We start from the raw sequence: 576,716 nt of genomic DNA, 5'->3' as shown, positions 1-576,716 counted from the left end.
ATACATAATCCCCTGCAAATCATCATCTATTATGACCATTCTGAATCTCATTTTGCACATAGAGCCTGATAGATCTTCCTCTTGACATTTGTAATCCTTTAAGAACAAGGAACTAATAGAACCTCTGCCCAGGTCAGTAAAAGTAAATCACTTTGCTTTGCATAAATATTACTTTTTACAAATCAAATGAAGGGTAAAGTGCACCTACATGAATAATGGGCCCGTAACATATCTTTCCTCCTATTAAAGCCGTTTTCACATCTTATTATGTTCAGCCGTAATGTGGCGGCGGCTGCAATAAGATTTATTATGTTCTCTTAATCCTAATTACTCCCACACAAGGCTTCATAAACATCCAGACCCGCGCTACTGTGGGTTTACCAAACATAAGCATTTTATCCATTCACTTTCTTACGATAAATTGTATATGATGCTAATGATATTAAATGCATGGAAAGTGTTAGATGGCACCTGCCAAATTTTATTTTTGCATTACAAGTCTGCCTTGAGCGCTTTGTAATTGTACTCGGGAAGGAGACAAAATGAAACCTCTGCCCTGATACTGAATAATTGGAAAAGCCCATTTTCTCAAAAAATTTCACAATCATCCACAATGGGAGAATTGCAGACATATGCGAAAACCACGGACATGTGAATAACCCCATTCAACACTTCTTTCTTCATTGATGTGTTCATTTTGCAGGTCCTATAAAATCTTGTATCGACTCTAAAAACCCACCAAAAAAAGAGTTCATGAGAGTCATATTATTAGGGGTGATAAAGGAAAAAAGAGAATGAAAAGAGCTTTATGCCTTCTGATGATCATGTTATACCAACGCCAACTTTCAGATGCCCACCCAGTGTATATTATGGAGTACACGATTGAGCTTTGGGTAATAATTTGAGTATTGGTATTGTAAAATTCAGGGAGCATTTTGATGGTGTGGGGCCCAGATATGTTAATTGGGGGTTCTGAATCCTCATTTGATGTATGACCACCACTAATTTGAAAATGAGGACTTATTCTAAGGACACAATACAAAGAAGACAAATATATTTACTACAGCCAGGTAGGACCAGGACACATTTGAGATGGACGGCAACGAACTGCAAGTTGTAAAGGATTTCAACCTACTTGGATCATTGATCACTCAACAACGACACCGGAGGTCAATAGGAGAATAGCTATGGGCAAATCATCAATGAAGTCACTGAACAAGGTCTTTAATTCTAGGAACATTTCACTGGCGACTAAGACATAGTTTGGTCTTTTATGTGGTATCACATGGATACGAAACCTGGACGATAAAGATAAAGAAACAAGACAGAAGAAGAATCACCAAGCTGCTACTTGTCTACGTTGGACCCATCATACGAAGAGAGCAATGACTGGAGAAGGACATCATGGTCGGAAGAATAGAAGGAACAAGGCGAAGGGGAAGACCAGCAACCCAATGGCTTCATACTATCAAGATAATGGAGGAGAAGACCCTGGTGGACCTACCCTAGGTTTGCACAAGAGCGATCTTCCTACAGATCGTTCATCCATCAAGTCGCCTTGACTCGAGACTGAGCCGAAGGCTGCTAAAAAAAATTAGAAATCCTAAGGATAGATCATCATCAATATCAAAGTCCTGGAAACCCCTTTATGAGGTGTGATAATACATCATCTGAGACACGCTGGTGTAAAACTACAAGTCTCAGTGCCATGAGTAATTGCAAATCGACAACATACGGGTTAATCCATGTAGTCTAAGGCATGACAGGAGTTCCATTGGTGAATATCATCTGTGGCTATGACATCATTTCCACGGCTCCAAACAATGGGAGATAATAGAAAATAAATGACACAAAACATATACAATACCAAAGACAACATTAGAATTTATGTCAGAAGCCGCTGCTAATCTCCTCTAAAAGCAATCTCCGCCAAGACTAAAGGTTATTATCTTGTGATTTTCTGCTCCGTTCTGCGCTGCTCGTATTGGCGTTGCTCTGTCAGTTCAATATAATTTTCCAACAGTAATGAAAACTGAGGAAAGATTAGTGTGCAATGTCGTCTGACACAGCGGCAGCTTGAGTGCAAACGGTTAACACCGATGAATGATTTTTTATTTTTTTGGGTGGTGTATTGTGACAAGTGTTTCAGTGTGGAGCAGGGCAGATCTTCTCCTCGCTGACGATAATATGTAAAATCGCTGTCAAAGCAGATCAAGATGTTGACATGCAATCTCCCGGGTCAATCCTTCTTACAATTCTGGCTGCGTCTTGAAAATCATTCTTGAGTGGCATTTGCAGCAAATCTACGCGGAGCAGAATAAGGATGAGCAATCCATTTGGCATTAATCATAGTATTTAGCTGATAAGCCCCCAACTCGGTATTTCTCGGTTTTAGGCCATGCATAGGCTTAATAGCTGAGCAAACCTGAGAGAATATTTAACATCCATTTATAGAATTCATTTTTAATCCATTCTCTGCAGCGGAAAAATTAATATGGAACTAGGAGAGTGCTAAGAAGATGAGTAATGGAAGGATGATGAGTTAGAGGGACTCTCTGAAGAATGCCTAGTGCAGCATTAGTATCACTGCCGTACATGCTCTAAAAGAATGCTCAATGATCTTTCTTGTATATGTTCCAAGTAATGTCAATTGAAATTTATATTCTTAGGTACAAATGGCCAATGTCATCCCCACGGTCAGACCAGACCATGAATAAGGTCAACGTCAGCACCTGGGCTGATGACAGCACCAACGGTTCCCCCATCTAAAGAAGATCTCTAGTTCACTTCCATGGCAAGATACACTAGACGTGGTGGACCATCACTGGAGTTAATCAAAGCACTAGGCGGGTCTACACTTATGATTTCTCCTGTTATCCCAAGTTAAGTCCAAATTCCAAATGTAGTGTCCTGAGTCATTTTGGACGCACTATGTGGCCAGTACAAAATACTGAAGTTGACCAGAGGCCAACTAAACCTCTGTTGCAAGTTCTGCCAACCATCAAGCGTAGGCTAGTGTTTCTCAATATCTATGTTTTATTACATCAAAGTACCCCTAAGGGCATGATTATTCACAGTAGGCACCCTCAATACACACGTGCTCCCATTTATACACACCTTAAATGGTTTGAGATACTCGTTATGTCACTGTACGTATGCGATTTGCATATTTACAGTCGTGTGTGAACTAGCTACTCTTCCTAACTCTCTCATTGTCCATGGAAAAACTATAGCCCTTGCTTTTCTGAGAAAAGCAGATGAGAAGCTAGTCATAATGTCACCATAAGCATGAGATTCGCTGGAACCGACAATTAGAGTCGAATCCTAGCAGTGAGTATATGACACACTGTTAGGATTTGGCATACTACAGTGCTTAGTTTTATAATTAATGGTGCTTTCATTAATGCAGATATAGTAACCCTCACCTTGTCAGATGGCACAATATTTTATTAACATAGCTATGTACTACGTTATCTGGCAGATTATAGAGTGCTACTTTTGTACAGGATAGGAATCAATAACAGTACAGAAATAAAGCACCGGAACCCATCAATAGTACATGAAGACATAACCAGAAGCACCACCAGTACATGAATACATCCCCAGTATCACCATCGGTACAAAAAAATTACCAGAACAATAACATAGAAATACATTGCTAGAGCCACTGTCAGTAAATGAATACATCACCAGAACCACCATCAGTACATGAATATATCATCAGAGCCACCAACATTACAGAAATACATCACTAGAACCATCATCGGCACATGACTATATCACTAGAGCACCAATATTACAGAAATACAGCATTACAATCACCATCAGTACAAGACTACACAACCAGAACCACCGACATAAAAGAAATACAGCATCACAACCACCATTAGTACAGAAATACATCATCAGAACCACCATCGGTACATGAATATATCACCAGAATCACTAACAATAGTGAAATACATCACCAGAACTACCATCAGTACATGGACCCATCACCAGAACCATCATCAGTACAGGAATACATAACTAGAACCATCATCAGTACAGAAATACATCACCAAGCGTAGTACAGTGATCAATTGCAATGTCAGGTAAAGCCACATATGCAATTGTATCTCATGAACTTACAACTCCCAATTTGTCCTTAATATACCCCAATATGTCCAGCCATCGTCAAACTGTGAACCATAAAGGAACCACAGTACTGATGAGACATAGTCAATATCACAAATAAACATTTACACCCAGGTACCTTATGGCTGACGTCTTCTCTGATCGGACTCGATCTGTATTTTTTTTCTCAACAATAAATTTTTATTGAATTTTGCAGATAAGGTGAATAAAGAAAATCTTGATACAAACATTTGTTTAACCCTAGAACGCATGACGTTAAAAATATACATATTAACGTATTGGGGGCCTTTTAGGCCCCCATGCACATAATGTAGAAAAACACACTTAAATAACTTTCACAAGTTTATTTCAAAATTGCTCAATAAAATATGAATAGTGGACAAAATTTTAATTATAATTTTTCACAGAAAACACCAAAAAATCTTTTTTTTCCCAAATTTCACACAAAGACATGAAAACACACAAAAATGCATAGAAATCTATAGCAAACTAGCTGCAGCTACATTTTTATTCTAACTTTCTTTTCTATTATATTAGTCTTCCAAACAATTCTGACATGTTATTTTTTCAGAGTGTTCTTTGCAAACAGTTTCCTTACAAGTGGAACAATATTGCTCAGTTTTCCTCTCTATGTTTCTTGGACACATGAAACAACGCTTTCGTTTTCTTTCTCCTGGCTCTGGAATAATCTGAAACTGTACGCCACACCATTTCATTGCTTCTTTAGTTTGCTTTGGCAAGCATTTCAAGTCGCTTCGCTCTATCATGTGAGGCATTACAAGTTCATGACAAAGGTCCTTCGAGAATATGCGTCTCCTGTCCTTCCTCTGTGCATGAAATTCCGGATGAGTTTCTGTATAAATAATGAATGAATTTAGGGCTGCTACATCAAGCATATTTGAAAATAGTACTACAGGCCATTGTTTTGTTTGCCTCTTACACGAATATTCTCCCACCATCTCATCCATTTTATCTACACCTCCTTTTGTTGTATTGTAATGCAGGATGATTTCTGGTTTCAATTTTTTGTCATTGCTGTCAACACTGCAATCGTGATGCATGGTACTGAGTAAAATTACGGATTTCTCCTTCTTCGCCTTGTAAGATACCAAAGTCGCTTTGTTATTGAATCCAAAGACACTCTCATAAAGGGCTCGCTGACGATTGTGTTTCAGTGGTTCTGGAATTTCTCGTCTGTTTTGCTTTATAGTACCAACAAGTGTAATAGCTTTTGCAAGCAGAAAATTGCCTAGTTAAACATTGGTGAAATAATTGTCCATGGTAATGTTTCTACCTGAATTGAATATTGGAACAGCAAGAGTTTTGACTATTTCAGACCCCAGATCCCAGATCCCACTATTTCAGACCCCAGACAGCTCATTACTGTGTTCCGAAGGACCTGAGGTGATCATGGCCTTATCACTCCCTCCAAAAATCACATGACATCCTCACATGTTATTATCCACACCCTGGCCCCTCCACCAGCATTACTGAGTACAAATAAAGTAACTTGAGACACAAACACTACTGAGAACATGATAAAAATAGCGGGGGCCTAAAAGGCAGATGTAGTTTTCACCAAACAAGCATTGTTACACCATAATGCCTATGAAAAAAATTATATGAACAACAGGATATTATCAACAACGACATACTTGAGGAATACCTGGAGTTTCAAAATTCTAACTAAAGTAATTTTGCAGATAATAGCAAAAATGTAAGCATGGGGGCCTAAAAGGCCTCCAATATGCGTTCTAGGGTTTTAAAGAAATACGTATATAAGGGGATACAAACAATGAACAAACAACAGGGTAAAAGGGTGAGGGAGGGGGGAGTCGGGAAGCCCGAGGGGGGGATGTGATATGCCCAAGTCCAGTAGAGGGACTCAACCAGAGTCTGGGGAATCTGGGCAATTAGACGGAATACAGGAGTGGCAAAGGGGGTATGATTGGCATATTCTGCCCAGGGAAGCCACACTTTCTCGAATTTACGAATTTTGTCTGTGAGTTTAGCTGATAATTTTTCATTAATTATATACCAAAAGAGATGCTGTTTAACATCAGATAAATCAAGGCCTGTTTTTTTCCACACCAACGCTATGGCTTGTTTAGCTGCCAGAAATATAAATTTGATGAGGGCTTGAGTGGGACTAGGGGCATTGAGAATACGTTTATTGAGTAAAGCTTTCCAAGGGTTTTTTTTAAGGTTAAGAATTGTAATTGAGAAGATCAGGTGGTATACTCTGATCGGACATAACTACCATATATGGAACATATCGCCTGTAGAAGTACACCCTCTGAAGCAATTGGGGGAGTAGTTGGCAACTGCCTTGGCTGCTCTGGCTGGGGTCAGGTACCACCTAGTCAGCACCTTATAATTTGTTTCCAGCATTAAGGTGTTTACTATTCCTCCAATAGAGGAGGGCCAATTTTGGGACCAGTCCAAATCGGTTGACTCGATCAGTATTTTTTGTCTTCTTCATCCTGTCCAGATGCTATGATGAATTTTCACAGACACAGCTTGTCTCTACAGACTTCATCTTCTCAGGTCTTCTGCAGCACATCCCGACACGGTGCCCTTAAAACTAACAATGTCATTATAATGCTCCTTGTCAGGCATAACAGCAGGGGGAATTACGCAGATCAGGGAGAACAACTCTGCTGCCTACAATTTTCAGAACAATTATGCAATTGATTGATGAGTGATTGATGAGGAAACGGCTGTTTCCACTACTAGGTCAGTTATTAGGGAACTCACAGTGGTTGACCTCGGATTCCAGCGCATTAAATACAGTGCCTTGTGAAAGTATTCAGCTCCCTGGAACTTTTCAACCTTTTCCCACATATCATGCTTCAAACATAAAGATACCAAATGTAAATTTTTGGTGAAGAATCAACAAGTGGAACAGAATTGTGAAGTTGAGCGAAATATATTGTTTATTTTAACATTTTTGTGGAAATTCAAAAACTGAAAAGTGGGGCATGCAATATTATTCGGCCCCTTTATCTTAATACTTTGTTGCGCCTCCTTTTGCTGTGATTGCAAGTCTCTTGGGGTATGTCGATATCAGTTTTGTACATCGACAGACTGAAATTCTTGCCCATTCTTCCTTGGCAAACAGCTCGAGCTCAGTGAGGTTTGATGGAGATCGTTTGTGAACAGCAGTTTTCAGCTCTTTCCACAGATTCTCGATTGGATTGAGGTCTGGACTCTGACTTGGCCATTCTAACACCTGGATACGTTTATTTGTGAACCATTCCATTGTAGACTTTACTTTATGTTTGGGATCATTGTCTTGTTGGAAGACAAATCTCCGTCCCAGTCTCAGGTCTTTTGCAGACTCCAACAGGTTTTCTTCAAGAATGGTCCTGTATTTGGCTCCATCCATCTTTCCATCAATTTTAGCCATCTTCCCTGTCCCTGCTGAAGAAAAGCAGGCCCAAACCATGATGCTGCCACCACCATGTTTGACAGTGGGGATGGTGTGTTCAGGGTGATGAGCTGTGTTGCCTTTACGCCAAACATATCATTTGGCATTGTTGCCAAAAAGTTGGATTTTCGTTTCATCTGACCAGAGCACCTTCTTCCACATGTTTGGTGTGTCTCCCAGGTGGCTTGTTGCAAACGTTAAATGACACGTTGCAAACGTAAAATGACACGTTAAATGACATGTATATCTTTGAGAAATGGCTTTCTTCTTGGCACTCTTCAATAAAGGCCAGATTTGTGCAGTGTACGACTGATTGTTGTCCTATGGACAGACTGTCCCACCTCAGCTGTAGATCTCTGCAGGTCATCCAGAGTGATCATGGGCCTCTTGGCTGCATCTCTGATCAGTCTTCTCCTTGTTTGAGATGAAAGTTTAGAGGAACGGCCGGGTCTTGGTAGATTTGCAGTGGTATGATACTCCTTCCATTTCAATATGATCGCTTGCACAGTGCTCCTTGGGATGTTTAATGTTTTGGAAATCATTTTGTATCCAAATCCATCTTTAAACTTCTTCTCCACAACAGTATCACGGACCTGCCTGTTGTGTTCCTTGGTCTTCATGATGCTCTCTGTGCTTCAGACAGAACCCTGAGAATATCACAGAACAGGTGCATTTATACGGAGACTTAATTACACACAGGTGGATTATATTTATCATCATTAGGCATTTAGGACAACATTGGATCATTCAGAGATCCACAATGAACTTCTGGAGTGAGTTTGCTGCACTGAAAGTAAAGGGGCCGAATAATATTGCACGCCCCACTTTTCAGTTTTTGAATTTCCACAAAAATGTAAAATAACCAATAAATTACGCTCAACTTCACAATTGTGTTCCACTTGTTGTTGATTCTTCACCAAAAATTTACATTTGGTGTCTTTATGTTTGAAGCATGATATGTGGGAGAAGGTTGAAAAGTTCCAGGGAGCCGAATACTTTCGCAAGGCACTGTATATATTATATATATATATATATATATATATATATATATATATACATACACCCTGGTGCGGTCACTGCTAACTCCACAATAGCGAAAGAAACTACTAGCTGCCACCACCAATTGTTTATACAGGCTGATTGGACACCCGTTACAGGTAGCATATTGCTTCAGGGGTGCAGTTTACAGAGCAAGGAGAACGGAGCTATTAAAGTTTATATTTTTAATCCGGAAAGGTAGGCAGTGTTTGCAAAAAATATACAAACATGATACAAAAGGGGAACAAAACAATACGGTATATACAATTACATAGGTTATAAAGGGATTTCAAAAGAAAAGTACTAAACCTGTGTCATGGAAATGGCTCAGAGCTTAGAGGAGGAAGGTACTCCTTGGGAAAATGGACAGAACCGCAGCAAGCTTACCTTCCAGGACTGACGAATGACAGAAATGCAAACTCTGATATTTTATTAGATCCAGGTTACACCCACATAACTCCCCATGGTGAGCTCATATGAGGGCTGGTTGTGAGATGTGCTAGGTCTTATAGAAATTTATGAGATTCCCAAGTTTCAGGATATCTTTGCCCCTGGAAGTCGCAGGTGGAAGATATTGTTGTAATGTCTCCTATTACGATTTTATCTTTTTATAGAGATGAAACATGGCATGGATAACATCATCCATCTGACCCATATTAATTGGGAGGCTATAGAATGGGGATACAATGATGTAGGTGAATGTGCTATGTTCGTCCCTTCACTACGACGTGAAAAATATATCAATCATAAATATAGGATCTATGCCATCCCCAATATTCATCACTGAAAAGTCTGACCAACGAAAAGTCTGAGATCAATGCTTTGAACAGAGGAAGCTCTTGCCTTGGAAATTTATTTCTCCGCCTCTGAATATACGAATCCTAGACTGCGTCTGGTTCTCTCTGCTGTAATTACCTGTTCATGGCAGAAGGTCCTACTTCAATGGAGGTTGATGTGTCAGAGCTCTTTCTCACTTCCCCAGTTTTAATTACTTTTTCACTTTCCCAGTTATAATTAATCCCATATGTTCAATGTGAGGATGATATGTCCCCTCGCCGGAGATGTCTTTATGGATTTTACAATTTTTCTCTGTTTCACTCCTGAAAAAAATATCTGCCGTACACTGTGCCCCTGAAAATATAATTGCTCCTCACACTCCTCTGTGCACAAAATATAATCACCACGCTGTCCTTTTTATAGTACATACTCTCCACACTGCCTCTTGTATAAAATATTGCCTCCACACTCTCCTCTTTTGAACTATAAATGACACTGTCTGCCTTTATTAGCTTCAACTGCCACACTGTCCTTCCTTAGCTATAACCACCACACTGTCGCTATGTAAAGTGTCCCACACCACACTTCTCCCTTTCCATACTGGGTCCCCTCTTCACACTGTTCCCTCACACTGTATCCTGCCTAGACTGCTCCATCCTCACACTAACCCCCTGCATAATCTCCCTGCTTGCTGTGCCCTCATACTGTCTCCGCTTGCTGCTCCATCTCTATACTGTCTCACACACAATCTAGTCTCTGTATTGTGACCCCTCAAACTTTCTCCCATACTGTCACCTCACACTTCCCCCCATTTTGTTTCCTCACACTTTTCTCCCCATACTGTGTAGTCACACTTCTCCACCACACAGTTCCCTCACAAATTCCCATCCGCATACTGTTCCCTCTAACTTCTATCCCCCATACTGTACCCTCACACTTTTCTTTCCCCATACTGTCCCTTCAGACATTTTCCCCCTCATACTGTCCACTCACACTATTTCCTCATACTGTTCCCTTACACTTCTCTACCATACAGTTCCCTCACAAATTTCTACCCACACTGTCCCCTCAAACATTCCAGCTCCTCATTCTGTCCCCTCACACTTTTCTCTCCTGATAATGGCCCTCACACATTTCCCCCTCATATAGTCCCCTCACATTATTCCCCATAACATCCTCTCACACTTCCTCCCCCATATTGACCCTTCACACATTGCTCCCCTCACACTTTTCTTCCCCCATACTGTGCCATCATAGTTTTTGACCCATAATGTCCCCCATATATTTCTCCCTTCATAGTTTTTGACCCCATAATATCCTTTCACACTACTTCTCAACCTATACTGTCCTCTCAGTTTTCTACACCCATTCTGTTCCCTCACACTTTTCTTCATACTGTCACCTCACCCTTTTCTCCCCATGCTGTTCCCACACTCTTTTTCCTCCACCCAATAAAACTCCTCTGTATCTTCAGCTCTATTATAGCCCTAACCTTATCGCAAACTGTCCTCCATACTCAACTTTCCAACCTATGTACGACCACTATTTCTGAACACAAAAAAACCCTTATGAGACTCAATGAGCTCTAGTCTAGTCCTAGCCTATAGTGAAGAGGCTGGAGATGCAGCGCTAGATGATGGAAAGAAGAGGACCAGATGGTGAGCAGCAGGGCTCCAAGAGAGGTCAGTAATGGTTTAAAGTAAAACAACTAATACTCACCTATCTGGCCGTCCTGCTGCTCACCATCCAGTCCTCTTCTTTCTGCTGTTGTGTCCTGCATCTCAAAGACTTCCGGAAGGTCACTGCTTTGATTTCTTGACCTTATGACACACAGTAGTTTCTGAGGCCTGGACACGGTCAGATGTCCTGATTTGTGGTTCAGAAAACTAACATGCGGCTCTTGATGGTGGAAAAAAGAGAATCGGATGGCAAACTGTGAGCAACGAGGCGAACAAGGTTGTCAGTGATGAGGTGTTAACTTTTGTGTCCCATCCCTGTTCCCACTTACATACATAATCAGTGTTATGAACAAAACTACAGATTATATCTACAGTAGTTCATTACTCAGGGACTGTTTGTTTTGCCTATGTCAGGGCAAGTGTTTGTAGTAGGACTTGTAGGAAACCATAGGGGGGACATACAAATTTCATTTAGAGTGGCTCAAGTTGGATGCAGGGAAGGACCACGTTGGTTTCCACTATTTTTCACTGCAACTCACTGATCTTCCATAACATTGATGGGAGCACAAGTGGAGAATAGTCTTTGCAATTCTGCATCTTGCCAATAGAATTGTCTGTTGTTGACTCAGAATCGCATTCCCTCCTTCTCAGCAGCATTGTTGACCTGGCAGAGACATGCCAAACCGGGAAGTGAGACATCTTCCTTATCTCCGCTCTGCAGTGATCATGATTCATAGCCCATTGTTCCATTTCAAAAACGTTCTCTGCTTTAATCATCATTTTCTAAGACATGACACTTTGTGCTCCACGTGGTGCCGTTTTAATTTATGTCCTGAACAGTTTAATTATTGTTATTATTTTTGATTACAAGGCTAAGGGGAATATGTATTCTTGGAAAGGTAAGATCTCCCCTTCCCTTAAACGATGCTTCGTTTCCAACTCCGCTGACCGGCTTGATGTTTTCTGCCAAATATTTGCCCACATTTTTCTCTCGCAGCTGTTAATGTGCAGAAAGTGTTCTGCTAAAGACAATAATTTGGGCTTGTAGCTTTCTTAAATGTCAGCAGCGTGACAGTGAAGTCTCTTTGGTTTGGCTAATTACACAGAGAGGTGTGTGCCGCGATGACATCAGGACTATTTATAGTCGCCTAGCTTATTTTTAAGGAAATCAGGCTAAAAAGGGCAAAGAATGTACAATGACTTGACATAGATGCCGATCACGATCTATTGGGCTGAGGGCAGGAGGGGATCCATCACTAAAGATAATGTAAGTACTTGCTTTGTTCAGGTTTTGGCAATGCACACTTGGTGAGAGAGGTAAAGAAGAACCCCAAGATCACTGTGGCTGAGCTCCAGAGATGCAGTAGGGAGATGGGAGAAAGTTCCACAAAGTCAACTATCACTGCAGCCTCCACCAGTCAGGCCTTTATGGCAGAGTGGCCCAACGGAAGCCTCTCCGCAGTGCAAGACATATGAAAGCCGCATAGAGTTTGCTAAAAACCACATGAAGGACTCCCAGACTATGAGAAATAAGATTCTCTGGTTTGATGAGACGAAGACAGACCTTTTAGGTGATAATTCTAAGCGGTATGTGTAGAGAAAACCAGGCACTGCTCATCACCTGCCCAATACAATCCCAACAGTGAAACATGGTGGTGGCAGCATCATGCTATGCGGGTGTTTTTCAGCTGCAGGGACAGGACGACTGGTTGTCATTGAAGGAAACATGAATGCGGACAAGTACAGAGATATCCTGGATGAGCTCAAAAGGGTGCTTCTACTCAATACTGAGCAAAGGGTCTGAATACGTATGACCATGTGATATTTCGTTTTTCTTTTTTAATAAATTTGCAAAAATTACTATCTTTCTGTTTTTTTTTTTCCAGTCAAGATGAGGTGCAGAATTTACATTAATGAGAAAAAAAATGAACTTTTTTTTAATTTACCAAATGGCTGCAATGAAACAAAGAGTGAAAAATTTAAAGGGGGTCTGAATACTTTCTATACCCGCTGTATACCACCTGTGTGATGTAATTGAAGCATGGACTGTATGACTGCCCACGTGACTCTTCTTGGGTAATTAGCATATATTTTATACTTTATTCTACAAGGAACTATTAAAACGAAGTTATCTTTAGAAACCTATTACCCTACGGTATAATACAATGATGGAATTTTAGGGGCGGAAAATGCGATAACATCTCTTTGAGTTTAATATTAGCTCTAGCTCCCTCTAGTGGTGGATGCAGGCAACCAAAATGCTAATATTTCTATGTGCATTTTTTAATATTTATGGCATATTCCTATCTGATAGGTGCGATTTCTCAGAGGTTGACTCCAAATCTATCTCCAGAATGGGGGTCCCCTAACCCTTATCTAACCTGTTCAAGTGGATGCCGCAATTGATAATGTGGCCACGCATACGCAGCTGTCTTAATTAGTTTCTATGGGAGGCCCAAAAAAACCCAGGCTGCTCATTTGCCAGGGTGGATAGACCTCTGTTCTAAATATGTGGGAACCATATTTATTCAATATTTATGGTGTATCCAGTTGAGCTGTATTAGGACACAGATATGGTCACTGACTCCAGCTTAGATGCATTGTCTACCGGAGTCTGTGGTAGTATAAAAAAAATTGCCTTCCTCTCTTATCAGAGAATCAAGATTCTGCTTTGTCCTCCCTACTTTACACTGCAACGGTGCATGTTATACTGTCTGCTGTATGAGTGTGTCAGGCAGTAGATAGCTGATTTCAATGGCTGTAGGCATAAAATGATTAGAAAGCCGCAGTAAGGAGATTATCAGATGGATTCTCGTTTTAAGGGCCTGGAGAACTTAATCTGGTGGAGGAGACTGAGCATATTAGTCTGCATATCCTCCGTCATTTTGGATTCCGGATATTTTAATAAAGCTGTGATTCATGAGAGTGAGATTTTACAGAACAGCGGATGATAGGTAGATAAATGTATGTGTCTTTGTGCCCAATAATGAACGAGCCAAAGGTTTACAATAAGCTGTCACTTCACGTAATGGGCTTTTGTGGCATGAGCAAGCAACTCATAAATTACTGAACTGATCACAGAAATCACTGTTGTAATGACAGGACCCTGTGAGGCACCGTGTACGCACCTCGCATCCAATAAGGCTTTGTAATAAACATAAGCAAATATATTCGAGTGGAATTGAACTCAGCTCCAATTTTACAAAAATTTGCATTCGCCATAATGGAGATTTTTTTTGAAGGAGGGAATTGGCTGCCATTTTTCTGAACCGTAAAGGGCCATAAAAAGGTGACATTTTTTTTTTTAAATCCTTATAGTCGCCTATTTTGTGTCTCCTGACATTTTTATGTCACAGTCAGCAATATTTACAGTATTTCAGCAATGCAATTTGTGCTGCAGTCGCTCTTCCGAAGAATCGGATCCTACAGACTGGTCTTCACAGAATGAGTCTTGGGCAAACATGGTTAACCAGATGTCCTTCCTTGGTCCATTGGTGGTAAGTAGTATCCACTTCACATGACCTGCCTTTTTGGAGATGCTTTCACCCATTCATCCAGCTGTACTTTAGCTTTTTTCAGATCCTTATTGTCAGAATTCCTCCGAGCAGTGTGAATGACAGGGGCGAGATGAGCTGTCAGTATAGTGATTTGCCTTTGACCATCCCTTTGCCTAGCCCTTTTGTCGTGATCTGCTACCTGCTTGGAATTCTAACCTCAGACTGTTTCCTGACTACACCTTTGTCTCACCCCTTTGTCTATGACGTACCCTCCTGGCTTTTGACCTCGTACCTCTTGACTACCTAGCCTCGCGGCTTGTCCGTGAATAGTGACTAGCGTTACACTTACGCTTGGCCGTCAACTTGAAGAACGGAGTGCCTGATTCATTATTTGCATTTTTTATCTCACATTTTTTTCTTGCGGTATTGATTTTTTGCATCAAATTTTTGAAAATATTGCACTTGATTCATGAATTTTGCACAAATTAAATAATGCTACTTATTACTGCCTTTGACCTTATTTGAGACCTTTCTTTGTGCAAAAACTACATGTTCCACTAAAATGTCACAACATTTTTGCCAAAATTGGGAGCCGATGGGTTTCACTACAGTAAAAATATTATTACTTTTTAACATACTTGATGGATTTGCCACTGGAAAAGAAGAATCCCGGCCACAATGGTGAAGATAAAAAATAAACAGGAGGGCACATATAAAATGGATTTTTTAAAAGGGCTCAAATTAAAAGAAGACTAAGATGCAAATGAAAAAAAAAAAGGTAAAAAAAAAACACACAAAACTAGACAAAAGAAATCGCAAATGCAATAATGAATGGGGCCATCAGTGCTAACTTGATGTGCAACTGCTCCGAGATGATGTTCTTCCCATCAGCTGATATTTCGGCTGATCGATAACACATCTGAGATGTAACTTTCCGTTTTAGAAGAGGCTTTGTGGTTTAGAAGAAAGGCAAACTCTGATAGAAAAAAAATATCGCAAGGTATTTACTGTACATGACCGTCTAATAGAGAGCTGGGTCTCACGACACGAGAGAATCTGCTGGCGCTCTATACATAGAGATAAGTACATGAAGAATAACCCATGTAAGCGCCTCCTGGCTCAGCCGCAATGATCACTTGACTTGGATATTAAACTAATTTGTTCTGAAGTGAATTACGCAAATTTTTTTTCTTGCTTCGCCGCTCTGAAATATTTTTGTATATTTATTTTTCGCATTACTTTTTTTTTTCATAGGGAATAGAATATGAATTCTATAAATCAGATTCCCCGGCCTTCGCTTCTCGACTCTTGTATTTACTGCCTCATTTTTTCTGCCCGTTCTGTGATCAGATAAAAGAACCTAAAGAGAAAAAAAGAAAAAGGATGATGAAGCCCCTCTGGAGGCCAATATGTGGGTTGGGGGGGATATACTTTCTCTTATATTATCTGTGATATTAGGGAGACATGAATCTCGGTTCTCCGTCTTCTCCAAACATGAAACTACATTCCTCCTAATGACTGGTAATACATTGTGCTCTGACATTTCGGCAGGATTATTGACAGTCTAGGGCTCACTAGTCTCTCATCTTCAATCGCTGCAGAGAGCTTTTTCAAAAAAGACTTGAAAGAACCTGAAAGAGCGGCTAAAGATATCGCTTTCTTTATGACCACATGTGGTATGGAGAGCGCTGTCTGTGCCAGCTATTGTATGTCCCCTCTGTTCTTATTCTTCTATGGCTCTTACTAGTCCTCCCTTGGTCCATTGATGGATAGGACAGAATATGGGCAAAATTACGACATCGCTGAAGCATCTTCATGTGCCGAGCGTCATTCTTACTATTACTATCATTATTGTGTTAATAATGCTTCTTGAAAGGAACCTGTCACCTTGTAAAACACTATTTACCTACAGATATAGAGTTCATCTACAGTTAAAAAGTGTTCCAATGCTGCCTGGCCGGCTTAATGAAAGTGCGGCTATCAGGAGAATATGAAGATATTTCCTCCGGGAAGCTGCCAGCTTTCAGTCATGGGGGCATGTATGGAGCAGCTACAGTCACTACTCACAATTCTGTGAGCGGAGGCGGGAAGCGCACCTTTGAACTTTGACTGACAGCTTGCTGTGCACAGATGCGCTGCAGTACAGTACTGTGAGCAGTGACTGTAGCCGCTCCGTGCACTTCTCCATGACTGAAAGCCAGCGACTACCGGGAAGAAATATCATCATTTTCTACCGGTAGCAGCACCTATAGTAAGACAGTTGGACAGCATTTTTAACACTATTTGCCAGTAGACTAAATCCATATCTGCCGCCTCTCCACCACCCGAGCTGCCGCCTCACCACCACTGGAGCTGCCGCCTCACCACCACCAGAGCCTCCGCGTCACCACCACCAGAGCCGCCGCCTCACCACCACCCGAGCCGCTGCCTCACCACCACCAGAGTCGCCACCTCACCACCACCAGAGCCCCCGCGTCACAACCACCCCAGCTGCCGCCTCACCACCTCCCCAGCTGCCGCCTCACCATCACCAGAGCCGCTGTGTCACCACCACCAGAGCTGCCACCTCACCACCACCAGAGCCTCCGCGTCACCACGACCAGAGCCGCCGCCTCACCACCACCCGAGCTGCCGCCTCACCACCACCAGAGTCGCCACCTCACCACCACCAGAGCCGCCGCGTCACCACCACCCCAGCTGCCGCCTCACCACCACCCGAGCCGCCGCCTCACCACCACCAGAGCTGCTGCACCCCCGACCTTCTGTCTCTTCCCCATTATCCCGTAGAATGTAAGTCCGCAAGGACAGGGTCCTCTCCCCTCATCACCAGTCTGTCATTGTAAATTTGTTTACTGTAAACGATATCTATAACTCTGTATGTAACCCCTTTCTCATGTACAGCACCATGGAATTAATGGTGCTATATAAATAATAATAATATTTGCAGAAAAATAGTGTTTTCCAATGTGCAAGGTTTTTTTTTTTCACAAAAATATGGCCATTTGTGGAGATTGTGGTGGTCAGCTGGGTACTTTAGTCTGCTAGCCAAAACCGCATGGACCAGAGATCATCCCACCGAAACGCCCAGTCTCCTTTGACCGTGAGCGTAATACTACACAGACAACACAGGATGAGGGTAAAACAGTGTGGCAATAATGCAGCAGTGATGCATGCTGTGTGCTGCAGCAGAGGAGACTGAGAGATTGTGAGAGTGGGTAATTTTTTTTTGTTTACTCTATGGCGGTAGTTTTTTTATATATATATATATATATATATATATATATATATATACAGTATACTAAAACATATATAGGTTGTGCCTTAACATCTCAACAGATGTAGATCCGGCCATGTCAGTAATACCCGGTTCTGTACAGTAACTTAGCATCTTGGCTGATTAACCACCGAGAAGGCTGACGAGATGACTGATGAATATCATGCATCATAACTAGGGTTGAGCGACTTTCATTTTTTTAAGATCGAGTAGGGTTTTGGGAAACCCGATTTTGTCCAGAGTCGAGTCGAGTGCAGTCGGCCGATTATCGCTAAAAGTCGGGGATCGACCGAAACACGAAACCCAATGCAAGTCAATGGGGAAGCATAGTCGGCAGTGAGTGGAGGCCAGGAAAACACCTACAGTGCCCATTTTAATGCCAAAAACATCCATTCTTGTTTCTGAAGCTTGCCAATCTTAATTAACTGTATAATAATAGTTGGGCATAGGGAATTGGGGGAAAGTTGTGGGGGGAGTAGGGCTGGCTCAAGTTTTTCGTGGGCCCAGGAAATGCGGACTACGTCACGGCGGTGTTGCAGGGAAAGGTAAGTATTTAAACGTTGCAAGTGCTGTGATCCTGAGCAAGCAGGGGGGGGCCCACTCGTTCGCATTGGCACTGGCACAGGGCCCCTCAAAATACGGCGGTGTGTTTGCATGGCGGGGGCGCCTCCCACCAGCAGCGACACTTTTGCGTACTCTGAGGGGCCCTGTGCCAGTGACGTCGCCAACGAGTATGCCCCCCCACCTGATGAAGGAACCTGCACTTTCATCTGCACCTTCCTCTTTGTCCCTGTGTAAGGTGGTATAACATGCGGGAAGGGGAACCTTACTTTCAGCACGGTCAGATTCTGGCTGTGTAGAGTATAAGGGGAATGTAGTGGTCTAGGTCAATGTACCAGCAGACTCATTTAGCAGTGGCTGGGCAATGGGCAGGATGAGGAGGAAACAGATATAGGGCCAAAGAATAAAGTAGGCTAAATGCAGTTCAAAATTGGTAACAGGACTAAACAGGCGGCATTGCTTTGTTCAGTGGAGTAGCAAACCCAAGAGCAGCAGACACTGTTTCAAGGGCCTAACCACACTAGTAGGCCAAATGCAGTTTAATATCTGATAGTATAGGGCGAAAGCCAGAATGTGGAAGCTCAGCTTTGTTCAGTTGAGGACAACACCAGGGAGGGGCAGACACCTTTAGTAGGCCGGAAAAGCCTATTGCATTTTTTAAAATGGTAATTTGGAGCAGAAGGTTGAAGCTCAGCTTTATTTAGTTGAGGACAACACCAGGCAGGGGCACACAGACAGACACCTTTAGTAGGCCGGAAAAGCCTATTGCATTTTTTAAAATGGTAATTTGGAGCAGAAGGTTGCAGCTCAGCTTTATTTAGTTGAGGGCAACACCAGGGAGGGGCAGAAGCCGTTAGTAGGCCCTAACCACCATTTTGTTTTTTAAAAACCACTTAATGAGAGCCGGAAGGTTGAAGCTCAGCTTTATTCAGTTGAGGACAACACCAGGCAGGGGCACACAGACAGACACCTTTAGTAGGCCGGAAAAGCCTATTGCATTTTTTAAAATGGTAATTTGGAGCAGAAGGTTGAAGCTCAGCTTTATTTAGTTGAGGGCAACACCAGGGAGGGGCAGAAGCCGTTAGTAGGCCCTAACCACCATTTTGTTTTTTAAAAACCACTTAATGAGAGCCGGAAGGTTGAAGCTCAGCTTTATTCAGTTGAGGACAACACCAGGCAGGGGCACACAGACAGACACCTTTAGTAGGCCGGAAAAGCCTATTGCATTTTTTAAAATGGTAATTTGTAGCAGAAGGTTGAAGCTCAGCTTTATTTAGTTGAGGACAACACCAGGCAGGGGCACACAGACAGACACCTTTAGTAGGCCGGAAAAGCCTATTGCATTTTTTAAAATGGTACTTTGGAGCAGAAGGTTGAAGCTCAGCTTTATTCAGTTGAGGACAACACCAGGCAGGGGCACACAGACAGACACCTTTAGTAGGCCGGAAAAGCCTATTGCATTTTTTAAAATGGTAATTTGGAGCAGAAGGTTGAAGCTCAGCTTTATTTAGTTGAGGGCAACACCAGGGAGGGGCAGAAGCCGTTAGTAGGCCCTAACCACCATTTTGTTTTTTAAAAACCACTTAATGAGAGCCGGAAGGTTGAAGCTCAGCTTTATTCAGTTGAGGACAACACCAGGCAGGGGCACACAGACAGACACCTTTAGTAGGCCGGAAAAGCCTATTGCATTTTTTAAAATGGTAATTTGGAGCAGAAGGTTGCAGCTCAGCTTTATTTAGTTGAGGGCAACACCAGGGAGGGGCAGAAGCCGTTAGTAGGCCCTAACCACCATTTTGTTTTTTAAAAACCACTTAATGAGAGCCGGAAGGTTGAAGCTCAGCTTTATTCAGTTGAGGACAACACCAGGCAGGGGCACACAGACAGACACCTTTAGTAAGCCGGAAAAGCCTATTGCATTTTTTAAAATGGTAATTTGGAGCAGAAGGTTGAAGCTCAGCTTTATTTAGTTGAGGACAACACCAGGCAGGGGCACACAGACAGACACCTTTAGTAGGCCGGAAAAGCCTATTGCATTTTTTAAAATGGTAATTTGGAGCAGAAGGTTGAAGCTCAGCTTTATTTAGTTGAGGACAACACCAGGCAGGGGCACACAGACAGACACCTTTAGTAGGCCGGAAAAGCCTATTGCATTTTTTAAAATGGTACTTTGGAGCAGAAGGTTGAAGCTCAGCTTTATTCAGTTGAGGACAACACCAGGCAGGGGCACACAGACAGACACCTTTAGTAGGCCGGAAAAGCCTATTGCATTTTTTAAAATGGTAATTTGGAGCAGAAGGTTGAAGCTCAGCTTTATTTAGTTGAGGGCAACACCAGGGAGGGGCAGAAGCCGTTAGTAGGCCCTAACCACCATTTTGTTTTTTAAAAACCACTTAATGAGAGCCGGAAGGTTGAAGCTCAGCTTTATTCAGTTGAGGACAACACCAGGCAGGGGCACACAGACAGACACCTTTAGTAGGCCGGAAAAGCCTATTGCATTTTTTAAAATGGTAATTTGGAGCAGAAGGTTGAAGCTCAGCTTTATTTAGTTGAGGGCAACACCAGGGAGGGGCAGAAGCCGTTAGTAGGCCCTAACCACCATTTTGTTTTTTAAAAACCACTTAATGAGAGCCGGAAGGTTGAAGCTCAGCTTTATTCAGTTGAGGACAACACCAGGCAGGGGCACACAGACAGACACCTTTAGTAGGCCGTAAAAGCCTATTGCATTTTTTAAAATGGTAATTTGGAGCAGAAGGTTGCAGCTCAGCTTTATTTAGTTGAGGGCAACACCAGGGAGGGGCAGAAGCCGTTAGTAGGCCCTAACCACCATTTTGTTTTTTAAAAACCACTTAATGAGAGCCGGAAGGTTGAAGCTCAGCTTTATTCAGTTGAGGACAACACCAGGCAGGGGCACACAGACAGACACCTTTAGTAGGCCGGAAAAGCCTATTGCATTTTTTAAAATGGTAATTTGGAGCAGAAGGTTGAAGCTCAGCTTTATTTAGTTGAGGACAACACCAGGCAGGGGCACACAGACAGACACCTTTAGTAGGCCGGAAAAGCCTATTGCATTTTTTAAAATGGTAATTTGGAGCAGAAGGTTGAAGCTCAGCTTTATTTAGTTGAGGACAACACCAGGCAGGGGCACACAGACAGACACCTTTAGTAGGCCGGAAAAGCCTATTGCATTTTTTAAAATGGTACTTTGGAGCAGAAGGTTGAAGCTCAGCTTTATTCAGTTGAGGACAACACCAGGCAGGGGCACACAGACAGACACCTTTAGTAGGCCGGAAAAGCCTATTGCATTTTTTAAAATGGTAATTTGGAGCAGAAGGTTGAAGCTCAGCTTTATTTAGTTGAGGGCAACACCAGGGAGGGGCAGAAGCCGTTAGTAGGCCCTAACCACCATTTTGTTTTTTAAAAACCACTTAATGAGAGCCGGAAGGTTGAAGCTCAGCTTTATTCAGTTGAGGACAACACCAGGCAGGGGCACACAGACAGACACCTTTAGTAGGCCGGAAAAGCCTATTGCATTTTTTAAAATGGTAATTTGGAGCAGAAGGTTGAAGCTCAGCTTTATTTAGTTGAGGGCAACACCAGGGAGGGGCAGAAGCCGTTAGTAGGCCCTAACCACCATTTTGTTTTTTAAAAACCACTTAATGAGAGCCGGAAGGTTGAAGCTCAGCTTTATTCAGTTGAGGACAACACCAGGCAGGGGCACACAGACAGACACCTTTAGTAGGCCGGAAAAGCCTATTGCATTTTTTAAAATGGTAATTTGGAGCAGAAGGTTGCAGCTCAGCTTTATTTAGTTGAGGGCAACACCAGGGAGGGGCAGAAGCCGTTAGTAGGCCCTAACCACCATTTTGTTTTTTAAAAACCACTTAATGAGAGCCGGAAGGTTGAAGCTCAGCTTTATTCAGTTGAGGACAACACCAGGCAGGGGCACACAGACAGACACCTTTAGTAGGCCGGAAAAGCCTATTGCATTTTTTAAAATGGTAATTTGGAGCAGAAGGTTGAAGCTCAGCTTTATTTAGTTGAGGACAACACCAGGCAGGGGCACACAGACAGACACCTTTAGTAGGCCGGAAAAGCCTATTGCATTTTTTAAAATGGTAATTTGGAGCAGAAGGTTGAAGCTCAGCTTTATTTAGTTGAGGACAACACCAGGCAGGGGCACACAGACAGACACCTTTAGTAGGCCGGAAAAGCCTATTGCATTTTTTAAAATGGTACTTTGGAGCAGAAGGTTGAAGCTCAGCTTTATTCAGTTGAGGACAACACCAGGCAGGGGCACACAGACAGACACCTTTAGTAGGCCGGAAAAGCCTATTGCATTTTTTAAAATGGTAATTTGGAGCAGAAGGTTGAAGCTCAGCTTTATTTAGTTGAGGGCAACACCAGGGAGGGGCAGAAGCCGTTAGTAGGCCCTAACCACCATTTTGTTTTTTAAAAACCACTTAATGAGAGCCGGAAGGTTGAAGCTCAGCTTTATTCAGTTGAGGACAACACCAGGCAGGGGCACACAGACAGACACCTTTAGTAGGCCGGAAAAGCCTATTGCATTTTTTAAAATGGTAATTTGGAGCAGAAGGTTGAAGCTCAGCTTTATTTAGTTGAGGACAACACCAGGCAGGGGCACACAGACAGACACCTTTAGTAGGCCGGAAAAGCCTATTGCATTTTTTAACCCCTTCACCCCCAAGGGTGGTTTCCACGTTAATGACCGGGCCAATTTTTACAATTCTGACCACTGTCCCTTTATGAGGTTATAACTCTGGAACGCTTCAACGGATCTTGGCGATTCTGACATTGTTTTCTCGTGACATATTGTACTTCATGTTAGTCGTAAAATTTCTTCGATATAACTTGCGTTTATTTGTGAAAAAAACGAATATTTGGCGAAAATTTTGAAAATTTCGCAATTTTCCAACTTTGAATTTTTATGCCCTTAAATCACAGACATATGTCACACAAAATACTTAATAAATAACATTTCCCACATGTCTACTTTACATCAGCACAATTTTGGAACCAAAATTTTTTTTTGTGACGGAGTTATAAGGGTTAAAAGTTGACCAGCAATTTCTCATTTTTACAACACCATTTTTTTTTAGGGACCACATCTCATTTGAAGTCATTTTGACGGGTCTATATGATAGAAAATACCCAAGTGTGACACCATTCTAAAAACTGCACCCCTCAAGGTACTCAAAACCACTTTCAAGAAGTTTATTAACCCTTCAGGTGTTTCACAGGAATTTTTGGAATGTTTAAATAAAAATGAACATTTAACTTTTTTTCACACAAAATTTATTTCAGCTCCAATTTGTTTTATTTTACCAAGGGTAACAGGAGAAAATAGACCCCAAAAGTTGTTGTACAATTTGTCCTGAGTACGCTGATACCCCATATGTGGGGGTAAACCACAGTTTGGGCGCATGGCAGAGCTTGGAAGCAAAGGAGCGCCATTTGACTTTTCAATGCAAAATTGACTGGAATTGAGATGGGACGCCATGTTGCATTTGGAGAGCCCCTGATGTGCCTAAACATTGAAACCCCTAACAAGTGACACCATTTTGGAAAGTAGACCCCCTAAGGAACTTATCTAGATGTGTGGTGAGCACTTTGACCCAACAAGTGCTTTACAGAAGTTTATAATGCAGAGCCGTAAAAATAAAAAATCATATTTTTTCACAAAAATGATCTTTTCACCCCCAATTTTTTATTTTCCCAAGGGTGAGAGAAGAATTTGGACCCCAAAAATTGTTGTGCAATTTGTCCTGAGTACGCTGATACCCCATATGTGGGTGTAAACCATTGTTTGGGCGCAGGGCAGAGCTCGGAAGGGAAGGAGCGCCATTTGACTTTTCAATGCAAAATTGACTGGAATTGAGATGGGACGCCATGTTGCATTTCGAGAGCCCTTGATGTGCCTAAACATTGAAACCCCTAACAAGTGACACCATTTTGGAAAGTAGACCCCCTAAGGAACTTATCTAGATGTGTGGTGAGCACTTTGACCCAACAAGTGCTTTACAGAAGTTTATAATGCAGAGCCGTAAAAATAAAAAATCATATTTTTTCACAAAAAATGATCTTTTCACCCCCAATTTTTTATTTTCCCAAGGGTAAGAGAAGAAATTGGACCCCAAAAATTGTTGTGCAATTTGTCCTGAGTACACTGATACCCCATATGTGGGTGTAAACCATTGTTTGGGCGCAGGGCAGAGCTCAGAAGGGAAGGAGCGCCATTTGACTTTTCAATGCAAAATTGACTGGAATTGAGATGGGACGCCATGTTGCGTTTGGAGAGCCCCTAATGTGCCTAAACATTGAAACCCCCCACGAATGACACCATTTTGGAAAGTAGACCCCCTAAGGAACTTATCTAGATGTGTGGTGAGCACTTTGACCCAACAAGTGCTTCACAGAAGTTTATAATGCAGAGCCGTAAAAATAAAAAATCATATTTTTTCACAAAAATGATCTTTTCACCCCCATTTTTTTATTTCCCCAAGGGTAAGAGAAGAAATTAGACCACAAAAGTTGTTGTGCAATTTGTCCTGAGTACGACGATACCCCATATGTGGGTGTAAACCATTGTTTGGGCGCATAGCAGAGCTCAGAAGGGAAGAAGCGCTATTTTACTTTTCAATGCAAAATTGACTGGAATTAAGATGGGATGCCATGTTGCGTTTGGAGAGCCCCTGATGTGCCTAAACATTAAACCCCCCCACAAGTGACACCATTTTGGAAAGTAGACCCCCTAAGGAACTTATCTAGATGTGTTTTGAGAGCTTTGAACCCCCAAGTGTTTCACTACAGTTTATAACGCAGAGCCGTGAAAATAAATTTTTTTTTTTTTTTCACAAAAATGATTTTTTAGCCCCCAGTTTTGTATTTTCACAAGGGTATCAGGATAAATTGGACCCCAAAAGTTGTTGTCCAATTTGTCTGGAGTACGCTGATACCCCATTTGTGGGGGGGGACCACTGTTTGGGCGCATGACAGAGCTCGGAAGGGAAGGAGCGCCATTTGGAATGCAGACTTAAATGGATTGGTCTGCAGGCGTCACGTTGCATTTGCAGAGCCCCTGATGTACCCAAACAGTACAAACCCCCCACAAGTGACCCCATATTGGAAACTAGACCCCCCAAGGAACTTATCTAGATGTGTTGTGAGAACTTTGAACCCCCAAGTGTTTCACTACAGTTTATAACGCAGAGCCGTGAAAATAATTTTTTTTTTTTTTTTTCACAAAAATGAAATTTAGCCCCTAGTTTTGTATTTTCACAAGGGTATCAGGATAAATTGGACCCTAAAAGTTGTTGTCCAATTTGTCCTGAGTACGCTGATACCCCTATGTGGGGGGGAACCACTGTTTGGGCGCATGACAGAGCTCGGAAGGGAAGGAGCGCCATTTGGAATGCAGACTTAAATGGATTGGTCTGCAGGCGTCACGTTGCATTTGCAGAGCCCCTGATGTACCCAAACAGTACAAACCCCCCACAAGTGACCCCATATTGGAAACTAGACCCCCCAAGGAACTTATCTAGATGTGTTGTGAGAACTTTGAACCCCCAAGTGTTTTACTACAGTTTATAACGCAGAGCCGTGAAAATAAAAATTATGTTTTTTTCACAAAAATGATTTTTTAGCCCCCAGTTTTGTATTTTCACAAGGGTATCAGGATAAATTGGACCCTAAAAGTTGTTGTCCAATTTGTCCTGAGTACGCTGATACCCCCTATGTGGGGGGGAACCACTGTTTGGGCGCATGACAGAGCTCGGAAGGGAAGGAGCGCCATTTGGAATGCAGACTTAAATGGACTGGTCTGCAGGCGTCACGTTGCATTTGCAGAGCCCCTGATGTACCCAAATAGTACAAACCCCCCACAAGTGACCCCATATTGGAAACTAGACCTCCCAAGGAACTTATCTAGATGTGTTGTGAGAACTTTGAACCCCCAAGTGTTTCACTACAGTTTACAACGCAGAGCCGTGAAAATAAAACATATTTTTTTTCCCACAAAAATGATTTTTAGCCCCCCAAATTTTTATTTTCCCAAGGATAACAAGAGAACTTGGACCCCAGAAGTTGTTGTTCAATTTGTCCCTAGTACGCTGATACCCCATATGTTGGGGTAAACCCCTTTTTGGACGCACGGGAGAGCTCGGAAGGGAAGGAGCACCGTTTTACTTTTTCAACGCAGAATTGGCTGGAATTGAGATTGGACGCCATGTCGCGTTTGGAGAGCCCCTGATGTGCCTGAACAGTGGAAACTCCCCAATTCTACCTGAAACCCTACCCCTAACCTCACCCCTAACCGTTTACTGAACATTTTCTGACAGTCATAAGTGCCACGTATATAAGTGCCACGTATTTAAGTGCCACGTATTTCAGTGCCACGTATTTCAGTGCCACGTATTTAAGTGCCACGTATTTAAGTGCCACGTATTTAAGTGCCACGTATTTAAGTGCCACGTATTTAAGTGCCACGTATTTCAGTGCCACGTATTTAAGTGCCACGTATTTAAGTGCCACGTATTTAAGTGCCACGTATTTAAGTGCCACGTATTTAAGTGCCACGTATTTCAGTGCCACGTATTTCAGTGCCACGTATTTAAGTGCCACGTATTTCAGTGCCACGATATTTCAGTGCCACGTATTTAAGTGCCACGTATTTAAGTGCCACGATATTTCAGTGCCACGTATTTCAGTGCCACGTATTTCAGGCACTGAAAAATACGTGGCACGTAAATACGTGGCACGTAAATACGTGGCACGTAAATACGTGGCACGTAAATACGTGGCACTGAAATACGTGGCACTGAAATACGTGGCACTGAAATACGTGGCACTGAAATACGTGGCACTTAAATACGTGGCACTTAAATACGTGGCACTTAAATACGTGGCCTCTGAAATATCGTGGCACTTATATACGTATATAAACGTATATTTCAGTGCCACGTATTTCAGTGCCACGTATTTCAGGTTAGGGGTAGGGTTAGGGGTAGGGTTAGGGTTTTTTGTTTTTTTCTTGTTTTCTTGTGTTTTTCTATAAAAACGCATGCGTTTTACCGCGTTTACATGCATTTTTTCACACGTGGTTTTTTAAAAAAACGCATGCAGATAAAAACGCAAGTGTGAAACCAGACTAAAAGACGCTTTTTATAGCAAAAAAGTTTTTGCGTCTCCACATTTTGAGACCTAGAATTTTTCCACATTTTGGTCCACAGAGTCATGTGAGGTCTTGTTTTTTGCGGGACGAGTTGACGTTTTTATTGGTAACATTTTCGGACACGTGACCATTTTTTATCACTTTTTATTCCGATTTTTGTGAGGCAGAATAACCAAAAACCAGCTATTCATGAATTTCTTTTGGGAGAGGCGTTTATACCGTTCTGCGCTTGGTAAAATTGATAAAGCAGTTTTATTCGTCGGGTCAGTACGATTACAGCGATACCTCATTTATATCATTTTTTTATGTTTTGACGCTTTTATACGATAAAAACTATTTTATAGAAAAAATAATTATTTTGGCATCGCTTTATTCTGAGGACTATAACTTTTTTATTTTTTTGCTGATGATGCTGTATGGCGGCTCGTTTTTTGCGGGACAAGATGACATTTTCAGCGGTACCATGGATATTTATATCCGTCTTTTTGATCGCGTGTTATTCCACTTTTTGTTCGGCGGTATGGTAATAAAGCGTTGTTTTTTGCCTCGTTTTTTTTTTTTTTTTCTTACGGCGTTTACTGAAGGGGTTAACTAGTGGGGCAGTTTTATAGGTTGGGTCGGTACGGACGCGGCGATACTAAATATGTGTACTTTAATTGTTTTTGTTTGTTTTTTTTAGATAAAGAAATGTATTTATGGGAATAATATTTTTTTTTTTATTATTATTTATTTAGGAATTTTTTTTTATTTTTTTTACACATGTGGGAATTTTTTTTTTTACTTTTTTACTTTGTCCCAGGGGGGGACATTACAGATCGCTGATCTCACAGTGTGCACAGCACTCTGTGAGATCTCCGATCTCACTTACAGCCGTGCAGGCTGCAGCTTTCATCTGCAGCCTGCTCCGACCCGGAAGTGCTCCCTGCAGGACCCGGATACAGCCCCTCGGCCATTTTGGATCCGGGGCCTGCAGGGAGAAGACGTTCGGTACGAGGTGAGTACATCACCTTGTACCGATCGTCTCAGGGAAGCCCGCAGGGAGCCCCCTCCCTGCGCGATGCTTCCCTGCACCGCCGGCACATCGCGATCATGTTTGATCGCGGTGTGCCGGGGGTTAATGTGCCGGGGGCGGTCCGTGACCGCTCCTGGCACATAGTGCCGGATGTCAGCTGCGATATGCAGCCGACACCCGGCCGCGATCGGCCGCGCTCCCCCCGTGAGCGCGGCCGATCGCGTATGACGTACTATCCCGTCGGCGGTCATGGGGGCCCACCCCACCTCGACGGGATAGTACGTCAGATGTCGGGAAGGGGTTAAAATGGTACTTTGGAGCAGAAGGTTGAAGCTCAGCTTTATTCAGTTGAGGACAACACCAGGCAGGGGCACACAGACAGACACCTTTAGTAGGCCGGAAAAGCCTATTGCATTTTTTAAAATGGTAATTTGGAGCAGAAGGTTGAAGCTCAGCTTTATTTAGTTGAGGGCAACACCAGGGAGGGGCAGAAGCCGTTAGTAGGCCCTAACCACCATTTTGTTTTTTAAAAACCACTTAATGAGAGCCGGAAGGTTGAAGCTCAGCTTTATTCAGTTGAGGACAACACCAGGCAGGGGCACACGGACAGACACCTTTAGTAGGCCGGAAAAGCCTATTGCATTTTTTAAAATGGTAATTTGGAGCAGAAGGTTGAAGCTCAGCTTTATTTAGTTGAGGGCAACACCAGGGAGGGGCAGAAGCCGTTAGTAGGCCCTAACCACCATTTTGTTTTTTAAAAACCACTTAATGAGAGCCGGAAGGTTGAAGCTCAGCTTTATTCAGTTGAGGACAACACCAGGCAGGGGCACACAGACAGACACCTTTAGTAGGCCGGAAAAGCCTATTGCATTTTTTAAAATGGTAATTTGGAGCAGAAGGTTGCAGCTCAGCTTTATTTAGTTGAGGGCAACACCAGGGAGGGGCAGAAGCCGTTAGTAGGCCCTAACCACCATTTTGTTTTTTAAAAACCACTTAATGAGAGCCGGAAGGTTGAAGCTCAGCTTTATTCAGTTGAGGACAACACCAGGCAGGGGCACACAGACAGACACCTTTAGTAGGCCGGAAAAGCCTATTGCATTTTTTAAAATGGTAATTTGGAGCAGAAGGTTGAAGCTCAGCTTTATTTAGTTGAGGACAACACCAGGCAGGGGCACACAGACAGACACCTTTAGTAGGCCGGAAAAGCCTATTGCATTTTTTAAAATGGTAATTTGGAGCAGAAGGTTGAAGCTCAGCTTTATTTAGTTGAGGACAACACCAGGCAGGGGCACACAGACAGACACCTTTAGTAGGTCGGAAAAGCCTATTGCATTTTTTAAAATGGTACTTTGGAGCAGAAGGTTGAAGCTCAGCTTTATTCAGTTGAGGACAACACCAGGCAGGGGCACACAGACAGACACCTTTAGTAGGCCGGAAAAGTCTATTGCATTTTTTAAAATGGTAATTTGGAGCAGAAGGTTGCAGCTCAGCTTTATTTAGTTGAGGACAACACCAGGCAGGGGCACACAGACAGACACCTTTAGTAGGCCGGAAAAGCCTATTGCATTTTTTAAAATGGTACTTTGGAGCAGAAGGTTGAAGCTCAGCTTTATTCAGTTGAGGACAACACCAGGCAGGGGCACACAGACAGACACCTTTAGTAGGCCGGAAAAGCCTATTGCATTTTTTAAAATGGTAATTTGGAGCAGAAGGTTGAAGCTCAGCTTTATTTAGTTGAGGGCAACACCAGGGAGGGGCAGAAGCCGTTAGTAGGCCCTAACCACCATTTTGTTTTTTAAAAACCACTTAATGAGAGCCGGAAGGTTGAAGCTCAGCTTTATTCAGTTGAGGACAACACCAGGCAGGGGCACACAGACAGACACCTTTAGTAGGCCGGAAAAGCCTATTGCATTTTTTAAAATGGTAATTTGGAGCAGAAGGTTGAAGCTCAGCTTTATTTAGTTGAGGGCAACACCAGGGAGGGGCAGAAGCCGTTAGTAGGCCCTAACCACCATTTTGTTTTTTAAAAACCACTTAATGAGAGCCGGAAGGTTGAAGCTCAGCTTTATTCAGTTGAGGACAACACCAGGCAGGGGCACACAGACAGACACCTTTAGTAGGCCGGAAAAGCCTATTGCATTTTTTAAAATGGTAATTTGGAGCAGAAGGTTGCAGCTCAGCTTTATTTAGTTGAGGGCAACACCAGGGAGGGGCAGAAGCCGTTAGTAGGCCCTAACCACCATTTTGTTTTTTAAAAACCACTTAATGAGAGCCGGAAGGTTGAAGCTCAGCTTTATTCAGTTGAGGACAACACCAGGCAGGGGCACACAGACAGACACCTTTAGTAGGCCGGAAAAGCATATTGCATTTTTTAAAATGGTAATTTGGAGCAGAAGGTTGAAGCTCAGCTTTATTTAGTTGAGGACAACACCAGGCAGGGGCACACAGACAGACACCTTTAGTAGGCCGGAAAAGCCTATTGCATTTTTTAAAATGGTAATTTGGAGCAGAAGGTTGAAGCTCAGCTTTATTTAGTTGAGGACAACACCAGGCAGGGGCACACAGACAGACACCTTTAGTAGGCCGGAAAAGCCTATTGCATTTTTTAAAATGGTACTTTGGAGCAGAAGGTTGAAGCTCAGCTTTATTCAGTTGAGGACAACACCAGGCAGGGGCACACAGACAGACACCTTTAGTAGGCCGGAAAAGCCTATTGCATTTTTTAAAATGGTAATTTGGAGCAGAAGGTTGAAGCTCAGCTTTATTTAGTTGAGGGCAACACCAGGGAGGGGCAGAAGCCGTTAGTAGGCCCTAACCACCATTTTGTTTTTTAAAAACCACTTAATGAGAGCCGGAAGGTTGAAGCTCAGCTTTATTCAGTTGAGGACAACACCAGGCAGGGGCACACAGACAGACACCTTTAGTAGACCGGAAAAGCCTATTGCATTTTTTAAAATGGTAATTTGGAGCAGAAGGTTGAAGCTCAGCTTTATTTAGTTGAGGGCAACACCAGGGAGGGGCAGAAGCCGTTAGTAGGCCCTAACCACCATTTTGTTTTTTAAAAACCACTTAATGAGAGCCGGAAGGTTGAAGCTCAGCTTTATTCAGTTGAGGACAACACCAGGCAGGGGCACACAGACAGACACCTTTAGTAGGCTGGAAAAGCCTATTGCATTTTTTAAAATGGTAATTTGGAGCAGAAGGTTGCAGCTCAGCTTTATTTAGTTGAGGGCAACACCAGGGAGGGGCAGAAGCCGTTAGTAGGCCCTAACCACCATTTTGTTTTTTAAAAACCACTTAATGAGAGCCGGAAGGTTGAAGCTCAGCTTTATTCAGTTGAGGACAACACCAGGCAGGGGCACACAGACAGACACCTTTAGTAGGCCGGAAAAGCCTATTGCATTTTTTAAAATGGTAATTTGGAGCAGAAGGTTGAAGCTCAGCTTTATTTAGTTGAGGACAACACCAGGCAGGGGCACACAGACAGACACCTTTAGTAGGCCGGAAAAGCCTATTGCATTTTTTAAAATGGTAATTTGGAGCAGAAGGTTGAAGCTCAGCTTTATTTAGTTGAGGGCAACACCAGGGAGGGGCAGAAGCCGTTAGTAGGCCCTAACCAAAGTTGAAGGCCAAATGCAGTTTAATTTCTGATACTATAGGCCGAAAGCCAGAAGGTGGAAGCTCCGATTTAGACAGTGGAGGACAATTTGAATTAGGGACTGCAGACAGACTTAGTAGGCTGTCCCCTGTGGACCATGCATCCAACACATTAACCCATTGCGCCGTAATGGACACGTAATCTTCCGTGGCCATGCCTACAGGTCCATGCGTCTGTTGTCAGGTGCACCTTTGTACTCACAGATTGCCAGAGTGCATGGACAATGCGGTCTTCTACATGCTGGTGGAGGGTTGGGATGGCTTTTCTCGCAAAAGAAGTGTCGACTGGTTAGCTTGTAGCGTGGTACAGCGTAGTCCATCATGGCCTTATTAATAGTAAATAAAATATATAACTAGGCTCTATGAACTTTTAAATAGGTTCCAGGGGTACACGGGCAGCATTGGTGTGGTCAGTGGAGGAGTATTGCAAGTAGGGGCTGCAGACAGGCTATCAAAGGCCTAAAATACCAAACAGTAGGCACTCATGGCAGTTTTACATCGGTTACATGGATACACAGGTAGGCACTCCAGGCAGCATTGTGGTCAGTGGAGGAGTATTGCAAGTAGGGGCCGCAGACAGGCTATCAAAGGCCTAAAATAACAAACAGTAGGCAGTCATGGCAGTTTTACATCGGTTACATGGATACACAGGCAGGCAATCCAGGCAGCATTGTGGTCAGTGGAGGAGTATTGCAAGTAGGGGCCGCAGACAGGCTATCAAAGGCCTAAAATAACAAACAGTAGGCAGTCATGGCAGTTTTACATCGGTTACATGGATACACAGGCAGGCACTCCAGGCAGCATTGTGGTCAGTGGAGGAGTATTGCAAGTAGGGGCCGCAGACAGGCTATCAAAGGCCTAAAATAACAAACAGTAGGCAGTCATGGCAGTTTTACATCGGTTACATGGATACACAGGCAGGCACTCCAGGCAGCATTGTGGTCAGTGGAGGAGTATTGCAAGTAGGGGCCGCAGACAGGCTATCAAAGGCCTAAAATAACAAACAATAGGCTCATTGCAGTTTTACAGCGGTTACATGGATAGACGGGCAGGCAGCTTGGTGGTGAGTGGAGGAGTATTTAAAGTAGGGACCGCAGACAGGCTTCAAAGGCCTAACATAAGAAAATGGGCTGGCTGTAGGCACTTTATAATTGGTTCCAGGGGTACACGGGCAGCAGTGGTCTGGCCAGTGGAGGACTAGTGGAAGGAGGGACCGCAGACAGGCTTCAAAGGCCTAACATAAAAAAATGGGCTGGCTGTAGGCACTTTATAATTGGTTCCAGGGGTACACGGGCAGCAGTGGTCTGGTCAGTGGAGGACTAGTGGAAGGAGGGACCGCAGACAGGCTTCAAAGGCCTAACATAAAAAAATGGGCTGGCTGTAGGCACTTTATAATTGGTTCCAGGGGTACACGGGCAGCAGTGGTCTGGCCAGTGGAGGACTAGTGGAAGGAGGGACCGCAGACAGGCTTCAAAGGCCTAACATAAAAAAATGGGCTGGCTGTAGGCACTTTATAATTGGTTCCAGGGGTACACGGGCAGCAGTGGTCTGGTCAGTGGAGGACTAGTGGAAGTAGGGACCGCAGACAGGCTTCAAAGGCCTAACATAAAAAAATGGGCTGGCTGTAGGCACTTTATAATTGGTTCCAGGGGTACACGGGCAGCAGTGGTCTGGTCAGTGGAGGACTAGTGGAAGGAGGGACCGCAGACAGGCTTCAAAGGCCTAACATAAAAAAATGGGCTGGCTGTAGGCACTTTATAATTGGTTCTAGGGGTACACGGGCAGCAGTGGTCTGGTCAGTGGAGGACTAGTGGAAGGAGGGACCGCAGACAGGCTTCAAAGGCCTAACATAAAAAAATGGGCTGGCTGTAGGCACTTTATAATTGGTTCCAGGGGTACACGGGCAGCAGTGGTCTGGTCAGTGGAGGACTAGTGGAAGGAGGGACCGCAGACAGGCTTCAAAGGCCTAACATAAAAAAATGGGCTGGCTGTAGGCACTTTATAATTGGTTCCAGGGGTACACGGGCAGCAGTGGTCTGGTCAGTGGAGGACTAGTGGAAGGAGGGACCGCAGACAGGCTTCAAAGGCCTAACATAAAAAAATGGGCTGGCTGTAGGCACTTTATAATTGGTTCCAGGGGTACACGGGCAGCAGTGGTCTGGTCAGTGGAGGACTAGTGGAAGGAGGGACCGCAGACAGGCTTCAAAGGCCTAACATAAAAAAATGGGCTGGCTGTAGGCACTTTATAATTGGTTCCAGGGGTACACGGGCAGCAGTGGTCTGGTCAGTGGAGGACTAGTGGAAGGAGGGACCGCAGACAGGCTTCAAAGGCCTAACATAAAAAAATGGGCTGGCTGTAGGCACTTTATAATTGGTTCCAGGGGTACACGGGCAGCAGTGGTCTGGTCAGTGGAGGACTAGTGGAAGGAGGGACCGCAGACAGGCTTCAAAGGCCTAACATAAAAAAATGGGCTGGCTGTAGGCACTTTATAATTGGTTCCAGGGGTACACGGGCAGCAGTGGTCTGGCCAGTGGAGGACTAGTGGAAGGAGGGACCGCAGACAGGCTTCAAAGGCCTAACATAAAAAAATGGGCTGGCTGTAGGCACTTTATAATTGGTTCCAGGGGTACACGGGCAGCAGTGGTCTGGTCAGTGGAGGACTAGTGGAAGGAGGGACCGCAGACAGGCTTCAAAGGCCTAAAATAACAAACAATAGGCTCATGGCAGTTTTACAGCGGTTACATGGATACACGGGCAGCTTGGTGGTGAGTGGAGGAGTAGTGCAAGGAGTGTCTGTCCCAGTACTCCCAAAATATAAATAGATGTTAATGTCTCGCAAAACAACCAAAACAAAAAAAAAGGTGGCATACTTAGGTACAGGGGTGGGCTCATCTGCTGAGTTTCTGACATAGTAATTTGGCAGTAACTATTTAATGGTGCCAATATAGGACACAGACACAGACTACTTTAAGTTGCATCATAGATGTCTACAAATTTGTATTGTCAGTGCCAGACATTGAATGATGTCAGCAAATAGACTAAAGATTGGTGGAGCTGTGCGACATAATTTTGCATGTGGTAGAGCACATTTTGAGCTGGGGTAGGGGGGAACTCTCTAGAGGCCGGCGGGACCGCCCCAGGGCCCCTCATGTTACAACGGTGTGTCTGACGTTGGGTGCGCACCACCACCGCCAGAGACACTACATTGTACTATGAGGGACCCAGTAGCAATGCCGTCAACCAAAAGCGAGCACACCCACCTCTTCAGACAAACAGCAGTCTCACGGGTGCTTGCGCCAAGTCGCGATACCACGGCCCCGTGTGGGGAGTTTGGCCATTTAGGGAGGTGTAAACATGTCGTATGCTGTACAATCAGCTGCAGCAAATTAGACATTAGAAAAGTAATTCACAGGCAAGAGCCTTTCATAGGAAAGCTAGGTGTCGGCCGGGCAAGGTGGGGCAAAAGATTTCGAAATCCAGTTGTGGTTCATTTTAATGAATGTTAGATCGTCAACATTTTGGGTAGCCAGACGAGTCCTTTTTTCGGTTAATATTGAACCTGCAGCACTGAATACTCTTTCTGATAGGACACTTGCTGCCGGGCAAGCAAGCTCCTGCAATGCATATTCTGCCAATTCTGGCCAGGTGTCTAATTTGGAGGCCCAGTAATCAAATGGGAATGACGGTTGAGGGAGAACATCGATAAGGGATGAAAAATAGTTAGTAACCATACTGGACAAATGTTGTCTCCTGTCACTTTCAATTGATGCAGCAGTACCTGTCCTGTCTGCGGTCATAGCAAAATCACTCCACAACCTGGTCAGAAAACCCCTCTGTCCAACGCCACTTCTGATGTGTGCACCCCTAACACTCCTAGTCTGCTGCCCCCTGGAGCTCGTGTGAGAACGATCACGTGCGCTGTGTGCTGGGAATGCCTGAAGCAAACGGTCAACAAGAGTTGATTGTTTGGTTGCTAATATTATTTCCAAGTTCTCATGTGGCATAATATTTTGCAATTTGCCTTTATAGCGTGGATCAAGGAGGCAGGCCAACCAGTAATCGTCATCGTTCATCATTTTCGTAATGCGTGTGTCCCTTTTTAGGATACGTAAGGCATAATCCGCCATGTGGGCCAAAGTTCCAGTTGTCAAATCTCCGGTTGTGATTGGTTGAGGGGCAGTTGCAGGCAAATCTACGTCACTTGTGTCCCTCAAAAAACCAGAACCCGGCCGTGACACGCAACCAATTTCCTGTGCCCCCGGGAAAGGTTCGGCATTAAAAATATACTCATCCCCATCATCCTCCTCGTCCTCCACCTCCTCTTCGCCCGCTACCTCGTCCTGTACACTGCCCTGACCAGACAATGGCTGACTGTCATCAAGGCTTTCCTCTTCCTCTGGTGCAGACGCCTGCTCCTTTATGTGCGTCAAACTTTGCATCAGCAGACCATTAGGGGGATGCTCATGCTTATTACGGCGTTGTCTGCACTAACCAGCCGTGTGCATTCCTCAAAACACTGAAGGACTTGACACATGTCTTGTATCTTAGACCACTGCACACCTGACAACTCCATGTCTGCCATCCTACTGCCTGCCCGTGTATCCTCCCACAAATAAATAACAGCACGCCTCTGTTCGCACAGTCTCTGAAGCATGTGCAGTGTTGAGTTCCACCTTGTTGCAACGTCTATGATTAGGCGATGCTGGGGAAGGTTCAAAGACCGCTGATAGGTCTGCATACGGCTGGCGTGTACAGGCGAACGTCGGATATGTGAGCAAAGTGCACGCACTTTGAGGAGCAGGTCGGAGAACCCAGGATAAGTTTTCAATAAGCACTGCACCACCAGGTTTAAGGTGTGAGCCAGGCAAGGAATGTGTTTCAGTTGGGAAAGGGAGATGGCAGCCATGAAATTCCTTCCGTTATCACTCACTACCTTGCCTGCCTCAAGATCTACTGTGCCCAGCCACGACTGCGTTTCTTGTTGCAAGAACTCGGACAGAACTTCCGCGGTGTGTCTGTTGTCGCCCAAGCACTTCATAGCCAATACAGCCTGCTGACGCTTGGCAGTAGCTGGCCCATAATGGGACAACTGGTGTGCAACAGTGTCATCTGCCGATGGAGTGGTTGGCAGACTGCGTTCTGTGGAAGAGCTGTAGCTTCTGCAGGAGGACGAGGAGGAGGAGGAGGAGGGGGTGCGAACGCCTACAGCCAACTGTTTCCTAGACCGTGGGCTAGGCACAACTGTCCCTAAATTGATGTCGCCTGTGGACCCTGCATCCACCACATTCACCCAGTGTGCCGTGATGGACACATAACGTCCCTGGCCATGCCTACTGGTCCATGCATCTGTAGTCAGGTGCACCTTTGTACTCACAGATTGCCTGAGTGCATGGACGATGCGCTGTTTAACATGCTGGTGTGTTGTGAATTTGGATTCTGGGCTCCCCCGGTGGCTACTGGTGGAATTGAACTGGTGTCTTCATCTTCTCTGTTCACCTGTTCCCATCAAGATGTGGGAGTCGCTATATAACCTTGCTGCTCTGTTAGTTGCTTGCCGGTCAACAATGTTATCAGAAGCCTCTCTGTGCTTGTTCCTGCTCCTAGACAACTACTAGATAAGTTGGACTCTTGTCCATGTTTGTTTTTGCATTTTGTTCCAGTTCACAGCTGTAGTTTCGTTACTGTGTCTGGAAAGCTCTTGTGAACGGGAATTGCCACTCTGGTGTTATGAGTTAATGCCAGAGTTTTAAAGTAATTTCTGGATGGTGTTTTTTGATAGGGTTTTCAGCTGACCATGAAAGTGTCCTTTCTGTCTTCTGCTATGTAGTAAGTGGACCTCAAATTTGCTAAACCTATTTTCATACTACGTTTGTTATTTCATCTCAACTCACCGCCAATACATGTGGGGGGCCTCTGTCTCCTTTCGGGGTATTTCTCTAGAGGTGAGCTAGGACTAATATTTTCCTCTGCTAGCTTTATTTAGTCCTCCGGCTGGGCTGGGCATCTAGAACCAACGTAGGCATGCTACCCGGCCACTGCTAGTTGTGCGTTAGGTTTAGTTCATGGTCAGCTCAGTTCCCATCTTCCAAGAGCTAGTTCCTATATATGCTTATGCTATGATCTCTTGCCATTGAGATCATGACAGTTTGACCGGCCCGCAAAGTGTTAATTGTTTGGGCTGAAGCAGGAGAAAAAGAAGTGTTGAAGGGAAATTTTTTTTTTTTTTCCCCTCAGAGTTTTGCTGCCTAGCCCTTAATTGCGGTCTAGCTGCTTCTTACCTCCTCTTAACCCTTGAATGGCTCTGTGTCCACCTGTTTGTAATGGATCTTCAGAGTGTAACTGCAGGTTTGAATAATCTCGCCACGAAGGTACAAAATTTGCAAGATTTTGTTTGTCATGCACCTGTATCTGAGCCGAGAATTCCTTTGCCGGAATTTTTCTCGGGGAATAGATCCGGGTTTCAGAATTTTCGAAATAATTGCAAATTATTTTTGTCTCTGAAATTTCGCTCTGCCGGAGACCCTGCACAGCAGGTCAGGATTGTGATTTCCTTGCTCCGGGGCGACCCTCAAGACTGGGCTTTTTCATTGACACCTGGGGATCCTGCGTTGCTCAATGTGGATGCGTTTTATCTGGCCTTGGGGTTGCTTTATGACGAACCTCATTTGGAGCTTCAGGCAGAAAAAACTTTGATGTCCCTATCTCAGGGGCAAGATGAAGCGGAAATTTACTGCCAAAGATTCCGTAAATGGTCTGTGCTTACTCAGTGGAATGAGTGCGCCCTGGCGGCGACTTTCAGAGAGGGTCTCTCTGATGCCATTAAGGATGTTATGGTGGGGTTCCCTGTGCCTGCGGGTCTGAATGAGTCCATGACAATGGCTATTCAGATCGATAGGCGTTTGCGGGAGCGCAAACCAGTGCACCATCTGGCGGTGTCCACTGAGAAGTCGCCAGAGAGTATGCAGTGTGATAGAATTCTGTCCCGAAGCGAGCGGCAGAATTTTAGACGGAAAAATGGGTTGTGTTTCTATTGTGGTGATTCTACTCATGTTATATCAGCATGCTCTAAGCGCACTAAAAAGCTTGGTAAATCTGTTTCCATTTGCACCTTACCGTCTAAATTTATTCTATCTGTGACCCTGATTTGCTCTTTGTCATCTATTACCACGGACGCCTATGTCGACTCTGGCGCCGCTTTGAGTCTTATGGATTGGTCCTTTGCCAAACGCTGTGGGTATGATTTAGAGCCTTTGGAGACTCCTATTCCTCTGAAGGGGATTGACTCCACCCCATTGGCTAATAATAAACCACAATACTGGACACAAGTAACTATGCGTATTAATCCGGATCACCAGGAGATTATTCGCTTTCTGGTGCTGTATAATCTACATGATGATTTGGTGCTAGGATTGCCTTGGCTGCAATCTCACAACCCAGTCCTCGACTGGAGAGCTATGTCTGTGTTGAGCTGGGGATGTAAGGGGGCTCATGGGGATGTACCTGTGGTTTCCATTTCATCATCCATTCCCTCTGAAATTCCTGAGTTCCTGTCTGACTATCGTGACGTCTTTGAAGAATCCAAGCTTGGTTCGTTACCTCCGCACCGAGAGTGCGATTGTGCCATAGATTTAATCCCGGGTAGTAAATACCCAAAGGGTCGTTTATTTAATCTGTCGGTGCCTGAACATGCTGCTATGCGAGAATATATAAAGGAGTCCTTGGAAAAGGGACATATTCGTCCATCGTCATCTCCCTTAGGAGCCGGTTTTTTCTTTGTGTCAAAAAAAGACGGCTCTTTGAGACCATGTATTGATTATCGGCTTTTGAATAAAATCACTGTTAAATATCAATACCCATTGCCGTTGCTGACTGATTTGTTTGCTCGCATAAAGGGGGCCAAGTGGTTCTCTAAGATTGACCTTCGTGGGGCGTATAATTTGGTGCGAATCAGGCAGGGGGATGAGTGGAAAACCGCATTTAATACGCCCGAGGGCCACTTTGAGTATTTAGTGATGCCTTTTGGTCTTTCTAATGCTCCGTCACTTTTCCAGTCCTTTATGCATGATATTTTTCGCGATTATTTGGATAAATTTATGATTGTGTATCTGGATGATATTCTGATTTTTTCGGATGACTGGGACTCTCATGTCCAGCAAGTCAGGAGGGTTTTTCAGGTTTTGCGGTCTAATTCTTTGTGTGTGAAGGGTTCTAAGTGTGTTTTTGGGGTACAGAGGATTTCCTTTTTGGGATATATTTTTTCCCCCTCTTCCATTGAAATGGATCCTGTCAAGGTTCAAGCTATTTGTGATTGGACGCAGCCCTCTTCTCTTAAGAGTCTTCAGAAATTTTTGGGCTTTGCTAACTTTTATCGTCGATTTATTGCTGGTTTTTCGGATATTGCTAAGCCATTGACCGATTTGACCAAGAAGGGTGCTGATGTTGCTGATTGGTCCCCTGATGCTGTGGAGGCCTTTCGGGAGCTTAAGCGCCGTTTTTCCTCTGCCCCTGTGTTGCGTCAGCCTGATGTTGCTCTACCTTTTCAGGTTGAGGTCGACGCTTCTGAGATCGGAGCTGGGGCAGTGTTGTCGCAGAAAAGTTCTGACTGCTCCGTGATGAGGCCTTGTGCCTTCTTTTCCCGTAAATTTTCGCCCGCTGAGCGGAATTATGATGTTGGGAATCGGGAGCTTTTGGCCATGAAGTGGGCTTTTGAGGAGTGGCGCCATTGGCTTGAGGGGGCCAGACATCAGGTGGTGGTATTGACTGACCACAAAAATTTGATTTATCTTGAGACCGCCAGGCGCCTGAATCCTAGACAGGCGCGCTGGTCATTATTTTTCTCTCGGTTTAATTTTGTGGTGTCATACCTACCGGGTTCTAAGAATGTTAAGGCGGATGCCCTTTCTAGGAGTTTTGAGCCTGACTCGCCTGGTAACTCTGAGCCCACAGGTATCCTTAAGGATGGAGTGGTATTGTCAGCCGTTTCTCCAGACCTGCGGCGGGCCTTGCAGGAGTTTCAGGCGGAGAGACCTGATCGTTGCCCACCTGATAAACTGTTTGTTCCTGATGATTGGACCAGTAGAGTCATCTCTGAGGTTCATTCTTCTGCGTTGGCAGGTCATCCTGGCATTTTTGGTACCAGGGATTTGGTGGCAAGGTCCTTCTGGTGGCCTTCCCTGTCACGAGATGTGCGAGGCTTTGTGCAGTCTTGTGACGTTTGTGCTCGGGCCAAGCCTTGCTGTTCTCGGGCTAGTGGATTGTTGTTGCCCTTGCCTATTCCTAAGAGGCCTTGGACGCACATCTCGATGGATTTTATTTCAGATCTGCCTGTTTCTCAGAAGATGTCTGTCATCTGGGTGGTGTGTGACCGTTTTTCTAAGATGGTCCATTTGGTTCCTCTGCCCAAGTTACCTTCTTCTTCCGAGTTGGTTCCTCTGTTTTTTCAAAATGTTGTTCGTTTGCATGGTATTCCTGAGAATATCGTTTCTGACAGAGGGACCCAATTCGTGTCTAGATTTTGGCGGGCATTCTGTGCTAGGATGGGCATAGATTTATCTTTTTCGTCCGCTTTCCATCCTCAGACGAATGGCCAGACCGAGCGGATTAATCAGACCCTGGAGACATATCTGAGGTGTTTTGTGTCTGCTGACCAGGATGATTGGGTTGCTTTTTTGCCATTGGCGGAGTTCGCTCTCAATAATCGGGCCAGCTCTGCCACTTTGGTGTCCCCGTTTTTCTGTAATTCGGGGTTTCATCCTCGATTTTCCTCTGGTCAGGTGGAATCTTCGGATTGTCCTGGAGTGGATGCTGTGGTGGAGAGATTGCATCAGATCTGGGGGCAGGTGGTGGACAATTTGAGGTTGTCCCAGGAGAAGACTCAGCTTTTTGCCAACCGCCACCGTCGTGTTGGTCCTCGGCTTTCTGTTGGGGATTTGGTGTGGTTGTCTTCTCGTTTTGTCCCTATGAGGGTCTCTTCTCCTAAGTTTAAGCCTCGGTTTATCGGCCCGTATAAGATATTGGAGATTCTTAACCCTGTTTCCTTCCGTTTGGACCTCCCTGCATCCTTTTCTATTCATAACGTTTTTCATCGGTCATTATTGCGCAGGTATGAGGTACCGGTTGTGCCTTCCGTTGAGCCTCCTGCTCCGGTGTTGGTTGAGGGTGAGTTGGAGTACGTTGTGGAGAAAATTTTGGACTCTCGTGTTTCCAGACGGAGACTCCAGTATCTGGTCAAGTGGAAGGGATACGGCCAGGAGGATAATTCTTGGGTGAATGCATCTGATGTTCATGCCTCCGATCTGGTTCGTGCCTTTCATAGGGCCCATCCTGATCGCCCTGGTGGTTCTGGTGAGGGTTCGGTGCCCCCTCCTTGAGGGGGGGGTACTGTTGTGAATTTGGATTCTGGGCTCCCCCGGTGGCTACTGGTGGAATTGAACTGGTGTCTTCATCTTCTCTGTTCACCTGTTCCCATCAAGATGTGGGAGTCGCTATATAACCTTGCTGCTCTGTTAGTTGCTTGCCGGTCAACAATGTTATCAGAAGCCTCTCTGTGCTTGTTCCTGCTCCTAGACAACTACTAGATAAGTTGGACTCTTGTCCATGTTTGTTTTTGCATTTTGTTCCAGTTCACAGCTGTAGTTTCGTTACTGTGTCTGGAAAGCTCTTGTGAACGGGAATTGCCACTCTGGTGTTATGAGTTAATGCCAGAGTTTTAAAGTAATTTCTGGATGGTGTTTTTTGATAGGGTTTTCAGCTGACCATGAAAGTGTCCTTTCTGTCTTCTGCTATGTAGTAAGTGGACCTCAAATTTGCTAAACCTATTTTCATACTACGTTTGTTATTTCATCTCAACTCACCGCCAATACATGTGGGGGGCCTCTGTCTCCTTTCGGGGTATTTCTCTAGAGGTGAGCTAGGACTAATATTTTCCTCTGCTAGCTTTATTTAGTCCTCCGGCTGGGCTGGGCATCTAGAACCAACGTAGGCATGCTACCCGGCCACTGCTAGTTGTGCGTTAGGTTTAGTTCATGGTCAGCTCAGTTCCCATCTTCCAAGAGCTAGTTCCTATATATGCTTATGCTATGATCTCTTGCCATTGAGATCATGACAGTTTGACCGGCCCGCAAAGTGTTAATTGTTTGGGCTGAAGCAGGAGAAAAAGAAGTGTTGAAGGGAAATTTTTTTTTTTTTTTCCCCTCAGAGTTTTGCTGCCTAGCCCTTAATTGCGGTCTAGCTGCTTCTTACCTCCTCTTAACCCTTGAATGGCTCTGTGTCCACCTGTTTGTAATGGATCTTCAGAGTGTAACTGCAGGTTTGAATAATCTCGCCACGAAGGTACAAAATTTGCAAGATTTTGTTTGTCATGCACCTGTATCTGAGCCGAGAATTCCTTTGCCGGAATTTTTCTCGGGGAATAGATCCGGGTTTCAGAATTTTCGAAATAATTGCAAATTATTTTTGTCTCTGAAATTTCGCTCTGCCGGAGACCCTGCACAGCAGGTCAGGATTGTGATTTCCTTGCTCCGGGGCGACCCTCAAGACTGGGCTTTTTCATTGACACCTGGGGATCCTGCGTTGCTCAATGTGGATGCGTTTTATCTGGCCTTGGGGTTGCTTTATGACGAACCTCATTTGGAGCTTCAGGCAGAAAAAACTTTGATGTCCCTATCTCAGGGGCAAGATGAAGCGGAAATTTACTGCCAAAGATTCCGTAAATGGTCTGTGCTTACTCAGTGGAATGAGTGCGCCCTGGCGGCGACTTTCAGAGAGGGTCTCTCTGATGCCATTAAGGATGTTATGGTGGGGTTCCCTGTGCCTGCGGGTCTGAATGAGTCCATGACAATGGCTATTCAGATCGATAGGCGTTTGCGGGAGCGCAAACCAGTGCACCATCTGGCGGTGTCCACTGAGAAGTCGCCAGAGAGTATGCAGTGTGATAGAATTCTGTCCCGAAGCGAGCGGCAGAATTTTAGACGGAAAAATGGGTTGTGTTTCTATTGTGGTGATTCTACTCATGTTATATCAGCATGCTCTAAGCGCACTAAAAAGCTTGGTAAATCTGTTTCCATTTGCACCTTACCGTCTAAATTTATTCTATCTGTGACCCTGATTTGCTCTTTGTCATCTATTACCACGGACGCCTATGTCGACTCTGGCGCCGCTTTGAGTCTTATGGATTGGTCCTTTGCCAAACGCTGTGGGTATGATTTAGAGCCTTTGGAGACTCCTATTCCTCTGAAGGGGATTGACTCCACCCCATTGGCTAATAATAAACCACAATACTGGACACAAGTAACTATGCGTATTAATCCGGATCACCAGGAGATTATTCGCTTTCTGGTGCTGTATAATCTACATGATGATTTGGTGCTAGGATTGCCTTGGCTGCAATCTCACAACCCAGTCCTCGACTGGAGAGCTATGTCTGTGTTGAGCTGGGGATGTAAGGGGGCTCATGGGGATGTACCTGTGGTTTCCATTTCATCATCCATTCCCTCTGAAATTCCTGAGTTCCTGTCTGACTATCGTGACGTCTTTGAAGAATCCAAGCTTGGTTCGTTACCTCCGCACCGAGAGTGCGATTGTGCCATAGATTTAATCCCGGGTAGTAAATACCCAAAGGGTCGTTTATTTAATCTGTCGGTGCCTGAACATGCTGCTATGCGAGAATATATAAAGGAGTCCTTGGAAAAGGGACATATTCGTCCATCGTCATCTCCCTTAGGAGCCGGTTTTTTCTTTGTGTCAAAAAAAGACGGCTCTTTGAGACCATGTATTGATTATCGGCTTTTGAATAAAATCACTGTTAAATATCAATACCCATTGCCGTTGCTGACTGATTTGTTTGCTCGCATAAAGGGGGCCAAGTGGTTCTCTAAGATTGACCTTCGTGGGGCGTATAATTTGGTGCGAATCAGGCAGGGGGATGAGTGGAAAACCGCATTTAATACGCCCGAGGGCCACTTTGAGTATTTAGTGATGCCTTTTGGTCTTTCTAATGCTCCGTCACTTTTCCAGTCCTTTATGCATGATATTTTTCGCGATTATTTGGATAAATTTATGATTGTGTATCTGGATGATATTCTGATTTTTTCGGATGACTGGGACTCTCATGTCCAGCAAGTCAGGAGGGTTTTTCAGGTTTTGCGGTCTAATTCTTTGTGTGTGAAGGGTTCTAAGTGTGTTTTTGGGGTACAGAGGATTTCCTTTTTGGGATATATTTTTTCCCCCTCTTCCATTGAAATGGATCCTGTCAAGGTTCAAGCTATTTGTGATTGGACGCAGCCCTCTTCTCTTAAGAGTCTTCAGAAATTTTTGGGCTTTGCTAACTTTTATCGTCGATTTATTGCTGGTTTTTCGGATATTGCTAAGCCATTGACCGATTTGACCAAGAAGGGTGCTGATGTTGCTGATTGGTCCCCTGATGCTGTGGAGGCCTTTCGGGAGCTTAAGCGCCGTTTTTCCTCTGCCCCTGTGTTGCGTCAGCCTGATGTTGCTCTACCTTTTCAGGTTGAGGTCGACGCTTCTGAGATCGGAGCTGGGGCAGTGTTGTCGCAGAAAAGTTCTGACTGCTCCGTGATGAGGCCTTGTGCCTTCTTTTCCCGTAAATTTTCGCCCGCTGAGCGGAATTATGATGTTGGGAATCGGGAGCTTTTGGCCATGAAGTGGGCTTTTGAGGAGTGGCGCCATTGGCTTGAGGGGGCCAGACATCAGGTGGTGGTATTGACTGACCACAAAAATTTGATTTATCTTGAGACCGCCAGGCGCCTGAATCCTAGACAGGCGCGCTGGTCATTATTTTTCTCTCGGTTTAATTTTGTGGTGTCATACCTACCGGGTTCTAAGAATGTTAAGGCGGATGCCCTTTCTAGGAGTTTTGAGCCTGACTCGCCTGGTAACTCTGAGCCCACAGGTATCCTTAAGGATGGAGTGGTATTGTCAGCCGTTTCTCCAGACCTGCGGCGGGCCTTGCAGGAGTTTCAGGCGGAGAGACCTGATCGTTGCCCACCTGATAAACTGTTTGTTCCTGATGATTGGACCAGTAGAGTCATCTCTGAGGTTCATTCTTCTGCGTTGGCAGGTCATCCTGGCATTTTTGGTACCAGGGATTTGGTGGCAAGGTCCTTCTGGTGGCCTTCCCTGTCACGAGATGTGCGAGGCTTTGTGCAGTCTTGTGACGTTTGTGCTCGGGCCAAGCCTTGCTGTTCTCGGGCTAGTGGATTGTTGTTGCCCTTGCCTATTCCTAAGAGGCCTTGGACGCACATCTCGATGGATTTTATTTCAGATCTGCCTGTTTCTCAGAAGATGTCTGTCATCTGGGTGGTGTGTGACCGTTTTTCTAAGATGGTCCATTTGGTTCCTCTGCCCAAGTTACCTTCTTCTTCCGAGTTGGTTCCTCTGTTTTTTCAAAATGTTGTTCGTTTGCATGGTATTCCTGAGAATATCGTTTCTGACAGAGGGACCCAATTCGTGTCTAGATTTTGGCGGGCATTCTGTGCTAGGATGGGCATAGATTTATCTTTTTCGTCCGCTTTCCATCCTCAGACGAATGGCCAGACCGAGCGGATTAATCAGACCCTGGAGACATATCTGAGGTGTTTTGTGTCTGCTGACCAGGATGATTGGGTTGCTTTTTTGCCATTGGCGGAGTTCGCTCTCAATAATCGGGCCAGCTCTGCCACTTTGGTGTCCCCGTTTTTCTGTAATTCGGGGTTTCATCCTCGATTTTCCTCTGGTCAGGTGGAATCTTCGGATTGTCCTGGAGTGGATGCTGTGGTGGAGAGATTGCATCAGATCTGGGGGCAGGTGGTGGACAATTTGAGGTTGTCCCAGGAGAAGACTCAGCTTTTTGCCAACCGCCACCGTCGTGTTGGTCCTCGGCTTTCTGTTGGGGATTTGGTGTGGTTGTCTTCTCGTTTTGTCCCTATGAGGGTCTCTTCTCCTAAGTTTAAGCCTCGGTTTATCGGCCCGTATAAGATATTGGAGATTCTTAACCCTGTTTCCTTCCGTTTGGACCTCCCTGCATCCTTTTCTATTCATAACGTTTTTCATCGGTCATTATTGCGCAGGTATGAGGTACCGGTTGTGCCTTCCGTTGAGCCTCCTGCTCCGGTGTTGGTTGAGGGTGAGTTGGAGTACGTTGTGGAGAAAATTTTGGACTCTCGTGTTTCCAGACGGAGACTCCAGTATCTGGTCAAGTGGAAGGGATACGGCCAGGAGGATAATTCTTGGGTGAATGCATCTGATGTTCATGCCTCCGATCTGGTTCGTGCCTTTCATAGGGCCCATCCTGATCGCCCTGGTGGTTCTGGTGAGGGTTCGGTGCCCCCTCCTTGAGGGGGGGGTACTGTTGTGAATTTGGATTCTGGGCTCCCCCGGTGGCTACTGGTGGAATTGAACTGGTGTCTTCATCTTCTCTGTTCACCTGTTCCCATCAAGATGTGGGAGTCGCTATATAACCTTGCTGCTCTGTTAGTTGCTTGCCGGTCAACAATGTTATCAGAAGCCTCTCTGTGCTTGTTCCTGCTCCTAGACAACTACTAGATAAGTTGGACTCTTGTCCATGTTTGTTTTTGCATTTTGTTCCAGTTCACAGCTGTAGTTTCGTTACTGTGTCTGGAAAGCTCTTGTGAACGGGAATTGCCACTCTGGTGTTATGAGTTAATGCCAGAGTTTTAAAGTAATTTCTGGATGGTGTTTTTTGATAGGGTTTTCAGCTGACCATGAAAGTGTCCTTTCTGTCTTCTGCTATGTAGTAAGTGGACCTCAAATTTGCTAAACCTATTTTCATACTACGTTTGTTATTTCATCTCAACTCACCGCCAATACATGTGGGGGGCCTCTGTCTCCTTGCGGGGTATTTCTCTAGAGGTGAGCTAGGACTAATATTTTCCTCTGCTAGCTTTATTTAGTCCTCCGGCTGGGCTGGGCATCTAGAACCAACGTAGGCATGCTACCCGGCCACTGCTAGTTGTGCGTTAGGTTTAGTTCATGGTCAGCTCAGTTCCCATCTTCCAAGAGCTAGTTCCTATATATGCTTATGCTATGATCTCTTGCCATTGAGATCATGACACTGGTGCAGGGCTGGGATGGCTTTTCTGGAAAAAAAGTGTCGACTGGGTAGCTCGTATCGTGGTTCAGCGTACTCCATCAGGGCTTTGAAAGCTTCGCTTTCAACTAACCGGTAGGGCATCATCTCTAACGAGATTAGTCTAGCTATGTGGGCGTTAAAACCCTGTGTACGCGGATGCGAGGATAAGTACTTCCTTTTTCTAACCAGAGTCTCATGTAGGGTGAGCTGGACTGGAGAGCTGGAGATCGTGGAACTTTCGGGTGTGCCGGTGTACATGGCAGACTGAGAGACGGTTGGAGACGGTATTGTTTCCGCCGGTGCCCTAGATGCAATATTTCCTCCTACAAAACTGGTGGTTCCCTGACCCTGACTGCTTTTGGCTGGCAAAGAAACCTGCACAGATACTGCCGGTGGTGCAGAAAATGGTGGCCTTACAGTGACGGAAGGGATGTTGCGTTGCTGACTAGCTTCATTGGCCGAGGGTGCTACAACCTTGAGGGACGTTTGGTAGTTAGTCCAGGCTTGAAAATGCATGGTGGTTAAGTGTCTATGCATGCAACTAGTATTTAGACTTTTCAGATTCTGACCTCTGCTTAAGCTAGTTGAACATTTTTGACAGATGACTTTGCGCTGATCAGTTGGATGTTGTTTAAAAAAATGCCAGACTGCACTCTTCCTAGACTCGGATCCCTTTTCAGGGATTGCAGACTGAGCTTTAACCGGATGGCAACGCTGTGCTCCAACAGGTTTTGGCTTTGACACGCGTTTTGGGCCAGATACGGGCCCGGCAGATGGAACCTGTTGCGATGTTGATGCCTGCTGCGGCCCCTCCTCCACCTCCGCTTCTGAACTACTGCCGCCTGCACCCTGTTCCCCCAATGGCTGCCAATCGGGGTCAATAACTGGGTCATCTATTACCTCCTCTTCGAGCTCGTGTGCAACTTCGTCTGTGTCACTGTGTCGGTCGGTGGTATAGCGTTCGTGGCGGGGCAACATAGTCTCATCAGGGTCTGATTGTGGATCTGTACCCTGAGAGGGCAATGTGGTGGTCTGAGTCAAAGGAGCAGCATAGTACTCTGGCTATGGCTGTGCATCAGTGCACTCCATGTCAGAATATACTTGTAATGGGCATGGCCTGTTAAATGTTTCACTTTCTAAGCCAGGGACGGTATGTGTAAAGAGCTCCATGGAGTGACCCGTTGTGTCGCCTGCTGCATCCTTCTCTCTTGTTGTAGTTTTTGCTGAGGAGGACAAGGAAGCGACTTGTCCCTGACCGTGAACATCCACAAGCGACGCGCTGCTTTTACATTTACCAGTTTCGGAAGAGGAGGCAAAAGAGCTAGAGGCTGAGTCTGCAATGTAAGCCAAAACTTGCTGTTGCTGCTCCGCCTTTAAAAGCGGTTTTCCTACTCCCAGAAAAGAGAGCGTTCGAGGCCTTGTGTAGCCTGACGACGAAACTGGCTCCACAGCTCCAGACTTAGGTGGAATATTTTTATCCCCACGACCACCTGATGCTCCACTACCACTACTATCATTACCAGCTGACAATGAACGCCCACGACGACCTCTTGCACCAGACTTCCTCATTGTTTTAAAATCTTAACCAAAGTAACTTTATTTGTTGCTGTCAAACAACTTACACGGTGAGCTATAACTTCAGTATGATTTCAATATCCCTTAACAGGTTGGTGAGACCACAAGGAAAATCAGGCACAATGTTACACACTCTGTTTTCTGTGGCACAAAATCACAGAGATGACACACACGCAGGACTGTCACTCAAGCACTAATGTCAATATTAATCTCCCACCTAATTTATTTTTTTTTTTTTCTCAGGGAGACTTTAGAAACCAAATAATATTAAAAAAAAAAAAAAAAAAAAGGCTTTCTATGGCCCACAATTAGAGAGAGAGAGGTGGCACACCCAGGAGTCAAGACTGGCGCACAAGCTGAAAGGGCAATATTACTCTCCCACTGTTTTTTTATGTTTTTTTTGTTTTTTTCAGGGAGACTTTAGAAACCAAATAATATTAAAAAAACCAAAAAAAAAAATAGCCTTTCTATGGCCCACTGAATGAGAGAGAGAGGTGGCACACCCAGGAGTCAAGACTGGCACACAAGCTGAAAGGGCAATATTACTCTCCCACTGTTTTTTTATGTTTTTTTTTTTTTTTTCAGGGAGACTTTAGAAACCAAATAATATTAAAAAAAACAAAAAAAAAAATAGCCTTTCTATGGCCCACTGAATGAGAGAGAGAGGTGGCACACCCAGGAGTCAAGACTGGCACACAAGCTGAAAGGGCAATATTACTCTCCCACTGTTTTTTTATGTATTTTTTGTTTTTTAAGGGAGACTTTAGAAACCCAATAATATTTAAAAAAAAAAATAAATAGGCTTTCTATGGCCCACTGAATGAGAGGGAGAGAGGTGGCACACCCAGGAGTCAAGACTGGCACACAAGCTGAAAGGGCAATATTACTCTCCCACTGTTTTTTTATGTATTTTTTGTTTTTTAAGGGAGACTTTAGAAACCCAATAATATTTAAAAAAATATAAAAAAAAAGGCTTTCTATGGCCCACTGAATGAGAGGGAGAGAGGTGGCACACCCAGGAGTCAAGACTGGCACACAAGCTGAAAGGGCAATATTACTCTCCCACTGTTTTTTTATGTATTTTTTGTTTTTTAAGGGAGACTTTAGAAACCCAATAATATTTAAAAAAAAAAAAAAAAAAGGCTTTCTATGGCCCACTGAATGAGAGGGAGAGAGGTGGCACACCCAGGAGTCAAGACTGGCACACAAGCTGAAAGGGCAATATTACTCTCCCACTGTTTTTTTATGTATTTTTTTTTTTTTTCAGGGAGACTTTAGAAACCAAATAATAAGAAAAAAAATAAATAAATAAATAGGCTTTCTATAGCCCACTGAATGAGAGATAGCACACACAGCAGTGGCACACAAGCCCTGACTGAGGCCAATATTTTTCTCCCACTGATTGATGTAGTGTTTTTGTGTTGAGGTAGATTTTAGAACACAAATCAAGGAAAAAAAAAAAAAATGCTTTCTATGGCCCACTGAATGAGAGAGAGGTGGCACACCCAGGAGTCAAGACTGGCACACAAGCTGAAAGGGCAATATTACTCTCCCACTGTTTTTTTATGTATTTTTTGTTTTTTAAGGGAGACTTTAGAAACCCAATAATATTTTTTAAAAAAAATAAATAGGCTTTCTATGGCCCACTGAATGAGAGGGAGAGAGGTGGCACACCCAGGAGTCAAGACTGGCACACAAGCTGAAAGGGCAATATTACTCTCCCACTGTTTTTTTATGTTTTTTTTTTTTTTTTCAGGGAGACTTTAGAAACCAAATAATATTAAAAAAACCAAAAAAAAAAATAGCCTTTCTATGGCCCACTGAATGAGAGAGAGAGGTGGCACACCCAGGAGTCAAGACTGGCACACAAGCTGAAAGGGCAATATTACTCTCCCACTGTTTTTTTATGTATTTTTTGTTTTTTAAGGGAGACTTTAGAAACCCAATAATATTTAAAAAAAAAAATAAATAGGCTTTCTATGGCCCACTGAATGAGAGGGAGAGAGGTGGCACACCCAGGAGTCAAGACTGGCACACAAGCTGAAAGGGCAATATTACTCTCCCACTGTTTTTTTATGTTTTTTTTTTTTTTTTCAGGGAGACTTTAGAAACCAAATAATATTAAAAAAACCAAAAAAAAAAATAGCCTTTCTATGGCCCACTGAATGAGAGAGAGAGGTGGCACACCCAGGAGTCAAGACTGGCACACAAGCTGAAAGGGCAATATTACTCTCCCACTGTTTTTTTAGGTTTTTTTTTTTTTTCAGGGAGACTTTAGAAACCAAATAATATTAAAAAAAAAAAAATAAATAAATAGGCTTGCTATAGCCCACTGAATGAGAGATAGCACACACAGCAGTGACACACAAGCCCTGACTGAGGCCAATATTTTTCTCCCACTGATTGATGTAGTGTTTTTGTGTTGAGGTAGAATTTAGAACACAAATCACGGAAAAAATAAATAGGCTTTCTATGGCCCACTCAGTGAGAGATGGCACACACAGGGATGGCACTGTAGCAGAAATGCCAATCTTAATCTCCCACAAAAAAAACAAAAAAAAAACAGGGACTGTCCTACAATTACTATCTCCCTGCAGTAATCTAAGCCAGGTATGGCAGGCAGCAATAGGAGTGGACTGATGCACAAATTAAATAAAAAGTGTGGACAAACAAAAAAGATAGCTGTGCAGAAAGGAACAAGAGGATATGTGCTTTGAAAAAAGCAGTTGGTTTGCACAGTGGCGTACACACAGCAATACAGCTATCACGGAGCCTTCTAGGGCAGCCCAATGAGCTACAGCGCTGAGGGGAAAAAAAAAAAAAAATAGCTTCCAGTGTCCCTGCACACCGAAGGTGGTGTTGGACAGTGGAAATCGCTGCAGCACAAGCGGTTTGGTGGTTAGTGGACCCTGCCTAACGCTCTCCCTGCTTCTGACGAAGCGGCAGCAACCTCTCCCTAAGCTCAGATCAGCAGCAGTAAGATGGCGGTCGGCGGGAACGCCCCTTTATAGCCCCTGTGACGCCGCAGACAGCAAGCCAATCACTGCAATGCCCTTCTCTAAGATGGTGGGGACCAGGATCTATGTCATCACGCTGCCCACACTCTGCGTTCACCTTCATTGGCTGAGAAATGGCGCTTTTCGCGTCATTGAAACGCGACTTTGGCGCGAAAGTCGCGTACCGCATGGCCGACAAGCACAGGGGTCGGATCGGGTTTCATGAGACGCCGACTTAGCCAAAAGTCGGCGACTTTTGAAAATGATCGACCCGTTTCGCTCAACCCTAATCATAACGTCTGATTATGCCAATATTACAAGACCTGGCAATGAATGTAAGTGTAAACATGTGCGGATTGGCAGATATTCCGTCATGTTCTCTGCTGACCTGAGACAGAAACGCGAAGTACAGAGGCTGCTGACGATGTACAGTACAAGGGATTAAATATCAGCTCAGGATTTACTGTGGAGGGTGGTGGGATCGGCACAAGTAAGGCATGGAATTAACCAACATTCAGCAGAATAATGAGGCTTTCAAGGGACCACTCGGAATTTGAAAAAGTGCATAAATAAGCTGAGAACTTTATACAGTGTCCAAAAATACCTCAGTGTGGGCACTATACTGTAGTATTGTTTAGACACTAAATGGCACTTTTATTTTCAGCATTGAGCGGCGGTATTGTGTGGGCAAATCCCATTGTAGCTCAGTTGCAGAAACTTCTGTAACAAATCTCCTGAAAATATACAACAATACACCCGTATATTACCTGTTATGATCTGGTGGCCTAAGAGCAGCATGAGATGTACTCTGGAGAAGGTGGTACCTGTACTGACCGCAGACCCTGAACTTAACACCGCAACTAGAAGTAGCCGTGGAATGTACCTAGCGCTCCCTAGACATCTCGACACAGCCGGAGGACTAATTACCCCTAGAGATAGAAAATGGAAAACTATCTTGCCTCAGAGAAAATCCCCAAAGGATAGACAGCCCCCCACAAATATTGACTGTGAGAGGAGAGGGAAAAACATACACAGACTGAAATGAGAATTTAGCAAAGGAGGCCACTTCTAGTTAAATAGAAAGGATAGGACAGAGTACTATGCGGTCAGTATTAAAACACTAGAAAATATCCACCACAGAAAATACAAAATCTCCACATCTAACTAAAGATATGGAGGGTATATCTGCATCTCCAGAGATACCAGCTTGGCTAAACCAATCCTTATACAGACCAAGCTGGACAAGACAAAAACATGGAAAAGAACTGAACAATAAGGCCACAGCATGTGGACAGCAAAAATCAAGGCCAGAACTTATCTTTGTTGAAATGAACTGCAAAGCAGAAGAGACCAGGCAGGGATGTGAATCCTCCAGGAACAATGGACAACTGGCACTGACTAAAGGGTGAAGCAAGACTAAATAGCCCAATCAAAATTGCAAAAAGTGAACACACCTGATAAATGCTGCGATTCAGAGACAGCAGCGCTACCACTTACAACCACTGGAGGGAGCCCAAGAGCAGAATTCACAACAATTACCCACGTAATATTTCCATTCAATGTGCAAACAAAGCTGTAATACTGTGGCGAAATATTACCACCATGCAATTCTTAAGTAATATTCTGTGCATGGTCTAGTCCACATGATATTACTTGTACAGCCCATGTAATACTGCAAAATAACGACAAATGCTACTGCTATGTAACTGCAAGTTTGCCCCCAAGTAATATCATCACAGAGAGTTAAATAATAGTGATGAGCTAATGTGCTCGGATAAGGTGTTATCCGCCCATGCTTGGGCGCTATCCGAGCGTCTTCAGCAAAATATGTTCAAGTAATATTTGGTTAGCACACGAGCGTGCTCAGATAACACCTTATCAGAGCATCTTTGTTCAGCACTATTAAGTAATACTAATTTATTTCAGGGTTAATGGTGGTAAAGGGATTTAAGGTGACTGTGGAGACACCGGGGCTCAGCGAGTGCTCTAGTCTGCTAGACCGAAACTGCATGGATCAGGGATCGTCCCACCAAACGCCCACTCTCCTTTTATCGTGGGCATAATTCTACTCAGACAGCACAGGGTGAGGGTAAACAGTGTGGTAATACTTTATTGAACCTCAAAACAGGCAAATTACATATAGAATAGTCCCAGCAAAATACCTAAGATGGTGAAAATTTACAGAGTCTTGCCCTTCCGCTGACTTGACGGGATAAGAGCAACTGCGACTCTGGGGTTTCCATGGTCGACTACCCCACAAGTGGCATGCAGAGAGGAGTTAACAACAAGCTTAGGAATATGACAGTCCATTGAGGAATAATGCCAGGTGACCAGAGGGTCACAACTTGGCTTCTTCGAACATCTCCATGGAGCCAGGTGACCAGTGAGTCCCAATGTTGGCTTTCCAATACGTATCCATGGGATTAGTGATTGTCAATGGAGTAGATCTGTATTCTTTCAGCTGGGGCCGTGGTCCACTAACTAGCATCATGTAAAATGTCAAATCTGTGTCTCTCGTGATGGAGCCATGATGCCCTGAGTTCTGTCCTGAGAGTATTCCTGGCTGTGGTTTTGTAAAGAGTCTCTGTTTCTTTAGATCTCTTGATCTCTTGTTACAGAAGCATATCCCCTTTATATAGTTCACAACTGCTGTCCTTTTATCCATTATCCAGAGGTCAAGAGGAAGGTGTGATGAGATTAAGTTGCTTTGATTGAGTATTTAATCAATTTGTATAGTTTTTCCTCCTATGTTTTGCTAGTCAACAAGCCACAGGGTCCCACACAATGGTCAATCAACATATCATCAAACACTGATTGTTCATTGACCCTGCATCCCTGTTTTGCAAAGATAGCAGTAGGAGCTGATATGAGACAAACATCAGCCATTCAGAAATATCAAAAATCAACGTTTAAGACTCATATGACAACAGCCTATGGTTCTTGACCAACTGAAAAACAAACGCATAAATTCAAAACTCAACAGAAAGAGAACAGTCCATGGCTCCTAGATTACTGAATTTATGTCTGGATAATTAAGATTAAATACTGTGTCGTCACAGTGATAATACCTGGTAGTCTAGGGTAGTAAATGAAAGGATGTCTAGGGACTACAAGAGATTAACAGAGACTTATATTTTGATCTAGGGTGGTAAAGTGGGTTATCACTGGCGTAGGACAGTAGAAGGTTTAATTTTCATATCCCTGTTGGTCTAAGATAGTATATGTCTGAAAATAATATCCCTGGTGGTTTGAGGAAGTGATGGGTAAATGATTAATTTAGGCAAGAAAGAGGTTGATATGTAAATCATTAATGCTCTACATTGTTGATGGTTAAGTCCCTGATGGCCTAGTGCAATGAATCAGCTTATAGTAAAATCCCTGGTAGTCTACTGTAGTTAAGAGGTTAATAGTAAAATCCCCAGTGACCTAAGTGATCTAGTGCTGTAAAGGGGTTACTAGTAAAGTATCTCATAATCTAGTTCATTAAAAGGGTTAATGGCAAAGTGCCTTGTGGTCTAGTGAAGTGAAGGAGTTTATGATAAAGCCACTGGGGAGCTACTGCACTAAACGGGTTAATGGTAACATTTCTGGTGGTTGAAATAAGTGAAGTGGCTAAAGGTAATGGCTATATATTTGGAATATGCCTAATATATTATATAGAGCTTGGGAGGGTTCAAAGTCTGGCAAGAAACAAATGAAATAGTCTGACTATAGTGACTACAAAAACTTCCAAAATGCTGGTTGTATAGTTCAGAAAATAGCTGACCCTGAAAGTGCGGCAGGCATTGTGTCATTGTGCAGGGAGGAGGAGAAGGTGAGCTGTGATGGATCCCATGTCAAGTATATACAGAAGTAATCCTGCCTGTGAAGTAATATGATTAGGTTCAGCGGCCAGATTGAAAAGTGCAGGATTTCGCGACTATTTTTGATATAGATAGTGACAGTCACAATAACCAAAATGTGTGAAAAAAATAACCAAGAAAATGTGTTCTAAATTTCATTTAAACAAGCGGTCATTTTCTAAAAACACATTCACTTTAAGAGAATTATTGAAAATAAGACTCTGGAAATAACTTTACAAGATTTGGTAAATGAATGTAAACCCCGGAACAGCTGTGCAGCCAGATGAAAGCGCGGTAATGACAGTGTACATATGTGAAAGCGTCATTATCATCTGGGTCGATAATGTCTAATGCTGCTACTTATTACATGTCTTCAGACTGTAGTGAGACATTATAGCGGAGACACAAGCCTTCACCTAAACATCGTATAATGCAGGATGAGATAACGGGTTGGAGCTCTGCCTCATTATTTGGGGTGGGAAGCTACATGCTTGAAGGGTAATTGCACCGTCCAGCATTTTTTTATTTTTTGGCAAGATAATCCTATGAGGACTTGTTTTTCTTTGGCATGACTTTCTAATTGTCATTGTCATCATATAACGTAATAACAAACTGTTATTAGCTCTTTATTGTGCAGGAATATAAACCAAACAGCAATTTTGCCACTTTATTTTAACATTTTCTTTGTTCGCTATGCTTCTCAAATACAGAGTTAATTTGATTCTGTTATGTTTTACTACTTTTGCACAAGAATATCACTTTTTTTTTAATAAAATATATTTGGTTTTATTTGTTTGTCATATTTTGAGAGTCATAGGGTAAGTTCACACTGGGCGTTTCAGTGTTTTTGTTTTTTTCTGCAGCAAAACCTGATCTCTGGGCAGGAAAGAAGCTGCAGGAAAAAAGCATGTTTTCCTTGGTTATTCTTACGTTTTTCATGCTTTTTTTTGTGCAGTGGTTTTGGCATGCTAGATTTGTCCATGTTGATAAAATTTAGTATTAAAAAAAAAAGTCCTATTCCAAAGAATGAGGTTTTGCCACAAAGAAAAATGCTGCAATAAATGATACCTGCGTTTTTGGTGCGTTTTTTTTCAAGTTAATGGATGAAAAATGCTGAAAAAACGATGAAAAAAGTGACATGCTCTATGTCCAAAAAAGCAAGCAAAGCACAAAATACTGATCGCAAAAATCAATGTTTATGCCTGAGATTTCTGAAATCCCATAGGCTTTGCTGGTACTGTAAAAATCAGCTGAAAATTAGCATAAAAAACACAACAAAAACGCCCAGCGTGAACTTAGCCTTATGTTTTATTTTTCAGCTTACAGAGCTGTATGATTACTTGTTTTTTGCGTAACGAGCTGTTGTTTTTATTGGTATCGCAATGGCAGATATACAACGTTTTGATCACTTTTTATTGCATTTTTTTGCGAGGAGAGGAGAGATACAGAAGCGCACACAATATAGGACAATACCGTCTGATAAAGGATAGGTATAATTGATGGTAGCGCTCACCTAAAGGAGTTGCCTACTTATCTTATAGGGGTCTTTGCGCCCCTTTTGATGACCAGAAATAGTCGCTACATTTGCACAATACACTCCTGCTCTGGATTTCCAATCCAAACACTAATGTTAGAGTTGTATTTTGCAGACACAATAGTTGATGATTTTATATTCCTGTTTGGCAGCTTGCGTCTTCAGAATACCCTCCTGGGCATCGGCACCATCACCTTTTCCCCTAATCCAGCATTTTGTCCTATCAGATTGCCGCAGATTCGTTTCATGAGTTATTCATGAATTGATCCTGACGGTTGTATTTATACAGTGCATATGATATATAGGACAAGGTCACACATTGTTTTTCATGAACTTGAAATACATTGACGTTATACATACTGGAGCAGAATGAAAAGCAGTGAAATGCATGGGGAGAATCCGAAGTGACTGATTTATTTATTATCCTTGCTTACATGGCGCCATCATATTTTGCAGAGCTTTACAGACACTATCATCACCAGAGCCGGATTGGCACTAATAAGCAGACCTGGCACAAAAACCCCTGTAGTCCACATACAATATTCCCCACTATTATGGAAAAAAGAAGCGGACAATGCAAACTTTGTGTATTTTGCTTTATTTGTTACATTCCATCACCGTTCCCTTAAAGAGGTATCCCCCCCCCCCCAAAAAAAAAAAAAAAAAGAAAAGTTATCTCCTACTCACTGGATAAGGGATAACTTGCTAATCCCAAGATCAAGGCTTTGGACCCTAAAAAGTGGAGTTCTGCAGTGGAGTGGATGTGCGTATGCTTGGCTATGCTCTAGTCATTGTCTATGGAACTGCAGGAAATAGCCAAGTGCTGTCCTCGGCAGTCCCATAGACATTGAATGGTGCATGCGCACCTGCGCTCCATTCAGGTCCATTCAGGACAGGGCTGCAAAGCAGTTCCATTCTCAAGTTCCAAAGCTCCGACCTCGGGATTAGTGGGAGTCTCAGCAGTCGGACCACTAAGTGATCAGCAAGCTTTTTTGGGGGAATAACGCTTTAAACTTGTAACCACATTATGAACACAAGAAAATAAATGAAAGTGGACCTAGAAATACCTAATCACATGGTCAAGAACAATGTACATTCGGTCCACAAAAATTCACTGAGGCATGTCAGCCTTTGACCCGAGTTGCAGATCAAAATTACCCACACAAGTCTGAGTCCGTGAAAATCACAGATAGCATATGAATGGCATCAGTGTTTCACATGGTGCTGATTTAAAGCAGACATGAGGGAAATGTAATTTATTAATGTTTTCTTATGGGATGACTATCTGGATTAAAGGGACAATCATTCAAAGTTTGAAAATTGCAAATAAATAAAATTAAATTGCATTACTGCACTAGAAAGATGAAAAATTGAGAAAGCTTAGAGCATAAATTGGCCAATTCATGTTTACCTGGAAGCCAAGTTAAGGCGTTTCTTGTTACCAGGACCTAACAATGCCAATCCTCTCTTAGAATAAAGTCTTCATCTGTATGGGAACCTGTGAATCCTCTCTTAGACTAAAATCTATATCTCTGTGCAGGGGTGTTATTATTATACATTTTTATAGCACCATTTATTCCATGGCGCTTTACATGTGCAAATATAAACAAATACAATAAACATGAGCAAAAAGCAAGGCACTAACAGGTACAGAAGGAGGGAGGACCCTGCCCGTGGGGGCTCATAGTCTGCAGGGGATGGGTGAGGATACACTAGGAGAGGGTAGAGCTGGCTGTGCAGCGGTTCAGTAGGTTGAGGGTCACTGCAGGCTCTAGGCTTGTCAGAAGAGTCTTCAGGTTCTTTTTGAAGGTTTCTATGGTAGGCCAGAGTCTGATGTGTTGGGGTAGAGTGTTCCAGAGTATAAGGGAAGCACGGATGCGGTTGTGGGAAGAAGAGAAAAGAGGGGAGTAGAGAAGGAGATCTTGTGAGTATCAAAGGTTGCATTTAGGTAAGTATCAGGAGACCATATCACAGATGTATGGAGGGCACAGGTTATGGATGGCTTTGTAAGTCATAGTAAGGGTTTTGAACTGGAGCCTCTGGACAATAGGAAGCCAGTGAAGGGCTTGGCAGAGAGGGGAGGCTGGGGAATAACGGGGGGGGGGGGGAGGCTGGGGAATAACGGGGAGACAGGTGGATTAGCAGAGTGTAGGATGGATTGGAGTGGTGCCACAGTGCTAGAGGGGAGGCCAGAGAGTAGGATGTTGCAGTAGTCAAGGCGGGAGATGATAAGGGCGTGCACTAGTGTTTTTGTGGTTTCGCTGTCGAGGAATGCGGGGGATCCGGGAAATATTTTTGAGTTTGAGACGGCAGGAGGAGGCAAGGACTTGGATATGTGGCTTGAAAGAGATGGCAGAGCCGAGAATCACCCCGAGGCACCGAGCATGCGGGACTGAGGAAAGTGAGCAGCCATCGACCTTGATGGATAGGTGTAGAGTGAGATGGGGGAAAGATGATGGATTCTGTTTTGTCCATGTTCAGTTTTAGAAAGCGAGCAGAAAAGAAGACCGAGATAGCAGACAGGCAATGTGGGATTTTGGTGAGTAAGTAGGTGAGGTCAGGTCCGGATAGGTAGATCTGCATGTCATCGGCGTAGAGATGATAATGAAAACCGTGGGATTCTATGAGCTATCCCAGGCCAAAGGTGCAGATGGAGAAGAGTAGGGGTCCCAGAACTGAGCCTTGAGGGACACCGACAGACAAGGGGTGAGGTGAGGAGGTGGTGTGAGAGGGAGACACTGAAAGTTCGGTCTGTTAGATATGATGAGATCCAGGATAGGGCCAAGTCTGTGATGCCAAGAGATGATAGAATCTGTAGCAGAAGGGAATGGTCCACAGTGTCAAAGACAGAAGACAGGTCCAGGAGAAGGAGGACAGAGTAGTGTCCCTTGCTCTTGGTGGTTTGTATAGGGTCCTTGCTGTGATTAAAAATGCCTGGAGCCAAGAGGTGGAGTGTTCAGTCAGAAGGCTAATGAATACAAATTTCAAAAAACTGACCGTCACATCCAAACATAAACTAGGTGTCTATGTTCCATAAATGCTAGAATATCTACTCTGTAGCGACTCGTATCTGACCAGCAAAAGTGCAGCCACAGAGGCACTTTGCGCAAGCCACTACTGCTAGGTAAGTATTTTGGGCCGGGATAGTCTTCACCCACTCCCTGAGGTGAGGGGGGATTTGCAGAGCCCTTCACAGACTGCTGTCGCAGAGTAACTGGCATCTGGTGAAGGGAAGGTGTGGAGTCAGATACAAGAGTAAATCCAAAGCTAGTAACATAAAACCCAAATAAAAACCAAAGAGAAACCTCAGGACAATAGCTAATAAAGAAGAACCAATAGCAACCATTAGCAACTACTGAGAAGCATCCAAAACTCAACCAGAGAGCACTCACTATACCACTATGCAAAGGAACTTAATAAGAAGCTCTGAACTGGATTAGAAGCAGGCTTTATTGAGTCCAAATCCAAGGATAGCAATCAGGTGATACATTCCTCCCAGTCATGTCCAGAGAGCCACTCCCTGCTCATCTGAACAGCAGGGTGTACGAATTTCCACCATTGGCTAACACCAGGCAAGGCAGCATCCTGCGCTGCCTAGCAATTGGGAGAGACAGCGTTCCATGTTTCCCGGGCTGCCTAACACGTGGGAAGCACGGCATCGCGTGTTCCCACATCGCTCACCACTTCCACTCGAGGCATCACCATGTGTAGTCACATTAGCTCCGCCCCCAGAGCGGACAAACCGGTGAGCAGCCTGGAACCCGGAGGACAATAGCATCCATAGCAGTTATTCCTAACAGTACCCCACTGTCTGAGAGAGATCTTCAAACTCTCACCACCCAGCTCATTCGGAAACCTATTATGGAACTCAGTGATAAGGTGATCGGCATGACCCAGGATGTGTCCTCTGGACCGTATCCCTTCCGGTGGACTAAAAATTGGACAGAGTTCTGAATCTTCTGAATGTCATCAATACAATCTATTTCATACTGTTTGACTTTGTCTACCACAAGAGGAGGCGGAGGGTTCTGGGTCACCAACAGAATTACTAGCTTCTTAAGCAAGCCTTTATGAAACACATTGGGAATTGCAGGGAGGAAGCTAAACCCTAAAGACTACGTCATTGATTATCTCTATAATGGGGAACAGTCCAATAAACCTGGGTGCCAGCTTGTGGGAAGGCACCCTAATTGGTCGACACCCAGCCCATATCCCCAACCCTGAGCTTGAATTCTTGTTGTCGACATTTATAGGCTTGCCTCTTCATGCTCTCCCCTGCTTTCCTAAAATGCCACCGAGCCTCCTCCAGACATTCCTGAGATGTGGAGGGCATCAGAGACTGCTGGAAGTGTCCCATTTCCCCCCTCAGCTAAGATGGAAACCTAGATTACAGAAGAAAGGTGACGTACCAAGAGTCTCATGGTGCCTCATTGTTTAAAACAAATTCAGCCAAGGCTAAGTAAGCCCCCCATTTTTGCTGGTTATGAGAGCAAAAACACCTTAAATATGACTCAAAAGACTGGTTGGTTCGCTCATTATGCCAGTTAGTCTGACGATGGTGCACAGATGAAAATGACGCCTCCGTTCCGAGAGCGCTTACAAAATACTCTCCAAAAAATGGAAATTAATTAGGAGCTTCGATTTAAGACAATATTCATAGGAACACCATGCAGTTGCATCACCTGAGTGAGAAGCGGACCTACGATTTCCCGAGCATTGGGCAGCTTGGTGAATGGAACCAAATGAAGTTATTTAGGAATGCGGTCAACAGCTATCCAAATAGTGATCATACCCTTGGACCTTGGGAATTCAGTTATGAAATCCATAGATAGGTGAGACCAAGGACTTACAGAGATAGGCAAGGGTAAGAGCTTCCCTGCCAGGGTGGTTTGAGGGACTTTGTTTCTGGAGCAAAGTTCACATGCCTTAATATAGGCCTCTACATCCTTACCCAAGGACGGCAACCAATACCCCCTGTCAAAAATGTCTAATGACATATGCCCTTAATGTCCGGGTGACCTGCAGTGACAGTGATCATGGCACTCCCTGAGTAACCCCATCCTCAGATGCACAGGAACAAACAACTTGTCATGTGGCGCACAAGATGGAGCCAATCCCTGTGCATTAACCACCTCTCAGGCCACATTGACTGAGGACACCACCACTATCTTGGGAAAAATGATCTTAGGCTAAATAACCTCAAACTGGGTGGGACAAAGACTCCGAGAGCATCAGCCCTTACATTCTCGGTCCCAGGGAGGTAAGAAATAAAAAAATTAAATCTGCTAAAGAACAAGGCCTGTTTAGAATTTAATCTCTTGGTGTTTTCTAAATAAATCAGGTTCTTATGACCCGTAAGTAAAGTAAAAGGATGTTTATCCCCTCAAGGAAATGTCTCCAGTCTGCCAGAGCATGGGGAATGAGTAGAAGGGGGTACTGATTACTTACAGTAATACAATTAAGCTCTCGATAATCAATACAAGGGTGGAAACCCTAATCCTTTTTGCAAAAATACCCCACTCCCACAGATTTGGAGGGGCATGTAAACCCATTAGCCAAATTCTCCTTAATATAATCTCTCATGGTGAGTCCCTGAGGTTCTCCTGGCAAATTAAAAATTCTACCCTTAGACAATTTTTCCCCCTTATTAAGTTGGAAGGAGCAATCATAAGTTCTACGTGGTGGCAGCTTCCACGTGGCCTCCCCAGTAAACACATGTGGAAACTCCACCAAGTACCAAGAGACCCGCGATGCGGAACCCACCACCCGGGACAGCATGGGCATACAGTGAGACCTACACCTGGAAGACCACCTGACAATATCCCCTCACTCAAAGTCAATAATAGGATTGTGAGCGAGAAGCCATGGAAGACCCAAAACCACTGCAGCAGGGAGGTCCTGTAGGATGAAAAAGGATACTTCTTCCCTGTGAAAACAACCAGGGAACCTAAGTATTCTAAGGAGGTAAATAACGTGAAAAAAAAAATAATATGGTATTTTAACTTTAGTTGTTTGCTCCCATTGGTAAAATTCTAGATGTCCTAAAAATATAATCTGATTTTGACCATAATAACCTACAATATGGCAGCATTTAGCATGGCATTCACCTCCTTACCAAGCAGCTTTTATTTCTTACATTCTGTAGACCTAAAATAAGAAATGCATATTTAACTGGAACTGCTTTCTATTCTCGTCCTTCCATAAGTCATTCATTACCATAACTCTGTTATTCCTTCCATCGTCCTTACTACTGTATCATAATTATGCTGAAAAGATAAAATAGCAACAGCGAAGACTGCACAGAGCCAGACATAAATAGCCAAAATGTGACATGAATTCTTAGTTATATTTACTTCTTCAGAGGAGGCCATGAGATACAATGTGAGGACTGAAAGATTCAGAATTCTGGAGCCTGTAGTGACAAGTTACCTATTCTGCAAAATCTTAAAGGAACACTCTCCAAAACTGATTCACTGTGTGCATGACATAGGGTATACGTGAGTTCCGTGACCTGGAAAAAAATTCCCCAATCCCCTTAAACAGTCCCCATGACCATCTAAAGAATAAACTTCTATCATACACAAAACAGACTGAGACATATGTTCGATTTAATTGGCCACAGCAGCCATTTTATTAAATAAAAGATAACATAACTTTTATAACAACCCAGAATAGGAGGGGCGGTCCTCGAAGCCCCAAAATTATAGAACTCAGCCTCCCAAAATTCCACAATGTTCAGCCCAGGATGAGTCTTACCCCCAGCCGTAAAGCACCAGCTCAGGGATAGCTAACACCCAATCCTGGTCCACCGAACCCACCCCCATGCCAGGGGCCCATAAATCCACTTCACGCGGGATAATCGTACCGCGCCTTGTTAAATTCTCTTATGGGGGGTCCAGGACCTCTCAAGATCCCCCCCCCATTGAACCACCATTTACCATTTCCACCGACTTCGAGGACCTCCACCCCCGCCAAACTGCCGTGACAATAACCTAACAGCATTCACAGAACAAAATAAATACACTTAAACGTCTCTTAAAACAGAACCCGAAGCCTCATGGGCGACTTTCCCCCCCCCATTACTCTAATCAAAAAAGGGAGGGTGGGCGGGAGATTCCACACTTGTCACGCAGGCACCTAAAATGGATGCCTGCTTGAGGAGCGTGCCCCTTTTTATGTGCCCCCTCCCTGCAGTCCCCTGGTTCCACCCCCTTCATTCAAAAAATGCCCCTTAAGCCACCTCTTCAAATTCCAGTTAACCCTTACCACTGTACCCCCTCTAAACTGCTCCAGCTCCCCAGGTCCCACGTAACCCCGTCATGGCGGCCTCCCCTTAAGTGCCGTGGGCCCCCCAGTACGGCCTTTCTTGACATAGGGTATACGTGAGTTCCGTGACCTGGAAAAAAATTCCCCAATCCCCTTAAACAGTCCCCATGACCATCCCCACCATTTCCACCGACTTCGAGGACCTCCACCCCCGCCAAGAACACGAATGGCCTGACACCTTAGCCATTCATGTCCCTCCACACCTTCAAGCTTAATTCAATGCCACTGCGGATGGCCAAACACCACATATCATTTCCCACCGCGTTCAGGTGTACTCCATCAGCTCTCCAGTAAGCTCCTTGACCCGATTCCAAGTCCACATGTCTCACGGCCAACGCGCCATTCCTCACCATAAACCGAGATATGGCCCTGTTTATTTTGATCCGAGCCCTATTCACCCCCTCAAGGGACCTAGCACCTCGCCAACTTTTACGTGGAATGATGTCAGACCACACCAAAAGCACCTTTGGAAACATGACCCAGAACCTCAGGATATCAAATTTAATATCCTTAATCAGCTCCCTACAAGACCGTTTAGCCAAATCATTTCCCCCTAGGTGAATCACCACAATCTCCGGCACTCTATCCAGTCTAACAAAACGATGGAATTCCGGTAACCATTCCTTCCACACCATCCCCCTTTTACCGATCCATCGCAATGTCACTGTGTCTCGAGAAAGACCCAATTGACGACCGTCTGGACGAACAGCAGCACGCAACGCAGCCCACACCACATACGAGTGCCCCATGATCCAGACGAGCACCGGATCAGCCCCTGCAACAAAGAAAGAAAATCAACAAACAATTAACTTACCACAACCCCTAATTCACAATAGGTTTGGGCGAACATACGACTGGAATCTTGAAGATTCCCACCTCCCAATTCTCCGAACCACCTCCTCACCAAGGCCCAACCTAGCAGCTTCGGTCGCTGCCCCGATCCTGAACGACTGACCGCTATATTGTGCTGCAGATAAGCCCGCTGCGGCCAAACATTTCCTAAATACCGAAATAAACTGAAAACGGGACAAGAAAGACCCATTTTCGTGCACCAAGAATGGCTCATCTAACACACCGCCCTTTGCCATGTACTCCTTCACGGATGCCACCGGGCACATTGGGGATCCTTCAACATTGAACAGCACCACTTTGCACCCTTTCCCGTACACGTCTGTTTTAGAGGCTTTAACAAACACCACAACCTTGTTCCCTTCAACATCAACGTTTTCTCTCAACAAAGTACCTTTTTTACTAACGGACGGGCTAACCAACTCACCTAACCGAAATGCCCCGAAGAAAGCCAAAGAAAAGGCTACCCGGAACAAAACCACTTCCCATTCAGAAAAACACACCTCCTGCAACTTCCGACCAATGGCTGAAAGCACCTCATAAGACACGGGTCGCCGCCCGTCCGAAGCCTTCCAACCTTTCTTCCAACCCCGAACAACTTGCCGAACCAAAAAGGATTTCGTTATGTCCTTACATCCCCTGCATTTAAGGTTGAAGGCTAGCCCCGCTAAAAACTTATTCAAACGTGTAACCGACCAACCTGCCTCCCAATGATGACCGAGGAATAACAACAAACCATACTCCTCCTCTATATCCTGATCCAGACTTGACAACCAGGATTCCCACAGGCTCCACGCCTGATTATAATGAGACCAAGATGAATCCGCGAGCGATTTGGTAAATAACTCCGTTACAGCCCTCGCGGCAGGTTCCATAATTCCACCGGACACTCCAGACCCACGCTCTCCGCCTGTGGTGCCAAATCCCGGAAAAGCTGCCACTGAAATTGAGAAAGAGCAACAACTATTGGATCAGGCGCTGACAAGTCTACTTCAGATACAAACCAAGAATTAAACTTAAGACCCAGAAAAACCAAGTGTTGCAAGACCTTCACTACTGCAGGGGTAACTGCTGACAACGAGTTTACCGCCGTCACTGTTCCTACATGCTCGCAATGAAAAGAAATTTTCAAATTCCTCAACTTGTCGCCCCACAGGGCCAACGCAACTACCCTGGGGAACAAATGCAGCAGTAACCGATTGTTTGTCAACCCTTCCACTTTCCATTCTTCTGGCCAGGCCGCTGCCGACCAGCTACCCTGAAAGAACAGACAAAAGCCGCTCAGTTCAATGACATGAATCAAAATGCCCAAGGAGGCGGCATCTGCCACAGGCTGAATCCACAGAGATCTGCCATTGTACTCGTCAAGAAAAGCCGCCCACACCTTCAAATCATCCCGGAACTCTTTCTTTATCCTGATGAAATGCAAAGGGGACTTCACCCCTACCGTTGCCAAGGATAGGCGGCGGCAAAACGCTCGACCCATCGGCATGATCCTACACGCAAAGTTTAGTTTCCCTAACAATGATTGCAAACTGCGCAAATTTATATTCTTCAAACCAGTCGCATTAACCACATCCTGACGCAACGCGGTAAGCTTATCTGCAGGTAGCCTACACTCCATCGCTACCGTGTCAATTTCAATGCCTAGGAAACTCAACACTGTCACCGGACCAACTGTTTTGTCCTCCGCCAAAGGCACACCGAAGTTTTCTGCCACACTCTCCATTGTGTGCAACAAAATCGAACAATCTGCCGATTCCGCTGGCCCTATAAACAAAAAGTCGTCTAGGTAGTGTGAACATGAGCGAATCCCAGACACATCTTTCACCACCCATTCTAGAAACGTGCTGAAGGCCTCAAAGTAAGCGCATGAAATTGAGCAACCCATTGGAAGGCAATGATCAACAAAGAAGCCGCCATCCCAAAAACAACCTAATAAGTGCAAACTGTCGGGATGAACTGGCAACAAGCGAAAGGCCGCTTCAATGTCGGTCTTCGCCAACTTAGCCCCCTTACCACATGCTCGAACCCACTCCATCGCTGAATCGAATGATAAATACGACACCGAACTCAACTTGGGATCAATACCATCATTGACCGAAGATCCCTTCGGAAACGATAGGTGATGGATTAACCTAAATTTATTAGGTTCCTTCTTAGGGACCACACCGAGAGGTGACACCCTCAGGTTTGCAATCGGGGGGGCGACAAACGGACCTGCCATTCTTCCCAGAGCAACTTCCTTATTCAACTTATCTGACACAACTTCCGGGAATTGTAACGTCGATTTCAAATTTTTCTTTTTAAACTAACGTCCTGCTCAACACAAGGAATTTTGAAACCTTCCTTAAAACCGTCGCGCAATAAAACCGCAGCTGACCTATCGGGGTATCTACTTAGAAAGGCCTCCATCACGACCCACTGCACTGGAGTCACCCCTTTTTTCAGCTGACTCTCCAGCTTTTTGTCTGTTACCTCTGAAACATTTTGAGGCACTATGCACCCCCCCGCACGATGAACACTCGTGCCTAAATTTGCACTTACTCCCGAATCTGCATACCCCATCATTGAAGGCGAAACACAGTCCCTTCTGCAAAGCCGCCGAGTGTCCTGACTGTCCCGAACTCCCGGCGCCCCCTTGAAAAGGCTGGCTGGTCTGACCTAAACGGGCTGGGACCATAACTCTCATCCACAACGCTATGTCCTTGTGATCCCACCTGATATTTGGCCTAAAGGCTTTCCGCTGACGAAACTGTTCGTCATAGCGTAGCCATCCCTGTCCCCCATAGGTCCTGTAAGCCTCCCCTATGGCATCTAAGTAACAGAATAACGCCGAGCAATTTTCCGGGGCCTTTTCCCCAATTACGCTAGCCATAATAGCGAAAGCTTGCAGCCAATTTGAAAATGATCTGGGAATCAGCCTAAATCTCCGTTTTTCCTCATCTTCTTTTTTGGAGTCCTCCCTTCTAAGTCTATCCAAGTTAAATCTCTCTAGGGGTAAAAGTGAAAATATTTCTATGTACTCCCCTTTCCAGATTTTTTCTCTAACTTCTTGCTTTAAGTGTGCCCCTAACGGGCCCTCAAAGCAAACATAGACCTCCCCCTTTGCTGCATCATCCAGTCGCGGAACGTCCTCCTTTTCCTTATCCTGCAAAGCTCCTTCACCTGACCCATCAATCAATGACCCGGGCCCTACGGATAACGCCGGTGCTGCTCCGCTATTCTCCCTTGATGAGCCCCCAGTGTTTGACGCAGGACCCGCGCTGCTGGACGTACCCGTAATCTCGGTCATCTCTCTAGACCCCTCAAGCGATCCCGTATTACCTAACCAAGCCGCTGACGGCAAAGACCCTCTGCTAAGCCCGGACCCCCACAAACCCGCTAGCTCCCCTAAACCTCTGAGGATTAAACCCATACCCCCACTAGCAACTCCCGGGGTAATATCAGTATTCCTAGCTTCAGGGAAAACTAAGCCTGGCATATTAACCATAGGGAAAATGTTCTCACCTAGCTGCCTGGGTGCTGTGAGCCCAGCAGCCGAAGATCCAGCTCCCAGCCGAAGGTGTCCTGGATCCAGTCCGGCTTGATCTGCGATGTTGACCGCCGAGCTCCTGGCGGCCATATCCGTGTACTGGCGACCCGATGATGCCGACGACTGCCCTGGCGCTGCGGATGGGGAATAGGCCGAGCCAGCATCCTGCCGCCCGCTGGAAGATGTGTGGCTCCTTGCCACGGATACGTCTCTTGTACTGCCTCCCGAAGCGACGGAATGTCGCCTGCCTGAAACTGGAAAATCCCGGCCATCACCAGCAGAGGGCGTTGATCCAGGAAAATCCCGTCCACCACCAGCAGAGGGCGCTGATGTAGGAAAATCCCGGCCACCACCAGCAGAGGGCGCTGATACAGGAAAATCCCGGCCATCAGCAGCAGAGGGCGCAGATCCCATCATATCCTGGCCACCACCAGCAGAGGGCGCAGCTGTGCTGTAAGCTCCGGAACTGTGCGCTGCAGAGGGCCGCACGCTGATGCCAGGGCCAGCAGACTGCCGCCCGCATTGTCCCCGTCGTTGAGGGGCCACCGCACCCGGCCCCCGCCTCCTCGGCTGTCTCTGCCTCCCACGCTGAGCAGCGCCAGCGGGCATGCTGGCGGCCGCCGCTCCGGCTCCTGTCGTACCTTGCCGCCCGGACACAGAAGGAGGGGAGGAAGGATCCGCCCCCCGTTGTAGGCCCCGCCGCACTGGAGGATTCCTCCCGGCGCTGCGCTGTGAGGTGGAGGGGACAGCGCTGCTTACCGGAGGGTCCCTGGAGGGGCTCCTATTTCGGCACCGGGCCCTGGGGATCACGTCAGGGCTTAGGCGCGCCGGAGGCCTGGACCTCCGCGGCCGGTGCCCAACCTGCTGTGCCTGCGATGGAGCATCCGATGTCCCCTGGAGAAGGCTGTTGACAGAAGCATTCAGCCAATCTGTCCCCTGGGAGCTGGCTGCCGCCCGGAGACGCTGGAGGATTGCTTCAATTTCCATGCTGGTAAGTGTGACAGAGATTCCACACTTGTCACGCAGGCACCTAAAATGGATGCCTGCTTGAGGAGCGTGCCCCTTTTTATGTGCCCCCTCCCTGCAGTCCCCTGGTTCCACCCCCTTCATTCAAAAAATGCCCCTTAAGCCACCTCTTCAAATTCCAGTTAACCCTTACCACTGTACCCCCTCTAAACTGCTCCAGCTCCCCAGGTCCCACGTAACCCCGTCATGGCGGCCTCCCCTTAAGTGCCGTGGGCCCCCCAGTACGGCCTTTCTGGACCTGAATACACATACATTGAGAAAGCACAATGTGTCACGATCTGCCGTCTCAGGCTGCGTGCTAGTAAACTTGCCTACAGTCCCAATTTTGGCAGGGCAATCCTTGGTACCGGACTACAGAATGGACGTGGTAAAGAAAACCACAATAGAAACAGGTTAATGAATAAATCGAGATGTTTAGAAGATTTTGTTTCCATTCTTTTCATCATTTGGAGAACATTACCATGTATATCAATCCAGTGATTTCTATAATGCCATGACTTTTCTACTTGGTGTTGCCATTTAAAGGGAACCGGTCATGTGAAAAAACTTTATCAACTTGCAGATATGGGGTTAATACGCAGGTTAATAGCGTTCTGACACCGTGCAGCCACTGCACTGAAAGTCCGGCTGCGGGAGGAAATTCATTTTATTTCTTGTGGCAGCCTCAGTCGTTGGGCTCGTACCCTTCACCGTGAAAAAAAGGTCCAATTTCAGTCCAGAAAAGTCTGACGAGTGTCATGCAAGTGTCATGCGATTTTCATGCCAGTACAATCCAGTTTTAACACCTACCATCTGATTTACATGCGAAAGTGATCCAATTGCAATGCGATTTTAACATGAGCTTTTACATAGAGCATTTCTCTTTGTAATTTACACACAGTTTTCCAAGGAAGTATTCTTCAAGATATATACTATATATATATTTATTGTGGTGCGGTAACCCATGTTACAGCTAGGGGGCGCTTGATTGTGTGTGCTTCAGGATGCGCTTGGAGGCATAATTATGGTGATGAGACAAAGTCCGGCAGGATTGTAAATGGCCGGTATGTGTCACAGAGGGGTGCTCTACGCTGTAAGCCCAAAATGATATGGTTATGCTGGGACTTATAGTTCCACAAGAGATTGTTGTATTTACTTATAAGGGCGGGCTTATAGGGTTAGTGGTGAGCTGGGCCGGACTGGTTCCCCATCTAGGGGAGTGGTTACAACCATATAATGTGACTGAGGACTGGTCACATGGTCAGAGTGTTTGGACCTGTTTGGTCCATGTGCAAGGTCCTGGTGGTCGGTGTTGGAAGTTCCTGGGAGTGGAGTCTTCCTCGAAGCACCTGAGAGACTGTGGACCTGGACAGTCGGTGTTGGAGTCTCTTGTGAGTGGAGATGTCCTGGAAGCACCTAGAGGGACTGTGGACCTGAATGCTCAGGGTGTTGGATTTTCCTGTGATGGACTGGAGTCCTGCAAGCACCTGGTAAGAGTGTGAGTCCTGGAATGGTCAGGGTGTTGGATTGTCCTGGGATGGACTGGAGTCCTGCAAGCACCTGGTGAGACCATGGACTGATGACCTGTGTGTTGGAAGTGTCTGCGATTGGAATTCCTGGAAGTGCATGGAGAGGCTGCATCTACAGAGCCTGAGACGGTTTCTGTGCTGGGGAAGCTACAGTTCCTACTGTGGGTCTGGACTATCCGAGGTGCCCTGGTCACAAGGACGGTGATCCCAGTGAGGCAGCTTTCCCCTGTGAACTAGTACTGGCAGGAGTCAGTGTGTGGAGCCGGAGCTCCTGTAAGGTAACTCCAGGTAACAAGGGGTTACTGGCAGACACGGATCTGCCATTGGCACAGACTCTCGATGGTAAATGTGTTCCGTTGATGTGCATAATGAATCATTTGTATTTTGGTTTATGATGTCTAATAAACCGAATAAGACAAGATCCAGGTTGCTGAGGCAAATATCATGAACCTAGCACAAGGGGGCCGTGCCGCTGAGGACTGCTGCACTGAGTTCCGGCAGTGGTCCACTGAAGTTAGATGGAATGATTCAGCACTCAGGAGACTCTTAAGGATGCCCTGGTTCTTCATTATGCCGTTTATTCTCTGCCGGAGGCCATGACCCAGGCCATATGAACAGACCACAGAATCCCTAAGGGACAGGGTGAACAGCAGGGAACTCGTTATACTTCCCAAAACAGGCAGAGATGCTTACCTGTCTAAATGGGCCTCAATACAATTGCACTACCCGAGGCCCTTTTAGACAGGTAAGCATCTCTGCCTGTTTGTTTTTTTTCTTGAATATTGGAGGATTTTTTCCTCTTTTTGTGGTTTTCATGCTAGAGTAGGACTGGCAATTGTAAGGACCCTTGACGCGGGTTGCCAGCTTACATATTATGACCAGACTATCAACCAATACCTTACATATAATGATATGTTTATTTGCACGTTATATTTTTTTCAGGGTGCAGTTGGGCCCAAATGGTTCTGTAAACTGTGGCCTCTGTTCACACAGGATGCACCATAGTTAGCACTGGGCAGCCCGCCATAGCGCGTCATTAATAGGCTGAGAACTAGATGCTCTGCATTCCTTGTGTGAACATTGCCACATACAGAGTATATTTTTTTGCATTGGTGTACCACACGGCCAATCCTTGATTGAAGGCTGGCTGTTTCATTTGGTATTGCACCTGTGCAGTTGCCATTTTACTTGGGTCTGCTGCACCCTGGTAGTGCAATTGTATTGAGGCCCATTTAGAAAGGTAAGCATCTCTGCCTGTTTTTGTTTTTTTTCTTAAATATTGGAGGATTTTTTCCTCTTTTTGTGGTTTTCACACTCGTTATACTACCCAGGAGCAGGTCCATTTATCTGAGGTTTAGCCATAAGAGGTTAGAGTTGCTAGTTTTCGTGTGGTGAGAGAAAACATAAACAAGATCTTGGACTCTGTCTATGCTGTGGTCTCACTGGACATTTTATCAAGAATTGCCCAACTCGTCCTCAGGCAAGCAGTGGCGTTCATTGACTGTTGGTCTGCTGCTAGCTATATTGATTTGGGACTGGTCCTAACCTTAGGATTAGGGACAGTTAGTTTGGAAAACTCATTCAAATTTTCACCATTGACAAATCACCATTAGCCCAGAATTTGGGCAAGAGGGTAACGGCGGATTTCATGCTCCAAGTGGGAGCACTTCACTCTGAATTCATCTCCTGTTTTGTGTAACACCTATGCTGGTGCCTATTAGACGCACTGCTCTGTTCTTAAAAGGACAGCGCGTGTATCATCAAACATGCCCCCAGCGAATGGTTGGGAGGCATTCTGTATGAAAGGCATCCTCCTTAATATGGAGGTGCCAAACCAACATTGAGTCATTAGTGAGCGATGTGTGCTACTAGTGAGTTGTTTGGTCCCCTGGCCCGTGTGTGGCTAGGTCCTGAACCTGAATCCCTGGTTTGTGTGTGGCCAGTGCCACAAACTTGTCTCCTGGTCCTTGTGTGGTCAGTGCCTGAACCTCGTCCCCTGCTCCATGTGTGGCCAGTGCCTGAACCCAAACCTCAGGTCCTTGTGCGGCCGGGTCTGAATCTGCTCCCCGCATGTCTGGTGCCTAAATCTACTCTCATGGTCCTTGTGCGGTTGGTGCCTGAACCCGAACCCATGGCCCTTGTGCGGCCAGTCCCTGAACTCCAAAACCGCATCAGCGGTACCTGAACCAGTTTCCGATCCACTGCCTGAACGTGTACCTATTCCAGTACTCTGTATCAGTATCCGTCCTGCCCGAGGAGTAGTCTGAACGGATCCCGACCCCAGTCCTTTTTGGATGCTGAACATCCTGACCCTTGGGGTCATCAGCTGCAGTATTGGGGACTGCCTAGGAGTGCTACCTGGCGGCTACCTGCTGCTCAAGCCTGACTCCACAATCAGGAGCTCCAGTGAAAACCAGGTAGTTGCTTAGCTACGCCTTTTCCTAGGCAAGCCCGGCCCTGTGACCCAGTGGGTTATTTTTAAAATTAAGTAAAAAAAATAAAAAAATGATTAAAACCTGGCATCGCCATACTTGTGGTGACCCCCAGAAAAAAGTAAGGTCAAGCTGTGAAAACTAAACATAGGCAAAAAAGGCAGGATGTGAAGTTTTCTTAATTCACCCCCACCAAAATGTTGTTTATCAATTTTTTGGTACAATCCACCATTTAAATGAACTGATGGTCACACATGGACACCATTAGTCCAAGTATTGTCTACAGGGCTTATTCTCGGCTATCTTGGCATTACTGAAACATTGCTGTTCTCTGTGCTCCACATGTGCCCTTGCGATAGTCGCTCAGATGACAGATTTTTAGATTTCATGTCCCCGGTCAATGTATTATCCTTATTATAATTGGGAAGAAAAAGTCATTACGGAGGCGAGGGTGCAGCTGTGAGGGCCGACAGCCACTTTCCTCTGATTTATTCACAGGAGGAGGAGGAGAAGAGAGGCTGGTGATGCTGAAGGAATATAAGGCTCGAAACGCGTTAATGATAGCCATGTGAAGGATGGTAATCTGCAACATGACGGACCAGAGAAAAACTATTTTTGGCAGCACAAGTCACTTTATCTACATTAAAACAACCTCCTCTGCAAAAGTTACAGCCATGTTCCCACCCGCACGGAAATCAAAGCTGTCATCATGCACAGAGCATATCTGGAAATCCATCATAAATCAATATTAAATGTAAGGACTGCACTTGGATCTTTGCAAATATCATTACAAGGCATGTGTATACAGTTTCATTCAAAGAAATATCAAGAAATATGGTATCCCTAGACAGAACTTGATCTGGAATGGCAGCATTTAGGTGAATTGGCTTGATTTGCAATTCCAGAAACAACCTGTAGACAAGAGAGGCGCTGTCTCTTAAACCAAACCCTTAGTTATAATGTCAGAAAACATCATTAAAAAGTAGCTATAAGGCCATGTTCTCACATAGTGTAAAAACTGCAGCTTTTCCACTGAGGATTTTTTGGGGTTGTGCAGAAAACTCACTATGTTTAAGGCTCTGTGAATAATGAGTATTTTAAGGTGCTGAAAAAACACAAATTTTCAAAGCAGAAATCTCTTTTAAAAAAAGGAAAACTCATTTTTGTAGAGTTTTTGGAGGAGTTTCTCTTTTCCTGAAGCAGATTTGAAGCGTTCTGGAAAAGTATTTTTCTTGATTTTCTTGAAGCTTTCTCTGCAGACTTGTGATTGGACAGTTTGGAGAGGTTTCCTTTAAAATCTGCTTAAAGACATGACATACACTTTCTATTTTCCACCAGGTGTTTTTCAACTTCTCTTCAGGGAAAAAAAGCTAAAAAAAACCCTCTCCTTTTTTGGATTTCCCATAGAAATTAAATGGAAGAGTTTTCAAAGTGTTTTGAAGCAGTTTTTCGAGAGAATCTGCTCCAAAAAACTCTTGAACATAGCTAGTCGTTCAAGCAAGGTGGTGGTGGGGGGTTTAAGAACTCCTACCAAATATGAGCCTTTTGTGTTTTTTTCCCCATAATCATGTTCCCACGTATGGAAACACTGTACTTTCTCCACTATGCAAATCAATTTGTAAATGATCAAATTAATATCAAATTTTCATTTGATATTTTGCAAGGCCTGATCTTCCTGTGTTTACTTGCATATTTTGGCACTAACTAGGCCTCACGAGATAAAGTGAGGCATTGTGCATGTCATGGACATGTGTCGTCCCTCAAGTGACAATGTGAGGCCTAGTCAGTGATGAGAGGCTTCATCGGTGACTAGGCCTCACACGGTCATCTGGGGTGGAAAGATTAGAGTCCGAAAAAGCCAAGGCAAAGGCTGGAGGCAGGGGTGTAACTACAATAGGTTCAGGGTTTGCGATCACACCTGAGCTCTGGAGCCTAGGGGGCCCAAAAAGTCCCTTTGGCCTCTGTGAAAAGACCATTACTATAGACTTTACAATAATTGGGAGCCCGATTGGAGCATTTGCATCTGAGTCCATGAGCTTCAAGTTACGCCACTGACTGGAGGACTGGACAGGAAGCTGTGGCTGCAGGACAGCTAAGGGGCGGACATAGTATTTTACAGTCCCCTCCAAATATAATGTTTTGGGGTTTGGAGAAACCTCAGAATAAATGTAGTTTTGAGGCACTTTCGTTTCATGACTAATATTTTTGGAGGTCAATTTGGACCAATCGAACACAAAACAATTTTTTATTTTTAAAATGTGCTTGTCTCTCTTTATTATATATGGCACATCACAGGACTTTTCTGTTTATCAATATACATCGTACATCACAGATTTTATGCCAATGTGTAAATCTCGGAGTCGGAGCTGGAGGATTTCCTCTTTGTAATGTGGTGACCCTCCCGTGTTGTTAATCTTGCTTGCCTTTATTATCTATGCACAGAGAAGTCAGAAAGGCCACACTCATTACACTACCCTCCACCCCTCTGTAATTAGATAGATGTTTAAGACCGCCGTCCGTCCAGTGCCCGAGACGTAGCATCGCTCTGAATTCAGAAAGGACCGGCTCTGCAGATGTGACGTGCTTTGCTTCTTAAACACACATTTTCTCAAGTCTTTTTAATTTTTTTCTTACCTCCATGAAATGCATAATATTGATGTAGGGATATAAGGAACATGTGCCGCCCTCTACGTGGTGTGTGCTGCTGCTATGTGCCGGGGTTAATTGGTAGCTTCGGCGTAGGTCATGTCTTTGTATCAAGGGACTTAGGAAGGTTAAGACACTCAGTGGGGTAAAATGGAAGCAGCATACTCTGCAGGCAACTATGGCAGAACATGCTGCTTATGTGGAAACCAGTATTTTAGAAATATGTATGTCTCACCTGCCGACACAGGGGCCTCTAATCAAGAACAGTAACAGTATATGGGCCCTTTGCAGTCTATAATTCATCATAATGCTCAATTCCATCTGCCTCATCCTCCGGTTCTCCGGTGGGCCAGTACGACCCTGTGATTAATGCATGGTAGGTGAGGCTCTATTCCAGATCTTACATCAGGGGCCTAGTAATCATATAATACCTCTGAATGATTCCAAAAACTCTTATTGGGGTTGTCCCTTTTGGGCAATCCTTTTTTCTCAGCAAGGTCTCCTGAAAGGTAAGCAGAATACACAGAATCCAGTTATGGCCACCAACAATTAGCTATATTCACTGGACTCACCTGGAAGTGTTTAATTTTCCTGCAGCTCCCCCTAAGGAGAAATGGAGCATTACATGATGATCAGTAGAAATGAAATATTATTTTTGTAGCTTCTGCCCATTATAGCTGACGGTCCCATAGCATACGTTTTTATAGCTGTCGGGAAACCACCAATATAGTCACCATTACACCTTCCGCAGAAGCTTTTATAGAAGGATAAAAGGACACAGTTGGAAGGGACCTCTGGGGTCATCGTATCCAACCTCCCTGCTCAATGCAGGATTCACTAAATCATCTCAGACAGATGTCTCTGTTTGAAGACTTCCATTGAAGGAGAACTCACCACCTCTCGTGGCAGTTCACTGTTCACTGAACAGTCCTTCAATTTTTCTTAGTGGTACCATATTATGAGAAAATGAATGTATCATCTAGACTGATATGCCATTTATGAGGTCAAGGAAAGTTAGGGCACGTACCCCTTGATAAGTGCAGTGATGATCAGCACTAGAGGGAATTCTATTTACCAGTAATTTATTGTCTGCTTTCCGCCCTGTAGTCTGCTAGTAATGTCTTGTTTATTATAATTCTATTTTTCTGAGTTAATAAAGACTAAATCTTTCTCCGTTTGTTCTGGCAGGAAATTAATTATAATATCTCACGTATAAATTCTGGAGTTCTTCTTCTTTGTTTGGACAGTAATTCAGGAGGAGCTGTCACTGTAAGTTAAATGCCTGTGTACTTTCCTATACTCAGCTAACAGGCAGAACAATGTTTAATTTATTTTTTGTTTTCCCGTCTCAGAATTTACTGCTTCGGTGTCCTCACGGTGCAATAATAGAAGTCATTAAACTGGTGCATCTCAGGGTCATATCATAGATCATAAGATCAGGCAGTTTTGGTCCCAAGCCATCGGCAGAGATGTAAAAACTCTATTGAAATGCATGGGACATCAAATCCGGTGTATTCTTGGGAACTTGGAACCTCCACGAATCCACGTTTTATGTCATGTGTTATTAATGTATTCCAAATAGTGATGAGACAACTTCCTGGAATTCTTTTTGGATTGATTCCCTCGAATCGGCAGGCAAATTCGATTCAGAAAGAAAAAAATAGTCCTAATGGAAAATGCCATGAAAAGACATTTATTATGCTCCAGTCCCTAAAGAATAATAAATGAAGAGCCAGAAAGGGGTAACTAAATAATAAAAACTGATTCTCTCTTTTGATAGACCATCAACTGTCCTGCCGATGCAACCCAAGTGAGGTCCTCCAGTTCTTCCTTCCGGTCACTCTTGTCTCTTAAGATCTACCATTACTAAGGTCATGGAAGGTGCAACTCTTATTACTCCACACAGTCACATGGGGCAAGACACCATCATTATTATGTACCACACCTCTTATGACCACTTGACAGAAGATGCGAAGAGTGACCGGAGGGAGCAAATGGATGACCTGGCATGGAGTTGTAGTGATAAGACTTGTGAGGGGCCTTGGAAAGCCGAATATTCGATTTTATTCTTTTGTAACTACTCTTCAGAACTATAAAGAGTCCAACAAGTGGCGGCCAACTTTTTGCTTGATTTGTTCAAATTGAATCTTGAAACATTCGGATTCTTGAAATTTCAAATTTTTAAAGGGAATTTGGTCAAGAGTTTGATTCATTACAAACCCTCTGCACTCCCACTACTAGATTTTATTATTTTTATCAGAAATTTCTATTTCTCATTTATCTGAAATGGCTTTACAGAGATCCAAAAATTTGCTACAGAAACAACTCTAGAAATCTGTGAAACATAAATGTCTCATGTGGACATATCCTTACAGAAAAGAACCTTACAGTGTTATTAAATATTGTGGATTTTCAAGTGATTGTCGACTTGAACATAAAAAAGCTGTAGGCTGCACTACTCCTGAACTTCAGGAAGAAAAAGCCCGAAATAAAAAGTTCAAACAATTGACTGAAAGGATGAGTAATGCTGCTCGGCTTTGTAAAGAATTCCAGGACTTTTGATGTTCAAAAAATATGCAATTTATTCTCAATCTGACTTGCTCAGGAAAACCACAGAAAAGTTAGAAAAAAAACAGGTAATTTAAAAAAAAAAAAAAAAAAATCTGAAAAACTTTTTGATTGTTTGTTGGAATTTTTGAAATTGCATATTGAAGTCTGTCTGGAAAACAAGTGCTGAATTATGGGTAATGCTTTATTAAATGGGTTGTCCGTTACTGGTCATCCCTTTCTTAAATGCGAAAAAGCCCCAATTAAAATAAAAACAACACATTCTCATCTAATGGACTGATGCCGTTCCAGTGATGTCGGCGCCGTGTCTCTGGACGGTCATGTCACATTGTTTTGTTACATGAACACTGGCCTTTTCTCAACATGACAACTCCAGGCCTCGTTTCTCGTGCTGCTGTGAGCAGCCTACATGGCATAAATGTGCTACCATGGCCTGCAGCGTCTCCAGATTTGTCTCCTATCGAGTACATCAGGAATTTCATTGGATTCAAATTGTAAAAGGAGCTGCCAGCAGCGGATCTTGATGATTTCCCTGAGTGCATTTAGCTCAGCAGAACTTTCCTCAGATGACCACTATTAACCTTATTGATAGCAGCCAAGACTGTAAGTGCCGGGATTTCTGCACTTGGCGCTTATAATGGATACAGAATAAATTGAGACGTTTTGAAAATTATGTGTCCATTTTCTTGTCATTTGCATATCATGAAAATGTCTACGCGTGTTTTGATTTCCATAATTCTATGACTTTTCCTTCCGGGCATTGCAATTTCAATGTTGAGGCGTTCATATACCGCATATATACATTATACAACTGCCCTGCATTATTTGCATGACTCCACATTGCATACACACAGTCCATTAGTGAGGAAATGAGAAACGTTTTATTTCCACATTCTCGCTATGGCAATTATCATATAAAATCTGACATGAGCGTGTCCTTGGACATGACGGATGTGATGTTAGGTCCAGAGCCTTACGGACGTGATCAGTCATTGTCATATTTATTTTTTATCCGTTATAAGGTTTTTCCTTTTTTACGGGGGGGCTGAAGATGTGAAGGAAAGACTGGGTCATTGTTCCATCTCTCTGTACTCTCTATTGCAGTGATTTTTTTTTGCAGAACATTAGACTATGTGATCCAGGCAGAGAAAGCGGTGATGAGATATATGGAGTGAGGACTTTACTTGGAATTGCCGTGGAGCGACACATATCGCCACAGCCTAAGTCATAGTTACATAGGTTGAAAAAAAGACCTCGGTCCATCCAATTCAACCTTTCTCCAGTAATTGTACATTTTGTCACTAATTTAACTATAACCCACAATATTATTTGCCCGGAGGAAATCGTCCGGCCCTTTTTTAAAAGCTGTCATAGTGTCGGCCATTACTACCTCTTGTGGTCAGTATTCCACAGACTGACTGCTCTAACTGTAAAGAACCCTTTCCTGTTTCAATGTGGGTTAACTAATTTCATAGCTACACTGGTTGGAAAATTACCTAACACTGGTTCACAGCAACATCCATTTGACTTTAGGCATTTGTGGTTCCTTGGGTATGACAGCCTCACACTTACAGTACATCCCTCCGGCACTTCCTTACAGCTTCATACTTCAGGAGCCGCTTCTCGTGGTTCAGCCCCAACGGCCATCACATCAATCTTAGGTCTTCATGTCAACTTCTGCTGTAGTCACTACTTCCGATCATCTGGCAAACTCACTGGTTGGTGATGGCCCGGCTTGGCAATACAAGAACCAGCTTTTCAGCATGTGCCATCTCGGTTCTGCGCCCGACTAACTCAAATTTGGTAACACAAGCAATTTTATCAGGCCTTTCGAGGGTCCATGCCTTAGCATGATCGCGTCATTGCACAGCAAACCAATCTGGTGCCGTCCTCTTTACAGTATAGAACCTGGGACCAGTCTTTCCCGGCAACCATGTGCTCTGAACCATGACCTAAACCCAAAGAACACCTGCACCAACATGGCAGCCAATATGAAAAGCACAGTAGTTAACAATATAAAGGATAAAATAAAAAATAACTTGAATTCCTGACTACTAATAATGTGTTTCAGAAAACAATTGTCCCATGGAGCAGTTTGTTGTTTTTTTTTAAGCAAAGATAAGCTGCAATTTACTCAGACTGCTTGGGTCCAGCCCTGAGTCTCCACCACTGCTACTAGTGTCTGTTATCGTCTGCAGTTCTCATGTCACTGCTGCAGCCAATCAGTGAGCTCAGCAGCTCGTGCTGTCTAGTCAGCAAAGCGGTTGAGCGCAGTTAGTGGCTGCAGAGCTGATGACATGAAGTCAGTGCTGCAGACAATAAGGCTGGAGTCACACTCAGCGTAAGACAATACGGTTTGTTTTTTACGGCCGTAATACGGTGAAATGTTCCCAAAATAGTGGTCCGTATGTCATCCGTAGGCAGGGTGTGTCAGCGTATTTTGCGCATGGCATCCTCCGTATGTAATCCGTATGGCATCCGTACTGCGATATTTTCTCGCAGGCTTGCAAAACCGACATCTAATGGATTTATGGGCTCAAATGTCCGTTAAAACATATATACAGTATATATATATATATATGTCATTGAGACACATATATATATATTCTGTATTTATATTTAATTCAGCGCGATCTCTGTGAAAAGCCGGTAATTCAATTGCCGGCTTTTCATTTCTCCTTCCCAAACCCGACATGATATGAGACATGATTACATACAGTAAACCATCTCATATCCCCCTTTTTTTTGGCATATTCCACACTACTAATGTTAGTAGTGTGTATGTGCAAAATTTCAGCGCTGTAGCTGCTAAAATAAAGGGTTAAATGGCGGAAAAAATTGGCGTGGGCTCCCGCGCAATTTTCTCCGCCAGAGCGGTAAAGCCAGTGACTGAGGGCAGATATTAATAGCCAGGAGAGGGTCCATGGTTATTGCCCCCCCCCTGGCTACAAACATCTGCCCCCAGCCACCCCAGAAAAGGCACATGTGGAAGATGCGCCCATTCTGGCACTTGGCCACTCTCTTCCCACTCCCGTGTAGCGGTGGGATATGGGGTAATGAAGGGTTAATGCCACCTTGCTATTGTAAGGTGACATTAAGCCAGATTGATAATGGAGAGGCATCAATTATGACACCTATCCATTATTAATCCATTTGTCTGAAAGGGTTAAAAAACACACACACACACATGATTAAAAAGTATTTTAATGAAAGAAACACAGCGGTTGTTTTAATAATTTATTGCTCTCTCAATCCATTTCCAGGCCCTCGCTTGGCAAAATAATAAACGCACAAGATACATACCCTCCGATGTACTGTCACCTCCCACGAGGTAATCCATCTGAAGGGGTTAAAATATTTTACAGGCACGAGCCCTGCTAATGCAGCGGTGTGCTCGTGCCTGTAATCCCCGGCGAATGAAGGAAATGTAGGTCAATGACCTATAGTTACCTTCATTCGCGGTGATGCACCCTCTACTGGATGTCCTCATATGACCTGGAGCGTGGGAAAAAGTTCCCAGGCTGCAGTTCATGAGGACATCCACCAGAGGGCGCCTCACCGCGACTCAATGTAAGTACAGATCCTGCTTTCCTTTCAGCACCCGGGGATTACAGGCACGAGTGAGTGGTTTAGCGCAGCTCCTGCCTGTAATATTAGTTAACCCCTTCAGATGGATTACCTCGTGGGATGTGACAGGACATCCGAAGGTATGTATATTGTGTGTTTATTATTTTGCCAAGCGAGGGTGTTCCTGATAGATTGAGAGAGCAATAAAATACTAAAACAACCTGTTTGTTTCTTTCATTAAAATACTTTTAAATCATGTGTGTGTGTGTTTTTTAACCCTTTCCTACAATTGGATTAATAATGGATAGGTGTCATAATTGACGCCTCTCCATTATTAATCTGGCTTAATGTCACCTTCCAATAGCAAGGTGGCATTAACCCTTCATTACCCCATATCCCACCGCTACAGGGGAGTGGGAAGAGAGTGGCCAAGTGCCAGAATAGGCGCATCTTCCAGATGTGCCTTTTCTGGGGTGGCTGGGGGCAGATGTTTTTAGCCACGGGGGGGCCAATAACCATGGACCCTCTCCTGGCTATTAATATCTGCCCTCAGTCACTGGCTTTACCATTCTGGCGGAGAAAATTGCGCGGGAGCCCACGCCAATTTTTTCCGCCATTTAACCCTTTATTTTAGCAGCTACAGCGCTGAAATTTTGCACATACACACTACTAACATTAGTAGTGTGGAATATGCAAAAAAAAAGGGGATATGAGATGGTTTACTGTATGTAAACCATGTCTCATATCATGTCGGGTTTAGGCAGGAGAAATGAAAAGCCGGCAATTGAATTACCGGTTTTTCACTAACACCGCTGCGTATTTCTCGCAAGTCACACTGATGGTCCGTGTGGAATCCGTATTTTTCTCGCCCCCATAGACTTTCATTGGCGATTTTTTTGCACAATACGCTGACAAACGCAGCATGCTGCGATTTTGTACGGCCGTAGAAAGCCGTATAATACTGAACCGTAATATACGGCTGATAGGAGCAGCCCCATTGAGAATAATTGTGCCGTTTATTTGGCGAGTTTTACGGACGTATTTTCTGCGCTCTTACGTCCGTAAAACTCGCCAGTGTGACGCCGGCCTAACAGACACCAGGAGCAGCGATGGAGACTCAGCACTGGATCCAGGGCATAGCGCCCCGGTCAGGCAGGAATGGAAAAGGGTCTTACCAAATCGATGTAAAGTGTCTTTGTATCCAGCACTATTTAAGGAGCATTCCAGTTGCGGAAAACCCATGTTTCCCGGCTACTCCATATTTGAAAAAAAAAAAAACCTCAAAACTGTTGTTTTCACCCCTCCCCGAGTCCAGTGTTGAATCTCTGCCGCTGCTCTTGGGGTCCATTATTGTGGCTGAGACTCTGCGTGGCACCGGGGGAGGGTGGGTAAAGCACAGTTTGTTTTTAGCTATCTGCAGACAGGGAACAGGGTTTTCTAAAACTGGAAAAAGCCCCTTAATGCTACAGGACACAAAGACATTTACACAGTTTTGAGAAGACCCTTTCCTGTTCCGGCACGACTGTGACCCTATTCACACAACAAGCCAAAAATAAAGAAATGGGGTGGTGATCTCAACCCCATTCCTAAAACCTGTAGTTAAAAGCAGTCTTCAATTTTTACAAACAACTTCTCTTGGAGATTGAGGATCGGGTATAGCTACACAACTCCATATTAATGCCCGCAGCTTTGGAATGAGATCTTCAGCATGGTTATTTATATAGGTGACATTTTCACGGTCAGGCATGTAAACCTCTGTCCACCAGGTACGTCTTGAGTAACTTTGCAATTTATTGTATCATTTAACTTGTACTAATCCAGAGCAGCATTCACAATTCTTCAAGCTTCAAAGCTGAAGTTTCCTCGCATTGCTGCCTCCATGAGCGTGCCGATCCTTCTTATACTTACATAACCTTGCCATCAATGATTGCTGTCTTTTTGACTTATGTAAGAAAATTAAGATGTAATAGAGCCGGAACAGAATGTCCATCGGAAAATCCTTTGCGAGATCTACTGATTATACCCTGCCAAGATTTGTTGGTGCTACCTTAGGGTCAAAGTCATAACAATTACTCCATATTTCTTCCCAACCGCAAGTTAGATGAAATGTTGTCCCCTGAGGACCGTTATAGATTGGGAAGTTTGTGATCCCTCTTTGACAGCGTAACGCAGGATTTCAATATTTATTCGGTTCGCTCTGACTTCAGTAATTCTAATAAGTGCACTCGCCTCCAGTACGAGCAATGTAATGTTACACTGGGAACAGAGCGTGCTTGCTGGGAGCAGTGGGAACGCATCATTCTCACTGCTTCATCTGTTGGCCGGTAGGCTCTTCATTATTTCCTCTAATGTCCTCATTGTCACAGAGGAAATAATATAAGCTCCGCGGTAATTTACCATGAATTATTTAATATATTTGTAGACATTAGTCCTGATAATAAAAACTCCTTACTGGCAACATCAAGTGGTGAATGAGTGAATAGAAGATTACTAGCAGAGTACCGGTAACGGTTCTGTGTACTCCGGGGGCAAAGGCAGTGAAGGACGGTTTGGCCAATCATTCAGCGGTCAGTTATCTCCCGACTACCGCATACACAGGGCCACTGTCTCTGCCATGTGCTTTTATCTGGGAGACAGGAGAACGCCATTGCCAGGGACATTCTGTCCCCTTAATACAAAAGGATGGGGTGTAGAAATTTCAACTCCTCCATCCTTCTTTTTGCTTGCTCCACTGGTCGTGAGAAAACCCCGACACACATCCAAAGGTTGGCCAATGCCGACAAAATCAACTGGTTCAACCTACATTCATCAAAGGTGTATTTGGCCCTTTCTTTAAGGGGAACCTGTCACCAGGTTTTTCCCTACCAACGGCCACCATCTTTTAACCTAAGGCCACCACCTTTGAGCCCTGTGTTTCAGAGCTTTAATTATATTCGTCTACAGGGCAGTCCGGTCCAATGGGCATCGCTGGTCTAGGTCCGGCACCTCCTCTCTTCTTATGATCGCCGTCCTCCTTCTCTGCTTCGTGTGTCTGGCGCATCCTACATCATCCACTATCGTAATATAGCATTGCGCATGCGCAGGAAAGTCAAAGAGAGCGCCGGCACATGAGCCTGCGCAGAAGCACGACGGGAATACTGTGTGAATGAGGTAGGACACGTCATCCACACAAAGCAGAGAAGGAGGACGGCTATCACAAGAAGAGAGGAGGCAACGGACATAGACTAGCGTCGGTGAACATATTAAAAGCTCTTTATTTCGTTTTGCAGGGCGGCTTGGAGACTTATGTACAGTATTATAGAATGCTGCCACATGGGGTCGAAATGTGATGGCCGTATGTAATATGGGAAAAAGCTGGCGACAGGTTCCCTTTAAGAACTTCAGAAAAATCAGAAGTAAATTAGGTGGATCCAAGTTCATGCTGTCTTTGAATGTATCCCAATGACCTTAGACTTTTTAGGCCTCCTTCAGACATCCAATTTTCATGTACGATTGCTATCCATGTTTTTCATGGATAGCACTCGTACCTATGATAGTCTATGGGGCCATTCATACGTCCGATATTTTTCCTCGGAACGAGTGTTCTGCAAAAAATATTAGAGACGTGTCTGATTTTGATCCAAATGCTGCGGAGACACCATCACGTGTTCCTCAACGCAAGCAATGAGTAGCCAGGTCTTTCAACGGGAAGGAACAACCACGGGAAGGGCAGCATCCAATAAAGGAAAATCACCTATGCCAAAACATGGTATCCATCCACAGACAGCTGTTTCGGGCCCCTCATCAGTGTGGAGTAGGAAACTGGCTATTAGGAGCAGTGCCTAGTGAAAGGACTATAAACATAAGGGTGAATGACCTCGGGGAGATCAAAACATCCAACACCGCGGAGACACCATCACGTGTTTCTCAACGCAGTGATCCAGAACACTGCCCCCATCCCTTATGGGAAATATGCAAATGGATGGATATCATGTTTTGGCATAGGTGGTTTTCCTTTATTGGATGCTGCCCTTCCCGTGGTTGTTCCTTCCCGGTGAAAGACCTGGCTATTCATTGCTTGCGTTGAGAAACACGTGATGGTGTCTCCGCGGTGTTGGATGTTTTGATCTCCTCGAGGTCATTCACCCTTATGTTTATATTGATTTTGATCCAAGTGTCGGATAAAATTCTGCAATGCAAGTCAATGTGTCCGTGAAAAATTTGGACCGCACTTGGATGCCTTATGGTGGATTTACCCTATTATTCTTCTTACCTAAAACCATTTTTTCTGGATATTTGAATCTTAATTGCTTCTACAATATGATTTCAAAATTCCAAACGATATAAGTTATTTGAAGATGTGGTCGCCATCCTCCATCAACCTCACTAGAAGCAGCATTAGAAAAATCCTTGGCAGCTCTATTGAGGCAAGTTCTTCTTGTGCTACGGGATACGAGGATGGAGATGCAATTTCCAATCCCTTATTGGGAAGATGAAGACAGCACTGGAGTAAGATGCACCAAATACATTATGAGAAATGCGCCTTTTTATGAATTTGACATATCTTTAAGGTGCCGGGTGCCACTGCAAGAAACCTACTCCAATCTGAGACTGGCATACATTTCTGTTGTAATTTATGCCACTTTTGTGGAGTAAATTATGATGAATTTGTCGGAGGCGCTTGGACACACGATGCTTGGCATTGACTCCTTTGGCCATTCTCTGTCCACTTTTTAAAGTTGTCAGAGTTGGCCAAGACTGGCGTATAAAAATGGAAAAATGCTAACTTTTTTGCTCAACAAGATTTACACAAAAATGTTGTGACATGTCAGAAAATTGGCGAAAACTGCTTGATGAATCAGCCCTCTTGGCATCCAAAGAATTAGCTCAATGGTCTAAACCTAGTGGTCTCCACACATGTACTGTAGCCATTTTGGTGAGCAATGTGTAACAAAGGACGGTCTATGATCAAGTGGCAAATGATTTTCTGTCTAAATGCAGCCTTCATTTCTTTCTATGCTCGCAGTTTACAGAACTAAATCTCTGCCAAATCTCATCATAAGGGTCATAATTTATTCTTTCTTGTTTGGAAGTACTGTACTCACATTTATGGATGAGAGCATTAAAAAAAAATGATTTCCCCATATTTAGTCGATGAGTCATATTGTGCTTTCCTCCCTATATACAGCCTGAAAGGGCTGCCCTCTCAAATGACTTAGATGCTTCTTCCCCTCTCTTCTATAATTCTTAATGTCCAATGACCTTTCCCTCCTGCTATCTCTAACACTGTAATAAAGGAGAGGGAGAGGAGAGAAAGCAGTCAGAGCAAGCTATGTGAAAGACTCTTTACTATCACAATGGTACGACAACTAAGAATTTACAATGAAAAAAACTACGTAGTCAAAAAAAATGAAATCATAACTAAAAGGTACTTCATGGATCTAGATGTTATGGGTTGACCTGGTTTGGAGTAGTGATATTGCAATCACTAGGGGCAGCACAGTAGCGTAGTCAGGGATGGCCAGAGGTCGATATCAGGAGCAGAAATGTTGTTTGAAGAAGCAGCAGGTGGAAGAAAGCTTGACTAGAGTCTGGTAGCTCAAAAATCATGCAAGGAAGGAGAGCCAAGCCGGCTTTAAACAGGGTGTGCAATCAGGATGTGCCAATCAGGAACTCAGGGTGGAGACCAACAGGAACTCAGGGAGGAGACATCAGCAGCAACATAGGTTCAAGTATTTGGATTAGCACGAAACTGTCCAGCAAGCTGAATAGCTCAGAAGAGCTGCCATCTGGTGCACAGGAGCTGCTGGGTTTGAATCCTGACACTAAAAGTACTACACAACCACTCGTTCTACGGAAATCATGACATACACAGCGCTGATATCAATATTTCAGTTTTATTGTTCTTTCTTTAGCACATACATTTGTTTCACAGAAGCATGAGGGTGGGTAAACCACACAGAGTATTACACAGTCTGTTTCCATAGTGTAACACACGACGTGCCCTACACAACTCACCACAACACTATTATGTCATGCTTTCAGCAATGCCATGTGCTCAACAATGACATGAGAAGCTGGAGGATGCAACGAAACCACAAGTGGAAACAAATGATGCTAGACATTGAGGAATCTCAGAGGAAATACTCGCGACTTTATTTCCTCTAGGACCACCAACATGATCCATATACCAATATAACTTGATATCGTGTTAGAGCTAGCTATAAATGAGAGCAAGCCACATAGAAGAATAAGAATTGGCGCCCCCAACAGTTCACAACACCGATCTGCTTGTCTCTAGCAGTAGGGATTGGGACATTTTTTTCCACATCCCCCCATGTATCCTTATTGTTGACTTACAACCCTTATGAGTGCAGATTTATAGCCTAGTCTAGGAAGGGCAGAACCTATTTTCTTTTGAAAGAAAAGGCTCCCATAATATTACGCGAATTGTGTAGATAGAAAACATCTATGGAGAATGGGGTAAGGGCCAAACTAAGTTGAGCCACTATCTTCATAGCGTCCATAGCAGCTGCAGGGTTTACCCTCTATAATTTATATGCCCTTGTAGAATAGCAGCATGACCGTAGTGCCAATTCCCTCAAGCCTGATATATCAAATCTGTAGCTCCTCAGGGGAGGAGTCTGGTTGATACCGCCCATGAGGAACAGATAAGCAACATTCTTCCTATTTCTATGGATGCTATAAAAACCTCATGGCCCCCTGTATGTTTGCATGCCCTTTCCAATTAAAAAAAGTTAATACTCTATTGTCATTACAATAGATTGCAATCGATTACTGCCAAGAGCAGCAATTTTTTTTTATCCTGTCATAATAGAACATTTGACATCTGATCTGCTTGTTTACATGGCTACACATATAGCCCAATGTGATGTAAGAATACAGCTGATGGATAGGTGGATATGAATTTTCTTTGTATAGGGTGAAGCAATGGATATTCTACTACTCAGGATATACTTAAGCACATTGATAAAATTACCATATAAATTACACACATTTATTTGTTTTTGTTTTTATGCTGGATTTTTGACACCTTTTCCTTGAGACATTTTCATAGGGTCCTCTGGGTAAAGAGCCCCCTCTACAGGGCTGTAAAAAGGCATATTGATCATGCTTGCATTTATAGACTCCCTGTGCCTGCCACCCATAATACCTGTCTATTGCTATTTGATAAGGCAACGTTCTGTAAATATCAATAATTTCTTCTTTTCTCTATGGCTCTGTGAAGCATAGACAAGTATACCGAAAAATATATAGTTCTGGGAAGGAGAAATAATTTACCACTTATCTTTGAAGGGGTGGTCCTGAAAATCACATTTATGACTGGTCTACCCCCATTTATGATCCAACTATTGGCATTCCCACTATTTCCAAAAAAGGGACTCATGTTAGTCTTGACTTTATTGGGCGACACCTGAATCTCCAACTCCTGTCATTTTTTAAAACCCGTTTTAAGAATATTTCACATGAATGGCATATTAAAGTATCCCTAACCATTACCCCATAGAAGGTCCATCTAGTGGCCATATCTCCAACATGACCCATACTTCTGTAAATGTTTGCATTCTCCTAAATTCCTGGGTTGGTCTTCAAATTTACGGCTCCAATATAAAACCCTGTGGTTGTATAGTATAGGCTGAGATCTAGTACCAATCAGGTACCGGCAAAGTCTGAAAATGACATTGACATTCGTGGAATTCCTTAGATACTTGGGGTTTTGGACAAACTCTACTTGCTTGATAGATTGTTTTTTTTTTTATAATTGAATGCTCCCAGGAGATCTTGGTTCCATGCAGCGCCACCACAGGTAAAATGAAGCATTGCACAGTTCATAGTGAAATCCGTGGGTTGTCCATGTAATGCCCAAAGTGGTGTAATTTGGCCACGATTTGTCCATAGACCCAATATCAGAGCATTAGTGAGTTGAGAGGAGTAATTCTACAAAGTATCTGGAATGAAAAAAATTATTCTTCAATTGGAAAACGTCCCATTTTTGCAAAAATCGTTCACATGCAATGGCTAATTAACCATTATGAGTCCTCAACATAGTCTGACCTATTAATCTAATATACATTGCTCAGTCTCTTCAATAGGAGCTGAGCTGCGGTACCCCATGGCGGCCATTAAACAGGATATGGAGATGTGTGGTTCTGCTCCATGCACGGTTTACGTTCAGCCACCATCGGGGGTGATAATCGCTAATCGGTGGGGGGTGCTGGATGTCTGACACTCACCAATTTTGTATTCATAATCTATCCTTGGATAATAAAAGCAGTGGACAACCCCCTTTAAAGAGGATATTTACCACCAAAATTTACACCTAACCACAGGATAGGAGGTAAATGTATGATCAATAGAGGTCAGACCGGTGGCAACCCACCGATACTGAGTGTAGGGGTCCCATGTCCATCAGTGATTCATGGGTAACCATTGCTCCATTCACTTCTATGCTTCTACCAGAGGGGTATTTCTCATGCGAGACCACCAATCCTTTAAACAGTGGTCAAGCATGTTCTCTACCACTCCATTCACTCATGGAACAGTGGTCTTCCATTCTTGTGGCTATTGTGTAAATTTTGGTAGAATACCCTCACAAAAAATTCCTTATGACAGTGGGAACATTTAAGTCCCATATTTGTATTAAGACCTAAAAACGCTTCGAAATCTTTGCGCAAGAATTGTAGATACTGAAAATGACACCAAAAATCCCAATTATTCTGTGTTCAGAAGGAATTTGCAGAGTCGTCTTCCCAGCACAGAATTACTCGTGGTTGGAAGGAGTACGTGATGATACAAAAACACAAGACAAGTGTGTGCTAGATAATCCGGCACTGACCATAAACTTGTTCTTATCGGTAGCTCCCATATTAGTCCAAACCACACTAATAGTCAAGACGAGGGTAGTAATGAGAAGACCACACGCATTTTAGAGATGATGAAAACTAAAAACTAATCTTTGTTTAAATTATTTGCAGGCATAATGATACCAGAGACGTAAAATATGCTTGTTCCTTAAAGTTCTCTTTGAAAACTTCAGCCCATCATTTGCACCTGTTAAAAATTGCACAAAAGACGTAAATCCCTCTGGATCTTTGTATATCCATCGCTTCTTGGTTTGCTGATGCTTATCAGTCCACATACCATACAACCAGAATGCCATAGCAGCAGGTCGTACTTCATTTCGAGCAACGGTTAAGTTGGAGGAGGACTCATGTTGAGTCTAAGTAAGTTCCAAGAAACCCCATTTAATGATGAGAATCTTGGGCAGCCAGTGTGATCTCTGCACTCCAGTGAAATCACATTTTCTTTTGACCTTTCAACAATGATATATTGGAAGTGTTAAAAAGGAATTTGAAGCTAAAAGGTCAAATGAGACTTCTATTGAGGAGCTGTCCGGACATCTTTATTCCATCGTCTTTGGGCAATATCAGCTTTCGATGTGAACTTTTCAAATGACTCATACAGGTCCCATAGACATATTGAGGAATCACGTGTACCTATAAAGGTCTTTCCTTAGGGAACCAAAATAAAGTTCTATTAAACGGAAATGGTTCTATGTTGTAAATACCTTACTGTATACTTGTAATTTCCAAAGGAGCTGGGAGGTATAGTCTGAAGCTACAAAATCTCCCAATAATCTGCCATTGGAATCCATCCACGTTAATAGTGGCAGGAACGGGTAAAGTTCTTGAGGTCAATCCATGCTCGTTTCTCGGTCTCTTTAAGAAAAAAACAAAGCCCTTTCTTGTGCTGTGTACTAGATAAGAGAAAGTTTAAGTAGTGCCTGTGGTTGCTCAGCACAGAATGTGAGTTTCTTCTGTGACCATAATGGAGAAGAAGGTATTCTCTGGAGAACATTCCCCTGTGTCTTCTGTGACTTGCGGAGGACTAAGAGAGCTTCTCCCGCTGTCATTGTCCTTTCCTGCCAAGTAAAAGGAAAGATATTTAGTAAAATGTTAGTGTTCATCCTGCTCATACTCAAAGATATTATACACTACAATCAAAAAAGGTCGTTGTTACCCAACAGTAATTGGGGCCCTTTGGATACAATCAGGATATTCGGTGCAGACATTCAACCTAATGTGAAAATGCATTCAGAACATTGTCTTACTTAGGCTCCATACTTGTCAACTCTTCCAGAGTGAAAAGGGGAGACCTCCTAGACTTATCTCAGAAGCTGCAGAACCTCCTGGGACCACCCAGTAAGTGGCACTCCCTGAAAACTTCCCTGTGCATGACGCTACAATACCAAGTACCAGCATCCAGAGGTATGGTACATTCAGGGCAAGAAACAGGGTATGTAAAGGGGGCTTGGTCTGCAAAAAGGGTGAGTGCTCAATGCTCTCTACTATATATTATATTGCCTCTCGCACAAAAATAAAAAAACAAGGCTACTTAATTTTAGAAGACGAGACACTCTTGTCCATGAAATTGTCTGTTATTATAGCCTATTCCCATTAAATTGAATGTGACTATGTTGCAATGCCAGACAGAGCCTAAAGATAGGTGCCATTTTTGGAGATAAGAAATGGTGCCTGATCTCCCCAACTACGCGCTCGCGTTAGCTCATCTTGCCATGTTTTATACTAAATTCTATGTAGTCTTTAATGTCCTGCAATCATAAAGTGAAAAACTAGAAGTATCCATTGAAGTGTTAGTTTTACAACCAAACCATAGTGTCCTATTGAGGTTTCCTCCACTGGGCACATCTCCAGGGTCCTAACGACAGGGCAACCGCGGTAGCGCTTGTTCTTATGTCTTCTTCATTTAGGGTCCAAATTCATGATGCCAGATGTTTAACATGTGATGGGACTCCCACCTACCATGTTCCATTTAGATTACTGTCGCCTTCTTACATAGCTTAGGGGTCTTTGGGCACCCTAAGGGTTCGTTCAGATGAGTGTATTACACGCCTGTGCACATGGCCGATTTTACACACGGACCAATAGTGTGCATGGAATAAAATCATATCATGAACTGCTTTGGTTTCTTTATGGACCAGACTAGTGCATGTAAATGACAGGCATCCCTTACATTCATCCAATAAGCAGGCAGTCAAAAGGAGTGGTGCATGGAGCCGGTAACGTCTGCAATTTGCAGATGTGAGTGACCCAAATTTTCGTACAGCCGTATGAACCCGGCTTTAGGAACCAGGGTTTGAGTGTGATCCCTATCTCTGCACTGTCAATAAGTACAACCTCTGACGACCACATAGGAGGACAACAGTATGAAAAATGGCACATGGTAAGTGGTGGCACTCTTACAAACTTTGCATTACAGCCCAGAAACTTAAAGTATCTCTCCCATCAAAGATTTTATCCTTTTAATATATTGCAATCATCATGCTATATGGCACTGTGAACTTACAGTTGCTCATTTTGCCTTTCTACCCAGCTAATTCTTATCTTTTCTCTGTTCTATGTAGAAACAGGAAGTCTCTTGTCCCTGCATTTATCATTCCTCTCTTCACCTCCTAACCCAGCTGCTCTTTCCTCTCCCTACCAGGTACTTTTTCCATGACTGATGACTCACACAGGGAAAATTGACCTCCTGTTTCTACATAGAGCTTAGAAGGATTCAGCTAGTCTGCTTTTAATCACTTGATGTCGTAGATCTAACGGAAAAGAGAATAATTAGCTGGGTAGAAAGGGAAAATGAGTGGAGCGCCCCCACACCGCCGCAGGGCCGAGGGGTACCCGGAGCCGGGCCTCTGGGTCTCAGTCCTGGGGTTGTCACGGTGGCTAGACCCGGTCCGTGGCCCTGTCTGTCAGTGGGGGACGTCCGGTGCAGTAAGTGGTGTTGTAACGGTGCAGTTGTGGGGTGCAGGTCGCGGTAAATAACGAGGACACCAGGTTGCAGTCTCTTTACCTCTTTACTGGAGATCTCTGAGTCCTCAGTCCAGAATACGGTTCTCCAGGCTGCGCAAGTCCGGCCGGTCCAATGGCACCTCCAGAGTTCACTTCACAGGTGGAAATCGGTGCCTACCTTCTTAGCGCTATGTGTTGTAGTCCTCCCCTGCTGTGCTTACGGAAAGTACCCCACAACCGTTGTGTCTGTTTCTTAAGTTCCCTCACAACTCGATTAAATGATGTTCTTCTAATCTTCCGTCCCTTCCTGATGTTACAGTTAGAACGGCACCCGTTTGTCGGATAGGCCTGGAGTTCTTCCGGGACCCTAGAGACGCCCCTCTCCCGCAATTGCCTCCCAAGACTTCATAGGTGATATGTGTTAGACAGCCCGCCTTAAACTGACTGTCCTGCCGCTGTTTAGAGTATTGCTTGAAGCTGAATGCTATAATACTCCCTCGGCGTTCCGGCCACCGGTAGTGCGCCTCAGTAGGGTGTTGCTCCGGTCTTACAGCACGACCCCTACTGGAATTCTCCTATTGCTTGATCTCGTTTCTCACTCAGCACAATCTATCTCGCTTCTAGTCCTTTCTTGGGTCCCGCCGCTTCCCGGAGCTGGCGCGGACCCGTTACGTTCTTTTCAATGCCAAGCCTCTGTCAGGATCCCACCCCTGACAGAGACCCTACTGTCTCTTCCTCCACAACACCCTCTGCCACTAGGTGTTGCTTCGTCCAATCCAGTCAGCTTTCTGATCTAACTTCCTGCCTGACCCCCAGTTTACCCACTATGGTGGGGAGTGGCCTAATGAATAGAACCTTTAGCTCCCCCCGGAGGCCCGGCTGTGAAATGTATTGGTGTCTGTGATACCTGGTCAGATGAACTCCTTCAGTGCCATCGGACGCACCATAGCTCCCCATAGTGGCGGAGCCACAGTACTGCAACGACCAGGACTCTGGGGCGCTGCACTCCCCCCTGGTTAAACACAGTACTCCGGGACTGGGAAGAAAACAACAATACAAGATTAGCAAAAAGACATACAGTTTTGTTTGAGTGCAATAACAGTAAGTATACTTGAACAGGCTTCCCTTTATGGGAGGTGAGGACACTTGAACGTTACAAAACATGGTTAAATATTAAAACATTATAAATTACAGGCTATAAATAACTCCTGTTACCCAACCGGGTATTCTACTAAGTGCAAAAACTGCTGAATAACATTTTAACATTGCCCTTAAGGACATACACTCTGTATCCACCAAAGGCCTTCCTATAATCACATTATAAGGTAAGTTAACTTTTTCATTCTCCTTCTTTGAGTCTGCAGGACCGCCTGTCCTATCGGCACCAGTCCTACTGCCTCTCCTTTCTGTTACAGGACCGCCCCGTTCAGCCAGGGCCTACTGCCTTTTCAACTACTATACATAGTATAGGACATAACATACTTTCAGTTTTAGAAGCTTTGAGCCATCTACGTATGGCTCCTAGGAGGACTCACTACCTAACCCCTACGGGTTCACTTTCTGTCCTCTGTAACACATTACTAACTCTTTCTTAACTTTCTATGGAGGACTCAGGGTTTACCTTCTATCCCCATTTTCTTATCAACATTATCAACTATCTTCTTAGATCATCAACCTTCATTAGTACTTTCTTACTTCCGACTATGCAGGACATTCTGTCTACCCCTAGGGGCCTACTGCACCTTCCTTCTGTCTCTCAATCTTTCTTCTAAGGAACATTATCAACATTTCTTTACAGTTAACCAGTTGGATACATATAACTTTTACATGTAAGTATCATCATTTTCTCTTATCAAACATCATTGCTATCTATCAGTCTTAAAGCAATACCATTTCTTTAAGTGCAACACGTGAACATCCCCTTTAAGAGGGGACCAAGTCTTTAGGAGGTAGCATTTGTTCTCTAGCTACCAGTCCTTTCTCAGCAAAAGCTCCGGTATGGTATCTTCACAAAGAGTCTTTAAATAAAACCAGTAGGAAACACCCTTAAGAAGGTGTAAACTATTTACAAAGAAGAGTTTGTATCATGCACGGTCCATGATTACTGCAGTTCTTTCAACTTGTGCAAACTTGAGGAAAAATAAACAAACAAGAAGGATCCCGGGTCAGCAGAGGGATCCCTAGGAATTAACCCTGGACGGGTTTAGCAGCAAACAATCAGGAAACAAACAGTTAAACCAAGAACTATATACATTTTTAAAGCAGTCATGCTTACTCATTCTTCGGGGAGGAAGGTGGTTTCCTCCCGGGCCTCACCAGACCAACGGGTCGTCCGACTGGTTCCAGGATCGGGTCCCGCCCCAACAGCGACAGGATCCCTCGCCGGGATGTTCTTTTCGCTGAAGCTCCGGCACGCCCCCAAGGTGCATGGTAAGTCCGGGTGCTCCGTTGTTCTTCGGGGCCAGGTTCAGCGGCCTTTTCAGCGGGAGATTTATCCTCCGGTGTTCCGGCAGTGGCTTGTAGTGCGACGCACCGCTGGACGCCCCGCGCCATCCAGCCAGCCTCTCCCATGGCTCTCCTCCATCTGGTATAAGTTACCGCATCACCAGGCTCCAGATCGCGAGGGAATCGTCCTTCACAAGGCTCCACCTCCTCCCGGTCCACATGAACTTGTAGCGGCTCTCCAATCTCCTGTATAACCCCGCGTCCATGTTGAGGGTTGAAAGAGACCACCACACCCCAATGAGACAAGGGGGGCTCCGCAACGGAGGTTAAATCAATCTGGGCTGCCGGTTGTGGTCGGTTCCGCCATGCAGCCATCAAGCGCCGCAGGTGCTCAGCCTCCGGCAGGATCTTCATGCCCTGTGCCTGCAGCGTACCTTCAGCCGCGGCCGGGTGGGAAGGAGCAGGGGACACCAGAGATAGGTGGACTTCTGTGGGCCGACCTAGCCGAGCAAGTACGCGAGCATCGGCCTCCACGCGTTGCGCTATCTGGCGAGCTTCGGCTGCAGCTACACACTCCTCTGATGGTGGCAAGGGGGGTCGGCCCATCGGTAGCTCCGTGAGGGTCAGTCCCCGCAACGCTGGTGCATCTGGGGCTGTGTCAAGCGGTGCAGCCTCAGGCTGGATCGGGTCAGTCCCCCGCGGAATTCTCGGTGTCGCCATCTTTGCTCCTTCTTCGGTGTCTTCTTCCCGCGGTCTCTTTCGTGGGCGGCCCCGTCTCCATGGTCTCCACCCTCCAAACAGGATTAGGAGGCGGACCTCGGCTGTTGACGGACACGTCCTCAGGACCAAGAAATGTTTAGACTGGGCGGCCATTGTTCTTCGCGCTCTCTAGCTTGTCTACGCCTACTCCACGCCCCTCTTCTCTTCCGGCGCTCTCCTCAGCATTGCAATGGCGGCGGATTTTGGCGGCAAGTGGCGCAGCACACAGTCTTTGTAATAAAGTACAGTCCAAGCACAACAAATCACAGTTCCAAGGCACACATGACCTGATTCTTCAGGCTTAAGTAAATCCTGTTCGTGACGCCAAGTTTGGAGCGCCCCCACACCGCCGCAGGGCCGAGGGGTACCCGGAGCCGGGCCTCTGGGTCTCAGTCCTGGGGTTGTCACGGTGGCTAGACCCGGTCCGTGGCCCTGTCTGTCAGTGGGGGACGTCCGGTGCAGTAAGTGGTGTTGTAACGGTGCAGTTGTGGGGTGCAGGTCGCGGTAAATAACGAGGACACCAGGTTGCAGTCTCTTTACCTCTTTACTGGAGATCTCTGAGTCCTCAGTCCAGAATACGGTTCTCCAGGCTGCGCAAGTCCGGCCGGTCCAATGGCACCTCCAGAGTTCACTTCACAGGTGGAAATCGGTGCCTACCTTCTTAGCGCTATGTGTTGTAGTCCTCCCCTGCTGTGCTTACGGAAAGTACCCCACAACCGTTGTGTCTGTTTCTTAAGTTCCCTCACAACTCGATTAAATGATGTTCTTCTAATCTTCCGTCCCTTCCTGATGTTACAGTTAGAACGGCACCCGTTTGTCGGATAGGCCTGGAGTTCTTCCGGGACCCTAGAGACGCCCCTCTCCCGCAATTGCCTCCCAAGACTTCATAGGTGATATGTGTTAGACAGCCCGCCTTAAACTGACTGTCCTGCCGCTGTTTAGAGTATTGCTTGAAGCTGAATGCTTATAATACTCCCTCGGCGTTCCGGCCACCGGTAGTGCGCCTCAGTAGGGTGTTGCTCCGGTCTTACAGCACGACCCCTACTGGAATTCTCCTATTGCTTGATCTCGTTTCTCACTCAGCACAATCTATCTCGCTTCTAGTCCTTTCTTGGGTCCCGCCGCTTCCCGGAGCTGGCGCGGACCCGTTACGTTCTTTTCAATGCCAAGCCTCTGTCAGGATCCCACCCCTGACAGAGACCCTACTGTCTCTTCCTCCACAACACCCTCTGCCACTAGGTGTTGCTTCGTCCAATCCAGTCAGCTTTCTGATCTAACTTCCTGCCTGACCCCCAGTTTACCCACTATGGTGGGGAGTGGCCTAATGAATAGAACCCTTAGCTCCCCCCGGAGGCCCGGCTGTGAAATGTATTGGTGTCTGTGATACCTGGTCAGATGAACTCCTTCAGTGCCATCGGACGCACCATAGCTCCCCATAGTGGCGGAGCCACAGTACTGCAACGACCAGGACTCTGGGGCGCTGCATGAGCAATTGTAAGTACACAGTGCTGTATAATATGATGATTGCAATATATTAAGAGGATAACAATTTTGATGGGAGGAGGAGGACTGCTTTTTTAAAAGGGGTTGTCCATGGTTAGAAAAACAAGTCTGTTTTCTTCCAAAAACAGCTCAATGCTTATCTACATGTGGTATCCAGCCCTGACTGCAATCAATGTCAGACACAACCTGTAGACGAGGATGGCACTGATTTAAGAAGAAGGCAACCATGTTTTTTTTTTATACCTGACAAGCCTTACATAGGGTTATCATCTTCCTTTTTCCGAAGAATCCTGGCCGGTAACTTTAGACATTGAGCAGTAAACTATAGAAGTAAAGGGGTTGTCCGGTCCAAATCGATAAGTCTGCAGTCACCCTGTGTGACTGCAGACCGATGAACCCCCCCCCAGAGCACGCGCTGTACTGGAGGGTATGCATGTGTTATACATGCTCCCAGCCAGGGGTGGATTCATAAGTCTGCAGTCAAACAGAGTGACTGCAGACTTATCGATTTGGACTGGACAAGCTCTTCAAACATCGCATCGTTCTTGAGAGCAAAGAGGATTTTTAATAAGAGCTAAATTGCAAAGTTGCTTGTTTTTAAAAGCACTTTGCAATTTTACCCATTTAGGACTTAAATTTAATATCTGCATTATTTTTTTTAGCAATATCTGGAGATCTGCTGAAATCAATTTCATCACCATTTACAAATTAAATGAAATTCTTAAGAACCGATCAGAGTTCTGGGCGTTGCTGAATCTTCCTTTTTTACTTTGTGAATTGTTGTGCACAGCATAATATCTACTGAATTTACACATTTCCATGTTCTGCATTTCGCTGGAGCACCATATTGATGATCGTATCTAAATATTAATTGTTGGAATGGGAGATAGAAATGTACATTTACAGTAGTAGTGCGGAGGCAGCACCTTGTGACGGGCTGGCAGCCATTCCTCCGCTGCTGGCTCATCACTGCTCAGTGGTTTCTTGCGTTACTTGCTGGTGGTAAGTTTAATTACTACGTCGCTATACTAGATCAGCACAAAGGTTTTAGATTACTGTGAGCGTTCGCCTATTTCAGTGCCAGCCTTGCCACCTGTCCTTTAGGAATGAGATTTGCTGCCAACCAAACACTCAAAACAGCTTTATACTCACAAGGCAAACAGTTTCCAGATAAGTGTTGGATGCGTGCCTGGGAGGAAAGGAGATCCCGATTTTTTTATTTTTTTTGCAGTAGTGTTTCCACTATGATAAAAGTCATTCCAAAATAGAAAAAAAAATTCCCCAAAAAGCGACACTCTTGCTGATAATCCCAAAACAACGCCACTCTTGTTGATGGGCTGCGTTACCAATGCCAAACATGGCTCAAGGGCTCATGCACACAACCAATTTTCTCAGATGAGTACTATCTATGGTTTTAACGGAGAGCACTTGTACCTATGGTATTTTATTGCGCTGATCACATTTTTTATTGTTTTCCTCGGGCCAAGGAGACATGTCCGATTTCGGTCCGAGAGTCGGATCAAAATCGGCAATGCAAGCCTATGGCCCGTGAAAATCATCGGACCTTAGTTGGATGTCATCCGAGTGTAGTACAATTTTCACGGACTGGGAGAAGTTGGAGAAAGTTGTTTTTTTTTCTCTCCACTTCCAAGAAAAACTTATCCCACTCTGATCAAACTTTGATCAAACTCCGACCAGAGTCTGATCAGAATAATCGGTCCGTTTTCTCGGATGGAGAGAAAAAGGTCATGTGACCCTACCCTTTAGGCATGTGTACCACTGTTTATACTGACCCTCTTTATACCATTTATTGGAAGGAGCTTATTGATTTGTAACAAATCGGATTTGTTATGAATTTCTCAAAAAAATCTGAATTTTTGGTGCTCTGATTTGTGCAAATCCCAGCAAAATGGTGTCTTATCAGGTGCCATTTTTCTGGATTCTGGACCTTCCACCACAGCAGGGACTCAGCCCTCAGTCTTCTATCTTCTTCTCTCTCTGGGCCTCTGGTGCTGTTACTCGTGTTACTCGTCACTAGGCTCAGTACTATTAAAATGGGCACAACACATGTTAATTACATATGTCGCACCAAATGAGGACACCTAGGAAGTAGTGTAGAGCTGCGGCGCCGGAGGTCTGCAAATATCTGATTAGGGGATCCGCAGGGGAGGGAATGATATGGGGCAGACTTAGGAAAGGTGAGTATGAGTTTTTCTTAATCCCCTTCCAGTCCATTTGATTCACGTCAAATTTATGGGATTCAAGGCGAATTTCCCAGCCGAAATCAAGGCAATTTTCCAAATTTGAATTTTGGCAGATTTCGTCACCTCCACTAGTAAACATATGAATGAATATAAGTGCATGGATGAAGTTACGCGGAGAGCAGAGGTAGCAGCTATAATCATGGCCCAAAGGCCCCACTGCCACAAAATGGGCACATAGTAGATAGGTAAGTTTTTTTGCATTGGGGTCCAGTGTGTCTTTTTCCATAGATTGATAATCAATACAGCCGCCATCGTAGGGCATAATGAAAACCAATATGGCCACAATTACAGTGCACAAAAGGATCGTCACCGAGTTTTCTCTGCAGTCGTAATGATAAGTAAGCCATCTTATATTGTAATACATCCCCAGAAGCAGTTCTATTAGGGGTGCAGAGATAGCAGTTACATCCAAGACACGGTGTCTAATAAAGTCCAAAGACCCTTCTGACATAAAAAGAGACCAGTGTTATACGTGGTATTGGGAACTAGGAGTGTCTGTCAACCAATATGAACGCTGTTAGGCGGGGGTTACAAATTTGCACTGGGGCCCAGTAGCTTCGACTATGTACTTCTCCCATATCACAATATTTTCCTCCTTGTACTACTTTGATTTATCCCCCCAATTAACCGACATTTGGCAGGGTGTTTCATATGTGTTCTGAGCAATGTTCTCGTGATTGCAGTTCCTGAAAAGGAAAATTAGTTGCTTGATTTACCGCTTTTCTCATGTTGACCAACAAGCCAGTCATGTTCGGTTCTGGAAGAAAATTTGATATTTTGGTTCTTAATTTATACTCAGCCCTACAGTAAATAAGGCTGGAAACTAATCAAGTCTAATCCCGGATTAGTTTCCAAATAGGATGAAATCATGAAGCAAAGTCAGGTCATCAAACTAAACTGCAGTGATGTCTTGGGGATTAACAGAGGAGGCGGCGCGGTGCAGAATGCGTTATCTTTTATGTCTATAGTAGTCATTTCTCTTCCACACGTCGTAGGTTGTTTAATGTCACGAGGTAGTTTTAAGTAGAAATGTATAAAGTATCACCTACAAGATTTCCCATCAGATATTCCAATGGTTTCCAAAGTGTCTTCAAGCTAGGGAACCCTGAACCAGCTAGGGACACCATGAGGAACCCCTAAGCAGGCACTCTTCAGGGATTAATCCAATCTAATGCTGAAGACACCAATCATCTGAATGGTACTGTAATTCTTTCATAATTTGGGGTACAGAATCCACGTCACAAAATCTGAGTAGTATCGGCCTAATCCTGGGGTCGATGTTCTCTCTGATGCCAAGCGTTCCACCAGGATGGCATCTATATGCTACTAACTCCCGCCTGGATGATACAAAAAAAATATAAAAAATGGCTGATAGTCATTTTGTAGAATCTAGTTACGCCATGTGTCTTAAGCAGAGTGCAGTCATCCAACCTTAGGGTAGGGTTACAAACTGATGACTCCAAAGCCGAGTACAATGGTCTGATTAAGCTGCTCCCAGTTTGATCAGTGTCATCGGTTTTTCTTGGATGTGGAGAGAAAAAAAATGTCTCCATCTTCTCTATTCTGTCTATACCTGAAAATTGGCCACACTTGGATGTCATGTGGGATTCATTTAAAAAATATTTGGTAACAAAAAAAATGACAATGATTCAAGAAGTAACAACCATGCCACGTAATCTGCCAGTAAGAATGTGGGTGTTATGCTGCTGCAGTGCAGGTAGATGCAGGCTTCACTAGATGACAGTAGGGAGGTAGCAGGTCTGCACCTAACCTAGCTTACCTGCAGTGCAGCAGTGAGACTACCACAGGTGGCAGCAGAATAGTCAAAATGAGCCGGTCAAGTCCTAGACTGTAGCGCAGTTCCAAAGGAATAAGCAAACTCAAGGTCAGAGACAAGCCAGGGGGTCAGTAACAGTCAGGAGCGGATAAGCCAAATGACAAGGGACAAAAACAGGTCAGGATACACGCCAAGTCAAACCAGGGAGTCTGCACACTAAAGGGAAACACTGAGTCAAGACGGGAACAGGGGAAAACAGAGACACGGGTTCAGACAGCAAACGCAGCAGGACCAATCAGAGCAATGGGAGTCAGCTACAGCAGCACTAGGCAGAAACTATAACTTGCATGATCTGCAGGACACAGCGGGGCTAAATAGCAAACCTGACATGATCAGACCGGGAAAAGTATATAACATGAAAGTATCTCACCGGTCCTTTTTCAATACGACAACTCTATGTTGCATGTTACGCATCCTACGTTGAGCAGCCGGCCTGCCATAAACGTGCTACCATGGCCTGCAGCATCTCTGGACGTATCATTGAGCATGTCTGGGACGTCATTGGTCGGCGATTATACAGGAGCTGCCAGCAGCGGATCTTGATGATTTGCCCAAGTGCATTCAGTCCAGCAGAACCATCCTCAGACGACCATTAGTAACCTCATTGATAGCATCCAAGGTTGTAAATGTGAGGTTTCCTGCGCTCATACTCCATACTGAATAAATCGAGGTGTCTTGAAAAATGTGTTTCATCATTTGCAGATCATTAGCATGTCGATCCATCCTGTGATTTTCATAACTCCATGACTTTTCCATCTTAGTGATGCAATTTCAATATTGTGGAGTGTATTTTACTTTTAGAAATAAATATTAATTTTACAATTTTATATTTGAAGTTTTAAAAAGCAATTGGCAGCTTTGGAGCACTTTTATTTTGGTTCAAATTGAATATTTCAGCTGAATTTTGGGAAATGTACTCACCTCCATTAGTAATTTGACAAACATAGTATTTTTTTAATATTTTTTTTTTGCTCACATTTTCCTGTAATTAGGCTTTCATGATGGGTTTATACCGACATGGCATTTCCATAGCTGTGTGCTAGATTCATAAGACGTGAAGAGGAGGAAGATTTATGACTATTACATTACTCTGATGTTCCAGTAATGATAGACTGATAGATATTCATCTCGCCGTATCCCTTTGTTCACAGTCATTTGAACACATCCACAGTTATTTACCTGCGCCTTGACAGCCCCTAGTAATAAAATACAGGTGCGGTACATTCGCTCTCCTGCTCAGTGTAATGAAAATAATGCTTTCAAGTAACCAGATCGTAACAGAGATAATTCAGCCAAGAAGCCAGGCAAGATGTTTCATCCAGACCTCATATGCACTGATGGGCGGACATTGGGAGCTGTCTCCCTTTCTAAATGTACTTTGGTGTCACAGTCAATATTGACCGCGTCATCTATCGAGTTACTGCCAGGATCAAGGTTATCTCTAATCCCAGCTGTTGCAGTGGATGACAACTGTATATTACCACCTTCCACCTGTACCATACTTGTGCAGCAAAGGAAAGAGTTAAAAGGAAGCTGTCGTGTCTGTATTCGGACCTGGTCTGCTCTATTTGTCAAGTTCAGCATAAGAAAGATCGTTGTATTGTTAATAATTGTACATGCCCCATTGCAAACGTTTCCCATGCCATAAATGAAAAGGAAGTGTTGGGAGTAGGGATGGGTGGACTCGTGGAAGCTCGGGTTCTGGTACATGACCCAAACTTTTTAGAAAGTTCGGTTTGGGTACCAGAACAGTACCCGAACTTCCATCAGAACCAGAAGCCCATTGACGATAATGGATATCCGAACTGCTAAGAAAAGAAAAAAAATTCTCTCTCTCTCTCTGTCTCTACTTCTTCCGAGGACTTACCCCGAACATTGCACCGGACTTCAGCAGAAAGTCTGTGCTCAGCGTTCAGGTCTGATCAGCGACTGTCCAGTACGAATGTCAAACATTTACTTTCGGGTTCGCCCATCTCTTGGGAGTAGAGTTGGGTAGACCTGTGGAAGTTTGGGCTCTGGTACCCGACCGAACTTTAGTCCAACTTGAACCCGAACTTCAACCAGAACCCGAATCCCATTGAAAACAATGAGGACCCGAACTTTGAACTGGAAAAAAAATCTCCTTCCCTCCCTCCGTCTGTCCCTCCCTTTCTCTCTCCTTGCTCCCGGACTTCCCACGAAACCCCAAACATCGTACTGGACTTCTGGGAGAAGTCTGTGTTCGGCATTTACCACCGGACACTTACTTTCCAGTACAAAACCCAAACTTTTAAGTTTGGGTTCGCTCACCTCTACTTAGGAGTCCTCTGGGCGTTCCAATTTTTGGAAACATTTTGCAACTGCCACTTTCCTGGACTTGATTGACACCACAATGTGCCTATTGAAATCCTGCACAAGGGCAGTAGTTTTGGTGGAGCCAAGCAAAAAGTAGTGCAAAAGTTTTTTTTGTACTGTGTAAGAGTAAAATTTGCGAAGAAAATTTGCAAAGCCCAAAATTTGCAAATCCCAAAATTTGCAAAGCTCAAAATTTGCAATGCAAAGGATGAAATGTGCAGCAATTCCAACGCATTAAGAAATTCTGCAGCACATATTGCAGTGAGAACATAATCTGTCATGGAGATAATCATTCAGCCGCTGCAATGTAGAACCCATACTGTAATGTGAATACATCCCAGTAGCAGAACACGTGGTTAAGACCTTTCTGTTCTTTGCCATTGATAAATAAAGGACAGGAAGCACTGTGTGACATGAGATTTATTACATGGCATCCCACCTACTCCCTGTAGTTGAGAAGTGATTGGCCCGGATGCCTGCATAAGCTCCATCTCATATAAGAAATATTGGAGACTTTCCGCAGATGACAGTGAATGATTAGGAAAAAGATTCCAGTGTGAACCAGAATCGGATTTTCTAATCCACCCATTAGAATCGTTTTCAGCCTGAGCTAAATTGCAAATGACAATTTTTTTTGCAATCTACTCAGCTGTGTTCTGTAATAAGCATGAAGCTCAATCGGAAATAAATGGTGGAACATGACTAAACCTTTAGATGGGCAGAGGTGTCGGGGAATCCAAAGCACGCGGAGGATTTGGAGATTTGGAGGATTTTCTCTGCGGATTTCACACCCTGCAATGCAAAGGATGAAATCGTGGAAAATTCCACATGTAATAAATTGCAGCACATTCACTGCAGATTGGTGCAAAAATGGGGCAAACCATTCGCCGCTTACTCTTCAAATTTGTCAGTTACTTCTATCCAAACCTGGCAAACAGAAATCGAAGAAAAGTGGTCGTATGTAAATTTATCAGAAATTGCTCAGCACTTGAGTTCTTCTTCATCTCGGCTGCAGGGGTCAGCTCCTTCTGCTACGCATTGCTTTCACACATGTCCGCGGTAATGATGTGGCATGCACCAGTCCACACCAGACATTTGGTGGACCACCGGCCAACACAGTCAAAAAGGGGCCCATGTGCAAAAATAATATATGGCCCTTTGCAGTTCATCATAATGCACAATCCCACCGATTTTAAAGGGGAAAACGGGCCCTTTACCTCTTGGGCCCCTGTGTGGATGCACAGGTTGCACCAATGATATGTCCGCCCCTATATCTGCATGGGGCGGAGGCCATACTAGAGTGCAATGGCAAATAAGAAAGTCACCCTATGATCTACAGTAAAATAAGTCAGATTTTTCTCAGATCTTTCCATACAATTACCTTTCCTAATTGATTATTGTAAACATGTGATTTTAATTTAATGCTATGTCATTATTTTGAATACAATGTTTTTTTGTTAAGAGCATCTTGCGTGGGTGCGAGGGTCCATTCCATATCCAAAATTGAAGGGACGAGTCCAGAATATCACCCTGTAGAACCGTGTTGTACTGCAGATCCTAGATAGGCGAGCTGTACACAGTAGATGTGCTTACCCTCCTTAGCAAGTATTTTCTGCATGTTGTTCCTTGCGTGGAAGGTGATCCTTGGCTGCTTTTGTCTCTCGGCAGAATTCTGTAGATCACTTTGCCCATTTAATTTGGTTCCATCTGAAACGTTATTTGCACTGAAAAAGAGTGAAAAACATAAAATATTATTTTTATAAGAAAGATCCAGTGTAACCTTTGATTGAATTAACTAGACCAAGTAATAATACTGATACATGATCCCGTCCTGTACCTACGTATTGAATAGAGAGTAGGCCAAGCATGTGTGGCCCTACAATGATCGACACAGACAGCGGAGGGCTCCTTACTCTCAGATACCCCTCACGACAGAGCACCCATGTATTACACATTATCGGAGTCCCTTACATCTTACTTACTAACTTTTATAAAATCTCCCCTTAGAGAATTTGCAAACTTGCCCCTTTTGCAGTCCACACCATTTCCCACCCATGAATGTGGTCTTCGCATGTCACGACCCTTTCCAAACCCCATTTCTGCCCCTTCATATTTTTTCTGGACTAAGCCTAATGATATAGAACCCCGGGACCATGCACAGAGAAGAATTCCTGAAGGTCTGCTTTCCAGGAGACTTCTGTGATAACAAGGTGATTTGCCAACTCTTCTAGGAGTCAGGACTCCTTTGTTTGGCTCCACCCCTGAGGATCCATCAATTTAAGTCATTGGGACTTGAAACACATGAGACAAATATTATCTCACCCGGTGGAACAAGGGTCACTTACAGTTATCAGACCCCCTTGTAGATAAGTCATAAATGTCTGTATTCAAAAAGACCCTTTTAAATACACTGAGATAGGAATGAGTACGTGGCAGCGACATGCACCCAGGTACCTAGTATTAGAGATGCATCGTTTTAATAATTCCATTAATTTCAAAGAGGGCAAAGCCTTTTAGAAAACTGATATAAATATTTAATAACCTGTAATTTTGAAGAAAAGTGTTAAACAGTGCCCCGGAGACAAGAAATTGTGAATAACTAAACAGAACCCCACTTCATTAAGCATACATGGGAGATTGCGCGCACCTGAAGCTGCGGTACAATGCCACAATGTCATTACGTCTATTGGGGTTCCTGGTAATTGCAGGCTGTGTGATCTATACCTGCACTGTAGTATATGTACACATTGCATGAGCAGCGAGTGACAGCCGAATTTGTGCATTAATGTGGCAGACGCTTTATGGCTGCACTCACTTAGCTAATCTTTTCTCAATTTTCACCTCAAAGGTAATTTTTTTGAGATCACTCAGCCGTCAGTGTTCATGAATACAAATTAATGCATATTTCTAGAAAAATAAATTACTTGGAGACGGCGGCATTTCATGTCTGCGATCACCGGGAAAATTATTCCGCTGACGTGGAAGTTTAGAATTACCGTACACATAAGACAGAGCAGAGGAGGAGACCAATATATATATATTTGTATATACTGGCGTAACTAGAGCCTGATAGGCCCCGGGGGAAACTTAGACTTGGGCTCCTCCCTGCATGTCAGTCAGATGCATGGACACTTGTAGTGTTCTAAATCCCCCCTTCATGATGTAGTAATGTCCCTCATCCTGTACTAATGTCCCCCATGCTGGACCCCTTCTAGGTATATATGTCAGTCCATCTGAGCCCCTTTCAGGTATACTGTATATGACCCCATGCTGGGCCTCTTCCAGGTATATATGTTCCCCATCATGAGCCCCTTCCAGGTATATATGTCCCCCAACCTCGGCCCATTCCTGGTATATATCTCCTCTATCGTGGGCCCATTCCTGGTATATATGCCCCAATCCTGGTATATATGTCACCAATCCTGGGCCCCTTCTTGATATATAAGTCTCGCATCCAGGTATATATTTCCCCCATCCTGGGCCCTTTTCGGGTATATATGACCCCATGCTGGGACCCTTCCAGGTACATATGTCAGTCCATCCTGGGTCTCTTCCAGTTATACATGTTCCCCCATCCTGGGCCCTTTCCTGGTATTTATGTCCCCCATCCTGAGCCCCTTTCAGGTATATATGTCCCTCAACCTGGGCCCATTCCTGGTATATATGTCCCCTATCCTGGGCCCGTTCCTGCTATATATTTCCCCCATCTTAAGCTGCTTCCTGGTACATATGTCCCCCATCTTGGTACATATGTTTCCCATGCTTCATGGTATATATGTCTCCCCTCCAGGTATATATGCCCCCCATCCTGGGTGGGCCCCTTCCAGGTGTATATATGTCACCCATTCTGAATTTAATTTGCTCATCTTTAATTGGATTTTCTTTTAAAATTAAGTGTATAAATCAATGAAATACATGAACCAAAGTACTGTAGTCTAAATATATTGTGACATATAACCTTTTCATCAGGGTAAACGAAGGTCTAGTCCTCTAAGATCCCTGCTTTCATCTTGTATAATGGATTTCTCCCTTTCCACTTCCAATCAATATCAATAACCTATTAAATCACTTCCGTCACTGCAGGCAGCTTATCAAATTGCCATACATAAGGTATTCCCTACTGGTCGCACATAAACTCTGCTAACTACCCATCTAGCATTGCTGGGAATTACTTCTAATCTAAGATTAAGCAGGACGAGCTCCGGAGCCGGGGTTATTATGCTTGTTCTTACAGCAAACACTTCCATCCACAAATATCTGACGGCCGCACAATTCAACCAACGATTCAAATAACCCAGCTCTCCATGAACTTTCCAGCAAAACTTAGAATAGTTTGTCATAAACTTGTGTAACAACGCCATTTCCAAGATATCTCAATCGGTGTCATTGATATTTTAACCCATGTGTCTGTCTTTTGCCATAAAAAAAATTACAACTTCAGGTCTTGATTCACATTTTTCAATATGAGACACTTTACCCATGACCAAACTTTTAAGGTGCAATTCCTGTCGACTTCAGCCACTAAAACAACCACCGATCAGGTGTATACAATCTAATTGGTGGTCGTTTAATCTGACTGGTTGGCCAGTTTAAATAGTTGGCCAACCAGAATTCTATGCATACTGTAAGATGGCCGCGGACGGGTCCTTGAGGGGTGATACTGTATGTATCATCACAGTTGGTAGCTTTAGTAATGTGAGGTTGGAAGCATGCTCCAGCACATATGGTGCTGAGAGAGTTATTAGGCCATTCCAGGGTCGGGTTTTACGAGCAGTCAAAAGACATGGGTGGGAAAGGAATGACTGCCCACATATCCTTATCTGGTTTGGCAAATAAAATGGAGACTGATTGACTCATTCAGTGTCTGGGTCTGGAAACGTGTGGATCTCCTATGTGTTGGTTAGTGCTAAGGCCTAAAGAACCGGACACTATCCTGAGCAGGAACCGCAATATTGTATGGACTTTTTACTTTGTGTTTTCACTTTGTGCTGGAAAAGGCTGTTCTTTTGTTTGGATTCCTGAGCAGTTTATAGTTCTAATAAACCTGCCTGTACATTTTAATGAACCCGCTTCCTGTGCCTACCTCAACTGCAGCTCAGTGAGTGCAAACATCTACATTACATATTGATCCCAATTACGATCCTCCTTGTGTTGATTAACTGTCACACTCGGGATGGGTAAGTCCAGCGGAAAGCACAATATACACAAACAATGGGATGGAAAAAGGGAGAGGAAGGCACTAACAGTAGGGTGCCAGGGATGGGGCACCTCCTAACAACAACCAGTGCCTATCCCTGAGCTCCCCTAACACCTTAGTGGGTCCTTCCCCCCGCCGCCGTCACGTGCCTTGTACCTAGCTGTCACTTCACTATACCCTGGTTAGTGCTCTGGCGGGCAAAGACGCTAGCCTCACCACTGCAGATGGAATCAACATGGGGGAAGTGACAAGCACGAGAAAGGAAAGGGAAAACGATACTTAGCCCCAGCCTCTGCTGCCAAGATCCAAACAGCAGAGGATATGGAACCAGGAACCCGAACCTTACAGAAGCAGCAGTTACACCGCTCCTAGGATGGTCTTCACAGACAAACTATTACCAACAGTCAGCTGATGTGTCATGTGACGATTGGAAGGATGGTGGGAGTGGCCACCACCCACATCAGCTGACCAGCAACAAAGCAGCTGCCAGCAAGAAAACGGACATTAACAATTGCTGGCCCAAAAGGATAAATCAATGTTTAAATTATAGCAAAATCAGAGCTGTCACGAATCCAAAAAACGAGGGTCTATTTGGGGTTCTCCCCAATATGGAATTTATATATATATATATATATATATATATATATATATATATATATATATATATATATATATATATATATATATATATATACAGCGCCCCAGAGTCCTGGTCGTTGCAGTAATGTCATTTTTCCACCAGGGGGGGTGATATTACATCTGATGGCAATAAAGGAGATCTTCCTACCAGGTATCACAAACCATACACCACACTTCACAATCCAGTCCACCAGGGGGAGCCTTGCTCCTATCTACTAGGGCACTCCTCACAGAAGGGTAAAACTGGTGGGCTGCATAGAAAGTTAGAGAGAAGCTGACTGGGCGTTGCCCAGGCAACACCTGTCAGGCAGACAGGGGGAAAGGAAGAACATCTGAGCTGCAGACAGAGGGTCCCTGACAGGGGTGTGATCCTGACAGAGGCCTAGCAAGACAGAAAGACACGGAGCTGCGCCTGCCCCACGTGCGGCAGCATCCTAAGAAAGGACACGAAGAGAATTGTGTTGTAGAGAGTGAGACACGAAGTCACAGCACAAGGAGATAACACCAGAAGGAGTTCTGCCCTGAAATAGGCTGCCTCCTTCTGAGGCGCGAAGCCGGTGGCCGGAACACCGAGGGAGCAACTGTCTCCAAGCCTTGCTCCAGAGACCGGCAGGACAGTCAATTCCAAGTTGGCTGCCCGACCTTAATACCTAGGAAGACACGGTGGCAACTTGTGGGGGTCGGGGCGTCTCTAGGGTCCCTATAAACAAGCCTCAGGCCATCAGTCATACGGGTTTGTCCTATCCATACCATCTGGGGGACAGAGAGGAAGACATAACATCTAGAACATCTACAACAGTTGTGAGGACCTTACCGAGAAGCTCAGCAGGGAGGTACTACAACACACAGGCACTAGAGGAAGGCTACTGATTTCCACCTGGATAAGGAGACTCTGGATTTGCCTTCGGACCGGCTGGACTCTCCCTACCCTGTGGTCTGTACCCTGGACTGTGGATGCTGAAGCCTTCAGTAAAGGTAAAGAGACTGCAACCTTGTGTCCTCCTTATTCTCTGTGCCTCACACCATCCGCCATCTACACCTCTGGGAAGCCCTAGGGATACACTTCACCTGTGGGAAGGTATACCATCTAGCTGCCATAACATCACCCCAGCGGACCCCTAAGCAGCGTCGGTCACTCTGACCGAATACCACAGGTGGCGTCACGAACTACTCCTTTAAAGACCTTTCCCAAGACCACAAAAACTCTTTCCTTTATTGGACGTCCCTCAAAGGGCCACGGACCGGGTCAGCCACCGTGACATTCTCCGAACCGAAGGACCCGGTACCGAGTGCCCCGTTGCCCTTGCGTGGGGGCGCTCCATATATATATATATCCCTCCAAAAACCATCTTAGTTCCTCCATTATTTTTGTTATACTCCTGGGAGGGGACTCTGGTGATCACATATTTATCACCTACTCTATGTACAGAACTGAAAGCCTTTTCTAGGGAAATCTCTGTGTAATACACGAAAGGCTCGGGTCCTGCACCTGGCTTAACACAGTGTCAGTATTGCTTTATAATATCATCCTTGATGGCCGGAGTCGTGGGAATCATGTCTTGTCTTTTTCTGCTGTTGATAGAAGTATCTTACTAATACAGTCCCTTTTCAAATAGAAGCTGCTACAGCCGTTGGCTAATTTGGGGTCCAGCTTCTCACATTCAGACTTGAATTTTCTTGGTGAAGTTGCTTTTTGCAGCTGGAAGGGAAATGTAGTATTACATAATGGCCACATAATAGCGGATCTTTGTTGCGGCTTATAGACGAAAGTCATACGTGGGGGACCAGGGACCACCCTCTACGATGAATACAGAAACCATCGATCTCAGCCACTTAATCCCTTCCATGTTATGTTCGTGATTGAAGCATAGAGCTTGAGACAAAGTGGGGGTCTGCCATCCTCCCATCATTCCACAGCGATAAGTTGCTATGGCACCAATGGGCCACCATGGCAGCTTAACAAAGCCCCCCGATTCTACCGCAAACATTTGTTCCTGGCATGGCCGAACTGTTTTCCCTTACAGGCAATATTGCTTTGGAATACTAATTACTCCAAGGCATTAAATAAGCAAAATAAATTATCACAACTTCAATTTTCCAAGCAGGAAAACAAGGAGTAAGATTAGGTTTAGAAAAAAAGTAATACAATATGTCCCCAACCCCCAAAATAAAAAGTTTAATTATTTTTAAAAAATGTAGTCCCCACTTAAATAGTAATGACTACTAAAGTAAAGGTGCATGGTGTTAAAAAATGGTCTGAATTGCTGTTTTTGTTTATTTTTTTCAAAGCCCCTAAAAATGTTGAAAACAAGTCAATAATATATATGTGTCCTTAAATGGTACAAAAGAAAATGAAAACTCAACCATTCAAAATAATAAACTACATGGATGGGAAAATATGGGTCTTGCAATGTGGTGACAGAATTTCTGAGGAATTTTTTGTCTCTTTACCCAAAAAAATTGAAAGGGTGTTCCAACGCCGCTCACATTTTGCATCTGGAGGTGATTAGTGCTAATAGTGTCATGTCTACACTCATAACTGTTCGGCAGGTATTGTGCACCCATCCTATCTTCTTGTGATACCTGTTGGAACGCATGTGCGAATTTCAGGTATTGTGCACCTGTCTTATTCTAATAGTGTCAGTAGATAGACATCTCCATATGTCACTCCCCATAAGAAGAAACCTTAGCCCTTAGATCCCAGTCTGAGCCTCTCACCTAGCCAAATCAGATCTCATACTTTGCACTGATGAGGGGTAACACCCCGAAACACCGTCTCTGCAAATTGAGATTCTGGTTTGGCTTTTATTCTAAGGGCTTGTTTCCACTTGCGAGATATACGTCCGTGTCTCGCATGTGAAAACCAAGCTCTGGCGCCGGCACTCCAGAGCGGAGCATGCGGCTCCATGTGTTGCTATGCGGCCGCACGCTCCGCTCCACAGTGCCGGCGCCAGAGCTTGGTTTTCACATGCGAGACACGGACGTATATCTCGCAAGTGGAAACAAGCCCTTAGAATAAAAGCCAAACCAGAACAAGCCTTTAGTCATACAGTATTGCAAGGCTCATAAAATGGTCGATATTGAGTTTTACAATCACTGCTTCCAAAGGGAGGCACTAGGGTTCAAGTCCTCTTCCTCTCTGAAGAGACAATTTGCATACGTAATTTCCCAGAGAAGCATGCATGGCGTATAAGTCTCCTTACTCTGACATGCCAGGCCTGGCTTGTCACTCAACCTTACTCCTAGATACACCTCCTAACAGGTATTATGACATGTGCACGATATTTGAAAATCAGGCATCAGTGTACGTGGTGGTACCACTGGCCCCGCTCAATGCCCGATGCGGAAGTGATTAAAGCCGGAATAACCCTTTAATAAAAGCTAAAGAAATATTTATGCCAAAATTGTGACATTAAAGAATACAACTCATTCTGCAAAAATAATCGGAAAAATAAAAAAAAGTTTTGTCTCTCGAAATGCGATAATGCAGTAATGTTGAAATCGGCGCTGTCCTTAAGGAGATAAACTAACCAATATTTGAACATTTGGTCGTGTTTTACCATCCATTTCCCAATGATGGGGGATCCTTTAGATGAGCGGTGGTCTTCTTCCCGATAAACAAACCCTGACTCGCCTCTGTTCCTCCTCCGATGTGCAGAGCTTAGAGAATAACGGATAACAGATATGTTCAAGGTTAAAAAGAAGTCAAGTTGTAAGACGCTGCCGCTTGAGGAGCTGTGCATGTAAATGTATCCCTGTGGAGCCAGGCTCTGTTTGAGGGGTTTATGTTTATCTCTAGTCAGCCTCCTTAACAGAGCCTAAAGGCGTCAAAGGAAGGACACAAACTCCAAAAGAAGCCGTGGACTAAATTCCAATCAGACGGCGGCGTTATTGGAGGCACTTCACATTTATCTCACTAATAAAAGACCTGGCGCGTTTCCAATCCAATTCACAGCAATTACAATAGAACAGGTCTTATAAAAAGAAGGGAAAAAAATTACAGTTCGGAAATTTAATTTATTTAACAAGGGATTAACAAAACTTCATAATTAAGCAGTCGCTCATCAACGGAAGCCGCTGCTGCTCGATCATGTTTCGTAGAGCAGACCAGGAGCAGATTAGCCGGATAGGAGGAATATTTTTCCTTTTTTTCAGATTCAGACAAGCGCATTATATGAAAAATCAGATATGGGACGGATAAATGTCACTTTCACATGAGAGGTGTTTTTTCACACGGAACATGTGTCTGGGTGGGAAAAAAAATCGCTTGACTTGTCCATTCAAGTCTATCGGTGGATCAGTGGTTAGCACTGTATAGTGGCTCAGTGGTTAGAACTGTATGGTGACTCAGTTGGTAGCACTCTATGGTAGCTCACTAGTTAGCATTGTATGGTGGCTCAGTGGTTAGCACTGTATGGTGGCTCAATAGTTAGCACTCTATGGTGTCTCAGTGGTTAGCACTGTATGGTGGCTGAGTGGTTAGCACTGTATGGTGGCTCAGTAGTTAGCACTGCATGGTGGCTCAATAATTAGCACTGTATGGTGTCTCAGTGGTTAGCACTGTATGGTGGATGAATGGTTAGCATTGTATGGCGGCTCAGTAGTTAGCACTGTATGGTGGCTCAATAATTAGCACTGTATGGTGTCTCAGTGGTTAGCACTGTATGGTGGATGAGTGGTTAGCACTGTATGGCGGCTCAGCAGTTAGCACTAGATAGTGGCTCAGTGGTTAGAACTGTATGGTGACTCAGTTGGTAGCACTCTATGGTAGCTCAGTAGTTAGCATTGTATGGTGGCTCAGTGGTTAGCACTGTATGGTGGCTCAAAAAGGTCAGTTCGGGTACGAAGGGGTTATTAAGGTTGTCTGGTGAGGTCTGTGTACAGTCGTCAAACCATACTGGCAAAAAATGAGCAGGACGCCGCCTGCAGTGTGACATTTATAAGTCTGTGAGGGGAATTTATTAAGGTTGGCATTTTTTAACGTCAGTCTTAATAAAAATCCCGGTGGAGTAAGAGGCGGCTAATTACGCACTTGCCTCTTAAATTAGGCACATCTCTTACTGTGCACAGATAATGAGTGGCTGTAGATTTGATCTACAATTTGTAAGACCACACATCATCCCATCCCCTCCCAGTAAGCCAAACCAGCTTTATAGAAAAGTACAGTGGGTAGTGTAAAAGTCGCCAATTATTGCGCAAGTTTGACATGTGCCTTTTTCACACCTTTTTTGACATAGTGAGAATAATAAATTGACCTCTGATGTCTAATGTGACAGAGGGGCCTTTAAGCCCAAGTGCATCTGCTGTCTCTGTACCCTCTATAGCTACGGTCCTGTCTATCCTAATCATAGTGAAAACCAGTACTAGATATCTAATTGACTGGGCATCTATTAATTAAAAGCACGCCTTCCCTTCAAAGTGTAGAACTGTCATATTTGGCAGTAATACACAGCCATTACCGTACCCCATAACAGCATTATTGCACATGCTGAAAATTTAATCTAAGAATCTGAAAATAAAAACTAGAAAATCACATTGTATGATTTGAAATAATTAAATTGCACTTTATTGCATGAAGTAAGTATTTGATCACCTACCAACCAGCAAGAATTCTGGCTCTCACAGACCTGTTACCTGTATTAACTGCACTTGTTTGAACTCGTTACCTGTATCAATCTCACTCCATCCTCTCCACCATGGCCAAGACCAAAGAGCTGTCTAAAGACACCTGGGACAAAATTGTAGACCTGCACAAGGCAGGGAAGGGCTACAGGACAATAGGCAAGCAGCTTGGTGAGAAGGCAACAACTGTTGGAACAATTATTAGAAAATGGAAGAAACACTAGATAACTGTCAATCTTCCTTGGTCTGGGGCTCCATGCAAGATCTCACCTTGTGGGTTAAGGATGATCCTGAGAAAGGTCAGGAATCAGCCCAGAACCTGGTCAATGAAATGAAGACCGCTGGGACCACAGTCTCAAACATTACTGTTAGTAAAACACTATGCCGTCATGAATTAAAATCCTGCAGGGCACGCAAGGTCCCGCTGCTCATACCAGCACATGTCCAGCCTTGTTTGCAGTTCACCAATGACCATCTGGTTGATCCAGAGGAGGCATGGGAGGTCAAGTGGTCAGAAGAGTAGAACTTTTTGTTATGAACTTCACTCACCGTGTTTGGAGGAAGAAGAAGGATGAGTACAACCCCAAGAACACAGTCAGAACCATGAAGCATGGTGGGGGAAATATCATACTTTAAAGGTGCTTTTCTACAAAGACGACAGGAAGACTGCACCATAATGAAGGGAGGATGGTTGGGGCGATCTATCACGATATTTTGGCCAACAACCTCCTTTTCTCAGTAAGATCATTGTAGATGGGTCATGGCTGGGTCTTCCAGCATGACAATGACCCAAAACACACAGCCAGGGCACCTAAGGAGTGGCTCCGTAAGAAGCATTTCAAGGTCCTGGAGTGGCCTAGCCAGTCTCCAGACCTGAAACCAATAGAAATTCTTTAAAGGGAGCTGAAATTCCATTTTGCCCAGCAACAGCCCGGAAACCTGAAAGATCTGGAGAAGATCTGTATGGAGGAGTGGGCCAAAATCCCTGCTGCAGTGAGTGGAAACTTGGTCAAGAACTACAGAAAACGTCTGACCTCTGTAATTGCAAACAAAGGTTTCTGTATCAAATATTAAGTTCTGTTTTCCTTTTGTATCAAATACTTATTTCATGCAATAAAATGCAAATTAATTATGTAAAAATCATACAATATCATTTTCTGGATTTTTTCATGTTCTGTCTCTCACAGTTGAAGTGCACCTATGATAAAAATTACAGACCTCTCCATTCTTTGTAGATGGGAAAACTTATTTTTCCTACTGTACCTGCGCTGACTCCGAGTGGCACCGATCATTCATTCCGGTGGTTCAGCTGCTCCATGCCAACAGAGCAGCTCTTCTTCTTTAGTGCTGCTATTTTGCAGGAGGTGACTGCTGACCTCATGCTGATTGACTGCTGGCTTCCCGCAGTTAGGCAGCGGAGAGTTGGCTGTCAATGAGCACAACATCAGCAGTCACTCCCTGTTTAACAGACCATAGCAAAAGAGAAGACATTGCTCTGTCTATGTGATGTCAATGGAAGTCAATAAATCGCCAACAGGAGCTGTCTGGGACATTTGATATTTTGGTACTTAAAAGGATGGTTAAAAAAACGGGCAATTGGTTGGAAAAAAAAATCCTGAAGGGTAACTATAAATGTGGGAATTGTTCATTTTGTGAAGCACATGTTATCGACAATCCAATAAGAATAGGTCCAATTTTGCATCAAGTAACTGATCTTATTTCCTGTAGGACAGCTCATGTAGTTTGTTATTTTTTTGTCCTAGTCAATATTATTATATTGATAAAACTATCACAACCTTTCTCATTCGTTTTTGTGCAGGGGAAGGCTCCCCAAAATTAATTACGCACATCCAGGAGAGTCACAGATCTGATCCAAAGGTATTGTGTTTTGTAGGACTTGAAAAAGTAAAATAACCACTGCAAGGAGGTGACCATAATGCTGTCAAGAAGAGGGGCAAAATGGATCATTAGAACAACAGCGCAAGCTGTTGTGAACTCTGTTTTCGGACTCCCTCCTGTGGTTGTGAGTGGTACTGTGTGAGTTTTATCTTTGGGCTCCCTCTGGTGGCTCTTTTGTTATTCTGCGGGTCTGTGGCTGGGATCAGCTGCCTCGTCACCTGCTATTCAGGTTTTCTATTTAACTCACCTGGACCTTCACTCTTTGCCTGCTGTCGTTGTATTCAGTGTTGGTCTTGATCTCTCCTGACTTCATTCGTGATCTGGCTCTCCAAGAGAAGCTAAGTTTTTGCTAGTTCATTTTTTGCTCATCTGTGTTCAATATGTTTTCTCAGTATATGATGAGTTCAGTCCAGCTTGCCAATATGTGATCTTTTCGCTTGCTGGTAGCTCTGGGGTGCTGAGGTTCTCCCCTCACATCGTTAGTTGGTGTGGGGGTTCTTGCATCCTCTGCGTGGATATTTTTGGATAGGGTTTTGTACTGACCGCATAGATTCTTTACTGTCCTCTTTCTATCTAGTGATTAGCGGGCCTCCTTTGCTGAACCTGTTTTCATTACTGCGTTTGTGCTTTCTCCTTTACTCACCGTTACTATTTGTGGGGGGCTGTTCTAAACTTTGGGGTTATTTCTCTGAGGCAAGTGAGGCTTTTATTTCTCTCTAGGGGTAGACAGTTTCTCAGGCTGTGAAGAGACGTCTAGGATTTTAGGTAACGTTCCACGGCTGCCTATAGTGTGTACGGTTAGGATCAGGTTTGCGGTCAGTCCAGTTACCACATCCCCAGAGCTCGTCCTATGTTCTCCTACTTAGCTGGTCAGATTTGTGATCCTAAGCCACTAAGGATCATAACAGTACAGCAGGCCCGAAAGTGTTAAATGCATCGCAGAAGCGGGATAAGAGAAGTCCTGAGTGCATTTTTTTTTCTTTGCTGCAGTTTGTCTTGCTTTTCTCCTCCCCTTAATCTCTGGGTGGCTCTGAATTCAGCTGCAGACATGGATATTCAGAGTTTGACTTCTAATATGGATCATCTTACTGCAAGGGTACAAAGCATTCAGGATTATGTCATTCACAGTCCTATGTCAGAGCCTAAAATACCTATTCCTGAGTTGTTTTCTGGAGATAGATCTAGGTTTTTGAATTTTAAGAATAATTGCAAGTTATTCCTTTCTTTGAGACCTCGTTCCTCTGGTAATCCTGCTCAGCAAGTTAAAATTATTATTTCCTTGCTACGTGGTGACCCTCAGGATTGGGCATTCTCCCTGGCGCCAGGAGACCCTGCATTGCTGAATGTGGATGCGTTTTTTTCTGGCGCTAGGATTGCTTTATGAGGAACCTAATCTTGAGGACCACGCAGAAAAGGCTTTGTTGGCCCTCTCTCAGGGTCAGGATGAAGCAGAGGTTTATTGTCAAAAATTTAGGAAATGGTCAGTGCTTACTCAATGGAATGAGTGTGCCCTGGCAGCAATTTTCAGAAAAGGTCTTTCCGAAGCCCTTAAGAATGTTATGGTGGGGTTCCCCACGCCTGCGAGTCTGAATGAGTCAATGGCTTTGGCCATTCAGATTGATCGGCGTTTGCGGGAGCGCAAACCTGCGCACCATCTGGCGGTGTTTTCTGAACAGAAACCTGAGTCTATGCAATGTGACAGGATTCTGACCAGAATTGAACGGCAGAATCATAGACGTCAGAATGGGTTGTGCTTTTACTGTGGTGATTCTGCTCATGTTATCTCAGCATGCTCTAAGCGCACAAAGAGCTTCGCTAAGTCTGCCACCATTGGTACTGTACAGCCTAAATTCATTTTGTCTGTTACTTTGATTTGCTCTCTGTCATCCTACTCAGTTATGGCTTTTGTGGATTCAGGTGCTGCCCTGAATTTGATGGATTTGTCATTCGCCAGGCACTGTGGTTTTATCTTGGAGCCTTTACAGTTCCCTATTCCACTAAAGGGAATTGATGCTACGCCATTGGCCAAGAATAAACCTCAGTACTGGACTCAAGTGACCATGTGCATGACTCCTGCACATCAGGAGGTGATTCGCTTTCTTGTGCTACATAATTTGCATGATGTTGTCGTGTTGGGTCTGCCATGGTTGTAGGATCATAATCCAGTCCTGGATTGGAAAGCAATGTCTGTGTCAAGTTGGGGTTGCCAGGGGATTCATGGCGATGCTCCTTTGGTGTCAATTGCTTCTTCTACTCCTTCTGAAGTCCCTGAATTTTTGTCGGACTACCAGGATGTATTTGATGAGCCCAAATCCAGTGCCCTACCTCTTCATAGGGATTGTGATTGTGCTATAAATTTGATTCCTGGTAGTAAGTTCCCTAAGGGACGACTGTTTAATTTGTCTGTGCCAGAACATGCCGCTATGCGGAGTTATGTAAAGGAGTCTTTCGAGAAAGGGCATATTCGCCCGTCCTCGTCCCCTCTTGGTGCAGGATTCTTTTTTGTGGCCAAGAAGGATGGTTCTTTGAGACCCTGTATAGATTATCGCCTTCTAAATAAAATCACGGTCAAATTTCAATACCCTTTGCCATTGTTGTCTGATCTGTTTGCTCGGATTAGGGGGTCTAGTTGGTTCACCAAGATAGATCTTCGTGGTGCGTATAATCTTGTGCGTATAAAGCAGGGCGATGAATGGAAAACAGCATTTAATACGCCCGAAGGCCATTTTGAGTACTTGGTGATGCCTTTTGGACTTTCTAATGCCCCTTCTGTGTTTCAGTCCTTCATGCACGACATCTTCCGAGAATATCTGGATAAATTTATGATTGTGTATCTAGATGATATTTTGGTCTTTTCTGATGATTGGGAGTCCCATGTGAAGCAGGTCAGGATGATATTTCAGGTCCTGCGTGCCAATGCCTTATTTGTGAAGGGCTCAAAATGTCTCTTCGGAGTCCAGAGGGTTTCCTTTTTGGGCTTTATTTTTTCTCCTTCTACTATTGAGATGGACCCAGTCAAGGTCCAGGCTATTCGTGATTGGACTCAACCTACATCGGTTAAGAGTCTTCAGAAGTTTTTGGGTTTTGCTAATTTTTACCGTCGCTTCATCGCTAATTTTTCTGCGGTGGTTAAGCCTTTGACGGATTTGACCAAGAAGGGTTCTGATGTGACTAACTGGTCTCCTGCGGCCGTGGAGGCCTTTCAGGAGCTGAAGCGCCGATTTTCTTCAGCTCCAGTCTTATGTCAGCCAGATGTCTCTCTTCCCTTCCAGGTCGAGGTTGATGCTTCCGAGATTGGAGCAGGGGCTGTTTTGTCGCAGAGAAGCTCTGATGGCTCTGTGATGAAGCCATGTGCTTTCTTTTCAAGAAAATTTTCGCCTGCCGAGCGGAATTATGACGTTGGTAATCGGGAGTTGTTGGTAATTAAGTGGGCATTTGAGGAGTGGCGACATTGGCTAGAGGGAGCTAAGCATCGTGTGGTGGTCTTGACTGATCACAAAAATTTGATTTATTTCGAGTCTGCCAAACGGTTAAATCCTAGACAGGCTCGATGGTCGCTGTTTTTCTCCCGTTTTGATTTCGTGGTTTCTTACCTTCCTGGTTCGAAGAACGTGAAGGCTGATGCTCTTTCAAGGAGTTTTGTGCCTGACTCTCCTGGAGTTTCAGAGCCGGCTGGTGTCCTCAGAGAGGGGATGATTTTGTCTGCCATTTCCCCAGATTTGCGACGGGTGTTGCAGGAATTTCAGGCGGATAGATCTGACCGTTGTCCACCAGAGAGACTGTTTGTCCCAGATAGATGGACCAGCAGAGTTATTTCCGAGGTTCATTCTTCGGTGTTGGCGGGTCATCCTGGGATTTTTGGTACCAGAGATTTGGTGGCTAGGTCCTTCTGGTGGCCTTCCTTGTCACGGGATGTGCGTTCCTTTGTGCAGTCCTGTGGGATTTGTGCTCGGGCTAAGCCTTGCTGTTCTCGTGCCAGTGGATTGCTTTTGCATTTGCCGGTTCCAAAGAGGCCTTGGACGCATATTTCCATGGATTTTATTTCGGATCTTCCAGTCTCTCAGAGAATGTTTGTCATCTGGGTGGTGTGTGATCGTTTTTCTAAAATGGTCCATTTGGTGCCTTTGCCTAAGTTGCCTTCCTCCTCCGATTTGGTTCCGCTGTTTTTTCAGAATGTGGTTCGTTTGCACGGCATCCCTGAAAATATTGTGTCTGACAGAGGATCCCAGTTTGTATCCAGATTTTGGCGGTCCTTTTGTGCCAAGATGGGCATTGATTTATCTTTTTCGTCGGCCTTCCATCCTCAGAAGAATGGCCAAACAGAGCGAACTAATCAGACCTTGGAAACTTATTTAAGATGTTTTGTTTCTGCTGATCAGGATGACTGGGTGACTTTTTTGCCATTGGCCGAGTTTGCCCTTAATAATCGGGCTAGTTCTGCTACTTTGGTTTCGCCTTTTTTTGTAATTCTGGTTTTCATCCTCGTTTTTCCTCGGGTCAGGTTGAGCCTTCTGACTGTCCTGGGGTGGATTCTGTGGTGGATAGGTTGCAGCAGATTTGGAACCATGTGGTGGACAATTTGACGTTGTCACAAGAGAAGGCTAAGCGCTTTGCTAACCGCCGTCACTGTGTGGGTCCCCGACTTCGTGTGGGGGATTTGGTGTGGTTATCTTCTCGTTATGTTCCAATGAAGGTTTCTTCTCCTAAGTTTAAGCCTCGTTTCATTGGTCCTTATAAAATTTTGGAAATCCTCAACCCTGTGTCATTTCGTTTAGACCTCCCAGCATCGTTTGCCATTCATAATGTGTTCCATCGGTCTTTGTTGTGGAGGTATGTGGTGCCTGTGGTTCCTTCAGTTGATCCTCCTGCCCCGGTGCTGGTTGAGGGAAAATTGGAGTACGTGGTGGAGAAGATCTTGGATTCCAGTATTTCAAGACGGAGTCTTCAGTACTTGGTTAAGTGGAAGGGCTATGGTCAGGAGGATAATTCCTGGGTTGTCGCCTCTGATGTTCATGCGGCTGATTTGGTTCGTGCCTTTCATGTGGCTCATCCTGATCGCCCTGGGGGCTCTGATGAGGGTTCGGTGACCCCTCCTCAAGGGGGGGGTACTGTTGTGAACTCTGTTTTCGGACTCCCTCCTGTGGTCGTGAGTGGTACTGTGTGAGTTTTATCTTTGGGCTCCCTCTGGTGGCTCTTTTGTTATTCTGCGGGTCTGTGGCTGGGATCAGCTGCCTCGTCACCTGCTATTCAGGTTTTCTATTTAACTCACCTGGACCTTCACTCTTTGCCTGCTGTCGTTGTATTCAGTGTTGGTCTTGATCTCTCCTGACTTCATTCGTGATCTGGCTCTCCAAGAGAAGCTAAGTTTTTGCTAGTTCATTTTTTGCTCATCTGTGTTCAATATGTTTTCTTAGTATATGATGAGTTCAGTCCAGCTTGCTAATATGTGATCTTTTCGCTTGCTGGTAGCTCTGGGGTGCTGAGGTTCTCCCCTCACATCGTTAGTTGGTGTGGGGGTTCTTGCATCCTCTGCGTGGATATTTTTGGATAGGGTTTTGTACTGACCGCATAGATTCTTTACTGTCCTCTTTCTATCTAGTGATTAGCGGGCCTCCTTTGCTGAACCTGTTTTCATTACTGCGTTTGTGCTTTCTCCTTTACTCACCGTTATTATTTGTGGGGGGCTGTTCTAAACTTTGGGGTTATTTCTCTGAGGCAAGTGAGGCTTTTATTTCTCTCTAGGGGTAGACAGTTTCTCAGGCTGTGAAGAGACGTCTAGGATTTTAGGTAACGTTCCACGGCTGCCTATAGTGTGTACGGTTAGGATCAGGTTTGCGGTCAGTCCAGTTACCACATCCCCAGAGCTCGTCCTATGTTCTCCTACTTAGCTGGTCAGATTTGTGATCCTAAGCCACTAAGGATCATAACAGCAAGCCCCTTACGCCTAAAGGACAGGCTTGACCTATCTATGGTTTTATCAGGTGCATTGAGTACATAAGATTTTAAATGTGCTATGAACTTTTTTTATGTTGTTAGTTACTAATGATGTTTGTTACGGTAATTGTATGACGTGCTAGACCACCCATAAAGGAGAAGCACTTTCACGTGGCCAGTTACCTGGCCTCGTAGAAGCGCCAGACAGGTGCGAAACGGCCGTAGTCCACAGCTCTCTCTGCATCCCCCTGCTTACCGCACAGATGTCCCGTTGAAATACGAATAAAAGACTTTCTATTATAAGGGATGGTGAGTGCTGCTTTTTCTCTTTTCTTCAATAAACTATTCACTATATGTTTGAGCACAACACCAACGTTATTCCTGACAGTTGCCAATAAAAGCTCACAAAACGGAAATTAACAATCACGTGCTTTGGTTGACTGGTGCCGCAGTTTTTTTCGCCTTGACAACAGACAGGGTGTTAGTTCTTAAGTCCATAGTAAAAAAAAATTAAATAGTCCTGGATAACCCCTTTAAGGTCTAATTGGTTATTGTGAATGCCTTTATAAGAAATAAAGTTAAGCTTTGAGTAATTTGCTTCAAAGTATATGTGATTGGGTCCTCTACTGTTCACCCTTTGGACTCTTTGGTTAATCCCCGAGTTACTATGTTAATACCTAAAGGCTTAGTACCAGGCAAATAAGTTATTCCCTATCAGTAGGTTATGGGATAACCTTGATTGGGGTGTCTGACCACTTGAACCTCTAACGATCCCAAGAATGAGATATACGGCAGTTTGATAAAGAACGAATGGAGTGGAGATGCACATGCTTGACCTCAGCTACATTCTGACGGAGCTCTTCAGAGCCTGGTTTTTGGAACCTGTTTATAGCGAATAACTTATCAACTTAGGACAAACCCTTTAAAGTCACGCTGTGACTAACTGCTGGGAATGAGCATGGCACTTGATCAATAAGTGTCAGTGGTTTAGGCATTGAATTCAATTTTGGGACTCAATGGTCACTCCAATACATAAAATTATAAAAGTACTACAAATGATGGTTTGGTGGCCCTCCAAGTTACCACTCTGTGAACACAATAGTAAGGTGTTTCCTCCAAGACATTCATTTGGACCGAAAAAGATAAAGGACACCTATTTAAGACTTCTTTTAAGGGAAATCAGTTAACAATTGACTTTTTATTGAATTACCTTTGCATAGTCAATCAACATATGGGGGTAGAATCATAGAACGTTAGAGTTGGAGGGGACCTCCAGGGTCATTATGTCCAACCCCCTGCTCAATGAATGATTCACTAAACCATCTCAGACAGATGTCTGTCCAGCCTCTGAAGCCTTCCATTGAAGGAGAACTCACCACCTCTCGTGGCAGCCTATTCCACTCGCTGATCACCCTCATTGTCAAAAGTTTTTTTCTAATATCTAATCTGTATCTTCTCCCTTTCAGTTTCATTCTATTGCTTCTCGTGTTTCCATGTGCAAATGGGAATAATAATGATCACTCTACACTGTGACAGCCCTTCAGATATTTGTAGAGAGCTATTAAGTCTCCTCTTAACCTTCTTTTTTGCAAGATAAACATTCCCAGATCCTTTCACCGTTCCTGGTAGGACATGCTTTGCAGTCTGCTCACCATCCTGGTCGCTCTTCTCTGAACTTGCTCTAGCTTTTCAATATCTTTTTTAAAATGTGGTGCCCAGAACGGGACACAGTTTTCCAGATGAGGTCTGACCAATGGTAAAGTGGGAATGATATACAATAGTGATGGCTTAATATCAGGCTACATCCAGAGTTATAAGCAGTAGGCTTTCACTTTTGGGGTTGGAATTGGTAGAACACATGGTCTCGTTAATTATGAACAGATAAAACCTAGCCAAAAAATGTGGCTACCAAATGAGCAATTTGTGTTTGCGATCCTGTCTCTTTCTGTACGTATTCAGACACAACTGTTTGCTTAGTTCTGAAATATTGCAGTCATTCATTTACAGTCATCAGTAGAACTCATTTGGTTATCAAGCACCCAGCAGTCGTCAGCGGGTGCGAGTAATTGATTATGCATTGAGAGACATTAGACAAGCTCTGAAAATACCGTTCTGGGTTCCTCGCCTCCTAATGACTGTAAGTAAACACAGATGGAGATATTCCTTCACACGCCTCTGTCCCAAAAGATGTTACAAATGCATTTTTCATCTATGTTGCTCGTCAGAAAACAATATCAAAACGTCTACCCTCCGATCAACTTTTTCCATTCACCCTCCGATCAACTTTTCTTTCAAACGGGTCTACATAGTCTGCTTTATTGCAAAATTTATCAGTTTTATAAGGAGCGAATAATGTAAGATAAACTACTAAGCCTATGAAATGCAAATAAAGTTTCTGCATGTAAAATCAAGATCTATTTCCATAAGTTTCCCTTAGGAACTCATTATACTAACAATGCAAAAAATACATGTTATTGATATCGTAAAACGGTTAAATGTTGTTCTACATTCTTGTTGGAAATATCAAGGGTATAATGTGGTTTATGGATTCCAGGTCATAAAACAATGCATTATTTTTCTGTCCAAACAATAGAGTGCTTTTGAAATGAAGGACATTCTGATTTAGTAGGGGAGAAAACAACATAACTGTGAATTTAACTTTTTATATTAGGAAATAAAGGCAATAACCGACTAAACATCTCCGACAAGCAAATATGGACATATTATTTACTGGGTACAGTTGGTGGAGTAGATATAGGATTTGTAGTAGTCAAAATCATAAGTGAGGCTCTATGTTTAAAGAGCATGTTGTGACAAAGTCACTGGTAAAGTGCTGGACTGGAGATATGTTTTGCTTCGCTTAATGGCATCAGTGGTGTGAAACCCAGTTTTTCCTCCAGTGCATTAAGTGCTGTGAGGGGTTAATAGCTAATTTGTTTAATGGGCTGCGAATTTTGTGGACATTATTAGTGGGTGGGAGGATGTCCACCTTATCTTCACCCCAGGGTATGGTCTGGGGCTTAAATAGCTGGCCTCCAGGGGCAGTAAGCGTTAATTCAGTGTCTGGAGAGGAACACTCCAGAGAATTGTTTGTGTGTTTTAAGCTAAAACCTGAACCGTGGACCTTGCAAAACCAGAGTGGGCTGATCCCTGCTAGCAGATTGACTATGTTTTGTTTTGCTTTGCTCTTTTGCCCAGAGGGCCATTTTTACTTTTTCCAGCTTGGTTTAGGCTGCACCTAATAAACCAAGGACATTCTTAAAGAGACAGTGTTCCCATGTCTACCTCCGTGTACAGCGGAGTGAACCAATCTACCACAATGTATATACCCAAGTCTCGATAGGTAAACCTGTACTGGTGGTAGCTAAATGCAAAAAAAACAAGGGAATCCTGTGTTCACCAAGCTACAGCAAGATCAAGACAAACTCAAAGGTATAGAGCTGGTCCAAGCATGGAAGAGAAAGCAGAAGTTCTTGCTCTCGGGATCACACGATTTACCTACAAGCATGTAATCTTTTGCAGCATTTTACCATGTTGTTAAAGGAAGCCTGTCAGCATGATTGTGCACAGTACCCTAAAGACAGTGTCAGGTCAGCGCCGTCATAATAATTAAAATGATACCTGGTGATGAAATCCGTCTTGTGCTTGTTGTTTAATCTTTATTTTCAGTTTTTAATAAATGATATGCTCGTGCTCCGGGGTGGCCTGTGGGTGGAGCTGTGAACGGGACTGTGGGTAGGTCTGTGGACGAGGCTGTGGGGGGGGGTCTTCATGTGGTGCTCAGCTTAGGCATTCATCTGTAAGGCTTATGACCGGTCACTGCTCCTTGTTTTGACCTCAGCTTATGTTTTATGACTATTCTTACAGATCTTGTATTTGCCCTTTACGCAACTTATTGGCTTTGACACTGTTTGTCGATCATTCAGCCTTTGGTTCACACCTCCAGACAATAGCTCTTCCATAGATAGCAATTTACCTGGACACTATTGTCAGTTCAGATCCCTGTATAGGGGTTAAGGGATGTCAGAGTTTCTCTAAAATCTGCCCATTGGAGTGGCTTGTGCCAAGTCTGTCCATGGTAGCCTTTTTGAGCCTACGGTCTCAGACAGACGTGACAGGTGTCCTTAAAAAATGATGAAATCTTCAATGGAGGCTTCTAACGAGGGATCTAATGTGGATGTTGAAAGAGCCTAGAGAAGAAGTACTAGTATAAGTGCTTTTCTTGACACATGTATTGGCCATCCCTCTATATATCAAGTGTCTAGATATTATACGCTACCCAGATATGAGTCCATTCTAGAAGCTCTCAAAGTAGATGTGTCAATTAATGGTCTTGGTGGTATCTAGTTTACAACATAGATTCAAATAGATTAATGTTTCTATATACTTCATTTTATTAAACTAGTACAAGTTTTTGGCCCCCATCTTGACATTTGGTGTTGTACTACATATAATATATATGATGCAATTAGTTAAAGGGATTTTCTGCCTTTCAGGCAGCACGTTACAGTATCTGCCATAGTTAGCCAAAGCCCTGCTCTGCACAAAGTGAGGAGCTACAGCTCCGAAGGATTGTTGTCTACAAATGGGTTTTTAATTTGGCTTATAATGATGTTTCCGAGCCTTCTGAATAATATTTACAGTCTCTTTAGATTCTGATCGGTTTCACTAGGGCACTAGTTTTATTCAAAAAGTGCTACTTTACATACTATTTCCCATGCAGCATTGCCTTAACGGCTGAATCTCAATGCCAAGAATAAGAACTGTCCTGAGAAACATAGTATCCAGGACTACTGGACTGGTAATCATGTTCAGTTACCAGTAGAGGGTCATTTCTCCACACTGGTCTATGCTGTGGTGGTCTCTGCTTTACTTTAAAATATCTGTTGTGCTTAAAAAGGTTGTCCACCACTGGGACAACCCTTTTTGATCAAAATTTTTGGCCTCATGACACCGTGCTGGTGTCATTCCCGTAGTGTCGCAGTCGCTCTCCCCAGGGCTATTTTGAGGCGTTGCGTTACGTGACAGCGGTTCCCAATCAGCGCTGGCGTCACTGTCCCCGCCTTCGGACAAATCGATCATGAAGAGGAAGTCCGGGGTCCAGCTAATCCCGGTCTTCCTCTTCATGTTTGATTTGTCCAAAAGTGGGGACAGTGATGCCAGCGCTGATTTGGCGCCGGCATCACAACACCGCAGAGAGCCCTGGAGAGAGCGACTGTGACACCGTGGGAACGGCACCGGCACAGTAGGTGAGTATAGGTGTTTTTAATTTCTGGGGGCCAAGCGAGGGGTATGACAAGAAGTTGTCCAAGTAGTGGACAACTTCTTTAAGAATCAAAGTTCAAAAAGGATGATCATTTTTCACTATGTAACTATAGCTTTTTGGAGCCCTGACTGCATGTAGTGGAGATTGGGCATGCATATCTCCGTTCCACTGATTTCCTACGAAACTGCCACAAATTGCAGTACTCTGTTATCTTCGCCAATCCCATAGAGAATGAATTGAATGGACATAAGCAAGCTCGTCTTCAGCTCCATTCAGAAGTGGTTCAGAAGGGTCTCATTCTCAGGAACAGTGGAGGTACCAACAGTTGAACTACCAACGATTAATACACTGTATTCACTTCAACTTTTGTCATATTGGTATTTTTTTTCTACAGTGTCACTGTTCCATATGGAAGTATCCAGTAAAAACAAAATACAAACAAAATATATCGGCACTTTTTTTTTTTTTTTTTTTTAACCATTGGAGCCAACAGGCGACGTATGCCTCTGTATGTCTATACTGTGGAATATACTGGAGACATCCACGGATGATATACTGTACGTTAGAAAATCCTCCTGCGTGTTAATTAATATCCTTTTGGTCCTGGATCACTGAGGGCTCATTTAAAAGTCCAATTTTTCCACGTACAAGAATCTGATCTGAGTGTCATCCGCTTTTCTTGTACGTGAAGAAATAAAAAAAACCTTTCTCCACCTTCTCCTTTCTGACACACCATGAAAATCTGATGTCATCCAAGTGCGGTCCGATTTTCTTGTTGACTTGTTTTACCGATTTTGATCCGACCCTTGGACATGTCTATGACATTTTCTGCAGACCTCTTGGTTCCCGAAAAGTCACAGACTTATTAATGGCCCCATAGACTATCACAGGTACGAGTGCTATACGTGAAAATCACGGCTATCCCTCGAATGTGAAAATTAGATGTGCCCTGACTTTGATTTTTAGTCCAAGCACAGTTTCATAACAAGTTAGAGGCAACAACAACAAAAGAAATGAAAGCACTTTTCTAGAATTAGAAAAGCATGGGTTCTTCCTTCCAAAAACAGTGCCACATCTCACTACAGGTCGTGTCTGGTACTGCATCTCAGTCCAACTCCTCAGCGCTACATTATCACCTAATCACCTGAAGACGTGGGGGGGGAGGTGGTTTTGGAGGAAGGGATCCATGCTTTTCTAATCCTGTGCAATTTTCTTTAAGATGATTGCTGTTTCTGGGCATCGCTTATCATAGGACCATATTAATTTTTATGTTCCTGGTCCAGTTTAATTGGCATAATTAATATTAATTGGCCAATTGTGGAGTCATTACAACTAGTGGACATCACAATTGTCTTCCTATATCAAAGAATAGATGACAGGCAAAGAGAAATAAACCCTCCATCCTGGCATTGCTGCGGCTTTATTAAAGAACTTAAAGATCTTAATTAGTTCTAGAACGAGTGTTTGGTGAGAAAAGCGAGAAAGATGATTCACTGCCTAATGAGCATTCAACGTCGTCCTGATGCCAATGGCAGCGACATCGAGAGTTTTTCTGGCCACAGGTTCTCTAAGCCGTCCTGACAGCGCAGTGTGTTATGGCAGCAACTAGTGTATTAAAATTAATCATGGAGATCATTATCCCATCAGTGTAACTTTCTTCTGATTCAATTTTGCCTTCGTACCTTCCATGATGGCTCTCGCAGTCAAAATAATGGAGAAAGATTATCGCACTCTCTTCCAAGTTATTGAATTTTGGTTCACTCAAGGGCACAGGCGCCAGAGGGGGACTATCAATCGCCCACCTTACTTCCTCAAGGGATGCCCTCTGTAGGCTTGTAATGAGCTGTCAGCGGTAGTGACAGATCTCTCAGCCTTGGGTCACGATCACTCTCCTAGCTTGCTCTCCGATATGTGGAATAGATCAAACATGTATTACTCTTACGGCCTGGGAGTAGACATTGACAATGAAATCGCAGGCCATATTTGTTCTGGTGAAGGATGATAAAACAGATCATCAAGGCGGCCTGTATGGAGCTGGCAGATAAGAGAGATCTCAGCGCGAGGAGCCAGGGAATGTGGAAAGTTCTATTTAGAATCCGTCGTCAAGAGACCTCCGAAGAGAAATACCCGGCCGCAGAACATGTGCACCACGAAGTCTACAGGGAGGCCGAGCTGTTGACTTCATGTCCTACAATCGAGGGCTGAGCAAGTAAAATTGCTAAAAATCCTCTTTCCAAAACGAAAGCTTTACTACATGAAGACTTTTCGCTCCCGAGATGCAGATACTCCTGGTGGAAAGAAGTGTACTGCAATGGACACATGATGCTTCCATGCAGAATTGGCTTTTGCATCTACATATCAAATTATGTTATGCGTTGTGAATTTGACCATATCTGTTATCAGGAGTAGCAGCAAAATGAAGATCGGCAATTCACGGAATAAAGGCTGACATTCCCTTCTCCCATATTATAGAGAGTGGCAGCATTCTCGTGGTCATCGCTGGGGCTAAGGCCTCATTCATACATTAAAAAAATGGTCATTAATATATTTGTTCTTGGTCAATTTCAGTTTTTTTACCATTAGAGTTTGGTCAGCGTTTCATCAATTTTTCTTGGATGAAAAATGAAATTTGGCAGGTTTCTCAACCTTCTCTTAGAAGTCAGTGAAAAATGGTCAGCACATTATTGGCATTTGAGTGCTGTCCAGTTATTTCACGGATCAATAGACTTGCATTGGTGAGATTGATTCAAAACTCAGATTACAATTGGACATGTCTCCATGACTTTTTCGGACCACTTAGTCTAGGACAATACATGGATATCACAAAATGTAATAACCCAACGGGGTGGTTGGTCAGCGGACGGCCAAACAAACTATGTGATGGAAATGGGGAGAGGAAGGTGCTGCTGATAGGGAATGAGGGATTGACACCTCCTGAGCTCAAACCTGAGCCTGATCCTGCACACCCTGTCATGAATCCCCAATGGCTAGGGATAGCACAGGACAAACAAAGTACAAATAAATAACGGACGAGCTCTAGGGTGATGGAACCTGGGCTGACCGCTGCCCTACGCCTGACAAACGCAACTAGAGATAGCCAGGGAGCGTGCCTACGTTGGTTCTAGACGCCACGCACCAGCCTAAGAGCTAACTAATACTGCAGAGAAAATAAGACCTCACTTGCCTCCAGAGGAATGAACCCCAAAAGATATAGTTGCCCCCTCACATGTATTGACGGTGAAATGAGAGGAAGGCACACACATAGAGATGATATATATAGCTTTAGCATATTGAGGCCCGCTGTAAACTAGAAAGCAGAAAGATACAAAAGGGGACTGAGCGGTCAGCAAAAAACCCTAATCAAAAAAACCATCCTGAGATTACAAGAACCCATGTGCCAACTCATGGCACATGGGGAGAACCTCAGTCCACTAGAGCTACCAGCTAGCATAGAGACAAAATAAGCAAGCTGGACAAAAAAAACAAACAACTGAAAATCAGCACTTAGCTTATCCTGAAAGATCTGGGAGCAGGTAGGCAGGAACCAAACAGAGCACATCTGAATACATTGATAGCCGGCAAGGGAATGACAGAAAGGCCAGGTAAAATAGGAAACACCCAGCCTCAGATGGACAGGTGGAAACCAAAGGCCGCAACCCACCAAAGTCACCCAGTACCAGCAGCAACCACCAGAGGGAGCCCACAAACACAATCCACAACAGTACCCCCCCCTTGAGGAGGGGTCACCGAACCCTCACGAGAACCCCCAGGGCGATCAGGGTGAGCTCTATGGAAGGCGCGGACCAAATCAGTCGCATGAACATCGGAGGCGACCACCCAGGAATTATCCTCCTGACCATAACCCTTCCACTTAACCAAATACTGGAGTTTGCGTCTGGAAACACGAGAATCCAAGATCTTCTCAACAACATACTCCAATTCTCCCTCCACCAGCACCGGAGCAGGAGGCTCAACCGAAGGAACAACGGGTACCTCATACCTCCGCAACAACGACCGATGGAACACATTATGAATAGCAAACGATGCTGGGAGATCCAAACGAAAAGATACAGGGTTAAGAATCTCCGAGATCCTATAAGGACCGATGAACCGAGGCTTGAACTTAGGAGAAGAGACCTTCATAGGGACAAAACGAGAAGACAACCACACCAAATCCCCAACAAGAAGTCGGGGACCCACGCGGCGACGGCGATTAGCAAACTGCTGAGTCTTCTCCTGAGATAACTTCAAATTGTCCACCACCTGATTCCAAATCTGATGTAGCCTGTCCACCACCACGTCCACTCCAGGACAATCCGAAGACTCCACCTGACCAGAGGAAAAACGAGGATGAAACCCCGAATTACAAAAAAAAGGAGAGACCAACGTGGCAGAACTAGCCCGATTATTAAGAGCAAATTCGGCCAGTGGCAAAAAAGCAACCCAGTCATCTTGATCAGCAGAAACAAAACACCTCAAATAAGTTTCCAAGGTCTGATTAGTTCGCTCCGTCTGGCCATTCGTCTGAGGATGGAATGCAGACGAAAAAGACAAATCAATGCCCATCTTGGCACAAAACGTCCGCCAAAATCTAGACACAAACTGGGATCCCCTGTCAGAAACGATATTCTCCGGAATCCCATGCAAACGAACCACGTTCTGAAAAAATAACGGGACCAACTCAGAGGAGGAGGGCAACTTAGGCAAGGGCACCAAATGAACCATCTTAGAAAAGCGGTCACACACAACCCAGATAACGGACATTTTCTGTGAAACCGGGAGATCAGAAATAAAATCCATGGAAATGTGCGTCCAAGGCCTCTTCGGGATGGGCAAGGATAACAACAACCCACTGGCCCGAGAACAGCAAGGCTTAGCTCGAGCACACACTTCACAAGACTGCACAAAGGTACGCACATCCCTAGACAAGGAAGGCCACCAAAAAGACCTGGCCACCAAGTCTCTAGTACCAAATATTCCAGGATGACCAGCCAACACAGAAGAATGGACCTCGGAGATGACTCTACTGGTCCAATCATCCGGGACAAACAGTCTTTCTGGTGGACAACGATCCGGTTTATCCACCTGAAACTCCTGCAATGCACGTCGCAAGTCTGGGGATACGGCGGACAATATTACCCCATCCCTAAGGATACCAGTAAGCCCAGAGTCTCCAGGAGAGTCAGGCACAAAACTCCTGGAAAGAGCATCTGCCTTTACATTCTTTGAACCTGGCAGGTATGAAACCACGAAATTGAAACGAGAAAAAAACAACGACCAACGAGCCTGTCTAGGATTCAAACGCCTGGCAGACTCAAGGTAAATGAGATTCTTGTGATCAGTCAAGACCACCACACGATGTTTAGCACCCTCAAGCCAATGACGCCACTCCTCAAATGCCCACTTCATGGCCAAAAGCTCCCGATTACCCACATCATAATTGCGCTCGGCGGGCGAGAATTTTCTAGAGAAGAATGCACATGGCTTCATCACCGAGCCATTAGAACTTCTCTGCGACAAAACCGCCCCCGCTCCAATCTCGGAAGCATCAACCTCAACCTGAAAAGGAAGTGAAACATCTGGTTGACACAACACAGGAGCAGAAGAAAACCGGCGCTTAAGTTCCTGAAAGGCCTCCACAGCCGCAGGAGACCAATCAGCAACATCAGCACCCTTTTTAGTCAAATCAGTCAAAGGTTTAACAATACTGGAAAAATTAGCAATGAACCGACGATAAAAATTAGCAAACCCCAAGAACTTCTGAAGGCTCTTAACAGATGTAGGTTGTGTCCAGTCACAAATAGCCTGAACCTTGACGGGATCCATCTCAATAGTAGAAGGAGAAAAAATGTACCCCAAAAAAGAAATCTTCTGGACTCCGAAGAGACACTTTGAGCCCTTCACAAACAGAGAATTGGCCCGCAGAACCTGAAACACCTTCCTGACCTGTAGAACATGAGACTCCCAGTCATCAGAAAACACCAAAATATCATCCAAATACACAATCATAAACTTATCCAGATATTCACGGAAAATATTGTGCATAAAGGACTGAAAGACTGACGGAGCATTGGAGAGTCCAAAAGGCATTACCAAATACTCAAAATGGCCCTCAGGCGTATTAAATGCGGTTTTCCACTCATCACCCTGTTTTATCCGCACCAGATTATACGCACCGCGAAGATCTATCTTAGTGAACCACCTAGCCCCCTTAATGCGAGCAAACAAATCAGTTAATAATGGCAATGGATACTGATATTTGACTGTAATCTTATTCAAAAGGCGATAATCTATACAAGGCCTCAGGGAACCATCTTTTTTTGCCACGAAAAAAAAACCTGCTCCCAGAGGGGACGAAGATGGACGAATATGTCCCTTTTCCAAGGACTCCTTAATATAATTCCGCATAGCAGTATGCTCTGGCAGTGACAGATTAAATAAACGACCCTTAGGGAACTTACTGCCAGGAATCAATTCTATAGCACAGTCACAATCTCTATGAGGAGGGAGCGAATTGAGCTTAGGCTCCTCAAAAACATCCCTATAGTCAGACAAAAACTCAGGGATCTCAGAAGGAGTAGATGAAGCAATTGAAATCGGAGGTGCATCACCATGAACCCCCTGACATCCCCAGCTTAACACAGACATTGTTTTCCAGTCCAGGACAGGATTATGAGTTTGTAACCATGGCAGACCAAGCACTAGTACATCATGTAAATTATACAGTACAAGGAAGCGAATCACCTCCTGATGAACGGGAGTCATGCGCATGGTCACTTGTGTCCAGTACTGCGGTTTATTCATAGCCAATGGTGTAGAGTCAATTCCCTTCAGAGGAATAGGAACTTCCAGAGGCTCCAGACTAAAACCGCAGCGTTTAGCAAATGACCAATCCATAAGACTCAGGGCAGCGCCCGAATCCACATAGGCATCGACGGAAATGGAAGACAGTGAAAAAATCAGAGTCACAGACAAAATGAACTTAGGCTGCAGAGTACCAATGGCAAAAGATTTATCAACCCTTTTTGTGCGTTTAGAGCATGCTGATATAACATGAGCTGAATCACCACAATAAAAACACAATCCATTTTTCCGCCTATAATTTTGCCGTTCACTTCTGGACTGAATTCTATCACATTGCATAGTCTCAGGTGCCTGTTCAGAAGACACCGCCAACTGGTGCACGGGTTTGCGCTCCCGTAAACGCCGATCAATCTTAATGGCCATAGCCATAGACTCATTCAGACCTGTAGGCGTAGGGAACCCCACCATAATATCCTTAATGGCCTCAGAAAGACCATTTCTGAAGTTTGCAGCCAGGGCGCACTCATTCCACTGAGTAAGCACCGACCATTTCCGAAATTTTTGACAATATATTTCCGCTTCATCATGCCCCTGAGAGAGGGCTAATAAAGCCTTTTCAGCCTGAATCTCCAGGTTAGGTTCCTCATAGAGCAATCCCAATGCCAGAAAAAACGCATCCACACTGAGCAATGCAGGATCCCCTGGTGCCAATGCAAATGCCCAATTCTGAGGGTCGCCCCGCAGGAAAGATATTACAATCTTGACCTGTTGAGCAGGGTCTCCAGAGGAGCGAGATTTTAAAGAAAGAAACAATTTACAATTGTTCCTGAAATTCAGGAAGGTAGATCTATCTCCAGAAAAGAACTCTGGAATAGGAATTCGAGGTTCAGACATGGGATTGTGAACAACAAAATCCTGTATGTTTTGAACTTTTGCCGCGAGATTACTCAGGCTGGAAGCCAAACTCTGGACATCCATGTTAAACAGCTAAGATCAGAGCCATTCAAGGGTTAAGAGAAGGTAAGAAGCAGCTAGACAGCAATTAAGGGCTAGGCAGCAAAACTCTGAAGGGAAAAAAAAAAAAAAAAAAAATTCCCTTAAACACTTCTATTTCTCCTGTTTCAGCCCAAAATATTAACACTTTGTGGGCCGGCTATACTGTCATGAATCCCCAATGGCTAGGGATAGCACAGGACAAACAAAGTACAAATAAATAACGGACGAGCTCTAGGGTGATGGAACCTGGGCTGACCGCTGCCCTACGCCTGACAAACGCAACTAGAGATAGCCAGGGAGCGTGCCTACGTTGGTTCTAGACGCCACGCACCAGCCTAAGAGCTAACTAATACTGCAGAGAAAATAAGACCTCACTTGCCTCCAGAGGAATGAACCCCAAAAGATATAGTTGCCCCCTCACATGTATTGACGGTGAAATGAGAGGAAGGCACACACATAGAGATGATATATATAGCTTTAGCAAATTGAGGCCCGCTGTAAACTAGAAAGCAGAAAGATACAAAAGGGGACTGAGCGGTCAGCAAAAAACCCTAATCAAAAATACCATCCTGAGATTACAAGAACCCATGTGCCAACTCATGGCACATGGGGAGAACCTCAGTCCACTAGAGCTACCAGCTAGCATAGAGACAAAATAAGCAAGCTGGACAAAAAAACCAAACAACTGAAAATCAGCACTTAGCTTATCCTGAAAGATCTGGGAGCAGGTAGGCAGGAACCAAACAGAGCACATCTGAATACATTGATAGCCGGCAAGGGAATGACAGAAAGGCCAGGTAAAATAGGAAACACCCAGCCTCAGATGGACAGGTGGAAACCAAAGGCCGCAACCCACCAAAGTCACCCAGTACCAGCAGCAACCACCAGAGGGAGCCCACAAACAGAATCCACAACAACTCCCCTAACACCCTAAGTGGGTCCTTCCCCCCTCCGCCATCAGGAACCTTGTGCACTGGCTGCCCTGGCTAGTGCACTGGCCGACAAGGGCACTAGCCTCACTACTGCAGACGGAACAACACAGGGGACAGTGACAAACATGAGACATACGAGGAAAAATCACCAAACTTAGCTTAATAGCCTTCTCTGCTACAGAAGAAAGGCACCCGGACCAAGTCCACAAAACCAGCAGATTCACCACTGTCACCAGAGAGCTCCTTCCTCCAGGCTTGGTCAACATAGATTGCTCTATCACCAACAGTCAGCTGATGCATCAGGTGACCATTTAAAGGATGGTGGGAGTGGTCACCACCACATCAGCTGACCTAGCCACTCTGCAGTTGCAGATTGCCTGTGAGGTAAAACTAACATTAACCCCCGCTGGCCTGAAAGGAAAAAAAAGCTACATTTAAAACATAGTGGAACCAGAGCTGCCACAAATCCAAAAATGGATTGTGACAATGGACATTTAAATAGCTCCATAGAGTATAATAGGTGCAAGTTCTATCCATGAAAAACAAGTACTCGTACTAAAAAAACTGACTTCGGAATGAGCCCTTAGATTGAAGATTTGGCAGCGGTTGTGATCTCAGAGGCCTGACCACCATCGACCACTGTGAATATAACCTGGTCAACACAGTTTTATAGAAAGTGATCATTGCTGAATTTCAAAGTAGCTATTAGAAACCTATTATGTACGCTGGCCATAAAGAATATATATTTTTTATTTTATGTAATATTTAATGAATTTTGTGTAATAACAAAAATCTGAATCTGGTTTCAATAATAATTTGTAACTGTTTTGCTTCTGCAGCTTGCAGGTAAAGTATTACAATAAACTACAAGCTGCTTAAGGCTATCTAGTGTCTATCCTGACATTCCGGCTTTCTGTCTGTCTAGTCTCCAACCTCTCCTGTCTTTTACTGCAAACCAAGCTCGAGTCTGATTTGATTGGATTGATCTCATAATTAGGCTTAGATTTGCATTCAAGGGGAAGAGAGCCGGCTATTGAGATTGACACTGAATAGTATTGAGCAGCTTGCAGGGTATTGAAATACATGAAGGCTGAACTTTTTATTTAAAATCAATTACAAAAAAGTGTTTTATTTACAATTACAAAAAAGTGTTTTATTTACATAGCACATGCAATGAAAGACAGATTAAAAAGCGTCCTTTACGTTTTCATTTTCTTATCAGGAGTCAGAATGAAAATCATACTTAGTATTTTCATTTAGCAAAAAAAGATATTTATTCCCGAAGTTGAACCGGTCCAATAACATAATACCCGGAGGCCAAGGTTTTGGTATACTAATGTGTCTTAAAGGTTCAGGTGAAGAGAATCCAATTTGAAGATGACTTTGCAGACAATCACTTACTATTGGGGTGTGTTTCACATGGTGTGATAACCCCTATTTGCCAATTTTTGTTGGCAGGTGTCCAGCAGAGACTCATTTTCTGCTGTAGCCCTCTTCAAACTCACCCCTTACCTATACTCTGTCCCCTATATTTATTGGTCCCTGCCTCCCAACTGAGACCTTATCGACCATATGTCACGTGTGTGCAATAAACAAACAGCAAAGATTGCACTATATTTATAAGTCCATGGCAAAAGTGCGGCATAAACTATTGTTGAGTCCTCAAGATCAGATCCTCTAGTGGGACAAAGAAACTCCAATCTGATAGTGTGTGTTCCAGTACCTATTGCACTAGTGCATTGCATACTACTGTGTAATAGTCATATGGTGGCGCCATTGGGATAAGGAACATGTAGTAATCTATATACAATATGTTTATAGTAATGTATACAACAGAGGCTGTTATATTCTAGGTTTCTACTCTATTCTGCAGCACCATTCAGTTTGACCCCCAGATGAAGCATTCTTTGCGAAACGAGAGTCAGGATCGGTGGGTCTCTGGCTCTCTCTTTCATAGGTATACCTCCTCATCCTTATACTACCATTCTCTTTTTGCTGGAGTATTGTTCCTCCGCTGTTTGGTTTAGGATATGGCTATATCATTATGTGGCATTAATTTTGTTATTATCACTGACAGTTCTATCATCCAGCTTTATGCTATCCAGTGTTGTATATTTCATATATGATATATCTATCAGGACTGTGGGGTTACATACTATGATGATCAGGTGTCCCCACCTTCAGCTTCACGGTTTGCTGCCTCAATTTTACATGTTTTTAGATACATCTATATCATAAGTGTCTCAGTAAAGCTTTTCTAATTGCTTATTTGCTCTTTTGTTCTGTTCTATTGGTGGTATGTAGCACAATACTATGACTATATAAGATAAAAGCCAGTAGATTAACTTTAATTTTGCTTCATAATATGCATTCACTATTGTCATTCTAGTCACCGGAATTAATTCTCCCCATTGACTTTAGCCATTGGGTGTCCAACGAAACTCTATAAAACTTTTTTTCTTGCACTCAGATGCTTCCGACTGCTATTTAATTCACATCAGCTCAAGTTAATTCACTTATTTATTCACTCTTCCGTCAAACAGCGATAAGAGGAAATAATAAAATCCATCCTTCATACAGTAACACAATGTGCGGAATCTCTTATAGGTTCTTATCGGGATGGTCCAGGAGTCGGAGACAGCGCCAGCTGAGTGATTATATCCCGTCTTCAAGCATTAGGTCTTTTACATCAAGTAAGTCATCTGTACAGCTCTATTACCTCCTCCTGCACCGCTCAGACAAAGCGGGGGGCTGTAATCTCTAAATAGTCTCCAAGCAGAGAAACTAGGTAACAAAAAAACCCTAAAGGGTCTTACAAAAAGTTAAAAGTGGTATCAGCGGTGGATAAAATAGGTGTTACTATATATAAAGAGCATTGTATAATTCAGGCATCACATACACAAAGTTCTGAACTTTTTTCAGGGGTCATAAACGCAAACAGGCCCCTTGTAGTATAGAGCTTTTGATATACCCCCATTTCTTCCTTTATTAGAATGACTTTTATTTTGTTCCGGTTTAACCAATAAAGTCAAAATTCTGTCCTGATTCATTTCTTCGCCCCTTTTTAAACCAGATAATTTTTTTACTTCAAGACAACACACTATTTTTGGACTCGTCCCCATTTCAAAGCCAATAGTATTTTTCTTTTTGCAATGTTACAGAACCTTGTATTCTTGTTTTATCATTATATGTACCTTTGTAAGGCAGACACATATTAGTGTTTAATTTTAACTAATGTCATTTTTTAGGAGGTGAAAGGCAAAAAAACCCCACTATTTTGCTTTTTTAAAATGTTTTGCCTTTTTTTTTATAGTTTTTATATATCTTTTTTGAGGACATGCTGTGAAGTTGTTACCAACCAAGTGATATGTACATATATACTGTAGATATATATATATATGCATATATATGTACTTTTTTACTTATTTACTTTTATAAACAGGTTTTTGCACTCCTTTAATTTTGTATAGGGACTTTCATTTAACAAAAATATTTTTATTTACAATAGGCAGGCATATAACCAATATTCTATATATATTAAAGAGACAGACAGGTACCTGTTAAAGAGGATCTGTCAGTAGGGTCAACTCTCCTATGCTGTTTATATGGGTTATAGAATGTTGAATAAAACGATATCTTGATATTTGCGATCCAATATTTTATTCCAGAGAAATCGACATTTTTCTTAATATGTAAATGAGCTGTTAAGATCTATAGGCCGGACATAGATCTCCCTAAGAATCTGCCTCCAGAGCTTATTTTACATGAAAGTGGGCGTCACCAGTGTGAGACACGTAATGACTGACAGCCTGCTCTCCTGATTTACATGTCTCACACTGGTAACGCCCCCTTTTATTTACAATAAGCTCTGGAGGCAGATTCTCAGGGAGATCTGTGTGATGGTTTTGATAATGTAGCAATAATGGGGCTTCATAGTCACTTTGACTGCAACATCCGTCATAAGACCAAAGTTTGCTAGGTGTCACTGGTAATTCCCAGCACAAAATAAATGAACTGCGCTGTGATGTAGCAGCGGCGCCTAGCAGACAAGCCTAACCATGAGCCCCTTTCAGTGACAAGCTGTGAGACTAAGACATATGTGGTATTTGTATTTCTTGGCAGATATCATATTGTCTTTATTATTGTCCCTTATGCCTCTATATACTAAATACAGTGCCTTGCGAATGTATTCGGCCCCTGGAACTTTTCAACCTTTTCCCACATATCATGCTTCAAACATAAAGATACCAAATGTAAATTTTGGGTGAAGAATCAACAACAAGTGGAACACAATTGTGAAGTTGAACGAAATTTATTGGTTATTTTAAATTTTTGTGGAAATTCATGATACAGGAAAGAAATATATCTTGGTACCGTGTTAGCCAGAAGATAGAAAAATGTTTAGAATTGAGAGTCCTCAGTGGTTGATACCTTTTAATGGCTAACTGAAAAGATGGTAACAAATTGCAAGCTTTCGAGACTACATACGTCTCTTCATCAGGCAAAGACTAAAACAAATTCAAAAACTGAAAAGTGGGGCGTGCAATATTATTCGGCCTCTTTACTTTCAGTGCAGCAAACTCACTCCAGAAGTTCATTGTGGATCTCTGAATGATCCAATGTTGTCCTAAATGCCTAATGATGATAAATATAATCCACCTGTGTGTAATCAAGTCTCCGTATAAATGCACCTTGGCCATGTCCCTGAGTATCGCACACCTTGTGCTTTTTGTTTCTCCAGTAACGTTGCAGCTCTGAAATATGGCAAAACTGGTGACAAATGGCATCTTGGCAGCTTCACGCTTGATTTTCCTCAATTCATGGGCAGTTATTTGGCGCCTTTTTTGCCCAACACGCTTCTTGCGACCCTGTTGGCTATTTGCCATGAAACGCTTGATTGTTCGGTGATCACGCTTCAAAAGTTTGGCAATTTCAAGACTGTTGCATCCCTCGGCAAGACATCTCACAATTTTGGACTTTTCAGAGCTGTCAAATCTCTCTTCTGACCCATTTTGCCAAAGGAAAGGAAGTTGCCTAATAATTAATCACACCTTATATAGGGTTTTGATGTCATTAGACAACACCCCTCCTCATTACAGAGATGCACATCACCTGATTTACTTAATTGGTAGTTGGCTCTCAAGTTTGAACAGCTTGGAGTAGGACAACATGTACAAAAAGGATCATGTGATCAAAATACAAATTGCCTAATAATTCTGCACACAGTGTACAGCTGAGGTGGGACAGTCTGTCCATAGGACAACAATCAGTCGTACACTGCACAAATCTGGCGTTTATGGAAGAGTGGCAAAAAGAAAGCAATTTCTCAAAGATATCCATAAAAAGTGTTGTTCACAGTTTGCAGCAAGCCACCTGGGAGACACACCAAACATGTGGAAGAAGGTGCTCTGGTCAGATGAAACCAAAATCGAACTTTTTGGCAAAACGATATGTTTGGGGTAAAGGCAACACAGCTCATCACCCTGAACACACCATCCCCACAGTCAAACATGGTGGTGGCAGCATCATGGTTTGGGCCTGCTTTTCTTCAGCAGGGAGAGGGAAGATGGTTAAAATTGATGGGTAGATGGATGGAGCCCAAAACAGGACATTCTTGAAGAAAACCTGTTGGAGTCTGCAAAAGACCTGAGTCTGGGACGGAGATTTGTCTTCCAACAAGACAATGATCCCAAACATAAAGCAAAATCTACAATGGAATGGTTCACAAATAAACGTTTCCAGGTGTTAGAATGGCCAAGTCAGAGTCCAGACCTCAATCCAATCGAGAATCTGTGGAAAGAGCTGAAAACTGCTGTTCACAAACGATCTCCATCAAACCTCACCGAGCTCGAGCTGTTTGCCAAGGAAGAATGGGCGAGAATTTCAGTCTCTCGATGTACAAAACTGATAGAGACATACCCCAAGCGACTTGTAATCGCAGCAGAAGGGCGCAACAAAGTATTAAGTTAAAGGGGCCGAATAATATTGCACGACCCCCATTTTTCAGTTTTTGAATTTCCACAAAAATTTAAAATAACCAATAAATTTCATTCAACTTCACAATTGTGTTCCACTTGTTGTTGATTCTTCACCAAAAATTTACATTTGGTATTTTTATGTTTGAAGAATGATATGTGGGAAAAGGTTGAAAAGTTCCAGGGGGCCGAATACTTTTGCAAGGCACTGTATATTAGAAGCAAAAGTACCATCATGGTGGCAGTATATTTCCTATACATGTAATCGCCGTGTACACTCTCTTCACACCGGATAACTTATCTAACCTCTCCGCCATCCAGAATGACCTTCGAAAAAATGTTTTCCTGATTTATAGTGCTCCAAAACCCCATAGGCTTTAATGAGAATGTCATTATAGGATATATATGGCTCAGTGTCTACGCTCCGCCACGGCTGTGAGTGTCTGATAAACACAACTGGAGGAGAGAGTTGCAGATTTTTCACATTACGTCTCTTGCTTCTCAGCTTATTTTTGTATATCATCCTTCACCACATTTCAGCGCTTTATCACATTTCTCTAGATTAACCTGCTGGGTCAACGGCAAGAGAAATATCAACTAGTCATGCGCTGAAAATCTGGAGCGTACTGCACCGATCACTGAACTGCAGCACAATCTGCTGACCTTCTACAAAACTGCTGCGCTCGTCGAGTGAACGAAGACTCCGCCAGCCAAAGTTTTTGATTTAACTAGTGAAGTAACCAGCTATATTCACTTATATTGACATAAACATAAGTAAAGGATGACATTTTAATGCGTTGGGGGGAAAAAGGAAGAGCGGATAAATCTGCAAATAATCAAATTAGTTAGAAACTTTACTAAAATTTTCGATTCTAGCGAATCCCAAATTTTGGGGATTCAATTTTCACCAACCCAATAAAAAGGTAGCCAGATGACTTAATGTTTGGTTGAATTCTTTTGATCATTGGAAAAGGATTAAAACAATAAAATCTGTGTTTTTCGTCAATGGCTTTCGCCTCATCTTCCATGTAACAGTATGAGGCCAATCACAGGCCTCTGTCACGGGTGTGTCAGGTGTGACAGACAGTCATCCTAGATCGGGCTGTAGAAGGTCTTTGCGATTAGCTCTACAAGCACCTTCTTGATTTTTGCATCTCTGTTATGAAGTGATATCCTTCTCCCTCTAGGACCCAACAGTTACCTCCACCTTTTGCTGCTAATTAACACACTCTTGCTGAAGGTTTAAATACCTTCCATCTCTTCAGCAAGGTGCTGGTGTTAGCTCATTTTCCCTCTGTCTGGTTGGAAGAACTAGCAGCCGGCCAGTGTCTTCTTGGAGTACTCTTTCAGGATTGCTGGCATGATATCCTGGTGGTCTTCTCAAGCTAAGTGTATCCCCTCGTTTGTCCACCCTCTCTCCCTTTAGTTGTAGTGGGGGGCTGACTAGCGCTCACCCCACCCCCTCCCTATCCACGGCCTATCGTTAGGGTCAGGCAGGGATTAGGTTCCTGCTCAGCGATAGGTGTGGAACCTATTTAGGGACGTCAGGCGAGATAGGATGTTGTTAGATCTGCCTAGGGGTCTCTACTTTCCCCTACCCTAGTGTTTGGGCTTCCCCTCCCTCTCCCAGTTGTTGTGCACCTTGCTTCTCCTTCACCCAGCGTGACAGCCTCAGCGCCTAAAGAACTGAAGTGGAGGATCAGGGACCTGTGGCGATGGCAGTGATGGGATAGAGAAGTATAGTAGTGAGTTTTATTATCTTTTAACCCCTTCTCTTTTCTCTGATTATGATTTGGGGTCTGGGGAGACCTCAAAGGCAAAGGGGAAACTTTTGATTTGTCCCAATTTCATTCAGACCAAATCAAATCTGATGGACGAATCGAACAATTCTACCCGAGAACAAATTTCTGGACATTCTCCCATCTTCATACAGCACTTTACAAGCCGCTTTACTATTTTTTAAAGGAGTTGCTTGATATAGAGCACTTGACAACTTACTGTGTTTCCACACGGATACTGGCTATTCTGTTCTTTAGTAACTGGTACTGCTCTGTTGTGTCTATGCTTAGAAGTCCAGTGGACGGTCCCACTTTGTGACTGAAAACATGTTATCTCTGTAACTTTATAATTGTCATTTAAATTATTGTTCTTTCTAAGTTCAGGGGTCAGGTGGGAGGTGCAACTTAGTGATAGACGGCCTTCCCAGAATAAGTGACAACTGTCAATCACCACACAGAACCGCCCAATGGACTCCTTAGTTTAAAAAAAAAAGAAAGAAGCGATTTAAAGAAAAACAACTAGATAAAGTCATTATTTTTCTTCTTTGTTCTCTTTAAGTTTACTGTATCTACAGTATGTATGTGATAAGTGCAACTTTACATCTAAACGAAGTGACCCTTGAAGCCACTGAGGATTGTTTCAGATCAGAGCTGTGTTAATTACTAACCATCGTAGACAGCGCAGATGACGAAGCAGAGATGTAACTGTGTCTCCAGCTGCCTGCCGGGAGGTGATGGCTGTGAGTTTATGGGCACAGAGTATGTGGGCAGTGGCAGAAGTATCAGTCAGTGTCAGAGAAGACAAGAAAAATGGGCCAGCACTGAAAAAGATAGAACACAAAATGAAAGCTCCTGGAAAGAAAGCAATTTATAGGAGAGGAACAGATGTGTCTGCTGCCGAGTAATTGTGACTTGTACATTGTCTTGTTTTCCTCCCTCCTGCTTCTTCTCTGCAGATCTAGTGTAGGACCCTGAAATACTAAGAAGCTGCTGGATATCAATGAATCTAAAAATGTACCACCTATAACTGAACTTAAAGAGGATCTGTCATTTTCCATAAATATACATGTTTTTACCAGGTGCACATGCCGCTGTTCTCCTGAATCCGGCGTTGTTTTTCTTCCTACGCTTCTCCATTCCGGTATAGAAATCTGGTCTTATTAGCCATGTGGGCGTCTTCTTGTGGACCACGCCCATCTGACTAGCAAGAATAGATTTATATACAGAGAAGAGGAGGCCACATCTTGGGGATGGATAGGCACAGGAAAAAAAAAAAAAAAACAACACCAGATTCAGGAGAACAGTGGCATTTACACCTGGTTAAGAAAAACACGTATTTATGAAACTTGAAAGGTCTCTTTTAATGAATTTGTCTTATCTCCATACCATCCTTTTCATACACCCTATTGTCATACATAGACTGTAAAGAGGGGAGAGAACAAGCAGCAGCCTTCTTTCTGGAGGACACAGACAACCTGCGAAACTGGTGACCCCATAAAAGCAGCAATCGCAGAGTCCAAAGGCCTCCATTGGAGGATAGCCAGGTTCCAGGTTTCTATCAGTTCTTTTCACTCATTCTTGTTCCAAGTTGAAGTCTCTGTCCTTCCTTCTTGCCTCCATATTGAAGTTCCTGTTACTCCTTGACTCCATACTGAAGTCCTTTTCACTCTTTCTTGCTCCAAGTTGAAGTCCCGGTCATTCCTTCTTGTCTCGATCTTGCAGTCCTTGTTGTCATGCTCCGGGATTCGATCCCATAAGTTTGTGTTCTGTGGTCGGCTTCTCTTTCTGGCGAACCAGGAGACATACCTTTGCTCTGAGTGTTTGAGTTCTGCTCTGGCTGTGTTCTGCTTAGTTTAAGACAAGTATTTTCATTTCTCATCCTATCACTTGTTGGCTGCAACTTCATATTCTGTCTATCTGCTGGCGTTTCCTGCTGGTGATTATTCATTTGGATGTTCTGACTTTCTATTGATGTTTGGAGACATTCTGAGATTCCAGCTAAGGGTTTTCCCTTTGCTATTTCTTTGGTATACTTTGCACCTATCTTCTGTTTATCATTAGAAAGTAGGCTGTATATGTTTTAACAGTACTTCCTTTATTCTTTGTTTGGTATTTCGTTATTTACTTTAGTCACTCTGGGATCTTTCCTTTGTTCAGCATAATTCTCTTCTTCTTGGTAATTCACACTCTGCTCTGCCCTCCTGTTCTTTAGGAGGAACATGAAGCATCTCGTCGGCCTTTTAGGGAGTTTAGGTTCCTGTTGCCATATCCTACACTGTGGTTAGGGGGCTATCTCTGCACCCTCAGGCTCCACTAGGGACTGCAGTGTCAGGATATCTAGTCTGTACATGAACCGGCAGAGTGAGTTACAGTTTTGAGTGTATAACCTATTAATCCCTAGTGAGTTGCCACACAGGCATAGCTATACTAGGAGCAGTTAGGGGCATTCAGGGTCAGCCGCCGTCGATTAGCTGCCAGCCTCCATGGTCAGGTAGGAACAGACCAGGGACAGAGTAGGGCTTTTACCAGTCTGAACAGGGATCTGCCAGGTTCAGGTTTTTGTTCCCCTAGTTTGTTTGCTACCTGTGTGCTTGTGCAGTCATACCACCCGTCACTCCATGTCTCCACGCTGAAGTCTTTTCCACTTCTTCCTGTCTCCATGTTTAACTCCCTGTCACTCCTTCTTGTCTCCATATTGAAGTCCCTGTCACTCCTCCTTGTCTCCATGTTAAAGTCCCTGTCACTCCTTCTTGTCTCCATGTTGAACTCCCTCTCACTCCTTCTTGTCTCCATGTTGAAGTCCCTGTCACTTCTTTTTGTCTCCATGTTGAACTCCCTGTCACTCCTTCTTGTCTCCATGTTTAATTCCCTGTCACTCCTTCTTGTCTCCATGTTTAACTTCCTGTCACTCCTTCTTGTCTCCATATTGAAGTCCCTGTCATACTCCTTGTCTCCATGTTAAAGTCCCTGTCACTCCTTCTTGTCTCCATGTTGAAGTCCCTGTCACTTCTTTTTGTCTCCATGTTGAACTCCCTGTCACTCCTTCTTGTCTCCATGTTTAATTCCCTGTCACTCCTTCTTGTCTCCATGTTGAAGTCCCTGTCACTTCTCTTTGTCTCCATGTTGATGTCCCTGTCACTCCTTCTTGTCTCCATGTTTAATTCCATGTAACTCCTTCTTGTCTCCATGTTGAAGTCCCTGTCACTCCTTCTTGTCTCCATGTTGAAGTCCCTGTCACTCCTTCTTGTCTCCATGTTGAAGTCCCCGTCTCTTCTTTTTGTCTCCATGTTGAACTCCCTGTCACTCCTTCTTGTCTCCATGTTGAAGTCCCTGTCACTCCTTCCTGTCTCCATGTTGAACTCCCTCTCACTCCTTCTTGTCTCCATGTTGAAGTCCCTGTCTCTTCTTTTTGTCTCCTGTCATGATTCCCCAATGGCATGGGAACATCAGAAACACAAAATAACAGACTAGCTCTCGGGTGATGGAAACTCAAGCTGACCGTGACCTAAATCTACCACACAACTAACAGTAGCCAGGGAGCATGCCTACGGCTTCCTATATGCCATGCGCCAGCCGGAGAACTAACTATGCCTGGAAGAGGAAGGAACAGACCTGGCTTACCTCTAGTGAAATTCCCAAAAGATGATAGTAGCCCCCACATATATTAACGGTGAGTTCAGAGGAAAAGACATACACAGTATGAAGGTAGATTTAGCAAAGCGAGGTCCACTTACTAGACAGAGGAAGGATACAAAAGAGGACTTCACGGTCAGCTGAAAAACCCTTTCAAAAACCCATCCTGAAATTACTTTAAGACTCCTGTGTCAACTCATGACACAGGAGTGGCAATTTCAGTCCACAAGAGCTTCCAGTAACAGGGAAAGACAAAACTGTAAACTGGACAAAATATACAAAACAAAAAGGACAAGAGTCCACTTAGCTGATCAGCAGACTAGTAGCAGGAACATGCAACTGAATGACTCAGGTTACAATGATGACTGGCAAGGAAGTGACTGGAGAGCAAGGCTAAATAGGGAACTCCCAAAACTGATGGAAACAGGTGAGCTGAGGGAGAAAAGCACACACAAGCCTCCAGTACCACCAGCCACCACCAGGGGAGCCCAAAAAGCGGATCACAACAGTACCCCCCCCTTAAGGAGGGGGCACCGAACCCTCACAAGAACCGCCAGGGCGACCTGGATGAGCCCTATGAAAGGCACGAACCAAATCCGAGGCATGAACATCAGAAGCAGTTACCCAAGAATTATCTTCCTGACCATAGCCCTTCCACTTAACCAGATACTGGAGTCTCCGCCTGGAAATACGGGAGTCCAAGATCTTCTCTATAACGTACTCCAATTCACCCTCAACCAGCACAGGAGCAGGAGGCTCAGCAGAAGGAACCACCGGCACCTCGTATCTCTGCAACAACGACCGATGGAACACATTATGGATAGCGAAAGATGCCGGGAGGTCCAAACGAAAGGAAACAGGGTTAATAATCTCCAAAATCCTATAGGGACCGATGAACCTAGGCTTAAATTTAGGAGAAAAAACCCTCATTGGGACAAAACGGGAAGACAACCACACCAAGTCCCCAACACGAAGGCGAGGACCAACCCGATGCTGGCGGTTAGCAAACCGCTGAGTCCTCTCCTGGGACAAATTCAAATTGTCCACCACTTGTCCCCAAATCCGATACAACCGATCCACCACAGCATCTACTCCAGGACAATCCGAAGACTCCACCTGACCAGAAGAAAAACGGGGATGAAACCCCGAATTGCAAAAGAAAGGGGAAACCAAAGTGGCAGAACTAGCCCGATTATTAAGAGCAAACTCCGCCAACGGCAAAAAGGCAACCCAATTATCCTGATCCGCAGACACAAAACACCTCAAATACGTCTCCAAAGTTTGATTAGTTCGCTCCGTCTGGCCATTAGTCTGAGGATGGAAGGCAGACGAAAAAGACAAATCAATGCCCAACCTGGCACAGAATGCCCGCCAAAATCTAGAAACGAACTGGGTACCCCTATCAGAAACGATATTTTCAGGAATACCATGCAAGCGAACCACATTTTGAAAAAACAAAGGAACCAACTCAGACGAGGAAGGCAACTTAGGTAATGGCACCAAATGAACCATCTTAGAAAAACGGTCACACACCACCCAGATAACAGACATCCTCTGAGAGACAGGAAGATCAGAAATAAAGTCCATAGAGATGTGCGTCCAATGCCTCTTTGGAATAGGCAAGGGCAACAACAACCCACTAGCCCTAGAACAACAAGGCTTGGCCCGAGCACACACATCACAAGACTGCACAAAAACACGCACATCTCGAGACAGAGATGGCCACCAGAAGGATCTAGCCACCAAATCCCTGGTACCAAAAATTCCAGGATGACCCGCCAGCATAGAAGAATGAACCTCCGAGATGACTCTACTGGTCCAATCATCAGGAACAAACAGTCTACCAGGTGGACAGCGATCAGGTCTATCCGCCTGAAACTCTTGCAAAGCACGTCGCAGATCTGGGGAAATAGCGGATAATATCACCCCATCCTTAAGGATACCTGTAGGTTCCGAATCACCAGGGGAATCAGGCTCAAAACTCCTAGAAAGGGCATCCGCCTTCACATTCTTAGAACCTGGTAGATATGAGACCACAAAATTAAACCGAGAGAAAAACAACGACCAGCGCGCCTGTCTAGGATTCAGGCGCCTGGCAGACTCAAGGTAAATCAGATTCTTGTGATCAGTCAAAACCACCACCTGATGTCTAGCACCCTCAAGCCAATGACGCCACTCCTCAAATGCCCACTTCATGGCCAAAAGCTCCCGATTACCGACATCATAATTTCTTTCGGCGGCAGAAAATTTTCGAGAAAAGAACGCACAAGGTCTCATCACTGAGCAATCGGAACTTTTCTGCGACAAAACCACCCCCGCTCCGATCTCGGAAGCATCGACCTCAACCTGAAAGGGGAGAGAGACATCGGGCTGGCGCAACACAGGGGCAGACGAAAAGCGGCGCTTAAGTTCCCGAAAGGCCTCCACAGCGGCAGAGGACCAATTGGCAACATCAGCACCCTTCTTAGTCAAATCCGTAAGAGGCTTAGCAACACCAGAAAAACCAGTTATAAATCGACGATAAAAATTAGCAAAGCCCAAGAATTTCTGAAGACCCTTTAGAGAAGTAGGCTGCGTCCAGTCACAAATAGCCCGAACCTTGACAGGGTCCATCTCAACAGAAGAAGGGGAAAAAATGTACCCCAAAAAAGAAATCTTTTGAACCCCAAAAACACACTTAGAACCCTTTACACACAGAGAATTCTCCCGCAAGACCTGAAAAACCCTCCTGACCTGCTGAACATGAGACTCCCAGTCCTCAGAAAAAATCAAAATATCGTCCAAATACACAATCATAAATTTATCCAGATATTCACGGAAAATATCATGCATAAAGGACTGAAAAACTGAAGGTGCATTAGAAAGGCCGAAAGGCATTACTAAATACTCAAAGTGGCCCTCAGGCGTATTAAATGCGGTTTTCCACTCATCCCCTTGCTTAATTCGCACCAAATTATACGCCCCACGGAGATCAATCTTGGAGAACCACTTAGCCCCCCTTATACGAGCAAACAAATCAGTAAGCAGCGGCAACGGATACTGATATTTGACTGTAATTTTATTCAGGAGTCGATAATCAATACAAGGCCTCAGCGAGCCATCCTTTTTAGAGACAAAGAAAAACCCAGCTCCTAAAGGTGACGAAGAAGGACGAATATGTCCCTTTTCCAGGGACTCCTTAACATACTCTCGCATGGCAGCATGCTCAGGTACAGATAGGTTAAACAAACGACCCTTTGGAAATTTGCTGCCTGGAATCAGATCTATGGCGCAATCACACTCTCTGTGGGAAGGGAGAGAACCAATTTTAGGTTCTTCAAAAATATCCCCAAAATCCGACAAAAATGCCGGAATCTCAGAGGGAATAGATGACGAGATAGAAACCAAAGGTATGTCCCCATGAGCCCCCCGACATCCCCAGCTTAACACAGACATAGTTTTCCAGTCCAGTACTGGGTTATGAGATTGTAACCATGGTAATCCAAGCACTAACACATCATGTAAATTATGCAACACGAGGAAGCGAATCATCTCCTGATGGTCTGGAGTCATACACATAGTCACTTGCGTCCAGAACTGTGGTCTATTACAAGCCAGAGGTGTAGAATCTATACCCCTTAGAGGTATAGGAACTTCCAGAGGCTCCAAATCAAACCCACAGCGCCTGGCGAAGGACCAATCCATGAGACTCAGAGCGGCGCCAGAGTCCACATAGGCATCCACGGTAATAACTGATAATGAACAAATCAGAGTTACAGACAGAAGAAATTTAGACTGTAAAGTGCCAATAGAAACAGACTTGTCAACCTTCCTAGTACGTTTAGAGCATGCTGATATAACATGCGCGGAATCACCACAGTAGAAGCACAAGCCATTTTTGCGCCTATAATTCTGCCGCTCGCTTCTTGACAGAGTTCTGTCACATTGCATTTTCTCTGGCGTCCCTTCAGAAGATACCGCCAAATGGTGCACGGATTTGCGCTCCCGCAAACGCCGATCAATCTGAATCGCCATTGTCATGGACTCATTCAGACCTGTGTGCGTAGGAAACCCCACCATGACATCCTTAACGGCATCAGAAAGGCCCTCTCTGAAATTTGCCGCTAGGGCACACTCATTCCACTGAGTAAGCACAGACCATTTACGAAATTTTTGGCAGTATATCTCAGCTTCATCCTGCCCTTGAGACAGGGCTATCAAAGCTTTTCCAGCTTGAATCTCCAAATTAGGTTCCTCATACAGCAACCCTAAAGCCAGAAAAAACGCATCCACATTGAGCAACGCAGGATCCCCTGGTGTCAATGAAAATGCCCAATTTTGAGGGTCACCTCGCAGCAAAGAAATCACAATCTTAACCTGCTGAACAGGATCTCCAGAGGAGTGAGGTCTGAGAGAAAGGAATAATTTACAATTACATTTGAAATTCAGAAACCGAGATCTATCTCCGGAAAATACCTCTGGTGTAGGAATCTTAGGTTCAGAAATAGGAGTACGTATAACATAATCTTGTAAATCCTGAACCTTCGTAGCAAGATTATTAAAACCTGCAGCCAAACTCTTAGGGTCCATCCTTAAACCGGAGAGATCAGAGCCATTCAAGGATTAGAAGGAGAGAAAGGCAAGGCTGTAAATAGAGCAGAAATACAACTGAGCCAACTAAGTAGCAAACATGAGAGGAAAAAAAAAAAAAATCTACAGACTTCTTTTACTCTCCTTTCTTCTGCCAATTACTTTAACAGCGGCCGGTCATACTGTCATGATTCCCCAATGGCATGGGAACATCAGAAACACAAAATAACAGACTAGCTCTCGGGTGATGGAAACTCAAGCTGACCGTGACCTAAATCTACCACACAACTAACAGTAGCCAGGGAGCATTCCTACGGCTTCCTATATGCCACGCGCCAGCCGGAGAACTAACTACGCCTGGAAGAGGAAGGAACAGACCTGGCTTACCTCTAGTGAAATTCCCCAAAGATGATAGTAGCCCCCACATATATTAACGGTGAGTTCAGAGGAAAAGACATACACAGTATGAAGGTAGATTTAGCAAAGCGAGGTCCACTTACTAGATAGAGGAAGGATACAAAAGAGGACTTCACGGTCAGCTGAAAAACCCTTTCAAAAACCCATCCTGAAATTACTTTAAGACTCCTGTGTCAACTCATGACACAGGAGTGGCAATTTCAGTCCACAAGAGCTTCCAGTAACAGGGAAAGACAAAACTGTAAACTGGACAAAATATACAAAACAAAAAGGACAAGAGTCCACTTAGCTGATCAGCAGACTAGTAGCAGGAACATGCAACTGAATGACTCAGGTTACAATGATGACCGGCAAGGAAGTAACTGGAGAGCAAGGCTAAATAGGGAACTCCCAAAACTGATGGAAACAGGTGAGCTGAGGGAGAAAAGCACACACAAGCCTCCAGTACCACCAGCCACCACCAGGGGAGCCCAAAAAGCGGATCACAACAGTCTCCATGTTGAACTACCTGTCACTCCTTCTTGTCTCCATGTTGAACTCCCTGTCACTTCTTGTCTCCAATGTCCATTTTCCATAGTAAGGTTTACAAAAAAAAACTTTATGTATTAGAGAAAGGTTGTCCTAAACAGTTTTCAACAGGAACAACTAATTACCTACTGTTTATATATGGGGGTCTGTTGGGCAACAAAGAATGGGACATGTTAAGTTTCAATGTTGAAGCTGCCTAGCAGGGGCTTGTTTGCTGCTCCCCATTGAAAACACATAAATGCACAGCCAAGTCATATGTTCACGTGTGAGTGGAGAGTAATAACCATCGGCCAACAGCTCCCTAAGGTGTATGGGCTCTTTTAGAGCAGGAATTAGGTAGTCAATAGACAAGGCAGAACCTGCTCCAGAGCAGGAGAAAACACATGCAGAACCTATTCAGCAGGTGCTTTAGAATATCTTCTTGAGCACACTTCTCCCCTGCGTCTTGGCTTCATGCTTGCCAGGTGGCCATACGCTCCTGAAGATCAGCAGTTTGGGCCGGCGGCTTGCCTGAGAACTGTGCCCTTTCCACTATCTCAGCTTTGGCTCTGCAACAGAGGAGCACAGACCAGATCTGGTTCAAAGCAACTTGCAAGCACATCCTCCTTGCCCAGGAAACCAGCCACCCCTGACAGAATGCAGAGGTGATCGGTATCCATATCAACAAGCTGTAAGCTATAGAGTTAAAAATCAATCTGTACTTGAGAATGGAGAGGATTTTTAATAGAAGTAAATTGCAGAGTTGCTTGTTTTAAAGGAAACCTGACAGAAGGTTTTTGTTTTCTAATCTGAAAGCCACATAATATAGGGAAAGAGCACCTGATTACAGGGATGTGTCACTAATTAGACAGCGTGTTGTAGATCCAATACAATCAGTGTTTTATCACCAGGAGAATATCACTGCAGGACTAGGTGTCATGTGCAAAGCAGTCCAGCTAATCTGTGTAACCACACCCCTTTCACTGATTGGCAGCTTGCTAACAGTGCACCCAGGAAGCTGACAATCAGAGGTGTGGGAGGGGTTATAAACAGAAAAAAAACAGGGACCAAGCAGTCCAGTAAGTGAAAGATCGCTGAATTCAGGCTCTCTTGCCCTATATCATTCTGCTTTCAGATTATATACCAAAAAATTCTGACAAATTTCCTCTAAGAAGCACTTTTCAATTTTACAAATTTAATACAATCCCTTTAATGACCACCATAAAGGAGTATTGTCAGTCATTAAGGGGTTAAGATGAAACAGACTGAGAATTTTGAATACTACAGTCACAGTATAAAACAGAGACATAATAGCAATACCAGATCCGTCAACAGCAGCTTCTTCACAATTGCAACAAAAAAAAATAAAAATCTGTAAAATGGTAAAAAAAAAGTTGGGGAATATTACAAAAAAGTATTATTTCAAATGTGGATGTGATTCAATCCATGAAATCCATGTATTTGCGGGTGTCTGATGCTTGTGCTACGTAACCCGAGGACCCTGCAACGATACAGTAATAATAATCACTGCTCATATATATGACTGTTACCAAGGAAAGCTTCTGACAACAGCCTTATAGATTTCATTCATTAGTAGGGCCGCAGCTGGGAATAGAAGACCCTAAACTAATTACTATTGTGATCGCCATACTTCTCACTTCAGCACAAGGGAGTTATAATTCAATAGTTACTGCTATGATTGATGGGGAATTTATTTCCGCTCTTCACGGATGTAATAATAATATAACAGATTGTCTTGTGAGCGCTTCCCAGGAGGATTCTGCTCTTTTTACTATTTTTATTTGTGATGAATTTAGTTTCTATGTCAATTTTCACTCGTTATTGTTTATATGGGTCAAAATAAGCAAACTGATTCGCCAGACAGGTAAAGCACTCCGTGGTGACAACCCTGCTAAATAACCTACCCGTCTCTGCTATATCTGTGTAACGCCCATTGTAGGAAGACTAAGTGCAACATGAGGGGAAGAGAGAGGGGGAAGCCCAACACTAGGAAAGTGGGGAGTGGAGACCCATAGGCAGACCTAAAATCACCGTATCTGCCCTAGACGTCCCTATATAGGTTCTGCACCTATCACCGAGCAGGAACCTAATCCCTGTCTGACTCTAGCAATAAGCGTGGCTTAGGGAGAGGACGAGGTGAGCACTAGTTGAACTAAAGACAGATAGGGTAGACGAACGAGGGGAACACTTCTTTTGAGCAAACTCAAAGAGAACACCTATTGTCCTCCAACAACACAAGAGAGGAAAATAGCCAACTGCTATAGCTCCAAGCCTTCACAACGGAGAACTGTGAATATCACCGGCAATTCCTAGAAGCAGACTGGGAGTCTATAAACACCCAGGTCCAGGTGTGTCAATTAGAGCTGGAGGGAGGTTGACACAGGGTTAAAGAATCAGAAGGATTAAGAAAGTGTCTGCAAAGCCAAACGCAGAGACCTTCTGCAGCCAGATGCAGAGTGACTGCAGCATCAAACACATCTATGACAATCTGTGCACCCATGATTAGAGATGAGCAAATCTTTTGATATTTTAATTCACCAGGTTCACTGAAATTTTGCAAGAAAAATAAATTTGTGACGAACCAGAGGTACTCCAATTGTATCCTAGGATTGTGCTGAACACTTTTTAAGCTTTGTAACGCAAACAGATCCTTAGTAATGTCAAAATGACCGCACCACATGTGACTATGGCTGATCGGATTGCAACTGTTTATATGCGCTGTGATGTCTATTCAGTATGTTATAGCTTTCTTTCCTTATCTCCATTGTTTACTTACGATCTGAGATGTTCCTTTATGATGATATTACAAATCTTTCTATTAGAAATCAGTAAACCTCTTAAAATTTGAATTTGTCAGATTTGACAAATATTAATAAATAAATAATAAATAATCAAATAATATTCCAAGGAAGTTCGATCCTCAGCGAATCAAAAAATCCTCCAATTCCTTAAAAAAACATGTATGACCAACAAATGGTAACTCAGCCCTATAGTTTATTCAGTGTTTTATTTAGAGATTTCTCTCCCTATCTAAATGGCTAAGCGGCAAGCTGTGACGTCCTCTCTCTATCAAGGTTCACCATAAAATTGCTGCTGCATTTCTTGCCTTAGCTTTTATACAGGCTACCATAATCATTCATGATCAGCTTTGCTATACCATGTGATGTGATATTGGCAAGGCATTATGAGCAGGGGCGGACATACCACTGGTACATTCTGTGCAGCCACACAGGGGCCCAAAAAGGTAAGAGGGCCCAATACTAGCTCCAAAGCAGGTGAAATAGAGCATTTTGCATTAGGACTGCAAAGGGCCCATATATTGCTCTTGCAGAAGGTCTTCTTCTGGCTGTGTCTGCTCCTGATTATGGGGTAGCCTGCCCAGCCGCATCTAATATCATTCTCTTTCTGATACAATCTTCTGCCATGTGTAATATGGCACGCAAAGCGAACCACAATTAATTTGAACTCTCCAACTTCAGGGAATTCCTAAAAATTCAACACATTCAGTTTGCAACAAATCAATTTGCTCATCTCTTATCTACTAAAAAACATCCCTCACGTTGTTGTGAAGGACTGGAGAAATAGATAATTCCCTGGTCCTGGCCCAGCACCACTGAAACCACTTATGCCCCTATGTAGAAGATTAGTGTAGTTTTGGTGCAGTGTTCCATTAGCGCTATCTTCTAGAAATCTGCTGGAACTGGGAGGATAATTGGCTTCATCTTCATGTTGGTTTAGAGCAATTCTCAAGGAGTTTGAAGCATCTTCTTGGAAATCAGGATTTTATGCTAAGTCACGGTGCTTGACGTTCCAGATGGGCCCTGCACGACCTCCACTTAAAATGACATATTAAGAGAGCCGCGTGTGCAATTTGGGAACATTTTAGGACAAGGGTAAGATGCAATCATTCTCGTATTTCGGAAAACAGCTTGATATGCCTCCAAAAAGAAAACTTTTTTACAAGTTACTTTTTCTGTAATGTGTCTCATTACTCAGCTAAGGTTGCAATCACTTGCATTTTTTTTCTGACAACTCCATGGTCAGAAATTTGTACAAGCTCAAAATCTAAGCATAAAGTTTCCATGAGATTAAACAAGCAGATGACAGCCCACATGCGTCTTGGAAGCTAGGAGCACATGACTCTCCGTGCAGAGTTTCCATTCATTTTAGTGAAGGAATCAGTTGCATACATTGTCTCATTAGTGCATCCTAAATATTAGACATTACAGAGGTGGGATGATTCCTGTAAATTGGAAAATACTAATGTTGGGGTAAGGCTCCACATTGCAGAAGCTGCATGCGTCTAAAGCCAAAACTTCAGTGTGCATAACTATTTACCGCCCCTAAAGTCGGTACTTTGCAGAGCCTCCTTTTGTGGCAACTACAGCTGCAAGTCGCTTTGGATAAGTCTCTATGAGTTTTCCACTGGGATTGCTGCCCATTCCTCAAGGCAATACTTCTCCAGCTCCTTCACGTTAGATGGTTTCCTCTGGTGAACAGCAATCTTCATGTCTGACCACAGATTCTCAATTGGATTGCGGTCTGTGCTTTGATTAGGCCACTCGAAAACATTTACACGTTTCCCCGTAAACCACTTGAGTGTTGCTTTAGCAGTATGCTTTGGGTCATTGTCTTGTTGGAAGGTGAATCTCCGTCCCAGTCTTAAATCACTAACAGACTGAAACAGGTTTTGTTCAAGAATATCCCTGTGTTTCGCACCATTCATCTTCCTATCGACTCGGGTCATTTTCCCTGTCCCTGCTGCTGAAAAACATCCCCACAGCATGATGTTGCCACCACCATATTTTACTGTGGGGATGGTGTTTTTGAAGTGATGAGTTGTGTTGGTTTGGCGCCAGACATGGTGACCAAAAAGTTCAATTTTGGTCTCATCTGATCACATAACCTTTCTGCATACATTTGGGAAGTCTCCCACATGTCTTTTCGAAACCACAAAACGAGCTTTACAATATTTGTGGCTTTTTTCTGCTGACTCTTCCATAATGCCACCTCTATGGAGTGTACTTATTGTGGCGTATTGTGGTCATATGGGCAGATACTCCAGTCTCTGCTTGGGAACTCTGCAGCTCATTCAGGGTTACCTTTGGTCTCTGTGCCACCTTTCTCATTAATGCCCTCCTTGCCCGGGCTGAGAAGAGTAAGAACGGAAGAGACAGAGAATGCATTTTTTATAGCTAAAAATCATTTTTGCAATTGGGTATCACACCGTTTGGCTTTTACAGGTTCCTTTGGTCACTCCGCATTCAACTTTGATGTGGTCTGTTGTCAGAAATCAGTTGAGAGAACCTCAGAAAATATAATTAAAATAGAAATACAAATTCCCTGACAAACCATCTTAGCTGGCTGACTGATATATTCTCAGTTAACTCATTCTGCAGCCAGCAATAGACTGTCCAATGCAGAAACAATGTTAAGGCAAACGGTGCAAAATTTTTAATGAAACCCAATTACAAAAATGATTTTTAGACCCAATTTCATGCATTTAAGTCAGTAAAAGAAATTTCCCCCAAAACTGGACAACCTCTTTAATTTAAGGCTGAATATTTTGAGTAAATTGGATCCAAACTCTGTCAAATTTTGATTTTAAATCTCGCCAGCATTAAATTTATGTCCTAAGTCTTTCCTGAATTCTGATGGAGAGCAGATACCCCTGACCTGCCTTTCATTACTTTGTACTGTACATCACCTTCGTTTTTTTGCCAGAATTAAATCCTTTACTCGTTTTTTAATCCTCGAGACCAAACAAAGGCAGACGTAGATGAAGAGAAAGCAGCGATTCCCTGCGGCTTACACGTTAAAAGAGGCCACAGCGGCGATCGCTTCCTAATAAAATAACCTTTTATATAACATCTGCTTAGGATAAAGGTTTCAATAATTAAATCCTAACCCGAGCCTCCCTGGTGGAACCATTAATTATAAGTACCCGGCCTGGCTGACGATAGAGAAGAACAGCCGTCACGTCCTGGGAAACATTATATTGCTCTGTAAAATGCAACGAATTTGTCATTCCTAATGGAAGAAATTCAGCCTGAACATGGCTAATTCAGGGAGAGGTCAAAGAAATGGTCAAGATAAGTAGGCATGCCCAAGGTGAGGAGACTTTTAAGCCATGCAATGTTCCTCTGAGAAATGTGCAAATTGTCTCTTCAGAGAAGAAAAGGACTAGAGTGCCACGTATAGGAAGTAGCAATCCTAAAAGTCAATATAGACCCTCTAACGAGACTTGTCACATGACTTAGGATAAAAGCCAAAACCAAAATCTCAGTTTGCAGACACTGTGTTTTGGGGTACTGCCCCTCGTGAGAGCAAAGTGTGAAGAGACAATTTGCATATTTCCCGCATGATCATTGCATTGCAAGGCTTAAAAGTCTCCTCAACTTAGAATATAAGGATTGACATGTCACTCTCCACAAGGAGAAACGTTACCTGTAATTTCTACGTACTTATGTGAATAATGTCGCCATACAATGCCTATTGTATACAAACTAATGTATACTACCATATAGTGCCCACATAACACATCTCTAAATATTTCCTACCAAACACTGCCATCCGATTTCCAAATGAACCTATTATTCACACCAGAATACAAATAATAATACCGCCATACAATGTCTAAATAAAACATCCATTCAAGTTACACCACAATTTTACGCCTACATAACGCTTCCATATATTTTCCACACAATGCTACCGTTCACCGCTCAACTAGAGCCACACTTCAGTATACAAATAATACTGTTATACGCACGTGGTCAAAATTGTTGGTACCCCTCGTTTAATGACAGAAAAACCCGCAATGGTCACAGAAAGAACTTGAATCTGACAAAAGTAATAATAAATAAAAGATCTATTAAAAAATGAACAAATGAAAGCCAGACATAGGTTTTCAGCCATGCTTCCAGAGAATAAAAAAATAAAATAAAATCATGAAATAGGCCTGGACAGAAAAAACTATACGGTCTGCTCTAGATCGTCCTATCTATGGCGCCATATGGTGCCTCCAAACAGGCACCACACTATTGTTTCCTTTACGACCACGTGCAGTCAGAAAAGGGAACGAGAAGGGATCAAAGCAGGGGTTGTCATTTATAGCTACTCTTGAATCTTGATGGACCTACCCTTTAAGAAGGACTGAACGCGGTGTTATTCTGTATGAATATATGTTAATATCCCTCAGTGACAGACGTGGTGAGCGGGAACATCTGGGGATGTGGAAATATTGGTGCAGATGCAGCGGCGCTCTGTGTCTCCGGGGACAACCTGGAAAAATGCTTCATTATGATCACATCTGTCTGCGGGATCTCAGATTAGGATCATAAAAAATGATCATCAAGGGGTTAAAAGAGAAAAAAAACAGTCATAAATCCACTTCACTATTTAACCCCTACCTAATACTGAGACAGAATGGCGGTTTTACTTGTGCACTGGATGACAGCATTGTGTGGCAAATATATGGAAATATTATATGAGAACTACAGTATATATGGAAGTATTATCTGAGCACTATATAGCAGTTTCATTTGAATATTCTACGGAGAATAATTTAATCACTGTATAGCGGTTTTATTTAGGCACCGAATGCCAGTATTATGTGAGAGCTAAGGATGTGTCCTTCCTTTTGTTCTTGGCTCGAAATTTTCCAAGCTTTGAAATAAAAAAAATATTTGAGTTACTCTTTTGGGTGCTATAAAGCAAACACTTTCATTTCCAAGGTTTGTCATCTTGGGATATTGTGAGCCAAAATTTAAGGAAGGACACATCTGTGCATGAAGACTCGGATATATTATTTAGGCACTGTATGGCGGTTTTAATGGGACACAGAATGGCATTAAATTGCAATATTATTTTGACACAATTTTATTTGCATACTATATGGTGTTATTATTTATGTATTGTATGGCAGTCATATTGGGACACTGTTTGGCTGATTTTTTAGGCATTGAATGGCAGTATTGTATGGACATAGTTTTATTTGTATACCGTATGGAGTTATTAAGGTACTGTGTGGTGATATTATTGGGACACTGAAATGCAGTTTTTTTTAAGGCTTACATTGGCAGTATTATACAGACAGATTTATTTGGAAACCATATGCAGTCTTTATTTAGGTATTGTATATTGGCGGTAATATTTATACACTAATTGGCAGGGTTTTTTAAGCACTGAATGCCATTATTGTGTGATGAAATACAGCCATACTATGCCAAATAACACATCTCCAAATAATACCGTCATACAAAGCTAAATAATGACTCCATACAGCAGTGCTTCTGAATCTGTGCGGAGCCCTATCGTTGTTGGTGATGTGACCACATGCTGCACAATGGTTCCTAAATATGCACTGGTTTAGCAGCATCATTTACGGTACTCATTTTAAGCTTTTTAAATATTTTACAAAATACCGGATTCAGGTTTTTTTATTTAAGAATGAAGTTCCATTACAGATGGTGAAGCCCAAGAGAAAAAAAAAACATTGTGAAGCCCTATAGTATCCAAATAAACCTGTCATATACTGCCCACATAATACTGCCATTTACTGCCCAAATAAAGCTGTCATTTAGAGTCTAAATAATAACGCCACACGTTGCATGTAAAATACCTTCATACAGTATCTAAATAAAACTGTCATACACAGATATATCCCACCGAGCCTTTCTTCTGGCTCAAGATTTCCTGAAATAAATGGCGCAATATGGACGTCTTAAGGAATAAAAAATATTTACGTTACAGGCTTACAGCACCTAATTTTTTTCTTTTTCAAAGTCGGTCATCTTGGTTCACTCATCTCAGGATATTTGTAGCCGAAAGCAAAGCTGAAGGAGGGCACATCTGTCAGTTCTATTTGCATACTGTATGACGCTATTATATATGCACTGTGTGGAGGTATTATTTGGACAGAGAATAGCAGCTTTGTTTAGGTATTGAACATTAGTATTATGTGGGCACTAGATGTCGATTCTGTATGGAGTCATCATTATTTCACTTTGTATGAAAGTATTATTTGGGTAGTATAGTATAGAAGTATTATTTAGCACAATATGGCTGTATTCAGGTATAAACATTCAGGAAAAAAAAAGACATTTGTATTTGACGGGCATTTAGCTCTCCAGAATAACCGCACAATCCTATGTAATGGCGCCCACACTGATCATCACCCAGTATTCCCGGACTTCTATTAAAGCACATATATCTGGAAACCCCAGAGAAATACAAGTCCAGGCGACAGAATATGAATCTGAAATATGCACATGGTCACAACAGTAGTTTTTCTGGCCGCAGCTCAGATTATAGAATCAATATGAGGCGAAAATGTGATCCTGTGTCTCTGTATCATCAATTTACACCATTACAAAGAAGAATCAATACAAAGTCTTTTACCTTTAGTATCTAACCCCAATAAAACTGTGGGATAGATTTCCTCCGCCTCCCCCCTGCCATGTTAGAAAGCGCACTGCAGTTACTTTGCAAATAAACGCCAGCTATTCGAAGAATTGTATCACCTGCAAAACATAAACTAGTTCTGAGCTACAGCAAAAAGCAGACAGGCTCGTAAATGACTTGTGACCGCAAAGTTATAGCACGAGCAGGGCCAGCAACTTCCTGAAATACTGCGCCTCTACCAACAGAGGGCAGCGGAGAGCTCCTTAGAATGCTCTGCCAAGACTCCTGTTTCGGGCAGGTACCGTAAATATGTGACATTTATTCACTGGTGTAAATGCCGCTGTTCTCCTGAATCCGGCGTTGTCTTTCTTTTGTTCCTGCGCCTCTCCGTTCCTGAGATATGGCCACCACTTTTCTGTATATAAATATAGTCTTGTTAGCCAAGTGGGGGTGGTCTAAATATCTTCTCTGTGGGTGTCTCCTGCAAGACCACGCCCAGTTGGCTAACAAAACTAGATTTTTATACAGGAAAGCGGAGGTCATATCTTGGGAGCAGAGAGGCACAGGAATAAATGAAAAATAACGCCGGATTCAGGAGAACAGCGGCATTTATACTAAGCAATTTTAAAAATATATATTTATAACAAATGGCAGGTTCTCTTCACACTCTGTCACCCCTTTAATATGACTGTTGTACAGAAAAAAAACATACCACCTGCAGCAGTCAAGGCCCGCTGGGAGTTGTCGTTTTGGAACAGTTGGAGACTTCTGTAAACCAGGAATGAAAACCAGTCCATGGAGTGTAGATACAGGTGCACTAATTAACCACTCATTTTTCATCGGGTTTCACTGTTTGGAATTAGTGGTTTATGGGGCTTTAAGTTGGATGTAATTGAGTCTCAGACTGTACATTAATATTCGTAAATGAGCATTTACCCAATTAGGCGCAAAGCAAAGAGCGGAGGAGAATGGGATCCACTAGTAGGAAGCTGGAAGGACACAGTGATTGTTTAAATTTGAATTTGCTGGCTGTGCCAAATGTTTCCCAAAAATTCGATTTACGGTAAATCAATTTGCTGGAATCTCAGTACTGGAACATTGTAATTACTCAGAAAATGGAGAAGACAGGACACCACTGACCATAAGAGCTTACAGTCTACAGGAGAGAGAGGACCCCGCTGACCATAAGAGCTTACACTCTACAGGAGAGGACCCCACTGATCGTAAGAGCTTACACTCTACAGGAGAGAGAGGACCCCACTGACCATAAGAGCTTACACTCTACAGGAGAGAGAGGACCCCACTGACCATAAGAGTTTACACTCTACAGGAGAGAGAGGACCCTGCTGACCATAAGAGCTTACACTCTACAGGAGAGAGAGGACCCCGCTGAGCATAAGAGCTTACACTCTACAGGAGAGAGAGGACCCCACTGACCATAAGAGCTTACACTCTACAGGAGAGAGGACCCCACTGACCATAAGAGCTTACACTCTACAGGAGAGAGGACCCCGCTGACCATAAGAGCTTACACTCTACAGGAGAGAGAGAGAGGACCCCACTGACCATAAGAGCTTACACTCTACAGGAAAGAGAGGACCCCACTGACCATAAGAGCTTACACTCTACAGGAGAGAGAGGACCGCACTGACCATAAGAGCTTACACTCTACAGGAGAGAGAGAGAGGACCCCACTGACCATAAGAGCTTACACTCTACAGGAGAGGACTCCGCTGACCATAAGAGCTTACACTCTACAGGAGAGAGGACCCCACTGACCATAAGAGCTTACACTCTACAGGAGAGAGAGGACCCTGCTGACCATAAGAGCTTACACTCTACAGGAGAGAGGACCCCACTGACCATAAGAGCTTACACTCTACAGGAGAGAGATGACCCTGCTGACCATAAGAGCTTACACTCTACAGGAGAGAGAGGACCCCACTGACCATAAGAGCTTACACGCTACAGGAGAGAGATGACACTGCTGACCATAAGAACTTACACTCTACAGGAGAGAGAGGACCCCACTGACCATAAGAGCTGACACTCTACAGGAGAGAGATGACCCTGCTGACCATAAGAGCTTACACTCTACAGAAGAGAGAGGACCCCACTGACCATAAGAGCTTACACTCTACAGGAGAGAGATGACCCTGCTGACCATAAGAACTTACACTCTACAGGAGAGAGAGGACCCCACTGACCATAAGAGCTGACACTCTACAGGAGAGAGATGACCCTGCTGACCATAAGAGCTTACACTCTACAGGAGAGAGAGGACCCCACTGACCATAAGAGCTTACACTCTACAGGAGAGAGAGGACCCCACTGACCATAAGAGCTTACACTCTACAGGAGAGAGAGGACTCCGCTGACCATAAGAGCTTACACTCTACAGGAGAGAGAGGACTCCGCTGACCATAAGAGCTTACACCCTACAGGAGAGAGAGATTTACCCAGTGACTCTAGAGATGTAATACGATGGTCATATATAGTCATTGGATGAAGGTTTTATTTAGACACAGTACAGTATTTAGATTACAGTACAGTATTATGAAGGAAATATCCTGCAATGCTACAATAAGCCTGTAAGGGAGAATTTTCTGAGTCCTGTATATTATGGCAATGGTATACTATCTATTTATGGCAGAATTATCTTAGCACCATATAGCATAATTCTGTAGGTGGTATTTACAGTAATATATGGATGTTTGTGGAATTTGAACTTTAATCTTATACTTTCCTTACAGACTTCTTATGATAGTTAAGCATTGTAGTCCTTGGACTGAATGAAGCTGAGCTGCAATACCACCCGCAACCTGTGGACAGGTGTGGCGCTGTTTATGAAACAAAGCATCCTTGCTTTTCTGGATGTTGCACAGGCAGTACTTTCATAGTGGCTCTTGAGCAATTGAAGGTGGTCTTGCTCCATTAAGGGGCTGCTCCCAGCTGGGACATTGCATGTGGCACATTAACATGCTATCTGTGATTGATATCGGAACAGAGTTTGTTATGTACGGTACTCTGAATATTTCGGAACTCTCATAGAAATTAATGGAGGCCATGACTCCAATCCTGAAAATGCTAAAGGGATTTATACCCCAACGTGTCAGTAATCCATATGTGTCAGATCGGACAATCTATGAGGGTTATGAATTACTGTCATAGGTTACATCAATTTATGGGACTTTTACATATTTGTCACATTGTGGCACAACTCGACAGACACCTTACATACACTTCAGAGGATGAAGTCGGCCACGGCCGGTGAACACCTCGCTGTATAAATATTTGTCCTTGCTCTTCCAGGATTATCTGCAGCTTGCACAAGACAGATCTGAGATGACACAACATGAGGTTCCCCGTGTTCCTCTCTTAAATAATCTCTTGCCGGCATCCATCACAAAGGCACCCGCCCCTGGTTATGCCCCCGATATTGACAAAGCTATCAATCATTGCAATTTAAATATCACGTTCCTGGCAGTGTTTTACTCCAGACCCAGGAGGTAAAGCACCTGCCAGGAGACGAGTCATAGCCAACATGACAAATGGCGCCCTCCTAGCCGAATATATTATCTATGCAAACATGCACCATGCAATGCCGCACAGGAAGGTCCTACGCGAATATCAGTGCCCAGGGGAGAGGGGGAAGAGGGCATTTCTTCAAAAATATATACAATTGCAGTATTAGAATGCACCTAGTGGTCCCACTAAGGGTGCCATGCCCCCTTATTGTATTCTGACTGCATACCGGGGGCACAATAGAAGCCGGCACAAAAAGGTTGTCCGTTGGCCGGCTGTAATTTATTGGGTTTTAGTGTGACCTTCAACTCCTCACTCCAAGGTCCACTTCACCTCTGGGCACCTCACACACGATCCCGGTACTGGCTGGCATCAGGCATGACCCTACTGTATGTCTAATGGCAACCAAAATAGACAAGTACCTTGCGAGAGTTAATGTAATGAAGGGGTCTTAGGGGCTTCACTTGGATATGCCACCGGTGTCTGATCAGTGGTATTCATCAAACTTTTCTGACCCCCATCAATTACTAGAATGAAGCATCATACAACTTTTTTCCACAAATTTGACTTTCTTCGAGAAAACCAGATGGTCAACTATTGACCATAAAGACCTAATCATGAAGCACTTGAAGAAAGCAGAGCTGATAGAGTGGCACTTTGATCACTAGTATGGTGTCATCAAAATGTCACCAATGCTTGTCCTGAAATGACCCCTTAAGAGGTTCTCTAATCCCAAACCACTGGTCCACGTCTTTCACCGGATGAGAATTTTTCATACATACACAAGAGGCACTTCCCATTTTCTCCTAGATGGTGACTTGGCCATTGGTACTTTGACGGACTTTCTCCACTCACCGTCTAGTGAGCAGGGTGACCATATTGCTGGCTTCTTGTTTTGGCCACTCAACCAGGCATTTTTTAAACTGTGCTACAAATGTTGACCTGGCTTTTGTCAGGGAATTCTCTCTGTGCCACTGATATAAAAAATATGCAATAAAATACAGCCAGATGCATCCTGGTGTCATGTCGCGGGGTCATTTAAACCTGTATCAGGTGTTGGGATGATGGTTGAGTATTTGAGTATTTAAGTAGATGGCATTCCCGATGGATCTCCACTACTACCCCGCTTCTCAGCTCTGCTACATGTGTCACTACTGATAGTCTGCTGCTCAGCTCTGCTACATCCAAGTCTCACTACTCCTAGTCCACTTCTCAGCTCTGCTACATCCAACTCTCACTACCCCTAGTCCACTTCTCAGCTCTGCTACATCCAACTCTCACTACCCCTAGTCCACTTCTCAGCTCTGCTACATCCAACTCTCACTACCCCTAGTCCACTTCTCAGCTCTGCTACATCCAAGTCTCACTACTCCTAGTCCACTTCTCAGCTCTGCTACATCCAAGTCTCACTACTCCTAGTCCACTTCTCAGCTCTGCTACAACCATGGGTCACTATTTCAGTATCACTTTTCAGCTCTACTATAACCAAGTTCCCACTACTCTAGCTTTGCTGCTCAGCTCTGCTATATCCCAGTCTCCATTGTGCTGCTCAGATCTGCTACAGTGCCTTGTGAAAGTATTCGGCTCCCTGGAACTTTTCAACCTTTTCCCACATATCATGCTTCAAACATAAAGATACCAAATGTAAATTTTTGGTGAAGAATCAACAACAAGTGGAACACAATTGTGAAGTTGAATGAAATTTATTGGTTATTTAAAATTTTTGTGGAAATTCAAAAGCTGAAAAGCGGGACGTGCAATATTATTCAGCCCCTTTACTTTCAGTGCAGCAAACTTGCTCCAAAAGTTCATTGTGGATCTCTGAATGATCCAATGTTGTCCTAAATGCCTAATGATGATAAATATAATCCACCTGTCTGTAATCAAGTCTCCGTATAAATGCACCTGCTCTGTGATGGTCTCAGGGTTCTGTTTGAAGCACAGAGAGCATCATGAAGACCAAGGAACACAACAGGCAGGTCCGTGATACTGTTGTGGAGAAGTTTAAAGACGGATTTGGATACAAAATGATTTCCAAAACTTTAAACATCCCAAGGAGCACTGTGCAAGCGATCATATTGAAATGGAAGGAGTATCATACCACTGCAAATCTACCAAGACCCGGCCGTCCCTCTAAACCAGTGTTTCTCAGCTCCAGTCCTCAAGACCCCACAACAGGTCACGTTTTCAGGATTTCCTTAAGGTACCTTCACACGCTGCAGCGATAGCGACAACGATGCCGATCGCTGCAGCGTCGCTGTTTGATCGCTGGGGAGCTGTCACACAGACCGCTCTCCAGCGACCAACGATGCCGAGGTCCCCGGGTAACCAGGGTAAACATCGGGTTGCTAAGCGCAGGGCCGCGCTTAGTAACCCGATGTTTACCCTGGTTACCAGCGTAAAAGTAAAAAAATCAAACAGTACATACTCACCTGCGCGTCCCCCAGCGTCTGCTTCCTGACACTGACTGAGCTCCGGCCCTAACAGCACAGCGGTGACGTCACCGCTGTGCTTTCACTTTCACTTTAGGGCCGGGCTCAGTCAGTGTCAGGAAGCAGACGCTGGGGGACGCGCAGGTGAGCATGTACTGTTTGTTTTTTTTACTTTTACGCTGGTAACCAGGGTAAACATCGGGTTACTAAGCGCGGCCCTGCGCTTAGTAACCCGATGTTTACCCTGGTTACCAGTGTAAAACATCGCTGGTATCGTTGCTTTTGCGTTCAAACACAACGATACACGGCGATCGGACGACCAAATAAAGTTCTGGACTTTATTCAGCGACCAGCGACATCACAGCAGGATCCTGATCGCTGCTGCGTGTCAAACGAAACGATATCGCTAGCGAGGACGCTGCAACGTCACGGATCGCTAGCGATATCGTTACAAAGTCGTTTCGTGTGAAGGTACCTTTAGTATTGCACAGGTGATAATTTCATCCCCTGCTCAAGCATTAATTCCATCGCCTATGCAATACTAAGGAAATCCTGAAAACATGACCTGTTGTGGGGTCTTGAGTACTGGAGTTGAGAAACACTGCTGTAAACTTTCATCTCAAACAAGGAGAAGACTGATCAGAGATGCAGCCAAGAGGCCCATGATCACTCTGGATGAACTGCAGAGATCTACAGCTGAGGTGGGACAGGCTGTCCATAGGACAACAATCAGTCGTACACTGCACAAATCTGGCCTTTATGGAAGAGTGGCAAGAAGAAAGCCATTTCTCAACGATATACATAAAAAGTGTTGTTTAAAGTTTGCAACAAGACACCTGGGAGACACAACAAACGTGTGGAAGAAGGTGCTCTGGTCAGATGAAACCAAAATCGAACTTTTTGGCAACAATGCCAAACAATATGTTTCGCGTAAAGGCAACACAGCTGATCACTCTGAACACACCATCCCCACTGTCAAACATGGTGGTGGCAGCATCATGGTTTGGGCCTGCTTTTCTTCAGCAGGGACAGGGAATATGGTTAAAATTGATGGTAAGATGGATGGAGCCAAATACAGGACCATTCTTGAAGAAAACCTGTTGGAGTCTGCAAAAGACCTGAGACTGGGACGGAGATTTGTCTTCCAACAAGACAATGATCCCAAACATAAAACAAAATCTACAATGGAATGGTTCACAAATAAACGTATCCAGGTGTTAGAATGGCTAAGTCACAGTCCAGACCTCAATCCAATCGAGAATCTGTGGAAAGAGCTGAAAACTGCTGTTCACAAACGATCTCCATCAAACCTCACTGAGATTGAGCTGTTTGCCAAGGAAGAATGGGCAAGAATTTCAGTCTCTCGATGTACAAAACTGATAGAGACATACCCCAAGCGACTTGCAGCTGTAATCGCAGCAAAAGGTGAGCAACAAAGTATTAAGTTAAAGGGGCCGAATAATATTGCACGACCCCCATTTTTCAGTTTTTGAATTTCCACAAAAATGTTAAATACCCAATAAATTTAGTTCAACTTCACAATTGTGCTCCACTTGTTGTTGATTCTTCACCAAAGATTTACATTTGGTATCTTTATGTGTGAAGCTTGATATGTGGGAAAAGGTTGAATAGTTCCAGGTGGCCGAATACTTTCGCAAGGCACTGTATATCCCAGTCTCCACTACTTCAGTTTCATTTCTTGGTTCTAGCACGGCACTCTAGCTTCACTTCACCAGCTCAGCTACACCTCCAGTAACACTGCATTGCAGACTCATCCGTGCCACTGTACCAGCATCACCTTTCCGTGCTGCTTAAGACCTTCTCATCTGGACCAGAGGCTTCATGGATCCATCTCACCAAGTGAAATCTAACATAATGATGGAAGCCCAATGGAGGTCATTATAAGTCAGACACTATTGCAATTGGTTGTTCAAAGTATTGTATTGTAAATGCCTTTCGATGGGAACAAAGTCTAAGAATGTGCTCGGTCTCCTAGATCTCTTTTAGGGTTCCAGTGTTTTTGATGGCAAGAATATCGCAACAGATACAGGTATTCTGGGTGTCAAAAATGCCCTTGAAAAAATATTGGATCCATTGCTGTATTATGTCTGCCCAGTCACACTGATTGTCTAGTAACGTCTGCTTAAAGGGAGACATTTCTGGATAATTTCTTCATCTCTGACCTACTGACACTTTTTGACTACCGTAATAGGAGAGGAGATTGAAGGGAATGTTCAGAGAAGAGGGCTGCAGCGACATTATAATTTATGGTGGTGGGTTAGACCATGAATCCTGTGAATATATTGGCCTAGATTTGCAGAAGTGTTAACTTTACTGTGAAATGAAAATGAAGAAGTGCGAGGAAGGGCGCAGCGATTCACCGGAGAGACACTTTCCTTTGTGTAAAATCTGGGACATTGCGTTTTTAATGCTGAAACCAACTGTGCAGAGGCCTATTAACACCGGAAAGTCAATGTGTGCAGCAAGGGTGTCATATATAGGGAGACTGGGAACATAATTACTATATATCCGTTTTCTCTATACATATTTGTCTTAAAGGGGTTGTAAATACGCTTTAAAATTTGACATTGGGCGTAAAGAAACAGAACTGCATGAAGGGCAGAGTGTTATTGAGGTGACCAAGCAACAACAACAAAAATGATAGTGTACTACACAGACTAATATATTAAACCCTGTCCCTAGGGAATTGCCATAGACAGCTGAGTATCTGACAAAATGCCCCAAATATTTGTATAAACTCATAACTGTCGACGCATTTTGCGTCCAAATTCTAAGAATTTGCCACAAAATCGGGACTGTTGTCAAGTTTGTAGTGGGTCCTATTAACTATGAATAGGGACCGTGCATGGACAATGGGTAATTACTTCTACAACTGTCCCCCCGGTGTACACTAGGGTTTATTTACGCCGTGCAGTAGAGTGCACCTACACAACTCCTTTAAGAGCGTGTTTATAAACCAATGCAGTTGCTTCAATGTATCTAAAATATCAGGTGAAGAAACTTTGAAAACAATTAATATGTCTCCATGGTAACAGACTACAAACAAACATTCCGTAGTCTGATCCAGGAGTCTTGTTATTTCACCTTTTCTCCTAGGTTACTAGCAAAAGAGAGCAGAGGGAGACAAGGAGTAAAAAATGGCTGAATTAAACTAGAAACGATTTGATTACCACCGGCTACCATGAAGACAAAACGGTAGATTCTTAATTAAGACTTTTTACATATTTATTTAGAGCAGTACATGAAATACAGTGCAAAAGTTTACATAGCCTTAGAGGGAATCTGTCAGAGGATTAACCCTCCTAAGTCTTCTATATTAGCACATAGATCAGGAGAGCAGACTGTCAGTAATTACATGTCTCACACTGATAACGATCCCTTTCATTTAAAAAATCACTGGAGGCAGATTCTCAGGAAGATCTAAGTCCGACCCACAGCTTATTTACATATTAGGAAAAATGTGGATTTCTCTGGAATAAGACATCGGATCACAAGGCCTCCAGTGAAAAGTTAAGTCCTATCAAATCCTATAGACTAGCAGGGATCCCATCAGTCAGATCCCCACTGATCAGACTTCTTTCTTACTGATAAGTCATCATTGTATTAATAACATCTACGGTAAGGAATCTTAGGATGATCTCTCACATCCACGAATATCGTGCACCTGTTCAGGTGTAATTTCCAGAGTTTTCTGCTTGTTTTTGAGAAAGTAGATTAGTATTTAGGATGACATCAAGTTATAAGAAATCCCATTATTGTTTTTTTAATCATTAAATAAAACTCTATACAGTGAGCAATGTCAGGCTTTGTGATAAACGCTTTATATGTGGAGTTTTTCTAACACTTTGCTGGGTTTTGTAGATGTTTATGGTTCACTTTAATTTTATGCTTAGGCTGAGGGATATCGCTCATTACGATGGGAGAAATGATAATCAATTAACCAGGTCATTACAAAATATGGATTTTTTTTTTCTTACATTTTTACACACTATAAGCAAATTGTGAATAGTCAACAAAGGCATCATGTCCTGATAGCTAGTAATGAGGATGTACTTCTGTTTAGGGCCAAAATCTCAGAGGTAAAATTCACAACTGGGCACATAAACCTATACAGAGGCATTTGTATAATACTTTACCTTACCAAATAAATTACCATTGAAAATAGGTGATGTCACAGCTCACCTCCTCCTCCTGTACAATGACTGATAACACCTCTATATACAGTAAATAACACAGGATCCACCATTCACAATAGCCGATATCACAGCTCACCTCCTCCTCCTGTACAATGACTGATAACACCTCTATATACAGTATATAACACAGGATCCACCATTCACAGTAGGTGATGTCACAGCTCACCTCCTCCTCCTGTACAATGACTGATAACACCTCTATATACAGTATATGACACAGGATCCACCATTCACAGTAGGTGATGTCACAGCTCACCTCCTCCTCCTGTACAATGACTGATAACACCTCTATATACAGTATATGACACAGGATCCACCATTCACAATAGGTGATATCACAGCTCACCTCCTCCTCCTGTACAATGACTGATAACACCTCTATATACAGTAGATAACACATGATCTACCATTCACAGTAGGTGATGTCACAGCTCACCTCCTCCTCCTGTACAATGACTGATAACACCTCTATATACAGTAGATAACACAGGATCCACCATTCACAATAGGTGATGTCACAGCTCACCTCCTCCTCCTGTACAATGACTGATAACACCTCTATATACAGTAGATAACACAGGATCCACCATTCACAGTAGGTGATGTCACAGCTCACCTCCTCCTCCTGTACAATGACTGATAACACCTCTATATACAGTAGATAACACTGGATCCACCATTCACAATAGGTGATGTCACAGCTCACCTCCTCCTCCTGTGCAATGACTGATAACACCTCTATATACAGTAGATAACACAGGATCCACCATTCACAATAGGTGATGTCACAGCTCACCTCCTCCGCCTGTGCAATGACTGATAACACCTCTATATACAGTAGATAACACAGGATCCACCATTCACAATAGATGATGTCACAGCTCACCTCCTCCTGTACAATGACTGATAACACCTCTATATACAGTAAATAACACAGGATCCACCATTCACAATAGGTGATGTCACAGCTCACCTCCTCCTGTTCAATCACTGATAATACCTCTATATACAGTAGATAACACAGGATCCACCATTCACAATAGGTGATATCACAGCTCACCTCCTCCTCCTGTACCATGACTGATAACATCTCTATATACAGTTGATAACACAGGATCCACCATTCACAATATGTGATGTCAGAGCTCACCTCCTTCCCCTTCCTTCACAATGACCATTGCCCAGATTACAGAATTTCCAGTTTATATTTCTGTACAAACAGTGGATGTAGAATTGTAGTTCTAATGATGACTCATGCAGGGAAACGAGCCCTCCTGTTTCTACCTAGAGCTTAGAAGGAATCAGCCAGTCCTTTTTCTTGAATCTCCCCTGAAGATTATTAGCTGGATATGACAGAATACACAGTACGGGGCTGTTACTTACTTGTTCTGGTGCCGCGCACCCTTCAGGTGTGCGTGATACTGCTCCACTGAATTTAGCACCATGTTGCAGGTGTTACAGGAGTAGCTGCTCCGTAATGCTGGAAAAACACAAAACAAATGGAAAGATTGAGAACAGAGACCCTGAAACGTGAAGGTGTAAACTGACGTAAACCTAAACCTAGGAGATGGGTCGTCTACTGTCGTATTATTTTACATGGTTTCCAACAGCCACAATAATTAGAAACAATCCCAAGTCCGAAAAGGGACCAAAAGTCAAAGTTCTCTGGTTTTGGGCCATAAACAAGGTATTGGTAAGAGTTTTTAAATATTACTAATAGTGATAAAGTTGGATATTATGCAATAAAAATAATGAAATTCAATATTTACGTCGTATTCTATATTTGTTCCCCATGAGATCAATACTTAACGGAAACCTGTGACCTACACACAGCCCTTTCTAATGGTGATATGTTATAGAGCAGGAGGAGCTGAGAAGATTAATATATAGGTTTGTGGGGAAAGATTCACTGTAACCTGTAATAATTCATGCAAATTTCAGCACTTTCCTGGCTTTGGAGTCCAGTGGGCGGTCCTACTCAATGTCAATCATGGAATCGTACCTCCCACAGGACTCCTGAGCATAAAATGAATGGGCCAACAAATGACTAATTAAACTAGTCAAGTTATATATCAATTTGCTCAGCTCTTCCTCCTCTGTATCATAATGTCTGCAGATCTGACGCTACGATCAATATAATCATGTTTAATATGGAAACATAGTGAATGGAATAGTACATTTTCGATTTTTTTAAGGATTCCAAAATGGGTTTTCCAATCGGATAGGTCAGCAGTGTTTGATCTTTAGTCATGGACCCTGAAGACCCCTGCGGATGATCATTGATGGCTAAGGACCCTCAGGACATCAGTGTTTACTTCTAGAAAACGCCCCTTTAAGAGCAATCTAACAATAGCATTATACATGAGATGTACATTTTTAAAAGGCTGAAACTTATCAACATTTATGCTGGGTTTTTTCCCTCCTTTTTGAGATTTGTTCCCTGTTTAACAGGAATTTGCTCTTAACATTATCATTTATATTGCATTCGCTCGTATTCGCAGGTTATAAATATGTAAATTACAAATCCCAGTGCAGACGGCGTCCGTGCATTAAATGTGCAGATAATTGTAGGACATGCCCGGGCACCTTAATCCACAATTCTCTGGAGAGTTATTATTGGACTTGTGATGTAATGTGTGCAAATAAAACAAATACAGTCAGTGCGCCATCAAAAATAAAGATCGACATAAAGAGGATGCCGTCTCTGCTGACTTTCCTGTTTCAGTAAATACCTTGTTAATTCCCCATGAAATAATCCTTCGGCATCTTTTCATAGAAGCTCGTGCTATGCTACTCCTCTGTTATTCCTCCTGGAAATGTATGAATAAATGGACAACTGGGTGTTACTATTCTGAGATGTCAGAGGCGTGTCCCTAAGCAGTCATCTTTGATTGGACAATATCAGGCAGAACAGACACGCCCCCAACTTATATCACCCAGTTATCATTATATTTCTACATGTCTATTAGGAATAGCCGAGGAGCCGCACGTAGCCGGGATAAGAAAAGATGCTCCGTATGATTATATTTTGGGGAGTTATTAAAATCGACGTCAGTGGAGCAGGAATTCTTTTTAATTAATATATTGGTTATAAATGTATTTTTTGTTTTTGGACAAAGCGTTATCTTTTACTATACAGGGTTAGCAGAGCTGAACATGACAACACAAAGACTAGCGGCTGCTGTAAGAACCTGTTTTCATTTTTGCATCCAGTCCTATGGAAAAAAAACACAGAGAAATATAGCTCTGCTGCATTAACAAACCACACCTCTGATTTACTGATAAACAGCTCTGCTGCATCAACAAACATAGCTCTGCTGCACTCATAGACACAGTTCTGTTGCATAAACACAGCTTTGCTGTCTTGTCATACAGAGCTCTGCTGCACCGAAAAACACAGCTCTGCTGCATTGACAAACACAGAACTGCTGCAATGACAAACTCAGCTCTGCTGCAATGACAAACTCAGCTCTGCTGCAATTACAAACACAGCTCTGCTGCAATGACAAACACATCTGTTCTGCATTGACAAACACAGCACTGCTGCAATGACAAACACAGCTGTTCTGCATTGACAAACACAGCTGTTCTGCATTGACAAACACAGCTGTGCTGCATTGACAAGAAGAACTTCTGCACTGATAGACACAGCTCTGCTGCACAGACAATTACAAACACAGCTGTTCTGCCTGACAAACACAGCTCTGCTGCATTGACAAGAAGATCTTCTGCACCGATAAACACAGCTCTGCTGCAATGACAAACACAGCTCTGTTGCTCTGATAAACACAGCCCTGCTGCATTGATAAAGACAGCTCTGCTGCACTGACAAACATAGCTGGGCTACAATGACAAACACAACTCTGTTGCTCTGATAAACACAGCTCTGCGGCACCAACAAAACACAAATCTACTGCGTTGACAAATGCACTGACAAACACAGCTCCGCTGCACTGACAAGCACAGTTCTGCTGCAATGACAAACACAGCTCTATAGTGAATAATGTTGCTGAAGATGATGGTTGGTGGTATATAAATGACTTGGGATCACTTCTGGAAATATGCGAACAATTCTAATAGTAGCAACATAGAAAGTGTAGGAAGTCCGTTATTAGAAAACAAGGATCTGCTTATATCCCAGGAACAGCGCCCATTTATCTACAGGATGTGGTGTTTGCAGCTTTCAGGTAAATGGGACTAAGATGTAATACCAGTCACAACCCATACGTAAGAATGGCGCTGTATTAGGGCATAGAAAACTACTTTAAATTACTGGTCTTACAAGTAACTAATAGTGAAAACCATAATTATATCACCAGCTTCTCAAGATCTTCTGCTTTTTTGACAAACTGGCAAAACAGCCAATCAGGACACTTGGGAAGCTTAGGTCCAACCCATGCAGAAGCTCAAATAACAGCCAGGGCTCGCACCAGGTGAGCTTCAGTTATATTGGCCACATTGAGCCCTCGTTATAGCCCATCCTCGGCTGTCATGACAAATTTATTACTGAAACTAGTAGTCTGTCTGAATAGGTCCCTGTACAACAATAAAAATGATACCTGTCTTGTAGTAATCAGATGAGCCAAGCTGAGGAACCAAGCTGTGATGCCACATGCAAATTAGACGGGGGCGTGTTGCCATTCTCACTTGACACACCCTCAGTGCACTTCCTGCCTAATTTGCATATAGCTTCAATCCTTGATTTCTCAGCGCTGGCACATCGGATTACTACAAGACAGGCATCATTTTTATTATTATTCTACGATCTACACATCTATACCACTAGTGATAATAGTTTAATCGACCTAACAAATTCCTTTTAATAAGCCTGGAACATTTTTACTATTTAATGAAGCCTTGATGTAACCCTTTATTATTTTTTTCCCCCAAAAAAAGTGTTACAAATCCCTAAACGAATAAATAAAAATGGGAGCCAACTTGCACCTGTGTGAGCGACCCCTTGTGGTGGTGATGGTAAGTACATGCAGAACGGCAGGGTTATTATCTGCCATTATTACAACACCCATGTCATGGCCGGCGCTGGCAGAATACAATCCTGTCTCCTCTGGATATAATAAAGGCGCACCTAATGAACGCGACAATGTCATCTACACTATAGGCAGAGACAGAAGAATAAATAAATGCCAGCCATCGGACTATGGTCCAAGATTGATTGCACGCCGCAGGTCTCCTCCCTCCATTTCTCTGAGCTGTCATCTTGTCTCCCAATAATATGTGACGTGCAGCCATCGCTCACGTTGTGCCGCTGTATAAATCACAGAACACGTCAAGGACATTACTTTTCTTGTCACTCTCTGGCTGCCTAGTGCACGGAAAGAGTTGTTGAAGCATCGGAGCGGCTGCCGATATTGAACACTAAGAGAGTCTATTGCGGGTGACAGCGGCATCATGGGGGAGGGCGACATACTGGATCCGGATTTTTGGTCTCAACAAATTGAAACATTTGCTTAAATGAAAAATTAAGCTAAAAACATATAGAGTACGTATACCGCCATACATAAACCCAGGAGATATGTAGTAGAGTTATGGGTCAAACAACAGAAAAATGTAAAAAATTGACACACAGAAATTTGTGGTCTCATTTACAGGTCCTTCTCAAAAAATTAGCATATAGTGTTAAATTTCATTATTTACCATAATGTAATGATTACAATTAAACTTTCATATACTATAGATTCATTATCCACCAACTGAAATTTGTCAGGTCTTTTATTGTTTTAATACTGATGATTTTGGCATACAACTCCTGATAACCCCAAAAAACCTGTCTCAATAAATTAGCATATTTCACCCGTCCAATCAAATAAAAGTGTTTTTTAATAGCAAACAAAAAAAACATCAAATAATAATGTTCAGTTATGCACTCAATACTTGGTCGGGAATCCTTTGGCAGAAATGACTGCTTCAATGCGGCGTGGCATGGAGGCAATCAGCCTGTGACACTGCTGAGATGTTATGGAGGCCCAGGATGCTTCAATAGCGGCCTTAAGCTCATCCAGAGTGTTGGGTCTTGCGTCTCTCAACTTTCTCTTCACAATATCCCACAGATTCTCTATGGGGTTCAGGTCAGGAGAGTTGGCAGGCCAATTGAGCACAGTAATACCATGGTCAGTAAACCATTTACCAGTGGTTTTGGCACTGTGAGCAGGTGCCAGGTCGTGCTGAAAAATGAAATCTTCATCTCCATAAAGCATTTCAGCCGATGGAAGCATGAAGTGCTCCAAAATCTCCTGATAGCTAGCTGCATTGACCCTGCCCTTGATGAAACACAGTGGACCAACACCAGCAGCTGACATGGCACCCCACACCATCACTGACTGTGGGTACTTGACACTGGACTTCAGGCATTTTGGCATTTCCTTCTCCCCAGTCTTCCTCCAGACTCTGGCACCTTGATTTCCGAATGACATGCAAAATTTGCTTTCATCAGAAAAAAGTACTTGGGACCACTTAGCAACAGTCCAGTGCTGCTTCTCTGTAGTGGCTTTACCTGGCTTTACCTGGGGAATGCGGCACCTGTAGCCCATTTCCTGCACACGCCTGTGCACGGTGGCTCTGGATGTTTCCACACCAGACTCAGTCCACTGCTTCCTCAGGTTCCCCAAGGTCTGGAATCGGTCCTTCTCCACAATCTTCCTCAGGGTCCGGTCACCTCTTCTCGTTGTACAGCGTTTTCTGCCACATTGTTTCCTTCCAACAGACTTACCATTGAGGTGCCTTGATACAGCACTCTGGGAACAGCCTATTTGTTGAGGAATTTCTTTCTGGGTCTTACCCTCTTGCTTGAGGGTGTCAATGATGGCCTTCTTGACATCTGTCAGGTCGCTAGTCTTACCCATGATGGGGGTTTTGAGTAATGAACCAGGCAGGGAGTTTTTAAAAGCCTCAGGTATCTTTTGCATGTGTTTAGAGTTAATTAGTTGATTCAGAAGATTAGGGTAATAGGTCGTTTAGAGAACCTTTTCTTGATATGCTAATTTATTGAGACAGGTTTTTTGGGTTATCAGGAGTTGTAGGCCAAAATCATCAGTATTAAAACAATAAAAGACCTGACAAATTTCAGTTGGTGGATAATGAATCTATAATATATGAAAGTTTAATTGTAATCATTACATTATGGTAAATAATGAAATTTAACACTATATGCTAATTTTTTGAGAAGGACCTGTATATACAGTTGTGTGAAAAAGTTGTTTGCCCCCTTCCTATGCATGTGTGTCACACTTAAATGTTTCAGATCAGAAAACGTTTATAAATATTAGACAAAGATAACACAAGTAATCACAGATTATAAATGAAGGTCTTTATTATTGAAGGAAAAAGAAATCCAAACCTACAGGGTCCTGTGTGAAAAAGTGATTACCCGATCTTTAAAACATAGCTGTGGTTTATCACCATCTTTGGAAAGCTGAGTTCGAATTCCCTGTCTACACCCACGACTGATTGCTGCCACGCCTGTTCTCAATCAAGAAATAACTTAAATAGAACCTGCCTGAAAAAGTGAAGTAGACCAAAAGATCCTCAAAACCTAGACATCAGGCCGCGATCCAAAGAAATTCTGGAACAATTTACAAAAAGTTAAAGGGGTTGTCCTTTTTTAGTGGTAATTTTGTTTTTTCTTAATTAATCTTTGGACAAAAAATAATTATTTTTGTAATTGTGTTTAATTAAAAATGTTGCACCATTTATCTTCTATAACATTTGTGATGCACTGTTTATTGCTACCTGCAGAATGGGTTAACGGAGAATCCGTCAGTGAGCTCATTCTGAAAGTCCAATGGAAGAACTTCTCACTCTTTTATCTGTCTTTTTATGAGCTTCTCTCAGACCATATCGAAGTTGAATGTTCAGAGAAATATAAGACCCTGTAAGTCTTAACGACGCAAATGTTCTTATTTTAACCAAATTTCAATAATTATTTTTAGCCCCAAAATACAGGCATTTAACTAAATTAAAAAAAACAATATCACAGTAAATATCACTCCGTCATCACACCCTAAATAAATACAAACCAAAAACCAACCCCCCATACATATACAGGTCACACATCAGACTCTGAAATAAGTATAGACCCAAGGCCAGACCCTCTAAAGAAACGGAGCCCCTCTCAACACTGACCTCGACCATATCCCTCCAGTACAGACCCCTTACCATCTCAGATTAGACCACACTTTATACAGATTCCAGACCAATCTCATCAACCATACAGACCCCAGAACGTTATATACACAGACCTCAGTGCAGGCTCCCCCATTTTAATAGACCTCAAACTAGAACCCTGTTTATACAAACCCCAGACCAGACCCCACTCTTTATACAGATCCCATACCATACTCCGTATTTATACAGACTAGAGGCCTCATTTATACAGACCCCTGACCAGATTTCCCAGTGTAGTACTGATAGCACTGAACAGGGTAGCTGTGAATCCAGCTCTGGCTTCCTCAGAGTGAATGATGAGTTTGAGATGCATGGTTAGGAAAAGAATAAAGCAGATTTCTCTGATAAGATTTATCATAAAGTTTCTTATCTTCGCTTATACGTCTGATTTATATAAAGGCGGTTTGAATAACAATGACCATTTAATCGTATTTATCCCAGAAACATGATTATCCAATGTTAAATTTGCCTCTGTAATTTGACATGTAATGAAGCCTGTGCCTTATATTAAGAGAAAGGCATATAGTAAAGAGACATTTTGGGTGGCTCGGTTGCCTGTTCTTACATATTTCTCAGACTCCCCGCCGTCATGTCTTATGTCTGTATTATGTGAGGGTATAATAACATGAAAAACATTGTATTTTCTTCCTCTGAATGCATCAGCTCGGAGCAGGAACGATCCTAATGAAGGTGGAGAGTGAGGAGATGGCAGCGGATCTGTCAGTGCAGTTGTAATTCAATTAACAAGCACCAAACGACATGCTCTGGTTAATAAACGTATTCAATATTCCCTAAAGCCCGGGATTGTTTGGAGCCGTTTGACCACACTAATGTAGATGAGAAATCTGAACGCCATCAGCTATTCCCACATGCGAGATGGGGGTTTATGGCGCAGTGTCAGTGAGCGCCTTATAATATGTGTTCCGCCGCGTCTCCGTATAACACAATTATTTCGGTCTTATTATCATGTATTCAAGGCATCAGCGCGGTCTTTCATTAACCCCTTACTGACACATCACTAGGTGCATGAACAGAATGACGATTTGCACAAAAAGCCAAAAGGACCAATTTTAAAGGAGTTTTCCAGTTCTGGAATAACCTCTACTTTATTTAAAAGGAAAAAAACGAAAATATGCTGCACTCCACCCCTCACCGAGTGCTACGCTATGTCTCCACCGCTGATCCTGGTGTCTTGTTATTCATCACGCTGACAGCGCTGCAGCTAATCAGTGAGCTTAGTGGCTCTGGGCAGCTCGTGCTGTCAACTAGGGTAGAACCGCTGAACTCCCTGATTGGTTGCAGCATTGTTAGCGTAATGTCAGCACTGCAGACAATCACTAACACGGATAGAACACATATGAAAAAAATCACACATTTGAAAGGGGCCTTAGTCTCAATGATTGCAAAAAATCCCGCTCACGGCCATATAATCTTTGTGGACAAACATTGGTAGTAGTATCAGTAGTGACTTATAGTGTGGTGCCTCTACTTACCAACTGTAGAATTGATAGCATGGGTATACTAATCCCACCCATGAGTGACCTTGACCCGCATGAACACCCCTTACCTTACCCTTACATTGGTAGTAGTATCAATAGTACTTATATACTTATAGTGGTGTCTCTACTTACTAACTTTAGAACTGATAGCATGGTTATACTAATCCCACCCATGAGTGACCTTGACCTGCCCATGAATGTCCCATACCTACCCACGAACACCTTTGAACCACCCAGGTGCTCCAACTATTGGTGGACAAACATTGGTAGTAGTATTAGTAGAACTTATAGTGGTGCCTCTACTTACCAACATTAGGATTGATAGCATGGGTATTCTAATCCCACCCATGAGTGACCTTGACCCGCCCATGAACACCCCTTACCCACCCATGAACACCTTTGACCCGCCCAGAAGCTCCAACTATAATTGGACAAACATTCGTAGTAGTATAAATAGTTACTTATAGTGGTGCCTCTACTTACCAACATTAGAATTGATAACATGGTTATACTAATCCCACCCATGAGTGAACCTGACCTGCCCATGAACACCCCTTACCCACCCACAAATACCTTTGAATTGCCCGGGAGCTCTAATTATTGGTGGACAAACATTGGTAGTAGTATTAATAGTACTTATAGTGGTGCCCCTACTTACCAACATTAGAATTGATAACATGGTTATACTAATCCCTCTCATGAGTGACCTGTACCCGCCCATGAACACCCCTTGAGCGCACACAAACACGTTTGAACCACTCAGGAGCTCAAACCATTGGACAGGAAATCTACATAAACTCTGTCTTCTTTTGTATCCAACATGGTCCGAAATTTGAAAAATCATGGCCAGTCCTGGCACATCGATGGGTTCTTTGTCGTGACCAACAGACATGTTTTTTCTTCAATAAATCTGCCTCCTGGTGTTCGGTGTAGAAGAACTGAAGTGGCCGCTATAAGGTTTGTCCTCTACAACCCAACAGGTGGTGGATATCCAGGTATTGGATGATCATAGACATGTGTATATAGTATGTGACAGGCGTATACATTGCACCATTGCGGACAGGAAAGCAGTGTGCACAGCATTTGCAGGGTCCCCTCATTTGTATTTCTCCCACGTTTCACTGCATACAGAACATGACATTTACATTGACTGTTTGTGCAGTAATTGGACCATATTACAATTACTCAGCTTCCCACGTGGCTCAACAGCAATCACAGCGCGCATCCATCTTCTCCCTATCTCACAGTAATAACACACATGCCAAGCGCAGGGCATCGTAAGGAGACAGCATAGAAAATTAGCTTGAACGGACTCAAATAGCATCTGCCAATGAATAAAACACGTATAATAAACCTTATATAGCACAGCCCATGGCGACATTATTCAGTGTCGTCATTACTCACATTTACTGCCTCCGATGCCGGATATTTGACATAAATCTAACTTTGCACCTAAAACAAATAGACAATATATAATTTATGCAATATATACAAAATGCAAGAGGTGATGTGCTATGTCACCATATGGCAATAAAGTGTCAAAAATAAAGGGCATTTCTGCTTTGACCACACTTAACAACTGAAACATTAGTGAGGCTCTCAGAAAAAGAGAGACCTCCTGGATGAGTTGGTAAAGCTCCTGAGGGATACCTAAACCTCTGGTAAACCTCCTAGAAACAATATTTTCCTGTGTCTGATAAAGCCCAGTGGCTAATAACATATTTGGGGGATGAAGAGTGTAGAAGACGTAACAGCCGTGGAGGGAATGTGAACCCTTAGAATAGAGAGAGGAGGTCAGAGCTTACAGCTCAGCAATAGAGATAGGAAGAGAACACTCTAAAACATTGAATAATTACTCCATTAATTTGTTGTACAAGTGCAGCAGTAAAGATGATGAGAGTAGTAGTCTGCGAATAATACAGATTTTATTGATATAGGGATAAAGAGTGATAGGAGAGGTGCCAGACTCAGTGTTATGGTTATTGATAGGGTGTAGCTGGCATCTGTTCTTCTGCATTTGAATTACAATTATACTTTTATTCTTAATGAACTAGAAAGCAGCAGCAAATCAGCACAATATTTTTTTTCGGAAAAAATCTGAAATCAGTGTCAGTCAGAAACGGTGTACTTCTTGTCACAGCCATCTGGGCAGTAGCATTACCAAACACAGTTGACAATTGGTCTACATTGCTTGCAGCAAGCATATTCGTAGAGAGGAAGCAGAGGGCACTATGGAATATATGTTACATCACTCATCTAAGTCAAGCAGGATTATGTTACTTCTGACAGTGACACCATCAGTTTGAGTCAATGTTCTGCAAAGAGCAGTCGGGTCAATAAGAAATTGCTAAGAGGGATGCATTTTGGACAGTTGTGTTTTTTTTTTAAGCTTTAAAAAACATGAAACGTTTCTCAGTACACTGTCTCATGAAACGGGCTTCTGGTTACTATGAGGTAACCATCTGTTTCTATGCTGATGTCACTTTGACGTTATTAAGCCTGTGTTTTTGTTAAAGATTTTGAAAGGTGTTGGTTACAGCCCTGGGAGACCTCAAGAGTGTGATTTTCAGGACAAGTTGCTACTAATCAATTTTGGGGGTGAAAATTTGTAGAACCTGGATAATTTGAAATTCCAAACATTTTATTGGGGTGAATAGGGGTGCATTCGAATTAGGGGGTGAATTTTAAATAAGCCGCGTCCTTTTTGGGGGGCCTGGACACTCCAAATTTGCCAGATCTGTTACTGTGAATTCAGGACAGTCTCAGTAAATTCAGGGAAGTTAGGATATGTGGAGCATTAGGTTGAGGGTTTTTTGAGGGGTAGTCCTTAAATAAAGGGAGGGACATCAGTTTGTAAATATTTTCATTTGTCCTTCATTTGCGATACTGTATTGTAAGGAGCTATAAAACACAAGGCCTGCACAAGCGCTGTATACACAAAACGGTAGGATATTTTTAATCAAGACTATTTGCAGATTTGCCTCATTTTTCATTAGAGATGCATCAAAGCAATAATTAAAACAAATGTTGCACAGGTAAACTTAGAAGCCATGTGCTATTCATTAGAAATTTGTCATGTACCTCCATATAAAGAAACATTGATATTATATAAGCGCAATATGCCTCATTATTGACGCCGTACCAAATCCCGTCCTTCACTTCTTCCCTACATTGATTAGGACTTTCTAATTAACATCCATCTGCTTTCTCAATAATATATAATGTAATTGTGCTATTAGCATTTATCTGCTGATTAGGGGGAAAACACTGAGAGTCATAACTCACAGAAGTCGTCAGTGCTGCCTCGTGCCCCCCAGACCTGTCCTGGAAGAAAGCAGTTAATGAAAAGTAATAATGAAAAGTGTTGAAGTGGCCAGTGCCAGGTTTATGTGGCTCGTAACTTCCCTGTTTACTGATACTGGGCAACTGTTGAGAAGTGAGATCAGGAGAATTCTGAAAAGTGATCCATTAAGTGGCGGCGTGCGCAGCGCAAAAGTGCATAACAAACGTTCCTACCATTTATACAGGGTACATCGATGATCTAAGGATTTAGAAATATAAGTGGTATATATGACCCCCTTCATCAAACCCTAAAATACAGGTCAGACCTCTTAAACAAATACAGACCAGACCCCAAAACATATACAGACTCTAGACCACCTACATAAAGGCTACAAACCAGACCCCAAAACTAATGCAAACTCGAAACCAGACCATCTAAAAGAAATACAGACTAATGTAGACTGGCCCCCAAACACATACAGACTCCAGACCACCTAAACAAATACAAGCACCACACCAGACCATCTAAAAGAAATACAGACCAGAATCCAAAACATATACAGAATCCAGACCGCCTAAACAAATACAGAAGCCGAACCAGACCAGAACCCGAAACATATACAGAATGCAGACCACCTACACAAATACAGAAGTCAATGAAGACCAGTACCCGAAACATATACAGAATGCAGACCACTTACACAAATACAGAAGCCAATCCAGACCAGTACCCGAAGCATATACAGAATGCAGACCACCTACACAAATACAGAAGCCAGACCAGACCAGAACCCGAAACATATACAGAATGCAGACCACTTACACAAATACAGAAGCCAATCCAGACCAGTACCTGAAGCATATACAGAATGCAGACCACCTACACAAATACAGAAGCCAATCCAGGCCAGTACCCGAAACATATACAGAATGCAGACCACCTAAACAAATACAGAAGCCAGACCAGAACCCGAAACATATACAGAATGCAGACAACCTACACAAATACAGAAGCCAATCCAGACCAGTACCCGAAACATATACAGAATGCAGACCACCTAAACAAATACAGAAGCCAATCCAGACCAGAACCCGAAACATATACAGAATGCAGACCACCTAAACAAATACAGAAGCCAAACCAGACCAGAACCCAAAACATATACAGAATGCAGACCACCTACACAAGTACAGAAGCCAATCCAGACCAGAACCCGAAACATATACAGAATGCAGACCACCTAAACAAATACAGAAGCCAATCCAGACCAGAACCCGAAACATATACAGAATGCAGACCACCTAAACAAATACAGAAGCCGAACCAGACCAGAACCCGAAACATATACAGAATGCAGACCACCTACACAAATACAGAAGCCAATCCAGACCAGTACCCGAAACATATACAGAATGCAGACCACCTAAACAAATACAGAAGCCGAACCAGACCAGAACCCGAAACATATACAGAATGCAGACCACCTACACAAATACAGAAGCCAATCCAGACCAGAACCCAAAACGTATACAGAATGCAGACCACCTAAACAAATACAGAAGTCAATGAAGTCCAGTACCCGAAACATATACAGAATGCAGACCACCTACACAAATACAGAAGCCAATCCAGACCAGAACCCGAAACATATACAGAATGCAGACCACCTACACAAATACAGAAGCCAAACCAGACCAGAACCCAAAACATATATAGAATGCGGACCACCTACACAAATACAGAAGCCAATCTAGACCAGTACCCGAAACATATACAGAATGCAGACCACCTAAACAAATACAGAAGCCGAACCAGACCAGAACCCGAAACATATACAGAATGCAGACCACCTACACAAATACAGGAGCCAATCCAGACCAGTACCCGAAACATATACAGAATGCAGACCACTACACAAATACAGAAGTCAATGAAGTCCAGTACCCGAAACATATACAGAATGCAGACCACCTACACAAATACAAGCCCCACACCTGACCCTTAAACTAATACAAACCTCACACCAGACCCAATAAAATAATACAGACAAGCCCCCAAACATAATCAGACTTCAGACTACATAAACAAATACAGATCACACATCAGACCTTGTAAAAGCAATACAGACCCTCTAAACAATCACAGACCAGATGTCAAAACATATACAGAATGCAGACCACCTACACAAATACAGACCCAACACCAGACCAGAACCCAAAATATATACAGAATCCAGACCACCTAAACAAATACAGAAGCCAAACCAGACCAGAAACCGAAACATATAGAGAATGCAGACCACCTACACAAATACAAGCCCCACACCTGACCCACTAAACAAATTCAGACTAAACCCCCAAACATAATCAGACTCCAGACCACCTAAACAAATACAGACCCAACACCAGACCATATCAAAGAAATCCCAAACCCCTAAACAATTACAGACCAGAACCCAAAATATATACAGAATCCAGACCACCTAAAAAAAATACAGACCCCCACACCGGACTCCTTAACCTAATTCAGACCAGACCTCTAAAACACATTGAGACACCAGACCACCTAAACAAAGACAGACCCTATACAAGATCCATAAACTAATACAATCCCCACACTTGTCCACTTAGACACATACAGACACCAACAACGTATTTACCCCCAAAGTAAGGGAAGGAGATCAGCAGTGATAGCAAGAAGTAACCTCTGGATGAACATTGGCAGATTGGATTTGAGGATAAAGGCAGAGTCGGGCGTCCAGACAGGCACCACTGAGAATTGGAAGTGGGACCCCGAAACAGCTAGGAAATGTAGAGTAGGGCAAGTATAGACCGTCACCAGCAACCGAAGATCCAAAAGGAATCTTTCTGGCTCTGAAGGAATACTGGCCTGACCAGACAAGAGCATTTAGGTGTTGCTATACCAACAAGAAAGTTATAAGAATGAAGGGACCAAATATGTTGAGTCATGCAACATCTCAAGTATTGAGCCACCACTAAAAACCTAGAAGTTCTGCTGTTGAAAGAAGCTATATACATTCAGCATTGTGCCGCGATTCTTTGCATGTACTGTTCATCAAGTTCTGCCGTAAAAGAAAGTTTAATTTTCTATACTCTACAAAAACTTGTAAAACTTTATGTCTCTCTTGTTCTAATGTCAGAATAGGTTCCCTAGTTCACTGTCAACTAGAAGTATATATACGGCCACCTGGGAAAGTGCCTGAGATAGGGAACTCTTCTCACTCTTCTCCTGTGATCCTTTCCCCCGTGCCCCTTACAAATGTATTAGTACACGGCACTTATAATGTAAACTCATAGCAGGAAAAATTATCTTAAGACGAAGGTAAGTGAAGAATTCGGATATGTTGCTTAGGGGCACCATCTGGCACAGAAAAGCAAAATCTACACTAAGGCGTCCACTGCTGCCATCTGTTAGTGACGTGTTAGTAGCCACCAAGATCCGAACCTAAAAGTATAACTATATGGTAAAGAGAGGAGCAAAACACTGGAAACACTAGTGGTAATGTGGCGTCATATACTGCATGTACGTAACTGCCATCTCCCCGTCCATTCCTGGAATCGTCGCCTCGACTTAGTGTTTGCACTACGCTAACGCGTTCTGGGTGAATCATTGGTCCCTTGCTGACTCTACAGTCCCATTTTTAGACAGTACAATACTGATTCATTGCACAATCTCTCGGCACAGATGGGTAGAACACCTGTGGTTATATTTTTAGTTTCGCCTTCAGCAAATTTACGTTTTTTGCATCGGCTTTATGTCATGTTTTCGTGAAATGTTGATGTTGAGCTATTGACTATATGCAAAAGTCGGACTCAATAGAATAAAATTTGGCGGAAACACAGAAAACAAGTATCAACTAGTAACTGCTCACAGATACACGGACATTATACCCTAATTCCAGTGTGAATTGTATCAGAAAGATGCTGACATAAGAAAAGGAATATATATATATATATATATATATATATATATATATATATATATATATATATATATATATATATATATATATACAGTATATCAAGTGAAAGCAGGTTGTCAGGAAATGTCATGACTTTCTTATTGATGGAAGTTCTAGTGGCTACAAATAAGGGGCATTGTGTAGTGAAGAAAGCAGCTCTGGAGTATAATACAGGAGGTAACTCAGGATCAGTAATGTAATGTATGTACACAGTGACTGCACCAGCAGAATAGTGAGTGCAGCTCTGGAGTATAATACAGGATGTAACTCAGGATCAGTAATGTAATGTATGTACACAGTGACTGCACCAGCAGAATAGTGAGTGCAGCTCTGGGGTATAATACAGGAGGTAACTCAGGATCAGTAATGTAATGTATGTACACAGTGACTGCACCAGCAGAATAGTGAGCACAGCTCTGGAGTATAATACAGGATGTAACTCAGGATCAGTAATGTAATGTATGTACACAGTGACTGCACCGGCAGAATAGTGAGTGCAGCTCTGGAGTATAATACAGGATGTAACTCAGGATCAGTAATGTAATGTATGTACACAGTGACTGCACCAGCAGAATAGTGAGCACAGCTCTGGAGTATAATACAGGATGTAACTCAGGATCAGTAATGTAATGTATGTACACAGTGACTGCACCGGCAGAATAGTGAGTGCAGCTCTGGAGTATAATACAGGATGTAACTCAGGATCAGTAATGTAATGTATGTACACAGTGACTGCACCAGCAGAATAATGAGTGTAGCTCTGGGGTATAATACAGGATGTAACTCAGGATCAGTAATGTAATGTATGTACACAGTGACTGCACCAGCAGAATAGTGAGTGCAGCTCTGGGGTATAATACAGGATGTAACTCAGGATCAGTAATGTAATGTATGTACACAGTGACTGCACCAGCAGAATAGTGAGTGCAGCTCTGGGGTATAATACAGGATGTAACTCAGGATCAGTAATGTAATGTATGTACACAGTGACTGCACCAGCAGAATAGTGAGTGCAGCTCTGGAGTATAATACAGGAGGTAACTCAGGATCAGTAATGTAATGTATGTACACAGTGACTGCACCGGCAGAATAGTGAGTGCAGCTCTGGAGTATAATACAGGATGTAACTCAGGATCAGTAATGTAATGTATGTACACAGTGACTGCACCAGCAGAATAGTGAGTGCAGCTCTGGAGTATAATACAGGAGGTAACTCAGGATCAGTAATGTAATGTATGTACACAGTGACTGCACCGGCAGAATAGTGAGTGCAGCTCTGGAATATAATACAGGATGTAACTCAGGATCAGTATTTACGGTAATCACAATTAATGTATTATTCAATTTAATAGCTAATCAATTCTTGTCATGATCATCTGCGTGATTTTCCAATCATTCAATAATTATGCTCAATTGTTTAACATAGAAACATATGAATTAACCTACTTACAGTATTCAACTGACAACCATGCAATGATAATATATTTATTTTCGATGGGCAACCAAATTTTCAAATTATTTCTAAAAATATACATGGTACACACATAATTGTAAAAATCCTGGTGCTTTCTGAACCATTGATGTCACTGTCACAAGCAGAGGAGAGGTTGGAGCACAGAAATATTTCTACCTTGACCGGCAAAATTCTCAGAACAGCAGGAGGCTCACAGGAGATCACAGCACGGAGAATATCACAATAATTATCATTTGTGAATTATATTGTTTGTCTCTTCTAGTATTAAGAGAAAAATCTTGTAAACATGTGACATAACGTGCCGTTACCTTCTGAATACTTAAAGGGAGTCCTGCACTCCCAAAATGCTTTTTAAATGGGCTATACAGTGTCATAAAGGACTTAGCCCCTATAATAACCGCCCCGGAAAGGTGCCTGAGAATATCTGTTAATTCACATAAATGAATTACATAGAAATGTAATTTTCACACTGGCAACTGTCGCTAAACTAGACTTGTGCTTTCTGTTCTTTCAGGAGATCCAGAAGGACATTAGCTGCAATAGACTGAGCCTACATCTTGTATTGAAGAATCTAATGAGAATGGAGGAGGAGGTGAGCTGTGACATCACCTATTGTGAATGGTGGATTCTGTGTTATCTACTGTATATAGAGGTGTTATCAGTCATTGTACAGGAGGAGGAGGTGAGCTGTGACATCACCTATTGTGAATGGTGGATTCTGTGTTATCTACTGTATAAGGAGGTGTTATTGTTGAGGAGAGCCATAAGATCAAATACTTAATTAACCTCAAGACATAAGACATAAGGTAATTGAGAGAAGCAACCCATAACATGTACTGTTTAACCTTACATAAGTTTTCCCAGATCAAAATGAGACACTAAAGATGGCTGCCATTTCCTGTATCAGCATGCCATGTGCTGGTATCCAAGATGACGCCCACCCTGATGACCTTATGGACCACCCCACCCTGATGACCTCATGGATCCGCCCATGGACTTGCTCATTGCCCAACCCACTAACCAATGGAATACATCCGATCACTCCCATTTTAGAGCTAACCGAGCCCCCTTACAGGAGATATATAACCCTGTGTTCTGAATGAATAAAGCCCCTTGGAGCTGAGCCACAGATTGATCAAGGAGAGTTTACATCTGACTGTGTGTTGTCATATGTTTATTTCTTTTGGTGCGCACCTGATCAATATCCATTAGGCCAGGAGTAGGCAACTGAAGTGAAGTGAATATTTTATTAATTGTTCAACCCAACATATTTGGCGCCCCACTTTGGTACTAGAAAGCTGGAATCCTACCTGACACGGGGGTTGGCACCCTAAAATTCTGCACAGATTGGCACCCCCACTCATCGACAGCTATCCCTATCTGTCCCTAATACCTCAAGAGAGGCAGAGTGGTGGGGGTCTGTTGTTGGTGTACGATACATACGTGTGTGGGTGGGTGGGGCTATAGGAAACAGCTGTAGGACTGAAGTTCATTCAACCCCAATGGCTGGACTGTTCTTAGATTGAATATCCATCTACTCTCCTTTTGAAGTATTTGAAGTATTTGTTTGTCCCAATCCCCTCCTCTTAATGGTGGCAAGATTCTGTCAATCCCCACAAAGGTGATTTTTTTGGGGGGTTACCTTGATGAAAAGAGTTCATGTGATTTGCCACTGGGGTTTCTCTTTTGTTTATGATCCACGAAGATGTTCACCAACCCTCTTGCAAAATTCCCTCTTAGTCTTCCCCACATACTCCAAACCGCATTCACAAGTAGCTCTATAAATGATGCCTTTGGTACGGCAATTAATGAAATGTCGGATGGAGTAAGTGGCGCCGGTGACATTACTTGAAAAGTTTTTTGTGGAGGCAATGGAGGCACAGGCTTTACAACTGCCACATTTAAAGCAGCCCTTGGTTTGATTTATCACTGAACCAGGTCTACTTTTAGGAAGGTAATGCCTGTGAACTAATCTATCCCCTAGGGACCTGCCTCTCCTGTAGGTAATCTGTGGGAATGGGGATATATGTTCTTTAATAACCCTATCCATCAGGAGAACTGACCAATGTTTTTGGAAAATGCCCCTGGTGTCATTTGCTCCATTGGAGTACCTGGTGATAAACCGGATAGTGGTGTCCTCCTCTGACCCTGATCTTGGCACCAACAATTCCTTCCTTTCTCTCCTTACAGACTCTTTGTATGCTTTATTCAAAATTCCCTCGGGGGAACCCCTTTCAAGGAACCTTCCTCAAAGGTCATTAGCTTGTTTAAGGAAAGCGCTCAGATTTGAGCAATTCCTAAGGATTCTTAGGTATTGACCCTTGGGAATTCCTCTCCTCAGTGGAGCAGGATGGTTACTTTCCCATCTGAGGAGGGAGTTTGTGGCTGTGTCTTTCCTGTGGGTTTTAGTTGATATCGCCCCATCCTTGTTTTTTTCAATGCAAATATCCAAAAACGCCAATTTAGTTGGACTGGCCTCATAGGTGAAATGAAGGCCTATGTTATTAACATTGAGACACTCAACAAAGCCACCAAACCTGGTGGCACTCCATCTCCAGATGACCAGAATGTCATCAATGTATCGTAACCACAATACAATCCTCTCATCTGGCCCGAATATGGTGTCCCCAAAGACTACTGTTTCCTCCCACCAGCCCAGGAACAAGTTGGCATACGAAGGCGCACAAAAAAAATTGCTAATTTTATTTAAATACTTTTAGCACAAAAGCAATAGTTTACTTTCTGATGACACATTATCTTTAATATTCCGTTGTAATATAGTGAGATTCTGAATGCGGTAAGAGTTACTGTGGACTGTACTGATGTTATGCCATGCGATTCCTGCGGCACGGAAACAATGTAACCACGCGTTCTGCTGAAGCCAGTGATCGGCTGCAGCGGTTACGTAATGTCTTAGCTTGAAGAAAAGGCTTGGGACCTGCTAGCAGTAGAAAGGGGGGGATCATTAGATGAGGTTTTTGTTTTTTACTTTGTTCCCATGATGGAGGGTTTTTTAGTTAAAAAAAAAGTACTGGATAACCCGAATTCCTTTAAATAAGCAGTATGGTATATGATAATAGCCTTGGAGATACTTTAATAAATGAACCAGGCACAAGGTGGCCATACACATTAGATGGACATTGACCACCTTATAGGGAGAAATGGAAGATTTTGGGGGATGAAGAGCGGGCATGCTGTATTCAACATGCCCTATCCTTTTGATCCCAAGGACATAGGTCTCTGCCAAAGGTGTCTAGCAGCAGCTTATTCCCCTCTTCCAATTGGGAACACATGCACGCTCAGCCAAGAGCAGCATGCATATGTAGAAAATGGACTTTGTCCTCTAGCCATTGTCATCTCCACTAGATCTAGGGGAATTTTACTGACAGTAATAGATCTCCAGTTACAACAATGGACGTAGTGGAATTTCTATGAATTCTGGATTATATTTCCAGACTTACAGTAGATACAAGTTGCACTTTCGTCTTATCTGTGATGGATGACACAATGACGAATGGCTGGTAAGCAGACATTACTATGCGATGGCTCCATCATGTCGGCCCGTGAAGATTTATTACTTAGATTTACATAGCGCAGGCCCTCATAAGAAAGCATAAATTTAATGTCGTGACGTTTTACTCTGCTCTTTTTCATAGTAAAATGTCATTTTATTGTATATTTTTGGCCTAAGCATCAAAACAGTGCAAGATGGCTTCTGTTGTAAAACTGACACCACGAAAAACATTCTCATTGTATATATTCTTATATAATTTCAGGTGGAATATTGAGGGACTTGGGAGTACCGGTAAATATGGCAGAATAATAGCAGAATAATGGCAGAATGGACACACACAGGATGTAGCTGTAGACATAGACGTCATGATAACTGAACACCACAACAACCTGAGTATTAATATTATAACTTGATGATTGTTGAATATTGTAGTCCTAATCATTTGTTATTGTGCCCCCCAGGGGCTGTCATGGGCTTCAAATGAAAATAATTACTCAATCCCCGAATAATAAAGTTTAATTTATACTATTAACTCCATCTACCGCTCGACTGGCCCCTGAGCACTTTAAGTCCACCAATAGTATAGTGTTAATTTTAGTACTAGCTCCTCCCACCACTCGACCGGCCCCTGAGCACTCTCAGGCCCTCAATAATATAGTAGGATTTATATTATTAGCTCCACCTACCACTTTTCCGACCTCTAAGCACACTCAGGCCCCCAATAATAAAGTGTAATTTATAATAATAGCTATATACACTCACTGGCCACTTTATTAGGTACACCTGTCCAACTTCTTGTTAACACTTAATTTCTAATCAGCCAATCACATGGCGGCAACTCAGTGCATTTAGGCATGTAGACATGGTCAAGACAATCTCCTGCAGTTCAAACCGAGCATCAGTATGGGGAAGAAAGGTGATTTGAGTGCCTTTGAACGTGGCATGGTTGTTGGTGCCAGAAGGGCTGGTCTGAGTATTTCAGAAACTGCTGATCTACTGGGATTTTCACGCACAACCATCTCTAGGGTTTACAGAGAATGGTCCGAAAAAGAATAAAAATCCAGTGAGCGGCAGTTCTGTGGGCGGAAATGCCTTGTTGATGCCAGAGGTCAGAGGAGAATGGGCAGACTGGTTCGAGCTGATAGAAAGGCAACAGTGACTCAAATCGCCACCCGTTACAACCAAGGTAGGCCTAAGAGCATCTCTGAACGCACAGTGCGTCGAACTTTGAGGCAGATGGGCTACAGCAGCAGAAGACCACACCGGGTACCACTCCTTTCAGCTAAGAACAGGAAACTGAGGCTACAATTTGTACAAGCTCATCGAAATTGGACAGTAGAAGATTGGAAAAACGTTGCTTGGTCTGATGAGTCTCGATTTCTGCTGCGACATTCGGATGGTAGGGTCAGAATTTGGCGTAAACAACATGAAAGCATGGATCCATCCTGCCTTGTATGGAGCATCTTTGGGATGTGCAGCCGACAAATCTGCGGCAACTGTGTGATGCCATCATGTCAATATGGACCAAAATCTCTGAGGAATGCTTCCAGCACCTTGTTGAATCTATGCCACGAAGAATTGAGGCAGTTCTGAAGGCAAAAGGGGTCCAACCCGTTACTAGCATGGTGTACCTAATAAAGTGGCCGGTGAGTATATACCACTTGACCCGCCCTGAGCATTTCCGGGCCCCCAAAAATAAAGTTTACTTTACAGTTAAAGCTCCACCTACTATTGGTCTGGTCCATGAGCACTCTCTGGCAGCCAATAAAAAAGTGTGATTTATAGCAATAGCTCCACCTACAACTTGACTTACCCCTATGTAGTTTCAGGCCCCCCAAAATATAGTATAATTTTATAATTTATAATTTATAGTACTAGCTCTGTCTACCATTTGTCAGGCCTCAGAGCAATCTTAGGCCTCGAATAATAAAGTGACATAATATACTAATAGCAAAGCCTACCAGTTGTCCAGCCCCTGAGCACTCTTTGGCCTTCAAAAGTAAACTGTAAGTTATAGTAAAGCTCCTACTACTCATCTGGCCCATGAGCACTCTCAGGCCACACAATATTATAATGCAATCTATAGAACTAGATTCTTCTACCAATTGACTGAACCCTGTGCAATTTCAGGTCTTCAGTAATTTATAGCAATAACTCCTCCTATCACATGACTGGCCCCTAAGCAGTCTCAGGCCCTCAATAATAAAGTGTAATTGATAGTACTTCCTCTGCTTACCACTCATCCAGCCCCTGAACACTAATCTAAGAATAATAATGTGAGCGTCGGCCAGGGTCGTAGTCATGGCCAGCATGGGTGTCTGCTCAAGCTCGCCCCGGCCACCCGCATCACATAGATAAAGTCCCACTGTCTTACTTGCCTGGTTCTCAGGGTCCTCCCTGAACTGCAGGAAAACTTCTTCTGATTTAGTACATAATAAGACAAAGTCAGGTTTAAACTTTAAATGTAGAACTTTACTTGTTTTCATATGCAGCACATCCATTTCAGTTACAGCATCAACATCAGGTTCCACACAGCATATTTCCTTCACTTTCCCTCTGCCTTTCAGTGTGTTCCCGGGACGTCCCGTCCCGCTTGGTATCGCAGCATCTTCCCTGTCCAGCTTCAATACCATTAGGGGTTCCCTTTTCCATTTCGCCCCAGACATAAAGGCATAAGCCCAAGTAGCAAGCTGCCACATTTTCGGAGTGACCTGCGGCACTGTCCTGCTGTGACTCCTGCAGTAGCCTTTGCTCTAGCCACTGCTGTCACCGCTGCTATCTGCTGTCTCTGCTGCTGTCTCTGGTGCTGTTTCTGCTGCTGGCCACTATAGGCCCCTAGACGGCTGGGCTATTCTCCTTACACGTTATGGAGTCCAGCCGTTCTGCACGGGCTCCCTGGCCCTTCTCACTAAAAACAGGAAATGCTCTTGGCTTACCCACAGCAGACTCCTCCTATTAGTTAACTATATACACTAGTGTGCTTATGTGTCCCCATCTAGTGGGCTAACTTAAGTGCTGCACTTTCCCTACAACATACATATTTACATATTACACTATACAGTAGCAGCATTACAACACATACATGACATAACACAAACACGGGCAAGGGGAGCGGGGTACATCTCGTAGCTTTGCCAGACCCCTTACAATATATTATTGTGACCCTTGCAACTGTGCCTCCCAAGACTTACAAACATATTACTACTAAAACATATCTGCTGATGATTAAAGTGCTATTCTCAACTTAACGATTGGTTGGGGTCTGATCACTGGGACCCCAGAACAGGAGTGTGAAATGCCCATTTGAATGGAAAAAAAAGCAACTACCTTCATTCTGCCAGAGCTTTTATCAATGATCCCATGAAAAATGAAGCCGTAGTTGCACTCGAAGTTTCAGCGCCCCCCAGCAATCCAAAAGTTATCACTTATTCTTTCGGAAATACCGTAAAACGTAAAAAAAACAAAAACAAACCCCGAAGCCTTCTACAACAAACAGAAAACATAAATATGTTACAAAGGCAAAAAAGTAAAAACTTGTGACCTCAAAGGGTTAATTCTATGGTAATGCAAGATATCTATTAAGTATTACGCAAAATATATTTTACAGAATTAATCCGCACTTTTTTTTCTTTTAATCCTAAGAAAAATAACTAGAGTTCAGCTACATTGTTGAAGATACAAACATAGCAAATTTTCAATGTTTTCTCTTTTTCTTACTACTGAGCTATGTGCTGGGTATTTCAGATTCTCGATGAGGACAAGGTAGGTGTTACTGTAACAGTGTAATCTAAATTCAGTACGTAGAAGATTACTCGGGCGTAACGAGATGAGTTTTAATTTACCCTCCCCCGCTGTGTATGACCCATGGACTGACCTGATGCAAAATGCTGAGTTGCCCAAAAACTGCATGAAAACTAAAACATCAAGCGCAGCAAAAAAAAAAGAAAATACACAAATAAGTCTTGCAGGTTCGTAGAGCGTAATATTTAGAAACATTCATTCTACAATGGAGTATTTGTATTTTTCTGCCCAATTTCTATATGTATGTACAGTATATACAGATTCCAGCATCAGCAAAAAGAACAATTTCCCCAGGCATCCACCATCTGTGGGCATCTAACTTCTGCAAAGCGTGTGATAGGCTTGCGTAGTAGTACACAGCCAGCGGGCGAAATGACAAGGTCTGTCCCGACCCCCTTTACATGTCTTTTTGTAGCATGAGTATCCACTTTTGTTTAAGAAGGACCTGACACCAAGCCAAAAGTAGCCAGTTTTTGCTCTTATGTTATTCTCGATGCTCCTCTGAGTATTTTTTTTTTTAATCCGCCACACAGTTCCAGAGATAGGGGCCTTTTTATGTGGTGCTAATTTGGGGTGTGTGGCTAACAGGATCCTCTAGGGCGTGTCTTTAATCTGTCCTGCATAATTATCCTGTAAGTCACGCCCTCTTGGTAAGGAGCGCTAAATAAAAAAGGCCAATATCTCTGGAACCGTATGGCAGATTTTAAGAAATAAAAATACAGCATACTCTGTGGGAACAGGGGGAATAAAATGCGAGAAAAAATTGGAAACTTTTCACTTGAATGTCCCATTCGAATGCCATTGCTAAATTCATTCTTTATTGGAGTGCTGAAGATAGTAACAGTCCCATAAAGAATGAGTGGAGTGGTGTTACACATGCATGGCCACCACTACATTTTGATTGGGCTTTTCATAGCCCCTTTTTCAGGATGAATAGTCTGAGAGCGTAAAAAAAACATAGCTTGATGATACTCTGTTGGGAGATGTCTAAGTTGTATGTGTCTATATATGGCCACCTAAGGGTTGTGATGTCAATTTCAAAGAGGGGAAACTGCCCCACAGAGAGATACAATTGGAATATAGACCCAAGGATGAGATTTTTGCCTTGGGTAATTATAGTGGCAATTCCTAACAATCAGGGCAATTCCTTTAAAAAGTTGAGGTGGCGGTGATCGCCAGTTCCCTAGAGGAATGTCTAAAACTGTACATATTCCCTGCAGTGGCCACTACTGGAGAAATGTAGTATTGCATGCTGCTGGTTAATAAATTTTATGGCTGTGCATGTAATATAAGGGCACAACAGGTCCGCCAAAGCTGGCACATAGAGGGGGTCTTAAGCAGTGGAACCTCTTCTTCGAAGTATGACCTTATAAGTCATGTGGATAGGGGCTGACCTTATAATACCCTTGATTTCATTGTTAATAGTCAAAAAGCATTTTCTAGACTATTTAGCTGTTTCCAAACAGTTTTTACATATTTCACTAGGAATATATTATCGTTTAATCTTCACAGTTAAAACACAAAGTAAATGCCACCCAGCTATATAAATATATGGTGCGCGGACAGTGTGGGTGGATTTCGTTTACAAGTGTGTACACTTGAATAATTTTGATATTTCTGAAAAGAGAAATAAATTTTCATAAAATACTCATTAACAGCCTCTTAGGAACGTGTGGCTGGGACGATTTCCAAACCTCTGTAAATCATGAATTACCAAAGAGGTAAATGGGAAAGGACGTAAGTGTTAAAATTTTAATTGCGCAAGTTGAATAATAAACAACGCCAATTAAATCGGAAGACATTACAAAGAGAAAACAACTCGTAAGTTTCTGCGGCGGTCTACGGAACAATTAATATGGCCACAGTGACGGCGTCTATGGGGTATTCACCCAACGTGTCCAAGAGGGCAGGGAAGGGACCGTCGTATAAATAGGCAGGTCGGCCGTTCAGGAGTTGGAAAAAAGCAATGGAAGCGATGGAAGTCGTCAACAGCCATAAAGGAAAAATATGAGCCGAGGGTGGTTCAAGGAATTATATTTTGCCCCAATCTCAATGTCACTTCCAGTTGATCGGCTCCATCACCCAGAGCAGAAGCATCTCTTCTCTTTACAACAGTGCCCTCTATGTTGCATGGAAGCTGTAGAGGACAGCGATGAACCCACCGACCAGGACATGGAAAAGAAAGTTGACTCTCCAGCTCAGAACAGGGCATAAGAAAGTGTGCATGCTCCAGTGTTACGCCATAAAGCTCAAATTCCAATTCATCGGCTTCATCAATCGCCACTGCAGCATCTTTTGCATTGATGCTTCCAAAGCGAGTGATGAAGCCATTGGCGAAGACACGCTCAGAACAGGGATGAAGGAACTGTGCATATTCAATTTTATAGTTCAAGTTCCAGGTTGTCGGCTTCACCATGCACCATCACTTCTCTTCCAAGAAGTGCCCTCCATTAGCATGCCTTCTGCAGAGGAGAATGATGAAGCCATTGGCCAAGAAGTGACATCTCATTGATACCCACACGCCAGAACATTGATTCCACCGCCGAGAACAGACCAAAAACAAACTGGTTCTATGCCATAAGGCTCAAGTGACTTCATCATTTGTTGTCCTTCAAAGAAGTGTCCTTCGTTTTTCATGCATGGTGCAGATATAAGAGATGAAACCATTGGCCACAAAGTGACATCAGACTAGTGCCCACACAAAAGAAAGTTGACTCTTCAGCTCATAATAAAACAAAACAAACTATGCATGCGCCGGTTTTATTTTACAAGGTTCAAGTGGGAGATCATCACTCTTTGCTGCAGCATTCATGTACCGTTTTGCATGCATGCAGAAGAGGCGAAAACCATTTTCTAGGGAGTAACATCAGAACAGGCGCACACATTGAAGAATGTTGACTCCTCAGCTCGGAACAACAGAACAAAACGAACTGTGCATGCGCCGGTTTTATGTTACAAGGTTCAAGTGGGAGGGAGATCATCACTCTTTGCTGCAGCATTCATGTACTGTTTTGCATGCATGCAGAAGAGGCGAAAACCATTTTCTAGGGAGTGACATCAGAATAGGTGAACACCTTAAAGAATGTTGAATCCTCAGCTCGGAACAGAACAAAACGAACTGTGCATGCGCCGGTTTTATGTTACAAGGTTCAAGTGGGCGGGAGATCATCACTCTTTGCTGCAGCATTCATGTACCATTTTGCATGCATGCAGAAGAGGCAAAAACCATTTTCTAGGGAGTGACATCAGAATAGGCGCACACATTAAAAAATGTTGAATCCTCAGCTCGGAACAGAGCAAAACGAACTGTGCATGCACCGGTTTTATGTTACAAGGTTCAAGTGGGCGGGAGATCATCACTCTCTGCTGCAGCATTTATGTACCGTTTTGCATGCATGCAGCAGAGGCGAGTGATAAAACCATTTTCCAGGGAGTGACATCAGAAAAGGCGCACACGTTAAAGAACGTTGACTGCTCTGCTCGGAACAGAGCAAAACAAATTGTGCACGCGCCGGTTTTCCATTTAAAGTCTCAGGTGGAGCAAACAGAAGACAGAGGGGACACCATCCACAGGCAATCAGACTGGCTTATCACGGATTAAGTTGGCAGCTTGCATAGTCTGGACATGTCCATTGGACGGAGCCTGACTAACTTACAGACTGGCAGTTATACAAACTCATTTTCCTAATGAATGGCAGGCTGCAGTATAATAATAGATGAATGTTTGGAAAGAGATTTTCAAGGCATAAAGCGTGATGGGAATGGTTTAGAAGTGTGAAACCTGGCGGTGACAGGTTCCCTTTAATTATGTCTATGCAGAGGATTTGCAGCTCTGTAGTAGAAAAATAAAGCTCTAACGTCTGATAAAAAATATCTGAGAAATAAATCAGTGCAGAATAATGGAACATAAAAAATGAACCTTTGCTATAAAGGTGGTGACTTGCATTAAAGCCTTCAGATGGAAACGCGTTCTTGTAGTGCACATGGTGCTATTCTCTCCAGGTGTTATTCTTTGGATGCTTTAGTGTGGTATATGCTCCAAATATAAGTACAGAAAGCAGAAAAAAAGGACCAAAAATATTGAAAAAAAAACAAACTTACAGAATGGGTTCTCTGTCCGGAAAATCAGCTGTATGAAAGTAAGAGACTCCCTAAAATAACTAAAAACCTCTGGATGACTGCTGCAATCTGTGGGGCCTCCCTGATGTAATAGGTTTTTACTTTCTATCAAAATGGGCATCATTTTTACTTGCTAATTGTACTTTTATTAGTGTCACTATCTGATTAGCGGCTGTATTTCCCGGACCATCACTTCTCCCCCCTGCGGGCAGCTCCTACATCTCCGGCAGCAGCAGTGGGGTCAGTTCCATTTGTGATATGACGATTTCTATCCTATTCCATTTCAATGGCTCCCTCCCAGTATGTTTCTTTATTCCTCGCCTCCGGGGAATATACAATGTAATATACAGCTTATTTGTACAATTATCATGTGCATTACAGCAGAATAATCCCAGGACAATATGCGATTAACAACCTCATTGAAATGAGAAGGGTCAGGAACACCATTGATGATGATCGTGGTGGTGGTGTAAGGGTCTGACAGAGACTCTGTATTGGTAGTGCCTAAGGTAACCTGGTACACTCAGCTCAGGTATTGGACACAGTTTAGTGATAGATAGGAACATTAGGGCAGATAGGCAGTGATGAGCCTATTAGTGTATAAGTGATAGGTATAGTATACGTATTGTTAGTATAGTGTTAATGTAGGAATCTAATGCAAGATGTGTGCTGAAATGTAAGTGAAAGGTTAGATCATCCCAGCAACAGCCTACAGGAACAGATACAGTTAAATGTTTGGGACCAGCCCAGCATGGAAGGATGAGGTCAAGCAAAAGGGGAATCATTTCCTGGTTTACTTAGATAGAGAAAGTCTGAGTTAGTGAGAGGTTCATGGAAATTTCAGTGTGCAGTGGGCTGGAGGCACGTGGAGTACATATCGTTCTAGCAGCATGAGGTCATACCAAATTCCTTGTGGATGTCCAGGACCTATGGCCTGAACTAGTCACTGAGGAGTGTGCCTTAATCATTTCCATACAGATGAAGGTGGATGGAGAACCACGTGAGGGAAACATAGCGGATCTCAGGAGTGCTGTGGGGTCAGACAGGGAGACCCTGGGGCTGACAGTAGGATACTCCGAGCTGAATGTAAGCAGAGGCTTAAAATGTACTGTGCTGATGAAACTGGAAGGTGCTTTGCGTACTTAAGACTGTTGTGTCTGAACTGTCCAGTAAAGTTGAACTTGTTATAACGAGCCAGGTGTCCCCTGATGTGTGTGCAGCTGATTCTAGACTTAAGGACGTGGATGCAGCAGAGGCCTCCGACCTACAAGTGATAGCAAAGCAGACTTCAGCAGCAGCCGCTTTCCTATGCCCTGTCTCTAGTAGGACAGATAATTAAGCTCCACCCATTTGACTAAGAGTGAAGAACTTCAAGTCAAAGATGGAACTGATCAGGCAGAGATTAATCCCTGTGCTCTCTGCAGGTTTTCTGACTGTTTCGGTATCAGACAGAATCTTGAATCCTGATTGCTCCTATAATGCACTGGAATACCTCTGTATTGCAGTGCATAATGCATGTCAGAGTGACGCCCACACAAGGACTGATTGCTTTGCAAAAATGACAGACCTGGGGGCGTTGACAAACAATTAGATACCCACAATCCCAATGCAGGAGTGCTGATGAGGTGACAGAAGGCGTGCAACACTCAAACTAACCGCTTAGATGCTGTGGACACTATTGAATATGGCATGTAAGGGTTTATACAACCGATATTGGAAGTTCTCTCTTGTAATTTCAAGTTCAGGTAATTAAATTAGATAACATTTCGTTGCACCAAATGCAAAACTGGATCATTCCACAACTTTGGGAAGGAGTTCGGCATGTTTTAATGTGGTTCAGTGGGTATTATTAAGGCAATAGTTGAGCAAACGATGCTGCAATTTGAGCCCACTGCTTCGCTCCTGGGTGGATATAAGAAGTAGCAATAACCAAGCATCACTTCTGAGGGTGTGTTTTTTTTTTTTTAGTTTATTAGACATGAAGATTGATTCACTCTACTCTTAAAATATTATTCCATGAATCCTGCGCTTACCGACAATTCTCAGTGTCTCTCTACTGCACTTTCCAGCTCTGCAGCACGGTCATTAATCTGGATATTTATTTTTGTTCTAAACTCCAGGGCTGTGCTTTGTCTGACAGTACTTATGCCCTAGAGGTGTTTAAAGGTTACTTCTATCATTTTTATATGATTGGAAAATAAGTAGGCGTACTCTTCCAATGCTGAGCTTAAGTCCCAGGACAACAGTCTCAATATTTCTTCATTTAAAGTAACACACAGGTTCAAGTCGGGAGCAGGTGACAATTTAACGCCAATCACGCCATAGATATCTGGTTGTCTGAAGAGCACAAAGTGATAGCAGAAGAAATTACATGGGGGAATATCGTACACATAGCAATAATATAGCAGTCAAGAAATATCAAGATTTAACGTAGGTAGCTGCGCGCACCAGTGATGGATTCCATCTGTATTTTGGCAATCTAAAGTGCGAATTCAGTGACCCGAGATCTCCAGACACCTGGAGGAGCAGAAGGAGGATGGAGGAAAGGATCATGTTCCTTTGCCAATGATCCTATTGCTTGATCATAATAGATTTATAGATTTATGCTTTTGACTAGGGCTCGTAAAATATGCAGGACTGATTGTGTTCTAGTGACTGAATGGCTGGGACCGCCCAACTCAACAGGTGGGGTATGCCAGCATCAATGCAATATTATTCTTAAAGGGGTTGTCCATGTTGGGGCTCAAGTCTGCAGTTGCTCTACGTGTAGCGTGCACACTATCAGGACTTGCTGGTGCTGGTTGCGGACGGTCATCTCATTCACTTGGCATACTTCCAGCCACATTCCGACTAGACGTGTCTGTCTTCACTCACTTCACTTGTATTGAGCGACTCTGTGCAAGTTTAGTCGGCACGTGACCGTATGTATGCAAATTACATACTTGTAGTCCAGCACCTACCTGGTCCCGATGCCAGCACCGAATAATCCTGACAGTGCGCACACTGCACGCTGTGACAATTTACAAGTCTGCAGTCATAGTGACTATAGACTTGAGCCCCAAATCTGGCCAAACCCTTTAAGACTGGGGTCATGGGAGCATATGTCAAGGTCCATATATATGGACCGAAATGCCTAAAGTGACTGCAAATTTCCCGTCTTTACAGTTTCATATGTGCCTATGTTATATATTCTGGATGAAACATGCAGGACCTGATCTACAACTCTGCCCTGTGGTGCAGGGCGCCCAAATTGTTATAAAGTTGTACCCAGTTCTGAATGGAGAAAATTCAGAAGCCTTTTAAAGAAAGAATAGATTCTTCTTCCTACCTCTATTGTCTCAGTCTTTGTGGTGACATATTTGTGTCTCTTCCTTTTTATAAAATGATCCCAAGTCACTGGAGCATCCTTATCATACGCCTAAGTGTCCCCGAAATATCAGTACGTACAATGAATGGGTCACGCATGCCGATAATGTGGTGAACCCTCCCTTGACCTCAATCTACAATCTGCCCGAGCTGGGCACGGAGAACGCCTTCCTGATTGCCTGTCTATATCCGAGAAGAATAAAAATACAAAGACAGATGAAACAATAGCTAGCAGTGTCACCATCTGCTGAAAAAGCCTCTTCTCCAGCCCGGCGCGCGGTGCCAGGGTTAAGAGGCCAGCAGTTTAGTCTCCTCTACAGATTGTATACAAGGGGATTACGGCAATGGTGGCTTTTTTTTTGTTTCTAGATCTTGCTCATTTCGGAATGTTCTTCACCCAAGAAAACAGAATAATGAAAAGTAATCACCGGAGCAACAAAGCGTCGCCACTAATATTTACAGTCATTAAAATTATAAATGCTAACGAGAAAGAAATATGGTGATTACACGTTAAAGATCAGGATGGTGGGAAGAAGTAAACAGCAGATAAGTCTTACTCAGCAGATACATTTGGGTGAAAACTCGTACTATTGAAATTACTTACATAATTAGGCATCTTTTTTCAAATTTGGAAAGGTTAAAATTTTTGGGCACTTCTCTGCTACAACGCATCCAACCTAAGAGCTATGCCGTGTACTGCTGCACTCCATTACATACTTACCAAGATCTCTGCTGGGAAATAGGGATGTTCCACACTGGGAACGCCCCAAACCATTGGAAAAACACATTTTTATTAAAAAATTACCCCTTTATACCCAGGACATAAATTTAATGGGAATGTTTATAAATATTCAGGACATTCTCAGTTCTACTAGAAACTATGCAGTTATATTTATGCTCATCCTATTCCTACGAGGAGGTCATGACAGAAATTGGCCGGTAATTGGGAAATGTGCGTTTTTAGGAAAACTCATTACCATTCACCCCACGAATGTGCAAAATGTTTGGTCGTCGGGTGAAATGACTTTTAAGCAAGCATAAAAAATCATCATTCTCAGCGGAACATTACCGTCTGTAAACGGGAAATGTGCTGCCGAGAACATGATGTTCTACATGCACAGAATGCTCACTGGACTTAGGGTCCATTTACACCGGACGATAATTTGGAAAAGAGCATTTTTAGGAAAGCTCATTAGCAATCAACTGACAAATGAGAAACATTTTTGTTTGTCTGGAGAATGATTTTTAAGCAATCAAAAATTATCGGTCCCGGCAACACATTGGCTTGTGTATACGGGTCTCGTGCTGCCGAGAACATGATGTTCTACATGCACAGGAGTCAGAGTTCATTTACAGTGGCTGATCATTTGGAAACAAGCATTTTTAGAAAAGCTCGTTACCAACCAACTGACAAACGTGCAAAGTTTTTTGTTCATCCGGTGAAATGATTTTTAAGTAAGAATAAAAATCATCGTTCTTGGCAGCACATTGGCTTGTGAAAAAATCATATTATTGAACATTCTGTTGCGGTTGGACTGTCTAAATTTGACATTAAACAACCGCTGATCGTATTGCATGTAGCTGATCAGTTGTAATTTAATGGTTGGTAACACAATGCAGCAGGGTCATTACCATTATGTAGCATGATGAGTTGTACTGAAATTATAACAGAGCAGGAAATTTGATGTAGCAGAGTTGTACAGTGGCAGCAAATATAGCAAAGATGAGGCAGAGAAGTGGTGCACGGCACAAAGTAGTGGCAGGACACCAACCGATAACGTGGCAATATGGCATCATAGATGCATATAGGGATGGCACAATAACTCTTCAAGCAGAAAAGGAGACCGAACTGACTAATCAGGAGAAATGCACTAGAAATGGGCCAGGTAAAACAGAGAAGGGGACTGGCTTAGCTATTGAGATCAGAGGTGAGCCAGCCCCCTTCACATCAACCATTGATGACGTGTCGGCATCGAAGACTCTTTGCCATGTCTAGAAAAGAGCAACAAGTGATATAGGAAGATAGAGGCACTTTTTAAGAATAAAAGTATATTAAGATCTTTATAATAATATTATGAACAAATCAATTTTTGCAAAGTGGATTACACCTTTAATTCTGACCATATGTCTTAAGACTTTAGTAAAAAAAAAAAAAAATTCAGCCAAACACATTTTATTTCACGTGACAAACTGTAACTTATTTTCCTTTTGCTCAGCAGGGAAAGACCTTCCCTTTGGTAATATATATAATTCCATCCTAATGCCCCTTGACGTCACCTCCAGCAGTCACCAGTAATGAATTTTACCCCTTTCAATGTCAACGTTACCAAGTGATAATTATCAGTAGTTAATTCCTCGGTGACATCAAAAGATTTTTTTTTTTTCCATTTTCTTTCAAGCGTGAAGCTCCAAATTACAATCCTTTATTACACCCCCGCAATATTCGGGCTTTTAACGCAAACACAATGTCTACTGAGCTCATTATTATGAGTTAAAATGTGAAAACAACTAAGGTTTTAATTTAGCACAGCTTTGGCATTTCTGTAAAAAAAGAAAGGAATAAAATAGGACCGGGTCCCTGCAAGCGCAGGTTTAATTATATAGGAAGCGCCTACCAAGTGGTCAATAGGCGCTGCCTCTTCATTAAGTGAATAATTGGGCGAGTTCTCATCCAGACTCCTATTATTTCATGGCACTGTGAAATCGGAGACTCGCTGGTGCTGGCGAGTGGGGACCACGTAATTGTCATGCGAACCACATAAAAATAATAAGGATATAATTACAAGAACTTACTGTCATTATATTGTCACCGAAAATTGTAAGGGCGCTGGATCTGGAATAAATGAATGTGTCTGTCTGGGAAATATCAGAGGTTGGAGATGAATTGGACTTGTTAACGTGCCAATTGACATATGTGGTGGATAGGTAATGAGTAAAGTCACACGGATGAAGAAATCGAGGTATTGTAAATGTAGATGCCAACATACATCAGAAATGGAGCAACAGATTGCATTGCCTTGGTGACATCTGCTGGCAATCTGCTCTGTGTCGACTGTGTGGACCGCCGTCCAATCTTATAATAAGTTGCCATGTTGGGCTTCTCTGGGACCTCAAGTGGTCTCATCGCACACATCATAACTGGTGCCAAATACTATCAGCGATGTATTCTTCTCTAGCTCCATTCTAGATAGCATTCTTATGTAATCTTTATCTCCAATGTTCCTCTCTTCTACACCACCGCCCAGCTCAGTACTACAGTTCAGTTAGCAAGAGTCCTGTCCTCAACCCGTGAGTCTGAGTCTTCTTTCCCCTCTATGGAGCTATATTACCAGTATGGCCGGTATTTATTTTCTCACTGATGCTCTGGAACTCCTGCCCGGGGCACTCTCTTCATCGTACATACCCTGCCCCATCTTACCTCTGTGAGTTATAAACTCTGGGCCATACTGCTGGGTGTCCTGACCCAGGACTCTTCTCCGATCGATCATTCTGTTCTTTCGGTCACTTCTCCCTCTCTCGCTATCTTTTGCTTCTGTGCTCTCTCTTGTTAGGGTCACCCACGACATGCGGCACTGCTCACATGAGACCTTAGGTCTTCTTTCTAAACACTCTGGGCTCCTCCTGACATTCTAACAGGAAACTACCTCTGTCCCTTTAGCTTTGCCCCTTTCACTCCGGGCTAGTCCCAACCATTAACTCTTACTTTCCATACTGTCCAGCAACACATATTATTAAAGAGGTAGTCTTCTACTTTTACATTGATCAACTATCCTTCGGATAAGTCATCGATGTTTGATTGACCTCCCGACATCCCTGCCGATCAGCTGTTATTGGTGTCTGCGGCGGCTGCCAGCTGGAAGTACTCACCTGTCGAACTGCTCTGTCTTCTGATAGTGGCCGAGGCTTGGTTCTGCCCATCTGCCTTCAAATCAATAGAAGGTGAATGTGTAGTATCCTGCGGCAGCCACTATCAGTAGACAGAGCAGCTCGGCAAGTGAGTACTTATAGCCGGTGGCCTCCAGCGCCGACACAGCTGATCGGCGGGGGTGCTGGGTGTTGGACCCCGACTGATTAGACATTGATCACCTATCCTAAGTGATAGTGAACAACCCCTTTATTTACCACTAATACATCTAACAATTTGCATTACACAATATAACAATATATTTGTTCTTTAAGTGGAAATGCGGGCAATATGTCCATCTCCTTCCATTTTTTAGTTTGAAAACATCCATGTTTTCATGGATGTATCTCTTAACACATAGAACATCTTCATACACATTTTTCTTTTCTTCCTAAAGTCCCTCGGTTCTGCCTCAATTAGTTCTTCTGCCTTCACCACAACCCAGCACAGTGCTTCGAGAGTTCCCCCTTGTCCCCAGTAATGGCACTACAGTCCAGTGAGAGTCCTATTTCTCAACCCGCATACTTCTCAACTTAGAGGAGCTACTTATGCCACTATGGCCATTACTTAGCTTCTCTGCCTGTCAACATCTTGGAACTACCACACGGGGCATTCTCTTTGTCTAGTGTTCCCTGCTCTGAGTTGTCCCATTGCCTCTTTGGCTTGTGAACTCGGGACCATCCTGCTAGGCCTCCTGCCCCAGACCCAATCTTTGGAGAATCACTCACTCCTTCTATCACTATTCCTCATCTCTACCCTGAATCACAGTCCCCTCACACTTTAGGGACACCCACTTCATGCGGCTCTGCTTGCTGGTAAGACCTTAGGTCTGCTTCTGCTGTAGGATAGGCTCTATCTGACTTCTGATAGAAAGCTCCCTCTTTCCCTTCACCTTAGCCCCTTCCACTCTGGGCTAGTCCCAACCATTAACTCTTTCCCTCCCCTTCAGCTACCTAGTGCTGAGCAGAACACAACTCCATCACTAATATTGTACATCACTAAACACATTACACGTAAAAATACATTTGTAACAATACAGGTAGAAACGTGGGCAACACCTCCCCTTTCTTACACGAAAATATTAAACCGACCAGCGGATTACTTCTAAGATTTATAAATCAACATGACCTTAGTTTGGTCACGTCTCTTAAATCAAAGAAACGTTTTATCCAAAAAGTAGAACACAAAAAATATAGGCTTGATTGATATTCTGCTGACACGGCGCTTCCTTACTTAGAGCCTTGACAAGGAGATGATTTCTGGGCGACATGAAATTGGAAAAAGTCTGAGGTGTGGTGCAGAATAATTTCCATTTGCTTCCCCCCCAAAAAAAGTCTACCTTCATGTAATGATATCATCACGAGCACCACCTACATTATTCTATTGCAAAGGAAGGGATGTTTTCCAATTAAGTTTTCGATTTTACCTGCCCATTTGCATGCTGGTTTCAGAAGGGCTATACATCTCCAGGGTTCCTCCGAAGGATAATGGTCGGGAATTCGTAATGGGCTTGATACTACGGAACACAATGTTCTTAGACTCTGTGCCGATGACGTTCACGTTGAACATTTTCTCGTATAAAACTTTTTTTTCATTCCTCTTCTCATCACGATCACATAATCCATTGTGAAACCAACCATATGTTACCTGCGCAAGGACGACTTAATAATTATGTAAAAATATTGCCGGAGCTCTGACGGGTGGAAATCTGCTTTTTATATAGTTTTAAGCACCGTTAAAGACGACATTAATACATCACTTTTACACTGGCTTCTAGTCGCAGTTACCTCTTAATATTTTAGTATGTTTACTGTAACTGTATCTCATGCAGTATTAATGGCCGAATTGGCAGAATACCAGTACACTTATATTATTTGATTTTTCCAGGCGTTTTCTACACATAAAACTTGTTCTTATTTGATTTCTGGAGGACTTTAGGAGTTTTATCTACAGACTGAACAGACAGGGCAGGGTTGCATCCAAAATCACTGTGAAAAGTAGGAAGTTGCATTCGAGAAAGGGTCTAAGATGGATGTGTTGGTGCACCTGTCTATAGAATGGCTCGTCAACATGAACCAGTCCGTACTCCGATGTAAGAGCTTTCACTATTGGCACACGTAGAGGTCGAAGGGTGTTGTAGCAGAGATAAAAATTAGGCTTATTTTTTAAGCTGCTTGATATCGCCACACTCCTAAACACTAACTCCTGGTGCCCCATGCCATTTTTATGACTTTGCTCGCTCTTATAACTCATTGAACCCATTAAAATGAGAAACAATCCAAAATTGGATTGGAAACCATAGCGGCATAGTGAATTTAGACTGGTGCCCTTATCCCATTTTTCTATCACAAGTTAATTTTTCACATCTCTTTAAAAGGCTCTCACCACCCATTAAAATGGGGACAAGACCAACTTGAAACGGTCCCACCACCTAGTATCCCTATGATTTTCCATTATGGTGGCTTGTGCCCCCATTCCCTTTTTATAACCTTAGTACATCATTTTAAAGAATATCAACACCCATTAAAATGGAGACAAGACCAACTTTGGTGGGTAACATAATAGCCACATGAGTTGCCACTATGGTACTTATGCCCTTGGTTGTGATATTTTCTTTACAGCAGTTTTGAGTTTTTCGAAAAGTCTTGGATTAGCGGAATATTTGGTGGATACAGTTGTTCACACTGTTGGAGCTACAATAAGACATTATATAAAAAGGAGACCTCTCCTGGGGTCAGATTCCTTGCAAGAAAATGTCCAAAGTGTATATCATGGCCGGAATTCATTTATAAGTTGTCCCATCCTTGTAATTTATTGTCCGTAAAGGTAGCCACAAAGATATATACAAGTCATCGGGAATGGAGAAGTTGGTTCTCCACAGTACCAACTTCCTCCACTCAATATATCCATTTATGCTAAGCACTTGCCAGCATCCCATCATACAAGAGGTAAACAAATCTCTAAAGTCACATTTATTTTACCTAGAAGTTCTCACTCCGCATTGTATTATTCATGGGAGCCTCTGTTTTTCACATACCCGGGAGATTAGACACATTTTTAAGCCTGTTGATGGAAGAGCACTTATTCCGACAATTTTCTCCAGCTTCTGCAGCACATACTCTCATCGGCACGGAAGTCATTAATAATTGTAAAGTCTTTTCAAAATTCTCTCTTCCTAAATATTTGTAGCTCTTTACTCTTTGAAGCTTATGATACGTAAAGATGCACTTCACAATGGGAGTTTAAGTAGCTCTTCTAGGCGAAAACTGCTCCAAATAAAATAATGGATGAGAATTCATGTTACCTATAAACAGTTGGACGTCCAGAACGTGTCTGGTGGTATAAGTGATGCCAATGGGGAATAGGTAGTATAGGTGCACTCCAACCAAATGTAACCTAATTTAACTTTTGTTTTATGGATGCAAACTTTGATATTTCCTTCTAGATTTTGTTGTGAAGAGTTGCAGATAGACAAATCTGTAGCGGAACATAACAAAGACTTTGCAGGTTCATAAAATGCTGGTGATCAACAGATGGTCAGTTTAAGGAAAACCCTGTAAAATACATCCCCTGGGTGTCAAAGTTTCCTCAGCCTCCATACAAGAGGAAGTGGGCCCCATAACAAAGATTGAAATGGAACCCATTTATACTATCGGTTGACCCCATCATATTCCGTTATACCAGAGACGAGAGGACTTGTGCCTAGTTGACCCTCTACGTCAACCTCCGCATATGATCAGTTGATCAATTCTCTACGATGACGTATTGTTTGTTCACATTGTGGAGAGGTGACCCCTGCACCCATTGATATAAGGGATGAGTCCATCTTTGGCTGAGACCCCCAAATGCATGGAATGTACACTTGCTTGTTCCTATTTGACCAGGAGCAAGTTTAGAAGAACTACAACCTGACACGGATAATATTACTTAGCAAATGGTATATGGGTAACATGAGGTTACATTCGTTTTTGACACCCCCCCCCCCCTCAGTTCTCATTACCAGACCATGTTTATTTAATTTTTTTTCTGATTGGCTCATATAAATAGCTATGCCAGACCCTTTCTCGGTCATGGCCAACACATAGATAGCAAAGGAACTGGCTTAGGTATTCTTTGACAGTCCCTTTACACACGGCAATAATTACGTGCCAAAGTAAGAAATGTTCTCCAAACCAGAAGTGGTCCTTCTGGGATAGAGGACTGATGCTGAAAACACAAGTAGACTAGTTATATATAACCAGCGTGGGTTGGCAGCATAGTCTATCTCATGCATGGCTCATTGCATTATTCTTTTATAGGGTAGATAAGTCACCAACAAAAAGTTTGAAAATGAACAAAGCATTGAAGATTGCAGACTATGGCCCTGATTCAACAAGAAGAAATCTGGTGTAAAAAGCTGTGCCAAAATTTGGCCACTTTTGGGATTTTCATGCAATTTTTACCCAGTTCCAATAAAGCTGTGGTGGCATAGGGGTGTGATATGGGCATGGTGAACCCTGTCTGTCAAATTCCTGATGAACGGTAGCGTCCCTTATACCACCAATCTTACTCCAGTCCCTGGAGGGGTTTACTTGAACTCCACCCTGCCGTCTTGCCAAGACTGGCGTGAAAACCGCTGGTCTTGATGAATCGGGGTTTGAAACTTCAAACAGGTGACATTTTCTGCTTATTCTCCAAAGTCCACTAGTTTATGAAGTCTACTAGCCTTGCATTAATCTTGCACCATATTGTATTTTATGCTTTGTGCATTCTTGCTCAGACCAGTTGGTGCCTTCCAACCAATTATAATGTCATCAGCTACATTATTATCCTCCAGTAGAGAAGGTAACCAATTAATTTTCACCTTTTTATACAAAGTCATTATACCTCTCATTGAGAATATTTTTCTTCCGCAGTTTATACAGGATGACCCTCCCCAATGTCTATGGCATATTTCAATTTTCGACACAAGGTCAGGATGGGCTCTCATCCTTTGATTAGAACGTGTTTACCCTCGAAGGCACCTTTATGTAGAGAAGAAGTATAAAGTGCTCATCAACAGGACTCATCTTGGCAGATATGGGTTTAATTCCAGTCATTTCGTTTAGATTGCAGAACATGTACCAGGAACAGATCATCCTCCCGGGACCAACTATAATTTCTTATATATATGAATCTAATGAATTGGGGAATCCTAATTATCCATCTTTCATATGAATGTTAAGTAGCCGTCTATGTCACATTCCAGGATCCGCATATTAGATGGGCACAAAGGTAGGAGAACCAGCTTCACCTTGAGAAATCTAAACGGCGTCATGGGATTCATTTGCCGGTGGGTGTTAGGAGTTGGGTGACGCCATCGTTCCCTAAAGTCACATTATAATTGCTTGCCTGAGCTATAAAAATCCTCGATTTTGGAGCATCATTAAGGGAAGTAGTAAAGCGGTATGAGGAAAACTGTATGCAAATAAAATTGTGATGTTTTAAGAAGTCTGCAAGAGAAGAGTCAATTAACCAAATATCAGATGTGCCCGAGGTGGTGATGAGAAAAAGTTCCTTGCACCCCGGTTTGGTATTCCTAAGTGTTCATTAACAATAGTTTACAAGAATAAGGAATTACTGCAGCTTAAGTGATGAAGAATGAGTCAAAATTACTTTAATCGATGGGGCATGCGACGTGTCATATTTGATCAAATTAGACAGGGTGACGTTTTGAGACCTGGTTGGCCCGGAGGGGCTGAAGATACCAGGGCGATGTAAGAGAAGGGATATGAAGACCGGACTGTACTGGGTGGAAGGGGGCTGCATGGCTGGAGAATACTGGGGCAAGGCGAGACAGGGTGACGTATTGAAACCTGGTTGGTCTGGAGGGGCTGAAGGCATTGGGAAGATGCAGGAGAAGACACATAAAAACCGTACTTACTGGGGTGGGGGGCTGCATAGCTGGAGAATACTGGAGCAAAGTGAAACATGAGAGCATAATAAGTCACATTTGATTTCTGGCGGATGATTTCGATGCGCCATTTCCTAGCCAAATAAGAGCAGATCTGCTGACTATATCCTTCAATAAAGAAGAACTGCTCGAATTTGGGCAGAAAATGGCACATCGCAATATATATATATCTTTATATACTGTATATACCGGTATATATATATATATTTTTTTTTTGCTTAAATGCAAGTGTTTTGGACTGAAAATCTTTTTCCTAATTGAGTTCCATTAAAACTTTTGCACGGTTTGCCTTCCATACCATCTATGTTTTGCTGTGTATTGCTGGATGCAGAATGAGTAAACTGAAACTCCATCAGCTGGTCCATTCTCACAGGGGGCTTGTTAGGCTTTTATCTGTTTTAAGACTACATAAAAGTTAAACTGAATATAAATCAGAAAATAAGAGGTTAGAAAAAGACAAAAAAAATTACAAATTCGCTGTGAGAACAACTGATGGGCAGATTCTCAGTTTTCTGATTCTTTAGCAACAGACAGCATAACATAGACTCTATAGAAGGCAACCAGTGCATGGTGGTACAGGTCACCCCTCTGAATATGCGTTAATTTCACTTTTACCTTTGGAAATCCACCGTCTTAATTGACCATTTCAAACATTTATAGAAAATCAGAGGAATATAAATGAAGGATCATTAAAGAGTAAACAAAATCTGCTTCTTTCTCCTCCTGGATTGATCTTTCACTCTCTCAATTCTCAGAGCTGTTGACTAGGATGCATGAGAACACTAGTCCTGTAGTGATAATCTCCTGCTAATAAAACACTGATTTTATTGAAACAACAGCACACAGTATGGTAAATGACACATTTCCGGAATCGGGATCTTTGCCCTTTTTTTAATTCTTTGCTTAATATATTTAAAAAAAAAAATAGATGAAAAATCACCCAAAACGCTAAATGAAATGTTTTGCAGAAAACGCTAAATTAAAACGTTAATAAAACGCTTCGGACGTCTGATTGCCGGTAGGTATACAAAGCAATAACCAGAGTGTCCAAAGCCTCATTCTTGGAGCGATTGGACCCCAAGTGATTGGTACGTTTTCCCCTATCCTATTGCTATCAGTTGTGGGAATGCCCCTGTAAGTTTTTGGAAGGCGCATCATTCAATAACACAGAGAAGAAGCGAGGACAATGGTGGCCACGGCTTCTGTTCTGCTTGGACAGGCACGGCGTTTCCTTTCATCCATCACCAATTTCTTCTTGTGCCTTAAATCCCAATGCACCTTGTAAAAAGAAAAGGGCGATGAGTGAGTAAAAGTCAGGAGGAATTAAGGCAGGAGAAGTGCTCGGAGAAGCAGAATAAGTTGTGTCTTCCTCTGTGCACAGATTACTTAGCAAACTGCGAGAATTATATTGCTACTCCCCTCCTATCCTTAATGAATGGTGACAAGTCCAGCATGACGGTGCGCGTCCTGCAGAGATCTCCCATCTGGTAACCTGCGAGTCAAGCAATTGACGAGGACAAAAAGAATACGACAAACACACCAAAAATAACCCTCCTTTGCTGTTCTACTGTGGCGGCGAGGCGACTGCCAGCTCCTCCGCCCTCCGCAGTCACTGCCTTTTCTGTACGGTGACATTTTTAAAAGACATCAGAGACGAGCGTAGAATATCTCTGCTGTGTTAGCGCCGGTGTTACCTGTCCCAATTAGCATGCAGCAGAATATCATAAAATAAAGAAAAGATCAGAGGATTGCGAGGCCGACGATCACCGAGGGAATATTTACCGCCACATATTGCAGTAATAAAAACCCCTGCACTTCTCGCCTGTTCTTTCTAAGTCTGCGCCATTAAGGGAAGAAACAATGAGTCTTTACTTTTGGCGGAATTGTTACTTTATGTTTTATTGTTGGAGGAGTAAATAAAATGTAGAGAAGAGGACGGGACAAAGGTTTCTTGTGTTCGGGTGGTACATGGCGGTGGGTGAGCGTATATTTAATAGAAATGGGTGCGAGTGTCATTACTTTTGCAACACGTTACACAAGAGGGCTGTAATGTGCTGCTGCAGTGCAGTATAGTGCAACCTCCACCAGGGGGTGCTGGTTAAGGAAAAGTGGTTGTACACACAGTGCAGCAACACTGAACAACAACACAGGTGTCACAGGTAATGAAAGAGAAGTCAGACAAGCCAAGGTCATACACAGAGAGATAAGCGCAGTACACAGGGGAAGTCAGATGAATGGTCGGGGACAAACAAGAAGTCAGAGCCTACCGGGAAAGTGGTAACCAAAACGTGAGACGAAAGACGAAGTCGGGATACAAGCCAGGGGTCAGAACAAGTCATAAACGGGTACAGGCAGTCAGAGGCAAAAAGGAACACTAGTACAAGTGAACAGGTCAGGTGCTCAAGCCGTGCAGCATGAACTATAGCAGATACTGGCCCACAGGCTGCAGAGGACTTAAATAGGTCAGCCAGCTTCAAAGTGAGACAGAGGGGATTAACTCCCACATGACCAGTCCAGAGACAAGACAGCTGAACATAAACTCAGAACTGGATCATGACAAGAGCGGTATGAACCATCATTAGAAATCTGGGTTGCCAACCATCCAGACATTCCTGGACAGTCCATAAAAATAGCACAACTTTTTTGCTCTCTCCGTAAAAAAAATTGAGGCCAAAGTGAATTTTTTTTAAAGCTGTAGAAACTTATACAGATTATTTTCCCCAATTCCGCATCTGGGCGGTGGTCACATATGCACTATAGATGTGAATTAAGTGGTGGTCATTACATGCTTGATCACCACCGCATTCACACAGGAACCCCCATTCTCAGGATCCATTGTGGTTCCAAGATTCGGACCCCAACCATTTCTTTATTACGTACAATAGGTGATTACATTGCGGTTAGGCATTTGGTTTTGTCCTCGATATCATTACTGCATTGCTACTTTCAACTATTGTGTTTGCACATTGCACTTTCTATTATTGCTGCTAATACATATGTCGCTTGTGTATTTCCTTTTATCATCTACTTACTTGGTTGAATATACATCTCTGGCAAAAATTAAGAGACCACTGCAAAATGTTCAGTTTGTCTGATTTTTCTCTTTATAGGTATATTGTTTAGTAAAATGTTAATTTTTCATTTATTCTATAAACTTCTGACAACATGTCTCCGAAGTTCCAAGCAATAAATTTTGTATTTTGTTTCTGAAAAGGAGAAATGGTCAAAATAAAAAATAAAAAAACAGTGCTTTCAGACCTCAAATAATGCAAAAAAAAGCAAGTTCATAATCATTTATAAACAACAATACTAATGTTTTAACTCAGGAAGAGTTCAGAAATCAATATTTTGTGGAATAACCGTCATTTTTAATCACAGCTTTCCTGCGTCTTGGCATGCTTTCCACCAGTCTTCACACTGCTTCTGGTGCAAAAAGGTAAACAGTTCTTCTTTGTTTGATGGCATGTGACGATCCATCATCCTCCTGATTACATTCCAGAGGTTCTTAAGGGGGTTCAGGTCTGGAGATTGGGCTGCCCATGACAGGGATTTGATGTGGTGATCTCTTAATTTTTGCCAGAGCTGTATGTATGCACTTTGCACACTATTGGTATCCCTTGCCCCTGCAATTTTGGTGTCCAGCAGCATTCCATTTATCTATACCTATTTTATGTGATGTACTTAATAAAATCGAATTTTAAAGGATTATACTCTTTGGTGGTGGTTCATTCCCCACCTTCTCTCAGGTGTTCAGTACAAAATCTCCTGTGTAGTATGATATTGCAGTCATCCTTCTTTCCAACTTTTTGCTAACTTACACTCATAATATTAAGGGGTTGCCCAGCCCTATTATATATTTTTTACTATGGGCCTGAAAAATAACAGGTATGTAAGTTGCTAACAGAGATAAGTCCCTTCCTGTGCTACCCTGCACCAGCACCAAATGCTCCTGCCGATGATTCAGCTTCTTCACGTCAACAGAGCAGCTCTTCATCTTCCACCCTGCTCTGTCAATGGGGTAGGACTGCTGACATCATGCCGATTGACAGTAGACTCCCCGCAGTTAGGCAGCAGGGAGCTGGCTGTCAATCAGCATGATGTCTGCAGTCATACCGCGTCAACATAGCAGAGCAGATGAGAATACACTGCTCTGTTGACCTGACATCAGCTGGAAGCCACTGAATCACCAGCAGGTTGATCTACGACCGCTCTTCACCAGCAGAGTTTGTCACTATACACAATAGGCAGGTAGTTAGCAATTACCTGCGTGTTAGTTCTTAGGCCGGCAGTAAAAAAAAAAATGAAATAGTCCTGGATAACCCTTTATTAAGTATCCTGCACTTGCTACTACATAACAAATGACATAAGGAGCATAAACAGAGCAGAAAGGGCAAAAATTAAAACGTGGCCCCCTAATGTCCTGATTGGTGGCCGCTCAGAACAGTTTCTCAGGAATCATGTGGCACTTAGAAGGCAGAAACACATCTAGCAACCGCAATGGAAAGGCCTATAAAAACAAATAATACCTATTAAAAGGTCAATAGAAAAAGATTAAATAAACACACTACGTCTACGCGTTTCAAGCCTTAGTGCCCTTTTGATATTCTAAAAGTTACTTATAATAAATCTATATATATATAATTGTCTAAGGGGTACTTCCGTCTGTCCTTCTGTCTGTCTGTCTGTCACGTATATTCATTGGTCGCGGCCTCTGTCTGTCATGGAATCCAAGTCGCTGATTGGTCTCGCCAGCTGCCTGTCATGGCTGCCGCGACCAATCAGCGACGGCCACAGTCCGATTAGTCCCTCCCTACTCCCAAAAGGTAAATTCACAACAGTACCCCCCCCTTAGTGAGGGGTCACCGAACCCTCACCAAGACCACCAGGGCGATCAGGATGAGCGGCGTGAAAGGCGCGAACTAAATCGGCCGCATGCACATCAGAGGCGACCACCCAGGAATTATCCTCCTGACCATAGCCCTTCCACTTGACCAGGTACTGAAGCCTCCGCCTGGAGAGACGAGAATCTAAGATCTTCTCCACCACGTACTCCAACTCGCCCTCAACCAACACCGGAGCAGGAGGCTCAGCAGAAGGAACCACAGGCACAACGTACCGCCGCAACAAGGACCTATGAAATACGTTGTGAATGGCAAACGACACCGGAAGATCCAGGCGAAAGGATACAGGATTAAGGATCTCCAATATCTTGTAAGGACCAATGAATCGAGGCTTAAATTTGGGAGAGGAGACCTTCATAGGAACAAATCGAGAAGACAGCCATACCAAATCCCCAACACGAAGTCGGGGACCCACACCGCGGCGGCGATTGGCAAAACGCTGAGCCTTCTCCTGTGACAACTTCAAGTTGTCCACCACATGATTCCAGATCCGCTGCAACCTATCCACCACAGAATCCACTCCAGGACAGTCAGAAGGCTCCACATGTCCCGAAGAAAAACGAGGATGGAAACCGGAGTTGCAGAAAAATGGCGAAACCAAGGTGGCAGAACTAGCCCGATTATTAAGGGCAAATTCAGCCAACGGCAAGAAGGTCACCCAATCATCCTGATCAGAAGAGACAAAACACCTCAAATACGCCTCCAGAGTCTGATTAGTTCGTTCCGTTTGTCCGTTAGTCTGTGGATGAAAAGCGGACGAAAACGACAAATCAATGCCCATCCTACCACAAAAGGATCGCCAGAACCTGGAAACAAACTGGGATCCTCTGTCCGACACAATATTCTCAGGAATGCCGTGCAAACGAACCACGTTCTGGAAGAACACAGGAACCAGATCAGCAGAGGAAGGCAGCTTAGGCAAAGGAACCAGATGGACCATCTTGGAGAAACGATCACATATCACCCAGATGACAGACATGCCTTTAGACACCGGGAGATCCGAAATGAAATCCATAGAGATGTGTGTCCAAGGTCTCTTCGGGACAGGCAAGGGCAAGAGCAACCCGCTGGCACGAGAACAGCAAGGCTTAGCTCGAGCACAAGTACCGCAGGACTGCACAAATAACCGCACATCCCTCGACAAGGAAGGCCACCAAAAGGACCTGGCCACCAGATCTCTGGTGCCAAAAATTCCCGGGTGCCCTGCCAACACTGAGGAATGAACCTCGGAAATGACTCTGCTGGTCCATTTAGCAGGCACAAACAATCTGTCAGGTGGACAAGAGTCAGGCCTACCAGCCTGAAATCTCTGCAACACACGTCACAGATCTGGAGAAATCGCTGACAAGATAACTCCTTCCTTAAGAATACCCTCAGGTTCAGCGACTCCAGGAGCATCAGGCACAAAGCTCCTAGACAGAGCATCGGCCTTCACATTCTTAGAACCTGGTAAATACGAGACCACAAAGTCAAAACGGGAGAAAAACAATGACCAGCGGGCCTGTCTAGGATTCAGGCGTTTAGCAGACTCGAGATACATCAAATTTTTGTGATCAGTCAAGACCACCACCCGATGCTTAGCACCCTCGAGCCAATGACGCCACTCCTCAAATGCCCACTTCATGGCCAATAACTCCCGATTGCCCACATCATAATTTCGCTCTGCCGGCGAAAACTTCCTAGAGAAAAAGGCACAAGGTCTCATAGTAGAGCAACCAGGGCCTCTCTGTGACAAAACGGCCCCTGCCCCAATCTCCGAAGCATCCACCTCAACCTGAAAGGGAAGTGAGACGTCAGGCTGGCACAAAACAGGCGCCGAAGTAAACCGGCGTTTCAACTCCTGGAAAGCCTCCACGGCAGCAGGAGCCCAGTTAGCTACATCAGAGCCTTTCTTGGTCATATCCGTCAGCGGTTTAACAACGCTAGAGAAATTTGCGATAAAACGACGGTAGAAGTTAGCAAAACCCAAGAACTTCTGAAGACTCTTAACTGACGAGGGTTGAGTCCAATCATGAATAGCTCGGACCTTGACTGGATCCATCTCCACAGCAGAAGGGGAAAAAATGAACCCCAAAAAGGGAACCTTCTGTACACCAAAGAGACACTTTGAGCCTTTTACAAACAAAGAATTTTCACGCAAAATCTCAAAAGCCATCCTGACCTGCTCCACATGCGAGTCCCAATCATCAGAAAAAACCAGAATATCATCCAGATAAACAATCAAAAATTTATCCAGATACTTCCGGAAAATGTCATGCATGAAGGACTGAAAAACTGAAGGTGCATTAGAGAGCCCAAATGGCATCACCAAGTACTCAAAATGACCTTCGGGCGTATTGAATGCGGTTTTCCATTCATCGCCCTGCCTAATGCGCACAAGGTTGTACGCACCACGAAGGTCTATCTTGGTGAACCACTTGGCACCTTTAATCTGGGCAAACAAATCTGACAACAACGGCAAAGGATACTGAAATTTGACAGTGATCTTATTTAAAAGCCGATAGTCAATACAAGGCCTCAAAGATCCGTCCTTTTTGGCCACAAAAAAGAATCCCGCACCAAGAGGGGAAGAAGAAGGACGGATATGCCCCTTCTCAAGAGACTCCTTGATATATGAACGCATCGCGGTATGTTCAGGTACCGACAGATTAAACAGTCTCCCCTTAGGAAACTTACTGCCAGGGATCAAATCTATTGCACAGTCACATTCCCTATGAGGAGGCAATGCACTTGACCTAGACTCGCTGAAGACATCCTGATAATCAGACAAATACGCCGGAACTTCCGAAGGCGTAGAAGTAGCAATAGACACGGGCAGGGAATCTCCATGAATTCCATGGCAGCCCCAACTTGACACTGACATAGCCTTCCAGTCCAAGACTGGATTATGGGTCTGTAACCATGGCAAACCCAAAACAACCAAATCATGCAGTCATGCACATGGTAACCTGTGTCCAAAACTGCGGTTTATTTTTTGCCAATGGTGTAGAATCAATACCCCTAAGAGGGATAGGATTTTCCAATGGCTCAAGAACAAATCCGCAGCGCTTGGCAAATGACAGATCCATAAGGCTCAGGGCCGCACCTGAGTCCACAAACGCCATGACAGGATACGATGACAGTGAGCAAATCAAAGTTACAGATAGAATAAATTTAGGTTGCAAATTACCAATGACGACCGGACTAACAACCTTAGTAAGACGTTTAGAGCATGCTGAGATAACATGTGTAGAATCACCACAGTAGGAACACAAGCCATTCTGGCGTCTATGAATTTTCCGCTCATTTCTAGTCAGGATTCTATCACATTGCATTAAATCAGGTGCCTGTTCAGACAACACCATGAGGGAATTTGCGGTTTTGCGCTCCCGCAACCGCCGGTCGATTTGAATAGCCAGGGCCATAGAATCATTCAGACCTGTGGGAATGGGAAAACCCACCATCACATTCTTAATGGCTTCAGAAAGACCATTTCTAAAATTTGCAGCCAATACACACTCGTTCCACTGGGTCAGCACGGACCATTTCCGAAATTTTTGGCAATACACTTCAGCCTCGTCCTGGCCCTGAGACATAGCCAGCAAGGCTTTTTCTGCCTGAATCTCAAGATTGGGTTCCTCATAAAGCAAACCGAGCGCCAGAAAAAACGCATCAATATCAGCCAATGCCGGATCTCCTGGCGCCAGCGAGAAAGCCCAATCCTGAGGGTCGCCCCGTAAAAAAGAAATAACAATTTTCACTTGCTGAGCGGAGTCTCCAGAGGAACAGGGTCTCAGGGACAAAAACAATTTACAATTATTCCTGAAATTTCTAAACTTAAATCGGTCTCCGGAAAACAGTTCAGGAATCGGTATCTTAGGTTCTGACATAGGATTTCTGGTAACATAATCTTGTATGCCCTGCACACGAGCAGCAAGCTGGTCCACACTTGTAATCAAGGTCTGGACATTCATGTCTGCAGCAATCACAAGCCACTCAGAGGTAAAGGGGAAAAGAAAAAAAAATGAGAAAGAGAGAAAAAAAAAAACTCAGAACTTTCTTTCTTATAATCCCGCTTCTGCAATGCATTTAACATTTAATACTGGCCTGGCAAACTGTTATGACCCCAATGGCGAGGGTCTCAGAGATATCAGCAAGTCTGCGAAGTACAAAAATCCAGCTCATAGGGCAGTGGTAACTGGGTTGACCATATATCTACTCCTAACGCCAACACTAGAAGTAGCCGGGGAACATGCCTACGTTGGTCGCTAGATGTCTCGCGCCAGCCGGAGGACTAACTACCACTAGAAGAGGAAAACAAAGACCTCTCTTGCCTCCAGAGAATAGACCCCAAAAGTTGGATACAAGCCCCCCACAAATAATAACGGTGAGGTAAGAGGAAATGCCAAACACAGAGATGAACTAGGTTTAGCAAAGAGAGGCCCACTCACTAATAGCAGAATGTAGTAAGATAACTTATATGGTCAACGAAAACCCTAACAAAAGTCCACACTGGAGATTCAAGAACCCCCGAACCGCCTAACGGCCCGGGGGGAGAACTCCAGCCTCCCTAGAGCTTCCAGCAAGGATAGGATACAGATTATGTACAAGCTGGACAAAAATGCAAAACAAAAATAATAACAAAAAGCAAGAAAGCAGACTTAGCTTAATCAAGCAGGAACCAGGATCAGTAGACAAGAGCACTACAGATTAGCTCTGATATCAACGTTGCCAGGCATTGAACTGAAGGTCCAGGGAGCTAATATAGCAACACCCCTGACCTAACGACCCAGGTGAGCATACAAGGGATGATAGACATACCCAGAGTAAAAACACTAGTAGCCACTAGAGGGAGCCAAAAGGTAAATTCACAACACTCACCTTCCGCCACCTTTCCCACTCCTCGCGACGTTCCGGTGCCAAGGATATTATGCGATAAGGACCTTCCATGACGTCACGGTCATGTGACCGTGACGTCATCACAGGCCCTGCGCGCCTGCGCAAGAAGGACCTGCCATGATGTCACGGTCATGTGACCGTGACGTCATCACACCCTGGGACCGGAAGCTGCCGCCTGTACCGCAAACAGGCGACAGAACTACAAGGGGCCCTCGGAAGGTGAGTATATGTTTATTTTTTATTTTTTAACCTGTGACATACGTTGCTGGGCAATATACTACGTAGCTGGGCAATATACTACGTGGCTGGGCATTATACTACGTGGCTCTGTGCTGTATACTACGTGGCTGGGCAATATACTACGTCGCTGGGCAATATACTACGTCGCTGGGCAATATACTATGTCACTGGGCAATATATTACGTCACTGGGCAATATACTATGTCACTGGGCAATATACTATGTAACTGGGCAATATACTACGTGGCTGGGCAATATACTGCGTCACTGGGCAATATACTACGTAACTGGGCAATATACTACGTAAATGGGCAATATACTACATAAATGGGCAATATACTGCGTCACTGGGCAATATACTACGTAACTGGTCAATATACTACGTAAATGGGCAATATACTACATAAATGGGCAATATACTACGTCACTGGGCAATACACTACGTGGCTGGGCAATATACTACGTCACTGGGCAATATACTACGTCACTGGGCAATATTCTACGTAAATGGGCAATATACTACGTAAATGGGCAATGTACTACGTGGCTGGGCAATATACTACGTCACTGGGCAATGTACTACGTGACTGGGCAATACACTACGTCACTGGGCAATATACTACGTAACTGGGCAATATACTATGTCACTGGGCAATATACTACGTGGCTGGGCATTATACTACGTCACTGGGCAATATACTATGTCACTGGGCAATATACTACGTGGCTGGGCAATATACTACGTCACTGGGCAATATACTACGTCACTGGGCAATATACTACGTGGCTGGGCAATATACTACGTCACTGGGCAATATACTACGTCACTGGGCAATATACTACGTCACTGGGCAATATACTACGTGGCTGGGCAATATACTACGTGGCTGGGCAATATACTACGTGGACATGCATGTTCTAGAATACCCGATGCGTTAGAATCGGGACACCATCTAGTGTTTATATAATCCTTTCCATTGCAGTTGCTGGACGTCTTCCTGCCGTCTACCTGTTCTTTTCCACCCTGGATCCGGCCCATGGTCTCTGTTCGTGCATCGCACCCTTAGATTGATACCCGGACAGCGTGAGCCGATGTGATATCTTTCTCTGCCTTTATTCTAGCATGCGGCACTTAGACTGGCAACCGGGCATTCCTCCTAGGAAATGTAGAGTAGGATCTTATACAATATCATAACATGCCAAGTGAGATTATAAGATGCCATATTAGAGACAGACAGTATAAAACGCATGCACTAAGCATGTATAATTACTATGCACGAGGCTTCGGAGGACAGCTGGTGGGGAAGTGAATTACACGATTACATCCTCCCAATGTGCGCGGTACAATGTGTACGATCCAGGGACGTGTATCCGAACGGCTGCTTCTTCAAGGATCAAGGGCTGATTCCAGTGACTCACATAGTAATGGATCATTTGTATCTCTCAATGTTACATCTGTCGCTGCAGACATTCGATGACAGGAGCAATCTAACACGATCATCCTCCGAAAAAAAAAAAAATCATTTATACAACAAATACGTTCCAGAAAGCAGAGCGTCGTTTCTGCCTCCAAACAGCATGTCTTGGGAGGAAAAGTGCGTGATACGTGCCCGTGATGGAAGTCTCATTTCACACAGCCATAGCTTTAAGAATATGTGTTTCGCGACACACGTCGGCGGAGTGTCAGTCAGGAGTCTGTATCTCAAAGGCGCTGTAATAAAATATATTTATTGCATCATTGTTAAAGAGGCTGTAAAGTTTTTATTGAAGTCGAGCAACATTTCTTGATGCCAGTGTAAACATTGTGTTAGAGAACCGGATTCTCAGCAATTCCCTAAAGTGTCTGTTACTGGAATCACAAGTGGATGGGGTTCTGGGAATAAATCAAGGGAGTCATGAGAAATCAAACTGGTCTCCCAACACAGAATTCAGGCGCTTTCCACAGTCCTGAAAGCATAGCTGAAGGCACCGATTACAGCCGTCCCTGAACAAGCACAATCCTGGCAATGTCCAATCTTCCCTGGATGGTGAACAGAACCCAGCCACTGTTTACACCCTTTTCTATTCATCAAAGTACTGACAGAATAATAAAAGTACATTTTACAGATTACAATCCTCACAGAACCACCAGCAGAATACAAGCCCTGCATACAATCCCCCAGGCACCACCAGCAGAATACAGGCCCTGTATACAATCCTCCAGGCACAACGAGCAGAATATAGGCACTGTAAACAATCCTCCAGGCACCACCAGCAGAATACAGGCCGTGTACACAATGCTCTGAGAACCACCAGCAGAATACAGGCTGTATACAATCCTCCAGGTACAACGAGCAGAATAAAGGGCCCTGTTTACAATCCTCCAGACACAACAAGCAGAATACAGGCCCTGCATATAATCCACCAGGTCCCACCAGCAGAATACAGGCCCTGTTTACAATCCTCCAGACACAACAAGCAAAATATAGGCACTGTAAACAGTCCACCAGGCACAACCAGCAGAATACAGGCTGTATACAATCCACCAGGCACCACCAGCAGAATACAGGCCCTGTATACAATCCTCCAGGCACAACCAGCAGAAAACAGGCCCTGTATATAATCCACCAGGCACCACCAGCAGAATACAGGCCCTGTATACAATCCACTAGGCACCACCAGCAGAATACAGGTCCTGTATACAATCCTCCAGGCACAACCAGCAGAATACAGGCCCTGTATACAATCCACCAGGCACCACCAGCAGAATACAGGCCCTGTTGTTATGGTTCTCAATGGCAAGAGAACATAGCCCAGCAAACATAAGTCCTAGCTCTTGTAAGGATGGAAACTAAACTGACCATGAACTAAACCTGCCGCACAACTAACAGTAGCCGGGTAGCGTTGCCTACGTTTTTCATCCCTAGACGCCCAGCGCCGGCCGGAGGACTAACTAATCCTGGCAGAGGAAAATATAGTCCTGGCTCACCTCTAGAGAAATTTCCCCGATAGGCAGACAGAGGCCCCCACATATATTGGTGGTGATTTTAGATGAAATGACAAACGTAGTATGAAAATAGGTTTAGCAAAATTGAGGTACGCTTACTAGATAGCAGGAAGACTGAAAGGGCACTTTCATGGTCAGCTGAAAACCCTATCAAAATACCATCCTGAAATTACTTTAAGACTCTAGTATTAACTCATAACATCAGAGTGGCAATTTCAGATCACAAGAGCTTTCCAGACACAGAAACGAAACTACAGCTGTGAACTGGAACAAAATGCAAAAACAAACGAGGACTAAAGTCCAACTTAGCTGGGAGTTGTCTAGAAGCAGGAACATGCACAGAAAGGCTTCTGATTACAATGTTGACCGGCAAGGAAGTGACAGAGGAGCAAGGTTAAATAGCGACTCCCACATCCTGATGGAAACAGGTGAACAGAGGGGATGATGCACACCAGTTCAATTCCACCAGTGGCTACCGGGGGAGCCCAAAATCCAATTTCACAACAGTACCCCCCCCTCAAGGAGGGGGCACCGAACCCTCACCAGAACCACCAGGGCGATCAGGATGAGCCCTATGAAAGGCACGGACCAGATCGGAGGCATGAACATCAGAGGCAGTCACCCAAGAATTATCCTCCTGACCGTATCCCTTCCATTTGACCAGATACTGGAGTTTCCGTCTGGAAACACGGGAGTCCAAGATTTTTTCCACAACGTACTCCAACTCGCCCTCAACCAACACCGGAGCAGGAGGCTCAACGGAAGGCACAACCGGTACCTCATACCTGCGCAACAATGACCGATGAAAAACATTATGAATAGAAAAAGATGCAGGGAGGTCCAAACGGAAGGACACAGGGTTAAGAATCTCCAATATCTTGTACGGGCCGATGAACCGAGGCTTAAACTTAGGAGAAGAAACCCTCATAGGGACAAAACGAGAAGACAACCACACCAAGTCCCCAAAACAAAGCCGAGGACCAACCCGACGCCGGCGGTTGGCAAAAAGCTGAGTCTTCTCCTGGGACAACTTCAAATTGTCCACTACCTGCCCCCAAATCTGATGCAACCTCTCCACCACAGCATCCACTCCAGGACAATCCGAAGATTCCACCTGACCAGAAGAAAATCGAGGATGAAACCCCGAATTACAGAAAAAAGGAGACACCAAGGTGGCAGAGCTGGCCCGATTATTGAGGGCAAACTCCGCTAAAGGCAAAAAAGCAACCCAATCATCCTGATCTGCAGACACAAAACACCTCAAATATGTCTCCAAGGTCTGATTCGTCCGCTCGGTCTGGCCATTAGTCTGAGGATGGAAAGCAGACGAGAAAGACAAATCTATGCCCATCCTAGCACAGAATGCTCGCCAAAATCTAGACACGAACTGGGTTCCTCTGTCAGAAACGATATTCTCCGGAATACCATGCAAACGGACCACATTTTGAAAAAACAGAGGAACCAACTCGGAAGAAGAAGGCAACTTAGGCAGGGGAACCAAATGGACCATCTTAGAGAAACGGTCACACACCACCCAGATGACAGACATCTTCTGAGAAACAGGAAGATCCGAAATAAAATCCATCGAGATGTGCGTCCAGGGCCTCTTCGGGATAGGCAAGGGCAACAACAATCCACTAGCCCGAGAACAACAAGGCTTGGCCCGAGCACAAACGTCACAAGACTGCACAAAGCCTCGCACATCTCGAGACAGGGAAGGCCACCAGAAGGACCTTGCCACCAAATCCCTGGTACCAAAGATTCCAGGATGACCTGTCAACGCAGAAGAATGAACCTCAGAAATGACTTTACTGGTCCAATCATCAGGAACAAACAGTCTACCAGGTGGGCAACGATCAGGTCTATCCGCCTGAAACTCCTGCAAGGCCCGCCGCAGGTCTGGAGAAACGGCAGACAATATCACTCCATCCTTAAGGATACCTGTAGGTTCAGAGTTACCAGGTGAGTCAGGCTCAAAACTCCTAGAAAGGGCATCCGCCTTAACATTCTTAGAACCCGGCAGGTAGGACACCACAAAATTAAACTGAGAGAAAAACAATGACCAGCGCGCCTGTCTAGGATTCAGGCGTCTGGCAGACTCAAGATAAATTAGATTTTTGTGGTCAGTCAATACCACCACCTGATGTCTAGCCCCCTCAAGCCAATGACGCCACTCCTCAAAAGCCCACTTCATGGCCAAAAGCTCCCGATTCCCAACATCATAATTCCGCTCGGCGGGCGAAAATTTACGCGAGAAAAAGGCACAAGGTCTCATCACGGAACAATCGGAACTTCTCTGCGACAAAACTGCCCCAGCTCCGATTTCAGAAGCGTCGACCTCAACCTGAAAAGGAAGAGCAACATCAGGCTGACGCAACACAGGGGCGGAAGAAAAGCGGCGCTTAAGCTCCCGAAAGGCCTCCACAGCAGCAGGGGACCAATCAGCAACATCAGCACCCTTCTTAGTCAAATCAGTCAATGGTTTAACAACATCAGAAAAACCAGCAATAAATCGACGATAAAAGTTAGCAAAGCCCAAAAATTTCTGAAGACTCTTAAGAGAAGAGGGTTGCGTCCAATCACAAATAGCCTGAACCTTGACAGGATCCATCTCGATGGAAGAGGGGGAAAAAATATATCCCAAAAAGGAAATCTTTTGAACCCCAAAAACGCACTTAGAACCCTTCACACACAAGGAATTAGACCGCAAAACCTGAAAAACCCTCCTGACCTGCTGGACATGAGAGTCCCAGTCATCCGAAAATATCAAAATATCATCCAGATACACAATCATAAATTTATCCAAATAATCACGGAAAATGTCATGCATAAAGGACTGAAAGACTGAAGGGGCATTTGAAAGACCAAAAGGCATCACCAAATACTCAAAGTGGCCCTCGGGCGTATTAAATGCGGTCTTCCACTCATCCCCCTGCTTAATTCGCACCAAATTATACGCCCCACGGAGATCTATCTTAGAGAACCACTTGGCCCCCTTTATGCGAGCAAACAAATCAGTCAGCAGTGGCAACGGATATTGATATTTAACCGTGATTTTATTCAAAAGCCGATAATCAATACACGGTCTCAAAGAGCCATCTTTCTTAGCCACAAAGAAAAAACCGGCTCCTAAGGGAGATGACGAAGGACGAATATGTCCCTTTTCCAAGGACTCCTTTATATATTCTCGCATAGCAGCATGTTCAGGCACAGACAGATTAAATAAACGACCCTTAGGGTATTTACTACCCGGAATCAAATCTATGGCACAATCGCACTCCCGGTGCGGAGGTAATGAACCAAGCTTAGGTTCTTCAAAAACGTCACGAAATTCAGTCAAGAATTCAGGAATCTCAGAGGGAATAGATGATGAAATGGAAACCACAGGTACGTCCCCATGCGTCCCCTTACATCCCCAGCTTAACACAGACATAGCTTTCCAGTCAAGGACTGGGTTATGAGATTGCAGCCATGGCAATCCAAGCACCAACACATCATGTAGGTTATACAGCACAAGAAAGCGAATAATCTCCTGATGATCCGGATTAATCCGCATAGTTACTTGTGTCCAGTATTGTGGTTTATTACTAGCCAATGGGGTGGAGTCAATCCCCTTCAGGGGTATAGGAGTTTCAAGAGGCTCCAAATCATACCCACAGCGTTTGGCAAAGGACCAATCCATAAGACTCAAAGCGGCGCCAGAGTCGACATAGGCATCCGCGGTAATAGATGATAAAGAACAAATCAGGGTCACAGATAGAATAAACTTAGACTGTAAAGTGCCAATTGAAACAGACTTATCAAGCTTCTTAGTACGCTTAGAGCATGCTGATATAACATGAGTTGAATCACCGCAATAGAAGCACAACCCATTTTTTCGTCTTAAATTCTGCCGTTCACTTCTGGACAGAATTCTATCACATTGCATATTCTCTGGCGTCTTCTCAGTAGACACCGCCAAATGGTGCACAGGTTTGCGCTCCCGCAGACGCCTATCGATCTGGATAGCCATTGTCATGGACTCATTCAGACCCGCAGGCACAGGGAACCCCACCATAACATCCTTAATGGCATCAGAGAGACCCTCTCTGAAATTCGCCGCCAGGGCGCACTCATTCCACTGAGTAAGCACAGCCCATTTACGGAATTTCTGGCAGTATATTTCAGCTTCGTCTTGCCCCTGAGATAGGGACATCAAGGCCTTTTCCGCCTGAAGCTCTAACTGAGGTTCCTCATAAAGCAACCCCAAGGCCAGAAAAAACGCATCCACATTGAGCAACGCAGGATCCCCTGGAGCCAATGCAAAAGCCCAATCCTGAGGGTCGCCCCGGAGCAAGGAAATCACAATCCTGACCTGCTGAGCAGGATCTCCAGCAGAGCGAGATTTCAGGGACAAAAACAACTTGCAATTATTTTTAAAATTTTGAAAGCAAGATCTATTCCCCGAGAAAAATTCAGGCAAAGGAATTCTAGGTTCAGATATAGGAACATGAACAACAAAATCTTGTAAATTTTGAACTTTCGTGGTGAGATTATTCAAACCTGCAGCTAAACTCTGAATATCCATTTTAAACAGGTGAACACAGAGCCATTCCAGGATTAGAAGGAGAGAAAGAGAGAGAAAGGCTACAATATAGGCAGACTTGCAAGAGATTCAATTACAAGCACACTCAGAACTGAAGGGAAAGGAAAACAAAAAAAAAAAAATCTTCAGCAGACTTCTCTTTTCTCTCCTTTCTCTGTCAATTAATTTAACCCTTTTTGGCCGGTCAAACTGTTATGGTTCTCAATGGCAAGAGAACATAGCCCAGCAAACATAAGTCCTAGCTCTTGGAAGGATGGAAACTAAACTGACCATGAACTAAACCTGCCGCACAACTAACAGTAGCCGGGTAGCGTTGCCTACGTTTTTCATCCCTAGACGCCCAGCGCCGGCCGGAGGACTAACTAATCCTGGCAGAGGAAAATATAGTCCTGGCTCACCTCTAGAGAAATTTCCCCGATAGGCAGACAGAGGCCCCCACATATATTGGCGGTGATTTTAGATGAAATGACAAACGTAGTATGAAAATAGGTTTAGCAAAATTGAGGTACGCTTACTAGATAGCAGGAAGACTGAAAGGGCACTTTCATGGTCAGCTGAAAACCCTATCAAAATACCATCCTGAAATTACTTTAAGACTCTAGTATTAACTCATAACATCAGAGTGGCAATTTCAGATCACAAGAGCTTTCCAGACACAGAAACGAAACTACAGCTGTGAACTGGAACAAAATGCAAAAACAAACGAGGACTAAAGTCCAACTTAGCTGGGAGTTGTCTAGAAGCAGGAACATGCACAGAAAGGCTTCTGATTACAATGTTGACCGGCAAGGAAGTGACAGAGGAGCAAGGTTAAATAGCGACTCCCACATCCTGATGGAAACAGGTGAACAGAGGGGATGATGCACACCAGTTCAATTCCACCAGTGGCCACCGGGGGAGCCCAAAATCCAATTTCACAACACCCTGTATACAATCCACTAGGCACCACCAGCAGAATACAGGCTGTATACAATCCACCAGGCACCACCAGCAGAATACAGGTCCTGTATACAATCCTCCAGGCACCACCAGCAGAATACAGGCCCTGTATACAATCCACTAGGCACCACCAGCAGAATACAGGTCCTGTATACAATCCTCCAGGCACAACCAGCAGAATACAGGCCCTGTATACAATCCTCCAGGCACTACCAGCAGAATATAGGCACTGTAAACAATCCTCCTGGCACCACCAGCAGAATACAGGCCGTGTATACAATGCTCTGAGAACCACCAGCAGAATACAGGCTGTATACAATCCTCCAGGCACATCGAGCAGAATATAGGCACTGTATACAATCCACCAGGCACAACAAGCAGAATAAAGGGCCCTGTATACAATCCACCAGGCACAACAAGCAGAATACAGGCCCTGTATAGAATCCACCAGGCACCTCCAGCAGAATACAGGCCCTGTATACAATCCTCCAGACACAACGAGCAGAATACAGGCCCTGTATACAATCCACCAGGCACAACCAGCAGAATACAGGCCGTGTATACAATGCTCTGAGAACCACCAGCAGAATACAGGCTGTATACAATCCACCAGGCACCACCAGCAGAATACAGGCCCTGTATACAATCCTCCGGGCACCACCAGCAGAATACAGGCCCTGTATACAACCCTCCGGGTACTACCAGCAGAATACAGGCCCTGCATACAATCCTCCAGGCACCACCAGCAGAATACAGGCCCTGCATACAATCCTCCAGGCACCACCAGCAGAATACAGGCCCTGTATACAATCCTCCGGGTACTACCAGCAGAATACAGGCCCTTATACAATCCTCCAGGCACCACCAGCAGAATACAGGCCCTGCATACAATCCTCCAGGCACCACCAGCAGAATACAGATCCTGCATGCAATCATCCGGGCACCATCAGTAGAATACAGGCTGCATACAATCTTCCGGGCACCACTAGCAGAACAAAGGCCCTGTATATGTAGGGGACGTGGCGGTACATATAATATTCCATCCCCTTCTCCTTTGGTAAGGTTATTATGGCTTATATGTGCCTAATGTATATAATGTTATATTGCTTGTACTTTTTACAAAGGGAAAGTGTAGTACTGAAATTTGCCCATTAGATGGAGTACTTAAAAATAGTGTACATAGTACTAAATGGGAATTCTAGTTAATGAACTAGTTAATGTAGGAGGGGTCAGCTGCAGCTAGAGAAGGAACCTTTCCTGATTCTGTTGAGAAGGGCCAGGGCGCCCAGACAATAGCATCTACCACGTAACGTTCTTTTATTAAGAGAAACAGCCAGCTAGCCACAGTATCGGGCTGGAACAGCAGAGAGCAGTAAAGCAGCAGGAAAAGAGAAAGACAAGACACTAAGTACGAGGGGGCACAGGTAGCCCTAAGATGTGGCAGTTTATAGCTTGGGTAGATGCCCTCAGTACTGGGGCGAAACGGTTGCTGAGGGAGCTCCCAGAAGCAGTGAGCTTGGAACAGAAGGCCCTGTATACAATTCTTCCAGGACTATTTGCAGAATACATGTAAATTTTAGCACAGATATTAGCCCATATGTGCACTCTCTAATAAAGTAGTTGAGCTTTGAAAAGAGCATGTCAGCTCTATCAGCTGATAGGTCCTTTATTTACAGGCCACCCTCAGTTACTTCCATTGTCCCAAATGCTCAGTTTGCCATGTTACTGGACATGTGTGACCTACAGCATAAAGAAGGCGTCTGCCAAGACAAAATCACTGTACAGTACAAGCCAAGCGCAGGTGCTCGGTGCACCCTTGGCGTGGCTGAGCAGTTATGCGTACCTTCCTACCTACTTGTTTGCCATCTATTTTGACCCTCTTCTGACTCCTGTATAGTCAGAGCTGTCAATCAAGGAAGAAGGGATAGAGATAGAAGCAAAATGGTTATGTGGGATGGTACACTCAACTGATTGGCCACGGCAAGGGTGAGCCAAGCACTTGTGCTTAGTTTGAACAGTCATTTTACGTACTGACACAAGGTTATTGCCTTCTCAGCCATTCATAGCTTATCCAGGAATATTAGCCACAAGACACCAGGGTTCTGGAAATTGCAGAGGACAACTAAACTAAGCTGTTTCCATAACTCTCATAGAAATGAATGGGAGTTACATAGACAGCATAGCCCTGCGATCTACAATATTTCCGAAACTCTCATTACCTTTAATGGGCTGTTTAAAGAGCTGAACTTTCGGTGGCTGGACGAGAACATTCTTGCATGGCTGAGATTGGAAAATCCCTTTAAATTAGACTAAAAAAAAAAAACAGGAGGTTCAAAGCCCCCCGCTAATCTGCAAATCTGCTGCTAATCCACATTCCTTCACTCATTGGTGTTACTTCCACACTGTGCAGTGAGATCACTTTATCATAACAGCTTTTCCAAAATTGATGCAAAATCGTGTGAACATTCCGTGCCCTTTGTCTGACTCTGGATCTGATTTCTTCTTTGCAGAAGACATAAGTATTGATCAAAAGACATCTGTGCAGAAAAAACAAAGCAGTGATCAAAGAGCGCCCTGAAAGACTTGTTACACAATGCACACGGCACTTTACAAACTAGTATGACACTTACAGGAGCGGACAGGATCGATGCGCTAACAAATGTCTGACCCACGTACCGAAAGACATATTGCTAGACGAACGCCTCGTTTCATACATGTACGGACACCATATCTGCACAGATTTCAGGCCGTTCCATGCTATATCACTGCCAGCAGCAGGGGCCATGTCAGGCAAAATATTCTAGAGTCATAATGTCCGTAAGCGTGCCAAGATCACCATTACTTACAGAACCAGCCCACCAGGGCATATAGACATTATAGAGAGGGGTCCAAAACGGATCAATGGGAGTTACAGAAATCTGCAACGTTTAGAATGATCCAGTCACCAGATTTCACAGTACAGACTGTACATACATTTTTAAATAGATCTTAGCCCTGATGATGCTGATGTACTTACTTTGAAAACCCATATTACAATGGCTTATAATTCTAAAATCTATCATGAGAATGTTATGAGTCCAGTTAACCAGTGCTTACCCAGTCTAAACGATGCAGCTTGCATTGAGTAGCATGAGATTTCAGCAGCAGGAAGAAAAAACAATGAGGAGCTAAAAATCAAGCTAGATGAGTGCGATCCAGAAGCAGCATGGACGAGGCACGCTGACGAGCTCTCAGCTTGGTGTGAAGAGAATCAGCAGGATCAGGAAGGAGGGACACTGAAGAGCTAATCAGGCTAGGTGAGGGCAAACTAGCAGCAGCAGGGAGGAGGGACACTGAGGAGCTGACAATCAGGCCAGGGGAGGGCGAACTAGCAGCAGCAGGGAGGAGGGACACTGAGGAGCTGACAATCAGGCCAGGGGAGGGTGAACTAGCAGCAGCAGGGAGGAGGGACACTGAGGAGCTGACAATCAGGCCAGGGGAGGGCAAACTGGCAGCAGCAGGGAGGAGGGACACTGAGGAGCTGACAATCAGGCCAGGGGAGGGTGAACTAGCAGCAGCAGGGAGGAGGGACACTGAGGAGCTGACAATCAGGCCAGAGGAGGGCAAACTAGCAGCAGCAGGGAGGAGGGACACTGAGGAGCTGACAATCAGGCCAGGGGAGGGTGAACTAGCAGCAGCAAGGAGGAGGGACACTGAGGAGCTGACAATCAAGCTAGGTGGGTGGAGATTCAAAAGCTGAGGAGCTGTCAATCAGGTTAAGTGAGGGCAAACTAGCAGCTGCAGTAGGGAAGGGGGACACTGAGGAGCTGACACTCAGGCTAGGTGAGGGCAAACTAGCAGCAGCAGGGAGGAGGGACACTGAGGAGCTCTCAATCAAACTAGGTGGGTGGAGATTCAAAAGCTGAGGAGCTGAGTGAGGGCAATCCAGCAGCAGCATGGAGGAGGAACATTGATGATCTCTCAGTCAAGCTTGGTGGGAAGAGAATCAGCAGGATCAGGGAGGAGGGACATTGAGGGGCTCTCAATCAGGCTAAGTGAGGGAGAGCCAGGACCAGCATGGAGGAGGGACGTTTGAGGAACTGTCAATCAGGCTACGTTGGCAGACAATAAGCAGCAGAAGGGAGGAGGGACACTGATGTGTTTTTAATTAAGATAGGTGGGCAGAAATGTAGTTTAGTTTTTAGTAAAGGATACAGCCATTCTAAAATGGATTATACAAGTAAGTACAGCAGCCCAATCAGGTCTACGAGACTGATTTCATAATATATGCAGCATTGTGACACTGGTGACAGTTGTGATGTAATTCCTATGCTGCCTGTCACATTGCGCTGTGCTGTGAAGGTTAGTGCTATTCCATAGCAGAAGCTTCTGTCAAGTGCAGCAACTCAGCTCTGAAAGGGTAAAACGAAGAGCGACATCATGAAAGTCAAAGTCAGCAGAGTCTGGGACTAACATCCCAATAGTAAAGTGAGCAATCCCAGCACAGCTGCTGCGGCTAATCAAGTGTGATTGCAGCGAGAACATTCTGTGTGTGCTCCATGTAATGAGCGGGTCACGTCAGGAGCGGGGCGGACGCCGAATACACTCCATTGTATGTTATACTATTGGGAAATGGAGGGTTGATACACAGGAGTCCACCATGAGCTCTACACATCTACACATAGAGGTTTGGGAGGTGCTGGGGGGACTGGTTGTCGGTACACTCCTCCCCTAATGATGACTTTAGGCTGTCTGCACCTTTGCAACCAATGTTATTATATTGCTCCACTGCTTTTAAAATAAAATATGAAGCAGCTTCATTTCCAAAAGGTTCTTAATTCCTACTATTTTGTCCATACAAGCTCCTATGCAGACCTATCTGTCTCCATGACGACAGACTACAAACCCTGTGTGTAGTCAGGACCTGCATCTGCAGTCTGAGAAGTAGAGATCACAGATGAAAAGGGAGTAAGGATCAGATTCCTGAGGTTTTGTAGTCTGCAACACATAGACTACAGGCGTCCATTACCTCTTCCTCACCCCCCAAATGTGCGAATAAACACTACGGTTTGTGATAGAGAATCCTGACATCACGCTCAGGAAATCTTCCAGAATGAGGTAGACTTGTAGGGCACAAAGAAGATTTCCCCAAAAATATTGCGGAATTTAGACAAGTGTGAATTGGACCACTGAATTCAATGTACGGTACATTTTCCTTGGGACATCATACAGAAGTCCTGGATACTTAGATATAAAAAAAACCTTTTTGCTAGACTCCGGCCCGTGTTCGTCATTCAGATTGTGATTTCTATCTATTGCTATGTATAACACATGCAATCGGATTATCGCTGCTTCAAGTTCCCTAAGGGGACTACTAAATATAATAAAAAGGGGGGAAAAAAACAAAGTTATTACAAAACACAAAAGTTCAAATCACCCCCCCTTTTGCCCCATTGAAAACAATAAAAAAAAAAATCTATACACATATTTGGCATCGCCACAATATTGCAGTAAAATGCAATAAGAGGCGATTAAAACATTGTATTTACACCAAAATGTTATCAGTAAAAACATCAGATCAGGGCGCAAAAGATAAGCTGCCACCCAACCACAAATCTCAAAAAATAAAAGTCTTACGGGTCTCGGAAAATAGCGGCAAAAACAAGTTTTTATCATACACATTTCCCAAAAAATTTTCACCACTTAGATAAAAGAAAATATATACATGTTTGGTATCTGCGTACTCGCACTGACCTGGAGAATCATATTGTTAGGTCAGTTTTTTCATTTAGTAAATATGGTGCATAAAAAAAAAAATCTATTGTAGAATTGCATTTTTTTTTGCAATTTCACTGCACTTGGATTTTTTTTCCTGTTTTCCAGTATGTTATATGGTAAAATGAATGGTGTCATTCAAAAGTACAACTCGTCCAGCAAAAAAACAAGCTCTCATACGGCCATACTGAGATAAGAATTAAAACATTATAGCTCTTGGAAGAAGGGGAGGAAAAAATTGAAATGAAAAAAACGGAAAATGGCCCAGGGGTTTCCAGTCCTATATATATATTTTTTCCCCTCTCTCCTCGGTAAGGGCCCACCGAGGAATTCCCCGATATCCCGCCGGGCCAGACCGACCCTGCCAGTCCCTATGTTTGTCAGTGATGTGGAGAGAAAGATGCGATCATCTTTGATTTCTTTAAAGGGACAGCTGATTATGGGCTAAAATACTAAAAATACCTTTAAAGGGAACCTTTCATCAGATTCATGCTGTTCATGGTCTGACATCGATATTGAAGCTCTGAAACGCAGTGGTGTGTCCGAAAAAAAATACTTTTAAAAGCAGGCGGCTTCTCTCCTCCTGCACAGTATTTTCAATAAAATGACGCTGTAGTGCAGTATGCGCATGCGCTGACTCCAGCGCCACACTGAGCAGGTTTTGGAGGCTCCGGACAGAAGGACTCATGTCCGGTTATATTATAGATTTGTTAAGTAACCTCTAAGAACTGGCCCAATATTTATGGACATAACTGTTTATCACTCATGGTAATTCTGCTTCATGTCACCTATCTTATCCATGGTTTTTTCCTTTTTTTTTTTTTTTTCTGTGCTATGTTGTGCATAAATATGTGATTCTTCAGAATTTCTTTTAGTCCTAGCCTGATGAAGAGCCCTATGTAGTCTCGAAAGCTTGCAATTTGTTACCATCTTTTCAGTTAGCCATTAAAAGGTATCAACCACTGAGGACTCTCAATTCTAAATATTTTTTTAAGTAACCCCGTAATTCATAGCTTAATAATCTGTGGGGGTCCAACTCCTGGGACTCCAGCGATTAAAGAACAGGCATTTTGAACGTGCACACTTCAGTACCGCTCCATTTATTGTCTATTCCGGATTGCCAGGAAATGGTGGATATCGTGGACGCTGTACTTTACCCCATTAAATAACCCATTGACTCAAAAACCATGCAAAATATGTGTAAACAAATTACTTCTGATTAATTGACCACAAATAATAAGGGGTGATCCCTTGGTGTCACAAGCAGGTACAGGGGGTCTGCCATAGAAGGACCCCATCCATTTGCTCCCCATATCCCAGCTTCCTTGACCTCTAAACACATGACCTGAGGGTAACGGCATAATTTAAGCTGGGTCACTAAATTTTGCAATTATAATATATTGACTTTATTTCATTTAATTCTGGAAACGTTAACGTCTCCAAGTAAAGAACATACACTAGAGAAATGTCCCCCACCCCCATTACTGCAATATTACCACACAGAACAATCCAAGGTCACATGAAGAACCGGTAGATCGCTCGCTCACAAGTACAGGAACAATTTCTCATTACATAAGACAGCGGCGTACAAGGATGCAGGAGGACAGAATAAACGCCTGAACCCAATGTCAGCATTCATCCCCTACAATAACATGAATGTCCTTCCGATTCAAGGATAGATCACTGGAAATACTAACCTAAAGCCGAGCCTGCAAATGTGAATATACAGTATATAAAGCAAATGCATGAAGAAAACAACAACAAATCCACCTAAATGTGATTTTACTGGTTCTTGATCTTACTTGGCCTGGTGTATTTATCTGTGGAGATGCAGAATGTTGTGTCCCCATGGTTACAGACTACAAAAGAACCCTGCGTGGTCTGACACTGTACTCATTTGTTACTCCCTCTGCCCCATCTTCTTGCTAAACTTACAGACTGAAGAAGAGGAGGCAGAGAAAAAGTAGTAACGCATGACTGAAGGAATAGACAACACAGAGTTAACCATAGAAACACATAAGTCTGTATAGGAGCTGCATACATAAAACAGTACAGTATTGTTTAATCAAGACTATTTGCAAAATTGACGCATCACGTATTTTAAATGTATAGGTGGACATGCTGTAAAGTCATCGCTGAGAACTGGTACCTCTAAGCTGGACAGGGGAATAGGCGCTCATTAAAGGGGTTTTCTCATAGTAATAAGTGGGTAAAACTGAAAAGTGCCTGTAAAAAAACCAAGTAACTTTGCAATTTACCTCTTATTAAAAATCATCACCGTCCTCAAGATTTATAATTTTAACCTTTAAAACTTGTTGCCTAGGTTGCCAGTCACAGGCACAGAAGGCGTGCTTGCACACTCTGAGCTTTCACACTCTGCTCCTCCTCGGTAAGCCAGGTGGCAGAGGGGCACACCTGGAGATATAATGAGACTAACCCTTTAAACTCTCTGCCTGATTATAGACAGAACTGACTTTTCAGCTGTACCATCCTTTCTATCCCTTCTGTCCCTAACTTCTTCTCTGCTCTAGACCACTAGGGATGGTGATAGTACCCCCTTTCACTGCTAAAGCTTTGTATATTGTATAAAATGTTTGTTTTATTGTCTGGCAGAAAAAAAAAAACATTCTCAAAGAATTCTAATAGCAATTACACCAACATCATCAGGCCCAAGAGATCTATTTAATAATGTATGCAGTTTGTTTTCTGAAATCTGCCAACAAAACCACTTTAAAATGCGTGTCCTCCCTTGAATATTAGTACACTGAACTTAGTAATGCAGTAAGTGTCTTAGCTTACTTTAAGAAACCAGAATTTTCCAATTAAAAGAGTACCTATTTAAGATCAAAGATCTGCACCCACTTCCTTTCAAAGACAAAGATGTGCCCCCTTCTGTAGAAAGACATTCCTACTTCCTGTAGAGAGACAAAGACTCATCTCTATGTCTTGTAGAGATACTAAGATAAACCCCACTTCCTGTAGACATACTAAGATAAACGCCACTTCCTGTAGAGCAACTAAGACCTATCCCTACTTCCTGTAGAGAGACAAAGACTCATCTCTACTTCCTGTAGAGAGACCAAGACCATTCCCACTTCCTGTAGAGATACTAAGATAAGCGCCATTTCCTGTAGAGCAACTAAGACCTATCCCTAGTTCCTGTAGAGAGACAAAGACTCATCTCTACTTCCTGTAGAGAGAGAAAGACTGTAACCACTTCCTGTAGAGAGACATAGCTCCATCCCCACTTCCTATAGAGCAACTAAGACCCATCCCCACTTCCTAGAGAGCAACTAAGACCCATCCCTACTTCCTATAGAGAGACAAAGACTGTTCCCACTTCCTGTGGAGATACTAAGATCTGACACACTTCCTGTAGAGCAACTAAGTCTGGTCATTACTTCTTGTAGAGAGACAAGGACACATTCCTTCTTCTTGTAGAGACAGAGATCCTATCCACTTCATGTAGAGAGACAAAGGCCCGCTCCCACTTCCTGTAGACCAACGAGGACCTGTCCTTACTTCCTGTAGGGAGACAAAGACCGTACCCACTTCCTGTAGAGACACAAACACCCTCCCTGCTTCCTGTAGAGAGACAAAGACCCATCCTCACTTCCTGTAAGGAAACAAAGACCCACCACACTTCCTGTAAAGAAACAAACACCTACCCCACTTCCTGTAGGAAAGACAAAGACCCCTCCCCACTTCCTTTATAGAAACAAAAATGTTCCCACTTAATGTAGAGAGATTAAGATCCGTCCCTACTTCTTCTCGAGAGACAAGTCCCGCAGCCATTTTCTGTGGAGAGACCAAGGCTTAATTGGCTTTACACAAATAAATGTCCTATATGACCATGTAAAAGTTGCCTCCAGAAAGAAATAAATAATTTTCAAGAAAATATACCTCCCATTTGATCTGACCTTTCTGCTCCAGATTCCTATAGAATAAATAGATTTATCAAAGAACTTTGAAGAATTGATAGAAGTGTTGAGACACCGCTGCGGCTGCAGACATCCATTACCGTCTCAGCAGTACAATTTCATTAGAAGTTTCCCTGACTCCGATACGGACGGCCCCCCTGCTGCTCTGTCATTGATACGCACATTAATAAATTTCGGACTCTAAATAAGTTTTCTTGTGTGTGCACATTGTGTATTACATCATCTCAAGCATACACCTCATCAATAACCTTGTATCTGTCAAATGTCCCACAGCCCCCGGAGTCCAGATTTAATTAAAAAACAGCTGGGACCTAAGCAGAATGGAAAGAGAGATGACGAAAATTAAAGCAATCTCTCACTTTGAAGGAGAAAAATTAAATAAAAAAGGGAAACGAGAGAGAAAGAAATCTATTGTTATATTGTTGCTGCTCACATTTATTCAATGGCATTTTCATTTCCTTTATGCTTAATCAATACTTCGGCTCGGAGCGATATGTCATGTTTTATGAGCTTCTAATGGACACGTCAGTCTGGTTACTGGGATTGGCTCGGAGAGGCATCGTGCAAAATTATTAAGTGGCGGATACAAAGTAGAGACGTTATCAACCTATTGTGTCATGTCTGGAGCGGTGTGAACTTTATCTCCTTTATATATCAAGTTTGTTCTCACAGATAAAGACACGCGGGTTTATTAGATGTTTTTGGTGCTACAAACCTACTAGCAAGTGGGATCTTACATAGACCTCAGTGGGAAAGGCCACCCGTCCACCTCTCCCTTGCCATGATGGAGGAAAGGTGAATTTCACTGTCCAATTGTTTACTTCCAATACAAGAAAAGACGCCAATAGAGGAGTCTGTTTAACCCCGCTCTCCCCATTGAAAACACATGCATGATCAGCCAAGAGTTAGAAGACTTAGCCTTCTGATGGCCAACGTCAATCTTCCAGTTAGTCTTCATCCTGTTAGTCTTCTTCATCCCAACCAGTAAGTCTCTCTGTCGTTACCAGTTTATTAAAAGCTATCTCCTCCAACTTTTCATCATATAGATGGACACTCAGCTTGATTGAGCATACATGTATTCTAAGTGGGAAGAAATGGGCAGGCCATAGGAAACCTCCTCGCATGATGACTTATCTCTTTAAAAACAAAGTTCAGACATTTCAACCCCAACTACACTTTTCTCCATTGACTTCTGCCATGGCGAGGATCCATTTTAAGATGGATCAATGGTCCTGATAAAAAATCAGAAAGTTCTGGTCATATACATCTTATATGTACTGTATAACAAGGTTTAAAGGGAATGTGTCTTCAGAAAATGACCTATTGTTTTAATCAAGATTTAGGGTTAAATTAACATTTTTTTACAATGGCTTTTTTAACTTATCACAAAATGTATTGAAAATAAACATAGAAATCTTGCAATTTTCACAATGGCCACTTTGGCTTTTTCAGACTAACTTCTTGTTGTTACAGGAAATAACACATATACATTAGCCACAATGCACAGTCTCTGACCCCGTCGTCTTTAGTATTGAAGCATCTAATGGGCATGTGCAAAGGTCATTGTGAAGGGCAGGATGATAATGAGCCTGCTGAAAACTCTGAAAGGACAGGAAATATGATTTGAAAATAGCCCCAGTGGCCCCTGTGAAAATGGCAAGATTACCAATTTTTTTTCTCTTTTTCTGTAAACCTTTATTGAAAGGAAATCATTTTGCAAGACCAGTGTCAGAATCAGAGGGAAGCTGCAGTGATTGAAGTGATGTGCGTGGGGAGGGAAGCTGCAGTGAATACAGCGATGTGCGTGGGGAGGGAGCTGCAGTGAATACAGTGATGTGCGTGGGGAGGGAAGCTGCAGTGAATACAGCGATGTGCGTGGGGAGGGAGCTGCAGTGAATACAGCGATGTGCGTGGGAAGGGAAGCTGCAGTGAATACAGCGATGTGCGTGGGGAGGGAAGATGCAGTGAATACAGCGATGTGTGTGGGGAGGGAAGCTGAAGTGAATACAGCGATGTGCATGGGGAGAGATCTGCAGGGAGTGCAGCGATGTGTGTGGGGAGGGAAGCTGCAGGGAGTGCAGCAATGTGTGTGGGGAGGGAAGCTGCAGGGAGTGCAGCGATGTGTGTGGGGAGGGAAGCTGTAGTGAATACAGCGATATGCGTGGGGAGGGAAGCTGCAGTGAGTGCAGCAATGTGCGTGGGGAGGGAAGCTGCAGTGAGTGCAGCAATGTGCGTGGGGAGGGAAGCTGCAGGGAGTGCAGCGATGTGCCTGGGGAGGGAAGCTGCAGTGAATACAGCGATGTGTGTGGGGAGGGAAGCTGAAGTGAATACAGCGATGTGCATGGGGAGGGAAGCTGCAGGGAGTGCAGCAATGTGCGTGGGGAGGGAAGCTGCAGTGAGTGTAGCAATGTGCGTGGGGAGGGAAGCTGCAGTGAGTGCAGCAATGTGTGTGGGGAGGGAAGCTGAAGTGAATACAGCGATGTGCATAGGGAGGGATCTGCAGGGTGTGCAGCGATGTGTGTGGGGAGGGAAGCTGCAGGGAGTGCAGCAATGTGTGTGGGGAGGGAAGCTGCAGTTAGTTACAGCCTCTTTTCTTTATAGATGCACTGTCCCAATTTCAGCATGTTTGTATATTATAGGTGATATATTACCTACTGTGCGCTACAGCCTTAGTGGGGGATGGTGTATTGGTTTTGCATGTAATAACTATGACATCTATTACTGCCAGGATAATATACCATACTGTTTGCAATTAGTACATGCTGTGTGCTTTTGTGTGTATATTTGATACATTGCTGATAGACGTGATTATATCAGATGATGATTCGGCATTACGCACTTTATGCAATTATGGCCATGAGAAATTGGCCCATTTTTATTGTGTGCATCAATATTGCATTTCTTTTTCTTTTCTGTGTTGTTTTCTAGTGATATATGATGGATGGAGCACCCTGTGATCATATATAGGCTGTGTGCCCATTTTTTATATGTTATGAACCAGAGGGAATTATTCTAGAAGACCAATGTCAGAATCAAAGGGAATAATTAAAGAAGACCAGTGTCAGAACTAGAGGGAATAATTCTGAAAGACCAATGTCAGAACTAGAGGGAATAATTCTAGAAGACCAATGTCAGAATCAAAGGGAATTACTCTAGAAGATCAATGTCAGAACCAGAGGGAATAATTCTAGGAGACCAATTTTAGAACCAGAGGGAATAATTCTAGAAGACCAGTGTCAAAACTAGAGGGAATTATTCTGAAAGACCAATGTCAGAACCAGAGAGAATTATTCTAGAAGACCAATGTCAGAACAAGAGGGAATAATTCTAGAAGACCAATGTGAGAACTAGAGGGAATAATTCTAGGAGACCAGTATAAGAACCAGATGGAATCATTCTGAAAGATTAATGTCAGAACCAGAGAGAATTATCCTGAAAGAAGTGTTAGACACAGAGGGAATAATTCTAGAAGACCAATGTCAGAACCAGAGGGAATAATTCTAGAAGACCAATTTTAGAACCAGAGGGAATAATTCTAGAAGACCAGTGTCAAAACTAGAGGGAATTATTCTGAAAGACCAATGTCAGAACCAGAGAGAATTATTCTAGAAGACCAATGTCAGAACAAGAGGGAATAATTCTAGAAGACCAATGTCAGAACCAGAGGGAATAATTCTAGAAGACCAATGTCAGAACCAGAGGGAATAATTCTAGAAGACCAATGTCAGAACCAGAGGGAATTATTCTAGAAGACCAATGTCAAAACTAGAGGGAAATAGTCTGAAAGACCAATGTCAGAACAAGAGGGAATAATTCTAGAAGACCAATGTCAGAACCAGAGGGAATTATTCTAGAAGACCGATGACAGAACAAGAAGGAATTCTAGAAGACCAATGTCAGAAACAGAGGGAATTATTCTAGAAGACCAATGTCAGAAACAGAGGGAATTATTCTAGAAGACCAATGTCAGAAACAGAGGGAATTATTCTAGAAGACCAATGTCAAAACCAGAGGGAATAATTCTAGAAGACCAATGTCAGAACCAGAGGGTATAATTCTAGAAGACCAATGTCAGAACCAGAGGGAATTATTCTAGAAGACCAATGTCAAAACTAGAGGGAATTAGTCTGAAAGACCAATGTCAGAACAAGAGGGAATAATTCTAGAAGACCAATGTCAGAACCAGAGGGAATTATTCTAGAAGACCGATGACAGAACAAGAAGGAATTATTCTAAAAGATCATTGTTAGAACCAGAAGGAATTATTCTAGAAGACCGATGACAGAACAAGAAGGAATTATTCTAGAAGACCAATGTCAGAATCAGAGAGAATTATTTTGAAAGAAGTATTACAAACAGAGGGACTTTTTCTAGAAGGCCAGTGTCAGAGCTAGATGGAATTATTCTGAAAGACTAATGTCAGAACCAGACAGGATAATACTTGAAGGCCAATGTTAGAACCAGAGGGAATTTTTCTGAAAGATCAGAGTCAGAAACAGAAGGAATTATTCTAGAAGACCAAAGTCAGAACCAAAGAAAATAATACTAGAATACCAATGTCAGAACCAAAGGTAATTATTCAGAAAGATCAGTGTCATGACCAAAGGGAATCATCCTGCAGCCTCCAGAGCCATTATACATTGCACACACTGGATATATTATCAATAACGGATATTAGCTTTCTTACACTGTTGCTATATATTCCATCTCCATTTTCTTGTCTGCACTACTGTGCAAACATAAGAATCTACCGTATATCTAGGATTTGTGTCCTTATGTTTCATCCTGAAAGCTTCTTCCTATACAACGTAGTGTGGATATTGACTGATTGCATTGATTCCCCCTCAATCTCCTAAATACAGCAGAAACCAACTTGAATGGCAGGATCCATGGCGGACTAATGAATTTACTCCACTGCTGTCATGTCTGCAGCTCGCAGTAATGATTGGAGTAGGACAGGATTTGCCTCTGTGATATTAATGTTCGATCTCATATTCACAAATACATGTAATGGGATTTGTACGGTATTAAAGGGATTTCACGGGAGCACAAAATTGATGGTCTATTCTAAGGACCCATTTAGACAGGCCGATAATTGTAACAGAGGGCTCCTAAGGGCTCGCTCACACTAGAGTAAAAAGAAATCGGTGCCATTCTCATCCAGGAGAGGGGGACAGTTTTTTCTCACTTGTCATCCATGTGCTGTCCGCTCTATTACTCATCAGTTATAGTTTCCCATCTTACAGAATTAAAAATGTAAGATCGGATGTTATAGTGCGGCTACAGATGACATCCGATTTATTTCTCACACCCATTAGATTTTGGAGTGAAATTGCAGAATAGATTTGTTTTTTTCTCACGCCAAATACAGGTGAGAAAAATTACGCCAATCCGCACTGCCTCATTGAATAACATTGGTACCTTTTATTCTAGCATCGCACTTGTCTGATTTATACGTTTGTGTGAGCAACACCTAAAAATGATTATTGACATGTCAAAAAAGACAAAAATGCAAGCTTAGAAATCATAATTCTCGACAGCACATTACCCCATGTATACAGGACACGTGCTGCTGAGGATGTGATGGTCTGTGTGCACGGAATGATGGTTTCAACGAGTGTTCTGTGCCCATAAAACAAAAATGACCGCTGATCAGCTTTAGCCAAACGGCGGTCTATAACACCGGCATAGTTCTGTAATTTTGGCAACGGTTCTACCTGGAATTATACAGGCCATACTTGTTCCTATGGTTGCACTATTAGGCCTGTCCCACACGTCCAGGTAATTCCGATACCGGAAAAATCGGTACCGGAGTTATCCGTGTCTGTGTGTCCGTGAGCTCACGTGGCACATCAGTGTGCCGACTGGGTACCACACGGACCGTGCAGGAGACAGCACTAGAGATAAGCGCTGTCCCCTGCTTCTGGTGCTGAAGCCGGAATTCATTCCTTCTTCCCAACAGCGTTCGCTGGAGAGAAGTAATGAAAAAACATTGTTTTTTTATTTTTTTGTGTTTAAAATAAAGATCCTTGTCACCACCCCCCTCCCATCACCTGTGCGCCCGCCCGCTGGAAAGAAAATACTCACCCGGCTCCCTCGAAATAAAATATCCAACAATTTTTTCATTGCAATCCTTTATAGAGATGCTCATCGGAGAGAACCATAATGGTGTGCGTACATGGATCACATACATGCTGGAAAAAGAAACACAAGGGAGACCACTTTGTTTCCGCTGCAGACTTATAGCTTCAGCTGACGGGGGTCTGAACATGGACCTGCCCTATTGAATGAAGTTAACGAGCGAGCAGATAACTGGAATCCACATAGAAAAATTACATGATAAGCAAAGTAAAAAAAATTCAGTTCTGTGAACGGCCGCAGAGTTGCAACGAGAAGCATTTTGTAGGTGTTTTCCATGCAGATTTTGTCACAAAATAAATTCCAATATTCCACACCAAAAGTCAACATTGCTCTATTCACTTCAATGGGCCAATGCCCTATACTATATAGAGTAAAGAAAAGCAATAAAGGAGGCAGCAGTGCTCACATAAGCGTCCCCGACCCACAGCAGATCCGTGGGGTTCCTAGGTGTCCTACCTCTACTCTACTGCTGCCATCAATATTCCACACCAAAAGTCAACATTGCTCTATTCACTTCAATGGGCCAATGCCCTATACTATATAGAGTAAAGAAAAGCAATAAAGGAGGCAGCAGTGCTCACATAAGCGTCCCCGACCCACAGCAGATCCGTGGGGTTCCTAGGTGTCCTACCTCTACTCTACTGCTGCCATCAATATTCCACACCAAAAGTCAACATTGCTCTATTCACTTCAATGGGCCAATGCCCTATACTATAGAGAGTAAAGTAAAGCAATAAAGGAGGCAGCAGTGCTCACATAAGCGTCCTGGACCCACATCTGATCCGTGGGGTTCCTAGGTGTCCTACCTCTACTCTACTGCTGCCATCAATATTCCAAACCTAGAAATCCCATTTAACAATTATCTGGTGGCTTGAACGACTTCATCGACTCCAAAAATACAGAGGGCAACTTCAAATTCCCTTCTCCAATAGAGAGTGCAGCTCCGGAGCACAACAGCTGTCGAGCAGCCGCGAGACATGCAGCCGCGGGGACTCGAGCATATTATTCGAGCATGCCGGAGTCACTCAGTTAGCACCCGGGCATGGCGAATAACGCCTGATCCAAGGACGTTCATCCATCACCATAAACCATACAACCAGAATAATGTTTGTGCATCATTTTGCGTATTTAGAAATATAAACCGGATATAAATCCTAATTAATCTGTTATATGAAATATGATTTTCTTCATTTTTTTTAATGCGCAGCAATTTCCTTTGGTTTTGACCGGCTGAGAAATGCAACCCGCCAACACTGTGATAGGATTCTCCATGCGCTCAGCTGAATTCCTACTTACGGTATCGTATCTGCTTACAATGGCAGCTGATGCAGGTAATCTCTAAACACCATTTTATGATACCGCTGATAGGTACAAACCCTTCTCAATCCTGTGTCCTCCCGCATTTCTTACAGCAGACACTTAGTGGGAACATGATTTTGTTAGACGAGTTTATGTAGGAGAATTTATGAAGAAAACAAATGATACTCCATGTCTGCGTATTGTAGGGTTCCCTATCGGACAGAAATAATGATAAATGGAACTAGTGTTATAATCTAGATACAAAGTGTCACGCAGCATTGAGACAAATCGTGCATAAAGAGAGCGCAGATCGATACACCAGACAAGCAGGTATAAATAGTGTCATACCGGGTCCTGAAAGATAGCGGAGATAGTGTGCAGCATAAAATAACTAGTGCGCACACACAGTGCCCCCCAAAAATAGTGCGATCAGTAGTCATATAAGAGCAGCATTCAGCATCCAGAGAAATCTTGCAGAGTCCAGAAACATAATGTCATGCGGTGAAGTAGAGACATAAAGTTTCTTAAAGAATTCCTCAAGTGTCACATTACATCTGACTCAATAGTATTACAAAGTATCCAGATAAATAATGTCATACAGCACCTAACTAATGCTCTGTTCACACCACGCCTTGTTCTCATCCGCTTCTAATAACAAAAGAACCAGACATATACAAAAATGGATGGCAACTGTAAACCAAAACTTCTGATTTTAAGAATTATCCATCAGCAGGGCTTGTTGTGTTATCCGAGGGCAACATGATGTAGAGGCAGAAACCCTGATTAAAGGAATGTGTCACTGACTGAGTTGTTTTTAACTGTCAGTGTTTTATCAGCAGGAGATTATCACTACAGGACTAGGTGTCTTGTGCCTCCCGGTCCAACCACACCCCCAGCACTGATTGGCAGCTTTTTGTCAATATGCAGTGCACACAGAAATCAGCCAATCAGAGGTGTGGGCGGGGTTATACACAGCTCAGCATTCATAGAACTGCTAGAGAAAACTGTGATTGTATCAAAATGACAGCAAGTAGTAAGTGATAAATCACTGGAATAAGGGTCACAGCCCTTACACCACGCTGCTCTCAAATTACAGAGCAAAACCTGCTGAAAGATTGCTTTTAAAGGATCCATCAAATGGATCTGTTTAAAAAAATGGAAAAAGACTGATTTTTAAAAGTTTACACTTTTCATCCATTTTGTTCCATTTTAAATGGATGACAAAGCGTCCTTTCATGATTTACAGAATCTAATGTTTGTTTGCTTTTTAAAAAAAAAATGGGAGTGGCTGTTCTAGTTGCTATTTAAAAAAAAAAAAAAAGTGTCTGTCAAAAAAAAAAGAAGTGGAAGACGTTTTAGGACACTTCGTTACTAGAGTTGAGCGACTTTTACTTTTTTCGGATCGAGTCGGGTTTCGCGAAACCCGACTTTGTCAAAAGTCGGGTCGGGTGAAATCGGCCGATTATTGCGTAAAGTCAGGGCTGACTGAAACACGAAACCCAATGCAAGTCAATGGGGAATCAAAGTCGGCAGTGAGTGGAGGACAGGAAAACACCAACAGAGCCCATTTTAATGTCAAAAACATCAATTCTTATTACTGAAGCTTGTGAATCCTAATTTACTTTATAATAATAGTTAGGCATTGAAAACTGGGGGTCATTTGGCTAAAGTTGTGGGGGGGAGGCTGGCTCAAGATTTTCGTGGGCCCAGGAAACGCGGCCTACGTCACGGCGGTGGAGCAGGGAGAGGTAAGTATTTCAACTTTGCAAGTGCTGTGATCCTGAGCAAGCGGGGGGGGCCCACTCGTTGGCATTGGCACTGGCACAGGGCCCCTCATAGTACGGTGGTGTGTTTGACGGTGGGTAGGGCCTCCCACCGGCAGAGACACTTTTGCGTACTATGAGGGGCCCTGTGCCAGAGACGTCGCCAACGAGTATGCTCCCCTACCTGATGAAGGAACCTGCACTTTCATCTGCACCTTCCTCTTTGTCCCCGTGTAAGGTGGTATAACATGCGGGAAGGGGAACCTGACTTTCAGCAGGGTCAGATTCTGACTGTGTAGAGTGCAAGGGGAATGTAGTGGTCTGGGTCAATGTACCAGCAGACTCATCTAGCACTGGCTGGGCAATGGGCAGGATGAAGAGGAAACACAGATATAGGCCCAAATAATAAAGTGGGCTAAATGCAGTTCAAAATTGGTAACAGGACTAAACAGGCGGCATTGCTTTGTTCAGCAGAGGACAACTGTAATGAGGGGCAGACACAGTTAGTAGGCCCAAATAATTAAGTAGGCTAAATGCAGTTCAAAATTGGTAACAGGACTAAACAGGCGGCATTGCTTTGTTCAGCAGAGGACAACTGTAATGAGGGGCAGACACAGTTAGTAGGCCCAAATAATTAAGTAGGCTAAATGCAGTTCAAAATTGGTAACAGGACTAATCAGGCGGCATTGCTTTGTTCAGTGGAGGACAACAGTAATGAGGGGCAGACACAGTTAGTAGGCCCAAATAATTAAGTAGGCTAAATGCAGTTCAAAATTGGTAACAGGACTAAACTGGCGGCATTGCTTTCTTCAGTGGAGGACAACTGTAAGGAGTGGCAGACACAGTTAGTAGTCCCAAATAAGTAAGTAGGCTAAATGTCTGCCAAAAAATGTTCATAAATAAACAGGTGGCATAGCTAGGTACAGGGGTGGGCTCCTCTGCTGAGTAGCAGACAGTGGTAGTAGGCGCAAAGTATTAACTGGTCTAAATGGAGGCCAGGGCCCATGTATATTTTAACTATCATCTATCATTTCAACAAATTTGTATTGGCAGTGCCATTGAAGGATTTAACAGCACAGACTAAACAGTGGTGGAGCAGGGAGAGGTAAGTATTGCAAGTGGTAGAGCACTGTTCGAGCTGGGGGGGAACACTCTCTCGTTGGCTGCGGTACTGGCACAGGGCCCCTCATATTACGACGGTGTGTCTGACGTTGGTTGTGCACCACCACCATCAGAGACACTTCATTGTACTATGAGGGACCCTGTGCCAGTGCCGTTGCCCAAGAGTGGGCCCACCCACCTGTCCAGGCAAACGGCACTCGCACGGGTGCTTGCGCCAGGTGGTGACCACGGCCCTGTGGGGGAAGTCGGCCCATTTAGGGAGGTATAAAAATGGCCTATGGTGGACATTCAGCAGCTGCAAATGGAAAAATTGGAGCAGTCAGTAAGGGGAGGCCAAAAGCAAGACATTTTTCAGGCAAGCTACGTGTCAGCAGGGGAAGGTGGGGCAAAATAATTTGAAATCCATGATTGGTTCATTTTAATAAAGGTTAGATCATCAACATTTTGGGTAGCCAGACGTGTCCTTTTTTCGGTCAGTATTGAACCAGCAGCACTGAATACTCTTTCTGATAGCACACTAGCAGCTGGGCAAGCGAGCTCCTGTAATGCATATTCTGCCAATTCAGGCCAGGTGTCTATTTTAGATGCCCAGTAATCAAAGGGGACTGACCTGTGAGGTAGAACATCGATAAGGGAGGAAAAGTAGTTCGTAACCATACTGGACAAATGCTGTCTCCTGTCACTTTGAATCGATGCAGCAGTACCTGTCGTGTCAGCGGTCATTGCGAAATCACTCCACAACCTGGTCATAAAACCCCTCTGTCCGACGCCACTTCTGATTTGTGCCCCTCTAACACCTCTGCCATGTTGCCCCCTACGGCTCGTGTGAGAACCATCAGCAGCGCTGTGTGCTGGAAATGCCTGAACCAAACGGTCTACAAGAGTTGCTTGTTTGGTAGCCAATATTTGCTCAAGGTTCTCATGTGGCATGATATTTTGTAATTTTCCTTTATATTGTGGATCCAGGAGGCAGGCCAACCAGTAATCGTCATCGATCATCATTTTGATAATGCGGGGGTCCCTTTTTAGAATACGCAAGGCATATTCAGCCATGTGGACCAATGTTCCAGGTGTCAATTCACTGCTTGTGCTGGGTTGAGGAGCACTTTCTTGCAAGTCAACATCACTTGTGTCCTGCAAAAACCCTGTACCTGACCTTGCAACGCCACCAGTTTCTATTGCTCCCTGAGAAGCATCCTCCTCCCATAAATATTCATCCCCATCATCCTCCTCCTCCTCTTCGTCCGCCACCTCGTCCAGAAGAGTTCCCTGAGCTGACAATGGCTGACTGTCATCAAGGCTTCCCTCCTCTTCGGCTGCAGACGCCTGCTCCTTAATGTAATAAACCAAGGACAAATGGAGTTAAAGTCCATAAATGTGTTTTTATTAATTATAAAATGGCATCCATAGCCAAAATGACATACAAAAAATTCATAAACCAAGTATATATAAGACATAAATCGAAAAAAAGGAGGGTAAATAGTAGCAAAAGATGGAAAAAGACACTGTATGGGCACCCCTGACAACACATTTACTATCAATAAAGTGCACAGTGCAAAAATAAACAGTGACCTGGGAAAGGAATCAAAAATCTAAGGATCCATAATAAATCTGTACAATAGGCATTTAATACAACAACACCAAGCCCTGCGCACAGGCTAAATGTCAGAAGTCCAAAGTAAATCCTATAGAGTTCAAGCCCAATTAGGGCAAAGATACTATAAATAGACCCTATTGATCCTTACCCAGGTACTGGTGATCAGGAGAAACCCGCACAGTGGCCCCAACGCGCGTTTCGCGTCAGCTTCGTCAGGGGGCACTGCCCCCTGACGAAGCTGACGCGAAACGCGCGTTGGGGCCACTGTGCGTGTTTCTCCTGATCACCAGTACCTGGGTAAGGATCAATAGGGTCTATTTATAGTATCTTTGCCCTAATTGGGCTTGAACTCTATAGGATTTACTTTGGACTTCTGACATTTAGCCTGTGCGCAGGGCTTGGTGTTGTTGTATTAAATGCCTATTGTACAGATTTATTATGGATCCTTAGATTTTTGATTCCTTTCCCAGGTCACTTGTTTATTTTTGCACTGTGCACTTTATTGATAGTAAATGTGTTGTCAGGGGTGCCCATACAGTGTCTTTTTCCATCTTTTGCTACTATTTACCCTCCTTTTTTTCGATTTATGTCTTATATATACTTGGTTTATGAATTTTTTGTATGTCATTTTGGCTATGGATGCCATTTTATAATTAATAAAAACACATTTATGGACTTTAACTCCATTTGTCCTTGGTTTATTGCTATGTGAGGAGTGTCCATTCTGATTGAGTGCATATATCTCCCTTAGTGGCTCTCCCATTTGGGGTCGAGCATGGTGTGGATATTTGGTACAGTATCTTCTGATTTGATTTTTTTTGTCTGCTCCTTAATGTGCGTCAAACTTTGCATCAGCAGACGCATTAGTGGGATGCTCATGCTTATGATGGCGTCGTCTGCACTTACCAGCCGTGTGCATTCCTCAAAACACTGAAGGACTTGACAGAGGTCTTGTAGCTTCGACCACTGCACACCAGACAACTCCATGTCTGCCATCCAAGTGCCTGCCCGTGTATATGTATCCTCCCACAAATTAATTACAGCACGCCTCTGTTCGCACAGCCTCTGAACCATGTGCAGTGTGGAGTTCCACCTTGTTGCAACGTCGATTATTAGTCGGCGCTGGGGAAGATTCAGCGATCGCTGATGGTTCAGCATACGGCTGGAGTGTACGGGCGACCGGCGGATGTGCGAGCAAAGTCTTCGCATCTTCAGGAGCAGGGCTGGTAACTCCGGATAATTTTTGAGGAAGCACTGCACCACCAGGTTCAAGGTGTGAGCCAGGCAAGGTATGTGTATCAGTTCTGAAAGGGCTATGGCAGCCATAAAATTCCTTCCGTTATCACTGACTATCTTGCCTGCCTCAAGGTGTACACTGCCCAGCCATGACTGCATTTGTTGCTGCAAGCACTCGGCCAGTACTTCCGCGGTGTGTCTGTTGTCGCCCAAACACTTCATTTGTAACACAGCCTGCTGACGCTTACCACTAGCTGTTTGATAATGGGACACCTCGTGTGCAAAACTGGCAGCTGCGGATGGAGTTTTCGTGCTACTGCACTCTGTGGACGAGCTTTCGCTTCTGTGGGAGGAGGAGAGGTGGCGAACTCCTACAGCCAACTGTTTCCTAGACGGTGGGCTAGGCAGAACTGTCCCACTATGGCTGTCCCCTGTGGACCCTGCATCCACCACATTAACCCAGTGCGCCGTGATGGACACAATGTCCCTGGCCATGCCTACTGGTCCATGCATCTGTTGTGAGGTGCACCTTTCCACTGACTGATTGCCTCAGTGCATGGAAAATGCAGTCTTTGACATGCTGGTGGAGGGCTGGGATGGCTTTTCTCACAAAGAAGTGCCAACTGGGTAGGTCATAGCGTGGTACTGAGTAGGCCATCAGGTCTTTGAAAGCTTCGCTGTCAACCAACCGGTAGGGCATCATCTCTAACGAGATAAGTCTAGCAATGTGGGCGGTCAAACCCTGCGTACGCGGATGAGAGGATGAGTACTTTCTTTTCCTAACGAGAGTCTCTTGTAGGGTGAGCTGGACTGGAGAGTGGTGGGGGTGGTGGACATGGCGGATTGAGAGAGGGTTGGTGATGGTATTCTTGATGTTGACCTACATACAGTGTTTCCTACCAATAACCTTGTGATTCCCTGACTGCTTTGGCCTTGCGACGATACCTCCACATTTGCTGCTGGTGGTGTCCTAACCGGTGGGCTTACAGTGAGGGAAGCAATGTAGCGTTGCTGACTACCTTCATTCTGAGCTGGTGCACCAACGGTACGTGACGTTTGGTAGTTAGTCCAGGCTTGCAAGTGCATGCTGGTTAAATGTCTACGCATGCATGTAGAATTTAAATTTTGAAGATTCTTCCCTCTGCTAAAGGTCTTTGAGCATTTCTTACAGATAACTTTGCACTGATCATTCGGATCGTGGTTAAAAAATTGCCACACTGCACTCTTCCTACTATCGAATACCTTTTCAGGCATTGCACGCTGTGCTACTTTCACCGGATGGCCATGCTGTCCTAAAACTGTTTTTGTTTTTGACACACGTTTTTGGCCTGAAACGGGCCTGCCAGATGACAGCTGTTGCGATGTAGATGGCTGCTGCGGATCATCCACCTCCGCTTCTGAGCTACTGGCAGCGGCACCCTCTTCCCCCAATGGCTGCCAATCTGGGTCAACAACTGGGTCATCTATCACCTCCTCTTCAATGTCATGTGCACCTTCCTCTGTGTCACCTTGTAAGCTGCTATAGAGTTCGGGATGGGGCACCATAGTTTCATCAGGGTCAGATTCTGGCTCAGTACACTGCGAGGGCAATGTAGCGATCTGAGTCAATGGAACAGCATAATAATCTAGCTGTGGCTGTGCATCAGTGCACTCCAAGTCCGATTCATCTTGTAATGGGCAGTTAACAATTTCCCTTTCTAACCCAGGCATGGTATGTGTAAAGAGCTCCATGGAGTAACCTGTAGTGTCGCCTGACGCATCCTTCACTTTTGGTTTGGGTGAAGGACACAAGGAAACGTCTTGTTCCTGACCGGGAGCATCCACTGACGAATTGCTGCTTTTATATTTGGAACTTTCTGAAGAGGAGGCGAAAGAGCTAGAGGCTGAGTCAGCAAGGAAAGCCAAAACTTTTTCCTGCTGCTCCGGCTTTAAAAGCGGTTTTCCTACTCCAAGATAAGGGAGCCTTCGAGGCCTTGTGTAGCCAGATGATGACGCTGGCTCAACACCTCCAGCCTTAGGTGCTATTGTGCTTTTCCCACTACCACCAGATGCTCCACCACCACCACCACCACCACCATCAGTACCAGCTGGCAACGACCGCCCACGGCCTCTTCCACCAGACTTCCTCATTTTTGGAAAAATATAACAACGTTATATGGTACTGTAAAACAAGGTAGAAGGTGTGTATAAACTTGATGAGAATTTAAATCTCCCTTTTTTTGGGGGGAGACTGCACCAAAACTCAGGCCCAGTGTATAACACAACACAATGTAAGTGGCAGAACGTGGCTGGCTGATATTCGACAAACTAACAGAACTGACGTACATCCACTTTGTGACAATTTGAATCTCCCTTTTTTTTGGAGGGGGAGACTGCACCAAAACTCAGCCCCAGTGTATAAAACAACACAATGTAAGTGGCAGAAAGTGGCTGGAAGATATATGAAAAAATCCAAGGACTGTAGTACAATTTCAATCTCCCTACAATGATCTCAGGACAAGTATGGCAGCAATAAAAAGGACTGCTGCACACAAAAGTTCACTGTGGACAAATAAACAAGATAACTGTGCAGAAAGGAGCAACAGGATTTTTGCTTTTAAGAAAGCAGTTGGTTTGCACAGCAGCGGTGCAAACAGCAATGCAGCTATCAGGGAGCCTTATAAGGCAGCCTAATAAGCTACAGAGCTGTTGCACAGAAATCTTGCCTCCACTGTCCCTGCAAAGAAAAGGTGGTGTTGGACAGTGGAAATCGCTACAGCACAAGCAATTTGGGGGTTAATCTTCCCTCCCTAACTATGTCCCTTCTTCTGACGAAGCTGCAGCGACCTCTCCCTATGCTCAGATCGGCAGAAGTAAGATGGCGGTCAGCGTGCACGCCCCTTTATAGCCCCTGTGACACCGTAGAAAGCAAGCCAATCACTGTCATGCCCTTCTCTAAGATGGTGGAGACCGAGACCTATGTCATCACGCTGCCCACACTCTGCGTCCACCTTCATTGGCTGAGAAATGGCGCTGAACGCGTTATACGGAACGCAACTTTGGCGCGAAGATCGCCGACCGCATGGCCGATCCCACACTAGGATCGGGTCGGGTTTCATGAAACCCGACTTTGCTCAAAGTCGGCGATGTTTGAATTTGTCCGATCCATTTCGCTCAACCCTAGTCGTGACTCATTCAAATGCTGCTGAACGGTTTTCACTTCCTCTGTTTTTATGATCCCAAAAAAAGAACTAAAACCAGAAAAAAAATGGGCATGTGAATACAACATAAGAGTAATATAAAGTATTCAGGTGCATAGTGTCGTACAGAATCTAGATAAGGTTCTGTTCACATGTTGAGTTCTCATTTATTTGTAATATAACTCGTATTAAAAAAAGAACCAGACACAAACAACAATGGACACCAAGGGTAAAGCTTCACTGCCAGCGTCTGTGGTCCGAGTACGAGCTGATATCAATTCAGCTGAAATCAGACAAATACAATGGGGAAAAGACGGGCTTAGAAGACACTTATATGCATTTTTTTTTTATAGGAATTAAGACAAATTCCATAAGAAAGTGATTTGCAAACGCTCATAACGTTTCATGCAGGGCAAAATCATAAAAAAATAAAAGTTTAATTTTTTTTCTGGGAAACTTTATTGCAGGAGTTTCGTGGCATTTTACAAACGTGAATTAGTGAGAAATGCAATGTATAATATTGTCCTATCTGTCATATAACTGTATGTATTCTGCCCTGACTAACACAGCCGTCCTACTTTATGTAGGGCTGTGCATGCTACATTTGTTCCTTTGATGCCGCGCCCTCAGTGATAGATTTTTGGAGGATGCACAGCACCATTATTGTGAGTGCGCTGTTTACAAATATGCAACAATGTATTGAGCTTTCTTCCAATAATTAGCAATGAAATGATTAGCATTCAGAGATATTCACATCATATGACCACGTGCTCACCCCTGAGGACAGAGTGATGTCTCAGCAATGTCTAGCTAATTCCCATAGTCCGTCCGGAGTATCTCCCACAGTCCACAGCACATTAGTGGCTCTATGTACAACCTCCTGGAGGAGCCACAAACATCTCAAAATCAACCAGGTAAAAACCGATTTCATTACATTCCCGTCTCTCGCTCACGGAAACTGCAAATTTTACAGTCTCTGATGGTGAAATGTCTATTAACTCAAACGACCCCGCGGTACCTAAGGGTAATATTAATATGTGCGTCTGGTAAACGTCACTTCTCTGCTTAGTCATGAATGCAGGATCCCATTCCGGTGCTGCTCCTATGGTCTGCAGGGAGATGTGGCCACATAGAGGGTAAAATAATCGCTTCATCCAATAATATCTATCAGAAGGAAAGCAAGCGCCATGTTCACGGGGAATGCTAAGCATATGTATTGGATAAAATCTCTTGTTTGCCAAAAGTGTAAGACATGGAGTTGGCTACAGTGTTATGTATGTACGACATGGCGTCATATATTTAACATGGTGTACGCATTGGGCGCGGCGAACGCAACATGTTGCATTTTTGGAGGCGTCAAATATACGAATTTCTGTCTATGCGCTTGTGTACTTCAGACTGCGCATCTCTAGGAACTCATTGAGACACGCCCTCCTGGAAATATTGAAAGCATGCGCATAAAAAACGCAAGCACAGGCAAAAAACTCATACAAAGGCATGCACACGCAGCATTTTTTTGCCGTCATTTGTAAGCTGATGCGGATAAAAAACGCTGCGTAAACATGCGTTTGCATGCATTTTGGCATGCGTTTGCGTATGCAGATGATACACTGCGCACATATACGCAAATGTAAACTTAGCTTATTAAGGTATGGCATGGTGGTATTATTTAGGTACAGCATGGCAGCATTATTTAGGTGCGGCATGGTGGTATTATTTAGGTATGACATGGTAGTATTTTTTAGGTACGACATGGCAGCATTATTTAGGTATGGCCTCGTGGTATTATTTAGGCATGGCATGGCTGTATTATTTAGGCACAGCATGGTGGTATTATTTAGGTACAGCATGGCGGCATTATTTAGGTACGACATGGTGGTATTATTTAGGTACGACATGCTGTTATTATTTAGGCACGACATGGTGGTATTATTTAGGAAAAACACCAAAAAAGGAAAAATTCAAGAAAACACACCAAAAACAGGCAGAGATGCTTACCTGTCTAAATAGGCCTCAATACAATTGCACAGACAAATAAAATGGCAGGTGCAATATCTAATGAAACAGCCAGCCTTCAATCAGGGATTGGCCGTGTGGTATTATTTAGGCACGGCATGGCAGTATTATTTAGCTGTGGAATGGCGGTATTTAAGCCTGGCATGACAGTATTATTTAGGCACGGCATGGCAGTATTATTTAGGCATGGCACAGCTATTATTGTTTATGCGCGGAATGGCAGTATTATAGGCTGGTTTCACACTTGCGTTTTTATCTGCATGCGTTTTTTTAAAAACGCATGTGTGAAAAAACGCATGTAAACGCGGCAAAACGCCGCGTTTTTTTAACGCATGCGTTTTTGCGGAAAAAAAATTTGCGGCAAAACGCGGCGTTTTCCCGCGTTTACATGCGTTTTTATCCGCGTTTGCGTTTTTGAAACGCATGCTGAGAAGTGTGTGACAGCTGCAAAACATCAAAATCAACTAGAAAACACACTATTATTAGAATTAGCTAGGGTTAGGGTTAGGATCCCTAGGGTTAGGGTTAGGGGTAGCTTTTTATTAGAATGTCCTGGTCACCAGGTCACTGATAAGCCACCCCCCACCATCAAGGTGATAAAGGGATCCAAACCCTAACCCTACCCCTACGCCACCCCCACCATCAAGGTGATAAAGGGATCCAAACCCTACCCCTAACCCTACCCCTAACCCTACCCCTAAGCCACCCCCCACCATCAAGGTGATAAAGGGATCCAAACCCTAACCCTACCCCTAACCCTAACCCTACCCCTAACCCTACCCCTAACCCTAACCCTACCCCTAAGCCACCCCCCACCATCAAGGTGATAAAGGGATCCAAACCCTAACCCTACCCCTAACCCTAACCCCACCCCTAACCCTAACCTGAAATACGTGGCACTGAAATGCGTGGCACTGAAATACGTTTATATACGTATATATGTATATAAGTGCCACGATATTTCAGTGGCCACGTATTTAAGTTCCACGTATTTACGTGCCACGTATTTAAGTGCCACGTGTATAAGTGCCACGTGTATAAGTGCCACGTGTATAAGTGCCACGTATTTAAGTGCCACGTATTTAAGTGCCACGTGTATAAGTGCCACGTATTTAAGTGACACGTATTTAAGTGCCACGTATTTAAGTGCCACGTATATAAGTGCCACGTATTTCACGTAAATGCCACGATATTTAAGTGCCACGATATTTAAGTGCCACGCATTTAAGTGCCACGCATTTAAGTGCCACGCATTTAAGTGCCACGCATTTAAGTGCCACGTATTTAAGTGACACGTATTTAAGTGCCACGTATTTAAGTGCCACGTATATAAGTGCCACGTATTTCACGTAAATGCCACGATATTTAAGTGCCACGATATTTAAGTGCCACGTATTTAAGTGCCACGTATTTAAGGGCCACGTGTATAAGTGCCACGTATTTAAGGGCCACGTGTATAAGTGCAACGTATTTAAGTGCCACGTATATAAGTGCCACGTATTTCACGTAAATGCCACGATATTTAATTGCCACGATATTTAAGTGCCACGTATTTAAGTGCCACGTATTTAAGGGCCACGTATTTAAGGGCCACGTGTATAAGTGCCACGTATTTAAGTGCCACGTGTATAAGTGCCACATATTTAAGCGCCACGTGTATAAGTGCCACGTATTTAAGTGCCACGTATATAAGTGCCACGTGTATAAGTGCCACGTGTATAAGTGCCACGTGTATAAGTGCCACGTATTTAAGTGCCACGTATTTAAGTGCCACGTGTATAAGTGCCACGTATTTAAGTGCCACGTATTTCACGTAAATGCCATGATATTTCAGTGCCACGTATTTCAGTGCCACGTATTTAAGTGTCACGTGTATAAGTGCCACGTGTATAAGTGCCACATATTTAAGTGCCACGTATTTAAGTGCCACGTGTATAAGTGCCACGTATTTAAGTGCCACGTATTTCACGTAAATGCCACGATATTTCAATGCCACGTATTTCAGTGCCACGTATTTAAGTGCCACGTGTATAAGTGCCACGTGTATAAGTGCCACGTATTTAAGTGCCACGTATTTAAGTGCCACGTGTATAAGTGCCACATATTTAAGTGCCACGTATTTCTTAGCCACGTGTATAAGTGCCACATAGTTAAGTGCCACGCATTTAAGTGCCACGTATTTACGTACGTAAATACGTGGCACTGAAATACGTGGCACTATGACTGTCAGAAAATGTTCATTAAACGGTTAGGGGTGAGGTTAGGGGTAGGGTTAGGGTTTTCTTGTTTTTTTGTGTTTCCTTGTGTTTTTCTATAAAAACGCATGCGTTTTTAACGCAAACAAACGCAGGTGCTTAAAAACGCATGCGTTTAACAGCAATGCATTTTTTTGCCGCAAAAAAACGCCGCAAGAAAATACTACAGGTAGCATTTCTGCAAATGAACGCACGCGTCAAAAAACGCATGCGTTGCCGAAAACGCGTCAAAACGCATGCGAAAAAAACGCATGCGTTTTTAATGTTAAGTATAGTGAAAAAAACCGCATGCGTTTTTAATGTTAAGTATAGTGAAAAAAACCGCATGCGTTTTTTACGTTTTTTAGCGCTAAAACGCAGCTTACAAAAACGCAAGTGTGAAATCAGCCTATTTAGGCACTGCATGGCGGTATTATTTAGGTACGGAATGGTGGTATTATTTAGGTATGGTTTGGCAGTATTATTTGCACACGGCATGGCGGCATTATTTAGGTACAGCAAGGCATTATTATTTATATTTTGGCATGCGTGACGGTATTATTTAGGTACAGTATGGTGACATTATGTGAGCATGGTATAGCTGTATTATTTGGACACCATACAACTCCTATTTGCTTACATTAACTATAAAAGGACCATATGTTAACGAACTATTATACACCATTATATAGTAAAAACATTACTGAAAGTGAAAAAGCAGCCATACTAGTAATAGCATGTCCAGACAGAAATGCACAAACAGGATACAGCAGGTCCCTCATGATAAAGAGGGGGCAGCAAAGGTGCAAATACTGAAAAGAACCGCTTAGTAACCCACCAAACATCCGTGGGGGGCCGCCGAGGATTCTATTTGCACACAGGTCAGACAGGGCGTCATTCACACCTTTACATTAGATGCACCTCTATCTCCGTATAGCAGCCTATTACCAACACCCCGACTATTACATTGTGTTCATGGGTTTTACTAAAGGACAGTTAGCAAAAATAAAAAGGGTTTTAAAAGGTCCACCAATGACATTGAATAAGAAAGTCTGGCACTGTAATTGGTGCAACACCCCCAAAAGCAATTATTAAGACAAATGCCATACTATGTAGTTTTAACACTTTATGTAAAGTGACCTAAAGATTAAAAAAGATTTTAGTTCGGTTGGAAAGGTCATTATTATGAGAGCTTATTCCAGAGCTCGCTGACAAAACCAGTTGGATTCATAGATAAAAAGAGTTCGAGAGAAGCTTCTTCGCATAAGAAGTAAAGACCATCGGGTGGATCGAAGGGCAGCCGAAAAGCGGTCGAACGTAAAGCACCTGGATGAATAGTCTGAGCCCTCCTGATCTTCACGAGGCCCGGCAGGTCTCCCGCTAATAGACTCTTTTCTTCCTGCACTTCTTGACTGATTGAGAGAAGTTTCTTTAATTCGCTCGCTGACATCCGTGCAGGTTCTTGTCTCAACGCTTTGATCTCCCGTCCTGATTGAACCATTGGCTGGATGCTATTTCCAGTATTTTGGCAGGAATGTCTCAGAGAACCCGCTCGCTTATCGGGCTGCAAAGTTTTCTGCTGACAAGAAATCTTTCGGGCTGAATGAGCAGCCAAATAAATGTCCATAGAAATGATTAACTGAGAAGTCTAGAGAAATACAGCCGTGAACTGGAGAATAACCATGGGGGGTATAAGTCACGGGAGCAGGCAAGCCGAGCAATGTCCATCACTGTCCAAGAAGGTCCATGACAAAAATAGTCACCATCTCAAAAGTGGCCAAGTGCGCTTTTATTTTATTCCCTCTGCTCCCCTGATTTTTCTGCTTTTTGTTTTTTTAAAATCCACCATACAGTTCCAGAGATATGGGCCTTATTACTTAGTGCTAATTTTTAGGATATTTACCAAGGGGGTGTTTCTTACAGGATAATTATGCAGAGAAGCCTAAAGACACGCCCTAGAGGATCTTCATCAATAGGAAAAAACCTATTTAAAGATAGACCACGCAACTAGATAAACAGTTCTTCCTAGTAGAAAAAAGTTTTCTACACATTTCAAGGCTGAACTGTCATATTTGTCAAGTTAAAAAATATATATAGTCCAGACTGATGTTTTTGTTTGTTGAGAGAGTATCATTTTTAGCAGCTCCATGCTCTAATAGGTGCTCCCCAGCAGGTCCATCCCCTACCATTTATGACGCCCTTATGTCATAATACAACATGCAGAAAGAGATGGTCTTATTTAGACAATCCCTTTAAGCTACTCACGTATTCCAAAATTGTAACAAATCTATTAAAAAGATTCTCTACTGTATCTGTCCATTGGAAAAATGGGTAAGCACACTTGGAGATGAAAGTGGATATAAAACCTGTGCTGCCGAGGATCCGATATACAATAGGAAACTAGTTGCAGTTTTATTTGTTAATGCGTTTCGAGGTGTACATACTTCTTCATGAGGGCAAACCCCTGATGAAGCATGTACACGTCGAAACGCGTTAACAAAAAAAATGCATCTGGTTTCATATCATAGATTGGATCCTCGGCAGCGCAGGCCTTATATCCACTTTCATCTCGAAGTGTGTTTACTATCTTTTTGGTGGATCTTCAGCAGCCGTTTTTGTTTAAAAGCTAACAAAGGACTTGTGACTTTCACAGCCGTCCAGATAAAACCCTATGGTTCTTACTGTCATTCCACTTTTTATCTAAACACGTTGGAAAAATGGGTGACATCAAGAATGGTATACAATATCTAATATCAGTGCAGTCATAATTAAAGGGATTGTCAGGGACATGGATATTGATGATGATACTAATTAACAGATCGGTGGGGGTCCATTATCTGGCAACCCTACCAATCAGCTGCTGCAATGGTGCACTAGTGAGCAGCGCCACACACTGTGTGCTGGCCATATTCGGGTACTGCAGCTCAGTTCTACTGTATATTGTTTGAGAGACGTTGCAAAACTGTTTCTATGACTTTGGAGGGGGGCAATGTTTCTCCCAGGCGATGCTTCCAGGGAAAAAAGAAAGAAGCAGCTAATTTGGATGCATTAAGTCTCCGTCATTCAGCATTCCCTTATCACAATGTATTAGTTTGACCCTTATTTCTCCTTTAATCCACTGGCATATAAAATAAATGAGTAAATTCTATTACTTTCTGCTCATCCGCCACTTTACTATTCTGACATTAGGGAGGAGCAGAACGCCTTCCCAGAGACGATACAAGAACAACCCCTGACCCCCGTCTCATTAAGTAACACAGCGCTGCCATCACACATCGCACCCTGGCCGCGGTGACATTGGCCAAGAACACGGCAATAAATCAAAGTGGCAGAGTTCAAGACCCCAAACTTCCAGCTTCCTAATGTTCAGTTTATTCAAGGGTAAAATCATTGTTTTAATCCACAGTCAGTATATTTAGTGCAAGAAAACTGTAACAATGGTGACATTATTCAAAATAAATGTGCGTGGGGGAGAAGGGGGCATTAATAGATATGGGAGTGATTTAGAGCATTAAGGCCAAATGCCTCGCAAAAGTCACATGTAATTAGCGTCACCGGTGCCAAACCAGAACTACGGCGCACCAACATGGCCGGAGGTGGTTTCACCCCAATGAACCAATCATTACGGAGATTTTTCAGGCTATGCTGGGAATAATGCTCCTCTTTTTATTTTGTCCTTTTCCTCTAATTTTTTTGAATCCCAATGAACAAAAGTAAGTTAAATTTTGATAATAAAAAAGGGCCCTCAATATACTACACATATGCGCCAGATATAAAAATACCTCCCAAGCCTCTCCAGTGATGCTTTCTCACTAGTGATGAGCATACGTGCTCGGACAAGGTGTTATCTGAGCATGCTCATATGCTAACCGAGTGTCTTCACTGTGCTCGAAAAATATATTTGAATCCTCGCGGCTGTAGGTCTTACGGCTCTTTGACAGCCAAACATGCAATACCTGCATGTGTTGTGGCTGTTGAACAGCCAGCCGCGAGACATGCAGCTGCGGTGACTCGAACATATTATTTGAGCATGCTGAAAACACTTGGTTAGCACCAGAGCATGCTCAGATAACACCTTATCCGAGCGCGTATGCTTATCACTATTGCTTACCCTTGAATTTAAAAAGTGCGTGCTGTTCCAGATGAGCTGCCATCTGTGTGGACAAGAGGAATAACAATATTTCTGGTCATTACAAGACTTGTATCCTGCATGTTCCCACTTGCAGACTGCGTCTCTCATTTTCATTTGTCACTAAGCTAGTGGATATAGACTGCCGGCTATGACATCTCCCATACACTGGACACAGAAAAGAGGAGATCCAGCTCCTCCCTTTCTTTGTAGCACATCTTCCAAAGCAGCATAGTAGATATTATACTGCTGTAATGAGCAGTGTAGATGTGAATCCAGCTCTGGGGTGAGATAGAACACTTACTAGAAAGCAACTTCAACTTTTAGGCTATGCTCATATACCTCGTTTTCTGCATTTTTATGCAAATAATAAACTACATTTTACAGTACCAGCAAAAGTTATAAGAGTTCAGAAATCTAATGCACAAGCTTGTTTTTCTTTTACTGACTTAATTTGAGAAATTAAGTCTTTTTTTTAATCTGCAGCAGGTCAATTGAGTTTTTGCAGTATTTTTTCATCCTTAGAATGCAATGAGAAAGAACAGGTTTTGGTGCCTTTTTTTGTGACAAAAATTAACTTTTTAAACATGTAGTGTAGACAAATTACACAGGTAATCTGCACACAAAAAAGGCTTCTAAAAAAAAAAAGCTCAGCAAGCCCAGCTTTTTGAATGCAGCTTTTTACTGCCCCAAAAAATCAGGTTTTGGCTGCAAGAAAAAAAAATGCTGTGAACTAAGTTTTATGTGTGTATCTGCTTCAGTCTCTCTTTATAGCACCCTTCTCCACTGCTATCGGCAGCATGTAACTCAGGTGGTGGCTCCATGTAGCAAAAAAATGAACCCTTTCCATCCTTGTGTATGTAGGAGACTTGGAGTTTTGCGTCAATGGTTGTGGTTTCATAGATTACCCCTTTGGTAACAGATATCAATGGCACCCAATGGATCTGGGATCAGGATGGCTGTGTGTTGGGAAGGAAAGGATGAAAGGTTTGGGGATGTTTTCTACTGGTCTTGATTGTTCCTCCTGGCAGATCAGCAGATCTTTTATTAAAAGTGGCTCAGATGATATCTACCTTGATACCAGGATCTTTGAGGAGCAACAAAGTAATTTTATTAACAATATAATGATACAAAGTTCCTTTATTTTCAATCTTCTTTTTTAATACTAAATAAGAATCAAATATCATTGTCTTTCATGTGTCAACAAAACTGATCTGGAAAAACTTGATTAGTGCAGCTGCGACTCTTTCCATGAAGATTAACACTCTGCCATATTATGTCACCGTACACACTTAATAAAGTGCTGCCTCAGCCGGGGATTGAAATTTCTAATAAGACTGTATTAGATAACGAGGAACAAAAAAGATGTAGAGGAATAGTCAGTTAATTCGGTATCATTTGTCACTGCATAACCACGTTGTAATTCGAGGATGATATCACCATTTCTTATTTAATATATTTACTTGAGATGACGGATGCACATTTTTGCATTTTTCTGCTCTGCAAGAAAGTGAGTGTTATTGGAGTTAGCTGGCGACATAAAATATTAAATTCTATTTATTTCTATGTTATATTCATACTGTCACATAAATGTAACAGTCCGTAATGGATGAAGCTGTTCTGTGAAAGTGTTTAGTCATTACAGGCAAAATATGGAAGCTTCTTTTATGTTTAAGTTTCTCTTTTTTCATCTTTTTTTCACCTAGGTCTAAAGGTTTTCTCTTGTCCTGCACCAATTCGGCAAAACTGACCTCCATGCAATTTTCAGGATGGGTAATAATCAGAGACGGGTTAATTAATCAAACTCTCCATGAATTTTACAAAGAAATTTGATTTACCCAAATGACAATTTTATTAAGTTCTCTTCGGAGGAATCAAGCAAAATGGAACTGGCATTTTGCTTGATTTGTCCAAAGAGAACCAAACAAAATTTTAATTTGGGCAAATCCAATTTCTTTGTAGAATTTAAGGCATATTTGAGTCGCATCAAACTGATGTGCTCAACTCTGATTATTAGTAATATACCTTGTAGGACAGAAAAAGCGCAGATAGTATCTTATCTCACAATTTAAGAGAAGATTCGCCAGTAATGTAACTGCTCACCTGATGTAAAATATTCACAAGCATATAGTGCCGGCTGCCGCAGATCCACCGGTCGACATGTGACCGTAGCTAAATCACTAAATCGGAGGATTTGTGGGTTATAATCTGCGCTGCCAGCCAATCCAAATCAGACAAAATGTACAATTCAACAGTGGTTTATTCTACGCGTTTCGGAGTGCATATTGACTCCTTCTTCAGGAAAATATCACAAGTCAAAAGACTTAAAATGTTATTGGGTTCTCTTCCGACGAATTAAAAAAAATGTAAAATTTATTAGGGTCACTTGGAATGAATCAAGCAAAATGGTAACTGTCAATTTTCAGGATTATGAAGAGCCAAGAAAGGGATGAAAAAAAATGAACATTAGCGTCATCTGGCATCCGCCTGTCCTGCCGTACAGTCTAGCTCGGGGCCAGCCGTCTTCTTCTGCCGCTCACAGGTGTCTTCAAAGGCATTTTCACTAGGCCTTGTGCAACGTCATGACGTCGTGGGGTTTTGTCGGCGCTGAGAGTCCACGTTAATCAGACTGAAGGACTGGAGCAGGGCTGTGCGGCGAGGCAGGTGAAAGCCGGAGCCAGGAGAGTATAATATTTTTTACCTATGTTTCTTACACTCTGGGGTCTGGAGAGACATCAGAGCATAAGAATGCTTTTTTGAGACTAATCGAATTCTTGTCTTAATTCTAGCAAATCTGCCTAATCAGAATTTTGGCAGATACCCTCATCCCTAATAATAATTATGCAGCTAAAGTTACCTGTGCTTATGACACATTTTTGAGGGTTCCATTCTCATTGTGTTGTATAATCGATGGATGTTCTCACTTAAGGTGGGAACGTGTGGAGATGGGTGGAATTAAGGAGTGTTACGGGCAGTGATTCATGGAAGAAAAGTATGCAAATTAAGCTCTTCTCAAATTGAAAGGTACCAGCCAGGAGATATGGCCACCCTATACGTCAATGTCCAACATGAGCATCCAGAAATCCCTCTAAGGAAAGCCTCTCTCAGAGTTTTTACCCCTCATCAGTGTAGAGCCAACTCTGGCTTGGCCAAGGCAACGTGAACCCCAAAACAGCTGTCTGTAGATGAGTTCCTAAATGGGATTTATCTCTGGTTATGCTTCAAGTGTTGACTTGTAAGGTTACGACCCCTCCTCGGTGATACTTGTGATTATGTTTCTTTCATTGCGTGAGAGGGCTAATTAGCATTTCCTTTCCAGATCCAGATTTCTGACCAAAATGGAATCAGTGCTTCTTTATGGCCCTTATGCATGAGCCAATGCAAACAGTATGGAGACAAACAAGAATTGCGATGACCTTCAGTCTCTATGCAGTTTGCACATTGTCGGTGTCACCTCCCCTGTTGATTCAATCAACCGGTTGAATCAGCTGATCGCTGCCGTGTGGGAATGATTCTTATGAAGGCTTGTATGGCCGATTATTAGTCTTTATGGCAGCCATAAATCTCAGCTATCCTATTAGTCAGGGAGACATCATTCACAAAGACAAACTGCATTTCCTTACAAGTATTTCTGGGAGCTTTTGGATAAAGTCTTTGGATCCTTCCTTGTTGACTTAATTCTGTTCTAAACTTTCTTTATTAGACGTAATTGCTTTTTTTGAGAATATTGTTGCTTGTAAAAATAGAAAAAGGAACCGTATTCATAGTAACATTAACATTATTTTAACCAAACATGGACCCTTCGTCCCTAGTAAATCAGATCCATAAAATTGGATGGATGAATGCATATGCCGAGGGACAAGGGCCGCTCTCGCCTCTTTAATTTTTTAATAAGACCAAGCTCATGAGCACAATGTTATCGCATTCACTCATGTACCGGGGGACCCGCTGCACACGACGGGGCTTTAAACTTTAAATACCATCATAAATGGACAACATTTACCAAGCTGGTTATGAATCGTAGAAGAGGATGACAGCACGGCCATTAATTATAGATGTACAAACTCTATACACAATGAGAGGAGTATAAAAAATAGGCTAAAAATTCTAAAAAGAAATTTAAAGAAATAACAATGTAAAATTAAAACTACAGCTGTGCACGCAAAAAACAAGCCCCCACCCAGCTCCACTGACAGAAAGATAAAGTTACAAGTCTAAGAAATTGGAGATACAAACCATTATTCTTTTTAAGTTTGTACTTTATCTTAACTAGTAAAATATAAAAAGAACTAGACAAGTTTGGTAATTATCTCTGTCATTGTACCGACCTGTCGAATTACAATGCCATGTCATTTTTACAGGACTTTGAACAAACTCATATAAGCAAATTTTTTTCTGTTTTCAGTGAACTTGCCATTCACTGTTGTTAACCAGTTTATCAGCAACCTGACAGAATTATAGGTAATTTCTTCCCTTTGTTGTCTATCCCGCATTTCGCCTTCCATTGCCTAATATCTTGACTGCCCTAAAGTAAAAGCCTACCTATCTATTATGACTGTATATAGTGTGAAAGACAAGTGAGCAGGAGTAAACAAACACCCATCACTTCCTGTAGAGAGACAAAGACCCATCTCCCAACGTCCTGTAGATAAAGCTCCACCCCAATTCCTTTAGCAAGACACAAAGACTCGCCCACTTCCTGTAGAGTGACAAAAGCCTCCCACACCTTCTGAAGAGAGACAAAGACCCCCACCCCTTGTAGAGACAAAGACCCATCATGAGTTCCTGCAAAGAGACAACCTCCCACTTCCTGTACAGAGACAAAGATCTTCTTCCATTTGCTATAGAGACAAAGACCTGCCGTTACATCATGTAGCAAGAGAAAGATCTGTTCTAACTTCCTGTAGAGAGACAAAGATCTGCTCTTACTTCTTGCAAAGAGGCAAAAATCCACCCCCGCTTCCTGTAAAGGTACAAAGACAGACCCTCTCTTCCTGTAAAGATACAAAGACCGCCCCACTTCCAGTAGAGAGACAAAGAACCGTTCCCACTTCCAGTAGAGGAACACAGAACCTCCCCACTTCCAGTAGAGTGACACAGAGCCACCCCCACTTCCAGTAGGGAGACAAAGAACCTCCCCCACTTCCAGTAGAGAGACAAAGAACCACCCCCACTTCCAGTAGAGAGATAAAGAACCACCCCCACTTCCAGTAGAGAGGCAGAGCCCTGCAACATTTCCTGTAGAAAGATAAAGACCTGCCTGCAATTCCAGTTGATAGACAAATACCTGCCCTTCATTTCCGGGAATATGTCTTGATATCGCTTCTGTTTGAAATGTACACACAAGCAGCAACAGGCAGTATACAGCAAGTTACACAGAAGTGAGACAACCAAAAACAAAAGGTTGGATACCATTACAAATATCATGGCACACTGTAAAGAAGCCTGAAGTTCCAACAAGTGAGCAAGAAACTCAGGAGAAATGTAATCCATATGGTTCTTCTACATATGGAGCCAAAATCCACTTGAAAACAGTAACCAGTATTACCAGTAACATCCATTAATGAAAACCTTTATGACTATTCATTAGAACATTACATACAATAAATGGACTCACCTTCCAGTGCCTCAGAATCCAAGGTTTCACCCAGTCTTTGTAGAAGCTTTGCCCGTGCCGCGTTCTTCTTGTGTTTTTTCCCTTCGTAATGTTGCTGAGCCATCATTGGGTTGTTAAACCAAGCTCGACAGAGGTCACAGAATTTCCGAGACTCGCTCCCAATGTGGATGCTCCATAAAGTGTCTTCTTCCTGGATGTTGACTTCCGTGGGTTCTGGGTTTTCTTGCACAGGTTCTGTAAAAGAAATGAACACCAGAAATTAGAGCAAGGATCACTAGAGGTCAGCTATGACAAAACCAAAATCTCCAATTTTGCCATAATTTAGTTATGCATAATTAAAGGGAACCTACATACCTACTTACTAACATTGATGTTGGCTTTTTTTGCCCTAGACCAGACACTTTTAGACATAAATGACATAAAATGACATAAATTATATCAGAAATCTACACCAGATCTACGTCTAAGCTACACCCTCTCAAAAAAGGGTCAAGTTTTTCTGACAGTTAGGTGGACAGTGATTGGAGTGGTGGCAATGATCCATTCCATTGTGGTCTTTTAAAGCTCATTCTTGGCATCCATGGGGGTCCAGCTGGTCAGACCACCACCAACCCTATGGATAGGAGAAGGCTTGCAATGTTAGGAATACTCCTTTATATGCACTAAAGTCTGGAGTGTCGATTTAGTCTAGCAGTTGAATTTAATCCATTGTTCCCCGTTGTCAGCTGAGGACAGTCTGAATATCACATTGTGTGATTACCATCACAAGTGCAAAAAAAAAATAGAAATGACCTCTATTCTATCTCTAGCACCGAGAAACATTTCCATACCGATACATGAAGAACATTCGCTGCTCTTTGCCAACTTTTTGCAAATGCCTTTTTAAGCACTGTACCTATTCTGCAGCCAACTCATTAATTTCCATGTGAAGTTTATGATAATTTACATACTAAACATTCCGTTCTCTGCTCGAAAGGTTTGTCCAAAAATGTTGCATTTTAACAGAAGCTACCATAATACGACAGATCAGCTTGACGCACACGGTGATACCTGTCATACGACGAGCTGCATTGCGGAGCAGCCAGATCCATCCCGTGTGATGAAATACTTTGTGTGACAATGTGCGTTACGATGCCAAAGCCTTTGACTTCGAAGGAAAATAGGCCAATTGGTTACAACAGAAAGAATATTCACCAGTAAATACGTCTCGGACATGGAAGCATTTATCTTTCTGAGAAATTAATTACTTCCTTTTTTTTTTCAGAAAGATTCCTAGATAAATGTGTTATTAATGCACTTGGGCCTGGAAATCTTAGAAAACCTCTCATCTCCAGTTCAGAGATTTCCATTAAGTAAATCTCTTTCATCTGACTCTCAGAGGATAGCCTTGATTATTTATGATTTGATGCCTAGTCACAGAGCTGAACGTGAAGCTGCCAAGAACGGATCCTGAAAACAGACTGACTTCAGAAAAAGTGCCACTTTCTTCTCTCCGGCAGAGATGTCCCCTGATGTCCTGGATACCTTGATGCCTTTAAATATGCAGGGTATTGTTTCTTCTTTTATTTTTTTATAACTACTTTTAGCATTAACATTGTAACGTAAAAGTTCCTCTGGTGATTTGACGAACACACCGGGCATTGTCCGTGGAGAACCCCCTGATATATCAAGGTCCAGTCCTTACTAGGGACCTCCTACTTCTACCACCAATACCAAGATATTCAGACTTTTGGACCTTTTAGAAAGTTATATATAAACAACATTTTCCTTAATCTATTACAGGCTATGGACTCATTTGACTTAAAAAAAAATTGTATGTATGTTAATGGTTACCCTTTGTTCCCAAAATTGCACTAGTTTGCCATCTTCATTCATTTTCAGACCTGCTAACACGCTTATTGAGATCTGATCCAAGTTTCAGATTTTTCTCTTGCAAGAGTGTCTCTCCCTGTAATATAGGCTGGATGTGAGCTCTGTGTGTATCCAGCATGCTGCTGCCTTCATATGTTTTCATGTATTAGCACAGCTCCAATATTGTATTTTCCTCACCATGTGCCTTCCACCTTTTCTATAGTCTGTTTTCTCTGCCCTCCAGGAGACTGCATATGCTTTCTTTCCTATCCACAAGAATCTATGTACAACCCCTCACCACTCCCTCCTGCTATCTCTAACACAAAGAGAAAGGGGAGGTGAGCAGAAAGAGCTGTCAGGAACAGGTGTTCTGATGGATTTTTATCAATTTTTGAAAAAGCACTGAGCTAGATGAAAGATTTATAGACACACTTCAGCAACAGAATGGTAAAAAAATGCTTAAATAAGTTGCTTAATAAGTGAGGATTCTCCGATGTCAGACACTCACGTGACCATAACTATGTGATTTGCAAACTTGTGACCACATTCCAACTAGACTTGTCTGGCCTTGACCAATACACTTGCATTGATTAAGACTGCGCCCGTCTAGTTGGCATGTGACCGCATGTATGCATAGTACATACTTGCGGTCACGCTCCCGGCACCGGAGAATCCTTACACCACTCAGTGTGGGCGATGTGAGGACTCACAAGTCTGCAGTCACTTAGAGTGTAGCCTAATGCCAGACACCCCCTTTCATTTTGCATGTAGGGAGCACATAGACAATAAAAAAACATCTGTATGAAGGTGTGTATAGTCTTTAAGGGTGAGGTCAATTTTGCGGGTTTCCATCTCATAAAGTGATGGCATATTTCTAGGTTACGCTGACACTTTTTGATTTGTAGGGGTCCTGCTAATCCTGAGAATTACTGTAAGTGCTGGAGTAATGCTGCACCTCCTTTTAACGTTCACCTCTTGGCCCATATGTTGTGCAGAGAACTGCAGCCAACACCATTCATTTCAGTTTTATTTATGAGGCATATATGTAATTAACATGGAGGCAGGTATCAGGCTTGCACCACAAGGTGACACTGATTGATTATGACCTTGGGCCACACGACCACAATTACTGATGAACATGAATCATATATACGACTGGTCTAGTTGCAAAGAGTGACGTCAGTTTTACTTATTATTTTGTTTTGCAGGAAAGAAATCAAATAACGAGGTTCCAATGGTCAATGACCAGAGTCTGCGGGGTCTCCTGCCGCTGCAATCACTGGATCAGGTTGTCACACACATGGCTTCATACAGACAGATGAAGAGTGCTAATAAGAAACTGCAGGTGGAAATGTCTGCGTGACCCGGAGTGTGGTGGGATTCTTGATATCAGCTTGTCATCCTGACCTGACCTCAATCTCAGAATGCCGGTCGCAGGGTTTCTGAGATGAGAATACAAGTATATTCCAATCATTGATGGAAAGAGATTAAATCATAGCAGCATCAGAAAACATTCCAGGGTAACAGGTCTCAAAATTGGTGGCTGCTTTTTCTTTGCCCTCTCCCTCTTTCTTATTTTTGTACTGTCATGTCTCACGACTTGGGAATTATACAGTATTGTGTTGTACTGTCATTGTATTGTTGCTGTTACATTTCTATGCAATGACATTTGCCTTTTAGAAGTTTGTCCTCTCTGTCTCCCTGTCTGCCTCACTAGCTCTGATGTCAGTAACTCCTCCCTTCATCCTCATTCTGTGTATGTCAGCCATGTTATGAGGTTCATGTGCGGCGGCCCCAGGGTCCTGGTCGTCACAGTGGTATTGCTTTCCTCTCGGGAAGAGTGATGCTACGTTTGGAGGCAAGAAAGGATAGCTGCATCCAGGTATCACAAACATGCAACACACATTTCACACTCCAGGCCACCAGGGGGAGCTTCTGCTCCTATTTATTAGGTCACTCCCTCCCTATATATATATATATATATATATATATATATATATATATATATATATATATATATATATATATATATATATATATATATATATATATATATATATATATCTGGTAGTCTGTAGGGAAAGTCAGTCAGTTCCAGACAGAAGTTAGTTCCTGACAGAGCTCCAGTCAGGAGTTCTGTTAGTGAGTTCCAGACCAGAGATTGAGGAGGACAGAAGGTTAACGGAGCTGTGCATGCCCTCAGAGCTGCAGCTCCCGGAAAGAGACATTGAAAGACTGAATTGTATTGCAGCGAGCGTGAAGGAAGTCGAAGCAAAGGAGAGGATACCAGAAGGGGACCAGCCCCGCTCAGGCTGCCTCCTTCTGAGGCGCAAAATCCCAGTAGCCGGAACACCGAGGGAGTAAGGACCTCTACACCTTATTTCAGAGACCGGCAGGACAGCTAATTGCAGGTTACCTGTCCGCACCTACACCCAGGAGGCACGGTGACACCTACAGAGCTGGATTATCTAAGAGACCCTATAAACAGGCTCAAGTCACCAGTCATATGGGTTTTGTCCTATCCTACACGGGGGACAGAGAGAACGAAACACCACATCTGTGAGACCCTTATGTGAAATCATAGGCAGTAAGGGACTACACCACCGCAGCGCAAGTGAAGGCTACTGATTTCCACCTGGATAAGGGGACTCTGGACTTGCCTCCAAACCGGCCGGACTCTGCCTGCCCTGTGATCTGGTGCCCTGGACTGTGGATGCTGAAGTCTTCAGTAAAAGTAAAGAGACTGCAACCTTGTGTCCTCGTTCTTCTCTGCGCCTCTCACCATACCATCATCTACACACTGGGAAGCCCTGGGGACATACTTCACCTGTGGGAAGGTATACCATCTAGCTGCCATATTATCACCCCAGCGGACCCCTTAAAGCAGCGTCGGTCACCCTGACCGAATACCACAGGTGGCATCACGAACCTAAACTTTATCCCTTTAAAGACCTTTCCCTTTTACACGGACGTCCCAGGGCCACGGACCGGGTCAGCCACCGTGACATCCCCCTGTGAACCAAAGGACCCGGTACCGAGTATCCCACGGCCCTCGGGGGCCGATCCACATGTCTTTCTGTCTCTAGTTCAGACTAGTCTTTCATCTACTACAGTGTAATTGTGCATTTCTGCAAGAATTTAACTTGAGAATACATCTTCTGCAATCTTTATATGTGCCTTCTGCAGTTGGGTTAAGCTATCTGGTGAAATTTCTTCATGTGCGTACTGGTACATAGAGACATTGATAGTAACAGTGTCTCAAGAGCTGCACACTTGTGGCCTAGTTATGGAGTCAGAATATGCACCTCCATTAGACTGTACCTTCTTCCTGTTGACATAAGGCCTCAGAATTTTATCACACCATGCGCCCTCTGATTACATTTATACACCATGCGGCAGCTAATGATTTTTTTTTTACACCATGTGGTGTCTGATGACGGTTGTATACCATGCTGATAATTCTATACACCATGCTCTCTTTGACAATTTCATGTAACATGCTTTCTCTGATAACTGTTATACACTATGCTATGCACTGATAACTGTTATACACTATGCTATGCACTGATAACTGTTATACACTATGCTCCCTCTGATCATTTTATACACCATGCTCTCTCTGATCATTTTATACACCACGCTCACTCTGATCATTATATAGAACATGCTCCCTGTGATAATTTTATACACCGTCCTCCCTATGATAATTTTATGCACCATGCTCCCTCTGATAATTGTATACAACATGCATCATCTGTTAATTTTATACAACATTCTCCTGCTGATAATTGTATACACCATGCTCCCTCTGATGTTTGTATACATCATGTTTCCTATCATAATTTTACACAACATGCTCCCTCTGATCATTTTATACACCATACTCCCTCTGATTATTTTATACAACATGCTCCCTCTGATAATTGTATACACCACGCTCTCTCTGATAATTGTATACACCTTGCTCCCTCTGATCATTTAATACAACATGCTCTCTCTGATAATTTTATACAACATGCTCCCTCTGATAATTGTATACACCATGCTCCCTCTGATCATTTTATACAACATGCTCTCTCTGATCATTTAATACAACATGATCTCTCTGATCATTTTATACAACATGCTCCCTATGGTAATTTTATACACCATGCACCCTCTGATAATTGCATACACCATGCTCCCTCTGATAATTGTATACACCATGCTCACTCTGATCATTTTATACACCATGCTCTCTCTGATAATTTTATACAACATCCTCCCTCTGATAATTGTATACACCATGCTCCCTCTGATCATTTTATACACCATGCTCCCTCTGATAATTGTATACACCATGCTTCCTCTGATAATTGTATACACCATGCTCCCTCTGATAATTGTATACACCATGCTCCCTCTGATAATTTTATACACTATGCTCCCTCTGATGATTGTATACACCATGCTCCCTCTGATAATTGTATACACCATGCTCCCTCTGATCATTTTATACAACATGCTCTCTCTGATCATTTAATACAACATGCTCCCTATGGTAATTTTATACACCATGCACCCTCTGATAATTGCATACACCATGCTCCCTCTGATAATTGTATACACCATACTCCCTCTGATTATTTTATACACCATGCTCCCTCTGATGTTTGTATACATCATGTTTCCTATCATAATTTTACACAACATGCTCCCTCTGATTATTTTATACAACATGCTCCCTCTGATAATTGTATACACCACGCTCTCTCTGATAATTGTATACACCTTGCTCCCTCTGATCATTTAATACAACATGCTCTCTCTTATCATTTTATACAACATGCTCTCTCTGATAATTTTATACAACATGCTCCCTCTGATAATTGTATACACCATGCTCCCTCTGATCATTTTATACAACATGCTCTCTCTGATAATTTTATACAACATGCTCCCTCTGATAATTGTATACACCATGCTCCCTCTGATCATTTTATACACCATGCTCCCTCTGATAATTGTATACACCATGCTTCCTCTGATAATTGTATACACCATGCTCCCTCTGATAATTGTATACACCATGCTCCCTCTGATAATTTTATACACTATGCTCCCTCTGATGATTGTATACACCATGCTCCCTCTGATGATTGTATACATCACGCTTCCTATCATAATTTTATACAACATGCTCCCTCTGATCATTTTATACACCATGCTCCCTCTGATAAATTATACAACATGCTCCTTCTGATAAATTATACAACATGCTCCTTCTGATAATTGTATACACCATGCTCCCTCTGATAACTTTATGCACGATGCACCCTGTGATAATTGTATACACCATGCTCCCTCTGATAAATTTATACACCGTCCTCCCTCTGATAATTTTATACAACATGCACCCTCTGATAATTTAATACACCATGCTCCCTCTGATAAATTATACAACATGCTCCTTCTGATAATTGTATACACCATGCTCCCTCTGATAACTTTATGCACGATGCACCCTGTGATAATTGTATACACCATGCTCCCTCTGATAATTTTATACACCGTCCTCCCTCTGATAATTTTATACACCATGCACCCTCTGATAATTTTATACACCATGCTCCCTCTGATAATTGTATACACCATGCTCCCTCTGATCATTTTATACACCATGCTCCCTCTGATCATTTTATACACCATGCTCCCTCTGATAATTGTATACACCATGCTCCCTCTGATCATTTTATACACCATGCTCCCTCTGATCATTTTATACACCATGCTCCCTCTGATAATTGTATACACCATGCTCCCTCTGATCATTTTATACACCATGCACCCTGTGATAATTGTATACACCATGCTCCCTCTCAGGGCCGGCATCAGCACCCGGCGCACCCGGGCAAGTGCCGGGGCCCTGACAAGACAGGGGGGCCCACTCACGCAGTCATACATCCATCTGGCCGCTTTAACCCTTTCTACCCTTTCAATTTTCCCTGCCTGGCACAAGCATCTTCTCAGTCAGTGCAGGGCCAGGCACATAGGGGTTAAGGACACAGCCAGCGTGACATTGTGGGCGGAGAGTTCTCCTGCTCTGCTGCTCTCCTGGCTGCCTGCAGTGCTGAACTAATCAGGCACAGGCAGATTCCGGACTGGAGGAGCTGCTACCGGCACCTGAGTGAGTGCCATGCTATATCGCTGTATATTCTGACAGTCTGGGTGACCTGGGGGGGCGGCCATGGGCTGGGCGGCTGCAGCTGACATATATATATATACTACAGCAGCCACCCAGCCCAGGCCCCCAGCACAGCCTGTATAGATACAGTGTATATAATACATATACAGGACAGGTGCTGGGGGCCTGGGCTGGGCGGCTGTTGAAGTATATACACCGCACAGTACCTCTCCCCTGTATATATACACCGCACAGTACCTCTCCCCCTGTATATATACACCGCACAGTACCACTCCCCTGTATATATACACCACACAGTACCTCTCCCCTGTATATATACACCGCACAGTACCTCTCCCCTGTATATATACACCGCACAGTACCTCTCCCCTGTATATATACACCGCACAGTACCTCTCCCCTGTATATATACACCGCACAGTACCTCTCCCCTGTATATATACACCGCACAGTACCTCTCCCCTGTATATATACACCGCACAGTACCACTCCCCTGTATATATACACCGCACAGTACCTCTCCCCTGTATATATACACCGCACAGTACCTCTCCCCTGTATATATACACCGCACAGTACCTCTCCCCTGTATATATACACCGCACAGTACCTCTCCCCTGTATATATACACCGCACAGTACCTCTCCCCTGTATATATACACCGCACAGTACCTCTCCCCTGTATATATACACTACACAGTACCTCTCCCCTGTATATATACACCGCACAGTACCTCTCCTGTTATGATCCTAGTGGCAAGGATCGCAGGTCGGACTAGCTAAGTAACTGAACAGACTACTAGCTCTGGGGAAGTGGTAACTAGATTGACCGCAACCTGATCCTATCCGCAAACAACTATAGGCAGCCGTGGAACGTTACCTAAAAAATTCTAGACGTCTCGTCACGGCCTGAGAAACTGACTATTCCAGGAGGGAAAGTAAGTCCTCACTTGCCTCAGTGGAAGACCCCAAAGATATAGAATAGCCCCCGACAAATATTAACGGTGAGTTAAGGGGAAAGCACAAACGCAGAGATGAAATCAGATTTAGCAAATGAGGCCCGCTAATACTAGATAGCAGAAAATAGGAAGGAAACTGTGCGGTCAATAAAAAACCCTATTCAAAATATCCACGCAGAGATTGCTCGAGCCCCCGCACCAACTAACGGTGCGGGGGAAGCAACTCCGTACCCCAGAGCTTACCAGCAAAAAGAAATCACATGTTAGCAAGCTGGACTAGACTCATCATACACAGAAATCATATTGCAGGCAGATGAGCAAAAAATATTCAAACAGAACTTAGCTTATCCTGAAGAGGCAGAAAACAAAATAATCAGGAGTAATCAGAATAGCACTGAATACATTGACAGCCGGCAACAAGTGAAAGTGAAGCAGAGCTAAATAGGAGCCTCCCTGGTGAATAACGAGGCAGCTGATCCAGCAGACCCGCAGGATAATAAACCAAACCACCAGGGGGAGCCAAAAAACCAAAGTCACACAATACCATCTGTGACCACAAGAGGGAGCCTGAAAACGGAGTTCACAACAGTACCCCCCCCTTGAGGAGGGGTCACCGAACCCTCATCAAAACCCCCAGGGCGATCAGGGTGAGCCACATGGAAGGCACGAACCAAATCGGCCGCATGAACATCAGAGGCGACAACCCAGGAATTATCCTCCTGACCATAGCCTTTCCACTTAACCAAATACTGAAGCCTCCGTCTAGAAATACGAGAATCCAAGATCTTCTCCACCACGTATTCCAATTCTCCCTCAACCAGCACAGGGGCAGGAGGCTCAACCGAAGGAACCACAGGCATCACATACCTCCGCAACAACGACCGATGGAACACATTATGAATAGCAAACGATGCCGGGAGATCCAAACGAAATGACACAGGGTTAAGGACTTCCAAAAGCTTATAAGGACCGATAAACCGAGGCTTAAACTTAGGAGAGGAGACCTTCATAGGAACAAAGCGAGAAGACAACCACACCAAATCCCCAACGCGAAGTCGGGGACCCACACAGCGACGGCGGTTGGCAAAGCGCTGAGCCTTCTCTTGTGACAGCTTCAAATTGTCCACCACATGATTCCAAATCTGATGCAACCTATCCACCACAACATCCACTCCAGGACAGTCAGAAGACTCCACCTGACCCAAGGAAAAACGAGGATGAAACCCTGAATTACAAAAAAAAGGCGAAACCAAAGTAGCAAAACTAGCCCGATTATTAAGGGCAAACTCGGCCAATGGCAAAAAAGTCACCCAGTCGTCCTGATCAGCAGAAACAAAACATCTTAAATAGGTTTCCAAAGTCTGATTAGTGCGCTCGGTTTGGCCATTCGTCTGAGGATGGAAGGCCGACGAAAAAGACAAATTAATGCCCATCTTAGCACAAAAGGTCCGCCAAAACCTAGACACAAACTGGGATCCTCTGTCGGAAACAATATTTTCAGGGATCCCGTGCAAACGAACCACATTTTGAAAAAACAGAGGAACCAACTCGGAGGAGGAAGGCAACTTAGGCAAGGGCACCAAATGGACCATTTTAGAAAAACGATCACACACCACCCAAATGACCGACATTCTCTGAGAGACAGGGAGATCTGAAATAAAATCCATGGAAATGTGCGTTCAAGGCCTCTTCGGGACAGGCAAAGGCAACAACAAGCCACTGGCACGAGAACAGCAAGGCTTAGCCCGAGCACAAATTCCACAAGACTGCACAAAGGAACGCACATCCCGCGACAAGGAAGGCCACAAGAAGGACCTAGCCACCAAATCTCTGGTACCAAAAATCCCAGGATGGCCTGCCAACACCAAAGAATGAACCTCGGAAATAACTCTGCTGGTCCATCTATCCGGGACAAACAGTCTCTCCGGTGGACAACGGTCAGGTCTATCCGCCTGAAACTCCTGCAGCACTCGTCGCAAATCTGGGGAGATGGCAGACAAAATCACCCCTTCTCTGAGGATACCAGCTGGCTCTGAATCACCAGGAGAGTCAGGCACAAAACTCCTAGAAAGAGCATCAGCCTTCACATTCTTTGAACCAGGCAGGTATGAGACCACGAAATCAAAATGAGAGAAAAACAATGACCAACGAGCCTGTCTAGGATTCAGCCGCTTGGCCGACTCTAGATAAATCAAATTCTTGTGATCAGTCAAGACCACCACACGATGCTTAGCTCCCTCGAGCCAATGTCGCCACTCCTCAAATGCCCACTTCATAGCCAACAACTCCCGATTACCAACATCATAATTCTGCTCGGCAGGCGAAAACTTTCTTGAAAAGAAAGCACATGGCTTCATCACAGAGCCATCAGAGCTTCTCTGCGACAAAACAGCCCCCGCTCCAATCTCAGAAGCATCAACCTCGACCTGGAAAGGAAGGGAGACGTCTGGCTGACATAAGACCGGAGCCGAAGAAAACCGGCGCTTCAGCTCCCGAAAGGCCTCCACAGCCGCAGGAGACCAATTAGTAACATCAGAACCCTTCTTGGTCAAATCCGTCAATGGCTTAACAACACCAGAAAAATTAGCGATGAAGCGACGGTAAAAATTAGCAAAACCCAAGAACTTCTGAAGACTCTTAACTGATGTAGGCTGAGTCCAGTCATGAATAGCCTGAACCTTGACTGGGTCCATCTCAATAGCAGAAGGAGAAAAAATGAAACCCAAAAAAGAGACCTTCTGGACTCCAAAAAGACATTTTGAGCCCTTCACAAATAAAGCATTGGCACGCAGGACCTGAAACACCATCCTGACCTGCTTAACATGGGACTCCCAATCATCTGAAAAAACCAGAATATCATCCAGATACACAATCATAAATTTATCCAGATATTCGCGGAAGATGTCGTGCATAAAGGACTGAAAGACAGAAGGAGCGTTAGAAAGTCCAAAAGGCATCACCAAGTATTCAAAATGGCCTTCGGGCGTATTAAATGCAGTTTTCCATTCATCACCCTGCTTAATACGCACAAGGTTATACGCACCACGAAGATCTATCTTGGTGAACCAACTAGACCCCCTAATGCGAGCAAACAGATCAGATAACAATGGCAAAGGATACTGAAATTTGACCGTGATTTTGTTTAGAAGGCGATAATCAATACAAGGTCTCAAGGAACCATCCTTCTTAGCCACAAAAAAGAACCCCGCACCAAGAGGGGAGGAGGAGGGGCGAATAAGTCCTTTCTCCAAAGACTCCTTTATATAACTCCGCATAGCAGCATGCTCCGGCACTGACAAATTGAAAAGTCGTCCCTTAGGAAACTTACTACCAGGAATCAAATTTATAGCACAATCACAATCCCTATGAGGAGGTAGAGAACTGAGTTTGGGCTCACCAAATACATCCTGGTAATCTGACAAAAACGCAGGGACCTCAGAAGGAGTGGATGAAGCAATTGACACCACAGGAGCGTCACCATGAATTCCCTGACAACCCCAACTTGACACAGACATTGCTTTCCAATCCAGGACTGGATTATGAGTCTGCAACCATGGCAGGCCCAACACGACAACATCATGCAAATTATGCAATACAAGAAAGCGAATCACCTCCTGATGAACAGGAGTCATGCACATGGTCACTTGTGTCCAGTACTGAGGTTTATTCGTAGCCAATGGTGTAGCATCAATTCCCCTTAGTGGAATAGTGAATTTTAAAAGCTCCAAAACTAAACCACAGCGCCTGGCAAATGACAAATCCATCAGACTCAGGGCAGCACCTGAATCCACAAAAGCCATAACCGGGTAAGATGACAGGGAACAAATCAGGGTAACAGACAAAATAAACTTAGGCTGTAAAGTACCGATGGTGACAGATTTATCAATCTTTTTTGTGCGCTTAGAGCATGCTGAGATAACATGAGCTGAGTCACCACAGTAAAAGCACAACCCATTTTGCCGTCTATAATTTTGCCGTTCACTTCTGGTCAGAATTCTATCACATTGCATAGACTCAGGTGTCTGTTCAGAAGACACCGCCAAATGGTGCGCAGGTTTGCGCTCCCGCAAACGCTGATCAATCTGAATGGCCAGAGTCATTGACTCATTCAGACCTGCAGGCGTAGGGAACCCCACCATGACATTCTTAATGGCTTCAGAAAGACCTTTTCTGAAATTTGCAGCCAGGGCACACTCATTCCATTGAGTAAGCACCGACCATTTCCGAAATTTCTGGCAGTACACCTCTGCATCATCTTGCCCCTGAGAGAGGGCCAACAACGCTTTTTCAGCCTGGTTCTCAAGATTAGGTTCCTCATAGAGCAATCCAAGGGCCAGAAAAAACGCATCCACACTGAGCAATGCAGGATCCCCTGGAGCCAATGCGAAAGCCCAATCTTGAGGATCGCCACGCAAGAAAGAAATAATAATCTTAACTTGCTGAACAGAATCCCCAGAGGAACGAGGTTTCAAAGAAAGAAACAACTTGCAATTGTTCTTAAAATTCAGGAACCTAGATCTATCTCCAGAAAACAACTCCGGAATAGGTATTCTAGGCTCTGACATAGGACTGTGCACAACAAAATCCTGAATACTTTGTACCCTTGCAGCAAGATGATCTACGCTGGAGGCTAAACTCTGGATATCCATATCAGCAGCTGACCTCAGAGCCACACAAAGATTAAGAGGAGGAGAGAAGCCAGACACACAGCAGCTAGACACACGGCAGCAAAAAAAAAAAAAATATCTCCAAGCTTCTTTTCTCCTGCTTCTGCCATGCAATTAACACTTTATAGGCCGGCTGTACTGTTATGATCCTAGTGGCAAGGATCGCAGGTCGGACTAGCTAAGTAACTGAACAGACTACTAGCTCTGGGGAAGTGGTAACTAGATTGACCGCAACCTGATCCTATCCGCAAACAACTATAGGCAGCCGTGGAACGTTACCTAAAAAATTCTAGACGTCTCGTCACGGCCTGAGAAACTGACTATTCCAGGAGGGAAAGTAAGTCCTCACTTGCCTCAGTGGAAGACCCCAAAGATATAGAATAGCCCCCGACAAATATTAACGGTGAGTTAAGGGGAAAGCACAAACGCAGAGATGAAATCAGATTTAGCAAATGAGGCCCGCTAATACTAGATAGCAGAAAATAGGAAGGAAACTGTGCGGTCAATAAAAAACCCTATTCAAAATATCCACGCAGAGTTTGCTCGAGCCCCCGCACCAACTAACGGTGCGGGGGAAGCAACTCCGTACCCCAGAGCTTACCAGCAAAAAGAAATCACATGTTAGCAAGCTGGACTAGACTCATCATACACTGAAATCATATTGCAGGCAGATGAGCAAAAAATATTCAAACAGAACTTAGCTTATCCTGAAGAGGCAGAAAACAAAATAATCAGGAGTAATCAGAATAGCACTGAATACATTGACAGCCGGCAACAAGTGAAAGTGAAGCAGAGCTAAATAGGAGCCTCCCTGGTGAATAACGAGGCAGCTGATCCAGCAGACCCGCAGGATAATAAACCAAACCACCAGGGGGAGCCAAAAAACCAAAGTCACACAATACCATCTGTGACCACAAGAGGGAGCCTGAAAACGGAGTTCACAACACTCTCTGTTATGACCCCAGTGGCAGAGGGTCTCAAAAATAATTACTAAGTCTGCAAACACAAAAACCAGCTCATAGGGCAGTGGTAACTGGGCTGACCATATATCTAATCCTAGCACCACAAATACCAGCAGCCGGGGAACGTGCCTACGTTGATTCTAGACGTCTCGCGCCAGCCGGAGAACTAACTAACCCTAGAAGGGAAAAGAAAGACCTTTCTTGCCTCCAGAGAAAAGACCCCAAAAGTTGGATACAAGCCCCCAACAAATAATAACGGTGAGGTAAGAGGAAAAGACAAACGTAAGAATGAGCTAGGTATTTAGCAAAGAGAGGCCCACTAGCTAATAGCAGAATATAGTAAGATAACTTATATGGTCAGCAAAAACCCTATCAAAAATATCCACGCTGGAAATTCAAAAACCCCCGAACCGTCTAACGGCCCGGGGGGAGAACACCAGCCCCCTAGAGCTTCCAGCAAGGTCAGGAATCACATTTAGTACAAGCTGGACAAAAATGAGAGCAAGCAAATAACCCAAAAAACAAAGAAGCAGGACTTAGCTTAATTTTGCACGAACCAGGACCAGCAGATAGGAGCAAACAGAAAGGATCTGATTACAACGATGCCAGGCACTGGACTAAGGATCCAGGAGGTTTATATAGCAACACCCCTGGACTAACGACCCAGGTGGGTGCAAACTGAGGGAAGAAAATCCCAGAGTCATATCACTAGTAACCACAAGAGGGAGCCAAAAAGTCTAATTCACAACAACTCTCCCCTGTATATATACACTGCACAGTACCTCTCCTCTGTATATATACACCGCACAGTACCTCTCCCCTGTATATATACACTGCACAGTACCACTCCCCTCTATATATACTCCGCACAGTACCTCTCCCCTGTATATATACACTGCACAGTACCTCTCCCCTGTATATATACACCGCACAGTACCTCTCCCCTGTATATATACACCGCACAGTACCTCTCCCCTGTATACATACACCGCACAGTACCTCTCCCCTCTATATATACTCCGCACAGTACCTCTCCCCTGTATATATACACCGCACAGTACCACTCCTCCTGTCCTGTATATATACACCGCACAGTACCACTACTCCTGTCCTGTATATATACACCGCACAGTACCACTCTTCCTGTATATATACACCGCACAGTACCACTCTTCCTGTATATATACACCGCACAGTACCTCTCCTCCTGTATATATACACCACACAGTACCACTCCTCCTGTCCTGTATATATACACTGCACAGTACCACTCCTCCTGTCCTGTATATATACACTGCAGAATTTACAATAGCTATCACTCATGTAAGAAGTGAAATCTGGCATTGTACTCTACCTATATTTCTCTGCTGTATCTGGGCATCATGAATCGTTGTATGTGTTAAAGGGGGGGGGGGCCCACTGAGACTCTTTCGCCCGGGGCCCTCAAAAACCTGGAGCCGGCCCTGCTCCCTCTGATAATTTTATATACCATATGCCCTCTGCTGACTTTTCTGTACTAAGTTCATGACCCTTTTTACATTATGACGCACATTGTCCTTTATAATCTAGGCCATTTCACTGATCATGAATTGCAGGATAATCTATTTCACTGAAATGAAAATGGATAAGTCAATATGTGAATTACGACCAGAGTCTTCCCAAATAGAATGGATGGATCCATATACTCCTGACTGAGTCAATAGTAAATACCTTGTGATAATTGTTATAATATTGATGGTGATACATAAAAGTATTAGAAGTCATGTAAGAGTCTCTAGATAGCGTAATTTCATAAATGCAATAAAAATTAGCGCCCTTAAAGGGACACTACAAAAAAGATAAAAATAAATAGATGGTAATTTTCCCACAGTGTGCGTCAATCTGCAATATTGTCTAAATGTATGCTAATCAAACTTTTTGTAGCAATTTGGCAATTTTTCCTTCTTTGTTTTCTTTTTTTTTTGGCAGGAAGAGGCAGGGCATGGCCTACAAGACGGTGATTAAAGAGGTTGTCCAACAATCACAACTTACTTGACTACAGAATCTCCTTCAGTCTCATAGCCAGTGAATGGAAAGAAAGTAATAATAAGCAACACGGAGTGTACTCAGGGAATGCTGTCCGCTGGGAAGGTTTTGCTTTTTGGAGATTACAACAGCTGCAGGCTTATGCTGTGGACTGTGTTGAGCAGACAATAGATGGTGTGGTGTTGACTGTTACAGATTGCTGATATGTGTGGTTCCTCTTTAGACTGTATGACCTCTCTGGTTTTGCTTGTATCAGTTCTTCCATGAAGTTGATGATGAAGATATTGGTGGCTGTATGATCCAAGTAAAATAGTTTATTTGTCTGCCGATTATTCTGCAGAAAGCTGAAATCTGCAACATCGCCAACTCTTCTGGGAGTCTGGGAGGTGACACTATTTTTTTTGCCAGGAGCCTCCTGAATGTCTCGGAAGAGTTGGCAAGTATGAATGTATAGAGATGGACGTTGGGGCACCCTCAGGCATCTAGGTTCAGGTACGAGTGCTGCCTCCTCCACCCCGGTAGCTGTGCCCCTGGTGTTCTATTAACATCACGCATGTATTAGAAGAGCGTATCTCTCCTTAGAGGGAGCTAAAAAACGACATATCAAGGATAAGAAGACTCCAAGATTTCCAACACACAGACCCTATATCTGCGAAAACCCCACAGCTTTGTTTCACGAGCCGTAGCTTGCTTGCATCGTTACTGAAGGCATCTTTTACAACGTGGTGCAGTCCCGATACTGGAGATGATGACCAGTTTTGGAGACGGGCACCACTTGATATATTGGTTTCAATGCACACCTGTCAACTATAAGGCTACAAACATCTTAAATTATATATCCGGAGTATTTAGGCCGCTCGCTCGTATAACTGGGCATATGCTACATAGTCTCAGCTGGCCATAGAACGGTCTCAGGTCTGACAGCAGATAAATCAACAAAACTGCTCTCCTTTAAAGCCATAGTAGATGCTGCTGGCTATTTAGCTAAGGCTGACAGCGAGGAGACATCTCCTATTTGTGTCCAAAAGATTAAAACTTTAGGAAGAAGACAATTTTCACAATCAGTTTTTGCTTAAAAAAAAAAAAAAAAAAAGCTAAGGCTGGTGTAAAATGTGCAACTTGTCACAAAACAGATGCCATACATTACTGCAACATGCCAACAAAACCCTTTATAGCATGCAACTCTCATCATAACCACCGGGTGGCCACATACAGACACATAGATCATAAACATCTCCAGACAGAATATAACAATTTTTTTTTTTTGTCCAAAACCTCATCAGCCAGATTGCATCTGTAGGGTCTGTCTTGGAGCTCTGTATAAATTTAGTGGATATCATCTGGGGTCTGTGTTAATTTAGGTGGTCTGGGATCTAAATTCATTAAAGCCTGGATGGTGTTTTCTCCGGGGTTTATAATTATTAAGGGGCTCTGGTCTGGGGTCTGTAATTATTTAGGGGTTTTGGTCTGGGGTCTGTAATTACTTAGGGGGTTTGGTCTGGCATCTGTAAATATTTAGGGGGTTTGGTCTGAGGTCTGTAAATATTTAGAGGGTTTGGTCTGAGGTCTGTAATTATTTAGGGGTTTGGTCTAGGGTCTGTAAATATTTAGAGGGTTTGGTCTGGGGTCTGTAATTATTTAGGGGTTTGGTCTAGGGTCTGTAAATATTTAGGCATCTGCTCTGGGGTACGTAGATATTTATGGAGGTCTGGTCTTGGGTCTGTATTTAAGGGTTGTGCTTTGAGGTTTGTATATATTTAGGCGGCCTGTAATTATTTAAGCGGTCCGATCTAAGAGTATTTAGGATGTCAGGTCTGGATGCCGTAGTGATACGGGGGTCTCATCTGGTGTCTGTAATTAATTAGGGGTCTGCATTTATTTAGGGGATTTGTTCTGTGGTCTGTATTTAAGGAGTTTGATTTGAGGTCTATCATTATTTATAATTATTTAGGGGTCTATCTGAGGTGTATTTTAGGGGATATGGTTTGGGTTCCAAATTTATTTAGGGGATCTGGTTTGGGTTCCGTGTTTATTTAGGGGATCTGGTTTGGGTTCCGTGTTTATTTAGGGGATCTGGTTTGGGTTCCAAATTTATTTAGGGGATCTGGTTTGGGTTCCGTGTTTATTTAGGGGATCTGGTTTGGGTTCCGTATTTATTTAGGAGATCTGGTTTGGGTTCCGTATTTATTTAGGGGACCTGGTTTGGGTTCTGTATTTATTTAGGGGATCTGGTTTGGGTTCTGTATTTATTTAGGGGATCTGTTTGGGTTTTGTATTTATTTAGAGGATCTGGTTTGGGTTCCGTATTTATTTAGGGGATCTGGTTTGGTTTCTGTATTTATTTAGGGGATCTGGTTTGGGTTCTGTATTTACTTAGCAGATTTTGATCGGGTTCTGTATTTATTTAGGAGTCTGGTCTGAGGTCTGCAATTATTTAGGGGTCAGGTCTGGGGTCTAATTATTTAAAGGTCTGGTCTAGTGTCTATATTTATTGTGGTCCGTTAATCTGGAGTCTGTATTTATTGAGGGGCTTTATTCTATGGTCCGTATTTATTTAAGGGCTTTGTTATATAGTTTGCGGGGTCTGGCCTGATGTCTAATTATTTATTTGGTCTGAGGTGTATTTTTATTTAAGAGATCTGGTTCGGGTTCTGTATTTATTTAGGTCATCCGGTCTGGTGGTCTGGATTAATTAAGGGGATCTGGGGTCTATATTTTTAGTTGGTCTGTTTTTGGTTTTGTATTATTTGAGGGAGGTATGCGAACTGTAATTATTTGTGGGTATAAAGAAGGGGCACATGCACTACTTTTAGCTTATATAGCTGAGCTCGGCATACGGTAAACATATCTTTTACATGACATTTCCTGAAGTTGCTTCTCAGAAGTTGGTAAGTTTGATCTTCCTACAGTTATATAGATAAGTCATATTCTGAATTTCTCCTGGAGCGACACTATTACGGCCCAGAAGCCGGTGCATGTCCGCGGTGAGCGCGGCCCACTCATTGCCCAGGATCTCCGTTAATCAGATTTGATTTCACTCGGCCGCCCGCCGCTCTGCATCAAACTCAGACTTCAAAAGGTAATCAAATGTGAAGTTACATTTTGCCCTTCCTGAGGAAACACTAGAAAAAGCCGTCCGCAGCCTTTGGGGGATTTACCCTGTCACTTTGATTTGCTTCTTGGGAGGAGACAAGGCCACCCTAGAAGAATATCAGAATCCAGGCCGGGCGAGCCCCGTGTGATGAGGTTAGCCCTACATGCAATGTCATGGATCAGTTATGGCTCCGCTCCTGAGAATAACACACAGTTACATCATGCAGGAGGAGCGTCTTCACAGTATCCTCGGCTCACATCTCAGAAGTGGCACAGCAATGTCCTCCACAGAAATTGTGACAGGCATACAAAATAAGGATTGCCTAGACCGGCACAATCTAGCCCTCCCCGGAGTCACCGGGAGTAATCCAATTCAGCCCTTAGATAAAGGAAGCGTAGCGGGCTGCATATAAAGCACCGGCCATTTCCCAAAAGAGTTTGGGTCATTGAAAGGACATGACTTTCTTCATCCAAGTACAATGTTGCACACAAAAAAACCCCACAAAACGATCCATTAAACTGAAGGATCCTTCCAAAAACAACCTCATACTGCCATCTCAAATATTAGTCCTGCCCGCTGGAAACACCTTTGACCAGCCTCAAAATGCCCGCCAAACCAGCCTCAAAATGCCTTTCGGTCCTCCCTACTTTAAAACCTTTCTTTAATCCTGGGACTATCAAGAATTTGCCAGGATTGCATCTGAAAAATTAGCACAGCGCCCGGTTAATTCTTGATTCTTAATCTTTCCGCATGTTTTTCGACCGTGCTACAGCAAGGGTCAGAAATAGGTGGCCTCAAATTTAGGTTGAGCCAATCTTATTCCTGGTTTCCGCCTGTGCTGCAACCCCAGAGTCAACCAGGGGTCCGATCATCCAGGTCTACACCAATGGTTGCTTGCATGTGAGGAGCCTGCTCGACATACACCTCCCCCACAAGACCTCCAAAAGAGATATCCCATAAGGGCTCCACACCCAACAAAACAAATAAAATAATTAAAGATGTGCACCGTATATAAGACTTGAGAAAAAAGGATAATTCACAATGTAGAACTGCGTTACTGAAAATAGGAATACTGCGGCTCGTGGGATGAAGTAGCAAAGGTTTTTAATAGCCGACTCGTTTCAAAGTTGAACTGGCTTTTTTTATCGAGGTATTGGAATATACTACCTGGACATTCTTGCGTGGGATTCCTTCATTTTCTCTGGTTTCCTCCCACACAAGAAACATACTTATAGGGTATTTAGATTGTGAGCCCCAATGGGGACAGCGATTATAATGGACGTAAAGAGCTGAAGAATATGATAGCGCTATGTAAGCAAAGCATAATACATAATTCATAATAAATCTGAAATTATACCTTAGTCAGAAGGGCCAGACAAATAGAGGTGAATGTGCTCAATTACGTGAAAAGTGAAGTGTGTGCAAAGTGTCACTACTGGTCAGAATCTCCAGAGTCACCATTCCTGTAGCGGCCTGTACAAGTGGTGCGAGCAAAGTGTCACTACTGGTCAGAAACCCCAGAGTCACCATTCCTGCAGTGGCCGGTACAAGTGGTGTGTGCTAAGTGTCACCACTGGTCAGAATCTCCAGAGTCACCATTCCTACAGTGGCCTGTACAAGTGGTGCATGCAAAGTGTCACTACTGGTCAGAATCTCCAGAGTCACCATTCCTGCAGCGGCCTGTGCAAGTAACGTGTGCAAAGTGTCACTACTGGTCAGAATCTCCAGAGTCACCATTCCTGTAGCGGCCTATACAAGTGGTGCATGCAAAGTGTCACTACTGGTCAGAATCTCCAGAGTCACCATTCCTACAGTGGCCTGTACAAGTGGTGCGTGCAAAGTGTCACCAGTGGTCAGAAACTCCAGAGTCACCATTCCTGTAGCGGCCTGTACAAGTGGTGTGTGCAAAGTGTCACTACTGGTCAGAATCTCCAGAGTCACCATTCCTGCAGTGGCCTGTACAAGTGGTGTGTGCAAAGTGTCACCACTGGTCAGAATCTCCAGAGTCACCATTCCTGCAGTGGCCTGTACAAGTGGTGCGTGCAAAGTGTCACTACTGGTCAGAATCTCCAGAGTCACCATTCCTGTAGCGGCCTGTACAAGTGGTGTGTGCAAAGTGTCACCACTGGTCAGAATCTCCAGAGTCACCATTCCTGCAGTGGCCTGTACAAGTGGTGCGTGCAAAGTGTCACCACTGGTCAGAAACTCCAGAGTCACCATTCCTGCAGCGGCCTGTACAAGTGGTTTTTCATAGACAAGTAAACTGCAATGCGCAAAAATAATACTTGAGTTTTCTTCTTTTAAGTAAATACTATATAATGAATTGTTTTGCAACTTACTAATATAGTTTGTGTGTCAATTTATCAGCATTCAACATCTCTGGTTGTAGTCAGTGAATGAAAATGTGCTTGTCCATATTCCGTGCAGACACAATAAATCACAGTTCAGTTTGCCTTTACTTTACAGGTTGATGCAATGTATTAGTGCAGGTAGAAATATCACAAACTATCAAGACTTAAAGGGGTTGTCGACTACTAGGAAACCCCTTGAACTAAATGTTTGGCCCCAATAAAAAAAAAGCAGGGGACAGCGATGCCAGCGTTGATTGGACGTTGGGGACCACAGGAGAGCTCCTGCACCGCGAGTGCTGACTGCTGGAACGCCGGTGAGTATAGTTTTTTTTATTTTATCGGATCCAGACGCGTTTTCAACATTTAGCTGTGAATAGGAATGTTTCCATTCAACGGCAGCAAACAAATGTTTAAAACGGTAAAGAATTGAAACACAATTTATATGACAAAACAGAAATCGAAATTTCTGTTGAAGTTCTCCTTTAAGTTCCTATCATCCACCATGCGATATTGCATTGTGCTGCTTACAGTAATAATCAGTCCCTGACCTCCCATTATACGGCATGAAAGGCTGTGCACTCACCTCACTGGGGTTTCTTTTATTTGTAAGGACTTGCAGCCAAGTAAATCTGTTTTGGAGATCTTGGCTTGGAGGCACATTTCTTTCGCTGCCGCAATGATTGTCTCACTATCTCTTTGTACAGTGCTAAGCTGCCAAGCTCAAGGAAAAAAAAAAAAAATCGAGAAAAGACATTTCTTCTCCGGTCTCAAAGTTCCCATATCTTACAAAGACAGAACATTGGAAAGCTTTGTGATCCTGGCACGTCGGTTCTTAAAGTGCACACGCGACCAACTTACAGCCCAGTTTTAATGGGAAAAGATTCCTTTCTTCGAGTCACATTTATCAGCTCCTATGAATAGGTCTCGAAACACAGCCGTACATTAAATGTTTTACAATTTAGTGAGCAACGCAGAATGGGCTCTTATTTGACCCCTTAACAAAAGTAATTCTTTATCAAAAGTTTTCACATTTTACAAATCAAAGTTAAGTAATTTCCTGGAATGTAGTAAAACTAAGAAATCTGTGCCTAACTTGGAGCTTCATCTGGATTTGTAGTTTATTTTCTGAAATTATAAGTTTGTGTGCCCACACTGGTATATTTGCTAGGTACTTTTCTTCGTGTGATCACAGAATGTCGATATGTTCTGTATATGCAGCGCCCCAGAGTCCTGGTCGTTGCAGTACTGATGCTCCGCCGCTAAGGGGCTATGGTACGTCTGATAGCACTGAAGGAGTTCACCTGACCAGGTATCACAGACACCAATACATTTCACAGTCTGGCCTCCAGGGGGAGCAAAAGGCACTATGTATTAGGCCACTCCTTACAATCCGGTAAAACTGGGGGTTAGATAGAAAGTTAGACAGAAGCTGACTGGGCTGGAACCAGGCAACATCCTGTAGCAGAGGGTGTTGCAGGGGAAGATTCAGGGGGGTCCCTGTCAGGGGTGGGATCCTGACAGAGGCCTAGCGAACAAGAGAGAACGTTAAGGAACCGCGCCTGCACTACATCGCGGCGGTATCTCAAGAAAGGACAAGAAGCGGGGTTTATTGTGAAGAGTGAGAAACAAGATCAAAGCAAAAAGGAGAAACACCAGTAGGAGTCGTGCTGTAAGATCGTGGCAACATCCTACTGAGGCGCGTAGCCGGTGGCCGGAAACGCCGAGGAAGTATTAGGCTCCAAGCATTACTTCAAACCAACGGCAGGACAGTTAATTATAGGTTGGCTGTCTCACCTAAATCACCTAAGCAGACATAGGGGGCAACTGTGGGAGAGGGGCGTCACTAGGGTCCCAGAAGAGCTCCAGGCCTACCCCGTCATACGGGTGCGTCCTAGCCATATATCTGGGGGACGGAGAAGAACATCAGAACAGACATAGGTTGTGGGAAAGAACATCAGAAACAGACACAACAGTTGTGAGGACTATCCCGTGGTGCTCAGCAGGGAAGTACTACAACACACAGGCGCTAGAAGGTAGGCACAGATTTCCACCTGCAAAGGGAACTCTGGAGGTGCCATCGGACCGGCCAGTCTCGGACAGCCCTGTTAACCGTACTCCGGATTGAGGATCTTGAAGCCTTCAGTAAAGAGGTAAAGAGACTGCAACCCTGTGTCCTCGTTATTCACTGCGAACTGCACCACGCACCACCACCTACACCTTTCATTGGACGCCCCTTAGCAGGGTCACGGACCAGGTCTAGCCACCGTGACAACCCCAGAACTGAGACAGAGAGGCCCGGTACCGAGTACCTCGCGGCCCTGCGTCTGGGGGTGCTCCAAACATCCATTTCGACTCTAATCACTATGTCAAGAACATTTACGTCCTTTTGGCAGCATCAATAGAGAGAACAGGTCAAAATGTGCAAAAATGGACAAGCTCCTCAGGGGCGGAGTTACAAAAAAATTGATATTTGTACTAAATTCCTGGTACCTGTGTGGAAACAAAGTTGTTCTGCAACAGAATAAGACAGGGAAGTTTTCCCATCCTACTAAACAAACCTATGGATTTCCTGGAAAGTACTAAAACTAAAAAATGTGTAAAAGCTTTGGGATTCAGTCTGGACTACTGGTCTATTTTTTTATATGACAAGTTTGTCATACCGGAATAGTATATTCCTTGGGGCCTTTTCTCTCCGTATGTCCCTGTTTGTCGGTGCGACTCTCCTCACATTGTCAAGCACTATTGCATCCTGTCGGCAGCAACAAAATTAAAAAGAGCTCAAACTGTATAATAGTGGACAAGCTCCTCAGGGCCAGAGTTAGAATAAATTGAGCGTTATCAGTAGCATCCGGTTCCTAATACCCTGAGCAGTCCCAGAAGAAGCTATGGATTTCCTGTAAGGTACTAAAACTAAAAATGTGTGCCAAATTGTGGACTTCAGATTGGACTAGTTGTCTGTTTTCCCAAGTGACAAGTTTGTATGGCCACACTGGAATATTCCCTGGGTGCTTTTCTGTCTATATATCTCTGCTTTTCAGTGCGACTCTCCTCACACTGTCAAGCACTTTTACTTCCTGTTGGCACCAACAAGAGCGAGAAGAGATAAACTAGACAATAATAGACAAGCTCCTCAGGGGCGGAGTTAAAAGAAATCTAGAAATAGCAGTTGCTTCAAGTACCTAATGCCCTGAGCAGGCACATGGTAAGCTATGGACTTCCTGTAAGGTACTAAAACTAAAAAATGTGTGCCAAGCTTTGGGCTTCAGTTTGGACTGCTAGTCTACTTTCTCACATCACAAGTATGTATGACCACGCTGGTATATTCCCTTGGTGCTTTTCTGTTTTCTCTCTGTATGTCACTGTTTGAAAGTGTTATGCTCCATACATTGTCAAGCTCTTTTACTTCCTATGGCAACGAGAGAAGGGGTGAAACTGAACAATAATTAACAAGCTCCTCAGGGGTGGGGTTATAAACAATTGAGTTACATCCAGTTCCTAATACCTTGATCAAGTCTATGATAAGACTGTAGTATTCTAAGCAGTACAATGTTTTTGAGGTCCTGTTATGAAACTCGCCTTAGGTTCCTGAACCTTAAAGTTACATTTCCGATACCTAAAACTAGTGGCATAACTACAAGTTACAAGCATGTAAGATTGACGGATTTACCTCTGGAAACAAAAGCCAAAAAACCCTTTTTGGCCATTTTTGTCTTCCTTTGTGGTAATACTGTTGCTTCTCTCATTATTATGCTTCGAGGACTTTACAAACATGAACTATATATTTCCTACAGCTTCGGTAAGAAACATGAATCCCTTTGGTCTTTAAACATAAAACAAATCTATGCAAGGTGATACATTTTTTGCACTATATGTAAATAAAGTTATAAGTAAGCGATAGAATATTGCTGATCCTGAGAATGAACGGGCCACAAGGGGCCACTGAATTAACACGGATGGAACCACACTGCGGCCGTCCCCTCTGCAGAGGAAAAACCGTAAAGAAGATACAGCAAAGAATCAGCGCTGTGGTATCTCTATTCACAGAATCAATGAGGGTCTTAGAGGTCAGACCCCCAGCGATCATGAACCCCTTCAGAACATTGCAGATGTTCAGTTTTGCACTTACATTATACGGTAAAGCGAATAGTAAGGAAATACAGGATAGAAATTCCAAGTGCAGTTAAATGGTGAAAAATAAATTCCGCCAGTGTCTTCTTTTACATTTTATTCTTATGGTGTTGATGTTTTGGTAATAGTGACCAGGTAACGTGATTCTCCAGGTCAGTACGATGATGACGCACCCAAACTAGGTTCTTTTTATAATTTAGTGGTTAAAAAAATTAGAAATTTGTAAAAAAAAATTTTGGGTTTATGTCACCCTTTTCTCAGACCCCAAAACATTTTTTCTATTTCCCGTGATGGAGCTTTGCGAGGGCTCATTTTTTTTGCAATCGTCAGCTTCGCTCGAAAAAGTCAGTGATCCATGCTGGAAAATGTCTACATCCTTTAGAGCCATGGACTCCGCGCTATGTCCATTAGTCCAATAGTCTTTAGTAAGTGGCCAGCTGCTCATAGGGATTGACAGCAATTAAGGTTTTAAAACTGCCGTGATCATAGCTAGCTCTGATTACAGCCATTAAAGGCAGGTGCTGGCTGTATAACACAGGCGGCACCTGCCTCTTAGGGCTCGATTTACTCGGATGAGTGCTATCTGTAGTTTTCATGGATAGAACTCATACCCATGTTATCAGTGACTAGTCTGATATTGATCTGAGTGACTGATCAAAGTCTATAGGACCGTGAAAAAATAGAGACCACACACAGATGCACAGATGACAGAGTACGGTCTGATTTTCACAGACTGGCAAAATGTAGAAGGTGGAGAACCTTCTTTTTTTTCCTCTCCGCGTCAGAGAAAAACTGATGCCACTCTGATCAAACTCTGATTAAAGTCTGATCAGAATATTTACACATTTTTCCTCAGATGTAGAGATTGAGTTTCTGAACTGGCTCCATGCACCTGAAGACAAGCCACATCTGGCTCTAAAGAAGCCAGGTCCACCAACGTTAAGCCAGGTCCACCAATGTTATGCCAAGTCCACCAACGTTCAGACAGGTCCACCAATGTTAGGCCAGGTCCACCAACGTTAAGCCAGGTCCACCAATGTTAAGCCAAGTCCACCGACGTTCAGCCAGGTCCACCGACGTTCAGCCAGGTCCACCGACGTTCAGCCAGGTCCACCAGCGTTCAGCCAGGTCCACCAACGTTCAGCCAGGTCCACCAACGTTAAGCCAGGTCCACCAACGTTAAGCTAGGTCCACCAATGTTAAGCCAGGTCCACCAATGTTAAGCCAGGCCCACCAATGGTAAGCCAGATCCACCAATGTTAAGCCAGGTCCACCAATGGTAAGCCAAGTCCACCAACATTCAGCCAGGTCCACCAACGTTAAGCCAGGTCCACCAACGTTATATAGCAGCTGTTTTTTCGCTCATAGAGAGAGGGCAAAAGCAGAGGACTACTTCTTTCAAGGCTATGAGAATGATTCATTATTGCATTTATGTCTTTTTTTTACCTAGAGTTTGGTATTGGGGTTTGTTCAGCGGTTTTCTCAATTGTGACTTTTTTCAAAACTATTTCACAAATGTACATTATTTACCCCAAAGTAATTTTCGGAATATATTTGTGCGCAAATATAGCAACAATTAAGAAACATTTTGTGCTAAAACATCACAAGAAAGATCAAAAAGAACTCAAACAAAGAACATTTTTTTGCTTTTCCACAAAACTCATGAACCACGTGCGCAATTTTGAACAAGCTGACGCAAAAGCCGTCAGCAGTTTTAACGCAAATGATAAATCGTGCCCTATGTGTCCTGGAGGGTTTTATGGTTAGATAACCCCCTTTAAGGTGCTTTTGTGTAAGTACAAAAAATGCTAAAGGGATAGAGAAGGATATAGTGGTACATGACCTCAGGCTCATCGATTGGTATAATGAAAAAGTTTGTAGCTTCCTTGGATCTTTAGTAAAATCTTCTTTGGGGAAGGTCTTTTACTAGACAAGCAGAATCCTGATCATTTTCATCATTAGGGTCAATGCCGGCAGTTGATATGGGCAACCGCAATCTTCTCATTAAAGTCAATTGAGTAAGTAGCCACTTAATCCTGGAAACTAGGACATTTCTGTTTTTCTAAACATTTAGAAGATGCCATGCAACTTCACCGCACTATGAAGAAAATAGGTCAATGCTGAGTCTGACACTTCAAAGCGAGCGAAGATTAGAAATTATTAGGATTTGATTAAGATTCCAATTATTTTCAGTTACGGATAAGATCTAGTTCTTACCATATGGTTTAGCACTGTTGGCCAAAAGTGAACTCAACTATTTCTTTTCTTTGCTTTCAGAGGTGTAACTTAATAAACTCCACACCATTACATGCATTTATATCGTGCTAAGAGACAGAAATCACTTCCCAAAAACACCTCATATATTTACACCCCTGAAAATCCACAGTGTCACCGCACACCAGTAAGGTTCAGAGCTATGCCACAGAACTTGGAAAGTCCACACAATGATTTTACAGGGATAATAAACACAGTGATGTCACAGTACATTGATAATACACACAGTGATGTCACAGTACAGGGATAATACACACAGTGATGTCACAGTACATTGATAATACACACAGTGATGTCACAGTACAGGGATAATAAACACAGTGATGTCACAGTACATTGATAATACACACAGTGATGTCACAGTACAGGGATAATACACACAGTGATGTCACAGTACAGGGATAATACACACAGTGATGTCACAGTACAGGGATAATATACACAGTGATGTCACAGTACAGGGATAATACACACGGTGATGTCACAGTACAGGGATAATAAACACAGTGATGTCACAGTACAGGGATAATACACACAGTGATGTCACAGTACAGAGATAATACGCACAGTGATGTCACAGTACAGGGATAATACACACAGTGATGTCACAGTACAGGGATAATACACACAGTGATGTCACAGTACAGAGATAATACACACAGTGATGTCACAGTACAGGGATAATAAACACAGTGATGTCACAGTATAGGGATAATAAACAGTAATGTCACAATAAAGGTATACTGTTTTTTTCGTACTATAAGATGCACTTTTTTCCTACAAAAATGTGGAGGAAAATGGGAGGTGCGTCTTATAGTCTGGATTTACTGGCTCTGGCCATGGCGAGGAGGTGAGGGAGCGGAATCAGTGGAGCAGCGGGTCACAGAGGCAAGAGTCGGCTGCTGTGGCTAACTCCTGTGCCCACTGCTAAAGAGAAATTAATATTCACTGCATTCCATGCCTAAGGGGAATGAATATCTGGTGTGATTGGGCACCCTCTGCATCCTGGTATTAATGGACCTATCAGAAAACATAAAAAAAAAAAAAAATTACACTTACCTTCCCAGCGCTCCCTCGCAGCATCTTGTTCCGATGCCAGCAGCTGCTTCATGCTTGTAAGCAGCGCATGGCAGGGACATCATGCGCTGCTTGGAAGCCGAAGGGCAGCTGCCGTAATACTCATTGCTCTGAATGCTGAGACTGTGTGCGCGGAGAGCAGTGAGTATTCATTGCTCTTTAATAGCAAGCACAGTATCAGTGGAGCCTTCCTGCAGCTGCCGGCGGTCACATGTATAAGAGAGACCCAAAAGCAGTACTGTCAAAGTACTTTGATAATTAAGACTTATGTCACAGTGCACAGTGGCTGTTGTAGCTCTGGGTGTAACAGTGACATCTTTATCTCCAGTTGATTAGGAACAGGTTGTACTTGACCTAATTCATACAATTGGGCCCCGATTCATCCAGCAGCAGAAGTTTTCTGGCTTATAATTGCTTGAAAGTTTGCAAATGGCATAAAAAATGGCAAGAGTCACACTTTCGTGCAATTACGCTTTTTGTAAAAATGTGTTGAGATTTTAGGCAGCTTTATACAAGAAAACTAATAAAATTAGATTGATGAATTGGTGCCAATATTTTTACATTAGTAATATTAATCTTCAAATGTCTCAAAGAGGACCTGTCATTTGTTAAAAAAAAATTAATACCTTGCAAAAATCCTTGAGTTATCCTGATTCTTCTGATCTTTTTCCGTTTTGTGCTGTATCTTCCATTACAGAGAAATTTAGACTTGTTGTTTTTGGAGTGCAGTATGTGAAGCCTCCGTTTTGCAGCCCAACTGGGTATTTCTTAACAGTCTTCTCTCGGGACATGCGCTTTAATCCCTCCTCTCCAGATGCTGCCCAACACAGCAGGGGTGAAAGTGCACTTGCCCCGAGAAGACTGTAAAAAAAAGCCTAGTTTGACGAAGTGGAGATTTCACATACCGCGCTCCAATATGAATAAAATGTGAATTTCTTTGCAATGGAGCGATGCAGCGCAAAAGGGACAGGAGCGTCAGAATCAGGGGGCTCGGGAATTTTTACAAGGTATTTAAGCAATCATTCTTCAGATACATTAGGATTTTCAGGAATTGGAATAAAACCAAATTTTACAACTGAAGATCATATATTCTTCATTATACTTCTGTAAAAAAAAATAACAGTCTTTTCTTGCCTATGTCTAGCGGAGTTTTAGCTTTCGGCTTTATGTTTCATCTAGATTTGGCATTTTGTTCCCTCTTCTGCCTTTATTACTTGGACTAACTGAATTTCTTGACTGCCTCGGCCACATTAAGTGGAGTTTATTATAATTCACTGGGGAGATCTCAGAGATACATAAAGATTGTCAGAAGGAAAATCAATATTTTCTTTGTTAGTCTAAACTGTAGAAAACTGCAAACCCATGGGTCAAAGTTGTTGGCCCCGTAATTGCTCAAGTGCTGACTTATTTGTCATGAGTTAATAAAGTTCCTGTCCTGTAAGTTTCAACAGCTTAAGATACAAGCACTAGTGTTAGGGACACAACATTTCTGACTTGTAAGATCTCGACCAGTCACTAGCCTGAAACGTGCAACTGGTGGCCGTTGTACTCAATATTTACTTAAAGTACCTGTAGAAAAGTATGGTCACGCTTTTGGTATACATGCCTAATATGTCCAGGAACTGTCCCAAATCTCATCTTCTATAACCTGCCATCCACTCTTCATGAGTGGGCGACTGCTCTACATGAGCATTCTTCCAGAACTATAAGTGCTGGAACTTATTTTCCATCACTTTCCACCATGCTTACTATTCTTACTATTGTCCAATAGTTTGCCTCCCTGCACTGATACATTGCCTTTTTGTTATTCCTGTTTCAAATGTGGAAAAAAGGATTCCAGGAGTAGATAAGCAATAACCCACTCCTATTTCCTGGATTCAGTCTCAGCTGCTAGAGTCACATTACACTTTTTCTCATTTGGTGGGAGGACTCAAGATTTTCTTTCTGAGTGAAGGATTCAGAATTCACAGGATTCTCTATGAGTGACTGGAGAAAGCAGGAGTCACAGGCTTTCTCTATTAGTGGATGGAGAAAGCAGGAGTCACAGGATTCTCTATAAGTGGGTGGAGGAAGCAGAAGTCACACCCTTTCTCTATTAGTGGGTGGAGGAAGCAGGAGGCACAGGCTTTCTCTATTAGTGGGTGGAGGAAGCAGGAGGCACAGGCTTTCTCTATTAGTGGGTGGAGGAAGCAGCAGTCACAGGCTTTCTCTATTAGTGGGTGGAGGAAGCAGGACTCACAGGCTTTCTCTATTATTAGGTGGAGGAAGCAGGACTCACAGGCTTTCTCTATTAGTGGGTGGAGGAATCAGGAGTCACAGGCTTTCTCTATTAGTGGGTGGAGGAATCAGGAGTCACAGGCTTTCTCTATTAGTGGGTGGAGGAATCAGAAGTCACAGGCTTTCTCTATTAGTGGATGGAGGAAGCAGGAGTCACAGGCTTTCTCTATTAGTGGATGGAGAAAGCAGGAGTCACAGGATTCTCTATAAGTGGGTGTAGGAATCAGAAGTCACAGGCTTTCTCTATTAGAGGGTGGAAGAAGCAGAAGTTACAGGCTTTCTCTATAAGTGGGTGGAGGAAGCAGGAGTCACACGCTTTCTCTATTAGTGGGTGGAAGAAGCAGAAGTTACAGGCTCTCTATAAGTGGGTGGAGGAAGCAGGAGTCACACGCTTTCTCTATTAGTGGGTGGAAGAAGCAGAAGTCACAGGCTTTCTCTATTAGTGGATGAAGAAAGCAGAAGTCACAGAATTCTCTATAAGTGGGAGGAGGAAGCAGGAGTCACAGGCTTTCTCTATTAGTGGGTGCAGGAAGCAGGAGTCATAGGCTTTCTCTATTAGTGGGTGGAGGAAGCAGGAGTCATAGGCTTTCTCTATTAGTGGGTGGAGGAAGCAGGAGTCACAGGCTTTCTCTATAAGTGAGTGGAGAAAGCAGGACTCACAGGCTTTCTCTATAAGTGGATGGAGGAAGCAGCAGTCACAGGATTTCTCTATTAGTGAATGGAAGAAGCAGCAATCACAGGCTTTCTCTATGACTTAGCAAAGGAAGCAGGCCTCTCTAGCTTTCTCCATGTCTGGAAGGAGGGAGGAGGACTCACAGCTTTCCTAATGAGTGGGAGGGGAACTAGGACTCACAGGCTTTCTTAATGAATAGACAAGGGACTCAGGTCTCACACTTTTATCTATGAGATGGCAGAGAAGCAGGAGTCACAGGCTTTCTCTATAAGTGGGTGGAGGAAGCAGGACTCACAGGCTCTCTCTATTAGTGGGTGGAGGAAGCAGCACTCACAGGCTTTCTCTATAAGTGGGTGGAGGAAGCAGGAGTCACAGGCTTTCTCTACGAGTCCTGGCAGTACTTACACAAGGTTTTAAATGATGAAACAAAATCAAATAATTGAAAACCATAAATACCCAACTTAAGCTCCCCCCATCGACCTGCCCTTCTGCTGTTTGAGACCTGACAGAGCGACTTCAAACAAACCAATCACTAATTTCATGTCCACTTTCTGACAATAGCAATACAATAGTTCTATCACATCTGCCAAGTGACAACCAATGAAATAAGCAGAGAATTATTATAACTAAAGCCAATCAATCCCGTTCTGCCGAAATTCAGACCAGACTACTAGCCATGTGTGCGGTGCGAAAGCAGCAGTCTCAGAATTACCCTCATTATCACACTGCCCAGCATGCCCAGCTCACCGCTCGACACTAAAACTTTTCAAAACAGAAATCCAGCACATTTTAATGCCAGCTTTGTCAGCAGTTCCAGAAGGAGATTAAGAAGGGAGGTGACAAAGAGCAAATGAAATACTAAAAAGCTCTAAAAAAAAAAAAAAAGCCAATAAGCAAAATGAAATGGAGAACCCGATGAGTAATTTTAGAACAAACTGGATGATGGAGGAGAAAAATGAAATGGATAAAATATGGGGATGTGAGATACAGCCTTCAAACGTTACTAGAGGGAAGGATAAAGTTTGTCATTTTGTGTTGCAGCCTATATATTTCACTCGTTTCCACCTGTCCCTGACATGGAATGTGAAGCACAACTGGCTGATCTTGTAGAATAGCAGAGGCGAGTGTGTGATTACAGAAGTGAGCTCTGCAGAACATTCTGGGAGATGACGTTCAGCAGCGCCGCAGAGCTTTATGCTGCCCATTACTGTTGTAACGGGATTTGCACTATGTGGCAGCACAATGCAAAGCTGCAGGTGTTATAAAGCAACTGAGGAAAAATGAATTAATATAAAGCGATGTTTAAAAAAAAAAAGGAAAGTACGCGCTTCATCTTCACATTCTGCAAAGCAGGCTTTTATTTTACCCGGTCAAATACAGCTCTGTAGTAACAAAAGGAGAACTGAGATTGCTACAGATTTTTTTGGATGGCATTTCTATTCCCAGTAAGGTGTTGTAAAGATTTTTTCCAATTACTTTATACCCATTATATGTGCTCTGCGTAGCGGAACTTCATCTCTACAAACTCTCACGTCCTGGATGTTTTTCTCTGGATGTGAACGACATTTCAGCTATTAGAGCAACATTATAAATGTAACATCCGCTGTTAGAGCTTCTGCGATTCAATTCGGCATAACGTTTGCATATTTTACATTTATTCCACAAATGGGTTGCATTCTCTAACAAAACTGACTCGTTGCCTTAGAAAAATGCAAACAGTGGTCACCTGGGGGCACTTGGTCAGAAATGCACCAACTATGATGATATCATAACATATTTAGGTACATGTATCTGCATGTAGATTTTGGTGTCAATGAAAACTAAAGAAATAAAAATGCTGCATTTTCATCTATTTTTCCTCTAAAAAGCGGTAGACTTCTCCCCTCCTCAAAAAAGTGACAAATTTAAAATAAAAAACCTGTTACCTTTTCTTTCCCTCTGTGTTTGCAAGCAACCAGCATGTGACTGCTGCAGCCAATCGATGGTTTACAAAGGTTCTCCATTGTCATAAAATGGCCCTCGTCACATAATTCAAACAGCAGCACATCTGAGTAATGTGTCAGGACAGGCGGCAACATGAAGAAACTCAGTCTGCTGTATTGTGTTCACACATACCGAAACGGTTGGAGAAGGGCTGACAGTAGACAAAATAAATCTTCTCCTCGGCTCCCTGTGCATTGAAAATAAAAAAAATGCTTTGTGCTCATTCAGTCGGGGAGATTTATTTCTTCTTCTGTCACACACTTCTCCAGAAGCTTTGGTTAGTGTGCTTGTGATACAGTTGCTCTGTCATTTGAGACACAGGTCTCAGAATCTATGTTTCTTCAGACTACAGCCCGCCCTGATCCATGATTAGGACGGGCTGCCGTTTGAATTATGTCATGGAGGTTATTTTATTCTTGAAGAACCCATTTAAGCGCTTATGTGTAATATTTTATTGACCTCACCGATCAACGCTGCGCTATAATGATATTAGCCAGAGTAATAAAAAGTTAGAAAACTTGTATCTCACACTCCAGGATCCAATAGTTGCCATGCATTACATGATTTTAATGAAGCTTGTAATGCGTGATTACTCCTTTAAAGTTGTTGAAATAAAGTCTGCCCTTTGCTGCGAGCCTAATGCATCCATCCAAACTATCCATTATTCCTTAAATCTTCCATTAGGCCGGCCTCACACTAGCGAGTTTTACGGACGTATGAGCGCATAAACTATGTCCGTAAAATACGCATTACACACGGCCCAATGATTCTCTATGGCCCAGCTCCTAACTGCCGTATATTACGCATCCGTAATATACGGTCTTGTACGGCCGTAGAAAATCGCAGCATGCTGCGTTTGTCACCGTATTGCGCAAAAAAATAGCCAATGAAAGTCTATGGGGGTGAGAAAAATACGGATTCCACACGGACCAGCAGTGTGACTTGCGAGAAATACGCAGCGGTGTTAGTGAAAAGCCGGTAATTCAATTGCCGGCTTTTCGTTTCTCCTTCACAAACCCGACAGGATATGAGACATGGTTACATACAGTAAACCATTTCATATCCCCTTTTTTTTTGCATATTCCACACTACTAATGTTGCAAAATTTTGGCGCTGTACTTATTAAATTTAAGGGTTAAATGGCGGAAAAAATTGGCGTGGGCTCCCGCGCAATTTTCTCCGCCAGAGTGGTAAAGCCAGTGACTGAGGGCAGATATTAATAGCCAGGAGAGGGTCCATGGTTATTGGCCCCCCCCCTGGCTACAAACATCTGCCCCAAGCCACCCCAGAAAAGGCACATCTGGAAGATGCGCCTATTCTGGCACTTGGCCACTCTCTTCCCACTCCCGTGTAGCGGTGGGATATGGGGTAATGAAGGGTTAATGTCACCTTGCTATTATAAGGGGACATTAAGCCAGATTAATAATGGAGAGGCGTCAATTATGTCACCTATCCATTATTAATCCAATTGTCTGAAAGGGTTAAAAAACACACACACACACACACACATTATTAAAAATTATTTTAATGAAATAAACACACAGGTTGTTTTAGTATTTTATTGCTCTCTCAATCCACCTGAAGACCCTCGATCGGCAAAATAATAAACCAACAATATACATACCTTCTGATGAACTGTCAGATCCCATGAAGTAAATCCATCTGAAGGGGTTAAATCATTTTACAGGCAGGAGCTGTGCTAAAGCACTCGCTCGTGCCTGTAAACCCCGGGTGCTGAAAGGAAAGCTGGGTGATCTGTACTTACATTGAGTCGCGGTGAGGCGCCCTCTGGTGGATGAACTCATATGAACTCGAGCGTGGGAACTTTTCCAAGGCTCCAGTTCATGAGGACATCCAGCAGAGGGCGCATCACCGCAACTCAATGTAAGTACAGATCACCCAGCTTTCCTTTCAGCACCCGGGGTTTACAGGCACGAGCGAGTGCTTTAGCACAGCCTGTAAAATGATTCATCCCCTTCAGATGGATTTACTTCGTGGGACGTGACAGATCATCTAAAGGTATGTATATTGTTGGTTTATTATTTTGCCGAGCGAGGGTCTTCAGGTGGATTGAGAGAGCAATAAAATACTAAAACAACCTGTGTGTTTATTTCATTAAAATACTTTGTAATCATGTGTGTGTGTTTTTTAACCCTTTCAGACAATTGGATTAATAATGGATAGGTGACATAATTGACACCTCTCCATTATTAATCTGGCTTAATGTCACATTACAATAGCAAGGTGGCATTAACCCTTCATTACCCCATATCCCACCGCTACACGGGAGTGGGAAGAGAGTGGCCAAGTGCCAGAATAGGTGCATCTTCCAGATGTGCCTTTTCTGGGGTGGCTGGGGGCAGATGTTTGTAGCCAGGGGGGGGGGCAATAACCATGGACCCTCTCCTGGCTATTAATATCTGCCCTCAGTCACTGGCTTTACCACTCTGGCGGAGAAAATTGCGCGGGAGCCCACGCCAATTTTTTCAGCCATTTAACCCTTTATTTTAGCAGCTACAGCACCCAAATTTTGCACATACACACTACTAATATTAGTAGTGTGGAATATGCAAAAAAAAGGGGGATATGAGATGGTTTACTGTATGTAAACCATGTCTCATATCCTGTCGGGTTTGGGAAGGAGAAATGAGAAGCCGGCAATTGAATTACCGGCTTTTCACATATATCGCACTGAATTAAATATAAATACAGAATATATATATGTGTGTCTCAATGACATATTATATATATATATATATATACTGTATATATGTTTTAACGAACATTTGAGCACATAAATCCATTAGATGTCGGTTTTGCAAGCCTGCGAGAAAATATCGCAGTACGGATGCCATACGGATTACATACGGAGGATGCCATGCGCAAAATACGCTGACACACCCTGCCTACGGATGACATACGGATCACTATTTTGGGGACTTTTCTGCGTATTACGGCTGTAAAAAAACGGACCGTATTTACATACGCTGAGGGTGAGGCCGGCTTTAGGCTCAGGCACAAAACTCCGTACAGAACCAAAACAGAGGTTGCTCCACTATACATCCGCATGCCTACTCCCTTGGACAGTTTTTGAGAAATTATTTGAGTGGATACAGTAAGAAAGACAAGTATAAAGTAATAAGTGTGAAGTAATAAGTATAAAGTAAGTATGCAATGTAAGTAAGTGAACTAAATATGTAGACTGATAAATCTCCTCCTCTTTTGTTTCTAATCCTGCATTTTCAGCACACAACAATTCCATGGACTCGATTCCTCATTTGCATAATTTTTTTTAAATCACTTTTCTTTGTTATCTTGCTAAATTCTTCAAAATACTGTACTTGGTTTATGAATTCTACGCAAAACCAAAAATGTTCTTTATTTTGACTTTTAACTATTTTTTATGACTTTTTAGCACAAATTGTTGCAAAATTTGAGTACAAATTCCAGTCCTACAAGCAAATCACTTCAGAGGACTTGAGTACATTTGCACAAAATTTTGGGATCTTTTTAAAAAAAAGTTGGAATTGAAGAATAGTCCGCAAATATCTGGAAACACTAAACCCTGCCCATAATGAAGAACAGAAAAAGAACAGGAGAATTAATAAAATAGACTTTAGAAAAAGGAACACATTAAAAAAAGAATAAGAAACAAATGAAAAGCAGGTGAAAAAACACCAAAACCTGGACAAAAACGATGCAAATGCAAAAATGAATTTGGGTTTTCCCATGCTAGATAAGAACAAACGCTCATATCAACAGCATGAGAAGTGGCAGACTACCATCCCAGGCAGAAAATTTGAGATGTTCCACTTGGTATTTCCCCAAGAGGATCTGGCAGAGGGACCTTCTTGCTCAGACGGAAGGACTGACTGGTCTAGTATCACGATCCGTAATAAGGAACCAATCCTGAAGGAGAAAAAGCCAAATTAAATGTGTGGTTTGGCAAGATGTTTAAAGAGCTGTCCATGTCCACCTGCCAAAAATAAGTAATCAATGCTCTCACATTTACTCCTTGTCGATCCAACGCAAGGAATAAATGGTTAGGTGTCATGTCTCATCTGATGAGGTGGAACCTCAAAGCCACTGGTACTGATTATTAGTTGTTGTGTAGCACAGATAGATGAATGTGTTCGCACTAAGAAGATCCAGATGGAGCGGTGTAAGCTATTGTCTCAGAATGGCAAGAGGAGCAAACTGGAATCATGGGATCCGGTGAAGCAGAGCTGAGGTCATGGCAACAGGCATAATAGAGTTAACTTATAATTAACAAGTAAGCAGAAGAGACTCAGTGAGAGGAACCAGTGGAGCAGAGTTTGGTTGCCCAACAATTTGTCAGAGCTGAGTTTGCCACAGAGTCCAATGCAGAACGAGTTGTGGAACGGCAGAGCTGAGTCTAAGATATAGCAACACTCCAGTCCATTACAGAACCTGCAGCGAATTAGGAGACTAAAACAGCAAAAATAGCAGAAGTAGCAGAGCAGGGTTTGTCACAGAGTCCAAAGCACAACTGGCCAGCAGTACGGCAGATTTATTCAGAGATGTATCCGAGCAGGTTTGTCACAAGGTACAATGTAGAACTGACCAGTGGTATAGCAGAATTCCCCAACAATATAGCAGAGATGGGTTTGTCAAAAGCAGCCCACAGTAGAAGTGTCATTGCCAACCGTGGACTGCTTCCTCCATGGCCAAGAAGAACTGAAAGATCACGTGGAAGGTGGACTACATGGAAGGTGGAGGACGTAGTCCTGGCCCTGGATCCAGGAGAGGGGAGTAACAGGAAATATGGTTTTTACTTATTTCAATGGCTATGCGATAAACCTTTTTAAGGAAACGGACATACTTCACAGAAACGGCATAGGGGTGTGGTTTTGGCTACATGAGAAATGTGGAATTGATCTCAATGGCTATTTTTCCAGCATCAGTCTAATAATCCTCTCTGGACAGCAAGGAAATCAGAGTCTGGATGCAGAATAATGTACAGTGCAGAGATTATTTTAAAGCATTTCTAGAATTCCTCCTCAGAAATGGCTGGCCCGATACCTGGGTGACTTGCAGTGCAAGTTCCTCACCCCAAGTTTAGGTTAATTAATGAAAGTAATGTGGATCTGTGCATCAGCGAGCTAGAAAGCCTCGGCTGCCTCCCAGTGAAACACCATAGCTTATTGTCCAAAAATACTTCTTCTAAAATACATCACTGCAAAGAAGCTGCAAGCCAAGGTGCACAACTATTAATATCTGTAGCAGTGATGAATAGTGACTGCCAAAGCAAGTGGTGACATTTATAAACCCATTACAGTCACATGGAATCCATATGTGCCAACCGTGTGTAAGTGACACACTGTGACCGCAGAAAATTGCTTTTCTGTTATCATTGGATGACCTTTATAGGGGTGGTCTCATCTTCTTAAATAGTTAAAATTGCAAAATGCTCACAAAAATAAGCAATTGTGCAATTTACTCCTTATTAAAAAAATACTCAAGAAACGAGGGATTTTAGTTCTATAGTTTAATGCTCGTTGCCTAAGTTACCAGCCACTTCTGAAGTCTATCACAGTTTCCTAGGAGAGAAGCGCATATTTGCAAACACTGCTCTCAAGCTGGCAGGATCTCTGGAACGGACAAAGTGTCCCTCCGATGATGCAGAGGCAAAACTCTGCTACCAGCATCTTACAATACGCAGTTCAGACCGATGGCAGGAGTGCAAACAGAAATCCGGGAGGCAGAACAGTAATGCAGGAGCGCAAGCAAGAATCCGAGAGGCAGAAGAGTAATGCAGGAGCTCAAGCAGGAATCCGGGAGGCAGGCGAATAATGCAGGAGCGCAATCAGGAATCCGGGAGGCAGCAGACTACTGCAGGAATGCATAAGCAATCCGGGAGGCAGAAGAGTACTGCAGGAGCATAAGCAAGAATCCGGGAGGCAGAAGAGTACAGCAGGAGTGCAATGAGGAATCCGGGAGGCAGAAAAGTACTGCAGGAGGGCAAGCAGGAATCCGAGAGGCAGAAGAATAATGCAGGAGCACAAACAGGAATCCGGGAGGCAGAAAAGTAATGCAGGAGCACAAGCGGGAATGCGGGAGGCAGAAGAGTAATGCAGGAGCACAAACAGGAATCCGGGAGGCAGAAGAGTAATGCTGGAGCACAAGCAGGAATCCGGGAGGCAGAAGAGTAATGCAGGAGAGTAAGCAGGAATTCAGGAGGCAGAAGAGTAATGCAGGAGCGCAAGCAGGAATGCGGGAGGCAGAAGAGTAATGCTGGAGCACAAGCAGGAATCCGGGAGGCAGAAGAGTAATGCAGGAGAGTAAGCAGGAATTCAGGAGGCAGAAGAGTAATGCAGGAGCGCAAGCAGGAATCCGGGAGGCAGAAGAGTAATGCTGGAGCACAAGCAGGAATCCGGGAGGCAGAAGAGTAATGCAGGAGAGTAAGCAGGAATTCAGGAGGCAGAAGAGTAATGCAGGAGCGCAAGCAGGAATGCGGGAGGCAGAAGAGTAATGAAGGAGCACAAACAGGAATCCGGGAGGCAGAAGAGTAATGCAGGAGCACAAACAGGAATCCGGGAGGCAGAAGAGTAATGCTGGAGCACAAGCAGGAATCCGGGAGGCTGAAGAGTAATACAGGAGCACAAGCAGGAATCCGGGAGGCAGAAAAGCAACGTGCGCCTGAACATAAAAGATCAGAATAATCTTTTAAGATAATGGAGACAAACTGCTGAAAAAAAAATCAGTGCCGCAGTTTTACACTTTTTTTTTACTTGGATTTACGATCAGTTTCTGTTCTAAAATCCACATCAAATGTTTCAAATACTCTTTGAATAATCTTCCTATTGAAGACTTTAGTGCTTTTTTTTCACTTGCTTTATTCACTATACAAAAAGAAGTAACATGGTAATTCTTAAGGCATTTCTGCTAGAGAAAAAGATGTCCATAATTGGTCAACGAAAGAACTAAGAGCAGAAAAAAAGATCCATACATAAAAAAAAACACAAAAAAAAGCACTTAAAGTTCTCAAATAAAAAACCCACTCAGTGTGAACATACCCTAATAATGAAAAAGTCTTAGGAAACTGTGCTATCTGATAATTTTTTGCAATAATTGAAAATCTTGCGCAGTCTGGAGATGGTGTAGAGTTGACATTGCCACTTCTTCATTTACAAATCTTAGACTTTCGAAATCACTAATAGATTACTAAAATAAACTTTTTAAAAAACTTTATATATCGTGAGCTCGCTACAATCGTATGAGCTCAATAGAAAGTCTGTGGTTCCATCCACCACTCGCATTAAAAACTTCTGCCCTTCGGTTTGAGTGATCGTTGGGTTTTTGGGACCTGGTCCACCACCGCTCAGAAGTAAGCAACGCCAGATACTTTGGGGCAGAATAAAAGTGTCTAAATCAGTTTTTTGGCAAAACAAAAATGCCAGGAAGTGCACAATTTCACCTACAATTGGCACATTTGGATCCTGTATTTATTACTTTGGGTGCTTCAAAAATACATTTTCATATGTTGCCTTAAATATAAAGGAGTTGTCCATGAGTTAATATTGATGGTCTATTCCTGGGTGGGTTCATTCATCAGCAATACTCGATCGGTGAGGGTCCTGTAGATGATGGGGTGCCAGGTGTCAGACCCTAACCAATTTGACACCGATGACATGTCCAGTCAACCATCAATATCAAAGTCTTGGACAAACCCTTCAACATTGCTGGGCAATCCTCTGTCGAACAACAAAATGAAGCTGCATGACCTCTGCAGGCACAGTGGATTGTCCATAGGGACCTCCGATATCTGGAGATCATCCTACTCAGGAAGTTACAGATGCAGAAAACCATATGTAAGAGCCGCTGCGTAATGAGGGTCTCCTTGATTGTGAAGGATTTCAGGAGGTCAGACATCCATGATTAAAAACTGATAGCCTACCCCGGGGATAGTCCATTGTTGTTAATAGGGGTTGTCCCATCTCGTATATTTCTGAAATATCCACAAGATCTCGAGAACACGGCACCATCAGAATAACCCCTAAATCAATGGAGACAGTCGTGGCTCCCTCTCCATTTCTGGTGGTGTATGATGAGGTCTTGTTCTCAAGGCAGATGCGGGTTTCAGCAGTAGGACCATGAATATGTCATAAAGATATGAGATGGGTCAACCCCTAAAAGTCTAGAGGAACCCTATTAAAGGGTGGTTTCCACTCAAAGCATAAAATTAGCCATATATTAGTAACTCAGAAGTTAGAGAGAAACGAGTTAGACAGGCGTAATTATTAGAGATTTGGGCATTTTTTTACAGTTGTTGTCACCAATTAAAGAGACAATAGGAAGAGCAGCCATATTAGGCTAGGTTCACATTAGCGTTTCTGTGCGCAGCGTATCATCTGCATGTGCAAACGCATGCCAAAACGCATGCAAAAGCATGCTTACTAGTGATGAGCGAGTGTACTCGTTGCTCGGGTGACCTCCGAGTATTTGTTAGTGCTCGGAGATTTAGTTTTCATCGCGGCAGCTGAATGATTTACAGCTACTAGCCAGGCTGAGTACATGTGGGGGTTGCCTGGTTGCTAGGGAATCCCACATGTACTCAGCCTGGCTAGTAGCTGTAAATCATTCAGCTGCCGTGATGAAAACGAAATCTTCGAGCAGTCATAAATACTCGGAGGTCACCCGAGCGTGCTCGGGAAAACCCGAGCAATGAGTACACTCGCTCATCACTAATGCTTACACCTATGCATCATCTTGTACATGGCGAAAACAAAAATGCGTGTGCATGCGTTTAGCTTGCGTTTGCATTTTTTATGCGCATGGTGGAGGCGGTGACATCATTTTCTGGACATGCGCAGTCTAAAGTACGCATGCATATCGAACGCATGCATACGCATGTTCTTGCGTACCAATGCGTTCCCATAGACCGTAATGCATTTTTTTACGCACTCATCTGCATGCGCATGCCTGCGCATATTTGACGGATTTTTGCCACCTGCAAAAGTGCAGCATGTTGCGTTTGCCGTGCCACACCGCACACTGCGAAACGACGCGTGCATACACGAAAGCATGCGTACACCATGTTAAATATACAGTATGTACGCATGACGCAGCGGATCTATGCAGATCAAACGGTGCGCACAAAGACGCAAATGTGAAACCAGCCTTAGATTTTTTTTTTTTAAAGGAGCTGTTGTGAAAACAGGACCTCTTTTCTGATAGAACATGCTGACAATATGACAAATGATTATTACTTTCTCAAAAAACAACTTAGGTAACAACATGGCTGCATTTGTTGCCACCTTGGCAAAATGGCTGCCGAAATATATCAAAATAATGCCGATATCTCTGTGAGTACGGAATATAAAATGACCAAACTTTGGGAATTTGTCATACTTTTAATGTACTAATGCAGCGCCCCAGAGTCCTGGTCGTTGCAGTACTGAAGCTCTGCCGCTAAGAGGAGCTATGGTACGTCTGATGGCACTGAAGGAGTTCATCTGACCAGGTATCACATACACCAATACATTTCACAGTCGGGCCTCCAGGGGGAGCTAAGGGTGCTATTTATTAGGCCACTCCTCACCATTGCGGGTAAACTGGGGGTCAGGCAGGAAGTTAGTTCAGAAAGGTGACTGTGTTGGAACCAGGCAACACCTTGTGGCAGCGGGTGTTGTGGGGGAAGATTCGGTAGGGTCTCTGTCAGGTTTGGGACCCTGACAGAGGCCTGGCAACAAGGAAGAACGTCACGGGACTGTGCCTGCTCAGCATAGCGGCGGTGCCCTAAGAAAGGATCAGAAGCGAGATAGATTGTGCTGAGTGAGAAACGAGATCAAAGCAACAAGGAGAATACCAGTAGGAGTCGTGCTGTAAGACCGAGGCAACATCCTACTGAGGCGCACAACCGCAGGCCGGAACGCCGAGGAAGTATTTATATATCTAGCTCCAAGCAATACTTCAAACCAACGGCAGGACAGTCAGTCACAGGCGGGCTGTCTCACTTAAATCACCTAAGAAGACATAGGGGGCAACTTGTGGAGAGGGGCGACTCTAGGGTCCCGGAAGAACTCCAAGCCTACCTGTCATACGGGTGCGTCCCAACCATAACACCGGGAGGGACGGAGGATTAGCAGAACATCATCTAATCGAGTTGTGAGGGAACATGAGAAACAGACAACAGTTGTGGGGACTTTCCGTAAGCACAGCAGGGAAGGACCACAACACATAGCGCTAGTAGGAAGGCACAGATTTCCACCTGCAAAGAGAACTCTGGAGGTGCCATTGGACCGGCCGGACTTGCGCAGCCTGGTTATCCGGATTCCGGACTGAGGACCCAGAGATCTTCAGTAAAGAGGTAAAGAGACTGCAACCTGGTGTCCTCGTTATTTACTGGGACCGGCACTTCACAACTACACCATCATTCACCACTCGTTCACCGGACGTCCCCCTGACAGGCAGGGCCACGGACCGGGCCTAGCCACCGTGACAACCCCCCAGAACAGAGACTCAGAGGCCCGGTACCGGGTACCCCTCGGCCCTGCGGCAGTGGGGGCGCTCCATTTTGGCGTCACGAACAGTATCTACTTAAGCCTGAAGAATCAGGTCATGTGTGCCTTGGAACTGTGATTTATCGTGCTTGGACTGTGCTTTATTGAGAGGACTGTGTACTGCTGCTTGCCGCCAGAGGTTCCCGCCAAAATCGCCGCCATTGCAGCACCACGGGGAGCGCAGAGGAAGAAGGAGGGCGTGCCATGAGAGGAGACTACCAAAGCGGCGCCAAAAGCAGCGACCGCCCCCTCCGACTCCTGCTGCGAGATGACGACCTGCCCAGCAGTGGAAGAGGACAACCCCCTGATTTGCAACCGCGGGAACGAGGTGAAGAAGCTCGACCCCGGAGAAATGGCGGAGCCCGGTGCATGCATTGCCACCGAATGTCGGATAGCGATGATGACCAGCAAGTGCCCGAGGGACGACGCAGTGATCCCGGCTTGCCCTCATCCACCAGAGGCGGACCCGCGGCCGCCGCAGCGGGAGAATCTGAACTCCTTGGAACCGCCAGCGGAGGAGCTGAGCCTACCTATTCCGACATCGGAGCCAGCAGAGGAGGAGCCATGGGGAGCGGAGCCGCATCCGGAGGCCGCAGAGGAAGAGCCGCGGTCCAGGCTGCAGCCGATTCCAGCGTCCTCGTCAACTGACCGGATCGGCATCGGTGGAATCACATCAGGCGCAGGTATGGAAGGCGCCCCTGCTCCCTCAAACAAACCCGCTCCCGCGACCGATCCTCACCCCAATAGTAACCGCTTCTTCACGGTTGAGCGGGTAGTCCTCACCCCCGCCCTAATGGGGAAGCTGGTACCGCCACTGCCGACCAAGATGGGAGAACCCATAGATGTGGGCCCAGATAGGGTGATCCTCCGGTGGGACACCCCCGGGGTTGAGCCGGATGGGGCCCTGGGGGACGGTCTCACCCTTGCGGTACTTACCTGGGAACAGTATAAGCAATGTTCGATCCAACACTGGAAAAATCGGGACGAGACCGAACAACAAGATACACAACGTAGGAAGTCTGCACACGGCAGGAAGGACGTGGTAAAGCGGGGAACTGTGCTGGCCTACCACCCGAAGAGGGGATGGGGCTCCATACAGGAACCGGGACTACCAACTGATGTCTTTGTTACTAGTTACAACGTGAGAACTCCCTGCTGTAGCCGAGATGGGGATCCATTGCAAAGAGGGGATCAGGTGACCTACACCTGTCATCGGAATGCGCAAGAATGGTGCGCTCGGAACGTCCGCCGATGTGAACCTGAGGGAGCGCCGCCTGTTGCCCCGATCATGATTGATCCAGATTTGCCAGATCTTGTTACTATCACCACAGTACGCCTTGTAGCGGCTACTGAACTTGCAAGCAGGGTTAGCCTTCAAATCCAGACGCCGAGTGATTTGATTGCACCTGAGGGACCAACCACCGGTACTGACATTGCATCGGCCGGGGATCAGAGGCCATCCCCTGCACCACAAGAGTAAGATCTTAAAACTCTGCATAACATGTAAATAGTTCTTCAAACTGTTTGTTTTCTGATTTCCTGCTAAAACCCGTACGGGGTTAGTTGGTGAGTCCTCCTGGGAGCCATATAGAGATGGCTCGGTGACCTCCAACTGAAAGAAAAGTGATATGTTCTATACTGTGTATAGTGGTGGAAGGGCAGTAGGCCCGGGCTGAACGGGGCGGTCCTGCATAGAAAGGAGAGGCAGTAGGTCTGGAGCCGTTAGGACAGGCGGTCCTGCAGACTTAAAGAAGGAGAATGAAGTTAATTGCCTTATAATGTGATTATAAGAAGGTCTTTTGTGGATGCAGAGTGTACGTCCTTAAAGGCAATGTTAAATTATTGTTCGAGAATTTGCACTAAGTAGAATACCCGGTTGGGTAAGAAAAGTTATTTATAGTAAGTTATCCAAAGTATTTAACCATGTTTGTAACGTTCAAGTGTCCTCACCTCCCATAAAGGGAAGCTCTGTTCAAGTATGCTTATTGTTATTGCACTCAACAAAATTGTATGTCTTTTTGCTAACCTGTATTGTTGTTTTCTTCCCAGTCCCGGAGTACTGGATTTAACCGGGGGGGGGAGTGCAGCGCCCCAGAGTCCTGGTCGTTGCAGTACTGAAGCTCTGCCGCTAAGGGGAGCTATGGTACGTCTGATGGCACTGAAGGAGTTCATCTGACCAGGTATCACATACACCAATACATTTCACAGTCGGGCCTCCAGGGGGAGCTAAGGGTGCTATTTATTAGGCCACTCCTCACCATTGCGGGTAAACTGGGGGTCAGGCAGGAAGTTAGTTCAGAAAGCTGACTGGGTTGGAACCAGGCAACACCTTGTGGCAGCGGGTGTTGTGGGGGAAGATTCGGTAGGGTCTCTGTCAGGTTTGGGACCCTGACAGAGGCCTGGCAACAAGGAAGAACGTCACGGGACCGTGCCTGCTCAGCATAGCGGCGGTGCCCTAAGAAAGGATCAGAAGCGAGATATATTGTGCTGAGTGAGAAACGAGATCAAAGCAACAAGGAGAATACCAGTAGGAGTCGTGCTGTAAGACCGAGGCAACATCCTACTGAGGCGCACAACCGGCGGCCGGAACGCTGAGGAAGTATTTATATATCTAGCTCCAAGCAATACTTCAAACCAACGGCAGGACAGTCAGTCACAGGCGGGCTGTCTCACTTAAATCACCTAAGAAGACATAGGGGGCAACTTGTGGAGAGGGGCGACTCTAGGGTCCCGGAAGAGCTCCGAGCCTACCCGTCATACGGGTGCGTCCCAACCATAACACCGGGAGGGACGGAGGATTAGCAGAACATCATCTAATCGAGTTGTGAGGGAACATGAGAAACAGACACAACAGTTGTGGGGACTTTCCGTAAGCACAGCAGGGAAGGACCACAACACATAGCGCTAGTAGGAAGGCACAGATTTCCACCTGCAAAGAGAACTCTGGAGGTGCCATTGAACCGGCCGGACTTGCGCAGCCTGGTTATCCGGATTCCGGACTGAGGACCCAGAGATCTTCAGTAAAGAGGTAAAGAGACTGCAACCTGGTGTCCTTGTTATTTACTGCGACCGGCACTTCACAACTACACCATCATTCACCACTCGTTCACCGGACGTCCCCCTGACAGGCAGGGCCACGGACCGGGCCTAGCCACCGTGACAACCCCCCAGAACAGAGACTCAGAGGCCCGGTACCGGGTACCCCTCGGCCCTGCGGCAGTGGGGGCGCTCCACTAAAATAATACCTATTTTTATTTTCCCAGGTAAAAAATTCACCTTGAAACGACCTTGTCCTAATTAAAATCTCCTTTAGGTTTTAATTTTTTTCAACGTGCCATACAGACGGTACATTTCCTATTCTCTCCCGCCATCCTTCTCACCCTGCCTGGTATTTTACACTGTGTGAAGAATGAATAACTAATGAGAGCCTCAATTGGAATAACAGAACAAAGACTCGGAACGGGAGCGGGAGCCAAGAAAGCTTCAGAGCAAAGTCTAAGAAAAAGTCCTTATTATTTAAGAAGGTTTGAGGGTCCTTGACCCTTAGGAAATCCAGTGGGACGTTTAGCAAATTAACAAGTCGTTTCCTATAAAATATAGAATAGTGCCTCGGCCAACGACGTGAACGCCATTAAACGGCGCTGTCATTTAAGTCACCCTCGAAAAAAATATTTATTCAAAAAAATACGACTATAGATTTTAAGCAACAGAAGTGGGAGAATGTCTGAAGTTTCCTCCATTAGCACAGAACTTTCTAGAAATAATTGTGAACTATGATCCGTCGCTGGAACAGTGTTTAATATTTTAGTCGCTTTAATAAAGTACAAGTAGACTTTATGCTCCAATGTCGTTAACATGTATCAAATGCCGTGTACTACAGAGCCGAGCAGTAGATCTAAAATAATTGAAGGAACGCCAAGGAACCCTCACGATAATCCAAATAACATGGATTTCACATTGAGAGTCCTTTATTTTTTTTCCTGGCTTTGAAAAGTACAAGAATACCGTTCTCAATCTGCAAAGTGAATTATCAAATATTAATACAACAAACCGTCAATAATCGACCCAAATAATATATTTAACAAAAGAAAATGTAATGAAAATGCAAATTTTTTTAAATTTAAAAAATTGATTTTGATACTCATGGTGTAATAATTCATTCCTCCTGCGGAGGCACTGCAGGAAAATTGAGCACTGGATTCACTCACAAATTAGCTTATATGTTACATTCTGAATATGTTCATATCCAAAAAATGTGGTCCAAAAGGGCAAACTCATGATGTATGACATACAAACACCCCAAAATTGGAAGAAATCACAAAACTAATGACATGAATAACCTTTACGCAGTGTTCACATGTTGTATTATTTTTATTTGCCTTGATCACAGAACTACAGCATTTTTGCTGAGCTTTTTGGAAAAATTGTGCCAAAACAATATTTTTTTTTAAGTGTTTCTGGCCGAATGTGGTCATAATGTGTCATTAATAAATATTTTAATAAAAAAGAGCACAATACCAAAAAAATCAAGTAAATTGGGCACGATGGTCCAAAAACACTCCTATAAAAAAGTTGCGCCTTTAGTGATCTAACTACTGCCGCCGTTCTGTGGAACCTTTAATCAAATATGAAAATTAGGGTGCTCAGTGCACCCTGGGCAAGATGCTGAGCGCACTGTTCCACCCACGGGTTTTGCATATTCCTCCTCCTTCACTGGTGATTGGCAGCGCTGAACTGCCAGCAGCAAGCACTGTCTGCAGAGAAAGCTTTGGCCAGCTCTGCCAATCAGCAGTGAGGGAGGTGGGGTATGCAGAATCAGTGGGCGGTACTGTACACTGAGCTTTGGCCAGCTCTGCCAATCAGCAGTGAGGGAGGTGGGGTATGCAGAACCAGTGGGCGGTACTGTACACTGAGCCTATAGGCCACACCCAGGGTGCTCCGAACATCCTAATTAGAATATTTGATTAGAAATCAGTTTCCGCAGAATGGAGGGAGAGGTTAGATCACTAAAGGTGCGACTTTTACAGGGGTTTTATCCCCTAAAAGGCTATGTGCTTAGTTTATCCTATCAGTCTGGGCTGATAGACCCCCTTTAAGTCGGTACCATACTACAAAGTTGGAAAGTTTATGTTATAGATGAGGTCATAAGAACCTGATTCAGCAGGACTCATCCATTGTACTATACTATTATACTCAGTTTCAACTTTTATTTTTATTTTTCCAGTTACATAACATCTAGAAGAGAATTTTGTTTAATAGCACAAGAACAAATTGGCTAAATGCGGTCCATATGCTGTTAATTCCCCGTGGAACATTTTGATTCATTGTGTTCCTATGAAGCGCAGCTGATGCTTTGGCTTTATTCGAAGTTGCGTATTTTCGAATGAACGAGTGATATTACGGCTACGTTCCACAAAAAGCTTACTGGCAAGAACTGCATCATATCCCATGTTAACACCACATACAAAAAATAAGTGGTCTGATGTCCAGACAAAACAGGCGATATTTTCATTTATATGGTCATGTGTACGGCATATAATCCGTATGTCTATTTTTTACATCCGTGTTTATACATCAGCCACTAATCAAATTTACAAGACCAAATTAAAAGGATGGTCGGAAGTCCAAATTAATTGTCATCCTAAATCCCTATTTGTTTAATGCCATAGTCTAAACTATTTACTAATACACTTGAATTAAAAATTCCCTATCCTTCCCTAACTACACTATCTAACTACTTTCTTTTTTTTCTGCTTCCTCCTTGATGACACGTCATTTAAGAAGCCCAGTGCACGCTGGAATTCTCAAATGCAACGCCATCAGGGAGCAGAGGCTGCAGTCAATGACCTCTCCCTGAAACAAAGCGTCATAAGTGACTGGGTTAATGGCTAGGCTAGTTCCTGCACGATGTGTACAATGACAGTGCGCTCTCTATTTCTAGCTCAAATCAACACTAATGAGCAGGCAACAGAGCACAGTACCACCCTTGCAACTGATATTACTGGGTTCGGCACACAGGATATTCTGAGAATGCACTCTGGTGCCAGCTCGTTACTGCTGATTCAAGACAGCAAGAGAGTGCACTGTCATTGTGCACATTGCACAGTGCACATAGCGCAGGGACTAGCCCAGTCACTAACCCAGTTACTGATCACACCTCGTTTGTTGCAGCCTCTGGCCCCTAGTAATGCTTCATTTGATCATCCTAGCATGCAATGGGATTTTTTAAGCGAAACGTCATAGAAAGGAAAGTGAAAAAAAAAGCAGTTAGATAGTGTTGTAAGGGAAGGAGAGGGATTTTTTTATTCAATTATATTGGAAAATAGTTTAGATTATGGCATTAAATAGATAGGGATTTAAGATGAAAATGACTTTGGACCACCCCTTTAAGATGCTACAAGGAAGATGGGCATGGGGTCTGTTTTTTTTTTTGCGCACCCACAGACTCTTAAATACGCAAGATACTTGTACATGCCGTGATTATTTTCACATTATTTTCTGTTTATGTAAGATAACTCTTATCTTTAGAGCAATCGGTCATATGAACGTACCCAAATCGTGCGATTTTTTTTTGTTGCGCTTTTCATTGCTTGAAGTTTTTAGAATGTTTTACAGTGAAATATGGGTTTAAAATCAAGTAAAAAATCAGGCGTGACCACAGATGGATGAAAAAAAAGTAAAATCTATGATTAGCATTAGTAATCAAAGCAGCATCGGCGCCTGCGATCCGCGCGGCCTCCTGAGAGCGCTCCTTAATGAGAGTAATAGGATTTTGGTGACTTTTTTATGCTGCGAGAAATATAAATGATCGATGGAGCAAAACGCTGCACTCAAGTTCTGTAGAATTACTATTGATAAGTAACTTGATTTAGCACCAGGTATCCACCGAAGTAAAGAGTCCAGGCCAAATGCCCTACTTGGCAAGCGGGCGCATCTTTCATCTCGGCAGCCGGGATAGCTTTCGGCATTCAAGAGTCATGTGCAATCTTGGCGTTCTTGCAATAGCAGTCCTATTAAATGTAAGGCCGGTAGACAAATCTGCACAGTTTTCCCTGCCAAACCTGAACAAGTAAAGTCGTACCCATCTGTACTATACTCCGGAGGTAAGACGTGGTCGGGATACGGAACAACTTAAAGTAATGTTACAAGGAATTAAATAATACCGTATGGAGGACAGTATGAAAAGGAATTGACAGCATAAATATATTTTTTTGGGCCATATAATCATTTTAATAATTTTTTTCCCAACTCTCCCAAAACTTCCATGAGGATCCCCGAAAAAAGGAGAAACTCAGAGTCCAGGAAGAGTTGGCAATGACCTTAAAAGCTGCTGAATTCTCCTGATTCCAGGTGGTTTTTTTTTTCTTTGATTGCACATTTAGATGATGCTTAATTGGGGTGTGGATGGGGCATGACCTATAAATGGGGGAAGTACGGGTAAAAATGTTCAATTCTGCTTTTCCACTGCAACGTAATTGTTTTTCACTTTAAAGAGGTATTCACATCTCACATAGCGATGGCATATGGAAGACATACTATCACTAGAAATGAGTGAATCGTTTTGAAGCAAAAGGAATTCACCTCAAGCTTCATAAACAAAAATCGGATTCTCCAGAATTAGATTTTTTTACAATTCAATGAATCCTTCAAAAAGGCTGGGAAGGGGTTAAAAAAGGTATACTTAGCCGGTCTTTACTTGACCATCTTTTGAGTCCTTCGGCACCCAGCAAATCTGGACTCTCTCGAAATGTCTAAGACTTTATGGACAAGTCAGAGCAGGAGATGCAGTGATGCCTGACGCCGGAAGATTGACCAAAGAAGATGGCCAGACCGGAGTGGGGCTGCACATCGAACAAAGGAGGGACGGGAAGGGGTTAAAAAAAGCTACTTAGCCGGTTTTTACTTGACTATCTTTGAAGTCCTACAGCACGGAGCAAATCTGGAGTCTCTCGACCTGTCTAAGACTTTGTGGCCAAGTCACTGCCAGAGATGCAAAGATGCCTGACGCTGGAAGACAAGACCAAAGAAGACAACCAGACTGGAGTGGGGCTGCATAATGGGACAAGTGAGGGCCAGGAATGGGTTAAAAAACTTATACTCAGCCGGTCTTTACTTGAAGATCTTTGGAGTCCTACGGCACCCAGCAAATCTGGAGTCTCTCAACCTGTCTAAGACTTTGTGGCCAAGTCAGTGCAGGAGATTCAATGATGCCTGATGCTGGAAGACAAGACCAAAGAAGACGACCAGACTGGAGTGGGGCTGCACAACGGGACAAGTGAGGGTCAGGAAGGGGTTAAAAAAGGGTATACTCAGCCAGTCTTTACTTGATGATCTTTGGAGTCCTATGGCACCCAGCAAATCTGGAGTCTCTCGACCTGTCTAAAACTTTGTGGACAAGTCAGTGCCGGAGATGCCTAACACCGGAAGACAAGACCAAAGAAGATGACCAGACTGGAGTGGGGCTGCATAATGGGTCAAATGAGGGCTGGGAAGGGGTTAAAAAAAGGTATAGTCAGCCGGTCTTTACTTGACGATCTTTGGAGTCCTACGGCACCCAGCAAATCTGGAGTCTCTGGAGCTGTCTAAGACGACTTTGTGGCCAAATCACTGCAGGAGATTCAAAGAAGCCTGACGCCTGAAGACAAGACCAAAGAAGACGACAAGACCGAAGTGGGGCTGCACAGCGGGATAGGTGAGGGCAGGGTATACATTTTTTTAATTTTTTTTACATATGTTTATTATGCTCTGGGACTCTCAAAGTAATAATGTAAGTTTGATTTGAAGTGAGTCAAATTTTCTGGACAAATTTATGCAAAAAGCAGAATTCGAATTCCAGCAGGTTCACTCATTTCTCACTAAGAGCAGATGCAGACGACTCTGTATTCTGTACCTGAGAAAAAAAACGGTCCGATTATGCTGATCCGACTTTGATCACAGTGGGATCCGTTTTTCTCAGAAGTGGGGAATTAAAAACTTTTTTTTCCATTCAGTCTGTCAGAAAATCAAACCGTACTGTAATGTCATCCAAGTGCGGTTTGATGTTTTCCACGAACGCACAGACGTGAATGAGCAAGTGTTATCCAATTATCGGAGGCAAACTGAGCATGCTGCATTTTTTTTTCCTCGCACCACTCAGCGCAAGAAAAAAATCGGACATGTGCACTCCCCCATAAAATAACATTGGCATGAGTGCGATCTGATGTTTTCACGGATCGTGCTCGGACTGAAGCTACGTTTCTCTGCACAAGCCCTATCACTTATTGACCAGGTGGTCCAACCAATCTCCGGAATAAAAGTGCATTGGTTCAGCGCTGTGGCTCTTGCCCAGTCTGCCCCAATGTGCATTATATACAGTATATATTGCATTATAACCATTTACTCTCTCTTACCTGTTCGGGCAGGAATATCTGCTGATTCTCCGAGCACAAGCTTCACCCTTTTAGCGTGAGTCTTCCCCTGATAGTGGGATTCGGCCACAATTGCGGAGGTGAAGAACATGTTGCAGAGGGTGCAGCACTTATTTTTGTCCACTTCTGTCTCATCGCTTTCCTGTTCAATCAATAGAAATAAAATATCTGTCATTATTTTATATAACAATGGAGACAAGCAAAGGAAACGGTCAGTGTCACCTCCACCTCCACCTCCATGAGAATTCAGACGACACCATAACTGCAGCGGGGAAAACTTTTAGACTTTTAGGTAGGGAGGATGCTGCCATCAATATCGGCACTGATTTGTTTGGCATCCGGTTGGATTTTCTCATTTGCTAAAGACAAGAGTTCAATAAGAAGGGAAGTAGCCATTGTTTGGCTAGATGAGATCTTCAGAAATTTACTTGCAGGGACCGGACTGTGACATTAAGAATAGAACTAAAATCTTCAAAATACTTTCTGTGTTTAAGTAACAAACTTTGCAGAAATCGACAGTACAAGAGAAATATACGAACGTTTGTAAATTATCAGAGAAATATGCTTCTTTCTCCACTTATGAGACTCTTCTTCTCCCCGTTCCACCTGATCTCATCATTCACTGTGAAATACTGCTAAAATCTGTACCTGATTTAGACTATTTTGTGACGACAGCTTCCCTTACAGACCTGTCTACCTGTGACCGGCCATGGTATGATTAGTATCCCCGGCCAAGGCCGGTCTCTTGCAACCTGTTTCGCAGTCTGAGTTCGGACTGCAATGCACGGACTGGCCAGGGGTCTTCTGACCCAAACTCGAGCAATCTCATAAATGGCTATGACTCATTACTCAAGGACCTGCTGGGAATTGTAGTTCTCTCAATGTAGATTGCATTCCACAAAGTGACTATAACGTTGCACATGCAGCTGCAGGGATGCAAACGCAAGACGTTTGGAAAACTGCACTGATGAGCTCTTCCACTGCAAAATGCCAAAATAACAAACCACAATGGATCTGAAAACTGCATGAAAAAGCAGCAGCCATTCCATTCAAATATATGGAGAATGCGTGGGCAGAAAATTCGTGAACGAGGGACAGGTCATGTTTACCTGTATCTGTCTCTTTAAGAGCCAACACAGCAATGTAGAGGGAGAGACTGGCGGTAATACAAGGAGAGGGATGTCAGGGGCACAGGTGAGCACAGCATAGCCCAGCTGATTACTGCCCTGCGACCCTGAGATTTACTACTGTGCTGTCTGCAGACATGAAAGTAGCAATCCGCTGCCAGGATACAAGTCACAAAAAGATTCATTTTCCAGGATAGATAGAGTCTCATACTGCATTCAGGTCACTGCTGAAAAAGGAAGGAAGTAAAGAGAAACAAACAAGAAAGGAAAGAGAAAAAAGATAGAAAGAAAAGAGAATGAAAAAAGACAAAAACTGGAAAAAAACAAAAAAGTGAAAAAGAATTAAAGATAGAAAGAAAATTAAAAAAGAAAAAGATAGAAACAAACAAAAGCGAAAGGAGGAGAAAAGAAAGAAAAAAAGAAGGGGAAAGAAAAGGCAGATGGAGAAAGAAAGAAAGAAAGAAAGAAAGAAAGAAAGAAAGAAAGAAAGAAAGAAAGAAAGAAAGAAAAAGGGAAATATGGGGAAAGAAAGAAAGTTAAAGAAGGGGAAAGAGAAAGATGAGGAAATAGGTAAGAAAGAAGGAAGAAAAAAGAGAGAGAATAAAAAAAGAAAAACAAATTTAAGGGAGAGATAAAAGAAATATAGACAGAAAGAAAAAGAGAGAATGAAAAAAGAAAAAAAACTAGAAAAAAAAAGTGAAAAAGAAATAAAGATAAAAAGAAAGAAAATTAAAAAGAAAAAATAGAAACAAATAAAAGCGAAAGATGGAGAAAAGAAAGAAGAGAAATAAAGGAAAAGAGAAAGATGGGGAAGAAAGAAAGAAAGAAAGAAAGAAAGAAAGAAAGAAAGAAAGAAAGAAAGAAAGAAAGAAAGAAAGAAAGAAAGGGAAAGAAGAGAAAAATGGGGAAAGAAAGAAAAAAGAAGAGAAACAAAGAAAGAAAAAGGGTAAAGAAGAGAAAGATGAAGAAAGAAGGAGATAAAGAAAGAAGAAAAAAAGAGAATGAAACATTTTTTTTAACAAAAAGCGAAAGAAAGAACAATATGAAGTAGCTCCAGGCATCAATGTTCTAAGGTGCAGGGCCTTCAAGGCATGTGCCAAACCTCTTCAATAAGTCAAAAAAATGTCAGCAGCCCTCCAGCAGTATAGTGCAGATACCAGACTTTTGACACATATAGACAGACAGATAGATAACTGGGATGATAAAACTTTCCACTTTCCATCTGTTGCTCGCAAATAGTAAAACTGTGATTACCACCACCGGTAAAGAAAATATTCATCATGACAAAATGTTGGTGTAAAAATTTCTCCATAACTTACCTGGGAAAGGCATAAAGCAGATATGTGGAGCTATAAACCTGCCAGCGCCATTGATCCCAATCATCTAATGAATAATTCACAATTAGTGGGGGAATCATTACCGTGTGATAAACTGGTCAGTGATAATAAGGGGAGATGCCCGGGAGCAGCGCCCAACGGCCGGGAAAGTTACCTCCTGTATGTGCCTTCACATCGGTACAGCAGCTTCACATCTGGAGAAAGACTCCTCACTACGAGAACATATCACAGGTAAGAGGTGAACAGCACCATTCCGGATGTGTCCACTCTTCTTAACATTCCATGGATTTCATTAAGGACGCCAATTTCTCATGATACAAATTCAATACACTATAGCACCTTCAGAGGCTGTAACGCACATACGGTAACTGGATGGTCACAAACATCCAATGAGCGGCCGATTTGGAAATCTCTTATAGCCATATTGTATTCATAGTAGAACATAGATCACAGACTTGTTCCATTTCATTCGAAAAAAAATTACACATTTAGAAATTGATGGCAGCAACACATCTCCAAAAAATTGGTACAAAAAGGCTGGAAAAGGAAGTGGTACTAATAAAAAACAGCTGGAGGGTCCATTTTCAACTAAGGCTTCTTTCACACTTCCGTCGGTAAGGGGCCGTCATTAAGCTTCGGCACGACGTACCGACAGACGTTGTGAAAATTCGGCACAACGTGGGCAGCGGATGCAGTTTTTCAACGCATCTGCTGCCCATTCTAAAGTCCCGGGGAGGAGGGGGCGGAGTTCCGGCTGCGCATGCGCGGTAGGAAATGCAGGCCAAACGACGCAAGTGTGACAGTAGCCTAAAGGTACCTTCACATTAAGCGACGCTGCAGCGATAGCGACAACGATGCCGATCGCTGCAGCGTCCCTGTTTGGTCGCTGGAGAGCTGTCACACAGACCGCTCTCCAGCGACCAACGATGCCAAGGTCCCCGGGTAACCAGGGTAAACATCGGGTTGCTAAGCGCAGGGCCGCGCTTAGTAATCCGATGTTTACCCTGGTTACCATCCTAAAAGTAAAAAAAACAAACACTACATACTCACCTGCGCGTCCCCCGGCGTCCGCTTCCCTGCACTGTGTGAGCGCCGGCCCTCACAGCAGAGCGGTGACGTCACCGCTGTGCTGTACTTTCATTTTAGGGCCGGCGCTCAGTCAGTGCAGGAAGCGGACGGCAGGGGACGCGCAGGTGAGTATGTACTGTTTGTTTTTTTTACTTTTATGCTGGTAACCAGGGCAAACATCAGGTTACTAAGCGCGGCCCTGCACTTAGTAACCCGATATTTACCCTGGTTACCAGCGTAAAACATCGCTGGTATCGTTGCTTTTGGTGTCAAACCTGACGATAAACGCCGATCTGACGACCAAATAAAGTTCTGAACTTTATTCAACGACCAGCGATATCACAGCAGGATCCTGATCGCTGCTGCGTGTCAAACTAAACGATATCGCTAGCCAGGACGCTGCAACGTCACGGATCGCTAGCGATATCGTTTAGTGTGAAGGTACCTTTAGTCACATGACTGTGTATAAAAGAAAGTATGTTAGGCTACGTTCACATTTGAGTTGTGCGCCGCAGCGTCGGCGACACAACGCACAACGCAAATGTAAACGCATGCACAACGCAGCGTTTTGTGACGCATGCGTCCATTTTTGCATGGTTTTGGGCGCAGAAAAAACTGCAACTTGCTGCGTCCTCTGCACCCTGACGCATGCACCACAAGAAGATAAGGTAGCACACTGTAGCGCTGAAACATGCAAGCATGAAACATGAAAATTTAACTGCATTACTGCACTAGAAATATGAAAAATGAGAGCGTTTAGCGCATAAAAAAGGCCAATTTTATGTGTACCTGGTAGCCACTTTACGGCATCTCTCTTATACCAGGTCCTACGATTTCCTTCCTCACTGAGAACAAACGTCTCCATCTGAATGGGTGCCTATGAAAACCTCTTGTGAGACTACCATTCTCTCTCTCTGTGGAGGGGTAATGGACCTGCTGTAATTAAAACACCAGTGACTAGGAGGCGGAGTGCTCGGTCAGAAAGCTAAATAATACATTTGAAAAACCCATTCAGATGGAGACGTTTGTTCTCAGTGAGGAAGGAAATCGTAGGACCTGGTATAAGAGAGATGCCGTAAAGTGGCTACCAGGTACACATAAAATTGGCCTTTTTTATGCGCTAAACGCTCTCATTTTTCATATTTCTAGTGCAGTAATGCAGTTAAATTTTCATGTTTCATGCTTGCATGTTTCAGCGCTACAGTGTGCTACCTTATTTGCTTGAATGTATAGGAGTTGGCGACTCTAGGTTTAGCACCTGTTCACACTTAGTCTATGTATGGATGTGACGGTCAGTTTTTTCAAATAAATTTTTTCAAATGCATGCACCACAAGGACGCATGCGTCACAAAACGCAAGTGCAACGCATGTCCATGCACCCCCATGTTAAATATAGGGGCGCATGACGCATGCGGCGACGCTGCAGTGCCCGACGCTGCGGCGCCGAACGCTAATGTGAACGTAGCCTTAGAGGCAGAGTCTCTCAGAAGCAAAGATGGTCAGAGATTCACCAATCTGGGAACTGCGTCTAAAAATTGTGCAACAATTTCAGAAAAATATTCCTCAATATAAAATGGCAAAGACTTTAAATATCCCGCTGGAGAAATCCATATTTATAAGGGACAAGGCTGATGATCAATTCTGTGAGCTATGGGCCGTCAGGCGGCACTGCATTAAGAAAAGGCCTTATTCAGTCAAGCAAATCACTGTTTGGGCTAAGGAATACTTCCAGAAATCCTTGTTTGTGAGCACAGATCGGCACGCAAACCACCAATGCAGCTTAAAGAAGTTCTCCTCCCATAAAAGTTTTTATCTTCTTAATATATTGCAGTCATCATATTGCTACCCAGCTAATTCTTCTCTTTTCCATTAGGTCTATGACATCACGTGATAAAAAAAACTGACTAGATAAATACTTCTAAGCTCTATGTAGAAACAGGAGGTCAATTTTCCCTGTATGAGTCATGAGTCGCTGCAAAAGTCCCTGGCAGGGGAGGAAAGAGGTCAGGACAAGAGATTCTCTGTTTCTACATAGAGCTCAGAAAAGAGAAGAATTAGCTGGGTAAGTAAAAATGAGCAACAATAAGTACACAGTGCTGTATAATATGATGACTGCAATATATTAAGAGAATAAAAACTTTGATGGGAGATTCTTTAAAGCACTAACACATAGCTCCCAACCGTCCTGGACTCAACGGGACCGTCCCATCACGTCAAAGCTTTCCCCGCCTTCTGACATTGAAAGGCAGGAAGGAAATCTCCAGTGTGGAAAAAGGTAAAACTTGACTTTTATTTGAAATAATCATAAAAAATATATGTACACTGGCATAGCCGAGAAAAGACCTTCTAACATTCACCTCTCTCCGAGGTATTCATCACTCTGTGGCTCCTCCTTCTAGGGGGCGGGGCCCGCATCTCTTTGCTCAGTGCATAAATTAAATGTTATTATTTACTTCTTTTCCTTCCTGTGATCCGGTCTCCCCAGACCCCAAGCTCACCTCTCAATGTTCTCAGGCTGTAACTTATCTAGGAGCTACAGCCCAAAATGATTGTGACCCACATAATTTCCCCTCTTTCTGTTCTTCAAAAGTTGGGAGGTATGCCATCATGCAGGGCCGGCTCCAGGTTTTCGTTGGCCCTGGGCAAAAGAGTCTCAGTGGGCCCCTTTAACACATACCACAATTCATGATGCACAGATACAGCAGAGAAATATAAATATAGTACAATGCCAAAGATTTCACTTACTTATTACATTACATCAGTGATATCTATTGTAAATTCTACAATAGCTCGGAAAACGGTGAACCCTCGCAGTGCACAGTGCGTGCGCTGAGGCGATTTAAAGGTCTGCAGTCACACAGAGTGACTGCAGATTTTTCATGTTAGACCGGACAGTATAGTCCTCCTTACAGTATTATTGGCACCACATAGTCCTCCAAACTGTATTATGGGCACCACATAGTCCTCCATACGGTATAATGAGCCTCATATATTGCTTCATACAGTATAATGGGCCAAATATAGTGCTCCATACAGAATAATGGGCTCCACATTGTCCACCATACATTATTATGTACACCACATAGCCCTCCATACAGTATAATGAGCCTCATATATTGCTTCATACAGTATAATGGGCCAAATATAGTGCTCCATACAGAATAATGGGCCCCACATAGTCCACCCTACATTATTATGGGCACCACATAGCCCTCCATACAGTATAATGAGCCTCATATATTGCTTCATACAGAATAATGGGCCCCATATATTGCTCCATACAGAATAATGGGCCCCACATAGTCCACCATACAGTATTATGGGCACCACATAGCCCTCCATACAGTATAATGAGCCTCATATATTGCTTCATACAGAATGGGCCCCATATATTGCTTTATACAGAATAATGGGCCTCATATAGTGCTCCATACAGAATAATGGTCCCCACATAGCCCACCATACAGTATTATGGACACCACATACTACTCCATACAGAATTATGGGCAACACATGGTCCTCCACACAGAATTATGGGCACCACATAGTCCACCATACAGTATTATGGGCATCACATAGTCCTCCATACAGTATTATGGGCACCACATAGCCCTCCATACAGTATAATGAGCCTCATATATTGCTTCATACAGAATAATGGGCCCCATATATTGCTTCATACAGAATAATGGGCCTCATATAGTGCTCCATACAGAATAATGGGCCCCACATAGTCCTTCATACAGTATTATGGACACCACATAGTACTCCATGCAGAATTATGAGCAACATATGGTCCTCCATACAGAATTTTTGGGGACCACATAGTCCACCATACAGTAATATGGGCACCTCATAGTCCTCCGTGCAGTATTATGGGCACCACATAGTCCTCCATACAGTATTATGGGCACCACATAGTCCTCCGTGCAGTATTATGGGCACCACATAGTCCTCCATACAGTATTATGGGCACCACATAGTCCTCTGTGCTGTATTATGGGCACCACATAGTCCTCCATTCAGTATTATGGGCACCACATAGTCCTCCGTGCAGTATTATGGGCACCACATAGTCCTCCATTCAGTATTATGGGCACCACATAGTCCTCCGTGCAGTATTATGGGCACCACATAGTCCTCCATACAGTATTATGGGCACCACATAGCAACCCATACAGTATTATGGGCACCACGTAGCCCTCCATACAGTATAATCAGACCCATGTATTGCTTCATACAGAATAATGGGCCCCATATCGTGCTCCATACAGAAAAATGGTCCCCGCATAGTCCTCCATACCCTATTATGGGCACTGCATAGTTCTCTGTACAGTATAATGAGCCCCATATATTACTTCATAAAGAATAATGGACCTCATCTAATGCTCCATACAGAATAATGGGCCTCATATAGTTCTCAATACAGAATAATGGACCCCATAGAATTCTCCATACAGAATAATGGACCTCATATAATGCTCCATACAGAATGGGCCCCATATAATACTCCATACAGAATGGGCCTTATATATTGCTCCATACAGTATGGGCCTTGTATATTGTTTCATACAAAAAAATCAAATACTCACCTCTCTGGCCGCAGGCCTCCGGGCTCCTCAGTGTCGCTGTTTTCTGGCTCTCTGCACTGTGACTGCTCAGAGCAGAGGGTGCACAGTAGTGACATCATCGCGCCCTTTGCTCTGAGACGTCACAGAGTCAGAAAACATGGAAGACGCTGCAAAGGGACAGGGAGAGGAAAGTATTGCAAGTGACAGGGCCCTAAGCAAGCAAGAGTGAGGCCAACTTGGTGGTGCTGGCATCGGGCTCTCCCGGCTCACGTGCTCCATAGCGTGTCAGTGTCCTCGATGGCGAGTGGGCCCCTCCGCTTGCTCAGGGCCCCGGCACTTGCCCAGGTGCACCGGGTGGTGACACCGAGCCTCAGGAGAAACCTTACATAAACACAATCCAGAAATGCTGCCGTCTTCTCTGAGCCAAAGCTCATTTTAAACGGATGAAGGCAAAACTGAAAACTGTTTTGTGGTCAGATTAACCAAAACGTGAAATTCTTTATTGCAGCCATAACTGTCTCCTGCCGTCTCAAGAGGAGAGGACTGCCCCTTCCACCGTTATTGCCTATCTCAGGGAGAACAATGCCATCAACAGTCCAAAAATCAGATATGTATGATTGACATCTCTCCCGACCATCTGTTGGCCGGTGCCCCATACGCATTGGATCATTGGCCAAACTCGATATCGGCAGGTTCAGCCGACATAAGTCTAATATGTAGAGGGGGCCTTAAGTCCAACATCTGGTTACAGAGGCAAATGGCACAGGAGGGTGACAAGGTAGGTATGTGACAACTATACAAATCTGGAACTGCTATGATCTTATTGACCCACAGTTAATGTGTCATTTATTCTATATCGTGGACACTATAAAATCGAAATCTTCAAAAAAAACTATTGCAATTTTTTTCCGCATCCCCTTTAAAAAGGAGCAGTTTTTCCAAAAATTATATATCCCAATATATGCTATTAAAAATTCAACTAATCCAGCAAAAGTACAATCTGTCATACGGTTGCACTTGACGGGTAAAAATGGCTCTAAAAGCAACATTTTTGAGGTTTCAAGGCTAAAATAGTTGCATCCTTCAAATCCTGAACACTCAAAAAAAATACACACAGGGTCTATTCTGACCGTGACACAGTCTTTACAGGGAAGCATAAATACGTGTCTATAGAGAGAGAAATACTGATATTTGTAGCAAACAATGATCATCAGATAGAAGCCATGGACGGGCCGTTGTTAATCCTAGTCCGTGCATCTTTTAGATCATCTTTTTGGGATCTTCAGAAATATTTGGAGATTATTTTGTGTCTTCTTTTTCACCCCTCGATTTCTTGCACATCTTCTAAAAAAGACTCTGCATCAAAAGCAATCAGCCATCTTACTGGCCAAAGAGAGTCCAACATTTCCAGCCCGCTGCTCAAACCACCACCACAGGCCTTTCATTTTTTCGCTTTTCTGTCTTCTATTCCTCCGGCAAAAAAATCCCGAATCTCGGCAAACTCTAATGTATCAAGATTTAATTTATTCCACATTTCAATCATTTATTACGTAGATGGAAAAAGCAATTTGCATCAGTACTCAGCCGCCGCGCATCACATTAAAATACGTCTTTGATGACTGTTCTGCTTAATTACCACTCCAGTCCGTGCATAATTCACAACAAGGCTATGAAACTGCAAACATAAATGAATGGATGGGCACAGTGAATGCACCGACTACTGTATATCCATCTCAGCCTGTACCGTCTCCGTTATTCACATGTCACACGCATTAATCAAGGCCCCGTTGCTCTTTCATGTTTGCGCCGGTCAGATTTATATGGGAAGTGCATCTACAAATTACACAACGGACTGTCCTTGTATATGTCACCAGGACAGAACCAGCAGTAATTACTAAGAAGCTACGGTCTCGCTTGTAACTGCTTATTAAATGTCACAGTCTCTAAAGGAATTGTGTCAATAAAACCTAACACGGGATGATAATGCCACACGTAACGCCAGCAGAATGTTTTAGGAAAAATTTCAAACGTTTCAAACATTCTACTAAAACATCCTTCATTCCTGTACATGAAGGTGTATGAATGCAACAAAAAAGGATAAGTAAAGAAAAAAAAGCAAAAAATGCACAACTTTCCAAGTTTTATATCCAATGGTTCTGGAACCTAAAAATTTGTGGAGCAACACATGAAATGGCGTGAATTTTTACCCATAAACATGGCTTTTTCACAATCCCGACACATCCTACAATGCAATTTAATTGGACTTTATGGTTCAATTTAATGATGGAGAATCCTGGTGTAAATGCATTTGAGACCTGGTTTCCAGGAAGTTTTAGGACACTTGGAAGTGCCAGCTATTTTGGAGTGCAGAAGGTCTCGACTTTTTCCTGGAGATTTGGAAGAGTTGGCAAGTAAGCAAACTACAGATGGGGTCAAACGCAGTGGCATGTATAAAATGGAGGGGGTCAAATAAAAGGGGATCCTGGTGTAAATGCATTTGACACCTGGTTTCCAGGAAACGTTAGTAATCTTGGCAGTGCCTAGGAGATTTGCCAGCTATTTTGGAGTGCAGAAAGTCTCCATTTTTTCCAGGAGATTACCAATCAGAATAAAGTGGAATGAGTACAAAGAGGTTCAGAGAAGGAGAGTCTTGGGAATCCTTGGATCCATCAGAGGTAATGATTCTGAAGATCCACCCTCCATCCATACAGAATATTCGCACATCCACTTTTACTTGCATCCCGAGAAATATATCCTTCTGGTAAGTGACTGGCTCTAAAGTCACCTCCAAATGTGGATATAGCATCTACCAATTTGACCTTAGTAAGTTCTTCCGTTATGGTTAGAAAGACTATCTAGGGGCAGAGAGGCCTACCAGTGTGACAACTAATCCTTTGATGACCCAGTACAACACTGAACAGACTTGCTGTCCAGGACAGTGATACTATCACGGGCATACCGCAACAGAGAGGGGTCAGAAGATTGTAGCGTCTGGTCACACAATATCCTGCACTGATTAGAACTGCTTCACCATCCTATTAAACAATGCAGGTTTTCCTTTGCTCTCTCATTGCAGGGGTTAATCAGTTCAGTTGATCTCCTGGAGGTCTCCAATCTGAATTGTCTCAGATGTTAAGTGTTGGCCACTCCTCTCTGGTATATATGCTGCCACTGGCACTTGGGAATTGCCAGTGATAGTTCATTCTTCCTGGTTTGGTATTGGAGGAGTAGTTTGTGTTTGGGTGTTTGGAGTGGATTTGGTTTGAGTGCTTATCCTTATCCTCACCTATTTGGTTTCTCCCACCTATCCCTCCCGTGTTCCACTCTGTTGTTTTGAGAGTACATTTGTATGATTGTTGTTTTCTTTTATCCCTATCTGTCTTTCCTTGTCTGCCTGGTTATTATAATCTTATACACTTCGGACTCACACCTCCCTGGGTGAGGGAGGGAACAAATAAGGGCTAAGATAGGAGAATAGCAAGGTACGAGACCTCAGCATCTCCACCTTCCAGGTTAATCCAGGGGACAGAGATAGACTAGGGAGCCCCCTAGTTTGAGGGATCAGACCCTAGTCACAGCATGACAGATACTTTTTGGATCCAGTGATCAGGCACCAAGACTTTACACAACATATTGACCAATATTTACCTTAATTAACCATGACAATAAGTTGATGTTTAGCGGAACCTTCAGCTCATTCCTCGCAGATGAACTTATGTCATGCAGTATGCATTAAGGCGGGGGGAAGTTTTGATGTAGCATTTTACCTGATGAATATTTGACCTAACTTATGTGACTTTACTTTTCTTCTGAAATGTGTTTCAAGAATTAAAATAAATCAATAAAGTCTATGATTCTGAGCTTTACGGGAAATGTTCCCACTTTGATACATGCACACGAACATTGTTGGGCTTCGCTTTGATACACAATTTCCCAGAAGGCTTTTACTTGAAGTGGTTACTTTGAATATTGGAATATATTAAATGCAGGACGCTTGATATTTCCGCGATGCAGAAACGCTAATTACAGAGATCAAAATGGAATTTGTCTGTTCAAATGTAAACGGCACAGGCACGATCGGCGTCTCCTCCTTGAAACATAAATTATATATTCAGATGTCTATAGTAAAATATTGCTACTCTTCCTGGCCCACTATTGATTAAACTAATAATCCAAACATGTAGAGAAGCTGGGCTGACAAAGGGTTAAGTACTTTGCCTCCCAATTGGGACCGTTACTATCTCCAGTCCCACCAGGTCCTCTTTCACAGTCTTTCCACGTGGCGTTTCCTGGGTTAGCAACTGACTGGAGATGTCTAAAGGGGGCTGGCTGAATGCTAAGCCAGACCCCTTCTTTGTCTATAAATTGGCAGAGGAAGAGCTGGAACTTTTTTGAAAATTTTATAAGTTAACTACATCAAGACAGGACTGAGTTCCATGTACCTGCTGCTGTCGGTCAGCTGGCTTGAACTTTTTCCATGTGACATAGAAGGTACCTGGCCTAGCCACTGAAATGAGAAATCAGTCCTAGACCCTTCACACTCAGCTCCAGTAAGGTGCTGACACTGGAAACAGTGTCTTTTGTCAGACAGGAACCGGAATAGAACCTGCTAAGACCAGAGATCACCTTTGGAATGTCAAGTATATATTTGGCGTAACTTACTAATTTAGAGGGAAGGAGTTAGCACAATTTTACAAATAAAACTAGTGGTATCATTATATAGTTCATAAAACTAGAATAAAAATGAGATCAGTCTTGGAGTAATCTCATGTACCAGTGCTGAGAAATCAAGCTTTGAAATCATATGCAAAATAGCCTGGAAGTGCATTGTGGGCGTGTCAATGTACTTTGACACAGCCTCAGTGCACTTTCTGGCTAATTTGCATGGGATTTCAATGCTTGATTTCTCAGCGATGGTACATCGGCTTACTACAAGACAGGTATCATTTTTATTGTTGTTCTATAACCTATACAGCCAGACCGCTAGTTTCAATAGTAAAATCGTCCTGATCTGTTCCTTCTATAGTACTGACTGAGACTAATTTGATGAAAACATAACAAAACCTAGTAGGAACCACCAAGAAAGGATAAGATTTCTTACAATAGATTTGCAGATTATGTCCTTCATCAGAATATTGACTTCACAGCAGGTACAACATGAGCCTCGATAGTAGACGGTGGAAGTCAAGTGTATGAAATCACATCAAGGTCTTGTGCAAACTGCAGCCAAGGTCACCGGTACGGAAGCAAGATCCGATAGGTTAAAGTTACTGAAGCTAAGCAGAATCGAGGTAAAGACCAGGGATGCAATAAGTCTTTACCATAGCAGAAGCTTGTGCATGCGGGAAACCAAGAGAATAAGGAACCTAGGAAGAAGTAAATTTATATTTCTCAGATTACATACTTTTTATACTATATGATCCAAAACCTACCATTCTAAAGTGTTATGTTAAATCAGATCTTTCGCTAAATTTCGCAATACAAACTGTTCTCGTAGACATGGTCAGACTGGTGTGCTTACTGTGAAAATCCAATTTACAAAGTCCATTTATTGCAGGATTTAGCAGATGGCCAGTACCCAAAAACCAAATAACAAAGGAAGTTATAACAACCGACTTAAGCCATACACATTAGATGGCTGCCGGCAGAACAATGCATCAACGGAGGATCGTTCTGCTGGCTGAAATCTCGTCCGTGTCTCCCATACAGAGGCCGAGCTCTCCAGTATTCTCTACGAGACCGGCATCTCTACTGGTGATGGTGACTTATTTCTGGGAGAACTAAGCAATTAGCAGTCCAAAATTAGACACAAACTATCAACATCTTCCATGACGATCAGTTGGCATGAGCTCCCATGCACGTTAGAATTTCAACCGGACCCATCGATATTGCTGACATCAATCTAAAGTTTACAGTGAAGGACCAGTCCAGCAACGTTATCAATGGTGGGGGCAACAGAACTGCATGGCAAAACTACCAACAGAAGCCCCAATGGAGGTCACAATGAGAAATGTCCTTAGATATGCTTCTCATGCACCACTGGTGGCTCCGTACCAACTCGGTTAGACCATCCACAAGGTCCAAAACAATAGAAAATCCAAGATTTCGAGGCACCAAAGAAAATGGGGATAAAACATAACCTTTATTCCATTATTCCATCCTGAAAAATCACATGGTGAAAGACAATTGAGGTAGACGAGTGAAGCAACGTTTTGGCCTACAAGGGCCTTTTTCAAGCCAGAAGTACAATAAAAATGACAGCCATCAATACACTTATCTCAAGCCGGAAACCCAGATGACACAGTCCAACACTGCAGCCCTGGATCTGGGACAATCGCTCTAAGAACCATCACACCTAAATCAGATGGGGGGGCAAATACTTTTAGAAAGAAAGTTGAAGATAACTAAGCAGTTGAACGAACCTTTGAAGAGTCATGTCACCAAACCAAGGAATCACGGCAATTATTACATTTCATCTAATCCTTGTTACAAATAAAGGAAGCAACCCCCCGAGCGGCACTTATTGATCTGACGGCTGCCATCTTTCCATATAACTGTTCCCCTTATCTTTCATAAAGGTCAAGGCACCCCACGCCTCCTCCGGTAAATATGGCATCATTCGCGACTCTTTGCTAATGAAGAAATCGGTTTCATTTTTGCCCTTCACCCACAGTCGTCTTTTCTCCAATATAACAGTAGGACGCCATTTTATGTAACAGGCACTAAAAATATTTAGACAGCAGCATTTGGTGCCCAGCAGGAAACCTGCAGACAGATAAACAGATAAAATATTCTGAGCGCTCAGCGTGCAAGGAAATGTGCGGTGCTTAAGTGTTGGGGGGAGATGTGCAATGTGAAACTGAGCCAGCATCACCATTACCATGGACGTGGACGAGAGGAGGAGGCGTGTAGTTTTATTGAGGTAAAGCTTTAAATAAAACGATGGCTAAAATGATATCAAAGATGGCACTAAGTAAATAAAAAACCGCCTTGGCTGTAGAGCTAGTCATATCCTTCCATTTAAAGATGGAATACCCAAGGTGAGACCCAGTTTGTTGGGTGATATCTATGGCACAATACAGAATTGTTGGCATTCTTCAAGACATTGGGGTAAAAAAAAAGACATAGGAAAAGAACAAAAAATAAAACAAACAAAAAAATAAATATTTTTTTTTTTACCAGAAACTCCATCACTGCCTTTGACCTCTTGCTACTTCTCTAACGTACCGGGGGTTATTGCAAAATCATCTGTAATAGGGCACCTGGTTTTGATGAATTCTTTATTCTCAAACCTCCCACTTTCGGTAGAACAAGGGGTGCTCTTTTGGGCTCGTTGATGAGTTGGTGTTTAACCCAAGCTCCACTGAAACCGAAGTTTATTTTTTTCTCCGTCATTCATTTGGTAGGAGAGGACAGAGATACGTAGGGATGGAAGGATGGAGAATAGATATAAATGAATGGAAGTGATTACGGATGAGTGGCTAAATCTGTCAGACCACACTGAAACCTTCTGGTATCGGTGATTCTGCAAGGTCTCTTGTGCAACATTTTTTCGAGCAGATGGTGACCAAAGGACAAGCCACAAAGGAGGCAAGAAATAGTCATGGAGGGCAGAGAACATACATTTTTGAGATATGGCCTTAAAGTGGGGCTGTCTACAGTGTGACGTTTCCACCAGTGCTCTTTGTGCCACTCGCCTCACACTATGAAACTCTCAGATGCCAACTTCCAAAAGCCGGCAAGTACGGTATGTACGTATGACTGGTGTCATCTTATGTGACATGGTACACAAAGGAAGTAGCGGGCACCACAGCTATAAATAAATGAGGGATCATCCATATGCATATAGAACAGTACATGCAAAGAAAACCAAGAAAAAAGGATATGCATAACACTGGGATCAACCATCAAAATAAACAACAACTTTATTAATACAAGGCATATCAAAACAAGACATACATTTAAAAACATTTAAAAAACCCAAAGAACAGCATATACCACAGGAATACCACACAGAGGCGGCCGTACACTTACACAGAGGCATATAGCCCAGAACCCAAAGGAAGACGCTCTTGTAGCGTCGATACGCGTGGGGCTTCATTCCCTCCCAGCACGAGCACCTTGCATTGCATTTTCTCATCCCTATCCGGCACTTTTTTTGAGCCTCAGGTCTCCTGGACTTGTCCTTATCTTTGGGTTCTGGGCTATATGCCTCTGTGTAAGTGTACAGCCGCCTCTGTGAGGTATTCCTTTATTTAGAATGAGGTTATCCTAGTCCCAGGCTTCTGGGCAGTGCTATACACATTTTGTAAGCACTGATAAGGTTGCACATAAACTGTAATTTAAGCCCATAGAGTATAGCTGGCAGTGGATGAGTTTGCATATCTGAAATTATATATATGTGCATTGTTTTGTATTTGATATTAGACTTTGTGTGGTGCTCATTGGCATTTATTTCCATCTGTCTGGGGGGGTAGCATGTGGCTTACTGGCCATATGCTGTTCTTTGGATTTTTTTAAATGTATGTCTTGTTTTGATATGCCTTGTATTAATAAAGTTGTTGTTTATTTTGATGGTTGATCCCAGTGTTATGCATATCCTTTTTTCTTGGTTTTCTTTGCATATCTTATGTGACATGGAGGTACCGATTGCATCAAGGTACAAGTGCAACCGCTACCACTGCACATCCTATAGCTTCTAATCAGCCTCCAGAGCCTGGCTGCTAAGGGGTCTTATATCTTGGGGGGGTCTAAACGGCATCACTTCTACAGGCTCAATGGCTCATAAATGTGTGAAAGATGAAGGTCCAATTTCTGGAACCTACATCTGTCTCATGAACGGGATCCTGTCTCGTATCCATTAACGGACTGGGTCGCGGTTAGCAGTGGGGTACCACAGGGGTCAGTATTGGGCCCTCTTCTTTTTAACATATTTATTAATGACCTTGTAGGGGGCATTCAGAGTAGAATTTCAATATTTGCAGATGACACTAAACTCTGCAGGGTAATCAATACAGGGGAGGACAATTTTATATTACAGGATGATTTATGTAAACTAGAAGCTTGGGCTGATAAATGGCAAATGAGCTTTAATGGGGATAAATGTGAGGTCATGCACTTGGGCAGAAGTAATAAGATGTATAACTATGTGCTTAATTCTAAAACTCTGGGTAAAACCGTCAATGAAAAAGACCTGGGTGTATGGGTGGATGACAAACTCATATTCAGTGGCCAGTGTCAGGCAGCTGCTACAAAGGCAAATAAAATAATGGGATGCATTAAAAGAGGCATAGATGCTCATGAGGAGAACATAATTTTACCTCTATACAAGTCACTAGTTCGGCCACACTTAGAATACTGTGCACAGTTCTGGTCTCCGGTGTATAAGAAAGACATAGCTGAACTAGAGCGGGTGCAGAGAAGAGCGACCAAGGTTATTAGAGGACTGGGGGGTCTGTGTTGTGAACTGTGTTTCTGGGCTCCCTCTGGTGGTCACTAACGGTATTGTGTTAGGCATGTCTTGTTGCAGGCCTGAGCTCCAGCTGTGTCGTTAAGCAGCGGGTGTTCCCTATTTAAGTCTCCTGCGGACTCAGTCTCTTGCCTGGCATCGTTGTATCCAGACCTATATGGTCTCCTCCGGATTCCTTTCAGTCTGTCTCATGCAAGAAAAGCTAAGTCCGTTTTGTATAATTTGGATCGTTTGCATTTTTTAGTGTCTTTGTCCAGCTTGCTTAATATTTGATTTTCTGGCTCGCTGGAAGCTCTAGGGGGCTGATATGCTCCCTCTGCACCGTCAGTCGGTGTGGGGGTTTTTGAATGTTCAGCATGGATGTTTTTGTAGGGTTTTCTGCTGACCGCATAGTCCACTATCTATTTTCTGTCTATCTAGACTAGTGGGCCTCACTTTGCTGAATCTAGTTCATCTCTACGTTTGTGTTTTCCTCTTGCCTCACCGTTATTATTTGTTGGGGGCTTTCTATATCTTTGGGGTTCAATTTCTCTGGAGGCAAGTGAGGTCTTATTTTCCCTCTAGGGGTAGTCAGTTCTCCGGCTGGCTCGAGACGTCTAGAACCAACGTAGGCACGTTCACCGGCTGCTTCTAGTTGTGTGTGTTAGGATCAGGTATGCGGTTAGCCCAGTTTCCACCTCCCTAGAGCAGTATTTATGTTTTTGCTATCTTGCCGGAATATCAGAGATCCTCTACCACTGGGATCATAACAGTATGCCAGGCCCAGCCCAAGAAAATGTATATTGCATCGCAGAAGCGGGATTAAAAATAAGTTCTGAGTTTTTTTTTTGTTTTTTTTTGTTGCTGCAGTTTGCCTAGCTTCTTCCATCCCCTTTTTCTCTGAGTGGCTGGAACTCTGCTGCAGATATGAATGTCCAGATTCTGACTTCTAGTGTGGATCAGCTTGCTGCTAGGGTGCAAAGCATTCAGGATTTTGTTATCCATAGCCCTATGTCTGAACCAAAAATACCTATTCCTGAGCCGTTTTTTGGAGATAGATCGAAGTTCCTGAATTTTAGTAATAATTGCAAATTGTTTCTGTCTCTGAAACCTCGTTCCTCTGGTGATTCCGCTCAGCAAGTTAAGATTGTTATTTCCTTCTTGCGCGGCGACCCTCAAGATTGGGCCTTCTCTCTGGCGCCAGGAGATCCTGCATTGGTGAATGTTGATGCGTTTTTCCTGGCACTTGGTTTGCTTTATGAGGAGCCTAATCTTGAAAATCAGGCTGAAAAGATGTTGCTGGCTATCTCTCAGGGTCAGGACGAAGCTGAGGTATATTGTCAAAAATTTCGGAAATGGTCCGTGCTTACTCAATGGAATGAGTGTGCACTGGCCGCAAATTTCAGAAATGGTCTTTCTGAAGCCATTAAAGATGTGATGGTGGGGTTTCCTATCCCTACAGGTCTGAATGATTCAATGGCTCTGGCCATTCAAATTGATCGACGTTTGCGGGAGCGCAAATCTGTTAATCCTTCGGCGGTGCTGTCTGAACGGTCACCTGATTCTATGCAATGTGACAGAATTCTGACCAGAGTCGAGCGACAAAATCATAGACGTCAAAATGGGTTGTGTTTCTACTGTGGTGATTCAACACATGTTATCTCAGCATGCTCTAAACGCTTAAAAAAAATTGTTAATCCTGTCGCCATTGGTACTTTTCAGCCTAAGTTTATTTTATCTGTGACTTTAATTTGTTCATTATCTTCTTACTCAGTTATGGCTTTTGTGGATTCTGGTGCTGCTTTAAGTCTGATGGATTTGTCGTTTGCCAAGCGCTGCGGTTTTGTCCTGAAGCCTTTGGAAAATCCTATTCCTCTTAGAGGAATTGATTCTTTGCCATTGGCAGAGAATAAACCTCAGTATTGGACGCAAGTGACCATGTGCATGACTCCTGTACATCAGGAGGTGATTCGTTTTCTGGTACTGCATAAAATGCATGATGTTGTCGTTTTGGGTCTGCCATGGTTACAGGCCCATAATCCAGTTTTAGATTGGAAAGCTATGACTGTGTCTAGTTGGGGGTGTCAGGGGATTCATGGCGATTCTCCATTGGTGTCTATTGCTTCTTCTACTCCTTCTGAGATCCCTGAGTTTTTGTCAGACTTTCAGGATGTATTTAATGAGGCCAGGTCCAGTGCCCTTCCTCCTCATAGGGACTGTGATTGTGCTATAGATTTGATTCCTGGTAGTAAGTTTCCTAAGGGACGACTCTTTAATTTATCTGTGCCAGAGCATGCCGCGATGCGGAGTTATATAAAGGAGTCTTTGGAGAAGGGACATATTCGCCCATCCTCTTCTCCTCTTGGTGCAGGATTCTTTTTTTGTGGGCAAGAAAGACGGGTCTTTGAGACCTTGTATAGATTATCGTCTTCTGAATAAGATCACGGTTAAATTTCAGTATCCTTTGCCATTGTTGTCTGATTTGTTTGCTCGGATTAAGGGATCCAGTTGGTTCACCAAGATAGATCTTCGTGGTGCGTATAACCTTGTGCGCATAAAGCAGGGAGATGAATGGAAAACGGCATTTAATACGCCCGAGGGTCATTTTGAGTACCTGGTGATGCCTTTTGGATTATCGAATGCCCCTTCTGTGTTTCAGTCCTTCATGCATGACATCTTCCGGAAATATCTGGATAAATTTATGATTATTTATCTGGATGATATTTTGTTTTTTTCTGATGATTGGGAGTCCCATGTGAACCAGGTCAGGATGGTGTTTCAGGTTCTGCGGGAGAATGCTCTATTTGTGAAGGGCTCAAAATGTATCTTTGGGGTACAGAAGGTTTCTTTTTTGGGTTTTATTTTTTCCCCTTCTACTGTGGAGATGGACCCAGTCAAGGTCCGTGCCATTCATGACTGGACTCAGCCCACGTCTGTTAAGAGCCTGCAGAAGTTCTTGGGCTTTGCTAATTTTTACCGTCGTTTTATCGCTAATTTTTCCAGCGTGGTTAAACCTTTGACGGATATGACCAAGAAGGGTTCTGATGTTGCTAATTGGTCTCCTGCGGCCGTGGAGGCCTTTCGGGAGCTGAAGCGTCGGTTTACTTCAGCGCCAGTCTTGTGCCAGCCGGATGTCTCTCTTCCCTTCCAGGTTGAAGTTGATGCTTCTGAGATTGGTGCAGGGGCTGTTTTGTCGCAAAAAAGTCCTGATGGCTCCGTGATGAAGCCATGCGCCTTCTTTTCTAGAAAATTTTCGCCTGCTGAGCGGAACTATGATGTTGGTAATCGGGAGTTGTTGGCTATGAAGTGGGCATTTGAGGAGTGGCGACATTGGCTCGAGGGAGCTAGACATCGTGTGGTGGTCTTGACTGATCATAAAAATCTGATTTACCTCGAGTCTGCCAAGCGCCTGAATCCTAGACAGGCTCGTTGGTCGTTGTTTTTCTCCCGTTTTGACTTTGTGGTCTCGTACCTGCCTGGTTCGAAGAACGTGAAGGCTGATGCACTTTCTAGGAGTTTTGTGCCTGACTCTCCTGGAGTCTCGGAGCCGGCTGGTATTCTCAGAGAGGGAGTGATTTTGTCTGCCATTTCCCCAGATTTGCGACGAGTGCTGCAGAAATTTCAGGCTGATAGGCCTGATCGTTGCCCACCAGAGAGACTGTTTGTCCCCGACAGATGGACCAGCAGAGTTATTTCTGAGGTTCATTCTTCAGTGTTGGCGGGACATCCTGGGATTTTCGGTACCAGAGATTTGGTGGCTAGGTCCTTTTAGTGGCCTTCCTTGTCGCGGGATGTGCGTTCTTTTGTGCAGTCCTGTGGGATTTGTGCTCGGGCTAAGCCTTGCTGTTCTCGTGCCAGCGGGTTGCTTTTGCCCTTGCCTATCCCGAAGAGGCCTTGGACGCACATTTCCATGGATTTCATTTCGGATCTTCCGGTATCTCGGAAGATGTCTGTCATCTGGGTGGTGTGCGATCGTTTTTCTAAAATGGTCCATTTAGTGCCCTTGCCTAAGTTGCCTTCCTCCTCTGATTTGGTTCCTTTGTTCTTTCAGAATGTGGTTCGTTTGCACGGCATCCCTGAGAATATTGTGTCTGACAGAGGATCCCAGTTTGTATCCAGATTCTGGCGATCCTTTTGTGCTAAGATGGGTATTGATTTGTCTTTTTCGTCGGCTTTTCATCCTCAGACTAATGGCCAGACCGAGCGAACTAATCAGACGTTGGAGATTTATTTGAGATGTTTTGTTTCTGCTGATCAGGACGACTGGGTTACCTTTTTGCCACTGGCCGAGTTTGCCCTTAATAATCGGGCTAGTTCTGCCACTTTGGTTTCACCCTTTTTCTGCAACTCTGGTTTTCATCCTCGTTTCTCCTCGGGCCAGGTTGAACCTTCTGACTGTCCTGGGGTTGATTCTGTGGTGGATAGGTTGCAGCGGATTTGGAACCATGTGGTGGACAATTTGAAATTGTCACAAGACAAGGCCCAGCGTTTTGCCAACCGCCGCCGCGGTGTGGGTCCCCGACTTCGTGTTGGGGATTTGGTTTGGTTGTCTTCTCGGCATGTTCCTTTGAAAGTCTCCTCTCCTAAGTTCAAGCCTCGCTTTATCGGTCCTTATAAGATTTTGAAAATCCTTAACCCGGTGTCTTTTCGCTTGGACCTTCCAGCGTCATTTGCTATTCATAATGTGTTCCATAGGTCCTTGTTGCGGCGGTACGTGGTGCCTATGGTTCCTGCTGTTGAGCCTCCTGCCCCGGTTTTGGTTGAGGGCGAGTTGGAGTACGTGGTGGAGAAGATTCTGGATTCTCGTATCTCTAGACGGAAACTCCAGTATTTAGTTAAGTGGAAAGGCTATGGTCAGGAGGATAATTCCTGGGTTGTCGCCTCTGATGTTCATGCGGCTGATTTGGTTCATGCCTTTCACGCTGCTCATCCTAATCGCCCTGGGGGTCTTGGTGAGGGTTCGGTGACCCCTCCTCAAGGGGGGGGTACTGTTGTGAACTGTGTTTCTGGGCTCCCTCTGGTGGTCACTAACGGTATTGTGTTAGGCATGTCTTGTTGCAGGCCTGAGCTCCAGCTGTGTCGTTAAGCAGCGGGTGTTCCCTATTTAAGTCTCCTCCGGACTCAGTCTCTTGCCTGGCATCGTTGTATCCAGACCTATATGGTCTCCTCCGGATTCCTTTCAGTCTGTCTCATGCAAGAAAAGCTAAGTCCGTTTTGTATAATTTGGATCGTTTGCATTTTTTTGTGTCTTTGTCCAGCTTGCTTAATATTTGATTTTCTGGCTCGCTGGAAGCTCTAGGGGGCTGATATGCTCCCTCTGCACCGTCAGTCGGTGTGGGGGTTTTTGAATGTTCAGCGTGGATGTTTTTGTAGGGTTTTCTGCTGACCGCATAGTCCACTATCTATTTTCTGTCTATCTAGACTAGTGGGCCTCACTTTGCTGAATCTAGTTCATCTCTACGTTTGTGTTTTCCTCTTGCCTCACCGTTATTATTTGTTGGGGGCTTTCTATATCTTTGGGGTTCAATTTCTCTGGAGGCAAGTGAGGTCTTATTTTCCCTCTAGGGGTAGTCAGTTCTCCGGCTGGCTCGAGACGTCTAGAACCAACGTAGGCACGTTCACCGGCTGCTTCTAGTTGTGTGTGTTAGGATCAGGTATGCGGTTAGCCCAGTTTCCACCTCCCTAGAGCAGTATTTATGTTTTTGCTATCTTGCCGGAATATCAGAGATCCTCTACCACTGGGATCATAACAGGTCTGCCATACCAAGATAGGTTATTACACTTGGGGCTGTTTAGTTTGGAAAAACGAAGACTAAGGGGTGATCTCATTTTAATGTATAAATATATGAGGGGACAGTACAAAGACCTTTCTGATGATCTTTTTAATCATAGACCGGTGACAGGGACAAGGGGGCATCCTCTACGTCTGGAGGAAAGAAGATTTAAGCATAATAACAGACGCGGATTCTTTACTGTAAGAGCAGTGAGACTATGGAACTCTCTGCCGTATGATGTTGTAATGAGTGATTCATTAGTTAAATTTAAGAGGGGACTGGATGCCTTTCTTGAAAAGTATAATGTTAAAGGGTATATATATTAGATTCCTTGATAAGGCGTTGATCCAGGGAACTAGTCTGATTGCCGTATGTGGGGTCGGGAAGGAATTTTTTTCCCCAATGTGGAGCTTACTCTTTGCCACATGGTTTTTTTTTTGCCTTCCTCTGGATCAACATGTTAGGCCATGTTAGGTTAGGCTATGGGTTGAACTAGATGGACTTATACTCTTCCTTCAACCTTAATAACTATGTAACTATGTAACTATGTAACATCTTTAGGAGGACTCAAAATTGTGATGGCAGTATGTCCTCATGGGAATACGCTTTTACAAATACTAAGAGCGTATTTTTATGTTGATGTAAAAGCGTAGTATATATAGAGGCACAAATGTAAGATCCTCTGTGATCCGTGCCAAAAGAGACAGGTATGCTGTGGACCTACAGTGACTAGGAAAAAGGCTTTGAGTAGCCCTGTGCTCACAGCCTCAGAATTGCAGTTTGGTGGAACTTTGCATTTATTCAGATTTTAACTGTCTCCTCCCTAATCAGAAACTTTGTTGGGTTTGTATTTTTGAAGTTCAACAAAACAAGCCTTTTCTCAAAGCAAACCACAAAATCCACCCCCTGAATTGTACAAAATATCACTGAAGTTACATGATGTGGTCCGACAAAACAGCCTCGATCAATCAGAGACGCGGGATTTCCAAGACAGACAGACAGACAGACAGAAAAACCCTTAGACAATTATATATATAGATGACCTTCCAAAAAAACCCTTAGCATGGATGTACACATCTGTAGGAAATTCATGCAAGTATAGCCGACAATATACCCAACGCAGCGGCTGTCAATGATGACGCACCAAAAATATAAAGATGTAAAAAATGTATATCCTAACAAACTTTAATAAAGACCATAAATGTGCAAAATCACAAGATATAAATGCATTGTAACAAAAGGTTGTGGCCCGATTCTAACGCATCGGGTATTCTAGAATATGCATGTTCCCGTAGTATATGGACAATGATGATTCCAGAATTCGTGGCAGACTGTGCCCGTCACTGATTGGTCGAGGCAACCTTTATGACAACATCGTCGCCATGGCAACCATTATGACATCTACGTCGATACTGTGCCCGTCGCCTGGCGGCCTCGACCAATCAGAGACGCGGGATTTCCATTATGACATCATCGTCGCCATGCTGTGCCCGTCGCTGATTGGTCGAGGCCTGGCGGCCTCGACCATTCAGAGACGCGGGATTTCCAAGACAGACAGACAGACAGAAAGACAGACAGATGAAAAAACCCTTAGACAATTATATATATATAGATGGTGCGTTTGCAGCCCGGGGTCCACCGTGCAGGAGAACTTGCTGCTAGTGAATGGTGGCACTGTTTGGCGGTATAGACTAGCTCTGTTACCTCACAGAGCAGCCGTGAGAGGAAAGCACTGCGCCCTGTTAGCCTCACAGGAGCGCAAGCTTGCTGCCGAACTGATAGCAGTCAGTGGTTATGCACACACACACAATCTCCTCACCGGAGAAGCCGGTATTCTAGGGGCTTATGGTCCCTGAAAAAAAACACACAATCTCCTCACCGGAGAAGCCGGTATTCTAGGGGCTTATTTCAGCCGGGTCCCTGAACACATTCATGCATAACCATACTGGCACAAAGCACATATTTGAATTGATACTAGAGCATGGCCGTGCGGCCATGCGAGCCTTTTATAGCTGAAGCACGAACAAGACCTTCCTAGAAGGACCAATGAGAAGCTGCCACAAAGCCTGAGCACTTTCAGGACCTTCCAGGAGAACCAATGGACTTTGCTGCAGTATCTAAGCATGTGACCCTCGATCTCCAATGAGAGATCTTACCCTGGGCATGCTCAGAAGGAGAAAAGCGGGACTTAGTCCCAAAAGCGTCTGCTCGCCGCTGCCCAGCACTGGCTTCAATGGCAGAAGCTGGAAAGGCAGCAGTAACTCTTAGCACAGAGTCAGAGCGATACGCTGGGACCGACGTCTCCGCTGAGCAGACTCCACTGCGGCAGAAGAATGGGAGACCCCAGTGGAGATGGACCGAGAGACCCCCTGTGCAGAGGCGGGAACTCGACCCCTAACAAACAAGGCTTTGGGCCATTTTACTTTTCTTGTGGAAATTAAAGACCAAATATATTCTATAATGTTGGATGATCAACGCTCATAATCTACCACAAGGTTAGTTGGACTTTTTTAGTAAGCACTTTCTTATGCCTCAAAACTCTTTTCAAAATCCATACAGATATGGTTGCAAGAACACAAAATCAGGGTATCTAGTAGGCAGATCAGCATAGGCAAGCCCTAAAGAATAATTACCAATATCTAAGTTTAGATTCCAGAAACAGCCAAAAAAGGACAGGACCGACCACTTTGAACCGGGTCTTTATAAACAATGCCTTTTTTTGGACTTGGACATTCTCAAATCTGTCAGGATTGTTTAAAAAAAAAAATGACACAGTCCTAGCAAATTTGGGATAGTTGCACAATGTGGGTTGTGCAACAAAGAAAAAAATTGCAAAGGGCTCAGATTGGTTTAAAAGAATTGACACTCATCCTCCGATCCCCCGCATATACCATTCGGACACTTACTCAGTCCCTGCCGGTCTCCACTATCTGATTTCAGCACCAAAAATGGCAAGAAATCTTCCTGCCAATCATGTCAATTTTTATTCCTCACATTTATAGCTATCACCTAACCGCTGGATGGATCGATGGTGGTCCGACCACTGTGACCTCCACTTATCTCGAGAACGGTGGAGTGGAGCGGTGGCCGCTCCATTCATTCTATATAGGATGTGAAAATAAGCAGTGAAACAAACATCAAACCTTATTTCAAAATATTTTAAAGATTTAGTCAAAATTTCTGTTTTTTGAGTCAAGATATAATTGACCAGAATGACTTTGGATTTTACTTTAGAGCTAAAGAGATAGACGAAGCAAAAGGAAGATCACTGGAAATACACAATGAGACCATGTTCTCCTCATAAATCCAAGTATCATAGAAAATTTATAGCCAATATATCACCAGTCATGAAAATCTACGATCTTGAAAGAGCTTTCTTTAAATATAACTTTTATATCCAGAAAATGGAAAATAAAAATAATGAAATGCAGTAGTAAAAAGATACCCACAATTTATTTACATGAAAAGTGACTGACGGCCCAAATCTTACCACATTTTACATGGTGTAAGTGCTGGGAGGAGGTTTATTATACAAGACAGCTCACAAATTATATCCCAACAAGCCGGCTGAAAGCATCTAATTAAATGTGACTTGAATCACGGCCAAAGTCCTTAACCCAGGTCTGGATAATACCCGATGATGTTTTCGCTACAGCATCAGGAGGGACTTATAATGCACACTCCTCTATTATAATATTATTGATAGGATGTTAGCTTCCCAAAGGATCCATATGTTCCTATGAAAATTTGAGCAATGGTTTTAATATGGCCTTGTAAATGGTGTAATATAACATATGCTGTGCTTTTGCTTTGTACATGAAATTTATATATTAATCATATAATGATAATGTTACGATCTTGTACCACAATGAGGATTCTCCAAGCTGCAAACCATTTGGCGATGGCTGTATACTGGGAAGCCGATAACATGGAACGTCTGGTCTTCCCCATTAAGTCCCGTAAGGAGGTGCAGATGCAAGGAAGTATGGACACAAGAAGGTACAGAAACAAGGAAATGTAGACGTGCGGACAAAGATGCGGATACAAAGTGGTGTGGACACAAGGTGGTGCAGGCACAAAATGTTGTGGGTGCAAAAATGTGCGTACATCAGGGGGTGCGGACACCTGGAGGTTGGGATTATAAGGAACTCCTCTTCTCAGTTGGGACTCCTAAAGAGGTGCAAATGCAAGAAACAGAACTGTGGGCACAAGAACATGCGGATGAAAGGAGGTGCTGACATAAAGAGATGCGGACACATGGAGTTGCAGAAGCAAAAAGGTTCAGGTACAAGGAGGTGAAGAAACAAGAATATACGAACACAAGGTGCAGAAACAAGGAGATGCGGATACAAGGAGGTTGAGACACATGGAGGTCGGGACACAAGGAGCAGATGAAAAGAGGTGCAGAAATAAAGAGATTAAGACACAAAAAGGAGCAGACACAAAGAGGTCGTGACACAAGGAGGTGCAGATGAAGAGAGGCGCAGAAATAAAGAGATGGAGATATAAAAAGGTGCTGACACAAAGAGGTGTGGATACAAGGAGGTCAAGACACAAGGAGGTGCGGACACAAGGAGGTCAGGACACAAGGAGGTCGGGGCACAAGGAGGCGTGGACACAAGGAGGTCAGGACAAAAGGAGGTGCAGAGAGGTGCAGAGACAAGAAGGTCGGGACACAAGGAGGTGCAGAGAGGTGCAGAGACAAGGAGGTCGGGACACAAGGAGGTGCAGAGACAATGAGGTTGGGGCACAAGGAGGTGCAGAGACAAGGAGGTCGGGACACAAGGATGTGCAGACACAAGGAGGTGCACAAGAGAGATGGTTTAATCACAAAAGGTGCAAACACAAGATGATGTGGACAAAAGTTGGTGTAGACACAATAGAGTGTGGAAACAAGGAGGTGCAGGTGCAAAGAAGATTTGGATACAAGGGGGTGTGAGCTCACATAAGAAGGTGCAGCCATAGCACACGAGGACACGAGGTGTAGACTGCTGCAAATGAAACCCAAGGACATAATTCCCATAGAATTGTCACAGTTTTGTGTCGGCAGCACTGGTGGAACAGTGGCATGGTCATGAGTGGAGAGATGATACGATCAGTCTAAATGTGACAGGCTAGAGGAAAAGACAGGAGGACAGCAATGGAGTCAAGCTTTAAAGACTGAAGTAGAATGAGGGAAGATTAAAAATGATCATACAAGTCGTGGTGGCATGTGAAAACTTTAAAAAAAATCAAACACTTGGCAAGGCATGGTAAAACAATCTTTAAATAGCCCAGCAGGCCTAATGTCACATTCAGGTATGGGTTTCTGTAGCAGCACCACTTACCATCAGGGCCCCAGTGTAAGCTGTAAAGAAAAAAGCTGTAAAGAAAAAAGCTTCTATCCGTCTTGCAAAAATATGGTGCAGAAGCCAATGTCGGATTCCAGAATGTGGAACCCAAACAGGGGTTGTGGTTTGCATAGCCAAGCTGAAAATTGGTTTCCTGGACATTTCAGGGGGCAGGGGCATAATTGTCCCAAATTTTGCATTCAGTCTTGCAAATTTAGTGGATGCATGTAATATAAAAATAAAAGAAATGAAAAAAAGAAAACAAAACATCATGACTGGTGAGCGTGAACCGCACGTATTACTGTAATCTGTCATTGATTAGCTTCCGTGCCTATAACACAATGAGAAGAAATTACCCGCCATTACTTGTGTTCACACTCAGCAAGGTGTTAGCTCAGGGATGATGCATTAGGGATTTTTTTTATTCTGCACGAAAAGCAGAACTATTGATGATATCGCCCTAATTTAATCACTGTCCCTGAAATGCATCGGCTTCGGTCAGTGCTCATTAGTCAATCCAATGGATTTAAATTAGTCAAACTGATAAAAGGAGCCTCGCTGTTCCCTTACTTACTGCAATATATTAGCAAATGCAATTGTGACAAATGTAATTGTGACAAATGTGTCTGAGCAGTAGCTTAATTCTAAAGTCGAAAACAAATGGACCCGGACTAGTAACATCCCAGGAGCCTGATGCAAATTACAGCTGTGTAGATGTTGCTGAACCCTTTAATAGACACTGGGACCAATGTCGTCTTCTGCACATTACTGCCTATTCTGCCGTACCACTGCTGGTATCACCGGTCACAAATGATGGATGTCATAAAAATCTAATAGCTGATTTATAAATCACCTAAATAAGAAAAATCTTGATAATGTTCCACTGGCAACTAGATCAGTCACAATCAGATGAGCAGACCAATTCATTACGAATTTTCTAAAAAATTCACCTAATTCCACATTTTTCAGGATTCAATTTACGCAAATCCAGGTGGCCACCATTTTGCTAGATTTTTTTTAAGTCCGGGAAGTGGTAAAAAATTTTTTAAAAGATGATAGACCCCTGTCATAGGCTTCACCTAACTCGTCTAGTCACCGTATTCTGCATCCAATGTTCCGCTTTCAATCTTTTTGGTCCAGATCTTTCATTCTTTTATCTGTTTTTGGTCCAGATCTTCCATTCTTTTATCTGTTTTTGGTCCAGATCTTCCATTCCTTTATCTGTTTTTGGTCCAGATCTTTCATTCCTTTATCTGTTTTTGGTCCAGATCTCCCATTCTTTTATCTATTTTTGGTCCAGATCTTCCATTCTTTTATCCGTTTGGCTAAGATAAGCTGGAGGTTTAGATAATGCAGAATAGTAACCAGTGTTGTAACTTGAAGCTTGTTATCCCCAATGCAAAATCTTAAACAGTGCACTCAACTATTGGAAATCTTTAATAGTTAATGGTCTTTTCATATGAGGCCAAAGGGACCTATTGGAGACCCCCTAAGATCCAGGGAAAAATAAAAAATTCATATGGTTTTGGCTAGAGATTGAGACAATTTCTCACAAATAGTTTTGCTCAAATTGGTCAGAAGATTTGCTTTGGTGCAAATAAAATTCAGTATAGTCTAAATTGCCAAAAACATAAAAGTTTATTATGCTCCAGCATAATAAATAGAGGGGAACAAAGGGCTTAAAATAAAAACAACAACAACATTCTCATCACAGGTCGTACACTGTCAGCTGCCTCTTGACACTGCCTACGTTGCTTCTGCAACTTCCCTGGTCCACCGCATTGGTCTACTGAGTCCCACAAAGCCATGTGGAAGAACCGAAGACCTGCATGTGGAGTCCGGGAAGATGCTCAAGTGGTGGAAGCATCAGGTTAAGGCTGAGGACAGGTGAGAATATAGATTTTTTTTTAATTTTAAACTCTTCTCAGTCCTCACAGAATCCATCAAAATGTCTGGCCAACATTTTGCTGAATTTCTGCATATCGAATCCCAAAAATGTTGGAGTTGCTGCTCCGATTGATGTAAATAGGAATGAGTTGCAGTACCAAGCACAGCCACAAGTGCATGCATGGCGCTCTGCCTAGACAAAATACAAAGGGGAAGCAGGGCTCGCTAGCGTACTGAGATCCATCTTTCAGCTGAACATCAGAGGTGGTGATAGTTGGACCCCCTATTATCAAATAAAGGGATAAGCCACTTTAATAAAGTCTTGAAAAACCCCTTTAAAAATGTTTACGAACATTCTCCTTCTATTATTATTATGAGTACGCACTTTATATTTGGAGCCGATGCGTGACTCAGATCAGCCATTACCGGTAATGCATATAATGTCTGGTCTTAGCCATCAGTAACTTCATAATGAAAAACCAATGATCAATATGTATTTTGTATGGGGCGTCCATTCACATTCTCAAACACATTTACACTCAATTAAATCAGAATGACTCTTGACTACAAAATTCATTGACCGTGACGAGAAAAGCTTCTTTATTATAATCTCAGACCTTTCTAAAGGGCGGAGGGGGTTGGGGGGGAGCGGTATCAAATCCTCATTATCACTTCTATAGAGCGAAGAAAAGAAAAACAGAAAGCAACAAGACTCATAAAACATGATGCCCAGGAGGAAAAGACAGCACAAGGCGTAATGAGAAGCTGCTTAAAGAAAGTCTATATCATCATTATCAGAGACCTCCTTGCTGTAAGCGTGATCGTTAGAGCGCAGACACCCTGGAGGATGGCGGCATTATATCATGTTTCCGCAACCTTTTTTGTTGCTTTCTTCGAGGTTAAAAGAAAAGAAAAATATCCCCAAGAAGAACCATTTTCTGTAAGTTCCCAGAAACATTACAGATATCAGGTAATGGGCATAAAGTATATTGCAGCAGAGGAAGAGTATGTTAATTTTACATGAGACAGTACTATGGGGTAAGTAATGGGGGCGTCTTACAGACACCGTTCCATTACTAACCCCTGGGCTTGATGTCAGCTGAAAATAGAAAGCTTACATCACCCTCAAGTCTATTACCCCACTTGCCACCGCCACAGGGCAAGTGGAAGAACGAGGCTAAACACCAGATTTGGCGCATCTTATGGATGCGCCATTTCTGGGGCGGCTGAGGGCTGATTTTGGTAGCCTGGGGGGGCAATCTCTCTGGCCCCTTTCCAGGCAACTACGGTAATATCAAACCACAGCTGTCTGTTTAGCCTTTGCTGGTTTGAATTTATAGGGGACCCTACATCATTTTTTTTCTGGGGTCCCCAGTAAACTCACCAGTAAAGGCTAAGCAAACAGTTGTAAGCTGATGTTAATAGACTGGGAACCTTTTGGGATATTTTCCCTTTTCCTAGATTATTAACATCAGTCGTGGGCTTTCCCTCTGCTGGTTAAGAAAATTATGCGGGAGCCCACGCCATTTTTTTATTTAAATCTTGATTCAGCCTGCCTTCAGCATCCGGTGCCTGAATTGTACCACTTCTTCACTGGAGACGGTACGTATCACGCTGATGTCACACGGATGTCATCCATGTGTCATCCGTGTGCGGCACGCAATTTGTCCATGATGCTAATAAAAAACTGACATGTCTGTGGGTTTTTCACACGGACACATGGTCCGCGTGATAAACCTCACATGCGCGCAACACCATTGAATACAGTAGGTGTGCGCATGTCCGTATTTGCGGTCCTTAAAAAAACAGACAGCATAAGGACACAAAAAACAGATATGTGAAGGAGGCCTTAAAGGATACATTAGGAAAGTAGTAGTTAAGTCCCCACCAGAGAACCATGTAAGGGCCTGTTAACAACACATTTGACTCACATGTCTGTGACTTCATCGGTGTTTCGGTCGGAAACTACAAAAATCTGGATTTGGCCATGTCTCCAATGGAGCCCGGAAAGAGCCAATCCCTATATGAGTCAAATGGAGTCAGACTGGACCCCATCTGGAGTCCATACCAGCAGGGGTGTCCATCTTTTTAGAAATACAGACTAGCGCAGAAGACTATACTTTTGTGCAAAAGTTGACACCACCAAAATAGAGATGAAATAAAGTACAACGTGGCTCCAAAAGAGGCACCTCCAAATCTTGGTTTTTGGAGGAGTTCATAGAGAATCCACAACTGAGTCATGAACATGTGGCAAGACGTGGTGTGAACAGGCCCTTACATGTCCATGTTTTTAACTAAATGCCTATCCCCCAAAACTGGAAACAGCTGTCGGCTAGTAGGGTGGCTAGTACATAAGGAACCCCCAGTGATTACATCGACTCCAGCTAACTTTGCTTCAAACGAGTCCTTGCTGTTTGCCGACATCCTTCCAATAAATACATTATCATGCATGGAGCCTTTGATCCTCAGATCCCCTGCTACAAGAAAGTCAAGAAAATCACATTTTCCCATTTTCAGAGTTTCAGGTCTCAGTCTACTAGGACTGTCAGCGCTTGAGCAGAGATAGGCCCTCTGGAGACAACTGGCTTAAGACGCTGCAAATGTTACTCTTGTTTGTAGGATCTAACATTGACTCAATGGCTTCGGAGTCCGTCCATCTTTCCCCAGGGGGACACTCACTAGATGTTATTATAAGATGTATCCTTAGTGAATTATCAACTGGACAGCAGAGAGCGGGGATAGGCCGCCGCCAGCGCTCCAGCCGGCTAGCTAAGAGAGATGCTCCGTATCTCATGTAGCTAAGGAAGACTCTACGCATAAACACAGTTTCAGAGAGATAAGTCGAAGCACCTTAAGTCGCCCATTCATTTCACACCCAGAAACGTCTTGTTATTCTCAGATTTACCCCTTTGTAGATTCAGCCATTTTTTCCTTTCACTTTGTTTTTTCTTACCACCTCTTTTACCAAGAGCCATAACTATATTATTTCTCTTATGACATAAGCCGTATGAGATCTCGTTTTTTTTACAAGATGAGTTGCAGTTTTGAATTATGTCATTTATTCTACATTATAATATAATGAAAAATGGGAAAAATATTCCAGGTGGGGTAGAGTTAAATAAAAAAAAAAAAAACAATTTTCCATAGTTGTTTGGAATTTTTTTTTTTTAATTTTAAGGTAAAAAATGAATTTGTGTTTTACCTCTACCTGAGATCTGCTTCACAACATCTTCATTTGTCACCGCGAGCCGCCATTTTCGCCCTGTGGGTGACGCTGGTGATGAAGGAGACATTATGGCCAATATTGCTGCAGGAATACTGATGTGGTTAGGATCAGTGGTCTCAAAAACTCAGTCAGAATGGCAACTCAGCAGGAGTAATCGGGTCTGTGCTGTGGCTAATGGGGCAGCACCACACCCTATTTAAACTCTTGCTAGATATTGCTTGGTCTTGTCCTTGAACTCTGGCGTCATTCTTGTTGCTCTTATCCTGATATTTAATTTTTTGTTATATTTTTTACTAATTTCACTGTAATACATAGGAAAAATAAACCCCACACGAGAACTGCAAAATTGCTGTTTTTTTCCAACCCACTTTAAACATTTTTGCAATTTTTCTATACTATAATATCATTCAAAACTACAACTTGTAAAAAAAAAAAAAAAAAAAAAAAAAGAGTCCTGAAATGGCGATGTAATGGGATAAATAAAAAAGTTAAGACTCATAGTAAAAGTGGAAAAATAAAAACAAATACCAAGTGAAAAAATGAAAAATGGCTGTGTCTGGTAAGTGTTAAATTTGGGAATAATGAGATGTTTCTAGCTGTGAAATGAATGAGCGATTTAAGGTGCTTCGCTTTTTCTGAAATTGTGTTGGTGTGTAGCTATAACAGTGAACATTTAAGGGCCTGATCACTTCCCGTTTGCGACTGTGCTGTCACACTCATTATCTGTAATGTTGATTCAGTGTTTAATAGATTTCTATCTCTATTGCTAAACTGTGACCTCCTCTTACGGTCCATATTCTCCCCAAAATGGCTGCTTCATTCCCTGCTTCTGCTTTTATACAGGCTATGATAGGCTATAATCGGGTATGCAACATCATGTGATGAGATAGGTGTGAGGCATCATGGGGAAACCCATCCGGCCTTCAAGTGAGCCTTCTCTGGCTGATGCAAGTTTCAGCGTTGTGTAAAGCAAGAGTGAAGAAGGAAGATATGATCCAGCTTCCAGTAAGTAATGGATAAAACCAGTGATTTATTTATTCCAGTATAAAGTAAAATGTCGAAAAAATTATTTTATTTATATTTTTCTCTTTTTTTATTTAATTAACACCCATGATAGGAAAAATGGGGGGAACATGGGAGGAAAAAAGAAGGGAATACTATCACCAAACGCGTTTCGAACAGAGCATGTTCTTAGACTAGGTGTGCTAGACTTTCACACCAAGTCTACGAACATGCTCTGTTCGAAATGCGTCTGGTGATAGTATTCTCTTCTTTTTTCCTCCAATGTTCCCTTATTTTTCCTATCATGAATGTTGATAAGTTAAAAAAATAGAAAAAAAAATAAAAAAAACTTTGAATAAATAAATCACTTGTTTTATCCAATACGTATCGGGAGCTGGATCATTTCTTCCTTCTTTGCATCAAGCCGAGCGCCGGCAGTAGCGATAATCGCAGCTGGTGGAGGGTGAGCTGGTTTAATTTTCTGCGTCTGTAAAATAAGAGTCCAGTGAATTCCTAAGAATCCTACTTTGAATTTAATTTGTACTGACACAATTCGCTCATCTCTACTAGTCAAAAGTCAAGCCGCACACTGGGCAGCTCAGTGCTCGAAACCTCTATACTGGTATTAAATAAGCAACTATTAAATAAAAAAAACTCAACACTGCTACATCTGTGTAATCCTGTTAAAAGCAACAATTGCTTTTGTAAAAACTTCTATGAGCTCCTGTGAGAACTGCATTTTCCAGACAGCAGCTGGACGGTGTAATAAAGCATTGCTCGCCCTATAATAAATGTAGGACCCTATGTGGCATCCATGCACTTACTGGGTCATCTGGGCGAAGTTTCTTCGATGGTGGTCCTCCGTCCTCAGGGTGTAACATGTAATAAAGTCGGACCTTGTTGGCATGTTTCTTGCTCTAAAACAAAAAATTTTTAGAAGGATCACTAAAGATATATGTAAAACGGTCGCAAAGCAATTTGACGAAAGCGATTAATCTTATCAACAAACCTAATAGAGTAGATTGGACCTTTATGGTGGAAACATTGCACTTCATGGACATTAGGCCAAATGGCAGCCAAACTAGGTAATAAAGTGTATGAAGGTCTCTTGACTTTTTTACCCTGACTGATGATGTCGAGTGAGATAAGGATCCAGTACGTCCAATTTTGGACTTCCGATCCATTTGTTCTCAGCATGATAAGGAGCCGATAGAGGAGTCTAGCAGGGGCTTTCGCGATCTCTCGTAGAGAATACAGGAGTGCTTGGCAGAGGAGTCGGGAGAGATAGCCACCAGGCGAACAATCAGCCAACTCATCCTTCAGGGTCAGCTATGTATTGTATATGAGATCCCTTAGGTCTAACATGCTAAGTTGGATTACGTCCCAACCACCAAAGTCAAAGTGAATGGTGTCTTCACTGGAATCCGACAAGGTTGCCGTCTCTACTCCCTGATCTTTCTTATTTCTTTACATCCTTTTCTCCGTCATATAAGGGCACAAACAGACAATTTATTATTTTTCTTAAATAACCCATCATTATCTCTGCCCAATCTTATATGAGATTTCCACACCTTTGTACAGCTTTCCAACTTTACAATTAACTTTTCTTAATCGGAAACAACAAAACTTGATCTACCAGAACCAAAAGTGAACAACATCAGGGAGTCATTTAATTTTAAGTGGACTTTTCCCCAAATGGACTTTTCACCAAAGACTCGTCATCTTCCATTTTCCAATAAAACTCAATTACCCGCTACTTAAATTTGAGCAAAAAAATGCGGAAGGTGACTTTCAATTGGTTTGGACATTGTATAATATTCAAAGCAAACATTTTATCCTGGATCTTGCCATTATCAAATGTTACCCATTAATGTCCCCATTCTCACATAAGTAGAGATATTGACTGGTGTCATCACTTCTTTGCACTTTACTAAAATCCCTCTAGCGGTGAATCCATGGCTGGAATGAAATCTCCTTCTATCATTGAAGAGCCACCCAATGATATATCCTACCTTCCCACTGTCAGGAAGACACATGTTCCCTTTGACATCCCGCTCTACCCAATTTTAGGAAACCCCATTGCAGGAATAATTACGTGGTATTTATACTCTGGCACATAAAACCTCCATCAGCTCAAGATGGTGTACTTTCTGGTCATGTAAGGTCCATGAACCTTTTTGGTTTCACAGTTTTTTCACAATTCAAATTCCCAACATTGATGTCAGGTCATGCCGGGAGATTTAGTTTGTCAACAGCTAGAAAGCCACAGGCTGTGGGATTTGAACCCAGAACTCCAGAGCCACCATGCTGCCCGCCATGTAATATACAGTGAGTGAAATAAGTGTTGAGCACGTCACCAATTTTCTAAGTAAATCTGTCTCTAAAGGTGCTGTTGATTTTAATTCTCCCCAAATGTCAGTAACAGCCCATCTAATCCACAAAGGCAAAGAAATCAAACGATAGATCTTCATAAAGTATGTTAAATAGTGAAAAATGACACAGAGAAACAGTATTGAACACATGACGAAATAGATGCAAAAAGCCATAGAAAGTCCTGCTGTTTAACCTATCATTTGCTGTAAGCACTACAAACTGATATTAGAGTTGATTCACGTTACATTGCAATCTGCTGTCTATTTTATAACTTGCATCTGCTGCTTCTGTGACCTGCTGGTTAACCAATCCTTTACTGTAAGCATCATTAACTCTTATTAGACACTGTTCACATTACATTACAATCTGTTGTGTATTCTGCTAACTATAACTAAGTTTTATTTCAGACCTTTCAATTTCCTCATCTTCTGTACTGATTATGTAGCTTCCGGTGTGTCCTGCTTTACTTGTTTGTTTACTGTCGAGCATAATCTGTTATCCGGGTCCTTTCTGGGCCACTTCCCTTCCAGCCTACTTTGCCATCAATGTGAGTCTGTGTATCCACCAGGACCTGCGGCTTCATGAATCTCTCTCACCTGGAGAGTTTAACATTTTCTAACTAAAAATCAGAACAGTCCTGTCATATTCAGGACTTTTGGCAACTAAGTATTAAAGTATTAAGTAGAAAGTATTAAAGAGTTTGTATGCGCTTGAGGCACCCAAATTTTGGACTAAAATTCTGCAGAAAGCAAGGTGACATTTTAGGAGTGTTGTTTTTTGAATTTTAAGGCTACTTATAAAGTTTATATTAGATTACAAAAACAAACTTGCTATCCCCCAAAAACAGCGCCAACCCTGTCCAGTGGCTGCATTTGGTACTCCACTTATTTACTTGAACGCTGTGCTACCAGACACACCTTATGGACCAGAGTCACGCTGTTTCTGAAAGAGAAACGCCATGTTTTTCTAATCCTATAAACCCATTTTCAGGGAAAGTGATCTTTAAAAACTCTTGAATCAATGCTGCAAAATCTCTGTAATTCACAAGATTATCAAGAGCAAGAAGAAACATCTGTTCCGGGCGTCTCAAGGTTGCCTTGTCATCCAGGCTGCGTGGCTGATTAATCATGTCATTTTGTTCCTCCCCATGACTACAAGGGGATGACACTAGCTATGTCGTGCAATGAGTGTTTTATTTTTGTGTCACCAGATGGAAGCAAGCAGTCCTAGTATAAGATAATGAATAACGATCTGTGAGGGGGGGATGAAAACAGCAGCACGTATAATGCTGTGGTATGAGCACATCTAAGCATGTCCTCTGTGCTCGCTACACAAGTCTGATTAGTGCTCACTCGGAGCATCCTGCAAGCGCAAGTGGCAGATATAAATAAATAAGCAAATGCAAATGTGCCGGGGATAAAACAAGAGGCTTGAAATGAAGACAAATATCAAAGAGTGGACGAGTCTTAAAGTGAAGAGCAAAAACTGCAAGAGGAGGGAGACGCAAAGAGCTGCTGAGGTCTATTCTGGTTGTAAAGGGAATGTTTCATCAGAAAATGAGCTACTGTTCAAATCAGGTTTTTATAATAAATGTATTTTTTATTTTTTATTTTACTATCAAGACTCACACTTCCTGTTCACACTGTCAAGAATCACTCAAACAAGACTCGCACTTCCCATTCACACTATCAGGACTCACTCAAACAAGACTCACGCAAACAAGACTCGCACTTCCCATTCACACTATCAGGACTCACTCAAACAAGACTCACGCAAACAAGACTCGCACTTCCTGTTCACACTATCAGGAATCACTCGAGCAAGACTCACACTTCCTGTTCACACTATCAAGAATTACTCAAACAAGACTCACACTTCCTGTTCACACTATCAAGACTCACTCAAGCAAGACTCACACTTCCTGTTCACACTATCAAGAATCACTTAAGAAAGACTCCCACTTCCTGTTCACACTATCAAGACACACTCAAGACTCACACTTCCTCTTCACACTATCAAGACTCAAACAAGACTCACACTATCAAGACTCACTCAAACAAGACTCCCACTTCCCATTCACACTATCAAGACTCACTCAAACAAGACTCACACTTCCTGTTCACACTATCAAGACTCACTCAAGACTCACACTTCCTGTTCCCACTGTCAAGGATCACTCAAACAAGACTCATATTTCCTGTTCACACTATCAAAACTCTCTCAAACAAGACTCGCACTTCCTTTTTTTTCAGCAGCCACATAGACATAGAGAGCAAAAAGCTGGCTCTGACTCATTTTGTTCTGCAGGAGATCTTTCTGGACATGCTCTTATCTTGAAGAAGGTAATTGTATAAGGAAGTGGAGGGGGTGAGCTGAGACATCATGCATTGTGAATGGGGAATCTTGTGTTATTTACTGTATATAGAGTTCTAAACTCATTGTACAGGAGGAGGAGGTGAGCTGCGACATCACATATTGTTAATGGTGGATCCTCTGTTCTCTACTATGTACAGAGGTGATCTCAGTCATTGTGCAGGAGGAGGTGAGCTGTGACACCATGTATTGTGAATGGTGGATCCTCTGTTCTCTACTGTATATAGAGGTGTTATCAGTCATTGTACAGGAGGAGGTGAGCTGTGACATCACCTATTGTGAATGGTGGATCCTGTGTTATCTACTGTATATAGAGGTGTTATCAGTCATTGTACAGGAGGAGGAGGTGAGCTGTGACATCACCTATTGTGAATGGTGGATCCTGTGTTATCTACTGTATATAGAGGTGTTATCAGTCATTGTACAGGATGAGGAGGTGAGCTGTGACATCACCTATTGTGAATTGTGGCTTCTGTGTTATCTACTGTATATAGAGGTGTGATCAGTCATTGTACAGGAGGAGGTGAGCTGTGACACCATGTATTGTGAATGGTGGATCCTGTGTTATCTACTGTATATAGAGGTGTTATCAGTCATTGTACAGGAGGAGGTGAGCTGTGACACCATGTATTGTGAATGGTGGATCCTGTGTTATCTACTGTATATAGAGGTGTTATCAGTCATTGTACAGGAGGAGGTGAGCTGTGATGTCACCTATTGTGAATGGTGGATCCTCTGTTCTCTACTGTATACATAGGTGTTATCAGTCATTGTGCAGGAGGAGGAGGTGAGCTGTGACATCATCTATTGTGAATTGTGGCTCATGTGTTATCTACTGTATATAGAGGTGGTCTCAGTCATTGTACAGGAGGAAATGAGTTGAGACATCATCTATTGTGAATGGTGGATTCTGTGTTATCTACTGTATATAAAGGTGTTACCTTTCATTGCATTTCATGTTTGTGATGATGAGACTGCTGAAAAGCATTCACATTGAAAATTGCAGTATTTCTCCCATCATTTTGATACAATATATAAGATTGAAAAAAAAATTATAAACATTTTTAAATATATTATATTTTACATAATTAAATGTAATTCCCTGATGATACATTCCCGTCAAAGAAGTCTGTTTAGATGTGTTTGACAAGCTTTAAAGGGGTATTTCTCGCTTGTTAAATTAATTTTATAAAATTAAAATAAAGTATTTTTTTTAGAAACAGCGCCACCCTTGTCGATTGGCTGTGTGTGGTATTGCAGCATAAATCTATTTGAGTTGGCTAAGCTGCAATATTCAACTAATATGCAGGATGTAAAATCTTCTGTAGCTGCACATGTGATGAACACATTACGTACCTGTCGAGAGTAGGACAAAATAAAAGAAAGTTGCATGGGTTCAGCAGTGGGTAGTGGATAGCACAAGTAACACCTACTATGGCTGGCACCATAGCATGTTATGACATGTTAGTACATTTTTTTTTATAAAGAGGAGAACCCCTTTAAATAAATTTTTATTCAGACGATTTGGAGCTATAAAGACTTCAAGAACTTCTGGGATCACATCCATCAATCCCTAGTACAAAGAGTTCTTTGCACAGCAATGGGTTTGCAGCAGCCGTCTATGGATCTGTCACCGTACAACCATATGCCATAGCTTATTTGCCCAAGTCATATTAAAATAGTAAAAAGCGCCCCAAAAAGTGTCACTTTTTATTGTAATTTAATTTACATTTCATACAAATATAGTTGGTGCAAAATTCTGGTCCCTTTAGTGCAGAGCTTGTCGAGCTTTCCTCCAAAGGACTCACCAGCCTATCTACGGTAATGTTGGGAAATACTACCATGCAGCGCCCATATCATTAGTAAGACCATCTACCAAAAACCACCATGCAACAAACATAACATCCCAAAGGAGCAGCTCAAAATCCCTGCCCAGAAGCACCAAAAAAGCACAACTGGCAGTAGAATTGTCCTCCATCCCATGTTTTTCCTTCTGACAGCAAAATGCCTTCCACAATCACATTAGCAATTCTTACTTATCCCATCTGATTCTTCCCCACTGATGGCACCATTGTTCCCCTTTCCCACGCCTCCCCCATTAACAACAGCAATGTTCCACTTTCCAATCTTTTGCCACTAGCATCAGCAGTTTCCTTCTTTCCAATCCTTTGCCACTGGCACCAGCAAGGTCTTTCTTCCCATGCCTTCTCTGCTGAAGCACTTGACTTGTAATACTAAAATTGCTATAAAAAAAACGGACACCACACTTGATGTAATTTTTTTTGCAAAAAAATAGCAACATGCACTTTTCTTCTATATTTTTGCAGATGGGACAGTGCCTAGTTACATAGTTCAGATGCAATGGGAATAAGCACATGGAGTTGTAAATGAATGCGTAAAGACGTGACTGATCGGTAAGTTAACACCTCGTTCAGTGCCAATATTGACAAACCCTACACTGAAGACTACTACACCATCATAGGGTGTGCCAATATTAATAAATCTTCCCTATAGCATGCCGCCCTGCCATGCTTCATACATGTGATCTTATTGCATGTAACCTACAGATTCAAACGTGATACAAATGGAAAACCGGTCAAAACAATGTCTTCCTCTCTGCTCGGAAAATGAATCACAATGGTAAAAATACAAAGCCGATTGTTTATGAACATGAATAAAGAACACGCTGGGAGTCGAGGGCTGCAGACCTCCACAGTGACTAATCCCAGATGACTAATAATGCACATTTAATACCTTAATGTGTTAAGTCCAGGACGCGAAGGTAATAACGATGATTGGAGGTTGGCGCTCCGACTGCGTGGCTGCCAGGAAACTTGACATAGCGTTGGCTTATGTCAGTGCTCACACGTATCCCATTACTCAATTTTCCCTCTATTGTCATCAGAAGACTGACATTGGACACGGCCGGTTTCACATCATGTCTGTGTTCTGGTTCATGGCTACATCTCGAGCTTCAATTCCCGAAATATGTGATTCAATTCAAACAAGTCTCGTCAAGGCAAATGGAGTTCGAAATATGAAACTTTTGACTCCTTTAGACCTTTTTTTTCCAGTGGTGTTTATCTTTTTTAGCTGAACTCATCGTCGTAATAGTTGAAGGACACCACCCAAAGGAGGTCAAGTGGAGTCCAAAGTTTCATATTTCGGACTACATTTGCCTGATTGAAGTCAATGGTTCCATCGATTCTTATCATGTATCTAGCACCTGAAATGCGTCAGTAGGTGTGTGCTCTGCAGCACAATGTTACTCTATGGAGTTTTATTTTATTGAATATGGAAAGTAAGCTTGAAAGTTTCAATCTTGCTCATCATTATCCTTGACTTCTTCTCCATCAAAGATTTTATTATTATTCTTCATTTTTATAGCACCATTTATTCCATGGCGTTTTACACGTGGAAGGGGCAATTATAGACAAGTACAATAAACATGAGCAAAACAAGGCACACACAAGTACAGAGGGAGAGAGGACCCTGCCCGCGAGGGCTCACAGTCTACAGGGGATGGGTGAGGATACACTAGGAGAGGGTAGAGCTGATTCAACAGACTAAGGATTACTGCAGGTTGTAGGCTTGTCGGAAGAGGTGGGTCTTCAGGTTCTTTTTGAAGGTTTCTGTGGTAGGCGAGAGTCTGATGTGTTGATGTGTTGGGGTAGAGAGTTCCAGAGTATGGGGGAAGCACGGGAGAAGTCTTGTATGCGGTTGTGATAACAGGGGAGTAGAGAAGGAGATCTTGAGAGGATCGAAGGTTGCGTGTGGGTAAGTACCGGGAGACCATGTCACAGATTTATGGAGGAGACAGGTTGTGGATGGCTTTGTATGACATAGTTAGGGTTTTGAACTGGAGACTCTGGACAATAGGAAGCCAGTGAAGGGCTTTAGTGTGGACTTGAAGCTGGCGAAGGACTGCTTGTATGTGATGAAGTGCTCTGCAGAGTGGGATCTCTTCCATTTCCACTCAGCGACACTGGAAGTCCGTCTCAGTTCTTTGGTCAGGCTTGTCAGCCAGGGCTGCCTGTTGATTGTACGAATTTTGCTATGAGTGAGGATTTTTTGGGAATTAAAACAAAAGCCCCAAGTGGAGTAATGGACAGGGACAAAGATGGGCTGTGAACCCATCCTAATTCACTTAAATCCTTCATCAACTATTTAATTTCACTTATTTTCATCTAATTAATAATTGACTTTTCTAAAATCAATGAGGTGGGTTTTCTGCAAATTTCAAACTGATGACCTATCCTTTGAAAGTTGTCCGATAAGTGGGGTCCAACTGCTGCCACCAATCACCTGACTGGAGGGACTGCATAACATCGCCTTGATTCAAGCATAGCGCCTTACATTTTATAGTGGCTGTACCTGGTATAGTACCTCATGCAGCTCAGTTTTATGGGACTGGGCAGCAAAAGACCAGGTGGCACAACCACTACACATATACATATATATATACACTCACGGGCCACTTTATTAGGTACACCATGCTAGTAACGGGTTGGACCCCCTTTTGCCTTCAGAACTGCCTCAATTCTTCGTGGCATAGATTCAACAAGGTGCTGGAAGCATTCCTCAGAGATTTTGGTCCATATTGACATGATGGCATCACACAGTTGCCGCAGATTTGTCGGCTGCACATCCCAAAGATGCTCCATACAAGGCAGGATGGATCCATGCTTTCATGTTGTTTACGCCAAATTCTGACCCTACCATCCGAATGTCGCAGCAGAAATCGAGACTCATCAGACCAAGCAACGTTTTTCCAATCTTCTACTGTCCAATTTCGATGAGCTTGTACAAATTGTAGCCTCAGTTTCCTGTTCTTAGCTGAAAGGAGTGGTACCCGGTGTGGTCTTCTGCTGCTGTAGCCCATCTGCCTCAAAGTTCGACGCACTGTGCGTTCAGAGATGCTCTTAGGCCTACCTTGGTTGTAACGGGTGGCGATTTGAGTCACTGTTGCCTTTCTATCAGCTCGAACCAGTCTGCCCATTCTCCTCTGACCTCTGGCATCAACAAGGCATTTCCGCCCACAGAACTGCCGCTCACTGAATTTTTTTTCTTTTTCGGACCATTCTCTGTAAACCCTAGAGATGGTTGTGCGTGAAAATCCCAGTAGATCAGCAGTTTCTGAAATACTCAGACCAGCCCTTCTGGCACCAACAACCATGCCACGTTCAAAGGCACTCAAATCACCTTTCTTCCCCATACTGATGCTCGGTTTGAACTGCAGGAGATTGTCTTGACCATGTCTACATGCCTAAATGCACTGAGTTGCCGCCATGTGATTGGCTGATTAGAAATTAAGTGTTAACAAGAAGTTGGACAGGTGTACCTAATAAAGTGGCCAGTGAGTGTATATATATATAGCATTTGGAGCGCCCCCAGACGCAGGGCCGCTGGGTACTCGGTACCGGGCCTCTCTGTCTCGGTTCTGGGGTTGTCACGGTGGCTAGACCCGGTCCGTGACCCTGCTAAGGGGCGTCCAATGAAAGTCTGTAGGTGGTGGTGCAGGTCGCAATGAATAACGAGGACACAGGGTTGCAGTCTCTTTACTGAAGGCTTCAAGATCCTCAATCTAGAGTACGGTTAACAGGGCTATCTGAGACCGGCCGGTCCGATGGCACCTCCAGAGTTCCCTTTGCAGGTGGAAATCTGTGCCTACCTTCTAGCGCCTGTGTGTTGTAGTACTTCCCTGCTGAGCACCATGGGATAGTCCTCACAACTGTTGTGTCTGTTTCTGATGTTCTTTCCCACAACTTATGTCTATTCTGATGTTCTTCTCCGTCCCCCAGATGATATGGACGGGACGCACCCATATGACGGGTAGGCCTGGAGTTCTTCCGGGACCCTAGTGACGCCCCTCTCCCACAGTTGCCCCCTATGTCTGCTCAGGTGATTTAGGTGAGACAGCCAACCTATAATTAACTGTCCTGCCGCTGTTTGAAGTAATGCTTGGAGCCAGATACTTCCTCGGCGTTCCGGCCACCGGCTACGCGCCTCAGTAGGATGTTGCCTTGATCTTACAGCACGATTCCTACTGGTGTTATCTCCTTTTTGCTTTGATCTCGTTTCTCACTCTCCACAATAAACCTCGCTTCTTGTCCTTTCTTGAGATACCGCCACGATGTAGTGCAGGCGCGGTTCCTTAACGTTCTGTCCTTTTTGCTAGGCCTCTGTCAGGATCCCACCCCTGACAGGGACCCCCCTGAATCTTCCCCTGCAACACCCTCTGCCACAGGATGTTGCCTGGTTCCAACCCAGTCAGCTTCTAACTAACTTTCTATCTAACCCCCAGTTTTACCAGATTGTGAGGAGTGGCCTAATACATAGCACCCTTAGCTTCCCCTGGAGGCCAGACTGTGAAGTGTATTGGTGTCTGTGATACCTGGTCAGGTGAACTCCTTCAGTGCCATCTGGCGTACCAACACCCCCCCTTAGCGGCAGAGCGACAGTACTGCAATGACCAGGACCCTGGGGCGCTGCACATTTGTGCCTGGTAAACAATATAGATGATACAATGAGGGGCAACTCTTGCATATTTTTGATACAGCAATGATGGCCGTACTGTTCATCTGCTCTGGGGTACACATGCTCTGTATGATGTTATGGTGGTCAAGGTTTTCTTTCACTGGCTTCCTCATGTGTTCAGGTGATAATCTATCATATGAGCACTCCTAAGGAAACTTTCCTGTTGTAAAGGCTCACCTAATGAGATGGATTCTCAAAACCATAGGAGCTGGTGAGCAACATAGACCAGAAACAATTGTACAGCGGAGCGACTTTGATGGGTGAAATGTGGATCAGCGAGGACTCAGAGAGTAAGGTAGGCATGACAGCAGAAAAATAAGCAAAGCAGGTAGCACAGAGAAAGAAGAGGCATTATTGTGGACGCAGAAACAACAGCAATAACATAGAAACAGCTGCAATAGAGGAAAATGGAATCTTCCAGCAGGGAAGAGGTTAATCAATATTGTTTCATCAAGCAAGACAATGGTTAAACACTGGAGTAACTGATCAGTAAATGCAATCTGGTAACTTACAGCAGGGAAATGGTTAATAGCAGCAATGTAACAGAGAATTAAATGCAGTATGGTATCTTCCAGCAGTGCAATGGTCAAAAGTGGCAATATAACAAGAGAAGTATATGCAATCTTGTACCCTCCAGCAGGGAAATGGCCAAATGCTGAAATGTAACAGTGAATTAAATGTTGTTTGGTATCTTCCAACAAAGCAATAATCAATTACAAGACTGCAATGCAGGTAAACTGGAGGTTTGCTTAAAGTGATGCATAACCTTGATTTCAGAGGCCAGGTGTGAATATTTTCAAGAAGTTGGCAACTTAGGCCACGTTCACATGTGCAGTATTTGGTCAGTATTTGTAAGCCAAAACCAAGATTGGGTGATAAATGCTGAAGTGGTGACGTGTTTCTATTATACTTTACCTCTGATTGTTCTACTCCTGGTTTTGGCTTACAAATACTGGTGTAAAATACTATCCCTACTCCCCGCAGTCAGTGCCCGGCGCCCGCTCCATACTCCCCTCCACTCACCGCTCACACAGGGTTAATGCCAGCGGTAACGGACCGCGCTATGCCGCGGGTAACGTTACCACTGCTAGTAACCCTGTGTATCCCCAACTTTTTACTATTGATGGTGCCTATGCAGCGTCAATAGTGAAAACATCTAATGTTAAAAATAATAAAAAAACAAAAAACCTGCTATACTCACCCTCCGTAGTCCGACGATGTGCTCGCGGCTGCCGTCATCTTCCGTTACCAGAGATGCTTTGCGAAATTACCCAGAAGACTTAGCGGTCTCGCGAGACCGCTAAGTCATCTGGGTAATTTCGCAATGCATCCTGGGAACGGAAGATGGCGGCAGCCGCGCACATAGGGACAGCTTCGCTGGATCCCAGGGGGTGAGTATATAACTATTTTTTGTTTTAATTATCTTTTTTTTAACAGGGATATGAGCCCACACTGCTATATACTACGTGGGCTGTGTTATATAGCGCGTGGGCTGCGTTATATACAGCGTGGCTGTTATATACTACGTGGCCACTGTTATATACTACGTGGCTGTGTTCTATACCGCGTGGGCAGTGTTATATACCACGTGGGCTGCGTTATATACCGCGTGGCTGCTATATACTACATGGGCAGTATTATATACCGCGTGGGCAGTATTATATACCGCGTGGGCAGTATTATATACCGCGTGGGCAGTATTATATACCGCGTGGGCAGTATTATATACCGCGTGGGCAGTATTATATACTACGTGGGCAGTATTATATACCACGTGGGCAGTGTTATATACCGCGTGGCTGCTATATACTACGTGGCCAGTGTTAGATACTGCGTGGCCAGTGCTAAATATTACGTCGCCTGTGTTATATACTGCGTGGCTGCTATATACTGCGTGGGCTGTGTTATATACTATTTGGGCTGTGTTATATACTGTGTGGCCACTGTTATATATTGCATGGCCTGTATTAATGCATCGGGTATTCTACAATATGTATGTATATAGCAGCCACACAGTATATAGCACAGGCCACGTAGTATTTGTCTGCTATATACTACATGGCCTGTGCTATATACATACATACATACATACAGTGGGGCAAAAAAGTATTTAGTAATTCAGCAATAGTGCAAGTTCCACCACTTAAAAAGATGAGAGGCGTCTGTAATTTACATCATAGGTAGACCTCAACTATGGGAGACAAACTGAGAAAAAAAAAATCCAGAAAATCACATTGTCTGTTTTTTTATCATTTTATTTGCATATTATGGTGGAAAATAAGTATTTGGTCAGAAACAAAATTTCATCTCAATACTTTGTAATATATCCTTTGTTGGCCATGACAGAGGTCAAACGTTTTCTGTAAGTCTTCACAAGGTTGCCACACACTGTTGTTGGTATGTTGGCCCATTCCTCCATGCAGATCTCCTCTAGAGCAGTGATGTTTTTGGCTTTTCGCTTGGCAACACGGACTTTCAACTCCCTCCAAAGGTTTTCTATAGGGTTGAGATCTGGAGACTGGCTAGGCCACTCCAGGACCTTGAAATGCTTCTTACGACGCCACTCCTTCGTTGCCCTGGCAGTGTGCTTTGGATCATTTTCATGTTGAAAGACCCAGCCACGTTTCATCTTCAATGCCCTTGCTGATGGAAGGAGGTTTGCACTCAAAATCTCATGATACATGGCCCCATTCATTCTTTCATGTACCCGGATCAGTCGTCCTGGCCCCTTTGCAGAGAAACAGCCCCAAAGCATGATGTTTCCACCACCATGCTTTACAGTAGGTATGGTGTTTGATGGATACAACTCAGTATTCTTTTTCCTCCAAACACGACAAGTTGTGTTTCTACCAAACAGTTCCAGTTTGGTTTCATCAGACCATAGGACATTCTCCCAAAACTCCTCTGGATCATCCAAATGCTCTCTAGCAAACTTCAGACGGGCCCGGACATGTACTGGCTTAAGCAGTGGGACACGTCTGGCACTGCAGGATCTGAGTCCATGGTGGCGTAGTGTGTTACTTATGGTAGGCCTTGTTACATTGGTCCCAGCTCTCTGCAGTTCATTCACTAGGTCCCCCCGCGTGGTTCTGGGATTTTTGCTCACCGTTCTTGTGATCATTCTGACCCCACGGGGTGGGATTTTGCGTGGAGCCCCAGATCGAGGGAGATTATCAGTGGTCTTGAATGTCTTCCATTTTCTAATTATTGCTCCCACTGTTGATTTCTTCACTCCAAGCTGGTTGGCTATTGCAGATTCAGACTTCCCAGCCTGGTGCAGGGCTACAATTTTGTTTCTGGTGTCCTTTGACAGCTCTTTGGTCTTCACCATAGTGGAGTTTGGAGTCAGACTGTTTGAGGGTGTGCACAGGTGTCTTTTTATACTGATAACAAGTTTAAACAGGTGCCATTACTACAGGTAATGAGTGGAGGAAAGAGGAGACTCTTAAAGAAGAAGTTACAGGTCTGTGAGAGCCAGAAATCTTGATTGTTTGTTTCTGACCAAATACTTATTTTCCACCATAATATGCAAATAAAATGATAAAAAAACAGACAATGTGATTTTCTGGATTTTTTTTTCTCAGTTTGTCTCCCATAGTTGAGGTCTACCTATGATGTAAATTACAGACGCCTCTCATCTTTTTAAGTGGTGGAACTTGCACTATTGCTGAATGACTAAATACTTTTTTGCCCCACTGTATTCTAGAATACCCGATGCGTTAGAATCGGGCCACCATCTAGTGTGTATATATATATTTATTGTGATGCAGCGGTATGACCATACACAGTGAAACGGCAGTGACCCAAACAAGTTCAAACAAAACGTTCTTTTATTTTGTTACTTCACACAGTCAATATAGTATACGGCTTCTTCATACAGTCCATTAATAATGCATGGCTATATGACGCAGTCAATACACAGGCCGATCTTCCCTCTGTCCAGTTTTCCTGGGTGACCGCACGCCGGTAACAAGTCTCTGTACTCACTCAGCGCACTGCACTCTTTATCCTCTGGAGTGCAGCCGGGTACACGTAAGACAGCCCAAGACGCAGGGTGTTAGTCTCTCTGGTTCCTTAAGGGTATGTTTCCACGGTCAGGAAACGCTGCTTTTTTGACGCTGCGCAGAGCTGCAGCGTCAAAAAAGCAGCGTCCAGATGTTCCAGCATAGTGGAGGGGATTTGATGAAATCCTGTCTCCACTATGCGTGGAAACCCGCACGCGGCGGCCCTGCGACTACGGACATGCTGCGTGTCTTTTCAGATCGCAGCATGCCCGTACACCTTGCGGGGACGCAGCGTCCCCGCAAGGCATATCACAGGGCCCTATGGGAGAGAGCGATCATCCCGGATGTGAAGAGTTAACACATCCGGCATGATCGCGTCCCGTTAAGGGGGCGGGGCTTAGCGCCGAGCGGCTTCGCCGCTGCGACGATACCGCCGCCCATCCGTACCGTGGAGACATAGCCTTAGCCTCTGTGTTGCTCCACACAGAGAGAGCTCTGCAGACAACTGCCTTGTCTGCTTCCAAGAACACACTGACACACCTCCCCCACTACTACAGGGCTTTTTAATCAGTCACTGCTTCACTATTCTAATTATAGCCACACCTGTGTCTGTAGTACGGCCTCATGGCCTCACTACGCTTCCATGCACATTCTGCAGAGCACATACAGCACCCCCTAGCTGTAACAGGGGGCACTGCCTCACATATCCTCCCCCCTGTTCATACCTGTGGGGTTGAACATTTTTTAGCCCGTAAGGTCGAAAGACAGGGCATTGGTATGCCCCCCTGACCATCCCGCTCACTACATTATGAAACCAAAGTAGGGACCGGAACCATCGATCGGCACATGCATCCTTCCCCTTTGCGTTTCTCCTCCATATTTCATTACGGGACCACCCACCCCGATCTCCATCGCAGAAGCCAAACCCTCTTTTCTGTTTAACCGCAGATATGGGCCAGTTTTGGGTGGTCTTTACTTTGTTTACTTCAGGTTCACTAACTCCACGGGTCATCCTGTCACCTAAGTATCTGCTTTCGGGCCCCTGGTACCGCTTCCTCTGTACCCTTACCCGTGCCTCAGTGACTATATCACGCTGAAATGCAACGGACCGCGCTGGCAACTCTGAGCAAATATCTGTACTACGCCGCACCCGAAACAGAGCCTCCCAACACTGCTGTCTAGCGAGTGCTCTATCTAATTTACCCTGACCCCCGGCCCCATCCATGACCGGTGCCAGAGGGTTCCTCGTGCGCACGTCCCCAGTCGCCTCTGCGATCATACACTCTCAGCTCTTCTCATACCTGCGTCTTTTATATCTGCGTCTCAGAAAGGGACCCTGGATCTGAGCTGTCCCAACCTTACCAGGGAACACCTCCAGCTCAGGGTTCAATGGGGTCCCCACAACCTCTATTGCCACAACCTCTAGAGGGAGCCTATTGGGATTACACTCTAATCCTAAATTGGCGACCCCTGTGGCATACATCTTAGGATCTTCGGGTTCTACGCCCGAAACGACATCTTTAGCTTCTCCTGCCACTACCTCTAGGGGGAGCCTATCGGGATTACACTCTGTCCCTAGGTTGGGCACCCCTATGGCAGGTATTTCAATATCTTTGGGTTCTGCACCCGGTATAACTTTTTCCATGAGAGGGTTTACCCTGGTCTCCCACAGGGACCAAAACAGGGGAAAATCTCTTCCCAACACAGTCCCATAGGGAAGGGTCTTTGCTACTCCCACCACATGTCTAATGTGTCCACATGGTGTAGAAACATTGACCTCCACGGTCGGGTACTCCCGGTTTTCCGCATGAATACCCATCACCTCCACTTTCTGTCCGTTGGTGTTGTCCCCAGCAACAAGGGAACGATGGACCAGAGTCACTTTACTCCCCATGTCAGGAGAGCCTCTGTTCGGCACCCATTCACAAGTACCTGGCACAATTCTAGTTCGCCGCCAGCTGTGCCCGTAGTGGTGATACAGACAGGCTGGGCACACAGACTCCTGACCAGTGTTCCCACAGTCCATGGGCTTAGATGTTACCGAACAGTTACTAGCCCCATGCCCGGGGTCTGGTGCAATGTTCTGAGTGGACTTATACCGCTCAATCAATTCTATCAGCAGTTCCAGGTGGCCTAGGTCCCTCAGCCCAACCCAAAGCTGCATGATGGCCGGCAGAGCCCTCGCCATCCAGTCAGCCACGATTCTCCCATCATCTCATACGGAGAACAGAACTCAGGCTGGAGCCACTCCTCCACCAATTGCAACAAGTCACTTGCTTGAGACCTGGCAGAGCGAGTCTCTACATAGGACCACTGGTACACCCAATGATCGCCCCTTAACTTTGGGGTCTCTTCAGGACTCTGCTGTTCACCCCTCACATTAGGGGTCTCCACTTTATATCGTTGAAGCTCTGCTAGCTCCCTCTGCAGAGTCTCCTGCTGCCGCTGCTGCTGCAGCAAAATCTCTTGCTGGTAATGTTGAAACCGCAGCGTCTCTTGTTGAATCCTTTGCTGACTGAGCACAACCTGCTCCAAAAGTTCCTCCATTTTTCCAGCAAACTTACACAACAATCTGCAGCACTCTCTGGGGTATGCCTTAGTTCACTGGCCTTGCATTCTTTCCACCATATGTGATGCAGCGGTATGACCATACACAGTGAAACGGCAGTGACCCAAACAAGTTCAAACAAAACATTCTTTTATTGTGTTACTTCACACAGTCAATATAGTATATGGCTTCTTCATACAGTCCATTAATAATGCATGGCTATATGACGCAGTCAATACACAGGCCGAACTTCCCTCTGTCCAGTTTCCCTGGGTGACCGCACGCCGGTAACAAGTCTCTGTACTCACTCGCACTACACTCTTTATCCTCTGGAGTGCAGTCGGGTACACGTAAGACAGCCCAAGACGCAGGGTGTCAGTCTATCTGGTTCCTTTAGCCTCTGTATTGCTCCACACAGAGAGAGCTCTACAGACAACTGCCTTGTCTGCTTCCAAGAACACACTGACACACCTCCCCCACTACTACAGGGCTTTTTAATCAGTCACTGCTTCACTATTCTAATTACAGCCACACCTGTGTCTGTAGTATGCCCTCATGGCCTCACTACGCTTCCATGCACTTTCTGCAGAGCACATACAGCGCCCCCTAGCTGTAACAGGGGTCACTGCCTCACAATATACAGTATATATATATGAACATGTCAGTGTGGCCTTGCTGAGATATAAACTGGACTGAGCTTGGAAATATTTTTGGTTTTAACTTGGAAGTCAAGAGAAGCAGGCAAGATGACAAACATCTGGCTGGAGTTGGACCAAGTGGTGTAGCAGTAACATTTTTTAAAATTTGAGGCCACTTTTTGGTGCATTTTTTTCATGCATTTTTTCCGTTCAATTCAATGGATGAAAAACGCGGAAAATACGCCGAAGTAGTGACATGCTCTAAGTCCAAAAAAAACATGCAAAGCACAAAATACTGATAACAAAAAACCAAGCTGTGTGCATGAGATTTCTGACATCTCATAGACATAGCTGATACCGTAAAATGCAGATGGAAATTAGCATAAAAAATATATTTTTTTAAAAAAGGCAGCAAAAATGCCCAGTGTGAACTTAGCCTTAGCCTTCTGCCAAAGCTGACCCTAAAAGGCTGAAAAACCTACAGAAAAGGAAGATGCCAATAAGAAAAGAGAGCACAGGCTTGTGTTGGGACAAGTGAGCAACACTTGTTTTTACTAATTCTGGATAAACAGAGAAGCTAAATTCCTACTAACGTGTCTTCCCTTAGCATTGGGACAAAGGAAGCTGGATTCAAAATGTCTGCTTTACTATGGAAAAAAAAACATGATTCAAAATTCTGTGATATAGATATAAAAAAACAAGGTCACAAATTAAGTTATATGATAAAATGTTGACTCTCTGCAGCCACCACTAGGGGGTGCTCAGGAGCTTACTGTATACTGTGCATGACTTCTTAAGTTTCTATAGATATATCAAGCAATGACTTAGAATGGCTGACACAGATTTTTTAAAAAAATGGTTTCGGTGATGGAAATTCACTTTAAACTTTGCAGAAACTTACCCGGAGAGACCGACAGTAATAAAAGGGAAAATGGATTGTGCCAATTGAAGTTGAAACATATTTATAGTCCCGGCCCGGGATGTGTCTCGTGCTCTGTGGGCAGCATGGCCGCGCTATGTGTGATGTACGCAGCGCTTTATAACACATTTCCTAGAAGGTGTTACTCTATATGTAGCATTTAGTGCCGGCATTCAGAGAAATGATTAGTCTGAAGTCAAACAGAGGTGAGAAAAATACATTTACGCTGTCACTTTGGAGGAATATATTCCCTTCGAAGGCAGTTTCTCAAATGTAATGGCTTAAAGAAACGTCAGAAGTTCAAGGTCTTTGTGACTAAGTGATCCTCAGCTTCTTCTCGGGTGTGACATTAACTGAAAGTCTTCTGCTCCAGCTCCTGAAAGACCCCTGATGGGCGACGTGCTGAGGAAAGGTCAATACACATCAGCAATGTGATCAAATATTTATAGGGCGTAGATGCTTCGGCCTTTCATCCTGGTCAATCAGTTGGGGCATAGAAAAAGTGATTATTGAGGGAAGGACGGTCCGCACGGTGTTTGGATCACCTAACCTCAGCGCCTGTCATTGTGGCAGATGTGATTAGTTTTGTGCCACTCTTAGGGGTTAGGTGCAACCTCACTTTTAAGCCAAAATCTAATCTCACCTGGTCCTTTTTTGTGCCCCCAAACAAAAATATTGCCTCTAGTTTAGCCCTTGAGTGTTCCCATTCATTCATACTGTACTACAGATCCTGAAAGTGAAACCCTTGGATCTGAGCCTGAATCCTTTCATCATGAGGATGAGCCAACTGGCTGCCACAGTGTCACAATTCTGTTGTCGAGTTTCTCGAGACCAGGGGCTGCTTCCCTGTCCCTAAGACTAGGGGGACACTAGTTTGCCCTGTTCCCTGGATTGCATCAGATGGTGAAGACCCCGGGGCCACGTACTTTGCCTTAGCTTGTGAATCCGCCCTCAGTCTGTACTATTCCCTCACCCAGGGAAGAGGGGAGTAGTAGTGTACTGTAATACACCAACCAGACTAACAAGGTATTACAAACAGGGATAAAGGAAAATACCAATCATACAAATATACTCACACAAACAACAGAGGTAAACAATGGGGAGTGGAAGGATGGGGTGAAATCAAAGTAGAAGAAGGAGGGGAATTAGCACACACTCAAACAATCGCAACAGTCTCAGATAAATTAAATCCACCAAACGCCTTCTCAAACAACAACAAACCACCGTCTCCTAACCATGCAGCATGAAGCTAGCTCTGGCAATGAGTGCTTTCCATGGACCAGATTATATGGGAGAGGGGAGTGCCAACAGTGAACAGCTGAGAGCCTTAACCTCTTTCTGACCTCGGACGGGGTAGTATGTCCGAGGTCAGATACCGCGCTTTGATGCAGGGCTCCGGCGGTGAGCCCGCATCAAAGCCGGGACATGCGATTAACCCGCCACTATTAACTAGTTAAATGCCGCTGTCAAACGCTGACAGCGGCATTTAACCGGCGCTTCCGGATGGAAATGAGCGCATCGCCGACCCCCGTCACATGATCGGGGGTCAGCGATGCTTCTGTATAGTAACCATAGAGGTCCTTAAGACCTCTATGGTTACTGATGCTGGCCTGCTGTGAGCGCCACCCTGTGGTCGGCGCTCATAGCACACCTGCATTTCTGCTGCATAGCAGCAATCTGATGATCGCTGCTATGTAGCAGAGCCGATCGTGCTGTGCCTGCTTCTAGCCTCCCATGGAGGCTGTTGAAGCATGGCTAAAGTAACAAAAAAAGTTTAAAAAAATGTGAAAAAAATTAAAAAAATATAAAAGTTTAAATCACCCCCCTTTCGCCCCATTCAAAATAAATCAATAAAAAAAAATCAAATCTACACATATTTGGTATCGCCACATTCAGAATCGCCCGATCTATTAATAAAAAAAAGCATTAACCTGATCGCTAAACGGCGTAGCGAGAAAACAATTTGAAACGACAGAATTATGTTTTTTTGGTCGCCGCGACATTGCATTAAAATGCAATAACGGGCGATCAAAAGAACGTATCTGCACCAAAATGCTATCATTAAAAACGCCAGCTCAGCACGCAAAAAATAAGCCCTCACCTGACCCCAGATCATGAAAAATGGAGACGCTACGGGTATCGGAAAATGGCACAATTTTTTTTAGCAAAGTTTGGAAATTTTTTTCACCACTTAGATAAAAGAGAACCTAGACATGTTTGGTGTCTATGAATTCATAATGACCTGGAGAATCATAATGGTCAGTTTTAGCATTTAGTGAAACTAGCAAAAAAGCCAAACAAAAAACTGGTGTGGGATTGCACTTTTTTTGCAATTTCACCGTACTTGGAATCTTTTTCCCGTTTTCTAGTACACGACATGCTAAAACCAATGATGTCGTTCAAAAGTACAACTCGTTTTGCAAAAAATAAGCCCTCACATGGCCAAATTGCAGGAAAAATAAAAAAGTTACGGCTCTGGGAAGGAGGGGAGCGAAAAACGAACACGGAAAAACGGAAAATCCCAAGGTCATGAAGGGGTTAAACTTTTATTCTGTTTCTATATCTGAATTTGTGTCTCATTGTAAGATATATAGGGTTAATGCATTAAGCATTTTATGCCAAAAAACTGTTACGAAAAAGTGGCATTTTTATGTTTTGTACAAGTTTTTGGAAAATTGGGTAGAGCTTAGTTGAATAGGTATGGCCTTGCATGGACTAACAGATCCAGTATAATCTCCATAAATTATAGCAGAAATGTAATGGACTGGAGAACGCTTTATAACGAGGGCTGACACGCAGCAAATTCATTAAAGGCGTGCATCTTATCAAATTTGGGGCATCTTACTACAGTAATCTCTGGATCAGGACTGGTGAACAAAACGTCAGTATTGATGAATTCCCCATTTATCTTTGCAATCTTTGCTTCCATTGTTTGCAAACTCCGCTCAGTAAATACGGTAAATCCAATCCCCTCTTGGGACCTGGATTTGTTGCTGAGCCAAACCCTACAAAGGTATGCGTATACACTATTAGGTTATATATGAGGGTATATGGACATCATAAAAGTAAGTGGAACCATATTCCTACCATCTACTATATTCACAACCATTTATTTGAATGGTCATGTGCAATACTACATTTTTCCAATAGTGGCCGCTGTAAGAAAAAAGTCTCTTTAATGGCTCTTTAATGGGTAGTTGTGGACATATACAGAATTGTCACTTACCCCCATGTCCAATAATGCAATGAGAAATATTAACATAAGCTTCATCTATAAACAGCATTTAATTTTTTTCTAATATTTATTACTCCAAATTTCTTTGGTGCCTAATTTCTCCGTATATTATTTTTTGCCATTTTGAGATGTATTTCTCAGATACAAAGATCACAATAACATTTTGACTGCCTTCAGCCACCACTAGGGGGCGCAAAAAAACCTACTGCACAAGGTTAATAAAGCCATAAAAAGTAATAACAAGTATCAAAAAGTTAACAAAAAGTAGAAATGCACAGTGAAATGTAAGGCCCCATACATATTTCACTATAAGACATTAAGTCATAACCACATTGTCTTACTGGGTCTCAATGTATACCAATAAATGGAATCCTAGTATGCAAATTGTTCAAATTCTTGCACGTCTGTCCAAATGTATTATATATGACTTTACATAGGACTGCAGGTAAAGCTTACTAAGCTGAAAAAGTTATCATTGTATAGAAAGGAGGAAGTCTTAAAAAGTTAAACTACAGACTAAGTTCCTCTACATCAAGTTATCATGTAAGTAAAGTTCTTAAATGGGAACTGTACTTTCAACAAACTTTGCTTTAATCAATAGTACAGGAAAAGAAACTTTGTGAAATATCGTATCAACGAAACCTGATTCTTTCTCCACTTATGAGCCACGTCTCTTGCCTCATGAACTCACCATTCACTTTAAAAAAAAATAGCCAATCTCTGTGTTCCTCAAGACTACCAGGTCAGTGAGGTTTCAGGTTACACTTCCTACTATCTTATATAGAGAGGGCAGGGATGAGGGCTAGTTAGGAGCAGAGAAATACACAAGATCGATAGTCATGAGCTTTCTAGCAAGTCTTTTACCTCCCAATAGACCTGGAGTCACGTCTACACTGCTCAGTACTACTGTATAATTGACTCCATGCTAGTGCTGCTTCTGTCTATGTGCGAAATAAGGAATGAAGAGCAGGAATTCGTCTTTGTGTATATGGAGGAAATCATAGCAGTTCGTCACCACCCAGCAGCTCAGAGTCAATTGTAAATTAAGAGATAAGAGTCTGCAGACGGGAAAACAGGTGAAAAATTCAGGATACAAGTCACATAATTGGCAGAAATATTATTAATCCTCATGCACATACACAGGATAGCCTATTCTGAAAAGTCACTTGTCAGTACAATTCCCCTTTAAACCTTCTCAAATCTTCATTTTTCAAGCCTCCGCCAGTTTCCGTGTTTTGTTAAACACAGGTGTTGGATGCGCTCACCTCGTAATGTGCAACCCTCTGAGACTCGGATATTAACTGCGCATTGCAGATTTTGCAGTAAGTCTCTGTAAACAGCGCTCTGTCCTCAACTTCTGCAGACTTCATCTGAAAATGCAAAAAAACAAAGCGCAATTTAGAATCACAAATAACAGCAGAGATATATTTATAAAGAAAGAATACCATAAAAAAAAAAAAAAGTTTAGTTTTAAGTTTCTAACTAAAAAAGAAGGAAGGGGGGATAAGACGGAGGAGAGGAATCCATCACTGACAGCTGGATTGGCGGCGCTTTTCAGACTGTCAGTTTCATAATAACTCAAACCAACTATTGCCATTCTTCATAACGCGCTCCTCCACTGAAGGCTGGACGCGGAGCTTTCACTAAACAACCGCAACTGGTGCAGAATTTTAATCTGCTACAAAGTTTAGAAAAAGGTTTATTCTAAGTTAATAGAAAAAAAAAAGACGTAAAACTGCAAAAAAAATCACTATATAAAGAAGACTATGGATCGAGTTATGGATCAGATAAGTCAAACATCAAAATGATCATCATCCTCTGTGTAAATGAATGAGCGAGTAGCGGAATTCTCGGGAGAGATAACTTTAATTGTAGACTTCCTCATTAGCAAATATCTCCTACATCAAAGGTGAAAGATTGGTCATCTCTAGCCCATAACCAGGGACATCACATGTCAGTGGAAGTGCAATATTGAAAAAAGAAAAAAGCCAGCTCACCGAAATGAAACAGAGGCGCACGGAAGTCCGTCCTGGTTAAACGTGAATGTTGAACAAGATGAATGAAAGTTCTTCCAGCTCCATGGATAAAATGATGAAAATTTCCTTATTGAAAAAACATTAAAATTCCATAGATGATTCTGGGACACAGAATAACAGACAGCTAGATTGAGTGACGCGTTTCGATCACTGCCGTGATCTTTGTCAAAGCGTCGCTCAGTCTAGCTGTCTGTTATTCTGTGTCCCGGAATCTGCTATGGAATTTTAATGTTTTTTCAATAAAGAAATTTTCAGCATTTTATCGAAGTGCAATATTCCCATAATATCAATAATATTATAGTAGTAGTATTATAGTAGTTATATTCTTGTACATAGGAGCAGTATTATAGTAGTTATATTCTTGTACATAGGGGCAGTATTATAGTAGTTATATTCTTGTACATAGGGGCAGTATTATAGTAGATATATTCTTGTACATAGGAGCAGTATTATAGTAGTTATATTCTTGTACATAGGAGCAGTATTATAGTAGTTATATTCTTGTACATAGGGGCAGTATTATAGTAGTTATATTCTTGTACATAGGGGCAGTATTATAGTAGTTATATTCTTGTACATAGGGGCAGTATTATAGTAGTTATATTCTTATACATAGAAGCAGTATTATAGTAGTTATATTCTTGTACATAGTGGCAGTATTATAGTAATTATATTCTTATACATACGGAGCAGTATTATAGTAGTTATATTCTTGTACATAGGGGCAGTATTATAGTAATTATATTCTTGTACATAGGGGCAGTATTATAGTAGTTATATTCTTGTACATAGTGGCAGTATTATAGTAATTATATTCTTATACATACGGAGCAGTATTATAGTAGTTATATTCTTGTACATAGAGGGCAGTATTATAGTAGTTATATTCTTGTACATAGGGGCAGAATTATAGTAGTTATATTCTTGTACATAAGGGCACTATTATAGTAGTTATATTCTTGTACATAGGGGCAGAATTATAGTAGTTATATTCTTGTACATAAGGGCACTATTATAGTAGTTATATTCTTGTACATAGGAGCAGTATTATAGTAGTTATATTCTGTACAAAGGAGCAGTATTATAGTAGTTATATTCTTGTACATAGGGGGCCGTATTATAGTAGTTATATTCTTGTACATAGGAGCAGTATTATAGTAGCTATATTCTTGTACATAGGAGCAGTATTATAGTAGTTATATTCTTGCACATAAGGCGAGTATTATAGTAGTTATATTCTTGTACATAAGGGCACTATTATAGTAGTTATATTCTTGTACATAGGGGCAGTATTATAGTAGTTATATTCTTGTACATAGGAGCAGTATTATAGTAGTTATATTCTTGTACATAGGGGCAGTATTATAGTAGTTATATTCCTGTACATAGGGGGCAGTATTATAGTAGTTATATTCTTGTACATGGGAGCAGTATTATAGTAGTTATATTCTTGTACATGGGAGCAGTATTATAGTAGTTATATTCTTGTACATAGGGGCAGTATTATAGTAGTTATATTCTTGTATATAGGAGCAGTATTATAGTAGTTATATTCTTGTACATAGGGGCAGTATTATAGTAGTTATATTCCTGTACATAGGGGGCAGTATTATAGTAGTTATATTCTTGTACATGGGAGCAGTATTATAGTAGTTATATTCTTGTACATAGGGGCAGTATTATAGTAGTTATATTCTTGTATATAGGAGCAGTATTATAGTAGTTATATTCTTGTACATAGGGGCAGTATCATAGCAGTTATATTCTTGTACATAGGGGCAGTATTATAGTAGTTATATTCTTGTATATAGGAGCAGTATTATAGTAGTTATATTCTTGTACATAGGGGGAGTATTATAGCAGTTATATTATTGTACATAGGAGCAGTATTATAGTAAAGAAAAAGCAACGAAGATCAGCTCACCTCCTCTCAGTCCCAGCGCACGGATCATGCAGTGCTGCAAGTAGTACGAAGAAAAAGCAGAAGTCCAGCGTGGGTGATGTCCATAAAAAATACCTATTATTCCATTTTTGTTAAAAGCACATAAATCCAAAGTCCATCTTCATATCCATAGACACAAAAACGGGCGATTCATACCAGTGACAGTCACAGGCTTAAAGTGCATTAAAATCAAACGCGTTTCAACGGTCTTGCCGCCTTACTCATTGTGATAAAAATAAAATGAAAGAGGGCTGCCATATAGGACTAGGCCCATTAGGTTACACCCCCTGATCTTGCAGACAACAGAAACAGGGCAACACCTACAGGTAATTAGTGAGTTTAGCCTGAAATTTGCATGTACAAATACTATGGTTAGGGCAGGAGAAAGAAAAAAAAAAAAAAAAAAAAAAAAAAAAAAAACACATATATGCAAGAATTATAACTTATCATTCATAATAATTCATAAGATCCTGCCGGATATTCATGCCTAGGGGGGCTCTGGACTTAAGTTGATACATCCACCATATCTCGCTGTTGTTTATTTTTCTTTTTATATCTCCCCCTCGAAATGGAGCTTTAACCCTTTCAATCCCGCGGACCTCCAATGAGCTGACGTCCCCATTGTGTTTGTGGATGAAGTGTTTGGATGCAGCAGAGCTCTTATGGGTGATTTTATTCACTGCATCAGACAGGTGCCTCCGTATTCTCACCTTCAGGGGACCCCCTGTGCACCCCACATATTGCTGGTCACAGGTGGTGCAATTAATCAGATACACCACATTGGAGGTGTTGCAGTTGATGTAGTGGTTAATTTTGTACGTCTTTTTAGTGACAGATGAGTAGAATTCCTTACTGGTCACCATATATTTACAGCAGGTGCAGATATTGTGCCCACACTTGTATGTGCCTTTAGTACTGAGCCAGTTTTCTTTCTCTTTTAACCGTTTGTCCTCACTAACAAAGAGGCGGATAAGATGTCGTTCAGACTAGGGGCTTTTTTAGCGATATAACGCACTGGTTTGGACAGGATTTGGTTCAGCTTTTTATCCTGGCTCAGCATAGGGATTCTTTTTCTGATGATGTCAGTAATCTCTTTGAACTGAGGGCTGTATGTAGTGGTGAAGGTGATGTGCTCCTCACTGGACACACGGGTATATAGTATCCCGATCTATATCCTCCACAATAGTCTCCAGCTGGGGTAACCCCTAGGAGCCAGCCTGGCCTTCACCTCCCTCTTACTCCCCTCATAGACTTCCTTGGTGGTACTGTTCCTCTTAAACCTGTAGAGTTCCCCCACAGGAATGTTTTTTATTACATGTCTCGGATGACATGATTTGGCATGTAATATGGAATTAGTCGCGGTACGTTTCCTGAAAGGGGAGATTGCGATGATTGAATCTGAATTTAGATCTAAAGTGACATCTAAAAAATTAATGTTTCTACCACCAATTGTATGGGTGAATTTCAAATTCATTTCATTATCATTCATATATTTGATAAGTTCAGGTATCAAGTCCGCAGGTCCCTCCCATATGAGGAGCAGGTCGTCCAGATAGCGCCCCAGCCACCTAATATAGGGGGAGAAGGGGTTAACATGTGAAAACATGAACAAGCTCTCCCAGGCTGCCATATACAGGTTAGCAATAGATGGTGAGAACCCTGCGCCCATCGGGGCTCCGCAAACCTGCAAAAAAAACTGTTTGTTAAAGGAAAAAAAGTTATGTTTGAGGAGAAAGTCCACAGAGGAAATCAAAAATTCCTGTATAGCCGGAGTGTAGTCGCTGTAGTCCTGGAGATGTCTCCTCAGGATGGAGATAGTCAGGTCATGCATCAGGGAGGGATACAAGGCCTCCACGTCACAGGAGATGAAGATACAGTCTCCAGACCATGCAGTCTTATCCAGGGAGGAAATCAGATGCTTGGTATCTTTTATATAGCCTGGTAGTCTAGAAATCAGTGGTTGCAGATACATATCCACCCAGGCACTGAGGTTCTCACCCATGCTTCCAATCCCTGCTACTATGGGTCTGAATGTAGGAGGGAAGACCTCCTTGTGGATTTTAGGCAGGGAGTGGAAGATGGGGATTATAGGGTGTTCCACAAATAAATCCTCAGACAGTTTTTTATCCAGTGCCCCTATAGCAAAACCCTCAGAAAGCAGGTGTTTTAGTTTTTTCTGGAACAGTTCAGTGGGATCATGCTGTAGTCTCCTATACGTGCTGCTGTTATTCAGCATCGCCATGTTCTGCTGGACATATAGACCTGCATTCAGTAGGACCACAGCTCCTCCCTTGTCCGCTCTTCTGACCATGAGATCCTGGTTGCCTCTGATCTCCTCCAGAGCTTTCCTTTCTGTTTTACTCAGATTGGGTCTGTTATGGTTACATGAGGATTTTTTCTTTAGTTCTATCAGGTCCTCCTCTATGCATTCCTGGAATGAATCCAAGATGTTAGGTCTTGAATTGACAGGGTAAAAATAGGGTTTTTTTGATTTATAACCAGAGTTTAGATTTTTGATGGATTCTATAGATTCACTCTCAAGGGTCCTCAGGTCACTAATGGAGCAAAGTTCCTGGAAAGTCCCTATTTCACCCAGTGTGGTCTGGTCACTCTGTGTGGTCAGGTTCTGTATAGTACCCTGATCAGATTCTTCCTTGAAAAAGTGGCATTTTAAAGTCAAATTTCGAACAAATTTATTTACATCTAGTAATGTTCTGTACATATCAAATTCATTTGTAGGGGAGAAGGTGAGACCTTTAGATAGAATGTCCATTTGGGTCTCACTAATTAGATAGCTGGACAAGTTAATTACCACATTTTTCTCGCCTTCTTTCGCCTCTGTGGATATCTTCTTGTTGTTATGCTTCCTGCCACCCCTTCTCCTGCGTCTCGTCCGTTTTTTGGAGGCACTTGGGTTGGGGCGTCTTTCCCAAATCTTTGGTCATGATAAGGGGTAAATCGTTGTCTTTCATAGGAGGAATCAGACGTATTTCCTGAGGTGTACTCGTCTGAATGTTCATGAGAGACGTCCGTATCAGAGAAGTTAACCCTTCTTTGTTGGTAATTCATCTGTCCATTTCTATTGCTCCATTTCAGGATTGAACTAGGTGATTTATATGGTGCACGTCTTTTTTCATGCCAGTCATATACCTCATTACGAATATAGTCCTGATGGTCCCGATCAAATTTGCTTTTTTTAGTTTGGGTAATATATTCCTCCAGTTTGCTGAGATTTAATTTAATAGATTTCATCCATTCATCATATTGTTTCAGAGATGAGTATACTTTTAAAGAGTTTTTAGTCTCATCAATTTGTTCATGAACTGAAGCTAAAACTTTCTCTTCCTCTTGAACAATAAGTTTCATAAGCTGAATGGAGCAATTATCTAGGATCTCATACCACGATTTCTCAAAGCCATCAGAGAAGGTAATGGTAGCTTTCTTCCTAAGTCTGAGTCCCCTGGGGATCATGTTTTTACTGATATATGCATCCTTTAACAAAGAGTTTTTTTTGCAGGTTTGCGGAGCCCCGATGGGCGCAGGGTTCTCACCATCTATTGCTAACCTGTATATGGCAGCCTGGGAGAGCTTGTTCATGTTTTCACATGTTAACCCCTTCTCCCCCTATATTAGGTGGCTGGGGCGCTATCTGGACGACCTGCTCCTCATATGGGAGGGACCTGCGGACTTGATACCTGAACTTATCAAATATATGAATGATAATGAAATGAATTTGAAATTCACCCATACAATTGGTGGTAGAAACATTAATTTTTTAGATGTCACTTTAGATCTAAATTCAGATTCAATCATCGCAATCTCCCCTTTCAGGAAACGTACCGCGACTAATTCCATATTACATGCCAAATCATGTCATCCGAGACATGTAATAAAAAACATTCCTGTGGGGGAACTCTACAGGTTTAAGAGGAACAGTACCACCAAGGAAGTCTATGAGGGGAGTAAGAGGGAGGTGAAGGCCAGGCTGGCTCCTAGGGGTTACCCCAGCTGGAGACTATTGTGGAGGATATAGATCGGGATACTATATACCCGTGTGTCCAGTGAGGAGCACATCACCTTCACCACTACATACAGCCCTCAGTTCAAAGAGATTACTGACATCATCAGAAAAAGAATCCCTATGCTGAGCCAGGATAAAAAGCTGAACCAAATCCTGGCCAAACCAGTGCGTTATATCGCTAAAAAAGCCCCTAGTCTGAACGACATCTTATCCCCCAGCCTCTTTGTTAGTGAGGACAAACGGTTAAAAGAGAAAGAAAACTGGCTCAGTACTAAAGGCACCTACAAGTGTGGGCACAATATCTGCACCTGCTGTAAATATATGGTGACCAGTAAGGAATTCTACTCATCTGTCACTAAAAAGATGTACAAAATTAACCACTACATCAACTGCAACACCTCCAATGTGGTGTATCTGATTAATGGCACCACCTGTGACCAGCAATATGTGGGGTGCACAGTGGGTCCCCTGAAGGTGAGAATACGGAGGCACCTGTCTGATGCAGTGAATAAAATCACCCATAAGAGCTCTGCTGCATCCAAACACTTCATCCACAAACACAATGGGGACGTCAGCTCATTGGAGGTCCGCGGGATTGAAAGGGTTAAAGCTCCATTTCGAGGGGGAGATATAAAAAGAAAAATAACCAACAGAGAGATATGGTGGATGTATCAACTTAAGTCCAGAGCCCCCCTAGGCATGAATATCCGGCAGGATCTTATGAATTATTATGAATGATAAGTTATAATTCTTGCATATATGTGTTTTGTTTTTTTTTTTTGTTTTTTTCTTTCTCCTGCCCTAACCATAGTATTTGTACATGCAAATTTCAGGCTAAACTCACTAATTACCTGTAGGTGTTGCCCTGTTTCTGTTGTCTGCAAGATCAGGGGGTGTAACCTAATGGGCCTAGTCCTATATGGCAGCCCTCTTTCATTTTATTTTTATCACAATGAGTAAGGCGGCAAGACCGTTGAAACGCGTTTGATTTTAATGCACTTTAAGCCTGTGACTGTCACTGGTATGAATCGCCCGTTTTTGTGTCTATGGATATGAAGATGGACTTTGGATTTATGTGCTTTTAACAAAAATGGAATAAAAGGTATTTTTTATGGACATCACCCACGCTGGACTTCTGCTTTTTCTTCAGTATTATAGTAGTTATATTATTGTACATAGGGGCAGTTCTACAGAACTATTTTTGGTGATTAATGGGGGTCATGGCTCTACAATTCATCCAATGCAAACATCTTACGGACATCTTACATTCAGCAAACTAGAGAATCAGCCTGAGTCAATGTCACTGCAACTGAATTCAGCTGGTGTTCGCCATAAACTGTAAGAAAGAATTTGTCACAAGACAATATCTGAAATAATACAGACGTAAAGTCTTAATTCCTTTCTGCAGAACTATTTCGCAATGTTGAATGGCATTAGTCGTCCTCGGATCCCTTCGGTTATGTTTCCCATTAGATGCAGCATAAAACTCTTTATTGAATGTCCATTCTGGATTGTCGAGGCTTTTTTTCCTGTTACTTTTCTTTTGTCCTGTGATATTTTTTACTGCCACATTGACAGGAGCACATTGCACATCTCTGCTGCGGAGGAGCCAGCGTGCTATTCTGCTACCTGCGTCTAGCTGATAAGTCAGCAGTATTGCTATGAAATTCAATTACATTTCGCCAAGTCTTCGGAAGAGAACACTGGGCGAAGGAGACGCTGAAATGAAAATGTCCATAAGATCCCCCGCTATCTCCAAACCCTGATGTCGAGACTTGGACTGTATATACTCAGCAGCCATTCATCCTACAGGGGCAATTCAATGGTTAAAATAATGCCGTTTTCTCTATAATAAGCTGCTTTTTCTTATCACAGGACGTCCATAAAAACCCATTCACCGACTCTGCTATATCATGATGCAGAAGCCTCGCATTCAAGAGGTTGCAGGCACAACATGCCCGAATTTACAGACTAGTTTTCACTGCAGTTTCTTCAGTTAGATTATATTAGCAAAATATGGCAGCTCTATAATATAATGCCCTCTTATTACACCCAACAAGGGTTATCTAAGAGTGCCTCCATATAGTAAGATTCCCTCCTTTGTGCTTCCCTCATAGTATAATGACCCCCTTAATATTCCATCACAGTATTAAGCACTATTAGTTCCCCCACAACAGTATAATGCCCCCTTAGGACCCCCACACTTTATTATGGACTATTAGTGCCACAACATAGTTTGATTCTCATTTTGTGCCTCCCACACACTATAATTCCCCCTTGGTACACCCACACAGTATTATGCTCTACTAGATGGTGGCCCGCATCGGGTATTCTAGAATATGCATGTCCACGTAGTATATTGCCCAGTTACGTAGTATATTGCCCAGCCACGTAGTATATTGCCCAGTTACGTAGTATATTGCCCAGCCACGTAGTATATTGCCCAGTTACGTAGTATATTGCCCAGTGACGTAGTATACAGCACAGAGCCACATAGTATATTGCACAGCGACGTAGTATACAGCACAGAGCCACGTAGTATATTGCCCAGCCACGTAGTATATTGGCCAGTCACGTAGTATATTGCCCAGCCACGTGTGTCACAGGTTAAAAGATAAACATATACTCACCTACCGAGGGGCCCCTTGTAGTTCTGTCGCCTGTGTTCGGTGAAGGCAGCAGCTTCCAGTCCCAGGGTGTGATGACGTCGCGGTCACATGACCGTGACGTCATGGCAGGTCCTTGTCGCACACCATCCTTGCCAGCTGAATCTGCCGCTTGCATTGAGCGGTCACCGAAGCGTCGCAAGTAGCGGGAAAGGCGGCAGAAGGTGAGCATATAATGATTTTTTATTTTTTTTATTATTATTAACATTAGATGTTTTTACTATTGACGCTGCATAGGCAGCATCAATAGTAAAAACTTGGTCACACAGGGTTAATAGCGGCGGTAACGGAGTGAGTTACCCGCGGCATAACGCGGTCCGTTACCGCTGGCATTAACCCTGTGTGAGTGGTGACTGCGGGGAGTATGGAGCGGGCGCCGGGCACTGACTGCAGGGGAGTAGGGAGGGACTAATCGGACTGTGGCCGTCGCTGATTGGTCGCGGCAGCCATGACAGGCAGCTGGCGAGACCAACCAGCGACTTGGATTCCATGACAGACAGAGGCCGCGACCAATGGATATCCGTGACAGACAGAAGGACAGACAGACGGAAGTGACCCTTAGACAATTATATAGTAGATTAGTGCCCCCACATAGTGTAATGTGCCCTTAGTGCACCACACTAAATTGTGCACTATTAGTGCTAGGACACAGTTGGATTCCCCCTTTGTAGCTCCCACACAGTTTATTGCCCCCTTACGACCCCCACACAGTATTATGCACTATTAGTGCCCCCCACACAGTACAATGCCCCCTTTGTCCTTTGTACACTCAAATAGTATTATGCACCATTACAGCCCCCCACACAGTAGGATGCCGGATGCCCCCTTTGTACACCCACATAGTATTATGCCCTATTAGTACCCCCACCTCCACAGTACCAGGTGCCCCTAGAACACCCATACAGTATTATGCACCATTACTGCCTCCCACACAGTAGGATGCTGGATGCCCCCTTTGTACACCCACATAGTATTATGCCCTATTAGTACACCCCCCACAGTACCAGGTGCCCCTAGTACACCCATACAGTATACAGTAATGTACCATTAGTGCCTCCCACACAGTAGGATGCTGGATACCCCCTTAGTACGACCATACATATTATCCACTATTAGTGCCGTCACACAGTATAATGCCCCCTTAGTACTCTCCCCACCGTATTATGCACCATTAGTGCCCCACACACAGTAGGATGCCGAATGCCACCTTAGTATATCCATACAGTACTATCCACTATTAGTGCCCTCACACAGTATAATGCCCCCTTAGTACCCTCCCCACAGTATTATGCACCATTAGTGCCCACCACACAGTAGGATGCCGGATGCCCCCTTAGTATACCCATACGGTACTATCCACTATTAGTGCCCTCACACAGTATAATGCCCCCTTAGTACTCTCCCACAGCATTATGCACTATTACTGATCCCACACTTTATGATGCCCTTTGTGTAACGCCCATATGGTATATTGCACCCTTTGAGCCCCATGCACAGTATAATGCTCATAAAGCTCTGCTCCTGGCTCTGAAGGCTCTCTTTGCTCTGTCACCCTCTTCTCTATGTGTTCATATAGGTAGCAGTGGAGTGTGAGGGAAAGCGTCACTGCAATTAAAAGAGGAAACGGGAAGGCAGGTCAATCAGGTTGTAAAAAGTATATGAACTTTCATGAGCTCTAGAAGGCAAAATCAGTCCAAGAATGAAGCTGTGCAGATACATGGCAGCTAGTGAAGACGACAGTACGCTGGACAGACAGAGCTAAAGAGAAATGTCTGCTACTAGGGGCAGGTTGTAAACGGCATATTAGGTGGACTTGATATGAACTGAGACATGAAGCCTTCAGCCTGAAAGTTAGTTCAAATTTTGTAAACTGAAGGGAACAACTATGAAAAGTAAAAACCTCTATGAAGATAAAGGACTGAACAGGAAAATCTCTTCCATCTTAATATCACAGTTGGCCAGCTAAAAGGCCAGGCAAGAGGGGTCAGTAGAACGAATCTGAATGACAAGGTTACGGTTAGGTGGATTCATAACTGGCTCAGTGATCGCATGGAAAGAGTGGTAATAAATGGTTGTATATCCAATTGGGTGCGTGCTTCAAGTTGGGTACCACAAGGGTATCTGTTGTGATCCGCTTTTTGGGCTCCCCTAGTGGTGGCTGGTGGTACTGGAGACTTGTGTGTTCTTTTCTGCCTCAGCTCACCTGCTTCCATCAGTTTTGGGAGTTCCCTATTTAGCCTTGCTCTCCAGTCACTTCCTTGCCGGTCATCATTGTAACCTGAGTCTTTCAGTTGCATGTTCCTGCTACCAGTCTGCTGATCAGCTAAGTGGACTCTTGTCCTTTTTGTTTTGTATTTTTTGTCCAGTTTACAGTTTGTCAGTTCCTGTTACTGGAAGCTCTTGTGGACTGAAATTGCCACTCCTGTGTCATGAGTTGACACAGGAGTCTTAAAGTAATTTCAGGATGGGTTTTTGAAAGGGTTTTTCAGCTGACCGTGAAGTCCTCTTTTGTATCCTTCCTCTATCTAGTAAGTGGACCTCGCTTTGCTAAATCTACCTTCATACTGTGTATGTCTTTTCCTCTGAACTCACCGTTAATATATGTGGGAGCTACTATCATCTTTGGGGAATTTCACTAGAGGTAAGCCAGGTCTGTTCCTTCCTCTTCCAGGCGTAGTTAGTTCTCCGGCTGGCGCATGGCATCTAGGCAGCCGTAGGAATGCTCCCTGGCTACTGTTAGTTGTGTGGTAGATTTAGGTCACGGTCAGCTTGAGTTTCCATCACCCGAGGGCTAGTCTGTTATTTTGTGTTTCTGATGTTCCCATGCCATTGGGGAATCATGACAGTATGACCGGCCACTGTTAAAGCAATTGGCAGAAGAAAGGAGAGTAAAAGAAGTCTGTAGATTTTTTTTTTTTTTTTTTTCCTCACATGTTTGCTACTTAGTTGGCTCAGTTGTATTTCTGCTCTATTTACAGCCTTGCCTTTCTCTCCTTCTAATCCTTGAATGGCTCTGATCTCTCCGGTGTAAGGATGGACTCTCAGAGTTTGGCTGCAGGTTTAAATAATCTTGCTACGAAGGTTCAGAATTTACAAGATTATGTTATACGTACTCCTATTTCTGAACCTAAGATTCCTACACCAGAGGTATTTTCCGGAGATAGATCTCGGTTTCTGAATTTCAAATGTAATTGTAAATTATTCCTTTCTCTCAGACCTCACTCCTCTGGAGATCCTGTTCAGCAGGTTAAGATTGTGATTTCTTTGCTGCGAGGTGACCCTCAAAATTGGGCATTTTCATTGACACCAGGGGATCCTGCGTTGCTCAATGTGGATGCGTTTTTTCTGGCTTTAGGGTTGCTGTATGAGGAACCTAATTTGGAGATTCAAGCTGAAAAAGCTTTAATAGCCCTGTCTCAAGGGCAAGATGAAGCTGAGATATACTGCCAAAAATTTCGTAAATGGTCTGTGCTTACTCAGTGGAATGAGTGTGCCCTAGCGGCAATTTTCAGAGAAGGCCTTTCTGATGCCGTTAAGGATGTCATGGTGGGGTTTCCTACGCCCACAGGTCTGAATGAGTCCATCACAATGGCGATTCAGATTGATCGGCGTTTGCGGGAGCACAAACCCGTGCACCATTTGGCGGTATCTTCTGAAGGGACGCCAGAGAAAATGCAATGTGACAGAATTCTGTCAAGAAGCGAGCGGCAGAATTATAGGCGCAAAAATGGCTTGTGCTTCTACTGTGGTGATTCCGCGCATGTTATATCAGCATGCTCTAAACGTACTAGGAAGGTTGACAAGTCTGTTTCTATTGGCACTTTACAGTCTAAATTTCTTCTGTCTGTAACTCTGATTTGTTCATTATCAGTTATTACCGTGGATGCCTATGTGGACTCTGGCGCCGCTCTGACTCTCATGGATTGGTCCTTCGCCAGGCGCTGTGGGTTTGATTTGGAGCCTCTGGAAGTTCCTATACCTCTGAAGGGTGTCATGATTCTCAATGGCGAGAGAACATAGCCCAGCATATATGAGAACTAGCTCTTGGAAGATGGAAACTATACTGACCATGAACTAAACCTGCCGCACAACTAGAAGTGGCCGGGTAGCATGCCTACGTTTTTTTATCCCTAGATGCCCAGCGCCAGCCGGAGAACTACCTAATCCTAGCAGAGGAAAAGACAGTCCTGGCTCACCTCTAGAGAAATTTTCCCAAAAGGCAGACAGAGGCCCCCACATATATTGGCGGTGATTTAAGATGAAATGACAAACGTAGTATGAAAATAGGTTTAGCAAAATCGAGGTCCGCTTACTAGATAGCATGAAGACAGAAAGGGCACTTTCATGGTCAGCAGAAAACCCTATCAAAACACCATCCAGAAATTACTTTAAGACTCTAGCATTAACTCATAACACCAGAGTGGCAATTTCCGCTCACAAGAGCTTTCCAGACACAGTAACGAAACAGCAGCTGTGAACAGGAACAAAATGCAAAAACACACAAGGACAAAAGTCCAACTTAGCTGGGAGTTGTCTAGTAGCAGGAACATGCACAGAAAGGCTACTGATTACATTGTTGACCGGCATGAAACTGACAGAGGAGCAAGGTTATATAGCGACTCCCACATCCTGATAGGAGCAGGTGAACAGAGGGGATGATGCACACAAGTTAAATTCCACAAGTGGCCACCGGGGGAGCCCAGAATCCAATTTCACAACAGTACCCCCCCCTCAAGGAGGGGGCACCGAACCCTCACCAGAACCACCAGGGCGATCAGGATGAGCCCTATGAAAGGCACGGACAAGATCGGAGGCATGAACATCAGAGGCAGTGACCCAAGAATTATCCTCCTGACCGTATCCCTTCCATTTTACCAGATACTGGAGTTTCCGTCTGGAAACACGAGAGTCCAAGATCTTTTCCACAACGTACTCCAACTCACCCTCAACCAACACCGGAGCAGGAGGCTCAACGGAAGGCACAGCTGGTACCTCATACCTGCGCAACAATGACCGATGAAAAACATTATGAATCGAAAAGGATGCAGGGAGGTCCAAACGGAAGGACACAGGGTTAAGAATCTCCAATATCTTGTACGGGCCGATGAACCGAGGCTTAAACTTAGGAGAAGAAACCCTCATAGGGACAAAACGAGAAGACAACCACACCAAGTCCCCAACACAAAGCCGAGGACCAACACGACGACGGCGGTTGGCAAAAGCTGAGTCTTCTCCTGGGACAACTTCAAATTGTCCACCACCTGCCCCCAAATCTGATGCAACCTCTCCACCACAGCATCCACTCCAGGACAATCCGAAGATTCCACTTGACCGGAGGAAAATCGAGGATGAAACCACGAATTACAGAAAAACGGGGACACCAAGGTGGCAGAGCTGGCCCGATTATTGAGGGCGAACTCCGCCAAAGGCAAAAAACCAACCCAATCATCCTGATCCGCAGACACAAAACACCTCAAATATGTCTCCAAGGTCTGATTAGTCCGCTCGGTCTGGCCATTAGTCTGAGGATGGAAAGCAGATGAAAAAGACAAATCTATGCCCATCCTAGCACAGAATGCCCGCCAAAATCTAGACACGAATTGGGTCCCTCTGTCAGAAACGATATTCTCCGGAATACCATGCAAACGAACAACATTTTGAAAAAACAGAGGAACCAACTCGGAAGAAGAAGGCAACTTAGGCAAGGGAACCAGATGGACCATCTTAGAGAAACGGTCACACACCACCCAGATGACAGACATCTTCTGAGAAACAGGCAGATCCGAAATAAAATCCATCGAGATGTGCGTCCAAGGCCTCTTCGGGATAGGCAAGGGTAACAACAATCCACTAGCCCGAGAACAACAAGGCTTGGCCCGAGCACAAACGTCACAAGACTGCACAAGGCCTCGCACATCTCGTGACAGGGAAGGCCACCAGAAGGACCTTGCCACCAAATCCCTGGTACCAAAGATTCCAGGATGACCTGCCAACGCAGAAGAATGAACCTCAGAGATGACTCTACTGGTCCAATCATCAGGAACAAACAGTCTACCAGGTGGGCAACGATCAGGTCTATCCGCCTGAAACTCCTGCAAGGCCCGCCGCAGGTCTGGAGAAACGGCAGACAATATCACTCCATCTTTAAGGATACCTGTGGGCTCAGAATTACCAGGGGAGTCAGGCTCAAAACTCCTAGAAAGGGCATCCGCCTTAACATTCTTAGAACCCGGTAGGTAAGACACCACAAAATTAAACCGAGAGAAAAACAACGACCAGCGCGCTTGTCTAGGATTCAGGCGCCTGGCAGACTCAAGGTAAATTAAATTTTTGTGGTCAGTCAATACCACCACCTGATGTCTGGCTCCCTCAAGCCAGTGACGCCACTCCTCAAAAGCCCACTTCATGGCCAAAAGCTCCCGATTCCCAATATCATAATTCCGCTCGGCGGGCGAAAATTTACGGGAAAAAAAAGCACAAGGTCTCATCACGGAGCAGTCGGAACTTCTCTGCGACAACACCGCCCCAGCTCCGATTTCAGAAGCGTCGACCTCAACCTGAAAAGGAAGAGCAACATCAGGCTGACGCAACACTGGGGCGGAAGAAAAGCGGCGCTTGAGCTCCCGAAAGGCCTCCACAGCATCAGGGGACCAATCAGCAACATCAGCACCCTTCTTAGTCAAATCAGTCAATGGTTTTACAACATCAGAAAAACCAGCAATAAATCGACGATAAAAGTTAGCAAAGCCCAAAAATTTCTGAAGACTCTTAAGAGAAGAGGGTTGCGTCCAATCACCAATAGCCTGAACCTTGACAGGATCCATCTCGATGGAAGAGGGGGAAAAAATGTATCCCAAGAAGGAAATCTTCTGAACCCCAAAAACACACTTAGAACCCTTCACACACAAGGAATTAGACCGCAAAACCTGAAAAACCCTCCTGACCTGCTGGACATGAGAGTCCCAGTCATCCGAAAAAATCAGAATATCATCCAGATACACAATCATAAATTTATCCAAATAATCGCGGAAAATGTCATGCATAAAGGACTGGAAGACTGAAGGGGCATTTGAAAGACCAAAAGGCATCACCAAATACTCAAAATGGCCCTCGGGCGTATTAAATGCGGTTTTCCACTCATCCCCCTGCTTGATTCGCACCAAATTATACGCCCCACGGAGATCAATCTTAGAGAACCACTTGGCCCCCTTTATACGAGCAAACAAATCAGTAAGCAGTGGTAACGGATATTGATATTTAACCGTGATTTTATTCAAAAGTCGATAATCAATACACGGCCTCAAAGAGCCGTCTTTCTTAGACACAAAGAAAAAACCGGCTCCTAAGGGAGATGACGAAGGACGAATATGTCCCTTTTCCAAGGACTCCTTTATATATTCTCGCATAGCAGCGTGTTCAGGCACAGACAGATTAAATAAACGACCCTTTGGGTATTTACTACCCGGGATCAAGTCTATGGCACAATCGCACTCCCGGTGCGGAGGTAGTGAACCAACCTTGGGTTCTTCAAAAACGTCACGAAAGTCAGACAAGAATTCAGGAATCTCAGAGGGAATAGATGATGAAATGGAAACCAAAGGTACGTCCCCATGAGTTCCTTTACATCCCCAGCTTAACACAGACATAGCTCTCCAGTCGAGGACTGGGTTATGAGATTGCAGCCATGGCAATCCCAGCACCAAAACATCATGTAGATTATACAGCACCAGAAAGCGAATAACCTCCTGGTGATCCGGATTAACACGCATAGTCACTTGTGTCCAGTATTGTGGTTTATTACTAGCCAATGGGGTGGAGTCAATCCCTTTCAGAGGTATCGGAGCCTCCAATGGCTCCAAATCATACCCACAGCGTTTGGCAAAGGACCAATCCATAAGACTCAAAGCAGCGCCAGAGTCGACATAGGCGTCCGCGGTAATAGATGACAAAGAACAAATCAGGGTCACAGATAGAATAAACTTAGACTGTAAAGTGCTAATTGAAACAGACTTGTCAGGCTTCTTAGTACGCTTAAAGCATACTGATATAACATGAGTTGAATCACCACAATAGAAGCACAACCCATTTTTTCGTCTAAAATTCTACCGCTCGCTTCTGGACAGAATTCTATCACATTGCATATTTTCTGGCGTTTTCTCAGTAGACACCGCCAAATGGTGCACAGGTTTGCGCTCCCGCAGACGCCTATCGATCTGAATAGCCATCGTCATGGACTCATTCAGACTCGCAGGCACAGGGAACCCCACCATAACATCCTTAATGGCATCAGAGAGACCTTCTCTGAAAATCGCCGCCAGGGCGCACTCATTCCACTGAGTAAGCACAGACCATTTGCGGAATTTTTGGCAGTATATTTCAGCTTCATCTTGCCCCTGAGACAAGGACATCAAGGCCTTTTCCGCCTGAAGCTCTAAATGAGGTTCCTCATAAAGCAACCCCAAGGCCAGAAAAAACGCATCCACATTGAGCAACGCAGGATCCCCTGGTGCCAATGCAAAAGCCCAGTCTTGAGGGTCGCCCCGGAGCAAGGAAATTACAATCCTGACCTGCTGTGCAGGGTCTCCGGCAGAGCGAGACTTCAAGGACAAAAACAATTTGCAATTATTTTTAAAATTTTGAAAGTGAGATCTATTCCCCGAGAAGAATTCAGGCAAAGGAATTCTAGGCTCAGACATAGGTGCATGAACAACAAAATCTTGCAAATTTTGTACCTTTGTGGCGAGATTATTCAAACCTGTAGCTACACTCTGAAGATCCATTTGAAACAGGTGAACACAGAGCCATTCAAGGATTAGAAGGAGAGGAAGAGAGGAAGGCTGCAGTATAGGCAGACTAGCAAGTGATTCAATTAAGAGCACACTCAGAACTAGAGGGAAAAAAAAAAAAAAATTGTAGCAGACTTCTTTTTTCTCTCCTTTCTCAGCCAGTAATTTAACCCTTTTTTGGGCCGGTCAAACTGTCATGATTCTCAATGGCGAGAGAACATAGCCCAGCATATACGAGAACTAGCTCTTGGAAGATGGAAACTATACTGACCATGAACTAAACCTGCCGCACAACTAGAAGTGGCCGGGTAGCATGCCTACGTTTTTTTATCCCTAGATGCCCAGCGCCAGCCGGAGAACTACCTAATCCTAGCAGAGGAAAAGACAGTCCTGGCTCACCTCTAGAGAAATTTTCCCAAAAGGCAGACAGAGGCCCCCACATATATTGGCGGTGATTTAAGATGAAATGACAAACGTAGTATGAAAATAGGTTTAGCAAAATCGAGGTCCGCTTACTAGATAGCATGAAGACAGAAAGGGCACTTTCATGGTCAGCAGAAAACCCTATCAAAACACCATCCAGAAATTACTTTAAGACTCTAGCATTAACTCATAACACCAGAGTGGCAATTTCCGCTCACAAGAGCTTTCCAGACACAGTAACGAAACAGCAGCTGTGAACAGGAACAAAATGCAAAAACACACAAGGACAAAAGTCCAACTTAGCTGGGAGTTGTCTAGTAGCAGGAACATGCACAGAAAGGCTACTGATTACATTGTTGACCGGCATGAAACTGACAGAGGAGCAAGGTTATATAGCGACTCCCACATCCTGATAGGAGCAGGTGAACAGAGGGGATGATGCACACAAGTTAAATTCCACAAGTGGCCACCGGGGGAGCCCAGAATCCAATTTCACAACAGAAGGGTATTGATTCTACACCTCTGGCTTGTAATAGACCACAGTTCTGGACGCAAGTGACTATGCGTATGACTCCAGACCATCAGGAGATGATTCGCTTCCTCGTGTTGCATAATTTACATGATGTGTTAGTGCTTGGATTACCATGGTTGCAATCTCATAACCCAGTACTGGACTGGAAAACTATGTCTGTGTTAAGCTGGGGGTGTCGGGGGGCTCATGGGGACATACCTTTGGTTTCTATCTCGTCATCTATTCCCTCTGAGGTTCCGGCATTTTTGTCGGATTTTGGGGATATTTTTGAAGAGCCTAAAATTGGTTCTCTCCCTCCCCACAGAGAGTGTGATTGCGCCATAGATCTGATTCCAGGCAGTAAATTTCCAAAGGGTCGTTTGTTTAACCTATCTGTACCTGAGCATGCTGCCATGCGAGAGTATGTTAAGGAGTCCCTGGAAAAGGGACATATTCGTCCTTCTTCATCACCTTTAGGAGCTGGGTTTTTCTTTGTCTCTAAAAAGGATGGCTCGCTGAGGCCTTGTATTGATTATCGACTCCTGAATAAAATTACTGTCAAATATCAGTATCCGTTGCCGCTGCTTACTGATTTGTTTGCTCGCATAAGGGGGGCTAAGTGGTTCTCCAAGATTGATCTCCGTGGGGCGTATAATTTGGTGCGAATTAAGCAAGGGGATGAGTGGAAAACCGCATTTAATACGCCTGAGGGCCACTTTGAGTATTTAGTAATGCCTTTCGGCCTTTCTAATGCACCTTCAGTTTTTCAGTCCTTTATGCATGATATTTTCCGTGAATATCTGGATAAATTTATGATTGCGTATTTGGACGATATTTTGATTTTTTCTGAGGACTGGGAGTCTCATGTTCAGCAGGTCAGGAGGGTTTTTCAGGTCTTGCGGGAGAATTCTCTGTGTGTAAAGGGTTCTAAGTGTGTTTTTGGGGTTCAAAAGATTTCCTTTTTGGGGTACATTTTTTCCCCTTCTTCTGTTGAGATGGACCCTGTCAAGGTTCGGGCTATTTGTGACTGGACGCAGCCTACTTCTCTAAAGGGTCTTCAGAAGTTCTTGGGCTTTGCTAATTTTTATCGTCGATTTATAACTGGTTTTTCTGGTGTTGCTAAGCCTCTCACGGATTTGACTAAGAAGGGTGCTGATGTTGCCAATTGGTCCTCTGCCGCTGTGGAGGCCTTTCGGGAACTTAAGCGCCGCTTTTCGTCTGCCCCTGTGTTGCGCCAGCCTGATGTCTCTCTTCCCTTTCAGGTTGAGGTCGATGCTTCCGAGATCGGAGCGGGGGCGGTTTTGTCGCAGAAAAGTTCCGATTGCTCAGTGATGAGACCTTGTGCGTTCTTTTCTCGAAAATTTTCTGCCGCCGAAAGAAATTATGATGTCGGTAATCGGGAGCTTTTGGCCATGAAGTGGGCATTTGAGGAGTGGCGTCATTGGCTTGAGGGTGCTAAACATCAGGTGGTGGTTTTGACTGATCACAAGAATCTGATTTATCTTGAGTCTGCCAGGCGCCTGAATCCTAGACAGGCGCGCTGGTCGTTGTTTTTCTCTTGGTTTAATTTTGTGGTCTCATATCTACCAGGTTCTAAGAATGTGAAGGCAGATGCCCTTTCTAGGAGTTTTGAGCCTGATTCCCCTGGTGATTCGGAACCTACAGGTATCCTTAAGGATGGGGTGATATTATCCGCTATTTCCCCAGATCTGCGACGTGCTTTGCAAGAGTTTCAGGCGGATAGACCTGATCGCTGTCCACCTGGTAGACTGTTTGTTCCTGATGATTGGACCAGTAGAGTCATCTCGGAGGTTCATTCTTCTACGCTGGCGGGTCATCCTGGAATTTTTGGTACCAGGGATTTGGTGGCTAGATCCTTCTGGTGGCCATCTTTGTCTCGAGATGTGCGTGTTTTTGTGCAGTCTTGCGATGTGTGTGCTCGGGCCAAGCCTTGTTGTTCTAGGGCTAGCGGGTTGTTGTTGCCCTTGCCTATTCCGAAGAGGCCTTGGACGCACATCTCGATGGACTTTATTTCGGATCTTCCTGTGTTGTGAATTTGGATTCTGGGCTCCCCCGGTGGCCGCTTGTGGAATTGGACTTGTCATCCTCTTTCCTGTTTCACCTGATTCCATCAGTAGTGGGTGTCGCTATTTAAGCTCATTTCTCTGGTGGTTTCTTGCCGGTCAACAATGTTATCTGATGCCTCTCAGTGCTTGTTCCTGCTTCTAGACAACTACTAGATAAGTTGGACTTTTGTCCATGTTTTGTTTTGCCTATTGGTTCCAGTTCACAGCTGAAGTTTTGTTACTGTGTCTGGAAAGCTCTCGTTGATCAGGGATTGCTACTCTGGCGTTATGAGTTAATGCCAGAGTTTAAGGTAATCTCTGGATGGTGTTTTGTTAGTGTTTTTCTGCTGACCATGAAAGTATACTATCTGTCTTCTGCTATCTAGTAAGCGGACCTCAAATTTGCTAAGACTATTTTCCTGCTGCGTTTGTTGTTTCATCTGAACTCACCGTCATTATATGTGGGGGGCTACTGTCTTCTTTGGAATATTTCTCTAGAGGTGAGCCAGGTCTTATATTTCCCTCTGCTAGCTATTTAGGTCTTAGGCCAGAGCTGGGCATCTAGCGATAAATAGGAAATGCTACCTGGCTATTTCTAGTTGCGCGGCAGGCTTAGTTCATGGTCAGTATAGTTCCATCTTCCGAGAGCTTGTCCCTCTATAGGCTTGCTATGATCTCTGCCTGCAGAGATCATGACAGTTTGACCGGCCAATAAAGTGTTAAAGACCCAGGTTCAGAAAGGAGAGTTATAAGAAGTCTGCTGGAATTTTTTTTTTTTTTTTTTTTCCTCCAGTCTGCCTTGCTGCAGTCTTTTTTCTCTCTCTCCTCCTAATCTCTGTATGCTCTGTGTGCACCTGACAATAATGGATCTCCAGAGTGTAACTGCGGGTTTGAATAATCTCATCACGAAAGTACAAAATTTACAAGATTTTGTGGTACATGCTCCGGTATCTGAGCCGAGAATTCCTTTGCCGGAGTTCTTCACAGGGAATAGAGCTAGCTTCCAGAATTTCCGAAATAATTGTAAGCTTTATTTGTCCCTGAAGTCTCGTTCAGCTGGAGACCCTGCTCAGCAGGTTAGGATTGTGATTTCCTTGCTCAGGGGTGACCCTCAAGATTGGGCCTTCTCATTGCCAGCAGGGGATCCTGCGTTACGCGATGTGGATGCGTTTTTTCTGGCCTTGGGCTTGCTTTATGAGGAACCTCATTTGGAACTTCAGGCAGAAAAAACTTTGATGGCACTATCTCAGGGGCAAGACGAAGCTGAAGTTTTCTGCCAAAAATTCCGTAAATGGTCTGTGCTTACTCAGTGGAATGAGTGCGCCTTGGCGGCAACTTTCAGAGAAGGTCTCTCTGATGCCGTTAAGGATGTTATGGTGGGGTTCCCTTTGCCTGCAGGTCTGAATGAGTCCATGACAATGGCTATTCAGATTGATAGGCGTCTGCGGGAGCGCAAACCGGTGCACCATCTGGCGGTGTCTATGGAAAAGACGCCAGAAAGTATGCAGTGTGATAGAATTCTGTCCAGGAGCGAGCGACAGAATTTTAGACGGAAGAATGGATTGTGTTTCTATTGTGGGGATTCTACTCATGTTATATCGGCATGCTCTAGGCGTACAAAGAAGCTTGATAAGTCTGTTTCCATTGGCACCATTCAGTCTAAGTTTATTTTGTCTGTAACCCTGATTTGCTCTTTGTCATCCATTGCCACGGACGCCTATGTTGACTCTGGCGCCGCTCTGAGTCTTATGGATTGGTCCTTTGCCAATCGTTGTGGTTTTGATTTAGAGCCTTTGGAGACTCTTATTCCTCTGAAGGGGATTGACTCCACCCCATTGGCTAATAATAAACCACAATACTGGACACAAGTAACCATGCGTATCAATCCGGATCACCAGGAGATTATTCGTTTCCTGGTGCTGTATAATTTACATGACGATTTGGTACTGGGATTGCCATGGTTGCAGTCTCACAACCCAGTCTTGGACTGGAGAGCAATGTCTGTGTTGAGCTGGGGATGTAAGGGTATTCATGGGGACGTACCTTTGGTTTCTATTTCGTCGTCCATTCCCTCTGAAGTCCCTGAGTTCCTCTCTGATTATCAAGACGTCTTTGACGAACCCAAGCTTGGGTCGTTACCTCCGCACCGTGAGTGCGATTGTGCCATAGATTTGATACCGGGTTGTAAATATCCAAAGGGTCGTTTGTTTAATTTGTCTGTGCCGGAACATGCTGCTATGCGGGAATATATAAAGGAGTCTTTGGAAAAGGGACATATTCGTCCATCTTCTTCTCCCTTGGGAGCTGGGTTTTTCTTTGTCTCAAAAAAAGACGGCTCTTTGAGACCATGTATTGATTATCGGCTTCTGAATAAGATCACTGTTAAGTATCAATACCCATTGCCATTGCTTACTGATTTGTTTGCTCGTATAGAGGGTGCTAAGTGGTTCTCTAAAATTGATCTTCGTGGGGCGTATAATTTGGTGCGGATCAGGCAGGGGGATGAGTGGAAGACCGCATTTAATACGCCCGAGGGCCACTTTGAGTATTTGGTCATGCCTTTTGGTCTTTCTAATGCCCCTTCAGTTTTCCAGTCTTTTATGCATGATATTTTCCGCGATTTTCTGGATAAATTTATGATAATATATCTGGATGATATTCTGATTTTTTCTGATGACTGGGACTCTCATGTCCAGCAGGTCAGGAGAGTTTTTCAGGTTCTGCGGTCTAATTCTTTATGTGTGAAGGGGTCTAAGTGCGTTTTTGGGGTCCAGAAAATTTCCTTTTTGGGGTATATTTTTTCTCCCTCTTCCATTGAGATGGATCCCGTCAAGGTGCAAGCTATTTGTGACTGGACTCAGCCCTCCTCTCTTAAGGGTCTTCAGAGATTTTTGGGCTTTGCCAACTTTTACCGCCGATTTATTGCTGGTTTTTCGGATGTCGTTAAACCACTGACTGATTTGACCAGACAAGGCGCTGATGTTGCTAATTGGTCCCCTCATGCTGTAGAGGCCTTTCAGGAGCTTAAGCGCCGTTTTGCCTCTGCCCCTGTGTTGCGTCAGCCTGATGTGAATCTGCCTTTTCAGGTTGAGGTTGACGCTTCGGAGATCGGAGCTGGGGCAGTGTTGTCGCAGAAAGGTTCCGACTGCTCCGTCATTAGGCCTTGTGCCTTCTTTTCTCGCAAATTTTCGCCCGCAGAGCGGAATTATGATGTTGGGAATCGGGAGCTTTTGGCCATGAAGTGGGCGTTTGAGGAGTGGCGCCATTGGCTCGAGGGGGCTAGGCATCAGGTGGTGGTATTGACTGACCACAAAAATTTGATTTATCTTGAGACTGCCAGACGCCTGAATCCTAGACAGGCGCGCTGGTCTTTATTTTTTTCTCGCTTTAATTTTGTGGTGTCATACCTACCGGGTTCTAAGAATGTTAAGGCAGATGCCCTTTCTAGGAGTTTTGACCCGGACTCTCCTGGTAATTCTGAACCCACAGGTATCCTTAGGGAGGGAGTAATTTTGTCGGCCGTTTCTCCTGATCTGCGGCGGTCCTTGCAAGAGTTTCAGGCGGATAGACCGGATCGTTGTCCGCCTGATAGACTGTTTGTTCCGGATGATTGGACCAGCAGAGTCATCTCTGAGGTACATTCTTCTGCATTGGCAGGTCATCCCGGAATTTTTGGTACCAGGGATTTGGTGGCAAGATCCTTCTGGTGGCCTTCTCTGTCACGAGATGTGCGAGTCTTTGTGCAGTCATGTGACGTTTGTGCTCGGGCCAAGTCTTGTAGTTCTCGGGCTAGCGGACTGCTGTTGCCCTTGCCTATTCCTAAGAGGCCTTGGACACACATCTCGATGGATTTTATTTCAGATCTGCCTGTTTCCCAGAAGATGTCTGTCATCTGGGTGGTCTGTGACCGTTTCTCTAAAATGGTCCATTTGGTTCCTCTGCCCAAGTTGCCTTCTTCTTCTGAGTTGGTTCCTCTGTTTTTTCAGAATGTTGTCCGATTGCACGGTATTCCTGAGAATATTGTTTCTGACAGAGGTACCCAATTTGTGTCTAGATTTTGGCGGGCATTCTGTGCTAGGATGGGCATAGATTTGTCTTTTTCATCTGCTTTTCACCCTCAGACTAATGGCCAGACCGAGCGGACTAATCAGACCCTTGAGACATATCTGAGGTGTTTTGTCTCTGCTGACCAGGATGATTGGGTTGCTTTTTTGCCATTGGCAGAGTTCGCCCTCAATAATCGGGCCAGTTCTTCCACCTTGGTGTCCCCGTTTTTCTGTAATTCGGGGTTTCACCCTCGATTTTCCTCCGGTCAGGTGGAATCCTCGGATTGTCCTGGAGTGGATGCGGTGGTGGAGAGATTGCATCATATCTGGGGGCAGGTTATGGACAATTTGAAGTTGTCCCAGGAGAAGACTCAGCGTTTTGCCAACCGTCATCGTCGTGTTGGTTCTCGGCTTTGTGTTGGAGATTTAGTGTGGTTGTCTTCTCGTTTTGTCCCTATGAGGGTCTCTTCTCCTAAGTTTAAACCTCGGTTCATCGGCCCTTATAGAATATTGGAGATTCTTAATCCTGTTTCTTTCCGTTTGGACCTCCCTGCGTCCTTTTCCATTCATAACGTTTTTCATCGGTCGTTATTGCGCAGGTATGAGGTACCTGTTGTACCTTCAGTTGAGCCTCCTGCTCCGGTGTTGGTTGAGGGTGAGTTGGAGTACGTTGTGGAGAAAATTTTGGACTCTCGTGTTTCCAGACGGAAACTCCAGTATCTGGTCAACTGGAAGGGTTACGGCCAGGAGGATAATTCTTGGGTCAATGCATCTGATGTTCATGCTTCTGATCTTGTTCGTGCCTTCCATAGGGCTCATCCTGGTCGCCCTGGTGGATCTGGTGAGGGTTCGGTGCCCCCTCCTTGAGGGGGGGGTACTGTTGTGAATTTGGATTCTGGGCTCCCCCGGTGGCCGCTTGTGGAATTGGACTTGTCATCCTCTTTCCTGTTTCACCTGATTCCATCAGTAGTGGGTGTCGCTATTTAAGCTCATTTCTCTGGTGGTTTCTTGCCGGTCAACAATGTTATCTGATGCCTCTCAGTGCTTGTTCCTGCTTCTAGACAACTACTAGATAAGTTGGACTTTTGTCCATGTTTTGTTTTGCCTATTGGTTCCAGTTCACAGCTGAAGTTTTGTTACTGTGTCTGGAAAGCTCTCGTTGATCAGGGATTGCTACTCTGGCGTTATGAGTTAATGCCAGAGTTTAAGGTAATCTCTGGATGGTGTTTTGTTAGTGTTTTTCTGCTGACCATGAAAGTATACTATCTGTCTTCTGCTATCTAGTAAGCGGACCTCAAATTTGCTAAGACTATTTTCCTGCTGCGTTTGTTGTTTCATCTGAACTCACCGTCATTATATGTGGGGGGCTACTGTCTTCTTTGGAATATTTCTCTAGAGGTGAGCCAGGTCTTATATTTCCCTCTGCTAGCTATTTAGGTCTTAGGCCAGAGCTGGGCATCTAGCGATAAATAGGAAATGCTACCTGGCTATTTCTAGTTGCGCGGCAGGCTTAGTTCATGGTCAGTATAGTTCCATCTTCCGAGAGCTTGTCCCTCTATAGGCTTGCTATGATCTCTGCCTGCAGAGATCATGACATTCCTGTCTCTCAGAGGATGTCTGTTATCTGGGTGGTGTGTGACCGTTTTTCTAAGATGGTTCATTTGGTGCCATTGCCGAAGTTGCCTTCCTCGTCTGAGTTGGTTCCTTTGTTTTTTCAAAATGTGGTTCGCTTGCATGGTATTCCTGAAAATATCGTTTCTGATAGGGGTACCCAGTTCGTTTCTAGATTTTGGCGGGCATTCTGTGCCAGGTTGGGCATTGATTTGTCTTTTTCGTCTGCCTTCCATCCTCAGACTAATGGCCAGACGGAGCGAACTAATCAGACTTTGGAGACGTATTTGAGGTGTTTTGTGTCTGCGGATCAGGATGATTGGGTTGCCTTTTTGCCGTTGGCGGAGTTTGCTCTTAATAATCGGGCTAGTTCGGCCACTTTGGTTTCCCCTTTCTTTTGCAATTCGGGGTTTCATCCCCGTTTTTCTTCTGGTCAGGCGGAGTCTTCGGATTGTCCTGGAGTAGATGCTGTGGTGGATCGGTTGTATCGGATTTGGGAACAAGTGGTGGACAATTTGAATTTGTCCCAGGAGAGGACTCAGCGGTTTGCTAACCGCCAGCGTCGGGTTGGTCCTCGCCTTCGTGTTGGGGACTTGGTGTGGTTGTCTTCCCGTTTTGTCCCAATGAGGGTTTCTTCTCCTAAATTTAAGCCTCGGTTCATCGGTCCCTATAGGATTTTGGAGATTATTAACCCTGTTTCCTTTCGTTTGGACCTCCCGGCATCTTTCGCTATCCATAATGTGTTCCATCGGTCGTTGTTGCGGAGATACGAGGTGCCGGTGGTTCCTTCTGCTGAGCCTCCTGCTCCTGTGCTGGTTGAGGGTGAATTGGAGTACGTTATAGAGAAGATCTTGGACTCCCGTATTTCCAGGCGGAGACTCCAGTATCTGGTTAAATGGAAGGGCTATGGTCAGGAAGATAATTCTTGGGTAACTGCCTCTGATGTTCATGCCTCGGATTTGGTTCGTGCCTTTCATAGGGCTCATCCAGGTCGCCCTGGCGGTTCTTGTGAGGGTTCGGTGCCCCCTCCTTAAGGGGGGGGTACTGTTGTGATCCGCTTTTTGGGCTCCCCTAGTGGTGGCTGGTGGTACTGGAGACTTGTGTGTTCTTTTCTGCCTCAGCTCACCTGCTTCCATCAGTTTTGGGAGTTCCCTATTTAGCCTTGCTCTCCAGTCACTTCCTTGCCGGTCATCATTGTAACCTGAGTCTTTCAGTTGCATGTTCCTGCTACCAGTCTGCTGATCAGCTAAGTGGACTCTTGTCCTTTTTGTTTTGTATTTTTTGTCCAGTTTACAGTTTGTCAGTTCCTGTTACTGGAAGCTCTTGTGGACTGAAATTGCCACTCCTGTGTCATGAGTTGACACAGGAGTCTTAAAGTAATTTCAGGATAGGTTTTTGAAAGGGTTTTTCAGCTGACCGTGAAGTCCTCTTTTGTATCCTTCCTCTATCTAGTAAGTGGACCTCGCTTTGCTAAATCTACCTTCATACTGTGTATGTCTTTTCCTCTGAACTCACCGTTAATATATGTGGGGGCTACTATCATCTTTGGGGAATTTCACTAGAGGTAAGCCAGGTCTATTCCTTCCTCTTCCAGGCGTAGTTAGTTCTCCGGCTGGCGCATGGCATCTAGGCAGCCGTAGGAATGCTTCCTGGCTACTGTTAGTTGTGTGGTAGATTTAGGTCACGGTCAGCTTGAGTTTCCATCACCCGAGGGCTAGTCTGTTATTTTGTGTTTCTGATGTTCCCATGCCATTGGGGAATCATGACAGGTATCTAATCCCGAGTGTTGCTCAAAATTTTTTATAAATGATCTAGATAAGAGAACTGAAGGTAAATTAATCAAATTTGCAGACAATGCAAAGCTAGGAGGGAAAGCTAACACCAGAGAAGACAGAGAATGGATTCAGAAGGATCTAGATAAGCTGAAAGAACGGGCAGTGACTAATAGAATGGTATTTACCAGGGAGAGATGCCAGATTTTACATCTGGACAAGAAAAATGAAAATTACATCTATAGTATGGGAGGAATAGAACTAAGCAACAGCACGTGTGAAAAAGTCTTGGGTATACTAATAGATCACAGGCTACACATGAGTCCACAGTGTGATGCAGCAGCAAAAAAAGGCAAACACAGTTCTAAGATGTATTAAGAGAAGCATGGAGTCTAGATCACGTGAAGTAATTATCCCCCTCTACTTCTCCTTGGTCAGGCCTCATCCGAAATACTGTGTCCAGTTCTGGGCACCACATTTTAAAAAAGACATTGAAAAACTGGAGCAAGTTCAAAAAAGAGCTACCAGGATGGTGAGCGGACTGCAAAGTATGTTCTACGAGCAATGGTTAAAGGATCTGGGAATGTTTAGCTTGCAAAAAAGAAGGCTAAGAGGAGACTTAAAGGGGTATTCCCATCTCCAAGATCCTATTTGAATATGTATTAGGTGCAATATTGGAATAGGATCTTGGAGAAAGGAATATTCCATTAATAGCTGTCTACAAATATCTGAAGGACTATCACAGTGTAGAGGCATCATCATCATTCTAATTTTAACATGAAAACACAAGAATCAATGGAACGAAATTGAAAGGGGGAAGATTCAGATTACATACTAGAAAAAAACTTTCATTGAAGGTGATCAATGAGTGGAACAGGCTACCACGAGGGGTGGTGAGTTCTCCTTCAATGGAAGTCTTCAAACAGAGGCTGGACAGACATCTGTCTGAGATGGTGTAGGGACTCCTGCATTGAGCAGGTGGTTGGACACGATGACCCTAGAGGTCCCTTCGAAGTCTAACATTTTTTGATTCTATGTCAAGGTACGTACTTTGGCTACCTCTAGATTAAGCACATTGTGCCTTTCTTATAAACCCTCCAAGTCACCAAGCCAGAGAATGACCACATATACTGTATAATACTACAGGCAAAAAGCATCTCCAAACACAATTCTCCAGCAATAGAGTGTCCCCATACACAGTGCACCAGAGGGCACCTACATATATTATTTCCAGTCTTGTCTGGTCAGTCCGGTAGTGGTAAGGAATAATGCGGGTCAGTTTCAGTCACCACATTCCCATCAGGAAGTCATTGATACAATGGGAGAAATCAATACAATGGATCATTCTCGGTGATAGCCCAGACCCTCTGCTGACCTTGCTCATTGTGCTGTGATCTTCTCATTAACTTATACTGATTGGCAGAGCTATTATTGGGGAGACTGGAAGATCAATCACAGTTTATTTTATAACTACGTGCCGAAATATCCCCATGGAATGAAAACTATTGACTACTTCCCGGGAACAATGGAAAAGACACAAATAGATACCGTAATTAAATTAAGGGAATTTCAAAGCCTAATGTCACTGGTTGGAAAAGACCTTATATGTGTCCAGAACAGCAGAGTAAGCTAGATAGAAGATAGATAATAGATAGATAGATAGATAGATAAAATATATATGATAGATAGATAGATAGATATAGCTCTGGCAAAAATCAAGAGACCACCACAACAAATCCCTGCCATGGGCAGCCCAATCTCCAGACCTGAACCCCATTGAAAACCTCTGGAATGTAATCAAGAGGATGATGGATAGTCACAAGCCATCAAACAAAGAAGAACTTCTTAAATATTTGCTCCAGGAGCAGTGTGAAAGACTGGTGGAAAGCATGCCAAGACGCATGAAAGCTGTGATTAAAGATCATGGTTATTCCACAAAATATTGATTTATGAACTCTTCCTGAGTTAAAACATTAGTATTATTGTTTTTAAATGATTATGAACTTGTTTTCTTTGCATCATTTGAGGTCTGAAAGCACTGGGGGTTTTTTAATTTTGACCATTTCTCCTTTTCAGAAAATAAATAAAAAATTTATTGCTTGGAACTTCAGAGATATGTTGTCAGAAGTTTATTGAATAAAAGAAAAATTTACATGTTACTCAAAAATATACCCATAAAGAGAAAAATCAGACAAAACTGACCATTTTGCAGTGGTCTCCTAATTTTTGCCAGAGCTGTAGATAGATAGATAGATAGATAGATAGATAGATAGATAGATAGATAGATAGATAGATAGATAGATAGAAAAAGAGGAACAGCACCAGAAAAAATACCTTAAAGAGTGCACGCTTCCCTGACCAACATTCCAATGGCCTTCCAGACAGTAAACAAAAAGGGAAACAACACAAAAAGATATAAAAAAAAGGACTTTAATGCAGTTCTCAATATAGTTTTGTGTTAATTAGTGTTCTAAAAGTTTGTTCATAGCTTGATTTTTGCACTAACTTTATGTTGTTGTCTGTTTTCCAGTGAAAAGCATGAACTCATCAAGAAGAAGTTGTCTTAACGATCCAGACTCATTCTGTTACATTTGTGGTGAATACACACTGCCAAAACATAGAAGAAACATAACAGACTTCGTAAAAAAAGTGTATTTTGCCTATTTTGGGGTTATGCTTGGGGACCAAGACAAGTTTTGGGCACCACACATAGTGTGCAAAGCATGTATCGAATTATTACGAAAATGGAGCAAAGGACAAAGAAAAAGCTTCAAATTTGGTGTTCCAATGGTGTGGAGAGAGCCAAACAATCATCATGATGACTGTTATTTCTGTGCAGTGCAAGTGCAAGGATTCAATAAGCATAAGAAACGAAAATGGGAGTAACATGGAATCTGCAAGAAGGCCTGTCCCTCATTGTGAAGATGTGCCTGTACCTGTGTTTACCATAAATAACAGTCATCATGAACAGGAAGTGACTGCTGAGAGGTGATCTCTACAGAACAGGAAATATCAGCCTTTTGTGGTACTCAGTGGTCATAGTGTAAAATTCAAGATTTTAAAATATATAAGATGTGATAGGAAGAAATAAGAAAAAATACATTTAACAAAAAACTCAACTAAAATGATAGGTCTTTTTTCTGATGACACACTCCCTTTAGCATACCACATGAAAAATATTATGAATTATTAAAGGCAATTTCGTGGTGACAACCACTATTGTCTGTTGTATTGGTACGCACATGACTTGTCACCCAACTTTCCACAGACCCTAAATTCAAGTTGACTGTAGTTCTCGCGTTCTATCCAGGATGACAAATGTTATGCATCCACCTAAACCACAGGTTATTGTACGGATTGGAAATGGGGGTTTGTAAGCGATTCAGTATCTGCCCCTGTATATGGGGAAAAAAGGAAGTATTGGAAAAACCTTGAGTTGTAATCTGCAGTACACAGTTACAGTAAGTGATGGCTGCGATGTTGTTCGCACTTCACACTGACACTCTCTCCGTGCTGCACCTTTAATTTCGCAATCAATTCAGCTTTGAAGTGACGACTCTCCAGCTTGGAGTAGACGGATGGAGCGTATTTGGGTCACTGCCGTGTTTCTATGTTGAGTGGTAATTATAGGAGCGCTGCCTCTGATTACTGCGAGAACAATAATCATGTTCCCGGATATTAGGCAACTAATTGCTACGTAATTTTGTGTGATTGAATAGTAATGAGTGAAATTTACCATGAGTATCAGCGCTTCATTTTCTACTTTCCAGTCCTAAAGTTTCTATTTTCGTGGGTTTTGAGGTGTGAGATTATTTCGTTTGGCCGTTAAAATGGGGTCTAATTCAATTCTGCTTATTCATTAAAATCTTTGTGTCGCTCATCTCCGGCATTTTTACTGCAATGCAGGGATACAAAATACACATACAAGGCCTAAGGTTTCGCTTTCTGCCCTAGCTCTGTGCAAAAATAGCAAAAAATGATCTGTTTTGTGATAAAACTACAGTCTGCGAGTTTCTCCAACGTTACCAGACCGCTTCCCCTTCATCTCGGAGCCACAGCTCTTTTATTTTTCCGTCTACATTGCCGTATGAGGACTTGTCTTTTGCAGGTAATTATGAATTTTACCATTCATCTTTACCGTGTACCGAAAAAGAGGACAAAAATCCCCAAAACTAAATTCCGACATTGTTTGTTTTTTAGGAGTGTTTGTAATGGAGTAAAGTATTTTACAGGTCAATGCAATTTTGCATGCCGAACTGTAGATTATAAAGGTCCAATTTTTGGAGGTGCACATGATGCTTTGTATTTTGTAGGGGAGGTGTAGAGAGAAAATAAATGGTAATTCTGGAATTATGATTTTTTTTTTTACAGAGTTTATCTTAAGCGTTAAATAATTTTATATTTTGATGATTCAAACTTTTGTGCGTTTTTATTATTATTTTATTAATATTTTTAAAAACTTTTTTGATATTTTTCACATTATTTTTTTAGCTTCTCTAGGGGTCTTGATCCTGCTATGTCAGAGATAAAAGACTGCCCTGTGTGTAGCAGACTCAGCTTCAAAGCCTGCCCCATATGCCCACACCCTCCATTAGGAGAATGGGGTCCCTTGGCCTCTGACCTCTGATGGGCCTTCAGACTTGTGTATTAATTAAAGAGGATATCCAGGACTTTAATAAAAAAAAGGCATGTAGTTGCTAACAGAGGAAACTACCTGTCTGTTGTACTATGCCGGAAATTCGGATGCCGTCAACAGAGCAGCAGTTTTTTTTCCTGTAGACGGAGCAGGACTATTGGCGTCATGCTGATTGACAGTCGGCTTCCCCCAATTAGGCAGTGTAGAGCAGGCTGTCAATCAGCATGACAATGGTAGTCCCGCCCTGTCAACAGGAGAAACTGCTGCTCTGGTTAATGAATGGTGCTGGGTACAACAGACAGGTAGTTGCCTTTTTTTTAAGTCCAGGATATCCTCTTTAAAAAGTGCCCTATATGCTTGTGGCTCTCTACTGTAGTTTACAAAGGGGAGTGCTACTGGGGCAGAAGTGAAGCCCTATTCTTCATTGTCATAAATAGAGTTATAAATGTACAGATCAAAGGCTGGGGACCATGGATACCTGCCTGCACCCCCTGAAGCTTAGGTTATGTTTGCAGCCCTTGGATGAGATTCAGTATGATAATGGATCCCACCAACCCAAAAAGTTGGTTGATTCTTGTTTTAAAGGGATTTCCAAGGACTAGAAAAACATGTCTGCACCACACTTCTGTCCCATATCGCAGCTCTGTACTACTGAAGGGAATTGAGCTGAGCTGCAATACCACACATAGCCTGTGGACTGGTGTGGCGCTGTTTCTGGAGGAAAGCAGTCTTTCTTTTTCTAATTCTCTTTAACTATGCAAGACATGATGGCAATGTGGACACAGTCTAAGAAATAAATAGACGGTATCTAAGTCCAGCTGTAGGGTGCAAAAAAAAATGTTGAATAACTTAAGAAAGTGGATTTATTTATTTAAATCCTTGTTTTAATTTCTTAATACTTTTCACACTAGTTTTTATGATCTCCAGAGACCGAGAAGCGGTGTCATTTCCAATAGCATTATTGAAATATTTAACAATGCGTTTCACGCTTTCACGCCGTGGGCTCCAGCAAGTGGGGGGCATTGACCTTTTGCATTATTCATGATGTTTTGAGTATTCCTCCATATTAATCTCAGACTGCCGAGCTGCACAGAAAAAGATATCTGGGCTGAGGCTGAAGCTCTATTTGACGATACCTCAGATTACCCACTATGTCCTGGTGGGGCTGAGACGCTGGGCACTGAAGACCCCCATACATATTGGAATAAAGTGTACAGAACCAACTCAGTGGGATCAGATGACGATCTGATGTGTATGGGTATGGCGCCTCCTGACTGTCCTCTGGCAGATGATACCAAAGGACGGAATGAGTTGCCAATGAAATTTCAGCAGTCTTAAAGAGCTATTCCTATCTCCAAAAACCTCTCCCAATATATAGCAGGTGTAATAATAATAATATTAGCAAATGTCTCCAATCAGAAATGCAGTATAGTTTTTCTGATTTGCTATGTGCCTTTCATCATGTGCAGGCATTGCAGGACCTTAGGTCTCCATGGTTACGACCACTAGCAACTAGCCAACTAAGGCCGGGGTCACACTTGCGAGTGAGATGCGAGAAACTCACGCGAGTCTCTCGCATTAATACCCGGCACTCGCATGTAGCTGAACGCTCCGGTCCCAAGTGCCAGGTATTGATGTGAGAGACTTGCTCGAGTTTCTCGCATCTCACTCGCAAGTGTGACCACGGCCTAACTGTCACTATATCAGTGGTCATAAGTAACCAAGGATACCTAAGGTCCTGCAATGTCTGTACAGCGCCCCAGAGTCCTGGTCGTTGCAGTAATGTCGCTCTTCCACCAGGGGGAGTGATATTACGTCTGATGGTACTAAAGGAGTTCACCTTATCAGGTATCACAAGACACACACTACACTTCACACTCCAGTCCACCGGGGGGAGCCTTGCTTCTATCTATTAGGGCACTCCTCACACACGGGTAAAACTGGTGGGTTGGATAGGAAGTGAGAGAGAAGCTACCTGGGTTCGACTCAGACAGGACCTGTCAGGCAGACAGGGGGAGAAGGAGGAACATCTGAGCTGCAGACAGAGGGTCCCTGTCAGGGGTGGGATCCTGGCAGAGACTTAGCATGAGATAGAACGTTACGGAGCTGCGCCTGCACTCATTGCGGCAGCATCCTAAGAAAGGACAAGAAGCGGAGTATATTGTGGAGTGTGAGAAACGAAGTCACGGCACAAGGAGATAGTACCAGGAGGAGTTCTGCCCTGAGATCGGCAGCTTCCTTCTGAGGCGCGTAGCCGGTGGCCGGAACACCGAGGGAGTAATTGACTCTACGTATTACTTCAGAAATCGGCAGGACAGTCAATTCCAAGTTTTCTGCCCAACCTTAATACCTAAGAAGACACGGAGGCAAATTGTGGGAGAGGGGCGACACTAGGGTCCCTATAAAATAGCTCCAGGCCTACCCCCGTCATACGGGTGCGTCCTATCCATACCATCTGGGGGACAGAGAGAGAAAAGATCAGAAACATCCACGAAAGTTGTGAGGACTATCCCGTGGTGCTCAGCAGGGAGGTACTACAACACACAGGCGCTAGTAGGAAGGCTACTGATTTCCACCTGCAAAGGGAACTCTGGATGTGCCTTCGGACCGGCCGGATTCCGCCAGCCCTGTGAACGGTACTCTGGACTGTGGACGCCGAAGTCTTCAGTAAAAGATAAAGAGACTGCAACCTTTGCGTCCTCGTTATTCCCTGCGCCTTACATCATCCGCCATCACCACCTACACATCCGGGAAGCCCTGGGGACATACTTCACCTGTGGGAAGGTATACCATCTAGCTGCCATTCCATCACCCCAGTGGACCCCTCAGCAGCGTCGGTCACCTTGACCGAGTACCACAGGTGGCGTCACGAACACCAGACAAACTACACCTTTAATTGGGCGCCCCTCAAAGGGCCATGGGCCTGGTTGTGCCACCGTGATATCCCGTGAACTGAGAAGGACCCGGTACCGAGTACCCCATTGCCCTTGACGTGGGGGCGCTCCATCTGCATATGGGAAAAGAGACATAGAGAATGAGAAAAACTATACAACATTTCTGATTGGACATATTTGCTAATATTATTATTATTATTACACCTACTATATATAGGTAGAGGTTTTTGAAGATGGGAAGTTTAAGTTTTGTTTAAGCCTTTTGATACCGGAGGGTCCAGAAATTACAAGGTATATATTCTCCAAAGTGCTGAGACAAGGCTCTCCTCAGACTGATAAGACCTGTCCAATGTTTCGAATGAGGCATCAATAACACAAGGAGGGGTGTCACCATGTTTCAAGATGATAAAAGTTAAAGGCTGGACAAAGAAGAGTGGAGTCCAAATTAAACTGCAAGATATAAAAGACTATTCTTGTCGCGCACAGCTCCGCTCCGTTAGGACGATAGGGACCCACTAAGAGGCTAGCCGTGAAGTGGCAGTGGGCTTCATACAGTCTGATCACAATGGTAAACTAAGAACCTCATGTTCAGTTATATTAATATTTTTGCCTAGCGGCATTAGATCAATGTATGATTTTTGGAGGTGCGGTTCATGCTCTTCATTTGGTGTATAGCATGTTCTTGTGAATGTGGACCTCCAACACACCGGGCTGGAGGTTTCCACCAGATGTAGAGGCTGAACGTAAAACAAATCTATTGTTATTGTATTGATATCTGGTATGTTTTACATTTAATATCTTGTCTGGTTAGCTGTGGTCAGCCAAGAAGAAGAGCAGCAGATGAGAGACATCCACCAAAGATCTGAGGTTAGTTCTCCTAGATGTTTAGAGCATCCTCCTGTCAAGTTCTTTTAAAACTGTGTGCAAGACAATGTAGAAAAATTCATGAAAATGTAGGCCCCTTAAAAAATAGTGAGGAAAGAATGGTTGTAGATGACGAGGAAAAAGCTAACATATTAAACACCTTCTTCTCCACGGTATTCACGGTGGAAAATGAAATGCTAGGTGAAATCCCAAGAAACAATGAAAACCCTATATTAAGGGTCACCAATCTAACCCAAGAAGAGGTGCGAAACCGGCTAAATAAGATTAAAATAGATAAATCTCCGGGTCTGGATGGCATACACCCACGAGTACTAAGAGAACTAAGTAATGTAATAGATAAACCATTATTTCTTATTTTTAGGGACTCTATAGCGACGGGGTCTGTTCCGCAGGACTGGCGCATAGCAAATGTGGTGCCAATATTCAAAAAGGGCTCTAAAAGTGAACCTGGAAATTATAGGCCAGTAAGTCTAACCTCTACTGTTGGTAAAATATTTGAAGGGTTTCTGAAGGATGTTATTCTGGATTATCTCAATGAGAATAACTGTTTAACTCCATATCAGCATGGGTTTATGAGAAATCGCTCCTGTGAAACTAATCTAATCAGTTTTTATGAAGAGGTAAGCTATAGGCTGGACCATGGTGAGTCATTGGACGTGGTATATCTCGATTTTTCCAAAGCGTTTGATACCGTGCCGCACAAGAGGTTGGTACACAAAATGAGAATGCTTTGTCTGGGGGAAAATGTGTGTAAATGGGTTAGTAACTGGCTTAGTGATAGAAAGCAGAGGGTGGTTATAAATGGTATAGTCTCTAACTGGGTCGCTGTGACCAGTGGGGTACCGCAGGGGTCGGTATTGGGACCTGTTCTCTTCAACATATTCATTAATGATCTGGTAGAAGGTTTACACAGTAAAATATCGATATTTGCAGATGATACAAAACTATGTAAAGCAGTTAATACAAGAAAAGATAGTATTCTGCTACAGATGGATCTGGATAAGTTGGAAACTTGGGCTGAAAGGTGGCAGATGAGGTTTAACAATGATAAATGTAAGGTTATACACATGGGAAGAAGGAATCAATATCACCATTACACACTGAACGGGAAACCACTGGGTAAATCTGACAGGGAGAAGGACTTGGGGATCCTAGTTAATGATAAACTTACCTGGAGCAGCCAGTGCCAGGCAGCAGCTGCCAAGGCAAACAGGATCATGGGGTGCATTAAAAGAGGTCTGGATACACATGATGAGAGCATTATACTGCCTCTGTACAAATCCCTAGTTAGACCGCACATGGAGTACTGTGTCCAGTTTTGGGCACCGGTGCTCAGGAAGGATATAATGGAACTAGAGAGAGTACAAAGGAGGGCAACAAAATTAATAAAGGGGATGGGAGAACTACAATACCCAGATAGATTAGCGAAATTAGGATTATTTAGTCTAGAAAAAAGACGACTGAGGGGCGATCTAATAACCATGTATAAGTATATAAGGGGACAATACAAATATCTTGCTGAGGATCTGTTTATACCAAGGAAGGTGACGGGCACAAGGGGGCATTCTTTGCGTCTGGAGGAGAGAAGGTTTTTCCACCAACATAGAAGAGGATTCTTTACTGTTAGGGCAGTGAGAATCTGGAATTGCTTGCCTGAGGAGGTGGTGATGGCGAACTCAGTCGAGGGGTTCAAGAGAGGCCTGGATGTCTTCCTGGAGCAGAACAATATTGTATCATACAATTATTAGGTTCTGTAGAAGGACGTAGATCTGGGGATTTATTATGATGGAATATAGGCTGAACTGGATGGACAAATGTCTTTTTTCGGCCTTACTAACTATGTTACTATGAAGACAAAGGGCGGCCATGGCAAATATTGATGAGACTTACATTTCTCTTTTGTTTATTCCATTTTGCAAATTGATAAAAATAAACTATTAACTCTTCTTACTTTGCAGTATTTTTCCATGACTGCCTAAAAAAATTCATAGTAATGTATATATATATATATATATACATATACACTCACTGGCCACTTTATTAGGTACACCTGTCCAACTTCTTGTTAACACTTAATTTCTAATCAGCCAATCACATGGCGGCAACTCAGTGCATTTAGGCATGTAGACATGGTCAAGACAATCTCCTGCAGTTCAAACCGAGCATCAGTATGGGGAAGAAAGGTGATTTGAGTGCCTTTGAACGTGGCATGGTTGTTGGTGCCAGAAGGGCTGGTCTGAGTATTTCAGAAACTGCAGATCTACTGGGATTTTCACGCACAACCATCTCTAGGGTTTACAGAGAATGGTCCGAAAAAGAAAAAAAATCCAGTGAGCGGCAGTTCTGTGGGCGGAAATGCCTTGTTGATGCCAGAGGTCAGAGGAGAATGGGCAGACTGGTTCGAGCTGATAGAAAGGCAACAGTGACTCAAATCGCCACCCGTTACAACCAAGGTAGGCCTAAGAGCATCTCTGAACGCACAGTACGTCGAACTTTGAGGCAGATGGGCTACAGCAGCAGAAGACCACACCGGGTACCACTCCTTTCAGCTAAGAACAGGAAACTGAGGCTACAATTTGTACAAGCTCATCGAAATTGGACAGTAGAAGATTGGAAAAACGTTGCTTGGTCTGATGAGTCTCGATTTCTGCTGCGACATTCGGATGGTAGGGTCAGAATTTGGCGTAAACAACATGAAAGCATGGATCCATCCTGCCTTGTATGGAGCATCTTTGGGATGTGCAGCCGACAAATCTGCGGCAACTGTGTGATGCCATCATGTCAATATGGACCAAAATCTCTGAGGAATGCTTCCAGCACCTTGTTGAATCTATGCCACGAAGAATTGAGGCAGTTCTGAAGGCAAAAGGGGGTCCAACCCGTTACTAGCATGGTGTACCTAATAAAGTGGCCGGTGAGTGTATATATATATATATATATATATATATATATATATATATATATATATATATATATATATATTTATATATATATATATATATATATATTCTTGTGAATTCTATTATCCTATCAGTAAACTTTATTGTTTCATTTAACCATCAACTTATATTGCCTCTTCGGATTCTTTATAAAACAACTTGTTTTTTACATAAATTACAATCTATTTTATTAACCCCTTAGCGATGGGTGACCTAGATATACAGCACAGGACAAATGTATGTGTATGGAGCAGTCTCTATAAAGGGAAGGTGCCGGCTGTGCTATACCACCAGCACCCTCTGCTTGCTGTTTAATTATGTAGATTCCGCTGTCCATCCCTGACAACAGCATGTAAATGGCTTGAAACGGCGCAGGTTCAAGTCTCCGATGCGAACTGAAAAAAAACTGCGAAAAGTTGTTAAAAAATAACTAAAAAGAACACAAGTTTAAATTACACTCTTTTTCCCAATCAAAAATCTTAAAAATAAGTACCGTATATTTGGAATCACAACATTTGTAAAAGTCTAATCTATAAAAATATAAAATTAACGAACCTATAAACACAATAAAGAAAAAAAAAAGACATTTTTCGTTCATCAAACTTCCGCAAAAATGCAATAAAAAAACATAACAAACAATTGTTGTATTTCAAAATGGTACTAATGAAAAAAATAAGCTAAAAAAAATACAAATTTTGTAAAAAAAACAATGGAGACACAAACAAAATAAGAAAAAAAAAAGAAAATGTTACATTTTTTTAAAAGCAGTAGAACAATGAACAAAAATAAACAAGTTTCTCAATAATCATAATGAACTGAAGAATCATCTACTGGCTTTTTTTATCGCACAGTAAACATTGTAAAAACGAAACTCCAAAACAATCGAATAATTGCATATTTTTAGCAATTCAATACACCCAGGATTTTTTTCACACTTTTTAGCATAGTATATGGTAAAATGAATGGTTTTATTCAAAACTATAACTTGTCCGGCAAAAAACAAGCCTCGATGGGAAAAAGAGGGGATGAAAAATCAAACTTCAAAAACAAAAATGGTTGCATCATTAAGGGGTTAATAGCGTCCCTAAACAATAAGGAGCTGGATATTCCACAGCAGGAACCCATGTCTGATTTTCATTTATTTGCACTAAGAAAATTATCTAAAAAAATACATAAATTCTCTACTGAATTTGATCAGCTCCTACATAAAACAATTATTCGCTTCCTAGACATTTCGCCGTCTCCTCTGACAGAGCAGAAATAATTTTGAAGACGCCATTCCAGTTGTCCTTCGCAGGAAAAGAGATAAGTCTAATTAAATTTTTGGTGGCGTTCTCATTTAATATTGCCATCTGCTGCGTGATAACAATGTTAGTAACGTGTTATTGAACCAAAGTTTTAGTTTGCATACAAAATGTACGTGTTTCCACAATCATGTCCCTATTTATGGAGAGTACAGAAGAGAAGAATTGGAAAGGAAACAAAAGGATGTGCGCACCTTCACACAGAATTGTTTTTTCATCATTTACTTGTTAAATAGTCTTTATATATAAAAAAAACAATACAAACATTTTTGTACTGTGGAGTGTAAGACCTTTCTGTAGCTCTCACCCTCCCTTCTCTCAAAGTTAAGGATAGCAGGAGAGAGGAGGTGATGGTGCACAGATCTGCAGTGGAGAGGGGGAAAGTATATCTGGGAAGGCAGAGAAATCAGGCTACAGAAAAGAATGAAAGCACTTATAGAAGAAATGTAGAGGGGAGCTATGCTGATATATGAGCTACGGTAATTAAAACAAAAAAACCCTACATATATACACAGAGTTCACATCCAGCCTATATTACTGGGAGAGACACAGACCTCTCATTCAGCCTATATTACTGGGAGAGACAAACAGAAGTCACATCCAGCCTATATTACTGGGAGGCACACACAGACCTCACATCCAGCCTATATTACTGGGAGAGACACACAGACCTCACATCCAGCCTATATTACTGGGAGGCACACACAGACCTCACATCCAGCCTATATTACTGGGAGAGACACACAGACCTCACATCAGCCTATATTACTGGGATGGACACACAGACATCACATCCATCCTATATTACTGGGAGAGACGCACAGAGCTCACATCAGCCTATATTACTGGGATGGACACACAGACATCACATCCATCCTATATTACTGGGAGAGACGCACAGAGCTCACATCCAGCCTATATTACTGGGAGAGACACACAGACCTCACATCCAGCTTATATTACTGGGAGAGACACACAGACCTCACATCCAGCCTATATTACTGGGAGAGACACACAGACCTCACATCAGCCTATATTACTGGGATGGACACACAGACATCACATCCATCCTATATTACTGGGAGAGACGCACAGAGCTCACATCCAGCCTATATTACTGGGAGAGACACACAGACCTCACATCCAGCCTATATTACTGGGAGAGACACACAGACCTCACATCCAGCCTATATTACTGGGAGAGACACACAGACCTCACATCCAGCCTATATTACTGGGAGACACACAGACCTCACATCCAGCCTATATTACTGGGAAAGACACACAGACATCACATCCAGCCTATATTACTGGGAGACACACAGACCTCACATCCAGCCTATATTACTGGGAGACACACAGACCTCACATCCATCCTATATTACTGGGAGAGACACACAGACCTCACATCCATCCTATATTACTGGGAGAGACACACAGACCTCACATCCAGCCTATATTACTGGGAGACACACAGACCTCACATCCATCCTATATTACTGGGAGAGACACACAGACATCACATCCAGCCTATACTACAGGGAGACACACACAGAGCTCACATCCAGCCTATATTACTGGGAGAGACACACAGACCTCACATCCAGCCTATATTACTGGGAGAGACACACAGACCTCACATCCAGCCTATATTACTGGGAGAGACACTGACCTCACATCCAGCCTATATTATTGGGAGAGACACACAGACCTCACATCCAGCCTATATTACTGGGAGAGACACACAGACCTCACCATAGTTGTAATCAGGCTTACCTGGTTAGGAGCAAACTCAGAAGTTTTGCCGCCCCTGAACCAAACCCCTAGCTACGCCTCTGACTCCCAACTCAACTTTTCTCCTAACTTTGAATATTGTGAAGCCAAAAGTAAAAAAAAAAAAAAAAAAGTCCATCTAACTTCACCAGCAGGTGCACGGATCGCACACACAATATGGTGAAGGCTTTAATAAATATTCCACTGGGATAGGACAAGACACAAGTACAGAGGATGCAGCGCGGTTTCGGATCACTTACGATCCTTCTTCATTGTGAAGTTACAATTTTGCTGTAACTTTTTTTTTTGCAGAGAGACTCGTACTGGCTATAAAAGCAATGCGAGAGCCTCTGCGCTGGTAGAAGACTCCGCAGATACAGATTAGTTTAGGCCTGCGCCGCTGATCCGAGCTGATGGATGACTCGCGAGACGGAGTTGCACTTTAGCCGTCATACTTTGCAGACATTAGTAACTCCGGATCTGATAATGTCCCTGGCTGTGATATAAAATCCAACACGTTCCTGTAAATGGATTCCTGGTAACTTAGTTTTTTGTTTTTTTTGGGGGGGGAGATATAATTTGTCCTTAACTCAATTGGTCTCCGAGGTGCATTTAAGGCAACAATTAGAGGCTGCGGCTTCTTAATAGCCCTCCATTGTGGAGGAGCACACGTTACATTATTTCCAAGCACAAATCAGGAGGCAATTACTGCTCTGTGTTTATGAAAGTCGGGCGGCACGTAGGCAACCGCGCCATTACTCCGCTCTATTACGGCGGCATTATTTGTATTACTAATAGGGTGCAATAATTTATGGGGCTGTAAGAGGAGATGGGGGCGACACAGAACACCACGTTCTCAGGGGTCCAGCATTCTAAGGGATCCACCTTTTGAGACATTTGGGTTTTTACTTAAATGCATGTATTTGGTGCTAAAAATCATTTTTGAAATAGGGTTTTTATTAAATATATTGCATTGTTTGGCTTTTACATGCTCTTTGTTTCCATGCAGATTCTACTTTGATGTATGTCGTCTGTGGTCATAAATCAGCCGAGAGGAGCTCACAAAAAAAACCGAATAAAACAATTAGAAACTTCCAGACCATCGTAACGTGCTCACTGAGGGATCCTTAGTTCACTCATTCTGCAGCCAGCAACAAATAGTGTAACACACTGATTTTATCAAAACTACAGCAAGTAGCTCAATTAAGAGACACAGCGCTGGAATCAGGGTGTCCGTCTCAGATTAGGCAGCAAAAACCTGGTGACAGATTTCCTTTAAAGGGAGTGTCATTGATTTATAGCATGGCTATTTGCAAGCCTCCTCTTCCTGGAGGAGGTCTAATTTGCATATCATTTTTTCCCAGTTACATTGCTTGGTCTACACCGGGCTACAAATTATTATGCAAATTCTATTTAATTGTAATAAATATGTAATTTTTTTGTTTTTCACATATACTCATGGATGGTTTGTGTCGCCGAGTCTTTGGAGTACTGAAGTCAATCTCAAACTCCTGTGATAATTAGTTTTCCAAGTGGCCAATTACAGGAGAGCTACTTAAGAAGGACGTTCCCCATTATTAAGTAGCCACAAGTTCCAAGCAATATGAGAAAGAAAAAGGATCTGTCTGCTGCTGAAAAGTGTCAAATAGTGCAATGCCTTGGACAATGTATGACAATATTAGATATTTCACGAAACGTTAATCTTGATCAACATACTGTGGCTTATACAAGGCACAGTTGGGTTAGTGCAGATAAAGGCATAATGAGGAAGGTTTCTGCCAGACAAATTCATCAGATTAAGAAAGCAGCTGTAACAATTCCATTACAAAGCAGCAAATAGGTATTTGAGGCTTCTGGTTCCACTGGAGTCCTGCGAACCTCAAGGTGCAGGTCCTCCAGAGGCTGCAGTTGTGCATAAACCCTATATTTGGCCTCCCTTAAACAGTGCTCACAAGCAGAAATTGTTGCAGTTGTCGAGACTAATTGCAAAACATTCATGTTTACTGATGATGTTGTGCAACCCTGGATGGTCCAGGTGGATGGAGTAGTGTATGGTTGGTGGATGGCCCCCATGTCCCATCAAGGCTGCGACGTCAGCAAGGAGGTCCAGGAATCATGCACTGAGACAGAATCATGGACTGGCTGATTTGGGATGATTGGCCCTTTTGGGTTCCCTGAAGATGTGAAAATGACCTCGAAAAAGTATATAGAGTTTATGACTGACTTTCTTCCAAGGTGCAAAAAGAAGAACCGGGTCATCCATAGCAAAATCATCTTCATGCTGACAATGCACCATCTCATGCTGCAAAGAATACATCTGAGTTATTGGCTGCTATGGGCATAAAAGGAGATAAACTCATGGTGTGGCCACCATCTTCCCCTGACCTCAACCCTATAGAGAACCTTTGGAGGATCATCAAGCAAAAGATCTATGAGGGTGGGAGGCAGTTCACATCAAAACAGCAGCTCTGGGAGGCTATTCTGACTTCATGCAAAGAAATACAAGCAGAAATTCTCCAAAAACTCTCAAGCTCAATGGAAGAGGTTTTTCATTGAAAAAGCTTTTGTTTTCAGTAAATATGATCTCTACAAAAGAAACCACTGGAGACTAGACTGAGGTGGACATGACTTGGGGATGGGTGGACCGAGAACTCCTGCAGCTTTTGTTTGTATTGCGGTGTAGATTTTAAACAAGAGTGTTGTTGCTTTAAGAGGAAGTTTAGATGTTTGTGCCTGGTGTATTACTGTGAGGAAGGTGGGGCTTATATAAGGGAGGCAACTCTGGCTTTCCCTCTTTCTCTCACAGAATGGACAGGATGAAACATTACCCGCCCTCCCGCCCTGTTTATAATCTCTGTCCTAAAACTTTTTAATTATTGCTTGTATAATGATAAATGCTTTATTGTATTTTTGAATTTGTCATTGTATATCTTGTACCATGTTCAATTCTATATTGGCTATAAAGAGTTATTATTTGCGGTAACCTTCTAAGCCCAAGGGAAGGGCAATCCTTAAGCCATGGTTCCCTGGAGGTTTCCTCCACCGGGGTTTTTTCCTCTCCTGAGCGCTGTAGGATGACTTTTTGTGAGTCGGGGTTTAGTACCATTAATGCTTTTGCAGGGACTTCTAGTTTTTAAGTTTACATAAATGATTTAATATTTTAAAAGTAAAAAAAGTGTCAAATGAGACTTGGAATTTATAACCTATCACGGCTTTGCGGTTTAGGAGTCAGGTGGAAGTTGCAGACAAGTTAAGGTGGACTCATTTTAACTAATCGAAGATGTAAAACCTCATGGCGCTGAGCAGGCTCGGCTTTGGTGGCCAGCCTCAAGGACGTTGTAATGGTAACATCAATTAGGGGCGGGTACAGTGATTAAGCACAGGAGTGAGGATAATAGGGTCATTGGTGCCCTGAAAGTTTACTGGCTCTGCTTGAATGGCAAGCCAGTGCATGCCGCCCCTTTATGGCTGTCTGTCCTGGTGCTGTATGTCAGACAGCTGGGGATATCGCAGTACTTGTGAATCCCAATGTACTAGCACTCCACCTGACTCCTACTGTGATTATTTAATCCTGTGATTTGAATAAAAGCTGTGGCCATTTTGACAACCAAAATAATGTGTTTTGTGTATTTATTTTAATACCTAGGTTTACAGCAGTTATGGTGGTTTAAAGAAGGAGTGGGGTCCATCCCATATCCAAAAGTCATGCCCATTTTCAGTTCTTTACAACCTATAAAATGTTTGGAAACTCTGTGTTGCAGGAGAATTTGGTGCACTTTTGTAAAAAAAAAAAAAACCCTGTTATCATTGGGAGGTTTGTCTGATAAATTGTGATTTATCCTCAAACGGTTGATGATTTGAACATTATACGGACTCATTTCCATTGACCATTTAGGAAAATCAGAGAAAAATAGCATTGGCATAATAATCTGGAATGAGGCGTTAAAGTCTCAGTATGTCAGTTTGGAGATTTCCAAAAGGAGAAAAAGTACCCATAAGAATATAAAAGCTGAACTTATGCACCCTGATGTACATGTATGCAAGGTGTGGGTGTATGGAGCGGGCTCAGGGACTGAGCCTGACAGGTGACGGATGTGATATAAAGAAGACTAGAACAGAGGTGATTATCCGGGAATACTGGCAATTTTGCTGTTTTTGTAACCTCTATTCTTTCATGGGGTACAGAATTTTATTTTAGATATCAGACTATTATAAAATAATTCGTGTATCTCACTACCACGCGGCAGAGGATAACAGGATAATAGCACTTTAAATACCGTAGGTCCCCTGACCCGGGTAGATGGAAAGCAGCTTACAGCAGACGTAGCACGACATAAGACATGACATGAGGATCCAGACTGACGGACATTCGCCTTCTTCCTCACCAACGCTGCAGTTTTCTGCTTTGCCGATATGTGTTTATACATAAGCAAAAATAAAAACACTACCTGGCTCCGATATCCTTCAACATCCCGGGAACGCTCGAGAAACACAATGCAGCCATGTGTATAATGAGAAAATATACCGAGGTGTAAATAAGGAACGTAAGATCTGTTATTTCCCAGATATAATACTTTCCCACAGAAATAAATCATTTGCGCCTTATTATTTGTAGGTTCTAACACTTGTTTTACCGTGACCGCAACCCGAAATGTATCACAACAGGAAGCCTTAAAGCGTTATTTACATTTTTCATAAAATGGTTTTGTCAGATAGTTCTTGTAAATACAAGCAATTTTGCAATTTACTGCTTCTTAAAATTTTCAGCCGTTCTGAAGATAATTAACACTTTTCTTTTGTTTATAATTCATTGCCTTGGAGACCGACCACCGCTTCTAGATAGCAGAACAGGAGCAACGCTTACAAGCTTTTTTTTCTATTGAACTTGTAAGAACTGTTTTGATGCTGGATAAGGATCACTATAGCGCGCGGTTGCATCCTAATCCCTGCCATCTTCAGCTCAGTGCTTCCAACTAGACAGCAGCGGAGGTCGGTCTCCTCGGCAACCAGCTGTAAACAAAAGAAAAGTGTTACTATCTAAAGAACGGCTGCAAATCTTACTAAACAGTAAATAGCAAAGGTGCTTGTACTTACAAGAACTATCTGATAATATCCATTTATGAGGATGGGAATATAACCCTTAAAATACTGCATGCTGCTTTACCATAGTATATAACATATTTCATTGTAGCAGTGGACATGTCACATACAGATGTAGTAGAGCTGAGAATTTTTAGGGCATAATATGATTCATGTACGCGACCCTATTACTACTCCCTACAACCTCAAAAAGTCACAACACTAAGCCTCTTGGGTTTTATCAGGGTCATGTGTTACATCAGTAATAATATTTACTAACATTTACAATGCAAAATTGAGAAAATGTAAGCCCCACTCCTACCCATGCCCACAAAACTGCCACCCTTAGGTGTGCTTTTGCTAAGCCATGTTCTAAAGTGCCTCCTATACATAGTATCTGCGTCCTAAAGTAAAAATGCTTTAAAAAAATAGAAGTGTTAATAGTTTATTTTTATCAATGAACAAAATGCAAAGTGAATAAACAAAAGATAAATCTAAATCCAACCTATATTTGATGACCACCCGTCGCCTTCATCACTTCTTCTAGTCACTTGTACTCAAGTTTTTGATGGATCTCGGCAGGAGGTTGTTCCAAACATTTTGGAGAACTGACCCCAGATCTTCTGTGTAAAAGACTTTATGAATTACTGGAACCATGTCCTGTGGTCTGATGAGGCCAAGATAAACTTATTTGGTTCAGACGGTATCAAGCATGATTGGCGGCAACCAGGTGAGTAGTACAATAATAAGTGCGTCTTGCCTACAGTCAAGCATGGTGGGAGAGTAATAGTTTGGGACTGCATGGGTGCTGCCGGTTGTGAGGAGCTACAGTTCATTGAGGGAACCATAAATGCCAACATGTACTGTGACATAATACTGAAGAAGAACAAGATCCCCTCCCTCCGGGAACTGGGCCACAGGTCAGTATTCCAACATGATAATGACCCCAAACACATCTCCAAGAGGACCACTGCCTTTCTAATGAAAATAAGGGTAAAGGTACTGGATTGGCCAAGCATGTCTCCAGAACTAAACCCTACTGAGCATCTGTGGGGCATCCTGAGACAGAAGGTGGAGGAGCGGCAAGGACTCTAACATCCACCAGCTCCGTGATATCGTCATGGAGGAATGGAAGATGTTTCCAGTGGCCACTGGTGAAGCTCCAGTGACCTCCATGTCCAAGAGAGTTAAGGCAGTGCTTGAAAATAACTGTGACCACGGAAAATATTGACACTTTGGGGACAATTTGGCTATTTTCACTTAGGGTTGTGTTCACTTTTGTTGACAGCGTGCCTGGGTCAGTCTCCGCCGAGCTGGGGCGTAATGGCGGCCACGTGTCATGACATCTCTCCTCTGATCCCTAACTGACGTCGTCTGGCCATTGGGTTCTTCTTGAACTGCGCAGGACACTATGTCCCATGTGGCTGCACAGATTTTGCTGGAGTCCTAACACCGACCGGAGCAAAGGCACCGACTGGCCTCCTTGACCTCCAGCACCACTCAATCCCATGGGTGCAAGGTTGCTTCTCCTGGGCTCAGTAGTTCTCGTCCGGAGACTGCTACCCACCAGAATTCACCGTACCCCTTGCACTAATTACGTGTGTGTATAAAGATGGCTGAAGGAGCTGGCTTCTCACACCATCAGAGCTCACAGACATTTGTGATGCTCCAAAGGTGGGTTAGACATTAATGGCTGTGTGTTGAGTTATTTAGTGGGAACCCAAATTTACACTGTTATACAAGCCGTACACTGACTAATATACATGGTATCAAAATGTCAGATCTTCAGTGTTGTCCCATGAAAGGATATAAAAAATGTACAAAAATGTGAGGGGTGTACTCACTGATATACTGTACTGTACATGTATACATACCACATACAGAAATGCCCTGCTTTAAAACAAAAGGCCATTTCACATCAAGGAGTGAAGGGTGATTAGCAAATTAACCTGAATTTGTCACTCCTCAAGAGTAAGGACATAAGGAGAAGTAATAAAAGCAGAGGTTTCGCTTCCTACAGCCGATTTAGAATTGAGCCCCAAGGACCGTTCCTGCACGGCAGCCCGTACTGCTGAACTCGATGTTAAATGAACCAAAACTGGAGAAGCTGGCTTGCTGAAAAGCAAAATGGGCCAAGAATAAAAGAGACCCCGAGCAACTCCCACTAGTCCTCTTTGCTTCCATTGAGCGTCCACTTTGCAGAATTTTTGTAATCTTTGCCCCAGATCTGCTACACTACACTATATACAGACGATTTCCGTTCCAAAAGTCAGGAGTCGGCACATTTCCATTTGGTTTGAGTGGCAAGTGTTAGCTTTTAGCAGCTGCCCTCTGCCCTGCGTGATGCATTGTCGGCTAAAACGGCCCGAAAATCTAATAACAATAATCTGATTTGTGGCCGATTGTACTTTATTTAATGGAAGCAGCAGCTGATTGTTTTCTGCAAGTCGTTTCCTTCGGACGGAACGTGCGCTGGCGAGATAACGTCCGTGCGTCTCACATCACCGATTGTGTCTCTTATCAAAACCGTAATGGATTTTAAATGCTCATCTGGTATAATGAAGTGAACAACCTCTGCGCGGTGACAGTACATAATGGAAAACTTTGCCTGACAGCTCTTGATCTTTTACACCTTGCATCCTTTCTGCACTTACGTGTCCTCCATGCACCATTTTTGATATTACCATTGCTACAATGTTTCTAAAGTAAAGAATTAAGCAACTTTGTAAATAGTTTTGGTAAAAAAAAAAAGGCAACCGTTTGGCGAATACAGCTCCTATGCAGATCTATGTGTCCCCATGGTTACATTACTTTGTGTAATCGGATCCTGCAGTCATGTCTCTTGCCCTTTCATCTGTCCCATTTTTTTACTTTCTTTATAACACTACATAGATTTTTTTTTTTTGCTGCCTACAACTATGGAAACACATAGCTCCGCATAGGAGCTGTATGCCGTAGACGGTGGTCGAATATGTATTTTATTTGTAGGAAGTTATTTAATATTTTAATATAGTCAATGGAATGATATAGAATTGTTGCAATAATGTGCTGACACTTTAAGATATGCACAACATGTTGTACAGACAAACCCTATTCACGCCTAAAAAGGGGAAACTAATGTGTCATTTACACGCAAAATGTCCTAAAAGAATGCTCACAGCTGTATTATTCCTGTGTCTATGCTGTTTGTAGCATAAAAAGAACACTTTTTTATGTTTGTTTTTCCCCCTTATGTTCTAGGGTGTGGACTTGGGATAAAATCAGTCTCCTTCCTCCTCTGGACTTGGGATTAAATTAGTCTTCTTCCCCCTCTGGCAGCTGACAATAAAAGTCCCTTATTTATTCCCCTGTCTTCTTAGCTATGCTGCCATGCTACTTTGCATTTGTGGTGTTCTCTCTTTTCTCTGTCTTCTGTTTCCCCGCCTTCTATGACAGGTCATGCCCTTGTTTTGTCCACATGGCTTGTGTTTCTATTTTTCTGTTTGGAGAGTTTCCAGATAATAGGAAATAGTGTCCAAAACAGTTGAGAAAAAAATGATTACAGTAGGACCCTAGTTTAGTGGCCACGCCGGTAGTCTATGGCTAGCCGACCACAGTCTTTTGAACCACTTCTTACCTGCCAGTATCCCTAGAACCTTTTCTAACATGTAGATCTGGTGTGACGTTATGTATGCATTGCAATGATGAAGTTGTGCCATTCTTACCTGCTGGTATGCCGGCAGGTAGGAGCCGAATCACAGGTCTCTGGTCCCATGGCCACAGACATCCCATATGGACAAAGTTCCCGTAAATCCTTTTGCTCAACTCTACTGCCTAGCGTTAGCAAAAGTAGAGCCTAAATCTGCCCTGGGGTAATCGCTATGGCACTGTTGTAGCATTGGCAGCAGGAGAGGAATATAAGCTCGAGCTGCAGGACGATCAAAATATTCAACTTGAATCCGAGGCCAGACTCACCACTTGTGAGCCTGGGACCATTTTTTAGTATCCCTGTGTGTATGCTACATCTACGATCACACCATTGTTGGGATCCAGAAAAGTAAGTAGCTTAGTGGCCATCAGGAAGCACAGAGCAGAGTGATTCCCCTACAGAGTGACTGGATTACCCATGTGGCATATGTATAGGGTGTGTAAGGCAGTGATAGAGGGGAGATTTTCAGAGATTCGCAACAGCTGTTCCTGGTATCCTGGGCTCTGCTTCCTTCACCTCAGTTCGCTGCCCTCTGTTGTGCTCCACGTAGGGTTTTTCAGGTGTCCTGGTGTGGCTCAGTGATGTCATCTCCATGAGCCTATTTAAGGCGCATTAGGACACACAACTGTGTCTTAGGATTGAGATTCAGGACTTTAGTTTGATGTACTCATTCCTCCTATGTGTAAGGGGTTACACTTTAGAAATAACAGAGTCACAGTTCAGTTCAACTTTTAACGGAGCAACTTTACTGAGACTTGTACACAGCATTTGCATATCCTCTCCAGCATCGTCATCATCAGTGTTCACAACATACGACTACTCGCTACCACTAATCCATTAGAGGGCCCTCACGACCGCTTCGCCTCAGTCCTGAGGGCATCTGCCCACGCGATAAGCTGCCACATCCTGGGTGGCCTACCCATACTGCTTAGTCTCCTAGAGGCAACTGCAAACCCACTTATCCTGCACTGCCCACCCTGCCGTACTGCTGTAGAACCCTCTTGTGCCAATCCAGGTCCTGAATATCTGCTGGGTTCTGTGCCTTACTAACGTTACGTGGCACGGTGTTGCCCATGGGACCCCTGGCCCCGACTGACTGCTATCAGGAAGTATCCTACATCTTATCCCACCGTGCCCCTCCTACAATTAACTATGTACAGTGTGAACTCCCAATAGTATCAGGTAGACCAGAATGCCCCTATCTAGTGGCCTAACCAGAATACTGCGCTTTCCCTATTACAATGGCTGCAAAATAACGTACATTACTTAAAGGGGTTAGCAGGGGAACTATAACACTTTGTAACCCCTTACACATGCACACCGTGTCCAACCTGTTTTTTATCCCGTTGACTTCACTTCATCCATCCTGCTGCTCCCTAGTCTCATGTGTGCCACATCCTGCCAGCTTCACCAATGGCCGGGGTCCCTGGTCTGGGGCTTAGAGGATTCACTTCACTAACATCGACATGGCAAGACAGGTTACAGAGCCTGCAGTCACTTGGGAACAGTCAACACTTCACTGGCTGGGGACCGATGGTCACACATGCGCCCTACTGCTCCCAGAGCCCCATAGAAGTTAACGAACCATTACTCATGTGTGTGCACTACCAGCCCATTCACACAATAAACACGGAGCCCTTGTTCCTCCAATACTGGCTATACGTGATAACATTTATTGGTGGGATAACCCCTTAAACCTCTTTAATGATCGACAATCACAACCCGATGCTCAAAAAGTTTCATACTGGTCAATTATGGTAATAAAATGAACGTTCCTTTTAGAAAAGGAGCCAGGAGTCATCTTCCTTCAGTGGTTGCCCTCCGCTCATTCATCATTCAACCTTCAATTTAAATCAACAAACCGCCCCTTAAAATCCATAAACATCCCGATGATGGGCGCGTTCCAGTACACCGCCGAAACTGCTCAATTATTGATACCGCGAATATTGACTTCAGCTGCAATTTCCTCCAGGTGGAAGTTACATGGAAGAAAATGATCTACATTGCTTCAATTTCATCTCTTTTATACAAAATCTTACGCTCCTCGAGATCACGGCGACTTTTCTATATTCCTCTCAAGGCAAGAACAGAGGAGAGAGACGGCTCTCCATTTGATCATGTCATGCATTTCCAGTGTACGGGCTCCTTTCTTCCTCTGTATTAGATTAAAGCTCTTTATACGCAGCGTTGTGTACTTCAACTTCAAAAATCATCACTTCAAATGGAAAAAAGAAAAGATAAAAGTAAAGAATAATGCATCTAATAATAAACCTGTGTGCGGGGAATCGCTCAGTATTACCAAATACTGACACTATGGGGAACACGATGCCTGTAGGAAACAAATCTGACCAGCGCCTCCTAACAGAATGAAGCAAGTACATTCATATGAAACAATATACATAGCAAAACTTGCAGTCTGCTCCAAGATATAAGCAAACATTGAATACATGACCCTTGCTGCTTCTTGTCCTCTTTTTCTCTGAAGAGACAATTTGCATATTTAATTTCTCAGAGGAGCATGCATGGCTTATAAGTCTCCTCACTCTGACATAACAGGCCTGGCTTGTCACGCTGCGCAAGGAGAAACGTTACACCTTAGATCCCAGTCCAGAGCCTGTCACCTAGTCAAATCAGATCTCATACTTTGCACTGATGAGGGTTAACTACCTGAATCATGGTTTCTACAAATTGAGATTCCGGTTTGGCTTTCATCCGAAGTCATGTGTCAAGGCTCATTAAAGAGTCAATATTGAATAGGATCGCTGCTTCCAATAGGTGGCACTAAAGTTTAAGCCTTCTTTCTCTCTGAAGAGATAATTTGCATATTTAATTTCCCAGAGCAGCATTGCATGGCTTATAAGTCTCCTCACTCTGATATGCAAGGCTTATAAGTCTCCTCACTCTGCAAGGCTTATAAGTCTCCTCACTCTGATATGCCAGACTTATAAGTCTCCTCACTCTGATATGCCAGGCTTGGCTTGTCACTCTCCACAAAGACAAACGTTATCCCTTAGGCCCCAATATACAGTATGAACCTTGAACTGCATTACTGCCGTGTAGACACTAGACTTATAAAATGAAGGCACTTAGCGGACAAATTGGCCAACTCGTGTGTGACCAAGACCAACAAAGTGAACTTTCTTTGATGGGACTCTTGGGCGTGTTAATGAGGCTTTAGGTTAAGTTCCCAAGATGAGTATTTGGTGATTTTTGATGTTGAAGATTTTCTATTCACTAAATGATGTTACTTCGGTTTTTTCATTGCGTTTGTTTTTTTTTTCCATTTTTTTATGTCTCTGATATTTAATATTTTAAATAAAACTGTTTTCATGCTAGGATGCAGTATTAATGTATACATTCAAAAATTGGAGCCAAGAACAAAATGAGTGCAAATGTACAGTAAGTAAAGGGAGCCCCATCTCTCAGCGCGCAGACACAGTGTGCAGCACTTCTGCAGTGTCTGGTGTGTGACTATGGAGTAGAATTGTCTGTACAGAAGATGAAGATGTCGCGTGGCCACGGCTGTGACGGAAACGTGATTTAAGGTGAGAGCCGCAGACGTTTGGAGCGGCTGAGAGCAGCGCACGCCGAGATCAAGCTTCTCTCTATTTGACTTCAATACAAATGTCTTTTCTTCTTGAAATTTCAAAGGCGGCTGAGATCCGGTAACACGACGCACCTGTGTGCGCATCAGCAGAACGCATCGCTGCGGACGCTGTGACAGATTCCGCATTGGGCATGCAGAGCGCAGCAAATTAGGATTCTGAAAATATTCCTTCTGCTGCAGAGGACACGGCGCGGAGCACAGCACAGAGGAATTGTGTCACAACCCAGAGAGTCACAGCGGGACAGTCACAGTTAGGGCAACCTCTTTCTTTTCTCATGTCCAATATATACAGTACAGACCAAAACTTTGGACACACCTTCTCATTTAAAGGTTTTTCTGTATTTTCATGACTATGAAAATTGTACATTCACACTGAAGGCATCAAAACTATGAATTAACACATGTGGAATTAAATACTTAACAAAAAAGTGTGAAACAACTGAAAATATGTCTTATATTCTAGGTTCTTCACAGTAGCCACTTTTTGCTTTGATGACTGCTTTGCACACTCTTGGCATTCTCCTGATGAGCTTCGAGAGGTAGTCACCAGGAATGGTCTTCACTTCACAGGTGTGCCCTGTCAGGTTTAATCAGTGGGATTTCTTGCCTTATAAATGGGGTTGGGACCATCAGTTGTGTTGTGCAGAAGTCTGGTGGATACACAGCTGATAGTCCTACTGAATAGACTGTTAGAATTTGTATTATGGCAAGAAAAAAGCGGCTAAGTAAAGAGAAACAAGTGGCCATCATTACTTTAAGAAATGAAGGTCAGTCAGTCCGAAAAATTGGAAAAACTTTGAAAATGTCCCCAAGTGCAGTGGCAAAAACCATCAAGCGCTACAAAGAAACTGGCTCACATGAGGACCACCCCAGGAAAGGAAGACCAAGAGTCACCTCTGCTTCTGAGGATAAGTTTATCCGAGTCACCAGTCTCAGAAATCGCAGGTTAACAGCAGCTCAGATTAGAGACCAGGTCATTGCCACACAGCGTTCCAGCAGCAGACACATCTCTTCAACAACTGTTAAGAGGAGACTTTGTGCAGCAGGCCTGGTAAAATATCTGCTGGGAAACCACTGCTAAGGACAGGCAACAAGCAGAAGAGACATGTTTGGGCTAAAGAACACAAGGAATGGACATTAGACCAGTGGAAATCTGTGCTTTGGTCTGGTTAGTCCAAATTTGAGATCTTTGGTTCTAACCACCGTGTCTTTGTGCGACGCAGAAAAGGTGAACGGATGGACTCTACATGCCTGGTTCCCACCGTGAAGCATGGAGGAGGAGGAGGTGTGATGGTGTGGGGGTGCTTTGCTGGTGACGTCTGTTGGGGATTTATTCAAAATTGAAGGCATACTGAACCAGCATGGCTACCACAGCATCTTGCAGCGGCATGCTATTCCATCCGGTTTGCGTTTACTTGGACCATCATTTCTTTTTCAACAGGACAATGGCCCCAAACACACCTCCAGGCTGTGTAAGGACTATTTGACCAAGAAGGAGAGTGATGGGGTGCTACGCCAGATGACCTGGCCTCCACAGTCACCAGACCTGAACCCAATCGAGATGGTTTAGGGTGAGCTGGAGCGCAGAGTGAAGGCAAAAGGGCCAACAAGTGCTAAGCATCTCTGGGAACTCCTTCAAGATTGTCGGAAGACCATTCCCGGTGACTACCTCTTGAAGCTCATCAAGAAAATGCCAAGAGTGTGCAAAGCAGTCATCAAAGCAAAAGGTGGCTACTCTGAAGAACCTAGAATATAAGACATATTTTCAGTTGTTTCACACTTTTTTGTTAAGTATATAATTCCACATGTGTTAATTCATAGTTTTGATTCCTTCAGTGTGAATGTACAATTTTCATAGTCATGAAAATACAGAAAAAAAAGGTGTGTCCAAACTTTTGGTCTGTACTGTAAATACTGCTCAAAAAATAAAGGGAACACTAAAACAACAGAATGTAACTCCAAGTAAATCAAACTTCTGTGAAATCAAACTGTCCACTTAGGAAGCAACACTGACTGACAATCAATGTCACATGCTGTTGTGCAAATGGAATAGACAACATATGGAAATTATTGGCAATTATCAAGACACCCTCAATAAAGGAGTGGTTCTGCAAGTGGAGACCACAGACCACATCTCAGTACCAATGCTTTCTGGCTGATGTTTTGGTCACTTTTGAATGTTGGTTGTGCTTTCACACTTGCGGTAGCATGAGACTGACTCTACAACCCACACAAGTGGCTCAGGTAGTGCAGCTCATCCAGGATAGCACATCAATGCGAGCTGTGGCAAGAAGGTTTGCTGTGTCTGTCAGCATAGTATCCAGAGGCTGAAAGCGCTACCAGAAGACAGGCCAGTACACCAGGAGACATGGAGGGGGACATAGGAGGGGGCCATAGGAGGGCAACAACCCAGCAGCGGGACCGCTACCTCCGCCTTTGTGCAAGGAGGAACAGGAGGGGGACTGCCAGAGCCCTGCAAAATGACCTCCAGCAGGCACAAATGTGCATGTGTCTGCACAAACGGATAGAAGCCGACTCAGTGAGGATGGTCTGAGCACCCGACGTCCACAGATTGGGGTTGTGCTCACAGCCCAACACCGTGCAGGACGCTTGGCATTTGCCACAGAACACCAGGATTGGTGAATTCACCACTGGCGCCCTGTGCTCTTCACAGATGAAAGCAGGTTCACACTGAGGACATGTGACAGACATGACAGAGTCTGGAGACGCCATGGAGAGCGATCTGCTGCCTGGAACATCCTTCAGCATGACCAGTTTGGCAGTGGGTCAGTAATGGTGTGGGGTGTCATTTCTTTGGAGTGCCGCACAGCCCTCCATGTGCTGGCCAGAGGTAGCCTGACTGCCATTAGGTACCGAGATGAGATCCTCAGACCTTATGAGACCATATGCTGGTGCGGTTCTCCCTGAGTTCCTCCTAATGTAGGACAATGCCAGACCTCACGTGGCTGGAGTGTGTCGGCAGTTCCTGCAAGATGAAGGCACTGAAGCTATGGACTGGCCCGCCCGTTCCCCAGACCTGAATCCGATTGAACACATCTGGGACATCATGTCTCGCACCATCCACCAACGTCACGTTGCACCACAGACTGTCCAGGAGTTAGCGGATGCTTTAGTCCAGGTCTGGGAGGAGATCCCTCAGGAGAACATCCGCCGCCTCATCAGGAGCATGCCTAGGCATTGTAGGGAGGTCATACAGGCACGTGGAGGCCACACACAATACTGAGCATCTTTTCCTTGTCATGAGGCATTTCCACTGAAGTTGGATCAGCCTGTAACTTCATTTTCCACTTTGATTTTGAACATCATTCCAAATTCAGACCTCCGTGGGATATTAGTTGTGCTTTACGTTGATCATTTATGTGGTATTTTAGTGTTCCCTTTATTTTTTTGAGCAGTGTATGTATATATTATTATGCTACGCTTTATGAGCCAGTGCCCACCCCACCTGTCCAACAAATAGAGGATGCAATCCTGTAGCATTTTGGATGCTGTTTTTTTTTTTTTTAAATCAGAGCAGAAATTACACTCATTTTTGGTGAATTTTTGTATACAGTTTTTTACTTGTTTTATTGTGTTAAACCATTTTGATCTCAATAGGGGAAAAACTGCAGTAAAAATGCTGAGAGTATTGACAAGCTGCATGGAAAAAAATGGGAAAAAAATGCAGATTTTACAAATCTTATTCATTTTGCTGTTACTATAAAACGTTGGAATTTCTTGGCATAAAACCCGCTTTTTGTGAACAAGACCTAACCTATTTTTTTGCATAAACACTGCTACGTGTGAACAAGCCCTTACCTATATATATATATTGCAGATAATAAATACACATAAAATGTGTATAGGTTCGCGCTGGAAACGTGACCGTGTAAAAGAGAACAAAAGGACAATGGGGAGACTGATAATGGTTTAGATAAAGGGGGATAATACGTTATTCCAGAGACAGAGTTATCAGCAGCAAGGGCAAAGTATATTTTAAAACGCTCACCCAACTCGTAGGGATGGTGAAGCGCATCCAGTAGTCCCGCAAATGCTGAAGGATAACCGTCCAGAAGATCCTTTCAGATAAATCAATCCAGATGGGACGGAGTCCGTAGATGCAGAAAAGAGTCGTGGCTGCCCCGGCCGGTAGCAGCCACTGTTCACCTTGTGGCAGAAAAAGGCGAGGTCCGGCTGTGCCGGCGCCGCGTGTGGAGCGAGCGGTGCGCACGGCTAGACTGCAGGACCTGCGTGACGTATCTGTTCACGTGACCGCCGCTTACTGCCCGGTGATGTGTATACGGAGTGCGGTAAGGACCACTATCCTACGCGTTTCGGAGACGCCTGTCTCCTTCTTCAGGGATGGTCCTTTACCCCACTAGAAATCCTTTTATACCGCCTCCCATGATCGGTTCCTTTATTGGAACCCAAATAGTTCAGCTCCAGCATTGAGACCTCTCGGTGCAACGGTGTCCAGTAGGAAAATCCACTTAGTCTCGACTCTGGACATTGCTTTAATAAAATTGCCACCTCTCCAATGTTTCTGTACCACCGCAATACCAGTAACTTCCATGTCTTTAACCTGTCCCCCATGATAATCAATAAAGTGCTTTGAGAGTGGGTGGCCCATGAACTTGGTTTTAATATTTCGGATGTGTTCATAGATCCTAATTTTCATTGGGCGTTTTGTTCTACCTACATACCTTTTCCCACAGGGGCACTGGATCATATATATTACCCCTGTGGTGGAGCATGTAATGAAATCTTTAATTGGAAATATTATATTACCCTTCTCAATATCTGTTTGTTTGTGCACCCTAATTTGTTTGCACATATTACACTTATTGCATGGGAAGAACCCCTTCAGTATTCTATGGAAGAAGGAGGATGGTTGATATATTAATTTTTCCTGGACAGTAGGTGCGATCCTGTTGCCCAGATTGCAGGCTTTTTTATAAACAAATTGTGGATGGTTAGCTATTCTGTCCCCCAAAATTTTATCATTCTTGAGTATATGCCAATGTCTATTGACTATTTTGCGGAGAATATTAGTATTGGCATTATATTGTACAATAATGGGGATTGAATCCTCTGTATCCTTAGATTTCACAGTATTATTAATAATAAGTTCTCCTCTAGATTTTTTTAGGGCTGTTATTTTCGCTTCTTCTAGCATTTTTTCATCATACCCTTTCTCCACAAATTTTTTTGTCAAAAGTTGAGCCTCACTGTTAAAGTCCTGGGGTCTCGAACAATTGCGGTGAATCCGCATATACTGACTTTTCGGAATATTCAACAGCCAGCTAGGGAGATGGCAACTGTCAAGAGGGATAAAGCTGTTTGTGTCAGTGGGTTTGGTAAATGTACACGTATGTATTTCTGAATCTTTAATAAAAATATTTAAATCTAAAAAATTTATATTTATATCTAAAAAATTAAAAAAATGCTTTATCTAAACCATTATCAGTCTCCCCATTGTCCTTTTGTTCTCTTTTACACGGTCACGTTTCCAGCGCGAACCTATACACATTTTATGTGTATTTATTATCTGCAATTTTATTTCACAATTCACTTTTGTGGGGAATTGTTGGTTTCGCCGCAGGACATTTCCGTGTGATACTTTGCGCCACTTTTTTAAATTTTTATATATATATATTATATATTTTTTTGCATAAAAACCGCTAAGTGTGAACGAGCCCTAACCTATTTTTTTTTGCATGGCCATCATTTAATACTTTATTTTACCAGTAGGGGAGGATGTATTGCTGTGGGTCCATAATTAAATTATCTGAATAATAGCTGTTCGGCAGTAATTTTTTTACACCAAGACACATGGCGTTCAGTCTAGCAGTCTAGTTTTGTGTAAATCCAGCGCTTAAAGGGTCCAGCGACATCCACTGCCATCCCCCCAAGGCAAGATGGTGCATAGGGTAACATCAGAGAGGGCAGAGATCCCTGTCCAGAACTTATTGGCCTAAACAATCATTGATATAATAAAGATTAACGGGGATTGTCCGGTTTTGTTAACCGTATTATTAATATACTATTATGCTGTTGTGAATTAAAATAGGAGTTTAGCCAGAGCAAAAATCAGTTACAAAAAGAGAATCTCCCTCTTTCGAGGACTCATTATGTTCGTGCATATTGATTTTGTGAGGGCAGAGTGTAATTCTTAATTTCCCCTGTGGAGGCACTGTGGGGAAATCCAACACTTGCTCCCAGGAATGCAAACTGTAACTTTATTTTGAGAGGCTGAGCCATCAAAGGGAGTCTAAAAAAAAAAAGGGTAACAAACCACATAAATTAATATTTTAATACAATGCTGCAAGTTTAGCGCATCTAAATAAAATGTGAGAATTTTGTAAGTAGCATCCAAGACTTCCTACCATCTGATTGATGGCTGTGGATGGGTTTTCTTGGTAGGTCAGGATGATGCATGGTGTGAACCTACCCAACAATATCATCATATAGTATAAATAGCTGCTGTGTCTATTAATACCGGTGGTGCCCTATATTTGCGCAATTATTGCACTTTCCCAGTAAAAGGCATGTGAGTATTGGGTCCTATTGTAACGGGGTGTTATATTCACGATTGATAAAAAATGTAATTGATGACCCTCCTCTTCCTTCTTAGTTTTGCAGATAGCGTAACGATTGCAATGTTGCACTGAGAATTTTCACATTCAGATAGTATAATATTTGCATTGAGACCCTAGAGCCATTAAATGAAAACATTTTTTTTACATAAATGCATAAATTAAAATTCATTTTTGCAATTTGGTTTCTTAAAAAAAATTGTGCCATTTGGCTTTTGTTTCCCTGCACATTGCTGGCTGCAGAAAGAGTTAACTGAGAATCTGTCAGTAAGTTAGTTATGATCTGTTGGCTCTAAACACTTGAGAAAGATGCTGGCGGGGCATTGAAAAGCGCAATGGTTAATAAAGAAACTTCAAGGAATATCACAGCAAGAGATTTGTTTTCCAGCAGTGCGGCTGAGATTTGTTTTTTTATCCCAGTTTGGAAAGTAAGTTCTAACAGATTTTGGAATTCTTTTAGATCTGGTCATAATGAGCTCACTGGTGGATCCTCAGTTAACTCATTCTGCAGCCAGCATGAGAATTCAGGAAGCAAATAGTGCAAAAACCCAACTAAGAAACTGTTCTGTAGCCCAAAAAACTGCAAAAACAATAATCACCCCTGAAAGTGTCCATATCCTTTAAAGCAACATTTGTGCCATTTCTTTAGGACTCTGATCAATGAACTGCTAACATTTGCTACAACAGTAAACATGACAATATCGCTGTGATACAAAGTGTTCATTTTATGGCAGAGAAGCCTGAAGCTACTCTTATCCTAATATGTAGCAAGTCTAGAGCTGATGATACACATTGGATTGTAATAATGCAAGGACTTCTCGGTTTTGTAAAATCCTGCTAATAGAAACTATTGAAAATAAGCCGGTAATAGGGTGATCCCCAGAGATCAGCGGTAATCTGCACAGGAACCTGGCAGCATTGTTTCAATTTTCCTGCAGCGCCTCCAGAGGAGTGATAAAGCATTACACCTTTCCCATTAAAATTAATGGCATGTGTGTAATGCATAGATATGCTGGGTCCTTCAGAGAGGAAGATGATCTTTATAGTTGTACTTTTCCAGCCAAACCAGATCTCACACTTTGCACTGACGAGGGGCAGTACCCCGAAACACGGCGTCTGCAAATTGAGATTCTGGTTTGACTTTTATCCTAAGTCATGTGGCAAGGCTCGTTAGAGGGTCGATATTGACTTTTGGGATTGCTTCTTCCAATAGGAGGCGTTATAGAGTTCTAGTCCTCTTCCTCTCCGAGGAAGGAGCATTGAGACTTAAAAGTCTCCTCACCTTGGAATGTTTGGTTTGACATGTCACTCTCCGCAAGGAGAAATCTTACCCCTTGGATACTTTTCCCCTAGAATTCCTAAACAGAATTCCCACTGATCCTGAGAATGGAATCCCAAAATGTCCTGATGGAAAGCAGCATCAATGGCTACGAGACTACAGAAGATAACCACTTAACGCCCTCGACTCTCTCCGACAGCCCCGAAGACTATGAATAGAGCGGCCATTACTCCATTCCATCAGGGCATATCAGGGCCATATTCTCGGGATCCAGAGGCAAAACCATCCAAGAATAGCAAATTATCAGCTATTAGGGGTATAGGTGATAACTTACCAGGTTGGGAATAACTATTGGAAGGGGTTGTCTAGACTCAGGATACAAGTCTACAGTCACTCTAGGGTGCTCCAATGCAGGCGCCGGGAGGGTGATTGCAAATATGTGATTTAAATACATGTGGTCACACGCCAACTAGTCGTGCAACTTAACAAGTCTAGTCGGAATGTGACTAGAAGTATGCAATCGCACACTTGCAGTCACCAGAGAATCCTGACAGCACTCACTGCGTGCGATGTGAGGATTCACTAGTCTCCAGTCACATAGAGGCAGGACGACCCCTTTAAGACAAGCTCTGTCTATCCCTTTATGTGCTCCATTGCTGCACAGAAGCCTTCTGAACTATATAGATTGAGCAGAGAAGGGCGGCGGACAATCTCAGTCCTCTACAATTCTCCACTTCCTTTATCCAGCATTACTTTGCTCCATTCGTCTGACCTCCAGAATGGAAAGCTGGACCGAGGATCGGCAGAACCGTGTTTGCATCGCGTGCAGATAACTCCAGCACTGGGAATAGAAAATGACATTTTGCAACCACGATTGGTTTGCAAATTAACTTTTGCTGCCCCACTCCGCCTTTGCCAGAGAAATGCTGGAACATTAAAAAGAATGGGCGACTACAGGTGGGAAGAGCAGAAAACGCAAGATGTTCCATTTCCTTCTATTTAATCCCGCAGCGCTCCTTTATTTACTGCTTGTCTAAATCATATTTCACATTCAGCTTCCGGGGAGGAAATGTGTGTACAATGAGACTGCGAGAATTGGAAGAGGAGTTTGGATTGAGGAATAAAGCAGAATGAGAGATGCGATGATTTTATAACCTTCCCATCCATCTGTCCCCCTCATTTTGCTCCAATGCACAGTCTGCTTTTCCAAGTGGATGTTGCTTTGCAAATCTAGATTGACATTTAGCAGATCTGCATGCAGTGCGAGTCTCCTGGAAATTACTTCACATTCCGAGGATATTAGGAAATAACACAATTCCATTGGAACGCTTCTTTTCTATGAGACAGTGTTTACAGTGCATGTATCAAGATTAGAAATGACCCTTTATCCATAAAATTGGGAATAACGTCCCTATCGCCGGGGGGTCCAAACACTGGGACCCCCACCAATCCGGACTCTGAGGGGCTCGTCTGAATGTAGCAAAGATCGAGCATGATCACCTGCGCTCCATTCACTCTCAATGGGACCACCGGAGATAGTCGGGCGCTGTTCTCCGGCACTCTTCCTACAGACAACCGTTTTCTCTCCATCTAAGAAATGTTCCGATTTTTCTGATCAGAGTTTGATCAGCGTGGGATCAGTTTTTCTTGGACGTGCAAAGAAAGAAAAACTTTCTCCATTCTCCCAGTCTGTGAAAATCGGACCATATTCGGATGTCCTCCGTATGAGATACGATCCTTTTCATGGACCCATAGATTTGTATTGTCGATTCTGATCCGACGCTCCGACATGTCTAAAAGTACAATCTTCTAGTTTTAATTTTCTGTGAACTTTACATATTGGAGGGACTGGACTAACCTCATTCCAATTCCTAAAAGGTCTTTGCTATTTATTTCCTACCACTTTGTGGCAGCAGAACATCTATAAATTCCTCACTTAGCTAGTCGGTCAGTAAAATCTGAAATATGTCTGCAGGTGCACCTGCTCCTGGATCTGATGGCTATTTGTGTTCTTTTCCTCTCTTCTCTCTGTGTTAGAGATATCAGTAGGGAGGAGCTCAATATGGCAGATGACAGAGGGGAGAGGGGGGAAAGCATTAAAGGAATTAGGGAGGGCAGGTCACTCAGGATGTATTGTATATAGGGAGGAAAGCACAGAAAGGTAAAATCACTCCATGAATGAATCCGATACTTGAGAGCTAGTGGAGACAGCAGCATTCTGGACACACAGACCTCACACTAGTGGGAAGGACACAGTGACATGGGAAAAAGTTGAAACTTGGAGCAGAATGCAAACTGTATAGCCGCGAGTCTGAAAATGAATGGATGCATGAGGATTGCAGGCTGAAACTCAGTGCAACTTTTTTAACTAAAAAAAGCTACTAATACATGTAAAATGTATGTTTCTATGTCAATAGAGTCCATTTTCTACAGGTGTAACCAGCCCTTCCAGGATACATATTTATCAGTGGGTTCACATTCCACCTTACTTTGGGGCCATATTGCCTTCTTCATCTTGCTAAAGACAACAGAGGTTGTTAAAGACTAGGGAGGTTCAGCGAGTCACATAAAAAGTTCCTTTGGCAAATGCAAGAGGCTCTCCAATTCCTTGGGTTACTGGTGATCATAAGCATTGCCCGTCCTTGACTACTGTAGTATTCCATGAAGCACCACCAGATCACCATTGATAAAGCTTGTAGGATTGCAAAATTGCTTTGGATTTATTTTGTTTTGTTTTTTAAACCATTGGTAATCAGAAGCATCACCTGCCCATCTCTACTGTTTTATCACTTGGGACACCACCAGATCTCTAGGACCATCCGTCCATTGCAGCAAGGGACATTTTGGTTTTTGACCATTTTGGGAAACTGAGCTTTCTTTAGGTTCCCCAATTTTTCCCATAGTCCAAATTATACTAATAAGTTTACCACATATCCTAAGAAATAGAGAATACAGAATACGAATGGTAGCAGTAGCCCCTGGAAGAAGCCCACGTGAAACGCGCGTCGGGGCGGCGTGTCCGGCATTTTAACAGTGATAGGTAAGAGTAATAATGATATGTGATTGGTTGTGGTCTATTTAGCTGACATTTTACATTCACCTCACGTGAGGATATACTATGTCTACATTGATGTGACCACACTGGTTCTGGGGATCTATTACTGCACTGTCACTTTAATATGGATTGGAATATTGTGCTCTTACCTATGACGCTGTAATAATGGTGTTGCACTCTTGTTGCACCTGTTTTCCCTTGTTTGTAACCCTGTCGTTTGGCACTAATGTTATTACTATATAAGCGCCTTTTATGATTTAACTTTAATAAAATGTAGTGATTTTTTTATTCCATGGTGGATGGACTACTCTTTTTTTCTTGCATGTTTACAAATATCCTAATAAATGTTGACATTAGTGTCATGGCTTCCATTTACAACAGCCGCCTGCAGCTCAGGTGATCATTCACCATTGACTTGAATGGGTTTCGTTACATTTTGCATCATTTTTTACAGCACAGTTTTTGTAGGCGTCCCTATGTAAAGCCAACAACGCTGGTAGCCTGGGGCTAGCAAATTACTGGGAAATGTTAAGTAAAATCTGCAATGTTGGAATTGTTAATATTCTTCATTTTAGGTATTTTGTTATTTTTAGATTTACCTTTTATATTACATGTAGAATATGCATTCTTTTATAATTTAGGTAATATTAATAATAAGTGGCACAGGCTTATTTCTTGACACCACCACGGTCTGCAAACAGCACAGACAACAATACGGATTATTTACAGAACCGAGAGCCCTTCTGCGTCTCAATGACAAAGTAGCTGGAGGGAAGTCTCGGAATATCAGCAATATCTGCAGCTTTCATCACGTGGAATGAGATAGAGAATAACATCTGGAGCTGTCGGAGATGCAGGTGCTACAATTCTACTATTCCAGATACTGTCAAAGAGAGAAATGAGAGAGAACACCTGAAGCCACCGGCTCCATCTGCCCAACGCTAAGCTTCACGACCAGGACCGAGGGACGACAAGAATACAGCAGCTGTAAACCTGCACCGAACCAAAGGGACCCGGAGATCACAGCAAAATGCGAAGAAATGTTTCCCCATTTTCTATCTAAACACAGTATTGTGCAGCAGAAAATCATCATTAATCATCCACAAAGTGAAATCATTAAAGGGCCTCTCCCAACAATTACATTTATCACTTATCCACTCCTTAGATGATAAATGTATGACCGGTGGAGATCCGTCCGCTGGGATTCCCGATAATCAGAAGAAAGGGCATCCGCTGTCCTCCATGTGACTATTGCCCCATTCACTTCTATGGGATCAGTAGTGCACATGTGTGACCATCACTCCATTCACTTCTATGGGATCAGTAGTATACATGTGTGACCATCACTCCATTCACTTCTATGGGATCAGTAGTGCGCATGTCTGACCACCACTCCATTCGCTTCTATGGGATCAGTAGTGCACATGTGTGACCACCACTCCATACACTTCTATGGGATCAGTAGTACACATGTGTGAAGACCATTTCATTCACTTCTATGGGATCAGTAGTGTGCATGTGTGACCACCACTTAATACACTTCTATGGGAGAAGTAGTGCACATGTGTGACCACCACGCCATACACTTGTATGGGAGCAGTAGTGCGCATGTGTGACTTCCACTACATACACTTCTATGGGAGTGTGGCACCCCTGAGGGTCCAGTCGCCACAGAGGTACTGAACCTCAGCCAGAGGTGTGGTACCCTGCTACTCTCGGGTAAGGAGGGGACACTACCCAGTACCCACACACTAGCATCCAACACTAGACCTCTTCAGGCCAGGGAGGGAGGCAATAGGTAGAGGGTGTGGAAACAAGAGGGAGGAGCTGGTTGGAGAGTCAGGAGCTGGGGACTTGAGGAGTGAGTAGCTCTTCCCAGCACCAGAGAACAGAGAGAGAGAACATAGAGAAGTTCCAGAGAGTGAGAGAGAAAGAAGGGGTCCTAGGGGCACGGGTAGTGAGCAATCTACCCGTGGGGCCTGTATCCACACCAACTGTAGTTATGTGGAGGGACCAGGTTGCACTGGGGGAACCGGCCCCCAGACTAGTGGAGAACTACAAGGCTCAGCTAGCCAACTGGAGGCTTTGGGAATTGAATGTGCCACAGCCACTACCACACACATTCGCAGAAAAGGCAGCCACATACGGTCAAGGGGACCAGGAGTACTTCGCCCAGCAAGACCCGAGGCTGCTGGCTTGGGACACTGGGTTTTGCAGCTTTTTCTTTGTATAAATTTTGTAATTCTTGTATTGACCCTGGGTGTATCCCTTCGTACTTGTTGTGGTGCCCTCCTAAACAAATTTTGTTCTTGACACTGTGTGTGAAAGCGCAGGGCAGGAGAGGAGAAGCCAGCGCAGTGAGACGGCCAGGGAAGGAACATAAGAAGGGGGTTCTGTACCCCAATTTACCTGAGAGCTGACTGGACCACAGACCCGGAGGACACAGCACCCGGCCTGGGATTGCATAAAGAACTGTGAGTGAAGAGTGGAAACTGCACCCTGCTGTGTCCTCTGTATTATTGCTGCGCCACCTGCCCTGCACCACAAGATTGACCATCACATTTTACACCATCACTGCCCTGAGGCCTAGCTCTACACGTTGAGAGCTGTACCAACTCTGCTGCGTCACCAACTGCCCCAGTGGACCGGAACAGCAGCGTCGGCCATCCATTGCCGAACACCATGGGTGGCTTCATGAACAATCTCCCCATAAACTTTATTTCCCCTCCATTTCATTAATTTTACAGGACGCCCAGGACCACGGACCGGGTCACTGCTGCCGTGACAACCCCCTTAAGAACCGTCGGACCCGGCCCAAGTACCCTACAGCCCTGGCGGGCGCTCCAGGAGCAGTAGTGCATGTGTGACCACCACTCCATTCACTTCTATGGGATCAGTAGTGCTCTTGTGACCACTGCAACCCATTTACTTTGGACCCAATACACAAATTAAAATCATCCATAGAAAGGCCTTTCTTTAAGAAGTGTGAAGGTGCAGCACACATCCCCTGCCATGTCTGGTGGGGGCGCCATGGACCTGAGGACCTGTTCTTCTCACTCTGTACTCCCAGACTAGGCATTAGTGGAAGGTGATGAAGCGCAAGTGCAGGAGAGTAAACCGCGACCATCAGCGGGAATGTGCCAGTGCATCAACTTCGCTGCTGTTTGCAAAGTTGCCAACTTGACTTTTTATTTTTTCCGGACAGTCTATGAATAAGGTTCTGTATCTTTACACACTGTCCTGGGATTTCAGGACGGTTGGCAATACTAAGATTAGCCCAATAGTTTTTTTTATAAATCCCGGTCAGTCCTTTGGGAGTTTTTGAGTAGTTTTATCATCTGTTTGGACCTGCAATGTGGAAATGCTCTGATCAGAGCGGACAAACTCTGGGACTGGGAGCATCCAGTGCTATGTTGTGGTTCTATATATTGGTTCAGGCTATACAATAATCATGGATTATTCGATATTTCCCAGTGCATTTGATGGATTTCGGCACTGACGTTATATCTGAAACAGGTACTGATCTATAAAAGGTGGACTATGGACGCGGCCTCCGTCAGCTGTCACTCAGCAGCACACAATTTTTGATCACTTTCTGCACTTTTGCAGTATCACACTTCTCCGGCTGAGATGTGATTGCTCCGGGGAGTGATGGCACACTGACACCTTGGAAAGCAATTATTGGCGTCTTACAACAAAGCCGAGCAGCGCAATAACAGTCTGCAACACCGTGCGGGGAATCGCGCCAGGCTAAGAAGGAAAAGTTCAACTTCACACTTGTGAGAACAACAAGGAGAAAACGTATAAAGGATCTTGCGGAAAAAGCGGGGAGAATGCATAGCCAGAATTCACCCAGGGTCATCATAAGAGCAACATTAATCACCCATCCGTAGGATAGGGGACAAATGTATGATCGGCGGGGGGTCACACGGCTGGGATTCCATGTGATTAAGAAAATAAGGGTCTGTGTGAAATGTCAGTCTATGATACTAGAAGTCATGCATGAGCACTAGTGGTCTCATAATAATGAATGGAGAATGGTTGAGCATGAGCACTAGTAGTCCCATAGCAATGAATGGAGCATGGTCGAGCATGAGCACTAGTAGTCCCATAGCAATAAATGGAGCATGGTCGAGCATGAGCACTAGTAGTCCCATAGCAATGAATGGAGCAGTGGTTGAGCATGAGCAATAGTGGACCCATAGCAATGAATGGAGCAGTGGTTGAGCATGAGCAATAGTGCTCCCATAGCAATGAATGGAGCAGTGGTTGAGCATGAGCTCTAGTAGTCCCATAGCAATGAATGGAGCAGTGGTTGAGCATGAGCTCTAGTAGTCCCATAGCAATGAATGGAGCAGTGGTTGAGCATGAGCACTGGTAGTCCCATAGCGATGAATGGAGCATGGTTGCGCATGAGCACTAGTAGTCCCACAGCAATGAATGGAGCAGTGGTTGAGCATAAGCAATAGTGGTCCCATAGCAATGAATGGAGCAGTGGTTGAGCATGAGCTCTAGTAGTCCCATAGCAATGAATGGAGCAGTGGTTGAGCATGAGCACTGGTAGTCCCATAGCGATGAATGGAGCATGGTTGCGCATGAGCACTAGTAGTCCCATAGCAATGAATGGAGCAGTGGTTGAAGATGCGTACTAGTGGTCCCTGTTATGACCCCAATGGCGAGGGTCTCAGAGGAACGTGGAAGTCTGCAGAATACAAAAATCCAGCTCATAGGGCAGTGGTAACTGGGTTGACCATATATCTACTCCTAACGCCAACACTAGAAGTAGCCGGGGATCATTCCTACGTTGATTCTAGATGACACGCGCCAGCCGGAGAATCTAGCTACCCCTAGTAGAGGAAAACAAAGACCTTTCTTGCCTCCAGAGAAGGGGACCCCAAAGCTGGATAGAAGCCCCCCACAAATAATGACGGTGAGGTAAGAGGAAATGACAAACACAGAAATGAACCAGGTTTAGCACAGAGAGGCCCGCTTACTGATAGCAGAATAAAGAAAGGTAACTTATATGGTCAACAAAAACCCTATCAAAATCCACACTGGAAATTCAAGAACCCCCGAACCGTCTAACGGTCCGGGGGGAGAACACCAGCCCCCTAGAGCTTCCAGCAAAGGTCAGGATATAGATTTGGAACAAGCTGGACAAAAATACAAAACCAAAACAAATAGCAAAAAGCAAAAGGCAGACTTAGCTGATATAACTGGAACCAGGATCAGTAGACAAGAGCACAGCAGACTAGCTCTGATAACTACGTTGCCAGGCATTGAACTGAAGGTCCAGGGAGCTTATATAGCAACACCCCTAACTAACGACCCAGGTGCGGATAAAAGGAATGACAGAAAAACCAGAGTCAAAAAACTAGTAACCACTAGAGGGAGCAAAAAGCAAATTCACAACAGTACCCCCCCCTTAGTGAGGGGTCACCGAACCCTCACCACGACCACCAGGGCGATCAGGATGAGCGGCATGAAAGGCACGAACTAAATCGGCCGCATGAACATCAGAGGCGACCACCCAGGAATTATCCTCCTGACCATAGCCCTTCCACTTGACCAGGTACTGAAGCCTCCGCCTGGAGAGGCGAGAATCCAAGATCTTCTCCACCACGTACTCCAACTCGCCCTCAACCAACACCGGAGCAGGAGGCTCAGCAGAAGGAACTACAGGCACAATGTACCGCCGCAACAAGGACCTATGAAATACATTGTGAATAGCAAACGACACAGGAAGATCCAGACGAAAAGATACAGGATTAAGGATTTCCAATATCTTGTAAGGCCCAATAAAACGAGGTTTAAATTTGGGAGAGGAGACCTTCATAGGAACAAAGCGGGAAGAAAGCCATACCAAATCCCCAACGCGTAGTCGGGGACCCACACCGCGGCGGCGGTTGGCAAAGCGCTGAGCCTTCTCCTGTGACAACTTCAAGTTGTCCACCACATGATTCCAGATCTGCTGCAACCTATCCACCACAGAATCCACCCCAGGACAGTCAGAAGGCTCCACATGACCCGAAGAAAAGCGAGGATGGAAACCAGAGTTGCAGAAAAAAGGCGAAACCAAGGTGGCGGAACTAGCCCGATTATTAAGGGCAAACTCAGCCAACGGCAAGAATGTCACCCAATCGTCCTGATCAGCAGAGACAAAACACCTCAAATAAGCCTCCAAAGTCTGATTGGTTCGCTCCGTCTGTCCATTAGTCTGAGGATGGAAAGCAGACGAAAACGACAAATCAATGCCCATCCTACTACAAAAGGATCGCCAGAACCTGGAAACGAACTGGGATCCTCTGTCTGACACAATATTCTCAGGGATGCCGTGCAAACGAACCACGTTCTGGAAAAACACAGGAACCAGATCAGAAGAGGAAGGCAGCTTAGGCAAAGGAACCAAATGGACCATCTTGGAGAAGCGATCACATATCACCCAGATAACAGACATGCCCTGAGACACCGGAAGATCAGAAATGAAATCCATGGAGATATGTGTCCAAGGTCTCTTCGGGACAGGCAAGGGCAAGAGCAAACCGCTGGCACGAGAACAGCAAGGCTTAGCTCGAGCACAAGTCCCACAGGACTGCACAAATGACCGCACATCCCTTGACAAGGAAGGCCACCAAAAGGACCTGGCCACCAGATCTCTGGTGCCAAAAATTCCCGGGTGACCTGCCAACACCGAGGAATGAACCTCGGAAATGACTCTGCTGGTCCACTTATCCGGAACAAACAGTCTGTCAGGTGGACAAGACTCAGGCCTATCAGCCTGAAATCTCTGCAACACACGTCGCAGATCCGGAGAAATAGCTGACAAGATAACTCCATCTTTAAGAATACCAACAGGATCAGCGACTGCAGGAGCATCAGGCACAAAGCTCCTAGAAAGAGCATCGGCCTTCACATTCTTTGAACCTGGTAAATACGAGACAACAAAATCAAAGCGGGAGAAAAACAATGACCAGCGGGCCTGTCTCGGATTAAGGCGTTTAGCAGACTCGAGATACATCAGATTTTTGTGATCAGTCAAGACCACCACACGATGCTTAGCACCCTCGAGCCAATGACGCCACTCCTCAAATGCCCATTTCATGGCCAACAACTCCCGATTGCCCACATCATAATTTCGCTCGGCAGGCGAAAACTTCCTAGAGAAAAAGGCACAAGGTTTCATAACAGAGCAACCAGGGCCTCTCTGCGACAAAACGGCCCCTGCCCCAATCTCCGAAGCATCCACCTCAACCTGAAAGGGAAGTGAGACGTCAGGCTGGCACAAAACAGGCGCCGAAGTAAACCGGCGTTTCAACTCCTGGAAAGCCTCCACGGCAGCAGGAGCCCAGTTAGCTACATCGGAGCCCTTCTTGGTCATATCCGTCAAAGGTTTCACAATGCTAGAAAAATTAGCGATAAAACGACGGTAGAAGTTAGCGAAGCCCAAGAACTTCTGAAGACTCTTAACTGACGAGGGCTGAGTCCAATCAAGAATAGCTCGGACCTTGACTGGGTCCATCTCCACAGCAGAAGGGGAAAAAATGAACCCCAAAAAGGGAACCTTCTGCACACCAAAGAGACACTTTGAGCCCTTGACAAACAAAGAATTTTCACGCAAAATTTTAAAGACCAACCTGACCTGCTCCACATGCGAATCCCAATTATCAGAAAAACCAAAATATCATCCAGATAAACAATCAAAAATTTATCCAGATACTTCCGGAAAATGTCATGCATAAAGGACTGAAAAACTGAAGGCGCATTAGAGAGCCCAAAAGGCATCACCAAGTACTCAAAATGACCTTCGGGCGTATTGAATGCGGTTTTCCATTCATCACCTTGCTTAATGCGCACAAGGTTGTACGCACCACGAAGGTCTATCTTGGTGAACCACTTGGCACCCTTAATCCGGGCAAACAAGTCAGACAACAGCGGTAAAGGATACTGAAATTTGACAGTGATCTTATTTAAAAGCCGATAATCAATACAAGGTCTCAAAGATCCGTCCTTTTTTGCCACAAAAAATAATCCCGCACCAAGAGGGGAAGAAGACGGACGAATATGTCCCTTCTCCAGAGACTCCTTGATATATGAACGCATAGCGGTATGTTCAGGTACCGACAGATTAAACAGTCTTCCCTTAGGAAATTTACTGCCTGGGATCAAATCTATAGCACAGTCACAGTCCCTATGAGGAGGCAGTGCACTGGACTCAGACTCACTGAAGACATCCTGATAATCAGACAAATACTCCGGAACTTCCGAAGGCGTAGAAGAAGCAATAGACACAGGCAGGGAATCCCCATGAATACCACGACAGCCCCAACTTGAGACTCACATAGCCTTCCAGTCCAGGACTGGATTATGGGTCTGTAACCATGGCAGCCCAAAAACAACCAAATCATGCATTTTATGTAAAACCAGGAAACGTATCACCTCGCGGTGTTCAGGAGTCATGCACATGGTAACCTGTGTCCAATACTGCGGTTTATTTGCTGCCAATGGTGTAGCATCAATACCCCTAAGAGGAATAGGATTTTCTAATGGTTCAAGAGTAAAACCACAGCGCTTAGCAAATGAGAGATCCATGAGACTCAGGGCAGCACCTGAATCTACAAACGCCATGACAGGATAAGATGACAGTGAGCAAATCAAAGTTACAGACAGAATAAATTTAGGTTGTAAATTACCAACGGTGACAGGACTAACAACCTTAGCTATACGTTTAGAGCATGCTGAGATAACATGTGTAGAATCACCACAGTAGTAGCACAAGCCATTCCGGCGTCTATGAATTTTCCGCTCATTTCTAGTCAGGATTCTATCACATTGCATTAAATCAGGTGTCTGTTCAGACAACACCATGAGGGAATTTGCGGTTTTGCGCTCCCGCAACCACCGGTCAATTTGAATAGCCAGTGCCATAGTATCATTCAGACCTGTGGGAATGGGAAAACCCACCATAACATTCTTAATGGCTTCAGAAAGGCCATTTCTAAAATTAGCGGCCAGTGCACACTCGTTCCAATGTGTCAGCACGGACCATTTCCGAAATTTTTGGCAATATACTTCAGCCTCGTCCTGCCCCTGAGACATAGCCAGCAAGGCCTTCTCTGTCTGAATCTCAAGATTGGGTTCCTCATAAAGTAAACCGAGCGCCAGAAAAAACGCATCAAGATCAGCCAATGCCGGATCTCCTGGCGCCAGCGAAAAAGCCCAATCCTGAGGGTCGCCCCGTAAGAACGAAATAACAATTTTTACTTGCTGAGCAGAATCTCCAGATGAACAGGGTCTCAGGGACAAAAACAATTTACAATTATTCACGAAATTCCTAAACTTAAACCTGTCTCCGGAAAACAGTTCAGGAATCGGTATTTTAGGTTCTGACCTAGGATTTCTGATAACATAGTCTTGTATGCCCTGCACACGAGTAGCCAGCTGGTCCACACTTGTAATCAAGGTCTGGACATTCATGTCTGCAGCAAGGATAGCCACTCTGAGGTAAAGGGGAAGAAGAAAAAAAAAAAAAAACTCAGAATCTTCTTTCTTATAATCCCTCTTCTGCAATGCATTAAACATTTAATACTGGCCTGGCAAACTGTTATGACCCCAATGGCGAGGGTCTCAGAGGAACGTGGAAGTCTGCAGAATACAAAAATCCAGCTCATAGGGCAGTGGTAACTGGGTTGACCATATATCTACTCCTAACGCCAACACTAGAAGTAGCCGGGGATCATTCCTACGTTGATTCTAGATGACACGCGCCAGCCGGAGAATCTAGCTACCCCTAGTAGAGGAAAACAAAGACCTTTCTTGCCTCCAGAGAAGGGGACCCCAAAGCTGGATAGAAGACCCCCACAAATAATGACGGTGAGGTAAGAGGAAATGACAAACACAGAAATGAACCAGGTTTAGCACAGAGAGGCCCGCTTACTGATAGCAGAATAAAGAAAGGTAACTTATATGGTCAACAAAAACCCTATCAAAATCCACACTGGAAATTCAAGAACCCCCGAACCGTCTAACGGTCCGGGGGGAGAACACCAGCCCCCTAGAGCTTCCAGCAAAGGTCAGGATATAGATTTGGAACAAGCTGGACAAAAATACAAAACCAAAACAAATAGCAAAAAGCAAAAGGCAGACTTAGCTGATATAACTGGAACCAGGATCAGTAGACAAGAGCACAGCAGACTAGCTCTGATAACTACGTTGCCAGGCATTGAACTGAAGGTCCAGGGAGCTTATATAGCAACACCCCTAACTAACGACCCAGGTGCGGATAAAAGGAATGACAGAAAAACCAGAGTCAAAAAACTAGTAACCACTAGAGGGAGCAAAAAGCAAATTCACAACAGGTCCCATAATAAAGAATGGAGCAGTGGTTGAGCATTAGCACTAGTAATCCCATAGCAATGAATGGAGCAGTGGCTGAGCATGAGCAATAGTGGTCCCATAGCAATGAATGGAGCAGTGGTTGAGCATGAGCACTAGTAGTCCCATAGTAATGAATGGAGCAGTGGTTGAGCATGAGCAATAGTGGACCCATAGCAATGAATGGAGCAGTGGTTGAGCATTAGCAATAGTGGTCCCATAGCAATGAATGGAGCATGGTTGAGCATGAGCACTAGTAGTCCCATAGTAATGAATGGAGCAGTGGTTGAGCATGAGCAATAGTGGACCCATAGCAATGAATGGAGCAGTGGTTGAGCATGAGCAATAGTGGTCCCATAGCAATGAATGGAGCAGTGGTTGAGCATGAGCACTAGTAGTCCCATAGCAATGAATGGAGCAGTGGTTGATCATGAGCAATAGTGGTTTCATAGCAATGAATGGCGCAGTGGTTGAGCATGAGCAATAGTGGTTCCATAGCAATGAATGGAGCATGGTTGAGCATGAGCACTTGTAGTCCCATAGCAATGAATGGAACAGTGGTTGAGCATGAGCAATAGTGGTTCCATAGCAATGAATAGAGCATTGTTGAGCATGAGCACTAGTAGTCCCATAGCAATGAATGGAGCAGTGGTTGAACATGTGTACTGATGGTCCCATGGAAAAGAATGGGGCAGTGGCTGAGCATAAGCACTAAATGTCACATAGCAATGAGGAGCATGGTTGAGCATGAACACTAGTGGTCCCATAGCAATGAATGGAGCACTGATTGAGCATGCAAATTAGTGGTCCCATGTCAGTTAATGGAACAGCAGATGAGCATGCGCACTAGTGCTTCCATAGCAATGAATCAGTGGTTGAGCATGCGTACTAATGGTCCCATAGAAAGTACTAGAGCTCCATTCACGTCGGATTTTGGGTCACCTATTTTTAGGATCTGTGTGAGTCACAGTAATCTTCAATGTATGAATACTTATGGAAGAGGCTACTAAAACTTTTGTGCCTATCATATATCCCCCCAATAATGTATATTTCTCTGTACATGGTATTATTCTCTGTGTTGGCTGGAATAATCCTAAACCGCTGTGTTGCACCATAACTACCGTATATAGAGGCTGTGGATGGAAATAGTGAGAGTGTGTGGCTGATACCACATGGAGAGTCTGTGGGCTCGGGCATGGCTGAGATAGCAGACTTTAGTCCCCAGAGGCCAACTCAAGCAAGTCAAGTCAAAGTCTGATGAATGAGCAATGAAGCAGAGGAAAGCTGCAGAGAGAACCAACAAACTGTCCCCCTTCAGCCCCCAGCCTGTTTTCACCTTCCGGACCAGGTCAATTTTTTCAATTCTTTTTTTTCTGACCGTGAAGGGACAGACCATAAAAAATATATATAAATGAAAGTAAAAACAAACATAAAAAATACACAAATAATATACCCCTCAAAATATGATAAAAAAATTAATTCACAAAAGGTGATGTCACAGCTCACCTCCTCCCCTCCTGTACTATGACTGATAACACCTCTATATACAGTAGATAACACAGGATCCACCATTCACAACAGGTGATGTCACAGCTCACCTCCTCCTCCTGTACAATGACTGATAACATCTCTATATACAGTAGATAACACAGGATCCACCATTCACAATAAGTGATGTCACAGCTCACCTCCTCCTGTACAATGACTGATAACACCTCTATATACAGTAGATAACACAGGATCCACGATTCACAATAAGTGATATCACAGCTCACCTCCTCCTCCTGTACAATGACTGATAACACCTCTATATACAGCAGATAACACAGGATCAACTATTCACAATTGGTGATGTCACAGCTCACCTCCTCCTCCTGTACAATGACTGATAACACCTCTATATACAGCAGATAACACAGGATCCACCATTCACAATAGGTGATGTCACAGCTCACCTCCTCCTCCTGTACTATGACTGATAACACCTCTATATACAGTAGATAACACAGGATCCACCATTCACAACAGGTGATGTCACAGCTCACCTCCTCCTCCTGTACAATGACTGATAACATCTCTATATACAGTAGATAACACAGTATCCACCATTCACAATAAGTGATGTCACAGCTCACCTCCTCCTCCTGTACAATGACTGATAACACCTCTATATACAGTAGATAACACAGGATCCACCATTCACAACAGGTGATGTCACAGCTCACCTCCTCCTCCTGTACAATGACTGATAACATCTCTATATACAGTAGATAACACAGTATCAACGATTCACAATAAGTGATATCACAGCTCACCTCCTCCTCCTGTACAATGACTGATAACACCTCTATATACAGTAGATAACACAGGATCCACCATTCACAATAGGTTATGTCACAGCTCACCTCCTCCTCCTGTACAATGACTGATAACACCTCTATATACAGTAGATAACACAGGATCCACCATTCACAATAGGTGATGTTACAGCTCACCTCCTCCTCCTGTACAATGACTGATAACACCTCTATATACAGTAGATAACACAGGATCCACCATTCACAATAGGTGATGTCACATCTCACCTCCTCCTCCTATACAATGACTGATAACACCTCTATATACAGTAGATAACACAGGATCCACCATCCACAATAGGTGATGTCACAGCTCACCTCCTCCTGTACAATGACTGATAACACCTCTATATACAGTAGATAACACAGGATCCACCATTCACAATAGGTGATGTCACAGCTCCCCTCCTCCTCCTGTATAATGACTGATAACACCTCTATATACAGTAGATAACACAGGATCCACCATTCACAATAGGTGATGTCACAGCTCACCTCCTCCTCCTGTACTATGACTGATAACACCTCTATATACAGTAGATAACACAGGATCCACCATTCACAATAGGTGATGTCACAGCTCACCTCCTCCTCCTGTACAATGACTGATAACATCTCTATATACAGCAGATAACACAGGATCAACTATTCACAATTGGTGATGTCACAGCTCACCTCCTCCTCCTGTACAATGACTGATAACACCTCTATATACAGTAGATAACACAGTATCCACCATTCACAATAAGTGATGTCACAGCTCACCTCCTCCTGTACAATGACTGATAACACCTCTATATACAGTAGATAACACAGGAACCACCATTCACAATAGGTGATGTCACAGCTCACCTCCTCCTCCTGTACAATGACTGATAACACCTCTATATACAGCAGATAACACAGGATCCACCATTCACAATAGATGATGTCACAGCTCACCTCCCCCTCCTGTATAATGACTGATAACACCTCTATATACAGTAGATAACACAGGATCCACCATTCACAATAGGTGATGTCACAGCTCACCTCCTCCTCCTGTACAATGACTGATAACATCTCTATATACAGTAGATAACACAGTATCCACCATTCACAATAAGTGATGTCACAGCTCACCTCCTCCTGTACAATGACTGATAACACCTCTATATACAGTAGATAACACAGGATCCACGATTCACAATAAGTGATATCACAGCTCACCTCCTCCTCCTGTACAATGACTAACACCTCTATATACAGTAGATAACACAGGATCCACCATTCACAATAGGTGATGTCACAGCTCACCTCCTCCTCCTGTACAATGACTGATAACACCTCTATATACAGTAGATAACACAGGATCCACCATTCACAATGGGTGATGTTACAGCTCACCTCCTCCTCCTGTACAATGACTGATAACACCTCTATATACAGTAGATAACACAGGATCCACCATTCACAATAGGTGATGTCACATCTCACCTCCTCCTCCTATACAATGACTGATAACACCTCTATATACAGTAGATAACACCTCTATATACAGTAGATAACACAGAATCCACAATTCCCAATACGTGATGTCACAGCTCACCTCCTCCTCCTCCTGTACAATGACTGATAACACCTCTATATACAGTAGATAACACAGGATCCACCATCCACAATAGGTGATGTCACAGCTCACCTCCTCCTATACAATGACTGATAACACCTCTATATACAGTAGATAACACAGGATCCACCATTCACAATAGGTGATGTCACAGCTCCCCTCCTCCTCCTGTACAATGACTGATAACACCTCTATATACAGTAGATAACACAGGATCCACCATTCACAATAGGTGATATCACAGGTCACCTCCTCCTCCTGTACAATGACTGATAACACCTCTATATACAGTAGATAACACAGTATCCACCATCCACAATAGGTGATATCACAGCTCACCTCCTCCTGTACAATGACTGATAACACCTCTATATACAGTAGATAACACAGGATCCACCATTCACAATAGGTGATGTCACAGCTCACCACCTCCTGTACAATGACTGATAACACCTCTATATACAGTAGATAACACAGGATCCACCATTCACAATAGGTGATGTCACAGCTCCCCTCCTCCTCCTGTATAATGACTGATAACACCTCTATATACAGTAGATAACACAGGATCCACCATTCACAATAGGTGATGTCACAGCTCACCTCCTCCTCCTGTACTATGACTGATAACACCTCTATATACAGTAGATAACACAGGATCCACCATTCACAATAGGTGATGTCACAGCTCACCTCCTCCTCCTGTACAATGACTGATAACATCTCTATATACAGCAGATAACACAGGATCAACTATTCACAATTGGTGATGTCACAGCTCACCTCCTCCTCCTGTACAATGACTGATAACACCTCTATATACAGTAGATAACACAGTATCCACCATTCACAATAAGTGATGTCACAGCTCACCTCCTCCTGTACAATGACTGATAACACCTCTATATACAGTAGATAACACAGGAACCACCATTCACAATAGGTGATGTCACAGCTCACCTCCTCCTCCTGTACAATGACTGATAACACCTCTATATACAGCAGATAACACAGGATCCACCATTCACAATAGATGATGTCACAGCTCACCTCCCCCTCCTGTATAATGACTGATAACACCTCTATATACAGTAGATAACACAGGATCCACCATTCACAATAGGTGATGTCACAGCTCACCTCCTCCTCCTGTACAATGACTGATAACATCTCTATATACAGTAGATAACACAGTATCCACCATTCACAATAAGTGATGTCACAGCTCACCTCCTCCTGTACAATGACTGATAACACCTCTATATACAGTAGATAACACAGGATCCACGATTCACAATAAGTGATATCACAGCTCACCTCCTCCTCCTGTACAATGACTAACACCTCTATATACAGTAGATAACACAGGATCCACCATTCACAATAGGTGATGTCACAGCTCACCTCCTCCTCCTGTACAATGACTGATAACACCTCTATATACAGTAGATAACACAGGATCCACCATTCACAATGGGTGATGTTACAGCTCACCTCCTCCTCCTGTACAATGACTGATAACACCTCTATATACAGTAGATAACACAGGATCCACCATTCACAATAGGTGATGTCACATCTCACCTCCTCCTCCTATACAATGACTGATAACACCTCTATATACAGTAGATAACACCTCTATATACAGTAGATAACACAGAATCCACAATTCCCAATACGTGATGTCACAGCTCACCTCCTCCTCCTCCTGTACAATGACTGATAACACCTCTATATACAGTAGATAACACAGGATCCACCATCCACAATAGGTGATGTCACAGCTCACCTCCTCCTATACAATGACTGATAACACCTCTATATACAGTAGATAACACAGGATCCACCATTCACAATAGGTGATGTCACAGCTCCCCTCCTCCTCCTGTACAATGACTGATAACACCTCTATATACAGTAGATAACACAGGATCCACCATTCACAATAGGTGATATCACAGGTCACCTCCTCCTCCTGTACAATGACTGATAACACCTCTATATACAGTAGATAACACAGTATCCACCATCCACAATAGGTGATATCACAGCTCACCTCCTCCTGTACAATGACTGATAACACCTCTATATACAGTAGATAACACAGGATCCACCATTCACAATAGGTGATGTCACAGCTCACCACCTCCTCCTCCTGTACAATGACTGATAACACCTCTATATACAGTAGATAACACAGGATCCACCATTCACAATAGGTGATGTCACAGCTCACCTCCTCCTGTACAATGTCTGATAACACCTCTATATACAGTAGATAACACAGGATCCACCATTCACAATAGGTGATGTCACAGCTCACCTCCCCCTCCTCCTCCTGTACAATGACTGATAACACCTCTATATACAGTAGATAACACAGGATCCACCATTCACAATAGGTGATGTCACAGCTCACCTCCTCCTGTACAATGTCTGATAACACCTCTATATACAGTAGATAACACAGGATCCACCATTCACAATAGGTGATGTCACAGCTCACCTCCTCCTCCTGTACAATGACTGATAACACCTCTATATACAGCAGATAACACAGGATCCACCATTCACAATAGGTGATGTCACAGCTCACCTCCTCCTCCTGTACAATGACTGATAACACCTCTATATACAGCAGATAACACAGGATCCACCATTCACAATAGGTGATATCACAGCTCACCTCCTCCCCTTGATTCACAATGATCTTTTACCAAGTTTAGTCTATGCTTTAGATAAAGCTTCTATAAAAACAAACAGAGCCTTAGTCGGTCTATTGCAGCTAATGTCAGTGTGCTCAACAGAAAGGAGTAGTCTAATATTGCCCCTAGTGGGCAGTGTGAGAATTGCAAGTTTATTTTTAAATTATTACAGTTATCATAAAATCCTGATTTAATGTTATTTTGTGATTACAAAATCCCTTTTATACGAGGTAATGTAAGTGGAAACGGACCAGTGCCTGCTCATGTATATTTATATACTATATATATATGTTTGTACAAATTAGGAAATACAACAAGCTATATAATATGCAGCCAACAATACACAGACACCATCCCCCACGCCATACACCTCGCCTTGTGCTGGGATGCACTGGACATGCTCCATTTAGTACAGAAAGGCTGTGGGAATCTATATGTCACGACCTCCAGTAAGGAGAATGGATGCTGGTAAATGGCGCTGGTCCTATACTGCGCTCACAGTCAGCACTTATACAATCCCAATGGGATGGAAGGAAAGAAAAATGGCCCCAAATGTTTTGATTCCACTCTAACATATGAATATTGTATCTTATTTTGCATAGATATATAAATATATAGAGATAAATTAAAAGATGTACAATTAATATCACAGAGATCTCCGTATGTGCAGTAAGTCACCGCCAAATAGAATTGTAGAAAGTAAATAGGTGCAGACAGGAGAAGATTTCTTTTGAACCAGAAATTCTATAACATTGTGCTAATTTAAACAAATCACTTGTTGGATTAAGCAATTTCCATTTTATTTCTTCTCGAGGTGTCACGTTTTTGACCTTTTCAAAAACTGGTTATAGATTAATTGTTCTAGGAGCGCTGCATGCTAATTGTATAATTAGAGTGTGAACGAGGAGTCGGGGGAGAAAAACCATCATGTCATCACTCCCATCAAAGGAATGGGCTTGTTATAAAAGATAAATGATAGATAGATAGATAGATAGATAGATAGATAGATAGATAGATAGATAGATAGATAGATAGATGATAGATAATAGATAGATAGATGATAGATAGATACTGTAGATAGATAATAGATAATAGATAGATAGATAGATAGATAAGATAGATAAATAATAGATAGATAGATAGATGAAGATAGATGATAGATAATAGATAGAGAGATGATAGATAGATAATAGATGATAGATAATAGATAGATGATAGATAGTTAGATAGATAGATAAATAGATAGATAAGATAGATAGATAATAGATAGATAGATCGATGAAGATAGATGATAGATAGATAGATAGATAGATAGATAGATAGATAGATAGATAGATGATAGATTATCATAGGTTACGTTCACATTTGCGGTCCGCGCCGCAGCGTCGGGCGCCGCATGCGTCATGCGCCCCTATATTTAACATGGGGGCACATGGACATGCGGTGCACTTGCGTTTTGCGCCGCATGCGTCACTGCGGCGCACGCGTCCGGGGCGCAGAGGACGCAGCAAGTTGCATTTTTGCTGCGTCCAAAATCAATAGAAAAAAGGACGCATGCGGCGCAAAACGCAGCGTTGTGCATGCGTTTTGCCGCGTTTTTGTTTGCTTTGTGCGTTGCGGCGCCGACGCTGCGGCGCACAACGCAAATGTGAACGTAACCTAACTATCTATCTATCTATTATCTATCTATCTATTATCTATCATCTATCTATCATCCATCTATCTATCTATTATCTATCATCTATCTATAATAAATAGGGAGATAAATAGATAGATAGAAAGATAACATATAATAGATAGATAGATAGATAGATAGATAGATAGATAGATAGATAGATAGATAGATAGATAGATCGATAGTAACTTAGATTGATGTATAGATGAATAAATAGAGAGATTCTGTAGATAGATATTAGATATCGCTTCTCAGATCCCAGGACGTCTAATCAGAACCTACAAACACCAGCTAGTATAATACTGCCCCCTATGGACACAATATGGAGAATATCAGAAGTACAGAGTTCTGCTTCCCCTCTTGTGTTGTATATATAATATACTCTCGGTGTTTCTGACCTTCCATGTTTTCGCCGTCGCCTGCAGTGAGCACATTTTCCTTCTTACACAGGAGCAGACATATTGGCCGGCCAGCATCCTTACATATCTGACTACATTCAGAAATAATTATTTCATGCAAACAACTCAAAAACTTTTTTATGTCCATGTGGTGGTCTCCAACCTGTGGATGTACAGCGCTTTCAAAACTACAGCTCCCAGCAGGTTTCAAAAGTTGTAGTCTTGCATCTGCTGGAGTTACAGACACAAGTTTCTTATAGAAAATTCATTTTTCTCAAACAATTCCTAATTTTTCATCAGCCCATTATAACAATCCAAAGCACCAAACAGCAATAAATACATGACATTCCTTTAATCCAGCATCTGATAATTCAGACAGTCTGATAATCTGACAAATACAATATGGTTTCTATCTTAGGAGCAGAAAGAACCTGTTCGGACATTTCTCTAAATTCGGATTCAGTAGTAAATATCGTGATAACATTTTGTTTTCTGTTTTCTTCCGGAATGTTATTCTCTGTTACAGACGAGTCTTACGAATGTTTGCAGACTCGTCTGATAATCCAGAAAGAGAACCTGATAATTAAATTCATATTATAGGGTTATATGAAAGCCTAAAAACAAAACGTATCAAGTTTACAAATGTATCTATATAAGTAAAATGTATCTGCACCGTCAGCCAATGGGAATGTGTTCTAGGCAGAAGGGATGATGAGAGTAGTTACACCAGGATCTTCACTGCTCACAATGCTCAAAATTCAATATCTTCAGCCAAAGTATATTGGGCCCAATTAATTATTGTATTTGCACTTTTTTTGTCCACTTTTTAGTACTTTTTCCCCAATTCTTTTAATTTCCACCTTTTTTAACGTCTATTCCATTTCTTCGCCTGTTTATGTTAATTTTGTCATTGTAGACGTCGTATTTATTTCCAGATCTTTCAGCCCGATTCATCAATTGCAACTTTTTTAAAGTCACAAAATTTTTCCCCAAACATACCCCTAGCCCCTCATTTTACTTATGCCTGAATTTTTGTGACATTTTTAGTGGACCAATGCAACCTTCTGAGTTAAAAAGTTGCTAAAAGGTTAAAGAGTATTTTAGATTTTACACGAAATTCATGAACCGTGTGCGCCATTTTGAAGAATGATGAACGAGGCCCCATGTGTGGATAAAATGCATAAACATTATTATTAAAGTGAAACCTCAGGAGTTTTTATCTAAAGGTTTGGCTGTAGAGCTGATCTCACGCTGAGCAAATCGATACCTTTGATGTAGTAATCTGCCTTACCATTGCTAAGAAATCTGACTTTGAAGTTATATGTAAATGAGGTGTAAGTGCATTGGGGCGTGACAAAGCGCTTCCAGTTCTCCCTCTTTATTCCCTGTCCTTGCCTCCTGATTGACAGATCAGTCTGACATCTGACATCTGGACTGACCTGTCAATCAAACCCACGTAGGCGCTGGGTGGGAAATAAAAAAATGAGGTCCGGAGATGCAATTACTTTGTCACACCCCAATGCACTTGCAGCTCATTTGCGTCACAGGTTTAACATGACAGAGTGGAGCCAGAAGACCGCAGCGTCTGATTTCTCCTACTCCTGCACTGATTAAAACCACTTCACCTTCATATTAAATGGTGTAGGTTTCTTTTAGCAGTGCAGGGGTTAATATGCTCAGTTGAGAGCTCCTGGAAGCTTTCCTGTATTAAGGTTCTCAGCTGCTCACTGATAGCCACTCCCATCTTCTTTATATTCTGGGCTCTGGCCAGCACTCATTGTCAGAGATAGCTTCATGCTGTATGGTTAGGAGATGATGGTTTGTGGTTGTTGTTTGAGAAGGCGTTTATCTGAGACTGTTGCTAGGTTTTGAGTGTGTGCTAATTCCCCTCCTTCTCCTACTTTGGTTTTACTCCATCCTCCACTCCCCATTGTTTACCTCTGTTGTTTGTGTGAGTATATTTGTATGATTGGTATTTTCCTTTATCCCTGTTCGTGTTACCTTGTTAGTCTGGCTGGTGTATTACGGTACACTTCTACTCCCCTCTTTCCTGGGTGGGGGAAGGGTACAGATTGAGGGCGGATTCAGAAGATAAAGCAAGGTACGTGGCCCTGGTGTCTTCACCATCAGAAGTAATCTGTGAAACAGGGCGATCTACGGCGACCCCTAGTGTTAGGGACAGGGAAGGAGCCCCTGGTTCTGTGACACCCGACAACAGAGTTGTGACAATTTGCATATAACTTCAACATTGGATTTCTCAGCAATGGCAAGGTGGATTTCTACAAAGTAGGTATCGATTTACTCAGCCTAAGATCAGCCATAAAGCCAAATCTTTAGTTTATGCAGAAAGTCCTCCTGAGAGGTATCCTTTAACTCAAGTGGGTGAGGGGGCAAAACTATTCCCAAATATCCCATTAATTTTAGTGGAGTGTGGTCACGAACATCAGTAGGGTCTCACTGATTGGACCACCACCAATTTGGTATAACCACTATAACCACTTACAAAACATTTTATGCCAGGTGATATCAAGGTCCTTAATACTTCTGGACACTTTTTTCAAGTAAAATAATAAGTTTATTCTCAGGACACCACCTATGCCGATAATGATTTACTTGCATAGGATATAAACTAGAGACATATACTGGATGTTTAAGTTGTATCCATATCCAAAAGTGGAGAAACCTCCCCCTAATGTTATATAAAGAGCTGTAGGTTTCATAGCCAGCTGAGGGATTATACCGAATAGTAATGACCAACTCTTAAAATAATTAATGTTAAATTATATGTCCAGTATCCTAATCCTGATTAATTTCTTAATCTTTATTTCTATCATTCATTTCTTCTATCTTCCGATACAGAGTCTCCTGCATAGACTAGAAATATATGATAAAGACGTGTCCCTGCTGCCACCACTAGAGGGCGCTTATAAGCCCACTGCATACTGACATACAATAAACTGTATGCAGTTAGCTCCCCCTAGTGGATGCTGGAGGCAACCAGAATTTTATCATAGATCTGTTTCTATGCGGGGGATTCTGTAACCGGAAAACAAAACATCTGTTTGATATGAAGATGCATTAACACATTAATTGGCAAAATATTTGGCATGAAAAAAAAGCAAAATAGTGTTTACACACGGACATTTGCTTTAAGACTTTAAGATGCGTGTGTTGTGGTTTGAGCAAACTAAATAATGTGATAAGCATGGTCTCAACTCTTGGAGATTTTAGCTCTTCGACTTCATAACTTTATAAGCCATAATGCATAAAAAATGAAGTCAGCAAGGTTGAAAAAAAGAAAAAAAGAAAAAAAAGAAACAAATATGATTATATACATATACTTATACATGTTGTGTACATATATAATTTTATTTTATATATATAATTAAAAAATAATAAAATAAATAATATATTTAACAAATAATGACAATTAATTAATTAAATATTTATATATAGCCATATAAAATAGAAGTCTGCAGACAGACCTAGGATCTAGAAACTCGCACTCTGACTATAAACAGCGTATTCTAGATGTATTATTATCTCAAACCATACTTGTAAATAGGTCACGTGACGTTATGTGGCCACTGCCATAGTCAGTGCCATATACTGTGAAAACATTACACAGAATGATTATTATTCTATGTCCAGGAATGGACAGAACATATTACATAGCGCCTATGTCCATGACTTTCTACAAGAAGGTAGGGCTGGCATCTGGGTATATGGACTGGAGGAATGCCATACACCCCTGTAAAGCACACAGACGATAGCACCCCCCACCTCCTGTATATACATACATGCACATATTTATGGGGTCACTTTACAGATGAGAGGGGCAGCAGAACAGTCACTACCTTCTACCTTGGCATTGAGCTGCTGACAATCTCTGATGCTAAAATCCTCCCTAGAGTTTAGTAAAATCCACTGGTGTAAACTTTCCCTTCCCAGATGCCCCCCATAGACAATGCAATGCTCTGGAATAAAGAGACACCTGTTTCCCAGTACACAATTCACACATTTCAGCTCCTGGGGACATCAATGGTCTTATTGAGAGGGGAGAAACAAAAAGTTGTGCAGCTAGCTGGGCATGGGTGGGTGCCAGCACTCGGCACAGGGTGGGTTCCCAGGCACAGGGTGGGTTCCCAGGCACAGGGTGGGTGCCAGCACTTGGCCCAGGGTGGGTTCCCAGGCACAGGGTGGGTTCCCAGGCACAGGGTGGGTGCCAGCACTTGGCACAGGGTGGGTTCCCAGGCACAGGGTGGGTTCCCAGGCACAGGGTGGGTGCCAGCACTTGGCACAGGGTGGGTTCCCAGGCACAGGGTGGGTTCCCAGGCACAGGGTGGGTGCCAGCACTTGGCACAGGGTGGGTTCCCAGGCACAGGGTGGGTTCCCAGGCACAGGGTGGGTGCCAGCACTTGGCACAGGGTGGGTTCCCAGGCACAGGGTGGGTTCCCAGGCACAGGGTGGGTGCCAGCACTTGGCACAGGGTGGGTTCCCAGGCACAGGGTGGGTGCCAGCACTTGGCACAGGGTGGGTTCCCAGGCACAGGGTGGGTTCCCAGGCACAGGGTGGGTGCCAGCACTTGGCACAGGGTGGGTTCCCAGGCACAGGGTGGGTGCCAGCACTTGGCACAGGGTGGGTTCCCAGGCACAGTTGTGAATGCACAGGATTCCTCCCAGGAGCTGTCCAGCACTGACAATGCTGAATGTCCCCTTGTCCCATCTGGGGGGCACTGGAACAATTCGTACCCCGGTCACAGCCCTGCACGTCCCCCCAGCTGTGAGTGCCCAGATGTAGGTGGCTGGTTTGCAGTCAGGGTCATTTCTAGGAGATCTGTCACTATTGCATTGCTGGGGCTGGATGGTAGCAGGGTGGGCTCTGGGGGGAGCTGGGCACAAGGTACAAGCAGAGGGATAGGTGACATTGTTGTCCTTTTTGGTCACATTTCCTGGAGGGGGATGAGCTGACACACTGTGCCAGGGCTGCTCCAGTTCTGGACTTTGTGTTCCTGCTGCCATGTGATAGAGGCGCATCCCAAAGAAAGGAGACGCAGGGAAACTTACCTCTGCTATGTGCGCCCCTCCAGTGCTGAAACCCCCAGTGCTGAGACCCCCAGCACAGGCTGGATACATCCAGGCTCCGCTCCTCTGCTGCTGCTGCACCGTCCTCCTGATTCCCGGGGATGATGGCTGAGCTGTGTGCTGTCTGCAGGACTTGCTCTGCTCTGGCGGCTGTGCACACACACACAGCCCCTCACTGCCTCACACAGCCCCTCACACAGCCCCTCACACAGCCCCTCACTGCCTCACACAGCCCCTCACACAGCCCCTCACTGCCTCCTTCCTCTCAGTGTCCCCATTGGGGGCTGCCGGCGCTCCCGCAGCTCAGTGCAGGGTCCTCGACCACTTCTTCTGACAGCAAATAAGAAGAATCCGGAAGCTGCTGCCGCTGCTGCCCACCCTGAGGAGAGCTGGTATCACCACTGACAGGAGTGTGGGGGCTTCTGCTACAGACTTTATAGAGGGTCCTGCTAACAATGTGTACAATGCACATCCAGGGAGTCATAGTAATAATTACTGGGGGCTCTGTCCTGGGGCCCTGCATGGGGAGCGGAGCACGAGTATAGGGATCACCCCAGAGGGGAAACAATCTGCTAGAAGAGATCTCTAGATCTCCTAGATACATACTAGATAGATGATAGATAGATGATATATAGATAGTAGATAATAGATAAGATAGATGATAAATAGATAGAAAAATGATAGATAGATAGATAATAAATACATAGATGATAGAGAGATGATAGATCGATAGTAGATAATAGATAAGATAGATAATAGATAGATAGATAATAGTTATAAACATAATATAGAAGGATAGATGGATAATAGATGGATATAGATAATAAATAGATTATAGATAATAGGTAGATAGATAATAAATAGATATATGATAGATAATAGAAGATAGATAATAGATGATAGATAATAGATGATAGATAATAGATGATAGATAACAGATACATTCATACATACACAGATTCATAGGAGATAGATAATAGATACACAAATAGATAGATAGATAGATAGATAGATAGATAGATAGATAGATAGATAGATAGATAGCAGGGGCATACATGGAAAACATGAGGCCCCAGAGCAGAAGTTCTAATCGCTTAGGCTGGGTTCACATTGCGTTAATGTGTGCACGCTAACGGACAGCGTTGCACGGCGAAAATGTCGCAATTAACGCCGTGCAACGGGGCCGTTAGCGTGCCCATTGACAGCAATGTCAATTTCTCCTGCAGCGCATCACTAGCGCGTGCCTTTTTCGGCTCGCGCTAGTGATGTGCCGTTCTTCTGTGACGCGCCTCGGACGCTGCTTGCAGCGTCCGCGGCGCGCCCGAGGTCCGTTCCCCGCTCTCGCAGATCGGGGATCTGCGAGAGTGGGGACGTTAACGCGACCCCTAACACGGCCCCTAAATAAACATTGCGTTAGCGCAATCCGCTAGCGCTAAACGGATTGCCCTAACGCAATGTGAACCTAGCCTTACTGTTCCCACCTCACAAAGTATGGGGACTCCAACACAGTATGATACCCCAACTGTGACCCCAACACTGTCCTCCACACAATATGATGGCCTTCAAACTTCACTACATACAGTATAATGGCACCCACACAAACCTCTGCGCTGTATAATGGCCCCATAGCTCTAAAAAGTATAATATAGTATAGTAAAGTAAAGTATAATAGTTCTCACATAGCCCTCCAAAATTATAATGCCCCCACATAACCCTCCAACAGTATAACAGCCCCCACATAGCCCTTCAAACAGTATAATGGTCCTAACATAGCCCTCCAAACAGTATAACAGCTCCTTCAGATAATATAATGGGCCTTACATAGCCCTCCATATGATATAATAATAATAATCTTTATTTTTATATAGCGCTAACATATTCCGCAGCGCTTTACAGTTTGCACACATTATCATTGCTGTCCCCATTGGGGCTCACAATCTAAATTCCCTATCAGTATGTCTTTGGAATGTGGGAGGAAACCGGAGTGCCCGGAGGAAACCCACGCAAACATGGAGAGAACATACAAACTCTTTGCAGATGTTGTCCTTGGTTGGGTTTGGACCCAGGACTCCAGCGCAGCAAGGCTGCAGTGCTAACCACTGAGCCACCGTGCTGCCCCAAATAGTCCTTCAAACAGTATAATAGCCCCCACAGAGCCATCCAAACAGCATAATGGCCTACACATAGCCCTACAAACAGTATAATGGCCACCACATAGCCCTCCATATAATGTAATGGGCCCCACATAGTTCTCCATCTAATATAATGGGCAACAGATAGCCTTCTATATAATGGGCCCCAAATAGCCTTCAATACAGTATACAGGCCCCACAATGTACTCATTGATTTAAAAAAAATGAAATAAAATACTCCCATCTCCTCCTCGGCCCACGCTGCTCCAGTCTCCTCTGCTCGGCTCAGGGGGCCCGTTGTGGTGACATCATGTCGCCCGCTTCGCTGAGACGTCAGATACAGAGGGAGAGTTATGGAGGTGGGAGCGTCAGTTGAAAGAGCGATGCTAGGCGGGAGGCCACATAGCGCCCACTGTGTCTGCTGCCATTGGCAATATGCCACTGATAGATAATTAAAAAGATAGATATTAAGAAGATTGCTAGACAATGACGGATAAATACAAATCTGAAAATCCTACAGAATGGAGTTAACGCAGCAGAGAGAATGAAAGCCGCGGCCATTTCTGCCCAATATAAGGATTATGTCTCTAATACAAAACTTTGCTTTGATTTCATTCCAGGCTTCTGCGCTGTGTGTTCTGCGCGTTCTCCTGTGGTTATCGATGCTTCTCAGCCTCCAGATTTGCTGTCCGTATTGGTGGATGCTGGAAGTGTGCACAGAATATTCCACAGTCCTTGCTTTGTCACTTGTGGTTTACAGTGGAGAATAGCAGATTTTTTTGCTCAATGCTATTTAAAAACATTAAAAAATATCCTGTTTGCAGCCATCGCACCAGTCATCAAACCATTCCAACCAGTCCCAAAGCGAACGGCGAGACCCTTCACGACCCATTATGTCCCTAGCATTGTGACTGGCTGGGCTCCTCTAATGCTAATGTTATACAGGGGCCCCCAGGTATCATATGCCATTTATAGGGCTCAGCAGTCCTGAGCCTCCTCGGACACCAGGGACTGGGTTAGACTGTAACCTCTCCACCCCACAGTGATAGGGCACTTTATATATCCCCTAAAACTCTCTTCCCCAAATGCTGGTAGGTTCTTATAGGACTAATCGTTCCTATAGGACATATAGGATTCTCATATTAGAGCTTCTCACAAGTTAGAGGTCATAAGAACATAAGCGACCATGTACATGAGCCTTGACTATGCATTGGCCAGCTGATCATCTCGGTCTTGCTCCCAGGACCTCGATTTTCCTTGAGGAAGCTGGGACCAGCCAGGCATTTGGGCAACATAGAGTAGGACCCACTGGTTTGGACCCCAATCTGCAAGCCAGATCAAAGGCTTCAGGAGGAAATGGCCCAGTTCTGATGGCCTTGAGTCATACCTTTATTAAATGGACAGCTATTCATCTGAACAGCCACCATAATATGTCTTATGCAAGGTGGGTTCAGTGGGTGAGATGGATCCACTAAGCCCAAGGTCCGGGTGGGCACACAGGCAATGGGTGTTGGTGCAGAAGCTAGGTGGAACACGCAGAACATGGACAGCTAGGCAACTAAGCAGGAGACAGGAGATCACAGGTAAGCAGGTAGACACGTAGAAGGAAAACTAAAGTTTTAATTAAGTTCAAGAAACCGCAAGTGGGCAGGAGATGTCATGGAAGCTGCATGTGGAGCGCCCCCACTGCCACAGGGCCGAGGGGCAACCGGTACCGGGCCTCTGAGTCTCTGCTCTGGGGTTGTCACGGTGGCTAGACCCGGTCCGTGGCCCTGCTGAGGGGCGTCCAGTGAAAGGTGGTGCGTGGTGGTGTTATTGTGGTGTGGTGCTGGTCGCAGTAAATAACGAGGACACCAGGTTGCAGTCTCTTTACTGAAGGCTTCTGGATCCTCAGTCCGGAATACGGTTAACCGGGCTGCGCAAGTCCGGCCGGTCCGATGGCACTTCCAGAGTTCCCTTTGCAGGTGGAAATCTGTGCCTACCTTCTAGCGCTTGTGTGTTGCGGTCCTCCCCTGCTGTGCTTACGGGATAGTCCCCACAACTGTTGTGTCTGTTTCTCGTGTTCCCTCAAAACTCGATTATGATGTTCTTCTTCATCCCCCCAGATGCTATGGCTAGGACGCACCCGTATGACGGGTAGGCTCGGAGCTCTTCCGGGACCCTAGAGTCGCCCCTCTCCAAATGTTGCCCCCTATGTCTTCTTAGGTGATTTTAGTGAGACAGCCCGCCTATAACTGACTGTCCTGCCGTAGGTTTGAAGTATTGCTTGGAGCTTAGTACTTCCTCGGCGTTCCAGCCAGGGGTGGATTAAGGGTAGCCAGGGCCCCGGGCTGTTCAGACACTGTGGGCCCCCCCGGTCATGTGACTGGGGGGGGGGGGTCATGTGACGGGGGGGGGTCATGTGACGGGGGGGGGGGGGTCATATTATACCCGAACCAGATTATTCCAGAAAAATGGCCGGGCCCTACTCTACTGTAACCTATTAAATATTTGTTAAAATCTGCAATATAATTTAGGTATATTTTGACCAATAATATCACATACAAGGAACAAATACCACCGCGCCATGACCAGACCACAAATTACAAACACAGTGATCGAATAATATCACATACAAGGAACAAATACCACTGCACCATGTCAAGACCACATATTACCACCACTTGGTGACCAAATAGCACATTCAAGGGACAAATACCACAACACCATTTCCAGACCACATATTACCACCACATAGTGACTGAATACTACAATACTGATCAGTAATAATAATAAAAAAAACAACACAATACTATCACCATAAGTGCCAGTATTCACAGGAGATCTATACTTAGTATGCAGTGTCTGTGTAGAGGTAATACAGAGATCACTGGTGACATTATACACAGGAGCTCTGTATATAGTATAGTGTATAGTGTCAATGTATAGGTAACACTGACTCACCAATGACGTCTCTAGGTGAAGTCCTTCATCTTTCATCCAGCACAGACCGCCATCATTTCTTCCAGCCAGGACTCGTTTCTGCAGGAAATAACACAGTCATCTCGAGCTCTGCTTGCAGAACATATTACTTAATTTTTCACAACTTCTACATTACACATGGAGAAAAAAAGGCGATATAGAGTCACTCTGCACAGTAACAGGACCCCCCCCCCATTTAAAACAGTATACTCAAAAAATAAAATAAATACATCACTGCAGTAATAATATCCCTTAATTAGCCCCTATGGTAATAATATTCCCCACCCTGGCCCCGTGTGTCTCATTCCTGGCTCCTGCCATATGTTCTCCCATCCTGCACTCATGAGTATCCATTCTACACCATATGATCTCCCCATCCAGCCCCATCTGTCTCCATCGTATTCTCCTGCCCCATGATCCAATCCTGCCCCATGTCTTTCATTCTGCCCCGTCTCTACATTCTGCCCATGCCTCCAGTCCTGCCCCCAGTGTGTCCAGCAATCTGCCCCAGTATGTCCAGCATATTGCCCCAGTAACCAGTCCAGCAATCTGCCCCAGTGTGTCCAGCATTGCCCCAGACAGTGTCTCCAACAATCTGCCCCAGTGTCTGACTCCAGCATATTGCCCCCAGACAGTGTGTTCAACAATCTGCGCCAGTATGTCCAGCATATTGCCCCAGTGTGTCCAGCATATTACCACCAGTGTGTCCTGCAATCTGCCCCAGTATGTCCAATTGTCCAGCATTGCCCCCAGTGTGTCCAGCAATCTGCCCCATTGTCTCCAGCATATTACCCCCAGTGTGTCCAGCAATCTGCCCCAGTATGTCCAGCAATCTGCCCCAGTGTCTCTAGCATTGCCCCAGTGTCTCCAGCAATCTGCCCCAGTGTCTACAGCAATCTGCCCCAGTGTCTACAGCAATCTGCCCCAGTGTCTACAGCATTGCCCCAGTGTCTACAGCAATCTGCCCCAGTGTCTCCAGCAATCTGCCCCAGTGTCTCCAGCAATCTGCCCCAGTGTCTCCAGCACTCTGCCCCAGTGTCTCCAGCAATCTGCCCCAGTGTCTCCAGCAATCTGCCCCAGTGTCTCCAGCAATCTGCCCCAGTGTCTCCAGCAATCTGCTCCAGTGTCTCCAGCATTGCCCCCAGTGTGTCCAGCAATCTGCCCCACTGTCTCCAGCATTGCCCCAGTGTCTACAGCAATCTGCCCCAGTGTCTCCAGCATTGCCCCAGTGTCTCCAGCAATCTGCCCCAGTGTCTACAGCAATCTGTCCCAGTGTGTCCTCCAGCATTGCCCCCAGTGTGTCCTCCAGCATTGCCCCAGTGTCTCCAGCAATCTGCCCCAGTGTCTCCAGCAATCTGCCCCAGTGTCTCCAGCAATCTGCCCCAGTGTCTCCAGCAATCTGCCCCAGTGTCTCCAGCATTGCCCCCAATGTGTCCACAGTCCACCGTTAGCTTATAAAAAAAAAAGAAAAAAAAAACCAAAAACAGTCTCCTCACCTTACCAGCGCTCCATGCGGCGAGCTCCCTCCAGCCGCGCACACTCGCCGGCGACTGACAATGACGTCAGACGCCGGCGACGTGTGCGCTGCGGCCGACTTCAGCTGCCAGCCTCCAATTGGCTGGCTGGCGGCTGTTGTTAACTATTGAGGTGCGGGCGAGCGCCCGCACCTCAATAGGAAAGCGCCGCAGCGCCGGAAGGGGCCCGGTGAGCAGATGAGAAGGGGCCCGATGCGGACCCCCTCACTCTGCCCACGGGGTCCGGGGGCGGGGCACAGAAATGCCGGCGGGCCGGGCATTCAGTCACACTCCGGCGGATTATCAGAGGGTCAATCTGCGGTGGCCCAGGGCCCCCCCAAGCCACTGGGCCCTGGGCTACCGCCCATATTGACCCTCTGATAATCCGCCCCTGGTTCCAGCCACCGGCTACGCGCCTCAGTAGGATGTTGCCTCGTCTTACAGCACGACTCCTACTGGTATTCTCCTTGTTGCGTTGATCTCGTTTCTCACTCAGCACAATAAACCTCGCTTCTTGTCCTTTCTTAGGGCACCGCCGCAATGAAGTGCAGGCGCGGTCCCGTAACGTTCTTTCTGTTCGCTAGGCCTCTGTCAGGATCCCACCCCTGACAGGGACCCCTCTGAATCTTCCCCCGCAACACCCTCTGACACAGGATGTTGCCTGGTTCCAACCCAGTCAGCTTTCTGTCTAACTTCCTATCCAACCCCCAGTTTTACCAGACTGTGAGGAGTGGCCTAATACATAGCACCCTTAGCTCCCCCTGGAGGCCAGACTGTGAAGTGTATTGGTGTCTGTGATACCTGGTCACGTGAACTCTATCAGTGCCATCAGACGTACCATGGCCCCCCCATAGTGGCGGAGCAACAGTACTGCAACGACCAGGACTCTGGGGCGCTGCACTCCCCCCCCCGGTTAAATCCAGTACTCCTGGACTGGGAAGAAAACAACAATACATGAAAGCAAAAATACATACAATTTTGTTGAGTGCAATAACAATAAGCATACTTGAACAGAGCTTCCCTTTATGGGAGGTGAGGACACTTGAACGTTACAAACATGGTTAAATACTTTGAATAACTTACTATAAATAACTTTTCTTACCCAACCGGGTATTCTACTTAGTGCAAATTCTTGAACAATAATTTAACATTGCCTTTAAGGACGTACACTCTGCATCCACTAAAGACCTTCTTATAATCACATTATAAGGCTAGTTAACTTTTTATCATTCTCCTTCTTTAAGTCTGCAGGACCGCCTGTCCTAACTGCTCCAGGCCTGCTGCCTCTCCTTTCTATACAGGACCGCCCCTTTCCGCCCGAGCCTTCTGTCCTTCCACAACTATACACAGTATAGAACCTATTTTTCTTTCAGTTTGAGGTCACCGAGCCATCTCTGCATGGCTCCTGGGAGGACTCACTAACTAACCCCGTACGGGTTCTCTTTCTGTCCTCATCCTTCTTATCAACATTATTAAACATTTCTTACAATCAACTAGTTGGATACATATAACTTCTTCATATCAGCATCATTACTTCTTTTCTCAAGACATTATTGCCATTTAACCATCTCAAGGCAACACGGTTCATAAGTGCACATGTGAACATTCCCTTTAAGAGGGTACCAAGTCTCCATGAAGTAGTGCAACTTCTCAAGCTGCAAGTCTGTTTGCAGTAAGGACTCCGGTATTGGTATCTTCGCAAAGAGTCCTTTCTGTATGTAAAACCAGTAGAGAGCACCTTTAAGAAGGTGCAAACTATTTACAAGGAGTTTGTATCATGCATTGTTCATGATTCAGCAGTTCTTGATAACTTGTGCAAAAAAAAAGTAGAAAGCAAACAAAAACAATAGGGATCCCGGGTCAACAAAGGGATCCCTTTAAGAGTTAACCCTGAACGGGTTTTAGCAGCAACATAGCAGAGAAACAGTTAAATGAACTATTTACATGTTATAAAGCATTCTTGCTTACTCATTTTCTGGCTGTTCAGGGGGCGGTCTTTCAGGTCCCGTCAGATCCCCCGGTGTCTGGATTTGAAGGCTAACCCTGCTTGCAAGTTCGGTAGCCGCTACAAGACGGACGGTGGTAATAGTAACAAGATCTGTCAAATCCGGATCAGTCATGATCGGGGCAACAGGTAACGCTCCCTCAGGCTCACATCGTTGGACATTCCGTGCGCACCATCCTTGTGCATTCCGATGACGGGTGTAGGTCACCTGATCCCCTCTCTGCAATGGGTCACCATCTCGGCTGCAGCAGGGAGTTTTCACGTTGTAACTAGTAACGAAGATGTCAGTTGGTAGCCCCGGTTCCTGTATGGAACCCCATCCCCTTTTCGGGTGGAAGGCCAGCACAGTTCCCCGCTTTACCACGTCTTTCCTGCCGTGCGCAGACTTTCTGCATTGCGTATCATGTTGTTCAGCCTCGTCTCGATTTTTCCAATGTTGGATTAAACATTGTTTATACTGTTCCCAAGTGAGTACTGCAAGGGTGAGGCTTTCCCCCGGAGCCCCATCTGGTTCATTCCAGGGGGTGTCCCACCGGAGGATCACCCTGTCCGGGCCCACGTCTATAGGTTCCCCCATCTTGGTCGGTAGTGGAGGTACCAGCTTCCCCATTACATCGGGGGTGAGGACCACCCGTTCCACCGTGAAGATGCGGTTACTGTTTTTGTTGGGGTGAGGAGCGGTCGCGGGAGTGGGATCAATCAGGGGAGCAGAACCGGCCGGGGAAGTAAGGGCGCCTTCCTTACCTGCGTCTGATGTGATTCCACCGATGTCGATCCGTTCCGCTGACAAGGACACTGGAGTCGGCTGCAGCCCGGACCGCGGCTCTTCCAAGGCGGCCTCCCAACATGGCTCCGCCCTCCATGGTCGAGCTCCCACTTCACCTCATTACCGCCGTTGCAAATCAGGGGGCGGTTCTCCCCTACTGCTGGGCAGGTCGTCTTCTCGCAGCAGGAGTCGGAGGGGGCGGTCGCCACTTTTGGCGCCGCTCTGGTGGTCTCCTCCCATGGCACGCCCTCCTTCTTCCTCTGTGCTCCCCGTGACGCTGCAATGGCGGCGGGTTTTGGCGGGAACTTTTGGGCAATACACAGTCTTTGCAATAAAGTACAATCCAAGCACAGTAAATCACAGTTCCAAGGCACACATGACCTGATTCTTCAGGCTTAAGTAGATCCTGTTCGTGACACCAACTTGGAGCGCCCTGTTGTGAATTTGGATTCTGGGCTCCCCCGGTGGCCGCTTGTGGAATTGGACTTGTCATCCTCTTTCCTGTTTCACCTGGTTCCATCAGTAGTGGGTGTCGCTATTTAAGCTCATTTCTCTGGTGGTTTCTTGCCGGTCAACAATGTTATCTGATGCCTCTCAGTGCTTGTTCCTGCTTCTGACAACTACTAGATAAGTTGGACTTTTGTCCATGTTTCATTTTGCCTATTTGTTCCAGTTCACAGCTGAAGTTTTGTTACTGTGTCTGGAAAGCTCTCGTTGATCAGGGATTGCTACTCTGGCGTTATGAGTTAATGCCAGAGTTTAAGGTAATCTCTGGATGGTGTTTTGTTAGTGTTTTTCTGCTGACCATGAAAGTATACTATCTGTCTTCTGCTATCTAGTAAGCGGACCTCAAATTTGCTAAGACTATTTTCCTGCTGCGTTTGTTGTTTCATCTGAACTCACCGTCATTATATGTGGGGGGCTACTGTCTTCTTTGGAATATTTCTCTAGAGGTGAGCCAGGTCTTATATTTCCCTCTGCTAGCTATTTAGGTCTTAGGCCAGAGCTGGGCATCTAGCAATAAATAGGAAATGCTACCTGGCTATTTCTAGTTGCGCGGCAGGCTTAGTTCATGGTCAGTATAGTTCCATCTTCCGAGAGCTTGTCCCTCTATAGGCTTGCTATGATCTCTGCCCGCAGAGATCATGACAGTTTGACCGGCCGATAAAGTGTTAAAGACCCAGGTTGAGAAAGGAGAGTTATTAGAAGTCTGCTGGAATTTTTTTTTTTTTTTTTTTTTCCTCCAGTTTGCCTTGCTGCAGTCTTTTTTCTCTCTCTCCTCCTAATCTCTGTATTGCTCTGTGTGCACCTGACGATAATGGATCTTCAGAGTGTAACTGCGGGTTTGAATAATCTCATCACGAAAGTACAAAATTTACAAGATTTTGTGGTACATGCTCCAGTATCTGAGCCGAGAATTCCTTTGCCGGAGTTCTTCACAGGGAATAGAGCTAGCTTCCAGAATTTCCGAAATAATTGTAAGCTTTATTTGTCCCTGAAGTCTCGTTCAGCTGGAGACCCTGCTCAGCAGGTTAGGATTGTGATTTCCTTGCTCAGGGGTGACCCTCAAGATTGGGCCTTCTCATTGCCAGCAGGGGATCCTGCGTTGCGCGATGTGGATGCGTTTTTTCTGGCCTTGGGCTTGCTTTATGAGGAACCTCATTTGGAACTTCAGGCAGAAAAAACTTTGATGGCACTATCTCAGGGGCAAGACGAAGCTGAGGTTTACTGCCAAAAATTCCGTAAATGGTCTGTGCTTACTCAGTGGAATGAGTGCGCCTTGGCGGCAACTTTCAGAGAAGGTCTCTCTGATGCCGTTAAGGATGTTATGGTGGGGTTCCCTGTGCCTGCAGGTCTGAATGAGTCCATGACAATGGCTATTCAGATTGATAGGCGTCTGCGGGAGCGCAAACCGGTGCACCATCTGGCGGTGTCTATGGAAAAGACGCCAGAAAGTATGCAGTGTGATAGAATTCTGTCCAGGAGCGAGCGACAGAATTTTAGACGGAAGAATGGATTGTGCTTCTATTGTGGGGATTCTACTCATGTTATATCAGCATGCTCTAGGCGTACAAAGAAGCTTGATAAGTCTGTTTCCATTGGCACCATTCAGTCTAAGTTTATTTTGTCTGTAACCCTGATTTGCTCTTTGTCATCCATTGCCACGGACGCCTATGTTGACTCTGGCGCCGCTCTGAGTCTTATGGATTGGTCCTTTGCCAATCGTTGTGGTTTTGATTTAGAGCCTTTGGAGACTCTTATTCCTCTGAAGGGGATTGACTCCACCCCATTGGCTAATAATAAACCACAATACTGGACACAAGTAACCATGCGTATCAATCCGGATCACCAGGAGATTATTCGTTTCCTGGTGCTGTATAATTTACATGACGATTTGGTACTGGGATTGCCATGGTTGCAGTCTCACAATCCAGTCTTGGACTGGAGAGCAATGTCTGTGTTGAGCTGGGGATGTAAGGGTATTCATGGGGACTTACCTTTGGTTTCTATTTCGTCGTCCATTCCCTCTGAAGTCCCTGAGTTCCTCTCTGATTATCAAGACGTCTTTGACGAACCCAAGCTTGGGTCGTTACCTCCGCACCGTGAGTGCGATTGTGCCATAGATTTGATACCGGGTTGCAAATATCCAAAGGGTCGTTTGTTTAATCTGTCTGTGCCGGAACATGCTGCTATGCGGGAATATATAAAGGAGTCTTTGGAAAAGGGACATATTCGTCCATCTTCTTCTCCCTTGGGAGCTGGGTTTTTCTTTGTCTCAAAAAAGGACGGCTCTTTGAGACCATGTATTGATTATCGGCTTCTGAATAAGATCACTGTTAAGTACCAATACCCATTGCCATTGCTTACTGATTTGTTTGCTCGTATAGAGGGTGCTAAGTGGTTCTCCAAAATTGATCTTCGTGGGGCGTATAATTTGGTGCGGATCAGGCAGGGGGATGAGTGGAAGACCGCATTTAATACGCCCGAGGGCCACTTTGAGTATTTGGTCATGCCTTTTGGTCTTTCTAATGCCCCTTCAGTTTTCCAGTCTTTTATGCATGATATTTTCCGCGATTTTCTGGATAAATTTATGATAATATATCTGGATGATATTCTGATTTTTTCTGATGACTGGGACTCTCATGTCCAGCAGGTCAGGAGAATTTTTCAGGTTCTGCGGTCTAATTCTTTATGTGTGAAGGGGTCTAAGTGCGTTTTTGGGGTCCAGAAAATTTCCTTTTTGGGGTATATTTTTTCTCCCTCTTCCATTGAGATGGATCCCGTCAAGGTGCAAGCTATTTGTGACTGGACTCAGCCCTCCTCTCTTAAGGGTCTTCAGAGATTTTTGGGCTTTGCCAACTTTTACCGCCGATTTATTGCTGGTTTTTCGGATGTCGTTAAACCACTGACTGATTTGACCAGACATGGCGCTGATGTTGCTAATTGGTCCCCTCATGCTGTAGAGGCCTTTCAGGAGCTTAAGCACCGTTTTGCCTCTGCCCCTGTGTTACGTCAGCCTGATGTGAATCTGCCTTTTCAGGTTGAGGTTGACGCTTCGGAGATCGGAGCTGGGGCAGTGTTGTCGCAGAAAGGTTCCGACTGCTCCGTCATTAGGCCTTGTGCTTTCTTTTCTCGCAAATTTTCGCCCGCAGAGCGGAATTATGATGTTGGGAATAGGGAGCTTTTGGCCATGAAGTGGGCGTTTGAGGAGTGGCGCCATTGGCTAGAGGGGGCTAAGCATCAGGTGGTGGTATTGACTGACCACAAAAATTTGATTTATCTTGAGACTGCCAGGCGCCTGAATCCTAGACAGGCGCGCTGGTCTTTATTTTTTTCTCGCTTTAATTTTGTGGTGTCATACCTACCGGGTTCTAAGAATGTTAAGGCAGATGCCCTTTCTAGGAGTTTTGACCCGGACTCTCCTGGTAATGCTGAACCCACAGGTATCCTTAGGGAGGGAGTAATTTTGTCGGCCGTTTCTCCTGATCTGCGGCGGTCCTTGCAAGAGTTTCAGGCGGATAGACCGGATCGTTGTCCGCCTGATAGACTGTTTGTTCCGGATGATTGGACCAGTAGAGTCATCTCTGAGGTACATTCTTCTGCATTGGCAGGTCATCCCGGAATTTTTGGTACCAGGGATTTGGTGGCAAGATCCTTCTGGTGGCCTTCCCTGTCACGAGATGTGCGAGTCTTTGTGCAGTCATGTGACATTTGTGCTCGGGCCAAGTCTTGTAGTTCTCGGGCTAGCGGACTGCTGTTGCCCTTGCCTATTCCTAAGAGGCCTTGGACACACATCTCGATGGATTTTATTTCAGATCTGCCTGTTTCCCAGAAGATGTCTGTCATCTGGGTGGTCTGTGACCGTTTCTCTAAAATGGTCCATTTGGTTCCTCTGCCCAAGTTGCCTTCTTCTTCTGAGTTGGTTCCTCTGTTTTTTCAGAATGTTGTCCGATTGCACGGTATTCCTGAGAATATTGTTTCTGACAGAGGTACCCAATTTGTGTCTAGATTTTGGCGGGCATTCTGTGCTAGGATGGGCATAGATTTGTCTTTTTCATCTGCTTTTCACCCTCAGACTAATGGCCAGACCGAGCGGACTAATCAGACCCTGGAGACATATCTGAGGTGTTTTGTCTCTGCTGACCAGGATGATTGGGTTGCTTTTTTGCCATTGGCAGAGTTCGCCCTCAATAATCGGGCCAGCTCTTCCACCTTGGTGTCCCCGTTTTTCTGTAATTCGGGGTTTCACCCTCGATTTTCCTCCGGTCAGGTGGAATCCTCGGATTGTCCTGGAGTGGATGCGGTGGTGGAGAGATTGCATCACATCTGGGGGCAGGTTATGGACAATTTGAAGTTGTCCCAGGAGAAGACTCAGCGTTTTGCCAACCGTCATCGTCGTGTTGGTTCTCGGCTTTGTGTTGGAGATTTGGTGTGGTTGTCTTCTCGTTTTGTCCCTATGAGGGTCTCTTCTCCTAAGTTTAAACCTCGGTTCATCGGCCCTTATAGAATATTGGAGATTCTTAATCCTGTTTCTTTCCGTTTGGATCTCCCTGCGTCCTTTTCCATTCATAACGTTTTTCATCGGTCGTTATTGCGCAGGTATGAGGTACCTGTTGTACCTTCAGTTGAGCCTCCTGCTCCGGTGTTGGTTGAGGGTGAGTTGGAGTACGTTGTGGAGAAAATTTTGGACTCTCGTGTTTCCAGACGGAGACTCCAGTATCTGGTCAACTGGAAGGGTTACGGCCAGGAGGATAATTCTTGGGTCAATGCATCTGATGTTCATGCTTCTGATCTTGTTCGTGCCTTCCATAGGGCTCATCCTGGTCGCCCTGGTGGATCTGGTGAGGGTTCGGTGCCCCCTCCTTGAGGGGGGGGTACTGTTGTGAATTTGGATTCTGGGCTCCCCCGGTGGCCGCTTGTGGAATTGGACTTGTCATCCTCTTTCCTGTTTCACCTGGTTCCATCAGTAGTGGGTGTCGCTATTTAAGCTCATTTCTCTGGTGGTTTCTTGCCGGTCAACAATGTTATCTGATGCCTCTCAGTGCTTGTTCCTGCTTCTGACAACTACTAGATAAGTTGGACTTTTGTCCATGTTTCATTTTGCCTATTTGTTCCAGTTCACAGCTGAAGTTTTGTTACTGTGTCTGGAAAGCTCTCGTTGATCAGGGATTGCTACTCTGGCGTTATGAGTTAATGCCAGAGTTTAAGGTAATCTCTGGATGGTGTTTTGTTAGTGTTTTTCTGCTGACCATGAAAGTATACTATCTGTCTTCTGCTATCTAGTAAGCGGACCTCAAATTTGCTAAGACTATTTTCCTGCTGCGTTTGTTGTTTCATCTGAACTCACCGTCATTATATGTGGGGGGCTACTGTCTTCTTTGGAATATTTCTCTAGAGGTGAGCCAGGTCTTATATTTCCCTCTGCTAGCTATTTAGGTCTTAGGCCAGAGCTGGGCATCTAGCAATAAATAGGAAATGCTACCTGGCTATTTCTAGTTGCGCGGCAGGCTTAGTTCATGGTCAGTATAGTTCCATCTTCCGAGAGCTTGTCCCTCTATAGGCTTGCTATGATCTCTGCCCGCAGAGATCATGACAGCGCCCCCACTGCCGCAGGGCCGAGGGGCACCCGGTACCGGGCCTCTGAGTCTCTGCTCTGGGGTTGTCACGGTGGCTAGACCCGGTCCGTGGCCCTGCTGAGGGGCATCCAGTGAAAGGTGGTGCGTGGTGGTGTTATTGTGGTGTGATGCTGGTCGCAGTAAATAATGAGGACACCAGGTTGCAGTCTCTTTAGCTCTTTACTGAAGGCTTCTGGATCCTCAGTCCGGAATACGGTTAACCGGGCTGCGCAAGTCCGGCCGGTCCGATGGCACCTCCAGAGTTCTCTTTGCAGGTGGAAATCTGTGCCTACCTTCTAGCGCTTGTGTGTTGCGGTCCTCCCCTGCTGTGCTTACGGGATAGTCCCCACAACTGTTGTGTCTGTTTCTCGTGTTCCCTCACAACTCGATTATGATGTTCTTCTTCGTCCCCCCAGATGCTATGGCTAGGACACACCCGTATGACGGGTAGGCTCGGAGCTCTTCCAGGACCCTAGAGTCGCCCCTCTCCAAATGTTGCCCCCTATGTCTTCTTAGGTGATTTTAGTGAGACAGCCCGCCTATAACTGACTGTCCTGCCGTAGGTTTGAAGTATTGCTTGGAGCTTAGTACTTCCTCGGCGTTCCGGCCACCGGCTACGTGCCTCAGTAGGATGTTGCCTCGTCTTACAGCACGACTCCTACTGGTATTCTCCTTGTTGCGTTGATCTCGTTTCTCACTCAGCACAATAAACCTCGCTTCTTGTCCTTTCTTAGGGCACCGCCGCAATGAAGTGCAGGCGCGGTCCCGTAACGTTCTTTCTGTTCGCTACGCCTCTGTCAGGATCCCACCCCTGACAGGGACCCCTCTGAATCTTCCCCCGCAACACCCTCTGACACAGGATGTTGCCTGGTTCCAACCCAGTCAGCTTTCTGTCTAACTTCCTATCCAACCCCCAGTTTTACCAGACTGTGAGGAGTGGCCTAATACATAGCACCCTTAGCTCCCCCTGGAGGCCAGACTGTGAAGTGTATTGGTGTCTGTGATACCTGGTCAGGTGAACTCCTTCAGTGCCATCAGACGTACCATGGCCCACCCATAGTGGCGGAGCAACAGTACTGCAACGACCAGGACTCTGGGGCGCTGCACATGAAGACAAGTAGAAGGCAAAATATAAGTCTTAAATAAAGTCCTGGAATCCACAAACAAACAGGCAGGATGATGAACTCCTCAGGCAGGCAGGAAACGTCCAGGAGACTCCAGGCATGCCGGCAGCATGCAGGTAAGCAGAAAATGTCCAGGAGACCGCAGGGGGGGGATACTGGAAACCGCAGGCAGGTGGGAGACATCCAGGACACCACAAGGAAGCAGCAGGGATGCTAGAGACCGCTGGCAGGTGGGAGACATTCAAGAGACCACAGGCAAGAAGGAGCGATACTAGAGAACGCTGACAGGCGGGAGACATTCAGGAGACCACAGGCAAGCAGGAGGGATGCTAGACACCACTAGCAAGCGAGAGACATCCAGTAGGCCACAGGCAAGTAAGATTATAGGAAATCGTAGACAGGTAGGTGAGGTCCTCCACTAACAGGTAGCAGGGTTACTGGAAACCACAGACAAGTAACTTACGGGGAGTCACAGTCAGGCAGGAGACGTCCTGATAACTGTGGACTGGAACTGTGCACAGACAACTAAGAGCAATGCCAAGACACAGGTGTGTGTCCTGGGAAACGTTATATAGTCCTAGGAAATACAACACATGGGAGCACACCAGGCTACTTGCAAAACCCAATCTAAGGGACCGGGGCATATATGTAACACTGTGTATAAAAAGTATGACGCAAGGCCACCAGAACGGGTTGTTTTTCTCATGGAGCCTCCAATCTGGCTCATAGATTGGGGTCCGAAGCAGGTGGTCCAACTCTATGGTGTCCAAATGCCCTAATGGGACACAATGTGATGATTAATATTTATAAAAAAAAACCTTTTAAAACAAGTATTCAACAACTGGATCCCGGCCACTTCCTCTCATGGTGTTCTTGGTTTCCTCTTCCAGTGGGAGTTGTACCATAACAGCAAGAAAGAGCTAGAAAACTGTTTCTTCTGTCTCAGATAGAATGTGACCACTGCAGCCAATCATCACTGAATAACTGCAACTGTCCCCATACACCCCTGTGCTGGAAGAGGAAGCCAGCACTGTGAAACACCTGCAACAGTGCAGAAAAGTGTTAGAGATCTGATATATGTGGCTTTTTATATATTAATACCCACATGTGCACATTTTTAAATTAATTAAATGCAGCGGATAACCAGTTTAAATAACAGATCCTTTAATTATGAGATGACTCGGTCAACTCTGTCCCAGTCTGGACGGCAAAGCTGACGCTGAAGATAACAAGAAATGCCAGCCTGTAGCGCCTGCTCTAGTCGAAGACTTCTGGATATGTTTTCTTTATCAGACTTCTTCCCCCCAAAAAAATAAAACTATTCCATATTTACGGTAAATAATAGATCAGCGTCTAATGATACATTCCCTCATATTTAATAATTTATGACTAATTATTAGGAATCTGACTTTTTTTTTTATTTTTCCATCACTTCTTGAATAAAATAAAGTCATCCGTCGATCACTGTGTATATATAAATCTCTGTTTCGCCGGCGCGGTCCGTTTTATCAGCCGCTATGATGTGACAGGCGCTTTAAATTTGGTCATAAAATATAGATGCAGCGCTGCAGCCGGACCGGTGCATACAGTAAGCGACGGGTTATCTGACATTCTTCCTGTACATCACACCGCAGTGCTGCTAATAATAAAACGGCTAATTATAGTAGAGCGCAGTAAGTGAAGAAAGAGGTGATAATAGAAGGGGAGAAGTCACAATCGGGCACATTCATTAATTAACCTCTGAGCGTTGCAAGTCTGCGCGGTGCAGCCCTCACCTGTCCCGTCATGTCTATTCCTTTATCTTGTTTCCTTTTTATTTTGCATATCAGCAATTATTTATTTAGTGTCAGTGCTATTCATTATGTATGTATTTCTGATATATTCTACAGCACAGACAGGACGCATTCTCTCCTGCTGGTTTCTGTCCTCGGCGGGCTGCAAAAATCTAAATTTCCAAAAATCTAAATATCCTCTTACACAGTAGGGCTGAAACGGAAACATGCAGCAAGGCTTGAGCGTAACTGGATATTAGTGATGAGTAGAGACGAGCGAATATTTTCGGAAAATAATAACCAAATCCGAATATGCCATATTGGTGCCCTATTCATGCCGAATTTATGTTTGACGATTGTTTCCGAACTTATTCGCTCATTTCTACTCCCATTGACTCCAATGGCGTTAGGCTATGTACAATATTCGCCGGCGATCGTAATCCGAACCGAATATTAAAAAATTCGCTCAACTCTAGTGATGAACAAATCTGCCAAAAATTCGAAATTAGAATTGAGTTGAAGTCATGTTATTTATCTTGCTGTACGGTGAAACAAAAAAAAGAAAGAAAAATACTTTGCTGCTCACGTGTCTGGTCACTGGATCCCCTGCATCCGTTTCGCCACTGAGCTCCATCTGGACTATTCCTCCTTTCGATCCACCACCTCTAGCTTTTTCACTCTACGCCAGGCTTTCTGGTGACCAGTGAGTCTATGACATCACGACGCACATCATGACATCACAACATGCGTCACCAAAGTCGTAGAGTGACATCAGAGGTCTGCCCAATGCCAAATGCCCTGGAACAGAGCAAAGATGTCGGTCATGTGCCAAAAAGAAAGAAGAGGCTGATGGAGGACCAGATGGGGAAGGAGGGTTGATGAGGAGAGAGGAGAATTTTATTATATTTTTCAACCACTTTGTTGGCCGTCATTTTTCTGATACAAATCACCGAAAAGTCAGAAGAATATTAATTTTCTCTAAAATTCAACGCAAATCAAAATCACTCATCTCTCCAAGACATGTCTCCCACTCTCATACATATAACAATGGTGGGAACTCTGGTTCTACTGGTGGGGTCGGATGCAGCCTTATGTGGGTCGTTGGGTCACACAGTCCCGGCCTATAGAGCTTGTTTACGGGATGAGTTGTAGTTTTGAAGGATGCCATTCATTTTAATATATAATCTTCTGAAAAATTGCAAAAAAAATGTTTACCACGAGTCACTACAATTTATGGTGATACCAAATTTTTAAAGTTTTTTGTATGTTTTACTTGTTACTTTATGAGATAAATGTCACAATATTTTAGTTATTCAGAAAGTTGTTGACAAGTCGGTACCAAATATATATGTTTTTATTTTTTTAGGTTTCAATTACTTTTCTAGAAAAGCTGGATGATTTTTTTGAATCTTTTATTTTTTTTTTTTTTTAATTTGTCTTCCTAGGGGACTTCAACTTGTGATCTCTCGATCTGTCGATCGCCTATGTAATTTACTGCAACCCTGTCATATTGCAGGGTATTGTAAAATTAGCAATTTCCTATAAAGCCAGAGAAATCAGCGGGATCCGCATCAAAATCTGCAGAGTAAATGAAATATCTGTGAACAAAAGCTAAGGCTAACGAGGCATAACTTCAAGTAAGTTGTTTTCAATGCTAAATCTGTACAATTTACTGTATAAAAGTGACTTCTTATAGGGCCGAGCAGTTATTGGACCTCTGCGTTAGGGGGTCTGTGTGATTCCGTAGGATCTGCATCCCCTTTAAGTTACATCACTGTTCACAGGGGTCCAGGACACAGAGACAAACCAGAAAACACAGAGAAATATTACTGTGAAATATATCTATGTACGTGGCCATAATATGGAGTTGCTTGCTAATAATCTGTACTATGACGCTCATGGTCTGCAGAGGTTTTATGGTGCCACAAGATATATGAAACAACAATTTGGAGATTCAGTGGAATTAACCCCTCGCTCCAATGAAGAGATCCACAAAAAACCAAATAAAATCAAATATTTATTTAGTCAGATTTATAAAACCATATAAATGCAACATACAGAACAAAGAAATACCCAAGGGGCCGGAAAAATACCCATCAAATACATGTGTACCATCAGCAAAAAGTGCTAACACAGCCTATATGTTTTAGAGTATTGTGAAACATTATATATAACTACCATCCACCTAAAGAATATCTACTAACAATATTTTATTATATGGTACCCAACCAAGGAATCCGTATTATATTATCTAAGTTGACAGAAAAAATAAGGGTTAGGTATGGCTTATCTTACCGCTGTAAATGCGTGTGTTATATGGTGTGGGTAGTCCGGCATTCCCCTGTCGCCCCGACGCGCGTTTCGCCCGTAGCTTCTTCCGGGGGCGTAAGATATATGAAAGTTGGATATATGCTTCTTCAGCCGAGAAATGTTCCTTCAGACACCACTTGGGGGGCAGATAAGCTCCTGTGAGTACAAAGGATCTGACTTGGCAAATTTGAGGCCGTCCTGTATCAAAAAAGAGTGAGGTTTATATAATTCCTGCCCAAACGCGAGCCGTTCTCTGTTGGGTCAAGTGGTGTTCATAGACGAGACTTAAAGAGGACCTGTCCACCAGGTCAAAAGTGTCCATTTTTTTCTTATTTTATTTCCACTGCTGCCCTGAGTAATTCGTTTTTTATTTTTTTTAAATCGGCCATTCAGATTCAAAGATATGGGCCTTTTTACGTGGGTCTGTACTAAGGGGGCGTGGCTAACAGGATCCTCTGGGGCGTGTCTTTAGTCTAATCTGCATTATTACTCTATGAGCCACGCCCCCTTGTCAGGAAAAACAAAAAGAAACCCTAAAGTAAAACGCTTATATCTCTGGAACCGTATGGCGGATTTAGAAAAAAATAAAACAAGAGACACTCAGAGGAAAATGAGAGCAAAAACTGGGCATAAGTGATCTGGGGACATGTCCCCTTTAAATGTCCGTATAAAATGGTCGTCCAGTTCCGTTGAATTTGGCTGATTCGGTCGACACATGTTTGGTCATTTTTAGTTTTTTTTTTTACTTCTGTGATCATCAGATTCTAATTTATTTTCCAAGAAAGACTTTCGGCGTTTAGAGATTATTACAGGAAGTCTCAATTTGTTTCCTTTGTAGTTTACTGTGAGCATTTAATTTCAGCTTTACCAGAATGCCAAAGGGATCAATGGCAGAAAAAAAAAAAAAGGCCAGGCCTAAAGCGATGAGTATCTCTAGGGGAAGTCTAAGAGAAAATCATCGTACGGCTTAGGGCTCACACGTATTGCCAGGATCTTATTTCCTTAATGCATCTATCCGGTGAACTAGATGAATGTAGCAGAGCGCACCCTCAATGAGCCTCTAGGAAAACACATGTTTACTGTAGAGAGAAATTAATTCTGGACATGGAGGGCTGATAAGTAAAACGCTGTAACATTTCGTTCCGAGGAGAGAGGCGCTGGATAATCATGTGGCGGCCGCAGGGCCTTGTAGTGTACTAGTCACTGCCGATACGAAAGGTTAAGTGTATCCAGCAAGTGACATTTTAATATACTGGAGAAGTTCAGTTTACTGAGATGTGCGGTTATTCCAATCACACAATTCTGGGACAAAAAATATTCCATTTTGCTTGTAATAAGCATTAAAGAGGTATTCCGCCTTCATCTTCCCAGTAGAGTTTCCATATCGGTTGCTCAGGGTCGCGGTCACTCAATAGTAAACCTTCTGGCTTATTCCTAGGAGCGACGCTCCTGACCTGGTGGAGTGACGGACGGTCTTTACTTATTGGAACAATTGCCAATCACTATCATTGTATTGTTTCACAAAACTCAGCAATGAACTTCCCTTCTGGATGGAATGCAGAGACAATCCTCTGCCGCTGATCAATTTGTCACGGTAAAGATGTTGATAATCATAAGACATCCTTATCTGAAGAACATTCAATGAAATATCTTCTCGTTTGATTAATGGCTGGAAAATCTTACCTGAAAATTAATCTCCAATCATTTAGCATTTAATCATGACATTTATAAATATAGCATTTGGCTGCAATTAATTTTTTACTGTATCGATATAGCAATCAGTGCTGCATTTATCTTGAGACAGAGCTACAAGTCCTCTGTATCCTCAGAGCTGCAGCCGCCATTAAAGGGAGCTCATATGATACTGTATTATTATAGCGTTCAGTGCAGAACTGTATGCAGTAGGCTCCTGAGCTCCCTCTAGTGGTGTCTTCATGCAATAAGAATTGTATAATTTACCTTTCCTCTATGCAGTTGATTTGGTGTTCTGAATCATAAAAAAACAAGTTCCAATCGATATGAAGATATATTAAGAGCTGGATGAGCACAGAATTCCTGAATCTTTTCTGTGTTTACACACCTGTCCCTAGTCAGGGCTCTGCTGTCTTCACTCCTGTCCGCTAAACTTTCTTGTGCTTCATGGCGGGCTTTGTAAATAGCCCGGCATGCTCCCATTTGAGCATCTACACGGGCCTTAGGCCTACCGAGACACACTTGTGTCTTGGTATTAAGACTTTTAGTTTGTCTGTGCACAGATCCCTGTCTGTGGTATCCAGAACATCTCTTGGCTGCCTGCAACTTCGAGTACCTCATTTACCTGTCTGCCTGCAGCTTTCAGTACCTCTACAACCTGTCTGTAGTCTGCAGGACATCTTCTGTCTGCCTGTAGCTTCCAGTACCTCTGCAACCTGTCTGTAGTCTGCAGGACATCTCCTGTCTGCCTGCAGCTTTCAGTGCCTCTACAACCTGTCTGTAGTCTGCAGGACATCTCCTATCTGCCTGTAGCTTTCAGTACCTCTACAACCTGTCTGTAGTCTGCAGGACATCTCCTGTCTGCCTGTAGCTTCCAGTACCTCTCCAACCTGTCTGTAGTCTGCAGGACATCTCCTGTCTGCCTGCAGCTTTCAGTACCTCTGCAACCTGTCTGTAGTCTGCAGGACATCTCCTGCCTGCCTGTAGCTTCCAGTACCTCTACAACCTGTCTGTAGTCTGCAGGCCATCTGTCTGCCTGTAGCTTCCAGTACATCTGCTACCTTTTCCCAGTCTCCCACGACCTCTTCTACATTTCCGCCTGCAGCCTCCAGGATGTCTCCTGTCCACCTGCAGCTTCTAGTATCTCTGCAACCTGTTCACTATCTTCCATGACCTCTGCTACCTATCTGCAGTCTCCTGGATGTTTCTAGTCTGCCTGAGGCTACCAAGACCTCTTCTACTTGTTTGCAGTCTCCCCGATGTCTCCGGTCTGTCTGTGTTGTGAATTTACCTTTTGGCTCCCTCTAGTGGCTACTAGTGATTTTACTCTGGGTATGTCTATCATCCCTTGTATGCTCACCTGGGTCGTTAGGTCAGGGGTGTTGCTATATAAGCTCCCTGGACCTTCAGTTCAATGCCTGGCAACGTTGATATCAGAGCTAATCTGTAGTGCTCTTGCCTACTGATCCTGGTTCCTGCGTGATTAAGCTAAGTCCGCTTTCTTGCTTTTTGCTATTTGTTTTTGTTTGCATTTTTGTCCAGCTTGTTCATTATCTGTATCCTTTCCTTGCTGGAAGCTCTAGGGAGGCTGGAGTTCTCCCCCCGGGCCGTTAGACGGTTCGGGGGTTCTTGAATCTCCAGTGTGGAATTTTGTTAGGGTTTTTGTTGACCATATAAGTTATCTTACTACATTCTGCTATTAGTAAGTGGGCCTCTCTTTGCTTAACCTAGTTCATCTCTGTGTTTGTCATTTCCTCTTACCTCACCGTTATTATTTGTGGGGGGCTTGTATCCTACTTTTGGGGTCTATTCTCTGGAGGCAAGAGAGGTCTTTGTTTTCCTCTTCTAGGGGTAGTTAGTCCTCCGGCTGGCGCGAGACATCTAGCGACCAACGTAGGCATGTTCCCCCCCTACTTCTAGTGTTGGCGTTAGGAGTAGATATATGGTCAACCCATTTACCACTGCCCTATGAGCTGGATTTTTGTACTTCGCAGACTTGCTGATATCTCTGAGACCCTCGCCATTGGGGTCATAACAGTTTGCCAGGCCCGTATTAAATGTTAAATGCATTGCAGAAGCGGGATTATAAGAAAGAAAGTTCTGAGTTTTTTTTTCTCTCTCTCATTTTTCTTTCTTCCTCCCCTTTACCTCTGAGTGGCTTGTGTTTGCTGCAGACATGAATGTCCAGACCTTGATTACAAGTGTGGACCAGCTTGCTGCTCGTGTGCAGGGCATACAAGATTATGTTATCAGAAATCCTATGTCAGAACCTAAGATACCGATTCCTGAACCATTTTCCGGAGACCGATTTAAATTTAGAAATTTCAGGAATAATTGTAAATTGTTTTTGTCCCTGAGACCCTGTTCATCTGGAGACTCCGCTCAGCAAGTAAAAATTGTTATTTCTTTTTTACGGGGCGACCCTCAGGATTGGGCCTTCTCGCTGGCGCCAGGAGATCCGGCATTGGCTGACATTGATGCGTTCTTTCTGGCGCTCGGTTTGCTTTATGAGGAACCCAATCTTGAGATTCAGGCAGAAAAAGCCTTGCTGGCGATGTCTCAGGGCCAGGACGAGGCTGAAGTGTATTGCCAAAAATTTCGGAAATGGTCCGTGCTGACCCAGTGGAACGAGTGTGCATTGGCTGCAAATTTTAGAAATGGCCTTTCTGAAGCCATTAAGAATGTGATGGTGGGTTTTCCCATTCCCACAGGTCTGAATGATTCTATGGCCCTGGCTATTCAAATCGACCGGCGGTTGCGGGAGCGCAAAACCGCAAATCCTCTCATGGTGTTGTCTGAACAGGCACCTGATTTAATGCAATGTGATAGAATCCTGACTAGAAATGAGCGGAAAATTCATAGACGCCAGAATGGCTTGTGTTACTACTGTGGTGATTCTACACATGTTATCTCAGCATGCTCTAAACGTCTTACTAAGGTTGTTAGTCCGGTCGCCATTGGTAATTTGCATCCTAAATTTATTCTATCTGTAACTTTGATTTGCTCACTGTCATCGTATCCTGTCATGGCGTTTGTGGACTCAGGTGCTGCCCTGAGCCTTATGGATCTGTCATTTGCCAAGCGCTGCGGATTTGTGCTTGAGCCATTGGAAAATCCTATCCCTCTTAGGGGCATTGACTCTACGCCATTGGCAAAAAATAAACCGCAGTTTTGGACACAGGTTACCATGTGCATGACTCCCGAACATCGGGAGGTAATACGTTTTCTTGTTCTACATAAAATGCATGATTTGGTTGTTTTGGGTTTGCCATGGTTACAGACCCATAATCCAGTCTTGGACTGGAAGGCTATGTCAGTGTCAAGCTGGGGCTGCCATGGAATTCATGGAGATTCCCTGCCCTTGTCTATTGCATCTTCTACGCCTTCGGAAGTTCCGGCGTATTTGTCTGATTATCAGGATGTCTTCAGCGAGTCTAAGTCCAGTGCACTGCCTCCTCATAGGGAATGTGACTGTGCAATAGATTTGATTCCTGGCAGTAAGTTTCCTAAGGGGAGACTGTTTAATCTGTCGGTACCTGAACATACCGCGATGCGTTCATATATCAAGGAGTCTCTTGAGAAGGGGCATATCCGTCCTTCTTCTTCCCCTCTTGGTGCGGGATTCTTTTTTGTGGCCAAAAAGGACGGATCTTTGAGGCCTTGTATTGACTATCGGCTTTTAAATAAGATCACTGTCAAATTTCAGTATCCTTTGCCGCTGTTGTCAGATTTGTTTGCCCGGATTAAAGGTGCCAAGTGGTTCACCAAGATAGACCTTCGTGGTGCGTACAACCTTGTGCGCATTAGGCAGGGCGATGAATGGAAGACCGCATTCAATACGCCCGAAGGTCATTTTGAGTACTTGGTGATGCCATTTGGGCTCTCTAATGCACCTTCAGTTTTTCAGTCCTTCATGCATGACATTTTCCGGAAGTATCTGGATAAATTTTTGATTGTTTATCTGGATGATATTCTGGTTTTTTCTGATGATTGGGACTCGCATGTGGAGCAGGTCAGGATGGTTTTTGAGATTCTGCGTGAAAATTCTTTGTTTGTAAAAGGCTCAAAGTGTCTCTTTGGTGTACAGAAGGTTCCCTTTTTGGGGTTCATTTTTTCCCCTTCTGCAGTGGAGATGGATCCAGTCAAGGTCCGAGCTATTCATGATTGGACTCAACCCTCGTCAGTTAAGAGTCTTCAGAAGTTCTTGGGTTTTGCTAACTTCTACCGTCGTTTTATCGCAAATTTCTCTAGCGTTGTTAAACCGCTGACGGATATGACCAAGAAAGGCTCTGATGTAGCTAACTGGGCTCCTGCTGCCGTGGAGGCTTTCCAGGAGTTGAAACGCCGGTTTACTTCGGCGCCTGTTTTGTGCCAGCCTGACGTCTCACTTCCCTTTCAGGTTGAGGTGGATGCTTCGGAGATTGGGGCAGGGGCCGTTTTGTCGCAGAGAGGCCCTGGTTGCTCTACTATGAGACCTTGTGCCTTTTTCTCTAGGAAATTTTCGCCGGCAGAGCGAAATTATGATGTGGGCAATCGGGAGTTGTTGGCCATGAAGTGGGCATTTGAGGAGTGGCGTCATTGGCTCGAGGGTGCTAAGCATCGTGTGGTGGTCTTGACTGATCACAAAAATTTGATGTATCTCGAGTCTGCTAAACGCCTGAATCCTAGACAGGCCCGCTGGTCATTGTGTTTCTCCCGTTTTGACTTTGTGGTCTCGTATTTACCAGGTTCTAAGAATGTGAAGGCCGATGCTCTGTCTAGGAGCTTTGTGCCTGATGCTCCTGGAGTCGCTGAACCTGAGGGTATTCTTAAGGAAGGAGTTATCTTGTCAGCTATTTCTCCAGATCTGCGACGTGTGTTGCAGAGATTTCAGGCTGGTAGGCCTGACTCTTGTCCACCTGACAGATTGTTTGTGCCTGCTAAATGGACCAGCAGAGTCATTTCCGAGGTTCATTCCTCAGTGTTGGCAGGGCACCCGGGAATTTTTGGCACCAGAGATCTGGTGGCCAGGTCCTTTTGGTGGCCTTCCTTGTCAAGGGATGTGCGGTCATTTGTTCAGTCCTGTGGTACTTGTGCTCGAGCTAAGCCTTGCTGTTCTCGTGCCAGCGGGTTGCTCTTGCCCTTGCCTGTCCCGAAGAGACCTTGGACACACATCTCTATGGATTTCATTTCGGATCTTCCGGTGTCTAAGGGCATGTCTGTCATCTGGGTGATATGTGATCGTTTCTCCAAGATGGTCCATCTGGTTCCTTTGCCTAAGCTGCCTTCCTCTTCTGATCTGGTTCCTGTGTTCTTCCAGAACGTGGTTCGTTTGCACGGCATTCCTGAGAATATTGTGTCGGACAGAGGATCCCAGTTTGTTTCCAGGTTCTGGCGATCCTTTTGTGGTAGGATGGGCATTGATTTGTCGTTTTCCTCCGCTTTTCATCCACAGACTAACGGACAAACGGAACGAACTAATCAGACTCTGGAGGCGTATTTGAGGTGTTTTGTCTCTTCTGATCAGGATGATTGGGTGACCTTCTTGCCGTTGGCTGAATTTGCCCTTAATAATCGGGCTAGTTCTGCCACCTTGGTTTCGCCATTTTTCTGCAACTCCGGTTTCCATCCTCGTTTTTCCTCGGGACATGTGGAGCCTTCTGACTGTCCTGGAGTGGATTCTGTGGTGGATAGGTTGCAGCGGATCTGGAATCATGTGGTGGACAACTTGAAGTTGTCACAGGAGAAGGCTCAGCGTTTTGCCAACCGCCGCCGCGGTGTGGGTCCCCGACTTCGTGTTGGGGATTTGGTATGGCTGTCTTCTCGATTTGTTCCTATGAAGGTCTCCTCTCCCAAATTTAAGCCTCGATTCATTGGTCCTTACAGGATATTGGAGATCCTTAATCCTGTGTCCTTTCGCCTGGATCTTCCGGTGTCGTTTGCCATTCACAACGTATTTCATAGGTCCTTGTTGCGGTGGTACGTTGTGCCTGTGGTTCCTTCTGCTGAGCCTCCTGCTCCGGTGTTGGTTGAGGGCGAGTTGGAGTACGTGGTGGAGAAGATCTTAGATTCTCGTCTCTCCAGGCGGAGGCTTCAGTACCTGGTCAAGTGGAAGGGCTATGGTCAGGAGGATAATTCCTGGGTGGTCGCCTCTGATGTGCATGCGGCCGATTTAGTTCGTGCCTTTCACGCCGCTCATCCTGATCGCCCTGGTGGTCTTGATGAGGGTTCGGTGACCCCTCACTAAGGGGGGGGTACTGTTGTGAATTTACCTTTTGGCTCCCTCTAGTGGCTACTAGTGATTTTACTCTGGGTATGTCTATCATCCCTTGTATGCTCACCTGGGTCGTTAGGTCAGGGGTGTTGCTATATAAGCTCCCTGGACCTTCAGTTCAATGCCTGGCAACGTTGATATCAGAGCTAATCTGTAGTGCTCTTGTCTACTGATCCTGGTTCCTGCGTGATTAAGCTAAGTCCGCTTTCTTGCTTTTTGCTATTTGTTTTTGTTTGCATTTTTGTCCAGCTTGTTCATTATCTGTATCCTTTCCTTGCTGGAAGCTCTAGGGAGGCTGGAGTTCTCCCCCCGGGCCGTTAGACGGTTCGGGGGTTCTTGAATCTCCAGTGTGGAATTTTGTTAGGGTTTTTGTTGACCATATAAGTTATCTTACTACATTCTGCTATTAGTAAGCGGGCCTCTCTTTGCTTAACCTAGTTCATCTCTGTGTTTGTCATTTCCTCTTACCTCACCGTTATTATTTGTGGGGGGCTTGTATCCTACTTTTGGGGTCTATTCTCTGGAGGCAAGAGAGGTCTTTGTTTTCCTCTTCTAGGGGTAGTTAGTAGTGTTGAGCATTCCGATACTGCAAGTATCGGGTATCGGCCGATACTTGCTGTATCGGAATTCCGATACCGAGATCCGATATTTTTGTAATATCGGGTATCGGTATCGAAACAACATTAATGTAAAAATGTGTAAAAGAGAGAATTAAAATAAAAAATATTGCTATACTCACCTCTCCGACGCAGCCTGCACCTTACCGAGGGAAGCGGCAGCGTTCTTTGTTTAAAATTCGCGCTTTTCTTTCCTTTACGTGAGTCCCGGCTTGTGATTGGTTGCGTGCCGCCCATGTGACCGGGACGCAACCAATCACAGCAAGCCGTGACGTAATTTCAGGTCCTTCAGGATTTTAAAATTACGTTCCGGCGTTGTGATTGGTTGCGTCGCAGTCACATGGGAGACGCAACCAATCACAGCAAGCCGTGACGTAATTTCAGGTCCTTAAGGATTTTAAAATTACGTCCCGGCTTTGTGATTGGTTGCGTCGCAGTCACATGGGAGACGCAACCAATCACAAGCCGTGACGTCACGGGAGGCTGGACACGCGTGCATTTTAAAATGGGCGCGTGTCCAGCCTCCCGTGACGTCCCGGCTTGTGATTGGTTGCGCCGCGATCAACCAATCACAAGCCGGGAGGCTGGACACGCGCCCACTTTAAAATTTTAAAATGCGCGCGTGTCCAGCCTCCCGGCTTGTGATTGGTTGACCGCGGCGCAACCAATCACAAGCCGGGACGTCACGGGAGGCTGGACACGCGCCCATTTTAAAAAGCGCGCGTGTCCAGCCTCCCGTGACGTCACGGCTTGTGATTGGTTAATGGCGGCCATGTTGCCGGGACGCGGACCAATCACAGCAAGCCGTGACGTAATTTCGTCACGGCTTGCTGTGATTGGTCCGCGTCCCGGCAACATGGCCGCCCTGACCAATCACAAGCCGGGACTTCATGTAACCAAGTAAAAGCGCGAATTTTAAACAAACAACGCTGCCGGTTCCCTCGCTGAGGTCCAGGCTGCGTCGGACAGGTGAGTATAGCGATATTTTTTATTTTAATTCTTTCTTTTACACATTTATATGGATCCCAGGGCCTGAAGGAGAGTTTCCTCTCCTTCAGACCCTGGGAACCATCAGGAATACCGTCCGATACCTGAGTCCCATTGACTTGTATTGGTATCGGGTATCGGTATCGGATTGGATCCGATACTTTGCCGGTATCGGCCGATACTTTCCGATACCGATACTTTCAAGTATCGGACGGTATCGCTCAACACTAGTAGTTAGTCCTCCGGCTGGCGCGAGACATCTAGCGACCAACGTAGGCATGTTCCCCGGCTACTTCTAGTGTTGGCGTTAGGAGTAGATATATGGTCAACCCAGTTACCACTGCCCTATGAGCTGGATTTTTGTACTTCGCAGACTTGCTGATATCTCTGAGACCCTCGCCATTGGGGTCATAACAGTCTGTGGCTTCCAGTACCTCTACTACATGTCTTCGGTCTCCTGGACATCTCCAGTCTGCCTGCAGCTTCTAGTACAACTGCTACTTGTTTTCAGTTTCCAGTACTTCTGCTACCTGTTTCCCATGTGTCTCACCTGCCTGCTGAACCCATGCCCATGGCCCTTGGGCTTTGAGGATCCACCTCATCCAGTGAGCCTAACGTTCTGGTATGGGGGTCAAAGGGTGGATGTCACATATTGGCTGGTCCCTTATTTATTGACACTCGGAGTACGCGTAGCCAATAACCTGATAGTGTTTTCTTGCTTGCTGACTTACTTATCATTCTGATCCTGATGTAATGTAAATGAGTTCTCAGTGTACTGACTCCCCGGTGAGGCTACCACAAGCTTGTGCTTTACACATTTTACTTGCATTATTTTCTTCACTTTATACCTTTTAATGATTCCTTTTTCAAACATATTTTCCTATTTATTAAATCTACAATTATTCCAAATGGTTACATTTGTAGCAAACTGAGCCTCTTCATGCTCCTCTGAAGACCAGGGGAAAGCTTGAGAAAGGGGGTGTAATATGTGTTATGTGAAGAGGAAGGTCTGAAGATCAGTCTTCTATAAAAGTAACCATTTATTTGCTAAAATGAGAAACGTTTCCATAAAATAAGCAACTGTGTTTCAAAAGGATTTATAAAGTACATGGCGTTTCCAAAGAAAATAATACAGCTGGGATTCACTTGTAGCAACAATCCAGGACTGATTAATGAGCTAGTCTTTTCTTTTTTTTTTTTTTTTAATTGTTGGCTTGTGCTTTTATCCAGCATCCATTCTGAGCAAGCATGGTTGCAGTGTAAAGTAAGGGGGAGAAAAAGAGCTGATACCTGCCTATTGAAGTATATGTATAGGGGGATGGGAGGAGGAACAGGTAAGAGAGGCAGAGACACACATATAAGGTGTTCCTTACTAGTAAATGTTTTATGTCATCAATGCGTGATTCACAGCAACACTGCTCAGTACTGCTGTATAATGCCCTCCATGCTGCTGCTGCTGCTTCTGAACATGTGCTACATATAGACAGGGGAGCAGGAATACCTGTCTGTGTGTGCTGTGTATGTGCATAGCAGTTAGTAAATGGTTTATCTCACCCAGTGCTGGATTCACAGCAACATTGCTCAATACTGCTGTATAATGTCCTCTATTCTGCTACACACACAAAAATAAAATGACATTTACTCATTAAGTGGTCATCCTTCTATACACCTCTACTACATGCACAAATAACTACAATATACATAAATCTGATGTCACCTTTAGACACAATACATGAGACCCAGTCTTTCTTACTTAAAATACAGTTAGCATAAATTCATAAATTAATACAGGTGTTGTGCATCCACTAAAATTAAATACCTGAAAACATGATACACAACCAAATATATAAGTAATGAAAAATGTATTTGCAGGTTACATATACAGTGGGGCAAAAAAGTATTTAGTCAGTCAGCAATAGTGCAAGTTCCACCACTTAAAAAGATGAGAGGCGTCTGTAATTTACATCATAGGTAGACCTCAACTATGGAAGACAAACTGAGAAAAAAAAATCCAGAAATTCACATTGTCTGTTTTTTTATCATTTTATTTGCATATTATGGTGGAAAATAAGTATTTGGTCAGAAACAAAATTTCATCTCAATACTTTGTAATATATCCTTTGTTGGCAATGACAGAGGTCAAACGTTTTCTGTAAGTCTTCACAAGGTTGCCACACACTGTTGTTGGTATGTTGGCCCATTCCTCCATGCAGATCTCCTCTAGAGCAGTGATGTTTTTGGCTTTTCGCTTGGCAACACGGACTTTCAACTCCCTCCAAAGGTTTTCTATAGGGTTGAGATCTGGAGACTGGCTAGGCCACTCCAGGACCTTGAAATGCTTCTTACGAAGCCACTCCTTCGTTGCCCTGGCGGTGTGCTTTGGATCATTGTCATGTTGAAAGACCCAGCCACGTTTCATCTTCAATGCCCTTGCTGATGGAAGGAGGTTTGCACTCAAAATCTCACGATACATGGCCCCATTCATTCTTTCATGTACCCGGATCAGTCGTCCTGGCCCCTTTGCAGAGAAACAGCCCCAAAGCATGATGTTTCCACCACCATGCTTTACAGTAGGTATGGTGTTTGATGGATGCAACTCAGTATTCTTTTTCCTCCAAACACGACAAGTTGTGTTTCTACCAAACAGTTCCAGTTTGGTTTCATCAGACCATAGGACATTCTCCCAAAACTCCTCTGGATCATCCAAATGCTCTCTAGCAAACTTCAGACGGGCCCGGACATGTACTGGCTTAAGCAGTGGGACACGTCTGGCACTGCAGGACCTGAGTCCATGGTGGCGTAGTGTGTTACTTATGGTAGGCCTTGTTACATTGGTCCCAGCTCTCTGCAGTTCATTCACTAGGTCCCCCCACGTGGTTCTGGGATTTTTGCTCACCGTTCTTGTGATCATTCTGACCCCACGGGGTGGGATTTTGCGTGGAGCCCCAGATCGAGGGAGATTATCAGTGGTCTTGTATGTCTTCCATTTTCTAATTATTGCTCCCACTGTTGATTTCTTCACTCCAAGCTGGATGGCTATTGCAGATTCAGTCTTCCCAGCCTGGTGCAGGGCTACAATTTTGTTTCTGGTGTCCTTTGACAGCTCTTTGGTCTTCACCATAGTGGAGTTTGGAGTCAGACTGTTTGAGGGTGTGCACAGGTGTCTTTTTATACTGATAACAAGTTTAAACAGGTGCCATTACTACAGGTAATGAGTGGAGGAAAGAGGAGACTCTTAAAGAAGAAGTTACAGGTCTGTGAGAGACAGAAATCTTGATTGTTTGTTTCTGACCAAATACTTATTTTCCACCATAAAATGCAAATAAAATTAAAAAAAAACAGACAATGTGATTTTCTGGATTTTTTTTTCTCAGTTTGTCTCCCATAGTTGAGGTCTACCTATGATGTAAATTACAGACGCCTCTCATCTTTTTAAGTGGTGGAACTTGCACTATTGCTGACTGACTAAATACTTTTTTGCCCCACTGTAATCAAAGAATAACATTAAAAAAAACTACCAGGTGGCGAAAAAATGTAGGACAAATTCGGGGTATATGTATACATATCAATAGGATGGTAATAATAAAAGCATAAATATACACATGGATCAAAAGAGTGAATTATGCTTATTAGGGAAAAGATAAAAATGACTCACTGATGTAGTAAATAATATAAGTAAGTAAATAATGATAATGTGATTAAAAACAAGAATACTGTATCCTAATAAAGTGCATAGTATAGATGTATCCCAATTGGCGCGCAACAAGGGGTTAACAGCAGTTGGTTTCCGAGGTCTGTCTGAATCAAACCAGAATCATCAACATCAAACAGGATATCCAAAAATTGAGTCTTTTGTCTCCCGGATTTGCATGTAAGCCTGATATTTAGCTCATTGTTGTTTAGTGTTGTGATAAATCCTGAGAGATCTTCATTTGTACCCTGTCATAAAAAAGAAAATATCTTTAATAAAACGACTCCAGGATAAAACTTTATCTATTTGGGGTATATTATCAGACAAAAAAATTGTCCCTCTCCCACATCCCCAGGAATAGGTTTGCATATGAGGGCGCAAAGGATGACCCCATAGCTGTTCCCTGGAGCTGCAGGATGAAGGAACCCCTAAAAAGAAAAAATTGTGGGTAAGTGCAAAACGAAGAAGTTCAAGGATCAATTCCGTCATATCCTCCTCACATGGGTTGTAATATAATTTATATCTTTATATAATAGGACTACTGCTCATTAGAACAGGTGACTATCACTATGTGAGTGATGTATTTACCCAGCAACTGACTATATTAATAATGTATACAATCATATACTATTATAGCACACTCCAATTTGGATACATCTGTTTCTAATCACATTTTCATTATTTATTTACTTATATTATTTACTACATCAGTGAGTCATTTTTATCTTTTCCCTTATAAGCATAATTCACTCTTTTGATCCATGTATATATTTATGCTGTATTTACTACCATCCTATTTATATGTAGAAGAGACCAAGACAGAGCTTTCTGGTAAAGAACATCATTCTACTGTTTACCAAAAATGGAATGAGGCCTACAAAGAAAAGAACACCGTACCTACAGTCAAATATAGTGGAGGTTCAAAGATGTTTTGAGGCTGTTTTACTGCCTCTCACACTGGATGCCTTGAATGTGTGCAGGGCATCATGAAATCTGAAAATTATCAAAGGATTTTGGGTCACAATGTAGTGCACAATGTCAGAAATCTGGTTTGCGTACTAGGTCATCGGTCTTCTAGCAGGACAGTGACTCCAAACATACTACAAGAAGCCTCCAGAAATGAATGGAAACAAAGGGTGTGCAGCCAAGTATTGAGTTGAGGGTGCCCATAATTTTGTCTGGCCCATTCTTAAGGTTTTGTGTGAAATTATGTCCAGTTTGCTTTTTTTTATCTGTTTTTTTTTTGTGTGTGTTATTCCAATACACTCAAAGGAAATAAACGTGTATAACATAACGTGTAATTTTAATCAATTTTCTGGGAGAAATATTTCATTTTCTGGAGCAATTTCAAGGGTGCCAACACTTTCGGCCATGACTGTATTCAATAGGACATTGTCTTCCCCCTATATACTGACTCTTCCATGCAGGACATAGTGATTAGTAACATAATGGAAGGAGCGTTCAGCCTCCTCCATCCCCGGTAACGAGAGGCAGGAGAAGAACTATGATCGTCTTTGCTTTGTTTGCTCTCAGGATTTTGCTGTATTGAACGTTTCTGAATAATTCTAGTAGATGGATTTCAGGCAGGGTTTCCATCATCGCTGCAAATTAAAAACACCATGGACCACAAACACCAGGTTTTTGTTTTGACGCTTGGGCCCCTCGTGAATCTGCTAAAGAAAGCATAAAACAAATTAAAAAAACACAAATATATAAACAACACAGTCTAAAAGTTAGCAAATAATATCACCGTACAAGTAAATGTATCACAGTACCATTACTGATCAAAACTCACTATATCAACACCAATACTGCCCACAGTACCGTGATACAGAGAACAATAATACCGCCAAACCATGATCCCATATTACCTCCACGGGGCAACCAAAAAATACCTCCATGCTCATCGTTAACAAAAACAACTAAGATGAATATTACCGCAATACAGTGACCATATAGTGGGCAAAACCAGCAGTATAAAGGCGCTCTGTGTGTTACATATGTACGGTATATATAAATCCAGTGGCTCACTGATGAGATTCTCCATCCGGCCCAGACCGCCATTGAAACTTCTTCCATCCATACCTTATTTCTGCAGAAAGTAACGCTCGGAAATTTTTGGTCATCAGAAAAATTTTCATCCGTCATATGCCAGTTTTGTTCCGTAAATATTTAACTACTCTTCACAGAGTTATACTGCCCTCTCTATGCCTCCACACAGTGGTGCCTCCTTTGTACCCCCATAACGAAATCATGACCCCTTTGCAATTATGTCCGTTTTTGTGGCCCCATACAATAATTTTGTCCCCCATTCAATAATCGTGATCAGAGTTTGGGCTGAGTGACTTTTGTTTTCTGGTTCATGGCTAAAAAAAAAATAAACGTTTTTCCACCTTCTCCTATAGTTTGTGAAAATTGGACTGCACTCAGATGTCATCCGATATTTCCACGGATCCAGATAGATGCGCATTGACCATATTGTCCCATCCCTTGGATCAAAGTCAGACATGTCTCCGCAATTTTCCAGGGACCATCCGGTCCACAAAAAATCACAGACATGCGAATTTCCCCCATAAAATTAAACAATAAAAATACAAATTTCTAATAAAAGCGGCAAGTGGTGATGTGCCTAGGTTTCCTGATTTCTTATGGGTGATGGCGCAGCAGCATAAAGTCTAGTACGGGTGTCCGCTAATTGACCAATATGTCTCCACATATCTACATTACTCCATAGTCGTCCAGATACAACCTGACAAATTCATCCCGACAGTTCATCTGCGCTAAGCCGTAAAATGACAACTGCTCTGCGCCAAGGAAACCGACAAAGCATAAAAGGTGTAAAGTAATTGTTTTCTATGGAAATGAAACACCTTTCTCTGCATTGCATGCAAAATGGCTGGTAGAAAACAAACACTAGAATTCTTTATTTGTAAACACAATGTAACACTGGGATTGTTATTATTAAAGGGGATGTTAGCTTTATAGAGAGGGAAAGTGGAATAACCCGCCGGCAGTGGCTTATCTTCTTTATGAACAAAAGATCAGTCATGCTGAAATCCATATGCCCAATCCTGTTCTTGTAAAGCTTCCAGCAAGGGCCTGTTTTCCACTGTGGACGTGGTTTTTTTTTTTTTTTTTTTTAAGTAGAAAACCCCTTTAATTTATCAGGTCATCAAGTGTAAAACTTTAACGATAGACCAAGTAAATGATAAACATTTCCAAAAATTCCATATGAATATTTATTTTCCCAAAATTAATGTAGCTAAAAAAAAAGTGTCTATGAATTACATTGTAATTTTTATTTTATCTGGGTTTATTTTGCATTTTTATTTAAAAAAAATTATCCTTAATGATTTCATAAGGCAAATGAATAAATGTAAGTGCGGGCGACGCTGTCAATATTAAATCACAGAAGAAAGAATCCTCCAGGGGTCATGGGAGAAGTGTAATCCATTAGCGGGAGAGGGCACTCGCCAAGCCACATTGTTTCTATGGATCGTTTTATTCGTGGCTCATTGTGTGCAGAACATAATATCTGCTTTTTCATTCAAACCAGGAAATAATTAATTTATAGGGCCGCAACAAAGAATCTCAGACACTGATGAATTTATCATGTCTGGTGTTTACATACCTTCTTGCAAGAGCCATTTTTCATGTTTGTATTTTTTTTTCTTCATTTTTGTCTCCTTTTGTTCCAAGAGAAATAACTTTTATTTTTCCGGTCACATACTGTATCCACATTAAGGGCTTATTTTTTGCTCGACGAGTTGTAGCTCTGAATTATATCATATCTTTTACCATATAATGTACCAAAAAAAGAAATAAAAATGAATGTATCAAATTGTAGTGAAATTGTAAATAAATGCAATTTTTCCATTGTTATTTGAGTTTTCTTTCTATAACGTCCATTGGGTGGTAAAAATGACCTGGTAATCTACTATATAATTGTCTAATGGTCACTTCTGTCCTTCTGTCCTTCTGTCTTTCTGTCATGGATATTCATTGGTCGCGGCCTCTGTCTGTCATGTAATCCAAGTCGCTGATTGGTCGTGGCAAAACAGTCAAGACCAATCAGTGACGCGCACAGTCCGGAAGAAAATGGCCGCTCCTTCCTCCCCGCAGTCAGTGCCCGGCGCCCGCATACACTCCTCTGGTCAGCGCTCACACAGGGTTAATGCCGGCGGTAACGGACCGCGTTATGCCGCGGGTAACGCACTCCGTAACCGCTGCTATTAACCCTGTGTGTCCCCAACTTTTTACTATTGAGGCTGCCTATGCAGCCTCAATAGTAAAAAATGTAATGTTAAAAATAATAAAAAAACAAAAAACCTGCTATACTCACCCTCTGTAGTCCGCCGAGCCGCTCGCGACGGCCGCCATCTTCCGTTCCCGGCGATGCATTGCGAAATTACCCAGAAGACTATGCGGTCTTGCAAGACCGCTAAGTCATCTGGGTAATTTCGCAATGCATCCTGGGAATGGAAGATGGCGGCAGCTGCGCACTATAAAGGGCCCTCAGATCGGAAGGTGAGTATGTTTATTTTTTATTTTTTAACCTGTGACATTCGTGGCTGGGCAATCTACTACGTGGCTCTGTGCTGTATACTACGTCACTGGGCAATATACTACGTCACTGGGCAATATACTACGTGGCTGGGCAATATACTACGTCACTGGGCAACATACTACGTCACTGGGCAATATACTACGTCACTGGGCAATATACTACGTAACTGGGCAATATACTACGTCACTGGGCAATATACTACGTGGCTGGGCAATGTACTACGTCACTGGGCGATATACTACGTGGCTGGGCATAATACTATGTCGCTGGGCAATATACTACGTGGCTGGGCAATATACTACGTGGGCTGGGCAATATACTACGTCACTGGGCAATATACTATGTCTCTGGGCAATATACTACGTGGCTCTGTGCTGTATACTACGTCACTGGGCAATATACTATGTGACTGGGCAATATACTACGTGGCTGGGCAATATACTATGTCACTGGGCAATATACTACGTGGCTGGGCAATATACTACGTGGCTGTGCAATATACTACGTCGCTGGGCAATATACTACGTGGCTGGGCAATAAACTACGTCACTGGGCAATATACTATGTGGCTGGGCAATATACTATGTCGCTGGGCAATATACTACGTGGACATGCATATTCTAGAATACCCGATACATTAGAGTTGGGCCACCATCTAGTATAGTATAAATGCAGATTTTCGTGTTTCCCAAAACTTTCCATTCTTTTTTTTCCTCCCTGTTAAATATTAGAAAAAGTTTCATTAAAAACATTTAAACAAGAAAAATTGACCTGGCGATATGATTCTCCAGGTCACTATGATTATGGCAATACCATACATGTAGGTATATATATATATATATATATATATATATATAATGTGTATGTACTGTATGTAAGTGTATATATATATATATATATACACACACACACACACAGAATGTATTGTGTTTCCCCAAAAATAAGCCCTAGCATGATTTTACAGGATTCTTGTAGTATGCTTAAAATATAAGCCCTACTCCAAAAATAAGCCCTAGAGTATTTATTTTTTATTTTTCCATTGATCGAGCCTTGAGAGGGTTAATTTTTTGTGGACCGAATTGTCACTTACATTTTTTTAAGTACAATTTTGGAGTCGTTATAAAGTATTTTGTAGGATAATTAGGAGGAGGTGATGGAAAAACAGCAATTCTGGTATTTCGTATTTTGTTTTGTTTTTTTATTCTATACAGCTTTTTCCCTATAGTTGAATTAACTTTATAGTTTGATAGTTTGGGTTTATGGACAGGACGATATAAAATATGTTTATTATAAAAGAAAAAAAACTATTTTTTGAAATTGGGAAAATAGATATGATTTAATCTAATATACAATCACTTTCAGTATATAGCAAAATTATTGATCTGCTAATGATGAGTCAGCGGCATCGCAAGGGCGAGGATGGGAGCAGAGATTGTCAGTGGCACTTTAAGGGTTAAACAGCAGCAATCGGAGCCAGCTCCGTTCGATGCTGTTAGCAACAGTAGGCAATAGCCAGTGTTGTATAGTGACACATTAAGGTAAGAGGAGCCAAATTAATTATAAGGTTCACACCCCTAAATACATTTGATGCATCTTGGGCAATTCATGCACCACAAGCCGCAAACTACATCACATATGAAATGTCATCTATTTCCGTTATAACTTATGCAGAGTGAGTTACCAGTGAGTCTGTCAGTGAGCTCATCCTGCCCGAATCGTTTATGTCCTGAACCATGTACTATGCTCATTTATGGACACATATCAGACTAGAAAATTGTTCAGAAGAACAATTCACTAAAGGGGATAAAAATAGTGTGAATTGTGTAAAATTGCTAAAAATGGTGAACGCTAAGTAATATATTAGGTACAGCTGTGCCATCTGACAGGTGTCGCACACGGACTGCATGAACCTGCATACAAGATGTATATGATGGGAGTTATTGGGGTTCTATAGATTCTCTTATAGGCACAAATTTGAACACTTTGGGAAACTTCCAGACTGAAAATCAATCGTCTTCAGTCTCACAGGTCAAGTCTATTGTTCTATAAATATTTACTGGATGCAGGAGTTATGATGCACTGGGATAGTCTCTCCTCCAGAAGATTAATCGGAACAATTTCTGAAGATACTTATCAACTTATATATCAAATATAACTATTGTGTGAGTTTTTCCAAGAGCAATTTTAGTAAAAATGACAGGATAAGGTAGGTGATAGATAATAGATAGATACTATATAAATAGATAGATAGATAGATAGATAGATAATAGATAGATACTATATAAATAGATAGATAGATAGATAGATAGATAGATAGATAGATAGATAGATAGATAGATAATAGATAGATACTATATAAATAGATAGATAGATAGATAGATAGATAGATAATAGATAGATACTATATAAATAGATAGATAGATAGATAGATAGATAGATAGATAATAGATAAATAGATAGAGAGATAATATATAGATAGATAATAGATAGATAGATAGATAGATAATAGAGAGACAGATAAATAGATAATAGATAGATAGAGAGATAGATAATAGATAAATAGATAATAGATAGATAGATAGATAGATAGATAGATAGATAGATAGATAGATAGATAGATAAATAGATAATAGATAGATACATAGATAGATGATAGATAGATAGATAGATAGATAGATAGATAGATAGATAGATAGATAGTAGATATATAGAATGATGGACAGATAGTTATGTAATAGACACATAGATAGATAATCAAATACTGAATTGTATATTCTTCCATCAGTGCCGTATCTAGAACCCAATGAGCCCCATTGCAAAATTTGGACTTCAGCCCCCACCTACATGTTGGTCAGATGTATTACCCTTGTAGAGTTCTAAATCCTAAAATATGCCTTAAATGGTCGATAGTGGCTTGTAGGATCGCTGCTTCCTACAGGAGGCGCTATAGAGTTCAACTCCTCTTCCTCTCTGAAGAGGCAATTTGCATATTCAATTTCCCAGAGGAGCATTGCAGGGCGAATAAGCCTCCTCACCTCGGCATGCCAGAGGCGGTATGTCACTTCCACAAGGAGAAACCTTACCCCTTAGAGCTAAATCCTATAAAGGCATACTTGTTGCACCCTTCCCCCCATCATGTAATAATATCCCCCATATCCCGGGCACCTTCCTTGTATAATTTCACCAATCCTAGGTCTCTTCCGGTATAATGTCCCCCAACCTGTGACTGACGTGAGCTGACGGCCTCTGATTGGCTCTTACTCCTCGGTTTTCCATGTCACCCGTTCTTTGCAACTTTGAATTAGGTTTAGGAATGTTGCTGGTTCCAGACTATATAGAGTAAACTTGTAATTTTTTTAAATTGTTCATTTGTTTTCTAATTGCAGGAAAACTTTGTAACCTTCTAAATAGTCTTCTTTTATAATTTTATAATGTTGCAGCGGCAGCGCATGTAGCTCTGTCATCTCTATGGCTGGTCTACAAAGCTGGCGTCCCTGGACGTTTTGCTCCTGGCTCTGATTGTTCTTTCTCTCCCTTCTCTTCTCTTGGTGTTAGAGATAGCAGCAGGATGGTGAGAAGTGGGACAGGGCAGATCAGAGAGGAGAACTGAAGGATCCAAGTGATTAGAGGGGGAAAATTACTCAAATTGTAGACAGGAAGGAAAGCATATCAACTTTTATGAGCTGAAGGTGGAGATATCAGCCCAGGAATGGAGCTGATACATGAGGACCGGTAAAGAATGAAGCATCCTGACATATACAGTGGCATGTACAAGTTTGGGCGCCCCTGGTCAAAATTACTGTTATTGTGAACAGTTACCCAAGTGGAAGATGAAATGATCTCTAAAATTCCTAAAGATAAAGATGACACATTTCCTTTGTATTTTAGGCAAAAATATAATATTTTCATATTTTACATTTTAAAAATTACAAAAAGGAAAATGGGAGAATGCAAAACTTTGGGCACCCTGCATGGTTTGTGTGCTCAGATAACTTATATCCAAGGTTTCAGACCTTAATTAGCCTGTAAGGGTTATAACTTGTTCACTGTCATCGTTAGGTGACATCAAATCCAGACTGATACACAGGAAATAACGATGTCATCACGTTACTTACATGTTACTTGTGTTTTTCACTTCAGCGCAGTAATGCATAGAAAATGCAGATTTCCAGCTGCTGTGTTGAGTATTCGTGGCATTATTCGCCTGCCTTTGGAAAGTGAATATCAGAAACATGAGATCTCGGCATATAGCAGAAACCCGAGCTGGTGGTGACACGCCGCCGAATAAAATCTCAAAAGTTCCACAACGTTCTGGAGGTCATTAAAGGGGATTAAAAAGTGAAATGTGAAGTCGCCCCATAACACCCGTCTGGCTTCAGACGTCCGTCCATGACATTTCTTCCCCCATCACCTGTGAGTGATGTTATTGAGAAGTGAAAGGAACTGAAGCAACTCGGCCATGAAGTGGAGACCCCGTAATGTTACAGAGTGGGGGTCCGAGTGCTGAGGAGCAGAGGGCAGAAAAGTCACCATCGCTCTCTGACCCCATAACTGCAGAGTCCAGACCTCCTCTGGTATAACATCAGCACAAAGACTGCGCCCCCGCCAGGCGCTTCATGGCCGAGCAGCTGCATGCAGCCGTACATCACCAAGCACAATGCCGAGCGTCGGATGGAGTGGTGTAAAGCCTCCTCCTACACAGAAAAAATAAAAAAAAAGACCCTAATTTCATTCAACTCGTGTATAGCAGGTATATGTAGAATGACTGTAGAATACCTCATTCTATGCTGGACTACTTCTAGCCCAGCCTTCGTCACAAAGGAGAAATAATAAATCTCATAAAGAAACCAAACATGACAAGGTGGCTTTCCTGTAACCGTGCACCGGAGAATCCAGCTGCAGCACTCGCTCAATTGCGTCTGAAAACCCCTCACGGGAAATCCAATTTGCTCTCCCTACTTTTCTCTCTTCATAACAAAAAAGACAAATATTTCCATACAGACGAAACCACCAATTAAATAGGAACAATCGCGCCAACTCCAGATCATCCATCATCCCAGATAGAGCGCACGGAGCACGAGGTGCGGAGCAGACGGGAGATTAATATTACATGTCGGCAGGAGAGCGCACGCCGTCCGCTCACCCCGTAACACCAGGTACATTTACTTCATTAAAGTGATGGCGATGACTTTTTAATTGTTGGAAGGTGATGGCCGGAAAGACTGGAGGTTTCATTATTGATTTTAGGAGAAATGTTACTTTTTTCCCCTAGTTTTGGCTCCAAAAATGATTTATTGACTTCTTATACAGTATTCGTTATTGACTAAACGGACCTGTAGGACCTCTGCCGATCATGAGAAGAAACTGTCTCCATCATAATTTTTAATGTACATATATTGGGGAAAATAAGTATTTGATACACTGACGATTTTGCAAGTTTTCCCACCTACAAAGAATGGAGAGGTCTGTCATTTTTATCACCTGTGAGAGACAGAATCTAAAAATAAAAAAAAACAGAAAACCACATTGTATGATTTTTAACATAATTAAATAGCATTTTATTGCATGAAATAAGTATGTGATCACCGACCAACGAGCACAAATTCTGACTCTCACAGACCTGTTAGTTTTTCTTTAAGAAGCCTCCTACTCTGCACTCATTACCTGTATTAATTACCTGTATAAGAGACACCTGTCCACACGCAAGCAATCATATTCCACCCTCTCCATCATGGCCAAGACCAAAGAGCTGTCTAAGGACACCAGGGACAAAATTGTAGACCTGCACAAGGCTGGGATGGGCTATAGCACAATAGGCAAGCAGCTTGGCGAGAAGACAACAACTGTTGGCGCAATTGTTAGAAGATCCCCCTGATCGCGCCAGCACATGTCCAGGCCCATTTGAAGCTCACCAATGACCATCTGGATGATCCAGAGGAGGCATTGGAGAAGATCATATGGTCAGAGACCAAAACAAAACTTTTTGGTATCAATTCCACTTGCCATGTTTGGAGGAAGAGGAAGGATGAGTACAATTCCAAGAACACCATCCCAACCGTGAAGCATGGTGGGGAAAACATCACAATTTGGGAGTGCTTTTCTTCAAAGTGGACAGGACGATTGCACTGTATTGAAGGCTTGATGGATGGGGTCATTTATCCCGAGATTTTAGCCAACAATATCCTTCCCTCAGTAAGAGCATTGAAGATGGGTCATGGCTGGGTCTCCCAACATGACAATGACCTGAAACACACAGCCAGGGCAACTAAGGAGTGGCTCCGTAAGAAGCATTTCATGGTCCTGGAGTGGCCTAGCCAGTCTCCAGACCTGAGCCCAATAAACAATCTTTGGAGCGAGATGAAACTCAATGTTGCCCAGCGACAGCCCCGAAAACTGAAAGATCTGGAGAAGATCTGTATGGAGGAGGGGGCCAAAATCCCTGCTGCAGAGTGTGCAGACCTGGTCAAGAGCTACAGGAAACGTCTGACCTCTGTAATTGCAAACAAAGGTTTCTGTACCAAATATTAAATTCTGTTTTCTGTTGTATCAAATAATTATTTCATGTAATAAAATGCAAATTAATTATGTAAAAATCTTTACTTTTAGAATCTGTCTCTCACATTTGAAGTGCACATATGATAAAAAATTGCCAACCTCTCCATTCTTTGTAGGTGGGAAAACTTGCAAAATCGGCAGTGTATCAAATACTTATTTTCCCTACCATAAGAGATGCAGCACAGCTCTATTTAAGTGAATGTGATCAGCTGCAATTCCCTGCACCGCCTTGTGGCCAGGGGCGCTGTGGTGCAAGGGAAGCCGTACTGGGGCATCATTCTAACCCCCTTATTCTCAGGATACCTGGTGGTCCTAGAGTTTGGACCCCAGCTGTCAATAAGTGACAGCATACCCTAGCCATCATTTACTATCATGGGAATACCATTTTTTAGTGACGTGGTCGCATTTAATGCCATTTGAAATATAGAAAGATTTTCAGACTTTATTTTTTACTTATATGAAATTATAAAGAGTTTAGGCTAACACCAGTCTAAAGGTGCAAAATGGCATAAAACAATAAAAGAGGCATTACTTACCTAATACATCACTCCAAAGATCCAGCAGCATCATTCTGGTGCTCCTTGCCAGTCTTTGTTTGCCTTGCTGCAGCAGTCGCATGTTATCTACCAATGCAGCAAATCATTCGACTCAACAAATTAGTGCCATCCACCACTCCATGCAGTGATTGTGGTACACATTTGCCCCGGCTCGGCTTCCTAACGTTCTCCTATGGCCGCCTGTTGTGAACTCTATTTTTGGGCTCCCTCTAGTGGTCACAAGCGGTACTGTGTAGTGTTGTCTTTCTGCAGGTTGGCTTCATCACCTGGTTCGTTATCCTTGGTTGGTTTCCTATTTAGCTCACCTGGATACTCAGTTCCTTGCCTGCTAGCAATGTATTCAGTGCTCTTCAGATTCCTTGTGGCTACCTTGCTCCCGGTCTCTCCAAGACAAGCTAAGTTTTTGTTTGTTCAGTTTCTGATTGTCAGCGTTCATCATGTTTTTTGTCCAGCTTGTTAAAATGTGATTTCTTACTTGCTGGTTGCTCTAGGGGACTGAGTTTCTCCCCTCACACCGTTGGTTGGTGTGGGGGTTCTTGGGGTCTCGGTGTGGATATTTTGTAAGGGTTTTTTACTGACCGCATAGAACCCTTTTCTATTTTCTGCTGTCTAGAATTAATGGGCCTCTTTTGCTGAATCTGCTTTCACCCCTGTGTATGTGCCTTCCTCTTACCTCACCGTTATTGTCTGTTGGGGGTTTCTATGTCTTTTGGGGATTATTTCTCTGGAGGCAAGAGAGGTCTTTCTTTCTCTCTAGGGGTAGTTAGTTCCTCAGGCTGGCTCGAGACGTCTAGGATTTTGGACACGTTCGCCGGCTGCCTCTAGTGTGGTTGGATAGGTTCAGTTTTGCGGTCAGTCCAGTTTTCCACCTCCCTAGAGCTTGTCCTATGTTTAGTCACCTTGCTGGAGTAGTTTGTGATCCTCAACCACTAAGGATCATAACAGTATAGCAGGCCAAAAAGTGTTTTATGCATCGCAGAAGTGGGATTAAAAGAAGACCTGAGTACATTTTTTTTTTCTTTTTTTTTTTTTTGTGCTGCAGTCTGTCTAGCTTCTTTCATCCCCTTGAACTCTGAGTGGTTTTGAGCTCAGCTGCAGACATGGATGTTCAGACTCTGACTTCTAGTGTGGATCATCTTGCTGCACGGGTGCAAAGTATTCAGGATTTTGTTATTCATAGCCCTATGTCAGAACCAAAGATACCCATTCCTGAGTTGTTTTCTGGAGATAGATCTAGGTTTCAGAATTTTAAGAATAATTGTAAGTTATTTCTATCTCTGAGACCTCGTTCCTCTGGTGATTCTGCTCAGCAAGTAAAAATTGTTATCTCCTTGTTGCGTGGCGACCCGCAGGATTGGGCTTTCTCTCTGGCGCCAGGAGATCCTGCATTGCTTAATGTGGATGCGTTTTTTCTGGCTCTTGGATTGCTTTATGAGGAGCCTAATCTTGAGAATCAGGCAGAAAAAGCGTTGCTGGCCCTCTCTCAAGGGCAGGATGAAGCAGAGGTGTATTGTCAAAAATTTCGGAAATGGTCAGTGCTTACTCAATGGAATGAGTGTGCCCTGGCTGCAAATTTCAGAGAAGGTCTTTCTGAAGCCATTAAGAACGTTATGGTGGGGTTTCCCACCCCTACAAGTCTGAGTGATTCTATGGCTTTAGCCATTCAGGTTGATCGGCGTTTGCGGGAGCGCAAATCTGCTCATCCTTTGGCGGTATTTTCTGAACAGGGACCTGAGTCTATGCAATGTGATCGAACTCTGACCAGAATTGAGCGACAAAGTCATAGACGTCAAAATGGGTTGTGCTTTTACTGTGGTGATTCTGCTCATGTTATCTCAGCATGCTCTAAACGCTTAAAAAAGGTTTGCTAAACCTGTCACCATTGGTACTATACAGCCTAAATTTATTTTGTCTGTTACTTTGATTTGTTCTTTGTCGTCCTGGCCTTTGTGGATTCGGGTGCTGCCCTGAATCTGATGGATTTGTCATTTGCCAGGCGCTGTGGTTTTGTCCTGGAGCCTTTGGAATTTCCTATTCCTCTGAGGGGAATTGATGCTACGCCATTGGCTGAGAATAAACCTCAGTATTGGACGCAAATGACCATGTGCATGACTCCCGTTCATCAGGAGGTGATTCGCTTTCTTGTTCTGCATAATTTACATGATGTTGTCGTTTTGGGTCTGCCATGGCTGCAGGCTCATAATCCAGTTTTAGATTGGAAAGCTATGTCTGTGTCTAGTTGGGGTTGTCAGGGAATTCATGGCGATACTCCATTGGTGTCTATTGCTTCTTCCACTCCTTCTGAGGTCCCTGAGTTTTTGTCTGACTACCAGGATGTATTTGATGAGCCCAGGTCCAGTGTCCTGCCCCCTCATAGGGATTGTGACTGTGCTATAAATTTAATTCCTGGTAGTAAATTCCCTAAGGGACGACTTTTTAATTTGTCTATACCAGAGCATGCCGCGATGCGGAGTTATATAAAGGAGTCTTTGGAGAAGGGACATATTCGCCCATCCTCTTCCCCTCTTGGTGCAGGATTCTTTTTTGTGGCCAAGAAGGACGGTTCTTTGAGACCGTGTATAGATTATCGCCTTCTGAATAAAATCACAGTCAAATTTCAGTATCCTTTGCCACTATTGTCTGATTTGTTTGCTCGGATTAAGGGTGCCAGTTGGTTCACCAAGATAGATCTCCGTGGTGCGTATAATCTTGTGCGCATTAAGCAGGGAGATGAATGGAAAACAGCATTTAATACGCCCGAAGGCCATTTTGAGTACTTGGTGATGCCTTTTGGACTCTCTAATGCTCCTTCTGTGTTTCAGTCCTTCATGCATAACATTTTCCGAGAATATCTGGATAAATTTATGATTGTTTATCTGGATGACATTTTGTTTTTTTCTGATGATTGGGAGTCCCATGTGAAGCAGGTCAGGATGGTGTTTCAGGTCCTGCGTGCTAATGCTTTATTTGTGAAGGGCTCAAAATGCCTCTTCGGAGTACAGAAGGTCTCCTTTTTGGGTATTATTTTTTCTCCTTCTACTGTGGAGATGGACCCAGTCAAGGTCCAGGCTATTCATGACTGGACTCAGCCCACGTCTGTTAAGAGTCTTCAGAAGTTCTTGGGTTTTGCTAATTTTTACCGTCGTTTCATCGCTAATTTTTCTGGTGTTGTTAAACCTTTGACGGATTTGACCAAGAAGGGCTCTGATGTGACTAATTGGTCTCCTGCGGCCGTGGAGGCCTTTCGGGAGCTTAAGCACCGGTTTTCTTCAGCTCCAGTCTTATGTCAGCCAGATGTCTCTCTCCCCTTCCAGGTCGAGGTTGATGCTTCCGAGATTGGAGCAGGGGCTGTTTTGTCGCAGAGAAGATCTGAGGGCTCTGTGATGAAGCCGTGTGCTTTCTTTTCAAGAAAGTTTTCGCCTGCCGAGCGAAATGATGATGTTGGTAATCGGGAGTTGTTGGCTATGAAGTGGGCATTTGAGGAGTGGCGACATTGGCTCGAAGGAGCTAAACATCGTGTGGTGGTCCTGACTGATCACAAAAATCTGATTTACCTCGAGTCTGCCAAGCGCCTGAATCCTAGACAGGCTCGTTGGTCGTTGTTTTTCTCCCGTTTCAACTTCGTGGTCTCATACCTGCCTGGTTCGAAGAACGTGAAAGCTGATGCACTTTCTAGGAGTTTTGTGCCTGACTCTCCGGGAGTTTCTGAGCCGGCTGGTATTCTCAGAGAGGGAGTGATTTTGTCTGCCATTTCTCCAGATTTGCGACGAGTGCTGCAGAAATTTCAGGCAGATAGACCTGACCGTTGTCCACCAGAGAGACTGTTTGTCCCGGATAGATGGACCAGCAGAGTTATTTCCAAGGTTCATTTTTCGGTGTTGGCGGGTCATCCTGGGATTTTTGGTACCAGAGATTTGGTGGCTAGGTCCTTCTGGTGGCCTTCCTTGTCGCGGGATGTGCGTTCCTTTGTGCAGTCTTGTGGGATTTGTGCTCGGGCTAAGCCTTGCTGTTCTCGTGCCAGCGGTTTGCTTTTGCCTTTGCCTGTCCCGAAAAGGCCTTGGACGCACATTTCCATGGATTTTATTTCGGATCTGCCAGTATCTCAGAAAATGTCTGTCATCTGGGTGGTGTGTGATCGTTTTTCCAAGATGGTCCATTTGGTGCCCTTGCCTAAGCTGCCTTCCTCCTCCGATTTGGTTCCTCTATTTTTTCAGAATGTGGTTCGCTTGCACGGCATTCCTGAAAATATTGTGTCTGATAGAGGATCCCAGTTTGTGTCCAGGTTTTGGCGAACTTTTTGTGCTAAGATGGGCATTGATTTGTCTTTTTCGTCGGCCTTCCATCCTCAGACTAATGGCCAAACCGAGCGAACTAATCAGACGTTGGAGACTTATTTGAGATGTTTTGTTTCTGCTGATCAGGATGATTGGGTGACTTTTTTGCCATTGGCCGAGTTTGCCCTTAATAATCGGGCTAGTTCTGCTACCTTGGTTTCGCCTTTTTTCTGCAATTCTGGTTTCCATCCTTGTTTTTCCTCGGGTCAGGTTGAGTCTTCTGACTGTCCTGGGGTGGATTCTGTGGTGGATAGGTTGCAGCAGATTTGGAGCCATGTGGTGGACAATCTGAAATTGTCACAGGAGAGGGCTCAGCGCTTTGCCAACCGCCGCCGCGGTGTGGGTCCCCGACTTCGTGTTGGGGATTTGGTGTGGCTGTCTTCTCGGTATGTTCCTATGAAGGTTTCATCTCCTAAGTTTAAGCCTCGCTTCATCGGTCCTTATAAGATCTTGGAAATCCTTAACCCGGTGTCTTTTCGTTTGGATCTCCCGGCATCGTTTGCCATCCATAATGTGTTCCATAGGTCTTTGTTGCGGAGGTATGTGGTACCTGTGGTTCCTTCTGTTTAGCCTCCTGCTCCGGTGCTGGTCGAGGGCGAATTGGAGTACGTGGTGGAGAAGATTTTGGATTCTCGTATCTCTAGACGGAGACTTCAGTATCTGGTTAAGTGGAAGGGCTATGGTCAGGAGGATAATTCCTGGGTTGTCGCCTCTGATGTTCATGCGGCCGATTGGGTTTGTGCCTTCCACGCAGCTCGTCCTGATCGCCCTGGGGGTCTTGATGAGGGTTCGGTGACCCCTCCTCAAGGGGTGGGTACTGTTGTGAACTCTATTTTTGGGCTCCCTCTAGTGGTCACAAGCGGTACTGTGTAGTGTTGTCTTTCTGCAGGTTGGCTTCATCACCTGGTTCGTTATCCTTGGTTGGTTTCCTATTTAGCTCACCTGGATACTCAGTTCCTTGCCTGCTAGCAATGTATTCAGTGCTCTTCAGATTCCTGGTGACTACCTTGCTCCCAGTCTCTCCAAGACAAGCTAAGTTTTTGTTTGTTCAGTTTCTGATTGTCAGCGTTCATCATGTTTTTTGTCCAGCTTGTTAAAATGTGATTTCTTACTTGCTGGTTGCTCTAGGGGACTGAGTTTCTCCCCTCACACCGTTGGTTGGTGTGGGGGTTCTTGGGGTCTCGGTGTGGATATTTTGTAAGGGTTTTTTACTGACCGCATAGAACCCTTTTCTATTTTCTGCTGTCTAGAATTAATGGGCCTCTTTTGCTGAATCTGCTTTCACCCCTGTGTATGTGCCTTCCTGTTACCTCACCGTTATTGTCTGTTGGGGGCTTCTATGTCTTTTGGGGATTATTTCTCTGGAGGCAAGAGAGGTCTTTCTTTCTCTCTAGGGGTAGTTAGTTCCTCAGGCTGGCTCGAGACGTCTAGGATTTTGGACACGTTCGCCGGCTGCCTCTAGTGTGGTTGGATAGGTTCAGTTTTGCGGTCAGTCCAGTTTTCCACCTCCCTAGAGCTTGTCCTATGTTTAGTCACCTTGCTGGAGTAGTTTGTGATCCTCAACCACTAAGGATCATAACAGTATAGCAGGCCAAAAAGTGTTTTATGCATCGCAGAAGTGGGATTAAAAGAAGACCTGAGTACATTTTTTTTTTCTTTTTTTTTTTTTTGTGCTGCAGTCTGTCTAGCTTCTTTCATCCCCTTGAACTCTGAGTGGTTTTGAGCTCAGCTGCAGACATGGATGTTCAGACTCTGACTTCTAGTGTGGATCATCTTGCTGCACGGGTGCAAAGTATTCAGGATTTTGTTATTCATAGCCCTATGTCAGAACCAAAGATACCCATTCCTGAGTTGTTTTCTGGAGATAGATCTAGGTTTCAGAATTTTAAGAATAATTGTAAGTTATTTCTATCTCTGAGACCTCGTTCCTCTGGTGATTCCGCTCAGCAAGTAAAAATTGTTATCTCCTTGTTGCGTGGCGACCCGCAGGATTGGGCTTTCTCTCTGGCGCCAGGAGATCCTGCATTGCTTAATGTGGATGCGTTTTTTCTGGCTCTTGGATTGCTTTATGAGGAGCCTAATCTTGAGAATCAGGCAGAAAAAGCGTTGCTGGCCCTCTCTCAAGGGCAGGATGAAGCAGAGGTGTATTGTCAAAAATTTCGGAAATGGTCAGTGCTTACTCAATGGAATGAGTGTGCCCTGGCTGCAAATTTCAGAGAAGGTCTTTCTGAAGCCATTAAGGATGTTATGGTGGGGTTCCCCACCCCTACAAGTCTGAGTGATTCTATGGCTTTAGCCATTCAGGTTGATCGGCGTTTGCGGGAGCGCAAATCTGCTCATCCTTTGGCGGTATTTTCTGAACAGGGACCTGAGTCTATGCAATGTGATCGAACTCTGACCAGAATTGAGCGACAAAGTCATAGACGTCAAAATGGGTTGTGCTTTTACTGTGGTGATTCTGCTCATGTTATCTCAGCATGCTCTAAACGCTTAAAAAAGGTTGCTAAACCTGTCACCATTGGTACTATACAGCCTAAATTTATTTTGTCTATTACTTTGATTTGTTCTTTGTCGTCCTACTCGGTTATGGCCTTTGTGGATTCGGGTGCTGCCCTGAATCTGATGGATTTGTCATTTGCCAGGCGCTGTGGTTTTGTCCTGGAGCCTTTGGAATTTCCTATTCCTCTGAGGGGAATTGATGCTACGCCATTGGCTGAGAATAAACCTCAGTATTGGACGCAAATGACCATGTGCATGACTCCCGTTCATCAGGAGGTGATTCGCTTTCTTGTTCTGCATAATTTACATGATGTTGTCGTTTTGGGTCTGCCATGGCTGCAGGCTCATAATCCAGTTTTAGATTGGAAAGCTATGTCTGTGTCTAGTTGGGGTTGTCAGGGAATTCATGGCGATACTCCATTGGTGTCTATTGCTTCTTCCACTCCTTCTGTGGTCCCTGAGTTTTTGTCTGACTACCAGGATGTATTTGATGAGCCCAGGTCCAGTGTCCTGCCCCCTCATAGGGATTGTGACTGTGCTATAAATTTAATTCCTGGTAGTAAATTCCCTAAGGGACGACTTTTTAATTTGTCTATACCAGAGCATGCCGCGATGCGGAGTTATATAAAGGAGTCTTTGGAGAAGGGACATATTCGCCCATCCTCTTCCCCTCTTGGTGCAGGATTCTTTTTTGTGGCCAAGAAGGACGGTTCTTTGAGACCGTGTATAGATTATCGCCTTCTGAATAAAATCACAGTCAAATTTCAGTATCCTTTGCCACTATTGTCTGATTTGTTTGCTCGGATTAAGGGTGCCAGTTGGTTCACCAAGATAGATCTCCGTGGTGCGTATAATCTTGTGCGCATTAAGCAGGGAGATGAATGGAAAACAGCATTTAATACGCCCGAAGGCCATTTTGAGTACTTGGTGATGCCTTTTGGACTCTCTAATGCTCCTTCTGTGTTTCAGTCCTTCATGCATGACATTTTCCGAGAATATCTGGATAAATTTATGATTGTTTATCTGGATGACATTTTGGTTTTTTCTGATGATTGGGAGTCCCATGTGAAGCAGGTCAGGATGGTGTTTCAGGTCCTGTGTGCTAATGCTTTATTTGTGAAGGGCTCAAAATGCCTCTTCGGAGTACAGAAGGTCTCCTTTTTGGGTTTTATTTTTTCTCCTTCTACTGTGGAGATGGACCCAGTCAAGGTCCAGGCTATTCATGACTGGACTCAGCCCACGTCTGTTAAGAGTCTTCAGAAGTTCTTGGGTTTTGCTAATTTTTACTGTCGTTTCATCGCTAATTTTTCTGGTGTGGTTAAACCTTTGACGGATTTGACCAAGAAGGGCTCTGATGTGACTAATTGGTCTCCTGCGGCCGTGGAGGCCTTTCGGGAGCTTAAGCACCGGTTTTCTTCAGCTCCAGTCTTATGTCAGCCAGATGTCTCTCTCCCCTTCCAGGTCGAGGTTGATGCTTCCGAGATTGGAGCAGGGGCTGTTTTGTCGCAGAGAAGCTCTGAGGGCTCTGTGATGAAGCCGTGTGCTTTCTTTTCAAGAAAGTTTTCGCCTGCCGAGCGAAATTATGATGTTGGTAATCGGGAGTTGTTGGCTATGAAGTGGGCATTTGAGGAGTGGCGACATTGGCTCGAAGGAGCTAAACATCGTGTGGTGGTCCTGACTGATCACAAAAATCTGATTTACCTCGAGTCTGCCAAGTGCCTGAATCCTAGACAGGCTCGTTGGTCGTTGTTTTTCTCCCGTTTCAACTTCGTGGTCTCATACCTGCCTGGTTCGAAGAACGTGAAAGCTGATGCACTTTCTAGGAGTTTTGTGCCTGACTCTCCGGGAGTTTCTGAGCCGGCTGGTATTCTCAGAGAGGGAGTGATTTTGTCTGCCATTTCTCCAGATTTGTGACGAGTGCTGCAGAAATTTCAGGCGGATAGACCTGACCGTTGTCCACCAGAGAGACTGTTTGTCCCGGATAGATGGACCAGCAGAGTTATTTCCGAGGTTCATTCTTCAGTGTTGGCGGGTCATCCTGGGATTTTTGGTACCAGAGATTTGGTGGCTAGGTCCTTCTGGTGGCCTTCCTTGTCGCGGGATGTGCGTTCCTTTGTGCAGTCTTGTGGGATTTGTGCTCGGGCTAAGCCTTGCTGTTCTCGTGCCAGCGGTTTGCTTTTGCCTTTGTCTGTCCCGAAAAGGCCTTGGACGCACATTTCCATGGATTTTATTTCGGATCTGCCAGTATCTCAGAAAATGTCTGTCATCTGGGTGGTGTGTGATCGTTTTTCCAAGATGGTCCATTTGGTGCCCTTGCCTAAGCTGCCTTCCTCCTCCGATTTGGTTCCTCTATTTTTTCAGAATGTGGTTCGCTTGCACGGCATTCCTGAAAATATTGTGTCTGATAGAGGATCCCAGTTTGTGTCCAGGTTTTGGCGAACTTTTTGTGCTAAGATGGGCATTGATTTGTCTTTTTCGTCGGCCTTCCATCCTCAGACTAATGGCCAAACCGAGCGAACTAATCAGACGTTGGAGACTTATTTGAGATGTTTTGTTTCTGCTGATCAGGATGATTGGGTGACTTTTTTGCCATTGGCCGAGTTTGCCCTTAATAATCGGGCTAGTTCTGCTACCTTGGTTTCGCCTTTTTTCTGCAATTCTGGTTTCCATCCTTGTTTTTCCTCGGGTCAGGTTGAGTCTTCTGACTGTCCTGGGGTGGATTCTGTGGTGGATAGGTTGCAGCAGATTTGGAGCCATGTGGTGGACAATCTGAAATTGTCACAGGAGAGGGCTCAGCGCTTTGCCAACCGCCGCCGCGGTGTGGGTCCCCGACTTCGTGTTGGGGATTTGGTGTGGCTGTCTTCTCGGTATGTTCCTATGAAGGTTTCATCTCCTAAGTTTAAGCCTCGCTTCATCGGTCCTTATAAGATCTTGGAAATCCTTAACCCGGTGTCTTTTCGTTTGGATCTCCCGGCATCGTTTGCCATCCATAATGTGTTCCATAGGTCTTTGTTGCGGAGGTATGTGGTACCTGTGGTTCCTTCTGTTGAGCCTCCTGCTCCGGTGCTGGTCGAGGGCGAATTGGAGTACGTGGTGGAGAAGATTTTGGATTCTCGTATCTCTAGATGGAGACTTCAGTATCTGGTTAAGTGGAAGGGCTATGGTCAGGAGGATAATTCCTGGGTTGTCGCCTCTGATGTTCATGCGGCCGATTTGGTTCGTGCCTTCCACGCAGCTCGTCCTGATCGCCCTGGGGGTCTTGATGAGAGTTCGGTGACCCCTCCTCAAGGGGGGGGGTACTGTTGTGAACTCTATTTTTGGGCTCCCTCTAGTGGTCACAAGCGGTACTGTGTAGTGTTGTCTTTCTGCAGGTTGGCTTCATCACCTGGTTCGTTATCCTTGGTTGGTTTCCTATTTAGCTCACCTGGATACTCAGTTCCTTGCCTGCTAGCAATGTATTCAGTGCTCTTCAGATTCCTGGTGACTACCTTGCTCCCAGTCTCTCCAAGACAAGCTAAGTTTTTGTTTGTTCAGTTTCTGACTGTCAGCGTTCATCATGTTTTTTGTCCAGCTTGTTAAAATGTGATTTCTTACTTGCTGGTTGCTCTAGGGGACTGAGTTTCTCCCCTCACACCGTTGGTTGGTGTGGGGGTTCTTGGGGTCTCGGTGTGGATATTTTGTAAGGGTTTTTTACTGACCGCATAGAACCCTTTTCTATTTTCTGCTGTCTAGAATTAATGGGCCTCTTTTGCTGAATCTGCTTTCACCCCTGTGTATGTGCCTTCCTCTTACCTCACCGTTATTGTCTGTTGGGGGCTTCTATGTCTTTTAGGGATTATTTCTCTGGAGGCAAGAGAGGTCTTTCTTTCTCTCTAGGGGTAGTTAGTTCCTCAGGCTGGCTCGAGACGTCTAGGATTTTGGACACGTTCGCCGGCTGCCTCTAGTGTGGTTGGATAGGTTCAGTTTTGTGGTCAGTCCAGTTTTCCACCTCCCTAGAGCTTGTCCTATGTTTAGTCACCTTGCTGGAGTAGTTTGTGATCCTCAACCACTAAGGATCATAACAGCCGCCTCTCTCTGCTGTGCTCCACACCGCGGTTTGCAAGTGATCTGGCGTGCTGCCATGAGATTATCGGACTAGACCTATATAAGGGCCACCAAGGCACACACCTGTATCTTTGTATTAAGACTTTGACTGTGCACTAGTACTTGCTCTATACTTGCTTGCCGGTGTCCTTTCTGCCTTCGTCTCCAGTGCTCTCTTCACTCCATACGTGCCTTTCTGCTGCTGCATCAACGTCCAGGATCCGTGTGCCCACCCGTACCTGGGCTTAGAGGATCCACCTTAACAGATTGGCTGCAGCTATCACATGTCTGTCATGGGACATAACTTTGCAGCAGAAAGTACAGAAACTTTTGGGGGTTCAGCAATGGAGCAGTAATGTCAAAACTACTACTTATTATTATTATTATTATTATTATTATTATTATTATTATTAATAAACAAAATCTTGACTTGAAGTCTACCAATAAAGATGCTGCTGTGACACTGGCTAGTCACTACTCACGGACAAGCCGTGAGAGAGGGGAGTAAAAGAGTCCGGGGTCAAATACCAGGAGTATATGTCAAAGGCAAAGGGGTAAGACAAATGAATAGTCAAAAGGCAAAGTCCGAGGTCAGGCAACAAAGATCATAACAGCAGGACACTGAGCACAAGGCAAATACACCGCCGAGCAAAACTACGACTGGCAATGTTGTGACCATTGTTGGCCAGTTAAATAGCCAAACAATCACCCAGAAAGGGTGACACCTGAAGGAAACTCGGCGGGCCAGGATTGATTGGACTCCTGTACAATCCTTAATTTGAACGGGGATAGCCCGGTATGCCCCGGCCCTAGATTGGGGGACCGGGCTATCCCATTCACAAAACTGACAGCCCAGCAAACCCCTGAAATCCATAGGGTGGCTGAGCTTTCACTCACTGCGACCCTGGATTGCAGAAAAACTTGAATTTAAATGAGTTGCTATGGGTAATATCTCCTACAAAGCCGGTATCAGTAGTGGGCAAAACCTGGGCAGATGCTAAGGTTCAATGGGCTGGATGGTCAATTGGCTCACAGTGATTGCCACCCAAAGGCCCACTGACATCCTGAGAGTTTTATAGGGCCAGATGATAAAAAAAAAAAAAAAAAATTGATAAAATGTCCATTACCATTGCTTGTTAATAATGGTTCATAATATTTCACATTTGTATTATCTGTGTAACTTCTGACTTTCTACGACTCTCTAGAGAGGCTTTATGTCTTCCCTACAGTCTTCTATAAAAACGCATCCCATCAGTAGAGAAGATGTCATAGATCATGTCTTAAGTACAATGTGCATTCGCTGCCGGCCCGGGAAATGTTCATGGCTCCAGTTTAATCTGTAATTTTAGGAATTAGGAAGTTTCTAGGTTACCCCTAAAATGAATCGATATGTACAATAATAGCACCTTTCAGGCTGCAGAGTCATTTACAGTGCAGATCAATGCAGTCACGTTCCTCGTCTCGCAGGGATATTGCTAGTTTTCAACAGTAGAAAGATTAAGAATCCTTCCGACAATTGCACCATGGTCAAGTCTTTACAGTATAATCATCATCACAAAATGGTCATACTCTGCCCACTCTTATAAGACCACCCTCCATCAATTGGGTAGCGTGAAATTGGGGCACAGTGGCGTATATGCCTTGGGTATCAAATCCTATGGGGGAGCAAAACTGGCTCCTCCATCTGTGAAATCATCCAGGACTTTCTTGGAGCAGCACCCAGGAGAAGTGAGTGGCCTCCCTGCGCCCTGCAGCTGGCAAAATGACAGAGCTCTCAGGGTAAGGAAGTTGGCTTTGCCATCTCGGTAATGGCCTAAGCAGTGCACAGCGGATGATGACAAACTCATATTGGCCGCTGCACTCTCCATTGGTAGTGACAGCGTTGGATAACTGCACTACACTGTCCTCTCCTGGAGCTCCATGCCTCTTCTCTTGCTTGTAATTTTGTGAGAGGAGAGACAGTGACCTCCTCAAAGAGCTTTACCAAATAAAAAAAAAGTTCGAGGGAAAATAAAACATTAGCGTTTTAATGAATTTTAAGTTTTAGGGTAACTACAAGGGTTAAAGCAAGGGCTAATGATAAAAATAGGGCTAGGACTAGCGTTAGGGCAAGGATTAGGGGTAGTGATAACAGTAGGGCTAGTGATAATGTGTTAGGGTGAGGGTAAATGCTAACGATAAGGGTAGGGTTAGGACAAGGGTTAGGGCTAGTGATAAGGGTAGGACTAGGGTTAGGGTGAAGGTAAGATTTAATGATAAGGGTAGGGCTAGGATTAGGGTTAGGACTAGTGATAAGAGTAGGGTAAGGACTAGTGTTTGGGGAGGGTAAAGGCTAATGATAAGGGTAGGGTTAGAGCAAAAGTTAGGGCTAGTGATAAGGGTAGGACTAGGGTTAGGGTGAAGGTAAGATTTAATTATAAGGTTAGGGCTAGTGTTATGACCCCAATGGCAGAGGGTCTCAGAATTTATAACCAAGTCTGCAAACACAAAAAAACAGCTCATAGGGCAGTGGTAACTAGGCTGACCGTATACCTGAACCTAGCACCACAAATAGCAGCAGCCGGGGAACGTACCTACGTTGGTTCTAGACGTCTCGCGCCAGCAGGAGAACTAACTAACCCTAGAAGGGAAAAGATAGACCTTTCTTGCCTCCAGAGAAAAGACCCCAAAAGTTGGATACAAGCCCCCAACAAATAATAACGGTGAGGTAAGAAGAAAAGACAAACGCAAGGATGAACTAGGTTTTTTAGCAAAGAGAGGCCCACTGACTAATAGCAGAATATAGGAAGATGACTTATACGGTCAGCAAAAACCCTATCAAAATTTCCGCGCTGAATATTCAAGAACCCCCGTACCGTCTAACGGCACGGGGGGAGAATATCAGCCCCCTAGAGCTTCCAGCTATATCAGGAATCACATTTGGTACAAGCTGGACAGAAATAAGAGCAAATGCAAATAACCAAAAAATAAGGAAGCAGGACTTAGCTTATTTTGCAAGAACCAGGACCAGCAGACAGGAGCAAACAGAAAGGAACTGATTACAACGATGCCAGGCACCAGACTGAAAATCCAGGAAGCTTAAATAGCAACACCCCTGGACTAACGAGCCAGGTGGGTACCAAGCTAGAGAAAGAAGCTCAAAGTGTCATGTCGCTAGTGACCACAAGAGGGAGCCAAAAAGTCCAATTCACAACAGTACCCCCCCCTTAAGGAGGGGTCACCGAACCCTCACCAAGACCACCAGGACGATCAGGATGAGCAGCGTGAAAGGCACGAACTAAATCGGCCGCATGAACATCAGAGGCGACCACCCAGGAATTATCCTCCTGACCATAGCCCTTCCACTTGACCAGATACTGAAGCCTCCGTCTGGAGAGACGAGAATCCAAGATCTTCTCCACCACGTACTCCAACTCGCCCTCAACCAACACCGGAGCAGGAGGCTCAACAGAAGGAACCACAGGCACAACGTAGCGCCGCAACAAAGACCTATGGAACACGTTGTGAATGGCAAACGACACTGGAAGATCCAAGCGAAAGGACACTGGATTAAGGATTTCCAAAATCTTATAAGGACCGATGAAGCGAGGCTTAAATTTAGGAGAGGAGACCTTCATAGGAACAAACCGAGAAGACAGCCACACCAAATCCCCAACACGAAGTCGGGGACCCACACCGCGGCGGCGGTTGGCAAAACGCTGAGCCTTCTCCTGTGACAACTTTAGGTTGTCCACCACATGATTCCAGATCCGCTGCAACCTATCCACCACAGAATCTACCCCAGGACAGTCAGAGGGCTCAACATGTCCCGAGGAAAAACGAGGATGAAAACCAGAGTTGCAGAAAAATGGCGAAACCAAAGTAGCGGAACTAGCCCGATTATTAAGGGCAAACTCAGCCAATGGCAAGAAGGTCACCCAATCATCCTGATCTGCAGAAACAAAACACCTCAAATAAGCCTCTAGAGTCTGATTTGTTCGCTCCGTTTGGCCATTAGTCTGAGGATGAAAGGCAGACGAAAATGACAAATCAATGCCCATCTTAGCACAAAAGGATCGCCAGAACCTGGAAACAAACTGGGATCCTCTGTCAGACACGATATTCTCAGGAATGCCGTGCAAGCGAACCACATTCTGAAAGAATAAAGGAACCAGATCGGAAGAGGAAGGCAGCTTAGGCAAGGACACCAAATGGACCATCTTGGAAAAGCGATCACATACCACCCAGATGACAGACATGCCCTGAGACACCGGAAGATCTGAAATGAAATCCATGGAAATGTGTGTCCAAGGCCTCTTCAGGACAGGTAAAGGCAAGAGCAACCCGCTGGCACGAGAACAGCAAGGCTTAGCTCGAGCACAAGTCCCACAGGACTGCACAAATGACCGCACATCCCGTGACAAGGAAGGCCACCAAAAGGACCTAGCCACCAAATCTCTGGTGCCAAAAATTCCCGGATGCCCTGCCAACACCGAGGAATGAACCTCGGAAATGACTCTGCTGGTCCATTTATCAGGAACAAACAGTCTGTCAGGAGGACAAGAGTCAGGTCTACCAGCCTGAAATCTCTGCAACACACGTCGCAAATCCGGAGAAATGGCTGACAAGATTATTCCCTCTTTAAGAATACCAGCTGGCTCTGAAACTCCAGGAGAGTCAGGCACAAAGCTCCTTGAAAGAGCATCAGCCTTCACATTCTTTGAACCTGGTAGGTACGAGACCACGGTCAAAACGGGAGAAAAACAATGACCAACGGGCCTGTCTAGGATTCAGGCGTTTAGCAGACTCGAGATACATCAGATTCTTGTGATCAGTCAAGACCACCACACGATGCTTAGCACCCTCGAGCCAATGACGCCACTCCTCAAATGCCCACTTCATGGCCAACAACTCCCGATTGCCAACATCATAGTTCCGCTCAGCAGGCGAAAACTTCCTAGAAAAAAAAGCACATGGTCTCATTACAGAGCAACCAGGGCCTCTCTGCGACAAAACGGCCCCTGCCCCGATCTCAGAAGCATCCACTTCAACCTGAAAGGGAAGTGAGACATCAGGCTGGCACAAAACAGGCGCCGAAGTAAACCGGCGCTTCAGCTCTTGGAAAGCTTCCACGGCTGCAGGAGCCCAGTTAGCAACATCAGAACCTTTCTTGGTCATATCCGTCAAAGGTTTAACAACGCTAGAAAAGTTAGCGATAAAACGACGGTAGAAGTTAGCAAAACCCAAGAACTTCTGAAGACTCTTAACTGACGTGGGTTGAGTCCAATCATGAATAGCTCGGACCTTGACTGGGTCCATCTCCACCGCAGAAGGGGAAAAAATAAAACCCAAAAAGGGAACCTTCTGTACTCCAAAGAGACACTTTGAGCCCTTAACGAACAAAGCATTCTCACGCAAAACCTGAAACACCGTCCTGACCTGCTTAACATGGGAGTCCCAATCATCAGAAAAAAACAGAATATCATCCAGATAAACAATCATAAATTTATCCAGATACTTCCGGAAGATATCATGCATAAAGGACTGAAAAACTGAAGGAGCATTAGAGAGCCCAAAAGGCATCACCAAGTACTCAAAATGACCTTCGGGCGTATTAAATGCAGTTTTCCATTCATCTCCTTGCTTAATGCGCACAAGGTTGTACGCACCACGAAGATCTATCTTGGTGAACCACTTGGCACCCTTAATCCGGGCAAACAAGTCTGACAACAGAGGCAAAGGATACTGAAATTTAACAGTGATTTTATTCAGAAGCCGATAGTCTATACAAGGTCTCAAAGATCCGTCCTTCTTGGCCACAAAAAAGAATCCCGCACCAAGAGGGGAAGAGGATGGATGGATATGCCCCTTCTCCAGAGACTCCTTGATATACGAACGCATTGCGGTATGCTCAGGTACAGACAGATTAAATAATCTTCCCTTAGGAAATTTACTACCTGGAATCAAATCTATAGCGCAGTCACAATCCCTATGAGGAGGAAGAGCACTGGACCTGGACTCGCTGAAACATCCTGATAATCAGACAAATACTCAGGAACTTCCGAAGGAGTAGAGGAAGCAATAGACACCGGCGGGGAATCAGCATGAATTCCCTGACAGCCCCAACTTGACACAGACATTGCCTTCCAATCCAAAACTGGATTATGGGTCTGTAACCATGGCAGACCCAAAACGACCAAATCATGCATTTTATGCAGAACAAGAAAACAAATCACCTCCCGATGTTCAGGAGTCATGCACATGGTTACCTGTGTCCAAAACTGCGGCTTATTTTCCGCCAATGGCGTAGCATCAATACCTCTAAGAGGGATAGGATTTACCAAGGGCTCAAGTACAAAACCACAGCGCTTGGCAAATGACAGATCCATAAGACTCAGGGCAGCACCTGAATCCACAAACGCCATAGCAGGGTAGGAAGACAATGAGCAAATTAAAGTCACAGACAAAATAAATTTAGGTTGCAGATTACCAATGGCGACAGGACTAACAACCCTTGTTAGGCGTTTAGAGCATGCTGATATAACATGTGTAGAATCACCACAGTAAAAACACAACCCATTCAGACGTCTATGATTTTTCCGTTCATTTCTAGTCTGAATTCTACCACATTGCATTAAATCAGGTGTTTGTTCAGACAACACCACCAGAGAATTAGCGGCTTTGCGCTCCCGCAAACGCCGGTCAATCTGAATAGCCAGCGCCATGGAATCATTTAGACTTGTAGGAATGGAGAAACCCACCATCACATTCTTAATGGCTTCAGAAAGGCCATTTCTGAAATTTGCGGCCAGAGCACACCCATTCCACTGAGTAAGCACGGACCATTTCCGAAATTTTTGGCAATACACTTCAGCTTCATCCTGGCCCTGAGAGATAGCCAGCAAGGCTTTTTCTGCCTGAATTTCAAGATTGGGTTCCTCGTAAAGCAACCCGAGCGCCAGAAAAAACGCATCAATATTTGCCAATGCCGGATCTCCTGGCGCTAACGAGAAAGCCCAATCCTGAGGGTCGCCCCGCAAGAAAGAGATAACAATTTTAACTTGCTGAGCTGAGTCTCCAGACGAACGGGGTCTCAGAGATAGAAACAATTTACAATTATTCCTGAAATTCCTAAACTTAAATCGGTCTCCAGAAAACAGTTCAGGAATAGGTATTTTAGGTTCTGACATAGGACTACTGGTAACAAAATCTTGAATGCCCTGCACACGAGCAGCAAGCTGATCCACACTAGTAATCAAGGTCTGGACATTCATGTCTGCAGCAAACTCAAGCCACTCTGATGTAAAGGGGAGGAAGAAAGGAAAAAAAAAAAAAAACTCAGAATTTCCTTTCTTATTATCCCACTTCTGCAATGCATTAAACATTCACCTTTGGCCTGGCATACTGTTATGACCCCAATGGCAGAGGGTCTCAGAATTTATAACCAAGTCTGCAAACACAAAAAACCAGCTCATAGGGCAGTGGTAACTAGGCTGACTGTATACCTGAACCTAGCACCACAAATAGCAGCAGCCGGGGAACGTACCTACGTTGGTTCTAGACGTCTCGCGCCAGCCGGAGAACTAACTAACCCTAGAAGGGAAAAGATAGACCTTTCTTGCCTCCAGAGAAAAGACCCCAAAAGTTGGATACAAGCCCCCAACAAATAATAACGGTGAGGTAAGAAGAAAAGACAAACGCAAGGATGAACTAGGTTTTTTAGCAAAGAGAGGCCCACTGACTAATAGCAGAATATAGGAAGATGACTTATACGGTCAGCAAAAACCCTATCAAAATTTCCGCGCTGAATATTCAAGAACCCCCGTACCGTCTAACGGCACGGGGGGAGAATATCAGCCCCCTAGAGCTTCCAGCTATATCAGGAATCACATTTGGTACAAGCTGGACAGAAATAAGAGCAAATGCAAATAACCAAAAAATAAGGAAGCAGGACTTAGCTTATTTTGCAAGAACCAGGACCAGCAGACAGGAGCAAACAGAAAGGAACTGATTACAACGATGCCAGGCACCAGACTGAAAATCCAGATAGCTTAAATAGCAACACCCCTGGACTAACGAGCCAGGTGGGTACCAAGCTAGAGAAAGAAGCTCAAAGTGTCATGTCGCTAGTGACCACAAGAGGGAGCCAAAAAGTCCAATTCACAACAGGCTAGGACTAGGGTTTGGGCTAGTGGTAAGAGTAGGGCTAAGACTAACATTAGGGTGAGGGTTAGGGGTAGTGATAAGGGTAGGGCAAGAACTAGGGTTAGGGTGAGGGTAAGGGTTAAAGATAAGAGTAGGGTTAGTGCAATGGTTAGAGCCGGTGATAAGGGAAGGGTTAGGATTAGTGTTAGGGCAAAGGTTAAGGCCATTGATAAAGGTAGGGCTAGGACTAGTGATAAGGGTAGGGCTAGGATTAAGGTTTGGGTGAGGGTAAGGGCTAAAGATAAGGGTAGGGTTAGTGCAATGGTTAGTGCTGGTGATAAGGGAAGGGTTAGGGTACTGTCACACAGTGCAATTTTCGTCGCTACGACGGCACGATCCGTGACGTCGCAGCGTCGTATGATTATCGCTCCAGCATCGTAGACTGCGGTCACACTTTGCAATCACGGCGCTGGAGCGATGCCGAAGTCCCCGGGTAACCAGGGTAAACATCGGGTAACTAAGCGCAGGGCCGCGCTTAGTAACCCGATGTTTACCCTGTTTACCAGCGTAAACGTTAAAAAAACAAACAGTACATACTTACATTCCGGTGTCTGTCCCCCGGCGTCTCAGCTTCTCTGCACTGTGTAAGCACAGTGGCCGGAAAGCAGAGCGGTGACGTCACCGCGTCACCGCTGTGCTCCCTTTCCGGCCGGTAGGCGCTCACACAGTGCAGAGAAGCTGAGACGCCGGAGGACAGACACCGGAATGTAAGTATGTACTGTTTGTTTTTTTAACGTTTACGCTGGTAACCAGGGTAAACATCGGGTTACTAAGCGCGGCCCTGCGCTTAGTTACCCGATGTTTACCCTGGTTACAAGCGAACACATCGCTGGATCGCTGTCACACACAACGATCCAGCGATGTCAGCGGGTGATCAAGCGACGAAAGAAAGTTCCAAACGATCTGCTACGACGTACGATTCTCAGCAGGGTCCCTGATCGCTGCTGCGTGTCAGACACTGCGATATCGTAACGATATCGCTAGAACGTCACGAATCGTGCCGTCGTAGCGATCAAAATTGCACTGTGTGACAGTACCCTTAGGATTAGTGTTAGGGCGAGGGTGAAGGCTATTGATAAAGGTAGGGCTAGGACTAGTGATAAGGGTAGGGCTAGGATTAGGGTGAGGGTAAAGGCCCCGTCTCACATAGCGAGATCGCTAGCGAGATCGCTGCTGAGTCACAAGTTTTGTGACGCAACAGCGACCTCAGTAGCGATCTCGCTATGTGTGACACGTACCAGCGATCAGGCCCCTGCTGTGAGATCGCTGGTCGTGTCGGAATGGCCTGGACCTTTTTTTGGTCGTTGAGGTCCCGCTGACATCGCTGAATCGGTGTGTGTGACACGGATTCAGCGATGGCTTCACTGGTAACCAGGGTAAACATCGGGTTACTAAGTGCAGGGCCGCGCTTAGTAACCCGATGTTTACCCTGGTTACCAGCGTAAAAGTAAAAAAAAACAAACACTACATACTCACATTCCGCTGTCTGTCCCCAGGCGCTGTGCTTCTCTGCACTGTGAGCGCCGGCCAGCCGGAAAACACAGCACAGCGGTGACGTCACCGCTCTGCTTTCCGGCCGCTGTGCTTGCACAGTGCAGAGAAGCGGATGCCGGGGGACAGACAGCGGAATGTGAGTATGTGTTTTTTTTTTTTACTTTTACGCTGGTAACCAGGGTAAACATCGGGTTACTAAGCGCGGCCCTGCGCTTAGTAACCCGATGTTTACCCTGGTTACCCGGGGACCTCGGCATCGTTGGTCGCTGGAGAGCGGTCTGTGTGACAGCTCTCCGGCGACCACACAGCGACTAAACAGCGACGCTGCAGCGATCAGCATCGTTGTCTGTATCGCTGCAGCGTCGCTGTGTGTGACGGGGCCTTAAGGGTTAGGGCTATTGATTTGGGAAGGACTAGGGTTAGGGTGAGGGTAAGGGCTAGAGATAGGGGTAGAACTAGGGTTAGGGCAAAGGCAAGATTTAATGCTAAGGGTTGAGCTCAGACTAGGGTTAGGGTTATTGATAAGGGAAGGGTTAAGATTAGGGTTAGGGCGAGGGTTAGGGCTAGTGATAAGGTTAGGACTAAGACTAGGGTTGGGGCTATTGATAAGGGTGGGGCTAGGATTGGGGTTAGGGCTATTGATATGGGTAGGACTAAGGTTAGGGTAGGGAGAGGGTTAGAACTATTGATAAGGATAGGGTTAAGACTATGTTTAGGGCTAGTGATAAGGATAGGACTAGGGTTAGCGCAGGGGCTAGATTAATGTATAACATTTTATTTTAAAAATTTTAGATCAGATTTCAGCAATCAACAATAAAAAAATTAGACGGTCAAAGTGCAAACTATAGGGCTTTGTGAACTGGTGGTAGGGACTCAAGGAGTGCTAATGGTCCACGGGTTAGGGGCCACTACTTTTTATGTGTATTAGTACAGAGAGACGGGTCTTCAATTCAGACCATGTGAACCACTGGACAGTGGAAGGAGCAATACAAGCTGGGGTGTGATGGAAGGATATTCCAGCTCCGATAGTGCTGATAGAACACTAGGCCCCACCAGTCTCCTCTTCATTTTGGACCTTGACGCATGTTGTGATGTCGTGCCGTCATGATGTACACCACCCCCACGTGATCATGAATTTGTACTGGAAAAGTAAAGAGGATATTGGCGCCCGGACAGGGTGGGGACCTAGGGAGCCAGTAGAGGATTACCAGAAAGGCGCTAGGTGTGCACAACTTTTTATTACTATTAACCCCTTCTAGACCCATTCATTATGATACCTCGGAGTATAATCACCAGTTATATATTTTTGTGCACGCCTTGCAACGTTATTTTATTTTCCGCCACTCTCTCCAGTTCTTTTACTGGGATTTAGCGGATGCGTGTGGGACAAATTTAGAATAATTTACACCAAGAATTGGCATGAATTACAATGCAAGTTACACAGTCCTATTATTTTTTGGGTGAAATATTCCTTGATGGGGAGGAGGACTCTGCTTCTCGTACACATTACCGGCGCACACACACACACACACCAGATATGAAGAAGCTGCTGATGTTCTGTAGTCATTTTTTATTCTTTTCCCAAGTTGCTTGTTCACTCACTTATTTATCATCATTCACGAACGAGGTATGTCAGTAGATAAAGCAGAAAGCGTTCCTTCCTCCCAGAGGTGATGTTCAGCAATTGTTTAATATGACGGCTTTATGATTGTTCAGTCATTCCCGCATTCCGCTTTTATATCTCTGTAATTACCATTACATTCTTCATTAAGTTCTATAAAAAAAAAAGTTTCTTGATTATTCCGGTTTTTAAGGTAAAAGTTATGTGATACTTTGCTAAGCTGCAAAATTGTAATTAAAAAGGGTTTGTAAAGATGAAACTTTTTCGCCTATCCATGGGTGCCCGACTGCTGTACTCTGCTGCCCCATACACAATGATTGTCCATTCTCCACCTCCGCTCCCTTCATTCTCAAGATTAATTGTGATCCTAGTAGTCAGAGCTTGGTAAAAAACCCTTTAACAATAAAACCAGGCTGAGATACCTGACTGAAATACCAACATAATGAGATACCTAACTGAAGCATGACTGATATCTACATCTGGGACCTGCATCGAAAATCTGACAAGTTTCTGGGTTTATTAAAGGGAATCTATCAGCATATAATCTGAGAGGAACATAATATAGGGCAAGAAAGCCTGATTCCAGCAATGTATTATTTACTGGGCTGCTTGGAGTCGTTTTTATAGAATAGATCTGTTTTCTTTGTAGATGTAGCAGCAGTCAGAATGCTGAGCTGCATATAACCCCGCCTACACCCCTGATTGGCAGCTTCCTGTGAACACTGTACAGTGTCATCCAATCAGTAGTGGGGGGGCGTGTTACCACAGATTAACCTGACTGTTCTGCACATGACATCTAGTCCTGAAGAGATAATCTTCTGCTGATAAAATACTGATTGTATTGAAACTGCAGCACTACTAAGTGACACATCCCTGGAATCAGGCTTTCTTGCCCTAAATTATAATGCTCTCAGATTAAATGGCAAAAACTTACTGACCGATTCCCTTTAATTTTTTAATGGGGAAATAACATACCGCCATGTCTTAATTTAGCTTCAAAGTAGGGTTTCTTGGCCCACCAGAGGAAAGGACTTTAAGGTCCCACCTTTAAGACTATACAGGACAGTTTGTTTCCCGACTGTTCATTTCACAAAAGAGAATTTCACACTCACCATTCTCTTCTGGGCATGTGGGGGTCTCAGCGGCTGGACTCTCAGCAATTATATATTTTTAATCTCGCCTGTGTATATGTTTTTTTTTTTATTGGTTAACCCTTTAAATCAGAAGAATTTCTCGATTTTTCACTACCCATTGTTCTGTGAAATTCCACAAAATGTTTCCAGATTATCAGGCTTCATAGATTATCAGCACTGGATTAATACCAATTTCTCGTACTCCGCGCTTGTTTGGCACGCAGGTATGATACCAGTCAGGCTATGACGATAGGGTTCTATGAATACTGACTGTTACATGAAAGTGAAGCACGCGCAGGTCTGAACAAGCCGACATCAGCGATGCACCGAGAGACAAATGCAATGAAATCAATGAAGTGTTTTTCGCATGATGCATGCAGTCGATGTAAGCGGCATGTAATTGATTTTGATAGCACTGACCGCTAGGAGATTATTACGTCTTAACATCGGCAGAGTTGTCAATACCTGAAAGCAATTTCCAGGACATTTCAGATGCCAAAGTGCAGCGACCATGGCGGGGAATAGATGTATAAAAGTGTCTTCTATTTTTTCTCCTTTGCTTTTTATTCTTTTCTGTCTTTAGAATGAACCAGATGAGGACTTATATTGGCCGACACGCACCCAGTCTGTTTCTACCCTTTCCCCATTGTGGTGTATGGAGTTGCAGTGCTTAGAGGTGTTGACATGACTGATTTCTGCCACCCCAGAGTGCAGGTTGTGTCTGGTATTGCAAGTTAGTCCCATTGAAGTGTATGGAGCTGAGCTGCAATACCACACTTAATTATTAGGCAGGAGTTACTCTTGCTGGATCCTTTCCACTCCTCAGTACTGCTCACATGGTCTCCTGCCAATATCATGGTAATGTCTACCGGTGAGGGCCATTAGGTGACTGTGACAGCCAATCAGAGTCAACTGATTGTCCGCAGCGGTCATGTTTCATCTGAGTTGGAAGAAAGAGTCTAGAGCCTGTTGGACTGTGATTGGCTGCAGCATTCACATGACCACCATGAACCTACTTTTTAAACTAAAAAAAGTGGTGGACAACCCCTTAGAGCCCTCAAAAAATATTCTCAAGTTATTAAATTGCTTTAATTAGTGAGACAGCATGAAATAAGAAAGCTTACAATTGACTTGCTTTTTCTATCTGCTGTCATTCTCCTGCAATTAAAGTTTTTATCTTGCATAGTGTACAGCTGGTTTCCATTGATTTCTATATAGCAGTTGTCTCCTTATCTCCCTCTAGGCTCCTGATAAGCTGCTGTTATAAATCTTGCAAAATTACCTGTCCCCATTATCAACTACTCCCAGAGCAGTTCTCCTTATCACTGCTCTAACTGTCCGGAACTGTGCGCTCGTTTAAATTCCGTGATATCACTGTTTGCCATTAACATATGTACACAGTGCACACTCAAGAACACACCACTGATATCTCAATGTGTTACAGCAGATTTTGTGCTGAGCTTTATAGCTCTACTAGTACTACAGGAAGAGGAGGAGAGTCCGCCCTGCCTGAAACCAGGAAGGACTGGAGAGCTGTGTCCTGCTCAAGAGACTACTTGAGAATACCCTTTTAAAGACGCAGCTATTTTGGGCCTTGAGAACACCGCTTTTTGTGTTTTTTTTTTTTTTTTCCTTTTTTAATCACTGTGTTACAAGAGCCCCGGCTGTTAGTTAACGTAGCCATAGTAGTGCTTGTTTTTCCAGGACAAGTAGTATTTTTTACTAATATTAATATATTAATCTGGATTACATCTCATTTGTTGTAAAACTAGTATTTTGTTCGAGGGGGGATGGGAAAAAAGCACCAATTCTGCAAAATGTTGAGATTCTGTTATTTCCCTTTTTTATAGTGTACTTAATGCAGTAAAAGAGGCATTATACCACGGATCAGAACATTAATGGTGACACCAAATTTATATATTTTTCTTTTAATGTTTCCCTGCATTACAATAATTTTTATTAAAAAAATAATAATTTGTTTTTGTGTTGCCATATTCTGACAGCTTCACCTTTTCTACTTTTGCATCAGTGGAGCTGTACTAGTGCTTGTTTGTTAATGGATGAGATGAAGTTTTCATTGGTACCATTTTGGCAATCACATGATTTTTTTCTTTATTCCTTTTTTTCCACTTTTTGGGATGTTGATAAATGAAAAACAGTGCTTCCAGCATTGCTACTTTTTTCAATTTTTATATATTTTTTTTTTTATTTTAGTCCCAATAGGGGACTTAAGATTTAATAAGTTTGATCACTTATATAATACTTTGCAAAACTTATATCCTGCCGTGACAGACAATGCATTATGGCGGAGGGCGGTTGACTGACGAGGGGGGCTCCCACCCTTTGTCTATCCACTTAGATGCCCCTGTTTATTAACAGCAACATGTAACGGGTTTAACTGTTTGATTGCTGTTATCACTGGTTATAGCTGGAGCAGGGCTAGTTATGGCAAAACGTTGGCTCCAGTCTACACACAAGCAGTTTTATATTGAAGAGAACCTGTCACTTGCCATAAATATGCAATGTTTTTACTTGTCGTAAATGCCGCTGTTCTCCTGAATCCGGCGTTGTTTTTCTTTTGTTCCTGCGCCACTCCAATCCTGAGATACGGCCTCCTCTTCATTTTTTTTATAAATCTAGCCCTTTTAGCCAAGTGGGCGTGGTCCCCACCTTTTCTCTGTGAATGTCTTATGAGGGCCACCCCCAGTTGGATAAAAGACTAGATTCACATAGAAGAAAGAAGAGGCCGTATCTCAGAAACCGAGAGGCACAGGAACAAAAGAAAAACAACGTCGGATTCAGGAGAATGGCGACATTTATACCAGATTCTAAAAAAATGACAAATAACATGTCCGCTTTAGGCTATGTGCATACATCAGGATTTCTTGCAGAAATTTTCCTGACAAAAACTGGACATTTCTGCCAGAAATCTGCATGCTTTTTTTTGGGCATTTTTTGCGCGTTTTTTCCCAATGCATTAAATAGCGGGAAAAACGTGAAAAATCCACAAAATTAATGAACATTTTTCTTTTTTTTTTTACCGCGATGCGTTTTTTCGCGGAAAAAAACTGCATCATGTGCACAAAAATTGCAGAATGCATTCTAAATGATAGGATGCATATGTATGCGTTTTTAATGCGTTTTTATAGCGGAAAAAAAAAAGTGAAAAAACCTGAACGTGTGCACATACCCTTAACCCCTTCCCGACATTTGACGTACTATCCCGTCGAGGTGGGGTGGGCCCGTATGACCGCCGACGAGATAGTACGTCATAGCCGATCGGCCGCGCTCACGGGGGGAGCGCGGCCGATCGCGGCCGGGTGTCGGCTGCATATCGCAGCTGACATCCGGCACTATGTGCCAGGAGCGGTCACGGACCGCCCCCGGCACATTAACCCCCGGCACACCGCGATCAAACATGATCGCGATGTGCCGGCGGTGCAGGGAAGCATCGCGCAGGGAGGGGGCTCCCTGCGGGCTTCCCTGAGCCCCCCGCAGCAACGCGATGTGATCGCGTTGCTGCGAGGGTCTTACCTCCCTCCCTGCCTGCTCCAGACCCGGATCCAAGATGGCCGCGGATCCGGGTCCTGCAGGGAGGGAGGTGGCTTCACAGACGCCTGCTCAGAGCAGGCACTGTGAAGCAGCCTGCACTTCTCGCAGATCGGTGATCTGTCAGAGTGCTATGCAAACTGACAGATCACCGATCTGTATTGTCCCCCCCTGGGGCAAAGTAAAAAAGTAAAAAAAAAAATTTCCAAATGTGTAAAAAAAAATAAAAAAAAATATTCCAAAATAATGAAAAAAAAAAAAATATATTATTCCCATAAATACATTTCTTTATCTAAATTAAAAAAAAAAAACAATAAAAGTACACATATTTAGTATCGCCGCGTCCGTAACGACCCGAACTATAAAACTGGCCCACTAGTTAAGCCCTTCAGTAAACACCGTAAGAAAAAAAAAAAAAAAACGAGGCAAAAAACAACGCTTTATTACCATACCGCCGAACAAAAAGTGGAATAACACGCGATCAAAAAGACTGATATAAATATCCATGGTACCGCTGAAAACGTCATCTTGTCCCGCAAAAAACAAGCCGCCATACAGCATCATCAGCAAAAAAATAAAAAAGTTATAGTCCTGAGAAAAAAGCGATACCAAAATAATTATTTTTTCTATAAAATAGTTTTTATCGTATAAAAGCGTCAAAACATAAAAAAAATGATATAAATGAGATATCGCTGTAATCGTACTGACCCGACGAATAAAACTGCTTTATCAATTTTACCAAACCCGGAACGGTATAAACGCCTCTCCCAAAAGAAATTCATGAATAGCAGGTTTTTGGTCATTCTGCCTCACAAAAATCGGAATAAAAAGTGATCAAAAACGGTCACGTGTTCGAAAATGTTACCAATAAAAACGTCAACTCGTCCCGCAAAAAAAAAGACCTCACATGACTCTGTGGAGCAAATGTGGAAAAATTATAAGTCTCAAAATGTGGAGACGCAAAAACTTTTTTGCTATAAAAAGCGTCGCTGGTTTCACACTTCCGTTTTTGTCTGCAGCGTTTTTTGCACAAAAAAACGCATGCGTTTTTTCCCTATATTTAACATTGAAAACGCATGCGGTTTTTTTGTACGCGTTTGGTCGCGTTTTCAAACGCATGCGGTTTTTTTCTGCATGCGTTCATTTTCAGAAATACAACCTGCAGTATTTTCTTGCGTTTTTAAGCACATGCGTTTGTTTGCGTTAAAAACGCATGCATTTTTATCGAAAAAAACAGAAAACACACTGAAAAGCCACCCACCACCATCAAGGTGATAAAGGGATCCAAACCCTAACCCTAACTCTACCCCTAACCTCACCCCTAACCGTTTAATGAACATTTTCTGACAGTCATAGTGCCACGTATTTCAGTGCCACGTATTTCAGTGCCACATATTTTAGTACCACGTATTTCAGTTGCACGTATTTCAGTGCCACGTATTTCAGTGCCACGTATTTCAGTGCCACGTATTTCAGTGCCACGTATCACGTATTTCAGTGCCACGTGTTTCAGTGCCACGTATCACATATTTCAGTGCCACGTATTTCAGTGCCACGTATTTCAGTGCCACGTATTTCAGTGCCACGTATTTCAGTGCCACATATCACATATTTCAGTGCCACGTATTTCAGTGCCACATATCACATATTTCAGTGCCACTTATTTAAGTGCCACGTATTTCAGTGCCACGTATTTCAGTGCCACGTATTTCAGTGCCACGTATTTCAGTGCCACGTATTTCAGTGCCACGTATTTCAGTGCCACGTGTTTCAGTGCCACGTATTTAAGTGCCACGTATCACGTATTTCAGTGCCACGTATTTCAGTGCCACGTATTTCAGTGCCACGTATTTCAGTGCCACGTATTTCAGTGCCACGTATTTCAGTCACGTTTAGGGTTAGGGTTAGGGGTAGGGTTAGGGTTAGGGCTAGGGTTGGAGGTAAAGTTAGGGTTGGGGCTAAAGTTAGGGTTAGGGTTTGGATTACATTTACGTTTGGATTAGGGTTGGGATTAGAATTATGGGTGTGTCAGGGCTAGGGGTGTGGTTAGGGTTACCGTTGGGATTAGGGTTAGGGGTGTGTTTGGGTTAGGGTTTCAGGTAGAATTGGGGGGTTTCCACTGTCCAGGCACATCAGGGGCTCTCCAAGCGCGACATGGCGTCCAATCTCAATTCCAGCCAATTCTGCGTTGAAAAAGTAAAACAGTGCTCCTTCCCTTCCGAGCTCTCCCGTGCGCCCAAAAAGGGGTTTACCCCAACATATGTGTTATCAGCGTACTCGGGACAAATTGAACAACAACTTCTGGGGTCCAAGTTCTCTTGTTATCCTTAGGAAAATAAAAATTTGGGGGGCTAAAAATCATTTTTGTGGGAAAAAAAAGATGTTTTATTTTCACGGCTCTGCATTATAAACTGTAGTGAAACACTTGGGGGTTCAAAGTTCTCACAACACATCTAGATAAGTTCCTTGGGAGGTCTAGTTTCCAATATGGGGTCACTTGTGGGGGGTTTGTACTGTTTGGGTACATCAGGGGCTCTGCAAATGCAACGTGACGGCTGCTGACCAATCCATTTAAGTCTGCATTCCAAATGGCGCTCCTTCCCTTCCGAGCTCTGTCATGCGCCCAAACAGTGGTTCCCCCCCACATATGGGGTATCAGCGTACTCAGGACAAATTGGAAAACAAATTTTGGGGTCCAATTTATTCTGTTACCCTTGTAAAAATACAAAGCTGGGGGCTAAAAAATCATTTTTGAGAAAAAAAAAAAAATTATTTTCACGGCTCTGCGTTATAATCTGTAGTGAAACACTTGGGGGTTCAAAGCTCTCAAAACACATCTAGATAAGTTCCTTAGGGGGTCTACTTTCCAAAATGGTGTCACTTGTAGGGAGTTTCAATGTTTAGGCACATCAGGGGCTCTCCAAACGCAACATGGCGTCCCATCTCAATTCCAGTCAATTTTGCATTGAAAAGTCAAATGGCGCTCCTTCCCTTCCAAGCTCTGCCATGCGCCCAAACAATGGTTTACACCCACATATGGGGTATCAGCGTACTCAGGACAAATTGCACAACATTTTTTGGGGTCCAATGTCTTCTCTTACCCTTGGGAAAATAAAAAATTGGGGGCAAAAAGATCATTTTTGTGAAAAAATATGATTTTTTATTTTTACGGCTCTGCATTATAAACTTCTGTGAAGCACTTGGTGGGTCAAAGTGCTCACCACACATCTAGATAAGTTCCTTAGGGGGTCTACTTTCCAAAATGGTGTCACTTGTAGGGAGTTTCAATGTTTAGGCACATCAGGGGCTCTCCAAACGCAACATGGCGTCCCATCTCAATTCCAGTCAATTTTGCATTGAAAAGTCAAATGGCGCTCCTTCCCTTCCAAGCTCTGCCATGCGCCCAAACAATGGTTTACACCCACATATGGGGTATCAGCGTACTCAGGACAAATTGCACAACATTTTTTGGGGTCCAATTTCTTCTCTTACCCTTGGGAAAATAAAAAATTGGGGGCGAAAAGATCATTTTTGTGAAAAAATATGATTTTTTATTTTTACGGCTCTGCATTATAAACTTCTGTGAAGCACTTGGTGGGTCAAAGTGCTCACCACACATCTAGATAAGTTCCTTAGGGGGTCTACTTTCCAAAATGGTGTCACTTGTAGGGAGTTTCAATGTTTAGGCACATCAGGGGCTCTCTAAACGCAACATGGCGTCCCATCTCAATTCCAGTCAATTTTGCATTGAAAAGTCAAATGGCGCTCCTTCCCTTCCAAGCTCTGCCATGCGCCCAAACAATGGTTTACACCCACATATGGGGTATCAGCGTACTCAGGACAAATTGCACAACATTTTTTGGGGTCCAATTTCTTCTCTTACCCTTGGGAAAATAAAAAATTGGGGGCGAAAAGATCATTTTTGTGAAAAAATATGATTTTTTATTTTTACGGCTCTGCATTATAAACTTCTGTGAAGCACTTGGTGGGTCAAAGTGCTCACCACACATCTAGATAAGTTCCTTAGGGGGTCTACTTTCCAAAATGGTGTCACTTGTAGGGAGTTTCAATGTTTAGGCACATCAGGGGCTCTCCAAACGCAACATGGCGTCCCATCTCAATTCCAGTCAATTTTGCATTGAAAAGTCAAATGGCGCTCCTTCCCTTCCAAGCTCTGCCATGCGCCTAAACAATGGTTTACACCCACATATGGGGTATCATCGTACTCAGGACAAATTGTACAACAACTTTGGGGGTCCATTTTCTCCTGTTACCCTTGGTAAAATAAAACAAATTGGAGCTGAAATAAATTTTGTGTGAAAAAAAGTTAAATGTTCATTTTTATTTAAACATTCCAAAAATTCCTGTGAAACACCTGAAGGGTTAATAAACTTCTTGAATGTGGTTTTGAGCACCTTGAGGGGTGCAGTTTTTAGAATGGTGTCACACTTGAGTATTTTCTATCATATAGACCCCTCAAAATGACTTCAAATGAGATGTGGTCCCTAAAAAAAAATGGTGTTGTAAAAATGAGAAATTGCTGGTCAACTTTTAACCCTTATAACTCCGTCACAAAAAAAAATTTTGGTTCCAAAATTGTACTGATGTAAAGTAGACATGTGGGAAATGTTACTTATTAAGTATTTTGCGTGACATATGTCTGTGATTTAAGGGCACAAAAATTCAAAGTTGGAAAATTGCAAAATTTTCAAAATTTTCGCCAAATTTCCATTTTTTTCACAAATAAACGCAAGTTATATCGAATAAATTTTACCTTTAACATGAAGTACAATATGTCACGAGAAAACAATGTCAGAATCGCCAAGATCCGTCAAAGCGTTCCAGAGTTATAGCCTCATAAAGGGACAGTGGTCAGAATTGTAAAAATTGGCCCGGTCATTAACGTGCAAACCACCCTTGGGGGTGAAGGGGTTAAAGCACAAATTCAGAACTGCCTCATCTGCATATAAATGTTTTGAGGTTTTAACATCCTACCTAAGTGAAATCATCCAAACCCCAAGTCAATATTTGTCTTGTTCTATTTATAATAACTGTGTAAATGTTAATATTAATTAGAAAAGCGATTGATGAGCCAAAAACGTGACTTAATCGCCGGTGAAACGTGTTCGTTGTAATTCAATGCAGATCTCAATCTCGGAGGAATAATTGATTTTGCTCCAACAAGACAGCGCCCGCTCTAACCGCCTGGCAGGAGGGAAGAGGTTAATACAGTGTTTGCTGAGAGGAGGTCACTGTAACCTTTCCATCCTTCGCCCCCATAGCATCATTCTCATCCCTCATCAATCAATGTCTGTTTTTCTGAATGAGCAGCACGGGACTGAAGTCTCCTTCACCTTTGCTCTTTTCGGCAGCACTTCATCCTACAATTTACTCAAATCTCTTGTGCATCCGTCACTCCTGTCTGACTTTATCACTTCCACTCATCTAGCACAAAGAAGTGCCCCTAAAGGTCTCGTGTGAGCTATGGAAATGTATGTATCCATGATAGAAGCATCGCGACCCCTCCGGGCAGATGTGACAATGGCGCCTGATGGTGCATGAATTCACAAGAGCACGCGTAATATTCCTTTTAATCTATATTTTTGGTGTCATTTGCACTTTTGAGCCTCTTTTTTCCTAACATGCTACAAATGTCACTCATTTCTGCACCATATACTGTATATAGTTGAAGTTAAATAAAGGTTAAGTTTACAATGACTTTTTCAGATTTTTTTTTTGCAATTTTTTTTCATCCATTTTCCCAACAATATATGTGTTTATTATTATATATTATTTATTATATTGTTATAATAAATTATTATTTATTAAATATTATTAAATAATTATTATTAATGTTACAGAAATGCAAAATGGTGAAAAAATGGAAACGAAATTTTAAAAACGTCTTGATTTATTCACTAAGAATAAATGAATATGAGCGCCACATGCAGAAATCCCCGTACTTATAGCTTTGGTTGCTATTAGTGACGAATCTTCTGCTTCGCTGCTGGATTCACTTCGACAAAACATCAAGATCCGCTGCTGGCAGCTCCTTTTTACTATTGCCGATCAATTTTGTCCCAGATGTGCTCAATGGGAGACGAGTTTGGAAATGCTGCAGGTCATGGTAGCATGGTTAGGCCATGAAGGCTGAAGCTTCATGATGCCTAGTGTCATGTTCAAAATGGCTCCTGGGACACTTTGGAGAAATGGCCGTATCACTGGATCCACCTGCAAATCAATGTAAAGCCAAGTTGTAAGTGTGCCAGGAATGATGATTGGAGGGGTCAGGCTACCATACATTATATCACCGCACACCATAATTCCTGGAGTAGGACCGGTGTGACATTCCCTCATTCCCATGTGGTCCCCAGGCCAATTTCTCACTATCAGTGTCTCCAGGTCAAAAGTGAGCCTCCATTGCCATTTTGCTCTGCACCATGATGACCTTTGAGAGCAGACATCTGGCTCATAGCCCAATGTAGTGCTGGTGGTTTGTGCAGACACTGTGTGATGACTTATGTTCGGTATGTGATGTCCATACAGAAGGGATTAATCTTGCAACCAGTGGTGCATCCATTTCTCCAATGTGTCCCAGAAGTTGTTTTTCAACATGACAATGCCAGGCCGCTTGTTATTCGTGCCACTGTGAGCACCTTGCATGGCCTAAATGTACAACCATGTCTTGCAGAGTCTCTGGACTTGTCTAGGACATCATTTATCGGTTATCACACAGAAGCTGCCAGCAGCGGATCTTGATGATTTTCCCAAGTGCAATCAGCAACAGAACATTCCTCAGAGTGCCGGGGTTTCTGCATGGGGAGCTCATACTCCAGACTGAATAAATCGAGATGGTTCGAAAATTCTGGCTCCATTTTTTTTACATCATTTGCATATTATTAACATGTCTATTCATCCTATGATTTCAATAATTTAATGAATATTCATTCTTAGGGTTGCAATTTCAATGTCAAGGAGTGCTTATTACATTTTCTCTTTGACCTATAAACAGCAATTTTTTTTCTTTTGGTTTATGGTGCCATTATATTGTGTAGAGTAATGTGACTTTTTACGAGGAATTGGAAATATCTTTTTTCTATTCTTCTCTTTAGCCATAATAAATTCTACCTGTAAGTCTGGTGGTGCCCATCGACAGATAGGTCGGTCACTCTAGTTCCAAATTCGGATGTTGTTGTGAACGTGCATCAAATTCAGCAAAGTGTGACACTAGGCAGCAAAAGTGTGATGTTTGTAAACATATAATTTATTTACTAATACACAGAAGCAAATGGAATCTTTCTAAATCTTTTTTACACGATCCTTTTTTTGCTGCGGATCCGCAGCGGATTTTGCACTGCGGATCCGCAGCCGTTTTCCATGCAGGGTACAGTACAATGTTACCCTATTGAAAACTCCAACTGCTGTGCCCACTATCCTTTTTTCTGCTGGAAAATCCGCGCGGATTTTCTGCGGAAAAAAAGAAGTACCATGTCAATTCTTGCTGCGGATTCCGCTCCTGTTTTCAACATGCACCAATAGGAAAGTGCTGTTGAAAACCCGCAGAGGAATCCGCAGAAGAAACAGTCGGAAAATCAGCAGTGCAGTTTTGCACTGCGGATTTTCCAAAACAGGACCTGAAAAAAAAAGGACCAAAAAAAGGATCGTGTGAACGTAGCCTTATAGGTTGCAACATCTGATCAAAGCATATTTTCCACTGCAGAAAAATGCAGTAAATAGTAAAAAAAAAAAAAGAAAAATAGTGCAAGAGGTGAGCGAGATCTGGTAACTGCCATCCTCTATCTCCTTTTCTACAGAAGAGAGCAGTAGTGTTAGAGCTTGTTCAGACGACCGTATTTTCGGATTTTTGGTCCGAGTGTGATCCGACAAAACCTCGGATCGCACTCGAATCAATATCATTCTATGGGGCAGTGCACATTCCCGATTTTCTCCTTGGAGCCAGTCTGCCAAGGAAAAAAGTTGTATTATGCACAATATGAATCCGTAAATCGGATCACACTCAGATATACAAGTCAATGGATTACTAAAAAAAAATCAGACCACACTTGGATGACATCACAGTGTGGTTCGATTTTCCCCGGCTGGCAAAATGGAAAAGATGGAGACATTTTTTATTATTATTCTATATTCTCCACATCCAAAAAAAATCGGATCACGCTCTGATGTAACCCTGATCGGAGTGTGATTAGCATAATCGGACCAATTTTCTCGCTGAGACCCGAGCCTTCCGTTGTGTTTTTATTGGTCAGATATGCAGCTGACATTTTGTCCAGATTTTCTATCTCAAAAATCCCCTGCGTATTACAGTGCTAGTGTCACGGATGAGATTTTATGAAATTTCTCTTACATCCTGCAGGGAGAATGCTGGCAGTGTTATCTGAGCAATGCAAAGGGTTTGATCTGGTCATTTATGCTGCAGATATTCAGCACGCATTTCAACTTTGCATTGCAAAGAATGAAGTTTTGCGGTATAGCTGCAGCATTTGCACAGTGGAAACTGCAGAAAGTAATACAAAATTTAGTGTGGATATTGCAGCCGAAAACTTCTTACAAATCTTTCCTATGTGACAGGCAGTAGATATTGTCGTCATGTTGCCTATCGCAATGTTACCTTTCTATAGAGATGAAACATGGCATGGATAGCATCATCCATCTGATATTAAGTTGGAGGAGTTAGAATGGCCTTACTTTAATCTGAGTAAATGTATTATGCTGGTCCCTTCGTTACAGAGACCAAAAGTATATATCCCATAAATATTGGATTGATACAAACCCCAAAATTTATCACTGACCTCTGGTTTCAGAAAATCTGCAATTTGTGCTTGGATCAGAGGAAGCTCTTGCCTCGAAGTGTACTTCACTGCCTCTGAGTAAAAACGAATTTGAGCCTTAATGGCTGATTCTCAGAACAGAGCTCTGCTGTCATTACCTGTTCACAACAGGAGATGCCTACTTCAAATAAGAATGATGTGTCAGCTTTTTCTTACTTCCCCCGTTATAATTAATCCCATATGTTTAATGTGGAGGTGATATGTCCCCTCTCCGGATGTGTCTTTATGAATTTTAAGATTTAGATTAAGATAGATAGATAGATAGATAATAGATAGATAGATAGATAGACAATAGATAGATAATAGATAGATGGATAGATAGATAAATAGATAGATAGATAGATAGATAGATAGATAGATAGATAATAGATAGATAGATAATAGATAGATAGATGATAGATAGATACTGTAGATAGATAATAGATAGATAGATAGATAGATAATAGATGGATGGATGGATGGATGGATAGATTTGCATCTCCAGACCAGTGTCAGTATCGACAACCATAGAGAAAGCTCACTAAAAGTGTTTCCATTGTGACCAATCCATTTTAAGAAGATAAAAACTGGTCTGTGAAGTAGATTGCATTTTTACAATTTTATTTCAGTCCCAACGGAAGAAGGAAAATCTTCCTGGAGGTCAGGCCTCTTGATCATGCATCTTTATCTAAAAACCTGCCGTATCTCTGAGATTACAGTAAACATGTGCAGCTCATTCATCATTTCAGATGAGCTGCCATTTATCGTACTTATTACCGCCACTCTACTGTACAAGCTGCTGAGGAAAGTTGACTTTGATGTACAGTATATACGTATACAGTAAGCAATAACCGGAATCACAGGCAGATGTTCAATGACACCACACTGACTGCAGCTGAATACGTGCATACACTTAGCGTGTAAGTATGGACCAAGCAAGACTTTGCAAATTATACAGATGCACAATGACATCACTCAAAACATCAATGTTTCCCAAAGGACATGAGCAAAAACTGCCAACATAACTTTGAAAGATTAAAACTTTTTCAATTTAATTAGGAAAATTATATAATTTTTTATGTTAATATATGGATGTATTAAATTTTTTTGCACATAGTAGCAGTATTATAGTAGTTTTATATTCTTGTACATAGGAGCAGCATTATATTAGTTATATTCTTGTACATAGGGGCAGTATTATAGTAGTTATATTCTTGTGTATAGGGGCAGTATTATAGTAGTTATATTCTTGTACATAGGAGCAGTATTATAGTAGTTATATTCTTGTACATAGGAGCAGTATTATAGTAGTTATATTCTTGTACATAGGAGCAGTATTATAGTAGTTATATTCTTGTACACAGGAGCAGTATTATAGTAGTTATATTCTTGTACATAGGAGCAGTATTATAGTAGTTATATTCTTGTACATAGGGGGCAGTATTATAGTAATTATATTCTTGTACATAGGAGCAGTATTATAGTAGTTATATTCTTGTACATAGGAGCAGTATTATAGTAGTTATATTCTTGTACATAGGAGCAGTATTATAGTAGTTATATTCTTGTACATAGGAGCAGTATTATAGTAGTTATATTCTTGTACATAGGGGCAGTATTATAGTAGTTATATTCTTGTACATAGGGAGCAGAATTATAGTAGTTATATTCTTGTACATAGGGGCAGTATTATAGTAGTTATATTCTTGTACATAGGAGCAGTATTATAGTAGTTATATTCTTGTACATAGGGGTAGTATTATAGTAGTTATATTCTTGTACAAAGGGGCAGTATTATAGTAGTTATATTCTTGTACATAGGGGCAGTATTATAGTAGTTATATTCTTGTACAAAGGGGCAGTATTATAGTAGTTATATTCATGTACATAGGAGCTGTATTATAGTAGTTATATTCTTGTACATAGGAGCAGTATTATAGTAGTTATATTCTTGTACATAGGAGCAGTATTATAGTAGTTCTATTCTTGTACATAGGGGACAGTATTATAGTAGTTATATTCTTGTACACAGGAGCAGTATTATAGTAGTTATATTCTTGTACATATGGACAGTATTATAGTAGATATATTCTTGTACACAGGAGCAGTATTATAGTAGTTATATTCTTGTACATAGGAGCAGTATTATAGTAGTTCTATTCTTGTACATAGGGGACAGTATTTTCGTAGTTATATTCTTGTACATAGGAGCAGTATTATAGTAGTTATATTCTTGTATATAGGAGCAGTATTATAGTAGTTATATTCTTGTACATAGGAGCAGTATTATAGTAGTTATATTCTTGTATATAGGAGCAGTATTATAGTAGTTATACTCTTGTACATAGGAGGCAGTATTATAGTAGTTATATTCTTGTACATAGGAGCAGTATTATAGCAGTTAGATTCTTGTACATAGGGGCAGTATTATAGCAGTTATATTCTTGTACACAGGAGCAGTATTATAGTAGTTATATTCTTGTACAAGGGGGCAGTATTATAGTAGTTATATTCATGTACATAGGAGCAGTATTATAGTAGTTATATTCTTGTACATAGGGGGCAGTATTATAGTAGTTATATTCTTGTACATAGGGGGCAGTATTATAGCAGTTATATTCTTGTACATAGGAGCAGTATTATAGTAGTTATATTCTTGTTCATAGGAGCAGTATTATAGTAGTTATATTCTTGTACATAGGAGCAGTATTATAGTAGTTATATTCTTGTACATAGGGGCAGTATTATAGTAGTTATATTCTTGTTCATAGGAGCAGTATTATAAGAGTTATATTCTTGTACATAGGAGCTGTATTATAGTAGTTATATTCTTGTACATAGGAGCAGTATTATAGTAGTTATATTCTTGTTCATAGGAGCAGTATTATAGTAGTTATATTCTTGTACATAGGAGCAGTATTATAGTAGTTATATTCTTGTACATAGGGGCAGTATTATAGTAGTTATATTCTTGTTCATAGGAGCAGTATTATAGTAGTTATATTCTTGTACATAGGAGCAGTATTATAGTAGTTATATTCTTGTACATAGGGGCATTATTATAGTAGTTATATTCTTGTACATAGGGGCAGTATTATAGTAGTTATATTCTTGTTCATAGGAGCAGTATTATAGTAGTTATATTCTTGTACATAGGGGCAGTATTATAGTAGTTATATTCTTGTACATAGGGGCAGTATTATAGTAGTTATACTCTTGTACATAGGGGGTAGTATTATAGTAGTTATATTCTTGTACATAGGAGCAGTATTATAGCAGTTATATTCTTGTACATAGAGGCAGTATTATAGTAGTTATATTCTTGTATATAGGGGCAGTATTATAGTAGTTATACTCTTGTACATAGGGGGTAGTATTATAGTAGTTATATTCTTGTACATAGGGGCAGTATTATAGTAGTTATATTCTTGTACATAGGGGCAGTATTATAGTAGTTATATTCTTGTACATAGGGGCAGTATTATAGTAGTTATATTCTTGTACATAGGGGCAGTATTATAGTAGTTATACTCTTGTACATAGGGGGTAGTATTATAGTAGTTATATTCTTGTACATAGGAGCAGTATTATAGCAGTTATATTCTTGTACATAGGGGCAGTATTATAGTAGTTATACTCTTGTACATAGGGGGTAGTATTATAGTAGTTATATTCTTGTACATAGGGGCAGTATTATAGTAGTTATATTCTTGTACATAGGGGCAGTATTATAGTAGTTATATTCTTGTACATGGGGCAGTATTATAGTAGTTATATTCTTGTACATAGGGGCAGTATTATAGTAGTTATACTCTTGTACATAGGGGGTAGTATTATAGTAGTTATATTCTTGTTCATAGGAGCAGTATTATAGTAGTTATATTCTTGTACATAGGAGCAGTATTATAGTAGTTATATTCTTGTACATAGGGGCATTATTATAGTAGTTATATTCTTGTACATAGGGGCAGTATTATAGTAGTTATATTCTTGTTCATAGGAGCAGTATTATAGTAGTTATATTCTTGTACATAGGGGCAGTATTATAGTAGTTATATTCTTGTACATAGGGGCAGTATTATAGTAGTTATACTCTTGTACATAGGGGGTAGTATTATAGTAGTTATATTCTTGTACATAGGAGCAGTATTATAGCAGTTATATTCTTGTACATAGAGGCAGTATTATAGTAGTTATATTCTTGTATATAGGGGCAGTATTATAGTAGTTATACTCTTGTACATAGGGGGTAGTATTATAGTAGTTATATTCTTGTACATAGGGGCAGTATTATAGTAGTTATATTCTTGTACATAGGGGCAGTATTATAGTAGTTATATTCTTGTACATAGGGGCAGTATTATAGTAGTTATATTCTTGTACATAGGGGCAGTATTATAGTAGTTATACTCTTGTACATAGGGGGTAGTATTATAGTAGTTATATTCTTGTACATAGGAGCAGTATTATAGCAGTTATATTCTTGTACATAGGGGCAGTATTATAGTAGTTATACTCTTGTACATAGGGGGTAGTATTATAGTAGTTATATTCTTGTACATAGGGGCAGTATTATAGTAGTTATATTCTTGTACATAGGGGCAGTATTATAGTAGTTATATTCTTGTACATAGGGGCAGTATTATAGTAGTTATATTCTTGTACATAGGGGCAGTATTATAGTAGTTATACTCTTGTACATAGGGGGTAGTATTATAGTAGTTATATTCTTGTACATAGGAGCAGTATTATAGTAGTTATATTCTTGTTCATAGGAGCAGTATTATAGTAGTTATATTCTTGTACATAGGGGCAGTATTATAGTAGTTATATTCTTGTACATAGGAGCAGTATTATAGTAGTTATATTCTTGTTCATAGGAGCAGTATTATAGTAGTTATATTCTTGTACATAGGAGCAGTATTATAGTAGTTATATTCTTGTACATAGGGGCAGTATTATAGTAGTTATATTCTTGTTCATAGGAGCAGTATTATAGTAGTTATATTCTTGTACATAGGGGCAGTATTATAGTAGTTATATTCTTGTACATAGGGGGAAGTATTATAGTAGTTATATTCTTGTACATAGGGGCAGTATTATAGTAGCTATATTCTTGTACATAGGGGCAGTATTATAGTAGTTATATTCTTGTACATAGGAGCAGTATTATAGTAATTATATTCTTGTACATAGGAGCAGTATTGTAGTAGTTATATTCTTGTACATAGGGGCAGTATTATAGTAGTTATATTCTTGTACATAGGGGGCAGTATTATAGTAGTTATATTTTTGTACATAGGGGCAGTATTATAGTAGTTATATTCCTGTACATAGGGGCAGTATTATAGTAGTTATATTCTTGTACATAGGAGCAGTATTATAGTAGTTATATTCTTGTTCATAGGAGCAGTATTATAGTAGTTATATTCTTGTACATAGGAGCAGTATTATAGTAGTTATATTCTTGTACATAGGGGCAGTATTATAGTAGTTATATTCTTGTTCATAGGAGCAGTATTATAGTAGTTATATTCTTGTACATAGGGGCAGTATTATAGTAGTTATATTCTTGTACATAGGAGCAGTATTATAGTAATTATATTCTTGTACATAGGAGCAGTATTATAGTAGTTATATTCTTGTTCATAGGAGCAGTATTATAGTAGTTATATTCTTGTACATAGGAGCAGTATTATAGTAGTTATATTCTTGTACATAGGGGCAGTATTATAGTAGTTATATTCTTGTTCATAGGAGCAGTATTATAGTAGTTATATTCTTGTACATAGGGGCAGTATTATAGTAGTTATATTCTTGTACATAGGAGCAGTATTAAGTATTATAGTAGTTATATTCTTGTACATAGGAGCAGTATTATAGTAGTTATATTCTTGTTCATAGGAGCAGTATTATAGTAGTTATATTCTTGTACATAGGAGCAGTATTATAGTAGTTATATTCTTGTACATAGGGGCAGTATTATAGTAGTTATATTCTTGTTCATAGGAGCAGTATTATAGTAGTTATATTCTTGTACATAGGGGCAGTATTATAGTAGTTATATTCTTGTACATAGGGGCAGTATTATAGTAGTTATATTCTTGTACATAGGGGCAGTATTATAGTAGTTATATTCTTGTACATAGGGGCAGTATTATAGTAGTTATATTCTTGTACATAGGAGCAGTATTATAGTAGTTATATTCTTGTACATAGGGGGCAGTATTATAGTAGTTATATTCTTGTTCATAGGAGCAGTATTATAGTAGTTATATTCTTGTACATAGGAGCAGTATTATAGTAGTTATATTCTTGTACATAGGGGCAGTATTATAGTAGTTATATTCTTGTTCATAGGAGCAGTATTATAGTAGTTATATTCTTGTACATAGGGGCAGTATTATAGTAGTTATATTCTTGTACATAGGGAGCAGTATTATAGTAGTTATATTCTTGTACATAGGAGCAGTATTATAGTAGTTATATTCTTGTACATAGGGGCAGTATTATAGTAGATATATTTTTGTGCATATGGGGCACACTAGAGATCGTACCTTGTAAATCTGACAAGCAAAAATGAGATAATTAGTAATTAGAATTCCTCTTTATGGACGATATACAATGACATTTATTAATATGCTTTTTACACAGTTTAAAAACAAAGCGATGTTACAATGAAGAGTTGAATACTTTAAATCCAAGTCTGTAAGAAATAATTAATCTGTTATGTTTCTATTGTACATTAAAATCTTTCATTTTAAGAAGTGACAATTTAGTGGCGAGTTTTACAGTCAGTGTCCTTGTGTGTGGATTGTACTTACGTGCGCGTCCTTCCTAAGAATACAAAGCATGTAAGCAATTTAATAAATGTCTGGCAGGGTCACTTCTTCTTGTTGACATAAAAGATATGTTATGCTAGATATCTAAATCCCGAAACCTGCTGAAATAAGCAAACGTTCATCAAACAATGGCCTGATCCGATTCACTGTTTCCCACACACAAGGTAAAAGATGTCTCCAGGATCACTGAAGCCGATCTTGTAAGAATGGATCCTACCAAATGATTCCGGGATCATGTAACAACTTAGAAGATGAATTTTGATCAGAACTAGTGGTTAAACAGCATGGGAGCGTCCCCAGACTCCAAAATCACACATCTGCCTGGCTAAGCAGTGATAGAGATGGATGGTTTACACCTAGGCTTCTCCAGGGACGCCTTCTTAATCAGTTCTGACTTTTGTTTGTTCAGTTCCCTCCAGTGCCAGTACAGGGGAAAGTAGTTGCTACACAATTCTAATTACCAATCTATGGGCTGTTTTACTTTTAAAGCCGAAATATGTGAGGTCCTCCAGAATGAGAGACACTCTTTGGATCAACACCCATGGATCCTCTGCAATCTGGAATCCTGGAAGGAAGTGTTCAGTTTCCCTGCAGCTCCCCCGCAGGATAAAAGAAGCATTACATGGTGTCTACTGAAATGTTCAAACCAAATTTTCACCGATAAGGATGAATCAAGGACAAACCTGTACAGATCTTTAAAGACGACATATAAATGAATTCATACATGATTTTATAAATGGCCCATAAGACTCTATTTCCCAGGGAGCAGTAATTCATCTCATTTATATACTAGGCCATTGCATCAATTATGTACACCCTGGGTACTGATCTGGGACAGAGCACAAGCTCCATGCATTAATCTAATGGCAATAATAACATTGCAGATGATAATAAGCTGGTAACAAAGTGTCACCCTGCTCAGACCTCCAGCAATCAGCTGTGACCTGCTGGGAAATCTTAGTTTCCCCTACAGGAGAAATGAAGCATTGCACGGTGTCCAATCACATTATTAGGTCATCTGTTTAATGGAGGACGGGTCCTCCAGAGAGAGATGAGGTTCGTAAAAAGAGAAATCATAATTATCCACTACAACCTCTGAAATATGGTTATTAATGGAGACAAGGAGTTGTCTTCTTACAGACTAGCTGTCATTTTCATTTTTATTTCAATATGTCTTCTCACAGCAATCGTGTTTCTTTCCCCTCCTGGACTGATCGTTCATTCTCAATTGACAAGTAAAATATGTATTCAGTGAAAACAGATTTTCCTATTACTGAAACAGTTTTAGAGCTTATAAAGTTCTATAGAAAGGGAGGAGTTAGACAGATGTGATTTCTCCATAGAACTTTATGGGCACTAACCGCCATCTCCAATCTCAGTAATAGAAAAGTCTGTATTCACTGAAGACACATTTTACCCGGGAATTTGATAATTTTGAGAATGAATAATTAGTCCAGGAGGACAAAGAAGCAGATTTATCTGATAAGATATATTGCAAAGTTTCTCATTCTCTCGTGTACTATTCATTTATCGAAGAAGAAAAAATAAAATGAGGGATATTCTTTAAAGGAATCACATTTTGTTAAAGGAGTCCCAAATTACAAGCTGATCATAGCTGTCCCTTCTTTAGAAGCAGCACCAGTGATCAGGCTCGGACTGGCCCCCAGGAGAACAGGAGAATCCTCCGGTGGGCCCCCATTCAGAATGGCTCTCCATTCCACCTACCTGAGAAGTGGTTGGGACAATACATGTGTTTCACTATGTACAGAAAAGGGCATCATCTCAACATTCACTTAACAAACTACACCATTTATTACATGCATAGACAAATTTGTGAAGAGGGTATTGTGATATTTGCTCTATGGACCGCCAGAGTCCCTGTTACTGGTGGGTCCTTGGCCCCCCAGTCTGGCACTGCCAGTGATCATCTGTAATCAGGGAACCTACCAGGGAGGGTTATGTTTCCTTATAACACCACTGCAGGAGAACAGAAATATTACATGGAGACAGGCTCGGACTGGCCCAAAGGTGAGCAGGTGAATCCCCCGGTGGGCCGCTCTGCAGAGGGAAGCCGCTTATTACCAGTAGTTCTCCCAATACATATGATTTTCTATGTAAAGAGTAAAGCATCTCATTCATCTAACAAACTATCCATTTTATTAATATATATATAGAAGCAGAGGTTAATTTGGATAATGTTATGTTTGCATGTAGCTGAACAGTGGCCCCCAGGGCCCTTACCACCCCAGTCCGGCACTGCACGGAGCACACAGAATTGTGAAGCAAATTTTCACCCACAAGGACAATTCAAGGACAAACCTATAGGAGCAGTCGTCGATCGGATCTGTGAAGATGACATATAAGTGAATGCATACGTCGCTTTATAAATGGCCCATTAGACTCTACTACACGTGGAATAGTAATTCATCTCCTTTACATACGGGGTCATTGAATCAATTATTTACACCCAGGGTACTGATCCGGGACCGAGCACAAGCTCCATGCATTAATCTAATGACTATTAATGTTGTAGAAGAATTATTGGTGTCACAATTTGCATGTAACAATGTATTGACATTCTTTAGGTCTCACAATGTAAAACTAACCAAATGTAACATCCTTTACAGGAATATTGATCAGTGCACGTACAGTACATGTATACAAACGTGACACTTACTGTTCCCCAGGACTAGATTATTAAAGAGCCCGACTCATCATTTGTATTTTTTAAGTCATTTTTCCTTTTCTTTTTTTTGTCTAGTAGTATTCATTGATGTTTTTTGTGCAAAATTCTTCAAAATGGTTTATGCTCTTTATTTTTGACACATTATGCAATTTTTTCAGCACAAAATGTGACACGTTGTACTAAATGGCACAAAAATGTTTTCTTCAATATGACTTGCATATTTAAAAGTCAATCCAGTTTGTATCAAATTTTGTGACTTTTTCAAATAGTTGCAGTTTATGATTAGGGGAAAACCTCCTGAAAATTAAAACCATTCCTACATCTGAAGAAAAAAAAAAAAAAAATATATATATATATATATATATATATATATATATATATATATATATATATATATATATATACACAGACAAAAATAAAAAGGCAAACACATAAATAATAGGTTTTTAAAAAAGGAATAAATTAAAAGAATTAGATGCATAAATATAAAACAAGAGAAAAATAGAAACAGACACAAATGCAATAATGAATTGTACCCGAAGTGTTTACGTTTTCCCCAAAACAGGACCATTTATTCTATCAGCTGCATATGATATTGTAGTTGAGATCGATTCACTTTGCTAAGCTGCAGTACCAGACACCGCCTGTGGACTAAAGTGGTGCTATTTCTGGAAAAAAAGAAAGCCAGTTTTTTTATTCAACTTCTAAGCCTTTCTTTATCTTTTGATACCTCCATGTACAACTCATCAGCATGTCCTATTTTACTTATACGTAGCTGGTTTTATGTGTAAGCATCATTATTGCTTTCTTGCGCTGCTAAGTTCTGTACTGTGACCTCAAATTCTACAAACAGATTGGAATTCATCAAAAACAACTTTTTTCAATTTGCTTTGACTGAAGATTGCAGCCACCTGCATTACACAGGGCTCGGAAAGTTGTTGAGAAAAATGTCTTTCTTACAAGGCATCAGTAAGGTGAGTGTTACTTAGCTTTTTATTGTCCTCTTCTCCAGCATTCTGAGGGTTTCTTTGTGTGTTTTTACTTATTTGTCAACCTCCTTTAGGCCTGTCCCACACGTCCAGATAATTCCGGTACCGGAAAAATCGGTACCGGAGTTATCCGTGTCCGTGTGCTCACGTGGCACATCAGTGTGGCACACGTGCGGCAGCCGTGTGCCGCCCGTGTGCCGACTGGGTACCACACGGACCGTACAGGAGACAGCGCTAGAGATAAGCGCTGTCCCCTGCATCTGGTGCTGAAGCCGCCATTCATTTCTTCTCTCCAGCAGCGTTCGCTGGAGAGAAGATATGAAAAATCATTTTTTTTTGTGTTTAAAATAAAGATCCCTGTCCCCACCCCCTCCCACCCCCTGTGCGCCCGCCCGCCGTTAATAAAATACTCACCCGGCTCCCTCGCTGCTTCCTCTCAGCGCCGCAGCTTCTTCCTGTATGAGCGGTCACGTGGTACCGCTCATTACAGTGATGAATATGCGGCTCCACCTCCCATAGGGAGGTCTCCGTTTTTCAAACGGACACACTGTCCGCGAAAACACGCTGACATGTGCAGAGACACATTGATTTTAATGTGTCTACGTGAGTCAGTGTCTCCGGTACGTGAGAAAACTGTCACCACACGTACCGGAATCACTGACGTGTGAAACCGGCCTTAAAGGGAATGCGTCATCAGAAAATGATCGATTGCTTAATTCAGGCTTTTCTGTTCTAGGTAATTTTTAAAATTGTTTTTGGCCATCACAATTTTGGTTAAAATAAAAATGAGAAATCATGCAATGTTCCCATTGGCCACAGGCTTCTTTAAATCAGAGTTTTGTGTTATATGTATTTTGTTTTGTATTTTGTATTAAGCATATAATGAATGTGTGCAAAGGTCATCATGAAGGAAGGGGAGAAGTTGAGCTGCAACATAGTCTATTTTGATTGGTGGATCTTGTGCTATCTCCTGTATAAAGAGGTGTTACCAGTCATTGTACAGGAGGAGGTGAGCTGTGACATCACCTATTGTGAATGGTGGCTCCTGTGCTATATACTGTATATAGACATATTATCAGTCATTGTACAGGAGGAGGAGGTGAGCTGTGACATCACCTATTGTGAATGGTGGATCCTATCTTATCTACTGTATATGCAGCGCCCCAGAGTCCTGGTCGTTGCAGTACTGATGCTCCGCCGCTAAGGGGGGCTGTGGTACGTCTGATGGCACTGAAGGAGTTCACCTGACCAGGTATCACAGACACCAATACACTTCACAGTCTGGCCTCCAGGGTGAGCTAAGGGTACTATACATTAGGCCACTCCTCACAATCTGGTAAAACTGGGGGTTGGATAGGAAGTTAGGCAGAAAGCTGACTGGGGATCGAACAGGCAACATCCCGTGGCAGGGGGTGTTGCGGAGAGAGACTCAGGGGGGTCCTTGTCAGGGGTGGGATCCTGACAGAGGCCTAGCGAACAGAGAGAACGTTACGGGACCGCGCCTGCACTAGATAGCGGCGGTGCCCTAAGAAAGGACAAGAAGCGAGGTTTATTGTGCTGAGTGAGAAACGAGATCAACGCAACAGGCCTAACTTCAAACCTACGGCAAGACAGTCAGTTATAGGCGGGCTGTCTCACTCAATTCACCCAGTAAGACATAGGGGGGCAACAACAGGAGAAGGGCGACTCTAGGGTCCAGGAAGAGCTCCGAGCCTACCCGTCATATGGGTGCGTCCTAGCCATCTGGGGGACGAGGAAGAACATCTGAATCGAGTTGTGAGGGAACATGAGAAACAGACACAACAGTTGTGGGGACTATCCCGTAAGCACAGCAGGGGAGGACCGCAACACACAAGCGCTAGAAGGAAGGCACAGATTTCCACCTGCAAAGGGAACTCTGGAGGTGCCATCGGACCGGCCGGACTTGCGCAGCCCGGTTAACCGTATTCCGGACTGAGGATCCAGAAGCCTTCAGTAAAGAGGTAAAGAGACTGCAACCTGGTGTCCTCGTTATTTACTGCGACCGGCACTTCACCGCACCGTAACATCATCACCATACCACTACCTTCATTGTACGCCCCTCAGCAGGGTCACGGACCGGGTCTAGCCACCGTGACAACCCCAGAGCAGAGACTCAGAGGCCCGGTACCGGGTACCCCTCGGCCCTGCGGCAGTGGGGGTGCTACAAACTTGGCGTCACGAACAGGATTTACTTAAGCCTGAAGAATCAGGTCATGTGTGCTTGGACTGTGACTTATTGCAAAGACTGTGTATTGCCACTTGCCACCAAAAGTTCCCGCCAAAACCGTCGCCATTGCAGCGCCACAGGGAGCGCAGAGGAAGAAGGAGGGCGTGCCATGGGAGGAGACTACCGAAGCGGCGCAAATAGTAGCAATCGCCCCCTACGACTCCTGCTGCGAGATGACGATCTGCCCAGCAGCAGAGGAGAACCGCCCCCTGATTTGCAACGGCGGGAACGAGGTGAAGAGAGAGCTCGACCCCGGAGAAATGGCGGAGCCAGGTGCATGCGTTGCCGCCGAATGCCGGACAGCGATGATGATCAGCAAGTGCCCGAGCGACGGCGAAGTGATCCCGGCTTGCCCTCACCCGCCAGAGGCGGATCCGCTTCCACCGCAGCGGAACGGATCGACATCGGTGGAATCACATCAGGCGCAGGTATGGAAGGCGCCCCTACTCCCCCGGCCGATTCTGCTCCCCCGACCAATCCTGCTCTCCCGACCGATCCCGCTCCCGCGACCGCTCCTCACCCCAACAGTAACCGTTTCTTCTCGGTGGAGCGGGTGATCCTCACCCCCGACACAATGGGGAAGCTGGTACCTCCACTACCGACCAAGATGGGAGAACCCATAGATGTGAGCTCAGACGGGGTGATCCTCCAGTGGGACAACCCCTGGATCGGGCCGGATGGAGCTCGGGAGGAAGGCCTCACCCTTGCTGTGCTCACTTGGGAACAATATAAACAATGCCTGATCCTACATTGGAAAAACCGAAAAGACACGGAACAAACTAATGCGCCAGAAGTACAACGCCAGAAGCCTGCGCGCGGCAGGAAAGACGTGGTAAAGCGGGGAACTGTGCTGGCCTTCCACCCAAAGCGGGGTTGGGGCTCCATACAGGA

The 576,716-nt window shown here is 43.5% G+C and overlaps 1 protein-coding gene and 1 long non-coding RNA gene across 2 annotated transcripts; one reads left to right on the top strand and one right to left on the bottom strand.

Moving 5' to 3' along the window:
* Positions 1–89,601: 89,601 nt before the first annotated feature.
* Positions 89,602–482,076, bottom strand: ZMAT4 (zinc finger matrin-type 4). Its single transcript, XM_077258309.1, has 9 exons — positions 481,972–482,076; positions 481,699–481,939; positions 391,168–391,272; positions 368,100–368,192; positions 332,488–332,647; positions 278,071–278,304; positions 177,842–177,938; positions 108,284–108,414; positions 89,602–93,663 (listed from the first exon to the last, which is right to left on the bottom strand). The coding sequence occupies exons 2-9, from the start codon at positions 481,765–481,767 to the stop codon at positions 93,536–93,538; spliced, it is 1,017 nt and encodes a 338-aa protein (XP_077114424.1). The 5' UTR covers positions 481,768–481,939; positions 481,972–482,076; the 3' UTR covers positions 89,602–93,535.
* LOC143769614 (uncharacterized) lies at positions 195,391–202,174 on the top strand. Its single transcript, XR_013214431.1, has 3 exons — positions 195,391–195,469; positions 198,654–198,784; positions 202,034–202,174. It is a non-coding gene; the product is annotated as an uncharacterized LOC143769614 (long non-coding RNA).
* Positions 482,077–576,716: the final 94,640 nt, after the last annotated feature.

Source organism: Ranitomeya variabilis, chromosome 4 (assembly GCF_051348905.1).
Source record: "Ranitomeya variabilis isolate aRanVar5 chromosome 4, aRanVar5.hap1, whole genome shotgun sequence".
Lineage (NCBI taxonomy): Eukaryota > Metazoa > Chordata > Amphibia > Anura > Dendrobatidae > Ranitomeya > Ranitomeya variabilis.
This window is presented reverse-complemented; position numbering and strand designations above follow the sequence as displayed.

Excerpts from the sequence above, each read along its gene's own strand:
- ZMAT4 (XM_077258309.1), bottom strand. The coding sequence starts at position 481,767 with ATGTATCCAGCCTGTGCTGGGGGTCTCAGCACTGGGGGTTTCAGCACT. Across the intron at positions 278,305-332,487 it reads AGATATTCCTGCCCGAACAG|AACCTGTGCAAGAAAACCCA; the intron begins GTAAGAGAGAGT and ends TTTCTTTTACAG. Across the intron at positions 108,415-177,841 it reads GGTGCGCGGCACCAGAACAA|TGCAAATAACGTTTCAGATG; the intron begins GTAAGTAACAGC and ends ACTCTTTTTCAG.